We start from the raw sequence: 573,040 nt of genomic DNA, 5'->3' as shown, positions 1-573,040 counted from the left end.
ATGCACCCTCGAGGATCCTGCCGAGGGTGTAGAACTGGTTCACTGTTCCACGGCCGGGACGAAAACCACACTGCTCCTCCTGAATCCGAGATTTGACTTCCCGCCGGACACTCCTCTCCAGCACCCCTCAATAGACTTTATCGGGAAGGCTGAGGAGTGTGATCCCTCTATAATTGGAACACACCCTCCAGTCCCTCTTCTTAAATAGGGGGACCACAACTCCGGTCTGCCAATCCAGAGGCACTGTCCCCGATGTCCATGTGATGTTGTAGAGGCGTGTCACGTTTCTACTACATGCTAGCAAATATTTATTAATTTATTAATTGTTGTTTTTTTGTAACAAATCAATCATTAACTTACCTTTGAGCAAGCATAAGTGTCCTTTGTGATTGTCTTGACATTTCAATTGTTTATGTGGTCGACAACAGAGCCTCATCCATAGCTTGCATTTGGCAACCTTTCTTTTAAAGACTTTGAAAAAGGCACACACACACACAAACATTTTACCTCCGGCCCAATCTTTCAGGGTACCTGCTGTCGGAATAACAGGTACCCCACCGTAGCGTTTAACCACTGGGTTTTTGCAGTTTCAAAGTTAGAATAAAGTTCTTTTAATTCACAACCACACAGTACATTCCTATGCAACACTGTGGTTGGTGTTTGAGTTTTCTGATTTGGGGCGTGGTTTAGCGATACGTCCGTTGTGGTGGGCCAAAAAACAAATGAGAAGTTGTTAAAACCACTGGTGTTATCACACTGGTACATTACATTTACTATTGATTAGTTGGAAGCGTGGCTGTTTACAGTGCAAGTGTTTGTGTCCACATTTTATGTTTGAGTTAATGGCAAAGGCATACCAGTTTGAATGTGTTCAGGCTTAGGAACTGGTCTGGGGTTTTGATCACAGGTCTGTTCAGTACCTACAAAGACATTGACAGAAGTGGTTATTGCATTTAGAACTCCCTAAAAATATACTGAGGGTTACTTCAGTGAAAAAAAACAGCCAAAACCATTAATGGTTGCGCTTTCATGCTGGAGTGGGAATAAGATGTTTGTACTTGTGCGCGTGCCCCCAAGTATGTGCCACGAGAATGACTGACCCTCTTTGTAAATGTTTTTGCTACCGCACAGTTGGCATCACTCTTGACTGGATGAGTTGTACAAGACAACTGCTGCAAAGGTGTAAGGCAATTAGCTTTTATTTAGCTTTTTTTTTGCCATTAGCTAAAAAGGTAATGCACTCATCCATCATGGGGGAAATGAGTCTAGATTCTCTTTCCACCCTTACAGCCATACCTACTGTACATACTTTCAGGCTGTTCTCTCTTAATTCCTGTAAGCAAACAAGAGAGGCCTTCAGGAGTTATGCAGTTTCTCGTTTCGGAAAAAAGACCACGAACAAAGTAAAACGAGCAGGAAGGTCATTGTGGTTTGAAACCTTTAAAACCTCACGCCTTGTAAAAACGGCCTGAATGTGCAACCAAGGCCAACGGGTCATGACGAGGCCTGTTTCAGTCCTGGCTTGCGTTTGACAGTGCAAAAACACAGATCCGTCAGAGGGCCCATTTACAAAAACCTGCATTCCTACACTTTGTTCCTATTTCAGTAATATCCTGGCTCACTGCTGCAGAATATTTTACTATAATAACTTAGAAATATTACAACACCGTAAATATTTGAAATATCTTGTTTCTTCTGCGCTGCGAAAAAGACTCTTTGGCTTGGCGATGAGAGACGTCCAATCAGTTTGAGGGTTGGCAATAAATCACTGTAAAAAAAATAGAATAAAGAAAATTAAATAAAGAAAAATTTAAATTGAAAAAAAAAAACCTTTAAATTCACGGTAATATACTGGCAGCTGTAGTTGCCGAAATTTTCCTTAAAAACATTAAAATCATAAAATACACGTAAAAACGGTAGGCTATGATGCTGAGGTAACCGTAAATTTTACAGTACATTTCTGTAAAAACTTTTTCTTGTGACTGAAAGTCAAAGCGGAAAAAATCACATTAATGTGTATTTGTTTGTGCTCTAATTGTAATTTATCTTGATGGTAACAGTGAAGAATCTAGACTACCGTATTTTCGCGACCGTAGGGCACACCGTACTGGAAGGCGTAGGCTCATTTTCGGGTGATACAGTAGGGCAAATAAGTATTTAGTCAACCACCAATTGTGCAAGTTCTCCTACTTGAAAACATTAGAAAGGCCTGTAATTCTCAACATGGGTAAACTTCAACCATGAGAGACAGAATGTGGGAAAAAAAACAACAGAAAATCACATTGTTTGATTTTTAAAGAATTTATTTCCAAATTAGAGTGGAAAATAAGTATTTGGTCACCTACAAACAAGATTTCTGGCTGTCAAAGAGGTTTAACTTCTTCTAGCGAGGTCTAACGAGACTCCACTTGTTACCTGTATTAATGGCACCTGTTTTAACTCATTATCGGTATAAAAGACACCTGTCCACAAGCTCAGTCAGTCACACTCCAAACTCCACCATGGCCAAGACCAAAGAGCTGTCGAAGGACACCAGAGACAAAATTGTAGACCTGCACCAGGGTGGGAAGACTGAATCTGCAATAGGTAAAGCGCTTGGTGTAAAGAACTCAACTGTGGGAGCAATTATTAGAAAATGGAAGACATACAAGACCACTGATAATCTCCCTCGATCTGGGGCTCCATGCAAGATCTCACCCCGTGGCGTCAAAATGATAACAAGAACGGTGAGCAAAAATCCCAGAACCACACGGGGGGACCTAGTGAATGACCTACAGAGAGCTCGGACCACAGTAACAAAGGCTACTATCAGTAACACAATGCGCCGCCAGGCACTCAAATCCTGCACTGCCAGATGTGTCCCCCTGCTAAAGAAAGTACACGTCCAGGCCCGTCTGCGGTTCACTAGAGAGCATTTGGATGATCCAGAAGTGGACTGGGAGAAGGTGTTATGGTCAGATGAAACCAAAAAATAACTTTTTAGTAGAAACACAGGTACTCGTGTTTGGAGGAGAAAGAATACTGAATTGCATCCGAAGAACACCATACTCACTGTGAAGCATGGGAGTGGAAACATCATGCTTTGGGGCTGTTTTTCTGCAAAGGGACCAAGACAACTGATCTGTGTAAAGAAAAGAATGAATGGGGCCATGTATTGCGAGATTTCGAGTGAAAATCTCCTTCCATCAACAAGGACATTGAAAATGAGACATGGCTGGGTCTTTCACCATGACAATTACCCCAAACACACAGCCAGGGCAACAAAGGAGCGGCTTCGTAAGAAGCATTTCAAGGTCCTGGAGTGGCCTAGCAAGTCTCCAGATCTCCACCACATAGAAAATCTGTGGAGGGAGTTGAAAGTCCGTGTTGCGCAACGACAGCCCCAAAACATCACTTCTCTAGAGGAGATCTGCATGGAGGAATGGGCCAAAATACCAGCAACAGTGTGTGAAAAGCTTGTGAAGAGTTACAGAAAATGTTTGGCCTCCGTTATTGCCAACAAAGGGTACATAACAGAGTATTGAGATGAAATTTTGGTATTGACCAAATACTTATTTTCCACCATGATTTGCAAATTAATTCTTTAAAAATAAAACAATGGGATTTTCTGGGGTTTTTTCCCCCACATTCTGTCTCTCATGGTTGAGGTTTACCCATGTTGACAATTACAGGCCTCTCTAATATTTTCAAGTGAGAGAACTTGCACAATTAGTGGTTGAATAAATACTTATTTGCCCCACTGTATTTAAGACACAAGGTGCACCGCATTATTGGGCACATGAAAAACATCGCAAGCATGCATGCTGGCTAGCATGCTCGCAAGCATTTTTTTTTTTTTCCCAAAAGGCAGCGGGAGCAAAACTGAGTTCAATTGTAAATCATTAAATAATTTAACAAAGTACTCACATCAATCTTAATCAATCCACAAATCCATCAGTGTCCTCATTTTCTGTATCCGAATTGAACAGTTGGGCTAGGTCTTAATCAAACATGGCAGCTCAACGTTTCTTTAGGATGCGTCTTCCTCCTAAAAATCACCATAGGTGGCAGTTTCCTTTTATTCACGTAGGTCAGGGGTAGGCAACCCAAAATGTTGAAAGAGCCATATTGGACCCCCCCCTCCAAAAAAACAACAACCAAAATATGTCTGGAGCCGCAAAAAATTAAAAGCCTTATATAAGCCTTCTAATGAATGCAACACATGCTGTATGTGTCTGTATTGGCTATATTAGCCTACTATCAAAATGACTAAGTTGGCCAGATATACATAATGAGCCTTCATGATTTAATGTTTATTTTCCCTGCAGTGCATCCAACGCACCACGTGTCTACTCTGTTATTTAAGGCCACCTCAAGTTTAACTTCATTAGAGATAGTGAATTGTTTCATTGCTTTCATGAAATTATAAAAATGCAATAAAGAAATATGATTTCTGGTGTCATTTTTACTTTGAGGTTTTGAAAAACAACAAAATAGAATGAGCATATCTGGTCATTTCTTTGATTTTCTGCATTATCTCGGTTTTGTTTTTTAAGTCTGCAAATAGGTGTTCTGATATGTTGATGAATGTCTCCTTCATATACTCACCATTTGTTCACCATTTGTGAATGGTTTTCCACGCTTTATTATCTCCCGGGTTGCAACAAAACTTGCAGCAGGAGTGGAGTTTGGCAATGCAATCCAATTCTTCAATGCAATCTAAATCTATTTTTGCGCTCCTTTAAGTTCTTCTCACTCCCAAATGGGTACTCGGCTGCAAATGTAGCATGCCTTCCCTGGAAATTACTCTTTTTGTTGTTTGACAATTTCTCGCCACTGAGTGTACATTCAGGCAATCCTTCCGTATTGGCGATGAATGCAAATGATTCTGTTAAAGAAACGTTGAATCCTCTGTTCTCCTTAATTATTTTCTTTTTCCCTTTCGGATCCATGGCTCATCACACAGCCGCCGGTTTGTTTACAATGGCCACCTACCTGGCATCCCCCCTGCTGATAGAAACGTGTGTTGCAGGCTATGATGCGAATCTTCGTTGACAGAAATGTTAAAATTTAACATTCATATTCTACACATTTTTACAACATTGGAAAACGTTAAGAATGTTTGTGTCATTTTTGTCCTCCTACAGAAACCACATTTTTGAAAATGCTCCAGGGAGCCACTAAGGCTGTGCTAAAGAGCCGCATGCGGCTCTTAAAACATGGGTTGCCGTCCCCCGGTGAAGGTGATAGTCTTGAGTTTGAACTGGGCTTCGTAAGCTTGTCTCTGCGCAGTAGATGCCATTTTCAACGGTCCTTTGCCGAACCAATGTTGTTTAGCTGGACGCACATACACGAACGTTACAGCTACGGGGGGCACGACCCCTATCACACGCAACCTTTTCCCTTTAAGGTTCTTATAGAGTTCTCACTTATGTCCGCCTTTTCAAAAATGGCATTTTTTTGGTATTCAGTCCACAAAATAGGTGCACCACATTATTAGGCACACCGTCCATTTTGGAGAAAATTTTGGACATTTAGGCACGCCTTATGTTTGTGAAAACACGGTAATTAAAAAAGCCTACTGGCAGCTCAAGCTACACTGGGCTATTTGCACAATAGTGAGCACGCTTAACTGACACTGTGGCAGAGGTGTGAGAATGAGAGTGCAGTGATTTCACTATCAGACCAGTTACACATACATGCTTTTTACAGTCACTCACTTTTGGCCCTCCTAGTAAAATGCATCCATTTATTGCTGTTAACTGCAATTAATCAGTTAAGCAAAAGGATCTAAATCCGTGAAATGAACTGTGAAAGTTTATCTCTCAAGTTGAAGTTCACATCAAGTGCATCTGCGAGGCTTCAGAGACTATTAAGCACCCATAACTATCCTCTTACTCAACATTGAAGTTCTGCCTAGCTTTAAGGCACACGTCTACAGACTGGCAGGACTGTAGACAGTTGTTCAACTTGAACAGGATTGAAAAGGATTTTAATCAGGCATGTTTTCATTGCCTTAGGTGCAGAACTCTAACAAACAAAAATGTTTTTTTAATCACGTTGTCTGCATGGAGAATAGAGGAAAACATAGTGGAACGTGTTTGGATGCGATGACCCAAGTCGAATTTGTTCAGATTTAAAGAAATTATGGAAAAACAAAAGTTCTTAGGTCAATTTTTTGCTATTATGAAACAATAATTCACCATGTTGGTGATATTAAAAGTAACATTTTAGCATTGCTAAGTGTTTTTCACATAATTCTTGAGCAAAGTTCAAGATTTTGGCACTATTTGAATAGTGCCATTGTAATATCATTGCCCCAATTCTGCTTGTGTTTTGAATAAGTCCAATGGGACTCAGTCAACTTGATGGTAAAAGACATCTTTGTGTTGGTCCTAAATACTGCACCCAGAGGTCTGTGTTTTCCTAAAAGTATAAAAATCATAAAAAGTCCAGGTTCATAAATGGGCGTCCCTCAAAGACTCTTTCTTTTCCTCTCAGTGTTCACCTCTCGTCCCGACAGCCTCAGAGTCTCCAACCTTTTCCTGCCCGCGCCAGCAGCAATGGGGGCTTTCTCTTGTTTCCTGGTGCTGGTACTGCTGGATAAACACACAAGCTGCCCCTCATATAAAGGCCCAATTCTTCTCCATCATGTTTAAATATGGACACAAAGAGAAACTTGTATGATAATTTCTGGCATATGGTGGCAGGAGTTGCCTTTTGAGAGGGGAGGAGTGTGTGTATAAGAGGTTGGGGGCACTGGACAGACAGACATGTGCCTTGTTCTGATTCTTGTCTAAGATTTCGAGGTTTTCTTTCATAAGAGAGCACGGCAATTTCATCCGACAGCGTGACTGACTGAAAATGTTAGACGTGACAGACGATTGGCTGCCCGGAGTTGCGTGCTGGCATTCTGAGCATTGGCAAGGCCTGTTGCAGCATAAAGCGCCGCTGTCACGGAACTCGGTGGCATGTGGAAACACACGAAGCAGCCGGGGATTAAACCAAAATGCTTAGGCTACTTGAAGGAGATCACGTCTCTGTGATGGCGGGCGCGCCAGCCACGTTCACCTTTGATTTGAAGAGGCACTCGTGGAAAAGGATCCACAAGCTGGCCCCCACTTCGGAACATGCCAGAGGTGTCAGTGTGTCACAGATAGCCTGGATGATACCGACTGCCGGCGGATAGCTCGAAGATCACCTTACTGTCCTGCTGCCTTCAGCAATGCAACCCCACTTGGTGCATGATGTCAACAACGGGTTCTGGTAACAGAGAAAGTTGCCGCTGCATTTAAAAACACAGTGAATCCTCATGATACGAGCCCCTCACCTTACGAGTTATTCACAATACGAACATCTCGTTGTTTTTATATTTTAATTTTTTTTTCAGATTATTTTGCCTTAGAAATGTTGCCTTGCATTATTATTTTGGGATAATATGAGGGGTCATGGGAAGTGTTCCACGCATTAAATTAATCATGGAGAAAACCCATTCATGATACGAGCACATTCACGTTACGAGTTTGGTTGGGAGCGGATTGTGCTCGTATCAGATGAGGATGTACTAGGGATGAGTTGTCGTCTATTTTTTAGAACTGATACCATTTTTTATTAATTGTTTAGGTTGCAAAAGGCCTTCAGAGAACTGAAAACGCTTTAAGACTGTCTCATTTATCTCTTGATGACGCAGCATCGGGACTTTCGGTTCCTTGCTAGAGGACAAACCCACAACCTTTTGGGTTACAAAATGACTACTCTACAAAATGAGCCATCTTACTCATCCATGACTTTTACCATTTCATGCATGATTTTTCCACCTAAATGCATTCATTACATTTATATAGGACAAGGGTCCCAAACTTGTGGCCCAGGGGCTAATTTCGGCCTGTGTCACAATATTTTGTGCCCCCCATTTGACGACTCATTGTAGCATTATTGTTGCCCACGCGTATTTTTCAATGGGCAAAAAAGAAACAACAGAGATAATTCAAATAAAACAAATGACTTTTATTGAGGTATCCATTTTGGAAAAATATCCATGATCTAAATAAAGTTGTCCCTCGACATGCGATCGCTTCGACACACAATCTTTTTGACAACCGACGTAAAATTTGACTCGCCATTTCTTTCTACATCTGACGTCATGCTCTAAATACGACGATCTATGACAGCATCGCAGTTTCCTTGTTTTCCTGCAAGACAGACGGACGCAGGGCATATTTTCATGTGAGAGAAATCAACATGGGTTCCAACAATGTTAGTGCAGGTGGTGAAAAAAGGGTGATGCTTACCGTTGACATGAAGATGAATATGATTGAAAAATATTAAGCGTGGAGTGCACATCCACGATATGGCTCAACAATACAGCTGTAAACTGTCTATCTCGGCGGTCCTCATCCGTTCGCCAGTCTTTATAAGTTAAGGTTGCAATTATTATTGTGGTAACATCGCCAGCTTCGTCAGGTTTCTAATAATTTATTCCATCAACTTGTGTAACACAACACGTCTACTGTCCCCCACAGCAAGTAAACAAAATGAAAGTAAAAAGGCTTACTGCACAAACACATTTGCCACATGAGAACCCGGTCACATGAGAACCCGGTTTGTTACATTATTACAGGTATTATTATTACTATTATTGTATTATTATACCAATTTCTATTCAGAATTTATTGTTTTTGCTATTTGTAATTGATATTTACAATCGTAACATCAGTATTTATTAAGAATTTAGTGTAGGTTTTCGGGTTGCGGAAAAAATTAATGGAATTAAAATGTATTCTTAAGGGAAAATCCTGCTCGACATACGACCATTTCGACTTACAAACAAGGTCCTGGAACGAATTAACTTAGAGAGTCCATTGTCCATCTTTGGAAATGAGTGGTTTTTGTTGTTGTCAATGTACAGTGTATCACAAAAGTGAGTACACCCCTCGCATTTCTGCAGATATTTAAGTATATCTTTTCATGGATACGCAGTACACAAGAAAGCCCGCCCGTCTCATCAGACCATAGGACATGGTTCCAGTAATCCATGTGCTTTGCTGACATGTCTTCAGCAAACCGATTGTGGGCTTTCTTGTGTACCGTCTTCAGAAGAGTCTTCCTCCTGGGGTGACAGCCATGCACACCAATTTGATGTGGAGTGCGACGTATGGTCTGAGCACTAACAGGTTGATCCCCCACTTCTTCACTCTCTGCAGCAATGCTGACAGCACTCCTGTAACGAGTCACATGACATTTTGGAGGGAAAATGACAATCAGTACTCAATTTGGACATTTAGGGATTTATGTTTTTATGAAAGGGGTGTACTCACTTTTGTTGCCTGGGGTCTAGATATTAATAGAAATTAAATATTATTTTGAGGGGAAAATAAATTAACTCTATTATATAAGCTGCACACAGACTACTTTTCATCGTGTCAAAGTGTCATTTTGTCAGTGTTGTCCCATGAAAAGATATACTTAAATGTCTGTTTGTAACAGCCCAGAAACTGGACGCGAAAGCTAACAACTACATCTGCAAGTGGCTGGGTCTGCCCCGATGCCTTTCTACCGCAGCACTTAAGGGAGCACCACTCTGAAGCTTCCCCTGAAGTCCATCAGCTTGGGGTACAAACAAGAAAAGGTGAGACTTGTTTTCGAACTTAAAGACTCACCTGATCCAGTTGTTCGAAACTCCAAGACCCATGTCCGCACAGGCCGCAAGTGGATTGCTGCCCAGGCCATCGACTAGGCCATTACCCGCTTGGAAGTCGTTGGGCTTCAGCAGCATGGCAGGACTGGCTTTGGTTGGGGTCCTATGCCTAAGATGTGGTCCAAGGCTTCAAGGAAGGAATGGAAAGTCCTCGTGATCTCCGATCCGAGGTCATTAAGATCAAAGGAGAGTGCTATAAAAGCAAAGCTGTCAGCCAACAACAGCAAGGAAAATGGACGAACTGGGAGGCTGTTGTCAACAGATCCATCTCGTTGGCCGACATGTGGAGGATGCCCCAAGCAAGGCTGAGTTTCATGATCAGGGCCACATATGACACACTTCCCAGCCCCCAGAACTTGCACCTGTGGTACGGCACAGAGGAGAAATGCCATCTTTGCAGCTCCAGCAACCCTAGTCTGCAACACATCCTCTCCAGTTGTAAGACCGCACTGACACAGTTCAGGTGGCGCCATGACAAAGTCCTGCGCAAGTTGGCCGAAATCCTCGAGGCCCGTAGGCTTGAGGCTAACAACACTAGCCCATTAATACCAAGGCAGAGGATCCAGTTCATTCAGCAAGGAGGCAAGAGTCTCAGGAGCAGTACCAAGAAGTGGTCCCTCCTTTCCGCCGGAGGCGAGTGGCACATGAGAGCCGACTTGGACCGGCTACTCACATTCCCCCAGGTCATAACATCCACCACCCTTCGGCCGGACATCGTCCTCTGGTCGGTCCTCATGAGGACAGTCATCATGGTGGAACTAACAGTTCCATGGGAAGAGGGGATGGACACCGCGTTTGAGAGAAAGAAGGAGAAATATGTCGACTTGGCATCTGAATGCAGTCAAGCAGGCTGGAAGGCAACTGTGTTCCCAGTAGAGGTCGGGTGTAGAGGCTTCACAGGAACCTCCACCCAGCGGCTCATGGCATCACTGGGAGTTACGGGATCGAAATTGAGGAAAGCCCTAAAGGACCTGGCAGAGGAGGCAGAGCAAGGCAGCTTCTGGCTCTGGCTACGGAGGAAAGATAAAACGTGGGGGAAACAAGCAGCTTAGGACCCCAAAGTTTGCTCGGTATGCGGTCAGGCCTGCACTTGACCCCAAAGTTTGCTCGGTATGCGGTCAGGCCTGCACTTGACTCAGGGACTTGGACTCCCCTGCCATGCATAGTCCATCAGCGCTTAGCCCACAAGCCAGCTGCAGGGAGTGGCAGGGAGACGTCCCTGACACTGCCCCACCACTCAGATGTTCCGGGATGAAAGGGGCAAAACATCAATTGCCACGTTTACATGGAGCCAAATATTCCAATTACAATCGGAATATTTGTTCAAACCGAATAAATGTGTTCCATATAAACACCTCATTCGGAATGAACAGTCCCAAACCGAATGGAATTTCATTCCGATTCACAGGGGTGGAATATTCCTTTTCCCAAACCGATTAGAAGTAAAATTATATCATATAAACAGGGAAGCGGAATAGTGTCTGGTTGCGTTCTTTCTGCGCATGCTCCGTACTGACGTGGTGACGTCACTTGGTGACGTAAGTAACGTCACTTGCAACATGGCTTCCAAGCACACGCACAGCGCACCCACACAACTTTTTAAATGAACGGCGTGTCATTCTGAAGTTTTGTTTCCACTCGAAAAGTTAAAACAGCAGCTGATCTGACGATCGATCTCCATGTTTTGCAACATGACGCTTTGTTTTGATGAATCTGCGCATGTCAGACGGCAGTTGTCAAACGTCCTTTCGGAATAAAGGCAGACACATGGAAACGCTGGATCGGAATAGATGAAGTGACATGTAAACAGCTGATGTGAAATTTCCATTCGGAATGATTTGAATCGGTATGAATTAAAGTCAGCATGTAAACGTGGCTAATGAGGGGTGGCTCCCGGCTGACGACCCTGCAGCGGGCCCACTGGCACCGTCGGAGGTGCAACAAGCAGTTATGCTCAGCAGGCTCCATCTACCTGCACTCCCAACCAACTGCAGCAATGAGAGGGGTGTACTCACTTTTGCGGTACACTGTATGTGGAGGTATCACTGTATTCATTAACAAAAATGAATTAAAAAAAAAAAAAAAAAAAAAACGGCAATAAAAAGTCCTGAGTAATAGAAAATAAAAAAGTCAAATTCATTAAAAACAAATGCCAACAAATCATGATCATTTGGAAGGAAAAAGAAGAAGAAGAAGAAGAAGAAGAAAGACATCAATTCAAATAAGTGTGGCTTGTGAGTATTTTGCTCTGTTATGTGATTTATCATTTTTTGTCTTGTTTTGTTTTGTTTTGTTTTGTTTTAATTAATCTCTTGTGACCTCAAATGGGACAGCTCTTTGGCTGTCATTGACGGCAATAGATGTCCAATCCATTTTAACTGGGAGGGGTTGGAATAGATCGAATGGGACGTCTATTGCTGTATATTGATGTTTTAAACATCAATTTCCCTCTTTTACTAACTGCTAAAACACATAATCGGTGACCTGGGCTGGCAGTGAATGAGTTTAGCTACTGATAACGTCCACCAAACGATGCAAATTTACATCTTAATCAGGTCATTTTTCTTAAATCTAGTCAAATAATTTTCTACATCTTGTTCTAAGGGTTAAAAACTAGTTAACAGATTAATGTGGCAGATTATTCCACTTACTTTCAGTAAATTTTACTATTTGGTGTTAATAAGCTCATAGATCTAAAAGTTTTAAATTGCATTTTTCATCTAAATCAAGAAAATTTTGCTTTCAAATAATGTTTTGAACAACATCTATTATTGAACTGAGAATATTTAACATTTCAAAGCATTTCTTTTAAAATAAATATGTAATATATTGCTTAAAATAAGTCCGTTAAGCTTATTTTCAGCAAGCTATTGTTCTTATTTCAAGAAATCTAAGTACCGTATTTTTCGGACTATGAGTCGCACCTGAGTTTAAGCCGCACCATTCATAAAACGCCCAACGAAGAGGAAAAAAACATATATAAGTCGCACCAGAGTATAAGTCATATTTTGGAGGGAAATTTACTTGATGAAATCCAACACATAGAACAGATATGTTATCTTAAAAGGCCATTTAAAATAAAAATACAATAGGGAACAACATGTTGAATAAGTGTACAGTATGATAATGTTACATGATGCATGAACAACGAAATGCGAAGGTGGACGGTATGTTAAAGTAGCATACCTATTAAGTTATTCAGATAACTATAGCATAAAGAACATGCTGATGAGTATACCAAACAATCAGTGTCACTCCAAAACACCAAAATAACATGTGAAATGATATAATAATGTGTTAATAATTTCCCACATAAGTCGCTCCAGTGTATAAGTCACACCCCCAGCCAAACTATGAAAAAAACTGCGATTTATAGTCCGAAAAATACGGGTAAGTAAAATATACTTGAAGCACTGGCAGATAATTTCATTTATTTCTAGTAGATTTACACTGAAAACAAGGGACTTTAACTAGTTTTAAGGAGGTGTGTTTGCGGTGTAGTGACCTCTGTCCTTGAAAGGCCCCATGAGGGCTTGTGAATTTACAGAATGGATGAATGTCAAAGTTGAAGCAAAATGAAGCACAAAACAGTATATGCCCTGCACTTCATGTTGTTTTTCGGAGCAATTCATCTTACACAGTCAGTCAATAAAAACTGATAATAAGGGGGAAACAAACAGATCAGTTAATAGTGAATCCTAATTGTGGTAAGTTAAACAATCTGTAGGTTTTCTCTTATATTATTGAAGTAAACGAGTTGGGATTTGAATCCCCAACCTCAGAAATACAAGACGGACATTATGATAATTGTCCAGAAGTATTATGATTTACAGGACTACAGGTTTTTTGGATTAACATTTTGCATTTGTAATTATTTCAGTGAGTGTTAGATTATTTAGGGTTTATTATTTCTTAACACGCACCACTTTCCTATTCAAACAGCCAAAACCCCGACTGTCCAAAATGATCAAATTTAGGCAATGATACTGATTGTGTAACTTGGAATGGGCTTTTTTTTTTTTTTTTAAATAATAATAAAGCCTGTTGGTTGGCAATTGTACATTTCAACTTTTCAAAACAATGTTGACACAGCATCACCGCACTACAAAAATATACCAGCATACGCTGCAATGCTTGAGCGTAGACCACATGCTGACTTCATTCAAGGTTGTTCTCTCCTGCCTGCAGCACTGACGAGCTTGTTAGGAGTCACAATTACAGGAAACCGGCTTCAGAGTTTTACGTCTTTATCTCTAACATCCGTTTTCTGGCACAGTTTGACATATGGGCTATTATCTCACGTCAACATCCCTACAGGCTTTTAATCTCTCTTTATGTGGGAGATGAGGGGACACACACACACACACAAGAGCAAAAGTCATAACCGTGCTGTTGAACTTTATCTATCAGCAAGATGTTTACGGTGTAGCTACTCCATGTCAGTGCATGTTCCGTTTGTTTGTTTGTCTTTCCAGGCTCCACAAGTATTTTTTGAATTTTTTGTTCCACATGCAAGAGTGATATAAGGTCACCAGACACAGTTGGTCTCATTCACTCACTCCTAAATGGGGAATGCCCCTTTGTACCATTCAACAATGTTCTATCAGATCTTTTATTCCAAACGGAGTCCACTCATGCATTTCGTTAATTCTTTATTTCCTGTTTTTCCAATGATTCCTTTCTGTGCAATACAAAACATACAAGAAATCTTAACTATAGTATTTTAATGAAATTATTAATTTGGTCAAGAAACCTTTACCATTCATCCAGATAGGGTTTCTTTCGGAGGGGTATTGCCAACCCATACTGTATAAATGTATATTGCCCTCATCTTGCTAACAAACTGAATGATAACCCAAGAATCCATACTTTTTCTTTTTGTTTTTTTTTGTTTTTTTTAACTGGGAGCATTGTAGCATCTAACCTGAAATTCTAGGACCGCAAGCAGAAAACTGATGTAAATCAAATCAAAAAGTAAATATTCAAACATCCACTCATTTTCACTATATTACTGATGAATATAGCAACATAGACTTCACTATCAGTTGACGAAACAGCTCCCACAGACATTGCGCCACGGCTTCCCGTTGGGGGCCGCGTCAGGCAGAGCGTCCTGGCAGCTTTCACTGCGATGAACTCAACCACACGCTGCGTTCTAACGCCGGATGTAGGTGAAAACAGGACAAAGGTTTTGGTGCATACAAGCTCATCATTGATGAAAATAACACAAGTTGAATGTAAATGCAATGAATTGAATCATTTAACACTACTTAAAAGTGAGTTGTAAATATATGGAAAGACAGGTTTATACATCATAAATTTGGTTCACATGTTTTACAGTCCATGTGTTTATTATCAGTCAGAATGTTTTTTTGTTTTTTTTTTGCATCGCTCAACATCGATTGTTGTTATACACAGGCTGTGGAAGCGGCACTTCTTCCATAAAAAACTAATGCATTTCCAGTCTGGAGCGGGTCAAAATAGAAAAGAAAGTGCCTGATTTCAACATAATGTGGTGTTTTTCCACATCCTTGAAGGTAAGGTAAGCTGTGTAAAGTACAAAAGAAACATCATTTTATACGTCTTCGCCCAAGAAAAGTGAAGCAGGCTGGGTCTGCTGGCGCCCGGTGAATGTGCGCTCTTATGCTCCGTCAGACAGAAGAATGAGCTGCTTTATTGCTTCTGCTGTGGGCTGCCAGTCATCACAGCTATATCCCTTAGGCAAAAAAGGTGCAGACTCATGTATTAGATTATATGTCGTTCTTTTTGAATAGAAATTCATTGTTGGCCTGACAGAATCAGGAGCACACCTTAGATTTGTCTACAATGCATAGAAAGTTTAGTTACTATAGAAAGTTTCCATTCACACATCTCATCAACCACACTTGGAAGTTGAAACTACCACCACACATCACTTGCTGTACTACATACTTAATCATGATGATGACATCAGGATTCATTTGTAACTTTTACTCAGCTGCCATTAATTACATTTCACACAAATCGCATTAAAAATATCTGAGGGAACTGGGAATTTCCTGTAAAAATCCCTTTTAAAGACCAAATGAGAAGTAAGATTGGCCAACCACGTTTTTGAATAATATCAATGGCTAAACAAATATAAGCATGTTTTCGTTTTTTTTTTTTTTTTTTTTAACGCAACCCTTCCAGATTCTTTGTTTAACCCATAGCAACGCCCTTGACAACGAAAATGCTTTTCTTCGACAATCTTCGGAAATCTTCGGAAATGACGTCACACCGAGAACTGCGAGGGAAGTCCGCCATACACACAGTATTGTTGCATTGCTTCTCGATAAGATGCCACGGCGGTGTGTGGCGATATATTGTTCTCAATCTAAAGAAAAGTTGTATGAGTGGCTGAAGGATAGCAGGGCACGTAAATGGACATCTTTTGTTCGCACAAAGCGGATGAATTTCACGCCACCATCGAGTCGTGTTCTCTGCTACAAAGACTTCAAAGATGCCTGCTTCCTCAACCGGTCTGCTTATCATCAAGGATTTGCAAAAAAGTAAGTGTGATTTTTGGATAGATGACTGATGACTTTGTCAAAGCAGAGCTGCCAACTGTTGTGGAACAGTGCTTAATTTATAAACCATAAAGTGCCGGAACGCAAAGTACATATGACAGCACAGGGATGACGGCACATGGACAGGTCCCGGAACATATTGTAATAGCCCGAATAGGGAAATAGAAAGGAGAGGAGTGAATGATGGCTTCCTTCACTTTATGTTGGCAACAGTCAAATAACAAATAACAAAAATAACAGCGGACTGCTGCAACATGCGACCGCCAACTTCGCTCTCACACCGCACTCTTCTCTTCACTTCCCGCTACGTCACCACTCTGCTGTCCGATGGCCCCTTCACGGGCCTGCACACAGTTACGGACATTACATTATGCAGAAAATGGTGCTGAAAACAAAACGCAAATGCCCACTTGCCATGCTGTGTGACTTTCCTTTTTTTCTTTCTTTTCTATGCGCTTTTCTGACTTGTTTTGAGCCATCTTCCTTCTTTTTGAAAAAAGAAAGTAAATGCAACAGTCTTTTTGGCATGTTGAAATATGTTTGATCCTGGCTGCTTGCTCCCAAGATGCCGCAAATTTCAAGTTTTTTTGTTTGTTTTTTTAATGTCAGGAGTGTGATTTCTTGGTCCAGTTTCTCAGTGCACCAACAAATCTCCGACTCTTTCTTATGGCTTTAATTTTCATAAACTACATGCAATTCTTGGGATTTGTTGTGTAAATGAATTCATGCATATTATTATTTTATTTTATACTGTAATGTCCTAACTGCGTGTATTCTTATATAATGTTTTTCGAGGCTCCCTGAAGTGCACGCAACGTTACTCTTGGTCACGTGACGCAGGAGTGTTATAGAGAGGCACAGGCTCAATTTATCGCTCCGCACAGCCTGCCGAGAGCCCCAAGTTGTGTTCGTAATGTTAGCTCCATGCGTTAATAAAGAAACACAGTTGTCAGCACGTCGTGTGTTTGATACCTTTGTCAACAAAAAGCTCATAACAAGACACTATGCAAGATCCGTTTAAGAGACGCTGGGACTGGAGAGCTGTGAGTAGTAGGAGGCGAAGGGGAGATGAGCGAGAAGCAAAACCTTGCGGTCGAATGTGGCGGCAGTCCGCTATTATTTTGTTGTCTTATTGTTGCCACAATAAAGTGGAAAGAGCTATCAACGACTCATCTCCTTATTTCCCCCCAACGTTTTTATATTATCATTTTATATGCACGAGAGCTGCCGGATCTGCCAAAATGAACATAAAATCTGATTATTATTTTTTTTACACAATGTCATCAGATAGACAAAAACATAGAATTACGCGCAAATGCCTGCATCTTCAAATTATGAAAATAATAACAGCCTATATCTTACCAATCTTGTAATCTTGATGGGTCTTGTCTCCATTCCATGTCAGGTAGTCTAGGCACATTGTTTGTATCCTGATTAGCGTCTGGCGAATACATGTTAGGTCCACCATAAAATTCCAACCTCCTCTTTTTCCTCCAACTCTTCAAAAACTTGGATCTCCTCCCTTGCGCTCGATCTATCGCTTATATCGCTGTTTGAATCATTGTTTGAAGGGCTTTGTATGGTGGCCGTATGGAGCGCTGCCATCGCTGTTCTCGGTGTGACTATCACTTCTGGGTTCGTCCCCTTTCAGGCTCGAACTTCGGAAACGCGATTATTTTGTCAAATATACAACATATAAATTATTTTTTCATGCTTTATTTGTTGGACAATGTTTAATTACTTTAATTGTGACCCTATTTGGCATGTTATTAAATTACTTCACATTTGGTCTTTAAGTCACAAAAAATGTTGAGGTCTCAACCGTATCGGTTATGTTGGTTCAGTTCACTTTCGTACTGTATCATTTATGTTTTCTGTATTTTTTTCCTCATAAAATTTATTATTAGCCCAAGCTAAGCGTTACATGCGGAACCAACTGTGGGAGTTTCTGCATGGACGCCTTAAGTGTTGGATGCTCAGGGCTCCCTTTTACTTCAGTACTTTTACTTCAGTACTGATAGGGTGGCCTGTCGTAACCTTACCCAATGTGAGTACCGACAGGATGGGAGTGACACATGTGTGTACATGCACAAGCTAAACGCGCATGCCGTTGATTTGTTACCTTTTACGACAGTTTGGGTGTGTGATGTCTTTTGGGGATTTTGTTTTTTAAACAATTTTTATCAAATTTTCACGAAATACTACTACTAATGATGACTGTTTTTGAAGTTATTCTGAGGGAACACTAAATATAGGCTGCAATGTAAGTTGCATACCGAATGCTTTTACTTGTGTGTTGTGTTGTCCCGCGAAAAGACTTAATCTCTGCAAAAATTTAGGAGGTGTACTCAATTTCATATATTATTCGAAAACGTGTTCATAATCTCATACATGCAAGCACAATTTAATTGCAGTTAAGCACAATCTCGCGTCTGATTTTTTTTTGTTTTAATAAAACAGTCACTATATACCGTATTGTAATATATACATAATATGCATATTACATATGCGTAATATAAACCGCAACCTGACTATAAGCCAGCACCCACCAAATTTTACACAAAAACAGCAGTTGTTCATAGATAAGCTGCACTAGACTAAAAGCCGCGGTTGTCCTCACTGTATCATGGGATATTTCCACCAAAAGATATAACCGATAACACTTTATTTGACATCGGCATCATAAGACTGTCATAAGACCAAATGAACTCCATTAAGCTCTGAACCAATTGGCTGCAAAGCATCATTGCTTCAAGAAGTTTCATTTGGCCATCATCGCTTCCTTGTGGGAGACAGTCATCCTCTGCTGCCACCTGCTGTCAACACTGTTGTCGTCTAACATGCCTTCTAGCATGCATGGCAGCACTAGGTGTAAATTACAATCAAAATAAATGTTCGGTGCTAGTTATTTATTCAGTTACTTTTTCTAGTTGTTTCATTAATTGCTAGTAATGGCATATGGTAACACTTTATTTGACAGTGGCGCCATAAGAGTGTCATAAGACCATCATAACTTTGACATGACACTCCCATGAACATTAATGAATGCTAATGACGGATGTAATTTTGTGTCATTCGGCAAATTATCTCTTTTGAATGGATGTAAAAGATCCCAGATGGACATAAATGGAGTTAGTGACATCATTTGCTGGATGATACTAAATGATAACTGTCATAAGCATTCATTAAACCCCATGATAGTGTCATGTCATAATTATGACGGTCTTATGGCAGTCTTGTGACGCCGCTGTCAAATAAAGTGTTACCTATTAACCAAAATAAATCATCAAATATGCCATATTCAAAATGAGCAAAAAATGGTAGCAGCTTGTAGTCAGAAAGTTATGGTATTTTGTGTATATATATGATAATACATTTTACATTTTATATTATATATATTTATATTAATATGATATGATAAATATGATATATATATATATATATATATATATATTAGGGCTGTCAAACGATTAAAATTTTTCATCGAGTTAATTACAGCTTAAAAATTAATTAATCGTAATTAATCGCAATTAATCGCAATTCAAACCATCTCTAAAATATGCCATATTTTTCTGTAAATTATTGTTGGAATGGAAAGATAAGACACACGACGGATATATACATACAACATACTGTACATAAGTACTGTATTTGTTTATTGTAACAATAAATCCACAAATGGCATTAACATTCTTTCTGTTAAAGTGATCCACGGATAGAAAGACTTGTAGTTCTTAAACAATAAATGTTATAGTTACAAGTTATAGTAATTTTATATTAAAACCCCTCTTCATGTTTTCGTTTTAATAAAATTTGTAAAATTTTCAATCAAAAGTAGAGTTAATATAATAATAAGAATAATAAAAAAAATAATAATAAAAATAGAGTGACCAAAGTCTAAGTTTTACCTGTATTTTGCAGAGCTATTTTGATATGGAATGCCAGTTCATTTTGCATTGTTGTTTAAAGTGCCTGTGACACGAAAAAGCATGTTTATTTCATAATACACGCAGTATTTTATGCCCCTGAATGATATGGACCGCTTGGATGTGTGTGGAAGCGATCGCTATATTTATTTAGTTTTTTGAATCCCGCGCCATGAAAATGAGTGACTTCCGGCTTCGGTCTCGCATTGAGGAGGAGGGCGCTGTGACGTGTACGGTAGAAGACGTTCTCTTCACTATACAGTGTACTGTTGTGCATGAGGACGAAGGATTCAGCTGATTTTGCGGATTAATACTTTTATTTTTTGCATCACGCCAGCCAAACGGCTGCAGAAAAATCTTTCTGTATGCGGGAGAGGCGTATGCGCCTTTTTGGAGTTTCAAAAGGTTCCCATTCACCGTGGATATTTACTGTGGGACCATTGGACTTACAAGGAAGTGAGTAAACATCTTGTTTTGTATTATGTCAAATACGAATACAGTGATTACAAAGTAAACACTATAAAATTCCTTTAAATAAAGGACTACTTACGTTTGATCATTGATAGGCATGTAAAAAGCTATCCTCATGCTCATTAGCAGTTAGCTGTTAGCACGTTAGCTCCACAACAACTCTAGCCACCCTCCTCCAGGGAACGAACTGTAAATTGCTCTCCGCCGGGCGGTTTGCCGATCCGCAAAGAAACTCGACAACCGGGTCGTCATGTCAAATAATCCAGGCTAGTTATGTGTGATTTTCTACTTCGAAGACTTTGAAACGTCCCTGGTTCGGGTTAGCATGTCGGCTAGCTGTCACTCCTTCTGGTCTGTTTACATTCTCCGAAGCCGGGGAAGGGAAATTACATATGTCCGATTTAGGTGTCATAAAATATCGTTCGGGAGGTGTGACAGTAAACGTGAAGTCGACTGTTTTGACCATTATGGAGTAATTTTGCCATGTCGTCTTGAATAAATGGATTTTTATTATTTTATATTCCATTTAGCACAAGATTGTTATTTGTCATGACTATGCCATTTATTTAGCAATTGGGGAAAGTACTTGGGTAAAAAGAATATCGTGTAAAAATACTGAAGTAAAGAGACAGAAACAATGACATTTTGCCGCTCTCTTCGTCGCGTTTTCCTCATTGTGAATAGTTCCCCCTCGACGGGCTGACTGGTCCTTCTCAAGCCATTTATATAGCTATTGGGGAAAAATACTTGGATAAAAAGAATATCCTGTAAAAATATTGGGAGTAGAGAGACTGAAACAATGACATTTTGCGGCTCTCTTCGTCGCGTTTTCCTCGTTCTGAACAATTCCCCCTCAATGGGCTGAATAGTAAAACCGATGAGCCCAGTCTACCGCTGACGTCATCCACCTGTTGGGGACGCTAAAGCCCTATAATGGTAGGCGTGGCTAACCGGCAGATTAAAAGACTAATTTCTCGTCATCTGCGCTTTGCTAAATTGTTGTATATAGTTGAATCGTCTCAAAATATGATTCTAATTCACATAATAATGCCATTTAAGACTTTTTTTCTGGTGTCATATGCTCTTTAACTTTGTGTCAGAATAGGGCCTCATTACTATAGACTGAAGTTCTTTTCTTTTTGTGAACATTATTTTTTGGGGGAGAGATAGGACTATTATTTTTGTTGTGCTTTCACTAAACGATACTTACAGTGGGGAGAACAAGTATTTGATACATATCAAATACTTGTTCTCCCCACTGTATGTTTGTTGTGAAGGAGTTGCCAATAAACGGCGCGGTCCAAAGAACGCCTGTGTCCACTCGCCTCTACTGTATAACATATATCTGTACATGTCTTACCCAAAATACAACAAGAGACACATAATTGCCACTAAAAGAAAGAAAACTTACCGAAATATGTGTGGAGCACAAATAGCAATTTGCATTGCATTGTGAATACAGCATAAATGTCTCACAACTACTAATTCTCCCACGTTTAGAAGAAATAACATGAGTATGGAACAGCGCTGCCCCCAAGCGGCCGGTGGCATTCTCTTCACTCTTAATATCCATAAACGGCCTCATTGTAATCTGTTTGAGGCTATATGCGAGATGGTCATTCACCCAAGCATCAGCAGAGGGCGGCAAAACTCCATAACAACAAGTGAGCGTTTCAGTGTACTGTCATTTAAATCTGTCTGAGCGGGACATCTGCGTTAATTGCGTCAAATATTTTAACGTGATTAATTAAAAAATTAATTAACGCCCGTTAACGCGATAATTTTGACAGCCCTAATATATATATATATATATATATATATATATATATATATATATATATATATATATATATATTGTAACTAATAATTTTTGAATGTTTTATTTTATTTTAATTGTTTCTCTTCTTCTGTAAATATGTTTTAGTATACTTTTACTTTCGGTCTCTATGTACATTCATCTTTCCATAAATTATACCAAAAACAATTTCGCTTATGCTTACCGTTAAAAACTTTGTTACTGTACGCATGCGCAACTTCACATCAGTCGCCTACTGTAAACCGTGTGCATGCGTGTTAGACTTGTACATGTGCAGCGCATGCGCCACTCACATCCTGTCGGAACTCACATTGGGTTGCGACACGGCCTGTCCGTAGCGGCTGGCGGTGTTGCAACGGACAACCAGGCTACACTCGGTGGGAGACGCTACACCGGTGGCAGCACAGGGAACATTTTTGTCTTCCTCATTAAACTTACCAATGGGCATAGGCAGGTGGATAAATCTAAAGTTATATCGACACCGCTGCACAGATATTTTAACCCACTTAATACAGCGTAATCCAACATTAAATAATACATCTCCACATTAGAATATCAGCTAATACATTATATTACACTTTATATATAATAATAATAACTGCAATGAGCAAACATGAAAAAAGAAAAACTAATCAGCATACTTGTGTTTGTCGCGTCTGACGTAAACTGTAATACATCTCATCATGTTTTAGCCATCCAAGACAAGCGGTGCTTGTCATCATCATAAAAAAAAAAAAAAAAAAAGTTGTCAATGAATTATTTTCTGTTTCGTCATCCTTAACGAAAACAACACTGCTTAACATGTACAGTAACCTGTTCATCCTGAAAGGAGAATCTGTGTGTTCTTCATGTTTCTTATTTTAATTCAAATGGGGTTTTGATTTTGTTATGGTCGTGGGCTGAGAACCCTCAAAACAGGCACGAGAGATAACGAGGATCTGAGTTCAAGCAGTTTATTGTTCACAGGGCTGTGGAGTTTGTGGTGTGAGGATTCCAGGCAAAGGTACCAATAACGAGAGGCGTAGGCGAGATCCTGGAACAAAGCAAATAAGTTGATGATCAGTTGAGTCCACACAGAAATATTCAAAATGCGAGAGGGCACTTACAGTGAACTGATAGAGACGATCCAGCGATTTGGTGGAGCTCTGGCTGGCTTATGTAGGCTGTTGATGATGATTGCAGGCAGCTGCTGTGGCTCCACCCGTCAGGTGCTGATCCTAATTGAATGACAGACACTTGCCTGGCCCTGGGCCTGACAGTAGCCCCCCCTCCCCCCCACGTGCGCCTCCAGGCGCGCGACGCAGAGAACCCGGGTGGGCCCGATGGAAATCCCGGATAAGGGAACGACAAAGGCGGCGTGCCGGGACCCAACTACGCTCCTCCGGGCCATAACCCTCCCAGTCCACCAAATATTGCAGGCCGCGGTCACGGCGGCGCACATCCAGGAGCCACTCTACCCTGAAGGCCGGATGCCCGTCGATCGACAGAGTCGGTGGAGGAGGCGGAATAGTGGGAGACAACGGACTCGCCCCGACAGGCTTAATTTGGGACACGTGAAACGTTGGGTGGATGCGGAGGGCTGCCGGGAGCCTAAGACGTACGGCACATGGATTGATCACACTCACAATTTCGTAGGGGCCAATGAAGCGCGGTGACAGATTTCTGGACTCAGTCTTCAGGGGAAGATCCTTGGAGGATAACCAGACCTTCTGGCTGACCTTGTAGGTAGACGCTGGCGCACGGCGGCGGTTGGCCTGCTTCTGGGTACGCGCAGAAGAACGACCCGGCGCAGTTCGGGTTCGGTCCCAGACCTTGGCACATTCGACAAGGTGCGCCTGTACTGAAGGGACTGCTATCTCTGCCTCCAAAGATGGAAATAAGGGAGGCTGATAGCCAAGCGAGCACTGAAAGGGGGATAAATTGGTAGATGCATTAGGGCAGGGGTTTTCAACCCAGTCCTCAAGGCACACTGTGGGTCCTGGTTTTTGTTCCAGCCGATCCAGCAGAGACAGTTGAACCAATGAGGCTTCTGCTAAAACAAGCCACACCTGACTGCAATCAACTGATTGCACTTGTAAAACACCAGATTGGGGAAAAAGTGTTGTCATCTTGTTTGGTAAGAATGAAATCCTGCACCCACAGTGTGCCTTAGTGGAATAGGTTGGGAACCCCTGCATTAGGGAGTGAATTGTGAGCATACTCAACCCAGGGCAGGTGATCACTCCAGGTGGTGGGACGGTCCTGCGTGGTGCAACGGAGCGCCGCCTCCAACTGCTGGTTTGCACGTTCGCACTGTCCATTGGTCTGGGGGTGATAACCGGAGGAGAGGCTCACAGTAATACCGAGATCGGAACAGAAGACTGACCAGACGTGGGAGGTGAACTGGGGGCCGCGGTCTGAGACGATGTCGGCCGGAATCCCATGCAGGCGGAACACGTGCTAGACCAGTATGTCGGCGGTTTCCTTGGCAGTGGGGAGTTCGTGGAGGGCAACGAAGTGAGCAGCCTTGGAGAAACGGTCGACTATGGTTACTATGACGGTATTACATTGAGAGGGCGGGAGACCGGTGACAAAATCCATGGCGATGTGAGACCACGGACGGCTAGGAATAGGCAGCGGGAGGAGGAAGCCTGACCTTGGCTTGGTGGACGACTTGCTACGGGCACACACTTGGCAGGCAGACACGAAAGAACGGCAATCCTCTCTCATAGTCGGCCACCAGAAACGCTGGCGTAATACTGCCAAGGTGCGGGTGATACCAGGATGGCAAGTCAGGCGTGATGTGTGTGCCCACTCCAGCACCTTGGGACGTACTGATTCAGGGACAAACAGATCCCTCTGCGTACCCTGTCGTGGGTCCGGTTGCACACCCTGAGCCCTCAAAACCTCGGCCTCTAGGTCCGTCATGGTGGCAGCCACCACACAGGAAGATGGGAGGATTGGCGCGGGCGGGCTCCTCTTCGGAGTCGATGGGCTGATACAAGCGAGACAGGGCATTGGCCTTCCCGTTCTTTGAACCTGGGACATAGGACAAGGTGAAATTGAATCTAGTAAAAAACAAAAACTACCTTCCAGTAGGTGCCGCCACTCCTCCAGGGCCAACTTCACCGCTAGCAGCTCCCGATCCCCAATGCCATAGTTGCGCTCCGCAGGAGTGAGCCTATGGGAGAAGAAGGCACAGGGGTGTACCCTCCCACCCCCCAGCCCACGCTGTTAGAGAACAGCGCCCACCCCCAACTCCGAAGCGTCCACCTCCACATTGAACTGCAATGCGGGGTCTGGATGAGCGAGTACAGGAGCTGACGTGAAGCGGGCCTTGAGGTTGCAGAAGGCGGCCTCCGCGGTATCCGACCACCGGAACGGGGTGTTCGTGGATGTGAGGGCCGTGAGGGGGGCTGCAATCTGGCTATAATTGCGAATGAATCGCCGATAAAAGTTTGCAAACCCCAGGAAGCGCTGTAGCAGTTTGCGATCGCCCGGCCTGGGCCACTGTGAGACTGCGGACACCTTCGCGGGATCCATCCGGAGTTCCCCGTCGGCCACTATGAAGCCAAGGAAGGCAGTCTCGGACACATGGAAGACACATTTTTCTGCCTTAACATAAAGGTGATTCTCCAGGAGTCTCTGTAGCATTTGCCTCACATGCTGCTCGTGTTCTGCGGGGGTACGAGAAAAAATCAGTATGTAATCCAGATAGACGAACACGAGCCTGTTTAGAACTGGTTGGAAACCTTTCTTTATTTACTTTTAGAGTAAAATGTTTTAATTTTACAGACGAAAACAATTTTCGCAAACGTCCACTAAAACCACACAAAAACTACATGAAGACAAACCCATTTTGAGATGAATAAAACATGACTAATACTAATAAGTAAAGACGTCCCGATCGATAGGGTCCGATCACGTCATTTTCAAAGTATCGGAATCGGCAAAAAAATATCAGACATGCCTTTTTTTGATATATATATACTGGACTGTCTCAGAAAATTAGAATACACAATATTCTAATTTTTTGAGACAGTCCTGTGTATATATACAGGACTGTCTCAGGAAATTAGAATACACAATATTCTAATTTCCTGACTGTCTCAGGAAATTAGAATATTGTTAATGTTAATAATGTAAATGCCATCTTGAGGATTTAAACAAATAAAGTACTTATGTACTGTATGTTGAATGTATATATTCGTCCGAGTTTTATTGATTTTTTTCCTAATGCATTGCCAAAATGTATATGATCGGGAAAAATTATCGGGAATGATTGGAATTGAATCGGGAGCAAAAAAAGAGCAATCGGATCGGGAAATATCGGGATCGGCAGATACTCAAACTAAAACGATCGGGATCGGATCGGGAGCAAAAAAACACGATCGGAACAGCCCTACTAATAAGTATTATCATCCAAAAGTTCTAGACTAAGGACAATGAAAAGGGCAGTCAAAAACAACACTGTTGTAAATGTGACTTGATTTTTATCAATCCTCTTAAACAAGGCCATTAATGGAGAATGCCCCTAAATCTGCAGTTTGTTCATGTCATTTGCTTCATACTCACTGGTATTTCTGCCTTAAAACACAAAAAGTTCTTACTCAAAATTTAAGCCACGGTTAACTTTACTTTTTTATGTTGTGTTGTCATCCGCCGAGGATGAAAAAAGAAACAGCCTATTTTGGCCAAGTAAGGACTGGAAAGTGCAGACCTCTGTTGTCAAATGTTGTTTTACATGGCCAAAATCAATACACCCCCATGTCTTGGTGTGACTTCATCGACAGAACTAGAGACCAAATTTGCTAGTAGGTTTGATACAGAGGAATGCGCAATAAAATTAGGAGGCCTTATTTACACATACAGAATGTCATACAGTGTATCACAAAAGTGAGTACACCCCTCACATTTTTGCAAATATTTAAGTATATCTTTTCATGGGACAGTTTGGGACACCACTGACAAAGTGACAATTTGACACAATAAAAAGTCTGTGTGCAACTTATATAATAGTTACTTTCCCCTCAAAATAACTCAAAATATAGCCATTAACATCTCAACCCCTGGCAATAAAAGTGAGTACACCCCATAGTAAATACGTACAACCCTAAATGTCCAAATTGAGTACTGCTTGTTATTTCCCTCCAAAATCTCATGTGACTTGTTACAGGAGTGCTGTCAGCCTTGCTGCAGAGATTGGTATGCATGGGTGTCACCCCAGGAGGAAGCCTCTTCTGAAGACGGTACACAAGAAAGCCCACAAACAGTTTGCTGAAGACATGTCAATGAAGCACATGGATTACTGGAACCATGTCCTATGGTCTGATGAGACGGGCGGGCTTTCTTGTGTACACCGTCTTCAGAAGAGGCTTTCCCCTGGGGTGACAGCCATGCACATCAATTTGATGTAGAGTGCGGCGTATGGTCTGAGCACTAACAGGCTGAGCCCCCACCTCTCTAATCTCTGCAGCAATGCTGACAGCACTCCTGTAACGAGTTATATGACATTTTGGAGGGAAAATGACAAGCAGTACTCAATTTGGACATTTAGGGATGTACGTATTTACTAAGTGGTGTACTCACTTTTGTCGCCAGGGGTTTAGATATTAATGGCTATATTTTGAGTTATTTTGAGGGGATAATAACTCTAATATACAGTGCCTTGCAAAAGTATTCGGCCCCCTTGAACCTTGCAACCTTTCGCCACATTTCAGGCTTCAAACATAAAGATATAACATTTTAATTTTTTGTCAAGAATCAACAACAAGTGGGACACAATCGTGAAGTGGAACAAAATTTATTGGATAATTTAAACTTTTTTAACAAATAAAAAACTGAAAAGTGGGGCGTGCAATATTATTCGGCCCCCTTGCGTTAATACTTTGTAGCGCCACCTTTTGCTCCAATTACAGCTGCAAGTCGCTTGGGGTATGTTTCTATCAGTTTTGCACATCGAGAGACTGACATTCTTGCCCATTCTTCCTTGCAAAACAGCTCGAGCTCAGTGAGGTTGGATGGAGAATGTTTATGAACAGCAGTCTTCAGCTCTTTCCACAGATTCTCGATTGGATTCAGGTCTGGACTTTGACTTGGCCATTCTAACACCGGGATACGTTTATTTTTTAACCATTCCATTGTAGATTTGGCTTTATGGTTTGGATCATTGTCCTGTTGGAAGATAAATCTCCCAGTCTCAGGTCTTGTGCAGATACCAACAGGTTTTCTTCCAGAATGTTCCTGTATTTGGCTGCATCCATCTTCCCGTCAATTTTAACCATCTTCCCTGTCCCTGCTGAAGAAAAGCAGGCCCAAACCATGATGCTGCCACCACCATGTTTGACAGTGGGGATGGTGTGTTCAGGGTGATGAGCTGTGTTGCTTTTACGCCAAACATATCGTTTTGCATTGTGGCCAAAAAGTTCAATTTTGCTTTCATCTGACCAGAGCACCTTCTTTCACATGTTTGGTGTGTCTCCCAGGTGGCTTGTGGCAAACTTTAAACGAGACTTTTTATGGATATCTTTGAGAAATGGCTTTCTTCTTGCCACTCTTCCATAAAGGCCAGATTTGTGCAGTGTACGACTGATTGTTGTCCTATGGACAGACTCTCCCACCTCAGCTGTAGATCTCTGCAGTTCATCCAGAGTGATCATGGGCCTCTTGGCTGCATCTCTGATCAGTTTTCTCCTTGTTTGAGAAGAAAGTTTGGGAGGACGGCCGGGTCTTGGTAGATTTGCAGTGATCTGATGCTCCTTCCATTTGATGGCTTGCACAGTGCTCCTTGAGATGTTTAAAGCTTGGGAAATCTTTTTGTATCCAAATCCGGCTTTAAACTTCTCCACAACAGTATCTCGGACCTGCCTGGTGTGTTCCTTGGTTTTCATAATGCTCTCTGCATTTTAAACAGAACCCTGAGACTATCACAGAGCAGGTGCATTTATACGGAGACTTGATTACACACAGGTGGATTCTATTTATCATCATCGGTCATTTAGGACAACATTGGATCATTCAGAGATCCTCACTGAACTTCTGGAGTGAGTTTGCTGCACTGAAAGTAAAGGGGCCGAATAATATTGCACGCCCCACTTTTCAGTTTTTTATTTGTTAAAAAAGTTTAAATTATCCAATAAATGTTGTTCCACTTCACGATTGTGTCCCACTTGTTGTTGACTCTTGACAAAAAAATCACATTTCATATCTTTATGTTTGAAGCCTGAAATGTGGCGAAAGGTTGCAAGATTCAAGGGGGCCGAATACTTTTGCAAGGCACTGTATATGCTGCACACAGACTAATTTGTATTTTGTCAAATCGTCACTTTTTCAGTGTTGTCCCATGAAAAGATATACATAAATATCTGCAGAAATGAGAGGGGTGAACTCACTTTTTTGATACACTGTATATTATCAGTCGGGTAGAACTCATGACAAACTGTGAAAAATTCCTTAAAAAGAAAGAACCATGGTCAAATTAATGGCACGCCAAAATGATAATGATGAGTTCAAGACACTGAGAATGGTTAAAAATGGTACAAAGAATTTAAACGTGAGGTCACAACTATGCAAATGTCCATACGAACACATGGTAAAAATCACAAAAGCAAACGCCTATATTCAATGTTGTTAATCTTACTTGTACTATGTAACGTTGTGAGGAAATGCGCTTATTTCAGCCTGACATCACAGGTTTTAACATTCTGTAAATGTGGAACAGCCAAAATATGCTGTTGACCACCAGAAAAAAAGTAGACATTGTTCTTAAGTCCACGATGATAGAAAAAGAGCCACTTTCCATATTATTAGAGAGTCGATTTAATCTTTAATGGGAAAAAAAACCCAATAGAACAAGCTAAGGGTGTAACAGTACATGTATTTGTATTGAACCGTTTCGGTACGTGGTGCTCGGTTCGGAACGGAGGCGTACCGAACGAGTTTCTGACGTAATTTAAAGTGCTGTCAAATTTAGCGCGTTAACGGGCGGTAATTAATTTTTTGAATTAATCACATTAAAATATTTGAAGCATTTAACGCAAGCGCAGAATGCCCGCTCATGCATCCCATAATCCCACTGTTACGTCCCACGGACGGCTCGCTAAGGGCGTAACATAAAACGAGCCACGCACACAAGTTGCAAGTGGACACAAATTTATTCACACAAGTGAACTTGCAATGAACAAAATATACAAAATGCGGAAGAAGCTGGCTTCAGCGTAAGCCCAGGCCAAAACAACAAACAAAATGAAACTACACTTAAACCCCACCCGCTAAGTAAACCCTGATCGTAAAAAGGAAATAACAAGAGAGCCACTACCCTGGCTTCTACACTAAACAAAACGGGTAGAACGAAAACGGCAGTTTACCTCAACTTCTGCGGAACTCTTATTTACAGTGGTGAACAAAAACGATCCAGTAACGAATGAACACAAAATACCTCACCAAAAACACGGGAGTGTAACAAAATAGCGATCAAATGCACAGGTGAATGAATGGCGAGCAAACAGCTGGCGAGGATGTACGCGGCACGTATGCTGTCAAATGCGAAGTTGCGAACTCTCAGAGTGTTGACTGTAAAATGATGAGCGGTCAGATAACTTTTGTTAACGCTGCCTTTATCTGGTTAACAAGACTCAGGCAAAATACAACACACACGCGGGGATGCGAGCTCAAACTACCTTGTATCAGCTTAGCTGCCATAAAGCAAGTGTCGTTATAGTCGCAAATGTAAACAAAGCGCTGCACAATGGATACATGACAGACCGCGGCTAGTTTTTGAAGTTGGCACCCTTCCTCGGGTGGTCCATCAGCGGCGGCGATGTTGTCTGCCCATCCGGCGTCAATGGGAGTAAGTCACGTTGGGAGGGGAGGCAGCCAGCTGGCGGACGTGACGATCAGCTGACTGACAGTCTCAAAAAGATAACAATTAAACGGCCAGGGCCGTCGCACCACTCAGAAGTGCAGTGAGCAGCGTGGGTAATGGTTAAATGTAAACATGGAAGAAAATCAGGTTGGCCCTCTGGGTGGGGAATTCAAATTAAAAAAGAATATAGATGGAACAATTCTCAGAAAATGTAAATAAGTTGGTTTGCCTCAGCGACTGGCTAGAGGATGAGTAGGGAAGAGGGCCACATTTACAGTATGTGTACACTACAATCACTTTGCACACATTATAAATAATAGTTTTTGTTACTGTTCTAAGGCTCTGTTGTGTGTTTGTTTTTGCAGGGAAAAAGAAAATGTCTTCAACAGAAAGAATGTTAATGTTAATGCCAGCTTGTGGATTTATTGTTATAATCAACAAATACAGTACTTATGTATAGTATGTTGAATGTATATATCCGTCTTGTGTCTTATCTTTCCATTCCAAAAATAATTTAGAGAAAAATATGGCATATTTTAGAGATGGTCTGAATTGCGATTAATTACGATTAATTAATTTTTAAGCTGTGGTTAACTCAATTAAAATTTTTAATCGTTTGACAGCCCTAAAAACCCTTACTTTTCGAGGCTGTGGTCATAAAGTTAATATGAGAAACTTGAAAGTGTTCAGTGTTGCAACTGTTCAATTTTGCACATGAGATATTTTTTTAAAGAAAAAGTCTTAGCCAAAGTTATTTATTTTTATTTTGTTTTTCAAAATATCTACATTTCAGGTAATTGTATTTTCTAGTTTTTTAGCAGAATTCTAGCTTTGTATAGGCTCATGTTCCTATTGTTGAAAGCACAAAAGTGTGTAATAAACAACTAGCACATTTATATTTTGCATTTTGTTTTCTTACTGTACCGAAAATGAACCGAACCGTGACCTCAAAACCGAGGTACGTACCGAACTGAGATTTTTGTGTACCGTTACACCTTTAGTAGAAGCCTAACTTGACATGCAGAAGATCAACTCGGTTCATGTAAGGTTATTGTACTTGGCTTTTTACTTATACTCATAGAACACTCGCTCTCTTTAAAATCTATGTGTGCAGATGCACTTAAAGTCGATGTGAGTTATGATGAGATGTCATTGTTCTGGCCGCTCGATTTACACGATTTACATTTGTGAGCTGTTTTGGCCTGCCATAAGAGAATCATGACTGAGCGGTTCTGGGCCAGTCAGGCTCCAAGTTTGCTGCACACAGAGGCCCTGTAACTCATTGTGTGTCATGTCGCATCAATGAACACTTAAATTAATTCATACACACACTTGTGTACGAATGGTCATCTATTTGGAAACTTTCGATTTAGTGTCTTTGACAGCAGTAAAATTTATTTTGGATGTTTTATGGAAAATATCACTACCTTAAAGCAGATTTGGTATTTGCTGCCACAGAAGTTACTTAGGAATGGCAGCAATTGGCACTTAAAGTATGAAAAGCGTGGATGCGATTCCAGAAGACAAGCCAATAGAACGGGAAAGGGGGAAAGTATGTGTGTGTGCCCGAAACCTTCAAAGTGACCTCCAGCAGGCCACTCATACGCATGGTGATCAGAGGTACCTTGGGTGAGGTTTGGTACTTGGATGGCATCCTGACTTACAAAAGCATTCAGGTTATTGACTAACAGAATGGAATCTGCTTGAGCACTCACTGTATACAGGGCCGGCCCAGCCTATACGCAGACTATGCAGCTGCTTAGGGCCCCTGACCACTAGGGGGCCCCCAATCTGGCAATTGTTTAATTTATATTCTATTTTCTTTACTACAGTTTGCTTGATTTGACTTTTGTGACTTTTGATACTTGATTACAAGCTTAAAAAAATAAAAGTTCTTCCTTAACTTCTTTCTTTCCTCTTTTAGAAAAAGGTTTGGCGCTATCTACAGTAAGTACTGACAATCATTTGGGGTGAGAAGTTTGAAGTATGCAGTGCAACAAAATCTGATTATACAATAATAATAATATACAAAATATGGATGTATGGCTTGGATTGCATGTATGGGTTTCTCAGTACACTGTGACGAAATGGTGGCCCAAAAATATGGGCCCCTTTGCATTATTTTGCTTAGGGGCCCCAAATGGCCTGGGCCGGCCCTGACTGTATAATGGCTAAAATCCCCCAGAAGATGATGAGCAGTGTAAGCTCTGACAATACGCCAACTAAGACATCACCCAGGACCCTGAACACACCAAAAGGCCAAATCTGGCGACCCATTGCCAAACAAAATGCTGGTACATTATATAGCGTGTGTGCACACGCAATGCGTATTCTATTTGTAGCGTAAAGAACAGTAATGTATTATGTGACCCTGAAAAGGTTATTTTTGTAATCTCAACACTTTGTATAGCCCTTTTCCCACACATATCCAGGGAAATTCCCCGTGTAAGGTGACACAGGATTTACCTGCATCATTGCTTTCATGCATGTAGAGATGTCCCGAGAATGACGCGGGTTGGACACTATCACACACATTTGCCCCGTGTTGCCCACTGGCGCTCTCTATGCGAGGAGGGCTCCTAGCACGATTTTATAACCCAGACATTACATCATTTTTGGTCAGCATCGGCTGTCACAATGTTGGTCAAATCGTGTTTTATTCCAGAGAAAGCGTTCCTGACGTCATAACTGCAGCCAATTCAAGCTCATCAAGACTGTATTTAAGCCCAGGCGATCCAAGTGAAGGGTGTCGAGATATCACGGCCCTATTGTGTTATTCCTCCTTTTCCGCGATCGCGTGTATTTTTGTTTGTACTTAATAAACCCTTCAATGCATCCCTCTGTTGTTTTTTGCTTTGAAGTACATCCTTGTTCCTGCAGTAGCAGACCCTAATATAGTGTATTACAAAAGTGAGTACACCTCTAGCATTTCTGCAGATATTTAAGTATATCTTTTCATGGGACAGCACTGACAAAATGACACTTTGACACAATAAAAAGTAGTCTGTGTGCAGCTTATATAATAGAGTTGACTTATTTTCCCCTCAAAATAACTCAAAATATAGCCATTAATATCTAAACCCCATGGCAACAAAAGTGAGTACACTGCATGGGAACTAGGTACATCCCCAAATGTCCAAATTGAGTACTGCTTGTCATTTTCCCTCCAAAATGTCATGTGACTCGTTACAGGAGTGCTGTCAGCATTGCTGCAGAGTTTTAAGAGGTGGGGTGGTCAGCCTGTTAGTGCTCAGACCATACGCCGTACTCTACATCAAAGTGGTGTGCATGGCTGTCACCCCAGGAGGAAGCCTCTTCTGAAGACGGTTCCCAAGAAAGCCCGCAAACAGTTTGCTGAAGACATGTCAACAAAGCACATGGATTACTGGAACCATGTCCTATGGTCTGATGAGATGAAAATTTGTTTGTTTGGTTCCGATGGTCTCAAGCGTGTGTGGCGGCGACCAGGTGAGGAGTACAAAGATAAGTGTGTCATGCCTACAGTCAAGCATGGTTGTGGTAATGACCCCCCCCCCACCTCTTCAATCTCTGCAGCAATGCTGACAGCACTCCTGTAATGAGTCACATGACATTTTGGAGGGAAAATGACAAGCAGTACTCAATTTGGACATTTAGGGATGTACGTAGTTCCCATGCGGTGTACTCACTTTTGTTGCCAGGTGGTTGGGTTAGATATAAATGGCTATATTTTGAGTTATTTTGAGGGGAAAATAAATGAACTCTATTATATAAGCTGCATAATATAATTTGACAACTTCTCCAACTTACCAGAATCTAGGAGAAAACAAAACAGATGTGACTTTTCTTTTAAAGGCTGCTGTATAACTTGCTCATTTCATCATGATGAATAAATGTTTCTTCCATGGATTGATACGGTAAAATGAAAGTGAGAACGTAAGTCGGAAATCCGTGAGAGCTCATCGCTGTCAACACGACAGTAACAATAGGAACTATTGTTATTTGGGTTTGAGTTTCCCGAGGGACAGATAATCATAGTTGACGGACACAGGAAGTCTGTGTGCTTACGTTTGTTATGGTCCGAGTTGCGGAGCTGCAATAAACGTTGACTCAATTGAGTTCAAGAAACTAAATTCTGTGCTTTATGAAGAGTGAAAAAAACAGAATTTAACACAGACAAAATCATTTGGCCGATTAGAGTCAAGTATTACCGAAAAAAGAATGGTGACGTCACGTACCGTAATGGTCGGCAACGGGTCGCCGCATACGTTTCTTCAACACAACGTCGCCGTGTCAATTAAAAAAAAAAAATGGTTTACATATATATGTAACATATACAGTGGGGAGAACAAGTATTTGATACACAGTCAATGGGAAAACCTGCAGTGTATCAAATACTTGTTCTCCCCACTGTATATATTTCTGTCTCCATCCATGTACCCGTTCATAATGCGCACCATGATTTTACAAGTTGATTTTGGGGGAAAAAAAGTGCGCGTTATATTCGGGAAATTATGGTAGTTCGTGACATCACGAATGATGCAACAATCTCTGTTGAGAAAAAATCTAAAAAAAAAAAAAAAAAACGACTTGAGAAAAATAATAGGATATGTTATACAGTACAAACAGACCCGTGCCGCCCATAAGGCGAGGTAGGCAAATGCCTAAGGGCGCAGCAGCGTCCAAAAGGGTGTCAAGAAAAATATTCAAATAATATTTGATTATAGGAGTATTCAAAAAAGTATACAAAAAAAAAGAACAAAACCGTTCGTAATAAGTCTTTAAATAATAATTAAAATCATTTTTTTAGTGTGCCTTCTGCCCGTTTCACTTTTTCCTGTGATGCGATAATTTCACCACAGACCTTAGTCTCACCACCCAGCAGACCAGCGAGCTACTGTATACTTAGCGCAACTGCAAGCTAGCGGTTATTTACATAGAGTTTATATGACTTACTGCTGAAGCAAAATTATACTGTATCATTAGCCAAGCTGTTGTTTTAGAAATATCTTCAGTATTCAGACAGCTGTGGATTAGTTTCAGTTAAATATTACCCCCCCTCCCATTTTAGAAAAATTTGGACAAGGTGCATGGGGGACTAAAATTGTCTTGCTTATTTTCATGTGATGTGAAGCACTTTTACCTTGTGTTAAATTGCGCTTTTCAAATAAATTTGCCTTGCCTAAAAGTGCCAAGGTTAATTAAATAAATACACCATTAAATAAGCAATTAATAATTTCAAAGTTCTGTGGTATGGGGGGATAAAAGTACCACGGATTTAAATGCAAACATTTGTTATTAAATGTGTCATCAATTAATTAAAATGGCGATCACGTTCATGTAAAAAAATATTCAATTTATTTTTTATTTTTTTTCGTATCATATATTATTTAATTAATTATTATTGGATAGTCCTGTGTAGTTGCAGTGCTTCAAGAATTTATTTTCTTTTAACTACGCCCACCAGAGATAGTGGCCGGGTCCAATAGACAGTTACAGTAGGCTGCAAGAATTTAGGCGCTGTTATGGTTATGTCATGCTGGTTTCACAATCAACAGCTATTTGACTAATATAATGTAAAATTCCACTTTCTTCTCTTTGTAGATGCTCTTCTGAAATATTTTCCTTCTACCTCTGTACATCCTGGGCCATCTTTTACAGCGAACTTATCCACAAAGCACGAAGCCCATCAAGTCCAGGAAAGAAGTGCACTTTCCAAAACAACTGTCATATGAAAGTGCAATAGATGCTTTTGCATCAGTGAAGACAAGGTAAGGTTTTAGGTCAAGGTGGAAAATAAAGTTGCATTTTTAAAGTGTTCTGTGTGTCTTTATATAGGTTTTTGTTGGTGGGTGTTAATCATATTGTAATAACAATTGTAATTTATTCATTTGTTTTTTAAGTGTTTTTTATTGGTGTTTTTGAATAGTTAATAAAGCATTTTTCTTTGAATTTCTGCACTTGTTTGTTGTCTTTTTTTATATAATAAATTACCAAGAGAAAATGTGCTTTTTCAGTGTGAGTGTTTAAATATATGTGGTGAAAATAGGGGGGCGGGGAGGGGGGTTGTGGGCAACAAATATGCTGCCTAGCCAAATTCGTCAGGAACGGCCCTGAGCACAAAGAATATTTAAGGTACAGTTACTTTATTTAGGTAACTTAACTCGACAATACAGAAGGGAGATGAATACCTTGTTAAGGTGCTGCTGACATTCCATGACTTTTGTTTGTTTGTTTGTTTGTTTGTTTGTTTGTTTGTTTGTTTGTTTGTTTGTTTGTTTGTTTTGGGGGAGATGCTGTGTGTACATTAAGTGTGTTGTGTTAATGAAAAACTGTTTAATAAACAAGTTTAATAACAAACTAAAGTAAAAGAATGATAATAAATATTTCTAAAAACACCAAATAATTCTAGAGTAGCCTCTCAAAAGCCATTTTTCTCTTAGCATCTAACCAAAAACCTAGCTTCTACGCCTGAGAAAAAAACTAACATTAGTAAAGTAAGTCAGTATTGTAAATATGAAATTAAATTTGTCAGAAAATGTTACTATTAATCTGTAAAATGAACTAATGAACCTTTGATACTTTTTTTACATCTTAGCTGAAACCCAGGAAATGGAAAGGCTTATTTTTCAAGACCTTTAAAGCCCCAATGTTCTCCGATTCTGGAATGAACCATCCACATTCCTGGCCAAAATGACAACCAGTCTTGAAACCCAGTCAAATTAGGTTAGTGATTTATGCGGAAATATATCGATTTAGCACCAGTGATCCAGTTAACAGCAAACAGATGTATTCATTGTTTGGGAACTTTCATTTCTCCTACCTTAATCGACAACAATGTGTATTCAGGTGATGATCCAGCTGAAGCCGTAGGCAAATCGGACCCCTGCTGTCCCTACACTTTTGGAAAGTTGGGATAATTTACTGTTCCCTGAGGCTCAAAGTCCTGAGCCATGCTTCATTAATTGGAACAGGATCACTTGGCTGGTTCAGTCTCATGTATTTAGTCATAGTGGAGTCAGAGTTGAATCCACAACTGTGCTTTTAAATGCTTTCTGCAGTCAGCTGCGTCATTAAAAGGCGCTGTGACATCAGTGAATAGCGGAATTGCGGATTGTATGAGGCCGTCACAACAGCTGTCGACTCAGCCAGCTGAAAAAGACATTTTGTCAGCTTTAGTGACATCTGTAAGACACGCTTCACACTGCATTTTATGTTGTCGGTCCATACATGTGACTGGGAAGGGGAGTGCAGCAGGGGCTGACAGGTAAGTGTTTGTGCTCCAGCTCCTCTCCAGTGCCAATCCAAACCGAGTCACTGAGCTACAGCCTCATAGGTGCCAAAAGAAACAAGAGGACAGTTAGTGGAGCGAGAATTTTAAATGTACTAAAGCTGGATCTCTAAAGCTGATACATTCAAACCTTTCATGAGCGCATTTTTGCATTCTCCATAGGAGTTTCTGTGTCCTATGTATGAATTTGACCTTCCTAACCATGGGTCACTGTAGAAAAAAGTGTACATAATTATAGTGGTATCTTTTGCAATACAGCCATCCAGTCATCCAGCACACTTTCATTCACAAGAATATAGCCCCTTTCACATACGCCTAAACACTGTTAAAATCCCGGCATTTAAACGGGCAGCCCTTGTATGTGAAAGCAATTTCCCTTGTCGACTGACACGGAGATTACACAGACATTTCACGGGTCGCGTCGAAGTATACTAGTATACAGTAGAGCAAATAAGTATTTAGTCATCCACTAATTGTGCAAGTTCTCCCACTTGAAAATATTAGAGAGGCCTGTAATTGTCAACATGGGTAAACCTCAACCATGAGAGACAGAATGTGGAAAAAAAACCAACAGAAAATCACATTGTTCGATGTATAAAGAATTTATTTGCAAATCATGGTGGAAAATAAGTATTTGGTCAATACCAAAAGTTCCTCTCAATACTTTGTTATGTACCCTTTATTGGCAATAACGGAGGCCAAACATTTTCTGTAACTCTTCACAAACTTTTCACACACTTTTGCTGGTATTTTGGCCCATTCCTCCATGCAGATCTCCTCCAGAGCACTGATGTTTTGGGGCTGTCATTGGGCAACACGGACTTTCAACTCCCTCCACAGATTTTCTATGGGGTTGAGATCTGGAGACTGGCTAGGCCGCTCCAGGACCTTGAAATGCTTCTTACGAAGCCACTCCTTTGTTGCTCTGGCTGTGTGTTTGGGATGATTGTCATGCTGAAAAACCCAGCCACGTCTCATCTTCAATGCCCTGGCTGATGGAAGGAGATTTTCACTTAAAATCTCTCGATACATGGCCCCATTCATTCTTTCCTTTACACAAATCATTCGTCCTGGTCCCTTTGCAGAAAAACAGCCCCAAAGTATGATGTTTCCAGCCCCATTCTTCACAGTGGGTATGGTGTTCTTCGGATGCAATTAAGTATTCTTTCTCCTCCAAACACGAGAACCTGTGTTTCTACCAAAATGTTCTATTTTGGTTTCATCACACACATTCTCCCAGTCCTCTTCTGAATCATCCAAATGCTCTCTAGCGAACCGCAGACGGGCCTGGACGTGTACTGGCTTCAGCAGGGGGACATTTCTGGCAGTGCAGGATTTGAGTCCCTGGCGGCACAATGTGTTACTGATAGTAGCCTTTGTTACTGTGGTCCCAGCTCTCTGTAGGTCATTCACTAGGTCCCCCCGTGTGATTCTAGGATTTTTGCTCACCGTTCTGGTTATCAGTTTGATGCCACAGGGTGAGATCTTGCATGGAGCCCCAGTTCGAGGGAGATTATCAGTGGTCTTGTATGTCTTCCATTTTCGAATAATTGCTCCCACAGTTGATTTTTTTACACCAAGCGTTTTACCTATTGCAGATTTAGTCTTCCCAGCCTGGTGCAGGTCTACAATTTTGTCTCTGGTGTCCTTCGACAGCTCTTTGGTCTTGGCCATAGTGGAGTTTGGAGTGTGACTGACTGAAGTTGTGGACAGGTGTCTTTTATACCGATAATGAGTTAAAACAGGTGCCATTAATACAGGTAACGAGTGGAGCCTCGTTAGACCTCGTTAAAAGAAATTAGAACTCTTTGACAGTCAGAAATATTGCTTGTTTGTAGGTGACCAAATACTTATTTTCCACTCTAATTTGGAAATAAATTTTTTAAAAATCAAACAATGTCATTTTCTGTTTTTTTCCCCCACATTCTGTCTCTCATGGTTGAGGTTTACCCATGTTGACAATTACAGGCCTCTCTATTTTTTTTCAAGTAGGAGAACTTGCACAATTCTTGGTTGACTAAATACTTATTTGCCCCACTGTATATAAGCGTTACATTCCTGGTTCACAGCACAATGGCTGATGACATAAAAATCGTGGTGGGCCAATCGTCACTTGCACTTTCTTCGCAGTGAGAGGAAAAGCGGTAAACAAACATCGCAATTACCAACATGGCAAGCTGGAAATAGCTAAATTAAACTGAAATCATAACAAATTAAATTGCTACTGGATCGTAGAGCCGAGGAGGAGGCAATCGTCCATCTTTGGAAATGTGTGGTTTATTTTGTTGCTGATGCTGGGGTCAGCTACTGCGGACACAAGGTTGTACCTCAAAGCAGAAAACAACGGAGGGAAGCGTTCAAGGGTTTATTACATACAAACAAAAATACACGCAATCGCGGAAAAGGGGGAATAACACAATGGGTCCGTGACAGTAGGTTGACGTTGATCAACAATACTAACCTAAGCGGTAGGCAGAGAGCCAATAAGACGACAAAAAAAATACACTCTAATACCAGCACAACGTAGGGGATTTCAAAACAAGGGCAGCAGAGGTGTAGAATAGCATCCAGCAAGGTAATATCTCAGCACGCTTCTGTTGGATCGCCTGGGCTTTAATACAGTCTTGATGAGCTTGAATTGGCTGCAGTTACGATGTCGGGAACCCTCCCACACAAAACACGATTTGACTTACATTGTGACAGCCGATGCTGACCAAAAATGACGTAATGTCCGGGTTATAAAATCGTGCCAGCACTGCTCCTCGCACAGAGAGCGCCAGTGGGCAACACGGGACAAGTCAGTGAAAGTTTCCATCCCGCGTCAGTCCCGGGATATCTCTACACGCGTGAAAGCAATGACGCGAGTAAATCCCGCATCACCTTACATGAGAATTTACAGGGAAATGTTTGTGAAAGGGGCTGTAATATGTCTGTCTCACAGTCCATTTGTTCGTCCATCCACCCGTCAATCTGTCTGGCTATTATCTCTGGTAGCTTTGCATGTAATGCAAAAGCAACCATCTATGTTGACCCTTTTTTGTTATTAATTGGCATTTCTTCGGTGCAACGCACAGCCAAAAGCGTTTGGCCCATCGACACCATTCAAATATCGAGATGACCGGAATTCTCCTGTGACGTTGGGAACCTTTTGAATGACCGCCCAAAAATTACAGTTTGCACCAAAACATGGGTTTTTTGGGAAAAAAAACAACAACAAAAAAAACTTTTTTTTTTTTTTCAAACTGTATCTAGCCCTACAACTTTTATCCAGTTCACATTAATCATAAGTCAAAGATTTCAGGAAGGTCACGGGCATAACAGTTGCATACAGAATTTGCCAAAAACCTATGGTTCCCCAAAAAATTCCACAAAAACTTTCCCATTCATTTCTATAGGGATGCCATTGACGGCCATGTATGTCATTCAATTCATTTCTAATGGCTAAAATTCCCTTCATTTTCAATGGCAAAAAAACGTGTGGCTGTAGTTTTTGACATAAAACTTACAAATACAGCCCATTGACATTTAAATGGTCAGGCATGACACACTTATCTTTGTACTCCTCACCTGGTCGCCGCCACACAATACACATGCTTGAGACCATCAGAACCAAACAAATTAATCTTTGTCTCATCAGACCATAGGACATGGTTCCAGTAATCCATGTGCTTTGTTGACATGTCTTCAGCAAACTGTTAGCAGGCTTTCTAATGTACCGTCTTCAGAAGAGGCTTCCTCCAGGGGTGACAACCATGCACACCAATTTGATGTAGAGTACGGCGTATGGTCTGAGCACTAACAGGTTGACCCCCCACCTCTCCTATTCTCTGCAGCAATGTTGACAGCACTCTTGTAAATAGTCACATGACGTTTTGGCAAGCAGTACTCAATTTGGACTTTTAGGGATGTACGTAGTTCCCATGCGGTGTACTCACTTTTGTTACCAGGGGTAACATATTAATCGCTATATTTTGAGTTATTGGGGGGGAAATAAATTAACTCTATTATATAAGCTGCACATAGACTACTTTTCATTGTGTCAATGTCTCATTTTGTTAGTGCTGTCCTATGAAAAGATATACTTAAATATCTGCAGAAATGCGAGGGGTGTACTCACTTTTGTGATACACTGTAGGAGGATACGGTGAGTTGGGTTTTGTCTAATTTAACAAATGCATTAAATTAGGCACATGTAAAACAAATTAACCATGAATAAGCAAAAGATTAAAAGAGCGCTTTTATTGTCACCTTAACTTACTTTTGAACAGAGGTCGGAGGAGACAGGTTTGTAGGTAGAAGAGGGTACGGTGAACCGAGTTGTCTTGCCAGTTCACTCACACGCACATCACGCTCACATTTTTCAATGATTTCTTTCTTCATTTCAATAGTAAGTGTCATTTTCTCCCTTTTTTCACCATCACTACCACCTGCACTAACCTTTTTGGGACCCATGATGATTTTCTCAAAAGACAATCCTGTCGTAAATTGTCATATTTCGAACATGCCGTCATATCTTGAGACAAACGATAAGTCAAATTTTACGTTGTATGTTCGTTCGTCGAGGCACCACTGTACTTTTAATTACTAACTTTGTGTATTCAAACAATTAAATGTTTCATTGTTGTCACTATACAGGGCTCAGTGAATTTTTAAAAAAGATTTTATAGGGGCTACTCCTGACTTATTTGGTATTTTTCAAAATCATTCTTTTTGCTCACTTTTTTCAAGTAAATTGAGTGACTTAAACTGTATGTTTTGGTATTTCGCATGCAGATTGTCAATTATGGTGTGATTTGATGAAATGAACTTATAGTGCCCTGTAAGGGCATATGACCGGAAAACACATAGTGTAGTCTTTTAAATATCAATGCTCACTTCAGAATGACAATTTGCAAGTTTATATTTGTGAAAAATGCTGATAAATTATATTGTCAGGGAATTAAATTCATACAAATAAAATCTATGTTAGGGTTTTTTAAAGCAACAGAAAGATGTATTGAGACACAGCGGCTTGTGACATTGCTGGGTCCCCAGGAAGTGGAAAGTTGCCCACTTCTCCGCTGCAGCGCAAAAGGGATGCGCTGTGAAGACTGACTGCAAATTGCAGTGCACATCAAAAAAAAAAAAAAAAAATTCCTGCCAACAACTGACCCCACTAAATCATGATACATAAACGTTCATTGATGACACCCCTGCAGCATATGTGGTCAGCGCCATTGCAAATCACATTTATAAAAGGATTATCTGGATGATCTGTGATAATATGCTCAACTGTTTTCCACATGCTGCTGCCATGTCCACGAGGGCACCGGAGAAAGTGAAAAAGCAGGCAAAAGATCAACACGAGTGAATCAGATGGACATAAATAGAGAGGTTGAGAAACACAGAGGAAAAACATAGAAAGCAGTGGCATAAGTGACAGACTGAAAGATGGCAGAGAGTTGGGGGGAAACAAAGAACATGCTGTCAGTACTGGGCGCTAATCGTCTTCTTGTAGGCTGCCAGAGACAACAGGTGAAAGCAGTTTGGCTCCCAGCAGGCTCCATGAAGTGCGTGTGTATGTGCCAGGGCCAGACGACCATAGAAGTCTGCCAGTGCCAACTCAAACGGCAAATGAGAAACAAGGGCCGAGATGCCAAGGTCCGGTCGTGTGTGTGTGTGTGTGTGTGCAATGTGCATGCATGTGTTCATTGTAGGAGATAATGTTTACAGATCTTCAAACAATGTTCCATCTCCTCAGACCAAGCAGCAATAATGGCAAGTGCACTAAAAGCAACAACGGGGGGGTCAATGCACTAAATGTAAAAAAAAATAAAAAGACACACTTTGATGTTAACAAGAGCGTGCGTGCTTATTATGTGTTAACAATCTGATAAAGCATGTGACCCGTATCAGCTGCGTATAGAACTATCACCTATTGGAGTGACTGCAGGAGGAGGAGAGAGATAAAGGTAGAAATGTGCACAGATCATGTTAAAAGAAGTACACTGTAATTCAGTGTGTTCATCTGTTCATTGAGCCGTTGTTTCCCCCCGCCTCATTTCTCAAACAAATGTTTTCATAATAATTATTATGCTTAAAGCTTGAACTGTTGATCTCATAAAACCGAATCTTTGGCACATATTGTAATAATGTCACCTAGTGTATTTTTCGATTTAATCAAATATGCATTGGGGAATAGGCTGTAGATCAGACATGTCCAAAGTCCGGCCCGGGGGCCATATGCGGCCCGTGGTCAAATTTCATCCGGCCCCCAGCCTCTGTCATAAAATCAATAACATCTGGCCCGCACACAGACTTAAAAAATTGGTCAGCAGTACTGCAACCAGCATATGAAGTAGCTTACACACGAAATGCTGCTCCCCATTTACCCACTAAAAGGCAGCAGCACTTTAACCCTTTATTGCCAAATGTATCGCATTTGATACACCTAAAATTTCATGATTTTCAGACTAATTTAGAATTTTGGCATTTCTTTTTGAAAAAAGAAAATGATGGATGCAAGTCGACACATGCATCTGCAGGTTCCATAGAAAAAAAAAACATGATTTAGCATGGGTTATAGATATTAGAGCGCTTATTACACATATTCATTTTGACTTTTCTTTTCACAACTTTGAAAAAAAGGTTTCATTAGTACTTTATTTTTCAAATTGGTGATTCTCTGATAATTACTTCATGTTGCAGGTATTTGAGGGCTAAGCAACATTACTCCGTGTGACCCTCTACTTCCAATTTTCTAAAATGGCGACAATCAACAAAAAAAAAGTTGACTGTGACGGCCGACGCTTCAAGGATAGGTGGAAATTGGACTATTTCTTCACTAAAATATGCAACAACTGTGTCTTGCCTCATTTGCAAAGAGACAGTCGCTGTTTTTGAAGATTTCAATGTGAGGCGATATTGCCAAACAAGACACGCCGACATGTACGACAAGATTACAGGGAAGATAAGCAGCGAGAAATTGAAGCAACTTGAAGCTAGTTTAATTTCACAGCAGTAGTATTTTGCAAGAGCCCGAGAGTCGAAAGAGAACGCGGCAAAGGCTAGTTGAGAGATTGTTGAAATTATTCATTAAAAAAAATAATAAAGCAAATGTGACACACTGAATGGCTTGCTAAATTTTGCTTAAATATATTGTTCTACGTAAAGGACGTCAGCCAAGGTCGGCCCCCCACATTTTTACCACACCAAATCTGGCCCCCTTTGCAAATAGTTTGCACACTCCTGCTGGAGATGAACACAGCACAGAATTACCGTTAGGCATCAGTAAATTCTGTTATTAGCATATTCAAACTGTTATTGACTATCTGGTCAAATTAAGACTAGGCGCAGGACTACCATTTGAAAAAGCGATGGTTTCAAAACTACAAAAGACCTTTTTGCTGAGCAAGTCCTGCAGTGTGAAGTTTTTTTTTATGAGTCGTCAATGACAGAAAGCACAGGTCATTCGGGCAACATGCTGTGCAGCATAGTTACAAGACCCATTGATGGGGTGCTGTCAAATAAGGTTGTAAATAGGGTTGGGCATCGAACATCGATGGGATCCGGGACTAACATGCTGGTTGTCCTTGAACCGTTCAAATTTTTTAATTTCGATTCCAATTTTCGATGCCCTGACCGCCAGCAGGAAAAAAATAGCTTCTGAACACCATGAAGAAGAAGCCACATAAAGTGTGTGTTTGTGTATTGCAACTTGTAGTCACTGTGCGGCGGCACTCAAAAGTTTGGCTCAACTTCACAAAGAAAAATAACCAGTCAACTCAGTGCAACATTTGCAACACAGCTATGTCATGCAAAGGTGGCTGAACAACCAATATGATTAAACACCTCCAGCTTCATGGAATACAAGTGCCGAGTAGTGCATAGCTGAATGCCGTGTATTTGACGCACTGCACCGGACCTCTAACCAGTCAGAACCAGGTAAGTAAAACAATATATTACGTCTGTCTTCTGCTAACCCCGCGACCCGACCCCGGATTAAGCAGTAGATGATGGATGGATGGATGGATGGATGGATGGATGGATGGATGGATGGATGGATGGATGGACGGACGGACGGACGGACGGACGGACGGACGGACGGACGGACGGATGGATGGAATAGTGCGAGAATAGGTTGTATTATTATGTCGGGCTAGTGTAGCTACCTGGGCTCGAAGGCAAGCGTCTGGTGGCCGGGCCTGTCCCCATGGGGCCCGGCCGGGCTCAGCCCGAAAAGGCAACGTGGGTTCCCCTTCCCATGGGCTCACCACCTGTGGGATGGGCCAAAGGGGTCGGGTGCGTAGGGAGTTGGGCGGCAGCCAAAGGCGGGGGCCTTGGCGGTCTGACCCCCAGCTGCAGAAGCTAAATCTTGGGACATGGAATGTCACCTCTATGGCAGGGAAGGAGCCCGAGCTCGTGTGTGAGGCAGAGAAGTTCCGACTAGATATAGTTGGACTCTCCTCCACACACAGCTTGGGTTCTGGTACCAATCCTCTCGAGAGGGGTTGGACTCTCTTCCACTCTGGAGTTGCCCACGGTGAGAGGCGCCGGGCAGGTGTGGGCATACTTATTGCCCCCCGGCTTGGCGCCTGTACGTTGGGGTTTACCCCGGTAGACGAGAGGGTAGCCTCCCTCCGCCTTCGGGTGGGGGGACGGGTTCTGACTATTGTTTGTGGTTATGCACCGAACAGCAGCTCAGAATACCCACCCTTTTTGGAGTCCTTGGAGGGTGTGCTGGACACTGCCCTCTCTGGGGACTCCTTCGTTCTTTTGGGGGACTTCAACGCTCACGTGGGCAATGACAGATAACAGTGGGACCTGGAGGGGCGTGATTGGGAGGAACGCCCCCCCCAGTCAGAACCCGAGCGGTGTTCTGTTATTGGACTTCTGTGCTCGTCACGGTTTGTCCATAACGAACACCATGTTCAAACATAGGGGTGTCCATATGTGCACTTTGGGACCAGGACACCCTAGGTCGCAGTTCAATGATCGACTTTGCAATCGTGTCATCGGACTTGCGGCCGCATGTTTTGGACACTCAGGTGAAGAGAGGGGCGGAGCTGTCAACTGATCACCACCTGGTGGTGTGTTGGCTCCGATGGTGGGGGAAGATGCTGGCCAGACCTGGCAGGCCCAAACGTATTGTGACCGTCTGCTGGGAGCATCTGGCAGAATCCCCTGTCAGAAAGAGCTTTAACACCCACCTCCGGCAGAACTTCTCCCTTGTCCCGGGAGAGGTGGGGAGATTGAGTCCGAGTGGGCCATGTTCCACACCTCCATTGTTGAGGCGGCCGATCGGAGCTGTGGCCGTAAGGTAGTTGGTGCCTGTCGAGGCGGCAATCCCCGAACCCGCTGGTGGACACCAGCGGTAAGAGGTGCCGTCAAGCTGAAGAAGGAGGCCTACCGGGCCTTTTTGGCCCGTGTGACTCCGGAGGCAGCTGACAGGTACCGGCTGGCCAAGCCGACTGCAGCTTCGGCGGTCGCCGAGGCAAAAACTCGGACATGGGAGGAGTTTGGCGAGGCCATGGAAAACGACTTCCGGACGGCTTCGAGGAAATTCTGGTCCACCATCCGGCGTCTGAGGAGAGGAAAGCAGTGCACCATTAACACTGTGTATAGTGAAGATGGGGTATTGCTGAGCTCGACTCGGAACGTCGTGAGTTGGTGGGGAGAATACTTCGATGACCTCCTCAATTCCACCGACACGCCTCCCTTGGAGGGAGCAGAGTTTGGGGACTCCAAGGTGGGCTCTCCAATCTCTGGGGTTGAAGTCACTGAGGTTGTTGGAAAGCTCCTCGGTGGCAAGGCCCCGGGGCTCGATGAGATCCAGCCGGAGTTCCTAAAGGCTCTGGATGTTGTGGGGCTGTCATGGCTGACACGCCTCTACAACATTGCGTGGACATCGGGGACAGTGCCTCTGGATTGGCAGACCGGGGTGGTGGTCCCCCTTTTTAAAAAGGGGGACCGGAGGGTGTGTGTTTCAATTCCAGAGGGATCACACTCCTCGGCCTCCCCGGTAAAGTCTATTCAGTGGTGCTGGAGAGGAGGGTCCATCGGGAAGTCGAATCTCGGATTCAGGAGGAGCACTGTGGTTTTCGTCCCAGCAGTGGAACAGTGGACCAGCTCTACACCCTCGGCAGGGTCCTCGAGGATGCATGGGAGTTCGCCCAACCAGTCTACATGTCTTTTGTGGATTTGGAGAAGGTGTTCGACCGTGTGCCTAGGGGAGTCCTGTGGAGGGTGCTCCAGGAGTACGGGGTACCGAGCCCCTTGGTAAGAGCTGTTCGGTCCCTGTACGACCTGTGTCAGAGTCTGGTCCGCATTTTCGGCAGTAAGTCGGATTCGTTCCCAGTGAGGATTGGACTCCGCCAATGCTGCCCTTTGTCACCTATTCTGTTCATAATTTTTATGGACAGAATTTCTTGGAGCAGCCGAAGCGTTGAGGGTGTCCGGTTTGGTGGCCTCAGCATTGCATCTCTGCTTTTTGCAGATGATGTGGTGCTGTTGGCTTCATCAAGCCGTGACCTCCAACTCTCACTGGGGCGGTTCGCAGCCGAGTGTGAAGCCGTTGGGATGAAGATCAGCACTTCCAAATCCGAGACCATGGTCCTCAGCTGGGTGGCATGCCCTCTCCGGGTTGGGGATGAGATCCTGCCCCAAGTGGAGGAATTCAAGTATCTTGGGGTCTTGTTCACGAGTAAGGGTAGGAGGGAGCGGGAGATTGACAGGCGGATCGGTGCAGCATCTGCAGTGATACAGACTGTGCACCAGTCCGTTGTGGTGCAGAAAGGCGAAGCTTGTGATTTACCGGTCGATCTACATTCCTACCCTCACCTATGGTCACGAACTGTGGGTCCCGGATACAAGAGGCCGAAATGGTGGGTGCAGGGTGTCCGGGCTCTCCCTTAGAGGAGGCTGGCGAGATTATGTCGCTCAGCTGGCCTGGGAACGCCTTGGAATCCCGCCGGAGGAGCTGGCTGAAGTGGCTAGGATGAGGGAAGTCTGGGCTTCCCTGCTAAAGCTGCTGCCCCCGCGACCCGACCCCGGACTCAGTGGAAGATGGATGGATGGATGGATGGATGGATGGATGGATGGATGGATGGATGGATGGATGGATGGATGGATGGATGGATGGATGGATGGATGGATGGATGGATGGATGGATGGATGGATGGATGGATGGATGGATGGATGGATAGTGTAGCTACAGTAAATAAGCAGCTACGTACTTTATGTAGCGCATTGCCACCTCAGTTAAAATCAACATTAATAAAAGATCATCAAATTATAATCAATAAAGGAATTTATACTAATGCTTCCTCATAGCTCCCAGCTAAGCTACATGTATGTAAAGTGCGTAGTGGCTAATAGCTACCTTACCCCAAGATAATATTTGGGACTTTCTCGTAGCAATAGTATGACTAATCTCGTAGTCCTTTTTTTAAATTTATTAATTTGGCCCTAATACTCAGTCGTATCAAGGACCACCATTAGGTTTTTTTTTTCTTCATTTTTCGTGCTTTATTAGTGATACGTGACATTTATTTATCTACTCTGCTGTGAGCACCAGCTACCAGCTGTTATGCGTTCAAGCTTGATCTACTCAGTGAACGTGTGTTCTCCACTGCAGGAAACACTATCTGTGTCGCTCACACTTACTGCCTGAGAAGGCTGATATGATCATTTTCCTCAATAAAACTGTTTCTGATTTTATACTGTACCCGCTGCTAATCTGGACTGGGTTTTAAAAGTTGTTTTTTGTTTGATATTCTGCACCAGGTTAGCCCATTAGTGGGAGTTCAATAACATGTAAAAATGCCAGCAGCATACGACACTCTAAAACATAGGGCAAAAGAATATGTGTAAATGTTTTCTCCGTGAGCTTTTCAAAAAGAAACATATTCCTAAAAGTGCACTCCTGTGGAACGTCATCATATTCAAATTCAAAGTCTGATATTTCTATTCAAGGTAAAAAATAGACCTGTGAGAAATTCATAGCAAAGTTAATTGCAAGTTCAAATAATTTTTTAAAAAATCAAGAAGATAAAAAATTAATATAAACCACGCAATTTTTTTACCCTGCCTATTAAAAGAATCAGGATCGAGAATCACTTGGATGACAATCGAAACGTGGAATCGGAAACGGAACCATTCAAATTCAAATGATACCCAACCGTAGCTGTATATATTGACTTTGAAGTGCTGTACTGCTGGGTTTAAATGGAAATGTTTTTGTTGTTTTTAATTTGCTTAACTTGATAAGTTCAGTAAGGTACCAAATATGTTTTGTCATGTTTAACCCTTTCATACAAGAATAATGAGTATTTTTCCCGAAAGTTTTTAATACGTTCATATTGGGCAATGGTCTCAAACTTGCGGCCTACGGGCCAATTGCGGCCCACCGGACAATATTTTGTTTGACTGTTGTTCTGTTTGACATCCAATTGAAGTAATTACTGTTGCCCACACATATTTTGGGACAGCAATTAATGTATATATACATTAGGGCTGTCAAACAATTAAAAATTTTTAATCGAGTTAATTACAGCTTAAAAATTAATTAATCGTAACTAATCGTAATTCAAATCATCTCTAAAATATGCCATATTTTTCTGTAAATTATTTTTGTAATGGAACGATAAGACAAGATGGATATATACATTCAACATATTGTACATACGTATGTACTGTATTTGTTTATTATAATAATAAATCCACAAGATTGCATTAACATTATTAACATTCTTTCTGTGAAAGGAATCCGTGGATAGAAAGACTCGTAATTCTTAAAAGATAATGTGAGTACGGGTCATAGTAATTTTGTATTAAAACCCCTCTGTATGTTTTTGTTTTAATAAACTTTGTAAAATTTTCAATCAAAAAATAAACTAATAGCTCGCCATTGTGGACGGTAGTAATTGAAATACACCACAAGGTGTCAAGGGCGAGTTTTGAATTAATTACAGATCTAGCCAAGTTTTTCCAGTACGTTTTGCCCCTCGACTGACGCCGTAGTTTCCGGGTTCATTGTACCTTACGTTCATTTGAGTGTTGACTTCACAACTTACGAGAACTTTGATATTTGTATATTGTGATTAAATATTGCCATCTAGTGTATTTGTTGAGCTAAACGAAATGTTTGAATAGAGTTTGACCAAAGTCTGACTATTATTTTACATAGCTAATTTTATTGGGAATGCCAGTTCTCTTTCCATTGAGTGCTTTTCTTATTTGTGAACATTTTTTTTTTTAATGATACTGGAGCGAATTAACTGTTCCGCCCAAATGCATGATAGGAAGTTGGGCAACCATGACTGTCAGTGGTGGCTGCAAATGGTATATCTTCTCTGCGTTGTGTACAATACAGGGTGTTGAGAAAAAGATTATCTCCTGTCATTCTACCCCACGTCGCTCGCCACAATCATTATAATTGTTGTGAAAGAGATGCCAAAGCTTAAACGCGATAAATTTGACAGCCCTAATATATATATATATATATATATATATATATATATATATATATATATATATATATATATATATATATATATATATGTGTGTGTATATATGTGTGTGTGTGTATATATATATATACATACATACATACATACATATATATATACATACATACATACATACATATCTATGTATACATATATACATACAGTATATATATATATACACACATACATACACACATACATACATATATATATATATATATATACAGTATATATATGTATGTATGTATATACATTATATATATATATGTATACATATAAGTCAGCCACTCGATGTGTTCAGGTACACCACGTAAAACACATTCACCACATTAAAACCCAATTCGGTTGAAGTTGGGAAATTTTGTAAAATGTAAATAAAAACAAAATACAATGATTTGAAAATCTTTTTCAACCTATATTCAATTGAATACACTACAAAGACAACACATTTAATGCTCCAACTCATAAACTTTATTTTATTTTTCAAATAATAATTAACGTAGAATTTCATGGCTGCAACATGTGCAGTAGAGGTTGGGAAAGGGCATGTTTACCACTTCGTTACATCACCTTTCCTTTTAATAACACTCAATAAACGTTTTGAAAGAGAAGAGACTAATTCTCTTAGCTTCTCATGTGTAATTCTTTCCCATTCTTGCTTGATGAACCGCTTCAGCTGTGCAACAGTCTGGGGTCTTCTCTGTCGAATTTTACGTTTCATAATGTGCCACACATTTTCAATGGGAGACAGGTCTGGACTGCAAGCGGGCCAGGGGAGAACCTGGACTCTTTTACTTCGAAGCCAAGCTTTTGTAACACGTGCAGAATGTGGCTTGGCATTATCTAGCTGAAATAAGCAGCGGCGTCCATGAAAAAGCCATCGCTTGGATGGCAGCATATTTTGCTCCAAAATCTGTATGTACTTTTCAGCATTTTCAGCATTCACAGAAATGTAAGTCACCCATGCCATGGGAACTAATGCACCCCCATACCATCACAGACGCTGGCTTTTGAACTTTGCATTGATAACAGTTCGTATGGTCCGCTTCCTCTTTGGTCCGGAGGACACGACGTCCAGTGTTTCCAAAAACTATTTGAAAAGTGGACTCATCAGACCACAAAACACTTTTCCATTGCGCAATCTTCCATTTTACATGTGCTCGGGCCCAGAGATCCCAGCAGTGTTTCTGGATGTTGTTCATAAACGGCTTTTGCTTTGCATGGTTTTAACCCGCACTTACTGATGTAGTGACGAACTGTATTTACTGACAGGGGTTTTCCGAAGTTTTCCTGAGCCCATTTGGTGATATGCTTTACACACTCATGTCGGTTTTTAAGGCAGTGCCGTCTGAGGGATCGAAGGTCACGGTCATTCAGTCTTGGTTTCTGGCCGTGGCGCTTACGTGCATTGATTTCACCAGATTCTCTGAACTTTTTGATGATACTATGGACCGTAGATGTTGAAATCCCTAAATTCCTTGCAATTTTGCTTTGAGAAATGTTGTTCTTAAACTGTTCAACTATCTTCTCACGCAGTTGTGGACAAAGTGGTGAACCTCGCCTCATCCTTGCTTGTGAATGACTGAGCATTTTTGGGGAGGCTCCTTTTATGGTACCCACCTGTTCCCAAATAGCCTGATCACATGTGGGATGTTTCAAATAGGTGTTTGATGAGCTTTTCTCAGCTTTCTCAGTAATTTTTGCCACCTTTCCCAACTTCTACTGGACGTGTTGCAGCCATGAAATTCTAATTTAATTATTATTTGGCAAAAAACAATTAAGTTGATCTGTTTGAACATTAAATATGCTGTCTTTGTAGTGTATTCAATTGAACATGGGTTGAGAAAGATTTTCAAATCGTTGTATTTTGTTTTTATTTACATTTTACACAATTTCCCAACTTCAACCGAATCCGCTTTGTACTATTATTATATTGTTATATATTATATTACACTTTTATAAGCTCAAGGCTGGACTACTGCAATGCAATTTATGTTGGTCTTCCCAAGTCGTCTATTTCTCACCTGCAACTTGTTCAAAATGCTGCTGCTCGATTTTTAACTGGTACACCTAGACGTGAATATATTACCCCCATGCTATCATCTCTCCACTGGCTTCCAGTCCATTTTAGAATTGATTTAAAACTTTTACTGTTTGTTTTTAATTCTATTAATGGCCAGTCTCTTTCTTATTCATCAGAAATGTTAACCCTCTGTAACTCTGGCAGGACTCTTCGTTCCACCGGCCAGCTTCTTTTGCAAGTTCCGAGGTCGAAACTTAAACAATGAGGAGATCAATCTTTTGCGGTTGCTGCCCCTAGGTTGTGGAATAGCCTTCCCGCTGAAATCCGCACCAAATCTCGGTTAAAGACACTCTTTTTTGACTCGCCTTTTCCCTAGACCAAGGTAGCCTGGTTTTATTTCTTGAGGGTTTTAATGTTTTCGGATTTTATGTGTTTTATTGTTTTATTTACTGTTTTGGCTTTTATCGCAATGCGCTGTTTTCGTTTTTTCTTAATGTCATTGTGTCATACTTTCCTGCCTATTATTCATCATGAATAATTTGACGACCTTTCAGTTTTTTAATTTGATAATATTATTCCTATTTTTATCCATAATTTATTAGTTTTGCTCTGTGCAGTTGCTATTTGCAATAGTACCAGCAGTATTTATTAAGAATTTAGTGCAGGTTTTTGGGCTGTGTAACGTATTTAATGGAATTATAATGAATTCATTTGGGAAAATCCAGCATACGACCATTTCGATTTACAAACAAGGTCCTGGAACGAATTAACTAAATGTAGAAGTACCACTGTATTTTCATTTTTTCAATATCAATTTCCCTCTTTTACTAACTTTACATACTGTGTGACAGTGAATAAGTTAAACTAATGATAACTTTTGAATAGATGTCCACTGAAGTGACCAAACCACAAAAGCCATGAGACCGAAGTGTTTATACTCAAGGTTATCATAGCATCAGAATCTGATACTGTCCCATGCCTAAAGAATATTCATTATTCTACTACTAAACCACTTATCCTCACGAGGGTCAGGGGGGTGCTGGAGCCTATTCCGGCTAACAATGGGCAAGAAGCAGAATACATCCTGAACTGGTTGCCAGCAAGTCGCAGGGCACATAGAGACGGACAATATTCCATGCACACACTCACACCTACGGACAATTTGGAGTGGTCAATCAGCCTAACATGCATATTTTTGTGATGTGGGAGGAAGCCGGAGCACCCAGAGAGAACCCAAGCAGGCACGAGGAGAATATGCAAGTTCCACGAAGGGAAGCCGGGGCCAGGATTGAACCAACAATCTCACAACTATGAGATGGCTGTGCTTGCCACCTAAAGAATATGAATGCTAATAATATTGAAAGCAATAAAAGCAGCGGTATGTGCTGTACTGTACATCTTTGTTATTGATGTGCTAAGAATTAGGGCTGTTCTGTGAGATTAACTGCATATTTTTGATTGAAAGGCAAAGGATCATAAGACTGTCAACAATTGAACTTTGTATGCAGCAGTATCCAGGGCAATCAGTTACGATAATTTTTGTAAGTGCTCTCTTAATGCAGGCACTTTTCTAAATATAGTTCAGGTGACCCAACAGATGATCATCAGTCGGACGATCAGTCGCTCACACAAATTTAGCAAGATTAACTGCCTCTTTTTGGAGGTGGAACTGTAACCCAACACCCCTATTCTGCCATAAATAACCACTAGAGCAAATGTGAACTCCCACAGTCAACTAGATATGTGCAAACGGGCATTTTATGTGCAGCAGAAGAATATTTCTATTTAGCTGTTGAGCTTTTACGATGGTTCCAGAGAGTTAAGGAGAGATGTGAAAATGTTGAAAATGTGACATGCTTAACGTAAAAAGGTCAGTGACGTCAGAGCGGAACAAATGCTGGTGGAGTCACACCAGGCCATGCAGAGAAACATCTGGGGACTGTGTGTGTGTCTTTGTGTGTATTTATCCTGGCATTCAAGTGAGCGGGAACTCATGGGCCTCATCCTCATGATAGTCACAAGATAGAGCTCAGCCCCTTAATCCTGTGTATTTATATTTAGTTATTATACTTATTTAGTCACATACTGTAAGTCCAAAATAAAGCCTATGAGGTTACCGAGTTGTCAGATTTCAAGTGTCTTCCTCCTGAAAACAATCTATGTGTGTGGTTATGGATTCTGCTAGTGTGCCAGGAACTTGAGCAATGTTGGATTTGAAATGCTGAGCGATGTGAGCCTATTTGGGTTGCCAAAATTAGCTTGTTTGTCAAAATGTGATAAAGCACCTTTGAGGACATGCCAGAAAACAAACACTCTGATGTGCCAACATCAGCTCTCATTCATTTTGTTCTCCATCATAAACATATATGTTTGGCTTATGGGGCTAAAATATATTTAGTGCGACTTCAAACAGCTATGCAACAAAGCTATGGCAACCGTCATACTTATTGGACCGTATACCGTATCGGCACGAATACAAGACGGCCCTGATTATAAGACGACGCCCTCTTTTTCAAGACTCAGGTTTGAAAAAAGCCTTTTTGAACACTAAATTAATTTTTATACAGAAAATAATTCCAGTACATCCGAAACAAATGATTTAACAATATATTTGAGAGAAAAAGCATGTTATTTTGCTTCATTCAAATCGTAATATCTGAACATTTAAATATGTAAACTAAAGTGCAATCACATTCGTAAATGAATGGCTTCAGGTTTTTGAAATGTAAATAAACCAATCTATAGTGATAAAACAACAAAATTGCAATAACTGCATTAACCATCAAAGTGAAGTGTAACTGTAACTGTATTCTTGAAACAAATCTGAATAAGGAAAAACATTGCAATAAAATGTGCAAACTGGTTAAACTAAGAGTAGATGAGATCTGTCATGACAGAACATCGCTTCAATGATATCTGGCGCCATCTAGCGTCGTGAATGGGTATAATGTCTAGACGAGCCCCTCTTTTTCAGTGTTATTTCAATGCAAAAAACGCCGTCTTATGTTCGAGCCATTACGGTACTTTGTACACGGCAATGGGTATTATATGAGCTATCATTAATTTATCTGTCAGGAATACAGACATAAACCTTATTAGATTCTATACAACAGCTGTATGTGCAGACTTGCATAAGGTATATTATATTCTAAAAAACAATAAGTCCAGTTTTTATGTAGTTTTTAAAAAAATATTTCCTCTGTGGTTGTGGGTGGCACAGTAATAAACAGTAATCTGATGTAGTGGACGATGATGCCCAATGTTTTTTTTTTTAATCTTGTTGGTTCAGCTGTGTGTATACCAGTGGTGGAATGTAACGAAGTAAAAGTACTTCGTTACTGTACTTAAGTGCATTTTTGTGTATCTGCACTTTAGTTGAGTACTAATCTGAAGTGCTACTTTTTACTTTTACTTCACTTTATTTTACAGCACGTATCTGCAGGGCTGTCAACAGGCTTGCAGGGACAAGAGGTAGCCCCCCCCCCCCCCCCCCCACTCCTGCCACCGGCTCACAAGACAACATACGCAGTACTTTTAAAGCTTTGCAAGCAATGACAGTGTAAATTTTCAATTTTTTTAATTTGAGATGGACAGTTAAATTTAACAGACCGTAATATGATGTGACACAATATGAACAATTTCCATCTATTGTCCCATGTAGGCTACAATATAATACAACTGAGAGTGCTATGCCTGCCTCTTAAGCAACAAAACAATATAACTAAACACCCTGTGCCTGCCCCCTCCACATCCCTGGGGTTATCGTTTTTTTTTTTTTTTTTTTTAAACCTGTCCTGTTCAGCTGTTTGACACGGAGAATGGAAGTCTGAGTGCGCGGTTGGTCTGAACAGTTTTAATGTTTCACATTGAGAGTATGGCATACTCCCATTGTGATCATTCAACATACCTCGTTTATCATGACAAAGCAGTGAACAGGAAAGGGGTTATGGGGGAACAGAAGAAACCCAAGAGAAGAAAGAAAAGAAACACAAACAAACAACAACAACAAATACGTTGACAACTATGCTAACTACTAATGTGTTGGTGCTATCGTCAGCTAGCTGTATTTCCAGTTGATACCATGTGAGGGGGCCTGTTGACCAGGGAAAGAGGGGGACAGGGGTGGAGGAGTTTATAAGCTAAGTGGTTGAAAGGGGTAGAGTGTACACAAATCCCCACTGCCCCTCCCGGCACCGGGACCCCCCACCCAAGCGTGCCCTATCACATCCAGCCGCACGCGAGCCCCACCAAGCGCGCGACAGCCAGGCAGACGAGCAGAGACACCACGCGGGCGCCAACCCAGGGCCACGGCCCCCACCCAGCCAGCCCAGGGAGAGAGGGCGGTTGGGGGGGGGTTTCAGTGCAGCCCATCCCTCCTCCCGCAGCCCTGCAAAGGAGCTATCGTCCCCCTCCAGGATCCAGGGTGGTCCCCCGGGCCACCCGCGCACCCATCAACCGGCCTTCAGGGATGGCAAGAGGGGACGCACCACCAACCCCACCTTATCATCACAAAGAGCTTTTTCTGTTGACAATTCTTGTGAATAAATGCTTAAATCCCTGAATTCCTTATAGATATGGACATAAAACAGTCTCGATTCTTTGTTAAAACAGCAAAGAACCGGGCAGTTAGCATTTATTTTACGTAAATATGTCGAATGTGCTGCTAGTCTTTAAGCCATTGTATGATTGCCTTACCATCACAAAGAGATTTTTCCGTTGAAAATTCTTGTGAATAAATGCTAAAATGCCCGAATTCTTCATAGATATGGACGTAAAACAGTCTCGGTTCTAGGTTAAAAGCAAAAAAACGTGCAGTTAGCACTTACAGTATTTTACTTAAATATTGCGAACTACGATGCCAATGCTGTAGCGGCAGATTTCTCCCATTGAATTTATTTACGTTTCTTAAATGCATGCATGGTATGAAAAAATATATTAATTAACTTGAATCCTCGAACAAATCACTCCTGAGACAATCCTTCCTGTTTGTATGCGGTACAGCTTTCGTAGTTCTTCAACCTAAATCCGGCGTTAGATCGCTGCGTGCGTGTGTTTGAGACTAACTCCTCTTGATGTGGGCAGGCCCCCTACTTGAAGACGAAGCGCAGTGTATGACGGGTCTGACCCATTAATATCATTATGAAATCTATGCTTAGAGGACCAAAGCGTCCATTTTTGTAGTTTTATTTTCGTGGACCGACGTTGCGCGACTTGCGTTGGCACGTCAAAAGAACTACACATTCCAATATCCCAAGTTTCCAACGCTTCGACTTCCGGCTACTATACAGTATTTGTGCGGACTCAACATGCCAAATGGTGGAGGTGAAAACCTAAAGCGAGAACTACACATGAAACTCTGAAATAATGACCCACTGGTTAAACTGGAAGAGAAAGTGAGAGTGATATAAGTGGCACGTAAAAAAATGCATGGGTCTAACAGTAGTGACTCGGGGACAAGTAGTCTCAATTTTATTTTAAACTGCATTAAACAGAGGAATCTAAAAAAAAAAACAATCCATTGACTTTCCTAATGACCAATATAAAGGTGTTTTTTTCCTTTATTTATTTTATTTTTATTTTTTTTAAGGGAGTGGGACGGGATGGGATTTACCTTTTGACTCATCCCTGGGATCGGGATGGAATGGGAGATTTTCTCTGGGGGCGGGAAGGAACGGGAGTGAAAATCCACTTCCAATTCACGTTCTAGTATGCACCTGATAGTTGCGTGTAATCCGCCATCAAGCTAAATTTTTTTAAGCTTCTGTTTAGAGTGCAGTCAATTTTATTGCTTGTTTATTTCCATTCTGCACAGTTTTGGATAAAACTGAGCAGTCAATGAATTTTCTGGTTCTTTCTTTGTATATTGGCTTAGATCTCATATGACATATTTTTGCATCGGGAGAAAGTACTTTTACTTTTTACTTGTAAAGTAATTGTAAAGCATGCACTTTTGTACTTTTGCTTAAGTAATTATTTGCCATGTATCTGTACTTTTACTTAAGTAATAAATAAATAAATAAATAAATAAATAAAATTAACTCACAAGAAAATGTATAATAATATGAAATGAGCGTTTTTTTGTTTCCCATCATTCTTGAGGGGAATTCTAAATCAGGCTGCTTAGGACAGCTATACTTTTTGCCAAGATTGCCATCCATGAATATGGTACTCACACCGGTGACGTGCCAATGTAGTTACCCCAGTCAAAATTGTATCCCCTGGGCGGAGCCATATGGAGGTAGATTTGTGTCTTCATTATTCAATCAAGAAAAAAGTGTTTGAATGCAAAAATAAATTTGAAAGCTATTTTTCTTTAAATTTTTGTTTTGATTGAAGTCTTTTTTTTTCATTTTGGCTAGGACATTTGTGTCTTTATTATTCCATTAAAAATAAGTTGCTTCAAACAAAAAATATATATTTTCAAATGAAAAATCAGTTCAATCAAAAAAAAAGAAAAATTTCAATCATAGCAAAAAAGTTTTTGAATGCGAAAAAATATTTGAGACTTAAATATTTGCATTTGAACACTTAATTTTTAATTTAAAAAGTTTTCTTTGATTTTAGCAATCCTTTTTGTTTTTGGGCCATATTATGGGTAGGACATTTGTGTCTAAATCATTCAATGTACCCAAAAAATATTTTCAAACAAAGAAAAAAATAATTTGAAAAATAAAATTGTCCTTCCCTAACTTTTTTTTTTTTTTTTTAATCTAAGGTGCTAGTCACATGATCTGTTCGAAAAATAATTTTGACCCATTATAAAAATCTTTTTTTTTTGTTCATTTCATTTATTTTTGTTGTTTGCTTTAATGCTTTACAACTTTTATACATATATGGGAAAAAGAATTAAATGCAATGACACTTTTAGGCCACCGGGGGGCTCCCCCCTTAAACTCCGCTTATGCTTCATTCACCTCTGGTGTATACCAAAACAACAACAATCTGCTTGACTTCCAAAGGAATATGGGGAAGTGTCGTAGCTCCATGAAACTCTGTTTTTTGGCCATATTTGGCATATTTTATAAGTACCAATAGTGCAATAGTCAATTTTGGAACAGTATTTTGCCTTCCATCATCATGACAACCCAAAACATACATCCCAAATTTAAATAAACCAAATAGTGGTTTCAGCATTGGGACATAAAGTTTTAGGATGCCCAATGAGACAATGTGACAGATTTGGAGTGTTGTTGCAAGTAGGAAGATGTGCTTTTTTTTCTGTGTCGAATCGGATGTGGTTGTTGCTTTAGGAACACAATTATCATAAACTGAGGAATATTAACTATGAAACCATGTACTGTTAGTGCCATTTGCAGAAACAGTGCAATAATCTCTGTTGAATTTGTAATTGTTGTTTTAGCAGACACCAGCACCGAGTCAGTCAACGGTCTGATAAAGTGGTTGATAACTTCCTAACCCTCACTTAAACCAAAATAATGCACTTGACAAATGATTACCCACAATAATTTTCAAGCTTCACCTCCCTTATATTTGTCGACATGACATCACCTGACTGTTGCTGGCTGTCACAGAGTTGGACACACTGCAGACCTGCACTCTGATTATTTCCATAGTGAATGAGGAGGAATGACCATGGAAGGCATGAAGAGTATGTAGGGGGGAAATTCCGTATCGTTAGATCACAGTGGGAGAGAGGAATCTCACTTGTTTAGTGCTAAACATTACTGTCAGTATGGCACATGCAGAAATGCTGCTACAGTTTAATCTACTTGTGTATCAACACAACATTTGCTTCAAGTGAATTGGACGTCTATTAAAATCAAATTAGTAGCAAATTGAGAGTGTAGTGGGGGAGGGCAGAAGTATCATTTATTTCTTTAAACCACCGTTCATGCATTAATACTGCACTTGTATTTTGGGAGTAAGAATGTAATGTACTTAACCCCTTCACGGACAGTGGTCACTACATTGGACATATATGCTAAAGTTATTATTAGTTTAACACGTTTACTGCCAGCCTATGACTCAGAGTGTGTGTTGTGGTAGTTAATCCATTTCAATTGGGAGGGGCTCATCATTTGATTGCTTCCAACCCCTTACAGTTAAAATGGACTGAACGTCTATTGCCATCATTGGCTGCTAGAATTCAGCTATGCGAGGTCACAACAGATTTATAAAACAAAACAAAAATAAATAACAATACATTCCCCTAACAAAATACGCATGAGCCACACTTATCTAAATTTGTCTTTCTTTTCCTTTCTTCTGCCAATTTATTATGTTTTTGTGTGTGTGTGTGTGTGTGTGTGTGTGTGTGTGTGTTTGTTTTAACGATGCACAAAGTGAGATATGTGGCTATAAATGGTACTGCAATTAGATTAAAATACTGTATTGACTAGCTCAAAATGCCCTCCCCCTTTGGGTTCCCAGAATACTGCTTCACATTGGAGAACCAGCAGGAAAAGAACTTTAAGGAACCAGCAGGAAAAGAACTTTCAGTTGAAAACGACGACTCCTCTGCAGAAGGTATATCTCATTTGTAATTTTAATGCAAGATGTTTTCAGTGTAATCATTCCAACATTTAGTAATAACGATTAAAAGAGCCGTGATACGAGGTCCAAGTTAGTTTATGTCACCATGACCGCAGTAAGGGAGGGCTACTTTTCTCGATGTATAAGTACACTGGGAAAGAAATATATAATTTGGTAATGCATTGGCAGCATCCACACAGACGATTTAATGGCTTCATCCATTTTCATTTTAATTACCGACTAAATATATAAATATATACGCGTACAGACTTTATCTTTGCCCCGGTCAAAGGCTCCACATGCTGAATAACGTAGCACCGGCAGAATTCCGGTGTTCTGCAATTTTCATTGGCTCAAAAATACTTTGTGCATGTATTTCCCTCTCATATTTTAAACCATTGTATTTTCTTGTGGTAGCTTTAAAGCAGGGTGTTGAAATGTTGACCAAATTAGTCACGTAGCGTATTTCAACTGTCCTTATTTGATATAACTGCATTTACTATGTATTTTCTTAGGGCAATTTTTAGTACGTTCTGCCTGTACGCATCTAAACAAAACATGTTAAAAGCGCACGGTAGAACTTCGGTGTCAAATTCGCCTCTTGTTGAACGTTTCGCCGATGTATGACATTTTGGCAGAATACCGGTCTAAATAACATAGCACCGGCAGAACACCGGTTAATGAATCCAAATGCTAAATAACGTAGAGCAACCACGCCAAATGAATGCATATCCTTGTTTTGCTTGCCTCTCTTGTTGTCTAGAATCCTTTGAAATTCGTAACGGGGTTTTTTTGTTTGTTTGTTTTGTTTTTTGACTGAGAGAGTAGATATAATCCAAACTGTTTTTTTTAAAGTTGGCACAACCTTAGTTTACGAAACATACAGAGCTGTGGCAATTTGGCAAACTGGACAAAGACTAGAAACTGGTATCGTGATTGGTTGATGATGAACACGGAAGGAAAATCACAAAAAATATGTGGGCAAGACTAATCCTACAATGGATGTCAAGTGGCGGCCGCAAAATATTGTCCCGGGGCCGCAATTGGTCCCTGAGCTGCATGTTTGAGGCGCCTATCCGATGGGACTGGAATGAAAACATTTAAGAAAAGAAAAATCATAATCTGTGAATCAAACGGTGAAGGATTGATTTAAATGGTATTCCCCTTAGAAGTAATTACTGTAAATATTTGAAAGGAAACAGTTCTAAAACTTTTTAATCTTTTGTACCTGAAGTTGAATAAAACAGAACTGAATTTAATAATCTTTTGCGTACTGAAGGAATCTAACCTTCTATCCAGACCGCCGGAATCGCACCAGCCGAACCACCGGACCCGCGCTGGCGCAGCTCCAATGACCCGGGCCGGCGAGACTTCGATAATCCGGCCAGAAGGCCAAACGCCACGCGTTCACCTCAGTCTTAACCCTTTGTACTGACTCCAGTTTGAATGGTTTAAAGAAGGCTCACTGAGAACAAGTTGACAATTTATTCGGGTCGACAGCGATCAAACAGAAAGGCGAAACAGACTCAGGCGTGGAGGCAGACTCGTTCCAAGGTCACCATATCAGAAGTCAACAAAAGGTTCCCGCGAAAAATGACAACGCTTAGTTAAACATTCAGTCTTTTGAAGGCTCTCGCGGGGCGGGCCGTGTGCAGGATGAAGGGTGTGTTTGGGATTATTGTCTGTTTGTGGATTGGACAGGAGGATTCGGGAGATACTGTTGTCAGGGCAATGAGGGTTGTGGATTTTGCCACCTCAGCGTCACAGGGGCTCTTGTAGTCTTATCAGTCGTGTTAGCCATTGGATATCGGGCGTTCTCCAGTGTTCCTTGTGTTGGGACAGGGCTTCCCGCCATCCTCTCCGGACTGTCCGAGAGAACTGATTGCAAGAGTTGGTGGTGCAGATGTGGGCTTGTCATTGTCAGTCTTGCTCATGATGCACACTTTGGGCTTCCGTGATAAGAAGGCGTCGTGTATCTTTTATGCCCCATATTCTGCTTGTTTTCATTAAACCGTGGTATATTGTAAGTGTTATGTATTTTATATTGGGTGGGTTAGAGTAATACAAACAGTTAAACAGTAAATACGAGAAAAGATACTATGTATGTGTATATACTAGTGATGCACAATAATACATTTTTCAACCGATACCGATAACCGATAATTTCCTCCTCATTCCTACCGATAACCGATAATGTCAAGCCGATAATTCTATTAAAAGATTTATGTAAAATTTTAAACAAAGAAAATATTACTGTGCAAAAATATAATTTATTGCTTTTTTTTTTTTTCCAACATAAAATATGAACAAGTCGTCAATTCCAACATCTAAATAATGACATTGTCTGACATTGTGTAATGGTAAACTTTTGGCAACAATTACTTACAGAGTAAATACCTAAGTTGCACAAAAATGCCTTTAAAAGTAAGCCATTCCTAACATAACATTAAAACACTGCAAAACACACTTCCTTAAAACTAGTCAGTTTTAAGTGTAAATCTATTGGAAATAAGTGAAATTATCTGCCAGCACTTCATGTGTATTTCTCTCAGATTTCTTGGAAGAAAAATAGCTAGCTGAAAATAATCTTAACAGCCTTATTTTAAGCAATACATTATTATACTTAATCCTAAAAAAAACTTGGAAGAAGAAAAGATTTTGAATATTTGTGGCTACAGAATATTATTGTTATTTCATTACAACAGGAATGTGCATATTTAAATTAATAAGTGTTAATAAGTGCCAATAAGTTTAGATTATCTACTGTGACTGTAATTGAGCAGACAAATAAGTTAAATTAATTTGAAAAGTTATTGCTAATGTTATATGCTTTGTTGCACACTGTGAAAATGATTAACTCAAAAGAGCGAGATGTCATGTACCCATTCTGCAGCGCTTTGTTTACATTTGCGGCACTCACGAGTCGCGACATTTGCTTTACAGCAGCTAAACTGATAAACGGCAGTACTATTTGGATGCAGTTGGAGCTCGCATCTCCGTGCGTGTTGTTTTGTGCCTGAGTTTTGTTAAGCCGAAAATAAAGGCGGCATTACAAAGTCATCTGACCGCTCGTCATTTTACATACTGAATGTATTATTGACGGGCTGACTTCGTTTTCTCCATGTTTAAATTATCATCTAAACACTGTGCCGTCATGATAAGCTTGCTTACTGGACATCACTTTTCCAAATGTAGTGGTGAAAATGTGATTGGCATGTTTTTCATGAAGAATGGTGGTCGTAAACTGCATTATTTTTTTATCCAGGGCTTTGGCTCTCGGGTCATTTCGGTAAAAAAAAAAAAAATTGTGTCTCGTCTCGGCGGCGGCTACGTTCATACCGGATAATCCGCCCACACCGGCCGGTTTGCCGCGGCGTATTCGGGGCCTGGCTCTGCTCACACGCCGTGAGGGAACGCTCGAGAAACCGGGGTGTTCGCCGGAGGTCCTTAAGCCGGGGAACCGGGCTCTGCCCGCCCCGCCGATGGCGAGGCGGCGGCGGCCTGCCGGACCGGCCAGAGCGGCGGGCTCCGTCGGAAGACGGCTACTTGCCGACTATCGGTCTCCAGTCGTGCCGGTGTTTAGCCATAGATGAGAGTTTACCACCCGCCTTGGGCTGCTTTCCCAAACAACCCGACTCTGAATCGTCACAAGCCCCTAGTTTAACTTAGTGTTTACAATAGCTTTAGCATTCCCGCTAGCAGCAGCAGCCTGGCATTCGTTCCAAAAACCTTTGTGATGCAGTTTTAAATGGATGCTGGGTTAGTGATTTTGAATGAGGACGCTTTCTTTCGGCCTCTTGGAACTTCTGCGGTACATGTTTCGCAAATGGCGAGAGCGTCGTTTTTTTAGTAACAGCCGCCATAATATTCAACTATTTCTTGTCGTGTAACTCCGCCTCCTCAACCCCTCCTCCCTCAGGGGCTTCAGAGAGGGGAGGGGTTGAGGAGGCGGCGTGCTGAATTCTTCGGTTGTGCACATTTGGAGGCTAAATCAAGTATATAATTATCGGATTACATTATCGGTTGAATTTTTTATTATCTGGATTATCTGTGTGACGTCATAATTACCATTATCGGCCAATAATTATCGGCCACCGATATTATCGTGTATCTTTAGTATATACTACTGATTGATAATATTAAGTGTTTTAGAACAATGCAGTTAAACGGTCCCTCCTTCATTACCACTAGAGGATGCCCGTGTACCAAACTTTGAGAACCACTGCTATAGAGAATTTATGAATGCACATACATGAATACCTAAATAAAGTATCATATTAACAGCTTGGAAATGGCTGTGAGAGTGCACAATAAAAAACATAGTACTTGGAGTATCCGAGACTGTCAATCACATTATATCACTAACAAAGAATGCGATAAGTACCAGCTAATTAAATCAAAAGTTCATACAGTCTGTGGGACCAATACCAGGCCGCAGCTTATATTTCTGTTTTTGCCTTAATGTCAAACAGTCGAACTGATTGCTCCACTGTGAGACACACACAATCACACACATTGGGTTTATAATCATAGTACATGAACATATGCAGCACTTTTTTTTTTTAAAGATGAGAGGTTGTAAAGTGCTTCCCTACTGCACTAGCCCGTATTCCTATACCTTCTCTCCGCGTTTGATGTACTGATCTCCAATCAGCCTTGAGCACGGGGGGTTGGGGGGGGGGGGGGGGGCATCAGGCAGATTTAACCGACTCAAGCTGACTCAGGTTTCAGGATACTGTGACTTCTTGAACTTTTAGCTGTTTCCTTGGGGTTTGTGTACTTCTGGCGGAGAATTTTATTTCGGGTGACGGCTGAGCAGAAAATAGCGTTTTCACTTGAGGGAAAGGATACATTTTGGTATGACTTTGGCTAAAGTTAACTCATCAGCTGCCATTGACCACAATATATGTTCAAGTTGAATACAACTGAACCATACTAATTAAATCCACTAAGGTCATTTGAACATTTATTTCCGTCAGCCCGCTAACACACTTTGAGAACCACTGTTCTAGATCTTTTCCAAGTCAACTGAGTAAACAAGGTGCAAATTCCCAATTCTAAAACCACACCGTCTCCACATTACTTTACAAGCTTTATGAGTAACAAGAGGGATTACTTTACACCACAAGCAGCATTCTCCTTGAGTAATATGGCTGTAAATGACATTGACAGATTTTTGTAGTAAAGCAATAGCGTTTAGAGGGGTTGATGAGCTGTAGCTGTTGGACTTCTTACAAGATGGGTCTTCTTTTGGCCAAAAACTGAATGAGTTTTAAGGAGAGTCTCCCTAGCGGTGTATACTGTAAGTCTAGGGGTCTGAGGCCACCATGGAAAGAAACACATACACAATGTTCCTGTCGAATTGCTTAGCAGGAATTTACTTATTTGTGGAAATGTGAGGAATTCAAGCAATGAAGCAGGCCAAATTGAACGTTAACCAAAATATAAACACTTCCTGTGCCGAGGTGGGGGTGACCCCCCTACCACAATAATGGTCATCTGACTTTCCCTCCCAAGTCTTAATATGACTGTTCATTCTTGTAAGTTAACCTTGACCTCCACTGGCTAGTTTCCCTCCCGTTTCCATTGTTGTTGAAATAGAAACATTCCCTTTAACTGCCCTGACCTTAACGTCCCCGCTGCATGACTGGATCTCACTTTCCCTGAACAGTCAATGACCTCTCTGTCTCGACTGATAGATGTTTTCTCACCTCCTACACCCTGACAGGGACGCCATCATGCATGTGGTGGGCCGTTTTCCATGTTTACCTTCATGAGCACGCACTAGCTATAATGTTACCAGCTCAAGATCAGGAAATCATGGCATTTTAGCTCGCTCATTATATCTGCGTGTCGTGGTTGTCTTGTCATCAAATCCCCATAAGTCACCCCTCACAGATGTAATTAATACATGTGTTTGTGCAACCTTAGATAGTGTTTTGGAGCCTAAAACTAAGAAAGATGATATCCTCTAATGCTGAAAAGATCATTTTTTGGGGGTTATTCCAGAATGCAGGAAATTTTGGCTATAATATTTTTGATAAATATGCCTTTAATTTTCTTATTTTCTGCCACGTATTCATTGATAATGAATAATAAACTATCAAATGCTTGATTATCTCAGATTAACAGGGTTGTTGGTAAATTGGTTGCTAATACATTTTTCTCTTTGCTCTTTTTGCACAACTAGAAGCTAGCTGTTGATCTAGCTGCACTGCAAAAACACACTTGCTTAAAACTAGTTAAATTCCCTTGTTTTCTGTGTAAACCTTCTAGAAATTAGTGAAATTATCTGCCAGTGCTTCAAGTAAATTTTACTCACTTAGGCTAGATTCATATCGCCGGTCTTAATGCACAATTCCGATTTTTTGTCATATCTTTTTTTTTTTGAGTGCCCATTCAGACTGCCTTTGTCCAGTGATCACACTCAAGCATCCAAGATGCGCTGTGCAAAGTGACACAAGTGCATCAAAACACATGCCGGATCAACCTCATTCTAGGGTGATCATATTTTGATTCCCAAAAAGAGGACACAAAAACAGACATAAATAATCCACGTGTAGTCTTATATTTAAAGTTTATATGGATTGATACATGCACTGTGCGTGCAAGACGCGCACATATACACACAATTTGCTCTGACTCTCAGCCGTGTAAGCAGTCTTGGAAATATTGCTCATTTGGAGCACAGACTCCCCCCCATTTTATTTTTAATGACTGTGGTCAAACTCGCCTCTTCCCTAAAAAGCCGCGTTCAAGCTAGGCGCTAACGCTAATGCACAGTTCCATCCCTAATGTAGCGCCCTGTCTCTCTCGCTCTTTGCTGACATAATTGCTGCATGAATTGCGATTTGGGGGACTTGACAGTTCAGACCGCAGCCACATTCTGGAAAAATGTGGCCCAGATCGGATTTTCACCACATACGAAAGTGACCTAGATCGGATTTGAAATGGTCCACTTTTATACGACCTGTCCCGTTCAGACCGTCAAGTTAATGCCTTACTCGAGTCAGAAAAACATGAAAAAAATCGGATTTATGCATTAAGACCTGAGGTATGAACCTAGCCTTATTTTAAGCAATTAGTATATTTAAACTTTAAAAAAAAAAGGGGAAAAAAGCTATGAAATGTCAGAAATGTTCTTAATTCAAGAATAGATATTGTTCAAAACATTATTTATTTTATTTTTTATTTTTTTTTACGTGAAAGTAAACCCATATATCTAAACGTTGGTCATTTAAGAACATACTGTATAGTAATATTTACTTATAGTAAGTGGCATAATCTGATGTATTAATCTGTTAACAAGTATTCAACACTCAAGAAGAGATGGGAAAATTATTTGACTAGATTTAAGAAAAATAATCTGATTAAGACGTTATAAATTTGCAGTGTACAGTTTGCCATGCGGACAAACTTACTGATGGAAATATTTTTTTCTAACTATCATATGCACAACAGGGTTGGTGTGCAAGTGTGGTGACGAGCACGAGATGGACTCAGTTGCGGAGTACAGGTAATAAAGTTTATTAATGAAAACTAAGGTTCTTCTGCTGACATGTGGGGATGAGGGAAAGTACAAACATGAAGCGCTCCAAAGGAGGAATGCGTTGCAAAAATTAGGATAAAAAAAGTTCAAACACAAAGCACTCCAAAAGGGAGGAAAGGCGAAAACATTAAGTGCTCCAAATGGAGAAAAAAGTCAAGCTGGCTAGGATCAAAAGGTTCAAACACAAAGCACTCCTAATGGAGGATAATGTACAGGATAACTTTGATAGCTATGGCGAGAGGCTGACATGACTGACCTTAGAAGAAAGACACTTCTGCACAAGACAAGGGAAGCCAAGGCAATATATACAAACACGAGGTAATGGGGAAAAGGTGGAAACAATAGGTGATTAGGTGACAATAGGAAGGGCAAGTGTACAGACACAAGCAGGGGGATGCCTTCAAAATAAAACAGGAAACGACACAACAAAACTCCCCCATGACGTGACAATAAATATGTCCAACTCATTGTTTTACAAAACTGCCTGTTGATGTCAAGTCTACCGCATCAAGAGAATTACTCCATGATAAAAAGGTCATAGTAACAGGGTTGCATGCAGTTCTGGGACACACATTCCACAAATGATAACGAATATTTCATATATCATTTTTACATATAAATAAAAAGTGTGCGCACACTTACAGTATAAGACAGCAATGAAACAATTAATTCCCCCAGAATGACATTTTTCAATTTCATTTGAACTATTAAAAGAGATTCAGGCTAATCATTAATGGGAATCAGGCGCGACAACAGAAATATTACGTTTTCAAGCACTATTTTCTCTTGGTGTTTTTAGATTTGGTCTTAGGACATGTGATTTTTTTTTCAGAAACTGTGTATTATTTAAAATTTGAAGGGTTGATGGAAAATGTCCTCCAATTGTGGAATGACCCTGTGATACTATTTTGCGGTGATTGGTAGATCGTAGTTACCATGGGAATGTGTATTAAATCACGTGTACACATGTAACATTTGTTTGTAATGTATATAATGTTCCCAAAACTTGTATTCTTTGTTGTAAAATGTTTGTGCAAAAGAAACATGGAGGCAACACTACATGATCAAAAAGCAGTGTTGTTAATAACGACGTCAGAATATAACGGCGTTACTAACGGCGTTATTTTTTTCAGTAGTGAGTAATCTAATTAATTACTTTTCTCATCTTGGTAACGCCATTACCGTTACTGAGGCGGGAAAGGCTTGCGTTACTATGCGTTGCGATGTTTGTTGACTGATGCGAGAAAAGTCTGAAAAAGACTGACTCACAGAAACCAGAGAGCAGAGCAGGAGTGGGGAGGAGGCAAGGGAGTGTGACGCCGCTGCAAACGCGATGCTACTATGCTAGGTGGCTCCAATAATACCTGACTGTAGCCAATAGCCTACAAACTACACCCACAGGATGCTTCGGTAGATATCACATATATACAGAACTAGATGCAAATGACAGACACGGCAGCATTACAACATGTATTATAAAGAACTAGATGCGTTAGTAAACAGCCGCCATCTTAAAGCAGTAGACTTCTCAAGAAGGCTCTGTTGTAGAGAACCTTCCTATCGAACCTAAGTAACTTTTTATCTAAAATACTCCGAAATCGGCAAAACTTAACTTAAATCTAGCTTTAAATGATGAAACAGTTTTAAAACTTACACATGTCGAAAATAGACAGAAGGGAACTAATGCAATAACGGGAGCAATTTTAACAACTTTAACGGTTGATTCACAACAATATATGACTTCCACACATAGCAAAGGTTACTATCTAGTTATCGCAATATCTGCAAAACACCTGTGTCTAGTTAAGTTTAGGGTAAAGAATGGGGCTAGGGCCAATTTGTTTTTTTTGTTTTTTTTTTTTGAGAGAAGAAAACATGAAAATTATCACCAATTACTTTGCCAAGTTAACTAATTACTCTTACATTCAGGTAACTGAGTTACTAACGCAATTACTTTTGGGGAGCAGTAATTTGTAACTGTAATTAATTACTTTTTTAAAGTAAGATCAACAACACTGTCAAAAAGTATGGCAGAGGACACAACGGAAATACGTCTAATCAGTTGCCATTGTGAAGAATGCTTCCTTATTTACATGCATTCCTGCACCTTAACATCTCCATTACTCAAGCCGTCACCCAAAATTGATATAACCAGTCCAAAACAAACTAGGCAAGTGTAAAAATGAGATATTTTTACACTTGCCTTCATGTCATGGCAGTTGAACAAATTGAGAGGATTTTGAACTGTAAAGAAGAAAGTACAGATCTCTTTCAATTTAGACGCTACACTGTAGAGGACACATTTGTAAAATAAAAATTTTTTTTAATTAATTAATTAAAAAATAAAAATAAAAAAAAAAAAAACTCAAAGTACCTAAAAAGATATTTAATACAGGAACGTCACAAACTAAACTCATTTACTTCCCACAAAAAATCATATTTGAAAACAGCAGAAAGAATGGAAGGCTGAAATCATTGTTATTTAATTTTAATTACATTAGATAATGTTTTGTTTTAGACATGTTTTAATACTCAAGGACTGTACATAGAAAAGCTGCTGTTTGTTAATTGAAAATCCAAAGAAAATACGAGGCATTACTACTGTTATGGACAAATAGAGTGGAATAGAAATTTACCATTAAGTATCAATACGTTAACCTTTGTTTCTCATCCTTTTTGTGAAGTTGAATCATTTGGCATGTATTTCCGCTTTACAATACGTCTCTCACTATAGAGTCTACCCACGCACCACGTGTTCACTGTAGGGTTCCGCCCACTTGTCCGTCATTTTGACTCTGTATTTGCATTGATTTCAATTGATGGCGCAATTTAAAATGCATTTCATGGAAGACCCGGTGCTTTCTGATGCCGCAAACTCACTGGATCTGTTGCATAAAAGGCGTTATGAGGAAAAGCTTCGTTCTATACAGTCGCCAGATCCATATTTGATGCCCAAATCGATGTTTTTCGACCCACTGTCTTCGCCCTGTCTGCCTGACATCTCCTACGCTGATATTTAAAATGATCTTGTCCACACAAAATCAGCCTATTCTCACGAAAAACTTCAAGAGCTTGGACGCTTATAAATACTTCGTTGCTGGTTGGGTGAAACAGGTCCTCGTTTGGCAGGAATCTATCTTGTGCTTGGAAAGGTGAGTTACGAAATTTTCAATTCGAATTCTTTTGTTATTGCTAACATCCACTGTCAAGTCTAATGTATTTCATGTCGTTTGTCAATGGAGTTAAGGCTTTTAATGTTTATATGGTTTAGCGATAGCACGCACTACATACATACGTGTATGTTGTCGGCGATTAGCCTAGCAATGATCTTAATTGTGGTTATTTGTCAGCCCCGTAGACGAGGCCAGTTTCCCTCACTTGGTACCAGCTAAATATTATTCAAAAAATATCGATGGTGGAAGAAAGGGAAGTCACAAACATCTTGAATTTGAAACTATGTCGTACTACGTCGTATGTTGTCGGCGATTAGCCTAGCAATGATCTTAATTGTGGTTATTTGTCAGCCCCGTAGACGAGGCCAGTTTCTTTTACTTGGTACCAGCTAAATATTATTCAAAAAATAACGATGGTGGAAGATAGGGAAGTCACAAACATCTTGAATTTGAAACTATGTCGTACTACGTCGTATGTTGTCGGCGATTAGCCTAGCAATGATCTTAATTGTGGTTGTCAGGCCAAAACCCTCTAAATATATATTAAATGCATCTTACCGGATATAAAATGACTGCTACATAGTCTGTGGTGATTTTTTGGTGTCCAATTTTCACGTCGAATTGCAGCCGTCCATTTCGCTCTTCTATTTGGATCCCTCGGAATACGGTAAAATTTCAAGTCTCTCCTTCCATCTTCTCTGTTAGTGCAACCAACAGCCACACACGCCTTCACCATTTTGATTATTAATGTTAAGGAGCAGAAAAACACGCCGTAAATAGGAGAAATGTACGTAGCCGTAATAGGTTAACACTATGTTTTGACGGACAAGTGGGCGGAACCCTACGCGAACACGTGGTACGTGGGTAGACTCTATAAGCAGAATGGTGAACAGTTTGTGGGATGTAGTTTTACAGGTGTCTGGCGGCATCTGGCGGTGATATATGTTACTATGCTTACCCGATTAGAGCCAGAAAATGTGAGTTACAGTAAAACATTCGTCCCGATTACATTGGCTGGCACAATATGTCATCGAGTAACTTTTTAAACAACATAGTAAACCAAATAAAGAAAGTGAATTAATAAAACACTCATTGGCTTACAATTATACTGCCATACTGCATTTTTAGAAGAAGGATAGTGGTAGGTTATATTCTATGGAAGTAAATCTGTGCTACAAGAGTTTGAATTTGTATTTCGAACACTGTAGGTTTGTTTTTTTAGTACTGAAATTCTAGCACAGATTTTTTTCAGCATTAAAATTCAGCCACAAAATTTTCAGTCGCAAAAATTAAGTGGCAAAAATTTGTGTTGCAAAGAATTCAGGCAGAAAAAAAATTCACTACACACAGTTGCAGTTTATCTGTATGAATTCACACATAGAGAAGTAGTCACGGTGTACAAGAAGGCACGTTTGGTTTCCACCGCACTGATTTTCATTTGATTGTTTTATTATTAAGGCCAAGAAGTGTTTTCTATACAACTATAGTAGATAGTCATTGTGACTTTACTGATCCATTAGTGTAAGTTCGTGATTGACTATAACATGTTTCCACTTGAATTTCAGAACTCTAAACCAACTTGTATTAACGTGGATGTAGTAGGCCAAAATTAACTGCAGAAGAGTGCATAGACAGTATTCGGTTATATACGGTTATTTCGTCTGTAAACAAACGTGAAAAGAATTGTAATATTAAGACTGAATCGGCACAATAACCACTTAAGAAAAAAAAAATCAACATTAAAAATTGCGATCCAAATCAGGTTGTCATCATATTGATATTAGAGGTAGGTAGATTTATCGTATATGTGTTCTATTGAAGACCAGCACCATCATTTTTAGTACAAGTTTTGCTTATCCCCTCAGAAGATTAGATGGGATGCTTACAAAATGATACACATCTTTGATTTCCATGCCATCACTTGATTATGGCCGTTCCTTTCCGACCTGTTGAGCTCATCAAACAATCCGCTTTCAATCATCTCCTTCTGCCACGACACAGGTACTGCGCCGGTGCTGAACTCCTTAGAGAAGTTCTCATCTTTAGCATCCAGTTCAATGTCTCCGAGCTCCGATGTGTCGTTGAAATAACTCGTGTCTTTGGTGTACACCACGTTGGGCTTTGGCACCCAAGGAGGCTCCAAACGCCGCACCTCAAGGCGATGGAAATTAATGCCGTTGAAAAACATGTGTTTTCGTGGGTCATCAGCTCTGGTGTAAAAAACAAACAGCATGAGGACAGAAAATTTAACTAGAGATGGAGCGTGCATAACAGTAAATGATGGGAGATTTTTCCCATTCACAGTGGTCCTCTGCCAACATCCATGACGCTCACTGGCTGTGCACTTTAGACCACGGATATCAAACTCATCATTGTCGCACTCCCAGAGTTAGATTTACTCAATGACATTTACTTGTGTAACTTTTTTGAGAAGAATAAACTTCTTAGAGTAGTTTTACTACGCAATACGTTTTACTTTTATTTGAGTAGATTTGTAAAGAAACACTACTCTTACTTCACTACTTTGGGCTACACTATAGTCGCTACATTTTTCGTCTTTATTCTACATACTGACTTTACTATTGCCAGAGATGCCGACAGTGGCCATCCCAGTTTCACCAATGAGATGTCAAAACAAAAACACCATGACTCCATTATACCAATCAGTTAACAATGTTTTTTCTCCACTAGAGGGTACTCATGCTCTTTTGACAGATAATGTTTCGTATTGTTGTTCTGGTCTGAATTCAATGATTTTTGTGTCATCATTTTGGCCTAATATGGTCATGTAATAGGTTATAATAAAGTAAAAATAATAATAGTTCATATCGATGAAGTTGTGCTTGGAAAAAAAAATACACCATGACTTAAAACAATTCAAACAATGTAAACAGTTACTCACAATTTTACTCATTACTTGAGTATTCTTTTCAACAAACACATTTTTACTTGTACTTGACTAAATTTTTGGATGACTACTTTTACTTTTACTTGAGTATTTTTTTGGGCTGCGCTGCCCACCTCTGCGCACTCAACATCATAGTTATGGAATGCCATTTTGACTGCGCAACGAGAGCTGCCACAATTAATCAAGTATTTGACAATTAATCTGTTATCTAATTAATCATCAACTGTTTTGATACTCTGTTAATCGTTTGACCTAAAACCTGTCCAACACAATCGGCCTCTTTATTGCCAATTATTCTCTTATACATTTTCACTTTTTTTTTTTTTTTTTTTTTTTTAACTTTAACTTGTACTTCATTTCAATTTTTTTCATTAAAAAAGGAGAGGACATTTATTCTCTTTAAATATGTTTTTTTATTTGAAAAAGCAAAACCAGTGTATGTTCTCTTTTTAGTTTTAGTTTTTATTTAATTTTCCAATAGAAAAAAGGGGGAAACCACTACGAGTCAGCTTTCATTTATATTTTATTTAGGGCTGTCAAAATGATGGTGTTAACGGGCAGTAATTAATTTTTTTTAATTAATCAGGTTAAAATATTTGACGCAATTAACGCACATGCCCCGCTCAAACAGATTTAAATGAAAAACAGTGCAATGTCCACTTGTTACTTGTGGTTTTTTGGTGTTTTGTCACCCTCTGCTGGCGCTTGGATGAGACTGATTTTATGGGCTTCAGCACCCATGAGCATTGTGTAATTATTGACATCAACAATGATGGGCTACTAGTTTATTTTTTGATTGAAAATTTTACAAAATTTATTAAAACTAAAACATTAAGAGGGGTTTTAATATAAAATTTCTATAACTTGTACTAACATTTATCTTTTAAGAACTACAAGTCTTTCTATCCATGGATCGCTTTAACAGAATGTTAATAATGGTAATGCCATCTTGTTGATTTATTGTTATAATAAACAAATACAGTACTTATGTACCGTATGTTGAATGTATATATCCATCTTGTGTCTTATCTTTCCATTCCAACAATAATTTACAGAAAAATATGGCATATTTTATAGATGGTTTGAATTGCGATTGATTACGATTAATTATTAAGCTGTAATTAACTCAATTAAAAATTTTAATTGTTTGACAGCCCCAATTTTATTTTTTGTTTTTTATTCAATGAAAAAACAATAAAGGATAAAACTCTTAATATTGTTTTTTTTATATATATCTAAAAATGTTTATTAATTCATAACAGTTAAAAAAAAAAGTAAAGTTTCATTTAAATTTTATTTTAGCGAGTGACATGAAATTGATGCAGATGGTTTATTTTTTGAAGGGCTTGCACAAAATGATATGTCTGGCTGTATTTTGCCCCCGGGCCTTGAGTTTTACATTGTGCTTTACAAGATTCAAACACTCAACCTCAAAACTGGAAGCAGAGAAGTCAGCCAATAGAATACTGTGCTGCAACTTTATCTTATGCTGTTCTTAAATAGCCATCAACAAATGACATCACTGTTAAACCTACGTACATTGGCCGTTCGGATGGCATCACCTGAACAAAACAGGTGGAAGCATTATTTTTTTTAGTTAACATTCAACAAACATAAAATCATAATTATTTCCATTATTTTTCATCAACGCTAGATTGTCACAAACTACCTTCAGAGATACCCATTCTTTGTACTTACTTGCACCCAAGCCGATGTGGAACCTTTTTCTTAAGCAGGCAACAGATGATGTCTTTGGTAGCAGGGTCAAATCCCTTGTGGTGAAATTTGCACAGGTCTTCCAGGGTTCGTCGGGCCACCTCACTCTTCTGCACCTTTTCGCGGAAGTCTCGGAATGGCAGGCGAGCAGCCACCATCTCGTAGATGCTGCAGCCCAACGCCCACCAGTCCACCGATGTGCTGTAGTTCTGCTGCATCAGAATCTCAGGGGCCATGTACCCAGTTGTTCCAGCCTAAACACCCACATGCAAGTAAAAATTACTAGTAGCGTCTTGACTTTTGACATAATGGTTCCCCCAGATACAACAGGAGAAAGGGTTGGGGTGATATAAAGATATATACTGTAGGAACAAGCACAAGTGTGCTACATCAGACTGAAGGCTGTGAGCGAATGATATTTCCAAACTAACCTGTAACCTACAGGCACAAATACGTCTGTGATTAAGGAATGAACCCTGATACAAAAAATAAAAAATCAGGCTCTGAGGAGCGATAGATACTGATCCATGCTACGTAGATACCAAGTTTCATTACGATTAGTTTAGGGATAACAGAGAAGTAGGACTTCAAAATTTGTGTTCACAAGAAGAACAACTACTACTTCAGTAAGAACTTCACAGGCTGTCTTCAACTGGTAAAAAAAAAAAAGAATTAGATTCTCTTAAGCAACTTGTTCTCTGGATTCGTAACTCTTTTTATCAAGTTAATATTGTAGACCTATGCAGAGTTTAAGGGGGGCAGAGGGGCATGCCCACCTCCCCCGGTGGCCGACAACTGTCATTGCATGTAATTGACTTTCCCATATAAGATATATTAATATTTAAACACCGGTAAAATGTTGTCTTTAAAAGTTGAAAACCAATGAAACAAACAGCAAAAATGAATGAAATGAACAAAAATTTTTTTTTAGAATGGGTCCATATTATTTTTCGAACAGATCATGTGTCTAGCACCTTAGTTGGTCATTTACTTTGGTTAGCCAAAACCACCTGAGGACCAAAGAGGCAAGATTGATATACGTCGTTTTTTCAAACCTAAGCTTTAAAAAGCGACAACAATTACTGAGCAAGAAGAACCAAGGATTGAAAATGTGGACCATGAAACGCCAGAGAGCACCGCCAAAATGGTAAACGGAATTTCAATTTGCCCCACTAAAGACGCTAATTGTACAACAGAGCCACCACCAGCGAGCGTACCAAAGTCAATGGATGACGATCTTGGCAAAACTGTCCTATGCAGCCTGATTTAGAATTCCCTCAAAAATGATGGGAAATAATTTTTTTAAAAGACACTCATTTTCAACTTATTATTATAAATATTTTTGTAAGTCAATCCTATTGCTGACACTGCGTTTCGGGGTAATAAACATGCTGCCCCCTGCTCCAAAAGTCAAACTCCACCTATGATTGTAGACTTCATATTTTGAATTCAGTTTTTAAATATGCAAATCTCAAATTTCTCAGACCTCTGATATTGGAGAAAATAATGTAATAAAATAATAAACACAAAAATGCCACCATTTACAAGCATGACATCAGTTATGCCATGCGCGCACAGCAGATAAAATGCTGATAAAATCTAAACACTCTACAAAAAGTAGCTAAGAAAATAGGCACACACTTTTTATAGATTCTGTACCTGTTCAATAAGTCGCTGTCTTTCTTCCTTTTTCAGCTGAGATACTGATGAAGCCTGCGTCACCTCCTGGCTTCATTAAAGCTCATTTTTACAAAAGCCGCGCATACTACAGTGGGTGCCCAATGCGTGATGACCATACAGGACAATCTAATATACTTACGGTACTTTGATTGGCTAAACAGCTATTTTGCCTACTTCCTGGAAATATTGTCTTTTATTCACATTTTCTCCTCTACTACCCATCAAAATTTTTCAATCTGTCTTTTCCCTTCATTATACAAAATACTTTCCTTGTGATGCACATGATCAAGATCTGTCGATTCATATAACTGAAGTTCAGTTTAGTTCAAGTGAAATTGGTTGACTTTAGTTTTTTTCCCTTTTTTCCCATGTGGGTAGAGGTGGGTAGTAACGTATTACATTTACTTGAGTAACTTTTTAAGAAAAATGTAATTCTAAATCCCCTTTCACACATACCTGAACTCCGGTAAATTCCCAGAATTTAAACGGGTAGCCCTTATGTGTGAAAGTAATATCAGGGGTCGACTGAAGTAGAGATGACAAGGACATTTACCAGGTCGTATCCGAGTAAAATGTTCGGGACTTACCCAGCATGTGGTATGTGTGAAAGCAGCAGTTGAATTCCCGGGTCACAGCGCGAAGGCTGATGACGTAAATATCAAGGCCGGCCGATCGTAATTTAGTCTTTCTTCACAGTCAGATGGAAAGCGGTTAAAAAAATATCGCAATTATCATCATGGTAAACTGGAAATAGCAAAATTAAATTGGAAACATAACGAAATTAAATTGCTACTGGATCGTAGAGACAATGAACAGACAGTCCATCGTCCATCTTTGGAAATTTGTGGTTTATTTGGTTGTCGATGCCGACCAAAAATGACATAATGTTGAGGTTATAAAATCACGCCAGCTGCCCTCCTGGCACAGAGAGCGTCGAGTCGCCAACATTGGATAAATCTGAAAGTGTTCAACCTGGGTAATTCCCAGGACATCTCCCCATGTCTGAAAGCCATGACACGTATAAATCCCGCCTTGCCTTACACAGGAATTTACCGGGATATAAGTCTGAAAGGGGCATAAGAGTAGTTTTACTATGCCATACATTTTACTATTACTTGAGTAGATTTTTGAAGGAGAAACTCTACTCTTACTCCGCAAATACGTTTTCTCCACTAGAGGGCACTCTTGCTCTTTGGATGAATAATGCTTAATATCTGTAGATTTTTTTTTTCTCTTGCCAGAATTCAGTTTTTTGTTGTTGTATTTCTTTGGCTTAATGTGGTTGTGTAATATTTTATCATACAGTACAATAATAACAATCATATAGATAACTGTTGAGAAAAAAATACCATTGTTTAAAAAAAAAAAACAGTCTAATATCTTGAGCAGTTACGATGTTACTCATTACTTGAGTATTCTTTTCACCACATACTTGTACTTGAATACATTATTTTGATGATTACTTTTACTTTTATTTAAGTAATATTATTTTGAAGTAAGGCTATTCTTATTTGAGTAAACTTTTTGGCTACTCTATCCACTTCTGCGTGTGGGATGTGGCTTTCTTCCGAACTAGTCAATCATTCATACTTATGTGAAATGGCCTTGGCAGCACATACAGTATCAGTGTCACAGCATGGCACAAGCATTCCCACTTCCCACCACTGTCGTCTGCTGGATCTGGTGGAAGGCTGCTACAGAATATAATAAGCAAACCAGACATAACAAGGTCAACAAATTCTACTTTTTGAAAAATGGTTTAGAGAGTGCTGATATCAACATGGACTCGAAGGCCAAGCAGCTTTTAATAGGATTCAATTGGGCCACAGAAAGTGCTCGGGTTGATAGTGATTGTTAGCTAGCAGTGGACTAAGAACCATAATATCTATTCCTGGCAAACCCTCTGCAGTGAGGGATTAAGACACATACTGAGTACTTGTACTTGTATGAGCATGCTCTGTAAGAAAATGCCATAGTCGTGCATGTCAAGTTTTTTTAGGACAGTAAAGAGGTCATTCCTGAATTGGAAGACATTTGGGCTTTAATAATGTCATAATTATGACATGGCACTGTCATGGGCATTAATTAATTCTGATGTCATTAAGTGTTATCTGGCAAATTTGGTCACAAACTCCATTTATGTCCAGCTCTTTGACATCCATTCAAAAGTGGGCTAATTTGCCGGATGACACTAAGGTACATCTGTCATAGGCATTGATTAATGCTCATGACAGTGTCACGTCATAATTATGACGGTCTGATGATATCGCTATCAAATAAAGTGTTACCTATTAACCCAAATAAATCAACAAATAAGCCACACTGGACTGACTATAAGCCGCAGGATTCAAAATGACGGAAAAAAGTAGCGAAAATTACAGTACTTAATTTACTTAATATGTAGAATTACTTGCTTCTATTATTTTCATAAAATAGTTGACTTTGATTTAAAGTCTCACTTTACCTCATGCAACCCTGCAATGCATTTGATCAGAATATCACAATAACTTCTGTACTTGTTTACATTAGTAAATTTGTCCCCTTGGTCAGAAGAGCTACATGAACAGCTAGCTTCTACTCCTGAAAAAAAAGCTAACATTAGTATAAATGTGCAATTCTGTTACTATAATTATGCCAAATATTGTGAATATCTAATAAAATCTGGTATGAAAAGCTTATCGATGATCTTTAAGATGCGCTATTCAAGCCTTTAATAGTGATAGTGATGATGCCGCTGTCAAATAAAATGCTACCTGTTAATTTTTTTGGGGTGTAAATATGACAATAACAATAAAGTGTGGACAGCTGCGGCTTATAGTCCGGCGCAGCTTATCTATGAACAAATGCACTTTTTGTGTCAAATTTGGTGGGTGGCCCCTTATATTTAGGTGCGCCTTATTGTCCAAAAATTACAGTAAGTAACTTTAGTAAATATTTGCTCAGCATATTATTTTTGATGACTATCTGAAGTTGCTATTGTTATTCACTACTTTCTTCTTCTACCATAATAAACAGTTTATTATAACAGGGTTGAGCGCATGTTGTGGGACACACGTTCAAGAAATCATAAATAATATTTGAAATATTATGATTATTTAAACCAATGTCCCCAACAGTAAAAAAGACAGCAATGAAAAAAATAATAACAAATATGGTAGTTGAATTTCATTTTAACTGTTTTACCTAAGCTTAAGTCTGTTGGTCATTGTGGTGGCATTCCAACTTGTAAACTATACATGTAAGACATCATATTGGTGCGAAGGTGTCCTATTAATCAACTGAAATGAAAACCTGCACCCACCACGGCCCTTTGTGCAATTGTTGGGGCACCTACAGTATGTAGGAGAATGTGCTCTATTAGTCAGATTGGCTTTGCTGATTCTAGTACAACACAAAGGTTAAAAGTGCAGATCAAGTGAAAAGAAGGCCACCAGACTGACCTTTTGGCAGATCGTTTTCCCTTTTGGCAGCTCGACAGCCAATCCGAGGTCTGACAGTCTACAATGGCCGTGAGTGTCGAGCAGCACATTTTCTGGCTTCAGGTCACGATACACAACATTCATCGAGTGCAAGTGAAGGAGGCCCAAGGTCATCTGGGCTGCGTAGAAAACCACACGGTCCATTCGAAGACCGCGTTCTCCGAGTTCGTAGATATGGAACCTGAGGTCTCCTCCATTCATCAAGTCCATAACCAGGCACAAGTGGGTGCCGTTATCGTAGGCATAGGCCAGGTTCACAACAAAAAGGCTGTTAACCTTCTCCAGAATCTTTTTTTCTTGAAGGGCCAACCTCTCACCACCTTTCTTCTTCAAACGTCTTTTATTCAACTTCTTGCAGGCGTACATCTGTCCTGTAATCTTCACTTGCACTGCACACACCTGAAATTCAGAACTCTGTTTATAGCACAATCTGATGTTTCATTGCTAGGCAACAACGTAATTTTTGACACCCACCTCACCAAAACCACCTTTCCCCAATATTCGAAATTCATGAAAGTATTTATCGCTAATCTTCTGTCTCTCATACTCTTTCCATTGTAGAAACCTGAAAAAGAACGGACTCTGCAGGTACTCCGAGAAAGGTTTTCCCCGCAGGAAATCTCTTGTGGCTTCTCTCATCTGGTTCACCATTGACTCGTCAAAGCACTTGCATGTTTCTACAGCGTCTCCTTTGAGAAACGACAGAAAACTCCTGGAGTCAGGGTGAGAGATCTTAGCGACGATGTTCCTTCTGGTGTTTGCTTGGGTGTCTTCTTCTGCTACGCTCCATCCTCCTAACTCTTCCAGAAACTCGATGGCAGCGGTGTACTGGGGATTACAGCTGAGAAGAAACTGCCGAAATAATGTCCTACCAATGGGCTGCTGCTCGCAAAGCGACTCGTACTGCTTCACTTCAGCTTCCTGTAGAGCTGAGGAGTTGTTTGGCTGGGGCAGAGTCAAGCAGAGTCTCTCCTTTCGCAGCTCGTTACCGTCCATCCCTTGAGCCTTGAGATAGGCTGTTTTGGCAACTAGTTCCCTCACCACCAGAAGGTCAGTCAGATCAGTGGCCCCATCTGTACACCATGGAGCACCACTTCAGGCATCTACATGGTCCAAGCACTCAAAGAGCACGCGTAAGCATCTCTTTAGTTCTCCCACACCCCATCAGGTATTAAAAGTGCCACTATCCGCTGGGATTTGTTGGCACTCAGGGAAAGCAACTTATGTGGTTTGAACTTAAGAGGCTTTAGTCAAGCCTATTTTTAGGAAAGGCAGGTGCACGTGTGCAGTAAGTGGGCTGCCACCTCACGTCACAGGTGGCAGGACCCAAGTTATAATTGCTAAGTCCTTCCATAAATTCCATAGTCAGACCATATGAAGTGTGTGTACTCATTGGCAACATAACCCTTCAAATAATCATCCAGTGGTTCTTTATGAGCACTTTAATGCTAATATGTGTATTAGCAATAACATGATTTAGTAATTGTTTTTAGTACCATAGTAATACTTATGAGATTATGCTCTAACATATAAAGCATTTCTTATTTAAATATCACTTATGTTAATGTAACGTAACGTAATGGTAAACTGACTGACATGCTGACTCCACAGCATTGGTTAGACTATTTGATTGCTTCTTGTGACCGTGTCATAAGACTGTTAAAAATCATGACACGAGACCTGTCATGAATATTGATTGATGAATGCTTAGGACATTAAGTTTTATTCAATAAATTACATCACTTTTGATGCAAAATTAACATTGTTTCAAATGTCTTTGAACAAGAGTTTAGGAACTGTGCTTAGGTTAGATGACATGTCATAAGCATTCCGTCGTATTCATGACAAGTGTTATCTCATGATTATGACAGTCTTTTGACACTTTCATAAGACAAATTCTAATAGTGTTACATAAGTGTTTTATAGCCAACAGCATGCAATTGGTAATAGCATTTTTCTTCCATTTTATGAGGCCGTCATTTGAAAGTTTGGCCACCCCTGCTTCAGCGGTTTGGGAGTTTTTTTTTGTTTTTTTAAAGCATGCTATATAGAGGAAGGTAGTGTGATCTAATATGCTACTGTATGTTGATGCTCTAAGTAGGCCATTCAAGTCAGTCTAGTGAATGTGAATCTGGGGCAGAAACAAAAATCCAATTATATGAGATGATAGTTCACTTACATTGCAGCATGTGTAAGTTTTGTATTTTGACCAGATTTTTTGCCCTTTTTTCACAGTTTAGTTGTTAAATTAATTGCTGCCGTTCATTGGTATGGCGTAAACAATACCTATGAAAAGGCGGCCCTGATAATTTTCAAGATTCTCCTTTCTTAATCACAAAATGTTTGGAACAAAAATTTCAGTTAAATATATCATATAGCAGATGACCGCAGTAATACCGGTATTTGAGAAGTGAACTGAAGTTTATAGGATAATCAAAAAGCACATAAAAATTGTTCAAACAAAAATGGGTCGGCGCATAAATTTTGGCACCCCTACAGAAAAACATGATCAATATTTAGTAGAGCGTCCACTGTCAGAAATAACAGCCTCTAAACGCTTCCTATAGCTTCCAATGAGGGTCTGGATTCGGGGTGGAGTTATTTTTGAGGATTCTTCTTTACAAAACTTCTCCAGCTCAGTCAGGTTTGATGGCTGCTGAGCATGGACAGCCCCCTTCAAAGCAGACAACAGATTTTCAGTAATATTCAGGTCTAGGGACTGAGATTGACATTCTACATAGAACGTTGCACTTGTTTCTCTGCATGAATGCCTTTAGTAGATTTGGAACTGTGTTTCGGGTCATTGTCTTATTGAAATATTCAGCCCCTGCGCACATGACACTTTTTCCACTGACTCTGGAACATTGTTTGCAAGAATCTGTTGGTATTGACTGGAATCCATGCGACCTTCAACTTGAACAAGATTGCCAGTGCCTACTCTGGACACAGAGCCCCATAACATGATGGAACCACAACCTATTTTTACTGTGGTTAGCAAGTATTTGTCTTAGAATGCTTTGTTCTTCATACGCCATGAATACCGTTGTTTGTTATGCCCAAATAACTCAATTTTTGTTTCATCAGACCACAGAACCTTATTTCAAAATGAGGCTGCTTTATCCAAATGTGCTTTGGAATACCTCAAGCGACTGTTTGTGGCATGTGCGCAGAAAATGCTTCTTCAGTATTGCTCAACCATACAGCATTTCCTTGAGCAAACAATGCTGAATAGTTAACCGATGCGTAGTGACACCATCTACAGCAAGATCATGTCGTAGGTCTTTTGAGATGCTCTGTGGGTTCAATTTTACTCTTCTCACCATCCTTCCCCTGTCCTTATCAGAGATTTTACTTGGCCTGCCACTGCGGATTATAACTTGAACTGTGCCTGTGATCTTTCATTTATTTCTTTACTATGTTCCTAACATTGGAAACTGAAAGCTGAAATTTCAGCGACAGCTTTTTGTATCCTTCCCTAAACTATAATGTTGAACAATCTTTTTTTTTTCAGATCCACTGTTGTTTTGAGGCTTCCAAGTTTCCACTCTTCAGAGATGATGCAAAGAGAACAATTTGCCAAATACCCTTTTTTTGATTGGCTTTACCTGTGTATGTAGATCGTTAGTTCATCAAAAAAATATGAGTTTGAAAAAAATTGCACTTGATTTTCTAATCAACAAAAACACGAGATATACACCAGCTTGTTTCTGTTTAATTATTACTCTGTTTATCCTATAAATTTCACTTCTCAAATATTACTGTGGTCATCTGATATATATATTTAAGTGAAATTTTTGTTCATTAGTAATTTACAAGGGAAAATCTTAAACATTATCAGGGGCACCCAAGCTTTTGCATAACACTGTATACAACTTTTTGAACTGAAACAAAAGAAACAGAATTCTTAAATGTATGGTATAATTCCATATGTATTTCTTTACCGCTTTAGACCTGAGCATGCTACTGAAGGACATGACACATTTGTGTCTCTAAATAAATACACTGAATTCAGTTGCTATGCCACTTCTGGGAGATGATTGGACAGAACTTTACCCATCGAAATCAAATCATGAGGTTTAGCACACCCTTTTTGCAGTTTTTGGCTCTTTAAAAATGGCTGGGACAAAACGCAACATCAAAAAAGCAAACATAATTGCTCATTTCTCATCAAAAACAAAGTAACTTTAACATAAAAAATAACCAATAAAACCATGAAATATCCCCAACCGAAAAAAATGCACTTTCTTCTGGTATTTGAGTAAAAATCAGCCAAGATTTTTTTTTTGCCCAACAAAAAAAATGCAGGTCTGAAGGGGTTAAATCAAGAAAAGCATTTAATTGGCTCCAAACAAATATACATTTTTTTCTACTCTACATTTAAAACGGAAAAAAAAAAGGCTCGAGAAACACGGGTGGGGTAATTTTTATTTTCCGTGATTTTTTAAATACAGTAATTATACAACTTTTGGAAAAAAAACTGCAGTGCACTAAAAAGAAGGAAAAATAACAACTTTACAGCCACACACCAACTTTTTTTCCTAAAAACAGTCACATATTTGACATTTGGCAAACATCCCCACAAAAGAAAACTGTAAAGCTAACAAGTGACCAAAGTGTCCTCCTCTTTGTGACCCTTCCTTCTTGCACATCAGTCAGCAAAGCAGGAGTCAGTGTGCGGCATCCACCTGGTCAGATAATCGCCCGCCGCTGACATCAAGAGTACTGGAACATGCAATCTAAAGGCCAAGGCGGGTTGTAGACAGCGGCTTTGCACAGGGCGTCACAATGATCACAGCCAGATCTGTGTCCACCACCTGGTGCATACAGGTGAAATCTGTGAATCACGTCGCCAAGGAGCTGGCCTTATTTGCCGATTCTCTGAACCACCCAGTCTTGCTGGCAGAGGGGGCAGCGATTGTTCTGCTTCACCCAAAGGGACATGCAGCAGTTATGGAAAGAATGGTTACACTCTCCCCAAACAACTGCCAAAAAAAAGCAAAAAGATTCAATATAAAGCATAATTAAACAGTATGATAATCAAAGCATTGTAAAAGTATATGAGACCAAATTGGTACCTTCAGTTAGGAGTTACCCAATTTAAAAATATGTTAATTTATGAAATTAAAAAAAAAAAAATCCTTAAAATGAGACACTTTCTAAGTTTAAACATTTGATCACTCATGATGTTGTATTTTGAATAAAACATTGAAATTTAGCACTTCCACATCATTGTATACCGATTATATTTCACAACATGTATAGCAACCCAACTTTTTTTTCTAAATCTGATTTGTATTTTAAACAGCATATGGGTCTGATTTTTGAGTAAAATAAAACTGCACACTGATTGCATAGGTAGTAGGCAATACTTGCAAAGTGTGCAAGTCTAGCGCCAATAACAAACTCACAAATGAAATTGAAATGCTGAAACAGAGAAATTCCAACCTATGATCACGTGGCAATTTTACACATGCTCACATCAAATTCAAATATAAAAATGGTGAATATTGACATCAATATGTCAACAATTCAAAAAAAGGACTGTATCACTGTGAAAACTGAAGCCATGCCTCATTCTGTCTGTTTTATGTATGACAGCAGGTGGCTGAGTCATAATGACAGTAACGTTTGTATGAATAAATATTTGACGCATAGATAAAAAAAATATTGTAATGAGCCCTATGATGACTTATTCGTACTCTGGGTGCATAACAACTTGTATTTGTACACCTTATTATAAACTAATCAAACTTAAAGTGCATTTGACACAAAAAAGTATGATTATTTCACAATACACGCGGTATTTTATGCTCCTGAATGATATGGACCGCTTGGATGTGTGTGGAAGCGATCGCTATATTCATTTAGTTTTTTGAATCCCACGCCATGAAAATGAGTGACTTCCGGCTTCGGTCTTGTATTGAGGAGGAGGGCGCTGTGACATGTACGGTTGAAGGCGTCCTCTTCACTCAAGAGCCGTCCTGTTGTGTATGAGGACTAAGGATTCAGCTGATTTTGCGGTTTAATATGTTTATTTTTCGCATCACGCCAGCCAAACGGCTGCAGAAAAATCTTGCTTTATGAGGGAGCGGCGTATGCGCCTTTTTGGAGTTTCAAAAAGTTCCCATTCACCGTGGATATTGGCCAAAACAAGCCCTACTACTGTGGGACCATTGGACTTACGAGGAAGTGAGTAAACATTTTGTTTTGTATTATGTCAAATACGAATACAGCGATTACAAAGTAAACACTACAAACTTTCTTTAAATAAAGAACTACTCACGTTTAATCATTGATGGGCATGTAAAAAGCCCTCCTCATGCACATTAGCTGCACGTTAGCTGCACAACAGCTGCAGCCGCCCTCCTCCGGGGAACGAACTGTAAATTGCTCTCCGCCGGGGGGTTTGCCGATCAGCGTAGACAATCGACAACCTAGTCATTATGTCAAAAGTTCCGGGCTAGTTATGTGTGATTTTCCGCTTCGAAGACTTTAAAACATCACTCGGTTCGCGTTAGCATGTCGGCTAGCTGTCACGCCTCTTGGTTTGTTTACATTTTCCGAAGCCGGGGAAGGGAAATGACATAAGTCCGATTTAGGTGTCATAAAATATGGTTCGGGAGGTGCGAAAGTAAAGGTGAAGTCGACAGTTTTGACCAGTGTTGTTAATAACGGCGTTACAATATAACGGCGTTACTAACGGCGTTATTTTTTTCAGTAATGAGTAATCTAATTAATTACTTTTCTCATCTTGGCAACGCCGTTACCGTTACTGAGGTGGGAAAGGCGTGCGTTACTATGCGTTACTAAGTTGGTTGAATAAAAAAAAGTCTGAGAGAAACGGACTCACGGGGACGAGAGCAGAGCAGGAGTGGGGAAGACGCCGTTGCAACCGCGATGCTAGGTGGCTCCAATAATACCTGACTGCAGCCATAGCCGACAAACTACACACACATGACACGGTAGATATCATATTATAGAACTAGATGCAAATGACAGACACTGCTGCATTGCCAACATGTTTTAAGGACTACATGCGTTTGTAAACAGCCGCCATCTTAAAGCAGTAGACCTCTCAGGAAGGCCCTGATGTAGAGATCCTTCCTAGCGAACCTAAGTAATTTTTTTTTAATCTAAAATGCTCCTAAATCGGCAAAATCTTAACTTAAATCTATCTTTAAATGATGAAACAGTTTTAAAACTTACACATGTTTAAAGTAGACAGAAGGGAACTAATGCAATAACGGGAGAAATTTTAACAACTTTAACGATTGATTCACAACTTTAAATGACTTCCACACATAGCAAAGGTTACTAGCTAGTTATCGCAATACCCTTTTGTCTAGTTAAGTTGAGGGTAAAGAATTGGGCTAGGGCCAATTGTCCCCCAAACCCTTTAAGCTTCACATTGTGTGACCTGTTTTTTTTTTTGAGAAAAAAAAATATATATATCACTAGTTACTTTGCCAAGTAACTAATTACTCTTACATTCAGGTAACTGAGTTACTAACGCAATTACTTTTTGGGAGAAGTAATTTGTAACTGTAATTAATTACTTTTTTAAAGTAAAATTAACAACACTGCATGGCACTAAATACGTTAGTAGACAGCCGCCATCTTAAAGCAGTAGACTTTTTAGGACGGCTCTGTTGTAGAGAACCTTCCTAGCGAACCTAAGTAACTTTTTATCTAAAATACTTCTAAATCGGCAAAATCTTGACTTGAATCTATCTTTAAATGATGAAACAGTTTTAAAACTTTCATATGTCGAAAGTAGAGAGAAGGGAACAAATGCAATAATGGGAGCAATTTTAACAACTTTTAACAGTTGATTCAGGGTAAAGGGTAAATTAGGGTAAAGAATTGGGCTCGGGCCAATTGTACCAAAAACCTTCACAAAAAACTTCACATAGTGTGGCCAATTTTTTTTTTTTTTTTTTTTTTTTTGAGGGAAAAAAAAAAAAAAGTAATTATCACCAATTACTTTGCCAAGTAACTAATTACTCTTACATTCAGGTAATTGAGTTACTAACGCAATTACTTTTTGGGAGAAGTAATTTGTAACTATAATTAATTACTTTTTTTCAGTAAGATTAACAACACTGGTTTTGACCATTATGGAGTAATTTTGCCATGTCGTCCTGAATAAGTGCATTTTTATTATTTCATATTCAATTTAGCACACGACTGTTATTTGCCATGACCATGCCATTTATTTAGCAATTGGGGAAAAATGTTTGGATAAAAAGAATATGCTGTAAAAATATTGGAGTAGAGAGACTGAAACAATGACATTTTGCGGCTCTCTTCGTCGCCTTTTCCTCATTCTGAATAATCCCCCCTCAATGGGCTGGATAGTAAAACCGATGAGCCCAGTCTCCCGCTGACGTCATCGTCCTGTTGGGGACACTAGAGCCCTATAATGATAGGCGTGGCTAACCGGCAGATTAAAAGACTAATTTCTCGTCATCTGCCCTTTGCTAAATTGTTGTATATAGTTGAATTGTCTCAAAATATGATTCTAATTCACATAATAATGCTATTTAAGACTTTTTTTCTCCTGTGGTATGCACTTTAAATGTCTCAGTTGTGTGAAGAAACATTCTTCATAAACTGGAAATGTGAAAAGCGAGGTTAACCCTTTAAAGTCGTGGGATGCTCCCACGATACCTATGGCCATGTCATCTTTGAAGCAGCATCAGGTTGTAATTACGTCACCCACGTGCAGCTGGTTGGTCTCGTTTAAAAGTGCGGAAGTTGAGCTTACTCTCGTTTTTACTTAAAGTCAATCCACCACGTAAAAAGGGAGATAATAACATTTGAGTTTTATATTTTTATTGCCCTCATAAATAAACATTAAAAAGCTGCATGGACCATGTGTTTATGTCCATATTTCCGTCATTTCTGACCTTTTTCAAAACTGAAAGCATCATGAAAAACTACATATCCCAGGAGCCATAGTGAGGTCACAAAGTAAGGACGTAATGCGAATTTTTTTTACAGAATGCCGCACGAGGCGTCACCTAATGAGGGGGAGGGGAAGGGGACGGTAGCGAGCTACCGTCGATTGGATTGACCGAGCGACTTTTTGAAAGATGCGAATGAATCGAAAACTAAAGTTAGTGCAAGCAATTTCATTATTTCATCAACTCAAGGAAGAGGATGGGCCAGATTTGTGGTTGTTTTCTTCAAATGAGTCGGTGAGTAAGAAGAGTGACAGCAATGCACAAAGGGCGGAATGAGAACAAACACTCCCTAAAATTGTTGGCTGTGTGACGTAGCCCTGTGTCTTGTTCCATGTTGCTTTAGCCTTTATAGGTATGTGCTAAGTAACTATCATACACTAGACTAACTTGTTGCGCTAGCATAGCATTCGCAGTCGACGTCTTCTTAAATCCTTGGAAAACTTTTTACATACAGTTCACGCCGTACAGATGAGTTTAATTAATTGCAAATAATGTGCTGTTGTCCTGCTGCGTGCATATTATCATGATGAAGATATTGATATCCTTGTAGACTGTACAATTACAGTATGTGCTCGTCTGTTAATGTTCATTCGAAATTTTTGGAAACTTTTATTTATTCATGGACTAAAACTTTTGAAGTTTATTGGCGAAAACATTTTGAGAATTGTCGACTAAAACGTGACGAAATTTGTCTGAGTTTTTGTAAACTAAAACTTGACGAAGAAGAACACTTTTTGAAATAACTAAAATAGGACTAAGACTAATAGGTATATTCGTCCAAAGGACTAAGACGATAATTAAAAGGGCGGCCAAAAACAACACTAGTATCATGTATATAGTAGTAAGCCTGTCGCAATATGCAATAATTTCATTTATCGCACGATAAATAAAAACGAAGGCGGTCATTTTTCTGCTGCGATTTATCGCCTTGCGTGCACGTGCGTGCGCGCGTACGGCACACGTGCTGTTAAAAGTTCGGATTCCTTGTTACCAACTACGCAAAATGCATCTTTGTTCCAGGTCCGGCAAAAAATAGCGCCGGAGCCAATCCGTTACCATTATATCCTATTGTTCAACTTATACCGGCCCCGTCAGTGCTCCGGATTGACTGCGGACAATCTCCGGCATGCCGGAGCCCGCCGAATGGTTTAGGCGATTTTCTATTTTTGCTGGAGACGCATCCGTGAAAATGGGCGGATCAGGCCTGGAGTCAACAGCCCAGTGTCTTATTAGCGGTTTAACCACCAGCAAACAAGGATGAAGAACGTTTCATCAAGGAGGTGGAAAGTCACAAAGTGATTTATGATGCAGCAGATCATCATTACAAGGACAGCATTAAAAAGGAAGCTGCAAAGTGTCCTATTTAGTGTGTTTTTCTGGCAACGATATCAAACACATGACGTGCTGACAACTTTTGTTTTTATTAACACACGGCGCTAACAAAACTTCCTCAACCTGTGGCTCCCGGTAAACAGTCTCTTTCTGTGATGCGGGAGCTTCTGGTTATTTACAACGAAATCCGCCAAAACATTGTTACCGACCTGGCTGCTACAAACAACCTTGCTTTGACAACGGACAGCTGAATGGACATGATAACCATTGAGTGGCAAATTAAGAGTGCTGTGCTTCAAACTCGGCCTGTTTATGAAAGTCGATTGTCATATGCTGGTGTTGTGCAGTAATGAGCATACATGACTTCTGTGGCGTTTTCTAACTTTTTTAATGCGCGCATACATTAGATATCATGAAATAGCAAATTAGATGTGCTACATCCCATGCCATTGGCTACGTGAGCCCAGAGTGATTATGGGACACGTAGTCCATATACTACAGCGATGAATTCTAAACCGCCATGACTGAATGGAAGCTAAGCAGGCCAAATCAATCCATACCAGTGACTCTTGATAATGCTGCAAGTACTGTTAATTCAGTTGGTGACACAGATGGATTCAGACCACAAATGCGATGTTTTGCTCATGAAGTAAACCTAGCTGCTAAGAGAGCTGTAGCAATCAACAGTGTGCCCCACCTCACTTTACAAACAGTAAAGATTGTTCTCAGCACTTTTATACAAAATTTCTTCAGATCAGTAAGAAATAAGAACAAATATTATGCACTAAAATGCATATTTATATGATGGCAATTTAATTTTTGCTCGTTAGCAAAAAAATAAAAATAAAAATACAATTGCTATTTTTTTTTTTCAGAGCATTTTCAGAGCCTTAAATATATTGAATCGAATCGAGTATCATGTCCCCCGTATAGACCCTACTCACCTACGTCACAAAATGACTAGGGCTGTCAAACGATTAAAATTTTTAATCGAGTTAATTACAGCTTTAAAAATTAATTAATCGTAATTAATCGCAATTCAAACCACATAAAAAATATGCCATATTTTTCTGTAAATTATATATATATTCTGTAAAATAAATTGTTGGAATGGAAAGATAAGACACAAGATGGATATATACATTCAACATACGGTACATAAGGACTGTAGTGGGCATTTCACTCTACTGTCATTTAAATCTGTCTATGCTGTCCTCACTCCGAAGCGTCTACTTTTTCCAAAGCTAGACAGCTAGTGAACGACGCCTTAATAATCAGACTTCTTCCTTTTTCATCTGATTTATTAATAAAATAGCCTCAAACCATTGTCCTCTTTAGACCGTCATAAAACTAAAAAAAAAAAAAGTACACAAGCATTGCATTAGCAACAACGTTAGCTTAGCACGCTATACAGGTTCACTAAACATAAACAAAAAGAGTCTCATACAAAAAATAGAACATTTCGCTTACTAACATAATATGTACATTCTTTACAACAACCATACTTACGGACAAATCTTGTCCAAGGATCATATAAGCACAACATTACAACGTAGGCGTCAGCCCGAGACGTCGTGCAGCCATATTGAACTGGCAAGAAAAAAATTAACCATGTCGCAAAGCGACCACAAGAGTTCGCTGTTAGACAGCACAAAAAGCAATGCTGTAAACTTACCAAAAGGCAGAATACTGTCTGAGCAGGACATGTGCGTTAATTGCGTCAAATATTTTAACGTGATTAATTAAAAAAATTAATTACCGCGCGTTAACGCGATAATTTTGACAGCCCTAAAAATGACGTGTCACTGTATCCGGCCGCCATTATGTCCGTCATTTTTTAGCACTATTCTCAATGATTTCAATTAGTCGTGCAATTTATAGAGCAATTCATGGAAGCCCCGGTGTTATCTGACGCTGTAAACTCATTGGATGCGTTGCATAAAAGGCGTTATGTGGAAAAGCTTCAGTTTATCCATTCGCCAGATCCATATTTGATGCCTAAATCGATGTTTTTCGACCTGCTGTCTTCGCCGTCTCTGCCTGACATCTGCTACCCTGATATTTACAACTATCTTGTCCACACAAAATCAGCCTATTCTCACGAAAGTTTGAAAAAATTTAAGAGCTTGGAAGCTTATAAATACTTCGTTGCTGGTTGGGTGAAACAGGTCCTCGTCCACGAAAATTCGGCAGGAATCTATCTTGTGCTCGGGAAGGTGAGTTACGAAAATTTCAATTCAAAATCTTTTGTTCTTGCTAACATCCACTGTCAAGTCTAATGTATTTCATGTTATTTGTTAATGGAGCTAGGGCTTTTAATGTTTATATGGTTTAGCGATAGCACTCTCACTACATACATATATAATATGTAATAAATATGAAGTGCGATAGCACTACTCCAGATTGCCCCTAGTTGAATTTATTTTTTGGCTTTTGACCTCAATAGTGAAATTGTAAATTAATTGTATGACAACTGTCTTATTATCCCCTTATAATTATATATTTTCAGGTAGTTCATTCACAACGTCTGTGTGTATGTTGTCGGCGATTAGCCTAGCAATGATCTTAATTGTGGTTGTCAGCCCAAAACCCTCTAAATATATATTAAATGCATCTTACCAGATATAAAATGACTACTACAGAATATGTGGGAATCATTTGGAGCCCAGTTTTCTCGTCGAATTGCAGCAGTCCATCTCGCTCTCCTCTCCACTGTGTCTGCCTCATTTGCAAAGAGACAGTCGCTGTTTTCAAAGAGTTCGATGTGACGCGATAATATTACCGAATAAGACACGCTGACATGTACGACATTACAGGGAAGATACGCAGCGAGAAATTATAGCAACTAGAAGCTAGTTTAATTTCACAGCAGCAGTATTTCGCAAGAGCCCGAGTGTCGAAAGAGAACGCTACAAAGACGAGACTGTTGAAATTATGAATTTAAAAAAATAATAAAGCAAATGTGACACACAGAAGGGCTTGCTAATATTTGTTTATATATATTGTTCTATGTAAGTCAGCCAAGGTAGCCCCCCGCATTTTTACCACACCAAATCTGGCCCCCTTTGCAAAACGTTTGGTTGGACACACCTGTTTAACTGATGATCCGTAGACGAGGCCAGCTTCTTTCACTTTATTCAAAATATAATGATGGTGGAAGAAATAAGCATCTTGAATTTGAAACTGTATGTTGTCGGCGATTAGCCTCGCAATGATCTTAATTGTGGTTGTCAGCCCAAAACCCTCTAAATATATATTAAATGCATCTTACCAGATATAAAATGACTACTACATAATCCCTGGTAATCGTTTGGAGCCCAGTTTTCTCGTCGAATTGCAGCAGTCCATCTCGCTCTCCTCTCCGGGTCTCTTGGAATACGGTAAAACTTCAAGTCTCTCCGTCTATCTTCTCTGTTACTGCAACCGACCGCCACACACGGCTTCACCATTTTGATTATTAATGTTAACGAGCAGAATAACACGCCATAACAGGAGGAATTTACGTAGCGGTAATGTGTCAACACGACGAGTTGACGGACAATATGGTGCGGGGGCGTGGTTGTGACGTCATGTGAGTAGGGTCTATAGAAAATCGTACCGAACCGTGACGTAACTGTATTGTTGCATCCCTATGGAACACCGTAGCAGAAGCTATGAGGTGAAATGTTTTTATTTGCCTAACTGCTTAAGTTATTAATTGCAATTTTATTTTTTTTCCCTTGAAAAACACATTTGATTTATTCTGTTTCTGTGCGGTATTAATATTGTTGTCTCATACTTAAGAGGCATGGTCTATTGTTTTTAGTTGTGATTTCTTAAAAAGTATTTTTTAATTTAAGAGTAAACATTTATCACGTTTAAATGGGTGTACTTGATCTATTAATATATACTGTATTCTCACTGTGTGATTGTAAATTGGTTTAAAAAAAATTGGGGGGGGGCGCAATAATATCGCATATTGCAATAATTTATGAGATAAATTATCGCACACTAAAATTTGTTATAGCGACAGGCCTATATAGTAGTTTTGATAAGGTGACGCAAAGAGATATTCTCCAAACCCTTTTTGTGTTAGACGCCATTTTTTTTCACTACTTTGCACTGATGGTCTACTGTATTATAACCTGTTTGACCTTATTACGTATGACCATACCTGCCTTTTCTGTTGAATTATGAAATATAAAAGTATTCAGTCTTATCTTTTCTGTTGAAAGCTTATCCTAACAAGTTCAATAAATATTATCAAGCTTCAAATCGGTTCATAGAGCATGTCTGGTTGACAATAGGACATCAATATTACAAATGTTGACCCAAAAAATCTTTGGAATTTGTTCTTTTTGGGTACAAAATGTTGATTATAATTAGTCAGTGAAGAAAACAACGGTTTGGACATGAAGGATAATGGTGTCCTGAAAAAAGTGACCCAACCAGGCCATTGTGAACAATTCTTCTTCGAAATATCAAAGGCATGCAAAATCGGACAAAATAGGCCTGGACCTTAAAGGGTTAATGTCATGATCACCCACTCGTGTACATATGTTCCACCTGAGATAAGCAGCTAAACATAGCTTTGTGTATTTTTACAGCTTAGTTAAACTTACCGACACAGTCCTCTTGTTTGTTTTCCGCCTGGCATCGGAGACAAGCATCTGAAAATGGAGAAACGTGCTTATATTGGAGGTAAACACCCGGCCGGCCGGCATTTTAATGGAGAGCAGCTGGGCTAAGCTAACTTGCGTCAACACACTCACCCATCACTTGCACCCGGCAAATGGCACAAGTATCGCATTCGACATCCCAACTCCACATAGCCACGGCATTCCATTTTTTTAAGGAAAACATCTTGTCACCGCCCGACTTGGAGCCAGATGATGTGTTGTGGGAAAGAACTAGACCGAGCTCGTCGCTGTCATCCATGTCTGCAGCTGCCAGCTCCAATCGCCACAAAAGTTAGCTTAGCAAGCGTAGCCCAGGCTCTGGCGTAGCCGAGCAAAATGGACGGAAAAGGCGAAGGGCCAATCGACTACTACCGTCAGGCGGTTTCTATGAAACTATGGAGGGGTTAGTGAGGGTGGTAAATTTGGAAAATATAAAACATATGATGCATATTATGTATTAGATACATATATATACATAAATAAGTACATTTAGGCTGACACAGGGGGAAAAATGAAATACCGACTGTCCACGGAGCATCGCGGCAGTCATTCATGTCGCCACTAGAGGCCGCCATAACGATATATTCAGCTCCTTACAACTACAGCTCTAGGCTCTTGCAGTGGCACCCCACCTGAAGAATAAAATGAAAAAAAAAAAAAAAGATTTTAATAGGACCAAAAGTAGGAAGGATACAATGACATTTTGTAGGTATATTCTTGGGATGTACAGTGGGGAGAACAAGTATTTGATACACTGCCAATGGGTTTTCCCATTGGCAGTGTATCAAAAATTGCAGTTTTATTGTTGTCATTGGGTTCGAGTTACTCAGGCAGTAGTGTCCAAACTATTCCACATAGAGCCGCAGTGGGTGCTGGATTTCCTCCATTCCTACAAAACAAGACGACATTTTTTTCACCAATCTAGTGTCTCACAAGTGTAATCAGTTGATTGTAGTCCGGTGATTCTTGTTTTAGCACAAACTTCATTGGTTAAACTGTCTGTGCTTGATTGGAAGGAACAAAAACCAGGACCCACAGCGGCCCTTGAGGACAGGTTTGGACACCCATGCAGTAGAGGGACCCGGGCGGTTGTAGTTCATTTTAAACTCCTTGTTTTATTGGTTTTCCAGTCGAGTGAGCGGTTGACATGTCCGCCTCAGTTCTGGGCTCAAGCCGGCCTACTTGTGTGGAGTTTGCATGTTCTCCCCATGCCTGCTTGTGTTTTCACTGGGTTCGCTGGTGTCCTCCAAATGCGCAAAACATTCACGTTAGGCTGATTGTACACTCCAAATTCTCCATTAGTGTGATTGTGTGTGTTAGAGGCTGTTTGTCTATATGTGCCCTGAGATTGGCTGGTAACCAGTTCAGGGTATATGCAGCCTCCTGCCCATAGTTAGCTGTGCTATGCTCCAGTACCCCCACAATGAAAAGTTGTATGGAAGATGGGTGAATGAGCGGAAGTCCATGTTGGGTAGGGGTGTGACAATACACTGCTATGTTGATATATCAAGATACTTTCTACCCTAATAGGTTATTGATATGCTCTTGCTAAGAATTGATATATTGTTTTAAAAAGGTGTCACTGTTTGATAAAGGCTGCTCCCTAAATTTTCCACTTGAAAAGGTCTATGATAAGAAAGGCGCTTTCTTTATAAGAATGTTGCATTAACATAATGTTGTTGTTGTAATATATTCGTAGAAATGCTGCACTCAAATATTCTCATAGTCTGTGAGAAACACAATAGATTTTGACAGATTGCCCTCAAAAATGCACAAATAAATTTTTTTTTTCTTCCATTCAAAAATAACTCAAGAGCTGTCACCATACTCAACTCAAGTTTGCACTGAAAAACTGACATGCTGCACACTCGTGCATGAATCGGGTGTGGATTTTCACTCCCGTTCCTTACCGCTTCCAGAGAACAAGTCGCATTCCATCCCAATCCTGGGGCTGAGTCAAAAAGTAAATCCCATCCGTCCCACTCCTGTAGAATGACTCCCAATCTCGTCCCGCTCCCAGTCAAAATTACTCCCACTCCCGTTTATTTATTGTATTATTATTTTTAAACAATTTTTAAGTTGATGATTAGGAAAGTCAGTGGACTGCTTTTTTAGATTACTGCATTTAATGCCATTTAAAATCAAATTGAGACCACTCATTCTCAAGTCACTACCAGACCCACACTGAATATTGACTGAATATTCCACCCAGGAACATTTATGATAATATGTTGAAAAGGATTCGACGATATAATTCATGCTCTACTGCACACCACTGAAAATGTCACTGTCATTGCACTGCTAATGCCACAGCATTGTCACATGCATCTCACTAAGTATGTGTATATGTTCTCGAAAATCTGTCTCAATCTGGGTACACATTACATTATAGCATTTTGCATTGTTACAGCATTGCACAAATTATCATTTGCACTATCAAATCAAGTCAGCCATCTGCGTCCTTCTCAGAGTACTTATGTTATGTCCGCACTGTTATATTACTACTACATCACCATTTGCTGCTAGTCACCGCACTGTTATATTACTACTCCATCACTATTTGCTGCTAGTCACTTATTGACTTTATTCCCAATCTAATTTATTTTTCTTATCATAAATATCATAGATTATATTTTCTGACTCATGTAATTGTTGTATTTGCATATCTTGAAATAAACGTTATCATGAGCTTTATATCGCAAATCGTCCCGCGAGATACCAAGAGGTTCCCAACCCTAATGATGGTTTGCATCATTGATTGCAAATCATTTTTCTGACACCACTGTGAGGACCACCGACACAACAGATGCTATTAATTTTGGATCCTGTGCCATGAGTCTAACTAGTTATATAATTTGATCGTGAAGAAATAAAACACATCGGATGTAACTGTTTGAAATGATTCTGAATCCATGTTCTCCTCCATGTTTTTCTGTGTGACCTTGCTTCTCTCTGAACCTGCTTGCTTGCCGTACATGTCGTCACGTCAGCTTGTTTGGGCCCCCAAATCAAAGATGCACGAGTTTGCGTTACCCCGGCTTGTAGCTTAAATTTTGCAAGTGGAAACATGGCTCTCCACGCAGAGGGCAGCCGGGGCTTCTACTTCAACACCGTCCTGTCGCTGGCTCGCTCGCTGGCGGCGCACCGGCAGGCGCCCATCGAAAAGGTTAGCATTTCGCTTAGCATCAATGCTAAACAGCCCGGGGTCGGGGGGGGGTTTAAATGGAACTTCTCTATTTTGCCTTCTGTCACGAATGCCAAGGCTTTTCAGACATGTTTGCTTTGATTTCATGGCGCTGGTGATCCAAGGTACATGCATTAGGAAAGTGAAGTCAAGAAACGTAATGACAGCTTGGTGTTATTAACTCGTAATCCACCTGCCCATCGCCAATGCAGTTTACTGTGCTCACAGCCAGTGCCTATAAATCAACGATGTTTTTCTATTAGAGGAAACGTTGATCCAGGTGAAAATATTTTATATAACTAATTTCTAATTCCTCTACGCCTCTACTCTAAGTCACAAAAAGTTAGGGATTTGTGTGGAAGCGCTCCCCTTCCAAACCACAAAACACACACACAGATTTGTCATGGAAAACAGTGGTCCCCAACCACTGGGTGGCGGACCGATACCGGTCTGTGGCGCATTTGCTACCGGGCCACAGAGAAATAAATAAAATTATTAACGACTACAATCTGGCCTGTGGCTCTTGACACATCAATATCCCTGTCTCTATAGACCAGGGGTCGGGAACCTATGGCTCGCGAGCCATATCTGGCTCTTTTGAAGGCCGCATCTGGCTCGCAGACAAATCTTTAATTGTAAAAAAAAAAAAAAAAAAAAAAGCGTCGTTATACTCCTTTGCGCATTGCGAAAAACCAACGACGATCCCCGGCGACTAGAAAGCCGGTTCGCAGCTATTTTTGTGGGAAAGTGGCAAACACACATGTCATTGCGTCTATCTATCTATTTATGTCTATCAATCGCATTGGCAACGCAGATGAGGCAGACACAGATCGAGTGGGGTCGCCGTATTTTGCTGTCAAAAAGAGCGGCTGATGTGCGCATGTGCGTAGTAATTTTCTCACGTTTTTAGTTTCGTTTTCCCTGCTAATTTTAAAAACCCTTTTGAGACGATGGCAAAAAAAAAAAAGATGAGGAGTATCGCACTTTTCTGCAGGAATGGACAGAGGAATTTGCCTTTGTGGAGAGAGCAGGTTCTGCGGTGTGTCTAATATGCAATGATAAAATTGCATCTATGAAAAGGTCAAATATAAAGCGGCACTTCAACACCCGCCATACTACATTTGCATCGAATTATCCGGCGGGGGACAACAGGAAGAAAGCATGTCAAGAGCTTCTCACAAGAGTGCAAGCTAGTCAGTAGCAACTCCGTGTTTGGAACAAACAAGGTGGCTGGAATTCGGCTAGCTTCGCTGGCGCTTTAGCAATTGTGAGAAACGGGAAGCAATGAACTTTTGGACGACTTTTCGGATAAAAGCACGATTATTAAACGGATAAAAGACATGCCCCTGTCATCAAGAACTGTTCACGGTCGTACCATCATGATGTCAAATCAAATTGAGGCAACGCAAGTAAAGGAGATAAATCCGGCTCCATTTTTTTTCACTCGCTTTGGATGAGTCAATGGACATAGGCAATTTATCACAGTTCAGCGTTATCGCAAGGTATGTTGTCGGTGACACGCTACATGAGGAAAGTCTGGCAGTTTTGGCTATGCAAGGGACAACAAGAGGGGAGGATTTATTCAAGTCCTTCATTGAGTTTGCTAAAGAAAAAAAATATACCAATGGACAAACTTGTTTCGGTGTGCACTGATGGTGCTCTGTGTATGGTTGGAGAAAACAGAGGATTCGTGTCGCTTCTTCGTGAACATGAAAAGAGACGTATCCCAAGTTTCTCAATGCCTGCATGAGGCTTAACCTCATCAAGTATCAACCAGACTACAAAGCCATCAGTAACACCATGCAGCACCAGAAGTCGCATTAATGGTAAGAAATACTCATCATTGATTATCAACAGCATAACAATGTTATTAAAAAGAATTCAGAGACTTATTGTACTTTAAAAATGTTGAAATTACATCAAATGCACACATTACTCGTATTTTTAGCTTTAAACATATTGTATGGCTCTCACGGAATTGCATTTAAAAAAATGTGTTGTTCATGGCTCTCTCAGCCAAAAAGGTTCCCGACCCCTACTATAGACTCTATAGACTAGGGGTGTCAAACCGGTCCTCAAAGGGCCGCAGTGGGTGCTGGATTTCATTCCAACCAGACGAGATTAATACCTTTTCACCAATCTGGGGTTTTACAAGTGTAATCATGATTGCAGCCAGGTGCTGCTTGTTTTAGCAGACACCTCATTGGTTGAACTGTCTGTGCTCAATCGGTATGAACAAAAACCAGGACCCACTGCGGCCCTTTGTGTAATCGGTTTGACGTCACTGCTATAGACTAATCCCAGTAAAGATTTGTATAGGTCACCATTTAGTAGTTGGCCGCAATTACTAGGGTGTTTGCACACCTATAGCAGCCCAGCGCCAGTCAATGTAAACAGTAACTTTAGCTTCTGCCGGCTGTGTGCTGCGGGCGGCGATGTCTTTGGACAGCTTTTTTATGGGGAAAAGGCCACCTGCTGTGCCAGAAGAGGAGCCTACAACCAGTGTTGTTAATAACGGCGTTAGAATATAACGGTATTACTAACGGCGATATTTTTTTCAGGAGTGAGTAATGTAATTAATTACTTTTCTCATCTTGGCAACGCCTTTACAGTTACAGAGGACGGAAAGGCGTGCGTTACTATGTTGGTTGAATGACGCGAGAAAAGTCTGAGGGAGACGGAATCATGGAGACGAAAGAGCAGAGCAGGAGTGGGGAGGAGGCAAGGGAGTTGTGACGCTGTTGCAAACGCGATGCTAGGTGGCGCCAATAATGGCTGACTGTAGCCGATAGCCTACAAACTACGCCCACATGATGCTACGTAAGATATCACATAGCTTATAAATAGAACTAGATGCAAATGACAGACACGGCAGCTTTAGCAACATGTATAGAGAACTAGATGCGTTAGTAAACAGCCGCCATCTTAAAGCAGTAGACTTCTCACGAAGGCTCTGTTGTAGAGAACCTTCCTAGCGAACCTAAGTAACTTTTTATGTAAAATACTCCTAAATTGGCAAAATCTTGACTTGAATCTCTCATTAAATGATGAAACAGTTTTAAAATGTTCACATGTCGAAAGTAGACAGAAGGGAACTAATGCAATAACGGGAGCAATTTTAACAACTTTAACGGTTGATTAACAACATTAAATGACTTCCAAACATAACAAAGATTACTGTCTAGTTATCACAATATCCGCAATACCTCTGTGTCTAGTTAAGTTTAGGGTACAAAATTGGGCTAGGGCCAATTGTCCCAAAAACCCTTTAAACTTCACATAGTGTGACCTATGTTTGTTTGTTTGTTTTGTTTTTTTAACATCAAAATTATAACCAGTTACTTTGCCAAATAACTAATTACTCTTACATTCAAGCAACTGAGTTACTAACATATTTACGTTTTGAGAGAAGTAATTTGTAACTGTAATTAATTACTTTTTTAAAATAAGATTAACAACACTGCCTACAACCAAGTCCATTCTGCATAATATGTGGCTAAAAGCTAGCAAACGAGGCAACGAAAGCGAATGCACTGAGAGCATCATACCTCACGGTGAACTGTATTGCTAAAGCTAAGAAGCCTTTAACGATTGGAGAAGAACTCTTTATGCTTGCGACCACGGATATTTGCTGACAAGTTTTAGGAGACGCCGCTGTTAACAAAAGCTTGATTCAGGGTATGGTGAGTGACATTTTCCCTTCACTTAATATTCGTTTTAAGCCTTGACGTGTTATTTACTGTCATTTTCTGCAACACATTGCCGGTCCGTGAAAAAAAGGCCCACATTACACGGTCCGTGGTGCAACAAAGGTTGGGGACCACTGATGTAAAACACACTAACTTAATAAAACTGAATTTAAGGTGCCTGTGGGGCACCAAATTGACATCTTTTATTATTTTAGGGTTGGTCTAAAGCAGTCCTTCTCAAATAGTGGGTCGGGTCCTCCTCTGTTGAGTCTGAATTTGTGAAGTACTATCACTTGTTGTTCATATGTTGACAAGGTTTTAGGCATTAATGTGGTTTGCTTTTGTGTTGTCGTTTTGACATTTGACTTTATTGTAGTTTATCTTGTACCGTTTTTTTTCTCCCTCCACCTGCCACCCTGTACATTTGGAGCACTTAAAATAATTAACTTTCCCCTAAAATAAACGGCGGACCTTGTAATCCCTATTTATGAATTCTGGTTGTGCTTGATGATCTCAAACCTATTTTGCTGCAACATAACTGTATTATATTTCTGCGATAAAGTGTTCAAAATACACATTAATCAAAACCATGAATGAAACAATAAAACAAATACTAAACAATTTAATGAAGATAAAGAGCAAATGCAGTACACATACGCACTAATGCATCTTATAATCAGTTGCGACTTACATTTGAAGATAAAGTCATTCATTGATGTTGCGCCTAAAAATCCAGTGCGCCCTATAGTCCGTAAAATACAGTATTGTTCAGGCTCTAAAGTGGTAAGACATAGGGCTGTTCGAATTTGCCTAACAAGAAAATCCCGATTATTTTCTCTCAAACCCAATTTTCTGATATCAACTACGATTACTTGGCAAAATGAAAATAATGACAAATAAAGTATTTGGAATGTCTTCTGAACTGTCTTTAAACATATTTTTCTTTATTAAAGCTGAAAGTGCTAGTGAATTTATCTCCGTTAATACATGCAGAACAATCTCTTTGGATTGAAAGCATTTTATTTATACAACAGACTCCAGCTGTGTTCTTAATTAAAGCGGTAATGAAAGAAGAAAGTGCATATACCATCTTAAACTGAATCAAACATGAGAAAAGGTAGTCAGTCAGTCTGTCAACCAAAAAGTCTGTCAGCAAGTCAGACTGCCAACCAGCTAGCTAACCGGTCAGTCATGTCAGTCAGGTGAAGTAGGTAGGCAGCCAGGCTCAGGGTGATGTGCTGTTAGATTTCTCTCTGTTCTTACTTGCATAAATTAATGATTAGTGCAAAACTGTCACTCAATAATAACAATTATTATTAGTAATTATTATTATAACAAACCACATTAATGCAAGGTGGCAATCACCTTGTACCCATAAATATACTATTGCAACGGTATATTTACGGGTCTTGATAAAAAATCAGTCAGGAAGCTGCAGCTAGTACAGAATGCTGCAGCCGGAGTCCTCACAAATACAAGGAAGCTGGACCACATTACACCGGTTTTGAAATCGCTACACTGGCTTCCAGTGAGTCAAAGGATAGACTATAAAATACTACTGCTCGTCTACAAAACACTTAATGGCCTTGGACCAAAATACATGCTTGATTTGTTAGATTCCTATGAGACATCTAGACCCCTAAGGTCATCTGTAACCGGTCTTCTGCATGTTCCAAGAACAAGAACCAAGCAGGGTGAGGCAGCATTTAGTTATTATGCTCCTCACCTCAGAAACAACTTACCTAAACGTCTGAAGTATGCTCAAACTTTTAGCTCTTTTAAATCAGGGCTAAAAACGCTTTTGTTTAGCACTGCATATCCATAACTGTCTATATATTTCAATCTACTTGCTTTCTATTCCTCTTGTGCTTATCTCCATTGCTGATTTCAATTATTATTAGTAGTAGTATTTTTTGTTTTATTTTTATTTATTTATTTTTATTCTATTTGTTATTAAATGCGATTTTTATGTATAATTTTATTTCCGATTTTGATTGTCTTGGTTTTTACGTTGTATTGATTTAAATGTGATTTTTATGATCTTCATGTGATGTAAAGCACTTTGAATTGCCTTGTGTTGAATTGTGCTATATAAATAAATTTGCCTTGCCTTGCCTTGCCTTGCCTTGCCTTGCCTTGCCTTGCCTTGCCTTGCCTTGTCTAAACAAACACAAATATGCACCCCAGTGAAGGTGGCAAACAGAATGATCACTTAGGTTTATGAGCACCTCATTTTTACAAAAGATGTCAGGTCAAACACATTAATGGGCCAATGGACAATGTGCACATCCATTCAATTTTCAAATGCAGACCTATGAACTTTTCCAAATATGTTATTGTATTAAAACAAAAAACATGGCATGATTTTAGTTACTGTCATCTAGTACCAGCAATCTATACAGGTATCAATTTGAACGTTTTTCACATCATTTTAACCAGAAAAGTCTGTTTCGGTTCAAAATCGATTAATCGAACAGTCTTAGTAAGACATTGATGACCTAATGCGCCCTATAATCAGATGTGCCTTATGCGTTCCACATTCATTCATTCTACATAGTAGCCATATGTCTTACACTCCTAGGTGCAGAAGTTGCAATGCATGTGTCCTGTGGACATGCGAGGAGTCTTCCAGCTGGACGAGCGAAGGCGGGATGCGGTGCTGGCCTTGGGGATCTTCTTGGTGGAGTCCAACTTGCAGGTGAGCACCACGCTGCAACTATCATAACAATAGCTCTCTTGTAGTCGTCATAGTGCTAAGCATCACACCACGTTCTTGTCACAGCACAAAGACTCCATCGTGCCCTACCTTCTCGGTCTGCTCAAAGGACTTCCAAGAGTGCAGTGGATCGAAGAGAGCTCGGAACGCAAAGGACGAGGTAAGAATTAAACAGTTCCCCAAGTTCAGAAATCAAAGTGGAGTGGATTAAACTGACATTTTCTAGACGGTTTTGTCTGAACAGAGATATTAACGTGCTAAAAGCTTAACAGCCACTCTCTTATTGTACGTTCCCACAGGGACACTTCCAGTAGCGGAGAACTTCAGCTTCTGTTTTGTGACGCTGCTCTCTGATGTCGCCCAGCGTGATGAAAGCTTGCGTGGTCTGGTGTGTATGTTTTTCTGTGTTTACCTTCCTGTATGTATATGTGTGTATCTATTTGCATTTGTCTGTTTTTTCATTTTTTATGGGTGTGCCTCTGAATGAAACTGGTTCCTTGTTTGTCCGCATGTTTTTTTTAAATTTGTGTCTGTCTCTTTGTGGATCCATATGCAATTGTGTGTATCTGTGCACATGTCTCCTTGTTTTTGTTTGTGTCTTTGTCCATATCTGTGTGTCTTTTCATTTAAAGTACCGTAATTTCCCGAATATAAGGCGCACCCGTGTATAATGCGCATATGGAGGACCAGGAGTAGGACCAATTATATAAATAATTTAAAGTGTCATTAAAATGCTTCTATTTCAATATTTATTTATTCATTTCAATATTTATTTCAATATTTATTTATTTATTTATTTCAATTTATATTCATTTATTTTAATTTTTATTTATTTATTTCAATTAATATTTATCTCAATTATAATTTATTTATTGTAATTTTTATTTATTTCTGTTTGTTTTATTTCAATTTATATTTACTTATTTCAATTTTTATTTATTTCAATTTATATGTATTTCAAAATTTATTTCAATTTTTATTTATTCATTTCAATTTTTATTCATGTATTTGAATTTTTATTTATTTATTTAAACTTTTATTTATTTGTTTCAACTTTTATTTATTTCCATTTTTATTTAATTTTTATTTATTTATTTCATAATTTATTTATTTATTTCAACATTTATTTATTTCACTTTTTATTTATTTCATTCTTGCACTCTTGTTCCTCCAGAGATGCAACCAAGAAATAATTTTATCTGTCACGTTTGCTTGTCGAAGTTTCTAACGTCTGATTGGTTGCTCAGCAAAGCAAGACTGAACTAGTCGATCTCAGATAATAGATTGACTCCTGAGGCTTGGCTATAATTGCTCCCTCAAAATCACAAAGACGAAGATTAGTAGCGTGGTCAGTGTAGTGGTTAGAGATGTCCCGATCCGATACGCCGATATGGGCAAAAAAATGCGCATCGGTATCGGATCGGAACACGGGAAAAATTCCGATCCAGACTTCCGATCCAGCTTTTTTTTAAATGTGGTCCGGGTTTTCCAGCGCACCGATTTACATAATCCATTCCAGTTTTTGCTTCGGTTTCCCTAAAATCCGGTCCGCATTTTACGGCACACCTTCAACACACCACATTTACATTACCGTCTCCCAATTTACCGAGAGACTATATCGGTAAAAATGTTAGCTGTGTGGGATCATTTCACCTTAATTAAAGGACGACAAAGACGAAGAGGCAGAGAGCAACATATGCCACAATAAAGTCAAGCGTAGTGGTAAAGCTGTAAGAAGTTTTAATGCAACCAACCTAATCAAGCATTTAGCGAAATACCACCACAAACAATATGAGGAGTATGTTAAGAAAACCGAAGACAAAAAAGAAAGGTCCTACGCAACTAACACTGGCAGAAAGTTTTGCTATGCGTGACAAACTGGCACTCGACAGTCCCAAAGCCCAGGGAATAACAAGAGTCATTGCCGAAGAATTCATTCTGGATGACGAGCCATTATCTCACGTGAGTAAAGTCGCACCATCCAACACGCGATTCGGCCGCTGAAGATTCGAGAACGATTCACAAACATCCAAATTCCGATTATTGAAATATGTCAAGTAAAGCGGAACTAATTCACAGCGCGGTCTTCGGGACGTAATGAGAAACTGACCGCATTGCGTCCCGAAAATAAACATAACTTGTCGTAGACCCGGGTTATGCAAATGCTCAACTCACGGCTTTAGCTCAACTCATGCCACTGGATAAAAAACACAAGAATACCTGACTTCTGCTGACAGCCGCAACAAACTACGTCAACGTCGTTTTACTGGAGATAATAGATATCATATGTATATAGGACCAGATGCTACACGACAGACTCTACTGCGTTAGCAACATGGAAGTACTGAAAACCAGATGCGTTAGTAAACAGCCGCCATCTTAAAGCAGAAGACTTCCCTAGTAGGCTGTTGTGAACCTTCCAAGCGAACCTAATTAACTTTTTATCTAAAATACTCCTAAATCGGCAAAATCTTGACTTGAATCTATCTTCAAAACAGTTTTAAAACTTTTACATGTCGAATGTTGACAGAAGGGAAATTATGGAATAACGGGAGCAATTTTAACAACTTTAACAGTTGATTCGCAAAATTAAGTGAATTGAATGTAGTTTAAAGCTGCTGATACAGAATGGGCACTTGAGTATTTTATTTACTGTTTTAAAACGTTAACTTGATACTGAAATAGTCGTTTATTTAAACCTGAGGGGCTTTTTATACAATTTTTGTAACTAATGCACGAAACATTAAAAGCATCTAATAGCTTGGGGGATTTGTGGTATTTTCCACTGAGGTTGTTGGTTGCTTTTTTAAGACGGTTTACAATATTATTTGCACGTTTTACTGACTGACTATGCCATTTCTGTTTGTTATTTATAATGTTTTGTGTTTGTCATTGAATAAACAGATCAGTTTCTTGTTACCAACCGTTGTGTGTTATTCAAACTCACTCAATTCAGCTGGCTCGTTGTTATCAAGGGTACTAAAACCTTTCTTAACATGAGTCTGACAACTAAGTAAGGAGGCTAAATAACTTTAAACTTTAACACATGCTCAGATAGGTCGGTATCGGTATCGGCCAGTATCGGATCGGAAGTGCAAAGCAATATCGGTATCGGATCGGTAGTGCAAAAACCTGGATCGGGACATCCCTAGTAGTGGTTGTAGGTTTTGACGCATTTCGCGTGTTCAAGCAAAACATACATATTGTAATAGCCCCGAATGGGGAAATAGAAAGGAGAGGACTGAATGATGGCTTTCTTCACTTTATTGTGGCAACAGTTAAATAACAAAAACAAAAATAACAGCGAACTGCTGTTACACGCAACCGCCAACTTCGCTCTCACGCCGCACTCTCTCCCTTGCTTCCCGCTACGTCACTACTCTACAGTCCGATGGCCCCTTCAAGGGCCCGCACAAAGTTACGGACATTACAGTATGTCCAAAAAGTGCCCAGAGCTGCAGCAAATTTAATAGAGGAAGCTCTGAGGAGGACTCCACCAGCAGCCCATGGTGAAGTCCAATCTGTGGCTTCTACATCGCGCGGGCCAGCGCCTTTAAGCGGGCTGACGTCTGCTACGGGATACTCTAGTATACCTCAGAAGTGGAAAGGTCCTTGGATATCATATCGCCCAGATTTTTTTTAATCAATTTTTTAAATAAGGCTAAATGACAGAAATAACTAGCAGTTTTCTAAGTAGTTTTACTCTGAATTCCGACATCATTTTTATATCATCATGATTTAGTTAGGGTCTAGGGGTGCTCCAGTGTCTCTCTGAAGTGGACCTGTTCTCGAATAGGTCCCCGTTTTTTTCATATATTAAGTAAAGGGACTTTCACTCTGAACCCACTGTGCGCTCTGCAGCCACCTCATTGCATCCTGAAGCCAGCGCATTGCATTACCGTAATGTACATAATGCAAACAATAAGCCAAATGAGGGGCGGCTGGCTTGACTTCGTTTTTACAAGTGGAGGCTGGCTTGACCGCAATTCTAAACTATCGATAACTCTTTGATCAATATCTTGATCTGACAGAGCTGAGATGATGCCAAGAACGTTAATTAATCGTTCTGTTTTGTAGGACACGTACTCAGGGTCCAAATGTCCTGCTTCAATTCGTTCTGAGAAGTCTAACATGTCCCGAGAGAGCTCATGCAAAATCTCAGATAACGCCGCCATGTTGGGAAGAAATACTCGATCAACTCAAACCCCGCCTAGTTCAAGCCCGCCCACAGAGTTTGAGGAGCCAATGACAGATAAAATTATTTCATGCGGCCACACGGGGAACAAGAGTGCAAGAATGAAATAAATAAAAAGTGAAATAAATAAATAAATGTTGAAATAAATAAATAAAAGTATAAATAAATAAATCTTGAAATAAATAAATAAAAATTGAATTAAATAATATTAAATAATGAAATTTAAAAAATTAAAAACTGAAATAAAAATGGAAATAAATGTTGAAATAAATAAATATAAATTGCAATAAATAACTAAACATCTAAATAAATGTCCAAATAAATAAAAAAATCTAAATAAATAAATAGAAATTGAAATAAATAAATAGAAATTGAAATAAAAAAAATTGAAATAAATAAATATTAATTGAAATAAATGAATATAAATTGAAATAAATAAATAAAAATTGAAATATTGAAATAAATAAACCAATATTGAGATACAAGCATTTTAATGACAACTTTTAATTATTTATTAATTATTTATTATATATTTATTATACTTATTATTTATTTGTGTATTTATTTAGTGAATTTTTGCACTCTTGGTCCTCCATATGCGCACCCCAAGTTTACTTGTAAAATCTCGGGAAAATTATTGTACCCATTTATAACGCGCACCCTAATTTTAGCACCAATAAATAGATGAATACAAGAAAACAGAGCTTGTGTACAGATACAGAAATGTCATTTTACTGACTGGTGAAACACAGCACAAGCATAGCACATTGGTAGTTCAAAACATTACCATAAACTGACAATATTTAAGATAATAATATTAGTTGACAACTTCTCCAACTTCTCCAACTTACCAGAATCTAGGAGAAAACAAAGCAGATGTGACATTTCTATTAAAGGCTGCTGTATAACTTGCTTGTTTCATCATGATGAATAAATGTTTCTTCCATGGATTGATACGGTAAAATGAAAGCGAGAACGTAAGTCGGAAATCTGGGAGAGCTCGTCGCTGTCGACACGACAGTAACAAGAGGAACTATTGTTATTTGGGTTTGAGTTTCCCAAGGGACAGATATAGTTGACAGACACAGGAAGTCTGTGTTGTTACGTTTGTTATGGTCGGAGTTGCGGAGCTGCAATAAACGTTGACTCAAATGAGTTCAAGAAACTAAATTCTGTGCTTTATGAAGAGTGAAAAGAGCAGAATTTAACACAGACGAAATCATTCGGCCGATCAGAGTGAAGTATTACTAAACCAAATGGTGACGTCACGTACCGTAATGGTCGTCAACGGATCGCCGCATACGTTTCTTCAACACAATGTGGCCGTGTCAATTAAAAAAAAAAAAACGTTATATATCTGTTTCTGTCTCCATCCATGTACCTGTTTATAATGCGCACCATGATTTTACAAGTTGATTTTGGGGAAAAAAAGTGCACGTTATGTTCGGGAAATTACGGTATGTGTTCATGCACATCTGTGTGGTTCTGCATGTACGTGTGTCTCTGTGTTTTTGTCTTTCTAAAATTGTCCGATGCTGTATTGATTATTTTAGATCCTTGAGACCATCATGGACGTCATGCGAGCCCTACAAGAGCTGTGCACAAACCCCCAATCCCAAGATAAAGGTGTGCCTGCCGCACCAATGGCGGTCCTCCATTTTACTGACTTTCTCTTTTGCTCTCAGGTCCCAACTATGTGGATTACACATGCCGCTACACAGTCCCCACCCTGCTTGGCGTGGCGCGTGCTTTCGGTCGCTACAGCAACACCGACGAGCCGTTGCTCTCAAAACTGTTCCCGCGGCCGGCGGCGCCACCCCTGACAGCGGCAGACGACAGCGATGCCGCGCGAAGACGCTCCTTTAATGACTTCCGCTCCATCCTGCCCAGCTCCTTCCTCACCGTGTGCCCTGGGGACACCTTGAGGCGCAAGGGTTCGTCTGTGTCTTCTGTCTCGCAGCAGGTACATACGGTGTTTGAAGAAAAAAAAAACAGCGTCTCGTCCCAAAATAGACATTTGTATTTCAAGGCATCAAACTCTGTGCTTGTGTCCAGTAGCGGAAGTTCTGACGTATTGATTCTGCTGTTTTGGTGAACTCTTATTTTGTCTAGAGACATGTACATACACATGTGCATACACACACTCACACACAACCTCCCCCCTCCAGTCCGCCACCGCCTTTTTCTTGCTATCACTGATCCCCCCCACCCCCTCCTCCCCCTTCTCCTTTTTTTTTCGTACAAAAAATCCCTGCGCGTGACCTGTGCGTCGTGTCATACCCATGCTATGTTGTATGATATATGTGTGTCTACTTATAACTTGCTCTGTAATTTCTGAAGAAGAGAGAGAAGTGGCTGCACAGAACAAAGTCTGCAGCGGCCCAATGCTCACTCATCGAACGAAATTTCGTTGCATCTGTTGTCATCTTGTGAGAGCTGTTGTCAAGGACAAAAAATACTCTGAATCTGAATCTGACAGATAGATACTAGACATGGCAGAAAAAGCTTTAAAAAAATACCCTTTCTTGATGTTTCCTGAGCTTTGAGACAGACAAATCACACCTCTCCCTGCAAGCTAAACGATATAATGATGCTCTTTTTTGTGGAACTATAATTCATGAGCAAGATTAAACTATCTACATCCTTGCCAAAACTATTAAAGCCTCATTAATGGCCATGAAAATTTGTGGCTTTCTCGTACCACAATGATAAACACTGTAAATGTATTCATGCTTGGGACTTGGTAAATACAGTGCCTTGCAAAAGTATTCGGCCCCCTTGAACCTTGCAACCTTTCGCCACATTTCAGGCTTCAAACATAAAGATATAAAATTTTAATTTTTTGTCAAGAATCAACAACAAGTGGGACACAATCGTGAAGTGGAACAAAATTTATTGGATAATATAAACTTTTTTAACAAATAAAAAACTGAAAAGTGGGGCGTGCAATATTATTCGGCCCCCTTGCGTTAATACTTTGTAGCGCCACCTTTTGCTCCAATTACAGCTGCAAGTCGCTTGGGGTATGTTTCTATCAGTTTTGCACATCGAGAGGCTGACATTCTTGCCCATTCTTCCTTGCAAAACAGCTCGAGCTCAGTGAGGTTGGATGGAGAGTGTTTGTGAACAGCAGTCTTCAGCTCTTTCCACAGATTCTCGATTGGATTCAGGTCTGGACTTTGACTTGGCCATTCTAACACCTGGATACGTTTATTTTTTAACCATTCCATTGTAGATTTGGCTTTATGTTTTGGATCATTGTCCTGTTGGAAGATAAATCTCCGTCCCAGTCTCAGGTCTTGTGCAGATACCAACAGGTTTTCTTCCAGAATGTTCCTGTATTTGGCTGCATCCATCTTCCCGTCAATTTTAACCATCTTCCCTGTCCCTGCTGAAGAAAAGCAGGCCCAAACCATAATGCTGCCACCACCATGTTTGACAGTGGGGATAGTGTGTTCAGGGTGATGAGCTGTGTTGCTTTTACGCCAAACATTTGCATTGTGGCCAAAAAGTTCAATTTTGGTTTCATCTGACCAGAGCACCTTCTTCCACATGTTTGGTGTGTCTCCCAGGTGGCTTGTGGCAAACTTTGAACGAGACTTTTTATGGATATCTTTGAGAAATGGCTTTCTTCTTGCCACTCTTCCATAAAGGCCAGATTTGTGCAGTGTACGACTGTTTGTGTCCTATGGACAGACGCTCCCACCTCAGCTGTAGATCTCTGCAGTTCATCCAGAGTGATCATGGACCTCTTGGCTGCATCTCTGATCAGTTTTCTCCTTGTTTGAGAAGAAAGTTTGGAAGGACGGCCGGGTCTTGGTAGATTTGCAGTGGTCTGATGCTCCTTCCATTTCAATATGATGGCTTGCACAGTGCTCCTTGAGATGTTTAAAGCTTGGGAAATCTTTTTGTATCCAAATCCGGCTTTAAACTTCTCCACAACAGTATCTCGGACCTGCCTGGTGTGTTCCTTGGTTTTCATAATGCTCTCTGCACTTTGAACAGAACCCTGAGACTATCACAGAGCGGATGCATTTATACGGAGACTTGATTACACACATTTGGATTCTATTTATCATCATCGGTCATTTAGGACAACATTGGATCATTCAGAGATCCTCACTGAACTTCTGGAGTGAGTTTGCTGCACTGAAAGTAAAGGGGCCGAATAATATTGCACGCCCCACTTTTCAGTTTTTTATTTGTTAAAAAAGTTTAAATTATCCAATAAATGTTGTTCCACTTCACGATTGTGTCCCACTTGTTGTTGATTCTTGACAAAAAAATTAAATTTCATATCTTTATGTTTGAAGCCTGAAATGTGGCGAAAGGTTGCAAGATTCAAGGGGGCCGAATACTTTTGCAAGGCACTGTAGACTTGCCAGAGTCACCGCTCTTCACCACATGTCCGCAGCTTCTTTTTGCAGTCATGTTGCACTTAGCGTGGGTCACCTTTCACACCTGGCTGTCGCTGGTATGAAAAGGAATTTATTCAATCATTTGTCATCAGGCCAGTCCCGAGAGAACAGGGCTGACCCCGTGCTCCCCAGCTGACCCTTCAACACCATACTTTGAAGGTGAGTGTAGCTGTTTTAACTACGTGCACATAACACTGTAAATTACCAAAAATTGAAAAATTCCTCCCAGGCTCGTACCTTCCCGACGGCAGCTCGGTGGACCCCAATTACTACTTCTCCACCATCAGCTCCAGCTTCTCCGTCTCTCCTCTCTTCACCGGCAGCAGCTGTGGAGAATTCCACATCCCTCTGGACACTCTCAAACAGCTTCTACACATGGTCAGTACGCACCATGGGCAAATATGCACACGCACATCTTATTGACTTCATGTTGTCTTTAACAGGTTGAAGAAATGGTTTCAGAGTCATTTTTAAAGTCGCTGGATGAAACTTTGGCAGAGCTGTCAGAGGTAAGACTGCTGTCCCGGTTTATTTTGCGTGAACTGTTAAACTATTCATGCAGAGGGCAGGGTTGGATGGAGGCAACTGATTCGCTGTGGCGACCCCCGTAGGGAAAAGCCGAAAGGAAAAGAAGATTGCAGTGAAATCTACCATGGATAGTTTAAACAGACGCTGCACAGAGGCATGTCGCTGCGCAGCCGGGTGGCTTCTTAGGGTCCTGGATCAGTGATTATTTTATTATTATTATTATTTATTATTTTATATCCTAACACTCCTCACACATGCTTGTACAATAAGCGTTAGGCATGATGGGTGCGTCACTTCATCTGCCTCTCTTCTTACCCTGATACGCACATCACTCTGGAACAGGGTAAATCATGACTCATCAGACCACATGACCTTCTTCTGTTGCTCCAGAGTCCTTTTTTCCTGGTTAGCCTCACTGATTAGTGGTTTTCTTCAGGCTACACAGCTATTCAGTCCCAATCCGTTGAGTTTCCTTCGTACTGTGCGTGTGAATTGGTCAGGTCTACGTTTAGCAACAGTGCATGTTCAAAGAATGAGCTCATCCAACTACCTGAATATACTGAATGGCCAGGTTATTCCATCAAAGGATTTTTTTTCTTCCCTGATGGCACGGGCATGCTCCAAGATCCCAATACCAGGATTCGTCAGACTCAAATTGTGAAAGACTGATTCAGGAAGCGTGAGAAATCATTTTTACACATGATTGTCCACCACATAGTCCAGACCTTGACCCAACGGAGAATCGTTGGGATGTGCTAGAGATGGCTTTGCACAGTGATCTGACTCTACCACCATCAATTCAAGATCTTGGTGAAAAGTTAATGCAACCCTGGATGGAAATTAATCTTTTGACATTGCAGAAGCTATCGAAACAATCCTACAGGGAATGTGTGTTTTAATGAAAGCTAAAGGCGGTCCAACAAAATATTAGAGTGTATGACCTTATTTTTGGTAGCAATTGTTCTCTTGGGCCGGGCAATTTAGTACCTTAATATAAAGAACACGAAAATTTAATAGGACTTTATAGAAAATCACAAATAATAGGCAGATAAGCACAAGCAGTGGCTTTTTCAGCAAATCATTTTATTTAGGTTCTTAAGAACTAATGACACCTGCCATGGAGAGAGATTTGTGTGTTTGAATAAATACAATAAATCTATTGCTTTTCTTCCAAGTTGAATCCTGGCCTACATGTGCACTACAAAAGCTTCAGTGATCCACTATATGTCGCCATATTCAAAATGCTCAGAGACACTCTCTACAACTTAAAAGGTAAGAGGTAACGCTCTTCTGCCGTTCTTCTGCACCTCACCCACTTCCCCTGCCATTCACCTACTCCCAATCCTCTGTGTAAAGACCTCCAGACGGACTTTGTAAAAGAGGTTCACGACTTTGTGCTGGAGCAATTCAGCAGCAGCCAGTCAGAGCTGCAGAGGATCCTGCACGATGTGGAGTACCTGCAGAGTGAGCTGAGCCCACTCAAGCTGCGCTGCCAGGCTAACGCCGCCTGCGTGGACCTCATGGTTTGGGCCGTCACTGAGGAACAGGGTAAGAGTCATAGTCAACAGCAGAGTAAATGCAACACAACTTAATTTTTATTTTCCGTTTGCAGGAGCTGAGAATCTTTGTAGCAAGCTGTCAGAAAAGCTGCAATCCAAGACATCCAGTAAAGTCATAATTGCCCACATGCCTCTCCTTATCTGCTGCCTGCAGGTAACACCTGGTAGCCAAATTCCCACTGTGGAAGTCCTTTGTTGTGTTAAAAATCATTCCCTACCTTATACATACAGTATAAAGTATTGGCACCCCTGCAATTCTGTCAGATAATGCTCAGTTTCTCCCAGAAAATGATTGCAATTACAAATGCTTTAGTAGTAATATCTTCATTTATTTTGCTTGCAATGAAAAAAAAAACACAAAACGAATGCAAAGCCCATTTCACTGTGGCAAACCTCCCTGGATGTGGACGGGAAAAAATTGACAAGAGATTTCAGTGAAAGATTGTGCGGATGGTGGATAAAGAACCTCGACTATCATAATTCAAGCTGTCCTGCAGTCAGGACAGGAAGACCCCACGTCTGACCCAGAGACATAAAAAAGCCAGGCTGGAGTTTGCCCAAACTTACCCGAGAAAGCCAAAAACGTTTTGGAAGAATATTCATTGGTCAGATGAGACAAAAGTAGAGCTTCTTGGGAATAGCCATCAACATAGAGTTTACAGGGAAAAAAACGAGGCCTTCAAAGAACACTGTCCCAACAGTCAAACATGGTGGAGGTTTCCGGATGTTTTTGCTTGGCTGCCTCTGGCACTGGACTGCTTTACCGTGTGCATGGCATTATGAAGTCTGAAGACTACCAACAAATTTTGCAGCATAATGTAGGGCCCAGTGTGAGAAAGCTAGGTCTCCCTCAGAGGTCATAGGCGTTCCAGCAGGACAATGACCAAAAACACACTTCAAAAAGCACTAGAACATGGTTTGGGAGAAAACACTGGAGACTTCTAAAGTGGCCAGCAATGAGTCCAGACCTGAATCCCATAGAACACCTGTGGAGAGATCTGAAAATGGCAGTTTGGAGAAAGCACCCTTTAAATCTCAAAAACCTGGATCAGTTGGCCAAAGAAGAATGGTCTAAAATTACAGCAAAGCATTGTAGGAATCTCATTGATGGATACCGGAAGTGGTTGTTCAGTTATTTTGTCGAAAGGTTGTGCTATCAATTATTTGGCTGATGGTGCCAATACTTTTGTCCTGCCCATTTTTGGAGTTTTGTGTAAAATGATAATGATTTAATTTTATTTTTTCATTCTCTTTTGTGTTTTTTTTTCATTGCAGCAAAATAAATGGAAATATTACTACCAAAGCATTTGTAATTGTCATCATTTTCTGGGAGAACTTGAGCATTATCTGACAGAATTCCAGGGGTGCCAATACTTTTGGCCAGCACTGTATATTCAAAATGCATCTTGAAAATTAGTAAACACTCAATTGTCACTCCGGCTTGTATCCCAACTCTAAATAACTTGCTGAAAAACAAAAGACAAAAATAAAAACATTTACTCAGTAGGCAATCTGAATGTTAAAAATTGTAATTCGATATTTTCTGCGTCCTATGGTATACTGGGGGGCGGGATTCGATAGGCTTCAGCTTCTCCCGTCTTCCCTTTTCTTTTCGGGTTGAATTAATTGTAAACTCATATAAATGCTGTATATTTGTTTGGATTTGTCATGCCTAAGGGGGAAAAAAAAGAAAGAAGAAGAGGAACATGCGTCATAATTTACCCAGGGCCAATGTTAATGTTTATTTAGAAATGCTTTTGATGAGGGTTGTTGTGTAAAAACATTACATGCATGCGAGCTTTGTGTTTTTGTCTTGCTAGGGCTTGGGACGCCTGTGTGAGCGTTTCCCAGTGGTGGCCCACTCCGTTACCACGTCGCTGCGGGACTTCCTGGTGGTGCCCTCTCCGGTCCTGGTCAAGCTGTACAAGTACCATAGCCAGTGCACTCCTGGTAAACAACTTTTCACACTGTGCTGCTATTATTCCTGCTCGTTACTAAAAATTGACACGTCACTTAACTTTTGAAGGAGGTGGTGAAATTAAGATCCACGTGACCAATGAACACTCCCAGTCCACCCTTAGCACCAACCCAGGAAGCAAAAAGAGTCAGCCCTCCATGTACGAACAGCTGAGAGACATTTCCATTGATAATATCTGCAGGTGAAGTCCCATTCACATGTATATTGGAACTTCTAGTAGTGGCAACCCACGGGGTATGCAGACTCATATTTGGCCCATGCCTTTGGTCTTTTCCTCCTAAGGTGTCTGAAGGCGGGCCTGACCATGGACAATGTCATTGTGGAAGCCTTCCTGGCTAGTTTGTCCAATCGTCTTTATATATCCCAGGAAAATGACAAGTTAGTAAAGATCATTTTCTCGTTTTTTGGTGAAGAATCTAAACTCATGGTCCTTCTCCCGTGACGGCAGGGATGCTCACTTAATCCCAGACCACACCATCCGGGCTCTGGGCCACATCGCTGTGGCCCTGCGGGATACTCCTCGTGTGATGGAACCCATCCTGCAGATCCTGCAGCAGAAATTCTGCCAACCGCCGTCACAGCTCGATGTACTCATCATTGACCAGCTGGGCTGCATGGTCATCACGGGCAATGCAAGTGTCGCCACTCCAAGGCCCCAGTGCTGCTTCCAAAGAGCTAATGCGCTAAAGTGGCCAATTTGTTCTGTCTATGCAGCAATACATATACCAGGAAGTATGGAATTTGTTCCAGCAGATTAGTGTGAAGGCAAGCTCTATGATCTACTCCACCAAGGATTACAAGGACCATGGGTACAGGTTGGTCTCAAACTTCAATTCAAATCTATTTATCAGGTAACAAATTAATAGTATATTGTCAAACAATAATGCGAAAGCAAAATGGGTACAAGATGCTCTTGTATTATTTTATCCACGTGGGCTCGCCAACTTCCCATTCTGCATGAAGTATTCGTCACGGTGATCTGTGTCTTAACCTGGTGAGTGATATGCATAAGCATATGAGAATGTAGTGGGCTGTTTTTAGGTCAGTAAAATCTTCCAGTCTCTATTTTTGTGCTCTGGTCAAGGCACAAAATTATTACGATTTAATTAAGAATTATTACTTTGTAGCCATTTGACGTAATCTCTGTGTTGTTGTTAGGTTTGTTCGTTGTATTTTCATTTGCGTTTAAAGGTGAACTAAGCACTTTGATGCCATTGGTCAAAACATGGAATTCTGATTGATGTTGAATTTCTTGAATACCATACTGATAGTATCTTTCAATTTCCTTCAGCTCAGTGGGGCTTTCATTTGTCCAACATTGTCGAGTGCTGTCATGTAGGCGGGATTAAACCATATTGTATATACCAAATCTGGAAACTTAATTTACTATGTATCTGCTATACCCTTCCCCGGCCGGCCGGGGTGGAGTGGGGTGGGGACTGGGTGGTGTATGCAATGGGGTTGGTGGTGCGCACCCTCTTGCCATCCCTGAAGGCCGGTTGATGGGTGCGCTGGTGGACTGGGGGACCACCTTGGATCCTGTGGGGGTGATGGCTCCTTTGCTGGGCTACGGGAGGAGGGATGGGCTGAGCTGAATCTGCAATGAAAAATATTACTATGGGAGGATGATGTGATAGTTTGAACTAGGACTACAGCTATCAATTATTTAAGAAATCAATTAATCTATGAATGAGTGTTTTCCGAAATTTCCGGGTTCGCGGTCAGTCAGCAACCAGCACACTCAATGGACGATGTTTATTGATTAGAAAATGTAGAATAAATGAGATTTATTGATTACAATCCCACAAGAGCAGGCAACAAGTATCAAAACAAGAACAAGTGGTAACGATGACGTTAGATTTAGTTTGTCAATCCCAGAATCCCCGCGTTACCGTTACAGCACAACAAACTGTTCCTTAACAATGAAAATCGCTTAACGTTGACAAATGAGCAGGGAGCCAAACGCTCCGACAATGCGGCGAAGGAGCAAAGCCAAGCGACCCGTACGTAATCCTCTGGCAGACTTCCGTGGAGTTGGGGGAATCTCCCGACTCTTATAGGTACGACTGATGCGGGGACATGGGTGGCCACTCCCTGCCCCCACGAAAACGCACCACCCGAACTCGTGAGACTCCCCCCAGCAAGGGTATGAGATTACCCCCCAGTTGAGGCTCCCAGCGGTTCAAGTAGAATTTTTATTTAAGTTCTCTCGTGAGATTCCCTCCTAACTATGGGACTCAAGCACGTACTATGGTGCAAAACAAGTCATCTCGTGAGATTCCCTCGTAACTATGGGACTCAAGCGCGTACTATGGTGCAAAACAAGTCATCTCGTGAGATTCCCTCCTAACTATGGGACTCAAGCGCATACTATGGTGCAAAACAAGTTATCTCATGAGATTCCCTACTAACTATGGGACCAAAGGTGAAAAACAATAGAAGTTGGTACAATCTAGGTCACAGAAGCAATCATACATCACAAAGGCATAATGTGCTAATGTTAAGGCATCACATAATATTTTCCCCCATCAATGAGTTAATTTAGTTTAGTTTAGTTTAGTTTAGTTTAGTTTAGTTTAGTTTAGGAACATTTCATGTGTTGCAGAATAAATTTGAGGAGATGTAAAACAAAGGCTTGCTAAGATTGCACTTTCAAAAAGAAGTATAAACGTGAATACAAAATAATATTCCCCAGCGTGTTTTCAAACTATTTAGAATTTCACTTACATTTAACGAGCAGTAAATGTATTTAAAAATAAATTAAAATATCTGACTTTAGCCTCAAACTTTATGAAAAAATTAATAAATGAGCATCCAGGTACAACAAAAGAACAATTGGCTAACTTGAATAGCAGAGGTCCGCTAGCTAAAATGCTATCAAATGCAAACATTTTTTTTAGAATGTTTTAACAAATCGTTCACATATTCCCACAAAAAACAGCTAAATATATCTAACTAATGCATAAACAATCTTATTAGCTCAAACAAATAACTCCAAATTTATGTTGGTCTTAATGGAGCAGCAGGATCCAGCCATGTATCCACCCAAATAAGTAAAACTAAATGCAAACACTTTCAGAACAAACCATTAATATGCTACTCTAATAAAACGAATCCCCGAAGCAGAAAAATTGGATTCGAAGCTTAATTCTTATCCAATTACTCGAGTATATCAATTGTTGCAGCACTAGTTTTGAACCCAAAACGGTCATTTTGTTCATGATATGATAGTTTGAACCCAAAGCAGGGTCATTTTATTCACACCATTATACCATCAACTCCTTTCATTGATGTAACATTGGTGCGTTATTGTATGTACATGGGAGATGCATGGTGTGGATGCGGGTTGAGCTTCATTTGGAAGTACTTCGTGGTTTCCTTAGTTTGTTTTACTTGTGTGTTCGTCCTGATATATGTGGTATATTGTATCATAAACTTGATTACTATTGATGTGACACTTCGTTATTCTTCGCATCACACCTTATCAGAGGGGTCTATACCTATAAAGAATTTGGGCATTTAAGCATTTATTCAGAAGAATTTTCGCCAGAAAAGCTCTGTTTACGCCAGGCGGCCGCTAGCCTCATTCGCTAACAGAGTAGCATTGTACTTCGACAATATACGTAAAACAAATGCTAACTACACGGTTTCTTTGCTTTTAACCAAGAATCGAGACTATTTTACGTCCATATCTATGAAGAATTCGGGGATTTAAGCATTTATTCACAAGAATTTTCGCCAGAAAAGCTCTGTTTACGCCATGCGACCACTAGCCTCATTCGGTAAAGGTATATAGCGTATAATGATTATAAAGGGCTGTTTTATGATGTCCCTGGTGACTCCTATCTCATGTGTGCAGACACTGCTCTCTGGCCGTCATCAATGCTCTGGGCAACATTGCGGCCAACCTTCAGGCAGAGCAGATGGTGGACGAGTTGCTGGTCAACCTGCTGGAGCTCTTTGTCCAGCTGGGCCTGGAGGGCAAGAGGGCCAGTGAACGGGCAGCGGACAAAGGCCCGGCTCTTAAGGTCCTGTTTGATTTGACTGTGTCTCAAGACGCTATTTTATTGTTGTTATTAAGTTCTGAACAAACATAATCATGACCTGTACAAATGAATTGTAATGTTATCGATAGTTACAGTTAGTAGTATTGATGGCGCCCGATATGGCTATTTTTGGAGTATCAGACCTTATCGGATTTGTTCACAAGATCAGAGCTGATCCAGTAGTGTTTTAGGTACCATCATTGTTTTCAGCTGCTGTAAATCAATCTAGTCGGTAAAAATATGTCCACTGAGTGAGACTGCTGCTGTTTTGAAAATAATGATAGTAACAGGGCATCATGTAATACTCTTAAGGAGGTACCAGCAGAGCTCGATTTATTACAAAAAGAATTATTTTTTGCATTATTTTTACTGGTCTAAAAAGATAGGTACTGGATAGTTTTTTTGCATTATTTTTACTGGTCTAAAAACATAGGTACTGGATCGGTCTCGGTCAAACAGATATTGTAAAATCGTATGGGAAGTCGGACAAAATCAGTATCGGGACATACCTAGTTAGTAGTAAGCTTTTCATTAACATTTTAATCTGCACTTTTCTCTGCAGGCATCGAGTAGTGCTGGCAACTTGGGCGTTCTTATCCCTGTCATCGCAGTGGTAAGATGTTTAGTTCTTATTAGTTGATATCTTGCAAGTGATAAATGTTATATTATCTTTACGGTGTTATTTAGAACCGAGGCACCTGGAAGGGCACCGTAAAAACCTATTTCTGTGTTTATATTAATCTTATTGATAAATGATGCACATGTTTATGTTGGTGTGAACATTTGCAGCTAGTACTGTACGATATAGGAAAAACCACCTCTCACGACACGGCCTATTTATATTACGATATCGATATGCCACGATATAGTACATTTTAAATTATTTGGTGAAAATTTATTACAAGAATTATGACATACAGTGGTACCTCTACATACGAAGTTAATTCGTTCCAGGACCTTGTTTGTATGTCGAAGTGGTCGTATGTCGAGCAGGATTTTCCCATTAGAATACATTATAATTCCATTAATTCCTTCCATAGCCCAAAAACCTACACTAAATTCTTAATAAATAGTGCTGTTACTATTGCAAATATCAATTACAAAGAGCAAAACAGATTATGATATGATTATGAATACAAATCATAATAATAATAATATAACAATAATAATACCTGTAATAATGTAACGAATCTGGGTCTAATGTGGGGGACTTTTTTTTGCTGTACCTGAACGTACCGCCTGGATAATGTGACATTGAGCAAGAGAGCGCGGTTCTATTTTACTTTCTGTTTTGATGCTAGCGTCAAAAGAGGCGGCGTGTTGTGTTGCACAAGTTGATGGAATAAATTATTAGAAACCTGGCGAAGCTGGCGATTTCTTTGGGGATGTTTCCACAATAAGAATTGTCACCTTAACACTAGAAATCCCAGAGAATTCTGGTACTCCTACTAGTCCCAAACAATGGCCGATATGGCCTCTCCCTCGGAAAACCCAGAGGTGGCAAAAATGACCCAAGTGCTTTTGAATTGGCAAGTTGTTGTCGGACAAACGACAGCCCTTCATCTGGAAATGCAACCGCTAGACATACTGTACATTAACTTCAGACACAATGACCACAATCCATACTCCATGCTCCTGATTTAGTCCTTCTAAACTATAGACACAATCCCTGCTTTACACTCAAATTGCAGTTCTAAAACCATTTTTTTTTTCTTCTTAAAAACAATGTACACATTTAGGCCATTCTTTCTGCCGTTATGTGTGGAGTATAGGAGAAGTGAATTAAAAAATGTGTAAAAAGTGTCAAACTTCATAAATAAATGTAATAAATAAATGTAGCTTGACTTGAACTGACACAAACTATCACAAGAGTCAAGGATGAGAGGCCAAATCGGCCATTGTGAGGGAATATTGAGAGTGTTTGTCTTGGGAAAGGCCAAGTCGGCCTCTGCTGGGTTTTCTAGTGTTAACTTATAAAGACTGGCGAACGGAGGAGGACCGTCAGCCGACATCGACATTCTACGGCCCTATTGTCGACCCAGTTCATGGATGCACACACCGTGCTTATACTTTGCTATCATTTACATCTTCATTTCAATGGTAAGCGTTACCTTTTCTTTTTTTTTTCCACCTGCACTAACCTTTTTGGATCCAGTGTTGATTTCTCTCACAAGAAAATAAGCCGTGTGTGTTATGTTCAATAAAACGCTCGGAAACTGACTGTGTGCTCACTGCTGTTTATTGTAAGTCGCCGTCTTCCTAACGCAGCACTCTTCCCGCAAAAACACACTTTTCGGCCGTGACGTCACGCCGTCGTAACATTACCCTGTGGCTGTGGTTACATGCCACATTCACCCCCCCCTTTTTTCAAAGTGCAAAAACATTCAAACATATTAACAGAACACGACATTAAGGCCGGAACGTGGCCAACCTATCTGGGTAAACAGGGTAGACTACCTGTTTACCCGCATAGCCAAGTGGTTTATTCTGCCACATAACAGGCTATGCGCTAACCTAAACGTGAGTGAAGGACATAGTCTCTGAGATACGGGGGCTTACGCCGAGCCCGAACAGGGCGGGGCCTCGGTCCGAGGGCGTCACCCGGCGCCTCGGGTTCGGGTGGAATTCCCGGCGCTACTGGAGGGAAATCCCAGTCCCCCGCAGTGTGGCGAGGATCAGCCGCGGCGGCCAGTTCTTGTGCTGATGGCGGGTTGACGCGCCTAAGGCGGCTGGCATGCCAACGGGAGCCGTCAGCCAGGCGGAACGTAGCTGGGCCCAACTGTGCTAATATCTGTTGGGGTGAGGACCAGAAAGACAGTAGCTTGTGGGACCGATGGGGCCGGCGGATACGGACCCAGTCCGACACCTTCAGTGTGTGTCCTCTCACCCGACGTGCCATGTCGTAGCGGTGCTTCATACGGCGTTGATTCTCTGCCACCTTGTCGCCGACAGAGGTTCCTGCTGCTGGAGGGCCTGGAGAATCTCTCTTGGGAGGACGCAGTCGATCCATGGGAAGTTGGAGTTCCCGTCCTAGCATCAGGAAGGCTGGGGAGCTACCTGTGGTGGCATGTGGCGTAGCTCTGTAGTGCAGTACTGTGTTCTGCAGTGCCGTGCTGAATGGGAGACCTTCGGCCAGATGCGCTCGCAGGCCGTTCTTGAGGGTCTGGTTAAACCTCTCTACCCCACCATTGGCCTGCGGGTGGTACAGGGCCGTCCTGATGTGTTTAATTCCTTTCTCCCCCGTGAAGGCAGCGAAGTCAGCTGAGATGAACTGGGGCCCGTTGTCGGTGGTAACGGCGTCAGGAACACCCCAGCGTGCAAACAGGGAGGAAAGAAAGTCAGTGATTTGCTGTGTGGTTACAGAACTCACCGGGAGGACCTCCGGCCACTTGGAGTGGAGGTCGTAGGCCACCAACAGGAACCGCTGGTGATGAGGAGTGCCATGGAACTCCCCACAGATGTCCACCTGGATGTGGGACCACGGCGTCGCAGGCCATTGGAGGGGCTGCAAAGGCGGCGTAGGGGGCGGGCCCGTCTTACCGCTGATAAGGCAGGCGGTGCAGTCCTTCACCATCGTTTCAATATCTCTATCTATGCCTGGCCACCAAACCAGGCTCCTGCAGCGCTGCTTCACCCTCACGATGCCCAGGTGACCGTCGTGTGCCATGTTCAGGATGCGTTGTCGTAGGGAGCTGGGGATCACCGTGCACAGCCCCCGGGCGACGCAGTCATCGTTCCAGCAGGAAAGGTCGTCTCTGACCCGGTGGAAGGGCGCCAGCTCCTCTGGCACCTTTGCAGGCCAGCCCTCTCGGATAAATGTGCGGAGCTGTACGAGCACAGGGTCCTGTGCGGAGGCCGCCTGGAGCTCCTGCAGGGAGACAGTTGTTTGGAGGGGCTCGTGCAGCATGAGGATTAGCTCTGACTCCGAGCCGTCCGGGGCGATGTCAGGCGGTGAGCTGGGCGTGGCCCTGGAGAGCAGATCAGCCACAACATTATCTCTACCGGGCGTGAACACCGTCGTGAAGTTGTAGGCTTGTAGTCTCTCCGACCACCGGTACAGGCGCAGCGGTTTGTGTCCCGACCCTGTCGTGGCCAGGAGGGCTGTGAGTGCTTGATGGTCGGTCCGGAGTGTGAAGTGCCGCCCGTAAAGGTACATGTGCCACCGCTCGCACGCCCAGACGCAGGCTAGCGCTTCCCTCTCCCCTACAGAATACCTCTGCTCCGTGGGAGTCAGGGATCGTGAGGCAAACGCCACGGGACGTTCGGTCCCCCCGTGCAGCTGGGACAGGACTGCCCCTATCGCCGTGTTGGACGCGTCACAGGTCACCAGCGTAGGGCTCCGGAGGTCGAAGTGCGCGAGTACTGGAGGGGAGGTGAGCTGCGTCTTCAGCAGGCGGACTGCTGCGGAGCACGTGGGTGTCCAGGACCAGGGAGCATCCTGCTTGAGGAGGGCGCGTAGCGGTGCCGTGGTCTCAGAGTAGTGTGGAAGGAAACGCAGGTAGAACGCAGTCATGCCCAGGAATGAGGACAACTGTGCAGGGCAGGAGGGCTCAGGCAGACTCAGGATGGCTTCCACGTTTGAGTGGAGTGGGCTGAGGCCGTCGGCGGTCAGGCGAAACCCCACAAACTCGATGACAGGCGCGGAGAAGATGCATTTCTCCCCGTTCAACGTGAGGTTGTGGCGGGTGAGCACCTCAAGCACCCTGGAGAGGCGGTCGTCGTGTGAAGCTGCTGTCGCACCGTGCACCACTATGTCATCCAGGTACACGACAACGCCAGGTATGCCGGCAAAGATGGTGGTCATGATTTTTTGGAAGCAGCTGGGGGCGGAGCTAAGACCAAAAGGCATGCGGGTGTACCTGAAAACGCCCATGTGCGACACAAAAGCGGTGAGGTTGCGGCTTTCTGGATGCAGCGGAACCTGCAGGTAACCCTGGCGGAGGTCAAGCTTGGAGAAGACTGAGGAGCCGTGAAACTTGGCGGAGAGCTCTTCTGAAGTGGGCAGAGGATATTTATCAGGGATTACGGCTTTGTTCACCTGCCTGAGGTCGATGCAGGGGCGCAAGCCACCCGTCTTCTTACGTGCCACCACCAGGTTGGAGATCCATGGTGAAGCGTCCACCCGTTCAATGACGCCAGCGTCCAGAAGTTTCTGCAGCTCGGCTGAAACATCATCACGTAGAGCGAGGGGCAGACGGCGGAGAGGCTGGATGACTGGGGTCACCTCTGGGTTCAGGAGTGGCTGGTGGTTGAAGGCAGTGAGGCAGCCCAGCCCAGTGAACAGCGAAGGCCAGCGGTGCAACCAGGGTGTGGCGACGGTTAGAATGGTGGCACCCAGGTTGTCTGTAATGGAGAAGCCTAGAGCACAGAACAGGTCGAAACCGAGGAGGTTGGCGCCCTTGCGGGACACCTGGAAGGTGAAAGCCGGGAGGGTCCGAGCGCCATAGCGCACCGAAAAAGTTGCAGTGCCAACCATGTCGATCTTGGTGTGTCCATAACCAAATAGGTCCTCTGTACCTGGTTTAACAGCCATTCGAGGGAAGAGTCGCCGGACTGTGGACTCATTTAGGAGCGACTTGGAGGCTGCGGTGTCCAGCAGCAGCGACAGGCACACGCCGTCCAGCTCGACTGTGCACCACTTGAACGGCCTGGTGATGGCGCCCACCGAGTGGATTGTGGTGGAGCCAGATGCGTTGGGTGGACGGGGCCCGGGGTTCGCAGGTGCAGGAGCAGAGCGGCAGACTCTAGAAAAGTGGTTCATCTTACCACAACGTTGGCATCTTTGACCAAGTGCCGGGCACGTGGGCGCACGTGTGCGGTGTGACGAGGAGCCGCAGTTTCCACAATGTTGTCCTGTCGTGGCGCCCCGACGTCCCGCGACATTAACCTCCAGCTCGTAGAGAGGGGCGGCGGTGTCGGGGAGTGGGGCCGCGAGAGCAACCGTATGAGAAGGAGAAAGATGTGGGGCGAGGTGGGGAAGGGCTGGAGCCGGGCCCGAGGCGGCTAGCTGGGACGCTAGCAGGGCCGCTGACTCAAGTTGGAAGGCCATTTCCACGGCTCTAGACAGCGACGTGTCGTCTGGCGATAAAAACAGCTTCTCCCGCAGTTTAGGGTCCGTCGTGTGTTCGGCTAGCTGGTCTCTAATCATCTCGTCCTCCAAATCTCCGAACCTGCAGACGCTGGCCAGGCCCCGGAGGTCGGCGACGTAATGGTGGACCGACTCACCGGGCCGCTGGCGACGCTGTCGGAAAATAATCCGCCGCACCATGACGCTCTGTGGAGCAGCGAAGTGGCCGGAGAGCAGCGCAATACAGTCCGTAAATGTCGTGGCCGGTCCGAGGGTCCGAAAGATGCGTTGGCCCTCGCCGCCCAGGCTATGGATAAGCATTGCCCGCCTCCGCGCATCGCTAGCGCCGGCTAGCCCGATGGCTTCAATAAAAATCTCGAAGGACTCCAACCAGCGGGGCCACGGGATTGGCGGCTCGCCAGGCAGGGCGAGGAACGGAGGAAGAGGAGAGAGTGGAAGCTCCATCTTCGTCGCCAATGTTATGTTCAATAAAACGCTCGGAAACTGACTGTGTGCTCACTGCTGTTTATTGTAAGTCGCCGTCTTCCTAACGCAGCACTCTTCCCGCAAAAACACACTTTTCGGCCGTGACGTCACGCCGTCGTAACATTACCCTGTGGCTGTGGTTACATGCCACAGTGTGTCCGTCTTCCGACAAAACAAAGCAACTGCGGCGCTGTCAAATATCGTCGTATTTCGAGCATGTCGTCGGATGTAGAAACAAATGGCGAGTCAAATTTCACGTCGGATGTCAAAAAGATAGTGTGTCGAAGCGATCGTATGTTGAGGTACAATTATTATTGTATTTCCCCCAAGTCCCTTTATTTTTGAATTGACATTTACCTGCCAAAAACATTGAGTGGTGCTGCAACATAAAACTATCCAGTGTAAACGGATGCGGCACAGTGGCATACATATTTTTTGCTCAATAATATGTAACTATTCAAGATATCTAATTATTCACAAATATTTGTTAATTGTTTTCATTAATACTTAATGTCAACATAATATCATTATACATTTACTAATAGTATTATTGGAATTAATGGTGTCGTTTGTCTTCTCTCTGTTATATTTTCCACTATGTTGGAATGGACCATTTCAAGCCCATTTTTATATTAACAAACTTGGACTCGAAATTTTACCTAATTTTGCTTTATTTTTAACTTTGGCAGTTTATTATAACAGTTGGTCTTGCCAGCTACTATTGCTTATTTGTTCCTTTCAGCTAACTAAAAGGTTACCACCGATCAAGGAGGCCAAACCACGCCTGCAAAAGCTCTTCAGGGACTTCTGGCTCTACTCTGTGGTCATGGGTTTTGCTGTAGAAGGCTCAGGTAAGACTTTACTCATCTATTTTATTTGTATCCGGAAAAACATTTGCCCCCCCCCCCCACCACCCACATTGATGTAGGTCTGTGGCCTGAAGAGTGGTACGAGGGGGTATGCGAAATCGCTACCAAATCCCCATTGTTGACGTTCCCAAGCGGCGAGCCTCTCCGCTCCGAGCTGCAGTACAACTCTGCTCTTAAGAATGACACGGTCACGCCGGTAGGCTAACACAAACGACTCACACATACTCGCACACATTGACGCCACTTTACCAATCCCACTCAGGCGGAGCTAAATGAGCTGCGTAGCACCATCATCAACCTTCTGGACCCGCCTCCAGAGGGTGCCGCGCTCATCAACAAGCTGGACTTCGCTATGTCCACATATCTGCTGTCTGTTTACAGGCTGGAATACATGAGGTGAGTGAACACATACTTTTATTCAGGCCCAGACTCGAAAATTTCCATCACGTTTGTTCGCCATCAGGATGCTGAATTCGTCGGACTCAGAACGCTTTCAGGTTATGTTCCGCTATTTTGAAGACCGAGCCATCCAGAAGGACAAATCTGGTAACAGAAATAAAAAAGAACAAACTTTTTTTTTTGAAAGTCATGAAAAGTGTGTTCGTATCAATGCTTGTTTTACTGATTTGTTTAAACGCAGGCATGATGCAGTGCGTAGTCGCTGTCAGCGACAAAGTCTTTGAAGTCTTCCTGCAAATGATGGTTGAGAAAGTAAGATTTTGTTACTGTCGTTTATAGAGGTCGACCGATATGGGATTTTCAAAAATTTCATCTGATTGCGAATATCCAAGGCCCATTTTGTAAGATGATATTTGAAGCCGATATACTTTTTTTAGCGCATGTAAATTATGAAAGGCATTTTTTGCTTAGACAGCTTCAAATTTTCAATGAGAAAGACTTAAGGGATTAATTCGGTCTAGTGCTACCAACCCAATGTACGCTGTACTTCTTTTTATGCTTATACACACTCAGCAACAACAGTACATTATTTTTCAAATAATTAAACCCACAAGGATGTCATGACGAGATGTAAACAGGTGAGAGTTTAAGAGGATGCGCTCTGTGCCAAAGCGAATGCTAACGCGAATGCTACGCTAACACTACGAGTTACATTTAGAGCGTAAGGATCACTTAGTAAACACCTTAAAATGCTAGAGCAAAATTGCATATTCTCTCATGATGAAAAAAAATCTTGCAGTATTTACAAAACAGGCAAGGCTGAAGCTTCCTGTAGCAGCCTGCCTTCAGGCTGCTGCAGGGGCCTTCCGGGGTCCTACCGTCAGTCAGCGGCGACTACAGTTGCCCACACCAATGCCTGATCAAAACCCTTTTTTATTGGCGTATTTCTTCTGTTTTGCCTGTTTTTGGAAAAAAGTCTATATATCTGCCCGTTATATCGGCCGGCCAATACATCGGTCGACCTCTAATCTTTTATTTTTTCCACTCATTGGCTGCTGTTGATGGCAATATACCTCCTACCTATTTTAAGTGGGACGTTGCAAGCCCTCCCACTTCAAATGGCAGCCAATGTTGGAAATGGCTTGCTATCTATGAACATGCAATGTTAATGCATCAATAAATTTCTTGATTTCCTAAAAAGTGAGGATCTGTTTGACGTGACGAACGCTAGCGACACCTTTGATAGATTTAGATGACTCCTGAAAATGTTTCCTTTTCCAGGCAAAAACCAAAGCTCACGAAGAGGAGCTGGAGCGTCACGCGCAGTTCCTGCTGGTCAACTTCAATCACATCCACAAGAGGATCCGCAGAGTGGCTGATAAATATTTGTCCGGGCTGGCCGAAACGTGAGTTTGGACAAACGAGACAAACGCTGCTTCCCCCCTCGTCTTCCAACTGTCCTGGTTCCCTCTTTCTCCAGCTTCCCCCACTTGCTGTGGAGCGGCCGTGTGCTGAAGACCATGCTGGACATCCTGCAAACACTCTCACTCTCGCTCAGCGCTGTAAGTAACTGCTCTACCAACCTAGCTCCACTCGATTTAATCATTTATGAATCGAATCATTTCTCGCTTCAATTGACAGTCAAACAATGGAAAAGTGAGCGATTTTTTTCATAGTATAGCAGCAAAGGTCACATTTGAAAAGTTTCTGAAAAAACATGACAAATTCAACAAGAAATCAGCTACTTAACATAACCTGCATGACTGAGAATCAGCACAGGCATAAAGGAAAAATTTTCTTGGCACACTGGTATTTTTTTATTGTATTGTGGCAGGTGAGTTCTACCTATTAGGCTAATGAATCCATTTTAAATCTAATGTTGGCCACATTCATATTCAGCATTCTTGCTGCAGGACATCCACAAGGACCAACCTTACTACGACATTCCAGACACTCCATACAGGATCACAGTCCCTGATACACACGAAGCCCGAGAGGTAATTTTTTTTTTTCTTTACAACACAGGGTTTTTGCGGGTCATTAAAAAGCATTAAAAGTCACTAAATGGATTTTGTCAAAATTCAGGCCTTAAAAAGCATTAAACTAAATGTTTGAGACCTTACATTTTTTGTTAACTTGATGGTTAAAACAATTTTTTTAATGTGTATGTAAAAGCCTTCTGCCTTTGTGCAACGGCTGGTAGAGCTTAGCGCTCGTGTTATGCTTATTGATATAACAGTGCAATACAGTGGTACCTTGACATACGATCGCTTCGACACACGATCTTTTTTACATCCGAAGTAAAATATGACTCGCCATTTGTTTCAACATCCGACGACATGCTCGAAATACAACGGTTTTTGACAGCGCCGCAGTTTATTTGTTTTGCCGGAAGACGGATGCACGGCTGATTTTCTTGTGAGAGAAATCAACACTGGCTCCAAAGAGGTTAGTGCAGGTGGAGAAAAAAAGAACAGGTGACACTTACCATTGAAATGAAGATGTAAATGATGGCAAAATATAAGCGTGGTGTGTGCATCCATGAACTGGGTCGACAATAGGGCCGTAGAATGTTGATAACGGCTGGCAGTCCTTCTTCGTTCGCCAGTCTTTATAAGTTAAGGTGACAATTCTTATTGTGGTAACATCGGCAAAGAAATCGCTAGCAGCGTCAGGTTTCTAATCATTTATTCCATCAACTTGTGCAACACAACGCCAGCATCAAAACAGAAATTAAGTAAGCCGCGCTCTCTTGCTCACCATCACATCAGCCCAGTGGTGCGTTCAGGTACAGCAAAAAAGTCAGCCACATTAGAAACCGATTCGTTACATTATTATAGGTATTATTATTATTATTACTATTATTATATTATTATTATTATTATTTTTATTCATAATTTTTTTGTTTTGTTCTTTGTAATTGCTGTTTGCAATAGTAACAGCAGTATTTATTAAGGATTTAGTGTAGGTTTTTGGTCTGTGGAACTAATTAATGGAATTATGATGTATCCCTATGGGAAAATCCTGCTTGACATACAACCATTTCGACTTACAAACAAGGTCCTGGAACGACTTAACTTCATATGTAGAGGTACCACTGTAGATGCATTATTTCAATAATTTCAGTTGAAGTTGTTCTCGTATTTTTCACAGAATGTTTATTGGAAAACCTTGAAGTTGTTACATTTATCATTATTATAGTATGCAGTGGGGCATCCCATTGCAATTAGACATAAATACGTTAAGTTCACGGCTGCATATATCTGTATCGTTGTGACATCTGTCTCGGATTTTTGGAGTTGAACAATATCAGGATATCGGTTATTGACTAAAAAATTCGCACAACTCTACTTGCAGTTTGTGTGTGTGAAACTAACTGCAGTTGGGCATGGGCATTAAATTTGTTTAACTGGCGATAAATGAGATTTGTTGATACCTGTAGAAACACTGGAACACATTGAGTAACAGTTAGCTTTTACTAACATACAGTGGTACCTTGTCTTAAGAGTTGTTAGCTCTTCAAAATGGGAACTGCTATTTTATTATTTTTCAGGTCACTCGTATCTCAAGGCACCACTGTAAGTGTAAAGTGAGTTGTGAGCCTGGTCTTGGAACAAATTAAAGACAGGAATAACGGCAGAAGAAGCTTCATGCCCCTCAGTAAAAAAAGTAGAGACTTCCAGTCAGATAATTACGGTGCATACTATTTCACTATAATTCACGGTACCACTGTGTATATTCCTACTGCCTCAAAGTGGCCTTCTATCAGTAAGATCCTGATGAGAGACTCCAACATTCGATATAAAAAAACTTTTCCATGACTGCGATAGACGTCCAGTCCATTTTGACACTACCACTGTCAGTGGCAGTGAAACATGATCATTCACAGTCAGCCCCCCCAGTTCAAATGGTTTGGACAGATATCGCTGTCAATGGAAGCAAATGAGGTAATAATAATAATGACATAAAATACAAAAATGATACTCCTTATTAGTTCACTGATTCTTTGCTGTCACGCTCATTAATTTGTTCATCTGGTTGATTATAGAGCATAGTAAAGGATTTTGCCGCTCGCTGTGGAGAAATCCTGAAAGAGGCCATGAAATGGGCTCCATCTGTTACCAAATCCCACCTGCAGGTAACAACAGCAATGGATTTATGGCACTCATTTGATTGTGGTTATGATTATATGATTATTTCGTAATGTTACTTGTCTTTTCCAGGAATACCTGAACAAACATCAGAACTGGGTTTCTGGTCTGTCGCAGCACACTGGCCTGGCCATGGCTACGGAGAGCATCTTGCACTTTGCTGGCTTCAACCGGCAGAGCACCACACTTGGGGTGAGTCGTAGACGTGTCGTTTACGACATTTATGACTGGAAATTCGTTTCGTTTCATACTTTCATGTGTTGTTATGGCAACACCTAGTATACAAAACCTTCATGTGAAAAATGGTTTCTCAAAATATTTAGGTATGCAAAAGGGGATTTTCTTAGACACCTGATGACTGAGAAAAAAATGTGTTAACACACAAAATGAGACTACTTTTGAGCATAGCAGTGTTGTTTTTGTCAGCCATTTTAATTTTCCTCTTTTGGACGATAATACTTATTATTCGTCTTAGTCATATTTTAGTCATTTCAAAACGTGTTTGTCTTTGTCCAGTTTTTGTTGACGAAAACTCAGACTAATTTCGTCTAGTTCGTCGACGTTTACTCAATTTTTTTGTCTGTAAAATTTGAAAGTTTCACTCCAAAAATGAATGAATATAAAAAGGTTTCTAATTATTTTGAATGCACATTGACAGACGAGCACATATTGTAGCATCTACAAATCTATCACGTGATAATACACACTCAGCAGGAAAACAGTACATTATTTTGAATTAATTATACCCACCTGGACGCCCTGAACTTTATGTAAAAAAAAAAAAGAAGTTGTCCCAGAGTTTAAAATTACTCTCCCTGTTAGCAATAGCCAAATGCTAACACAAACGTGAATGCTATGCTAATGCTATGAGTTACATTTGGTGAGTGAGGATCACTCAGCAGACCTTTAAAACATTGCATATTCTCTCTTGCCAAGGTAAGCAGACAAATCTTATCGTGTGTGTCTCAAAACAAGCAATGGGGAGACTGGAGGCTAGGTTAACTACACATAAAATGTCAGTCATTATGCACTTTGAGATTTGTTTTTCAAATGTAAAGTGCTTTATAAATAAAATGTATTGTTATTATTAACATATGACTGAAACTATAGCGCATTTTCGTCTCATTTTAGTCTCTTCAGATGAAAACTGGCATTCGTGTTGTTGTTTTAGTCTCCCAAGACACGTGTTTAGCTCGTTATCGTCTCGTCATTGTCATGAAAAAAATTGTTCGGCGACTAAATATTTTCATTATAGTTATCGTTGAAGAAAACAACACTGGAGCATAGCCATTTTCTGACATCTGTTCGACCCGCGCACAGAAAGACTTACTCCTTTCAGACATATGATGAATTCCCTTATGTCCTGGAATTTAAACGGTTAGTCCTCATGTCTGAAAGCAATTTTCCGGGTAGGCTGACACGGTGATTACACGGACATTAACCAAGTCGCGACTTGGTGTAATGTCTGGAACTTTACTGAGCATAGGCATACGTGAATGCAGCTGATCGAGTCCCGTGTCAGAGCCCAAAGGCTGATGGTGTAAATATCATGAGACTACAGTGCAAGGCCAGTAAATTAACATCACAATTATCAACATGATAAACTGGTAAGATGATGGACCTTAGAAGAAGAGACCACAGCTATCAGTCGGAGTACATCTGTTGTTATTTCGGCGTCCATCTTTGGAACTGTTGTTTGTTTTGCTGCTGCATTGCAAAAAAATGACGTAATGTCCGTGTTATAAAATCCCATCACCCGCCATCCCCGCTCAGAGGGCACCGACACGGTACATGTGTTATAGTATCTTACCCAGGAAATTCCCGGTACATCCCACATGTCTGAAAGCTACGACATGGTTAAATCCCACGTCACATTGCACAGGAATTTAGTGGGTTATATAAGTCTGAAAGTGGTTACAGTGCATGGGATAAAAGGTAGTACAAATTTCATGTTGGAAGGGCTGGGAATCTTGGGTAGTCAAATTTGATTGGCTAACTGGCATTGATAACATGTGTGCCGCACCAAGGGTGGCCACTTCCTAAAAATAGTGGCTTTTATTTACGTTTTTCTCCACTTTTACACATTACAGGTCGACCGATATATTGCCTGGCTGATATATGGACCTTTTTCCTACATAGGCCAATTAGCAGAGAAAATAAGCCGATTAATAAAAAAGGATTTTGATACGACATCTGTGTGGGCAACTGTGGCCGCTGCTGACTGATGGTAGAACTCTGGAAGGACCCTGCCGCAGCTTGAAGACAGGCTGTAATAGAAAGCTTCAGGCTTTTTTTATTTTTCAGGCCTCTTTTGTTAATATTTTAATTTTTTTATCTTGCATTAAAGAATATGCAATTTTTCTTTAGCCTTTACAGGTGTTTACTGAGTGCTCCTAAATGTAACTTGTAGCGTTAGCGTAAGCATGGCGAGCATCCTCTTAAAATCTCACTCTCACTTGTTTGTGTATAATCATAAAAAGAAGTGCTGCATTCGTTGTTTTGGTAGCACTAGACTGAATCCTTTAAGTCTTAGGTCGTCATTGGAAATTTGAAGCTGTTGAAGCAGTTGTTTAAAATATTGCCTTCCATAATCTTCGCGCTTTTAAAAAAAAAAAAGTATACGGGCCTCAAATATCGGCTGACATCAGGAAAAAGGGGGAAAAAATTGTCAATTCATTAAGCAAGATTCTTTCTGATGATAAACTTTTGTCTGTCCCTTCAACCATCTGACAACTACTACAACTATTTGGTTTTGTCACAGGTAGAATTTAACAGACAAGTTAACAAACCAGCATCAGATATGCCAAGTTTCCAGTATAGTTAAACTGAAGTGGCATTTGTTGTTCAGAAAAAAAAGAAATTGAAATTGAAGTTGGCCATTTTGTTTTAAAGCAGCTCACTCATTTCCCTTAAATTTCTTTGGAATTTCAAATGACATAACTTTAACTCTTTGCAGTCCACTCAGTTGAACGAGAGGCCAGCCTGCGTGAAGAAGGACTACTCCAACTTCATGGCCTCCCTTAACCTGAGGAACAGATATGCCGGAGAGGTCAGCAGACCACCCATCCATCAGCATGATTCACGTTCAAAACCAGTACTGATTGTTTCCTGTCTGTAGGTGTCGGGCATGATCCACTTCGCCCAGGCGGCGCGGGGCCAACAAGACCTGGGCCGCTTGATGGTGAAGCAGATGGGAGAGGCTCTGGACTCGGCCCAGCCTGAAGGCTTTACCGAGGCCATGTTCAAACTGGCTGCCTTGCTCATCAGCAGCAACGGTTTGCCTAAAATTTTTCTTTTGTGCGGCGCTAGACACTAACCAATCGATCAGCGCACCTTCAAATGGGTAGATCGTGATCGGTCTGTCACAAACAATATAACCATTCTTTTCCGTTAATCGCGTCTAAAGTCAGTTAACCACTTTAGCCAGCTAGCATTTGGTCACGGACATTCGTGGTCATTTATATGAGCATGTATGTGCACTTGTTCGGTATTTTCATACTTTCACAAACCCAACATTGCGGTGTTATTGTGGGAAGGAGTGAAATTTGTATTGGCGTTCTATGTGGTAATCGTTTTGCAGCCGCCAAATGGACTCGTTACTCTGCCTTTCCTTTTGAGTCAGATAATACCTTTTTAGTGAAAGCTCACATTCAAACTGTTCCAGAAATAAAAGGTATTAAGTTGCAAAAAAACTGTAAGACTTAGAAACCTGATATAACTTAGTGGTTCTCTTCTCCAGAAAATGTATTTGTCAATTTCCTTTAACCTTGTGATTTTCTTTTTGTTAAGCCAGATACTGCTGTATTTTAATCTTTGGTTATGGAAAATAGACTTACGTGGTTTGGAAAGAAACCTTTTTGACTTTTCAATTATGTTTTTTAGACAATTACTGTTTAACCCAGATAAAACAAAACTGTCTTCACAGGAAATGTTCAATGTTTTACAGTAAAATAAGATTATCGTATTTTTCGGACTGTAAGTCACACCTGAGTATAAGTCGCACCAGCCATAAAATGGCCAACGAAGAGGAAAAAAACATATATAAGTCGCACCGGAGTATAAGTCGCATTTTTGGGGGAAATTTACTTCATAAAATCAACACATAGAACAGATATGTAATCTTGAAAGGCAATTTAATATAAAAATACAATAGAGAACAAAATGCTGAATAAGTGTACAGTATGATGTTACATGATGCATGAACAACGAAATGCGAATATACTGTCCTCACTAGAGGCGTGCGAAATTTCCGATTCTTAGATTATTCGCGATTTGGCCGTGGAAGATTTCAGAACGATTCACAAGCATCCAAATTCCGATTATTGAATTATACCAGGTAAAGCAGAAATAAAACACAGTCAGCGTGGTCTTCAGGACGCAATGAGGAACAGACCGAGAGTAAAAATCATGTTCAACTCATGCCGCTAGATAGAAAAAAAAAACAATAATACCTGACAGCGGCAGTCAGCCGCTACAAACAGCGCCCAGTTGCTAGTTGCTACAAACATACGGCAACATATGGCTATGGTAGATATCACATATATCTAAAACTAGATGTGAAATGACAGACGACGGACGTGTTAGATCATATACCAAGAACTAGATGCGAAATGACAGACTTTCTCGCGCTAGTAAACAGGCGCCATCTTGAAGCAGTAGACTTCTCTAGAAGGCTCTGTTGTAGCGAGCCTAATTACTTTTTATCTAAAAAAAAACAACAACCCCAAATCGGCAAAATCTATCTTTAAATGATGAAACAGTTTTAAAACTTTCACGTCGAAAGTAGACAGAAGGGAACTTATGGAATAACGGGAGCAATTTTAACAACTTTAACGGTTGAGTCACAACATTAAATTAACTGAATGTAGTTTAAAGCTGCCGATACAGAATGGGGACTTGAGTATTTTATTTACTGTTTTTAACGGTTAACTTGATACTGAAATAGTAGTTTGTTTAGCCTGAGAGGAATTTTGAACAATTTTGGAACTAGTGTACAAAAAAATTAAAAGCGGGTGGGTGGTTTGTGGTGCATCAATAATCGATTTATAATCAAATCGGAGCCTCTGAATCGTAATCGAATCGTTAGGTGCCCAAAGATTCCCACCTCTAGTCCTCACCAGGATGCTACGGTTCGGTCCTGGCTATACAGCGAGCTAAACTGCCAAATGACGATGCTGGACGTCCGTATAATTTGCTGAATCAATTTCGTCCTCGATACCAAACAGGTTCGCATCAACATGGATAAATGATAATTAGGTGCTATTACAGCAATGACACAAACGGTTAGCATGTGCTCGCTAGCATTAGCACATTGTTCAAACAACCACACAACTGACTCTAAGTGTCCGATCGCGGGTGGAAAACACACAACAACAACAGAAAAGATGATACACACAGGCGTTGCCTCTGTAGAGATATTTTACAAGCATAAACAATGAACGTAGGTCCGCAGTCATGTCTCTCTCTCTCTCTCTCTCTCTCTCTCTCTCTCTCTCTCTCTCTCTCTCTCTCTCTCTCTCTCTCTCTCTCTCTCTCATGCATTTCAATATAAAAAAGTCAATAATACAATTGAACACACATTGCCAAAGCCAGAACGCGAACATAGCTATTAAGAGTTATTCAGATAGCTATAGCATAAAGAACATGATAACAAGTTTACCAAACCATCAGTGTCACATAACATGTGAAATGACATCATAATGTGTTAATAATTTCACACATAATTCACTCCTGAGTATAAGTTGCACCCCCAGCCAAAATATGAAAAAAACTGCGACCTATAGTCCGAAAGATACGGTAATTGGAATAGTAAAGGTGCGTGCTGTTCTTTAAGGGGAAAAAAATCAGGATCGGCAAATATCAAGATCGGCAGATCAGGCTTTTTTAAAATCGGTCATCGGCCAGAAAATTGTGATCAGTGCACCCCTACTAGACACCTTGAAGTCTGCGAGCCATGCCACAAGCTTCTCAACTTGCTTGAGCATAGTTCCTTAGCATAAGATGGCAACAAATTGCTACATTAGTCTAACATAAGCTTTGGGACTGAATTTCGATAAGAAGCGCCTTATCGTACTTAAACATAGTTTTGTGGCAACAGCATGCAACAGGAGGTTGGAAAAGCACTACTTTTGTCTAAATGATTATTTCCCCGACCTTGGATTTGTAACAAATATGGTTCTAATATGACTGTGATTAGTTATAAATGGATAAAGCAAGATTTTGGAACAAATGGCTGATTAGTACTAATATTTTAGAGAATGAAAGAATGTTAATGTCCATAATCAAATCCAAATATCAAAATTATATAAGAATATTGAAATTCGCTTGCTTTATACCATTTTTTACTTTATATCAGTGTCCTGATATTACAAAGACAAAACAGATTTTTGAAAAATACGACAATTTTGTATCATAGTTTTTTTTTTTTTTTTTTTCTTTTAGAGAAAAAGGCATTTTAGACTAAAGATGTTTATTGTGTGTATAGAGTGCGACCCACAGCTGCTGCATCACCTCTGCTGGTCTCCTCTCAAGATGTTCACTGAGCATGGCATGGAGACAGCCATTGCTTGCTGGGAATGGCTGCTGGCAGCACGTGTTGGCGTGGAAGTACCGGTAAAAGAAAAATTTTTGGTTAATACAGTGGTACCCTGACATACCCTAATTTATGTGTTTTTAGCTCTTTTATATATCTTTTTTTTTATATGGTCTGATTTCACAACTAAGTGTCATATACTCTAAAACTGCAAATGAAGAATAAGACATCCTTCTTTCACCAGGAAGAATAGCTTGGTCTTGCATATTCTGTTCTTTAGTAATCAGCAGACAAGCATTTGTAGTAGGGCTGTCAAAATTATCGCGTTAACGGGCGGTAATTAATTTTTTTAATGAATCCCGTTAAAATATTTGACGCAATTAACGCACATGCCCCACTCAAACAGATTAAAATGACAGCAGAGTGTAATGTCCGCTTGTTACTTGTTTTTTGGTGTTTGGCGCCCTGTGCTGGCGCTTAGGTCCAACTGATATTATGGCGTTCAGCACCATGAGTGAGCATGGTGTAATTATTGACATTAACAATGGCGAGCTATTGGTTTATTTTTTTGATTGAAAATTTCACAAATTTTAATAAAACGAAAACATTAAGAGGGGTTTTAATATAAAATTTCTATAACTTTTACTAACATTTATGTTTTAAGAACTACAAGTCTTTCTATCCATGGATCGCTTTAAGAGAATGTTAATAATGTTAATGCCATCTTGTTGATTTATTGTTATAATAAACTAATACAGTACTTATGTATCGTATGTTGAATGTATATACGGTATCCGTCTTGTGTCTTATCTTTCCATTTCAACAATAATTTACAGAAAAATATGGCATATTTTATATATGGTTTGAAGTGCGATTAATTACGATTAATTAATTTTTAAGCTGTAATTAACTCGATTAAAAATTTTAATCGTTTGACAGCCCTAATTAGTAGGTTTTACAATATGTCGCAGTTTCTCCCAAAAACAGGCGAAATTAACTTCTGTTTAAATGGAACATAACAAGAAGATCAGTAAATGTGATACTAATATTTTTGTTTTTGCAGTGGTGGAATGTACTTCGTTACTGTACTTAAGTACCTTTTTGTGTATCTGTACTTTACTTAGTTTAGTTTACTAGTACAAATAGGAAGTGATACTTTTTACTTTTATTTTTGGACATTTTACAGCATCTATCTGTACTTTTTACTCCACTACTTTTCAAATTGTCTTCTGCGTTACATGTTACTTTTGTTTGTTTGTTTTTTTCTCATTGTGAATTGATAATTTCGTTTTCATGCCCCCGGCGTAATCGATAAGCCCCGTGCAACTAACAGTCTAGTTGGACGGGGCTTATCGATTACGCCGGGCACTAGAGGCAGCGACATAGGTACAAGCAAGATTTGGCAGGTAAACAAGATATTGACCAATAAAAACCAACAGTGAGAGGAGCGCACGTTTATGCTTGAGTGAATTTTTTCTAGTTACTTCTTCTTAAGTAATTTTTGCCCCGTATCTGTGCTTTTTCTTTAGTAAAAAAAAAAAAGTGAGTACTTCATCTACAACTGGTTTTGTGACACCTGTGATATCCAAGCAGCGGTGTCAATATTAAGTATCGATGGCTGGTATCGGCAGTCAAGAAGAGTACCCAATACTACTTGATTAAAAATTTGCTCAAACTTACTAAATACGTTAGGAAAGAAAACCCAACCACTATACTTTTCCATTGCAGTTTATGCGTGAGATGGCAGGCGCGTGGCAGATGACAGTGGAGTTAAAGATGGGCTTATTCTCCGACACCCAGCGGGAAGCCGACCCACTGGCGGCGTCCGAGGAGAGCCAGCCCGTCCCCTGCCCACCGGATGTCACCCCACACCACATTTGGATCGAGGTTTGCTTTCGAGCCTATGTAATGCTCACTTTCTTCAACTTTACGCTCTCCATCACTGTGTATCCAGTTTTTGGTGCAGAGGTTCGAGATAGCCAAGTACTCCAGTGCCGACCAGGTGGAGATCTTCTGTAGTTTGCTCCAGCGGTCGCTCTCTCTCAATGTGGGCGGGGCCAAGAGTTATCTCAACCGACACGTCGCTGCGATCGGTCCTCGCTTCAGGTTGTCTTTCGCCACAGGCGATGTCATTTATACTGTATATATATATAAATTTACATATATTTGTTTTTTTAAAACGGTTTACTTGGTCACAGTAATGGCCTCGCATACGTGAAACAAGCTAGTCTCAATGCACATTGCAGCTGTTCAGTGAACAATGGGAGAAATGAAAACACTCAGAGAGACAGAAGACAGTATAAATGATCTTCATGTGAAAGAAGGTCCCTCAAAGTATTTAAGTATGCAAATTGCAAGTTACCTAGAACACTGATAATGAAGAAAATAATGTTTAAACAAATTAAATGGCACCGCTTACGAGCTCAGCCATTTTGAGATGCCAGTTATACCCACCCACATACACATCGATAGTTTTATGCACTGGTATATGTGGTCAGGACGTCACAAGGAAGGGCGGGCAATCTGGTGTACTCGCATTTCATTGGCTAAGTTAGTACGAGCACTGATAAAATTTCTGCCCGCACTTTGAGTGGCCACCTCCTCGAAATTCATGTGCTGGCTTTTATTTACGTTTTTCTCCACTGTTACACATAAGAAAATGGCTTTTATTGAAGTTTTTATAAGAAAAATTCAATTCAATTTTTTTTTTAGTTTTTCTGTTTTTTACTAGGATGCACATGATAAAGGTGTTGTGTTTCCCTTTTTTGGGGGGGGTATCAAAATTCGGCTTTTAAAAAACATTTTTTTCATTTTTTTTTTTTTTTTTTAATAAGCAATATAAAAAGACTTTTTTCTCCTTTAGAATTTATTGACATCAACCAATATGATAGTCTGTCTTTTTAAACACAGTTGTTTAATTGCATAATTAAACCAACAGCAAGAAAAACAAACAGTTTGCTCCACAAGCTAATTTAACTAGAGTTCTATGAATGCCGTATGACCGCCAGAGGGCAGTGCTGAAAGCACTGAATGATCCCTTCGCGCATCATTCGGCCATTCAACCCGCAGACTGCATCACAAGCGTGGCACAACCATGGCCGGGGGGGTGGGGGGGCGTGGTGGTGCCCAGGAGTCTTTGAAAGACTGGCCCACTTCATGGACGGTTATGGAAGCCATCCATCCGGCAACATAAGTACCTGTTCCTGAACCTTGATGAGAAAAAAACAGCATTCGATGTTGGTTTGGACAAAAATCATCAGTGTTGGGAGGACCGCCGTTATAAATAACGCCGTTACGTAACGGCTTTATTTTTCAGTAACGGGGTAATCTAACTAATTACTTTTTCCGCCGTTACAACGCCGTTACCGTTACTGACGGTCATAAGCGGTGCGTTACTTACTCCGAATAAATTGAGGAAAATACCAGCCGTGTCGAGTCGACTCTCTGCTCTGTTGATTTGTCATCCAAGACTTGGGGTGCGTTCAGGTTCGAGAATAGCGCACGTACTTCTGACTCCAAGCTGTTTGTCCCTGCTCATTCAATTAGACAATGCTTTCCAGAGTTTGGTAACGTTTCTGTGTTTGCTACACCTGATGCTAGCCTCGTTCCCATCTCCCACTGTCAGCCAGCAATAATACTGCTTCCATCTTGAGGACGGCAGGCACTTTGAAGGTGACGTGAATTGTCGGGAAACAAGCCTATCTAAATGCAGCCCCTCGAGAGATGCGATGGAAGTGATTGTGATTGGCTGAGGGTTAGAGGCATGTGTCGTGGTAAGCCAATCAGAGCCGGTGATTTCACAAGCAAACCGGAACAGCGCATGCGGCAAACACACACACGCAAAACAGATGCACAGGGTCGGGATGGCAGAGCATTCAGAAGAAAAATTGTCCTTTAAGAGGTGGAGATATAGACACTATTTCAAGTTTGTTGAAATTAAAGGAAAGAACCTGCATGTAATGTGTAATTTATGTCCCGGGGCAAAGCTTTTGTCGACATCTGTGATAAGCATTTCAAATCTGCTGAAGCACCTAACAAGTTGTCTGTTCTTCTCTATTCCACTGACTCGAATACTGCTCCGAAAATTTCAAATTCTTTGACATACAACAAGTTCTTTTTAAAGTAACGGTAGTAATAGTTACTTTCCCTGGTAACTAGTTACTTTTACTATAGAGTAATTCAGTTACTAACTCACTCACTTTTTGGAAGAAGTAGTGAGTAATGTAACTAATTACTTTTTTAAAGTAACGTGCCCAACAGTGAAAATCATATACAATACAGTACTAAACAATAACCCGAGCCCTTAATTAGCCTAGAGTAAAATAATTACAACTGTGTAGTGATTTTAATGCAAACAGGTCATTGATACTATAAACTATAACATTGGTAATTAGAGAACTCTAACCTGATCAAAGTACACATGTAGGACTTAAATTCAAATTTTCAAGAATGCAAAGTTTTGAGTTTGTGAGTAGTCAGAGAGGTTCACTTTTAATATTTACCAACCTTGGCCAGATTTTATTCAGAATTGTGGATTTACAGGATCACAAAAATTAAAACTGTAACCTGTAATCGGATCAAACATGTTGGATATTCAATTGATTTTTCTGAATATTGATCCAGTAAAAATGCAGTTTTGAGTATGTGAGCAGTCTGAGAGGTCCACGACTAAAATTCACCAACCTTGGCCAAAACCTATGGATTTACAGTACCACAAAAATAAGAATGGTAACCTGATCAAAGTATTCAGCTAATCCGCCCTTGGAGCCAACTCTAAACTCCCATTGGGTGGCACCCACTCACTCACAACCAATGCTGCCGACAGTATGCGTGATAACTGTTGATATATCTGTGCTGCATGTTTCCTGTTATGTCACAGGCTCCTGACACTGGGCCTTGCTGTTCTCCACTCCGATGTCATTATCAATGCCACTGTCAGAAATGTGCTGAGAGAGAAGATCTATTCTACAGCCTTTGATTATTTCAGGTACGCACACATGCAATGGAGGTACCTTGACTTACAAGTGCATTGACAAAATTTTTTGAAAGTGATACTGATGACAAAGAGGAATTTAAGGGCTTCCATCCACAATGATGAGGAAGCGTTACCGTAAAACAGTTAAGAAAATTAAGACAGTTAAGGAACAAAAACTAGAAACTTAATATATTTATCACATTAGCATTCCTAATGTTGTGTGCTTAGTTGTTAATATGTATCTAAGTTGTTACTAAAGAAAAGCACAGTTACAGGGTTTATGCAGGTCATTAAAAAGCATTGAAAGTCCTCTAATGGATTTTGTCAAAATTCAGGCCTTAAAAACATTAAATGTTTGAGGCATTAAAAATGATGTAAACTTAACAGTTAAAAAACATACATATGTGAATCAAATTTTAATTATGCGTGTGAGTGATAAAAAAATATTCATTTTTTATTCATTGTTTACCATTTGTGTGTGTGAAACTTTCTGCAGTTGGGAATGGCATTAAATTTGTTTAAAGTGGCATTATAAAGCATTAAATAAGATTTGCTGATACTTGTAGAAACCCTTAGTCAATAAATGAGGAAAGTTTATTTGTTTCAATCATATTGGTATCGAAAATTGGTCCAGCATGAGGGTCAACCTAAAATACTACTATGATATATATACTAGAAGAGGTGTGCATCGGTACTGCCCTCACGATTCAATTCGATTACGATTCGGAGGGCCACGATTCGATTCAGAGGTTCACGATTCGATTCGGTTCGATTCGGCAATGCATCGCGATGCCTTAAAGCCTGGGATGCATTAAAATTCTAAAGCAAAGCATATTTTTCGTGAATCATGAGGCAACACAAGCGGTCAGACATTAAACAACTTTTTATTGGCTCTTGTGTCACTCCTGGTTGAAGTCAAATGAAAATACTTTTAGATATATATTTAAAAAAACAAAAAAAAAACAGATCACAGCATTTGCTTTGAATGAGACCAGGGCTTTCTCTTTTTTTTCTACACACAGTAGCAGACTTTCACACAGTGCAACATCTGAACTCCTGTGCAAAATCAGTAATAACAGTCACTGTATTTCAGTCACAACAACCCATCGATAAAAATATTCAAGTAAATATTAAAGAAAGCGACAAAGAAAATATTGTAGTGCAGCAGCATCTTTATCGCAATATCAATCCAGGGATCAGTTCAGTTGCAAACAAAACATCCAACTAAATTGCAATGTAGAACAAAAGTAAAATGTTGGCCTAGCCCACTATATATGTGCAATCAACTTAGAAATGCAATTAGTAACTACCACATAACAATAAAAAATAATGAATTAAAATGAAGTGCAGCAGCATTTTAGCAGCCATAACAATCTGTTTCAACATGAGGAAATATCTTTTTTTTTTTTTGCAATTGAGAGAGCAGAGAGATAGTAGAGGTTAGATGGGGCCTAAAAATCCAGCCCGACCCAACACGGCCCGCTGGTATTGAAGCCCGACCCGGCTTGGAGTGACGCGAAAAGAAAAAAAACGCAGCAGCAGCAATTTATTTTCATTTCTTCGAGATGCCAGAAAAAATGCATGTTTCTTAATGTTTAAATAGTCTACATATTTTGGTGATCATTATAGAAGCATTTGCACAACGAAATAACGCTGGGAAAGTTTAATATTAGGGCTGTCAAACGATTAAAATTTTTAATCGAGTTAATTACAGCTTAAAAATTAATCGTAATTAATCGCAATTAATCGCAATTCAAACCATCTATAAAATGTGCCATATTTTTCTGTAAATTATTGTTGGAATGGAAAGATAAGACAAGATGGATATATACATCCAATATATGGTACATAAGGACTGTATTTGTTTATTATAACAATAAATCAACATTATTAACATTCTGTTAAAGTGATCCACGGATAGAAAGACTTGTAGTTCTTAAAAGATGAATATTAGTACAAGTTATAGAAATGTTATAATAAAACGCCTCTTAATGTTTTCGTTTTAATAAAATTTGTAAAATTTTCAATCAAAAAATAAACTAGTAGCCCTATTCTGTCCTCAATGTGTGTGAGTACACAAATTGACAGATAGCGAACATAAGTTCCAAAAAGAAATCAGACGGTGTGGCAAAGTTGCATGGGCTTTACTGAAGTCATCTCTTTTTGACAGGAGCACATTTCTTGGCAATGTGTCAATAACTTGCATAAATCACAAAATAACATAAAATGTACACACACGTGTCCATTTGAGCAGTAGCACTAGCCAATTAGCTCACAAGCATCTAACAATTTAACTGCATTTCACCTTATATGTGAACAAATTCAAATACACATCATCAATAACTATCTAATACTCATGAATATAAACAAAGGAGGAATATAACTCACAAGCGATGCATGTATTAAGACACAAACAGTGTGATGGGGCTATGAGAGCTGCCACTGAATACTGGATGCGGACGTTAGCTGGTCTGAATAGCACTGTCTATTAGTGTGAGTTCGCGTCGACGTATAATCACGTCAGAAAAGCGCGCCGAAACCCAAATAATCAGCTGCACTGAATCGGCAGCAGAGGGCGACATTACGCCACATAACATATGCAAGTCACACCCAAGCGCCAGCAGAGGGCGGAAAAACTCCATAAAACACAATTAGCAAGTTGGCCTTTCACTGTACTGACATTTAAATCTGTCTGAGCGGGCCTAGTGCGTTAATTGCGTCAAATATTTTAACGTGATTAATTTAAAAAATTAATTAACGCCCGTTAACGCGATAATTTTGACAGCCCTATTTAATATTTAAAAAAAAAAAAAACATGCGATTTTGCAGACACACAGAGGAGAAGATTCAAAAGGATCACATTTGTGTTGCCTTTGTGTGCATAAAAAAGTGTCTTTCGTAACGAATTCTCAGTTGGCAGAAAAAAAATGCAAGTTTTCTTAATGTTTAAATAGTCTACATATTTTTGTGATCATTATAAAATCATTTACACAACGAAATAACGCTGGGAAAGTTTAATATACATAAAAAAAAAAAAAAAAACGAGTTTGCAGACACACAGAGGAGAGGATTCAAAAGGATCACATTTGTGTTGCCTTTGTGTGCATAAATAAAAGTGTCTTTCGTAACGAATCGCAAGCGCCACAGCGGAGGAAAAGAAGAAAAAGCGGGCGGCGCCACTGCTTCATGTGAATGCACAAGCAAATGCACAATACAGAGAGCCTGCTCTCGGTTTTATCCCTTTTTTTTTTTTTTTTTTTAAATAATTTATTAGTCCGGCACGGGGCGGCCCGACCCGACCTGAACGTGAATGCTTAACATTTTGGGCCCGAACCCGAACTCGGGCACAAGATCTAACCTCTAAGAGATAGGACATAACATAACAATGGCTGAAGCGGAGAAAGAGGGAGCAAGAAAGATTCTTGATGCACCTAAGACATTGAAAGCTGACATCTGGAGACATTTTGGCTTGTATGAGGTTGGTGGGAAACTTGACCAGAGTTATGCAGTGTGTAAAAAATGAAACATGAGAATAATAATACAAATGGGGAAACCAAATCCGTTGCATCACCGGAATTGCGCAGGGAAGATTTTTGAACGTACTTATATATTTTAAAATGCGCTGAATCAATTCGGCTTGTTGCCCGCATCGAATCGAATCGTCCATGCCCCGCATCGGGATGCATCGCCGCATCGATTATTGTTGACACCACTATATACTAGTATGTAAATACTACTTTTTAAAAGCCAAACTAGGGGTGCAAACTATAATACGGTACATACGGTACAGAATATACGGTACAATCGCTGTAAAACATAATGCAAGAAAATGTACGTTAAACCTCCCCCCATCTATAGCTCATTTACTTCAAAGGCAACGACACACCATTTGCTAACTCCAGTTTGCAAGCAGCCATTTGTAGTGAAGGCTCCAAAATAGCTCATTACTGGAATGACGGGTTTCAGCGAAATCTGATACTTCAACTTTTGAAAACCTCGGTGTCCTTCAAACAGGTTATTGGCAAATGGTTTTTTAAATAATTATTATTTGGGGGCACAAAAACAAATCATACTCGAGAAATTCTGGTAAAGTCCTGGTACCACCATTTAACTTGATTTATCCCCCTGTCAGCCCTATCCTATCAGCAGTAAACAGACAAATTTGTGACTAGCGCCTGAATTAAAGTCATGTTTCGTCTACAGCGTCTCTCCAAAGTTTCCCACCCAGGGGGACAAGCGGCTGCGCGAAGACATCAGCATCATGATCCGCTTTTACGCCAGCATCCTATCAGACAAGAAGTACCTGGCAGCGTGCTACCTGGTGCCCCCTGGTGAGCTTGGTACCACCCCGGCCCCGAGCACCCTCTCTGCCGGGATATTCGGATCGCTTATCGTGTCCAGCACTTCTCCGATATCAATCTTAAGTAAGCTTAAGCGGTGGCGGCAGCTCGCGCCACGCGGCGAGAGCATGCATGTGCTTGTGGCAAATTTGATGCTTTGCTCAGTCCTCACTGTGCTGCTCATAGATCACTGAGACATTAGGCCGATATTGGAAAAAACTCTTTGCGAATTTTTGGGGAGTTTGTGATATAGTGCGATATTATACAGATAGTCCCCGAGTTACGAACGGATTCTGTTCCTACGCTGGCGACGTAACTCGAATTTCCGCGTAAGTCAGAATTAACCCTTTAAATATCCCCCAAATCTCAAAATAACTGTCCAAAAACATTTATTATACGTCTTTTATATTGTCCTCACCAAGACTTTGGTGCTATTGTAAGTCTTAGCTAGACAGCGAGCTAAGCTCCGAAATGACGATGTCAGACGTTCGTGTGGTTTTCTGCAGTTTCATCTTCAATAGCAGCAATTCAAATTTGTGTTAATAACTTGCTGCTGATACAGCAATAACAGTCCACACAAACGATTAGCATTCGACCACAAATGAAAACGCAAAAAAAACGGTACAAAAAGTTATATACAGGTGTTGCCTCTATGGAAGCTTCACAACAAGTATCAAATGTACGCGCAGGCACATTTGATACTTGTCGTGAAGCGTCCACAGAGGCAACACCTGTACATTCACTCTTGCACGATTGTGGAAATACTACCTGCTCTAAGCTTCCTGTGCCAAAATAAAAGCATGCATCACAAAACAAAAGTCAACATTATTTAAAAAAAAAAACAAAAAAACAAAGCAAAATGACTGGAGACAAAATAGCGGACAAGGCTCCGGCGTCGTAAAGTCGAGATCACATAAGTCGTTATGTTGCTACCCGGGGACTACCTGTATTGCGAAAATAAAACTAGAAAATTTTTCACCAGATAACTTGAATAGCTCTGTGTGGGATAGGCCTGAAAAATATTGGAAAAAATTGCAATAAAAAAACAACAACATTGCGATATACTGTATATTGCCAAGGCTCCACACTAACTTTTTGTGTTAGTTGCACTGGCACGCTTACCTGTTTTTTAAGGTGCACGCGCTGACCGCTTTTTAAGGAGCACCAGCACAAAATGAAGGCGCACCCACATTTTTCATTGCATCACCTTTAACGCCATACTTTTAATCACTACATAATATTCATATCATTCATTCATCTTCTGAAGGACTTATCCTAATGGGGTGCTGGAGCCTATCACAGGTAACTCCAGGCAAAAGGTGGGGTACACCCTGAACTGGTTGATAGCAGGGCACATAGACACACAACCATTCACGGATTATACGTCTAGCGCCGTCAATGGCAGCCAGTAAATTAAATGAGTAATCCTCTAAGGGTTGAAAAAAAACATTAACAACATTGTGCATGAAAGTGTGAAACGTGTGCATAATATTGTATTGAATCATTCACCAGCTCTTGAATGGAATCAAATCGAGACCCATTTTGTACCCTTCGGCAATTTCATTATCCAAAGAATCGATATGGTATTGTCATTAAATTGGTGATTTAATTGGTGATCTAGAATATGTTGATGGCATGTCCATTCATTTCAACTTAAAGGGATGATTCGAGATATGAGTGTTTTGAGTTAAAAGTGTGGCCTTGGAACCACATACAGTAAACCTTTATATTAAAGCATCTCTGGGCTGCATATATTTTGGGAGAAGTTTATGCATCTTGTGGTTCATGCAAGTAATGTGCTGTGGCCCGTGACTCAATAAAGGTTAAGACGCACTGGCGTTGTTGTTATTACATCTAGAATTTAGGTTACTTTTCAATTTTATGGTTCAGATTTCCTCTTTGTAAATATTATTATGTAAAAAAAAAATATTTGAGCAGCCATGAGGAACGAAAGCATGAATTTGTCCCTTGCAATACGACTCATCATGTCAGCTCACCCGCCAGACCACTTCGATCTCCTCAGTTCACCAATATGCAAGTATTATAACTTGATAATCAATGCTACAGAACTGTCCATCATTTCCCTGCCACCCCCCACTGAAAAAAATCACTGTGAGAGTCCCTGAACTTCACATCCTGGAACTTGCAAACTCCAGAATGTGCGATTCAAGGCAGGGTGGCCTGTCATACTCGCCGTGTTATCATGACATCAACGCCCTAAAATTCCATGCTTCATCATTGTCATCACATGTGACGTCATTAATAGGGTCATTCCAGAATTTGGAGTACAAATTGGCTTCAAAATAATCCTTGAAAATTGTCACTTTTCTGGTTTTCAGCTACATATTCATCAATAGTAGGCAATAAACTATGAAAGGCTTTGTTAGTTCATCCTACAGATCAATGGTAATCTTGTATAGCAATTTACAATATGAATGTGAATGAGAAACTGTTATAGGAGTAGGTTTATGTGTGTGGTTTCTTTATAAATAGAAACAAGACAACTTAACTATCTAAAAATAATTCAAGTGCGAATATGCTTCTCCAAAAACACGACACTCATTAGCATAATGGCTAACTAGCTTAGCACTCCATGCTAAGAAGTAACGTCTCATCAACAAAGAATACAAACAATACATTTTCATTTACTCACCTCTAATGGAGGCACGCTGGATCTAACAACAAACATGACTCAAGACAACTATTGCTTAAATATTATTGATTCAGCATTTTAAACCTGAATGTAGCGGTGAACTCCCGCTCTCTTGGTGCATCACTAGCACGCGCATGCAGCCTGACTTTACACACAAATAGGCATGTGCCGTGTGAGATTCTGACAGTATGATAACCTTAAGCCAAATTTTCATGGTTTCAAGGTATTGCAATTACAGCTCTAAAATGTGTTTATTTGAGATATCTGGGTTTAAAAAAAAATCCGTTGAAGATTTTTATTTTTCCAAACATATTCGTAAATTCGAACATAAGTATAATGTTAAGTTAAAAAAGAAAAAAAAAAACGAAATAAAATTAAAATAAATGCAGTCCTTTAGGTGAGCCTAAACCCACAGCTGCAGCTCAACCTTATTACCATCAGAACAAAAATAATTTAATAATAATTTAATTATTTTAAAATTAAATTAGATTGAATTCATTAAATTAATAATAAAAAACACGTGTGTATGACTCGTATCATGTTTACATTATACACACACGCTCTCTTTCTCAACACAGACAGTTGCCAGAGAGAGAAAAAACACGTTTTACCACCGCTAGACAGACTAAACAAGCTGGAGTTAACTCTCATAGCTGGTGGGAAACGTTCATGACAATATTACTAACCTTTAATTTTGTATAAATGCAAAATCGTTTTGGAGGTATTGCCTCGTTGACAGCCACACTCCGCAAACACATTTTACATGTCGGTTGGCCCTCCTCCTCTAAGCCGCAGCCGTCTATAACTTTTCAGTAGCCGAAGTATTCACATACCAACGATTTTGTTTTCTTTGATGGGGGGAAAAAGTTGAGCAGTTTCACCTCCTCCAGCCATCGTGTAGCATGCTGACTCACTGACACTGAGCAACAACCGGTGGGGGAGGCTTGAGCCTTACAGCTGCAAGCGAGGAATTTATCCATGCATTTTTGGGACATAAAAAATGGCTAATACCTTAGGGACAATATGACGGAAAATTTTTGCAGTTTTGAAACCTTGACGTTTTCATATCTCGGTATACCTTGAAACCAATAATCAGCACATGTCTACACACAAACAGGGACCCAAACGGGCCTGCTCATAGCTGCCGGCAAAAATCGATTATCCAAATCGTTGGCAACTAATTTTTTAATCTATTTTAATAGATTTAATCAATTAGTTGAAAAATGTCCTCCAGTTTAGGATTGACCCATAGTATTGTTTTCAAAACACATCCAGGACTGTTTGCACATGTTAACATTTTCAAGCTCCAAACTGCAAAATAGAGACCGATTTTACCTTAAAAGATTATTAGAATGGCTTTGCTAACTTCAGTACAACACAATGAGTTTAAAAAGTGCAGATCAAGCGAGAAGAAAGCCACCAGACTGACCTTTTTGTCAGATCGTTTTCTCTATTGGCAGCTCGACAGCCATGTTTTAGTATGTTGTATGTGAATTATTTTAAATTTGAAGGGTGGGACATAAAATGTCCTCCAATTCTGGAATGAGCCCATACTTAAATACTGCAGGGCCAATTCATAGTTTGACTGTTGTTGCGATGGCGGCCAGGGAGTTGTTACGAGACGACTGGCTATGACTAGCCCAGAGTGCGTAAACAAAAATGAAGCGCCCCGAAAAGGTTTGGATTGCATTTTCTCACAGAGAGGCTGTACTTCAGGTAGCGTATCAGTCCATGAGGCAAATTATATCCTGGGTTGTGTAATTTCACACCTGAACTCCCAATAGAAGGTGCTTGTGCAAAGCATGTGAAAGTTAGGAGGGCATACCTTGAATGGCCATGAAATATACTTCACAAATGTACAAACTGGCGGAGAACTACAATCAGGGACAGAAAAGCTATGGACTGGGCATTGATACACTTGGAAAACTGTGCCTTCATGGCCTCCTGAAGTATGTCTAAATGAAACAATATAGAAAAAGTTAAACTACTTTTAACAAGACCTTTCAAGCGACCCCCCAAAAAACTGCAGTGTTTTTGTACACAGGCTATTAAAATTTCAATCTTGAATATTTCTCTTGTAAATCACTGGGGCGGTGGTGTCCAAACCGGTCCTCAAGGGCCGCAGTGGGTCCTGGTCTTTGTTCCAACAGGTCCAGCACAGACAGTTCAACCAATGAGGTTTCTGCTGAAACAAGAAGCACTTGACTGCAATCAACTTATCACACTTGTACAACAGATTGTTGATAAGGTGTCCTCTTGAACGGTTGGAATAAAAACCTGAACCCACTGTGGCCCTTGGTGGAATAGTTTGGAAACCCATGGATTAGAAAGAAGCTGAGAGGAAACTGAAAAGGCTCAAGAGCAGGTCTCTGTGGGACACCGCACATTGCAGTTCAATTCTTTGAATCATTTCTTCACTTAGTTTGTTGGTGATGTAAACCATGGGCATGTAAACCTCAACATTTCCATCATCGCTTATGTGGATGTGATTGCTACGACACTGTTAATGTTGTTGTTGTCGTATTTTGGTCTAAATGTGCATTGTTGATTCTGGACAGACAACCAAGACCCGTCTCTGAACAGTTTGTCAGTGATGAACGCCGCCGACATGCGCAGTAATGTCGACTCCAGTTCTCGCTCACAGCAGAGCGGCCAGGGATGGATCAACACGTACCCCCTTTCCAGTGGCATGTCCACCGCATCCAAGAAATCTGGTAGGGCTTTCATTCATTTGAAATCCTTACCTTGCCATCAATCCCCAATTTGAAACCTAAACTCTTGCATCAGACCCCGATTTAAAGGTTTTCAAGCAATGGTTTGGGTTTCAACGTCGAGTTAAAGGGCAGCTAACACCTTTCTCGTATGCATGTAATAAATCTGGGGAGGAGGCAGCATTCCATTTTTCTGATATATAATAGTGGAGAAAAACGTAAATAAAAGCCAGTATTTCTAGGAAGTGTCCGCTTATAGGCAATCACTCGTCAGTCATACATAATGATCACATGCCCTTGTGTTTGAGTCTGTCAGTAGTAGTAGTAGTAATAGTAATAGGTATGGGGTACGTGTGAATTGCGGCTTTATTCTCTACGCCATGAGGTTTTGTATACACTTTGCAAACTGACACTTTTACTGATTCGCAAATGTGTCTTGCAGGAGCGTCCAAGAAGAGCAACCGAGGGACGCAGCTTCACAAATACTACATGAAACGCAGGACCCTCTTGTTGGCTCTGCTGGTGAGCATCTTTGTTCAAGCGGATCTTTTCTTCTCTTACTAAAGAGAGCTCTTTGTTTTCCTTGTGCTTTTCCAGGCGAGCGAGATCGAGCGCCTGAGCACGTGGTACAACCCGCTGTGCACTCAGGAGCTGGCCATCGCCACCGAGCAGTCGGTGGAAACCAGCATTGCCAACTGGAGGTCCAAATACATCAGCTTGACTGAAAAGCAGTGGAAGGACAACGTCAACTTAGCCTGGAACATCGCACCTTACCTTGCCATGCAGCTGCCCAGCAGGTTGCCACAATCTAGTATAACATTTGAGCATGAAGCCAAAACCAAAAGTCAAACAAAATGCAATTTAGTTTTATATTTATTTTTCATGCAGCATATAAAGGGATCTTTCATTATGTAATGTAATTAACAAATGACTAAAACTTAATAGAAACCTTGCATAAGAATGAAACAAATTATTATTACACATTTTTATGTCATTTCTATTTGATTTACATGAAATTTTTTACCAGTTGTTTGATACCTTTTTATTGTAAAATCTTTTACCAGTTTTTGATACCTTTTTATTGTAATTGTAAAGAAAAACAAGTAATGTTTCTGAAGCTAAATGAATAAAAGAAAATATATTTCAATTGATTAGTTATGTTATTTTTTGATTAAGTTAAAAAAAAAAAAAAAAAAAAAAAAGAGTTCCAATGTGATTGTAAAATACATATCTGTGTTTATTTTACTACACTTAAAAAAACGGTTGAATTTAAAATTTCAAGTCAACAGATTTCACTGTTTGATTTTTCACTGATTTGATGGCCAACTCAAAGAAACAAGATGACGCTTGGAACTCAATACATAAGACTTCAGTTTAAGTAGTTTGAAGTGCCATTTTAAGCTAAAGCTGTCTATTAGTTTGTAATAATCAGTATGTATAATTGTTTCACTTTTTATATATTATATGTACTGTATTTGAATTCAACAAGAGTAACCCTGTGATGCATGAATTTTTTGGTCCAAAAAAAAATTCTGAAGTGTTTTTATTCTTAGGACATTAGAAAATTGTTTTTAGTAGCTGTCCACTGTAGTGACTGCTATGCTGCAGAGGGTGAAGAGGGAAAAAGGCTACATCATGCACCAACTCCCTTTCCTTGCCAGATTCAAGAACGATGCCATCACGGCCGAGGTGACCCGGCTGGTGCGTTTGGACCCCGGCGCCGTGAGTGATGTCCCGGAAGCTGTCAAGGTCTGGCCACTTCTGCCACTTGGCTCAAAATTGCATATGCAATTCAGGGGTAAACAATGAGGGAACTTACCCACTGGCATGGAACTTCACTGGACAAGGTCAACCTGTCAGTTATTGATCCCAATAATCACGAAAAACAACAATTTGGCTTGAATAACATGAATAACATTTATTTTCTTTCGGTAGATTTAATGAAAAGTGCAACAAAATGGTGCAAAAACATGAATCTAGTGCAAATAATCCTAAGGCTCCATTTTGAGTCCATTGGTCACATGAACAGGGAGTTTTTGCGCTAAAATGATGTTCACATTTTTTATTATTTTTGTGTAACATCGGCGTGTAACAAACTGGTGTGTGGCGTCAGCATCTACCCGTTTTCAATTTTACGGCATGCACCAACCCAGAACATTAATAACCCAAATCAACTACACTTAAATGTATTTGAATTTTTTTCGGGTAACAAACACACACCGTTCCTGGGCAAAGCTTTCGTTTCTTCCCCTTACCGCCCTCTAAAAGTCTCAGTTGTCGTGGCAACAATTTAGAAGTCGAGCTAAGGCAATTATGGCTAACAATTTTCAAGCTAACCATCGTAATGAAGATATTATATTCTCTGTAGTCACATGGATGAATTATCATGTTATGTTCAGACCAAAGGTTTCATACTCATTAACTTTTCTCAAACTTACCTGTCTGCATTATGTGGCCATTGATCTGCACACCTCATAGTAAACCTCGTTTTTGTCTCAACGTAGTCAAGCCAATTCCAGCGGTCTTGCCACTGGGGCTGAAATTTTCTCGCCCTTTTTTTTTTCATAATGGATTTCGTTTTCCCTCAACTCCTCCGGTGACTCTCTTTCTTGAGTGGTCTTTTTTTCTCTGGGTGCTTGGCCAGGTGCCGGGGGGTTTCAGAAACATGTCGTCTTGTAGTATAGCGTTAGGTGGGTACTGAGATACTGACAATCAATCGACAGCAGTAATCAGGCTGCGCACGTTCACGTGGGAACGAACGTGTGAGCGAACAAACAAGGGTGTGTTTACGCCCCACAGAGAGCAACGGCTGCTGCATAGATTGTAAAGGTTGTCTTTGATCGGGATAGCGTAACATCATCAAAACACGGAACCACTGGGAATTAATGTGAAGTAAGATTTTTTTATTTTAATTGACGCATTATTTTTACTGGCCCCACCGAGCCAGTGGTGGGAGCATTCTGGTGGCCCTGACGGTTTTGAAAATACGTCCGGGTCATCGGGCCATTTATATTGACGACCCCTGCAATTGTTGATTTGTAAATGCCCTTACTCCCTACTCACTTGAACATTTCAGTTTCCTTTTTATATAGTTGGCCTAAATATGTTTACATTTGAAAATGTATTTGCTTTGCTAGTTCTTGGTGACATGGCACACGATTGACGCCGACTCTCCGGAGCTGAGCCACATTCTTTGCTGGGCCCCCGCCGATCCACCTACAGGACTATCCTACTTCAGCAGCATGTATCCACCGCACCCGCTCACCGCCCAGTATGGCGTCAAAGTGCTGCGCTCCTTCCCTCCGGTGACTCCCGCGCTTAAACCCCATCCCACTGGCAGCAACGATCACTTCCTGATCTCTGGATTTTTTTCCCCGCGCTTCCGCTGCAGGACGCCATCTTGTTCTACATCCCGCAAATTGTACAAGCGCTGCGCTACGATAAGGTATTTATTCATTGTTCAAGGTGAAAAAACGTGCTCTTCTATACTACTGAGCAAACAATATTTGTGGTTTAAAAAAAAAAAAAAAAACTGATTGTTTTAACAATATAAGGATGAATATTGTTAGAAAATGCTTACATATAACACCTGGTTTCCTCTAAAAAATGTAACAACATTGAAAATTCAAACGTAAATGCTGTATTTTAATAAACTGTTATTATTATGACCAGATTCCAATCATATAATAGACCTGACCGCCTTACTCATTGACCTCATTGGCTGCCATTGAGGGTTCTAGACGTTCAATCCGTTTGGACTTATTTACAATCATAAAAAAAATATATATATATAATAGTGATTCATAATTGCTTGATATTTAAGTTTTTTTTATGTCTGTTATTACTCAAAATAGTAGTTTGTTCTATGAAGGGTTAGAGGTCTTAAATGTCAACTTTTGAATAGCTGTCCACTGTTATTGACTACTGTCCCTGAAAACCTTAACGGGCAAGACACTGAACCCTGAACTGCTCTACAGGTCAGTAGGGCTGCAACTAACAATTATTTTCATAATAGATTAATTGGACCATTAATTAAACGATTAATTGGATAAAGTCACTTTTTTCAATTACCTTCACAATTTACCTTGAAGTTGTTTTAGGTATATTGTAAGTGACCATGAAAACAAAATAGATGACTATTTCCTTCAAAAATAATATTTTATTACAGCTACTCGACTTAACTGTAGTCTACAACTGTATTGATTATTAAATTCGTTGGCAACTAATTTATTAATCCATTTAATTGATTAGTTGTTGCAGCCTGATTAAGAAGCTAGTTTAGACCGTAAGATGTCCGAAAATTGGCAAAAATGTGAATTTTTGTTTTCCAAAGTAAAAGCAGATTTTTGTTCATGTCCTAATTTGACTTAACAAAAATATAATGAAGAAATCTGATAATATTTACAACTAAGAAGTTATATGTACAGTGGGGAGAACAAGTATTTGATACACTGCCAATGGGTTTTCCCATTGACTGTGTATCAAATACTTGTTCTCCCCACTGTATGTTGTAATTTCAAGAATTCAGACAAGTTTAAGGTGAAGAATGTCCTAAATTATTAATTGGTTATCAAAATAGTTTTCGATTAATTTGCTAATCGATTAGTTGTTGAATAATACATTGTTTTTTTAAATCATATTTTACTATACGTTGATTTAATGAACATCATAATTGTTAATGGAAACTTCTGCCTGTAATGTTATTATGCATTTCTTCGAAATGTAAAATATTCTAGTTTTTTAAAATGAATTGGGTATGGATGCCACGAGATGGTGAAGCGCTTAAAACAGAGAGCATCTTAGAGCACCAATGCCATACATCTTGCATTTACCCATTAATGAACCCATGTAAAATAGAAAACAGCATTACGTAGTTCAGTTATTACAAAAATTGTAACATGAAGTGAATCAAAACAGACCTCCGTGAAGTTGGCCCCCCATCAGACGCAAATTTATGTAAAAATGATGTCAATCATTTATGCTGTAAAAAGTTCTGTTTGCGCTGCTATCGTTTTTGAGATATTTTCAAATATTTTATAGCTCAATCAGAGGTCAACCAGCCCCGTTTTGATTAGAAATAGCTAAAAATGGTTTCAATCGTTTATGCTTCGTTTGTGCTGTTATGGTGTTAAGGTGTTATACTTATATAGCGCTTTTCCACCTTTCAAGGCGCTCAAAGCGCTTTACACTATCTCGCCCTCCACCTACTGGTGACGCAGCACCAAATTTTTATGTTTGTCCTGCTATCGTTTTTAAGATAAGATGATGTCACTCGAAGCCCCCCATTTATTGCAAAATGGACCCGGTTCCGAAAAACCGAAAATGGATCCAAAATGCACCCTATATTGACAAAATATAAATAACAAGGGGTGTGGTTGTGCACAGATGGGTTACGTGAGGGAGTACATCCTGTGGGCCGCGCAGAAGTCTCAGCTGCTGGCCCACCAGTTCATCTGGAACATGAAGACCAACATCTTCATGGATGAGGAGGCGCACCAGAAAGACCGTAAGTCCAAAACAGAGCCGTCTATTCACATGCCCTTTTTGGTGGTTCTAGAATGGGAGCATCTTAATGGCTTGCGTTTGTTTCAGCTGACATCGGGGAGCTGCTAGAGCAAATGGTGGAGGAGATCACGGGATCGCTATCGGGTCCGGCCAAAGACTTCTACCAGCGAGAATTTGACTTCTTCAACAAGATCACCAACGTATCAGCTATCATCAAGTAAGCGAGAACCCGAAATTTTACGTTATGATTTGTGTTGAAAAATATTGTCAGTATTTCTCATGAGATTACTAAACCAAAACAATATAACGGTTTATTTTTTCTGTGACCATGTTTTGAACTCGACAGCATGTATCTCAAATGATCTTACCTAATTGAACTGAATGGAAATGACATTGATTCATTCCTGCCCCCACCCCCCAAAAATGCCCACAAAAAATGCTTTTCATAAAAATAGCACCCTAAACCACCTCAAAAATACTTGGCTCTCCGAGTACCTCCAACATGGCCAACATTAAATACTAGTGTAGTAGGCCCACAACAACAACAAAAAAGACAAGGTTTTTGTTATATACTGTATACTTTTGTGGCCACACTTTTTACCATTAACATTATACTTAGATTTGGGCTGGTGTAAATAATTAACGATTGAGTTTACCCTTAGAAGTTCTCTTAACTCTTAACTGTACTTGATAAATACAGTACATTGTAGTGGAATAAAAAAAAAATAGTTTAAACATTCAAATGAGTATCTGTTGGGTACCACTAGAAGCAGCCTGCATACCACAATTTGAAAACCACTGCCCTACAGAATTTAACTTTATTTTTTAAAAAAAGTTATTTTTCAATAGACAATCAAGTTTTTGCTTCATGGTTTGACACTTAAATTCAATGGGCATACATCTGGTGTGTATGTCCTAGCAACTTGGGGGCAGTATGTAACATATACATATATAATCTATCGGGCTGTCAAAATTATCGCGTTAACGGGCGGTAATTCATTTTTTAAATTAATCACGTTAAAATATTTGACGCATTTAACGCACATGCCCCGCTCAAACAGATTAAAAGGACAGCACAGTGTCATGTGCACTTGTTACTTGTCTTTTTTGGTGTTTTGTTGCCCTCTGCTGGCGCTTGGGTGCGACTGATTTTATGGGTTTCAGCACCATGAGCATGGTGTAATTATTGACATCAACAATGGCGAGCTACTAGTTTATTTTTTGATTGAAATTTTTACAAATTTTATTCAAACGAAAACATTAAGAGGGGTTTTAATATAAAATTTCTATAACTTGTACTAACATTTATCTTTTAAGAGCTACAAGTCTTTCTATCCATAGATTGCTTTAACTGAATGTTAATAATGTTAATGCTATCTTGTTGATTTATTGGTATAAAAAAACAAATACAGTACTTATGTATATATCCGTCTTGTGTCTTATCTTTCCATTCCAACAATAATTTACAGAAAAAAATGACATATTTTACAGATGGTTTGAATTGCGATTAATTATGATTAATTATTTTTAACCCTTTAAGGTCTGGGCCTATTTTGTCTGATTTTGCATGCCTTTGAAGTTGCCTTTATATTTCAAAGAAAGAATTGTTTACGATGGCCTGGTTTGGTCCCTTTTTTTGTGACACCTTGAACTTCATGTCCAAACTGTTGTTTCCTTCACTGACCAATTATAAATCATCATTTTGGGCCCAAAAAGACCAAAAATTCCAAAATCGTTTTGTCAAAATGTTTAATATTGATGTCCAATTGACAGCCAAACATGCGTAACGAACCGTTTTGAAACTTTGTAATATTTATTCAACATGTTAGGATGAACATTCAACCAAAAAAATTTAGAATAAATAGTCTTATATTTGACAATTCAACATAAACAACAGGTATAGCCATAGGCGTTTTTTGCCTTTATACAGTGCCTTGCAAAAGTATTCGGCCCCCTTGAATCTTGCAACCTTTCGCCACATTTCAGGCTTCAAACATAAAGATATGAAATTTAATTTTTTTGTCAAGAATCAACAACAAGTGGGACACAATCGTGAAGTGGAACAACATTTATTGGATAATTTAAACTTTTTTAACAAATAAAAAACTGAAAAGTGGGGCGTGCAATATTCGGCCCCTTTACTTTCAGTGCAGCAAACTCACTCCAGAACTTCAGTGAGGATCTCTGAATGATCCAATGTCGTCCTAAATGACCGATGATGATAAATAGAATCCACCTGTGTGTAATCAAGTCTCCATATAAATGCACCTGCTCTGTGATAGTCTCAGGGTTCTGTTTAAAGTGCAGAGAGCATTATGAAAACCAAGGAACACACCAGGCAGGTCCGAGATACTGTTGTGGAGAAGTTTAAAGCCGGATTTGGATACAAAAAGATTGCCCAAGCTTTAAACATCTCAAAGAGCACTGTGCAAGCCATCATATTGAAATGGAAGGAGCATCAGACCACTGCAAATCTACCAAGACCCGGCCGTCCTTCCAAACTTTCTTCTCAAACAAGGAGAAAACTGATCAGAGATGCAGCCAAGAGGCCCATGATCACTCTGGATGAACTGCAGAGATCTACAGCTGAGGTGGGAGAGTCTGTCCATAGGACAACAATCAGTCGTACACTGCACAAATCTGGCCTTTACGGAAGAGTGGCAGGAAGAAAGCCATTTCTCAAAGATATCCATAAAAAGTCTCGTTTAAAGTTTGCCACAAGCCACCTGGGAGACACACCAAACATGTGGAAGAAGGTGCTCTGGTCAGATGAAACCAAAATTGAACTTTTTGGCCACAATGCAAAACAATATGTTTGGCGTAAAAGCAACACAGCTCATCACCCTGAACACACCATCCCCACTGTCAAACATGGTGGTGGCAGCATCATGGTTTGGGCCTGCTTTTCTTCAGCTGGGACAGGGAAGATGGTTAAAATTGACGGGAAGATGGACGCAGCCAAATACAGGAACATTCTGGAAGAAAACCTGTTGGTATCTGCACAAGACCTGAGACTGGGACGGAGATTTATCTTCCAACAGGACAATGATCCAAAACATAAAGCCAAATCTACAATGGAATGATTAAAAAATAAACGTATCCAGGTGTTAGAATGGCCAAGTCAAAGTCCAGACCTGAATCCAATCGAGAATCTGTGGAAAGAGCTGAAGACTGCTGTTCACAAACACTCTCCATCCAACCTCACTGAGCTCGAGCTGTTTTGCAAGGAAGAATGGGCAAGAATGTCAGTCTCTCGATGTGCAAAACTGATAGAAACATCCCCCAAGCGACTTGCAGCTGTAATTGGAGCAAAAGGTGGCGCTACAAAGTATTAACGCAAGGGGGTCGAATAATATTGCACGCCCCACTTTTCAGTTTTTTATTTGTTAAAAAAGTTTAAATTATCCAATAAATTTTGTTCCACTTCACGATTGTGTCCCACTTGTTGATTCTTGACAAAAAATTTAAATTTTATATCTTTATGTTTGAAGCCTGAATTGTGGCGAAAGGTTGCAAGGCTCAAGGGGGCCGAATACTTTTGAAAGGCACTGTACATGCTCTAGTCAAAACAGGTTATATACAGCAGACCAAACAGTGAAGAACAGTGAAAAAAATATATACCATCTAACACAAAAAGTGTTTAGAGGCCATCTCTATATGAGTTTAGGTATTGCGGCCCATCACCTGATGAAAACTATGTACACACAATCAAGCTTCTTGAACACACATTTATATACACAAATTGAGAAGACTGATTGTGGGAAAAAAATATATATATATAACATTGGGAAAAAAAAGTATTTTCAAAAATATTTACAATAAACAAGTTAAAAAAATTTCAGGCATGCCACTCCGAAAAGCAGTTTCGTCCTAGAATCAGACACAGGGCTACATCACACAGCCCACACTTCCATGGGGTGTCGGTCCTCTTTCCACCCGTCCACCCTTCCATTTTCATTTCACTTTACTTTCATTGTTACTATAAATGTACATGAAAAAAAGTCAGTATTTATGAAAATAATAAAGTATAAAATAAAAATATATACAGCAAGAAATAATAATGGAAATCTATATGTATGACAATAGAAAGAATACCATAGCTGAATATGTGCTACATCCCTAATCTTCATATCGAAAGAAGAACACCACAAATTATAAATTCCTGCCTGGGATACACACAGTGCACGTACGACTTTGATCTGATATGCACATTTTATTATTATATACACAAACACACACTTATATTGCATCAAAATTAACTTTGTCTTGCAATATCAAAAGAAACTTTCAAAAGAAACTTTTTCAGCATAAAAAAAAAAAAAAGTGAGTTGGCTTACCTCTGCTCGTCGATGGCGTTACCCACGTGTTCAAATCCGTCACTATCTTCACTCGAGGACTCTTCCGAAGAAGACGATGATGACGAATTTGGACCATCCTCTTCCTCAAGTTCATCAAAAAGCACAATTGCTTGCGCTAAATTTAGTTTTCCGTTCATTCTCAAAGTCACACAAAGTCACTGCTCGATCCAAACAGCCGTCGCTCGCCACCTCGCTGCTTCAGAACATTCCTCCCTCGCGTTCGGTGGAACCTCACACGGCAGTTATATTTATTTTAAAAAAAAACGCATTTTGTGCTTCCACTGTGACTTCGAAAGGGTTTGTTTGTGTTTTTTTTTCATGGAGCTTCCGTTTTGAAAAAGGACAAGAAATGATGGAAATATAGACATAAACAAATGATCCATGCAGCGTTTTAATGTTTTTTTGAGAGGACAATAAAACTATAAAACTTAAATGACAATATCTCACGTTTTAGTTGGTCGATTGACTTCAAATAATAACGAGTGTAAACCGCAACTTCCGCACTTTAAAACGAGACCAACCAACGGCATGTGGGTGACATAATTAAAACGTGAGGGCACTTCAAAGACGACGTGCGCTGAGGACGCGCCGACGCGTCCTTCGACTCTCGAGGGTTAAGCTGTGATTAACTCGATTAAAAATTGTAATCATTTGACAGCCCTAATAATAGACTTAAAATTTTAATCCGTTCCAGGACCTGGTTTGTAAATCGAAATGGTCGTATGTCAAGCGGGATTTTCCCATAAGAGTAACGTATCTTCGCACTATAAGGCGCACCTTCAAATGAAAACATTATAATTCGATTAATTCGTTCCACAGCACAAAATTCTACACTAAATCCTTCATAAACACTTCAGGTACAATTAGAAATAGCAATTACACATCGCAAAACAAATAAATTATAGATACAAGTCAGAATAATAACGTAATGAATTGGGTTCTAATGTAGCGGTTGTGTATTGCATGCTGTTTCGTAACGCACCATGTGACTGGCAAGAGGGAGAGAGAGGCGCGGAACAGTTTTTACTTTCTTTGTCCATGTTCTGTTGTTGTTGGTGTCGGCAACGGCGGACAGTAGCCGTGTTGTGTTGCACAAGTTCTGAAATAAACGATTACAAACATGACGAAGCTTGGGACTTCCTTGCCGATGTTACAATAATAATAATGAGAGTCGTCCTCGAGATCGCAGACGTATTCCAGCCGTATTGTCGAGCCAGTTCACTGACGCACACACCACGCTTATATTTTTCTGTCATATCCTTTTTAATTTCAATGGTAAGCGTCACATTTTACCTTTTTTCACCCCCTACACTAACCTTCTTGGGACCCATGTGAATTTCTCTCACAAGAAGATCCGCCTTGCATCCGTCTTACCGGAAAACAATGAAATTTCAATGCTGTCATAAATCATCGTATTTCGAGCATGTCAAGTCAAATTTTAAGTCAGATGTCGAAAGGATCGTATGTCGACCCGATAGTATGTCGATGTACCACTGTAAAGTACAATGAATGCACAAAGAAGACAGTTACAAGTAGTCTTATTTTCCCCAGAGGTTAAAGAATGTCTGGCAATATTGCTATATTGTCAGTTGTTTTTTCTCAAGAATGGAATCTTTTACAAGCCTTATCATGATAATTTTCACAAAGGGCTAATAACTATGTATCTTTTAGGCCAATACCCAAAGGGGAGGAGAGAAAACGATGCTGCCTGAAGGCTTTATCAGATATCAAAGTTCAGCCAGGTAACATCCGCGGGACTTCTTTTGTGACATCAAAAGATCAAAACTGTCCTTCTCCTCCCAACTACATTTGTCCCTAGGCTGTTACTTGCCCAGCAACCCCGAGGCCATTGTTTTGGATATCGACTACAAGTCTGGAACCCCGATGCAGAGGTAAAAATATTCCCTGATGTAAATGAAAAGTATATTTCCAACTGAATTCACTATTTTTTAGTTAAATGTGACAAATGTCAGCAATGAATTGAGCGCAACATATAAAGTAAATGAGAAGCAGTACTGTGGTGTTATCTAGTTGAATCTTGGTGCCAAGGAACTATGTCAAAGTGAGTCGAGGAGCTTCATTGAGACGAAAATAGTTTCATGAGGTGAAAAGTGATGCTTTGCCGCAATCTCTCATTGCTCACTGCAGCGCCGCCAAAGCTCCTTACCTGGCCAAGTTCAAGGTAAAGCGCTGCGGCGTGAGTGAGCTGGAGCGCGAGGGCCTTCGCCACCCTTCTGACTCGCCGGACGATGATGAGAACAACGCGGATGGAGCGCGGCGGGTCTGCTGGCAGGCGGCCATCTTCAAAGTGGGTGACGACTGTCGTCAGGTGAGCCTCGCTTTGCCCTAAACATTGAAAGCTCCTGTCAGCATCGGTGCAGTGTTGTTTTTGGCAACCCTTTTAATTTTAGTCTTTGGACAAAAATACTTATTAGTCTTAGGCTACGTCTACACTAGGACGGATAATGTCCTTAAACGTGTAATTAGTTGGACTATACGGCATGTCGGCTACACTAGTATGCCTATTATCCGGATTAGTTGTTAGACGGATAAAGTAGGCGAGTAATGTTACCTGCAGCCTACGCGCCGCCTAATATGGACTGCTGTCACCGTACAACATTCGGATACTCGGGAAGGGATGTCATGCCGTCACCGTTTTTAGTGTGGCATGACAGGATCTTAAACAATGGAGGCGGACGATCACGACGTGGCATTCCTGCTCTTTTCTTTTCCACACATTTTTCTTGAACCTTCAAACTACGTCTCTATAATATGCTTAAATTCAGTGCCTATTTGGGGTCCTCCCATCGCGGATGAGGTGGAGACTAGCGTTTTTTTTACAGATCTCATCTTCGGAGTTGTCTCCGATCAGCCAGCTGCTGGGCTGGCCCCTCCCAACTCAATGCCGACCGAACAATGAGTACTGTATATAAAAATGCGTAGAAGAAAATTAAACCCCGAAAAGTGACCTGCGTCATACCCCCAGTCAAAGAGGCACGCGATCAGTTTTTTCCCCCAGACATTTCTGCCTGTCAAAACTGTTGCCACTTCCAGGAACGCCACTTTTATGCACAAGCAGTCCTGGTTGCTGCTTCCAGGAAATATACTCAGCGCCAACCCATATGCTTCTATTTGTTATTTTCCAAGTGGTGAGAGCGCTACTGAGCATCGATTGTAGCATCCCAAGTCACGATGTCAGGCTTCTGTTGTTTTATAAAGATTTATTTCAATAACAACACGGCGCCTGCTCGGAAAAGCAGAGCGTGCTCTCCCTTCCACTTTCGCTCCTGTGTGATGCGTTTAATTGCGATCACGAAAAAAACAGTGATCACAAAATAATGACAGTCTAGAAGGTGTAGTACTTTCGAAATTTGCCGTGGTCTAGGAATGAGTTTCCGTTTCAGGTAAACCGCGCGGGCGATGACGTAATACATGAGGCTTCTCCTTTTTACGCATGCGTAGTTTGCGCAAATGCAGGCGTACCTTGCAGAAGCGAGGAGGCCCTTAAACGCACCTTAAACGAAGTGTGGACAGGTATAAAAATAGTCGGCAAAATACCCTGGAGAAAATTATCTGTCCTAGTGTAGACGTAGCCTCAGTCGTTGTTTACTAATTTCGGAATGTGCTTGTCTTCATCTAGTTTTAGTTGACGATTACTCAAAATGTGTTCGTCTGTAAAATTTGTCCAAAAATAAAGGCTTCCAATATCGAATGAATATTGACTGACGATCACATTATGCAGCTTGCACTAGGATAATGCCAAATTAGTGATGATAATACACATTTAGCAAGAAAACAGTACGTTAACGTTACGTTCTCTCTGCTTTCTCGATTGGCACTGCGCAATTGCGCATGTCTGTGACGTTACTCCCGTGAGGAAGCAAATTTGGGTTCCTCGTCCCCCCTGCATTTCTTGTACAGTAGCTCCCTCTACAGGTAAACATGAGAATAATAATACAAATGGGGAAACCAAATCCATTGCATCACTGGAAGATTTTTGAACGGACTTATATATTTTAATATGTGCTGAATCGATTCGGCTTGTTGCCCGCATCGAATCGCATCGTCCATGGCCCGCATCGGGATGCATCGCCGCATCGATTATTGTTGACACCAGTAGTAACTATGTCGCATTTTCGTCTCATTCTCGTCTCGTCAGATGAAAACAGCATTTGTCTCATTAGGTTTTATTCACACGACTTTTTTTAACTCTTCATCGTCATGAAAAAAATTGGTCGACAAAATATTTTCGTTATTGTCATCGATGACGAAAAAAAACAATGCTTCAGAGATATGACCTTGAAATCACATGATTTTCAAAAGAGAAAAACCCTAATCAATTGCTATATTTGATGGTGGTATGCAGGACATGTTAGCTTTGCAGATCATTGGACTATTCAAGAACATATTTCAGCTCGTGGGACTGGACCTGTTCGTCTTTCCTTACCGGGTGGTGGCCACAGCTCCTGGGGTGAGAATCGCTTTCATTCTTAGCCTCCTCTCGTCCTTGTTCCGTTATTGGAATAACTTGCACATTCACCATAAAAGGCCACTAATCTCCTGACTAATGAAAAATAACCCACGTGTCACAGAAGTCACCTGACTTTTTTCCCGGTACTGCTCTTTGTCAGTGCGGCGTAATCGAGTGCATCCCGGACTGCAAGTCCCGCGACCAGCTGGGCAGGCAGACTGATTTTGGCATGTACGACTACTTCCGTAACCAGTACGGTGATGAATCCACGCTGGCCTTCCAAAAGGTGATTTCATCGCTATAAAGTCCTTATTTTATTCAGGCATTTTAACTCATTAGGTGTCATTAACAGCAATGGACGTCCAATACATTTGAACATGAAGACCATCTATTAGTGTCAAACTCATTAACAGTGTATCACAAAAGTCAGTACATCGCTCGCATTTCTGCAGGTATTTAAATATATCTTTTCATGGGACAACACTGACAAAATGACACTTTGACACAATGAAAAGCAGTCTGTGTGCAGCTTATATAGTAGAGTTAATTTATTTTCCCCTCAAAATAACTCAAAATATAGCCGTTAATATCTAAACCCCTGGCAACAAAAGTGAGTACACCCCTAAGAAACTACGTACATCCCTAAATGTCCAAATTGAGTACTGCTTGTAATTTTCCCTCCAAAATGTCATGTGACTCTTAACAGGAGTGCTGTCAGCATTGCTGCAGAGATTGAAGAGGTGGGGGGGTCAGCCTGTTAGTGCTCAGACAATACGCCGCACTCTACATCAAATTCAGGCATGAAAATGTCTCACCTTTCGGCGAAATTCGCCGTTTTGAAGTCAAAAAGGGTGACCTACGTGAATTGCTTAGATCCGAGGAGAAATTCTTTTTGGGGGGTGGGGAGGGGGGGTATGGTCGGGAGATTTTATTTAATTATTATTATTATCATCATGTACGTAAACTGAGCACTTCAGAAATCGGTCCTTTAAAAAAGTGACACTTGGACAGTCAGAAAATCCTTCTAGATGCTTCGCTGACGAGAACCAATCATTGGCCCAATTTGCGTTCCATTATTCTAATCGTGCACACTCTTCACGTGTACATGGAGTGCTTGGAGAGCCTTTGGTTGCATTGCAAAGCTGCGAAAACAAAAAGCAGGCCTTATCCACACCGGGGCAGACCAGAGCGTAGTATACACACTTGCCCGTATTTGCCATCAGATTGAATTTGGTGAGTAATGGTTTCAATCGTTTTCATATTTTGCGATATAATAAAAGTTACTGCCATTTGTCGCAGCCTGAGCTGAACACTGCCAGAGCTAGCCAAATCTCCCGTGAAAAAAATAGCTCCCGTTAAATTAGCGTCACGCTTGTGTATTTAGCGGTAATATAAACGAATAAACACATTGTTGAGTCAAACTAAGCGGCATGCTCTCGGATGGAAGGGGGGCGGCTCGCATTGCTCCCGTCGTCCGAAACGCGTTATTTTCGCTGGGACATGAGCTGACGGCCGGTGTCGGCACAACACGGCCCGACGAGTGGTGGGAATGATTCTTGCTTGTTAAAGCTTTTCAGAAATACAGTGATCCCTCGTTTTTCGCGGTTAATGGGGACCACAACCCGCCGCAATAAGTGAAAACCGCGAAGGAGCCCCCCCCCCATTTTTTGTGCGTGTTGAATGTATTTATTCAGATTTTACATTGGAAAAAAAGATACATATATAAGACCCCAAAGTATCATTTATAAATTGTTTTTAAGCACGTCCCACAGAATTATTTTTAAACAAGAATGAAGTAGTAAGAAGATGCTTGCTTTTTTTGACTGAATAACAAAGACACGAATCTACCTCCATAGTTATTGAGAGAGAAAGAAATTAAAACTTTTAAAATGAAAGCCACCGGGAAGTCTGATTTTTTTTTTTTTTTTTTTAAGATTTATATTTCATTATATAGACATGCCTTGTAAGGAAAGGAGATTGAGGGATAAAAAAAAAGGAGTTGGATGTGGCTGCTAAAGCCAGTGGATACCTCATCAGCTGGGTGAATAGCACACTTGGTAAGAATAAGTTTGCAAGGATAGTCGGGTATAAAATACAATTATAAACACAATTACAATGTTATTTTTCTATAAGATTTTATGTCATTGCTTTATGAATTATTAGGTGCTAGAGTTGTTAAGTATAGATAATCATGAAATAATAGTTTTGAGGAAACTGTGCTGTTGGTGGCTCAGTGACCATCTGATGTGGTTTGTTCACAGATGAACAACAAGTTGAGGAAGGAAGTTTTGATGCAAAGGTTGAAGGAAGAAAAGAGGCAGACTGACTGAGTCACAGCCAGAAAGTGTTGATGACAGTGTTGATTTCTATTCACTGTTGCCCCCTCCCATTTAAAGTACTGTATGTCACAGTCACAACCAATTATTATCTAAAGCTGGTTAAAATTGAAGTTATGCTGTTTTAAGGTGTATTAAATACTTGTTCATGTGCCACTTTTGATCTATGAGCACCCGCCCCTCCACCGGTCTCTGCACGGCCCTGCTGAAACACAGTGTGGGTCGACAGAGCTCAATATTTTGTTGGGTTGTACAGTGTACCGGAACATATTTCCTCCACACCCTTCTCACCTTTTTAACCCCTGACCCATTTTCATTCCTGCAAATTGGTGTGCATGGCTGTCACCCCAGGAGGAAGCCTCTTCTGAAGACAGTACACAAGAAAGCCCGCCCGTCTCATCAGACCATAGGACGTGGTTCCAGTAATTCATGTGCTTTGTTGACATGTCTTCAGCAAACTGTTTGCAGGCTTTCTTGTGTACGGTCTTCAGAAGAGGCTTCCTCCTGGGGTGGCAGCCATGCGCACCAATTTGATGTAGAGTGCGGTGTATGGTCTGAGCACTAACAGGCTAACCCACCACCTTTTCAATCTCTCGAGAAATGCTGACAGCACTCCTGTAACGTGTCAAGTGACATTTTGGAGGGAAATTGACAAGCAGAACTCAATTTGGACATTTAGGGAAGTACGTAGTTCCTAAGGGGTGTACTCACTTTTGTTGCCAGGGGTTTAGATATTAATCGCTACATTTTGAGTTATTTTGAGGGGAAAATAAATTAACTCTATTATATAAGCTGCACACAGACTAGATTTCATTGTGTCAATGTGTCATTTTGTCAGTGTTGTCCCATGAAAAGATATACTCAAATATCTGCAGAAATGCGAGGGGTGTACTCACTTTTGTGATATACTCTAAATTAAGAGCAGAAGGATGTCTATCATCATTAAGAGTATTGAAAGAGTTAAAACACACATTTATCAAAACAGCTGATGAGTGTTTTAAATGTGTTTGATCTTCAGGCTCGCTACAACTTTATTCGCAGCATGGCGGCATATAGCCTACTGCTCTTCCTGTTGCAAATTAAAGACAGACACAATGGCAACATCATGCTGGACAGCAAAGGACATCTCATCCACATCGGTAAATTAGAAGTGGGGGGGGGTTATTGTGGAAATTGTTAAAGGGCTTTCTGTGAACTCTGTTACTAAATGTTGTGGGACTCCTGTATTTTCTGCACTATATGTAATTCCAGAGTATAAGTTGCACCACTCAAAAAATGCATCATGACAGAGAATAGAACATGTAAATCGCACCGGACTGTAAATTGCATGTTTGGGGTTAAATGTATACGTCCGCCATTTATCCCTGCCATCTAGCTAAACCTAGTCACTAGTATAACTCCAACAAAAGAGCAGTTAAAATATTAGTTGCAAAACGTGACGTTGAAACTTCCACAGCCAGCCATGTCGCACACAGTCATGCAGTGCTAAATTTAGAATTTAAAACCAGTATATCGAAGCGAATTCCCGTTCAAGTTTCTTCTAATTTTGACAGCATGTTTTTAAACAGGTCAAAATTTGAGTCCACGCTGCCCATCAGTGTTGGACTATCTCATACCAAGTGTGACTCAACCTTCCATTGTGCAAACCAGTTTCTCCTCCCAGTTTCTCCTCCCATTGGATACAGTAGTATGAAAAAGTGTCTTAACCTTTTGGAATTTCTCACATTTCTGCTTAAAATCACCATCAAATGTGATCTAATTTTTGTCAAAAGCATACAGATGTAAAAACAGTGTCTGCTTTAACTATAACCACCCAAACATCTATAGGTTTTCATATTTTATGAGGATATCATGCAAACAATGACAGAATGGAGAAAAATAAGTAAGTTAACCCTCTGCCTAAGGAGACTTAAAGAGCAATTACAACCGATTTTTACTTAACATTTTAAGTCAGGTGTGTGCCCAATCACTGATGAGTGGGTGAAATATACCCTGCTCACTAATAAAACACACTCCTGGTAAGAAATGAGATGAAAAGCATTGTCTGATGTGCATCATGGCTCGGTCAAAAGAGCTGCCTGAAGACCTGCAATCAAGGATTGTTGATTTGTATAAAGCTGGGAAGGGATACTAAACCATCTCTAAAAGTCTGGATGTTCATCAATCGATATTCAGAGAAGTTGTCTACAAGAGAGAGTTTGGAACTGTTGCTTCTCTCCCAAGGAGTGGCCGTCCACCAAAGATGACGTCAAGAGTTCAGCGCAGAATACTCAGAGAGGTAAAAAAGAACCCTAGAGTGTATGCTAAAGACTTACAGAAATCACTGGCACAGTCCAATATCTCTGTGCACACATCAATGGGAGGACTCTACGAAGGAAGCCATTGCTGTCTAAAAAAAAACATTGTTGCATCTAATGTTCGCAAAAAGGCACTCGGACCCTCCACAGAAGTTTTGGCAAAATACTGTATGTTGTGGACTGATGAAACCAAAGTTGAATTGTTGGAAGTAACACACAATGTCATGTATGGAGGAAAATGGAACAGCTCACCAACATCAACACCTCACCCCCACCGTGAAGCATGGTGGAGGGAACATCATGATTTGGAGCTGTTTTTCTATCTGAGGGCCTGAAAAACTTGCAATCATTAATGGAAAATGAATTCAAAAATTTATCTGGATGTTTTGCAGGAAAACTTGTGGCCATCTGTCAGACAGTTGAAGCTAAAAAGAGAATTGATGCTGAAATAATGTTCCAAAACAAAGAAGTAAATCAATCAAAGTAAATCAGAATGGTTTCTGAAGAACAAAATACATGTTCTGGAGTGGCCAAGTCAAAGTCCAGACTTGAACCCCATTGAGATGCTATGGCATGACCTAAAGACAGCGATTCATGCCAGACATCCCAGGAATCAGATTAAACTACAGCGGTTTTGTAGAGAAGAATGGGCCAAGATTAGTCCTTATTGATGTGCCAGACTGATCTGCAACTACAGGAAGCATCTGGTTGAAGTTATTGCTGCCAAAGGGGAGGGGGGCACAAAATATTAAATGTGATGGTTCACTTACGTATTTTTCGACCTTCTGTCATTGCTTGCATACTATCTTCATTAAAATATGAAAATCTATAAATGTTTGGGTGGATTTAGTTTAAGCAGACAGTTTTTTCATCCGTGTTATTTTGACAAAGCCCCCTTCTGTCATTGCTTGCATACCATCTTCATTAAAATATGAAAATCTATAAATGGGTGGTTTTAGTTTAAGCAGACAGTTTTTTCATCTGTGTTATTTTGACAAAGATCAAATTGCATTTGATGGTGATTTTATGCAGAAATGTAAGAAATTCCAAAACGTTTAGGTACTTTTTCATACCACTGTAGGTAGTGAGATGTGCGTGGGGGTTACTGTGCATAAAAAAAAAGAGTTTACATCACATATAACGCAATAGTCGAGTATGTTCTCTGCTGCACAACACCAGTACTTTACAGTGAACGAGATGAACGCGTTCACAGTAACGCTCATGGGACAAAAATATAATGCGTTCAGTTCACGTTTGCCCAAATATAAATGTGTTAATGCACAGCACTGACTGCCACTGCCCATGATTTATTTTGTGAGGGACATTTGCGATATAATTAGAGGGGAATGAAAACCAACTGCAGTACTGTGTAGAACACTGTAATATCAGAGGAGTACTGCGAAGCCCCAGGAAAAGTTGTTTGAAATTGTGTTTAGCGGCAACAATATGGCCGCTACGCACAGGGGAAGATCGTAAAGCATCTAATACGTATGCGATCTTGATTGATTTTGAGGACAGAATGACACCAGATCGCTTATCGGCCTTCTCTCTCCAGACTTCGGCTTCATGTTCGAGAGTTCCCCAGGGGGCAACTTGGGCTGGGAGCCCGACATCAAGCTGACGGACGAGATGGTGATGATCATGGGGGGTAAGATGGAGGCCACACCCTTTAAATGGTTCACAGAGATGTGCGTGCGAGGCTACCTGGCCATACGGTAGGGAAACACTCAGAGCCATTTTGGAAGCAAAAGTGGGCCTTTAATGATACAATCCAAATGTGTCTGGATCTTCTTAGTCCCTACATGGATGCTGTGGTGTCTCTTGTTACGCTCATGCTGGACACGGGACTGCCATGCTTTCGGGGACAAACCGTCAAACTCCTCAAGTGAGTCATGGGAACGCAAAATTCCGCTGGGCAGTATTACGTTATGTAGAGTGCACATGGAAATGGAACTGCGTTGTAAGGTGCCGATGCACGAAAATTCATGGCATTGTTTCTCCCTCCCCGTCAGAGGCAGGTTTAATCCTCAGATGAGCGAGAAAGAAGCAGCGGCGTTCATCATCAAGGTCATCCAAAGCTGCTTCCTCAGTAGCAGGTAAGAAACCAGCTAACGCTTCGTAATCTTTTATCCTCTCTCTTGATCGGAGTTGAATAGCATCATTCTAAATATAGAATTATTAGTATTAGGACTGCATCTATCGATTATTTTTGTAGTCGATTAATCTTATCAACTAGTTAGTTCGAATGATCGAGCAGTCTGATTGGGAACATTTAATGTGTTGCAGAATAAAATTTAATGAGATGTAAAATGAAGGCTTGCTAAGATTGCACTTTCAAAAGAGCATTAAGTGTAAATACAAAATAAAATTCCAGAGTGATTTTTCAAAGTATGCATGATTGCACTTTCATTTGAAAATAAATTAAAATACCAGAGCTTAGCCTCAAACGATATTAAAAAAAAAAATACATGAGGCTCTAAGTACAACAAAAGAACAATTGGCTAACCTACATATCAAAAGTCCGCTAGCGCAAATGCTACAAAATGACAATTTTCTTTTAAAAATTTAAAATGCTCTTAACAAATCGTTCACAAACACATTCCGACCAAAAATGGCTAAATATTACTGAAAACTAAATTTCGAATGTATAAACAAACATTAGCGCAAACAAAAACTTGTTGGTCTCAAGAGGGAGCAGGACTAGATGCGAAATAACAGACTCGGCCGCGTCTGGGCAGCCTTAGTAAACAGCCGCCATCTTTAAGCAGTAGACTTTTCATCGCTAATAAATATAATGTTAATGTCACTCGCTCACGTAACGTTAGCCCTTCGGAGGGCTGGGTTCTATTGATTATGACCACTGTCGATGCGTGGCTAACATGTCTTACATACAGGCTTTATTTAATCTGTTAAAAAACAGCGCTGTAGAGTGATGATGGTGTAAAATTAAAACATAACAAAGCTAACTATCAGTTTTAGCTCAGTAGTCATTGCTGAATAAAACACCAAGTAGCACTGGTCCCTAATGTGCTCCAATACAGCAGGTATCATACATTTATTTTGAACACTGCAAAAACTCAAAATCCTATCAGTACTCACAGTTTAGACTAAAACTTGACTAGAACTTAAAAATAGCTTGTCACAAATGGAAATTCAGTTGAAACACGTGGGGAAAACACGTAGCTTTCAAGTGATGTGTGTTATCAAGCGTAATTACATTTTTAGGTAAGAAATATGTTGTTGTTGTTTTTTATAAGATCTAGAAGTTTTTTGAGTGAAAGCAGTGAATTTTTTTTCTAGTCACATCTGAGAAGCAATTGTTGACTGTTTTCAAAATAAAGACATTGATTGACTGAAAATGGTTCAATATTGGATTAAATGTCTTTTTTTTTTCTCATGTATTATTATTATTACTAAAATATTCGATAGCTGCAGCCCTAATTCAAACACTTTCAAAACAATTACAACTCCACTCTAATTAAACAATTACTCGAAGCAGCAAACTTTCTTTTTTCTAATCGAATTACTCGAGTTAATCGTTGCAGCACTAATTAGTATGCATAACTGTTCAATACAATTCGAAATAGTCACTTCAAAATGGGAAACTATTTTGTAGGCTTTCTTCTATATTAAGTACATTTAAAAAATAATAATAAAAAAAAGGTGCATTCAATAATAGCAGTACAATACTGATAACCATTTAAATGAGTCTGTCAACTAATTCTATTAATGACTGGCTCAGTAATTATTAAATTATGAAATGTAATTGGCAATTTTTTGGGTTTGTTTTACAAAGACATTTTGTACTCTTATAACCTTTTTTGCACATTGTTGCAGAAAATTTGAGCTTTTTTGGTGAAATGGATTAGTTTTTTCCCCCAATTTTATCTATATTTTTCATTTATTTTATTATTAATTAAACATTTGCTTAGCATATTTTTAAATAAATGATAGTGTATATGCATTTTTCAATTTGTTAATATTTTAAATCATAAGTAATACCATACAAAACCGCCAAATAGCTATATTTGTTATGAAAAGAAAAAACATGCATTTTTAGAAATACTACATTGTTGTAGCATTTTTTTATTCCCTTGACTTGCTGGATATTTTGAAATAACTAAATTTAAAAAATAGAGGTCAAATAAATGAATAGAGCATAATGCATTTTAATATGCATTATACTGTATTTCATTCAGTATTGCTTTTAATTAAGGAGTAAATACACAACAGGCAATGACTCTAGTCTCGAAAAAAAAGCAAACTCACAACTGGGCAATGCATCCTATCTAATCCCATTGATTAGATCCCAAGACTGTGTTCAGACTGCAGGCATATCTGATTCCAATCGGATTCCTTCTCAAATCAGATTTTTAGGGCTGACTGCTCACACTTTTTTTAAGCACTTGTCCAAATCAGATCTGGGTCTGTTCAGACTGGGCCTCATTATTGACACACCTGACAGGACTGTTCAGACTATAAAAGAGCCATTCAGTTTTAACCTGGATGGGCTAAAAATCTGATTTTGACTTTGTGTCTGAGCAAGGCCCAAGTTGCTTGACTCATGGCTGTAATTACAGTGGTATGAAAAAGTATCTGAAGCTTTCGGAATTTCTCACATTTCTGCATAAAATCACCATCAAATGTGATCTGATCTTTGTCAAAATCCCACAGATGAAAATACAGTGTCTGCTTTAACTAAAACCACCCAAACATTTATAGGTTTTCATATTTTAATGAGAATAACATGCGAACAATGACAGACGGGAGGAAAATAAGTAAGTGAATCCTCTGCCTAAGGAGACTTAAAGAGCAATTGAAACCAATTTTTACCAAACATTTTAAGTCAGGTGTGTGTCCAATCGCTGATGAGTGTTTTAAAGCTGCCCTGCCCACTGTAAAACACAAACCTGGTAAGAAATGTATTGATGAGGGAGCATTGTCTGATGTGCATCATGGCTTGGTAAAAAGAGCTATCTGAAGACCTGTGATCAAGAATTGTTGATTTGTATAAAGCTGGGAAAGCATACAGAAGCATCTCTAAAAGTCTGGATGTTCATCAGTCGACAGTCAGAGAAGTTGTCTTCAAATGGAGAGAGTTTGGCACTGTTGCTTCTCTCCCAAGGAGTGGCCGTCCACCAAAGATGATCCCAAGAGTTCAGCGCAGAATACTCAGAGCGGTAAAAAAGAACCCTAGAGTGTATGCTAAAGACTTACAGAAATCACTGGCACAGTCCAATATCTCTGTACACACATCAATGGGAGTTCATGGGAGGACTCCATGAAGGAAGCCACTGCTGTCTAGAAAAAAACATTGTTGCTCTTGTTTGCAAAAAGGCACTTGGACCACCCACAGAAGTTTTGGCAAAATATGTAACATAATAAGACTTACAAAAATCACTGGCACAGTCCAATATCTCTGTGCACACATCAATTATATGTACAACTATGGCCAAGAATGGTGCTCATGGGAGGACCCCACAGAGAAAGCCACTGCTGTCTAAAAGAAAAAAACGTTGTTTGGGAGTAACACACAACGTCATGTGTGGAGGAAAAATGGAGCAGCTCACCAACATCAACACCTCATCCCCACCTTGAAGCATGGTGGAAAGGGAGCATCATGATTTGGGGCTGTTTAGCCACCTCAGGGCCTGGACAACTTGCAGTCATTAATGGAAGAATTAATTCAAAAATTCATAAGGATGTTTTGCAAGAAAACCTGAGGCCGTCTGTCAGACAGTTGAAGCTAAAAAGAGGATGGATGCTGACAAGACAATGATCCAAAACACAGAAGTAAATCAACTTCAGAATGGTTTCAGAAGAACAAAATACAAGTTCTGGAGTGGCCAAGTCAAAGTCCAGACTTGAACCCCATTGAGATGCTGTGGCATGACCTAAAGACAGCGATTCATGCCAGACCGAACTACACCAGTTTTGTAGAGGAGAATGGGCCAAGATTAGTCCTGATCAATGTGTCAGAATGATCTGCAGCTACAGAAGCGACTGGTTGAAGTTATTGCTGCCAAAGGGGCGGGCACAAAATATTAAATGTGATTATTTACTTACTTATTTTTCCCCCTTCTGTCATTGTTTGCATACTATCCACATTAAAATATTAAAACCTATAAATGTTTGGGTAGTTTTAGTTAAAACAGTTTTTCATCAGTGTGATTTTGACAAAGATCAGCTCACATTTGATGGTGATTTTATGCAGAAATGTGAGAAATTCCAAAAGGTTTAGATACTTTTTCATACCACTTTAGCTGTGGATCACTGCAAGAAACTTGTGTCAAGCTATGCTTCACGTCTAAAGGAGGTTATTGTTGCAAAGGATTTTGTACTGAGTACTAAAGTTATACAGTGCCTTGCAAAAGTATTCGGCCCCCTTGAATCTTGCAACCTTTCGCCACATTTCAGGCTTCAAAAATAAAGATATGATATTTAATTTTTTTGTCAAGAATCAACAACAAGTGGGACACAATCGTGAAGTGAAACAACATTTATTAGATAATTTAAACTTTTTTTAACAAATAAAAAACTGAAAAGTGGGGCGTGCAATATTATTCGGCCCTTTTACTTTCAGTGCAGCAAACTCACTCCAGAAGTTCAGTGAGGATCTCTGAATGATCCAATGTTGTCCTAAACGACCGATGATGATAAATAGAATCCACCTGTGTGCAATCAAGTCTCCGTATAAATGCACCTGCTCTGTGATAGTCTCAGGGTTCTGTTTAAAGTGCAGAGAGCATTATGAAAACCAAGGAACACACCAGGCAGGTCCGAGATACTGTTGTGGAGAAGTTTAAAGCCGGATTTGGATACAAAAAGATTTCCCAAGCTTTAAACATCTCAAGGAGCACTGTGCAAGCCATCATATTGAAATGGAAGGAGCATCAGACCACTGCAAATCTACCAAGACCCGGCCGTCCTTCCAAACTTTCTTCTCAAACAAGGAGAAAACTGATCAGAGATGCAGCCAAGAGGCCCATGATCGCTCTGGATGAACTGCAGAGATCTACAGCTGAGGTGGGAGAATCTGTCCATAGGACAACAATCAGTCGTACACTGCACAAATCTGGCCTTTATGGAAGAGTGGCAAGAAGAAAGCCATTTCTCAAAGATATCCATAAAAAGTCTCGTTTAAAGTTTGCCACAAGCCACCTGGGAGACACACCAAACATGTGGAAGAAGGTGCTCTGGTCAAATGAAACCAAAATTGAACTTTTTGGCCACAATGCAAAACGATATGTTTGGCGTAAAAGCAACACAGCTCATCACCCTGAACACACCATCCCCACTGTCAAACATGGTGGTGGCAGCATCATGGTTTGGGCCTGCTTTTCTTCAGCTGGGACAGGGAAGATGGTTAAAATTGACGGGAAGATGGATGCAGCCAAATACAGGAACATTCTGGAGGAAAACCTGTTGGTATCTGCACAAGACCTGAGACTGGGACGGAGATTTATCTTCCAACAGGACAATGATCCAAAACATAAAGCCAAATCTACAATGGAATGGTTCAAACATAAACTATCCAGGTGTTAGAATGGCCAAGTCAAAGTCCAGACCTGAATCCAATCGAGAATCTGTGGAAAGAGCTGAAGACTGCTGTTCACAAACACTCTCCATCCAACCTCACTGAGCTCGAGCTGTTTTGCAAGGAAGAATGGGCAAGAATGTCAGTCTCTCAATGTGCAAAACTGATAGAAACATACCCCAAGCGACTTGCAGCTGTAATTGGAGCAAAAGGTGGCGCTACAAAGTATTAACGCAAGGGGGCCGAATAATATTGCACGCCCCACTTTTCAGTTTTTTATTTGTTAAAAAAGAGTAAATTATCCAATAAATTTTGTTCCACTTCACGATTGTGTCCCACTTGTTGTTGATTCTTGACAAAAAATTAAAATTTTATATCTTTATGTTTGAAGCCTGAAATGTGGCGAAAGGTTGCAAGGTTCAAGGGGGCCGAATACTTTTGCAAGGCACTGTACTTACCTGAGTGGTTGAATAATTTTGTCAATGAAGTAATCACAGAGAGGGGGAGATTGGAATATTACCCAAAATATTTTTTTTAATTTGTTGTATTTGCCTATTTGACGTGTCATTATTTAATGTGATGATAAACAAGATGAAAAATGAATGTCAAACTCGCAAAAACACTTATCTACTCGGGTGGTTGAATCATTTTTAACATAACTGTAATTAGCCTAAGGGATCTCATACTTTTTCCACCTATCATTGTGACTCTTTACATATTGTGTCGAATAAAACAGGTTTTATTTCTGCAGTGATGGGACTTGGATGAACAAAACATTTTAAGACAAATTTAAACGGAATCTCAAAGGGTTCACATACTTTTCTTGCAATTGTGTCTCAAAAAATCAGACCGGAAGTCCCCCCCAAAAATCAATCTAGGCAATCCTAATTTGTTTTTGCTTACTTTACAGGAGCAAGACATACGACATGCTGCAATACTACCAGAACCAAATTCCCTACTGAGCTCGCCACGGCGTTACAAGGCAGCAATAACTCCATTTTAGTCGTTTACCAAGAGAGCTAGTTGAAATCACCCTTCGAGTGTTCACCATCATAATCATCACTCCAGTGCACTTTATTTCTCACAGTATTCCCACGTTATCATCAAACAAGCTGCAGTGTTTTGGTCTATTATCTTTGTATTATTTATCAGGCCACGAGGAAAAATCATTCTGTAAGTGGCGCGTTACATTCCAGAGGGGCACACATGTGCATTCTGGGAACTTTGAGAGACCAAATCAGAGGATGAGCTTTTTTTCCCCCCTCCCCCTTACAGTATTCAGTCCAGGGGTGTCCAAACTACGGCCATTGGGTCAAATTATGAAAATGTTATTGAATATGGCCCATACAAGAAGCTTAAATTCATCCTACATTGTTTCACTTCTCAGATTTAACATTAGATTGAATCAGTCACTTAAATAGGACCTCTCCATTAGCTCAGACATGCTGGAATCAATGTAGGAAATTAGAATTTCAGTATTTTGTTTTAAGGAAGTTTATATGTTTAAAAAAAATCCAATAATGATAAATGCTGCGTGTGATTTTCTCAATTATTGTCTCTTTCGTCTGCAAACTTTCAGCAGTGTAAATATAAAATTGCAATATCCTGACACTGCTGGATTATTTAGTTGCTTGTAGCCCTTTACTCATTCACTGCTAATCGACACTTACAGAAGTCAAATCTATTTCAGCTGGCGTTAAGTGCTCATGTTTCACTACTATTGATGGTGACAGATGTTCAATCCAGTTTGACCTCCCAGTCAAAATGGGTTGGACGCCTGTGTTGAGGTGGTTGCAGCTCAACGTTGCATTCGTAGGAAGAATTGACGGAGAATAAGTTGTCTTTTAGCCAAAACTTGGCGTGTTTAATTTCCATTGACATGCGGATACATCCTCTCTCATTGCTGTCTTCACAGGCAATCCCACAAATCAAAGTCATCAAAGTCAAACACAAAGAAGTAATAAATCTAGCACTTTAGACAATTAAGTCCCATCCTGCCATCTTGTGGCGAAAAGATAATATGTCAATAATAACAGGCAATAGGAACATTATTTCAACAACAACTGAGGACACATTTATGAATACAAAACATTTCCTCCACCATTTCTCTCAACAGCCTGTCACCGACAATGGCAGCCAATGAGTTATTACCTAGTTGGCCCTTGCATCCTTTGATTTTTCTGAAAATTTGGACACCCCTGATTTAGCTACTTTTTTAAACGTATTTAACTTTACGTGTAAAAGAGAACCTCCTCTTTACATTATTTGCTGTAAATCATTTTGTGACACTTCTCGGACCTGAAAAAATAAAAAAAAAACAAGCCATATCTTACTTGACGCGAGCAACCCTCGTTATGCAAAAATGATCCACGTGCTGTGTTTTGAGGTTTGTTTTTCCAATGTGAAAATGTGCAATTTGTCCCGACTTGACTCATCCAGGACCACTATGGAGAAATGTCCTTATGCGAGCAAGCAGACTTCTTAAGAATTGTACCTTCAACCCATGCTCATCGACAATAGGCACATTAATAAACCTCTGTTTCTTCTGTGAAATGTTTTTTGTTTTCAATGTTTGTAGGTTCATTCCACTGTTGTCAACTGTCACAGCTCCAAAATAAAAGTGTCATCGGAGTCTTTCTTGAGGCTTTTTTTTTTCTTCATTTTTCTACGTTGACACCCTCTGAAAGTATTTTTTGGGGGGGAAATTTATACAATTTGTAGCTCTTTCCACGGGAAAAAATATGAAAGCTACTAGGGTTGTTCCGATCATGTTTTTTTGCTCCCGATCCGATCCTGATCGTTTTAGTTTGAGTATCTGCCGATCCCGATTTTTCCCGATCCGATTGCTTTTTTTTGCTCCCGATTCAATTCCAATCATTCCCGATAATTTTCCCCGATCATATACATTTTGCCAGTGCATTAAGAAAAAAATGAATAAAACTCGGACGAATATATACATTCAACATAAAGTACATAAGTACTGTATTTGTTTATTACGACAATAAATCCTCAAGATGGCATTTAAATTATTAATTCTTTCTGTGAGAGGGATCCACGGATAGAAAGACTTGTGACTTTGTATATTGTGACTAAATATTGCCATCTAGTGTATTTGTTGAGCTTTCAGTAAATGATACTGTAGCCATGCCCAAATACATGATGGGAAGTGGAACCATGACTGTGCGTAGTGCTACCAATTGATATATCTTCTCTGCGTTGGGAAATAAGGTGTTAAGAAAAAGATCAATTACTACCTTGCTTCCCCACATTGCTTCCCATGATATTTCTAATCGTAGGGAGAGGGATTGTAAGGCTTTAGCCAATTAAAAAAAGGCTCCAAAGGCTGCCAAAATTCACTCTACTCATTTTACGCTGCCTTTTATCTCTCTATATAGGTAAAACGGCGCCATTACAGATTGAGCGCGACAATGCGTGAGTGGGTCGTGCAGTGCATGCATTAATTGCATTAAATATTATAACATGATACATTTTTTAAAAAAATTAATTACCGCTGTTATCGGGATAAATTTGATAACCCTACCTTAAGCCTGAACTAAAGACTCTGGATGAGTGTAAGATATTATGTATGTAACGTTAAATACAATTAGAAAACGATTTAATTAAAAGAATGTATATATTAAAAAAAGGCATGGCCGATATATTTTTGCCGATTCCGATACTTTGAAATGACGTGAGATGTCGATCGATCGGGACATCTCTAAAAGCTACATATAGTACTTTCAACGGAAGCATATTGCTGCCAATAAAAAAAAAGTCCAATATCACGTTTTTACATGATACCTATCATGTAAAAATGATAATTATGTAAAAACTTTAAAACTATCATGTGAAAATGTGATACTATCGTAAAAACGTGAAAACTAATGTGAAAACGTGATACAGTTCCATCATGTAAATGGTAAAAATTCTATGCCAAGGATGTAGGTTTGCATTGGGACGGTAGAGACATAACACTATCAACTTTTCAGGATGCTCAAATTGTCCCCACCAACTTTTAAGCAACGTTATTTGCATTATGTAATGAGTTCAGTTATATAGGTAATTTAGACTGCCTTCCCATACATTGCAAGGATAGAATAGACCCTACCATTATTAAGTGAATTATTTTCACTATGTTCAGACTTACATTTATCCCTTTTCACATGCTAAAGTGCCAGTCCATCCCCCCCAACCGCACGTTGATTGGCTGATGACTTGAACAGACTCACGCTCGCTCTCCTGGAAGTGCCGTCAGTTTGACAGTCCCAAAAGTCACGAAAGTGAGAGCGATTCCGCCTGTGTGATTTGGGGTTTCACGCGGTTCCCTTTCATGGTTTAATTGTCCCATATGATTTTTTTTTTTGTTATATACTCCAGTTCGCTGGAGTCGAGAGGGAGCGACCCTGCCGCTGGCCGAGAGAAGACTTGCTATGCTATGCTACATGATGGTTTGTTTGTTTTTTTGGTTTTGTTTTTGTTTTTTGCGAACATACATGCATGCAAACTGCTGCTTCATAGAACAGTAAGTTGACAAAAAATTGACACATACAGATGCATTCATTATATTGCAAAATAAAAGAAATTAATAAAAAAACAACAAACTATACAGTTTAACATGTAAAAATAAAGCTATACTACAGTGTATCACAAAAGTGAGTACATCCCTCGCATTTCTGCAGATATTTAAGTGTATCTTTTCATGGAACAACCAGGGGTGAAAGTGGGCCAGAACGGTCAGGAACGCAGTTCCGGTATAAGATTCAGAGCCAGAACGCAGTTCCGGTATAAGATTCAGGGCCGGAGTGCTGTTCCGGTACATGGTGCTTTGATTCCGAAAATATGACAGCAACTGTCAAAACGCTCTGTACACAAGTGTTAACAAAAACCATAATAAAGTGCAAGTGTAGCGTAATCAGTTTCCACCAATATGTATTATTGATTTTATTCCACGGACGGCATGGAGGTATCCCCAGCTGCTGCAGTTATCCGAGTCTGACGATGATGAGTCAAGTCAATGTTCGAATGCATACAGCAAAACAAAACGCCTGGACTCATATCCGTTCAATTGGCTGACATACTGACATGTGATCAGCAGACATGGTTAGCTCTGATTGGTTCAAATGTGCATGTTTTCTGGAACAGCAAAAAAAAAAAAAAAAAAAGCTTGTTTAATTGATGTGACAAAAAAAGGGCAATGCAACATAAAATGGATCAAATCTTTAAGAGTTAAGAGAGAACGAAAGAGTTGAGGAGGCTTATTATCATATATAGTTTTATTTGCTCTGATGGGGAGGTTCAGAACATCTTAGCTATCAATGTGCACTTTGTACTTATATTTTTTCATTTATGTTAGGCTACTTATTCATTTCCTTATGATTTAAAATGTCAATGTTTGCGCGATCTTCAAAATATATTCTGTTTCACTCTGCATAATATAAGTCATTTGTGCTTATTTTTCTGAATGTATGTTACTTATATCTTTATTATTAAAAAATAAGTACAGTGGGGAGAACAAGTATTTGATACACTGCCGATTTTGCTGGTTTTCCCACTTGCAAAGCATGGAGAGGTCTGTAATTTGGATCATAAGTTCTCTTCAACTGTGAGGGACGGAATCTAATACAAAAAAAAAAAAAAACAGAAAATCACGGTGTATGATTTTTAAATAATAAATTTGCATTTAATTGCATGGAATTAGTATTTGATACATCACAAAAATCGAACTTAATTTTTGGTACAGAAACCTTTGTTTGCTATTACAGATACCAAACGTTTCCTGTAGTCCTTGACAAGGTTTGCACAGACTGCAGCAGGGATTTTGGCCCACTCCTCCATGCAGATCTTCTCCAGAGCCTTCAGGTTTCGGGGCTGCTGCCGGGCAACACGGACTTTCAGCTCCCTCCATAGATTTTCTATCGGGTTCTGACCTGGTGACTGGCTAGGCCACTCTAGGACCTTAAGATGCTTCTTACGGAGCCACTCTTTAGTTGCCTTGGCTGTGTGCTTTGGGTCGTTGTCATGCTGGAAGACCCAGCCACAACCCATCTTCAGGGCTCTCACTGAAGGAAGGAGGTTGTCAGCCAAGATCTGGCGATACATAGCCCCATCCATCCTCCCCTCAATACGGTGCAGTCGTCCTGTACCCTTGGCAGAGAAGCAGCCCCAAAAAAGGATGTTTCCTCCTCCATGTTTCACGGTTGGGATGGTGTTCTTGGGGTTGTACTCATCCTTCTTTTTCCTCCAAACACGACGAGCCGAGTTTAGACCAAAAAGTTCAATTTTGGTCTCATCCGACCACATGACCTTCTCCCATTGCTCCTCTGGATCATCCAGATGGTCAGTGGCAAACTTCAGACGTGTCTGGACATGCACTGGCTTCAGCAGCGGGACCTTGCCTGCGCTGTAGGATTTTAATCCATGACGGCATAATGGGTTTCCGATGGTTTTCTTCGAGACTGTGGTTCCAGCTCTCTTCAGGTCATTGACCAGGGCCTGCCGTGTAGCTCTGGGCTGATCCCTCACCTTCCTCATGATCAGTGATGCCCCAAGAGGTGAGATCTTGCATGGAGACCCAGAACGAGGCAGATTGACCGTCAACTTGAACTTCTTCCATTTTCTAATAATCGCTCCAACAGTTGTTACCTTCTCACCAAGCTGCTTGCTTATTTTCCTGTAGCCCATCCCAGCCTTGTGCAGGTCTATTATTTTATCCCTGATGTCCTTACACAGCTCTTTGGTCTTGGCCATTGTGGGTAGGTTGGAGTTTGTTTGTTTGAGCATGTGAACAGGTGCCTTTTATACAGGTAACAAGTTCAAACAGGTGCAGTTACTTCCGGTAATGAGTGGAGAACAGAAGGGGTTCTTAAAAAAAGAACTAAGAGCCGAAATATTTACTAGTTGGTAATGTATCAAATACTTATTTCATGCAGTTAAATACAAATTTATTATTTAAAAATTATACAATGTGATTTTCTGGATTTTTGTATTAGATTCCATCCCTCACAGTTGAAGAGAACTTATGATACAAATTACAGACCTCTACATAGCTTGCAAGTGGGAAAACCAGCAAAATCGGCAGTGTATCAAATACTTGTTCTCCCCACTGTAAATGTTCATATTAACTTCCATTTCAATGTATATCCCATGTTCTTAAGTAGTTAAAATTGAGATGTGGCATTTAGTATGTGAGGAAATGAGGGAAAATAAAAATTAGGAGATGGAGGTTGGGGTTATTGCTGTTTTGTTAACTTTTATTTAGCAAATCATTGAAAAAATACAATTTTGAATGAAAATAATAATAATAAATAAATAAAATTTCTGGCTCCGTGGCGACCTTCACGTCGGGGAGTTCCGGCAAGAAATTCTAGCCACTTTCACCCCTGGGGACAACATTGACAAAATGACATTTTGACACAATGAAAAGTAGTCTGTGTGCAGCTTATATAATAGAGTTAACTTATTTTCCCCTCAAAATGACTCAAAATATGGCCATTATTATCTAAACCCCTGGCAAAAAAAGTAAGTACACCCCTTTGAAAAAACATACATCCCTAAATGTTCAAATTGAGTACTGCTTGTCATTTTCCCCTTTAAAATGTCATGTGACTCGTTACAGGAGTGCTGTCAACATTGCTGCAGAGATTGAAGAGGTGGGGGGGGTCAGCCTGTTATTGCTCAGACCATACGCCGCACTCCTCATCAAATTGGTGTGCATGGCTGTCACCCCAGGAGGAAGCCTCCTTAATTCCACCAACATGCATTCCATGGAGGAAACAGAGCTGAGGGACCTGGGGTTCGCCGGGTCAATCACTGGTGCAGAAGTCGCCGAGGTAGTGAAATTACTCCGCGGCGTGGCCATCGGGGGCAGTGTCTTTGGAATGGCAAACCGGGTGGTGGTCCCTATCTGTCCTAAGAAAGGTGACCAGTGGGTTTGTTCCAACTATCAGGGGATTATACTCCTCAGCCTCCCTGGGAAAGTCTACGCCAGGGTACCGGAAAGGAGGGTCCGGTCGATAGTTGGACCTCAGATCGAAGTGGAACAATGTGGTTTTCCTCCTGGCCATAGAACCACGGACCAGCTCTTTACCCTCGCGAGGGTTCTTGAAGGGGCATGGGAGCTTGCCATTTCAGTCCACATGTTTTGTGGATTTGGAGAAGCCTTATGACAGTGTCCCCAGGGGGCATCCTTCGGGAGTATGGGGTCCTTCTACCACAGGAGTATGAGTGTGGTCCATGTGGCCGGCAATAAGTCGGACCTGTTCCCGGTGAGAGTTAGACTCCGCCAGGGCTGCCCTTTGCCACCGGTTCTGTTTGTGACTTTCATGGACAAAATTTCTAGGCGCAGCCGGGTGGTGGAGGGGGTCGAGTTCTGTGGTGGGAGGATATCATCTCTGCTTTTTGCAGATGATGCGGTCCTTCTAGCTCCATCGCTCTCGCTGGGACAGTTCGCAGCCGAGTGTGAAGTGGCTGGATGAGAGTCAGCACCTCCAAGTTTGAGACCATGGTTCTCAGCTGGAAAAGGGTGGATTGCTTGCTCCAGGTCAGTGGTGAGTCCCTGCCCCAGCTGGAGGAGTTTAAGTATCTCGGGATCTTGTTCACGAGTGAGGGTAGGTCGGAGCGTGAGATTGACAGGCGGATTGGGGAGGCGTCCGGAGTGTTGCGGGCGCTTAACCAGTCTATCGTGGTGAAGAGGGAGCTGAGCCGGAAGGCGAAGCTCTCGATTTACCAGTCGATCTACATTCCTACCCTCACCTATGGTTACGAGCTGTGGGTCGTGACCGAAAGCACAAGATCCCGGATACAAGCGGCCGAAATGAGTTTCCTCCACAGGGTGTCCGGGCTCTCCCTTAGAGATACGGTGAGAAGCTCGGTCATCCGGGAGGGCCTCGGCATCGAGCCGCTACTCCTCCGCGTTGAGAGGAGCCAGCTGAGGTGGCTCGGGCATCCGGTTCGGATGCCTCCTGGACGCCTCCCCGGAGAGGTGTTCCGGGCATGTCCCACCAGCAGGAGGCCCCGTGGATGACCCAGGACACGCTGGAGAGTCCATGTCTCTCGGCTGGCCTGAGAATGCCTTAAGATCCCACCAGAGGATGGAATAATAATCACAAATCTTCCTCCATACTAGAGCTGGGAATCTTTGGGCACCTAACGATTCGATTACAATTCAGAGGCTCCGATTCGATTATAAAACGATTATTGATGCACCCCCTCACCCCCTTTTTTAATGTTTTGTACATTAGTTCCAAAATTGTTCAAAAATCCTATCAGGCTAAACCAAACTACTATTTCAGTATCAAGTTAACATATAACAGTAAACAAATATGCAAAAATAACAGTAAATAAAAAAACTCCAGTCCCCATTCTGTATCAGCAGCTTTAAACAACATTCAATTAATTTAATGTTGTGAATCAACTGTTACAGTTGTTAAAATTCTCCCGTTATTCCATAATTTCCCTCCTGTCTACTTGTGTCAAATTTTTTAAACTATTTCTTCATTTAAAGATAGATTCAAGACAAGATTCTGCCGATTTAGGAGTATTTTAGATAAAAAGTTAATTAGGTTCGCTACAACAGAGCCTTCTAGAGAGGTCTACTGCTTTAAGATGGCGACTGTTTACCTACGCCGGAAAGTCTGTCATTTCGCATCTCTGTTCAATAACACGTTTAACACCGACGTCGTCTGTCATTTTGCATCTAGTTCTACATATATATATCTACTGTAGCCGTATGTTTGTAGCAACTAGCAACTGGGCGTTGTTTGTAGCGGCTGTCGGCCGCAGTCAGGTATGATTGTTTTTCTATCTAGCGGCATGAGTTGAACATGATATTTACTCCCGGTCCGTTCCTCATTGCGTCCCAAAGACTGCGCTGAATGCGTTTTACTTCCGCTTTACCTGGTATAATTCAATAATTGGAATTTGGATATTTGTGAATCGTTCTCGAATCTTCCACGGCCGAATCGTGAATAATCTAAGAATCGGAAATTTCGCATGCCTCTATTCCATACTGTGTCATACCTCCATACTCAGTGACCATCTGATGTGGTTTGTTCTCAGATGAACAGCAAGCTGAGGAAGGAAGTTTTCATATAGAGGTTTGTTGAGAGAAATGGTGGAGGAAATGTTTTGTATTCATAAATGTGTCCTCAGTTGATGTTGAAATAATGTTCCTATTGCTTGTTATGATTGACATCTTTTCGCCACAAGATGGCAGGATGGGACTTAATTGTCTAAAGTGCTAGATTTATTACTTCTTTGTGTTTGACTTTGATGATTTGTGGGATTGCCTGTGAAGACAGCAATGAGAGAGGATGTATCCGCATGTCAATGGAAATTAAATACGCCAAGTTTTGGCTAAAAGACAACTTATTCTCCGTCAATTCTTCCTACGAATGCAACGTTGAGCTGCAACCACCTCAACAGGTTATGGGCCCAGGAGTCATTCGAAGGTAAAGTCAGTTTCCACCGTGTAGAAGGTCGCGAAGGACAGCGTGCTCACGGACTGCTGATTAGCGGAAAAAGCTAACAAGCAACATGGATCCACGAGGAACAAGTAGGTTACCTCGACTGGCATTTGATGGAGATGAAGCTAAATATGAACTCTGGGAAACTAAAATGTTGGGACATTTTCATCTAATCGGGCTAAAGAAGACAGTGCTGGTAGGACCAACCACTGAAGCAGAGAGAGAAAATTATGAAATGAAAAATGCGGACGCGTATGCTGAAATGATTCAACTTCTTGATGATAAAAGCCTTTCATTAATAATGAGAGATGCGCCAAATGACGGAAGAAAAGCTCTGAAAATATTAAGAGAATATTATGCTGGGAAGGGAAAACCCAGGATTATAAATTTGTACACCATGCTAACATCTCTTCAAAAGCGAACCGAAGAAAGCATAGTGGACTACACAATAAGAGCTGAGACCGCCATCACAGCATTGCGACATGCAGGTGAAACAATGGCAGATGGTCTACTTATCGAAATGGTCTTGAAGGGGCTGCCAGAAAGTTACAAGCCATTTACAATTCATGTGGCGCATACTGATGAGAACATGACATTTGCAGAATTCAAAACCAACCTCCGAAGTTTTGAAGAAACGGAAAAGTTAAATGCAGCAGAATCAAGCGACAGAGTGATGAAGACTCAAGCAAGAGCTTCAAAGCAAGCCACAAAAGCAAACGCTCGTGACTGGATCAAAGACGACACAGAGTTGGTGTGCTTCAAATGTGGGATCAAAGGCCACCGTGCAAAATCATGTCGACAAAAGACATGGTGTAGTCGGTGCAAAACGGACACGCACAAAGACACCACTTGCAGACGCAAGGAAAAACCGGACGGAGCGAGAAAAATTGCTGAAGATGGAGATCCTGACTTCGCGTTCAAGGTGAGAGATGAACAGCCCGACACCAGGCGGCAGGATACACACAGCATCTGGGATCGAGGTCTGATGGTGGACACGGGAGCGACAGCTCATATCATCACTGACGTGACCAAGTTCAAAAGCTTCCAGGAGACGTTCAAACCAGAGAACCACAGCGTCGAGTTGGCAGATGGTACCCGGTGCAGTGGAGTCGCAATCAAAAGAGGAGATGCGGTGTGCTACCTGATTGACAACGGATGACATGATAGCTGATATCATGACAAAACCTGTAACAAAGTTAAAATTGAAGAAGTTTGACAGTGTTATTTTTGGAATTTGACATTTAAAAGTTCATTTGGTTGTTGAAAAGGCCATCAACATGAGAACAAGAGGGGTGGGGGGGGGGGAGAAATGGTGGAGGAAACGTTTTGTATTCATAAATGTGTCCTCAGTTGATGTTGAAATAATGTTCCTATTGCTTGTTATGATTGACATATTATCTTTTCGCCACAAGATGGCAGGATGGGACTTAATTGTCTTAAGTGCTACATTTATTACTTCTTTGTGTTTGACTTTGATGACTTTGATTTGTGGGATTGCCTGTGAAGACAGCAATGAGAGCGGATGTATCCGCATGTCAATGGAAATTAAATACGCCAAGTTTGGGCTAAAAGACAACTTATTCTCCGTCAATTCTTCCTACGAATGCAACGTTGAGCTGCAACCACCTCAACAAGGTTGAAGGAAGAAAAGAGGCAAAGACTGACTGAGTCACAGCCAGAAAGTGTTGATGACAGTGTTGCTTTCTATTCACTATTCCCCCCTCCCTGTTAATGTCTGTCAACGACACAGCCAACTATACTGTGAAGCTGGTTAAAATGGAAGTTGTGTTGTTGTAAGGTGTATTAAATACTTGTTCATGTGCCCCTTCTTGATTTATGAGCACTTGCCCCTCTCTGCACGGCCCTGCCATTGACTATGATAGACGTTCAATCAATCATATTACTGTTCCTTCTCTATTAAAGATAATTAAAAGAAAAATGTTCTGAATTAAATGTGGGCATTATCTACAGCACCACTACTCGTTTGTTCCAAAGTTTCTTTTGAATTCAAATCCAATGAACCTTAATCTTTCATGACATGAAATACTAGATGCACAAAGCACATTAGAAATCATTGTTTGTGTATGGAAAAGTTCCACAAGCGGGAGGACCATTTGGCAATATATTTATTATACACAGGTTTAAACTGACACAAAGATACAGAAAATAAAAATATTTGTGTAGAAAAAGGGACATTCAGAAGCAACGACCTGTGTCTTGAGTTAACAACGTACATTCAACAATCAACAAATGGCACGGAGAAAGTCAATGTTTTTAATAGCAGTATTCTCTCAAATCACAATAGTGCTTAAAAATGTTTTGTGTCATTCGTCACAACAAAAGTAGACTTTTTTTCTGTCCGATACAAAAATACATTAGATGAGGAATTGGACCCCAATCAGAAATTATTTTGCCAGTTCATATTTTTCCAATGTAATTTGTAAATATTGCAATGTATAAGGCAAAACAGCAGCTATTGTATTTTATCCACGCAGACCTCCACAGGAAAATTATAGGCAAGTCATTTTAAACTTCAATGGAAAAGAAATGCACACTTTCACAATGTTTCACTTACGTACACAAGTTGTAGACACCAGCCACTATAACACGGTCCCTTCTTAAAATTACAGAAGCATTGCTGTGCAATAATAAAGACTTTGAAATATCATTACCGCATTAGTCACATTTTCCCTTTCAGCCTTTAAAGTACCTGTGACACAAGAAAGCATATTTCATATTACACACGGAATTTTACTGTATGCTCCCGAATGAAATGGACCACTTTGATGTGTGCAGAAGCGATCGATATATTTATTCAATTTTTTGAATATCACGCTATGAAAATGAGACTTCCGGCCTCAGTCTTGGATTGAGGAAGGCGATGATGTGACGTCAACAAGATACATGATCTTAACTATACTGCTGTATGAGAAGAACTAAGGATTGACCTGATTTTGCGGATTAATTTATTTTTCGTGTCACGCCAGCCCAATGTGCTGCAGGCTTTTGTTGCTACACCAGGAGTGTGGTGTGAGGCTTTTTGGATTTCGAAACCGCGAATAAAGGGCAAAAAAAATCTAACAACAGAGGGAGCATTGGACGTACGAGGAAGTGAGTAAACTACTTGTTCTGCTTGGGCTCGGGCAGCCACGCCCTCAGACTTCGGCCGGTTTGTCCACCGAGAAACCCATTTTCGGTGTTCGTTGCCCTGCTGCGTCCCCGGGCGACGAGCACTGCCTGCCTGCCGGAGCCGCAGCAGGGCAACGACGAGCCGAAACTTGCTTGCCACTGGAGGCTGGCCGATCGGTGAAGGCAATCGTCGCTGTGTTTGACATGAGTCAAGGTAGTTTTGTGTGATTTTTAAAAGGCGAGGAAGAGACGCTGTGTTCGGTTTAGCATGTAGCCTCGCTCCGAGTCCCCGCTGGGAAATGACATGAGCCGGACTAACTGCAGTGCATAAAATACCGTTCGGTAGGTTTAAGAAGTCGGCAGTTTTGACCATTATGCAGTAATTTAACCCTGTTGTAAGGAATAAATGCATTTTTAATATTTCATATTTTATTTAGCACAAGACATTTGTCATAACCATACATTTTTTTTTTTTTAGCAATTGGGGAAAAATACTTGGACACAAAGAATATCCTGTAAAAATATTGAATAAAAACAATGATGACATTTTGCTGCTCTCTTGCATTTTGCTTGTTCTGAATCTACCCCATTGGGCTGAATTCTAAATCCGCTGGAATCATTACTCTGCCAGCAACCTCACCCAGATGGAGGCGCTAGAGTGCTATAATAACAGGAGGAGCTAAACGGCAGATTTAAAGACTCATTTTTTCGGCATCTGCGCTTTGCAAAACAGTTGCATATAGTCGAATCGTCTCAAAATATGATTTTAATTCCAATAATAATGATATTTAATATTTTCTGTGGTGTCACATGCACTTTAAAAAAAAGAGTGAAGAAGTTGATGCATCAACAGAGCAACGCATGAAATCAATAGTATGAAAAAGATGCGAGCAGGTATACAAAACAAGTTTGTTTTTTTCCATTAAATATGAACGATAAAAGACAAGTGATTTCCAATAAACGTACAGAGAAAAAATTAATCCCATATATTCACACTTCAAATGACAAATTTCAAGTTTCCAACATTGTTCCATGTGACATGTTAACAATTGTGATGGTATGAACTGCTGATTGCAGTATAAATATGTACTGTAGGCTAAGCTAAGCTGGGCACTGGTACATTTGGAAAAATGATGCGCTTTCAAATATCAGGTTTTGGTTACTTGACAAATTTTCTTTTCCTTAATGGACTTTTGTCAATTGTGGCAGTGAACAGATTAGAGCTTACAAGAAATAGGCTCATTACAGAGATTGTCTTAAAGAGTTCGGATTTCCTTCATTATGTGTAGACACCTTTAGATATACGCGCTCTCGTACCAATATGAGCCACAAACTGGTAAAAGAAGAAAAAAATCTGCCTGACACGTCATGAAAAAGGATATGTTATCAAAACATACACACTACACAAATATTTTTTCCACTTTTAAAATAGTTGTATTCAAAATACATAAAATTTTGTTTTTCAAGTCAAAGCTATGAAAATGCCTTTGGTCAACAAAAATATAAAATCAACCGGCTATAAATGTTACTGTACAGGGTTGAAAACACAAAATCCGGATCATGTAACTGATCATAATGGGGAAAGCTGATACACCAAGTATCTAGTAATCAGTTTCTCATTTGGAGAAATATTAAAGTGCTTTTACATTATTGACTCCCTCATGTGAAAGAACATCCAAAGAAAGGCAGATTGGCTTTTTTTTTTTTTTTTTATCTTACTTCGGAAAATGTACACGTTTGTTCAGAGGTGGAAAGATGCTAAATCATCATCATCGTAGTGTTTAGGACGGTCCTCTTAGAATATCCATCCTCACAGCCTAGAACTGAGTGAATAAATTAAAAATAGCAGCCTACTCACATAGCTGTGGACATGAACTAAGAGGAAGGTTCTTTATAAAAGACCTACTAGACGGACTGAGACGACGTACAGCATCAAGACGATAACACCAAAAAGAGGGGTTGATTTGTTTCTGAGAGAAGGACGAATCATAAAAAAGTGAACAAGTTAACTTCCTGTTCTTAGGACATCAAAGTTGCGTCGCTGACTGGGAGTCAAAGCTCCTTCAACCGGACACGTGGTTGGCGTCCTTCACTAGGACTTCCAGAGGACGTTTACCTACGTCTTCTTGTGTGCAGGCCCTGCCCGCTTAGGAAGTTTTCCCAACTATTGGGTTGTCCCTTAAAAATAAATACAAAGGTTCACAAAATGACCATTTCCTTGAGAAGATGCAGCAAGGTACCATGGTATGAAAAAGTATCTGAACCTTTTGGAGTTTCTCACATTTATGCATAAAAATCATCAAATGGATGACAAAAACAGTGTCTGCTTTAACTAAAAACACCCAAACATTCATAGGTTTTCATATTTTAATGAGGATAGTATGCAAATAATGACAGGGGGGGGAAGATAAGTAAGTGGACCATCACATTTAATATTTTGTGATCCCCCTCCCCCCCTCCCCCTTTTGGCTGCAATAACTTAAACCAGACGCATAATGTAGCTGCAGATCCGTCTGGCACATCGATCAGGACTAATCTTGGCCCATTCTTCTCTACAAAAATGCTGTAGTTCAGACAGATTCCTGGATGTCTGGCATGATTGGCTCTCTTTAGGTCATTCCACAGCATCTCAATGGGGTTCATGTCTGTACTTTGATTTGGCCACTCCAGAACGTGTATTCTGTTCTTCTGAAACCATTCTGAAGTTGATATATTTCTGTGTTTTGAATCATTGTTTTGTTGCAGTATCCTTCCTCTTTTTAGCGTCAACTGTCTGACAAACGGCCTGCAAAACCTCCTGATAAACTTTTAAATTAATTCCTCCATTAATGATTCCATGTTGTCCAGGCCCTGAGGCAGTAAAACAGCCCCAAATCATGATGCTCCCTCCAACATGCTTCACGGTGGGAATGAGGTGTTGATGATGGTGAGATGTTCCATTTTTCCTACACACATGACGTTGTGTGTTACTCCCAAACAACTTATATTTTGGTTTCATCAGTCCACAAAATATTTTGCCAAAACCTCTGTGGAGTGTCCAAGTGCCTTTTTGCAAACATTAAACGAGCAACAATGTTTTTTTAGACAGCAGTGGCTTCCTCCGTGCAGTCCTGCCATGACCACCATTCTTGGCCATAGTTTTACGTATAGTTGATGTGTGCACAGAGATATTGGACTGTGCCAATGATTTCTGTAAGTCTTTAGCAGACACTCTAGGGTTCTTTTTTACCTTTCTGAGTATTCTGTGCTGAACTCTTGGTGTCATCTTTAGTGGACGGTCACTCCTAGGGTCAGGAGCAACAGTGCCAAACTCTCTCCATTTGTAGACAACTTCTCTGACTGTCGATTGATGAAAATCCAGACTTTTAGAGATGCTTTGTTTTTTTAATCCTTTCCCAGTTTTATACAAATCAACAATCCTTGATCACAGGTCTCCAGACAGCTCTTTTGACCGAGCCATGATGCACATCAGACAATGCTTCTCATCGAGAAAATTCTTACTAGGTGTGTGTTATATAGTAGGCAGGGCAGCTTTAAACCACTCATCACTGATTGGGCACACACCTGACTTAAACTGTTTTGTAAAAATTGGTTTCAATAAGCTCCTTAGGCAGTTACTTATTTTTCCCCCTTCTGTCATTGTTTGCATGCTATCCTCATTAAAATACGAAAATCTATAAATGTTTGGATGGTTTTAGTTCAAGTAGACACTTTTTTCATCCGTGCGATTTTGACAAAAATCAGATCACATTTAATGGTGATTTAATGCAGAAATGTGACAAATTCCAAGAGGTTCAGATACATTTTCATACCACTATAAAGGAAGCTAAGCTGCGCATACTTACAAACTGCCATACTGTGCAGTCGTGTCACTTCGGAGCTCATGCTGCCTTTGAAGCTCCACCATGACGTTTCGGAGCTGTTTGAGGGTCTGAAAGGTCTCTTTGGGTTCCTGAATGGTGAACTTGGAGTATTCCTCCTGCTCTCGTTGGGGACCCTGGTATACTGCCATACTGGCACATGCATCTATGTAGAGAGGACGTAATTTTACGTAATGTTCTTTTAAAGGGAACCTCGGACTTTGAGTTGTCAGCTCAAATAAGCCACAATTGTTCTCTTTTCGAAAAAGATGTTATTAGAAACACAAAATATTGCCATTGATTTAAAAATCTATAATATGTAGTATATGTTTTGACCTACGGAGGGCGCCATGTTTTATGGACACTCGGGGTGATGACGCAGACTGTCACTGTCACTCGACGAATACTACCGGGTTACTGCAATTCCTTTTACGCCGCAAGGTTTACATGGGAACGGTAGGGACATAGCACTATCAACTTTTCAAGATGCTCAAACTGTCCCCACCAACTTTTAAGCAATCTTATTTGCATTATATAATGACTTCAGTTACATAGGCAATTTAGATCGTCTTCCCATATGTTGTAGGGACAGAATTGATTCTACCATTATTAAGTGAATTATTTTCATTATGTTCAGACTTACCCTTTTCACTTGCTGAATGTGCCGGTCCATTTTTTCCCCTTTAACGCACGTTTAATTGGCTGATGACCTGATTATTTTATTTAAAATTTATTTATTTATTTTCTACATTATGTATTTTAATATATTTTTATTTGCAGCCCCTATAGACATTTTTCAGATAATCATACATTATCATAATCGAAGTAAAACGTTTTCATTTTTTGTTGAGTTTGGCTGTGCTTGTGGACAAAAGCAATAGTGTTTTACCTGAAGGAAGGTTCAATTTTTAATTTTTTTTTGTTATCCTTTGACTAAGAAGTTTTTTTCAGTTATGTTTAATTTATATATTTAGACAGAATATGTTGAGTGGTCTTAATACAACTGTTTATCTTTTTTCGCATTCCTGGATAGTTAAGAGATCATAAACACGTTTGAATCTACTGTGTATAATAATATAATTGAAGTTATGTTAAAATTGCAATTTAATTTTAATTTGCTAATAAAATCCAGATCTTTATTTTGGAAGTTTTCAAATAGTTTCTTTTTCAGTTTTTGAAAACAAAGGTTTGAATCTAACAGTGCATCACCTGAACCAATACACATGAAAGTTGGTATAAGTCAATACATATTTATTTTGTATTGATCGTTTAGCCTATCAATTAATTAGGTTCATATTCTTGAGAAATATAGCCCTGACCCCCGTTCACCCAATCTGTCTGGTCTTATTAATTGTACATGCAGGTTATGCTGTTATATCGTCCCTACCAATGTTGAGACCAAACCTATGTATGCCCTTGGTCCAACACATGCGCTCGTCAGTTAAAAGTGGGCAGTACTTACTATTTGTGTTTTTATTGAGTCTTTTATTACCTTTTCATGCCTCATAATACGTTTTGCATGTGTTTCCCTCTCATACCTTTAAGCATTGTGTTTTCTTGTGGTAGCTGTGAATCACATTGTTGATCTTTTGATTTTTCTTAAGGCATCTTTAGCATGTTCTGTCTTTATGTATCTAAACAAAACAAGCTGAAAGCGTACGGTAGTACTTTGGGTGTCTAATTTGCCTCTTGTATGACGTTTCGCCGGTGTAGCACATTTTGGCAGAACACCTTTTTTTTTCTACTCTCGTCATGTCTCAGCCTGTCTTTCCTGTCCATTTTGCTTTTGCCGTCTTGTGAAATATCGACAGTGCTGTCATGCTCATATTGTTCCTCTAGGGTTCAAATTGAAAGGGTTGAACAGGTGACATGTTTTTGTCGCTAGAGTCATACTCTAGAAGCCTAGCAGCGTAACTATGTAACCTCACAGCCCTGCGACGTCAAAAACAATGGCGACCTACTAGTTAAACTAATTTTACAAATTGTATAAAAACGAAAATATCAATATCGAATTATTTTAAATTATAATAATGTTTATCTTTTAAAAATTACAAGTCTTTCTATCCGTGGATCCCTTTAAGACTTTGCAATGCCATTGTATTTTTCAGTCCTAAAATGTGAGCATGCTTTCCTTTGCTTTCAATCTTCAGAACTTGCTGTGGAATCAAACACTGATAGTGAAAGACTAAACCTATTTGAAAATTTATTACTAAATCTATTTTTTTAAGGTAATCACTGCAAAGCTAACATCTTTGGAGACACAGATTTTAAGTCTGGAGCAGTGTTTGTTTCCGTCAACGAGCACTTTTTTCATGACTATGACGAGACAATAACGAGCTAAAATCGTGTTTTGGGAGACTAAAACATAACGAGCCTAATGCCAGTTTTCGTCTGACGAGACGAGAACGAGACGGAAATGCTCTGTAGTTTCCGTCATGTGTTCACAGTATGTTACATTTGATGTGTAGTTAGCCTGCAACGTAGAAAGAAGTGTTTGGTTGTTTCACTCATGTGACGTGCCCCCTCCGGCTCTATGATGAAGCCTTCTGCTAGCAAACTGCTCATACAACATAGCTCCTCATTGACTGGGTGGGTGTGATTAATGCAATCATTTGTCATTCATAGTAGTGCTTTGTTTCTGTGCTCATTTAAATCTTGTAACTAAGATTAAGTTCATATTACACTTGTGTTGAGTCAAGAATGTTAACAAATGATGCAACACAATGTTGTGTTTTGCATTATAAAACCTGTACTCACTCCTTACCAAAATCACTAAGCCCCCCCGATCCACTCCTACGTTTCATGCTCTCTGCTAATTTCTGTGACGCAATCCTGACATTCTTCTCCACATAAATTGCTGACATTCACCGATCCCTGACTCAGTTTCTGGGACTTACCCTATTCCCTTTCATGTTCCTCTCATCAGCCCCCTCTCCAGATTTACCCTCCCTTCAATCCAGGCTATCTGTGACATCATCACCAAATCCAAACCCACTACCTGTCATCTTGATCCTTTTCCCACTGCCCTCATTAAAACCTGTCTTCCTCACTTGTCCCCCTCATCACCAATATCATTCAGTCCTCACTCATTTCCGGTACAGTTCCCTCATCTCTCAAAAGTGCTTCCTTCAAACCCATTCTTAAGAAACCCAGCCTAGATCCCGCCAATTTCAATAACCTCCACCCTATTTCAAACTTACTGTTCATTTCCAAAATTCTTGGAAAAACGTTGCACCCCAACTCCATAACCACCTAATTACCAATGACATTTACGAGCAGTTTCAATCCAGTTTCCACCCCCTCCATAGCACTGAAACAGCCTTACTCAAAATTACAAACGACCTCCTTATAGCTTCTGACTCTGGTCTATCATCAATCCTTGTTCTTCTCGATTTCACTGCTGCCTTCGACGCCATTTCCCACACAATCCTTCTCGACCGGCTCTCCTCCCTTGGCATCATCCACACACCCCATTCCTTGTTCGTGTCCAACCTGTCTGACCGCACTCAATTTTTCAAATTCGGCCCCCATAAAACCAGATTCCTCCGCTGGCGTGCCCCAGGGTTCTGTCCTGGGGCCGCTCCTCTTCATCATTTATATTGTCCCCCTCAGTTTCATCTTCCGCAAACACAACATTCATTTTTGCTGTTACGCATATGACACCCAGCTCTACATTTCCCCAAAACCAACCTCTTCCCTTCCACCCTCCTCCCTCACCCTCTGTTCAGAAGACATTAACTCTTGGGTCTCCTCTAACTTCCTCCTCTTCAATAGCTCAAAAACATAAGTCCTCCGCCTAGGAGCCACCGCCATGCTCTCTCATGACAATAACTTCTCTTTGACCATCAACAATGTACCGATCTCTCCTTCTACTCGGGTTAAGAGTTTGGGTGTCATCCTTGACAGCGCGCTCTCCTTCTGTTCTCACATCAATTACATTACCAGATCAGCCTACTTCAACTTCGTAACATTTCTCGTCTCCTCCCTTCTCTCACCTGCCATACCACTTCCACTCTGCTCTGTAGTCTAATCACCTCCCGGCTTGATTACTGTAATTCACTGCTCTTCGGTCTCCCGAATGAGTCTCTCCAAAAACTGCATCTCCTCCAAAACTAACTTCACTGGCTCCCAGTCAAACAAAGAATCAACTACAAGATCCTCGTCATTACCTTCAAAGCACTCTATGGCTTGGCCCCTCCCTACTTTTGCTATGTCCTCTGTGTTAACAGGGCCCCTCGTTCACTTCGCTCTTCCTCTATCCTCCACCTTTCCGTCCCTCCTGTCCGTCTGTCGACCTTTGGTTGCAGAGGATTCCAGAGCTTTTTGTCACTGTGCCCAGCTTTTAATCTATAGATGCCACTTTTATACCATTTTCCTTTCAGAGAAACTGACCGCGTAAGCTTAGACACTGACCCTCCATGTTTTGCAGCTTGGTGTCATTCGCAGAGAGAAGGGAGAAAATCCTTTCTGTTTCCCGATCACAGTCAATGTCTAGCTGCAAGTTGGCCTGCATGGGTCTGAAACAGTAGAGATCATTTGATTTGCTGAGAAGAGTGAGGCAGTGATGTAGGAGTGGGAGCTGTAACTGGGTCATGCACAGACAGACACGGATGCCAACATAAAATAAAAAGATAATCTAACAAACAAGAAAAACAGGGGTCCACACAGTCATTAATATTTTCTTCAGTGTTTTAAACTGAGTGGCATAAATAAACAGTAAGTAAGAGTACGTAATCTAACAATGATGTGAAGAAAGACTTACATGGTGCAGGGCTTGCAGCCTGGCGAGCTGCTACTTTGGCTTTTACAGCACTGCCAGGATCCGCCGCTGTAGTTGGATGGATGAAAAGTGGCCAAACGGCCATCATTACAACGAGTGACTTGGCCCAGGACATCTAGCCACTCGCAGGCTTCTACGCAATTTCCTGCCTGCACATACAGCTGCTTCTCTGCATGAACCACCTGAAACATCTGACATACAAGAGATAATTTCTTCTCACCTCTTATCAAGCAAACGAGGGCAAAATGATGTTTGAAAATCAGACAAATTGTCTTACATTTTTACGGTTAAAGGCACTTTCATCAAGTTTTTCCACTGCCTGGATATTTTTCACATCGATGATGCAGACCTCTTTTCCTAAAACGTAGAATAAAGTGTCATAGGAATAATTACACCAGTGACTTCAAAATCTCCTATTTGTTTTATCTCTGTCTGCACACACATTTAAAGTAACATTGTATTTACAGGGTTTCTATAGGTCTCAGCAAATTTAATGCTTTTTAATGCCACCTTAAACTAATTTAATGCCCACGCCCAACCGCTGATAGTTTCACACACACACACACAAATTGTGAGTTGTCCGATAATTACTTTTTAACTATATCCAATATTGTCCAACTCCAAAAATCAGATACCGATATCAAACAGATACCGATATACTGTATGTGGTCGTGGACTTAACATATAATGGCTAATTCATGAATATGGTCGCGGACTTAACATATAATAGCTGATTCATAATATTAGCATTCTTTTTCAATCATTTATTGTGCATTCAATTTTTGCACCTCGTATGCAAATGGACTGCTCACATAACAAATCCCAAGCATCTTAGTTTGGAGACATCTCATGGTCAATAAGCATAACCGTTGTTCTAAGCTGTGACTAGCCCTTGTACAAAGGCAGAAGGCTTCTGCATTCACTTTGAAGGCAACACACATATTTGCCCAAAACCGATAATGAAAAAACGATGTCGATATTATCTGATATCATTTTAAATTGCATATCATTTTAAAATGCTTTTATCAGCTGATATAATCGGTTTCCCAATAATATCGGACAACTCTAATAAATTATGTAATTTTTTTTTTTAAACCATCAAGCTTATATAATTTTTAATGCCTGCCTAAGATTTAGTTTAATGCTTTTTAACGGTTTTTAAGGCCTGAATTTTGACAAAATCCATTTAATGACTTTTAATGACCAGCATAAAACCAGGATTTAAAGCAACACGAGATAACGTTTCAGTTTTGGTTGATTTTAGCGACGTAGGTGGACAACAGCTGTAGTGTTCTGCCTTAAGGCAGACCGTGTTTCCCATGAGGACCATCCCATGAGAAGCCCCCCCCCCCCCCCCCCCCAAACTCTTCAGCGCTGACAGTTATGTTCATGCCAGCAGGTGAAAGCCAGTCCATTGTTTATTCTTCAGTGTCCTTTCTTTTATTCTGGTAGCCTCTCTTTTTATTTTATTTTTTTTTGTCTCTGGAGACAAAAACTTTTGGCTTTTTTGTTGCCCTGCCAACTTTTTTCGCACAAAGGCGTTAGCATCAATTTCCGTCTGTATAATGAATGGGGAAAGGGAAAGCTATCAGCAAATTTGTAGTTTTTTGTGTGACAGGGTTCCTGCCGCCCTCCTCAAAGTTAATTAGTGCTCTCAAGATATAAAAGAAGTGTAATTCAACTAGTTGTCAGTCGAAATATCACAAAAGTTATGAAAATATTTCATAAAGGTTGAAAAGTTACCTAGTGTTGCTTTATCTCTCAAAATGATATTTTTTAACAAGTTATTTTTCCCTCTTTTCTATTCCAAACATGTTTTCATGCAGCCTACATTCTGAGTGCATGCAGACAATAACATACTATAATAAAGTACAATAGTTTCCATCCCCCTAATCATAGACTGCAAAGATGAAATGGACAGAGTATTGGTGACGTCACTCGTAGCGTTCGCAGACTTCAATTTTAACCTCACTTCATGGCGCTGCAATGACAGACGGCATGTTTTCGTCCATATTTGTGAAGCCCAATTTTTGGGGTATTTGGGCAGTACATGTTCTCTACGTCAGTCTATTGGTGGAAACCCCAAAGCTTGGACTGGTTATAGAGACCGAGAGAGCCTGGAAATGCAAGAGGCTCCCATCCCCTCATTTTAAGCACGTCAACTCAAGAAAGCTGGGAAAACAGCCAACACCTGGGTCTCGGATTGCAGGATCCTTATCAAGATGCAAGATATGAGGATGAAAGCTATTGGGAGTCATGAAGAGCTGACCCCACTTGAAAATTAATGATGACATCTGAAACCACACTTCGATTAAAACTGGATGAACACATTGAAGAGTGCCATGATGACCCAAATGAGTAGCTTGATCTGGACCACAACTTCTACAATAGCTGGATAAATGTAAATACTACACAGCGGACCAGTATAACAACTCCGTGGATGTGGACGGTAAGCTGAAACTTATCAACGGCAGGAGTCTCTACAAGAATTCTGAACACATTAAGGATTATCTACTAAAGCTAACAAAGGTTCTGACTTTAATTTGCACGGATATAACATGCCACAAATGAATCGAGCATCTAAGGGGGGGGGTTGCAATTATGATTGACAATCTCATGGAATGTATTGCAATTGAGCTCTTTATCCCCAATTGTAAAAACATAATTATCTGCTGTGTTTACCGAGCTCCTGATTCAAATGTCCAGCTTACTGAGTACATGGAAAAGATACTGTTTAAAACGAATAATAAACATGTCTTTTGTTGTGGAGACATTAATCATGGGATAAAATATGTACAACATGTTGTTTGATTTTCCTCATACATTCATGTCTGATGAAACTGTTACAGTGATCTTTGTGTGCGCCAATTGTTGCCACCATTTACAGCTTAGGAATGTACCCTTTAAAGAGACTTATAAGAAAAGCATTTTGAGTCGCTACTCACACCAGCTGTGATAACACATAATCACTTTTGCCACACACATAGCCACAACAAAATGTTCCCGCAGCAAAGTACTAGAAGCACTAGAATGTCAGGGACATGGCAAAGCCATAACCTTGTACGCCCTGAAATTCAGACCACTAATCTTGTGCAAGAGACTGCTGTGTCAACAACCGCAATCAAGCTGCTTGACTGGACGCTGAGTTATTGCAAACCCAGATTTTTGATAGTGTTATTGTACAGTTTGTGGCCATATGATGTATGTAACTGTACCATGTCTGATTGTGCGTCTTTAGCTGTATGGGGGGGGAAACTGATAAGCCTATGCTTCCTCCCGTCTGCCTTTGTCTTCTTCTTCGGTTCCTTCCTTCGGGCAAATCATATCACATTTTCAATTGTCAATGATTGTCAATGATACCGATGATGATGACAATAAATATTTCATTCATTCATTCATTATTATTCGGGCTCCAGCCTTCCTGTCTGGTGTTTGTATGTTCTACTCAACCTTAATAAAAGTAAAGACCATTTACAATTTTGGTACGGATTTTAAGCAGGAAACAAATTAGTCGATAATATCGATAAGCCTTATGACTAGATCTAAGGCTGCAACCACTAATCGATTAAAATCGATTAATAAATTACGAATGATAATTACGAATTTGATGATTGATATTTGCCCGCAGCAAAGAGCAGTCACGTTCGGGTCTTGTTTATGAGTGTGTAAAGTGAGGCTGCGTGCGTGCGCCGGTGATTAGAGCAAGAGAGAGAGTTCACTGCTACACTCAGATTGGGTTGCTGAATTAATAATATTGTTTTATTGACCTGTCAAGAATTAAGATTGTAGTTTGTGTTGTTAGAGCCAGTGTGCCTCCATCAAAGGTGAGTAATTTTAGTAAAAGTAATTGTATTGTTTGCATTCTTTATTGATGAGAGGTGAGTATTAAGCATGGGGCGCTAAGAAAGTTAGCGAATACGTTAATCAATGTCCTGCTGGACGACCCATGACCTCTGAGGGAGACACAGCTTTCTCTCCACTGAGCTCTACATTATGCTGCAAAATTTGTTGGTAGTCTTCAGACTTTATGATGCCATGCACACGGACAAGCAGTCCAGTGCCAAAGGCAGAAAAGTCACCCCAAAACATCAGGGACCTCAGTCATGTTTGACTGTGGGGACTGTGTTCTTTTCTTTGAAGGCCTCGTTTTTTTTCCTGTAAACTCTATGTTGATGCCGTTTCAACAAAAGCTCTACTTTTGTCTATTCTGACGAGAGAACATTCTTTCAAAAACGTTTTGGGCTTTCTCAGGTAAGTTTTGGCAAACTTACTGGCTTTTTTATGTCTCTGGGTCAGAAGTGGGATCTTCGTGGGATTTTCATTCAGACGCCGACGGATAGTATGGGTTGACACCGTTGTACCCTCGGACTGCAAGACAGCTTGAACTTGTTTGGATGTTAGATGTGGTTCTTCAGCCACCATCCGCACAATCCTTCTTTGAAATCTCTCATTAATTTTTATTTTCCGTCCACATCTAGTGAGGTCAGCCACAGTGCCATCCATGGGCTTTACACCTATTGATCACACTGCGTAGGGTAGACACAGGAACATTCAGGTCTTTGGAGATGGACTTGTAGCCTTGAGATCGCCCATGCTTCCTCACTATTTTGCTTCTCAAGTCCTCAGACCATTTTTTGGTCTTCTTTCTTTTCTCCAATGTGGTACACACAAGGACACAGGACAGAGGTTGAGTCAACTTTAATCCATTTTAACTGAATGCAAGTGTGATTTAGTTATTGCCACCACCAGGTGCCACAGGTATAAGTAACAGGTGCTGTTAATTACACAAATTAGAGTAGCATCACATGATTTTTCAAAGGGTGCCAATACTTTTTTCCGGCCCATTTTTGGAGTTTAGTGTAAAATAATCATGATTCCCCCCCCCCCCCCCCCCATTCTCTTTTGTGTTTTTTTCATTGCAAGCAAAATAAATGAAGATATTACGACCAAAGCATTTGTAATTGCAATCATTTTCTGGGAAAAATTGAGCATTATCATACAGATTTGCAGGGGTGCCAATACTTTTAGCCAGCACTGTAACAGCTTACAGTCTCCCTTCAACACAACTCCCATTCAAACTGTAAATTGTCATACAAGAGCGTGTGCTTTGTAATTAGATTTGGATTGTATTTAGGAACAACTGCTTGGTAAAGAAAACTGATTCATTACAGTCTGCCTCCTCCTTATTTGATTTTGTTGTTTAGTTTGTTATAAGGAAATAAATGAGTCATTGGCACAATTTATATCAGCGCTTTGCCCACAAGAAAAGAAAGTCAATCAGCAGCACTTTTTTAAATTTTAATTTAATTTTAATAAATGAACAGAACGTTGGATTTGTGTGCCGAGAAACTCTTTTTATGTTTTATACTCAGTCAATTAAAAACCTTAGGTTTTATGTACTTAAAACAGTACAGTTGTAGACTATAATTAAGTCAGGAAGCTGAAATATTATTTTTGAAGGAAATAGTCATTTTGTCTTCATTGTTACTTACAACAAGCCTGAAAACTTCAAGTGACATTGTGACGGTAATTGAAAAAAGTGACATTTATCTGATTAAATGTTTCATTAATCTTCCGATTAATCGATTATAAAGATAATCATTAATGGAAACCCTACCTAGACCAAACCAAAACACACTTAGTCTCTCATTTCAGAGATTAGGTCAATAACAGGGCTAAATCCCCATCTCATTGGGCCTGATGTGACCATTTGGACTAAACTTTGTGATCCGTGATCTAGATGAAAGGTATATACAGTGCCGTGACAAAGTATACTGCCCTTTATTAGTTTCAAGGGGGCAATTCCTTAATCACATAGGACCAGATACGTTTGGATTTTTGTTTTGTTTTGTTGTTCATTTAGAAAAACGTATTTTCTATTTCCTTGCGTTGTCTCCGTGTGATATTAAAATTGGTTTGATGAACTGAAACCTTAGTGTGTGTGTTAAATATGAAAGAAAAAAATCGAGAAGCGAACAAATACTTTTGCACAACACAGTATATTCCTCACCTTTATGTTTGTGGAAGGACAGCTCTCTGTTCGTCACTCGAAGCCATCTCTTTTTGAAGCTTTTCTTTCCAAGGCGTTTTCTCCCCTGGGCCCGCTTCTGTACTTCCCTAAAGAGTCACCAGCACGTCCTTCACTTTAAATTTGCCTGCATGTGCTTTTTATAAGCTCTACTTTAAATAGATTCCTTAAAGATCTTCTAAAGTGATTAAAAATGTGTCTTTAAAATTTGGCACAACACATAGAATACTGGTAAATGGTGTTATACTTGTATCGCGCTTTTCCACCTTGAAAGGCGCTCAAAGCGCTTTACACTATATTGCCATCTACCTACTGGTGACGCAGCGCCATCCCAATGTTAACAATACTGCTAATTTGAGTGGCTAAATCGAAAATATTGCCAAGTCTATGAAATAGCGCTCCAAGATCATGGTGATGATGTTTTTTCTTTTACATTACGTTGTGTTTTACAACCATTTCGTGTTACGGTATAGCTATTTAGCAGTGTGTTATTCCACAAAGCCCAAATAACAAAATACAAATACATGAGGGAAGACATACTGTATTTTGGAGGTTTGTAACTTGTCGATGTAGCTTAATCATGAAATCATCAAGTATTATGAATGAGGACGTTGCAATTGCAATAAATATACCCTCTAGAAATGACTGGAATCTGCTGGCATAATTTAGCACCTTTTAAACCCTCCCAAAAAAATCAATCAGATTTAGGGGGAGAAAAAACGTTTTGTTTTACTAGTATATCTCGGTATCTTCAAATAAAATCAAAATCTATCAAAAGAAATTGTAAAAATGACTTTCAGGGATCTTTGAGGGAAAACATGTTTTCAAAATAATTGGCAAAGTCCAAGATTATATTAGGGGCTAATTTTATATTGCCAGAACTGGCAGTTTTAGAAAGAATACTCACCCCTCCTTCAGAATCACCGCATCCTCTAAACCACTCGACACTTTGCTGACATTTGAAGATATTTCATCGAGGAACTACAGACAAAGGAGAAATTCTTCTTAATTCTCACACTCATAAGAAACAAAAGATGAATATAGAGAAGAATATGTTCGACAAAGAAATGTACCTTTTTTACTTTTTCAATACACTTGTCTTCTTGGAATGATTTGAAGAAATCAAACATGTATGATTCTTTGAAACTAGACTGTGGAGGGGAAATAATGACATGTAACATTTAAGAAAATAATTATCAGTGCATTAAACAGTATTCAGTTTGAATCCATTTTTGTAATTTGCAGTTTCTCATAAAACAGTTTCTTCGATCCATGTTGCCTTCTAACCTTATTCTAAAGAAATACCGCCCCGTAACTAAGGAATGTGTTTTGTTTTTATTATCAAATCTAATTACAAGAGAACAATGTTACTTACCAGTTTTTTGGACAAACTACCCCAGCTGCCTAAAGTCTGGATAGTCTTTGAAATGAGAGTGAGTGTGCGGGATATCTCAGGATCCTAGAATGAAAGATGTATACATTTTTTGAAAGGATCTTGATGTTAAAGGCCACTCATTAGATCGTTGTTTACAATACGGACAACTTACAGGATGATGCGAGCGTAGCTGGAAAGAATGTGGATAAAGAACAGCCACAGCAAAGAAGCGCAAGAACACAAAGCTGCTCACGGCCGAGTACTGGACATGAGGATCATCTGGTGAGAGACAGCATGAGTTTCCATAACAAGTTAATATTATTCTTATTGCTATTCAGTATGATGATTTCTTGAGATTGAGACAACATAGAGCTATGACTTTATTTTTTTTCTTAATTATTACCAACCATAGACTTCATAATGATACTGATGGGACACATTCATCCCAGACACTGCGCCACGCCTTAAAGTAGGGGGTCGGCCCACACTCCGCTTCAGTCGGTCGAAGTCGGTCGCAGTTATTCTCAAACACATGCAGCGATCCAATGCCGGATTTAGGTTGAAAAAGTACGATAGCTGTACCGCATACAAACAGGTAGGATTGTCTCAGGAGTGATTTGTTCGAGGATTCAAGGTAAGTATTATTTTTTCGTACCATGCATTTTGAAACGTGAAAAAAAAAATAAATGGGAAAATTCAACCGCTACGGCATTGGCGTCATAGTTCGCAATATTTACATAAATAAATGCTAACTGCGTGTTTTTTTTTTTTTTTTTTGCTTTAAACCAAGAATCTAGACTGTTTTACGTTCATATCTATAAAGAATTCAGGGATTTAAGCATTTATTCACAAGAATTTTGAACGTAAAAAGCTCTTTGTGGTGATAAGGCAGTGACACAGTGGCTTAAAGACTAGCGGCACATTCAATATATTTATGTAATATAAATGCTTACTGCCCGGTCCTTTGCTCTTTTAACAAAAAAATCAGAACTGTTTTACCTCCATGTCTATAAAGAATTCAGGGATTTACGCATTTATTCACAAAAATTTTCAACGTAAACAGCTCTTTTAGGTGATAAGACAGTGCCACAATGGCTTGAAGTCTTGCAGCACATTCGACATTTACGTAAAATAAATGCTAACTGCCCCTTTTTTTTGCTTTTAAACAAGAATCGAGACTGTTTTACATCCATATCTATAAAGAATTCATGGATTTAAGCATTTATTCACAAGAATTTTCAACGTAAAAAGCTCTTAGTGGTGATAAGGCAGCGCCACAGTGGCTTAAAGACTAGCAGCACATTTGACAAAATAAATGCTAAATGCCTGTTTTTTTTGTTTTGTTTTTTTGCTTTTAACCAAGAATCGACTTTTTTACGTCCATATCTATAAAGAATAGAGGGATTTAAGCATTTATTCACAAGAATCTTCAACGTAAAAAGCTCTATGTGTTTCAACTCGGTCAGCTTTGACGGAGATTGGCCCCCGTCAATATATTATGAAGTCTATGTACCAACCCCCCTAAAAAGGATTGTTACTTTATTAATATATTATATATATAATATATATATTAATTTATATTAATATATAAAGTTACTTTTGCAACAAATATCATCAAACAACTATGTTAAGAGGCACACCAAGGGCCAAATGAAAATGGATCCTGGTTTGCCAATATCAAGATTCAGGGGTACCTCGACATACGATTGTATTGACATACGATCACATCGACATACAACTGTTTTGACATCCGACGTAAAATTTGACTCCTCATTTGTCTCGACATATGACGACATGCTCGATATAAGACGATTTATGACAGCGTCACAATTTTATTGTTTTCCCGCAAGAAGGACGCATGGCAGATTTTCTTGTGAGAGAAATCAACATGGGTCGCAAGCCGATTAGTGCAGGTAGTGGTAAAAAAGGTGATGCTTACAACTGAAATTAAAATGGAAATGATTGAAAAACATGACTGTGGTGTGAGCTTCAGAGAAATGGCTCGATAATAGGGTTGAAATATGTCTACGATCTTGACGGTCCTCCTCTGACCTCTGTTTGCCAGTCTTTATAAGTTAAGATGACTATTATCATTGTAACATTGTCAATAATGTCGCCGGCTTCGTCAGGTTTTTAATTTATTTCAGAGCTTGTGCAACACAACACGGCTGCTGTCCACCATAGCCGACACCAACAACAATATGACAATAGAAGTAAAAACGTCCCAGACCTCCGCACCTCTTTCACTATGTTGTCGGTCACACGGTGCGTTCAGGAACAGCATGCAAAACACAACTGCCACATTAGAACCAGATTTGTTACATTAATATTTTTATTTATCCGATTTGTATTCATAATTTGTATGTTTTACTATTTGTAATTTGTATTTGTAATTGCACCAGCAGTATTTAATGAAGGCATTGTTTTTTGGGCTAGGGAACAAATTAATCAAATTATAATGCATTCTTATAGGAAAACCAGCTTGACATACGACCATTTCGTCCAACAAACCAGGTCCTGGAATGAATAAAATTCGTATATAGACCCCAATCACGTGACATCACCACTCCGCCCCCCTGACTGGTGCCGCCATGTTGTCCGTCAGTTCATCGTGTTTACATATTACCACTACGTACATTCCTCTAATTACTGCGTGTTTTTCTGCTTGTCTAAGGAATCACCGCCGAGTAAAGGAACCCAAAAACCTTCCTGACAATCGTTTTCATCAATCATTGATTAATCAAAATGGTGAAAGCATGTGTGGCGGCTGGTTGCAGTAACAGAGAAGATAAACGGTCATTTTAGTAGTTGCTGTGTGCCCATTGTTAAAAGGGCAAATCTCGAAATCAGCACGGTTTGTTTCTATCGGTCCATGATGTGTTTGTGTCGACAGCTGTCAGACAGCGGCGAAAACATCAATATGATACCAACACGATCGCAGACATCATCAGACGAAGACTACGAAGCTCTGCCGCCCTGCGTGAAATGTCCCCCCTGACGAGAGCGCCCACACGGAAACGACTTTCTTGTACCGTGAATACAGTATGTACTATTTTACTCTGCTTTAACTAATAAATGTCATACCTGTGTGATTGTCTTAGGGTTATGGTCGCCAAAACCTGTAGACTAATACATTTCTGTTCAAAGATGGTTATGTGGCCCAGTCCACGATTTGTTACTAAAATACAGTATGCGTCCATGAAAACATTTGATGTTTTCACGTCAATAAGTGTTATAAGTAAGCGCTCCCGTCAAGGGGGACATTTCACGCAGAGCAGCTGTTTTTCGGCACACACCGGCCCGTTGTCGATCAAGTTTCATTTTACAATCGTGACAACGGTGACGCTCAGCTGACCAATTGTCGGTTTATATTCGGGCCGGTCCCGATTTTGGGTACCCGACTCCTCATCGTGACATAAACTTGAGTATGATTGGAAATTTTGTGGTCTCAGGACGAGCTCTGACGCACAGGATGGGACCGGACGGGAGGAAACATCGGTTTGGGCATCAAATATGGATCTGGCGACTGGATCGACCAAAGCTTTTCCAAATAACGGCTTTTATGCAACTCACCCAATACGTTTACAGCGTCTGAAAGCACCCGGGCTTCCATAATTTGCAAGTGAATCCACCTTTAGAAACTACGATGAATGACAATACGGACACACAATGACGGCCAATATGGCGGCACAATACAGCGATCACGCGATTGTGTGACGTTGGTGATTGGGGTCTATAGAGGTACCACTGTATGCATAAATGTTGACTTCACTACAATCGAAATAGTTTTATAGTTATTTGGGAGAGTTTCCAATGAATTGAGTATTTACCTGTAAAACGCTTGCAGGCCAAGTGTCTCAGTGACCTGAAGACAGCACACATTGATGGAGGGCAGTTGGCATTAGACTGGGTGATTGATGAGAAGACTTTTTGGACATAAAACTGCAGATTTTCCTACAGAGTGAAAAAGTGCATTTGTACAAATTTATAAATATATGTTTGCCAGTGCGAGAGTAGGAATGAGTATTAGTGCCAAACTAAAAAAAATGTTTTAATGCCAGGCAAATAGTCAAATAAAATGTGGTAGGATGGTAAATGACCGATTAGCACGTCCTTTTTCATGGTTTTGAGATAAAACGTTTAAGCCCATGCGCCAAGTTTCCTCTGTGGATCTTGTCTCAGTGCCTCCATAGGTTTTTTGCAGGTAGACCGGTTTCCTCCCACATCCCTAAAACATGCACAGTAGGTTTATGGATCAACTTAAATTGTCACTAATTAAATGTCAGTGTAATGGAGGGTTGTTGTTTTTGTGTGACCAGAGTACATGTTTTTTTCCCCGCACTAGAATATAAATCACTGCACGTTCACAGTAGGTGGCAGTGGCACTCATTGTCAGAATGTGTGCAGGGAATTATTTGTTCTGAGTATTCGCGCCAATAAAAATATATTTAAAAGTGATGACGAGGACGCCCAGAGAGACAGAGAAAATGGTACATAATAAAGTCTAGAAAATGTAGCTCTTGGCTTCACTGTGACTACGGTGGGATATGAGGAAAGACCGGTGTGATTACTTTGTATAAAAATGTTGGCAGCAAATGGCAAACAAACCAGATAAATTAAAGGGTCGCTTTCAGACATTATACACTAATCATTCTAATAAACCGCTTTTTTTTCCTGTAAAAAAAGTGCTGAATAATCTTAATGTACTTAAGAGAAATTATAATTTTTACAGCCATGGGAGCGAGTGGCCGGGGAAAGAAATGTGTAACAGAAAATATTTCAGTATCACTGGTGTAAAAGCCGATGAATAGTTGAATTCATCTAGGTCATTTCATACTTAGGCCGTTGAATCGATTGCAACTAGAATTGGTACAAATGGTTTTGACTCGTGACCTTTGATTGACAGGCAACCTGTTCTGGGTGTAACTTGCCCTCTACCAATTGCCAACTGGGATAGACTCCAGCATCCACGTGGATAAGATAAGCGTAACAGATCATTAAAATAAAGTTATAACACCTTTAACCTTTAACACGCACAAATGTAAAGGTGATTAGTTATTTTTTGAACGAACCAAACTATGTTAATGTCGTTCTTTCTCAGACACAAACGTTTGCACACTCCCATTAGAATTCGTCTTAGTCCTTTCCTGCTTATCCGAATCCAGGTCACAGGGGCAGCAGCCTCAGCAAAGAGGCCCAGACAGCCCTCTCCCCAGCCACTTCCACCAGCTCGTCTGGGAAAATCCCAAGGCATTCCCAGGCCAGCCGAGAGATATCATCTCTCCAGTGTGTCCTGGGTCGGCCCCGGGGTCTCCTCCCAGTTGGATATGTCTGAAACACCTCCCGAGTGAGGCGTCCAGGGGGCATCCTAACCAGATGTCCATTCAACCTCAACTGGCTCCTCTCAGCATGGAGGAGCAGCGGCTCTACTCAGAGTCCCTCCCGGATGACCAAGGCCCACTGGGGACACTGTCATAAGCCTTCTCCAAATCCACTAAACACATGTGGACTGAAATGGCAAACTCCCATGCCCCCTCAAGCACCCTCGCAAGGGTAAAGAGCTGGTCCGTGGCTCTACGGCCAGGACAAAAAACACATTGTTCCTCCTCGATCTGAGATTCAACTATCGACCGGACCCTCCTTTCCGGTACACTGGCGTAGACTTTCCCAGGGAGGCTGAGGAATACAATCCCCTGATACAGTGGGGAGAACAAGTATTTGATACTCTGCCGATTTTGCTGTTTTCCCACTTGCAAGCCATGTAGAGGTCTGTAATTTGTATCATAAGTTCTCTTCAACTGTGAGGGACGGAATCTAAAACAAAAATCCAGAAAATCACATTGTATAATTTTTAAATAATACATTTGTATTTAACTGCATGAAATAAGTATTTGATACATTACCAACTAGTAAATATTTCGGCTCTTAGTTCTTTTTTAAGAACCCCTCTTGTTCTCCACTCATTACCGGAAGTAACTGCACCTGTTTGAACTTGTTACCTGTATAAAAGACACCTGTTCACATGCTCAAACAAACAAACTCCAACCTCTCCACAATGGCCAAGACCAAAGAGCTGTGTAAGGACATCGGGGAAAAAATAATAGACCTGCACGAGCCTGAGATGGGCTACAGGAAAATAAACAAGCAGCTTGGTGAGAAGGTAACAACTGTTGGAGCGATTATTAGAAAATAGAAGAAGTTCAAGTTGACGGTCAATCTGCCTCGTTCTAGGGCTCCATGCAAGATCTGACCTCGTGGGGCATCACTGATCATGAGGAAGGTGAGGGATCAGCCCAGAACTACACGGCAGGACCTGGTCAATGACCTGAAGAGAGCTGGAACCACAGTCTTGAAGAAAACCATCGGAAACACATTACGCCGTCATGGATTAAAATCCTACAGCGAACGCAAGGTCCCGCTGCTAAAGCCAGTGCATGTCCAGACACATCTGAAGTTTGCCACTGACCATCTGGATGATCCAAAATAGCAATGGAACTTTTTGGTCTAAACTCGCCTCGTCGTGTTTGGAGCTTTGCAAGTGGGAAAACCAGCAAAATCGGCAGTGTATCAAATACTTGTTCTCCCCACTGTAGTTGGAACACACCCTCTGGTCGCCTTTCTTAAAGCTAGGGATCATCACCCAGTTTGCCATTCCAAAGGCACTACCCCTGATGGCCACGCAATGTTGCACAGGCGCATCAACCAAGACTGCCCTGCAACATCCAAAGCCTTTAGATACGCAGGGCGGATTTCGTCAATCCCCGAAGCTCCGCCGAAACGGAGTAATTTCACTTCTTTGGCGACTTCTGCCCCAGTGATTGACCCGACCAACCCCAGGTCCCACGGCTCTGTTTCCTCCATGGAACTAGTGTTAGCGGAATTAAGGAGGTCCTCAAAGTATTCCTTCCACCGCCCGACAATGTCCTCAGTTGAAGTCAGTAGCTCCCTGTACAGTGGGGGGGATGCTGCCTTCCCCCCCTGAGGCACTAGACGGTTCGCCAGAACCGTTTTGGAGCCGATCAATAGTCTTCCTCCATAGCCTCACCGAACTCCTCCCAGTTTTTGCCTCAGCGACTGCCACAGCTGCACTCCGCTTGGCCGGCCGGTACCGCTGAGCTGTCTCAGGAGACCAACAGGCCAACGATGCCCTGTAGGCCTCCTTCTTCAGCCTGATGGCCCCCCTCACCGCCGGTGTCCACCATCTGGTTAGAGGGTTACCACCACGACTGGTCCCAGCTACTTTGCGGCCACAGCTCTCAGCAGCCGCCTCGACAATGGCACAGCGAAACAAAGCCCATTCATACTCAATGTTCCCCACTGCCCCCGAAACGCGGTTGAAGCTCTGCCAGAGATGCGAGTTGAAAATCAGTCAGATAGGTTCCTCCGCCAAGCGTTCCCAGCAGACCCTCACTATTCGTTTAGGCCCACCAGGTCTGCATGGCTTTTTCCCCTGCCATCTCATCCAACTCACAACCAGGTGGTGGTCAGTTGACAGCTCTGCTCCTCTCTACCCGGGTTGTCCAGAACATACGGCCGCAGGCCTGATGATACGACTACAAAAATCGATCATCGACCGGCGGCCTAAGGTGTCCTGGTGCCATGTGCATCTATGAACATCCTTATGTTCGAACATGGTGTTCGTTATGGCCAAACTGTAGGTAGCACAGAAATCAAATAACTGAACACCACTTTGGTTCAGATCAGGCAGGCCGTTCTGCTGGTCCAATTAGAATTAACAGACCAAAAATGTTTATGCTAAAATGATTACTTTAGTCTCAATCTTGTAAAATACATTTGTTTTATTATCATACGTGTTGTACTAGTTTGGCACTAATGCTCATTAGCTGCAAACAAATATCTGGAACTAGTCACAAAGTCCCTTGACAATGTATTTACCTTGTTGACCTCTACATTATCTCCCTCTTTTAGTTTATTGGGGTCAATCTCACACGATTTGTTGGATTCACAGATCTATGACAAAGACAGACATTGTAACAAAACAGTCAGACAGCTATTTAAAGCTGCAATCTAAATAAATAATGACAATTGTAAACTGAGTAACCACACAGAGTACTCATACCTCATCTATAACAGGCTTCAGGGTAACAGCAAGGTAATTTTTCCCCACAATCTTCATCATGTCATCAATGCAGCGTGTTGCCAGTGAGTTGCCACGGAAGATAGTGTTAGCCTCCCTGTTCAGACAAAAGTTGTAAAAGTTATTTGACCGCTTTCCATTGTTTGCTAGAAGATCATTATTTTCCATCGGTTTGGATTGATTAATGAAAGTTCATCTAGAAAAGTAAAGCTTTCAAAAACTTGACTCAGATTTTCCATTGTAATTATGAAGCCTATAAAACAGTGTTAAAATACAGTATACAGTGGTACCTCGACATACGAGCGCTTCGAGACACGACCTTTTCGACATCCAACGTAAAATTTGATTCGGCATTTGTTTCTCTAGTACATCCGACGACATGTTCGAAATACGACGATATTTGACAGCGCCGCAGTTTCTTTGTTTTACTGGAAGACGGACGCGTGGCTGATTTTCTTGTGAGAGAAATCAACACTGGATACAAAAAGGTTAGTGCAGGTGGAGAAAAACAGAAAAGGTGAAGTTTACCATTGAAATGAAGATGTAAATGATAGCAAAATATAAGCATGGTGTGTGCATCCATGAACTGGGTCGACAACAGGGCCGTGAAATGTCGATCTCGACCGGCGGTCCTCCTCCGTTCGCCAGTCTAAAGAGTTAAGGTGACAATTCTTATTGTAGTAACATCGCCAAAGAAATCGCCAGCTTCATCAGGTTTCTAATCATTTATTCCATCATCTTTTGTGACAGCATCGGACGCCAGCATCAGAACAGAAAGTAAACTCTTGCTCATTGTCACGTTAGCCCCGCGGTGCGCTCAGGTACAGCAAAAAAAGTTTGCCACATTAGAACCCTATTTGTTACATTATTATACGTATTATTATCATTATTACTAATATTATATTATTATTATTATTCAGATTTTTATTAATAATTTATTTGTTTTGCTCTTTGTAATTGCTATTTGCAATCGTAACAGCAGTATTTATTGAGGATTTAGTGTAGGTTTTTGGGCTGTTGAACGAATTAATGGAATTATAATGTATTTTATGGGAAAATCCTGCTTGACATACGACCATTTCAACTTACAAACAAGGTCATGGAACGAATTAACTTCGTATGTAGAGGTACCACTGTAGTTAATTATAAGGGAAATGACTAGCATAAAATCGCATTTAGAAAAAGAAAATATTAAGCAGTACAAATGCAATGCATCATTAATCATGGTTTCAATGACAATATTGTGTATTTGTGCCGTAAGTGTGCCAAGTTCTCACTGAGTGTTGTCCAACTCCAACGCTGCCACAGCAGAGACAAAAGGCAAAAAGCGGTTGTGATGCAACAGCAACCGAACCATGGGCAGAACGGCCTCGTATCGCTCTCTGCAAATGTCCCCAAGGATGTGCGCTGCTGAGGCAGAGATAGGCTGCCAAGATGGAAGCAAAAGTTAAGGTGAGTGGGAGAATAATGGAAATACACTGATTTGACTTTATGGGCATGTCTGTGGGAAAGGGGAGTGGTGGAGAAATGGATACTGTCTAACATTCAAGGAAATAAAAGCAGTGATCATATTATGTCAAGTTGCAGAAACGTATTTCACAAAACTGTGGTAGAAATTATGAAGTATTCTACCTTAACGTCAGGGGATTTAAGCAGCAAGTTGCAGATTGGAATGTAGCAGGCAGATGGCAGCACTGTGTCTTCTATGTAGGCCAACTTTAAACGCAAGGATCCCAAATCATCAGATTTTGACTTGTTTCCGTTCCCTTTAGGTTGAAGAAGATACCTGATAAAATCAGAGTCTTAATTTTTTTTATGTCGTAATCTGACAACAAACCAGCGTACTACTTTTAAATCGCCTGTGCATTACATCGGCAAATACGTATACTAACACAAGCACTTTCAAGACAAAAATCAGCCACACCCACCAACAAAAAACAGGTTGAAACTAGAGACTGTGTGAGATATAACTAATCGGATTCATCACACTCGGACATACGCAGAATGTGCTCTGTATCAACATTCTTGGCACATGAATCATTATGCAATATGATTTACGCAGTCAAAACACCAACTCTGTCCAAAAAGTGAGTGATGAACTGCCCATCTGTCTGAAAATGAAAGGATTATTCATCCATTCATTGTCCGTTCCGCTTATCTAATACAGAAAATTGTGATTTACAGGGAATTAACGCAGCTATACCAGATATTTGATAATAGCTACTCCTGAATGTTTTTTTTTTTTTTAATGTTACAAAATAACGTGATTCATAAACTTTGTGCGCTATAAATCGTACATCTGTCGGTGTCATCTGTAACAAACAGGTTGTCATTCCATTAAGATTATCTTTCATTCTTTTAAGAGTATTTTTGTTATTCAGATTTGCAAACACTTTCTGTGAGAATAAATTTATTATTAAAAAACATTTACTCTAGTGTTGGACTGATTGGTTTGCACATTTACAGTATTGTAAGTGAATTTAGTTTTAAAAAACAACAACCCAGCCATGTTAAAACTAAGCTTGTGTAGCATTCACTTTCTAATAGATGAGTACAATCTTAATTTTTAACCATTTGTTTTAAGAGTTTACAAAATAGACTACCATAATTTTCGGACTATAAAATGCTACTTCTTCCCCCTCATTTTGAATCCTGCGGCTTATTTGTTGATTTATTTGTGTTAATAGGTACACTTTATTTGACAGTGGCATCATAAGACTTTCACAAGACAGTCATAAGGTGACATGTGGAAAATTTTATCACCAACTTAATTTATGTCCAGCTCGGATCTTTTTTTACATCCATTCAAAAGTGAGGTAATTTTCCGAATGACACTAAATGACATCTGTCATGATTATTAATGCTCATGACAGTGTCATGTCATAATTATAACTGTCATATGACAGTCGTATAATGCCGCTGTCAAATAAAGTGTTACCGGTTGATATCTTTTGCTGTAAATAGCCCATAATACAGTGAGGATATCTGTGTTTTATATTCCGGTGCGGCTTATCTATGAACGAATGCCGTTTTCGTGTCAAATTGGTGGGTGGCGGCTTATAGTCATGTGCGCCTTATAGTCCGATGAGCCTAAAATTGATGATTCATTGGATTTGTAGGCAGGTGTGAAAGTGGGCCGGAACGGTGTTCTGGTAAGAGATTCAGCGCCGGAACGGCGCTTTGATCCCAAAAATATGACAGCAACTATCAAAACCCCATGCTAAAAACAACCTGCCTGGCTGGCTGCCACACAGGCATCTCCAAGAGGAAAACAATCTGCTAACGTCAGAAAACAAAACACACAAAAACATTTGGTCAATTGCATTACCATTATTTTTAACTGGATTAAAGATGATAGGTGTGACAGCACCGTTGATAACCTTCATGATCTTTTGGTAACAGCTGTATTACAGTCTCTGCAAGGTTATACAAGCCAAATTTAAGACTTTTTTAAGACCATAATGAATAAAATTTAAGACCCACTTCACATTGATACCGACAAAAAACGTATAAAAGATTTAAAGGAAAATTGGAGGCCTGGAATCACTTGCAAAGTATATGAATTTATCTCTTTCACACTGCGATACAAACCCAACCAAAAACACCAACAAAAAAAACTTTCCCTTTTGTGAACAAACATGTGAATCACAAAAAGCGTTTGCTGCTGGCATTTTATGACGGCCTTGTACTTTTCAGATTTGCAATGGAATTCCAATGCCTTGATACCCAATGTTTCAAATTGTATAATTTTATTGCACAAAGTCCAGTGTGCTTAATTCAAGTTTCCCTCCACAGGCTTCAAATATGCGCTAGCTTTACATTCTCAAGCAACAAATCATTAAATTTGCACTTACCCATGTATGTAACTACTGCAAATTGGTTCTGTTTAGTTTTCTTCTCGATAACTATGCTAACTACGCTTTCAACACGCAACTGTGGACGCACAGCAAAACCTGCTTGCGTTCGATAAATTCTGACCAAGCAGCACAGGCAGTTCCGCTTTGTAGTTGCGTTATAGTGTCCTCAAAAATTGAAACATTTAAAGACCAAATCTGAAGTAAGGTTGGCCAACCATGTTTTTGAATAATATCAATGGCTAAACAATTATAAGCATTTTTTCGTTATTATTTTAAACGCAACCCTTCCAGATTCTTTGTTTAACCCATAGCAACGCCCTTGACAACGAAAATCTTCGGATTTTTTCCCGACAATCTTCGGAAATTACGTCACACCGAGAACTGCGAGGGAAGTCCGTCATAGAACAGTATTGTTGCATTGCTTCTCGATAAAATGCCACGGCGGTGTGTGGCGATGTATTGTTTTCAATTTAAAGAAAAGTTGTATGAGTGGCCAAAGGATAGCAGGGCACGTAAATGGACATCTTTCGTTCGCACAAAACGAATTAATTTCACACCATCATCGAGTAGTGTTCTCTGCCACAAACACTTCGAAGATGCCTGCTTCCTCAACTGGTCTGCTTATGATCAAGGATTTGCAAAAAAGTGTGATTTTTGGATAGATGACTGATGACTTTGTCAAAGCAGAGCTGCCAACTGTTGTGGAATGAACAGCAGAAGGTAGCGACGCTAGCTGAAAGGTAACTCGAGGCAAAACCCCGATCGTGTTTTGGAATAAACAGCAGAAGCAAACTCGTGGCAATCCCCGATCATAGTTGTATTGAGTTAATTTTGCCTACACTTATAAATTCGTCATAACTTTTCTTTTATCCCAGGCAATAGTAGGTGGTTTATTTACCTGACAATCTTCGGCGAACACCCCCACCCCCGTCAGAGGGTCCGAAAGCGGAAGTGTTCGCTGAAACACGTCAGGCAAACAAAAGCTAACGTCGTTAGCCTCCACCATTCATTCCACAACACGATCGGGCATTCGTCAAAACTTTTCTTTTATCCCAGGCAATAGTAGGTGGTTTATCCACCTGACATGCCTCGGCGAACACCCCCGCCCCCGTCAGAGGGTCCGAAGGCGGAAGTGTTCGCCGAAACACGCCAGGCAAATAAAAGCTAACGTCGCTAGCCTCCACCACTCATTCCACAACACGATCGGGGATTTGTCAAAACTTTTCTTTTGTCCTTAGGCAAAAGTAGGTGGTTTATTTACGTGACATGCTTCAAATCATAAAAATAATAACAGCCTATATCTTACCAATCTTGTAACCTCGATGGGTCTTGTCTCCATTCCATGTCAGGTAGTCTGGGCACATTGTTTGCATCCTTATTAGAGTATGGCTAATACATGTACAGGCCAACATAAAATTCCAACCTCCTCCTCCAACTCTTCAAAAACTTGGATTCAATTCAATTCAATTTTATTTGTATAGCCTTTAATCACAACAGAGGTCTCAAAGGACTTTACAGAGGCAATATGATACACAATTAGAAATGAATCAACAAAGATGAATAGATACAGTTCAAGTCCTGGGTATCCCCTATCCTTAAGACCCTCCATGCCGGCAAGGAAAAACTCCAAAAACTCCAGAGTCAATTGGGAGAAAAATGAGAAACCTTGGGGAGTACCACAGTCAGGAGAGATCCACTCCCAGGACGGATAGACAGGAACCCCAGAACGGCTAATGGAAATTAGCAAGCGAAATTATAGTAATTATGGATCTCCTCACTTGTGCTTGATCTGTCGCTTATATCGCTGTTTGAATCATTGTTTGAAGGGCTTTGTATGGCGGCCGTATGAAGCGCTGTCATCGCTGTTCTCGGTGTGATGTGTCACTTCCGGGTTTGAATCCCCTTTCAGGCTCGAACTTCGGAAACGCGATTATTTTGTCAACTATACAACATATAAATTATTTTTTCATGCTTTATTTGTTGGACAATGTTTAATTACTTTAATTGTGACTATTTGGCATTTTATGAAATGACTTCACATTTGGTCTTTAAAAGCGAGACTATCATTTATGCATGTTCTAAATAAAAGTAATGTTAATAATTTTTTTAGACCTTTCAAAATGGCATTCAAGACCTTTTATGAGATTTTAGGAAAATTTTAGACAAGGCCTTAAATTCAAATGATTGGATTTAAAACTTTTTTTTTTTTTACTTTTTAAGATCCCACACATAACCTGTATTTGTCACTAAACTATCATTGGGTTCTTTAAAAAAGGAATCAAAATTCTTTTTCAAATGGTATATTTTTCCTGGTCCTCAGTATATACTAGTATATCATCTCTGATATTCAAAACAGCGGAATATAAAAACACATCAAGCCTTTAAACATGTAAAGTGCATTTGTTCTGCTTCATTCTTACCACGCTTTGTGGATGTGATTATTTTGCAGTATCTTGACAGGCACCCGTGTTTCCCCCAAAAACACATCTTGGGCCAGATTTTCATTATTCCACAGATCAACTCTGTAAAGTTACAAGAGTAAAGGATGTGACATATAACATACATATAAGTACATTACAGGCAAATGAAGCAAGGTCTTCACCAGGAATGCACAACCAACAAAAACCAAAAATTTCTAAAGGATACTTAAAAATGATTGATTATTCAAATTTTAGTGGTGGTTTCAATGGTGCTTTTTGTCTTTGTTCATAAAGCCCAATCATCTAATCATGCAGCAGTACCACTTCAAATCCAAACCTTAAAACCATGCATAAAGGTTTACCTTTTACCCTGTGTTCTATGGGTCCACTGGACTGAAGCCCCACATATCCTTAACCAGAAACCAAGGCTCTCTATCAGCACAGTACATACTCGATACAAATTCTCTTTTTGTACTAGTTTCATATTTGTAAAATATTTGATAGGATATCTTTTAGTTTGAAAGGACATACAAACATAAAGATAGGATGAAAACAAACTAACTTGATCTCTAGCTTTTCGATGTCTTCTTCCTCCACTTGGAAATGCGACTTTTTGGAGTAGCTGCTAGACCGTGTAATCTGAAGATTAAAATGCTTTTTATGAAACATAAACTTATTCATTTATTAATAACATTGTAGATGGAACATTGCAAACCTGAAATGGGACTGTGTTGCAAAAGTTTCCAAATTTACCTCAAAGAAGAAAGTCTCTTCAAAAAGAGGGTTGCTGGTTTTCTTCTTGACTTTTGTTTTCTTTTGGTCAGATCTGAAGAAAAATGTTACATGAAAATCATGTCATGAAAATAAAAACATGTTTCCTGATTTTTAAGACTGTATTTTTAAGATCTTTTACTTTCTGTGAAACACTTTGAGATAAGATGAAGACAATTGAGTCTCAAGTGTCTTCAAATCTCCAAATTTTCACACAAAGCAAGACAGACATATGCAATATACAGGTGTGCACATAATTTTTTTGCCCAGGTTCTCAGAGGAGGACCTGGAGATGCGACTTGGTCCTCATTGAGCTTGAGAGCCGACCCGCCTGATGCGATAAAATTATGACAAGCTTTACTTGGAGCCAATTACCTTAAATTAATTTTATTAACCATTAACACTTGATTAACATCAACTGGCACAACAAAATTGCCATTACTCTGAAGTGAAATGTAAAGACATATACAGGGGTACGCATATTTTTTTTGCCTCCCACATTAACTCCAAGCCATTGTAAAAGTGGGATGTCCACCTCTTAAGAGCTCATTGAACGTGCATGTTTAGCTTTGTGAAATGCGAGCAAAAACACGTTTGTCAGTGCATGGCGCTGTTCTTTATTAATTTTATTCCGCCACTTGTCCATAGGGCGAGTAGGGTCCTGTCTGGCATCGATAGTTTGCTTAATTGCCATCATGCTCACTGTTTTTTTCGTGATTTTCAAAGTTTGGATGGCTGAAATTCTTTGACCCTACATAAAATGCGCTGCTCTTATCAGCGACATTGAGATTCTCACGGCAAGTTTAGCACCACATTTCCATGAGAGCTTCATTTGCTTCTAGCCATGGTACCTCCTGCAGCCACTTTTCAGCAAAAGTCCTTTTTTTTGGTAGCTCTGGTGACGTCTCTGTCTGCAGTGTTGTTAATTTTACTTTAAAAAAGTAATTAATTACAGTTACAAAGTACTTCTCCCAAAAAGTAATTGTGTTAGTAACTCATTTACCTGAATGTTAGAGTAATTAGTTACTTGGAAAAGTAACTAGTGGTAATTTTCTTTTTTTTCTCCCCCAAAAAACAAACAAAACAAAAACAGGTCACGCAATGTGAAGTTTAAAGGGTTTGGGGGACAATTGGCCCTAGCCCAATTCTTTACCCTCCACTTAACTAGACACAAGGGTATTGCAATAACTAGATAGTAACCTTTGCTATGTGTGGAAGTCATTTAAAGTTGTGAATCAACCGTTAAAGTTGGTAAAATTGCTCCCGTTATTTCATTAGTTCCCTTCAGTCTACTTTAAACATGTGTAAGTTTTAAAACTGTTTCATCATTTAAAGATATATTTAAGATTTTGCCGATTTAGGAGCATTTTAGATTAAAAAAAAAAAAAAAAAAGTTACTTAGGATCGCTATGAAGGATCTCTACATCAGAGCCTTCTTGAGAGGTCTACTGCTTTAAGATGGCGGCTGTTTACTAACGCATGTAGTCATTAAAACATGTTGCCAATGCAGCTGTGTCTGTCAATTGCATCTAGTTCTATAATATGATATCTACTAGCTATGGCTACAGTCAGGTATTATTGGAGCCACCTAGCATCGCGGTTGCAACGGCGTCTTCCCCACTCCTGCTCTGCTCTCTCGTCTCCGTGAGTCTGTTTCTCTCAGACTGTTTTTTATTCAACCAACTTAGTAGCATAGTAACGCACGCCTTTCCCGCCTCAGTAACGGTAACGGCGTTGCCAAGATAAGAAAAGCAATTAATTAGATTACTCATTACTGAAAAAAATAACGCCGTTAGTAACGCACGCCTTTCCCGCCTCAGTAACGGTAACGGCGTTGCCAAGATAAGAAAAGCAATTAATTAGATTACTCATTACTGAAAAAAATAACGCCGTTAGTAACGCCGTTATATTCTAACGCCGTTATTAACAACACTGGTCGTCTGTCTGTCTTTTGACGGGTGTGGGGGAACACGTTAATAATTATTCAGTGGGACCTGCCTCTTTGACATTTTGAGAATAGATTTTCTCGTGTCCGCCGCAAATACAGTGGTCAGCCATCGGTACGCAAAAGCGTATTGAAGCTGTTGAGGGCCAACGCATTTGTCTACGTCCAGTACGCATGCGCGCATGCGGACCACTTATGTGCACCCCTGGCAATATAGTATTACCTTCCTTACACAATCTGAATAGAACATATACTGTAATATAAAACACACTCATCAATTTTACATTCACAAAAAAGAGGAGAGGTGTTTGGAAATTCTGGATCCACAGTATTTTCACAAAACATGTCACAGTTCATTAAGCATGTAACAATTTCAAAATTGTGAAAAGATGGCTCTTACAGCACAATTTTGCTAAACGTTACCTGGCTGGTCCAACGAGTGACACTGTGGCATACGGGTCACAGATCTGCCCACTAATAAGTGGCAATCCCTGGCACTCTATTATTCTGCAGATAAGACAAAGAAAATGCAGGGCCAATTGTTAAAAAAAAAAAAAAAAAAAAAAACATTAGCTACCCAATTATACATTAGCTACCCAATTAAATAAATAAACTGTCTATTGACTACTATCTTAACACATTATACGGGATTTTAAAAAGCCATTATGCAGTAAGGAATGATATGAGAACATCAGAAGTGACCTCTTATTTACTAACACTAACACTTTGCTCTATGACTGCAAGCTTCTTTTGGTCCAATTTTCTTTTTTCTTTTTTTCTTTTATATTTGGAATATCCGTCATTGCAATGCTTGGCAAGTATTCACACAGCCCCCCCCCCCCCCCCCCCCCCGATGTAATTGGTAACATTTTTATAAACTCAGGCCTGATGGATATTGGAAAAAATTAACATTGCGATATAAATTGCCAAGGCTCCACACTTACTTTTTGCATTGGTTGCACTGCTGCGCCCAACTTGTTTTCATAAAGTGCACCACCACAAAATGTAGGCACACCCACATTTTTCATTGAATCACCTTTAACGCCATATTTTTGAATCACTCTTCATAACATTCATATAATTCATATGAGTGAGTCCACTCAAATTCACTCACGCTTTGACGCTGACGCTACCGATTACAGCCTCAAGACAACGAAGATTGACACATTTGTGCCTTTGATTGTAGCGCTACAGAGCCCTCACTTGCCAGATCAAAGCTACATACATGCCAATCATTGTTAACTTTAACTAGCAAATTCCAGCTGCACTGCTGACCAAAAAAAGCAGCAGTACGAGCATGAAGCAGAAAAACAAATATATATTTTTTTAATTAAAAACCTTTCCGAGGTACTTCCGCATGTCTGCAAGTAACTTCCGTTTCAGAATTCCTCCATCCAAAACAACAGTGGAGTAAAATTACTCATCAAAATCCCTTAAAAAAGACAATTTGGAAATACCGCATCCATCTGCCATCATCACGACAGGGGAGGACAACATGTTCATGAAGGCAGCTCGTGCCACTACAAAGACTGGGTGTTTTTGTCGCGATGTTGCCGCTGTGTTATGGAAGGTATGTTCTTCCTATCCCAGCATTTGCTCAAAAAAATACTAAAGCTAAAATCTTGCGCATGAAACGACTTATTGTCTTTGATATCGTTATTACGATGATGATTGTAATTATGGTGATCTTTAATATTATTTACGACAATTACTGTATCTGCTGCCAGACTGTTGCTAATCAGTACGTGTAGCATGACACAATTATGTCAATGCATTAATGCAAGTGTTACAAGTTTTTTGTTTATTTGTTAGCAGGTGGAAAATGCTGTTAGGCAGGGAAAGATAAGTTGATGTGCGTCACAGCAACACTTACTGGTTGTTGATGGGCATATATCGAGACTATGTCTTTCTACCCGGCAGGAGCGGCAGAAAAGCTGGGACTAGGATAGATGGTGGTTTGCCTTACGGCAGACCGTCAGCTTGATCCCAAGATCCAACTACGAGCTTTTAAACTGCAGCAACTTTAAGAGACGCTATTGGAGCTGGAATTACCAAGGACAGTGGGAGAAAGCCCGTCAGGTGCCCGCTAATGGTCTCTGTAATGTGTGGAGTTTAATGTCGTAAGTTTGGCAACGCTCAGGAGCTGTGCTGTCTGAGAACACATTCTCTTTTGCTATTTTTTTTCTCATAATTTTATAAATTGTAATTTATTGACCGTTTTTGCGCACGCACAAATCGTTTTAAAACAAGAAATTGAATCATGTCAAAATGTTTTATTGCGATCAATATCTAGAAAATACATACTATTTTTGTTTATATGTACATACCTTGTACTATTTCCTTGTAACAACAAAATCCGTGTCAGCCCTTCTGCATTGGACAAATGTAACATTATTTGTAATGTTACCTCATTTTCATCACTCAAGGGGCCGGCGTATCAATCTACACCTCAAGTCAACACAGGCTGACAGGTTGTTATAATTTTCTCCACGAATGATCGAAGAAGTGATAAGAGTTCACGCACAGAACATCTCGCAGTCTTGTCTACATCGTGCTGAATCCATTTTTGGAGATTCCGATGGTTCCTCTGGTTTGATTTTGCAGTTTTAACTTCGTCAACACGCTGCTTACTTCAACCGCAACTCATGAGGTTTTTTCTGAACTGGAAGTTCAAAGCAGAAATTTTCCAAGATGGCGCCGCCCGTTTCGCTCCGGAAACTTGTCTATACTTTTCACCAGATTCCAGTCCTCCGAAAAACTGCTGCGATCGGCCCGATTTCTAAACAGGTGATCAGATCATCGCTAATACTGTATATACCATAATGGGTTGGCAGACATAATGGCCCTCCAAAGAAAACCATACAACGATATGGCCCGCAACAAAGACAAGTTTGGCCCCCATGGAATAGATGTACTTAAAACACAAATAGTATAAAAATTGAAACCTGCATTGATCAAATATTGTCCTCATTGTATTCAGTTACTTAGAATGTAAATTGTATTTATTATATAGATTTAAAAAAAACATAATAATTGACAAAGTGGTAGTGTGTACCCTTATGTATGTTTTTTGGTGCTCAGGGACCATGACTACTTTCAAAGGTGTTTTAGGTAAAAACAAACAGACACTGTAGGAACCCTAAACAGGATGTGGCTGCTAAGCAAAGGTCACTGGGGAGTAAGAATGCCTGCACTAAGTGAGGCCAGAAGGGAAGACATGTCAAGAGAAGGCCAGGTTGTTTGTGCACAATTTTCCTCGGCGCCATGACAATATTCCCTGAAGTGTTCTTTGTCAATTTCTAAGTCCGCCACACTATTTATTGTCCTCTGTGATGATCTCAAGTGATTAGTCACACTGTGACAGAATGCAGATGCAACAGTTTATGAGCTAAAACATTCTTATTTCACACCTGCATTCATCAATACATCAGTTCATTGGACAACTTGCAGTAAACAGGTGACAGTTAAACCAAAGAAACTGAGTGAGAAAAGAATGACAACAGAAAATCACAGAGCTTGAAGACTTCCTGCCCAAGTACCACGCTTCCTCCACATTGCCCTGCTCACCAATTATGAATGACAGTGCAAACTAAGTAATAATTGAATAAGCACCAACAAAAACATACTTTATACTTTACATATTTTATTCTATGGTCCGAGCCGATCGCTCTCCCATGTGATTACATGTTTAAATCAAGACAAGTTGTAAAGATTTTTTTAGTATGTTGTGGAAAAATATTAGCAAAAGTCAACAGTTGTGGATTTTGTTGTTGTTCTAAATTAATTTGTAAAACAAATGAATTTGGATTGAAAGGAGATGAACGGCACACGAGATATAGCAGATTTACAGAATTAAAAAAAAAAAAAAAAAATCTGACCCAGGCTAAGTACCACACTATGACATGTTCATGATATTTGATCAGCTTCAAAATTAACACAATTATGTTCAATTTTTCACTGTTTTTACAACACAATTGCTCGCGCAAAATAGACTGAGTGTTCATTATATATATCACAAGGATTATACTTTTGCATCTGATTTGATCCTTTATCTTAACAAAAATAGAATTGCTATTCATGCCCATTCAGCAGCAGTGCTAACTTTATTCTTAAAACTAAAAGCTAACTAACTTGTCTTTTTACTTGAATTTTATATATTTATTTATTTATAGTTTTGAAGATCAACTTGTGACATTTCTGCCATCTGGAACCTCATGCTACCTACAAAGGTTTATTATTATTATTTTATTTTTTTAAAAGCATTTAAAAGTTTTGGTTGTGCAGTGTATTGTGATATTTGATCACTTCAACGCGCAAAAACAAACTAGAAAATGCAGCAAATCCCAATCTTCTGTACCGCTTATCCTCCACGAGGGTCGTGGGGTTGCTGGAGCCTCCCCCAGCTAAACTATGGGCAGGAAGCACACCCTGAACTGTGACGCCAGGTGGTTGAGACAAAAAACATTTTTTGTGTCTCTTATGTCATTTTTTTATTTTTACCAATTTTTAGGTAATTTATTCAACACTCTCTTAAACAATATAAACTCCTTTCTACCCAAGATGCACCCTCCCACAAAGTTTGACAACAGACAGACAGATTCCAGTGAATTTGAGTCAGTGATATTGAATACATTCCATATTGGAATTAATAATCAAATGGTAAGTGAAGTGGTAACCATTACTGTGCCCAAAGCACTTTACTGGCTCACATTCACACACACCAGTAGGCACTGCTGCTGCCATGCCCACTGAGAGCATTTTAGGAGTGAGTGTCTTGCCCAAGAACAATTTGACAGTAGGCAGTTGGAGGTGGAGTCGAACTACTGATGACCTGCACTGCCAACTGCACCATGGCCACCCTCGATAAATCTAAACACAAGTTTTAGGGTTTTCCAATGTGAAAAAAATTGTTAATTTTCTTGTAACCTATTTATACCATGCACCCACATTTATTGCTGATTTTAATCCAAAGAAATGTTCATTCATTCATTCATTCATTTTCCATGCCGCTTCTTCCTCACGAGGGTCGCGGAAGTGCTGGAGCCTATCCCAGCGTTCCAAAGAAATGTTATAAGAGAAAATTGGTTATTTTCAGTGGTGTAGATCTGTATGATGCAGTAGAGCTGTACACCCCTCCAAAAATACAACCACAAAAATATTTGATGGAGATCATTATATTATGAAAGTTGTCTAATTGTTGGAACACACACAAAAAAACAACAACAACACAGGGTTGCAAATCTTAGGCCATGTCTATACCTAGCAGTTTTTTTTTAAAAGAAGATCCTGCCCTAATAAATCGGGAAAAAGTTATGTCTACACCAGCACGTTTGTAGAAAAAAAAAAAAAAAAAACAGCCACAGCCAACCACATTCATAACAATGCGCGAAAATTAATTGCCCATAATGCCCCCATCCTTCGCATGTGTTCTTCAATAGTTTGTATTTAAATGGAAGCAAAAAAGCCCCTGTATTATTTACTCCAAATGAAAACATTGGTCTCATGTGTGACGTCGGGACAAAGTTTGTCCCAGTCAGTGACGTTTCCACAGTCGACTCTTCGGTTATGAGTGTCCACATGATGGCGCCACATATGCAGAATCTGTACATCTTCACTTTGGACAAAGTTTTTAAGAACCCTTGTTTACATGTGTGTGTGGATGATCGGCCAAACCGTTAAAAAGTTCTTATTTTTGCCTAATACACTGCTACGTGTGGACATGGCCTTTATGTGTTGATTACAAAATACTCACTGCACAAGTAAATGCTGACCCACTGAGCCATTCTCTGAAATCACTTCATTCAGTCTCATCTCCAGATGAACCTTGCCCTGTTAGATAAAAGGACAAGGAGTGGCTGGTGAAAAGTTAAATCATCTATGATTTTGTCTCTGTTCAGCGCACAGTACTCATTGTTATTCTATTTAAGTCTATCAAACACAATGGACATTTTTATTCAAACGTCACTTGTATCAACACCAGATAGAACACAGTAATAATATTTGAAGTAAAATATGGCTTTAAAAGTAGTCTAATTGGTGAACACTATTCTTACAGCCTCATTTTAAAATTAATCGTTATTGTGTGTAACTTGTTATAGAACACTACAGTATATTCTGTTTTATATTCTAGCATTTAAGGTTATAGGAGGTACAGTGTGTGTGATAACCACCACAGCTGTGGATTTTGTCACCATTCACAAAGATCGGATGTGGTGAAGGCTTTCGGAAGTGCCAGAGTGAGTAAGAGAGAGAGCGAGACAAACAAGACGCCCACACACATGCAACCTGTCTCTGCAATTCAGCTCCTAGCAACGTTGTGACCAGTATTTTTATTGCATGATTGAACTTAAGCCCTGCATCATTCTAAGCACTCTATAAGTACTCAAAAAAGTAAATTACAAGCAAATGAAATCATTCACTCAAGCCCTATTTCAGTGAATATGACTAAAAAGTAAAAATTGTCCTTATATAAATTTTAATGTCATAGGTATTTGACTGAGCAAATACTACAATGAGGCTTCATGCACAAAGATCCAAAGAGGAGGCATTAAAAAATAACACTCCGAAGGTGGCTAAGTGAATCAGTGATGTCGTACATAGCCAAAATAGTTTGACGTAAAGAAACAAAGAAGTAAGCATACAATAAAAAATGGCTTGCTCAAAAATGGTAAGTGAGAAATATAATGACAAGAGACCAATAAACCTCACTAATAAAATGTTTGCAAATGTTGCTAACGAGTAACTTCCAGCATGTAGATCAGGGGTGGGCAAACTATTCCACAAAGGGCCGCAGTGGATGCGGGTTTTTGTTGCAACCCAATAAGAGGACACCTTTTCACCAATCTGCTAATTTACACGTGCAATCAGTCGATTGCAGTCAGGTGCTTCTCATTTCTGCTGAAACCTCATTGGTTAAACTATCAGTGCTGGGTCAGCTGGAACAAAGACCAGGACCCACTGCGGCCCTCGAGGACCGGTTTGCCCACCCCTGATGTAGATGCTGGAGGATGTATCCGTTCTAAGCAGGGAATTTTATCAGTTCTTTAGTGCTATGTTCAAATTAAAACCAAAGATTTTTCAATTATAGTAGTGGAAATGTTACACGTGCATTAAGGAAATGCTAAATACAAGGCATCCAGAAAGACTTTTACCTGAACCTCTGAGTTTGGGTCCACAAGCTGAAGGCTAAACCAGTGCTCCTTCCCTTTATATTTACACAAGTCATCTTTTCGAATTGACACCTTGCCTGAAAAGACCAAATATATAATAATGCATTTAACTAAAAACGTCTCACAGCTAAAATAGGAATAGACTTACCAACTGGTAAATCCCTTTGGAAAACACTCTTGGCGTAAACATAAAATGATAAACACTGAAATGGCCGTGGAATCTCAAAGTAGAAGTCCTCACCGTAGAAAGGGCTGGTGGTAAACACAAATAATTCATTTAAAAACATGAATAAGTGTTGGCTTAAAATGGAATGTGTACAAATGTGTGCAGAAAAAGATGTAATTGTTAGAGCTTGTAGCCTTGTAAACTTCACCTTATAATATTGTTCATCTAACTTACCAAACATAATCCAGTAAAAAAACAGAATGGGCATAGTGATGAAATAATTTTTTTTTATGGAGAATTGATCTTAAATGATAAGGTGGTACAGCTGAGACTTCAGCGACAATGTTACCAGTAATTTTGTCTTAAATTTTGTCTTGTCAATTCTAAAGGAGAACCTGACATGGATATTGGTGAGCGCTCCAGGGCAAGATTCTGACTTTAGAGTCAGAATCTTGGGGAATTTTTTTTCCCAGTGGCCATAAACCTCTTCTGTAGCATTCAAACAAAATGTTAGCTCATTCAAAAAAATCAAAAACAAAAAAAAAAAACAACAACAACATCTAATTATGAGGCGAATGTTGATTTTGACCAAAGCTTTATGTAAAATTGTTTCATTCGCATTGTAATCTTGATGTACAATCATATTGTCAAAAACTCAACAGAAACTGAATGACGCAGGGAGTATTCATGACTCAACTTCGGGTGGATTGCTTTTTCTCTGTTGGGAGCTGTAAACATTGGACTATAAGGCGTGCCTGACTATATAGCCGCACCCACAAACGTTACAATTTTTTTTTCATTCATATACAATCCGCAGGCACCCCCCATTGCAATACTTACAGTGCCTTGCAAAAGTATTCGTCCCCCTTGAGTCTTGCAACCTTTCGCCACATTTCAGGCTTCAAACATAAAGATATGAAATTTAATTTTTTTGTCAAGAATCAACAACAAGTGGGACACAATCGTGAAGTGGAACAACATTTATTGGATAATTTAAACTTTTTTAACAAATAAAAAACTGAAAGGTGGGGCGTGCAATATTATTCGGCCCCTTTACTTTCAGTGCAGCAAACTCACTCCAGAAGTTCAGTGAGGATCTCTGAATGATCCAATGTTGTCCTAAATGACCGATGATGATAAATAGAATCCACCTGTGTGTAATCAAGTCTCCGTATAAATGCACCTGCTCTGTGATAGTCTCAGGGTTCTGTTTAAAGTGCAGAGAGCATTATGAAAACCAAGGAAAACACCAGGCAGGTCCGAGATACTGTTGTGGAGAAGTTTAAAGCCGGATTTGGATACAAAAAGATTTCCCAAGCTTTAAACATCTCAAGGAGCACTGTGCAAGCCATCATATTGAAATGGAAGGCGCATCAGACCACTGCAAATCTACCAAGACCCGGCCGTCCTTCCAAACTTTCTTCTCAAACAAGGAGAAAACTGATCAGAGATGCAGCCAAGAGGCCCATGATCACTCTGGATGAACTGCAGAGATCTACAGCTGAGATGGGAGAGTCTGTCCATAGGACAACAATCAGTCATACACTGCACGAATCTGGCCTTTATGGAAGAGTGGCAAGAAGAAAGCCATTTCTCAAAGATATCCATAAAAAGTCTCGTTCAAAGTTTGCCACAAGCCACCTGGGAGACACACCAAACATGTGGAAGAAGGTGCTCTGGTCAGATGAAACCAAAATTGAACTTTTTGGCCACAATGCAAAACGATATTTTTGGCGTAAAAGCAACACAGCTCATCACCCTGAACACACCATCCCCACTGTCAAACATGGTGGTGGCAGCATCATGGTTTGGGCCTGATTTTCTTCAGCAGGGACAGGGAAGATGGTTAAAATTGACGGGAAGATGGATGCAGCCAAATACAGGAACATTCTGGAAGAAAACCTGTTGGTATCTGCACAAGACCTGAGACTGGGACTGAGATTTATCTTCCAACAGGACAATGATCCAAAACATAAAGCCAAATCTACAATGGAATGGTTAAAAAATAAACGTATCCAGGTGTTAGAATGGCCAAGTCAAAGTCCAGACCTGAATCCAATCGAGAATCTGTGGAAAGAGCTGAAGACTGCTGTTCACAAACACTCTCCATCCAACCTCACTGAGCTCGAGCTGTTTTGCAAGGAAGAATGGGCAAGAATGTCAGTCTCTCGATGTGCAAAACTGATAGAAACCTACCCCAAGCGACTTGCAGCTGTAATTGGAGCAAAAGGTGGCGCTACAAAGTATTAACACAAGGGGGCCGAATAATATTGCACGCCCCACTTTTCAGTTTTTTATTTGTTAAAAAAGTTTAAATTATCCAATAAATTGTGTTCCACTTCACGAGTGTGTCCCACTTGTTGTTTATTCTTGACAAAAAATTAAAATTTTATATCTTTATGTTTGAAGCCTGAAATGTGGCGAAAGGTTGCAAGGTTCAAGGGGGCCGAATACTTTTGCAAGGCACTGTATACCAAAATAAAAGAAGCAGATTAGCCTGTAAAATCCAAGAATAAGATGCACTGGACTAGAAACGGAAGGGTTCAAAGCAAAGGTAAGAAGTAGCAGCTTAAATTCGGAAAATCAATTTATAATAATTGATGATGACCTGTACCACCATGTGTCACAACACACAACACCTACAAGGTAGACTTGCTATCTGTAAAGCTGAAGCTTAAGGTGGTATTTAAAGAGAAAACATTGCAATTTCTGTAGCACGTTAAGATTGAGGTCGAGAAACAAATTTGAGCGATCTTGGTGATCAGAGGGACATTGGCAGATTTTGAACAGTTCTTCAAAGAGTCCAAAGTTGTCGACTTTCCAGCATTTTACACTCTAAATGAGGTCAACTGTAAGGCTTAACACAAAGAAAATTGCACATCCGGTAAAATGAGATCCAAAATACATTTTATTTATTTGAGCACGTTTCTTTGTGTCAATCAAATTCACATGTGGGGTCCCTCAAGGGTCCATTCTCAGACCACTTTCATTTAGCATCAATATGCTTCCTGTAGCTCAGATCATGGAACAATATGACAGCTCCCATCACATCTATGCAGATGACACACAATTCTAGATTTCAGTGTCCCCACATGATTATAAGTCTCCCTTACTAAATGCATTCATCAAATCAATGAATGGATGCACCATAATTTTCTCCAGCGTAATGTGGGGAAGCCAGAGGTGATCTTTTTTTTTGGGGGGGGGGGGGGGGGGGGGGGGGGGGGCTGAAAGATCAGCACGCACCTTGGCACAATGTCTCTTAGAGCTACAAATTAAGCCAGAAATCCTGGCAGAATTATTGACTCAGACCTAAAAATTGACAGCCAGAATTAAGGGACATGTAAAAACTTATCCAACCATTAATTTTTAGTAGATTGGACTAATGCAATGGTACAGTATATTTACAGGTCTTGAAAATCAGTGAGGAAGCTGCAGCTCGTACAGAATGCTGCTGCCAGAGTCCTTACAAATACAAGGAAACTGGACCATATCACACCGGTAATAAAATTGTTACACTGGCTTCCACAGAGTCAAATGATAGACTATAAAATACTACTGGTTGTCGAAAAACACTAATGGCCTTGGATCAAAATACATCCCTGATTTGTTTGACTCCTATGAAGCATCTAGACCCCTAAGGTTGTCTGGAACCGGTCTGCTAGGTGTTTCAAGAACAAGAACTAAGCAGGGTGAGGCAACATTTAGCTACTATCCTTCTCACCTCTGGAACAAGTTATCTGAAGGTCTGAAGCGTGCTCAAACTGTCAACTCCTTTAAATTATAAAATGTTAAATTATCATTAATATTCATAACTGCCTATATATTTGAAATTTCAAGTTATGTGCTTTTTATTCATTTTTTGTTTTTATATCTATTTCCGATTAATTTTTTTTTAACTCTCTTGATGATTTAATGTAATTTTTATGAATCGTTTTATCTCCTGTTTAAGATTCATTTTCTAGTTTTATTTCTATTTGTTTCAATGGTCTTTCTTTATTTAATGTGATTATTAGTATCATTTTATCAGTCTGTGGATCTTCATGTGATGTAAAGCACTTTGAATTGCCTTGTGTCGAATTGTGCTACACAAATAAATGTTTTTGCCAGATGCCCAGCTCTAACAAAGACTACTAAATATAATATTACTAGAGAAGAATTTGGGGGGGGGGGGGGGGGGGCACTGAACAAAAACATCTAATGACCACTGATGAGAGGGGAGTGTACCTCACGTGTACATTTATGTGGCGGTGGATCAAACACAACAGAGTATTGTAATAGGAACACAGAGAAACAAACAATGCGGCAAAAAAACGAATATGCTCTTGGTGTCAGACAGTCCACGGAGCAGTCAGGCTTTGCAATGTCATAGCGATTTTTATTTATTTTACATGATCCACAATCCATGAAGTGGTTAGCAAAGAGCCCAAGCATCTGTGGCCAATTCAACGTGGCAAAACAACTACCTCACTACTAAGACAACAAGTACACAGCTTGTTGTGACAGGCGATTGTCGGTTAAGCAAACACACTTAAACAATTTGCTGGATTAATTATTCATACGACAAAGTAATATTGAAGATAATTTAGAAGTCACATGCAGAGCACATCTTAATTGAGTCTGACTAATTATTATCCTAATAGACCACATTGTAAAGTTAAATTTTAATCAACATCTCAATAAAAGAACACTTTTTTTTACCATTTTAACATAAATTTTGTTTTATACAATGCTTGCTTGACTCGTGCCATGAAACTTTGGTTGTTGATAGAATCTAGAATACAACATTAAAAATTTCCATTTCAAAATATGTTGGTGCATAAGTGAATACCAATACAACTACAGATAACTTGCATGGCTTAGGCTTAGTTTTTTCCCCCCTACTTTTCTCAACAGGTGACACTCCTTTCAAGGTGTTAACTTCTTTTGACGGTCAACAGAGATGATTGTTTACCATCTCTCTGCACCACTTTTGTGGCAGTGTTTTGACTAACATGAAAAGGTTTGCTATTCTTGTACCCGTCACCCTTTCTGTACATAAAAATTATTTGCTTCCTTCGATCTTGAGACATTTCTTGTCCATGTGGTGCCATTGCTGAAGTATGAGGTACATATGAGCATGGAGTTTGAGGGGTTTCCTCACTGGTCAGCATCCATTTTATAGTCACTGTCTCCCCGACACCTGCCTATAATAATTAGATTAATCATTGGATGAAATCTTTTTAGGTAGATTTTTTTCTGGTTTTGCTCAAATGCTTTAATGGGGGTGTATTCATTTCTGCCACATTATTTTTACAGATTTGTTAAAACTATTTTATTTTTTTGTAAGTGCAAATAAACTAATCTTGCTTTAAACCAATGACCCATGTTTGCAGGATTATTTTGCAGTGTAGTTTGCTGTTCAAATAGTTTTTTCTGAAATGAAAACAGGTTTCTGAAATATCAGTTGTGGTTTACTCAATTATGATGTGCACGTTAAAACATGATGCACAGAGGGCAGAATGGCGGTTGAGTGGGTAGCACGTCCGCCTCACAGTTCTAAGATCCGGGGTATGATCTGGGGCTCCAGCCACCCTCTGTGGAGTTTGAATGTTCTCCATGATCAGCCGGTTCATATTATTGTTTTCTACGGGTGCTCCGGTTCCCTCCCTCAGGCCAAAAACATGCATGGTAGGCTGATTGAACACTATAAAAATACTCTATAGGTGTGATTGTGTGAAAGTTTGTTTGTCTGTACAGTCAAGGGCGAGGGGTGTGCCATCTTAGACACACCACGATTCGATTCGATTACGATTCAGGGTGCTACGATTCGATTACTGAACGATGATCACGGTTATCACGATTATCGATGCGTCGTACACAGTGTTGTTACTAACGGCGTTACAATATAACGGCGTTACTAACGGCGTTATTTTTTTCAGTAGTGGGTAATCTAATTAATTACTTTTCTCATCTTGGCAACGCCGTTACCGTTACTGAGGACGGAAAGGCATGCGTTACTATGCGTTACTATATTGGTCGAAAAGTCTGAGGGAGACGGACTCACCGAGACGACAGAGCAGAGCAGAAGTAGGGAGGAGGCAAGAAAGTTGTGACGCCGAGCAAACGCGATGCTAGGTAGCTCCAATAATACATGTTGAAGCCGATAGCTAGTACAAACTACGCCCGCATGTTATGGTAGATATTGTAGACATGGTAGATATCACATGTACTGTCCATAGATATAACTAGATGCAAAATGACAGACATGGCACGAAATGAGTTAGTAGACAGCCGCCATCTTAAAGCAGTACACTTTTTAGGACGGCTCTGTTGTAGAGAACCTTCCTAGCGAACCTAAGTAACTTTTTATCTAAAATACTTCTAAATCGGCAAAATCTTGACTTGAATCTATCTTTAAATGATGAAACAGTTTTAAAACTTTCATATGTCGAAAGTAGAGAGAAGGGAACTAATGCAATAATGGGTGCAATTTTAACAACTTTTAACAGCTGATTCAGGGTAAAGGGTAAATTAGGGTAAAGAATTGGGCTCGGGCCAATTGTACCAAAAACCTTCACAAAAAACTTCACATAGTGTGGCCAATGTTTTTTTTTTTTTTTTTTTTTTTTAAGGGGGAAAAAAAAAAAAAGTAATTATCACCAATTACTTTGCCAAGTAACTAATTACTCTTACATTCAGGTAATTGAGTTACTAACGCAATTACTTTTTGGGAGAAGTAATTTGTAACTATAATTAATTACTTTTTTTCAGTAAGATTAACAACACTGGTCGTACATTACTAATTAATGAAGTAGCCAAACAAATGTATGTCCATTATTTATTTAAAATATCCTAATGATTCAACAGGAACGATGGAAACATGCCCATACAACAAAAAGCTGCCCTTAAGCTGCTTTTTTATTTTATTTTTTTCCAAGAAAGTGCAAAAACACTAACCATTTTAAAGGGAGTACTGTACTTATTTCTCTCATCAATACAATCAAATTTACACAGGTGGAATGAATTCCACATTTTCTGGAAACGAAGTGTCTTTAGAAATAAGACTTCTTTTAACCAATATACTTTGTTTTCATAGATTTCTGTACTATTTTGCACGTTTGTAGTGTTACCGCTAGAGATGTCCCGATCAATCGGGATTCCGATCACGTCATTTTCAAAGTATCAGAATCGCCCAAAAAATATCGGCCATGCCTTTTTTTAATACATACAGTGTATATTTTAATTAAATCGTTTTCTAATTGTATTTAACGTCACAGACATAATATGTTACACTCATCCAGAGTCTTTAGATTAGGCTTAAGGTAGGGTTATCAAATTTATCCCGATAACAGTGGCAATTTTTTTTTTTTTTTTTAATGTGTCACATTAAAATATTTAACACAGTTAATGCATGCGCTGCATGACCCTCTCACTCATTGTTGCGCTCAATCTGTAATGACGCTGTTTTACCTGTATAGAGAGATAAAAGACAGCGCAAAATGATAGAGTGAACTTTAGCAGCCTTTGGAGCCTTTTTTTTTAATTGGCTAAAGCCTTGCAATCCCTCTCCCTATGATTAGAAATATCATGGGAAGTAATGTGGGGAAGCAAGGGGGCAATTGATCATTGTCTTTACACCTTATATAATTTCCCAACGCAGAGAAGATATAGCAATTGGTAGCACGTTGCACAGTCATGGTTCCACTTCCCATCATGCATTTGGGATGGCCACAGTATCATTTACTGAAAGCTCAACAAATACACTAGATGGCAATATTTAGTCACAATATACAAAGTCACAAGTCTTTCTATCCGTGGATCCCTCTCACAGAAAGAATGTTAATAATTCAAATGCCATCTTGAGGATTTATTGTCGTAATAAACAAATACAGCACTTATGTACTGTATGTTGAATGTATATATATTCGTCCGAGTTTTATTCATTTTTTTCTTAATGCATTGCCAAAATGTATATGATCAGGAAAAATTATCCGGAATGATTGGAATTGAATCAGGAGCAAAAAAAAGCAATCGGATCGGGAAATATCGGGATCGGCAGTTACTCAAACTAAAACGATCGGGATCGGATCGGGAGCAAAAAAACATGATCAGAACAACCCTAGTTACCGCTGTACTTAATCATGGTTTTACACGTTCTGCATATGAAATACATGTTAGTGAATTAGCTAATTAGCTTAGCGTTCGGGGCCAACTATTAACATCTCAAAAACAAAAACAATAAAGGCTAAACAGTATAAGAGGGTTTGTGTACTCACCTCTTATGGATGCACACGGGTCTTAGCAACACATTCAGGACATTTTTCAATTGACATGACTTGAAACTACTACTGGACATCTGAAAGACAAGGAGCAACGAACTATCTCTCTTCCCCTCTCGTTCTGAAAAATAATTTGCACATGCCGCGCTTCTGTACCTGCCTGTCTCATACAAAAATTTATTTTTCAGTCTTTTGAAAAGGAGTAAATCTCTTGCTCAGTAACCGGCAGCATCCATCATAACGTTGTGCATGCGTCCATTAAAGGAGTCCAGGCAGCAGACGTGTCATGAATTTCGTTCCGCTACGAGTTATGAGGAAAAGTAATTGTTTTTTAACCTTTATGAATCGTAATCAAATAGTCACGTGTCGAATCGCGATGCATCTAATAATCGATTATTTGGTACTCCCTTAGGGTGTACCCCGCCCATCCTACCCATAGTTAGCTGGGATAGGTTTCAGCATCCCCTTTGTGAGGATATGCGGTGAACACTTTATTAAATTAGTAAATTACACTTATAAATATATACATTAGTTTATTCTATATAACAAACTTCTACATTAATGCTTCCTGCACAGTTCACTGGAGAGAATGAACTAATATTATTTTCATTTTTATTTAGTTTGGCCAATCCATTTAGTGCAGATGACGTCTTCACCATCAAACATAAATGTGCCTTTGTTGTCTCCCTATGTATACAAACATATCATCCCACATTGTGCTACTGTACCATCTCTTGCTTTCATAGGGGTTTTTATAGAAAGTGAAATAAAATACACTGTACAACTATTTGCCAAAAGGAAGTATCCTCTCTTTAAAAACATTTAAAAACATTAGATGTAGCATCCGAATACAAAACAGACAGTGAAGGAACCACAACTAAAATAAACAGAGGAAGAATTATGGGTGAACATTAAATGCTTTAACAGACACAGAGGTAGTAGAGAGAAAAATACAGGGTAGCGTGGGCGGACCCACTTCCTCAGAGAGTGTACAATTCTTTTAACCACCATTAGAAATCTGAAGAGAAAAAAAACAGCTGATCTAAAACACCTATAGAACACCGATGTTACAAGAGGCAGACATTTGCTGACACCTCTCTATCAATTACTCTGAATTATACAGTAATGAAAAAATATTTCACACCCCGCGTTTCTTTCGATCATTTTAAATGGCTGGTTAAAAAAATTAGGAAATAAGAAAAAAATCACTGCTTTAAAAGGAGGTATCTCAGTTTTTGTATGCTGGTAAACAAAAAAGCGATTAATTCAATGAAAATTGATTTGTAACGTTAACTTTAATAATTCATGTTAAAGTGTCTTCAATCCTTTGTGAGACAGTAAACATGAGTAGACACCAGGTCCAAACTAAAGATAACACCAAGACATAAAAGGTGGTTGAAAAAGATCATAATTACTGAAATGCAGTATACACATTATGTATATGTTAACTAATTAAAGTTAAAAGGTAAGAATAATGTATGGCATTGGCAAAGGGAACTGTGATCCAGGAAATTGTTTGAATTCCCAGCACACAGAATTATTTAACCTGCTCACCTGACACTTTTTTCAAACACCTTGGTTCTGAACACCTCCTCTTGATCCAGACAGATGGTGCAAAAGGTACAAAGGTCCCTTTGTCGGTTTGGGCCTGAGACCGGACCAAGGTTCTTTGCTTCACCTGCATCACATTAAGAAGCACATTCATAAATCACAAACTGACCTCTTTCCATTACCCGCCGTCAAACAAACAAACAAAAAAAATCATAATTCTCAATGGTGAGTGCTAAACACTAAATAAGCCTGGACTGGACAATTTTGAAGTAAATTGCTCCATTCCAATCAGAAAAAAATTATGTGCTAATAATTCCTTGAGGATGACTGACAAATTATCTTGCATTTCATGTTTGATTAAACAGTTACAGACTGCATTAGCAAATTGGCAATGGTCAACCATTGTAGATGTTAAGCATGTTCATCTTATTTTGTATGGAGGTAGATTTGTGTCTTTATTATTCAATCAAAAAAAAAGTTGCTTCAATCAAATAAAACGTTGCTTCAATCAAAATATATATTTTCAATCGAAGAAAACGTCTATTCAATCAAAAAAAATGTGTTTGAATGCAAAAATAAATTTGAAACTCAAAAAAATATATTTGAAAACTATTTTTCTTTGATTGAAATTTTTTTTTTTGATTTAAGTCAAGTTCTTTTTAATTGAAACACCATTTTTGATTAAAGTCATGTCATTTTGCGTTTGGACCACATTTTGGCTAGGACATTTGTGTCTTTATTATTCAATCAAAAATTAAGTCGCTTCAAACAAAAAAAAAAATATTTTCAAAAGAAAAATCACTTCAATCCAAATTTTTTAAAAATTCAATCGTAGAAAAAAAGGTTTGAATGTGAAAAAACTATTTGAGACTCAGAAATTCGCATTTGAACACTTTATTTTTCATTCAAACCGTTTTCTTTGATTGAAGCAATCCTTTTTGTGTTCAAGCCATATTAGGGGTAGGACATTTGTGTCAAAATCATTCAATCGCAATAAAAGTTGCTTTAATCAAAAAACTATTTTTAATCAAAGAAAAAAATCATTTGCAAAAATATATATTTTTTGAAAATATATATTTTTTTATTTGAAATATATATATATTTTTTATTGAAGTATCACTTTTTTTGAAAAGCAAAAAGTTTTAAACTCTTTTTTTTTCAAAGTGGAAAAAGTTTTGAACACACTTTTTTTTTGAAGTGGGAAAAGTTTTGAAGGCACTTTTTTTCGATTGAATCATTTTGACACAAAGATTCAACTTCAACGCTAGTTCGGTGTGTTTGAGTGGCAGCTGATTGCGCCAATGGCATAAAAGTATGAAGCAAGAATAATGGCCACCAGGTCTCCATCCAGCCATCGGAGTCTCCTGGAGTCCAAGCCGAATATAGGGCACTGGTACGGGGGTGTAACATCGGCATTTCACCGGAGTACGGTGCCCTGCTGCTTAATGTGATTCAACACGGCGAACTTCACCCGCTGCCCTGACGTGACGGTTGGCAATCGGTTCCAACCGGAGTGTCCGCGACGCGCCGGTACAAGAGTGGTCGGCGAGTGGCCCGACACTAGCCTTCCCAGTAAGAGAGTGGACTACCGGCGAGTCGCCAGCGTCCACGCCTGGAGCCCCGTCACTTCAACTTTGAATGAGTGTCGTATCATTCGCGGACTGTCCACTCGACAGCCGGCCTCCGCCCCTGGGGGGTGATATCGGGGTCCGACCAGTGTGCCGCGACAGGGTAACGTGCCGTTGCGGGTACTCCGGTGAAATGCCGATGTTACACCCCCGTACCAGTGCCCTATATTCGGCTTGGACTCCAGGAGACTCCGATGGCTGGATGGAGACCTGGTGGCCAATGGCCATTATTCTTGCTTCATACTTTTATGCCATTGGCGCAATCAGCTGCCACTCAAACACACCGGAACTAGCGTTGAAGTTGAATCTTTGTGTCAAAATGATTCAATCGAAAAAAAGTGCCTTCAAAACTTTTCCCACTTCAAGAAAAAAGTGTGTTCAAAACTTTTTCCACTTTGGAAGAAAAAAAAAAAAAAAAAAAAAAGAGTTTAAAACTTTTTGCTTTTCAAAAAAAGTGATACTTCAATAACAAATATATATATTTCAAATAAAAAAATATATTTTCAAAAAATATATATTTTTGCAAATTATTTTTTTCTTTGATTAAAAATAGTTTTTTGATTAAAGCAACTTTTATTGCGATTGAATGATTTTGACACAAATGTCCTACCCCTAATATGGCTTGAACACAAAAAGGATTGCTTCAATCAAAGAAAACGGTTTGAATGAAAAATAAAGTGTTAAAATGCGAATTTCTGAGTCTCAATATTTTTTCACATTCAAACCTTTTTTTCTACGATTGAATTTTTAAAAATTTTGGATTGAAGTGATTTTTCTTTTGAAAATATAATTTTTTTTTGTTTGAAGCGACTTAATTTTTGATTGAATAATAAAGACACAAATGTCCTAGCCAAAATGTGGTCCAAACGCAAAATGACTTCAATCAAAAATGGTGTTTCAATAAAAAAAAAAACTTGACTTAAATCAAAAAAAAAATTCAATCAAAGAAAAATAGTTTTCAAATATATTTTTTTGAGTTTCAAATTTATTTTTGCATTCAAACACATTTTTTTTGATTGAAGAGACGTTTTCTTCGATTGAAAATATATATTTTGATTGAAGCAACTTTTTATTTGATTGAAGCAACTTTTTTTTTGATTGAATAATAAAGACACAAATCTACCTCCATAATTTTGTGTGTTCATTACAGATGTTGTCAAAGTCATTGACTCAGTGTTTTTGTGTGGAATGGTATGAAACTCCAGCCAACCAAGCAGCAAGACACTGAAGAAGGTGGAAGTATAATACATAGTAAAGAAGTCGCTGTTAATGTTATTGGTACATGTTATTGGTGTGTACACCATCGTTTTATTATTATTATTATTATTAAATTTTTTAATGTATTCTTACCCTATTCCTGGGGGGATCACAATGAAATTCGTTAAGTATATTGCAAGGATATACAGTGGTACCTCGACATACGATCGCTTCGACACCCGATCTTTTCGACATCCGACGTAAAATTTGACTCGCCTTTTGTTTCTACATCCGACGACATGCTCCAAATACGACGACATGACAGCACCGCAAACGAACGCATGGCGGATTTTCATGTGTGAGAAATCAACACAGATTTTCAAAACGTTGGTACAGTTGGTCAAACAAGGAAAAAAGTGATGCTTACCTTTGAAATGAAAATGCAAATTATATAAAAATATGAGCGCTGGGGTGCGCATCCATGAGCTGGCTCAACAATACAGCTCCACGGTCCTCTTCCGACCACCGTTCGCCAGTCTTTCTAAGTTAAGGTGACAATATTATTGTGGTAACGTCGCCAAGGAAATCGCCAGCTTTGTCACGTTTTTATCATTTATTTAAGAACTTATTCAACACAAAACGTCCACTTCCCTCCGCGGTTGACTGTGCTCTTGAGAAAACGAAAGTATTATCTCTACCGCACTGACCTATCTCACTGTGATGTCAGCCCCGCGGTGCGTTCAGGTACAGCAAAAAGTGTCCGCCACATTAGAATCCGATTCGTTACATTATTTACAGAAATGATTATTAATTATTATTATTATTATTATATTATTCAGATTTTTATTCATAACTTATTTGTTTTGCTATGTTTAATTGCCATTTTTAATAGTATCAGCAGTATTTATTAAGGATTTACTGTACGTTTTTGGGCTGTGGAACGAATTAATGGACTTATAATGTATTCCTATGGGAAAATCCTGCTCGACATACGACCATTTCGACTTACAAACAAGGTCCTGGAACGAATTAACTTCGTATGTAGAGGTACCACTGTATATACAAACACACACAGATTCTTGGAGGCCTTTTTGTTTGTATCAGGGTTGATTAATTAATTGTGGACGGAAGTTAAAAGTTAGCCAGTACCATGTATGTGTACTCTTTGTTTCAGCCTTCAGCCTGCATAGTACACCATTTGATTTTTCAGCAGTCTGGATTATCAATAGTACATTGCTCGTTGGGGTACTAAATCCGCTCACATTTGAACATGAAAGAAATTTCGTATGAGCAGAGATGGGTAGCAACGCCTTACATTTACCCAGTTATATTCACGTGAGTAACGTTTTGAGAAAAATCCACTTTTAAGTAGGTGTGGGAACCTCTTGGTACCTCACGATACAATACGATTTGTCATACAAAGGTCATGATAACGATCTCACTATATGGCAATCCAACGGTTATCGATACATTGGTCAGGAAATCATTTTAGGATATTCTCAAAAAAAACAAATAATAAACAGAAAAACAAGCTATCTTCATCCTTCTGCTGTAAAATTATCACTAGTAGATGTCCAATCCATTTAAACTGGGAGGGTGGCAGCGAATGAACCCTCCACCCTCTTCAAACGGGCCCCTTCCACTACTATGGCCATCAGTGGCAGCCAATCCCAGGCAACAAGATAAGTTTTTGCAATTTCAGGTCATTACCTGTTGATTTTCAGTCACTTCCTGTTGATTTTGGGGCATTTTATGGGTCACCATTTGATTTTGGGTGACAGAACAGGAAGTGACCCGGGAATCTCCCAAATGAATAGGCAGTGACTCAAACTCAACAGGAAGTTACCTGTAAATGCCCTAAAATGAACAGAAAATGACCTGTAAATGCCCCAAAAATCGGAAAGAGTGAGTGTGAATAATGCTCTGGTTGCGAATGAACGTTCATTCCCCCTTTCCAGTCTTAATGGATTGGGCATTGAACGGTGTCAATGGCAGTCACAGATTTAACTGAGACACTATCATGGTGAAAGATTTTGGTAGCAACTTGATGGTTCGTTTTTTTTTTTTTTTTAAAACATTGACACCTCTTTAAAACTATATCTCGATTCTTGCCATGGGCGTATCGATAACCTTTTAGGATGCAAACTATCACAATATATCACCATTTTCATATTTGGTCACACCCCTACCACCAAGAGTACCTTTACGACGCCCCACTTTTTACTTGAAGAAGAAGAAATTCTACTTTTACGTCACTACTTTGGGCTACACTAGAGTAGCTACATTTTTCCTGTTTATTCTTCCTATTGGATATTACTTTATTTTTTCCAGATGTCCACAGGGGCTTTACCAGTTTCATCAATGACACGTCACAATAATAATCATTTGACTACAATCTGCTGGAAAATATACCATTGTAAAAAAAAAAAAAAAAAATCTGACATTGAAAGTAGTTACTCATTACTTGAGCATTCTTTTTCCCAAAAACGTACTTGAGAAAACATTTTTCAATGACTTATTTTACTTGAGTAATACTATTTTGAAGTAACATGCTACTCTTTTAGTTGAGTAAAGTTTTTGGCTATTCTACCCACCTCTGAGTATGACTGCAACACTGTACAAGTGGATAGTTTGGCAACATTGTGTGGTTTGATGTGTATGGGAAGCGCACTCAAAAATAACAGGACTTAAGCTATGGTAAAGTTGAGCTACCTCCATTCAAATCTCTTCTGTGCAACTCCTTTAAGAGACATGAACAAAAATCATAAAACAACAAAAAACAGTCATGGAAAATCCACCATCTCATTTAAATTATTTAATACGTTACAATTAATGCATTCATATTAATTCCACTTTTGTCAACAGACGAAGTAAATGTGGTTAGATGCCCATCCATAATATCATTAGAAATGATTTGTGAACAAAATGACAGCTCAGAAAACATGTGCACCCAAATGAAATAAAAATAGGAAGCTTACCATATTCAGCAGTAATAAAAAAAAAAAAAGGTGATTCATGAATCCTGCATAGAGTATCACTAGATTTGGAAATATACATGTTTTGATTACCGGTTTCAAGGTATACTGTGGTAGTAAAACGTCACGGTTTCAAAACCGCAAACATTTTCCATCATACCATCCCTACAGTATTGGCTATTTTTTATGTCCCAAAAATGCAGGGAAAAATCCCTCGCTTGCAGGTGCAAGCCCCAACCCTCCCCCAACGGTTGGTGCTCAGTGTCAGTGAGTCAGCTGTGCTACACGATTGCTGGAGGAGGTGAAACTCCATAACTTTTCCCCAATTGCAGAAAACAAAATCGCTGGTATAGGAATACTTTGAGTACATAAAAGTTACAGACAGGTGCGGCTAAGAGGAGAAGGACCAACCGACATGTAAAACATGTTTGCGGAGGGTTGCTGCTAAGGAGGCAATACTTCCATTATGATTTCGCATTTAGACGAAAATAAAAGGTTAGTAAAAATTGTGATGAATGTTTCCCACCAGCTACGAGGGTTCACTCCAGTGTGTTCTGTGTGTCTAGCGGTGGTAAAACATGTGTTTTTTTTTTTTTTTCTCTCTGGTACCTGTCTGTGTTGAGAAAGAGTGTGTGTTTATAACACGTGATTTTTATGGAAAATTAAAATATTTTTGTTCTGACGGTAATAATGTTGAGCTATGGCTGTAGGTTTAGGCTCACCTAAAGGACTGCATTTATTTTAATTTTATTTAGAATATTTCTGTTACTTTTGTTATTTCAACTTAACATTATACTTATGTTCCAATTTGCTAATACCTTTTGAAAAATAAAAATCCTGTTAAATGGAAAAAAGTTATTTAACCCAGATATCTCAAAGTAACACATTTTAGTCCCAATCTCATACCAGCACATGCCTAGTATGTAATGTGTAAGGGTGGGGGTGAGGTGGGGGGGGGGGGACTCTTTAACAGAGTATTACTGGCCAATTCATTTAAGATACAAGTACAACAGAGAATCGTGGTTAAAAACATGAAACAGACTTCCTCAGCAAAACCATTAGTGTTGTAACCATGCTTTGCAACACACATAGACACACACTTTATGCACCCATATTTTACCTGATCCATGCAGATGGAACCAGATTACAGGACACAGGGTTTTGTGCAATGCAGTCATGAATGAATAACAAAATATTTTTAAAAAAAAAACCTAAACAGAAAGCAGTAAAAGGTGACTACCAGTACAAAAAAATTACAACACTGTCACCGCCTTCAAAAGAAATAAGATTTCAAGTGAAGGGATTAGCGGGCTATAAACGGTTGTCTAAATTGGTCCTTTTGCACTAGGCTTAAGCACTGGTAGGGACTTAAATCTGAAAAGCTACCAATTATATCAGTCAATTGACAAGATAATAAAATCATGGTTAGTTTAGGAATGATTTTTAACAGGTCACTTAATTCCTATTTGCAACATTGTGTTCTTGTCAGCATCTGAAATCCTTAGAACCTCCATTTGTATTAACCAACAACAGCCTATTCCATTTTTTTGCCCCCAAAGTGTCTGATTTCATAATGTGTCTTAACAGAGTGGAATGGTTGATTCAACATATAGTACTATCGCACATTATCGATCGCTTAAGGACTTTGCATGAAAGAGGAAAATGAACAATGGGTCAATGTGGAAGAATGCCGTTTCATAAGATGCCAAAGTGAGTTACATGACATTATAGTTCCTCAATTTTGTTCTGCTTCACTGATTAATTCATAGTAGTGAAACTGACATTTGCTTTCTTGTTATACTCCGATGCTGTTGAGCTTTAGCTCCCTCCCCTCCCCCCTTGTATCAAAACTCCCATAAGCCTAACAGTCAGGGCTATGAGACAACATCAGAATATATGACGTTGCACCTTTTGTAACTGAGACAGTCTTCTTCAAAAACAGCAACCTGATAATACAATGGCTGAGAAACACATTAATGACTTCATCTACCACTTGAGATACACTTTCACTGAATCTAAAAAAAAAAATGATATAGGAGCATCACAATAAAATACTATATTAAACTTACAAAATATTTTACTAACTCGGGGGCATGGTGGATGAGTGGTTAGCACATCTGCTTCACAGTTCTGAGATAAAGGGTTCAATCACGAGCTCCGGCCTTCCTGTGTGGAGTTTGCATATTCTCCCCGTGCCAGAGTGGGTTTTCTCTGGGTGCTCTCTCTTTTCCAACATTTCAAAACATGCATGGGAGGCTGATTTAACACTCTAAATCAGGGGTGCTCACCATTTTTTCTTCTGCCAAGATCTACTTTTCAAAGAGATAACCTCCCGCGATCTACCTTGACATCAGTACATGGCGCCATCTAACTTTGCTAGCGGGCAGGGGAGCAGGGTCTAGAAAGCTATGCATGTTGCGAGCGACTAATGAAATGACCAAGTCAAAATGATCTGGATTCTAACAACTTATGGTGATGTACTGGTATGTGTAACATTTTTATGTCACACTGCTGTTGCCATAGTGTGCACTTCCTGTGGGTGTGGTATTACCATTACAGTATAAAAAGAATCTCTGTGATGTGTCGTGGGCAAATATGATGAGAACAATGAATAAAGATGTGTCGTTCCATTCGAGTCTTGGCCTTACATGTACCCTAATTTTTGCACTATAAGGCGCACCTGACTATAAGCCACAGCCCACCAAATTTGGCACAAAAACGGCATTTGTTCATAGATAAGCCGCACTGGACTATAAGCTGCAGCTGTCCTCACTGTATCATGGGATATTTACACCAAAAGATATTAACCGGTACAACCTTATTTGACAGCGGCATCATACAACCGACTGTCATAAGACCAAATGAACCATCATTAAACTTTGAACCAATTACTGTAAAGCTTTATTGCTTCAAGAAGCTTCATTCGGCCATCACTGCTCCCTTGGGGGAGACAGTCAACCTCTGCTGCCACCTGCTGTTGACTGTTGTCATCCAACATGCCTCTTAGCATGCATTGCAGTGCTACAGATGTAAATAACAATCAAAAATCATGTTCTGTGCTAAATATTTCTTCAGTTACTGTTCCAATTCTTTTATCAATTGCTAGTTATGGTATTTACTAACACTTTATTTGACAGTGGTGCCATAAGACTGTCATTACACAATCATAATTATTACATGTCTCTGTCCTGAGCATTCATGAATGCTTACAACAGATGTCATTAAGTATTATCCGGCAAATGATCTCACTTTTGAATGGATGCAAAAGATCCAAGATGGACAAAAATTGAGTTAGTGACATAATTTGCCAAATGACACTTAATGACATAAGCATTCAGTAATGTCCATGATAGTGTCATTTCATAATTTTGATGATCTTATGACAGTCTTATGACACCGCTGTCAAATAAAGTGTTACCTAAAAAAATCAACAAATAAGCCGCACTGGACTATAAGCCACAGGTATCAAAATGAAGGAAAAAAGTAGCGGCTTATAGTCCGAAAATTAGGGTACTTAGATAAAAGAAGTACATAACAGTATGGAGCATAACCACATTTCACACACAACATACAGTAATTTACAAAGTATATCTTTGCACCCCCCCCCCCAAAAAAAAAAAATAAAAAAAAATAACGGGTTGGTGGTATCAAACTTTTCACAATACAACTACGTCATGTAAACAAACATGGGAACATGGGGGCGGGATTTAATAAGCTTTGGCTTCTCCCATCAGCCCTTTTCTTTTCGGGTTGAACTGAACGTAAACACAAATGAATGCTATACGTTTCGATCTGTCACGCCTGAAAAGGAAATAAAGAAAGAACAACAATATTTGTTGACATTGCAAAGTCTGCTACAAATCGATTTAAGAGCCTTTCTGTCAATTAAATACGATATATGCTACAAATTTAACACAATCAGTTACATTTCACCCAAAGCCAAAGAGAAAAGAAAAACATTCATCTTCCAAGCCGCTTATCCTCCACAAGGGTCGTTAGGGTGCTGGAGAATATCCCGGCTAACTATGGGCAGTAATACATACATATACATATACACATATATATATATATATATATATATATATATATATATATATATATATATATATATATATATATATATATATATATATATATATATATACACACATATACACAGTGGGGAGAACAAGTATTTGATACACTGCCGATTTAGCTGGTTTTCCCACTTGCAAGCCATGTAGAGGTCTGTAATTTGTATCATAAGTTCTCTTCAACTGTGAGGGATGGAATCTAATACAAAAATCCAGAAAATCACATTGTATAATTTTTAAATAATAAATTTGTATTTAACTGCATGAAATAAGTATTTGATACATTACCAACTAGTAAATATTTCGACTCTTAGTTCTTTTTTAAGAACCCTTCCTGTTCTCCACTCATTACCGGAAGTAACTGCACCTGTTTGAACTTGTTACCTGTATAAAAGACACCTGTTCACATGCTCAAACAAACAAACAAACAAACTCCAACCTCTCCACAATGGCCAAGACCAAAGAGCTGTGTAAGGACATCAGGGATAAAATAATAGACCTGCACAACACTGGGATGGGCTACAAGAAAATAAGCAAGCAGCTTGGCGAGAGTGTAACAACTGTTGGAGCGATTATTAGAAAATGGAAGAAGTTCAAGTTGACGGTCAATCTGCCTCGTTCTGGGGCTCCATGCAAGATCTCACCTCGTGGGGCATCACTAATCATGAGGAAGGTAAGGGGGCCGCCCAGAACTACACGGCAGGACCTGGTCAATGACCTGAAGAGAGCTGGAACCACAGTCTCGAAGAAAATCTTTGGAAACACATTACGCCGTCATGGATTAAAATCCTACGGCGCACGCAAGGTCCCGTTGCTGAAGCCAGTGCACGTCCAGACAGGTCTGAAGTTTGCCACTGACCATCTGGATGATCCAGAGAAGCAATGGGAGAAGGTCATGTGGTCGGATGAGACCAAAATTCAACTTTTTGGTCTAAACTCGGCTCGTCGTGTTTGGAGGAAAAAGAAGGATGAGTACAACCCCAAGAACACCATCCCAACCGTGAAACATGGAGGAGGAAACATCATTTTTGGGGCTGCTTCTCTGCCAAGGGTACAGGTCGACTGCACCGTATTGAGGGGAGGATGGATGGGGCTATGTATCGCCAGATCTTGGCTGACAACCTCCTTCCTTCAGTGAGAGCCCTGAAGATGGGTCGTGGCTGGGTCTTCAAGCATGACCACGGCCCAAAGCACACAGCCAAAGCAACTAAAGAGTAGCTCTGTAAGAAGCATCTTAAGGTCCTGGAGTGGCCTAGCCAGTCACCAGATCTGAACCCAATAGAAAATCTATGGAGGGAGCTGAAAGTCCGTGTTGCCTGGCAGCAGCCCCGAAACCTGAAGGCTCTGGAGAAGATCTGCATGGAGGAGTGGGCCAAAATCCCTGCTGCAGTGTGTGCAAACCTTGTCAAGGACTACAGGAAACGTTTGGTATCTGTAATAGCAAACAAAGGTTTCTGTACCAAATATTAAGTTCGATTTTTGTGATGTATCAAATACTTATTTCATGCAATTAAATCCACATTTATTATTTAAAAATCATACAATGTGATTTTCTGTTTTTTTGTATTAGATTCCGTCCCTCACAGTTGAAGAGAACTTATGATACAAATTACAGACCTCTACATGCTTTGCAAGTGGAAAAACCAGCAAAATCGGCAGTGTATCAAATACTTGTTCTCTCCACTGTATATGTGTGTATATATTATTTAACAATTTTGTTGCTGAAACTTTCCAGATATTTGGATAAAACCATTATTTTTACCAAATGTAAAGGATGATGTGAATTGAGGTTTTGCGGTTTGATTATTTTCGATTTCAGTGTGCTTAACCAATTGATGTATCATTACACCCCTATCGACAAGTTTTTGAGGTACTCCGCATTTCTGCTAGCAACTTCGGTTTTAGAATTCCTCCATCCAAAACAACAATGGAGCTGGAGTAACAATACTCATCAAAATCCCTTAAAAAAATAATTTGGAAATACAACATCCATCTGCCATCATAACGACAGCGGAGGACAACATGTTCATGAAGGCAGATGTGGAACCAAGCTCGTGCCACCACAAAGACCGGGTGTTTTTGTAGCCATGTTGCCGCTGTGTTATGAAAGGTTATCCCTGCATTTTCATGTGTCCGGTGCTCAAAAAATACTAAAGCTAACATCTTGCGCATGAAACGACTTGTTGATCTTGATATTGTTATTAAAATTATGATTGTAATTATGAGGATCATTAATATTATTTACTACTACTGCTGCTGTACTGCAGAGGGCCGCTAGCCTGTTGCTAATCAGCAGTCCGTGTAGATGGCACAATTATGTCAACGCATAAACGTACGTGTTTTAAGTTTTGTGTTCCTTTGTTTACAGGTGGATAAACTCTGTTTGGCAAGGAAAGATAAGTTGATGCGCACCACAACACTAACTGCACATTGATGGCCATATATTGAGACTACGCCATTCTACCTGGGGGTGTCCAGGAGGCTGGGGCTGGAGGTGGTGGCTCGCCTTGCGGCAGACCGTCAGCTGGATCCCGAGATCCGAGATCTTTTCAACTACACAACTTTAAGATACGCTATTGGAGCTGGAATTAACGAGGACATCGGGAGAAAGCGCACATGCACCAATCGTTTTACATTAAAACAAGAAATGGAATCATGTTGTCCAAATGTTTTATTGCGATCAATATCCGCAATAAAAAAGAATGACATACTATTTTTGTTGGTATGTTCATACCTTGTAGTATTTCCTTGTAACAACAAAAAATCTGTGTCAGCCCTTCTGCCTTTAGCAAATGTAATATAATTTGTAATTTCACCTCATTTTGGTCACTCAAGTGGCCGGCGTATCGATCTACACCTCACGTCAACACAGGCTGATAGGTTGTTACAATTTTGTCCAAGAATGATAAACGAAGTGATAAAAACAATCATACAGTCTCATCTATGTCGTGCTGGACCCATTTCTGGAGATTTCGTGGGTTCCTCTGCTTTGATTTTGACTTTTAACTTTGTTAACACACTGCTTACTTTACCCACAATTCATGTTCTTTCTAAATCGAAGTTCGGAGCAGACATTTTCCAAGAGGGCGCCGCCCATATTTCGCTCAGGAAACTTGTCTATACGTCATCAACAACAAAACGAACAACAGAAAAGAATGAACAATGGAGGAAAAAGGTGCGAAAAATAATTATTTTTGCTTCTTGATACTGCACAAGAAGTTTCGGGCTAAAAAAAAAAATATATATATATATATATATATATATTGGCTCCGGTAGCAGAAACTCCACAAAAATTGCCACATAAGTGTAATGGCCAAGATGTCTTGAAGGGACCATAGATACTTCCATAAACACTGTGAAACGTGATGAAGAGTCACAGTGAGCATGTGTTTGACGCCATGGAAGCGTTCCCTTAATGTTGTGACTCACATAGAAGTGTTTATTCAATATGAAAGGCTACAAGAAAATTTCAAAATTAAAGTAAAACCCCAGTTGGGCAGCACGGTCTGCGATAGGAACGCAGTCTAAGTCATGCATAATACAATAGATGGAGCTGTAATGAATGTTTGCTTATTTTTTGTATAATTTATTTATTTGAAAAAAAAAAAAAAAAAAAGAGAGACATTTTCACAAATCACATTGTTTGATTTTTAAAGATTTTTTTTCCCCCAAATTAGACAGGAAAATAAGTATTTGGTCACCGACAAACAAGCAAGATTTCTGGCTGTCAAAGAGGTCTAACTTCTTCTAACGAGGTCCAACGAGGCTCCACTCGTTACTTGTATTAATGGCACCTGTTTTAACTCACTATCGGTATAAAAGACACCTGTCCACAATCTCCAAACTCCACTATGGCCAAGACCAAAGAGCTGTCGAAGGACACCAGAGACAAAATTGTAGACCTGCACCAGGCTGGGAAGACTGAATCTGCAATAGGTAAAACGCTTGGTGTAAAGAAATCAGCTGTGGAAGCAATTATTAGAAAATGGAAGACATACAAGACCACTGATAATCTCCCTCGATCTAGGGCTCCATGCAAGATCTCACCCCGTGGCGTCAAAATGGTAAGAACGGTGAGCAAAAATCCCAGAACCACACGGGGGGACCTAGTGAAAGACCTACAGAGAGCTGGGACCACAGTAACAAAGGCTACTATCAGTAACACAATGCGCCGCCAGGGACTCAAATCCTGCATTGCCAGATGTGTCCCCCTGCTGAAGCCAGTACACGTCCAGGCCCATCTGCGGTTCGCTAGAGAGCATCTGGATGATCCAGACGAGGACTGGGAGAATGTGTTATGCTCAGATGAAACCACAATTGAACTTTTTTTGGTAGAAACACAGGTTCTCGTGTTTAGAGGGGAAAGAATAAAGAATGGCATCCGAAGAACACCATACCCACTGTGAAGCATGGAGGTGGAAACATCATGCTTTGGTGCTATTTTTCTGCAAAGGGACCAGGACGACTGATCTATGTAAAGGAAAGAATGAATGGGGCCATGTATCGAGAGATTTTGAGTGAAACTCTCCTTCCATCAGCAAGGGCATTGAAGATGAGACGTGGATGGTCTTTCAGCATGACAATGATCCCAAACTCACAACCAGGCCAACAAAGGAGTGGCTTCGTAAGAAGCATTTCAAGGTCCTGGAGTGGACCTAGCCAGTCTCCAGATCTCAACCCCATAGAAAATCTGTGGAGGGAGTTGATAGTCCGTGTTGCCCAACGACAGCCCCAAAACATCACTGCTCTAGAGGAGATCTGCATGGAGGAATGGGCCAAAATCCCAGCAACAGTGTGTGAAAAGCTTGTGAAGAGTTACAGAAAACGTTTGGCGTCCGTTATTGCCAACAAACGGTACATAACAAAGTATTGAGATGAACTTTTGGTATTGACCAAATACTTATTTTCCACCATGATTTGCAAATAAATTATTTAAAAATCAAACAATGTGATTTTCTGTTTTTTTTTCTCTCTCTCCATATTCTGTCTCTCATGGTTGAGGTTTACCCATGTTGACAATTACAGGCCTCTCTAATATTTTCAAGTTGGAGAACTTGCACAATTAGTGGTTGACTAAATACTTATTTGCCCCACTGTACATACATATATATATATATTTATATATACAGTGCCTTGCAAAAGTATTCGGCCCCCTTGAACCTTGCAACCTTTCGCCACATTTCAGGCTTCAAACATAAAGATATAAAATTTTAATTTTTTGTCAAGAATCAACAACAAGTGGGACACAATCGTGAAGTGGAACAAAATTTATTGGATAATTTAAACTTTTTTAACAAATAAAAAACTGAAAAGTGGGGCGTGCAATATTATCCGGCCCCCTTGCGTTAATACTTTGTAGCGCCACCTTTTGCTCCAATTACAGCTGCAAGTCGCTTGGGGTATGTTTCTATCAGTTTTGCACATCGAGAGACTGACATTCTTGCCCATTCTTCCTTGCAAAACAGCTCGAGCTCAGTGAGGTTGGATGGAGAGTGTTTGTGAACAGCAGTCTTCAGCTCTTTCCACAGATTCTCGATTGGATTCAGGTCTGGACTTTGACTTGGCCATTCTAACACCTGGATACGTTTATTTTTGAACCATTCCATTGTAGATTTGGCTTTGTGTTTTGGATCATTGTCCTGTTGGAAGATCAATCTCCGTCCCAGTCTCAGGTCTTGTGCAGATACCAACAGGTTTTCTTCCAGAATGTTCCTGTATTTGGCTGCATCCATCTTCCCGTCAATTTTAACCATCTCCCCTGTCCTTGCTGAAGAAAAGCAGGCCCAAACCATGATGCTCCCACCACCATGTTTGACAGTGGGGATGGTGTGTTCAGGGTGATGAGCTGTGTTGCTTTTACGCCAAACATATCGTTTTGCATTGTGGCCAAAAAGTTCAATTTTGGTTTCATCTGACCAGAGCACCTTCTTCCACATGTTTGGTGTGTCTCCCAGGTGGCTTGTGGCAAACTTTAAACGGGACTTTTTATGGATATCTTTGAGAAATGGCTTTCTTCTTGCCACTCTTCCATAAAGGCCAGATTTGTGCAGTGTACGACTGATTGTTGTCCTATGGACAGACTCTCCCACCTCAGCTGTAGATCTCTGCAGTTCATCCAGAGTGATCATGGGCCTCATGGCTGCATCTCTGATCAGTTTTCTCCTTGTTTGAGAAGAAGGTTTGGAAGGACGGCCGGGTCTTGGTAGATTTGCAGTAGAGCTGTCCCGACTAGTCGACATAGTCGACGTCATCGATGACGTAAATCCGTCGACGAGCACAACATCCCGTCGACGGTTAATGAAGGGTTAAAAAAATATATGCGCGGAAAGTTCAGAATGTCGGATGCTCTGTATGCAAGCGGGGAAAGCGGCACAAAGCCAAAAAAGCGCACCAGTGTCCAAAACATTGACTTATTTCAAAGAAATAAAGGAGGGTACACTCTTGTGTCCTGTCTCTTCACTGCCAAGCTTGGCTGCACGTCGGCCGTGAATAAACACCTCAAGCGCCGTCACCGTTTGTAAAAAAAATTTTTTTGCATTTTTTGTACACCAGAGGGTGCTGTCGCTTTACTAAATAATAATGTTTCATTGACAATGGGCCTATAAGTGCTATTAGTATTGCTAACTGAAAGGTTTATTTCATGTTATTGTTTATTTTATGGTATAGAAAATTATATAACGTTAAAAGGTCATAAATATACAGTATATACAGCGATTGCACTCAAGCAAGAGATTGTCAATGATAAGGTAATAAATTAAGGTAAAGGCAATTCCTATAGGCAGTTCATTGATATATAAATAAGGTTTAAAAGGAAAAAGGTGAAAAGTTTTCGTTAATTTCTAATTGTGTTGTTTTATTTGTGTGCACCGTAGCTCTTACAGTGTGATTACATCAAGGATGGAATAAAAGTTGTAAACCATCAGTTTAAGAGACCATCTTTTCAATCGGGATGCTACACTAGTTAATTCTATCAGCATTTGAAGTCATTGTTTATTTGTGATTTATTATTGTTATTTACGTGTTTATTTGTACTTTAGTAAATAATTTAGGTGATCCAATATGTTTTTTGTGAATTGATAAGCGTCAACAAAAATTTCATTGCTAAATTAGTAAACAAAAACAAAAACAAAAAATTTTTTTTTAATTATTAGATTAGTCGACTAATCGTAAAAATAGTCGGCTGACTAATCGGGAGAAAATTAGTCGTTTGGGACAGCCCTAATTTGCAGTGGTCTGATGCTCCTTCCATTTCAACATGATGGCTTGCACAGTGCTCCTTGAGATGTTTAAAGCTTGGGAAATCTTTTTGTATCCAAATCCGGCTTTAAACTTCTCCACAACAGTATCTCGGACCTGCCTGGTGTGTTCCTTGGTTTTCATAATGCTCTCTGCACTTTAAACAGAACCCTGAGACTATCACAGAGCAGGTGCGTTTATACGGAGACTTGATTACACACATTTGGATTCTATTTATCATCATCGGTCATTTAGGACAACATTGGATCATTCAGAGATCCTCACTGAACTTCTGGAGTGAGTTTGCTGCACTGAAAGTAAAGGGGCCGAATAATATTTCACGCCCCACTTTTCAGTTTTTTATTTGTTAAAAAAGTTTAAATTATCCAATAAATGTTGTTCCACTTCACGATTGTGTCCCACTTGTTGTTGATTCTTGACAAAAAAATTAAATTTCATATCTTTATGTTTGAAGCCTGAAATGTGGCGAAAGGTTGCAAGATTCAAGGGGGCCGAATACTTTTGCAAGGCACTGTATATAGATTTATCTTTTTTTTTTTTTTTTTTTTTTAAAATAAAATAGAATTTTACATAATGCATGCTTACTTACCAATTAATAAATAAGGCATTGAATAACATTTGCTTTGTTTTTGGGGGAGCCCAAAACAGAATAGCATTTACATTCATTTCAGTGGAGGACAATTTGGAATATGAGTGATTTAAGTTCGACATGTTGTCAGAGAAAAAAATGCACTCTCATCTAAAAGGCACCACTGGGTGCTTCTTATGAAGCTAACCTAAATTATGGCTTTGAAGATTTTAGGAATAGTCATGAAAACCAGAAATAGTTCATTTTTAGTTGAAGGATTGCTATTGGTTATGTCTATTATGTGGCCCAGTCCACAATTTGTTACCAAAGTAGTACTTTTTATGTTTTTAACTGATTTTTGAGTCGTAAATTTATTACTCTAATGCGTCCATGAAAAGCTTTGACCTTTCACCTCAATACAGCATCATAAATATTAAATCGATTGAATTTAAAAAAAAAATATATAAATTTGTTTAAAATTAGCAAGTTATGATTAACTATACTGGTTTCTTACTTTGTATTAAAAAAAAAAAAAAAAAGAAAAATATAGTGTCCAATCGTGCAGCTTTCATTACTGTTGCAATGACTTCATCGCCCTGTTATAATCACAGTGTTTTGCTTTGTTTTTAATTAATTTATTCTGACCTATAAATAATGCACCATAAAGAATGCAGGACAAAAGATGGCTATTAGGTAAGATCGTTTCACTTTTTTTTTTTTAATTGTTAATTGTTTACTTTATGTTCATTACATATGCCTACTTCCCCAGCATAATTTATCATTACCAAAATGTGTAATATTACATGTTTTTAGACATTAATTAAACATTTTACTGTAAATAAAAATATTAGGGAGCTCAAACTGTTGATGAAAAAGATAGTCACATTCTGCTATTTTGAGAGCTTTTGTAAATGTCCATTACTGTAATGCATAGCTTACACAATAATCACACCGATGAATTTTAATTATGCAAAAACAAATTCAACATACTTCTAAGATATCTCAGTGACTGCTTTAATATACTATTACAGTACCACTTGGAGACAACCTGACTGACTTTAAAAGGCACAAAAAGTCGGATTGATGTGTGAAATTGAAAATATTAGGGCGCTCATTTAACTTATAGTAAGGCTGATACAACTGATCAATTAAAATTGATTAATTAATTAGTTGCCAATGAATTTGATAATAAATTTTTGCCGGCAGTTATAAGCAGTCCCGTTTGGGCCTTTATTTGTGTGCAATGTGAGGCTGTCCACACACGTCAGTGATAAGAGCAAGAGAGAGTTCACTGTTCGTCTGCTACACTCAGGTTAGGTTGCTGAACCAATAACTTTACGAAGTGTCGAGAGTTAAATTGTCTTTTGTGTTGTTAGATTCAGTGTTCTTCTGTCAGAGTTCAAATTAATTGGACATCCATCCTTGTCAATGGCAGGTAATGAATTGAACACTAGGGGAGGAAATCTAGAGTTATGTGGACAATAACCAGTGTTATGTTTTTATTCATTGAAATAGTATGAATTTAACATTTTATTAAATTTTGTATTGTAATACACACACACATGCGCGTTTGTATATTAAATTGTGGTCTACATTACCCAAAAACGTGATGTCCACATACTGTTTGTGGATGCCAAATCTTAATGGAGTTTTGTTTTTGTTTAACTTTTACGCTGACCAAAATTAGTCACTTGCCCTATGTCTAAACCTTTACCATTGTCAAGATTTCAGACAGATTACACTATATACCTACCTTTTTCATTCAAAATGTCAAATTTGTTTGTTTTTCCCCAAGATAATATTTCAGATTGACAAGTGATCATTTCGAAAACAATCTTGTTTAATTTTTTTGTAGATCTATTTTCAAATTGTATCAAACCTTTCCATTTTCATTCTCATAAGTATTCCTGTACGTTGTATACAGCTATCTGTCAACAACGTGTAGTTGTATGTGTGTCAACTTCTAAATCATTTGTTTGACCGATTCTTGACTCGCCGACTGTTAATATCGTATATTTTCAACGTGAATCCTGTAGTTTTCGTCAAACGTAAGCGCTAACACTAGCTACTTAATGCCACGGTAACTTAGGTGGTTTTCCTAATTTGCCTCCAAGTGTGATTTTGCCCATCAAAGCACCTGAAGTCAGGACAAGAGGCCAAATAAGCAAGCGGAGTTCGGTTTCCAATTGTACTATTTGAACAGCTGCCGACATTTCAATGGGAACGCGCTTCATGAATGAAATCACCAGCAGCTAGTAGCCGCAGCTAGCACGCCACGTTAACTTAACGATAACCAGCAGCCGGCAGGAGCCGATGAACAGGCTATCTCTGCCCCCGACTTGAGGTAGCCCGCCGCCGTCGCCGCGCCCCTCTCTGGCTTTCCCTCTCGCAACGCTATTGCTAGCTTTTCCCCGCGCGTTCACTCACTCGTTTCGCGGCAGAAAATGAATCAAGAACGAAGACAAACTTACAAATTTTCCCCCGCAGGCTCTGTAGAATCCGTATCCTTGCGTCGTCCTCTTCCGCCATCGTGAGAGCTGACTGTTGTCGCTGCTCCGGTGTATTCAGCGCGGCTGTATCATATCCGTTTATGAATGCAGGCAAGCAGGCAGAGAGTGGGAGAGAACCAGCCGCACTGCCCCGTTACGTCCGGCTCCGTAACACAGAATTCACAGTGCTGCCTTTTAAAAGAGAACTTTCCTTTAATTGAAGCCTGCATGTTATTTAAACCTCTTCATGCGGTGCATGCAGCGGTGATTGGCCGTCGTTATTTGGAGACAAAATGCAACCCTTCATTTGATATACAAACATAATACTTGTAGTACTGTACTCGTCAACTTTTTTTAAAATACTACTGTTATTACAAGAAAGCCTGTCAAGCCTTTGGTCATGTTGTTGTTGTGTACAGTATCATTTTGATCTATTCTTCCGTTATCCATGCACGGATCACAATCAAATTCAATAGGTATATTCTAGGGATGTTTAGGCATTGATCTTTGGAGCCCGATTTTTGTAAATTCATTTTTTGTATCAGGGCTGATTAATTAATTGGACTTATATTTGCCTGTAGGTTAGGAGTTAGCCAGTAGAGGGCACGCACGCTCTTTGTCAAAGCCTTCAATCTGGAGTTGCACAATTGTGCTGATTTAACAGGCTGAAGTCCTGTCAAATTGTGACTCAAGTGGTAGTTCTTCTTCTTGTGGACACAAACTTTGAAGTCCTACTCTTCCGTCATTAGCGAACCAATCGTCTTAAAACTTGGTGGCTATGTAGCATGGCCCAGTATGTATCGATCCTCGGAGCCTGATATATATATATATATATATATATATATTTATATATATTTTCAGACCAATTAATTCATTGTGGATTTATTGTTGTAGGTTCCATGTTTGCCAATAGTGGGCATGCACGCTCTTCATGACATCCTAGTTTAAAGACTTGACACATCTAGGTCCTGTGAGTATGGAAATTTTGCAGTTATTAACTGGATTTACAGGGCATATTCTGTATTCTCCACTCGCTGCCAGCAAAAATTCTGTTTTATCATGTTGCCATCATATAAAAAATGATTATGGCTCATAACTGAAGCTAAGGAAGCTGAAGGAAGAGTCACAATTACACAAAAAGCATCACTTAAATGATGACTGACAACAAATGTAACTATCACAAGGGAATCATTTCTCTTCATGAAATTTAAGATACATATACAAACACATCTGCAGCATAACCTTTATTCAAGAAGACCACACATTTATTTTTAAGGCGGTAAATGATGGCTAAAACTGAACATCATAAATTGTGTCCGGTTATCAGCATTTTATTTTTAAAACCCTCTTGAAACAATGGGATTTCAAACAACCTATTATGTCATGAAACCCATTATGGGTTATTATCGTAAAATGTTCAAATGTAAAGTTGTATGCATGGTAGGTTATATTAACATTGAGAAGGATACGTTGGAAGTTCATAAAACCATAGAGTTTACATAATTTCATTCTAGTCTTTAATTGCTGTCGATTTAACCATAGTGTAATGAGCAGTCTGGACAGAAGTATATGTGCAGAACCGGTATTGCATTTTACACTTTGATTCTGCTTCATCGCAAACAACTTAATTTCTGGTTCCATTGTTACTTGTCTTTCCTCCCTTTTCAAAGATAACATAAAGGTAATCATTATGTCATATATGCCAACATTAACATGATGTCATTTTTGATGGTAGACTGCCAACATTTTGTGTAAATTCCAAAAATGGTTCCACCATGCTTCACTGCAAATTATCTTTAAAAGTAAAACTTACACTCAAAAACATTCGTCAAATGCTACCTTGCTTGTTGGAAGAGTTATGCATACATTTAATATTTGTGCTTTCTTTTTTTGTGAACATGATTAGTCATCAGATTGTATAACGTCTGTGTAGCTGCCATTAAGGCAGCATAAAGAAATAAATAATAGATTCTTTAATCTGGGCGTGTAATGTATAGCATTCAATTTCTTTGATATGGGTGGGAATTAAAGTTCACTGCCGCTAGTTGACATGGGTCACTTTTAAGCGTTACATTGGGTTATTATTAGATGATGAACACTACAAGAGCGCAGACAACTTGTCGGTACCTCTGATTAAGATCAACAAGGAAACATCTAAGTGCATAGTGCATCGTAGAATTGAAGCTGAACTAATTTCTTCTGGAGTAAAAGCGGCCAATGAGGTAATTTAGTTTGTGTTATTTGTCAGTTTGCGCTGTTTCTGTGTGACTATAATTTGACTTCATGTATTTATTTATCTGATTTGACTTCATGTATATTTTTATCTGTACTGTTCAGTTCTCACGGCATTCTGACGGAAAATAAGACAATCAAGTTCTGTGATTAAAGCCCGAAAAAGAAAAACAACTTGGTTCTTGATTTCGACTCGAGAGGGAATTACATCTAGTCATTCTTCCTTGTCTTGCGCTTTGATGCCCTACTGTATTAGTCTATGGTAACTTGCTTGCCTGCCACCTTTGCCGTCCTCTGTCCCTTCCCGTCCCCTCGACAAAAGGGGCCTATGGACAAGTTTCTGAGGTACTTTTGCTTTACTTCCGCATTTCTGTTCGCAACTTCTGTTTTACATTTTCTCCATCCAAAACAACAGTGGAGCTGTAGTTGCATTACTCATCAAAATCCCTCAAAAAGACAATTTGGAAATGCTGCATCCATCTGCCATCATCACGACATGGGAGGACAACATGACGAAATGGCTAGAGTGGCCACAGCCAAAATTGTTTTGTATTTTATTGATTTAATGGCAGTGGATGGAAACATAATTCGGGACCTCAGAATCTCCAAAACAACCAGTTGAATGTGTCTTGTCTTAATACAAGAATATGGGAATTTTGTGTTCATGAAAGCAGATGTGAAACCAAGACAGTGCCACCACAAAGCAATAACACAGGTACAAGTATGTTAAATTTGACTACAGTTCTGTGTGTTTGTTGTGTCAGCAGAGAGCTTTGCATTAGCGTCAACGCTTATCTACTTCAAGTCATACAAGCGCTTTTTACCCTAAATGCATAAATTCAATTGTTACACAATTTTTGTTCGTTTGTTTACAGGTGGAAAACGCTGTTAGGCAAGGGAAGACAACTTCATGTGCCTCACAAGTTCACAACAACACTTACGTTGATTGACATATCAAGACTGTGCATTCCACCTTGATGATGGAAGGCTCGATTAATGCTCCACCTTCGTTAATATTTTTCCAATAATTTTATAAATTGTGATTTTTTGACTTGTTTTGCACATGAACCAATTGTTTTAAATAAAACAAGAAATGGAATAATGCATGTTGTCCAAAACCTTTATTGCGATCAATATCTGAAATTTTGTTTTTGTTTGTTTATTCGTTTATTTCAGGCCATTATTCCTTGTCAAGACAACAAATATATACAGCTCATATAATAAAGTAACAAAAAAGAGCACCAAAGCTGAGTAACATTACAACATCAACTACATGCCTGAAAAGGAGTGGGAAGAAGAAAACTTATTTAATCCCACCCCTATTCTTATCTAATTAAGAACAAAAAAATCTTGCTACTTCCTTCCAAAAATGTAGGCCACCAAAAAATCAGTCCGAACAGTTTTCCACATATACAGTTTTGTACCAAATTTTGTCCCTTGTGATGAAGTTACCACAGGCAACACCCAAACCAAAAACAATTTCATACCAACATGGTAAATGAAAGTAAAATAAAAATGACATAGAATTTTGTCCACGGATGATCACCGAAGTGATAAGAACAAAATGCAATGTTTCATGTGAATCCTTTAGGTTAAAACCACATCCTTAACTTATTGTTTGGTGCTGGTTTCGATTTAACGGGTATGGCGAGGTAGATCTACACTGGCGCTTATAAGCTGGACGCAGTTCAAAACATTCCACTTCCAAGCACATAAAGTACAGTGGGGAGAACAAGTATTGGATACACTGCCAATGGGTTTTCCCATTGTCAGTGTATCCAATACTTGTTCTCCCCACTGTATATAGGCGCTTCCAGGACTTCACACAACCAAGCACAGCACAGAAAATTCCAGTTTAATCTACGTTGTGCTGTATCCATTTTTGGAGATTCCGTGGGTTCCTCTGCTTTGATTTGGCAGTTTAAAACTTTGTCTACTTCAACTGCAATTTATGCTGTTCTGTCTAAACCGGAAGTACGTAGCAGAAAATGTCAGAGATGGCACCGCCCATGTTTCGCTCAGGAAACTTGTCAATAGTTGTTTTGGGACTCTCAAATAAAGAGAATTTAATTTATCTCCAGCAGGTATTTTCTTGCTAGATGTGAGGTGTAATCAAACCTAGCATTTACTAAAGAACACTGGCCTTGATTTTAGGGGTTTGGGGGGGGGGGGGGGGGGGGTAATCATTTACATATTTCACTAGCTTCAAGACTGCATGGGAATAATCCGAACCTGAAAGAGGGATTTTAAAAGATTCACGGCCTTCTTGAGTGCTCCAAGTTAGTGTGGACCAAATCTCTTCCAAACTAATTCACTGTATTGCAATCGAGCAACAGTCTATTGTTATGATGAGACGCTAGGTCTAAGTAGTAGCCATGTTTCATTAGCTGTGATCCAGACGTCACAGAAATCAATGCCCCCCCCCCCCCCCTTTTTTTCATCTGCCAACAATTTCAGTGGGCTTATGCCCCAGTCTCATTGAAAAAAATATTGTACTTAAAAAAAATAAAAAGGAAATTTACCATACAAGTTTAGATGTACAGTACTGTAAATGTGAAATAGATGTGACATGTAAATATTTTGCCTCAAGGTACATTGAGAGATCATTTCTGGAATCCAGCAAACATAAAACAGGATGTGACTGTTTGATACATTAATAATATTTTATTTAAATAATTTTACAATGTTTATATACTGTGTATACAAAACACAACAAATTAGGGACATAATGGTGCTGTTTATTCAAAACTATAAGGATTACATCAATGTATAACAGATGTTCTGTCATAGATTTATGAAAAAGTCAACCCCATCGTGTTCAGTTATAATGGCATGAAAGTCCAAGAATTTTTTACAAAACTTTTGTTTTCCCCACATAATTTTAAAACATTGCCCTTGATTTTAAAATGCTTTCCCCCAAAAAGCAAACGTTGCAAAAACACAATTTCAACCTACTTTCGGGAAACTGTTCTTTTTGGATCTTCCACCCTGCGCACAGAATGTTTTTCACATGATGCATAGACAATAAAATGAAGTCCGTGTCAGAAGGTCTTCAAAACCTACAGTAGGCTATACTGTATAAATTAGTCACTCATGAAGTCACTCACTATGACTATAGAGTAAAATTTCAGCAGACAGACCTTTATATTCAGTGTTTTTTAAAAACATTTTGTTCAGCTCTGCTGCAAAGACATTGCAATTTTAGCACATTTACTACTCACAACAGCGACGAGAATTTAATTCTCTCTCGCCTGTTGTAGGTCCTTAATCTTAAAGTGTTTTAGAAAAATGTTTTGTTTTTACTCATCCTTTTCTCTGGCCTGTGTCCAGAAATCTGGTTGTCTTTAAACCCCAGGGCAGTCTTTCTTGGCAATTTGCAAGACTTGTCGTTATCATTTACACTCTCTACTTCCAAACTGTCCTTGTCTTTATTGGCATCTCTTCGTTGAACTTGCTGATTTAAAGCTTGACCTAAAGAATGTTTTTTCATTTTTTGTTTCATTTTTGAAGGTGAAGTCAAAGTGCACAGTGGCTCAGGCTGGGGGAATGAAGAACTTAAGTGCGCGTATGTAATGTCCTGATTCGGAGTCCAAGTGATTAACTCAGAGGTTTCCTCAGTTTTAACCTTCTTCATAGGGAAATGTGCTCCATCCTCACATTGCATGTCGGAACTTTCTTGATAGTCATCGTCCTCCGTTTTGATGCAGTCTTTTTTGTTTTTCTCACTCACGTTATCCAGGAATTCCAAACATGGCTTATTCGTGTAACTCTCCCCAGGTGTCTCTAGGTGTTTTTTCTCATGGCTTCGCTTGGTGGCAAGGTAGAGAAACCGCTGAGGACAGAAGGAACAGCGAAACTTTTTCTCTGGTTTGGGGCTCCAATTTGAATTATCAAAGCAGGAGCCATTTTCCATACAACTGTTGCAAACGTAATCATTGCCACTAGGTGTCTCCCCTGGAGGACCCTGTTTCCCACAAGTGCGACAGAAATATGGATGAGAACCTATAATGTGTGCTCTTAAACCTGTCTCAGTGATGAAAGAGCTGTCACAAATGTCACAGTTGTAGATTGTCCTTGGTTGAAGACTGCGTTTCAAATCTTCCCCACCTGAGGTACCGTCTCCTGTCTGCCAACTGTCCAGTCGAGCCTCACTGTCAACAGTGTCAGTTCTTGCTGAAACCTTGTGTTCTTGATACAAAGTTTTTCTGTGCTTAAATTTGAGCTTTTTTTTCTTTTTGGCTTTGTAAGAATAGTAGGGACGCCAAAGTTCGTCAGCCACGTCACAATCATTGGGATCCTCGTATGGCTCAGATATTAAACCTGAAATGTCTGTCCTGAAGCGTAGCTTGGGGCTCTCCAACTTGTCATCTGGATGAAGTTGACTTTGGCTCTCTAAATCCCCCATTTTTCTTATCTTTTTTTTCCTCCTTGGAAAGAGCTTCGACCCTTTGATTCTCCGGCTAACAATGGCTTCATCACCTATTTTTACAGTTATCTGGCATAGCGGCCTTGCATCACCATCTGCAGATGGACCTGGGCATACAGGTTTGGCGATGTAGGTCTGAGTTGTTGCCCCCGCTGTTTTATCAAGACTCAATTCCTCAGGATTTGACTGAAGCATTTCTTGAGTCATTTTTTCAAGTCTTTTTGCTGATGCAGACAACTCACTGAGCTTTTCAACATTGTTTAGTGAGTTTAGGAATGACACATTTTGATGGATGTGATGCGAATTGGTTAGGTTAAAAGGGTTACCTTTATTACTGATAGGGGAAGACTCAGGGTCAGACTGCAAAGGTACTGTAGAGTCAAAGTTAATGAAAGGTGAACTATGCGTGTCATCTTTTCCTGATGTTCTCTGTTGATAATTCTGGAGTAAACTTTGGTCAATATCTGTATCACAGGGCTTGTCAAAGCTGATGCGGGGCATGATAGGAGCAACCATATTAGTTGTTGCCATGAAAGTCAAAGGCAATGAACCACCATCTGCACGGCCATTGACACCATTTCCTTCAAACTGAGGAAGGAGAGAATTGTTTTCAAGTGACACTTTATAGTCCGTTTCATCAGCCTCCGAATATGTCTGACTGTATGTTTTATATCGTCTTTTCCTGAATTTCATTGGCAGAAGCCTGTAAAGCTTGATTGGATAAACACTGGCTTTCAGACCACCATTGGCAGATTTTCGCTTAATGGCTAGTGAGGGATCAATCCCATGGAAAGACTTTTGATGGTTTTTCAAGATGTAATACGTCATGAATGTTTCCAGACAGAAAATGCACTGATAGCGGCGTTCACCTGTATGCCAGATTTCATGCTTGGTACGGTACTCTGCCAATGCAAACACTTTATTACAGTAATGACATGGATAAGCCCTATGCCAGGAATGTACATTCTCATGCCTTTTCAGACTAGAAAGTGTTATATAGACCCGTTTACAAACACTGCAGGGGTATCTTCTCTGATTGCCACTTGACCTTTTTTTATTTTCATCTTTCATGGGCACAAATTGATCTTCAAGGATAGGGGCAGTCACAGGGTGGTGAAAAGGAGAAAATTGTGTTTTGATGTTCTCCTCACTCAACGTGCTACTTGAATCGAGGTCATCCTCTTTGACATCTATGTCACTGGAATCTTGTTCAGTCTTTTCCCTCACAGCTTTGGGACAGATTTGCTCATGATTGCGAAGACGTTTCAGATGTATAAATTTTTTCTCACAAAACTTGCAAAACAAAGGACTATCGGAATACCTTTTATGTACCTTTGAGTGAATGGCAAGGAGAGATTTAGTTCTAAATATCTCTGGACAGCGTTTACATCCATAGATTGACATGCTGTCCTCTGGTTGAGGGGGGGGAGTCGAAGGACTTGGTGTCATCTGGATACTGCTCTTGGGCAATGGAATGACTGCATCTCTAGGCTGGTCTTGTTCATGCTCTGGAAAGGGAGGAGGTGATGAAGCTGCTCCCTCAGCTAATATGGTTTTACTTATTTGTGTGTGTGTTTCACTATGTGTTGGAAATGTACTTGACAAAGCACCCCTAAGCCTGTGGCGCTTTTTGAGGGGGCCCGAGTTCCGGTTAGCAGTTTGAGTTGGCTGTAATGGTGCTGACTTAGACAACTTCTTGCTGTCCCACTGACTAGTGTGACCTTTTTCATTAGGTGCGTGGTTTACCGCATACGAGTGGTCTAAGAAGGGTAGTGTGGTTTCATTTATTCCATCAAGGCAGGAGGATGTTGGGGACCTTTCTGGGAGTTTGACCTCATCTGGTGACTGCCTACCATCTTCCAGTGGGGTGAATGGATTGTTTCCAGCACACACCTCATTGATGGAGAAGGCATTGGTGATTCGTGGTCCTCTAGTGCCATCAATCTCCTCAGGTCTAGTAGCCTCATGCTTGCTTTTTTTAAGCACATTAGCTGTGGTCCAGTCATGCGATTTAATAGAGTCCAGTTGATTTTTATTCCTGTCCTGTTTCCCTTTCCCTGCAAGCTTCTCTAAAAATGGAATGCCAAGTCTTTTCCCTGCCGCTATTAGCTCCTTGTTGTCCTCAAAACAAGACAATGTAACCTTTGAGGAGTAGATGAAGTTGAGGACACAGGCGAAAACTTCAGACTTAAGGTCCATTAGCTCCAGCACACGGCTCGAACTCCATGTGTCATTTGTCAGAGCATTCTTGAAATAACCACTGCAAGCTGCCAGGATGTTCTTGTGGGCACGGAACTTGACATCCTCCACCACAATGGTGACATCACAGAAAAGGCCTTGTAAGCGCTGCTCATTGAGCTTGCTGAGCACGGTGTGAGGGTGGTAACTATCCATCAGGTTCTAATTAAAGAGAAAAATCGCAGCCATCTAAAAAAAAAAAAAAAAAAAGAAAGCATATCTTAATTTGCAAATAAATAAACTTAAAAATACACAGCAACAACTAAACTAAACTTGAGAAAATGTAGTTCATGTAACAACAGTAGATGGCAGTAATTTCCTGACCGATAAGCTGTTGTGCCAGGAGGTGAACATTCCTATTTAAAACAATAACCAATGTAATGGCCTTGAAATTACATTAAATCAATTTTATTAATTTGTTCCTAAGTAAATGATGCATGCCACTGTATTTGTGGAGATTGATGTATTTAATATCCATAAAAAATGACAAGGTCTCCAGAAAAAACGAAAACTTAAAACAACTCATGATGATTGTGCTCTTGAACTAGTTTTTGCTTTTATGATGTTTACAGGATATTGCCATACAGAATGTGGATAGACAAATGGAGTCACAGTTTATTCACCTTAACTTTAAAGAGGATTCTTCACAGCATGAAATTGTCAGTCTGCCTTAACCATATCAGCAACACTGATCAGATTCACTATTAACCACTCCAGCATTTCTCACTTCGAGTGATATCTCTTAGGCAAACATCATTACCATCATCATCACATTAACGTTTGTGTGTTTTTATTTTATGTCCTTGATATATTATTCAATATATAATAATATCAGACCTTTTTTTTTAAAAAAAAAAAATTAATATTCCAGTCGTGCAAGAAATATGATATGGCCACCATTTTATTTAACGCTAGTACTAACAACCAACCTCCCAGTCCACTTAATCTGACTGGCCTGTTGTTATGGCAACCTACTGCACAAAATGTATTGGGATGAAGCTAGAATCCTAGTAACACTACCGTCTATTGTCAATTTTTCCCAAAATATTTTGTGTTGATATCTGCCCTAACTCACAGCCTAGTAAGCGATGTAATCTTTGCCTTTACTTGAAGCTTCTTTGTAGCTCTTACTTCATCTGCAGGAGCTATTCCACCCAAAGGAATTCCATATCACAGTACAGTATTAATTTGACATTTTAAAGAGGGCGTTCTTTGCACTGTTGAAAAATAAAATACTGATATGGTACATATCTTTGATACTACTGGTTGAGCAGAAATGTTACCACACATCATCAGTGTTACAATTTAGCAACACCCAACCTCATACGTATACTGTAAATGCACATGTGATACATAGAAATACAGCATTACAAAAGAAAAAACACTATCCCTAACTATAGAATGCCTATATAGTTTTCTCCAGCAAAACAGACAAGAACATTAATTAAGCAAATTACCCACACATCTAATGTGTGCGTCAACAAAAAAATATAAATTGAGATTAACCTTACAAAACATACCTTAGCAAGTCAGAAAATGATGTAAAGCAACGCAGTATCACTTTTCCATACATGAAAAAAACAAAAGTCTTATATTTACGGTTGGTGAATAGCAGTGTGGTCAAAAGCAGAGTATTTTCAAACATATTCCTTTCTGTATGACGACGGCTCCAGCTTCCTTGTCCTTCACCTCTTTCTGTGCAGCCCAAGTCCAAAATTGGAGCTGCCCTGCTTTTTCTTTATAGACTGTCACTCTTCTGTCCTTCCACAGCGTGTAGCTATACTGGAGGATAGGCTCGCCTCCGTGCTAGCTAGGCAACTGACACGTTCTTTGCAGGAAACTGCAACTTTTATCAAGCAGGACAGAAGACTGTCAAGAATGAAGCAATGCTAGGGGCGACATTACACTAGTTCTGCACCAGATACAAGAGCCAGATCAAATACATAGCTGGTAGAATGAGTCCTGTACTATACATAAATGCCTCATTTATCACCCACACAACAATTCAAGTTATCCAGCTTCATCCCAACGTTCAGCAAAACTAATGCACTAGATCATTTCATGCACAGTCTCACCCTGTGCAGCATTATGTTTCACACAAGCCCTTCTTCGCCTGTGCGTACACAGAGGCAGCCGTTAGTAATGCAGAACCCGTTAGAAGATGGCGGCAACAGTAGTCCTGCAAGCAAATAGCGGAAGACTCTTTCGTTTTCATTCGCTATTTCAGTGAGCAAAGCAAATGAATGCTTAGGGTAAAACAGTTCTGATACTGGCGCGATGTATGCAGACATAGCGGCTGTTGATTGATGCACAAGAAGCAGATGCGTCAGCACTGCAGACGAAGGGGGGGAGGGGCTGAAGCTGAACCCACCATGGCACTCTGAGCCTCTGAGGAAGAAAACAGGGCTTTTACTTCCGCAGCTCAGTGTGGGAGGGTGCGTCACATGACACTGTATTTTCGTCTCTTCAAGATGGCTACGATTAAACTCAACCTACCTATCTACTGTTCAAAAAAGAAAGCTGCACGTGTCGAACATCAAGACCGATCACCTAAACTCACCGCATGCTGCAGTTCAGAAAATATTGATGTATCATAAATATATAGTTATAAGCAGTGGTCTCCAACCCGGTCCTCAAAGGCCCGCCGTGGGTTGTGGTTTTTGTTCCTGCCGATCCAGCACAGATGGTTGAACAAATGAGGTTTCTGCTAAAACAAGCAGCACTTTACTGCAATCAACTGATTGCACTTGTAAAACACACATTTTATGGGGAGAGACTGATTTTTTTGACACATCCTGATGCGTCAATGCAGGAAATATCTCAACATTTCCCATTGATTTTTGTTGAACAGGATGTGTTTTTCATGACTAGTTGGTGACATTCAAGCTAATGTGCCTCACAGATACAATGTGGCTGGTTGTTGCAACACGTCAAAAGAAATAATCAGCCACCACAAATTCCGTGAGGATAAGAAATTGACTCATTGACCGCACACATTTTAATGATTTTAAATCACGTGCACATCTTTAGTCATTTATTTACTTTGTTACAATAAATGCACTGACAGGCTTATCAGTGAAATATTTCTGACCATCTTGGATGGGAGGTCCCTTTAAAAAAAGACCCCTTTTATCAAATGTTTAATAAATTGAAAACTTTTTTTTTTTCTTGATCTTTAATAGTTGAGTAAAACCCTGAATTAAAAACCAATATTTCTAGGAAGGTGGCATTTCATGAATGGGACTAATTAGGGTACTATTTTAGCCAATCAAAAGCGAGTATCCCAGATTACCCACCCTTTCTCGTGATGTCATTAATACCCATTATCACATACAACGGTGCTCGAGACCATCGGTGTGTATGTCTAACTGAAGTAACAATATGGCTTTGTTTGTAAGCAAATTTTTTTTTTTTTAATCCGCACCAAATTACATGAAGTTGCAGATAAAGTATATTTACTAGAGACAAGTGGTAGAATTTGCAGACAAGCCTTTTTTTCTGGTGAATCAATACAGACATATGTTTAACTATCTTTCAACTGTAGTATTTCACCTAGGAGCACTATTAAGTCAGAGGTGCAACTTGCACCCCTCGGTATTTTTCCGAAATCAACAATAATGTAAAGTTTTACAAAACTTTAACATTTTCGCAGAAAATACACATAAGAATGCTAATGGGCTGACTGTGGCATAGTGAAGGCTCAACCACTGTCACGTGATGGTATTTCCCGTCATGGAAAAAAATCCTCTTGCTTGGTGCCCATTGCTGGGACAGCCAGGTGACGTAAAAACAACATGGCCAAACAGGGAAATGTCTTCGTTCTGCTGCCACCATAGTAGCGAGGTCTGAATGGTCAAAATGGGAGTTTTTGCAATCATTGACCTCGTTGTATGCAATACAATAGTTCCCTGCTATACTTCCACTGATATTGTGAGCTGAACACTGCTTGAGACTGGCTACTCCCCACCTTTTTGCTTTTTCAACATCACTCAAAGCTGCACAATCAGAAATAAAAGATGATCTAAATCAATTAAGGCGACGGACGAGTATTTGTTGTTTCAAGCGATTATGTGGCACTGCTGTTTTCAAAGGATTCTAGGACTCAAGCAAACCATGTGGTAAACCTTCTCAGGAATGGTTGGTCAACCAAAATCAGACAAAAGAGAAAAGATGAATCATCCTGTAAATAAATGAACCCATCATAACGTCCAAAGAACTATAGGCTTCAAGGTCAGTCTTAATGACTCATTTATGAGAAAGAAACTGGGGGGGAAAATAGCATTGATGGGAAAGTTTCAAGTCACTGATGGGGTAGTGGAGCATGTGACTGACTTCGGCGCAGGCGCCGTGATATCAATTCTCACTCAGTAGCGAGTGACTGCTGGTGCAAATAATTTGTCTCTGTATCATCGACGACAGACTGGCGACCAGTTTAGGGTGTAGTCAGTCTTTTGCCTGAGGTCAACTGGGATAAGTTCCAGCACCCCGCAACCCTGACAAGGATAAGCGCTGTTGAAAATGGATGGAAAACGAGAAAGCTTCCAGACGAAAATTACTGCTGACAAAAAAAGGAATACAAAAGCTTGTCTGTGATTGGCTGCCAAGCAGTTCAAGGTGAACCCCACCAACTGCTTCTAGTAATTCCAACATTTGCAAATACACTTTTGATTATCCTTTCGGTGAAATATTTTGCGGACCCTTAAGATAAAAGGTGATCTTCTTGGATGGTGTGAGACCTCTTACATTTGACATAAAATGTAAAATATTTGATTAAATATACAAAAACATCTTGATAAACGAACACGACCATGAAGATGTCACAGTCAAGAGCAGCTGTGATATATCAGGACCTGGACGATTAATGTATGGAAATTCGGCAGGTGAACGTGTAGCTATCAGCAACGCTGACAGCTATGTCATGTGACTCCTGTAACGAGTCACATGACATTTTGGAGCGAAAATGACAAGCAGTACACAATTTGGACATTTAGGGATGTATGTAGTTCCCGTGTGGTGTACTCACTTTTGTTGCCAGGGGTTTAGATATTAATAGCTATATTTTGTGTTATTTTGAGGGGAAAATAAATTAACTCTATTATATAAGCTGCACACAGACTACTTTTAATTGTGTCAAAGTGTCATTTTGTCAGTGTTGTCCCATGAAAAGATAGAGTATACCTAAATATCTGCAGAAATGTGAGGGGTGTACTCACTTTTGTGATACACTGTATGTTCCATTCAGGGTGTACCCTGCCTACTGGTCATAGCAGCTGGGATAGGCCTCAGCACCCCTGCATCCCTCATGAGGATAAGAGACATTGAAGATGAGTAATGTGACCTTTAGCAGGCAGTTCATGTTAAAAATTCTCCTACTTTTTGACTGCACTGCAAGCTAAATAGTTTAAATGCCCTGTGAAGTGAATTCAGAAATGTTTCGAAATATTTTCAAAAATATTACTAATGTGCAAAGAATGAGAACCAAGTTGTGCATGCACCATTTAGTTTTCGTGGTATTTTTGGGCCATATCTTAAACAGCACTGCATGACTGATCCGTGCAGGAAACGATGACTGACTGATGAGGTGACTCAATGTGTGCAAAGTAAGAAAAGTTTACAAATTACTTGAATTTTTGGGGGAAACTCTTCAGAATCAAGATTATGTTGTATTCAGCCCATTTTGTCAAGACTGACTTCCTAACCAGTACATAGCTTCAATGTGCAAAATAGCTGGTTCTCTGACAGCTGTCAGACAAGCAGCAGCCAAAACATATAAATAATGAATATTAATGACTGCATTTGTTGTTGTTTACAACAATATGTAATACTGTGCGTAACTGTGGATTAAACAGCAAGGTTTTCTGTCATTGACGACCAAGTGTGGGCGGGAGATGGAAAGTGTTAGTCAAGTGTCATGTGATTGAACTTGAACTCTAAAGAATTATCTCCTCTCCATTATTTTGTCTCCATCTGTGGGCTTGGAATTCAAAATGGGGAAAAAAACTCAGAAGGGCAACTTCAGTGTCTCGTTTCTAAAATTAAGTAATTCTAACACTAAAGACCTGTATACATCTGATACTAAAAGTCTACTCCATCTGTGGCAGGTAGGAGCACATGTTTAAAAAAACATTTAAGGCTGGGCCTCACCTTCATTGACAAACTATTCATGCTCTTCATGCATAATCCTGTGGTTTTCCATGTCAAGACAACAAGTATGCGTCATCAGTTGCTTACCCAATGGTTCTTGAATGTGCAGCCTTGGAAATCCTTGTGGCGTTTGAGACCACTAGGGTTTTGTTCTTACTTTGTTTACCATTTCCTCTCTTCAGTGATGCAGAATAGCCATCCGTGGGATATGCTGCTAGGAAGAATCCATGATTCTCACATTCTCTGGTATAGTTAGTAGCCTTGTGAGAGGAGCAGCCACTCCTGCGTCATTTTCGTTGCATCACTGACCCACAAAGACGATCTTGAAACTGGGGATGAGGGGAAAAAAAACAAGCGACACTTCTCGATAACATTCCAGCAAGCAAATACATGAGGCTCTACCCCATATTTAGGCCTTGTTACTTCTGCAGTATTCAGTGAGTGAACTGGCAAACATAATTGTTATGTAATATATATATATATATATAATTTTTTTTTTTTTTTTTGGTCAACAGCGGGGCAGCTGAGAAGGCAGTGTCCGGTGTTTCGAGTCTAATAATAGGCCCAATACCTTCCAGTAAAACTCTGTGTGGTCATGTCAGATCTGATCATTCCAGCCTAGCTAGCTAGCAGAACTTGACACTGAACGTGCTTGGCCTCTGCAGACATCATGTACACTCTAAAATGACATACTCCTAAATCTTAGATCAATACGTTTACATGACACATCTCACAAGCAAATTGCTGATCTGCTGATTGTTAGCTATTTCAATTGACAAGCATTTTTTAAACCATCTGTTAAACTGGTTTAATAAAGTACATCGTAGAAATAAAAAATATTCATCATCAGCCTACCTCTGTTTTACGATACCGTTGCTTGCTTTTGTTCGTTTCAGGTGATGTATATTTCTCTCCCAATGATGTTTCTAAAATATGTTGTTGTCTTTGGGCCTGAACAGGACAGGGGAACAAAATGACAGCACTTGTTTTGCACACGATACCTACATAATCCCCCGCCTCCTCTCGCCATTTGACGGTACATTTCTTTGCCGGATCGCGTCCTCTACTGGCTGTCTGGGAGAACATGCTTGAAGCCGCAGTACCAATTGTATCCACCAGAGATCGCCAGCCCTGTTTACTGACAAAAGTGAACAGGAAGCATGCGCGAAAATTGACCATTGACCTTGTTGAGTTTTACTTATGGTTCAAATATGTGACACTTTGCATTTCGGCATTTGCAAGTGATGACATAATACCGCATGATAATTTTTATTTTGTCCAAAATTAAACAAATTCCTGTTCAAATATCTCACTTTTATAATTACCTCAGTACTACTAATAAATCACAAAAACTCTTAAAACTAAAAAACTTAAAACTCTCTTACTGTTGGGCGCAGGTCTTGACAAAATATGACATATAAAAACGATAAGTTAAATGTAGTCACTGAATAAACACGTCATTGTGTCTGGACATCGTTTGAATGGTGTATGAGATGTGCTTGCAGTTGTGTTCAAAACGCTACATTTATGTCTTACGAAATGATTGGGTCCAATTCTTTTTTTTTTCTTTTTTTTTTTTTTTTTAATTTCATTTTTTTATTAACAAACAACAACAAACATTACAACATAAGTGGCATGGTACAATGTTAAACAACTTTAAAAGTAACAGACAAGCCTACAGAATAATCATGAATACAATATCAGAAATTACAATCACATATAACTGAAAAATTAAAAGAGAAATAGAGGAAAGAAAAAAAAGATATATAAATTAAATAATAGTGAAAGAAAAAATTCTAGGGTCTACTAGCCAAGTCAAATTCCTGAACAATTTCACACAGTTTTAAAGCATTTTTCTATTGGGTCCAATTCTAAACGACGTTGTAATGCGGTTGAGACCGGAAGTTAACGTCAGAATAATCTAGTCCCTACGCGGATGAATCGGGCGGATGCGTATCACAGTTGTTGGTCTCTCAGCTGATGTGAAACTAGCAGCTAGGGCTAGAGAAGAAGCGAGAGAGAGAGAAAATAGAGGAGCTGGTGCACTGTCTGTTACAACTACAACACTGGAAGAAATAGGTAACACCATTAAGATAAATGCATCGTTTTTCAATGACACTTCGATCAACATCCTTAAGACCTGTCGAAAATATCAACAATTGAAATCGATGGGGAGAAGTAATGTTCTACTGTCTGGTTAAGGGCTCGAAACACGTCTCTTCTTTCCTGTTTTTGTGTGTGTGTGTCTAAAAGGTATCAGAGGCCATTTCGTTTTGCTAGCTGACGTGAACGTGTTAGTGGCTACCACCTAGAAAACCCAAGCCGTGCACTTAATTGAGTACGACTCAGTTGCTCCCTGATGTACATGCTTTGATTGGTGCAGGGAATCCGCAGTTAAGAGAATCACATTTCGTCTTGCTGACTGAAAAGCAGTCTAGCGACAAGGCATGCTAATATAAATTAGCTTGTGTGCCAGTGTTCGATGGTCCCTCTTTGATTTGTTAACATTCAGCCACCGCACACGATTGTCTTGTAGCTGATGTCGATATTGAGGTCAGTATTTTATTTTCATGGTACGGTAACGCAGGCATGGTAAACTCACCTAATTAATGTCAACCGACTGTTGCAAGTAAACAAATAGGAAACGTTTACCTTCGTCTTTAGCTACGCTAGCATTAGCTATGGAATGATGCGTGAACAATCTGTTCGTCGGTGCTTAAATATTATATCGGCACAGGACTGCAATTCAGATAGTTATATATATTGGGTATGTGGGATTCAAAACTGACAATTCGCGTGTTAGGACAACTTATTTCTGCTTCTGCAACATTAAAGAAAAACGCGAGCTGGCGTCACTGAGAGTAGGACATTGGCCTTCTGTCAGCTCAAAAAACATTAGTGAGCCTTAGCCTGCTAACCTTAGTTAGCCACATTTGCCAGTTCTACATTCACTTCGACAGTCGCGGAAGAGATGCTGGATATACCTGGTAACTCGTTTCATACCAGTTCGAGCGTTAGTTCTATAGTCAAGTTTAATCATCACATACGACAGTACGTCATGGAAGCGAAACTTGCGCGAGAGTCCTGTGACTGTTTGAGATGGTGACCCACAGATTACTGAGAGGAATTGTCACGGTAGTTTCTGTAACAACTTAGCTTGTTTGACTGGCGCTTGGTCGCTAGCCCCGTGTGTCATTAATCGCTTTCGATGATATGAGACGCGAGCCGGATTGTTTGGCGATCGAATGTATGTCATGTCAAGGGCCCCGTGTAGACAATTTGCGAAAATAACCTTTCGTGACACAAACTAGGTGGTTTGGAATAGGGGGGGGGGGGAGACAAAACAAAAACAAGATAGTTTAGTTTAGAGCTACAGTATGAAAGGTTGACACACCGGTACGCAAACTAGTTACTACGCATTTCATCTACCAATTGCTCCATTAGCTGCTATATTTTAGCAAATTGCCGAATATCTTATATCCGTTTACGAACATTATGTCCTAGTAATATTCACTATGCAAATGTTAATCAATTCTTTTACATGTACACAATATAGAAACGGGACTCGCTCCGTGATAAATTCAATGTACTAGCTTAACATGCTAATCGGTGACTGTAGGCAACAACGTCAGAAATATAACACCCCCTTTATCAGTTTCAACAAAGGCTCCGTCGTGTTTTATAGAGGTAACTAATGTTGACTATTACCGACCACGTTAGAACATAATGAGCAACGGAGAAGGTGAGCGTTCTCCATCCGAATGGACGAATAAACAAAGACGAGGATGCAGTGTCAGTGAGGGCCTAAAAGGGCCCTGTGAGCTCACATACTATGGCGTATTTTATGAGCATTTTTAATTCCTTTGAATATCGATGCGTTTTGTGTGAAATGTGCATTAAGGTTGTTTCAAGATGTCCTTTTATTACTGTTGATTAAAATATCTGTGTATTCAAACCATGAAACACTTGGATGCTATACTCCTGATTGATTCCCTTACAAGAGTTAATCGCATCAGTTTCACTACAAGAAGAAGATATAATTTCTTTGTCCCAAATGGGTTTTACATATAATCCAGTCAAGTTTACAAACTCACTCCAATATTCACCAATAAGTCTACATTTGCAAGGTAAATTTTACCACCTTAGGCCAAATGTGACAGTAGTCCATTTAAAGGCTTTAAAAGTTTTCCATGCTAAAATGTAGTCGTGTCTTTTAACTTAAATTACTTTACATAGTTAGAATAATCTTAAAGCGGTAGCAATGTTATTTGAGTAGTTTTCTCCTAATTTAATCCTTTTCAAATGACATTGATTTTTCCCAAATACTTCAATCAATCAAATTTATTTATATAGCCCTTTACAAAACCCGAAAGGTCCTCAAAGTGCTTTACAACAAAGACAAATATGGCTCAAGTTAAATAAAAGACAGGAAAGCACTACACAATGACATTAAGAAAAAACAAACAAAACCAGCACATCGCGATAAGAGTCAGACAGCAAAACAATAAAACAGATACAATCCAAAAACATGAAAAACCCGTAAGAAATAAAACCAGGCTACCCTAATCTGTGGAAAAGGCGAGTCTAAAAAGGTGTGTTTTTAACCGAGACTGAAAAAGACCTAGATTTGTTGTGGTGTGGATTTCAGGGGGAAGGCTATTCCACAACCTGGGGGCAGCAACCGCAAACGTTTGGTCTCACCACTGTTTAAGTTTCGACCTCGGAAATACGTGTCAAATACAATTACATATCCTACAATGGTAAAAATATACATTTTCCAATTCTCACTTTTATTGCAGTGAATGGTAGTGTCTAGAAAGGGTATGTCCCTTCAGGAGAGAGGTGCCAATGTCCAACCGGCCTAATTCCAATCCAGGGGGGTCACTGCGCCGTTCACAGAGGAACACTGCTGCGGCCCAGCCACAAGACCACACAGTTGCAGGAAGGTCGGTGCCATTGTGAAGGAATCTTGACACTTTTTGCTTACTAGATTCTATTTTAATGAATGTGTACCTCGAGTCTACGAGTTTTCCGAGTACCTGAAATGGAACCTCTAAAGTTAAACATGTAGTAACATATATTTATACTTCAATGGCAGTTCAGAATGTTAGAATGTTACCCCAGTAATACACCAAGGCAAGGCAAATTTATTTATACAGCTCAATTCAACACAAGGCAATTCAAAGTGCTTTACATCACATGAAGATCATAAAAATCACATTTAGTCATTCATTCATTTTTTTTCCCATGCCGCTTTTCCTCACGAGGGTCGCGGAGGTGCTGGAGCCTATCCCAGCTAACTCGGGGCAGTAGGCAGGGGACACCCTGAGCTGGTTGCCAGCCAACTGCAGGGCACAAGGCAATAGAACGTAAAAACAAAGACAATCGAAACAGGAAATGAAATTATACATAAAAATCACATTTCATCATGAATAGAAAAAAAAAGATATATAAATAAATATTAAATAATAATAATTGAAATCAGCAATGAAGCACAAGAGGAATAGGAAGCAAATAGCTTAAAATACATAGACGGTTATGGATGTGCTAAATAAAAGCGTTTTTAGCACTGATTTAAAGGAGCTAACAGTTTGAGCATACGTCAGACCTTCAGGTAACTTGTTCCAGAGGTGAGGAGCATAATAACTAAATGCTGCCTCACCGTGCTTGGTTCTTGTTCTTGGTACATTCAGGAGACCGGTTCCAGGCGACCTTAGGGGTCTAGATGTTTCATAGGAATCTAACAAATCAAGCATGTATTTTGGTCCAAGGGCATCAACGTTGCCGCCGCGTCAACGCAGTGAAACACGACCGTTAAAGTCAAGCAGCATGTGCACACCTCTTGTAGTGCAGTTGCGGTTTAGACGCATCCTAGAAGCGGTTCAACGCGTGTCACTCGAAACGATTGGCAGAGTTTATTATTTGAAGCGAGACGCGACCCTTCCGCGTCAATATTACCAGGTAGGATCGGGCAGACTGGAAGTCACTTGTGTAAAAATACGGTGGATCCAGTCGATTTTCAAAATAATATGCAATTAAATTTATTAATTTCTGCGTGGCTCTTTAAATTGACAAAAAAAACATCAATATGGCTTCTGAAAACCATTCATAAGAAAAAAAAAAAAGATTAATTGAGGCATTTCATTTGTAAAATACATGTTTAAAATCTTTCTCATTGGGATTGTTTTTAGCACATGACTTTTTTTCTTTCCGAAAGAGCTGATCAATATCAATATGGGGGGTCTGAAATGCAAATGGTTGTTGTATTATTATCTTTAAATACCCGCTACTCTCATCTTGCAATCCTAGCCTGAACTGATTTTTGGAAATTAGGAGCGAGCGTCAGTGGTGCTTTGACGTGCCATAGGCGTGCCGGGTGTATTACCGGGGTTAGAGTAATTATGATTGTTAAGGTTTGTCTCTATAAATAAGAGTTCAGGTTTTGAAATATGAATGTGAAATAAAAGGATGATTAGCTTGCCAAAGTAATTGTTAATTGTGTAGCCACACTTTTCAGAGATCATGCTTATGTTGCAGAATTTGTTTGGATTAAATATTCTATGTTCATTAGATACAAATATTTACACTTTCCCCTTTAACTTTAAATTTCCACCTTTGCAGGTTGCAGTCAGAGCAGGTTAAACAAAAAGCAAATTCCCCTCCTGAAAATAAAAGGCCTATATCTAAGGCTTCTAAAGCCACAAGCAGCTCAGCCACTGGCCAGTCCAGAGGGCACAGCTCAAAAAGGTACCCTTATTGGTCTTTGTATTTCAATGACTGAACCTATGGTGTACCTTTTCACCTTGGAGTTTCATGACATTTGTATTCATTTGTGAGCCTCTCGTGTCCTAGATCACGTTTAATTATTCTCCTTCCAATTTCACAGAAGTGGACTTTCCCTATCGCTGACGTCGTTTGTACTGCAAGACGACCAAGAAGCTGCAGGAACATCTGAACAAGAGCGACAAAGCCACCAGACCAAGAGCGAAGGCACCCGCGGACTTAAGCGAAGTCAAGCTCTAGACCACATTAGCACCTTAGGACCGACACCATCAAAAAAGGCCAAATCCCTGTCGTTACCCAGAGATAATACCTCAGAGACCAGAAAAGGCTCAGCTAAGAAGAGACCACTTGCTACAGAAGCACCTGCATCATCAGGTAGAGGACAAAGTAAGAAAAGTGGGGCCACTGGAGCCTCACCAGTCCAAAGACGGAAGAAAGCCGATTCTCACCCTGGTCTAAGTAGCACCACTGTGTCCCTCCCCAATCGTACCGAGGGCAGAACTGTTAAACCCAGCAAGCTGGCGTCAAAATCGGCTGCCTCAGCCAAAGCTGGGTGCAGCAACGTGACGGACTCCTCCTCTTCTGCCTCAACATCCTCCTCTTCTTCCACTACAAACAGTGCTATTGCGCCAGGTGCCCGAGTCAAACAGGGCAAAGATCAGACTAAAGCACGCCGCTCGCGCTCGGCTTCAAGCCCCTCTCCTCGTCGTAGTACCCGTGACAAGGAGCAGACCAAGTCTGCCAGCTCTTCAAAGTTTGAGTGGGCAACACGCTTTAACCCAAAAGTCAACCTGCCAAAACCCAAACTGTCTCTAACTGGATCGGCCAAATCTGAGACCTCCAAACCAGGGCCGTCTGGATTACAAGCTAAACTAGCACGTGAGTTATCAATACTGAAATGCTTCTGATTATACATTGTGATATACAGGTGATGGTTTTCCTGCTTGGCATCTCTGCCTGCTGCGCCTCCTCCAGCGCACTTTGAGGCAGCTACAGGGTCGTCGGGTTAGAACAGAACTAAATAGGCTTCCTTGCAAGGATACGGTTGTAGTTAAAAGTGTTTGTCAACCACTGTGCCGTAGCCGTGGCGTAGTGTTTGGTGTGCAGTGCAAAATCATCCATTTTCACCTAATTGATATAAAAATGTTGGTGTCTGTGCTGTCCAATGGTCAGTAAACGTGCTATATTCTTCCATATCAGTAGCTGTCAATAGGTAGCTAATTACTTCGTTTAGTGATGCGTAAGTTGTAAGAGTGGCATTTAGGTCAGCGCTAGGGAAACTATAACGGTGAAAGCGGTGTTACTTTTTTTCTCAGAACTCAGAACCGGACAAAATTGATTTAAGGGCGGTCAAAAGGAAGCAAAGCCCATTTCGTCGTCTCTGGAGTCAGGCAGTAGTTAGAAGCTATCTTTAATTGGGATTTCAGTACAATGCAAAGAAAAAGAAAAACTGATATCGTACGGTAATTAACTTTTAATGGGGATGCAGTGATACCTACTCCAATACAGAAGCCCAGGTGTTACACTGAGTGAGTAAAAATATGATTAGAATGTGTTTTTCTTTGTGGTTGTTGGATTCAATACACAACTTTATATTGTTAATATAGTCTACAGGACTTTATATTTTGTTAATATAGTTTAGAGCAGGGGTAGCTAACTCCGGTCCTCTAAGGCCCCTATCCAGCTTGTTTTCCATGTCTCCCTCCTCTAGAACACCTGAATCAAATGATCAGCTCATCAATACGCTCTGCAGGAGCCTGATAACGATTCTGATTATTTGAGAGTCAGGTGTGCAGGAGGAGGGAGACATGGAAAACAAGCTGGATAGGGGCCCTCGAGGACCGACGTTGGCTACCCCTGGTTTAGAGGAATCCATTTGTACTTTTTTTTTTGCTGGTGGCTTGCCTTTGGATTTTTTATAAGAATGAAGTATGCCGAGGCTCAGAAAGGTTGAAAAACTTTGGTTTAAAGTTCCAATCCCGATGTCAAAAAAAGGTTGAAAAACTTTGGTTTAAAGTTCCAATCCTGATGTCGTCCGTAATACTTGGATGTCTTTCCTGAATGTATACCATGTAAACTAAGGATGCAACAATACTGTTTTATATTGAACTGTTCGATACGCCCTCTTCAATTCAATACGCAAAAACATTTGATCCAAATGAAAAGCTCCCAAAATGTATTTTCCAAAGTTTTTTTTGTAGAGACTCTTAGCAGCCCCCCTCCTCCGCTCCTCCCTTAAACTGCCTGAAAGGTGTGAACTGTGGCGCACGAGGATCATTGCCCGTGAGGAAAGACAGAAACTTGGGGAGGCGGCTTGACAGGTTCAATGTCGTACAGATCCTTTGTTTGGCAGCATTTTGGGTGTGCTGACATGCTTTCCCCTCTCGTACATATTTAACAAAGACTGTTTTAACGGATATCTACAACAGTAGATATCCGTCCGCAAGTCCGCAATTATATTGTTGCCGACTTTGCTGCTACGAATAACCTCGCTTTGATAACTGAGCTGAAGAGGAGAGTACGGAGAAGAGGACCCAGGTCTCTGGATGATTTAGAGAGATTCTGCAAAGAGGAATGGTTGAAGATCCCTCTTTCTGTCCCATCTTGTGAAACATTATAGGAGAAGATTAGGTGCTGTTTTGTTGGCAAAAGGGGGTTGTACAAAGTATTAACACTGATGGAAAAGCAGCGGAAATAAACATTTGGAAATGCTGTGACAATAGCCGCGCAATCCTGCCACATAACTTGAAGATAGTGTAATGTAAGGCTAGGTTCATACTACAGGTCCTAATGCACGAATCCGATTTTTTCGTGTTTTTCCGACTCGAGTCAGGCATTAACTTGACGGTTTGAACGTGACAAGTCTCTATAGTGGACCATTTGAAATCCGATCTGAGACACTTTCGTATGTGGTTCAAATCTGTTCTTTCCAGAACGTGACTGGTGGTCTGAACTGTCACGACTCCCAAATTGGAATTCGTGCACCAATTACGTCAGCAAAGAGCAAGAGGCATGTAGGACGGCAGCCATGTAGGCATTAGCGCCTAGCTTGAACTCTGCTTTAAAGCACGAAGCGGGCTTGACCACAGTCATAATAAAATGAACAAAAAAACAAGCTTTACAATTTTCAATTTTCATTGTTCGCCGAATGAGCAATATTTCATTATTGCACACATGGCCGAGTCGGGGAAAACTGACGCAGCCACATAATTTCCCGCACACACGTCAAGGCTCGTGTGTGCGTGTATGTGTTCTATCGGTCCATATAAACTTTGAATATAAGACTAAACGGGGATTATTAATGTCTGTTGTTTGTGTCCTCTTTTTGGAAATCAAAATATGATCACTCTGGAATGACATACAGCTAGAATGTGTAATTTGTTTTGATGCTACTGCGCATGGGGGTCATTTTGCTGAGCGCTTCTCGGACTGCGAATTAGTACGCATGCGTGATACTTGAACGGTCTGTGTTTCCCACCAATGAACGAGACTGTGGCGGCCCGCCACAGTCTCGTTTGCCCCCCCCCCCCCCCCAACGCCGGGAAAAAAACCCAAAAAACTAATCAGATGCGTCAGTCAGCCGATTACACAGCTGTAGCCCACTCCACTCTACTACCCGCGCGAGCGAGAGCAGCATTTTAGAGTAGTATTTTATTTATTTATTTATTTATTTAAGAGACTCAAGGGGAACGAGTAGGAAGAATGGGAGAACGAGCGAGATAGCGAGAGATAGCGGTCGCATGTCTTAGCAGCCCGCTGTTATTTTGTTATTGTTTTTCTTTATTATTGTTACCACAATCAAGTGGGTAAGCAAATACAGACTTCTCTCCTTCTTCCCCATATCCGGGGCATTACAATAGTTTGGATCGGACTTTTCGGCGAAAGTGAGCGGAGGACGGCCGTCTTGGACGGAAAGCAAACTTTGATTGAACTTGCGCGGAGAGGCGGGGCCCAAAATAAAGCCTTGCTCTATTTTCAGAGCGTTGGTCACAGCAAAGTATTTATTAGTTCAAGCAGAGTAAAATGATACATATTCACGGTACAAGAACGTCGTTTCCGTGTCCATCGATTGGTAAGAAAAGGCTGTTTGTACGAGTGACGTGTGGGCGCTCCCGTCGGGGGGACATTTCGCGTGGAGTGGCCATTTTTCGGCACAACACCGACGCGCCAACTTCAGACAGGAGTTGGATAAATGCGCCCCCCCCCCCAAATTCGCGAGCTCTGGGACACTCAAAAAATGACTCTCATACCTCTCCTTGCTAAGTTAATGGTGCCTCGATGTGCGTTAGTGTGGAAATTTAGTTCACGAACAACGGGGAAAAAACTATTCACCTTCTCACCGAATCAAGAAAAACTCTTTACACGGCCATTAGAATTCCCCCAGTCCTGTAAATGGGTCAGTTGACAGAAGGACTGTTATTGTTGTGGTAATGTAGTACTTATGAGGGTCAAATAAAAAGGAAAAAGGAGGGCTACGACGGCGGTCTGAAACCCGCAGCTCTTGGGCCGCATGCGGCTCTTTAGTGCTGCTTCGGAGCTTTTTTTTTTTTTTTTTTTTTTTTTATGGAAAAAGATGGGGGAGGGAAATATATTTTTTGTTCTAATAGGATTTCTAGGAGGACAAACATGATACAAACATTCTTTCAATTCATTAATATTGTAATGAAGTTAAACTTGTTTTGTCATCGTACAACAGAGTAGTCACGTGGTGCGCTATAGGATCCACTGCAGGGAAAATAAACATTTAATCATGAAGGCTAATTATGTATTTCTAGCCAACTTAGTCATTTTTATAGTAGGCTAATATAGCTAGTATTGATAATTATAAGGCTTGTACAAGGCTTTTAATTTTTTGCTGCTCCAGACATACTGTATCGGTTGTTTTTTTTGGGGGGGAGGGGTCAAATATGGCTCTTTCAACAGTTTGGGTTGCCAACCCTGAGTCACTACGAGATGTAAGTTGTACTATTGCTACGAGAAAAAAAGTCGCATTATTACATAGGGTAACGTAGCTGTAATCAGCAACGCATTTTACATACATGTACCGTAGCTGAGAGCTATAACATTAGCCTAGCTAATGAAATATTTCAAATATATCTTTGTTATGGTTCTTCTTGGGGGGCAAAAAATAATGAAAAAAATCAAATAAAATTGCCGTGGCACGACATGGTGTGGCTGTCCGACTCCGATGCAGCCCACCACCACAGTTTCAAAAAATCCTATGGTCAGAGACCCTCCCACCACAGTCTCCTAAAATCCTGTGGGAAACACTGCGGTCTCAATGGACAAAGGCAGTCTGAACTGGCACGCCAAAAAAACAGATATGGCAAAAAATAGGATCTTGGCATTAAGACCTGTAGTATGAACCTAGCCTAAATGAAGCCATTGTTACTTAACTGGTGTAATGTTTGCAGTTTGCCAATATTTTCATTTGGAAAGCCAACGGCAACGAGTAATGTGTGCAAATTAAGCAGATAGCATGGTGGAAAGGGTGGAGGTGCGTTCAACACTACTAATTTAATACAGCACTTTATTAACAAAGTGCCAGAACTTCTTTGCCTTCCCTGCCTTTTCCAGCAAGTTTAGCTGCATTATAAGTTAACTTTGTCACTATTTCACTGACACGCCTCCACTGGTACTTCAGAAGACCGTACGCGAGCACCTGCTTGTTCTTCTATCAGCCTTGCCTGATTTGTTGTTTGCAATGGACATTTGGAGTTTGCTTTTGTGCCTTAAGTCACTCCTTAGCATATTACCGTATTGGCCCGAATATAAGACGGTGTTTTTTGCATTAAAGTAAGAATGAAAACCTGGGGGACGTCTTATAACTGCGGCCTAAAAAAAAACAAAAAAAAAACTGCGGCCTAGGCATATACCCATTCACGACGCTGGATGGCGCCAGTCATCAATGAATCGAATGCTGAACTTCAGTTGCAGTTAGACTTCACTTTGATAATTAATGCAGTTATTGCAATTTTGTTTTATCACAATATTTTTTTCTTATTTATATTTCAAAAACCAGAAGCCATTCATTTATGAATTTGATTGCACTTTAGTTTACACATTTAAATGTTAAATGTTTAAATGTTCAGATATTAAGTTTTGAATACGAAATTAAATGCCTTTTCTCTCAAATATATTATAATCATTTGTTTCAGATGTATTGTAATTATTTTCTGTATAAAAATTAATTTGGTGTTCAAAAAGTCTTTTTTCAAACTTGAGTCTTGAAAAAGAGGGGGTCGTCTTATAATCGGGGTCGTCTTATATTCGGGCCAATACGGTACTTTGCATTCCTGGCACTTTTGTGAATCTCATAATAGAGTATAAGGGAAGTAAAGCGCTTACATGCTGCAGGATGTGCAGGTTAGCTGGAACAGAAGCAGGGGACACAAAAGTGGTGCCTGCAGGTGCCAGGTACCCCGCAACGACCACGTGAATAGCTAAAGATAGCTCATAGGACTGTAATTTTCTAGCCTTTACTCATTTCGAGTACTGTAGTTGAATTTGCATACAATCACATTTTAAAGTTGCATGTATAGTTTGGCAATGATGTTGGTGCATTTGTTGAGGGATTTGATCTGGACCTTCCGGCATATGCTCAAAATGAGGTGGATCAGATCGCAATATTCCTAGAGTAAATTAACAATCTGGAAATAATATTTTAGCTTGATGACAAGTGTTTTGACTGCCATTCTAGTTATTCCTTTGAGACGTAATGAATATTTTATACTTTGATAAAATTGTTTATAGAGCAGTGTGAACTCAGCACTCCAGTCCAATGTGCAAATTGTTCTTGTGGACATTACTGAAAACTGAAGTCTAAAGCTCTGTGATATGACATCGCTGATGAGTGAAGTAGTCACCCCCACAAAACCCAAGCCACAGACCAAATTTGGGAGAGATGTTTTATGTTAATTTGACTTTTGCCCCTCTTTGAAGTTGGTGTCTTGAAGTATTTAATAGAGGTGTGCATCGGCACTGCCCTCACGATTCGATTCGATTACGATTCGGAGGGCCACGATTCGATTACGATTCGGAGGGCCACGATTCGATTCAGTTCGATTCGGCAATGCATCACGATGCATTAAAGCCTGGGATGCATTAAAATTCTAAAGCAAATTATATTTTTCGTGAATTATGAGGCAACACAAGCGGTCAGACATTAAACAACTTTTTATTGGCTCTCGTGTCACTCCTGGTTGAAGTCAAATGAAAATACTTTCATATATATATATATATATATATATATATATTAAAAAAAGAAAACGGATCACAGCATTTAATTAGTGCTTTGAATGAGACCAGGGCTTTTTTTATTTACACACAGTAGCAGCCTTTCATACAGTGCAACATCTGAACTCCTGTGCAAAATCAGTAATAACAGTCACTGTATTTTAGTCACAACGACCCATCAATAAAAATATTCAAGTAAATATTAAATAAAACGACAAAATATTGTAGTGCAGCAGCATGTTTATCGCATTATCAACACATAAAAAAGTGTCTTTTGTAACGAATTTTCAGTTGGCAGAAAATGTTATGTTTAAATAGTCTACATATTTTTATGATCATTATGAAATCATTTACACAAGAAATAACGCTGGGAAAGTTTAATTAAAAAAAAAAAAAACATGCGATTTTGCAGACACACAGAGGAGAAGATTCAAAAGGATCACATTTGTGTTGCCTTTGTGTGCATAAATAAAAGTGTCTTTCTTAACGAATCGCAAGCGCCACAGCGGAGGAGGAGAAGAAAAAGCGGGTGGCTCCACTGCGTTCATGTGCGTCCACAAGCAAATGCACAATACAGAGAGCCTGCTCTTGGTTTTATCCCATGTTTTTTTAATTTTTAAAAATTTTTTTATATGCAATTTATTAGTCCGGCCCGGCGGCCCGACCCGACCCGAACCGAACGTGAATGCTTAACATTTTGGGCCTGACCCATTCTGGTTCGGGCACAAGATCTAACCTCTAAGAGATAGGACATAACATAACAATGGCTGAAGCAGAGAAAGAGGGAGCAAGAAAGATTATTGATGCACCTACGACATTGAAAGCAGACATCTGGAGACATTTTGGCTTCAACGAGGTTGGTGGGAAACTTGACCAGAGTTATGCAGTGTGTAAAAAATGAAACATGAGAATAATAATACAAATGGGGAAACCAAATCCGTTGCATCACTGGAATTGTGCAGGGAAGATTTTTGAACGTACTTATATATTTTAAAATGCGCTGAATCGATTCGGCTTGTTGCCCGCATTGAATCAAATCGTCCATGCCCCGCATCGGGATGCATCGCCGCATCGATTATTGTTGACACCACTAGTATTTAATAATTTCTTGACTAAAGTAAACATTTTTTAACCTACAACAGTAGGAGGTTTTCTGGTACAAGTTATTGATGCTGGCTTTGCATGTAAAACAAAAGCTCTCATCTATAAAAATCCTTGTTGGAGATCGTTATCCTTTATAGCTGTTTTTTTTTTTTTTTTCCTATACTAATAGTTCAGGTGAAAACTTGTTTCAGCCCCATATCTGAAGTTTTGTTACAGAGGCTTGACAAAATAAGTTTAAGTTTGGAATTCATTTTGGTCATGATGCAACATTTTTGCAATTTTAGGAATACTGTTTTGGTTTTGGCAGCCCTTTTAACTTTCTTCTTAGTCATTTGGGCAAAAATACTTATTAGTCTTACTCATAATTTAGTTACTTAAAAATGTCTTCAGAAACTTAAAAAATATGTAATTAAGCCTGTCGCAATATGCAATAAGTCAATTAGTCGCATGGTAAATTAAAATGAGGTCTGTAATTTTTTCCGGCTGCAATTTATCACCGCATGCATGCATACATTTGTGCGTGCGTGTGCTGCATGCAATCGGCACACGTGCGTGTTGAATGCATATGAGACTCCAGTTCCTTTCACAGATGTTTCTTGGTCATCAACACAACATAGAAATAAAGTTCAGACATACAAAATAAGGAAACGCATCTTTAAACATTTTGAAACGTTAGCACTGCTACTTTGAGGCTAATGGAAAAAAGGCAATGTATTTGAATGTGTGATTTAATAGGATCTATTGTCACTGCATTAGTGGTTGAACTCGTTAAAAAAAAAACGAATAATATTGCTTATCGGCAATAATTTGAGACAATGTATCGCATACTAAAATGTGTTATCATGACAGGCCTGCATGTTGCTCCTTTTCATTTCATATCATGTGAACGTTTGGTCTTTCCTGTTCACGTACACAGCTACTGCCAGCCCTCTCCATTTCCACCCAGCCCCAAAGGGGTAGGCTTACCACACAGTGCACTTGGTTTCACTGTATTTTAAAGTTTAGAAGTGAAGGTCCGGTCCAGGGTACTAAGCCATTAATGTCATGCATGTAAACTTTGGCATTATATTCAAGAATAGTTGTAAAAATGATTTTTGTACTATACCCAAACCTCTGCTTGGGCTTTAAGCCCTAAAAGGAGACTCCTCTTCCTAAATTGTCTTGGTTTTCAGTTGAATAATCAGTTAAGTAAGTTTTATTTGTGGACATGCTTAGACACACCACTCAATAATTAGAAGAACTGCAGCGCTCGCGCAAGTTTTTTTTTTTTTTTGGGGTGGGGGGTTACTGGCATTTTCATTCAACTCTTTTGTTTTACAATTTCCAAAGGACACAGGTCTGATTTCTTTGGATTTGTTCTTTTAATCTGATGTTTATCTCTTTGAAGGAGTGCATTAGACTCTCGGGTCTAGCAAGGGTGGGTGCCCTGTCATAGTGCCACTGCTGCTATTAATACCACTGGCCTGTCTAGCCAGTGATACAGGCATTGAAAAATACTTTTACCCACAGAAACACATATTCTACTGTGCCACCAGAGCTGTAAGGGTTTTCCATAGATGTTTAAATCCTTGCTTAGTGTTTGACCAGTTTTTAAATGTCGACGTTGTTCACTAAAGGTTTGAGAGAATCCACTAAGAAGCGCAGCGAGTCTCCTCCAGCAGAGCTCCCCAGCTTTCGGCGGAGCACACGCCAGAAGACCACGGGCTCCTGTGCCAGCACAAGGTATATATGCCTCAGTCTTAAATTAGAACAGATAAAAGAGCTTTGAATAAATGTACAATGTATCTGGTGATTACACTTCTCACCTGTTGCTCTGCAGAACAATATCAAAATTACATGATTTGAAAAATGTTACCAGCAATGAAATTGTATTGAAAAATCATTCCACTCAATAAAGAAAAAAGGCAAAGTAGCTGTTGTGCTGCATTACGGGCAGTGTTGTTAATCTTACTTTAAAAAAGTTATTAACTATAGTTACAAATTACTTCTCCCAAAAAGTACTTGCGTTAGTAACTCAGTTACCTGAATGTAAGAGTAATTGGTTACTTGGCAAAGTAACTGGTGATAATTTTCATGTTTTGTTTTTTTTTCCCTCAAAAAAACAAAACCAAAAAAACATAGGCCACACTATCTAGCCCAATTCTTTACCCAAATTTACCCTTTACCCCGAATCAACCATTAAAAGTTGTTAAAATTGCTCCCATTATTGCATTAGTTCCCTTTTGTCTACTTTCGACATGTGAAAGTTTTAAAACTGTTTCATCATTTAAAGATGGATTCAAGTCAAGATTTGGCTGATTTAGGAGTATTTTAGATAAAAAGTTACTTAGGTTTGCCAGGAATGTTCTCTACAACAGAGCCTTCCTAAGAAGTCTACTGCTTTAAGATGGCGGCTGTTTACTAACACATCTAGTGCCGTGTCTGTCATTTCGCATAATATCTACCATATCATGTGGGCGTAGTTTGTAGGCTATCGGCTACAACAGGTATTATTGGAATGACCTAGCATCACGTTTGCTTGGCGTCACAACTTTCTTGTCTCCTCCCCACTCCTGCTCCTGCTCGGTGAGTCAGTCTCGCTCAGACTTTTCTCGCGTCATTCAACCAATATAATGACGCATAGTAACGCATGCCTTTCCGTCCTCAGTAACTGTAACGGTGTTGCCAAGATGAGAAAAGTAACTAATTAGATTACTCACTACTGAAAAAAATAACGCTGTTAGTAACGCCGTTATATTGTAACGCCGTTATTAACAACACTGATTACGGGGTTCTTATTTTGCCCTTCATCGGTACCTTAGATTTAACGTTAAAAACAAACTTTGCTATTGTCTAAATTGGCACATGATGTTGTTAATATATACATGCCTATTTAATGTATTTGTACTGACAGGGGTGTAAATTCTAGTAATGTACCATTACATTTAGCCAGGAGCACGCAAGGCACCATTGTTGCCAAAGCGCCAACAGCTCTTGGTATTTCGTCCTTGTGTGGGAGTATTTTTTTTTAAGCGCGAATGGCACTGCGCTTTTGACATCGAGCATCACGTGCTAAATTCCACTTCGTGTTCAGGGATAAGGAACCAACGGTGTACTACACCTCAAAATTGCCAGATCACCAATTGCTTGCCCAACCACAGTAAAACCCACCTTGTTCAAAATAAACAGTCTAAATGACAACCTCCCGTCCAAGTTAATTATCTCAAAAGTAGTCCAACTTTTAAATCTGGCCAATGCATTTCTTTCCTGAATCTTTAGGCGCTTTCACACTGACACTGTTTGGTTCTTTATAAACAGACCAGAGTGCTTTTTCTCAGATAGTCCGCTTTGTTTTGTTAATGTGAACGGGCATCCGAACTCAAGTTCGGAACAAACAAACAAAATCTGGTCCGCTCATAAATCGTGGGTCTCTGTCTGATTTGAGCGTACACAAGCGGTGCAGGGTGCACTTATGCTACATTACGTGCAGCGTAATGCTCCCTGCCCAGGAGGGAAGTATTTCCTCAAATTTGACCATCAAAGATTGCGCCTTTCGGCCACATGGATACTACTTGGTAAGTTCAGTTGCGCAGTGTGAATACTGAACCTTTTCGCAAGCCATTTGCAAGTGTAGCTCTCCAACAGGACCCTGGTCCTTTTGGTCTATTGTGAAAGTGCTCTATAAAATGGCCAATTTGGGCAGGGACCCTGCCGTACCTATTCACTTTGCACATGCTCTTGATACAGCGACTCTCACTCTGAGGTATCTTGAATGGCCATGTGTTTCCGAACACGTGATCAACGCTCTTTTGGCAGCAGTGCCAACAGTGTTTAATGTGCGGGGAAGAGCGCCATCGGCTCACAGGAGCCATCGGCACACCGCACGGATGTTGTAGCTCCGATGGTGCCTCAGGCTTTTAAGTTCTTGCAACTAATTCTGTGATTTGGCACCTTAGAATGGTAAATACAGAGGTCAGCTTTTCGGTGGATTGATAATAATGAAGCACCGAAATTATGTGCCAAGCATTTTCATTTTGTTTTTGGTTTTGGTACATATTTTTTCCCTTTGAAACCGAAATAACGGCCGGAACAAAATTTTAACATACGGAAACCTGTAAACACTGTCCAGCTACCTCACTTTTTTTTCTCCCTTCCCTTTCTGCACTTAAAACTCGAGTAGCACCAAACTCTGTGTATGCCAGATGTATTGGGCAGCAAGCTAGCTCTACGTGCGTGCAGAGTGTTTCCCGGAAACTGGGCCATCCAAACGGTTTAAACTGGCCAGGTTGCTTGCTAAGCAGTGCTGATGCTCCGAGAGTTGTTGCTAGTTGGACAAAACAAATGAAGTGAATGATTTAGAGAGGACTGAACCCTGTAACCAAGTGTCTGTGACCCTATTTGTTTATTTATTTAATTTTCCCAAATTTGGGGATTATCATTCGGTAAATTGGAGCCGAAAGACCAAACCAGCTTGGAGAATCCCTTAAACATGTTAACTTTTAAGATGTAAAGTTGGAATAGGGAGTGAAATTACGCCTACTGGTCTTGGATACAAATGTTAATGTGGACTTCAGCCTGTCTTTAGACAGATTACTAACTCTGCCATTACAGGTAATCCACAATTCAAATCCATCCTTAAATTATAAAGAAATAAACTAGAACAAAAATGTTTTAAGAAAAGACTTGACTTGACTTGACTTTAACCATAAAAGACTAGATTGTTCTGTGGTAGCTCATATTATTTCCGCTTATACAGTCGGCGGGGCTCAGGCCTGGGCAAGCGTGGGGCAGCTGACGCTCGCCGACAGGAGAAAATGGCTGACTCTGACAACAACCAGGATGGAGCTAACTCGTCGGCTGCTCGCACTGATGAGCCTTCACAGGGTGCCTCAGGTAGGTACCTGCTAGGGATGTCCCGATCGCATATTTTTGCGTCGAAGTCACCTGATTTTGAGAATAATGCCAGTACAGTCCTGATCCAATACCTGGAGGGGGCGGTGTGGTTGCTACTTGTTTTTATTTGAACAAGAGTTCCAAACATGTTATAGTACTGCACTTTTTACAGTACTTTCTCTTCTGCTTCTTTTGGAAATGCTGTTGTATTTCTGGATTATTTCATTACTTTTTAGCCCTTAAAAAAATTGAATTAGGCCTGAACGATATTGGAATAAATTGGCATTGCGATATACAGTGAGGAAAATAATTATTGTTTGTGTTCTCCCACTTAAAAATTATGGGCGGGTTTGAGATTTTCATGGTAGGTGCTTGTCCACTGTGAGAGACAATTAAAAAAAAAAATCCCGAAATCACATTGTATATTTATTTAACAGTTTATTTGTATTGTACTGCTGCAAATAAGTATTGAACACCTGAAAAAAATCAATGTTAATATTTGGTAATGTAGCCTTTGATTACAATAACAGAGGTCAAACGTTTCCTGTAACGTTTCACCAGGTTTGCACAGACTGCAACAGGGATTTTGCACCACTGCTCTACACAGATCTTCTCTAGATCATTTAGATTTCTAAGCTGTCACTGAGAAACACGGAGTTTGACCTTCCTCCCAAAATTTTCTATTGGGTTTGGTTCTGGAGACTGGCTAGGCCATGCTAGAACCTTGATATGCCTTTTACAAAGCCACACCTTGGTTATTCTGGCTGTCTGCTTTGGGCCATTGTCATGTTTTTTTCCCATTTTTGGTGCTCTAACTGAGGGAAGGAGGTTATTCCCCAAAATCGCACAATGAATGGCCCTGGCCATCCTCTCCTTAATACAGAGCAGTCTTCTAGTCCCATAAGCAGAAAAACCCCAAAGGATGATGCTACCACCCACATGATTTGCTGTAGCGATGGTGTTCTTGGTGTGGTATTCATCATTCTTCTTCCTCTAAACCGGGGGTCGGGAACCTATTGCTCACGAACCAGATCAGGCTCTTTCGTCGGCTGCATCTGGCTCGCAGACAAAAAGTTTCGTTATACTCCATTGCGTGAAACTGCGATTAGAAAGCCAGTTCACAGTAATTTAAGTGGGAAAGTGGCAAGATTTTCTATCGGGTTTAGGTCTAGAGACTGGTTAGTCCCCTCCAGAACCTTGATATGCTTTTTATGAAGCAGCTCCTTGGTAATTCTGCTGTCTGCTTCGGGCCATTGTCATGTTGGAAAACCCAGTCACGACCCATTTTCAATGCTGTAACTGAAGGAAGGCGGTTATTCGGCAAAATCTCACAATGCATGGCCCTGGTCATTCCCTCCTTAATACAGTGCAGTCTTCCAGTCTCATGTGCAGAAAAACACCCCCAAAGCATGATGCTAACACATCCATGCTTTACAGTAGGGATAGTGTTCTTGGGATGGTACTCATCATCCGTCTTCCTCCAAACACTATGGGTGGATTTAAGACCAAAAAGTTCTCATATGGCCACATGACTTTCTCCCATGACTCCTCTGGATCATCCAAATGGTCATTGGCAAACTTATAACGGGCTAGGACATGCTGGTTTAAGCAGCGGAACCTTCTGTTCCTTGCATGATCTTAAACCATGAGGTCTTAGTGTATTACCAACAGTAACCTTGCAAATGGTGGTCCCAGCTCCTTTCAGGTCAATGACCAGCTCCTCCTGTGTAGCTCTTGGCTGATTCCTCATCATTCTTGGGATCATTGAGACCCTACGAGGTAGGGGTGTAACGGTACATGTATTTGTATTGAACCGTTTCGGTACGGGGTGCTCTGTTCAGAACGGAGGCGTACCGAACGAGTTTCTGGCGTAATGTAAAGTGCTGTCAAATTTAGCGCGTTAACGGCCGGTAATTAATTTTTTGAATTAATCACGTTAAAATATTTGACGCATTTAACGCAACTGCGGAACGCCCGCTCATGCATCCCATAATCCCACTGTTAGGTCCCACGGACGGCTCGCTGAGGGTGTAACATAAAACAAGCCACTTACACAAATTGCAAGTGGACACAAATTTATTCACGCAAGTCGAACTCACAATGAACAAAATATACAAAATGCAAAAGAAGCTGGCTTCAGCGTAAGCCCAGGCCAAAACAACAAACAAAATGAAACTACACTTAAACCCCACCTGCTAAGTAAACCCTGATCGTAAAAAGGAAATAACAAAAAGACAGCCACTACCCTGGCTTCTACACTAAACAAAATGGGTTGAAGAAAAACGGCAGTTAACCTCTACTGCTGCGGTGCTCTTATTTACAGTGGTGAACAAAAACGATCCAATAACGAATGAACACAAAATACCTCACTAAAAAAAGCGGGAATGTAACAAAATAGCGATCAAATGCACAGGTGAATGAATGGCGAGCAAACAGCTGGCGAGGAGGTACGCAGCACGTATGCTGTCAAATGCGAACTCTCAGAGTGTCGACTATAAAATGACAAGCTTTCAGATGACTTTTGTTAACACTGCCTTTATTTGGTTAACAAGACTCGGGCACAATACAACACACGCGGGATGCGAGCTCAAACAACGGCCTAATAGTACTACCTTGTATCGGCTTAGCTGCCGTACAGCAAGTGTCGTTATTGCCGCAAATGTAAACAAATGGCTGCATGGATACATGACAGACAGCGGCTAGTTTTAGAAGTTGGCACCCTTCCTCGGGTGTCCCATCAGCGGCGGCGACGTCGTCTGCCCGTCTGGCGTCAGAGTACGTCACGTTGGGAGGGGAGGCAACCAGCTGGCGGACACGACTGACTGACAGTCTCCAAAAAGATAACAATTAAATTAGAGCTGTCCCGACTAGTCGACATAGTCGACGTCATCGATCACGTAAATCCGTCGACAAGCACAACATCCCGTTGACGGTTAATGCAGGGTTAAAAAAAATATGTGTGGAAAGTTCAGAATGTCGGATGCTCTGTATGCAAGCGGGGAAAGCGGCACAAAGCCAAAAAAAGCGCACCAGAGTGTCCAAAACATTGACTTATTTCAAAGAAACAAAGGAGGGTACACTCTTCTGTCCTGTCTCTTCAATGCCAAGCTTGGCTGCACGTCAGCCGTGAATAAACACCTTAAAGTGCCTGTGACACGAAAAAGCATGTTTATTTCATAATACACGCGGTATTTTATGCTCCTGAATGATATGGACCGCTTGGATGTGTGTGGAGGCGATCGCTATATTTATTTAGTTTTTTGAATCCCGCGCCAGGAAAATGAGTGACTTCCGGCTTCGGTCTTGCATTGAGGAGGAGGGCGCTGTGACGTGTACGGTAGAAGACGTCCTCTTCACTATACAGCGTACTGTTGTGTATGGGGACGAATGATTCAGCTGATTTTGCGGATTAATACGTTTATTTTTCGCATCACGCCAGCCAAACGGCTGCAGAAAAATCATTCTGTATGAGGGAGAGGCGTATGCGCCTTTTTGGAGTTTCAAAAGGTTCCCATTCACCGTGGATATTTACTGTGGGACCATTGGACTTACGAGGAAGTGAGTAAACATCTTGTTTTGTTTTATGTCAAATACGAATACAGCGATTACAAAGTAAACACTACAAACTTCCTTTAAATGAAGGACTACTTACGTTTGATCATTGATAGGCATGTAAAAAGCTGTCCTAATGGTCATTAGCAGCAGCCCGTTAGCTGCACAACAACTCCAGCCACCCTCCTCCGGGGAACGAACTGTAAATTGCTCTCCGCTGGGCGGTTTGCCGATCCGCGACAACAATAGACAACCGGGTCGTCATGTCAAATAATCCAGGATAGTTATGTGTGATTTTCCGCTTTGAGGACTTTGAAACATCACTCGGTTCGGGTTAGCATGTCGGCTAGCTGTCACGCCTTCTGGTTTGTTTACATTCTCCGAAGCCGGGGAAGGGAAATGACATATGTCCGATTTAGGTGTCACAAAATATAGTTCGGGAGGTGCGACAGTAAAGGTGAAGTCGACAGTTTTCGGGAGGTGCGACAGTAAAGGTGAAGTCGACAGTTTTGACCATTATGGAGTAATTTTGCCATGTCGTCCTGAATAAATGCATTTTTATTATTTCATATTCCATTCAGCACAAGACTGTTATTTGTCATGACCATGCCATTTATTTAGCAATTGGGGAAAATACTTGGATAAAAAGAATATCCTGTAAAAATATTGAAGTAAAGAGACAGAAACAATGACATTTTGCCGCTCTCTTCGTCGCGTTTTCCTCATTGTGAATAGTTCCCCCTCGACGGGCTGACTGGTCCTTCTCAAGCCATTTATATAGCTATTGGGGAAAAATACTTGGATAAAAAGAATATCCTGTAAAAATATTGAAGTAAAGAGACAGAAACAATGACATTTTGCTGCTCTCTTCGTCGCGTTTTCCTCGTTCTGAATAGTTCTCCCTCGACGGGCTGACTGGTCCTTCTCAAGCCATTTATATTGCTATTGGGGAAAAATACTTGGATAAAAAGAATATCCTGTAAAAATATTGGAGTAGAGAGACTGAAACAATGACATTTGGCGGCTTTCTTCGTCGCGTTTTCCTCGTTCTGAATAAATCCCCCCTCAATGGGCTGAATAGTAAAATCGATGAGACCAGTCTACCGCTGACGTCATCCACCTGTTGGGGACGCTAAAGCCCTATAATGGTAGGCGTGGCTAACTGGCAGATTAAAAGGCTAATTTCTCGTCATCTGTGCTTTGCTAAATTGTTGTATATAGTCGAATCGTCTCAAAATATGATTCTAATTCACATAATAATGCCATTTAAGACTTTTTTTTCTGGTGTCGTATGCTCTTTAAGCACCGTCACCCAGTTTGTAAATTGTTGTATATAGTCGAATCGTCTCAAAATATGATTCTAATTCACATAATAATGCCATTTAAGACTTTTTTTTTTCTGGTGTCGTATGCTCTTTAAGCACCGTCACCCAGTTTGTAAATTTTTTTTTGTTTTTTCATTTTTTGTACACCAGAGGGTGCTGTCGCCTTACTAAATAATGATGTTTCATTGACAATGGGGCCTATAAGTGCTATTAGTATTGTTCTTAATGCTAATTGAAAGGTTTGTTTCATGTTATGGTTTATTTTATGGTATTAGGCTCGAGCGTTTACGTCACAGCAGCACGGGATCATGCGAGATTTGCGACAACGCAACCATTGCGGAAGCATCACGGGACATTTAAACTTAGCGGCAACCAAAGATGGAAAAAAGTAAGGAATACTTGCCAGTTCGATACAGAGACAAACTTGTTACCACGGCGAAGGACAGATATGTGAGCAATTTTAAGGATGTGAACAATGTTGACCCTCACGAGCAAGCCGAACACAAATGGAATAAAGATGTCGACAAGCTTCCACCACTACGCGAAATGGACATCATGCTGTATTTAGTGTTTGGTATATGTTACTACACTCATCAGCAATTCCGAAACTACAAATCGCTACAAAGCTACGAACAGTTTTGCTGCGGATGGGTGCAGGATCTTCACTTTATGACCATAGCAAACGGCAACACATCTTTCTAGCAAAGGTAGGCAATGTGTGTTTACATTAGTCTGTGACCACGGATGTACAAATCTTTTGCTGCATAAAATGTAGCCTGTGTACAAATTCTTTGCCACTCTCTCACGTCAAAATATTACAGCTTTTTCATTTAGCAACGACATGAATTATGTCTTATGAAGACAATGCACATGTATGCATGCTAGTTGTTTAGCTTTAGCAATAGCTAACAACAGGCCGACTTAGGGCGTAAAGTTACTGAAATTTGCGTAAACAAACGAAATTAACTTACCGGAGTGGAAGTGCATAGAGCAAACTCAGTGTGTAACTGGAGAATCAAACGTTATGCCCTTCCTTCTGATCGAGGCCACCCATGCCATTCTTCGACGTTTGGTAAGTTCAGATATGAGCTTTCCCTCGCCTTTTCTCCATGTAGGGATCCGGAAGAAACTCAATGGTGTTCCGTCGAGCTGTACATTCTCCTTTCTATTCGATCGGTTGTTGCAATTCTTTACCGCACAATAATTTCCAACCATTTTTAAAGAGCGACCTGTGTTGAAATGCCTCATTGCTTATGTTTCTCGCTTCCACAATGGCGATAGCGGCGGAAACCTCGCGAGTGCCACGTCATACGCTCGAGCCTAATAGAACATTATATAAGGTTAAAAGGTCATAAATATATACAGTATATACAGTGATTGCACTCAAGGGAGAGATTGTCAATGATAAGGTAATAATTTAAGGTAAAGGCAATTCATATAGGCAATTATTGATATATAAATAAGGTTTCAAAGGAAAAAGGTGAAAAGTTTTTGTTGATTTCTAATTGTGTTGTTTTATTTGTGTGCACCGTAGCTCTTACGGTGTGTTTACATCAAGGATGGAATAAAAGTTGTAAACCATCAGTTTAAGAGACAATCTTTCCAGTCGGGATGCGACACTAGTTAATTCTATCAGCATTTGAACTCATTGTTTATTTGTGATTTATTATTGTTATTTACGTGTTTATTTGTACTTTAATAAAGAATTTAAGTGTTCCAATATATTTTTTGTGAATTGATAAGCGTCAACAAAAATTTCATTGCTAAATTAGGAAAGAAAAAAAAAAAATTAATTTTTTTTTTTTTTTTTTTTTAAATATTAGATTAGTCGACTAATCGTAAAAATAGTCGGCTGACTAATCGGGAGAAAATTGGTCGTTTGGGACAGCCCTAAATTAAACGGCCAGGGCCGTCGCACCGCTCAGAAGTACAGTGAGCAGCGTGGGTAACGGTTAAATGTAAACATGGAAGAAAATCAGGTTGGCCCTCTGGGTGGGGAATTCTCTCAGAAAATGTAAATAAGTTGGTTTGCCTCAGCGACTGGCTAGAGGATGAGTAGGGAACAGGGCCACATTTATGTGTACACACACTTTGCACACATTATAAATAATACTGTTTTTGTTACTGTTCTAAGGCTCTGTTGTGTGTTTGTTTTTGCAGAGAAAATGTCATTAACAGAAAGAATGTTAATGCCATTTTGTGGATTTTTTGTTATCAACAAATACAGTACTTATGTACAGTATGTTGAATGTACAGTGGGGAGAAGAAGTATTTGATACACTGCCAATGGGAAAACCCATTATCCGTCTTGTGTCTTATCTTTCCATTCCAAAAATGATTTACAGAAAAATATGGCATATTTTAGAGATGGTTTGAATTGCAATTAATTACGATTAATTAATTTTTAAGCTGCGATTAACACAATTAAAAAATTTAATCGTTTGACAGCCCTAATAACCCTTACTTTTCGAGGCTGTGGTCATAAAGTTAATGAGAAACTTGAAACTGTTCAGTGTTGCAACTGTTCAATTTTGCACATCAGATATTTTTTTTAAGAAAAAGTCTGAGCCAATGTTTTTTTTTTTTTTTTCAAAATATCTACATTTCAGAACATTGTATTTTCTATTTTTGATCAGAATTCTAGCTTTGTATAGGCTAATGTTCCTATTGTTGAAAGCACAAAAGTGTGTAACAATTAACTAACACATTTATGAAAATGAACTCAAAACCCGAGGTACGTACCGAGCCGAGAGTATTGTGTGCCACTACACCCCTACTACGAGGTAGATCTTGCATGGAGCCCCAGTCCGGGGGAGATTGACAGTCGTCTTTGGCTTCTTTTCTTGTAATTGTTCCAACGGCGGACCTTAGTTCACCTAGCTGCTTGGCAATTGCCCCGCATCCCTTTCCAGCCTTGTAGAGGTCTACAATTCTGTCTCTGGTGTCTTTGGACAGCTCTTTGGTCTTGGTCATGTTAGTAATTGGAGTCTTCCTGATTGTATGTGGTGTACAGGTCTTTATATGCAGCCAACCCCCTCGAAGTGGTCAAAAAGTCAGACACAAAAAGTCTACCTCCGCTCCACCTATTCATTGGACTTTTTAAAGGCGATTGAGTCTTTTAGGCTGACAAATCTAGCTAAGAAAGGTGTTCAAATACTTATTTGCAGCATTATAATACAAATTGTTAAGAAACCATACACTGCGATTAATGGATTTTTTTTCTTTCTTTAGATTGTCTCATACAGTGGACAAGCACCTACCATGAAAAATCACAGGGTGTTCAAATACTTTGCTCATTGTATATTGCCAAGGCTCTGCACTTTTTGCATTGGTTGCACTGGTGCGCCTAACTTTTTTCTTAAGGCAACACTAGGTAACTTTTCAACCTCAATAAAATATTTTCACAACATTTGTGATATGTCAACTGAAAACAAGTTGAATGACACCTCTTTTATATCTCAAGGAGGGCTGTATCGCTTTCACCGGCACTATTTATCTTTGAGGAGAGTGGCAGGAAGTCTGGCACACAACAAAACTGCAAATGTGCTGACATTTTTACGGCTTACGTCTCTTTCCCCATTCATTATAAAAATGGAAGTTGATGCGAACGCTTTTTGCAAAGATGGCAGAGAAACAAAAGAGGCCAAAAGTTTTGTCCTAACATACAAAAAAAGAAAAAGGTAGGCTACCAGGATAAAAGGACACTCAAGAATAAATTTACCCGGCGTTCACTCGCTGGCGTGACACCTACCAGCTCCAACCGAACTGACAAGTTAACCGGGTTAGCCACACGGTTGCTAACCGTTATATGCTATTGTTTAGCCACAACTGGATTCAGAAGTCACAACCTTACAAACTCACAACGAGGTCAAATGAGGCCCAAAGCCTCGATGTTAACTGCGACAATATGTAACAGTGGCAAATAGACAAGAATGTGTAACATTTTACTGAAACATTTTTCTAATAGAAATAAAAAATACTATTTTTTTGAAAGGCCATATGAGATGAGATGATGGAACTCAAAAACAAAAAGAAAAAAAAGAAAAATACTGTCAAATACAACAACACTGCACCGTGCAAATGTGCAAAATTAACAATTCTTTAGCAGAAAAATAAGCATGTCTGCTTTTTCAGGTAGGATACGTGATCTTTCTGAACTAATGGTTTCTCCAGCAGTGGAGAACGCACTCTCAGATGGGGTGGAGAAAGCCTGCACACACAGAAAGTGTTCAGCTAGTCCAGACAGCAGGGGCAGAGTATCTCTTTTGTTGTCCCAAATCTTAACAAGTTTATAATTACAGTGGGGAGAACAAGTATTTGATACACTGCCGATTTTGCTGGTTTTCCCACTTGCAAGCCATGTAGAGGTCTGTAATTTGTATCATAAGTTCTCTTCAACTGTGAGGGACAGAATCTAATACAAAAATCCAGAAAAACACATTGTATAATTTTTAAATAATAAATTTGTATTTAACTGCATGAAATAAGTATTTGATACATTACCAACTAGTAAATATTTCGGCTCTTAGTTCTTTTTTAAGAACCCCTCCTGTTCTCCACTCATTACCGGAAGTAACTGCCCCGGTTTGAACTTGTTACCTGTATAAAAGACACCTGCTCACATGCTCAAACAAACAAACTCCAACCTCCCCACAATGGCCAAGACCAAAGAGCTGTGTAAGGACATCAGAGATAAAATAATAGACCAGCACAAGGCTGGGATGGGCTACAGGAAAATACGCAAGCAGCTTGGTGAGAAGGTAACAACTGTTGGAGCGATTATTAGAAAATGGAAGAAGTTCAAGTTGTCAGTTTGCCTAGTTCTGGGGCTCCATGCAAGATTTCACCTCGTGGGGCATCACTGATCATGAGGAAGGTGAGGGATCAGCTCAGAACTACACGGCAGGACCTGGTCAATGACCTGAAGAGAGCTGGAACCACAGTCTCGAAGAAAACCATCGGAAACTCATTACGCCGTCATGGATTAAAATCCTACAGCGCACACAAGGTCCCGCTGCTGAAGCCAGTGCATGTCCAGACACGTCTGAAGTTTGCCACTGACCATCTGGATGATCCAGAGGAGCAATGGGAGAAAGTCATGTGGTCGGATGAAACGAAAATTGAACTTTTTGGTCTAAACTCGGCTCATCGTGTTTGGAGGAAAAAGAAGGATGAGTACAACCCCAAGAACACCATCCCAACCGTGAAACATGGAGGAGGAAACATCATTTTTGAGGCTGCTTCTCTGCCAAGGGTACAGGACGACTGCACCCTATTGAGGGGAGGATGGATGGGGCTATGTATCGCCAGATCTTGGCTGACAACCTCCTTCCTTCAGTGAGAGCCCTGAAGATGGGTCGTGGCTGGGTCTTCTAGCATGACAACGACCCAAAGCACACAGCCAAGGCAACTAAAGAGTGGCTCCGTAAGAAGCATCTTAAGGTCCTGGAGTGGCCTAGCCAGTCACCAGATCTAAACCTGATAGAAAATCTATGGAGGGAGCTGAAAGTCCGTGTTGCCCGGCAGCAGCCCCAAAACCTGAAGGCTCTGGAGAAGATCTGCATGGAGGAGTGGGCCAAAATCCCTGCTGCAGTGTGTGCAAACCTTGTCAAGGACTACAGGAAACGTTTGGTATCTGTAATAGCAAACAAAGGTTTCTGTACCAAATATTAAGTTCGATTTGTGTGATGTATCAAATACTTATTTCATGCAATTAAATGTAAATTTATTATTTAAAAATCGTACACCGTGATTTTCTGTTTTTTTGTATTAGATTCCGTCCCTCACAGTTGAAGAGAACTTATGGTACAAATTAGACCTCTACATGCTTTGCAAGTGGGAAAACCAGCAAAATCGGCAGTGTATCAAATACTTGTTCTCCCCACTGTGGGTTGGTGTAATTACATCAGGACGGTTGGAACTCAAACAATATAAGAGGAATTTTAGAACGCTCCTCCGTAAACTTGGATTTGTTAACTTCTAGACATAGTTGGGGTACTTTATGGAAAGGCCTTTTGATACTGCGTAGAATAAAAGTGGTTTGGGACCAATAGGACCGAATTACTAGCAATGGGACCGAATTACTGGCAAAAACTCGCTGACTGGCTGTCAGGTGCATTTCGGAAAGCCATTTGGAACATCCACTTCCGTTAGTCGTAGCAACACAAAAATACCACCATCAGATGCGGCGCTATATACTTTTGTGTGAAATCAGTAGTCAGATTGGCCCTACAACCCACCAATTTCAAATTATTCCGAAAAAAGCACTGATTGGTGGGCTTCTGACCGAAATGAGTATTAAAATTGCTAATAAAATCATTTAGGATTGTTTTAGATGCAAATATATTATATTTTTCTTATAAAGTATTCAATGAGGAATACGATAGACCCATTAATAGGCTTTTTTGGAGAAATCACCATTTCTTTAAGTAGTCTCATGACTAATGACCAGGCCTGTGAAAAGCAATATATAATCACTCAAGCGATGGTTCTCCAGATTATACTTGGTGACTGGTTACTCTTGGAGTAATCATGCAGTGTTACTTGCTGAGTCATGCGTGTGTAACATGCATAAAGTACGTGACGTAGTTCGTGCTGCTTGGAGTCTACAAGAGAATTGCTAGATAAACTGCCAAAAGATTCCATGGAAATTAAAATGCATGGAACCAGTTCCTATAGAGAACCTGTTTTCGATTTCTATCCCTAATCATCACTATTCATCCTTTACTCAGCTGATGGAAACGGAAATGTTGTTCAATCCATCTCAAGTGACCTGATGGACAGAGATTTTAAGACACTGTAGGCTGGTCCTCATGGAAAACGCAATCTTCCTTAAGGCAAAACACTACCGCTTTGTCCATGTGCATCGCTAAAATCGGCCAAAACGTAAAAGTTACCTAGTGTTGCTTTCAGGTGCACCAGAACAAAATGTAGGCACACCCACATTTTTCATTGCATCACCGTTAACGCCATACTTACTGGACTGTCTCAGAAAATTAGAATACACAATATTCTAATTTTCTGAGACAGTCCTGTACATTAATCCACCATTTAAAGCAGGGGTGTCCAAACTTTTTGCAAAGGGGACCAGATTTGGCGTGGTAAAAATGTGGGGGGCCGACCTTGGCTGACGTTCGTTACATAGAACAATATACAGGACTGTCTCAGAAAATTAGAATATTGTGTATTCTAATTTTCTGAGACAGTCCAGTATAATCACTCTCCATAACATTAATTCGCCTTCTGAACCGCTTATTCTAACGAAGGTTGCGGGGGTGCTGGAGCCTCACAGCTAACTCCTGGTAGAAGGCAGGGTACACCCTGAAGAAATTCACTCATGCTATGATGCTCACGCTCCTGACCACAGCCAATGGACAACGAAGGATGCCTTAAACGATGATTAACCCATTTATGCCTTTGATTGTAGCGCGACCGAGCCTTCTCGCTAGATCAAAGCAACAAACCTTTCAACCACCGTTAACTTTAAGCACCAAACGCCAGCTGCACTGGTGCTTTTAAAAAAAAAAAAAACGCAACAGGAGGGAGGGTGAGAGGCTGTACGAGCATGAAGGAGAAAAACATACAGTATATATATATTTTTTTAAATGAAAAACTCTATCCTTTTCACTTGATTGCGATCGGCCCGATTTTGGATCACTTGATCTGTTCGGGACATCCCTGACACCCACTTAACCTATTTAGTTTCTCAACGTATTATGATTAGACTTGGAGGCAAACTAAATAATATAATAAATACTCTTCATAATTAACTCTATTGTTTCTTTAACTGAGTAAATAAATTCCTTCTGTCTTTTTCAGCTTCGAGTTCAGTTACTGGAGCGGTAGGCATGACCACCTCAGGAGAGAGTGAATCTGATGACTCAGAAATGGGAAGGCTTCAAGGTACTTTAGCTCTATTGATATGTCATATCTGTTTACCACGTCTTATGGTAATAACGCTTGTATAATAATTGCATGTATACCTGCCACTTTGTTTTTACAATACCTGCCACTTTGTTTTTACAGCATTACTGGAGGCCAGGGGTCTCCCTCCTCATCTATTTGGCCCTCTGGGACCCCGGATGTCACAGCTGTTTCACAGAACCATAGGCAGTGGTGCCAGTGTGTAGTACAATTTTACTTGAATTAGGATCTGGGGCTCAATAATTTTAGGGAAAACAACAAAATTGCTATTTTGATTTACGATTGAAGTTATTTTTTCCCCCCAAAATTTGGTCTCAATGCAGAATTCACTACTGTATGTACAGTTACATCTACAGTATCACAAAAGTGAGTACACCCCTCGCATTTCTGCAGACATTTAAGTGTATCTTTTCATGGGACAACACTGACAAAATGAAACTTTGACACAAGCTTATATAATAGTTAATTTATTTTCCCCTCAAAATAACTCAAAGTATAGCCATTAATTTCTAAACCCCTGGCAACAAAAGTAAGTACACCCCTGAGAATCTACGTACATCCTCAAAAGTCCAAATTGAGTACTGCTTGTCATTTTCCCTCCAAAATATCATGTGACTCGTTACAGGAGTGCTGTCAATATTGCTGCTGAGATTGAAGAGGTGGGGGGTCAGCCTGTTAGTGCTCGAGTCACATGAGATTTTGGAGTGAAAATGACAAGCAGTACTCAATTTGGACACTTAGGGATGTACGTAGTTTCTAAGGGGTGTACTCACTTTTGTTGCCAGGGGTTTAGATATTAATGGCTATATTTTGAGTTATTTTGAGGGGGAAATAAATTAACTGTATTATATAGGCTGCACACAGACTACTTTTCATTGTGTTAAAGTGTCATTTTGTCAGTGTTGTCCCATGAAAAGATGTACTTAAATATCTGCAGAAACGCGAGGAGTGTACTCACTTTTGTGATACACTGTACATAAACTTGAAATGACACCATACCATAAAAACATTACAAGCTATTTCTCTAATGTATTGACTAAAGGTGCAGTGATCGGTTGGCTGATCAATTGGGATGGAATTAATTAGTGATGCACGATAATACATTTTTCAACCGAACTCGATAACCGATAATTTCCTGGCCCTTACACCCGATAACCGATAATGTCACGCCGATAATTCTATTCAAATATGTATGTAAAGCTTTAAAGTATACAAAGATCAAATGTTACTGTGCAAAAATGTAATTTAGTGCTATTTTTTTCCACATCAAATGTGAACAAGTAGTAAATTCCAACATCTAAACAATGGCAATGACATTGTGTAATGGTAAGCTTTTGGCAACAATTACTTAGAGAGTAAACACCCAAGTTGCACAAAAATGCCTTTAAAAGTAAGCCATTCCTAACATATATCACATTACTACACTGCAAAAACACCTCCTTAAAACTAGCAGAATTGGACAAAACTGTTGTTTGCGCACATTTGGTGGCTAAATCAAGTATATAATTATCGGTTGAATTTCATTTTATCTGGATTATCTGTCTGACGTCATAATTGCCATTATCGGCCGATAATTATCGGTGACCGATATTATCGTGCATCTCTAGAATTAATCCATTTTCGGTGATTGGTTATTCACAAAAAAATATAAACGATCTTGTCAGTGGATCGTGTCTTGGGTCAGTTTGCCACATTAGCCCTCTAACATTTGGTCGCAGACGTTCGTGGCAATTAATATGAAAATATACAATGGGGAAATAAGTATTGAATGCGTCCACAGTATTCTCATTAGTTATTTCCAAAGCTGCAATTCAAATGAAATTTCTACCAGTCATTGGTAATTACTCAAATAATCAAACATTTAAGTCCAAAATTAGTGATGGCAGATGTCTGATAACTTTTAGTGCAAAGCAGTCACTACATTAGGCACCATATTTGCAGTTGTAGCTTGTGAAGTCAGCAAAGTTGTTGTCACAATTCTGTGACTTTGGCTCTTAAAAAGTTAATTAAAAGAGAAATACATTTTTGTGTGGCTTTTAAAAAGTTAATTGAGAGACATACGTTTGGATGTGCTTTTTTTCCCTGATTAATTCTTTGCCGAGTTATGGATCAGGACTCCGTATCGGCAGATTCCCAAAATCAAGTGACTTCAAAGCGACCACTTTTTGCATGTGAAATGGTTGACAACAGTTTCTTGGTTGGTGAGAGCGCAGCGGAAAAAGGCTTTCACGCTAAACAAATCAGTTTATCTTGAATCCACATCTTGAGCTGATAAAAATAGTTCGCCCCAATAGCCCAATAACAAGAGATAAAGAATGATTTTTTAAAATTTTGGCAATTCTTTGTCCAGGCTCCAAGGCTCAGCAGTTACTGCAAGGTCTACAGGCCACAGGCGACGAGTCTCAGCAGCTTCAAGCTGCCATTGAGATGTGTCAGCTATTAGTAATGGGCAATGAAGAAACACTAGGGGGATTCCCTGTTAAGAGTGTGGTACCTGCTTTGGTGAGTTTTTTTGTGCAGGGATGAAATTATGATGCTGTTCTTTTTACATTCAATTCTGACATTTATTACCAATTTGACCAATGTTTCTATTCATTTTTTTTTCCACAGATAACACTGTTGCAAATGGAGCACAATTTTGACATTGTATGTATGCTGGTTTGAGTATATTTTATTCAATTTTTAAATGTATATTTTTAAAATGTAATTATCTATGCTCTCAGATGAATCATGCCTCCCGTGCGCTCACCTACATGATGGAGGCCCTTCCCCGGTCCTCAGCTGTGGTGGTCGATGCTATTCCTGTCTTCCTGGAGAAGGTAACTCATTGGAACCCTGATTGTTCCTAACTGCAGTATGTTACAATAGGCAAGGATGGCCTGCTTATATATTTTTGTATTAAATTGAATATCGTCTCTAGCTCAAGGTGATCCAGTTTATTGACGTAGCTGAGCAGGCCCTGACTGCCCTGGAGATGCTGTCGAGACGACACAGCAAAGCAATTTTGCAAGCTGTAAGTGTGTAATATTTGATGCATCTTGAATCAAAAGTATTTGCTACAACTCCAAAACTTTTATTTAATATAATGCCATTGCTCTTAGGGTGGGCTTGCAGACTGCCTACTCTACCTAGAATTCTTCAGCATCAACGCACAGAGGAATGCCTTGGCCATAGCAGCCAACTGTTGCCAGAGCATTACACCTGATGAGTTCCACTTTGTTGCTGATTCTTTGCCTCTGTTGACACAGAGACTTGCACATCAGGTACTTAATTCAGGAAAACTTCTCCAATAGTCTCACCAATTCATGTTCTTTTGCTTTGACATAGTGATTTTAAATATAAGTAGCATCATATGTAGTCTTATTTGTCGACAAAATTGCTAGTTCTTGCACAGAGCACATAAACACTTGAAACATTATAAAAATAGCTTAGAAATAGGCACAGTCTTTGTAGTTTCTGTATCTGTTCAATCTGTCAGTGCCTTGCTCATTTTTCCATCAGTCTCGAGACAGATCTGACACGAGAGGCATGATCAGTACAGAGTAAAAATGGTAATGGTATTTAAAAATGTGTGACAACGGCTATTTCGCTTACTTCTGGAAAATATTTGCTTTTACGTACATTTTTCTCTATTAATCCACATTGGAAGAATGAAATAGTCTTTCACTGTATTAAACAAGATTCTTCCCAGTGTTATGCACATGATTAAAGTGTTACTGTATCTATTCCTTTAAAAATACGTAAATACTAAATACATGTTTAGTCATTCTTCTGTAGGGGCACACAAGTTGGCATGTAAGTAGACATAAACTCGCCTTATCACAAATAGCGTTTTTGGAATGCTACCACTAGCAAAGTGTGCATTTGCGTTGCGGAATTCCAGGGTGCGTATGAGAATATATGGGTGGATACACAGGGGAACTCAGTTTGTTTGTTTTTTTTTAATGGAAAACTAGCACCATGAGTCACTTTCAAGCACACCACGTATGTAACGCCACCATGAATGATGTGAAATTGCTTGAATGGAAATGTTTTCTCATTAAAAAAAAAAAAAAAAAAACATTCTCAAACATCTCATTTTGCCTACATCTCTTTAATGGTATTTGAGGTGTAGTATAGTATGTATTGTGGATAGATGATAAAATTGACCGCTTCATAGTCAAAATGATCGACATGTTTTTGTCACATTGTTGTTATTTGTTCATTCATTTCACTTAGTACACATTTAATTTAAAATGTTTCACATTTTCTATTTGGGCTTTTTTCCCATCCTGTTCAGGACAAAAAATCTGTTGAGAGCACTTGCCTCTGTTTTGCCAGACTTGTGGACAATTTTCAACATGAAGAGGTTTGTTCAAAATTTTGTTTTGTCTCACTGATATTCTGCAAAGCTAATTTTTATGTTTCAATCAACAGAACCTGCTGCAAGAAGTCGCATCACGAGACCTTTTGACCAACATTCAGCAGCTGCTAGTAGTTACACCTCCTATACTTAGCTCTGGGATGTTCATCATGGTTGTGCGCATGTTTTCCCTCATGTGTTCCAACTGCCCCTGCTTGGCGGTTCAGCTCATGAAACAAAGTGAGTCACAGCCCCCTTAATCATTTTACCCCAGGGTTCACACAAGCCTTTCATTTCTTCTGATTACATCATTGACCCTTAAGATATGTGCCAGTTTTGCTCAGCAGTCCTGTCTCTACATCAATGGTGTCAAACTGACTCCATAAAGGGCCAAGTGGGTGCAGGTTTTCTTTCCAACCAATGAAGAGGACACCTTTTGACCAATCTGATCTCTTACATGGGTAATCAGTTAAACTTTGTCAGGTGCTGCTTGTTTCAAAAGAAAATTCATTGGTTAAACTGTTTGCGCGTTATCCATTGGAACAAAATCCAGCACCCACTCGGCCCTTTGTGGAACTGGTTTGACACCTATGCTGTACATATTGTTCGATACATCAAGCTCTATTTTTCATCTCTGAAGACCAAGCATTTTCAACACAGCACCGTACTCAACAGTTCATATCGCGCACATTCTTTACATATATTAATTTCTGCCCTTTTTTTCCCCCTTACATTATTTTCTGGTATAGACTATATTCAGAATTTGCTCATCTGTTAAAATTACAGACAATACCTTTATAATGTGCAATCCAGTGGAAAGTTTTAATATAGAAAAACACTTTCATTTTTCTGATATGTAATAATGAAAATGTAAATAAAAGCCATCTTTTCCAGGACGTGGCTGCCCTGAGGGCAGGCTGACATTTTATCCATGCCCGTACGATAAAGGCAATCAAACTCGAGTACAGTGGTACCTCGACATACGATCCTTTGATATCCAATGTAAAATTTGACTCATTTGTCTTGACATATGACGACATGCTCAAAATACAAATAATGACAGCATTGCAAGTTCATTGTTTTCCAACAAGGCGGATGCACGGTGAATTTTCATGTGAGAGAAATCAACTTGGGTCCCAAATAGCTTAGTGCAGGTGTTGAAACATGGAAAAAGGTGATGCTCATTATTGAAATTAAGAAGGAAATGATAGAAAAATAGTGTGGTGTGGGTGAACTGGCTAGACAACGCTGCTCACCAGTCACCCCCACCTACCTATAAACCCGCCTCTCTCATCCCTCCATTTGCCAGTAAGTTAAGGTGACAATAAAAACAATAATATTAATGATAGAAAAAACTAATTTATTTGTTTTAAATGTGTCATTGATTGCATTTGTTAAATTACAGAATAGAGTTTACCGCATCCGCGTGCACCCGCCGTCTCCTCCCGCCTCGGTTCGGCACTATATAAGTTAAGGTGACAATAAAAACTTTAAATTTGTATTTATTCATTTGTTTTGCTATGTGTAATTGCTCTTAGTAATTTTATCTCTAGTATTTATGAAGGATTTAGCGTAGGTTTTTGGGATGCGGAACACATTAATTGAATTATTATGTATTTTTATGAGAAAATCCCGCTCAACATACGACCATTTCAATTTATAAACCATATCTTGGATTAAATTCATATGTAGAGGTACCACTGAATCCCTTATTGCCCACCCTTCCTTGTGACGACATCCTTTGCCCCATGATCCTGTGTTCTCGTCTATCAGCGTTCATTTGCATAAGTATAACTGACGCCACAAAATGGCTGCACTCGTAAGAATTTGCGTTTTGCATACCGTACTTGAATTGAGCACCCGCCTTTCTCATGGTAATTTATCATAGGTGCTGTCGGTCTCTTTAAAACTGTGGTCTCCAAACTATTCCACATAGGGCCGCAGTGGGCGCAGGATTTCATTCCAACAAAACAAGACGACACCTTTGCACCAATCTGGTGTCTTACAGGTGTAATCAGTTGATTGCAGTCAGGTGCTGCTTGTTTTAGTAGAAACTTCATTGGTTAAACTGTCGGTACTCGATCGGTTGGAACAAAAACCAGGACCCACAGCGGCCCTTGAGGACCTGTTTGGAGACCCCTGCTTTAAAATAAAAAAACTTCTGAATATATATACATATATGTACACCTTTGCATAGCATAATAAAATTAACTTAAGAAACATAAAAAAGTAATATAGATAAACTTAAAATAAAGTTATACTTTAACATTTTTGGTTTTATCAGAAAAGACTCAAAGCGCACCTTTGCCTGGGAAAAAAAGTCACATCCAAACAAAATAATCAGGGTACATTTTTTGACCATTTGATGCTAAAAAATTTAATTCAATAAAATCAGTAAAATTGATTAAGTCTTACTGATTAGCAGCAATAACTCAAGGGTACAATGTGCCAAACAATTTAATAAAAAAAATATATATATATATTGGAACAAAAACGAAACTGTCATTGGACAGAAGGAATTTTTATTTTGGCTGCAGGCGGTGTCAGCTGCTTTGCTATAGTGTGGGGTTATTTTGCACTGAGTAGCTTGGTATGCCACCTTATATGATGCTAACAGTGCTCGGTGGTTTACTGATGTAAAACTTACAAAGCGTGATGATTGTTAGCTATATTCGGCATGTTTTCGCTGAAAAAATCTAGCTGTATATTAATGTGATTGGGGTCTGTATTTAAGTCAGATCTTAATTGATTTGGCTTCATGCTGTCCGCTGCCAAAATTTTTAGACACGGTAAACTAATTTTTCTTTCCTCGACTCCCACTATATTAAAAGTGAAGCCAAACACCACATACGCTTCGTCATATTTCCTTGTCTAAACTCTTCATATTAGTTCCTGCTGTTGGTTGTGTGCTCTTGTTTCGTTCAAAATACTGTGCACTCTGAAAATGAGAGCACTGCCATCCACTGAGTGGATGTACAATTTCACTTTATTCCAGTTCGGCAAAAAAGTATGTTCCCCGAGGTTACATGCCCCAACCACCCCCCTGGCATTGGGGGGGCAGCTCCACTCTTTGAGAAGGACTGCTTTACCTTAACATTGTTCTTACAGTCTAATATCCCTCTCAATTCCTCTTATCATAAAGTTGTAATTTTCAGTAGTAAGCTACTGACACCGACTTACCATGACTTTCTGCGAGAGAATAGCTTTAGAGGGGCTTTTAAATTAGTTATTTGGATTATTGTTAAATTGACGCTAAACTAAACACACAAATCATTAAATGTCATATTTTTTATATATACCTGTACATAGATCTTGGGGTGACTGGACTGAAAATGCCTTATGTCCGTCATAACCATACCCACTACAATTCAATCTTAAAATACCTACGAAATTTCCTTTCCAAATCGTTTTGATTCTCTTGTCATATACTCCTGACTCTTCAAACAAAAAGTTGGGTCACGCGGAAATACATTTTGTAGTTGGTCTGTCTCTTAAGGGAAAAGAGGTTGACCGTCACAATGAAGAAAATGTTTTGCCAGCAAAATGAGCACTTAGTGAAAAAAGCAAAACATGTAAACATAATGAACACAGCATCTGGAGTACTTGTAAAAAAAAATCATATTGAATTAGGTATTTCACTTTTACATTCACTTTGTAAACAGCTATTGCAAAGTTATGAGTTGGCTGCTAACACAGATGTGTTATTTCTCCCCCCCCCCCCCCCCCCCCCCTTTCAACAGACATTGCAGAAACATTACGCTTCCTCTTGTGTGGGGCATCAAATGGCAGCTGCCAGGAACAGATTGAACTTGTTCCTCGGAGTCCTCAAGAGCTCTATGAACTGACATCCCTTATATGGTAGACTTTATTTTCTCATACCTTAACAATTTTTCCTCTTCGCCCATTTACTAGTAAACAGCTGTTTAGCACTACTAGTAGTAACAATGTGCCTTTGACCATTGTGTCCCAATCCTTATTAATTTACGGCATCACTGGTTGGAAAGTCGTCACTTTAGGTAGAAATAGACATAAACAACCAATACATATATAACCCTTGGAGGGGGGGGTCTTTGCAGTGATTGTGTTCACACCAATGTGAAACTTTGCTTTCCTTTTAGTGAGCTGATGCCTTGCTTGCCTCGAGAGGGCATTTTTGCAGTTGATTTAATGCTGAAAAAGGGTAGTGCCCAAACGACAGAAGGAGTCATATGGCAATGGAGGGATGATAGAGGCCTATGGCATCCTTACAATCGCATTGACAGCCGCATTATTGAGGTATTGATGCACTATAAGCATTTTGAGTTAAATGTTTTATGATATTGTCAATGTGAAACCCTGCTACATTCACTGTTTGGAAGTATTGATAGTGTTTTAAATCATGAAAAAATTTCACATTACTTTTTTTTATACATATATATACATATATCTAACAATGTCTGCGTATGGTTATTGCGTTTTGTCCTACAGACAGCCCACCAGAATGGGGAAGATGAAATCAGCTTGTCAACTCTGGGCCGTGTGTATACAATTGACTTTAACTCTATGCAGCAGATCAATGAAGACACGGGAACAGCACGCGGCATACAAAGGAAGCCAAATCCACTCGCAAATCCCAACTCCGGTAATCTTACTTACTCAACCTGTAAATGGAAGGGTGTGATATTCATTCATCCAATCATTTTCCGAGCCGCTTATCCTCACAAGGGTCACGGGGGGGCTGAAGCCAATTGCAGCTAATTGCAGTGCACAATGAGACTAACAACCATTTGCGCACACACTCATACCTAGGGACAATTTAGAGTGTTCAATCAGCCTACCATTCGTGGTTTTGGGATGTGCGGGGAACCGGAGTACCTGGAGAAAACCAATGCAGGCATGGGGAGAACATGCAAACTCCACTCAGGAAGGCCGGAGCCCGGGATTGAATCCTTGATCTCAGAACTGTGAGGCGGACGTGCTAACCACTCTGCCACTGTGCCGCCACAAAGTGATTCATTTAGACTCTAAATGAATCACTTTGTTGATTTTCTAAACATGATGAAATCCATTAGGGGTTAGTTTCAGGTTGAGGCAGTTAATTTATTTGAGCTGAATGAGCATGGTCAGAAATGGCAACTTTACTGTGCTTTTTAAACGTTTATTGTATATTGGCTAGGGCTGTCCCAAACGACTAATTTTCTCTCGATTAGTCAGCCAACTATTTTTACGATTAGTCGACTAATCTAATAATTAAAAAAAATGTATAATTTTTTTTTTACTAATTTAGCAATTAAATTTTTGTTGACGCATATCAATTCACAAAAATATTTTGTAACCCTAAAATTATTTATTAAAGTACAAATAAAAACGTAAATAACAATAATAAATCACAAATAAACAATGAGTTCAAATGCTGATAGAATTAACTAGTGCAAAATAATGGAATGTAAACAGATTCAGAACACTGACTTCGCCTTTCCAACATGATTCAAAACAATTCTTAAAAAAAAAACACCTAACATTAATATTATAGTATAGTACTATATATGATAGTATTAATTATTCATTGCCGATCAGATTTTTCATAAAGGGTGTCATTTTAAAGGTATTCTTAGTGTAAAATCTGAATTCTGAAGTATGTGGGATTAACTCCAGAAATCGTTATTTATATGACGAACATAACATACTTTTATTTTGAAATGTTCACCGGAAGTACGTTCGCTAAACAGCTAACTTAAGCTTTACACTACTCAAAAAAAGCACTTTGTCATTGCATGTTGCGTCAGTGATCGATTTTTTTTTTAAATCCGTTAGCAAATGCTGTTAACCAGCGATTTTTCATGTTTGAAGTGTCACCTTTTAACCGCAAGTTTGCTTTCACTAGATGACTGCCAATGTTTTATAGCAGGCTAAAGTTGCCTTTCCCCCCCCCATTCACCTCAGTGTAGCAGTGCTAACGTTACAGTGTTTAATATAGATGTCTTCTTATTTTGTATGTCTGAACTTCAATTCTACAACGTCTTGATAAGAGGAAAGAACTGGAGTCTCATATGCCATCGGCACGCACGCACGCACGCGCGCAGCATAAAACGCTGCCGTGAAAATTACCGCTCTCATTTTTATTTGCCGTGCGATAAATGGACTCATTGCATATCGCGACAGGCTTAGCAACATCAATAAAACTTGTCGTTAGTTAGTTAGTTAGATGGACTTACAAACTGGGTGACGGCGCTTTAGGTGTTTATTCACGGCCGACGTACAGCCAAGTTAGGCATTGAAGAGACAGGACACAGGAGTGTACCCTCCATTGTTTCTTTGAAATAAGTCAATGTTTTGGACACTCTGGTGCTCTTTTTTGGCTTTGTGCCACTTTCCCCGCTTGCATACAGAGCGTCCGACATTCTGAACTTTCCACGCATATATTTTTTTAACCCTTCATTAACCGTCGACGGGATGTTGTGCTCGTCGACGGATTTACGTCATCGATGACGTCGACTGTCGACTAGTCGGGACAGCTCTAATATTGGCGTTGCTCCTTTTCTCTAGGGAGTCACCAGGAAGTCAGGCGAGAAGATGCACGAGCTCAGCTGATGAAGGAAGATCCTGAGTTGGCCAAGTGTTTTATTAAAACTCTATTTGGGGTCTTGTATGAAGTGTACAGCTCCTCTGCTGGACCTGCAGTTAGACACAAGTGCCTTAGAGCCATCCTCAGGATAATTTACTTTGCTGACGCAGAGCTTCTGAAGGATGTGTTGAGGAACCATGCAGTTTCCAGGTAATTATCAAGGCTTTTGATTATATTTATGAATTCAACTCATCAACAAATTTTGAATATCATATAACGAGCAGTATGTTTGTATACGAATATACAGTATATTCATATGACATTTTACCCCTCCAGTCATATTGCCTCCATGCTATCCAGCCAGGATTTGAAGATTGTAGTAGGCTCTCTGCAGATGGCTGAGATCCTCATGCAGAAGCTACCTGATGTCTTCAGTGTCTATTTCAGGAGAGAAGGTAGTTGTCTTAGATTCCTCTCAGATGTCATTGTCCACATCGTTTTAATTCGTGTTGCACCAATACCATTTTTTTGCTCTCTATACTGATTCTGTTACCCGACTGTGTGGTATTGGGCAGATACTGTTCTGATACAATGTTTTTATAGCCGTTTTCGGTGCCAAATTTTTGGCTACATCTCTAGTAATTTTAGCATTATAGAACGCACCTGAATTTTAAGCCGAACATCCCCCAAACTTCACAAAAAAACTTCACAGAATTTAAAGGGATCCACGGATGGAAATCTATTACTTCTTAAAATATGAACGTTATTATGCCTTAAAATAATTTGATATTGAAACCCCTCTTGGATGTTTTTGTTTTTATACAATCAATAAAATTAACTAGTAGGTCGCCATTGTTGTTGACGTCGCAGGGCGGTGACATCACATGGTTACGCTGCCGGGCTTCCAGAATATGACTCTACCGACATACACATGTCATCTGTTCAAAACATGGAGTAAATATTATAGATTTAAACATCAATTGCAATACTTTATGCGTTTCTATGACCATATTTTAGTAAAAGAGAAAAACTGTGACTTACTGGAACCTACAAGTCTTAAAGTCAGAGGTTCCCTTTAAGAAAAAATACTTATACAGGTAGTCACCGGGTTACGAACGAGTTCCATTCCTACGCTGGCGACGTACCAGTAACCGAATTTCCGTGTAAGTTGGAATAACCCTTTAAGTACCCCTAAGTACCTCGACACATGATCTTTTCGACATCCGACGTAAAATTTGACTTGCCATTTGTTTCTATATCTGACAATATGCTCGAAATTTGACGGTTTATGACAACCTAGCAGTTTCTTTATTTTCCCGCAAGACGGACGCACGGCGGATTTTTTTGTAAGAGAGATCAACATGGGTTCCAACAATGTTAGTGCAGGTGGTGAAAAAAAAAGGTGAGGCTTACCATTGAAATGAAGATGGCAATGATAGGAAAATATGAGCGTGGTGTCCGCGTCTGTGAACTGGCTCAACAATATGGCCGTAGAATGTCTACGATCTCGATGGTCCTCCTCCCTTCGCCAGTCTTTATAGGTTAAGGTGACAATTATTATTAAAACATCGCCCAATAATTGCCAGCTTCGTCTGGTTTTTAATCATTTATTTCAGAACTTGTGCAACACAACATGCCTACAAGAGGTTGGTATCTTGGGGCACCTAACGATTCGATTACGATTCAGAGACTATGATTCGATTTATAAAGTGAATGTTTATTCCCCCCTCTCCCCCAATTAGCTTACAAAAACATACCTCAATGGCTGCACAATAATTCATAATTCTGAGGGAAATAGGCCCAAATTTGGGTCAATTCAACAAGGAAAACAGCAGGTAGTAGTGGCACCGGCCCAGCGGTGAAAACTGACGCAGTTTAAGATTAAATTAGATTTAGCAAATACCGTAATTTTCGCACTATAAGGTGCACCTGACTATAAGCCACCACCCACCAAATTTGACACGAAAACGTCATTTCTTCATAGATAAGCCGCTCTGGACTATAAGCCGCAGCTGTCCTTACTATATTATGGAATATTTACACCAAAAGATATTAACCGGTAACACTTTGACAGCGGCGTCATACGACTGTAATAAGACCATAATAAGACAAAATAAACCACCATGAAGCTTTGAACCAATTGGCTGCAAAGCTTCTTTGCTTCAAGAAGCTACATTTGGCCATCACTGCTTCCTTGGGGGAGACAGTCAATCTCTGCTGCCACCTGCTGTCAACACTGTTGTCATCCAACATGCCTCCAAGCATGCACTGCAGCGCTACAGATAAAGCTAAAGAATCAAAATTCATGTTCTGTGCTAACTATGTCTTCAGTTACGGTTCCAGCTGTTTCATTAATCGCTAGTTATGGTATTTGGTAACACTCTATTTGACAGTAGCGTCATAAGACTACCATTAGACAATCATAATTATGACATGACACTGTCATTAGCATGAATGAATGCTTATAATAGATGTCATTTAGTGTTATCTGGCAAATGAGCTCACTTTTGAATGGATGCAACAAATCCCTGCTGGACATAAATGGAGTTAATGACATAATTTGCCACATGTCACTAAATCACATCTGTCATAAGCAGTCAGTAATACCAATGATAGTGTCATGTCATAATTATGACTGTCCTATGACGGTGCTGTCTAATAAAGTGTTGCCTGTTAACCAAACTAAATCAATAAATCGGCTGCACTGGACTATAAACCGCAGGATTCAAAATGAAGGAAAAAAGTAGTGGCTTATAGTCCGAAAATTACGGTAACTAAATTACATGACAAATAATCTGCTGTTTTTACCATCAATGCTGAGAGGTGGTGGACAAGACACTGTTACGCGATAACAAAAAAAAAAAAAAAAGACGGCGGAGGAAAAAACAGTTGACGAGACACCATCGTAAAGTCGAAATCACGTAAGTCGGGTACGTCGTAACCCCGGGGACTACCTGTATATGCTGCACCCGACGAAATACTACATGGCCATATATCTATTCACACAAAGATTTGATTGATTAACAACTACCTTAACCGAATTAACATGAACATGCTGAGTTACATCATCCTCATTCTTATGCAGTGGCCTGCCAGGGGAGCCGGACAAAACACAAGCCCCACTTGTGTTCTTTGAGGCAGTCTGAAACCATAAAAAGAACACGAAGCTTAAAAAAACCAACTGGTCATCACAATTAAAAAGAAGTAAAAATCCACTTTACCTTGACTTCTAAATTTGCAACAAAGTCCTCTTAAAAGGCCCCAGAGTATTTGATGGACTCAGGACTAACTGCTGTTAGGCCTAGCCCTAGCATGGCAGCTTTGTTGTAGCACCCTGCGGCCATCTGTCCTCTTTAAGTCTAACCACTCTTCACTAGCCTTAAACTGTTCTTCTGTATTTGCATCAAGCATGGCACTTTAGTTGACGATCAATTTTTCTGTGTACCGGGTGAAAACTGCTATTTGGTGCTAGCATAGCGTCCTCTCCTGGAAAATGGTGAATATCCACCCTATTTAAATCCGGGGAGCGAAATGTATGGAGCAAATAGATTGTTTTTAACGAGAGCATGAAGCTTGTTTGCCACCCTAAATCCATGAATAAACCGCTGAATCATTATAAAATCCATTACAATATAACGACGTTACTTACGGCGTTATTTTTTTCAGTAGTGAGTAATGTAATTAATTAATTTTCTCATCTTGGCAACGCCGTTACCGTTACTGAGGCGGGAAAGGCGTGCGTTACTATGCGTTACTAAGTTGGTTGAATAAGCAGGAGTGGGGAAGACGCCGTTGTAAACGTGATGCTAGGTGGCTCCAATAATACCTGACTGTAGCCTACAAACTACGCCCACATGATACGGTAGATATCACATATTATAGAACTAGATGCAATGATAGAATCGGCTGCATTGGCAACATGTTTTAAGGACTACATGCGTTAGTAAACAGCCGCCATCTTAAAGCAGTAGACCTCTCAGGAAGGCTCTGTTGTAGAGATCCTTCCTCGCGAACCTACTTTAAAAAAAAAAAAAAAAATTTTTTTTATCTAAAATGGTCCTAAATCGGCAAAATCTTGACTTAAATCTATCTTTAAATGATGAAACAGTTTTAAAACTTACACATGTTGAAAGTAGACAGAAGGGAACTAATGCAATAGCGGGAGCAATTTTAACAACTTTAACGGTTGATTCACAACTTTAAAAGGCTTCCACATCTAGCAAAGGTTACTATCTAGTTATCACGATACCCTTGTGTCTAGTTAAGTAGAGGTTAAAGAATTGGGCTAGGGCCAATTGTCCCAAAAACCCTTTAAACTTCACATTGTGTGACCTTTTTTTTTTTTTTTTTTTTTTGAGAAAAAAAAACATGAAAATGATCACTAGTTACTTTACCAAGTAACTAATTACTCTTAAATTCAGGTAACTGAGTTACTAACGCAATTACTAACGGAGAAATAATTTGTAACTGTAATTAATTACTTTTTTAAAGTAAAATTAACAACACTGGTTGGAACAATAGATTACATATTTCAGTGAATAAATGCAAAGCTATGAATTAAAAACATGAATTCACTCAACATAACGGTTGAGAATGATTATTTTCTTTTTTGCTTTTTTCATAACATTTAACAGACAGTAACCATTTATTACTGATTGTGCCATGTCTAGTTCTGTTCTATTTTGTAAGGGTGGAGACATTTTTTATGTACTTTTCCTCTGCAGGTGTAATGCATCAGGTTAAAAACCTGGCAGACTCTGAGAGCTTTCTAGTTACTAGCCCCCCCAAGGCGTGTCCCAGTAGTAGTACCAGTCTGTGTACTACCACCATCAGCACAGCATCCACCACAACCTCCAATAATGCAACTCCTGACCTGGGTTCTCCGAGCTTCCAGCACAGCATGGATGACTCACTGGACCTCAGTCCCCAAGGGTGAGTGTAGTTTGATGTTTTGCTTTATTTCTTTAAATTGATCGGTATAATCACCCGAATGTTAAATATTTTTCCATAATATGGGTTGATGGAACACTTTGAATTGTCTTTACAGTAGGTCTGAATGTTATGTGGACAGTTGTTTGGATGTTAGTCAATCCATACGGTTGGGTTTAATTTTTTTGTTTGCTTTTTTTTTCTCGAAGTTTTTAAATATGTGAAGTTATTTTAGGGTGGGGGAGCATGCCTAGTGATGATAATATATCCTTCTCCTTCTCTTATGGTCTCTTCTCAGGAGGTTAAGTGATGTTCTTAAGAGAAAACGGCTTCCAAAAAGAGGTCCCAGAAGGCCCAAATACTCACCACCAAGGGATGATGATAAAGTAGACAATCAGGGTAAGTTCCTCATTTTGTAAAGTCTGGTAAACACTAGGAATGGGTACTGTTTGGGTTTGATCAGATACCGGTTTGGTGGTTATCAGTCAGTAATTTTAAAACGGTTCCAGTGCTTTAACGGTTCTTGCACTAATTCTTAAAAAAAAAAAAAGCATACAAATTTAGTTGAAAAATGCTACTCTTTAATTTATAGTCCTAATTTGAATACAACTTGGGAGTAAATCTTTCAAAATTATAAATAGAAGAGCATATTAATAAATACATCAATATAAAATACAGTTTACAAGTGGGCGTGTTATTGTGACATCAGTTGTATGTGGGTACAGAAGCCGATTGAGCAAACAGGCTCCACGAGAAAGTCTGAGGCTGGAGTGAAGTTGAATGAGCTTTACTGTTGTATGTATTCTCTTGACAAAAGCATTAATTGAAACACTTAAACATATTGTATCTATGCTACAAAATAATGAAACTCAAACAATTCATGCAAACTATCCGTTGTGGAACCATCCTGTGGAAAAGTTTTACTGGTATTTTAACCCTACTTATTTCATTTAGTCCTTTTTATTGAAAAAGCAATTTTCCGAACTAACAGGGAATAAACGGATATATTAAAACATTTTTCTGAAAAAATGCACAGCGTTTTAGATGCAGTCAAATACTATGATTTTTATTTTTCCTAACTTAAAGTACTTGTGTTCTTAACAGCTAAAAGCCCAACAAGTACTCAGTCACCCAAATCATCCTTTTTGGCTAGTCTCAATCCCAAAACCTGGGGCAAACTGGGTGCCCAAACCAATAATGCCAACTCTGAGCCCTCGCGTACAGCAGGGGTGAGTGGTCTGGCAAGGGCGCCTCCCAAGGACTCGATTTCAAATAACAGGTATGAACCAAGAACGGTTTGACGTAATGTGGAATCATGAGTTGGAAATGTATGGTTGCTGTTGTATTATTTGACGACTGAACTAATTCATGTTTTTTGGCAGAGACAAAATCAAGGCCTGGATCAAAGAGCAGGCCAGCAAGTTTGTAGAACGGTACTTCAACTCTGAAAACGTGGATGGCAGTAATCCTGCATTGAATGTACTTCAGAGACTTTGCACAGCTACTGAGCAGCTCAACCTTCAGGTATCGTCATCTCCGGACTATAGAGTACACTTGACTATAGCCGCACTACCCAAATTTCAGAAAAAAATTCATATACGTTTTAGCTGACTATCGGCCACGCATGTCTGTGTCTTAATATGGGATATTTACATAGCGATGTTAGACAGAAATATTTGGTTTATCACAAATACCTTTATTAACCAAATAAACATGCATTAACAGCCCGCGTTGCGTCCATCTCAGTCAAATGCTGTGGCCTGTCACTTAGGGCAGAAACAGACACCATGCGTCCCATTCTAGTGTTCTTAGGTACCTAACGCTTGCCTGGCACGGCCAGACTGTTCTCCCTGTGTTTTTCAAACACTGAGAGTGTAGTCTGGGACCCAGCCCATTAACGGCCTCTCGAGCAAGTACAAAATCAATCGACAAATCAGATTCGTTTATTTGCGTGACGTGTTCTCAACGAGCAACGTCACTCTTTCGTGTCGGAAGTCGTCTCCACAGCAACACAGATGGCGAACAGGAGAGCAGAGAATGTTCCAATCCAGTGTTAATTTACCGAAAACACATCGACACAAGTCATTGACAACAGTCTGTCTCGCGCTAGCCATGTTGAATAAACTCCGCTCTCTTTGTATGTTTACTTCCGCGCGGAAGTCCCTCGTCCCGCCACTCGCTGATTGGTCCACTCCGCTGTCTGTTTGCTGTGGCTTGCTCCGCCCTGGAAATTTTATCCGCTTAATGGTGGCCAGACTCAATAGTTGGAACAGCGGTGAGTCTGGAGTACCAGGCTAACCTAAAGCACCCAACTTAAAAAAATAACGTTCACCACATTTACAAAGAAGAGATAATAAAGTACACTTTACCTTGTCTTCTAAGCTTGAAACATAAATTCCCTGCCATCGCATCTGATATACTCGGGGCTAACGGCTGTCTGCGCTAGCCCTAGCATAGCAGCTTTGTTGTATTATACTGGCAATCCACAAAAAAAGTCAAAACACTCAGGGAAAGCTTTGAATTGTTCTTCTGTAATACGATACAACTTTAGATGGAGCCTTCCTGGGAAAAAATCTTCTGAGTGATGGTTGAAAAGGACTAATTGATACTAGCTTAGCATTCTCTTGTCGTAGCACATAGACATCATCACTATTGACTAGACACTTCGTCATTCTTTGTGCGACGCCTTATCAGAGGGGGCCAAGCTTCATTTAGTAATAGCCGAAGACGGCACACGCTCATGTCGGATTTAAGCTTGGATTTACTGACGACTGGATTTAACTACGAAAGTTGTACCGAATAAAAACAGGAAGGATTGTCTCAGGAGTGATTTGTTCGAGGATTCAAGGTAAATATTTCGTACCATGCATGCGTGATTGAAGTATTTATTCACAGGAATTTTCTTCTTCGTTTACACATGGAGGCGGCTCATTTTCGTGACTATCCTCATAGTTTACTTTTAACCAAGAATCGAGACTGTTTTACATTCATATCTATGGAGATTCGGGGATTTGAGCATTTATTCACAAGAATTTTCACCAGAAAAGCTCCTTTTATGCCAGGCGGCCGCTAGCCTCATTCGCTAACATGGTAGCATGTTACGTCGTCAATATACGTAAAATAAACCCTAACTGTACGGTTTCTTTGCTTTTAACCAAGAATTGAGACCGTCATACGTCCATTTCTATGAAGAATTCGGGGATTTAAGCATTTACTCACAATAATTTTTGCCAGAAAAGCTCCTTCTATGCGAGGCGGCCGCTAGCCTCATTGGCTACCATAGTCGCATGGTACTTGGTCAAGTTACGGAAAATAAACGCTAACTGTACGGTTTCTCTTCTTTTAACCAAGAATTGAGACCGTTTTTACGTCCATATCTTAGAGAATTCGGGGATTTAAGCATTTTCCGCAAGAATTTTTGCCAGAAAAGCTCTTTTTACACCAGGGGCAGCTAACCTCATTCGCTAACAGTATGTAGTGTATAATGATAATAAAGGGATGTTCTATTCTGTAATAAGTTGTGATTATATGTAGAATTTATTAATGATCTATTTACATATTATTTATGATTGATTGATTCGGCATGTTTTCAAGTATTAAGTTTCTGATGTTAAATTGAGTGATTTATTACCAGTTGAAAACTTGCAGTAAATAAAAAAAATTTAAGTTGCTATTTCAGTCAAAAACTTCTATGTTAAATATTGCTATTGATCCCCGAAAATATAGGTGATTATCTCTGCATTTGGTTATTTTTGTGCATCTAGTGTAAAATATGAGACTTTTATAGCCATTTTAAGTCGTGTTATACTTATATAGAAAATAATTAATCGGGATTTTGTAAGGGAACGACTTTGAATTTTTTGATTCCGCTGCTCATGGAGACTCATATATGGCTAAGGATAGGTACCCGTTTTGGTTTTAGGTCAGTAGCAGCTTTGGTTTTGTAAATATTTGAATTTAAAGCTTTTTGAAAATAGACCCTCTACGAATCGGCCCCGTGTCATGTCAATAGGTTATGAAGTCTATGTGTATAGCAAGTAGTGAATATCCATCCTTTTAAATTTTTTCTACTTTAGTAGCCAGATGGAGTTTTATCCATCTATGAAATCCCCAAAGTTTTTCTTAAGTCTGACAAAGCTTCTGGCTTTCTCAGCGTTGGTGTAGCAGCCGAGAGCCATGTCATGGCAAAATTTGGATGTCCATTGTTCTATAGTGGCACTAAGTCTATTCTTGACAGCAACTCTACATGTACCTGAAATGAACTATTAGAGACTTTGAATGCACTCTTCGTGGCAACATCATCATGATGTGGCGTTTTGTGAAGGAAAATGTAATGAAAATGTGATTTATTATTATTATTATTATTTTTTTTTTACAAAATTATGAAGCTGGTTTGTCAAAAAAAAAATCTATGAATAAGCCGTGGGGTACAAACAGAGAAAAAGGTAGCGGCTTAGTCTAAAAATACAGTAGGTAACCAAGCCACAGGTAATGTGTCTAATGTTTTATATTGTTTTTCCAAGGTGGATGGTGGTTTGGAGTGTCTTTTTGAGATCTCCAGTATTGTGTCAGAATCCGATGTCTCCTCTTTTGAGATCCAGCACAGTGGGCTGGTGAAACAGCTCCTGCTTTATCTGACCTCCCACACAGACAGGGACTTGCTTAGTCGGGACCTGCGACTAAAACGGTTCCTCCATGTCTTTATTGGCTGCCCGGTGAGAATAGTAAACTTGTATTATGAACGATCACTACATTGTTTTTAATCCTTTGCACAATTTATGAGGAACCTGATTTAGAGGTAATCTTCTATTTTTCTGCATTTTGGTTAACAGGTTCCAGGAACAGAGCCAGTAAGTTGTCTGGACCCAACAGAAAATGGGCCTTTCTTGGCACTGGTTCACAAAATGAACAGTTGTCTGAGTCAAATGGAACAGTTCCCTGTCAAAGTGCACGATTTTCCCAGTGGGAACGGCAATGGGAGCAGGTCAGCTGGTTCTTTTTTTTTTTTTTTTTTTTTTTTTAAACATCACTTAATTTAATCTCTAAACGTTTAATCGAATTAATATGCTTCTTCAGAGGCTCACAGGCACTTAAGTTCTTCAACACACATCAGCTCAAGTGTCAACTGCAAAGGCATCCAGACTGCACTAATGTTAAACAGTGGAAAGGTGGCCCTGTAAAAATAGACCCTCTGGCTCTGGTGCAAGCCATTGAGAGATACCTAGTTGTTAGAGGTACGTTATAAACTTGGCTGCACGTTTTTGTTTGAAACCTGTCCAGTTTAGCGGCATTGTCGTTCAAAATGGTGGATTTTAACAACTCTTGCTGTTGGCTGGATTAGCATCTGATTTGTCCGTTCTCTCTAGGGTCTTCTTGTTAAATTGAGTTGTAACTGTTTTCGGTGCATCCATCTGTACAGGGTATGGTCGAATCAGAGAAGAAGATGAAGACAGTGATGATGATGGTTCGGACGATGAAATAGATGAGTCACTGGTATGTGACTACTTTTTTCTTTTTTTGTAATTGCTAAAACAGTTGTTTTAAATTTGTCCCTAACATAATCTTATTGGTCATGTAGGCTGCCCAGTTCCTGAATTCAGGCAGTGTACGTCATAGGCTTCAGTTCTACATTGGTGAGCACTTGCTACCATATAACATGACGGTTTACCAGGCTGTGCGACAGTACAGTCTTCAGGCAGAAGAAGAAAGGGAGTCAACAGATGATGAGGCAAATCCGCTCGGGCGAGCAGGCATCTGGACCAAAACGCACACAATATGGTAGGTTTTTCCCCACATATTTAGCTTGGCCTAGAGGTCATCTTCAGTTAAAATACTGTATAAATGTCCAGTGTTTTGTAGAGTTCTCCTAAGCCAGTATTTCTCAAATACCGGGGTACCCCCCCAGGGGGGTGCAGAGCAATGCTGCGGGTGGTGCATGTGACCTCGGGAACATACTGTTTTGCCGTACTAGAATAAATTGTAATTGCACATCTACTCAGTAGGTGGCAGTGTCGCTCTAATTTTTAGGGTGCACAGTTTTTTTTTTTAACCAAACGAGCACACAGCAAAGAGCATTCGAGATATGAAGAGCTCAGACGAGGAAATATGACGAAGCGTATGTAGCGTTTGGCTTTGACATTTAATACAGTGGGAGACGAGGATGAACCAGTCTGTTTACTACAGGGGTATCCAGCTCCAGTCCCCCGAATCATTATCAGAGTCCTGCAGAGCTTTCAAGTGTTTTAAAGGAGGGAGACATGGAAAACAAGCTGGATAGGGGCTCTCAAGGATCGGAGTTGGATAACCCTGGTTTACTGTGTCTAAAAATGTTTGCGGCGGACAGCAGCCAAATCAATTAAGACACCACTTAAAGACATTAGACCCCAATCATATTGATAACACGCTTGATTTTATTTCAGCGGAGACGTGCCAAATATTGCCAACAATCGTCACGCTTTGTCAATCTTACATCAGTCAACTAGTGAGCACTGTTAGCATCATACAAGATGGCATACCAAGTTGCTCAGTGCAAAATAACCCTACATCAGGGTTCACTAAATCCGGACCTCAGTGCCATTTTTCCTGTCGTGTTTTCCATGTCTCCCTCCTCCAACACACCTAAATCAAAATAATCCGGATCATTATAAGGCTTCTGGAGAGGTTGCTGATAACATAATCAATTGATTCAGGTGTGTTAGGGGGGAGAGACGTGGAAAACACGACAGGAAAAGTGGCACCGAGGTCCGGATTTAGAGAACCCTGCCCTACACCATAGCAGAGGAGCTGATACTGTCTGCAGCATAAATTAAAAACCCTCAATCCAATGACAGTCTGTAACAGTCACCTCCTTAAGTGGTGTTCCTCCGGACATCCACCACGCGGTGGCGCTGCTTTATTGATCTTGAATAGGTTCTTCTTCTGCATTTTTGGGGGGAAATTTATTTGGTAGAATCCAGCACCAAGAACAGACATGTAATCTGGAAAGGCAGTTTTTAAAATAAAATAGAGAACAACAGGCTGAATAGGTGTACGGTATGCTATCATTACATGATGGCATGTAAGATCGGCCTAACAAAATTCACCCTGACCCGACCGGCCCGCGGGTATTAAAGCCTGACCGGCCCGAGCCTGATCAATTAACTTGATTTGCTTGCCCGAGCCTGAAAAAACCCGAAATTTTTTGTTTTATTTGTAGGCATGAGCCCCCCAAAAAAGGAAATTTTATCTTTTATTTGTGAGGACTCAGGAAAAGGAGCAAATGCGAGGATACGATGCGTGGTTGCGTTTTGTGTGATCATGTTTGTGATGATGAGGTGCATATATGCATAATAACAAATTAAAGCCTGTCTTTTGTAACCAATTCTTTTAATTGAACAAGACTGTAAGATGGATATTCAATAAAAATGTATATGTTTTATATTTGTGTGTCCTAACAGGCGGATAGTGGATTTGACATTTAATCTCCTCGAGTTGGCAGAAATGTTTAAATCAATGTTTAAATAGTCTACATATTTTTATGATCATTATAAATGCATTTACACAACGAAATAACGCTGGAAAAGTTTGTTAAATATATTTCTCATATGAGACCAAAGCACCACATTCGTTTACATTCAGCGAAGCCGACACAATTTTCCGTATAGCACCTTCAACAATCAATTTGAATCCTTTCCATATCCCACTCCTACCGCAGTTGTTTGCTTTTCATGTCTTTAGTTTTTCACTCCTATATTTGCTCCATATCGAAAAGGACTGCTCGCGGAGGGTGCCGCAGGGCGCCGGGAGGGGGAGATTGAAATGAGAGCCACTACGTTCAGGTGCGCGATTGAAAAGAGAGCCACTGCATTCACGTGCGCAGGCATGCACAGCGCCTTCTCTGTTTTATCGAAATTATTTTATTTAGCATCCAGACATCGTTTTAGTATAAATATATGAATATATATTTATTTTTAAAAAGTTGGCGAAAGAAAAGTCGGCCCGACCCGACCGTGAATAATCACACATAAGTCGCTCCAGAGTATAAGAAACACCCTCTGCCAAACTATGGGGGGGAGAAAAAAACAACAAAAACTGCGACTTATAATCCGAAAAATACGGTACCTTGAATGTATTAGGTAGGATGCGACTTTTTTTTCTTCAGGCAAATTGATGTTAATAAAGTTGTACTTTATTGTAAGTTGATCGATATTATTTTCTTTAATATTAAAAAGGACAATGTCATGCAGAGGTGTACATATAATAATAATTTTTATAGACAAATACTATTACAGTGGTGGCAGAGAGTTGGGGGCGGGGAGCCTGAAACATTTACGTCTTTCTCGGGGCGTACCAGAAAATTATTGAGAGGCATTGTCTCAAACCAAGACGTTTTCATTCAGGTCATTTGAGGGCTGTTTGGAGGCCACCCATGTTTCGTTTCTCCAGTAGAGATTCAAAAAGAATCAATATGCAATTGGCCCCTTTAAATATATTTCTCATGACTGAATGCATCTGGGTTCAAGGTTTGATAAGCTCATGTGCCAATTTTGGTTTCCAATTAACCAGTGATAATAAGTTTTCAAATCAACACAATGACAAGGGTGCCCACATTTTTGCACCCGTGTAGATTGTTTTTGATGCATATTGCACAGCTTTTGTTAGTGCAATAAGGCTAGTTTCAGTTGGTTTGTTTCTCAATCACATTTTTTGATAAATCAAAATGAAGTTGCTGATCTAAACATCCAATGTTTTGTAAATGAAAATAATAAATTATCAGGGGCTGGCAAAACTTTTTCATGCTACTGTTTATGGTCAGTTTTTAGCAATGGTCAATGCAGTCTTTAATTCTTGTACTTTTGACTTCCACTCAACTTTCAAATGAACTTTTCCAGTCCCATGGACGATGATAGACATCGAATTATGTGGCTCTTTTCATCCTTCTGCGAATTTGACTGTTACTTGTAGATGTCCAATCCATTTGAAGTGAGATGGCGAATAAACATTTGTTCATTCCCTGCTAACCCTCCAAGCTAAAATGGATTTGACGTCTATCGATGTCAAAGACCTTACATTAGTTAGAGCCCCAGTTCAATGAAATGTCCAAATTAATGTTCACTGTTTTTTTCATTTGTTCATTCGCTGCTAACCCTCGAAGCTAAAATGGATTGGATGTCTATCCCTGTCAAAGACAGTCCATGAGTTAGAGCCCCAGTTCAATGAATCGTCCAAATTAATGTTCTTTTTTTTTTTCCAGGTATAAGCCTGTGAGAGAGGATGAGGACGGCAGTAAAGATACTGTGGGGGGCAAGAGGGGCAGAGCCCAGACAGCGCCCACAAAAACCTCCCCTCGCAATGCCAAGAAACAGGATGAACTGTGGCATGGTAAGAATCTCCAATGCCTAAACACACACACACACACACAAAGGTTCACAGGCAATTCATAAATTCGTCATTATTTCCAGATGGCGTGTGTCCCTGTGTCATCAATCCCTTAGAGACATACCTCACTTCAGACCCTCCAGAGACCATAACCTTTGATGACCCCTCCTTGGATGTCAACCTGCTGCTGAGGGTCCTGCACTCAATTAGTAGATACTGGTTCTACTTGCATGATGTAAGTCCCCGGGAATTATCAGGAGCTTTTGTCTTAGGTTTTTCCCACTTTTCATTATTAAAGAATAAAAAGTCCTTGTATATGGATGGAGATTGAGGCTATAGAGTCTGGAACAAGACATATTTCAGTTTATAGCTGTTCATAAGTGGCTTTAATATGTCGATGGCATGATTTTGGCATTATGTAGACAGGAACTTTAGAAACTATTTGAAGAAACATTCCTCAATATCCCCTTCGAATGACCGCTTACTTAAAATGATTTGATTCTGATAACAGCATTGGGAGTAATGCCGACATGGCCGCATTCACTGTACTCAGTACTTGCGAGTTCAGAGGGGCAGGCACATATCCAATCCCTATAGGTCCACTGCGCCACAGCAAGAGCTGGTACTTGTGACGCATGCGCTATATAGCACACCAGATCTTGTGCCTGTAGGCCTAGCAAACAATTAGCTGTACAGCAGCAGTGGCAACAACATGTCAGCTGTTTGGCGGTGTTTTACAATCGACGCTCCCACCAGTAAAATGATGGAATGAAGATTTGTCAGAAGGAAATTTCAAGAGTTGGCACAAATGTTGCCAAATTTAATACCACCAACTTAATAAAGCACCTGAGTAGAGATCAACCGACATGGGTTTTTCAGGACCTGTACCAATTATTAGTAGTTAGAGGGGCAGAGAACTGATTTTTGGAGCCAATATTAATTTGCAGTAAAAGTATAAATATTTGGGGTGAACATTTTGAATAATGCAAACATTGAACTTCATTGAAATGCCTAAAGCAGGGGTCATGAATTAAAAATCCTCTGGGTCCGAAAGTAAAAAATTACAACAATCTTGGGTCCGGAAATATTTTTAATGCTTCTTTTTTTCCCGAAAATACAATCAAAAGTACAAAAGTAATAAATAATATTTAATAATAATTAATTAGTAATAAATAATAAAGAGATCATATTGAGCCCTTAATTCCGCTATTTTTTGAGAACGGATGGCAGAGTTCATAGGGAAACTTGCGAAAAAGCTGTGTGCTTCGTCTCATAGTGCCTTTTCAAATTGCTGCTTTTTACAAGTGCTACCGTTGTTCGGCCATTCCTTACTATGCGGCGAAACATCTACACAACGCTCAGCGCGCTTGCGCAAACATCCGAACGCATGCGCACATCGGTCAGAAGCGGCGAGTACTCACTATTTTTGTTTTTATTTAGTTTTTTAGAACCTTTTCATTGCCTCAGAAATACTTTTTGCATGTATTGCCTCTCATACTTTTAACCATTGTGGTTTTTTGTGTTAGCTTTGAAGCAGTTGACCACATAGTCACGTAGCATATTTAAACCGTCCTTATTAGGTATAACTGCATTTAAGTATTTTCTTAAGGCATTTTTAGTACGTTCTGCCTGTATGCACGCACGGTAGTACTTTGGGTGTCAAATTCAACTAATGTAGGACGTTTCGCCGATATAGCAGATTTTGGCAGAACACCGTCTCTGAACAGATGAGGCATAGCGGTCTTGTGCTGCTGCCAGGTAAAATGAACAAAAATGTGTCTACTCCTTAAACACTGTTTTCTGCATCAATCTTGCGTAGTATTTGCCGTACGTTTTCACCTCTTCCTCCAACTTCATTCGGCTCAGTTTTTGGCTGTCACTCCGCGGAGTCTGGAAAGCGACTGTGAGACATACTGTTCTAAAAATAACTTTCAAATGCTTCACTCCCATTGGCTGGCTCCGCACGTCACCGCTAAGGTTTTTGTTTGTTGCCCACCTCCGCTCTGCAAACCCGCAGAAGAAAATGCTTTTTTTTGTTGCAACGTGTTTTAGTATGGACAGCTTGAGATCCGGTCCAGACAGTTTGGGGGTCCGGAACCGGACCGAGGTCCGCGGTTCCGTGACCTCTGGCCTAAAGCATGTTGATCGAATCACACAAATGGAAAATAATAGCTAATAATAGGGGATGGTGTGGTTCAGTGGTAGAGTAGTCGTTCCCCAACCCAGAGGTTGTGAGTTCGATTCCCTGCCCTGATGACCTCGTCTACGTATCCTTGAGCAAGATACTAAACCCCACGCTGCTCCTGGTGCTGCGTCACCAGTAGGTAGATGAGGATATAGTGTGAAGCGCTTTGAGGGCCTAAAAAGGTGGAAAGGGGCAATACAAGTGTAAATCCAATTACCATTTAACCAATCAGAGGACGGGGTGAATACTAGTGCAGGAGAGGGAGTAATGGCTGCATCTGAGCCGAAATAAGCCACTTTTAAATGGATTTTTTTTCATAGTGGCTGGTTGGATTAAAAAAAAAAGTAGATACCGATACACATCAAATTTCCAAATATCGGCGGCGATAATTAGCCCGGCCTATAATCTGTCTCTCTCAGCACCTGAGGAGTTTCCCCAAGGAGAAAAAAACGGCCGCAACAACAAACTCTTAAAAATCGCGTTGCATCGAAGGGAAAAACTACCCAGAAACGGCCCAAAAGCGACAAGTATAACAGACAAAATATTGGAATTTAATTATAGTCCTTGATGACCAACCTTTGTCTGTTGTTGAGAATGCCGGATTTTGCCACTCAATGCAACACCTGGAGCCAAGGTATTGCTTGCTAGTTCATAAATATATCTCTGAAACTGCAGTACCAAAACTATATGATAAGGTTAGTAATTTTGGACTGTTTTTGTCATAAAGATAACATTAATGACAGACTGTAATGTGATCATTACTTTGTCTACAACTTTGCACAGTCTACAAGATAACTTTAATTATAGTTGGACTGTAATATGATCAATACGTCTACAACTTTGAACAGTTTACTACTGTTCCACCAGAAGTAGCTGAATAGGTAAATTTATCATTTACTGTGTGGATTTTACTTAGATTTTTTAAAAGTTGTTTTGGACTGTCCTTATGTAAAGAGATTTAAGTTCCTGTTTGCATATATTTTCTTTTAATAAAGAAAGTAATAAAGTGTTCAGTCTTTTGCTGTTGCATTTAAATGCTTTTTTTTTTTTTTTTTTTAATAGCCGGGCTGTTTGTTGTTTCATTTAAATAAATCCAAAATGCAGCTGAAATGCACTGAGCCAAATCAGAAAAGGATAGGATGTCATTTCAGCATACTGGTATCGGATCAGTACTTGGTATAGGCCAATACTCACAGCACAAGTGTCGGAATCGGTCTCGGGATGAAAAAATGGGATTGAAACATCTCCACTTCGTACCGCGTTCTAACAAAATATATCTCAACACAAACACATTTCATTAAACTTTTTTTGCAGAATGCTGTGTGTAAAGAAATCATCCCCACCAGTGAGTTCATCAACAGTAAGCTGACTGCCAAAGCCAACCGTCAGCTCCAAGACCCCCTCGTTATTATGACGGGGAACATACCAACTTGGCTCATTGAGCTCGGAAAGACTTGGTAAATTTTTCGCGTTTTCTCCATGTTATCATTTTGATTTGTGTTGGATGTTTTTCTTCACGTTGTTTTCCCTCTGCAGCCCTTTCTTCTTCCCCTTTGATACACGGCAGATGTTGTTCTATGTAACTGCTTTTGATCGGGACCGAGCCATGCAGCGCCTACTGGACACAAACCCTGAGATTAACCAATCAGATTCTCAGGACAGTAGAGTTGCACCACGTCTTGACAGAAAAAAGGTATTTCATTTAATGTTGTCAATTTCTGTAAAACATTATGAATTTTTAGCACACCTTTCCCACAACTGTGAACATTCTTGTCTCTTTAAAATGTCATGTTGTGTCCCAATCTTTCAGAGGACGATAAACCGAGATGAACTGCTCAAACAGGCAGAGTCTGTGATGCAGGACCTTGGTAGTTCTCGTGCAATGTTGGAGATTCAGTATGAGAATGAGGTACTTGAATCTTATGATGCTACAATGGACTTTTGAAATTCAATCCATGTCGTTAGCCAAAAGGTTGACACTTTTATGATAGGAGTTTGTTTCAGGTGCCACGTAACGTGAATCTTTACTTAAAAGGTTCAATTATCGATGGTCTGTACAGCTACAAGCCTGGCGATAACTTGGCTTGTGTTGTGCTGCGAGATGGCTTGATTTGAAATTACAGGTGCACTGATTGATCGGGGCCAAATTCAAAAATTTTGGATGATCATTAATCATCTAAAAATATTGCAGATCATGTCTACTGGTTACCGCTAGAGACAGTTTGCCAAATTAGCTCACTAGCATTTGGCCAAAGACATTCTGGGTCATTAGGTAAAAAAGTATGAAAATGCCCAACAAGTGCATTTTTATGCTCATATTAATGTTAACAATTGTAATGTCTGCGATAAGGCTGCAACAACTAATTGATAAAAATTTGATTAATAAATTAGCTGCCAGCGAATTTCATAATCAATTTTTACCAAGCGCTACGGGCAGACCTTTTTGGGTCTATGTGCCCAATGTTAGGCTGCGCGACCAGTAAAGCAAGTGAGACTTCACTGCAAGTGCTACTCAGGTTGGGTTGCTGAATCAAAAACTTTACAAAGTGTTGATTCTGTTGTGTAGTTAGCTTCACCGTGGCTCTGTCAGAGGTGAGTAAATGAAGCCAATTGTATTATTTGTAATCTTTGTTAATGAGACGTTACCACTTAGCACTGCGCACTAAGCTAGTTAGCGATTATGCTAATTAGTGTCTTAAGTGTCAGTTTGTATTGTTTTGGAGAAGCATATTAGCACTGGAGTTTTTGTTATAAAGTAAAGTCTCATTTCTTTTTATAAATAAACCACATTCATATAACAGCTTAGTCTCCTTTCAACAATATGACAGTGCCTTGAAATTGGATTTGGATTGTATTCATGTACAACTGTCTGATAAAGAAAACTGATTCATTACAGTCTTCTTGCTACTTATTCGATTTTGTTTAGTTCGTTTAAAAAAAAAAAAAAAAAAGTCATTGACACAATTTATATCTGCGCTTTGCCCACAGGAACAAAAATGTCAATCGACAGCCCTTTTTCTTATTTGAATAAATGGTACTTTTGTCTGATTTGTGCACTGGGAAATTATTTGTTTTAAACTCAGAACGTTTATTAAAAACTTAAAACACTACAGTTGTAGACTACAGTCAAGTTAGGAAGCTGTAATAAAATATTTTTTGAAGGAAATGCTTGTTCATTTTGTATTTGTTACTCACAACATGCCTTAAACTTCGTTAAATTTTGAGGGTAACTGAAAAAAGTGATGTTTATCCGTTTAATTTGTCGTCCAATTAATCGATTATAAAAATAATCGTTAGTTGCAGCCCTATTTTGTGACGCTTTGCGATGTTAACGTGGGAAGGTGTAAAATTTGTACTGGCGTTCCAGTTACTGTGTGGTAATTGTTTTACGGCCACTAGATGGCCTTATTACTCTTTCCTTTATAAGTGAATTTAGTCAATCGGTACCATGTAGGCCATAGGCATATTTAGCAAGTATAGCGATAACTGACCATATCTTTTCATGCTACGTCATGACATTTTTGTTAAAAAAAAAAAAATTTATACAACGTACCATTCACAGACGCAGAATGTTGTATATTGGCACTGTGGTAAAGAGAACACTCTATACTTGTTTTTTGAGCCTAACCATCTACAACTTTTGCATTGCATTATCAAAATAGTGTAAACATGACTACTAACTTGACTTGTCCTCCAGGTGGGCACAGGTCTCGGTCCCACACTAGAGTTCTACGCTCTAGTTTCTCAGGAGCTCCAGCGGGCTGACCTTGGGTTGTGGAGGGGCGAAGAGATTACACTAACAAATCCAAAAGGTACCTTAGTCTTTTTCTTTTAATGTATTGTTTTACATAAACTGCCATTCACTATCACCTTAGTGATGTCGCTGCTCATAATGCAAAATTTGCTTTTACTCTCTGTTGCTATAGGAAATCAAGAGGGTACAAAGTACATGTTTAGTACAAGAGGACTCTTTGCGGTTCCATTTGGCAGGACGACAAAACCAGCGCACATAGCCAAAATCAAAATGAAGTTCCGCTTTTTGGGGAAGCTAATGGCCAAAGCCATCATGGATTTCAGACTGGTAGGAAATTAACTGTTCTGTTACTTTTAAAACGGTAACACACTGATTGGCTCGAATTTTACAAAATTGACTAAATTAACCACAACTTCTAAAATAGGAAAAGAAAGGTATTTGACTTATGTGGCACCGGTTTACGTTTTCAAAGATAGCATAGCAGATACGCATGTGCTTACATGTATTTTTACCTGCCAGCACTTAATCTACCTCCACCTAGCCTCTTTCCCCTTGAGAGCAAAAGTTTTAACATCCTGGCTGGCTTTATAATCTGGTATGGAGATTGGACGGCTTCCATTCTTTGGTGTGCCGGAATAGACAACCTCACACTCTTTTGTTGGGACATTAGTGTCTCCATCTATCATCAATGGTATGTAGAGGACAGAGGCGATTTTTATCTCCAGTATCACCGAACAAAGGCTAGTTCATGCTTTCCACATAGCATGTCTGCAGACCGCAAGGCACTTGAGTCACTTTGTGGCATGCTAAAGGGTCCACTTTGTTTGCACACAATTCTTAACCATCAAGTTTGCTTAATAATTTCGATAAATTTTATTATAAAATTATGAAGACTGTTAGATGCTTTGAGAACTTTAGATCTTCCAGTGCCAATAACATTCACGGGGATGTTTGAAACATTCTTGAGAACTTGTGTTACTGTAGAAACCTGAGGCTCTGATGAATATGTGGAGGAATAGCAAAACAATGAAAGAATAGCACTGAATTAAACTTATCATATCACCAAAAGAGTAGTCATACAGAGGTCAAAAGGTTGCCTTGACACTCGCAAGAGATCAGCACCTGCAAGAACAAATGCCTCCAATGTATCCCTTTTATATAAAAGATTACGAATTCATTCGTCACCATTATTTAGCCTCAGAAAAGATGCAATTACTTGATTAATTACAAAACTTCTAATTTATTGTTTTCAATTGAGTGCTACACTTATTAAAGAACTTAACCTTGTTGACATGTACGTTTGCTGTGTTATAAAACTTTTCCCTCAAGTAAATGTATCCTTGTATCGTGACTACCAGCTGGACCTGCCGCTAGGCTTGCCGTTTTATAAGTGGATGTTGCGGCATGAGATGTCTATAAACTCCCATGATCTGGTCAACATTGATCCTGATGTTGCAAAATCCATCCTGCACTTGGAAGATATCATTCGCCAGAAGAAGAGACTTGAACAGGATCGCGCGCAGGTAAACTTTTATTTTTTTTAAAGAATGAATCAGTTATTTGTTATTATTCATGAAGAAGCTTTAACACTTGGAAATCTTAGTCTTGTCTCTTTTTATTTACAATTAGCAATATGGCCCGGCGTTGCCAGGCATACTACTTGTGCTGCATTGTAGGGGGCCATGGTTTGTTAAATTGACATATAAGAAACCTCGAAATCAGGGCTTGCCTATGATTTTTTTTAATGTATGCAGGATGGATTTATTGAGCACTATGGCTCAGCGTTGCACGGGCGAAAAAGTGAAGATTGACATTTTCTCTGCTGAATTCTTTTTGAATTTTCCACATTAAATGGAGACCTACAGAGATCAAACATCTAAGAATACTCCCAGACACATATAATACAACTTTGTAAAATCTCGTCATAATGTGCCAGCTGATTCGGTGTCGATAAAACAGGAACACACAGCCAGACACACAGACAAACTTGCCTTTACAGAGATGAAGCTATCCAGCCAAAACGAATTCCTTTTAATATTCAGGAAAAGTGTACATCTTTTTGAAATCCAGCGTGTTATTGTAGAGTACTTAAAGCCACATAAAGTACAACTGTGTAAAATTTTGTCAAAATCCGCCCAACCGTTTTGGGGTCTATAGGGAACGAACACACAGGCACACACAGTTACATTTATATATACAGTGGGGCAAATAAGTATTTAGTCAACCACTAATTGTGCAAGTTCTGCCACTTGAAAATATTAGAGAGGCCTGTAATTGTCAACATGGGCAAACCTCAACCATGAGAGACAGAATGTGGAGAAAAAAAAAAAAAAAAAAAAAAACAGAAAATCACATTGTTTGATTTTTGAAGAATTTATTTGCAAATCATGGTGGAAAATAAGTATTTGGTCAATACCAAAAGTTCATCTCAGTACTTTGTTATGTACCCTTTGTTGGCAATAACGGAGGCCAAACGTTTTCTGTAACTCTTCACAAGCGTTTCACACACTGTTGCTGGTATTTTAGCCCATCCCTCCATGCAGATCTCCTCAAGAGCAGTGATGTTTTGGTGCTATCGTTGAGCAGCACTGACGTTCAACTCCCTCCACAGATTTTCTATGGGGTTGCGATCTGGAGACTGGCTAGCCCACTTCAGGACCTTGAAATGCTTCTTATGAAACCACTCCTGTGTTGCCCTGCCTGTGTGTTTGGGATCATTGTCATGTTGAAAGACACAGCCACGTCTCATCTTCAATGCTCTTGCTGATGGAAGATTTTCACTCGGAATCTCTCGATACATGGCCCCATTCATTCTTCCTTTACACAGATCAGTCGTCCTGATCCCTTTGCAGAAAAACTGCCCCAAAGTATGATGCTTTCACCCCCATGCTTCACAGTGGGTATGGTGTTCTTCGGATGCAATCCAGTATTATTTCTCCTCCAAACACGAGAACCTGTGTTTCTACCAAAAAGTTCTATTTTGGTGTCATCTGACCATAACACATTCTCCCAGTCCTCTTCTGGATCATCCAAATGCTCTCTAGCGAACAGCAGACGGGCCTGGACGTGTACTGGCTTCAGCAGGGGGACACATCTGGCAGTGCAGGATTTGAGTCCCTGGCGGCGCTTTGTGTTACTGATAGTAGCCTTTGTTACTGTGGTCCCAGCTCTCTGTAGGTCATTCACTAGGTCCACCCGTGTGGTTCTGGGATTTTTGCTCACCGTTCTTATCATTTTGACGCCACGGGGTGAGATCTTGGATGGAGCCCCAGATCAAGGGAGATTATCAGTGGTCTTGTATGTCTTCCATTTTCTAATAATTGCTCCCACAGTTGATGTCTTTACACCAAATGAAGGGTTACAGAAAACGTTTGGCCTCCGTTATTGCCAACAAAGGATACATAACAAAGTATTGAGATGAACTTTTGGTATTGACCAAATACTTATTTTCCACCATGATTTGCAAATAAATTCTTTAAAAATCAAACAATTTGATTTTCTGTTTTTTTTCTCCACATTGTCTCTCATGGTTGAGGTTTACCCATGTTGCCAATTACAGGCCTCTCTAATCTTTTCAAGTTGGAGAACTTGCACAGTTGGTGGTTGACTAAATACTTATTTGCCCCACTGTAAGTATAGATTTCACACCCTTTCGATATTTGTCCTTCACACGGGCACTGGTTTTTCCAAGTATTCTCTTTTCAGTAACTGTCATGCATTTATTTGTAGTCAAGGGAGACGTTAAAGCAGGCGCTGGAGAGCCTGAATATGAACGGCTGCTCAGTAGAGGACTTGGGTTTGGACTTCACACTCCCAGGATTCCCCAATATTGAGCTGAAAAAGGGTGGAAAAGACTTGTCCGTCACCATCTACAACCTTGAGGAGTATCTCAGGGTATGGCATCACTATTTCTCCTTTTGTTTTGTTTTTTCCCCCCCAGTGGATGAACAAGAACATTTTGTCACCTATTAAAACCTGCTTTTTGTTTCTGCTAGTTGGTGGTATACTGGACTCTTAATGAAGGAGTGTCAAGACAGTTTGAATCCTTTAGGGAAGGCTTTGAGTCAGTCTTTCCTCTACAACACCTGCAGTATTTCTATCCAGAAGAGGTAAGATCCTCGGCTCGAGACCGTTCTTGGTCTGGTTTTTGTCTCGGCTCCCATACAGTATATGTTTTGGTCTTGTTCTCGGACTGGCCAGCGATGCAAATTCGAGTTTTTCTGTCCAGACCCATCAACACCTCCTCTTCATTGTGATTTTAACTCTTCCAGTGCCATTGATGATGTTAGAAGTCCTATTAATTTAAATTAGCATGTCATTAGCAGACGTCCAATCCATTGTAACTGGGAGGGTCCCAGTTCAAATGGATTGGACGTCTTATCGCTTTCAATGGCAGCCAATGAGTGAAGGATAAACACCCCCTCTTACTAACAATTCACCAACTCTATAACTACACACAACGTCACGTCCCGGTGAGTCTTGGTGTCAGACAGTGTGGTCTCGAGCACCACACTCATCATTTGGATACTGCCATGTGATTAAAACCCAAGATGTAAACTGAAAGCCTCTTTACAAGTCAGCATCTTTTCCGTCTAAGCTCGATCTATGCTTGTCTCGCCGTAGCTTGACCAGTTGCTATGCGGCAGTAAATCGGAGACGTGGGACGTCAAGACTCTGATGGAGTGCTGTCGGCCGGATCATGGCTACACACACGACAGGTGAACTTGCTCACTGATTGCATCTAGTATGAAATTATAAATTTGACTTATTAGTTGATCTCATCTCCAAACAGCCGGGCCGTGCGGTTCCTTTTCGAAGTGTTGAGCAGCTTTGATGCTGAGCAACAAAGACTTTTCCTGCAGTTTGTCACGGGAAGCCCAAGACTGCCTGTTGGAGGTGAGTCAGTGCACACGCATTCACTCACACACGTGTCTTCTTTGGGCTTTGGCGTCCCAAAAAATGCAAGTACTTTGTCAGTGTCGCTCACCAGATTGCACTGTTCCACATAGGGTTCCGCAGCCTGAACCCCCCTCTGACGATTGTGAGGAAAACTTTCGAGTCAACGGAGAACCCAGATGAGTTCTTACCTTCAGTTATGACCTGCGTCAACTACCTGAAGCTGCCCGACTACTCCAACATTGAGATCATGCGAGAGAAACTGTTAATGGCAGCTCGTGAGGGCCAACAGTCGTTCCATCTTTCCTGATCTCTCCACATCTCACGTTCAGATGCCTTCTTCAGCGACTGAAATCAAGACTTCCTGTCTGTTTTTTGTTTTTGTTTTTTTTTTTGTAATCACATCAAGGCTTCATGTTCAGCCTTCTTGTTAGAGAAGCTTGCAGAAAAACTTTAAATATATATTTGCTGCCCTGACTCTCCCCAGAAAAAATATTTAAAAGAATTAAAAAAAAAAAAATAGAACTGTTCCACAGATGTTAAATCATAAAAAGAGAGTTAAACCTATATCAGTAGTTGATGAAAACATCTGGGTGATATTTTAAATTGCATTGCTGTGTGATATTTAAAAAAAAAAATAAAATAAAAAAAATAAGGGATGTCTCCTCTCCAAAGTGGACAATGAGGGGTGGGGAGGGTCCATCAAGCAAGCTAGGTTTACTTTAGCTCCAAAGATCATTTGTACAGACAAATTTGCAGACTTTGCTCATTCTATACATTTGATAGAATAGCTCATTGTTCTTGTCATCTTGCTCCATCTGTCTGTCTGCGTTCTTATTTTGTTTCCACCCCAGTCCCGCTGTTTTCCACCCGTTTCTGTGCGCGCGTGTTGACTCTTGGTTCGCTTTCCCCTCCCATTCGTCCTCGCTTAAATTGCAGTTGGTTGAATGTGTGTAGTGATGAACGCATACTACCATTCCCCCCTCCTCTTCATTTACTTAAGTTGGATTACGTTCTGGCCTCCACCTTTATAGAGAGCTTCAGTTCAGCTGAAAAGTTGTTACCAATGTGTTGATCTGGTTCTGGTCTTTTGCTCTTTATTTGGCTAGTTGGCGTCTTTCTGTTGGGCCCGATCAGATTCATAGGGTTATCTCGAGCAACCCTCAACACAATGTAGCTGGGCACAGAATTTTGACTGGTCTCATTTTATTGTTTCATGGCCAGATAGCATTTCAAGTTCACTTATGGAGTTAAATTTATAAGCGGTTTAGCACCCTGTTTGAGGTGAGAATCTGCTTTTTTTTTTTTTTTTTTTTTTAATTTTCTATATCGTGTTTATTTCTGGCTGTAGTTTTTTTTTTTTTTTTTCTTGCACTGCTGGCTTGGAAAAAAAACTGGTGTGCACCTACAGTCCGTGGCCAGGGGGATGGCGCCACTGTCTGCTTTCCTGGCCCAATCGTTCATGTGCTGGTTTCTAAGATCTGCAATAATTTACTGCATCAGGTTCATGTTTTTACCTGAACATAAATAAAGTAACTGTTTGACTCATGTTTGGTGAGTGCTTTTTGTTCTGGTCCTCTGCCAACGCAGTGGTATTTTAGTCCGGTTTATCCAATAATTTTGGCGCATCAATAATTTGCTTTCATCATCCGCAATAAAGACCATATATCTTTACGAATAATGGGTATCCGCAATCTGCTGTGTGATAAATTCAATTTGGGAAATCGATCAGCTTAACAATGTTGATGATCATTAATCCCACAGTCTAGTCAGCCTAGGCCAAAAACGTTGGATTTTTGCAGTGTTTATAGACCAAAAGACTGGTCATTTTAGCACTTTCAATATTGTTAGAATTTTTGTATTATACAGTGAGGAGCAGAAGTATTTGCACCCCTTGTAATTTTGCAAGTTCACCCAACTTAGAAAATAGGTAGAGGTCTGAAATTATAATCATAGATGCATTTCCACTTATAGAGACATAATCTAAAAAAATTCTCGAATGATTTTTCAATAATTTGTAATTTACTGGGGTTCATATGTATTTGTACCCCTGAGCAAATCAGTGCTAATACAGTATTTAGTGCAGAAGCCTTTGTTTGACGTTAGAGAGGTCAGAACCTTTCCGTAGTTCCTCACCAGGTTTTCACATAGGGATTTTGGCCCATTCCTCCACACAAATTGAGACCTTTCAGGTTTCGGGGCTGTTTTTGAGAAAAACATAGGTTCAGGTCCAAAGATTTTCTATTGGATTGAGGTCCTGTGGCTGGCTAGGCCACCTTGATAAGCTTTTATATGCAGCCACTCCTTGGTCAGCTTGGATCATTCACTTCGGATCATTGTCATGTTGGAAGAACCAGCCACGACTCATCTTCAAATCTCTGACTAGGCACTATTCATCCTCTGCTTTATACAATACAGTTGTCCTGTTCCCTTTGCCGAAACGCATGAGGATTCCACCCCCATACTTCACAGTGGGGATGGTGTTGTTGGGATTGTACTCGTACTTTTTTCTCTACACCCGATGAGTAAAGTTTGCAAAAACACTTCTTTGGTCTCATCTGACCACATGACTTTCTCCCATGACCCCTCTGCATCATTCAGATGGTCCCTGGCAAACTTCAGACGGGCGTTCACATGTACTGGCTTCAACATGGGAACCTTCTGAGCAATGCATGATTTTAAACCATTGCACCGTAGTGTTATACTGACAGTAGCCTTTGAAACTGCATCTAGCTGTCTTCAGGTCATTGACCAGCTCCGGCCGTGTAGTTCTAGGCAGAGCCCTCACTTTTCTCATCATGAGTAATGCCCCACAAGGAAAGATTTTACATGGAGCCCCAGTTCGAGGTAGATTATCAATCATGTTCAGCCTTTTCCAGCTTTGTGGAGCTCAATTTTTTTCTCTCTGGCGTCTTTCGAAAGCTCCCTGGTCTTGCCCATGGTAGCAGCTTGATTATGACCGACTCTGGCGTGCAGAGGTGAGGATAATGAGCTCAAACCGGCGGTGGTTACTCGTGGGGTAAAGTCACATGCGGAGTTTGGGGGGGGGGGGGGGGGGGGGCAGGCCCTCTTGGTGGCCAAAAAGTGTCATTGCATGTTATTGATATATGATTATATGATTTTGAAATTGAGTTTCCCGGAAAAATATTGTCTATAAAAGTTGTAAACCAATAAAACAACAAAATTGAATGAAATGAACAAAAACATTTTTTATAATGGGTCAAAATTTTTCAAACAGATCATGTGACTAGCACTTTAGACGGTCATTTGCTTTGCATAGCCAAAACCACTGAAGGACCAAAGAGGCAAGACATAATTTTTTCAAACCTAATACTTCAAAAGTGAAAACAACTACTGAGCATGAACCAAGGATTGAAAATGTGGCTCATGAAATGCCAGATAGCACCACCAAATTGGTAAGCGGAGTTTCAATTTGCCCCACTAAAGACGCTAATTGTACAACAGAACCACCACCGGTGTCTTGCCAATGTAGTTACCCCCGTCAAAAATTGTATCGCCTGGCCGCGGGAGCGCGCACACACACACACACACACACACACACACAGATACACATTAGTTTTGAGTTATGTCGACAAACAATTTCAGCGAGAAAAGATTCATTATTCGTTTATTAAACAGGAGAAATTCCATACAGGACTTGATTTACAGTAATAAAAGTTATTGGGGGTGGCGTGGCTCTGTGGTAGAGTAGGTGTCCCCCAACCCAGGGGCTGTGGGTTCAATTCTCCGCCCTGATGAACTCACCTAAGTGTCCTTGAGCAAGATACTGAACCCCACGTTGTTCCTGGTGCTGTGTCACCAGTAGGTGGATGGCGAGATAGTGTAAAGCGCTTTGAGTGCCTTGGAAGGTGGAAAAGCGCTATAAAAGTATAACACCATTGGTTTTCCTACAAGTAAAACAATACCATTTTTTTTTTACATTCAGTATGTATGTTAGGTTATACGAAAGAAACCTTTTTTTTTTTTTTTTTTTTTGATGGATGGGTGGGCCATGTTTTAAAACCTCATAGATAACCACATCAACAAAACATGGAAATCAAGCAAATCAGTGCAGCACATTGGCTCCGCCCAGGGGATACAATTTTGGACGGTGGTACCTACATCGGCAGGACACCGTCGGGCGTACCATATACAACGGATGACAATCTTGACGAAAAGTATAGCTCTCCTAAGCATCCTGATTTAGAATTCCTCTCAAGAATGATGGGAAACAAAAAACGCTCATTTTCAAGTTACTATTATAAATATTGTTGTAAGTTAATTTTATTGCTGACACGATTTCGGGGTGATCAACATGTTGTGCCCCCCCCCCCCCCCGCCCCAAAAATCAAACTCCGCCTATAGGTAAAGGTAGACTTTTTTTAAAGGTAGACTGACGACTCTTTGAGTGTCATAAATATTGCTGATTCTCGGGGGTACAAATACTTATGAACCCCAGTAAATCACAAATTATTTTTAAAAAATCATACAACGTGATTTCTGGATTTTTTTTCTATGATTGAAATGTCAGACCTCTACCTGTTTAAGTAGGTGAACTTGAAAAATCACAAGGGGTGCAAATACCTCTGCTCCTCACTGTATATGAATACATTTATGATTATTAATAAAATGATGAAACCAAAATAAATTGAGTAAAGATTGAGGAAAAACTGGTTATGTACCCCAAATAACACTAAAGTGAATTAAAACAAAAACGTTTTTAAAATTTGACTCTATGATCGATGTGTATACATCTTTGGTCAATATTTACTCAAATTCAATCCTGATCCATGCATAAATAATGGGGAGTAGCGATTGTAATTCCTCAATTAATCAACCCTGAGACAAATTAATAATCCGACTCAGAGGATCGATGCGATCCTAGACCATACCTACCAAAATTTCATTCTGATCCGCCCAAGAATAACAAGAGTAGTAATTTTAGTTAGTGTCGAACCAAAGAAGAGGTTTAAGAAGTTGAACAAAAAGATCAAACGAGTTTTGAGACCTCTAGCACTACTGCTGCTAAAGGCTGTAACCCGAATAGTGTGCATGCCCTCTACTGGTTTACAGGCAACAATAATTCCACCATTAATTAACTAACCTAGTCAACAGAAAATCATACAGGTCCTTCTCAAAAAATTTGCATATTGTGATAAAGTTCATTATTTTCTGGAATGTACTGATAAACAGGGATAAACGGATTTTTGGTTTTTCTTGACTTTTTTGCCAAAATCATCAATATTAAAACAATAAAAGGCTTGAACTACTTCTGTGTAATGAATCTAAGATATATGAAAGTCTAATGTTTATCAGTACATTACAGAAAATATTGAACTTTATCACAATATGCAAATTTTTGAGAAGGACCTGGATATTGGGCTCTGTGGATCAATGCGTATACATCCCTAGAATACCTAACAAACTTCACCGTTTCGGAATCGGTCCACGAATCACGGAGAAATAGATAAAAAATCATAGGGAAGGGAACACACCAACAACAACGTGAGCAGCGACTTGACAGGCCTTCAGCCTGACTGAAAAATCTCAATACGTTTTTCAAGGGAGTGACGTCTTTAAGGCCGTTTGAACATTTAATTTGATAATTCGATAATGTACCGCTAGAGGGAGCTGGCGTGCCGCTGATGGTAATCGAATTGTTCCCCACTTAAAGAGAGACTCACATGCAGTACTAATATCCAAAACAGAAATTGATTAGCAAAATCATGAACAGGAATGTAAGGTAATGCAGACTCATGAAGGTGAGTTTTTCAGCTTTTTCAGTTATCCATTTTGCTTTGAAAAACTTGTAATCTGATGGAAATTGCAGAAACGCCGAATGTAAGAGGTGTGACTCATGAGGCCAATTTGGCCTGGCCAAGTAAGTGAAATAGCTAACGTTACCTTGTGTATACCATTGAAAATTTACCATGTATCATTTGTTTTTGTGTGAAGGTACAATACCACTAGAGCCCTAAAGTAGCTACACATCCTGAGTGCATGTTTAACAATCCAATTCAGTTCAATCCAGTCCATGCATCGCTAACACCTTGACAAAAAAAAAAAAAAAAAAAAAATTAATTAATTAATCCCTTGCTAAAAGCAGTAATGTGAAGTAATTTCATAACGTGCCAAATAGTGTCACAGTTAAAGTAATTAAACATTGTCCAACAAATAAAGCATGAAAAAATAATTTATATGTTGTATATTTGACAAAATAATCGCGTTTCTGAAGTTCGAACCTCAAAGGGGACGAACCCGTAAGTGATACGTCACACCGGGAACAGCGATGGCAGCTCCATACATACGGCCGCCATACAAAGCCCTTCAAACAATGATTCAAACAGCGATATAAGCGATAGATCGAGCGCAAGGGAGGAGATCCAAGTTTTTGAAGAGTTGGAGGAAGAAGAGGAGGTTGGAATTTTATGTTGGACCTAACATGTATTAGCCAGACGCTAATCAGGATGCAAACAATGTGCCTAGACTACCTGACATGGAATGGATACAAGACCCATCGAGATTACAAGATTAGTAAGATATAGGCTGTTATTATTTTCATGATTTGATGTTGCAGGCATTTGCACATATCTGATGACATTGTTAAAAAAAAAAAAAAAAAAAATCAGACTTCATGTTCATTTTGGCAGATCCGGCAGCTCTCGTGCATAAAAAATAATAATATAAAAACGTTGGGGGGAAAGAAGGAGATGAGTCGTTGATGGCTTTCTCCACTTTATTGTGGACGCAATATTGTGGCAACAATAAGAAAACAAAATAATATCGGACGGCCGCCACATTCGACCGCGAAGTTTTGCTTCTCGCTGATCTCCTCCTCGCCTCCTACTACTCCAGCGTCTCTTAAACGGCTCGTGCATAGTGTCTTGTTATGAGCTTTTTGTTTACAAATGTATCGAACACACGACGTGCTGACAACTTTGTTTCTTTATTAACACATGGAGCTAACCGTAAGAACACAGCTCGACACAGCTCTCGGCAGGAAGTGGCGTCTAATGCCGTGAGGAAATGTAGTTTTTCACACAAGCGAACAGATTACAAGGCACCACTTCAGTGTTGTCCCGAGACTACATTTCCCATGATTCACTGCGTGACCTGCGCGCTCGCTGATTTGCTGCCAGACATTAAAAGCAACACGCATGTTGTTGTCACCTGTTAGCGGCTCTTGTACATAAAACACAAACTAGAAGGCTATCAAGCGATCACCGTGAAAGAAACGCCGAACCGTACAAATGCAATGCAATGCTTGAAGCATGATGGTGGAAATACATAATACAAATACAAATAAATGTGCACAAACTCACCGGCGGTGTGTGTCTCTTCCTGCAACGTGACCGTGAATTACCGCGACGCCGACCTGCTTATATGCACATCCACACCCCTTTCCCGATTGACAGTGGATTAACCCTTTCGGACAAGATCGTAGATGACGCACAATTTAAACACGCTTAACCTAGCGAACGCAACAACAACTATGATCCGGGATTGCCACGAGTTAACTTTCGGCTAACGTCGCTAGCTTATACTGTTCATTCCACAACAGTTGGCAGCTCTGCTTTGACAAAGTCATCAGTCATCTATCCAAAAATCACACTTACTTTTTGGCAAATCCTTGATCATAAGCAGACCGGTTAAGGAAGCAGGCATCTTCGAAGTGTTTGCAGCAGAGAACACTACTCGATGATGGCGTGAAATTCATTTGCTTCGTGCAAACGAAAGATGTCCATTTACGTGCCTTGCTATCCTTTGGCCACTCATACAACTTTTCGTTTGAGTGAGAACAAAACATCGCCACACACTGCCGTGGCATCTTACCGAGAAGCAATGAAACAAACAATACTGTTCTATGGCGCACTTCCCTCACACTTCCCGGTGTGATGTAATTTCTGAAGATTTCCGAAGATTGCCGAAGAAAAGCATTTTCGTTGTCAAGGGCCTTGCTATGGGTTAAACAAATAATCTGGAAGGGTTGCATTAAAAAAAAAAAGAAAATATGCTTATAACTGTTTAGCCATTGATATTTTTCAAAAACATGGTTGGCCAACCTTACTTCACATTGCTGCTTTAAATGGATGATCACTTATTAAGTCAAAAGTTTATTTTTGTTCAATCCCTTTCTGTCTGCTTTTCACTGTTTACATAAGGTAAGGAGTCTGTTCTCAACCAGAATGTAAAACGATTTCACTTGAGGGGCAAAAAATGAGTGGTGGATGAATTTCTCACTTTTTTTTTTTTTTTTTACTCAAGTAAAAGTACAGATACAGGGGCAAAAAAATACTTGTGTAAATGTAAAATCATCTAAAAAAAATAATTTAAAAAAACTCAAGTAAATATACAAAAATACTTGCTTTAAAATGAACTTTGCAAGTAAAAAGTAAAAGTATTTTCTCATGATGCAAAAATGTGATATACTGTATATTTATATACATATTATACACACAGAGTTCAGAGCCAATATTCAAAGAACCCGAAAACTCATTGAATGCTCACTTTTATTGAAAACTGTGCAGAATAACAAAAACAACCAATAAAATTGACTGCACTGTAAACTAGACATGTGAAATGAAAACATCACAGTTTTAAAAACACAAAAATTTTCCGTCATACCGTCCCTAAGGTATTAGATTTTTTTAATGTTCCGAAAATGCAGGGAGAAATCCCTCGCCTCCAGTTTCAAGGCTCAACCCTCCCCCACCGTTTGTTGCTTAGTGTGAGTGAGTCAGCTGTGCTACACGATGGCTGGAGGAGGTGAAACTCCTGAACTTTTTCCCCCATCGAAGAAAACGAAATCACTGTAATGAGAATACTTCGGCTACAGAAAATTTACAGACAGCCGCGGCTTAGAGGAGTAGGACCAACCGACATGTAAAATATGTTTGCGAAGGGTGGCTGCCAAGGAGGCAATACCTCCAATATGATTTCACATTTATACAAAATTAAAGGTTAGTAAACACTATCATGAACGTTTCTCACCAGCTACGAGAGTTAACTCCATCGTGTTTAGTTTGTCTAGCGGTGGTGTGAGAAAGAGTGTGTGTATAATTTAAACAAGATATGAGTCATAGACATGTGCTTTTTATGGAAAATAATTCAATTATTTTTGTTCTGATGTTAATATTGTTGAGCTGTGGCTGTGGGTATAGGTAAGCGTAAACCTTTAAGCGTAAACCTTATAATTTTATGTTGAATATTTCAGTTATTTTTTTGTTATTCTGTATTTAAATTTTAACATTATACTTATGTTCCAATTTGCTAATTTGTTTTGAAAAATCCTGTTCAATGGAAAAAAGTTTTTTTTTAAAACCCAGATATCTCCAAGTAACACATTTTAGAGCTGTATACTGTGATACCGTGAAACCGTAATATTTTTGCTTAACGTTATCATACCGTCACAATCTCATATCGGCACATTCCTACTGTAAACAGAAGCTTAATAGGCTAAAAAACAAAACAAAACTCCAAAATCAAGCTTAATGGCGGAGTGCAAGCAACTATCAGGTGCATACTGCCACCTACTGTACAAGAGTGTGCAACACCCGTCTGAAGGCACACCCCACTCACTGTTGGTTTTTATTGGTCAACATCTTGTTCATCTTCCTAATCTTGCTTGTACTCGTGTTGCTACCTCTAGTGCTCAATTACGGTATAGTTGTATGTGGCCTATCGATTGCGGAGGCATGAAAACGACACTATCAATTCACAATGAGAAAAAACAAACAAACAGAAGTACTGTGTAACACAGGTAAGCCTGTCGCAATATGCAATAATTCCATTTATCGCGCGATATATAAAAATGAAGGCGGTAATTTTTTCCGCCGCGATTTATTGCCTCGCGTGCACGTGTGTGCGCGCGTGCGGCAGACGTGCTGTTAAAAGTTCGTTACCAACTGCGCAAAATGCATCTTCGTTCCAGGTCCAGCAAAAACTAGCGCCGGAGCCAATCGTTCCCATTATATCCTATTGTTCAACGTATACCGGCCGCGTCAGTGCTCCGGAGTGACTGTGGACCATCTATGGCGCGCCGGTGTTGTTGACGTGTGGGCGCTCCCGTCAGGAGTGACATTTCACGCGGGGCGGCTATTTTTCGGCACACCGACTTGGCTGCTACGAATAACCTCACTTTGACAACGAACAGCTGAATGAAATTAAGAGTGCTGTGCTTCAAACTCGTCCTGTTTATGAAAGCCGTCATATGCTGGTGTTGTCTAGTAATGAGCAGACGTGACTTCAGCGGCGCTTTCTAACTTTTTTAATGCGCGGTTGCGCGCACACACTAGATATCATGAAATGGCAAACTAGATGTGCTACGATCCATGCCATTGGCTACGTGAGCCCAGAGTGATTGTGGGACATGTAGTCCATATACTACATCGATGAATTCTAAACTGTCATTTGTCACATGAAGTTAAGAAGGCCAAATCAATCCATACCAGTGACTATAGATAATGTTGCAAATATTGTTAATTCAGTACGTGACACAGATGGATTCGGACCATAAATAGGATGTCTTGCTCATGTAGTAAACCTAGCTGCTAAGAGAGCTGTAGCAATCAACGGTGTGCCCTGCCTCACTTTACAAACAGTAAAGATTGTTCTCAGCACTTTTATACAATTTTTTTTCATATCAGTAAGAAGTAAGCACGTAAATATTATGCACTAAAATGCATGTTTATATGATGGCAATTTAATTTTTGCTCGTTAGCAAAAAAAAAAAAAAAAAAAAGAAACAAAAAATACAATTGTTTTTTTTTTTTTTACAGAGCATTAAATGTATTGAATCAGATCAAAAATTGTGTCCCCCGTATCAAAATTCGTACCGAACCATGACTTAACTGTATCGTTGCATCCCTACGGAACACCATTGCAGAGGCTATGACGGGAAATGTTTTCATTTTCCTAAATGCTTAAGTTATTAAGTGCAATTTTTTTTTTTTTTTTTAGCACATTTTATTTATTCTGTGTTTCTGTGCGGTATCAATATTATTGTTTTTTACTTAAGAGGCAGGGTCTATTGTTTTTAGTTGTGATTTCTTAAAAAGTATATTTGAATTTAAGAGTAAATATTTATCGTGTTTAAATGGGTCTACTTGATCTATTAATATATACTGTATTCGCACTGTGTTATTGTAAATTGGTAAAAAAAAATTGGGGGGGGCGCAATAATATCGCATATCGCAATAATTTATGAGAATAATTATCGCACACTAAAATTTGTTATCGCGACAGGCCTAAACACAGGTGACAATTTGAAAAGTAGTGGAGTAAAAAGTGGCGATACGTGCTGTAAAATGTATTGAAGTAAATGTAAAAAGTACCACTTCAAATTTGTACTCAAGTGGAGATACACAAAAATGGACTTTAGTACAGTAACCAAGTACTTTTTCTTCATTACCTTCCAGCACTGAAAAAAATAAAGGCAGTTTGAATAGAATAGAATAGAATAGAATAGAATAGAATAGAATAGAATAGAATAGAATAGAATAGAATAGAATAGCCCTGTATTGTCATTGCACGGTTGTACAATGAAATTGTGGAGCATCTCCCGTTACAGTGCAGGACAGGTAAAAAATCTGGAAAGTGGCTTGCAAGAATAAAGTATAAAATCTAAATAAATATAAAATATGTTTGACCCTGAAATATAAATATTAAGTTTCAAATATTTCAAAGCAAACATGCTTTTGTGTGAAACATACCCTTTCTTTATTGGAATGTGTCCTTTCCCATCTACGTATAAAAATCCAACATGTATTGTCGGAATAGCATTATGCAGGTTTATTCCAGACTAGACCGCATGCTCTTTTTATTTGACTGATTTAGGAAAATAAGGTTGAGCTCTTAAAGATATAAACCTTTGGGCTTTGTGGAAGGGCTGGAGAAGATTGGTAAAGGACTTGACTAACCTGTGACATGACAACCTTGTCACTTGACGTGACTCTGCTTCACTTGACACATTAAATGTGTGTGAAATTTTCGATTCTTAGATTATTCACGATTCGGCCGCTGAAGATTCGAGAATGATTCACAAACATCCATATTTCGATTATTTTAATATGCCAAGTTAAGCGGAACTAAAACACAGTCAGTGCGGTCTTCGGGACGCAATGAGGAACGGACCGAGAGTACCCACCACAACTCAGGCCGCTAGATGCAAAACAGCAACAACAACAACAACAAAAAAAGATTCAAAACAGCAACAAGCATGGCTGACATAACCAACCAAACTCTCTGTGAGCTCAGACCTGGCCCCATAAATTTAAAACCAGACGTGTGAAATTATTTTGGATTCTATGAGAAAATGTTCTCCTTGAAAAAAAGGGATTTCGACGAATGTTGAAAGCAAACCGAGGTACCTCATCCCTTCCCGACGCCATTTCACTGACACGGCAGTCCCGGCTCTCTACAAACAGACGAAAGTAGAAATTATGTCATCCATACCTGTCAAGCCGATGCCGTTGGCAGTCTTAGAAATAGTGATATATGCCCTTACAAATTGATGACTAATCTTACAACGTTTTGTATAGCGTGCAATATGAAACAAAAATAAAACATAATTTTTAAAATAATAGGAATTTATTGGTAATATTGTCGCATATAACCTACTGCAATCAAAGAACAATATCCCCAGCTAAATCATGATTAATAAAATTTAACAGTGACTTTTGTAATAATTGTATGTAGCACTTTTGGCAATTTCTATCATGTCTTTTGATGGCTGCACTTCATGGCACTTCAGCTCGCAATTCAGTTTGACTTGAAGGTAGTTCGTTAGTGTGTCCAATTATAAATTAAAAAGGTCAATTGTTAAAATGAACTTACCGATACAATCTTTGAGTCAGGGAACATTTCTTTTGCTAATTATGAGAAGTGATCAGCTATAGTCGCAGGAAAATTGTCTTCGGCAACAAATTGGCAGAATAAAATCTCCGCTTTCGTCACTTTTCATTTTGCAGACTGCATCTTTATGACCAGTGTTGTTAATCTTACTTTAAAAAAGTAATTAATTACAGTTACAAATTGCTTCTCCCAAAAAGTAATTGAGTTAGTAACTCAGTTACCTGAATGTAAGAGTAATTAGTTGGTAAAGTAACTGGTGTTACCTTTCATGTTTTTTAAAAAAAAAATTTTTTCAAAAAAACAAAAAAACATAGTAACCTTTGCTATGTTTGGAAGTCATTTAATGTTGTGAATCAACCGTTAAAGTTGTTAAAATTGCTCCCATTTTTGCATTAGTTCCCTTCTACTTTGGCCAAGTGAAAGTTTTAAAACGTTCATCATTTAAAGATAGATTCAAGTCAAGATTTTGCCAATTTAGGAGTATTTTAGATAAAAAGTTACTTAGGTTCGCTAGGAAGGTTCACTACAACAGAACCTTTCTGAGAAGTCTACTGCTTTAAGATGGTGGTTGTTTACTAACGCCGCGTCATTTCTCATCTAGTTCTATATGTATATAATACCTATTGTAGCATTAAGTGGGCGTAGATTGTAGGCTGTCGGCTACAGTCTGGAAATATTGGAGCCACCTAGCTCCAATATGTCCTAGCATCGTGTTTGCAACAGCGTCACAACAGTCTTCCCTCCTTCCCACTCCCGCGTCATTCAACCAACGTAGTAACACATAGTAACGCACATTGTCTCGTTGCCGAAACGGTGACAAAATCTGAACGGAGAGAAAAAAAGATATGCACGAAAAACGTACAGATTTTGATCGTACGACATACACATTTAAAAATAACTGCTCACTTGTACAAATTACGCGGAAACCGTACAACTTGACAGTTGACAGTTGTCACATTCGAATGTGATGACAGTATGGTCATCACTGTCGAATGTAGACAGAGTCGCCGTTGCGCGTGATGCGTGGACATCTGTAGCCCGAATTTTTGTTTACGGTAACAACCCAATTCATTATTGATGAGTGAGAGCTGAAAGCACACGTGCTTAAAAAAAGAGCAGTGAATAAGGTTGCTAATATGGTTGAGCTGCTAATTGGTGCTGTAAATGAATGGAACTTCGGAAAAACAGATGTTTTTGTTGTTACAGACACCTCAGCTATTATGGTTGTCGCTGCCCAACTGGGTAACTTTTGCCATCTGACATGCTACGCCCACACACTGAACCGTGATTTTTCATCAGCAGGAGTCAATGCACAGTGCAGCACACTCGGAATTTTTAGAATTGAATTTTCTCAGTAGCTAAACGCACTTGACCTGTCCTCCATATTGTTGAGGTTAGGATGCAAAAGGATTTGAGGTTTTCTTTTCTTTTTTTTCTTTTTTTTAAAAATATTTTTGTACCTCAAGGAAACCCATTAATGTTGTCATGTTCATGTTTACACAACTCAAAGCAGACAAGCACGTTTTTGAGCCATTTGTATTGAAGTAGTAGTACACCTTGTCTTTCATATACAGTGGGAAAAATAAGTATTTAGTCAATCACCTATTGTGCAAGTTCTCCTACTTGAAAAGATACTAGAGGCCTGTAATTGTCAACATGGGTAAACCTCAACCATGAGAGAGAATGTGGGAAAAAAACAGAAAATCACATCGTTTTATTTTTAAAGAATTTATTTCCAAATTAGAGTGGAAAATAAGTAATGGTCACCTACAAACAAGCAAGATTTCTGGCTGTCAAAGAGGTCTAACTTCTTCTAACGAGGTATAACGAGGCTCTACTCGTTACCTGTATTAACGGCACCTGTTTTAACTCATTATCGGTATAAAAGACCCCTGTCCACAATCTCAGTCAGTCAAACTCCACTATGGCCAAGACCAAAGAGCTGTCGAAGGACACCAGAGACAGAATTGTAGACCTGCACCAGGCTGGGAAGACTGAATCTGCAATAGGTAAAACGCTTGGTGTAAAGAAATCAACTGTGGGAGCAATTATTAGAAAATGGAAGACATACAAGAGCACTGATAATCTCCCTCGATTTGGGGCTCCATGCAAGATCTCATCCGGTGGTGTCAAAATGATAACAAGAACGGTGAGCAAAAATCCCAGAACCACACGGGGGGACCTAGTGAATGACCTACAGAGAGCTGGGACCACAGTAACAAAGGCTACTATCAGTAACACAATGCGCCGCCAGGGACTCAAATCCTGCACTGCCAGACGTGTCCCCCTGCTGAAGCCAGTACACGTCCAGGCCCGTCTGCGGTTCGCTAGAGATCATTTGGATGATCCAGAAGAGGACTGGGAGAATGTGTTATGGTCAGATGAAACCAAAATAGAACTTATTGGTAGAAACACAGGTTCTTGTGTTTGGAGGAGAAAGAGTACTGAATTGCAGCTGAAAAACACCATACCCACTGTGAAGCATGGGGGTGGAAACATCATGTTTTGGGGCTGTTTTTCTGCAAAGGGACCAGGACGACTGATCTATGGAAAGGAAAGAATGAATGGGGCCGTGTATCGAGAGATTTTGAGTGAAAATCTCCTTTCATCAGTAAGGGCATTGAAGATGAGACGTGGCTGGGTCTTTCAGCATGACAATGATCCCAAACACACAGCCAGGGCAACAAAGGAGTGGCTTTGTAAGAAGCATTTCAAGGTCCTGGGGTGGCCTAGCCAGTCTTCAGATCTCAACCCCATAGAAAATCTGTGGAGTGAGTTGAAAGTCTGTGTTGCCCAACGACAGCCCCAAAACATCACTGCTCTAGAAGAGATCTGCATGGAGGAATGGGCCAAAATACCAGCAACAGTGTGTGAAAAGCTTGTGAAGAGTTGCAGAAAACGTTTGGCCTCCGTTATTGCCAACAAAAGGTACATAACAAAGTATTGAGATGAACTTTTGGTATTGACCAAATACTTATTTTCCACCAGGATTTGCAAATAAATTCTTTTAAAATCAAACAATGTGATTTACTGTTTTTTTTTCCACATTCTGTCTCTCATGGTTGAGGTTTATCCATGTTGACAATTACAGGCATCTCTAATATTTTCAAGTGGGAGAACTTGAACAATTAGTGGTTGACTAAATACTTATTTGCCCCACTGTACGTATAACTGAGTTTACTTTTAGTTGGATAAAAATATATTTCTGCAAAATGCTACGAATTATTCTGTTGAAGATTGAATGTAGTTTAAACCTGCTTCTACAGAATGGGGACTTGAGTATTTTATTTAATGTTTTTTTATTTTATAGGGGGGGGGGGCAGTGGGGGGGGGGTGTGCATCAATAATGGATTTATAATCGTTTTCCCACCTCTACCTGACATCACCTTGGGATCCAACTTGATGTGCCCTCAACAGAAAAACTTGCTTGGCCAAGCCACTTACAATTGTTGGAAATAAATCAGGTAACCCAATTAAATACAACAAGCTTCCACAGATACAAGTGAAGTAATCACTCTGTTGACAAAATATTTTGCAAGGCATTTTATTGATAGCAGAAAATCAAGCAACCTAGTTCACGCTCTTAAAACCAGTATATGAGATCAAATTGACAAACGAATGTATTCAGTTTTAGGTTTCAGACTTTTTTCCAGATATATTTCTCCCTTAAGAGGTTTGGGAAATCCAATTATACTGAAATTCAATAGCTGATATTTGCACTGGCTGAAATAAAAAGTATAGTTTTATTATTTTCTAAAGTTATTTGTGTAGTAGGCCAACCAGTAATTTGTCTAACTATGCTTAAATGTCGGTATAAACGTGACTGCGCATAAAGAGACATCGCAGCGGGCAGCCTGCCAGCGAAGTCGTGTGCTGCACAGCAGGGGCACCCTCACCTCTTGGGTTGTGGGCTCCACCCTCCATTCTATAGAAACCTAATCGTTTTTCTTGCTAGCAGAGAGTTTCATACCAGCCGTGCTGTGTCTACCCGCTTAAACACACTAATAAAGCTTCGCGCATCGGGAGACATGCTTTTTCGCCCCTTGACTCGCCCACCTGGGCTGCCTAACCTGAACCGGCAGCACCTCCCCCCAAGCTCCGCCCCTGGCTTTGATAAACCCTTGTTACATTTGATACAAGCATTTCTGGACCTCATTGCAGTAAAAACAAAACAAAAAAACAAAAAAAACAAAAAACCAGCAACTTTGTTTATAATCTTATTGTGTTCAATTTATTGTGGTTATATTTGTTTTACCACGAGAACTGCATGTAATGCTTAATATTGAATTTAAGATACAAATTTCATTACACTGTATTTCTGAGGTCAGGCATTATATTGAACAGATTGAACAAAGTTCCTGTTTTTTATTTTATTTTATTTATTTTTTAATGTATTTTTATTTCTATTTTGTATCACAATTTTATTATCTTTATTATCACAATGTGCAAAATTGTATCATTTTTAATTACTTTTTAATTTGTGTATACAATTATATATTTCATATTGTGTTTCTTTTATCAGAATATGATAATTATTTTAATTTTGCAAACGAGAGCAACACAAGTTCGTTGTATTTTAATGTCACAATGACAAAAAAAGGCTATTCTTTTCATATTGGCAATATACCTTATTTGAGTTTTTAAATTTTAATAATTGTTTATGGGTGGTTAAAGATACTGTATGTAGCCAATAACAATGAACTGTGGGGGCTATTTACAGCTATAATATGATGAGGCGCATTTCAGTTTGCTGAAAAAAAACAAACCCAATTGTTTGTTTTTGATCTTATTCCCTATGTGAAGAAAAGGGCCCTCTGACTCTGCATTTATTCTTTCCCTAAAACGTTTTGAATGTTTGAAAAGTAAGCATCTACTGTATTGATGAACAATAATCTTTGGATTAACATTTAAGACAGGCATGAAAATGGGTCAGGGGTTAAAAAGGTGAGAAGGGTGTGGAGGAAATATGTTCCAGTACACTGTACACCCCAACAAAATATTGAGCTCTGTCGACCCACACTGTGTTTCAGCAGGGACGTGCAGAGACTGGTGGAGGGGCGGGTGCTCGTAGATCAAAAGGGGCACATGAACAAGTATTTAATACACCTTAAAACAACATAACTTCAATTTTAACCAGCTTTAGATAATAATTGGCTGCGACTGTGACATACTTTAATTGGGAGGGGGCAACAGTGAATAGAAATCAAAACTGTCATCAACACTTTCTGGCTGTGTATCTTTTTTCCAATGTAAAATCTGAATAAATGCATTGAACACGCAGAAAAATGGGGGGGAACGCTACTTCGCGGTTTTCACTTATTGCGGCGGGTTCTGGTCCCCATGAACCGTGAAAAACGAGGGATCCCTGTATTTCTGAAAAACTTTAAGAAGCAGGACTCATTCCCACCACTCGTCGGGCCGGTGTTGTGCCGACACCGGCCGTCAGCTCAAATCCAAGCCGAAAATAACGCGTCTCCGGCGGACGACGGGAGCGATGTGAGGCGCCCCCTCCATCCGAGAGCATGCCGCTTAATTTGACTCAACAGTGTGTTTCTTCGTTTATATTACCGCTAAATACACAAGCTTGACGCCAATTTAACGGGAGCTATTTTTTTTCATGGGAGATTTGGCTAGCTCTGGCAGTGTTCAACGCAAGCTGCAACGAATGGCAGTAACTTTTTTATATCGCAAAATGTGAAAACGATTGAAACCATTACTCACCAAATTCAATCTGCTGTCAAATACAGGCAAGTGTGTATGCTGCGCTCTGGTCTGCCCCGGTGTGGATAAGGCCTGCTTTTTGTTTTTGCAGCTTTGCAATGCAATGCAACCAAAGGCTCTCCGAGCACTCCATGTACAGTAAGGAGTGCGCGCGTTTGGAATAATGGAACGCAGCTTGGACCGATGATTGGTTCTCGTCAGCGAAGCATCTAGAAGGATTTGCTGACTGTGTTCTTAAGTGCTCAGTTTACGTACCAAGTTAATCACATGATGATAATAATAATAATAATTAAATAAAACCTCGCGACCCCCCCCCCTCCTCCCAAAAAGAATTTCTCCTCGGATATACGCAATTCACGTAGGTCGCCCTTTTTGACTTCAAAACGGCGAATTTCGCCGAAAGGTGAGAGATTTTCATGCCTGTTAAGAAAATCCACACCGATGCAGCACTTTTATAAATGACTACTTTTGCGACACGCAAAGAGAACACTATAACATTATATTTTGTCAGAGGATGGCAAGTACTTTGAAAAGTGGATAGATGGAAACATACGCGCTGGTCATCTGTTGAAAAGTTCACTGAATCAACCACTTCAAGCTCATTGCGCAAATCACAATCAAAAGCACTGAAAGTGTGCAGTAGTTGGTGATGGTGGGAGTGGTGGCTAGATTGACAAAAAGAAGAGATGCTTTTAATTCTCAAAAGTTGACGTATTTGGATAAAAGAAAATGTTGAACAAATACATATTCTAGTGAACGTGCATATGCCGACTGCCATTTGACATGTCTGCAGTACATTCAATTCAAAGTGGTCTTGCTTCAAGATTTTTCTCATTCCCGATTTACTCTGTCTAATTTCAGAGCTAAATATTGTTTCAACAGCAGCGTCCAATCAAAAAATCTAGTTTTCTTTCTTTTTTTACAGAAAGGAAGGATGCAGACAGGAGAGGAGAAGAACAAACAACTAAGATACATTGTTACACGCCTATGTTACCTAGGAACATAGTGGTGCCAACATGAGCTAATTATATTTACCCGTGGACACCAGGGCCTGATAACTGAGGTGAAAGAGGAGGTGAGTCAAAAGGAGACGTGATTAGGCAGGGTGAACCGTACACAATTCAGCAATGAGACGTGGAGAACCCAGTATTATGTAAATCACCTGTAAGCGTGGATATGTTGACATCCTATTCTATGCGAGCTTATGACTAATCCTGGCACGGACACTCTTTCTACCTGAGTGTGTCTAATTGCATTCAGTCATGCGTGAACCCACTCAGACGTGTGGTAATCCTACAGAAAAGTCGAAATGCTGCACGGGGACCGCCCCAGGCCCCCGGCAACGCCCCGGCCAATCAAGGGGGAGGAGCGAGCGTGGCCCACCCCTCCTCCCGCTGATCCAGCAAAGGGGCCACCGTCATATCCCCGGGACTCAAGACGGTCCCCCGGACCATCCGCGCTGCCATTAACCGGCCCTCAGGAAAGGAATGAGGGGACGTGCAACCGCCCCCCACGTCCGACCCAAAAGCCAACGACTCAAACAACGCGGCACGCCGTGGGAAGCCCACAACCCACCAGGCCCGTGGCAGGAAAGGATCCCCACCTAGAAGGAGTGACACCGCCAGAGCCCAGCCAGCAGTCTGCGCCGAGGGCCAAGGAGGATGCCCGGGTAGAAAAGAGAGAGGAGAGCCAGAGCAGCAGAGGCCGCCACGGGGAAACCCCGGACCGGGGCCGCCCCGGACTGGGGCCCCGACCTACCCAACAACCGACAGCCCAGACAAAGAGGAGGCACCACCCCAGGAGCCCCGCCATATAGAAAAGTGTGAGCCTAGCTACCGCCCTATTACTGTGGCTGTCCCCCAACTGGTAGCTACTACTCAGTACTGTGATGGGCTTGTGTGGGGAGGGTAGTGCAGTGTACGCATTAAAATAGGAGAGCCCAGCTGAGAGGGCAGTGGGACCGCCACGTGCAACTTCTTCCCAGCCGCACATCCCACCGGCCCTCATCGTAGCTCCCCCGTGGAGAATAATGTACTGTATTTGGTGTGTTAAAACAGGTACTGGAATGGCGGGGTCGGCAGCAGGAGGGTAACTGTCACGTCACCCCCCCCCCCCCCCCCACCCAACCGACCCCAGTCGCCCCACACTGTATGAGGTGTATGATGCATTAAAATCAAGGGGGAGCCGCCCGGGACTGTACGGCCACCCCCAGGAACCCCCGCCCCCAGGACACCCACTCTGCATCCCCTAACGGGCACTGGTGAGTTGCTGCACCGATTTTTGAAACTACAATTTTTGCAGCACAAACCGGCACAAACGTAGCACAAACGTTTGCGACCAGTTTGGAGTGAATCGGACAATGTAGGGTGGGTTAGTGACCTCAGATGTATCTATGAAAGAATCATTAATATCTCAAAATCCATAATTGCACAAACAAACATTTTTGCACAGTGTGTGGGGGGGGGGGGGGGGGGGGCTGATGGCCTCAGATTGACTTATAAAAAAAAAATCATTAATATCTAAAAAAATTACAAGTGTAGCACAAACGAATTACATAGTTTTTATTTGAAATTTACGGGGGGCAACTTCACTCTAATGCTGAACAGGACAGGTTAAAAAATTTTATGTCAATTGACAGAATCTTTAACTCACATTGTTATCTAATTTTCTCCCCCAATGCTCCCTCCAATCAGAGTTCACACTTAATGACAGGAAAGCGTCACTGCGTGTGTCGTCACTGACACAGACACAGTGCAGCGTAGTGTCAACCTATCTCTCTCACTCTCTTTCGCTCTCTCACTCCCTCTCGTATTCTCCTCCATCCCAACCTTTTCAGTCAGCCGGCATTCGGTCTTGCCAGCCTGAGCCAAGCAGAGGCTCCACATTCTGGCAGCGAGCCTCCTCAAACACTTTCCGCAAGGCCAACACTTAATATCAAGATGAGCTTGAGCTTCACGCCTCCCCAATCCTTCCTGTTCCTTCTCCTTTTGCTCCCGAACTGCGGCATCGGCGCCGTCCCTTCCCCGTTCCAGCTGGCCCCAGACACCCCGGCCCCAGCCGAGCCCACGCCGACCCGGGCTACACCTCGGCCGGACCCTTGTGAAGGACGACCCTGCCTCAATGGGGGGTTCTGCCTTGGCCTCCTGTCTCGAGACGGGCTAGAGGACACCTGGGAGTACACCTGCACGTGCAGTCAGGGCTTCACTGGACATAACTGTGAGGTCAGTCACTATCTTCCCTTCATTTTTGTGGCAGCTTAATGATGAAAAACACTTATTTTTTACCTTAATTGGACAAAACTAAATCATTTGGAGATCTTGCCCAAGGGGTTAAAAGTAATCAAGTATACTTAGTTTTACATCACCGGCAACATAATAGGTTTTCCCTCAGTGGTCCATCAAGATTGTGAAAAAGCATGTAAAGGTATAATCACCTCATTGTTGTACAGCATATTGATATTTTACAACAACAAATTGAATTGTAAGAATGGAAAACAACAACAGTAACACGCAATTATTTAAGAATTCATCTATTGTTCGATTTGATGGGCAATTGTTTATATAATATTTTTAAAAGGTGAGGAAAAGTTGCAGTTTGCCCTAGATTTCGTGCCCAAATTATATGAACAATTTTTCATCAAATTTAAAGTAGACAAATTGCTTTTACTCCAATAAGTCATAAAAATGATTTTGTCGGCTGGATCTGTCCATTGTGCCGTGAACTTGTGAAGTATAACTTCCTTGTGGTTTTCTTGTTGAGATACAATATTAGCAATACCTCTTACAGTACTACAAATGCACTATTTCTACACAGTTTGTCCTGAGCATAAGACAACGAAATGTAAATTTTCATCTACTGTTATTGTGATGGGGGCACAGGGGACCTTTGTCTGTGTGAAGCAGGTATCTAGCGTGTGCGTTGCAAATTTTACATGGATACTGTGAAGGGTTATTTTATAGTGGGAGCATGTGCCATTACGTACTGAGATGTGGAGGCAAGGACTGCGTTGCTGTGGCAACAGGAGGGAAGAGCGGTCACACACACATACACGTTTGAGTTGTGTGAGTGGAGAAAAACAAATTGCATAGTTTAAATGTGTATCGTGGGTGTTTTACATTAATGAAAATATGTCACAGAATATAGTCTCAATATTGCCTGGAGCAACCTAATAATCTGTAGAGCTATACAGTTAATATTTTCTGTTGTTGTTTGCATTCTTCCATTTACTTCTCAGTTCAACACCTTTGAAGAAAATCTAAAAGATATGGCATTGTTAGTGTTTCATTGATAGAAAAAGCATGTCCATTTAGAGCAATTTCCCATCATCCCTAGTATCTGGAGTTTTCCCCAATGAATTACCGCACCCAGCACTCACATGGTGATAGCGAATGGGCGATCTGACCAACATTGAACTGTGGAATGTCCTTACCACTGAATGATTTGTACATTCTGGAAAACACAATTTTCAAAACAGATTATTGTCATTGAGCTATTGTCCAAATATGCAGGCTCTTCCACTGAATTGCAATTGTCCACTTGAGCTTGCTATGTCTGGAGCGCGGGTGCACTGAGCTCAATACAGTAACTGGCTTCGTGCATGAGTCATGCCGAGGCCAAAGAGAGCACCATCGAGCAGCACAGAGGATAAATGAGTATGCTGCAGTGTGACAAAGGGAAGCTGCAAGGTGAATGGGTGAACTTTAGCTTACTCACCAACAGGTGGCAGCCATAAGCCCCCTTGGATTTCCTTGAACTAATGCGAGCAACATTATCTTTGGGAAAAGGTGCCTACATGCCTGTTCATATTGAGAACTGCAAAATGGTGCATTTAGCAAGGGAGCCAATGACGAGTGTCTCCTCCGTCGTCCTGGTTTCATTTCTCAGAATAGAAGCAGCATCTGCAGTTTGGTTTCGTCGCCTACCTCTGTGGCCTGCTTGTGTGCCCCATACAAACCAAAGATAAGGATGTTGGGAAAAATCTAAAAAAAAAAATCTATATCATTTGTCCTATCGACAGACAACAGCAATCGAAAATCGAACAATAAAAAATGCTAGCAATATTAGTTCTTAATCTAAAATAGTGACCCCTAGTGGAACATGACGTATCACTCAATTAAATGTTCAGACTGCGAAGTACTGTGGCTTTATTAAATGCACTGTGATACTGTTTCATTTTATTTATTCATTTATTATTTTTTTTTTTACAGTTGGGTTATATTTGACTGCACAGTGTTTTATATTAGCATTTTATTAAATTAGGTGATTTATTTTCCATATTTAATTGCCATTAATGTTCGAACCATTCAAGAATAATGATAAATTGGTGGGGGTAAGTCATTACTGTAACTACTTTGTTAGCCTTTTTGTTCAAATTTTCTAAATTTCTAAATTTTTGGAGGATTTTTAAAAATCAATCATTTTACTTATACTTATTTTAATTTTGTTGGAATAAATTTACTCAAGTATATAATAAAACACTTATTTTAGAAAGTAAAAAAATGAAATGAAAGAGAGAGAGAGAGAGAAAAACAGAGTGTGACGAGAAAAAGAAGATAATATTGGCTATTATGTAAAGAAAGGCGTTCCCCATCGCTGCCACATTGGATGGACTTCCGCACCATAAAAGACATCGTAAACATAAATGTCAAGGTACGTTACAGCATTGTACTGTTTTCAAATAGCGATTGAAGTCAGCTATGAGTGAGCGTGTCGAGCATTGATCACTTAAAGATGCTACAGTGAGCAAGATAAGTATTTGAACACCCTTTGATTTTGGAAGTTCTCCCACTTAGATATGATGATTGGGCAGGTTTGAAATTTTCATGGTAGGTACTTCTAATCTAAAAAACAACACAGAAATCATAGTGTAAGATTTTTCAACAATTTATTTGTATTATGTAGCAAGGTGGAAAGTCATGGTGACCAATTTTCCCACAGTATCAAATGCATCATATCTGGTTGATGGCCACTCCCCCGTGTGCACTATAAATTGGCCCATGCATAGCACCTGTGCATGAGCCAGGTTATTTGCCTTGACACGAGACCTGCTGAGAACCAGCTTTTGAGCCGAGCTGGCTGCATGTGAGGTAGTTTTACATTTCTTCTGATTATTATGTCAAATGTTTTAACCTGATGTTGTTGTTAGCAGTGACCACGTGGATTGAGAGCTGATTCGGACACTGCTGTTTAGTTAATTCCTTTTTTCCCCCTTTTGAATTAACTAAAATTGGGTACGTTTTAAAGAATTTAACTAAACTTGCATATTTAGTAAGGGTGTAACGGTACATGTATTTGTTTTGAACCGTTTCGGTGCGTGGTCCTCGGTTCGGAACGGTGGCATACCGAACGAGTTTCTGACGTACTGTAAAGTGCTGTCAAATTTCGCGCGTTAACGGGAGGTAATTAATTTTTTGAATTAATCACGTTGAAATATTTGACGCATTTAACGCAAGCGCGGAATGCCCGCTCATGCATCCCATAATTCCACTGTTACGCCCCATGGACGGCTCGCTAACAGAATGTTAATAATGTTAATGCCATCTTGTTGATTTATTGTTATAATAAACAAATGTAGTACTTATGTACCGTATGTTGAATGTATATATCCATCTTGTGTCTTATCTTTCCATTCCAAAAATAATTTACAGAAAAATATGGCATATTTTAGAGATGGTTTGAATTACGATTAATTACGATTAATTAATTTTTGAGCTGCGATTAACTCAATTAAAAATTTTAATCGTTTGACAGCCCTAATAACCCTTAGTTTTCGAGGCTGTGGTCGTAGAGTTAATATGAGAAACTTGAAACTGTTCAGTGTTGCAACTGTTCAATTTTGCACATCAGATATTTTTTTTTTAAAGAAAAAGTCTTAGCCAAAGTTATTTATTTTTATTTTGTTTTTCAAAATATCTATATTTCAGAATATTTCATATATTCATGTATTTTCTATTTTTGAGCAGAATTCTAGCTTTGTGTAGGCTAATGTTCCTATTGTTGAAAGCACAAAAGTGTGTAATAAACAACTAGCACATTTATATTTTGCATTTTGTTTTCTTACTGTACCGAAAATGAACCGAACCGTGACCTCAAAACCGAGGTACGTACCGACCGAGATTTTTGTGTACCGTTACACCCCTAATATTTAGTAGTCATTTTCCTTTTTCTTGGTGGTGGTATTTTCACTCGAGTTTGTTTGCATTTGCTCTGATTTATTTCCCAAATATCCACTCAACATTTTAAGAAGTTTTGAATAAAGTGTGTGTGCCTGTTAAAATAAATTCACCGAAATGAATTGTTGTTTACTGTTGCCACCACTTCTGCTTCATTGATTTTTGCCAGACCTGTGTTTTATTGTTACCAAGGGGCTTGCCTTGCCCGACACGGTTACAATTAGAATGCTGCAAATAAGTATTTTTAACACCTGAGAAAATCAATGTTAATATTTGGTACAGTAGCCTTTGATTACAATTACAGAGGTCAAATGTTTCCTGTAACTTTCACCAGGTTTACACAGACTGCAGCAGGGATTTTTGCACCACTGCTGCACACAGAGCTTTTCGAGATCTAACAGGTTTCTGAGCTGTCACTTAACACAGTTTGAGGTTCATCCAAAGATGTTCTATTTGGTTCAGGTCTAGAGACAGGCTAGTTCCCTCCAGAACCTTGATATGCTTTTTATGAAGCAACTCTTTGGACATGCTGGCTGTCTGCTTTTGGCCATTGTCATGTTGGAAGACCCAGTCGCGACCCGTTTTCAATGCTCTAACTGAGGAAAGGTTATTCCCCCAAATCTTACAATACATGGCCCAGGTCATCCTCTCCTTAATACAGTGCAGTCGTGTAGTCCCATGTGCTGAAAAACACCCCCAGAGCATGATGGTACCACCCCTATGCTTCACAGTAGGGATGGTGTTCTTGGGATTTTACTCATCATTCTTCTTCCTCCAAACACTGTGAGGGGAATTAAGACCAAAAAGTTCCATTTTTATCCATGACTTTCTCCCATGACTCCTCTGGATCATCCAAATGGTGATTGGTAAACTTAAAACGGGCCTGCACAGGTGCTGGTTCAAGCAGGGGAATCTTCCGTGCCATGCATGATTGTCAACAATGACGTCTTGATGTATTACAAACAGTAACCTTGGAAATGGTGGTCCCAGCTCCTTTTAGGTCGTTGAGCAGCTCCTCCTCCTTGGCTGATTCCTCACCTTTTAAATTTTTAAAAAATGTTTTTATTTTATTATTATTATTATTTTCACACAAAATACAATAATCCCCTCAACGGAGCAATTACCACAACCAAACTAAGGAAGAAGCAACTGAAAAATTTACACAAAACCAGAAAAAACAATATTCCCCACAATGGGGCGATGCCCCAACCGAACATAAAAAGAAAATTAAACTTAATGTGAACCAAATGAGCTTGTTTTCCCTCTATCATAATTATGAGTCTGAGTTCCCTATTGTACACATTTTCCCCTGTATGTCAGCCACTTCCCCCACTTTTCCTTTTACCAAAACAAGTTTTCTTTGCCTAGCATCTTCAGCATACTGCATATGTCAGCCGTTCCATCTCAAGTATTTCATCCACTATTAACAGCCATTGTTCATATGTTGGAGATTCAGTTCTTAGTTATGGCCTTCTTCCCAGCCACAAGGAGAATTTTCACAATATACTGGTCAGCTTTTTGTATAAAATCCTCAAAGTCCCAGATATAGTACCTGGTAGGATTTGAGGATCGCATATCCCAATATATCTCTGAGAGCTGAGTGAACCTTCTCCCAGAATGATTGTATATTGCTGCATGTCCAAAATATACCAGTATGTGTATGTTGTGGATTCATTGCTTTGCACAATCTCTAGCAAAATTGTTGGTTTTTAATTTTTTTTTACATTTAATTTTTGGTGTAACAAAATATCGAGTTAGATTTTTCCAGTTGAATTCCATCCATTTGAGAGATTGTGACGTTGATAAATGTTTTGCCACATATCGTTCTATTTCTCCTCCAGTTTCATTTGACCCAACTCTCTTCTCCCATTTAATTTTCAAATACAGTGTTGAATCAGTTGCAGAGTCTCAAAATACTGTACTGTATATGGTTAACACAGTTTTTAGGATAACATTGTCATTAGATCGTACTAGCAAGTGTTTTATAGGCTGTACTTCGTCCCCACTTATTTATTGTAGTAATCACGTATTTGGAGATATCTAAAATCTTGGTTAGCAAGATTGTATGTATTTTTCAGTTCTTGGAAAGTTTTTATTTTTCCCATTTTTAACAACCTTAAATATACCTGTCTTTTTAGGGCTGCAGCTATCGATTATTTTCGTAGTCGATTAATCGATGAACTAGTTTGTTTGAATAATCGAGTAATCGGATAAGGAACATGAAAAATGTAAATACCTGAGCTGAGCCTCAAACAGTATAAAAAAGTAAGGATTTATGTACAACAAAAGAACAATTGGCTAACTTACATAGCAAAAGTCTGCTAGTTTAAATGCTATTAAAACGCTAACGTTTTTTTTCCCCTACAATGCTCTTAACAAATGGTTCAGACACATATTCCCACAAAAATACGGCTAGACTTTTTCAACTAAATTACAAATGCATTAAAAAAACATTCGCTCAAACAAAAACTTAGCTTATGTTGGTCTTAACATGGAGCAGCTGGATTCAGCCTTGTGAAATGAGGCAGACTACAGGGCAGTGCATCCACCCAAATCGGTAAAAAATGCAGACACTTTCAAAATAAAGCATTACAACGCCATACTCGAAGCAGCAAAATTTAATTTGAATCTTTTTTTCCTAATCGAATACTCGAGTTAATCGATTAATCGTTGCAGTACTATGTTATTCCCTTATCTGTCCATGTCTCAAACCCCTCATCCAGTTTTCCCGGTAGGAATTTATCGTCGAATTTAATCCATTTTTATACACCCATTTCTTTACCCATCTTTAATCGATCTTGTATCTTCCTCACCATTCATAGGATCATTGAGACCCTACGAGGTAGATCTTGCATGGAGCCCCAATCCGAGGGAGATTGACAGTCATGTTTAACTTCTTCCATTTTCTAATTATTGCTCCAATGGTGGATCTTATATGACCAAGGTGCTTGGCAATTGCCCTGTACAGCATTGTAGAGGTCTACGATTCTCTCTGGTGTCTTTGGGCAGCTCTTTGGTCTTGACCGTGTTATGAATTGGAGTCTTCCTGATTGTATGTGGTGGACAGGTGTTTATATGCAGCTAACCGCCTCAAACAGGTCAAAAAGTCAGACTCAAAAAGTCCACCTCAATTCTATTGGACTTTTTAAAGGCAGGTCTTTGAGGCTCACAATTCTAGCTAATGGACAGGTGTTCAAATACTTATTTGCAGCAGTATAATACAAATATATATATTTTCTAAAAAATCATACGGTGTGATTTCTTGATTTTTTTTTTTCTTTTTTTTTTTCTGTAGCTTGTCTCTCTCAGCAGACAAGCACTTATTATGAGAATTTCAAAGCCGCACATCATTCCTCAGGGTGTTCAAATGCTTATTTTCCTCACTTAGTATGGATTTTGTCACTTCTTTACTTGTGACTGCCACCTCCAGCCTAAAGCATAACTGCGGCATTCCTGCTGCTGCGGGAACGCTCATGGGCGTGCACAGTTCGCCCAGAGTGTCCGACCTGAACAACCTATTGAAGGGAAGAAGTGTTTTTGGAGGGCAGGCTCTGTTAAAATCATCTGTGTACTCTGCAGGGTACTGGTGGAGCATGCATTGAGTAGAAAAGTATTTTCAATTTTATATATATTGCATTTATAGTACCTTTAAGGTACCACATCTGATGTTCTTACAGTTCAATTCAAGACTCGGATCGTCAGTATGAAAAGGATAAACGGGGCACAGGACTGAATTGCGTACTTTAATGCACAAAACATGGAAAGTCGGACAGTCAGAATGAAAGACAATCGGTCAACCGAGACATACAGCACACATAGTTCTTGGTTGAAAGAGTCTCACGTTTTGTTCCTCTTAACCTGTACATTCCAACCTGTAGTGAGTCATGCTAAAATCAAACTAAAATCCTAAAATGATAATGACCTTGCATCAGTAAACTTACTCTGTGTAAAATCTGGTCTTGTATAACTGAACACCAAGGTGATATACTCATAGGAAGCCACGGCCTTTTCTGCCTTAAGAATTGAAACAGGGTAAGGGATACTTATTTTCACGTGCTGACAATTAATTAAAAGCAATTAATTGTTGTGTTTGTCACTATACGTCCTTGACTTAGACAGATGGACAAAGACATGTGTAATTTATGGAAAAATAACGTACAGAATGAACTAAAATTCCCTAATTTCCTGCCGTTGTCCTGATATTTTTTAGTGCCAATTGAAAGAAAAAAAAAAACAAGAATTAATACATGGATTATAAATATTTGTGCTTAACCATCCAATTACTTGACCCGAAAGCAGGTAGCAGCCAGTTGTCCGCAACCGTAGCATGTTGCAAAACCATATATTCCATTTTTATTGCTCTTGATCCCTTTGCCAAAACAGTTTTCAAGTTGAACTCAAAGGGAGTCATTGATTTTTGCCTGCCTCTCTTCACCATGGAAACTGGGCTGCAGTCAATTGAGATTTGCTGAATGACCTGATCGGAAGAGCACAGTGCTGCTTTGCATCCTTTCTCTTCTGATTGATGATCGGTTCAATGAGGAAGGATAAGAAGAGATTAGAAAGGGGGGAAAAAAACAATATAAAGATGTCTAAACAATCACAAGTGAGCTGAAAAAACCACAAGGTTGCACAATTCAACAGACAAATTTGGAAAATCTATACCAAGTCACCAAAGTCATGCAAAACTTTCAATAGTTAATTTAAATTGTGGTGTTTGATATTCATCACTAAAGTAAGGAAAACCTGAATTTAATGTGTTTGACCCCAGATGTTCCATTGTATTGCATACGGGCATTATAGTATTCGTCTTGAGCTTTCAACAGTTTTAATATCAATTTCCATGTTTGCTTTCTGCTTTTAGTGATGCTGTGTTGTTACAGGTTTAGGAACACTGAAACTTCTCTGACCTTGGTCAGTTTTCCATCATATTAATTATGAATGTACCATGATGGGTTTTACCCCCCCCCCCCAAAAAAAAAAGGCATAAATCAGGGCCCAGGGAGCTATAACATCACACATGGTCATTTTTCATAATGAGAGCTGTGACTCATTGCAGACATGTCCAACTGGCACTATTTAAAGTCACATTTAATCACAAATGTTATTAATATCTCATCAACTCGTCATGTTTTTTTTAATACTGGGATTCATTCTTCTTAAATGTATTTGTTCATCATTACAGGGGAAAAAAAGTTTAAATTGATGGATTTACTTGTCCAAGTACTGCACATCATCACTAGTAGGTGCATTTGTTTCTCAAGTTACATGAATAATTATTGAAAGCTTTAGGAGTGCGGCAATTGAAGAAATGTTCATATAAACAGAAAACACCACGGGAACCTAAATACTGAGTTCACAGTTTAAATCATCAATTCACATGTTTACATCGTAGATTGGGGTTAGAGTTTATATAAATATATAATATGATATGTACTGTATGTGTACCATATAATAATAATAGGATTTTTTGAAGCTGTGGTGGTGGGCTGCATCTGAGTCGGACAGCCTCACCATGTCGTGCCATGGCAAAAAAAAAAAAAAAAAAAAAATTCAAGTTTTTTTTCCCCAAGAAGAACCATATAAAAGATATATTTGAAATATTTCATAGCCAGGATAATGTGGTAGCTCTCAGCTACGGTACATGTACGTAAAATGCGTAGCTCATAAGTTACGTTAACCCTATGTAATAATACGACTTTTTTTTTTTTTCTCATAGTAGTAGTATGACTTACATCTCGTAGTCCAGGGGTCGGCAACCCAAAATGTTGAAAGAGCTATATTTGACAAAAAAAACAAACAAACTGATACAGTATGTCTGGAGCTGCAAAAAATTAAAAGCCTTGTTTAAACCTTATAATGAAAGCAACACTGGCTATACAATGGGGCAAATAAGTATTTAGTCAACCACCAATTGTGCAAGTTCTCCTACTTGAAAAGATTAGAGAGGCTGGTAATTGTCAACATGGGTAAACCTCAACCATGAGAGACTGAATGTGGGAAAAAAAAAAACAGAAAATCACATTGTTGGATTTTTAAAGAATTTATTTCCATATTGGAGTGGAAAATAAGTATTTGGTCACCTACAAACAAGCAATATTTCTGGCTGTCAAAGAGGTCTTCTTCTAACGAGGCTCCACTCGTTACCTGTATTAATGGCACCTGTTTTAACGCATTATTGGACTGAGTGAGGTTGTGGACAACTGTCCACAAACTCACTCAGTCACACTCCAAACTCCACTATGGCCAAGACCAAAGAGCCGTTGAAGGACACCAGAGACAAAATTGTAGACCTGCACCAGGCTGGGAAGACTGAATCTGCAATAGGTAAAACACTTGGTGTAAAGAAATCAACTGTGGGAGCAATTATTAGAAAATGGAAGCGATACAAGACCACTGATAATCTCCCTCGATCTGGGGCTCCATGCAAGATCTCACCCCGTGGCGTCAGAATGATAACAAGAACGGTGAGCAAAAATTCCAGAACCACACGATGGGACCTAGTGAATGATCTACAGAGAGCTGGGACCACAGTAACAAAGGCTACCATCAGTAACACAATGCGCCGCCAGGGACTCAAATCCTGCACTGCCAGACGTGTCCCCTTGCTGAAGAAAGTACACGTCCAGGCCCGTCTGCGGTTCACTAGAGCGCATTTGGATGATCCAGAAAAAGACTGGGAGAATGTGTTATGGTCAGATGAAACGAAAATTAGAACTTTTTAGTAGAAACACAGGTTCTCATGTTTGGAGGAGAAAGAACACTGAATTCCATCCGAAGAACACCATACCCACTGTGAAGCATGGGGGTGGAAACATCATGCTTTGGGGCTGTTTTTCTGCAAAGGGACCAGGACGACTGTGTAAAGGAAAAAATGAATGGGGCCATGTATCGAGAGATTTTGAGTGAAAATCTCCTTCCAACAGCAAGGGCATTGAAGATGAGACGTGGCTGGGTCTTTCAGCATGACAATGATCCCAAACACACAGCCAGGGCAACAAAGGAGTCGCTTCGTAAGAAGCATTTCAAGGTCATGGAGTGGCCTAGCCAGTGTCCAGATCTCAACCCCATGGAAAATCTGTGGAGGGAGTTGAAAGTCCGTGTTGCCCAACGACAACCCCAAAACATCACTGCTCTAGAGGAGATCTGCATGGAGAAATGGGCCAAAATACCAGCAACAATGTGTGAAAAGCTTCTGAAGAGTTGCAGAAAACGTTCGGCCTCTGTTACTGCCAACAAAGGGTACATAACAAAGTCTTGAAATGAACTTTTGGTATTGACCAAATACTTACTTTCAACCATGATTTGCAAATAAATTCTTTAAAAATCAATGTGATTTTCTGCATTTTTTTCCCCACATTCTGTCTCTCATGGTTGAGGTTGACAATTACAGGCCTCTCTAATATTTTCAAGTGGGAGAACTTGCACAATTAGTGGTTGACTAAATTCTTATTTGCCCCACTGTATGTATCAATATTAGCCTACTATCAAAATGACTGTTAACTACAAATACATAATTAGCCTTCATGAATAAATGTTTATTTTCCCTGCAGTGAATCCTATAGAGAATGACACACCATGTGACTACTCTGTTGTACGATGCCACCTTAAGTTTAACTTTATTACAATATTAATGAATAGAAAGAATGTTTGGGTCATGTTTGTCCTCCTACAGAAACTATAATAAAACAAAAAATATGTTTCCCTCCCCCATCTTTTTCCATTTTCAAAAATCTTTGAAAAAGCTCCAGGGAGCCACTAGAGCCGCGGTGTGCAGACCCCAGTCGTAGTCCTTCTTTTTCCTTTTATTTGGTCCTAATACGTACTACATTACCACAACAATAATAGTCCTGTTAACGGACCCATTTCAAGGAGTAGGGGGAAAATTGTAATAGCTGTGTAGAGTTTTACTAGTTTTGGTGAGAAGGTGAATAGTTTTTTTGTGTTGTTCGTGAACTACTTTTCCACACAAACGCACATCGAGGTACCATTAACTTGGCAAGGAGATGTATGAGAGTCATTTTTCGAGTGTCCCAGAGCTCGTGAAACTTGAAAAAAGCGCATTTATCAAAGTTCCGACAGCCGTGATTGCATATATTCGTGATCCGAAACAGCCTGATAGCACAGATATAAGTACGCCTGCACGTCATTGTTGATGTTAGTGCAGCAGCGCTCTGAAAATGGAGCAAGGCTCTATTTTGGGTTGCGCCTCTCTCGCAAATTCATTCAAACTTGGTCTTCCATCCAAGACGGCCTTCCACCGCCCACTTTTGCCGAAAAGTCTGATCCAAACTACTGTAATGCCCCGCATATGGGGAAGAAGGAGAGGAGTCGGTATTGGCTTACCCACTTTATTGTGGTAACAATAATAAAGAAAAACAATAGCAAAATAACAGCAGGCTGCCGCGACATGCGACCGCTATCTCTCGCTATCTCGCCCGTTCGTCCATTCTTCCTATTCGCTTCCCCCTGTGCCACATCTCCCCAGTCCGATCGTCTCTTAAGGGGGCAGCGCTTAGTTACGGACATTACAATACACAATGAATAAGTTGCCACTGAACCCTTCACACTCGGCTGACGCTAGTTTGAAAACAAAATTTTTCTAATTTTCTAATTTAAAAACAAAAAAAAAAACATCTGATTTGCAAGGTGTGGCAGCTTTTATTTTGGTCTGGCGGTGCGCCACAATCTCTTTGTGTTGGGGAAAACCGGATATAATATGTTGTTAATTAACTGTGTTCCTAAAAGGGGATTAAAAAAAAAAAAAAAAAAAAAGTTTTCGTATTGGATTAAATTGAACTGACGTGACTATTGTAAATCTGAGGAAATGAGCAAATGCAGTCTTGCCATGAAGTGTCTAGTAAAGATTGATATTTAGTTTTTGCCATTAGGTTTGCAACGTCCACTAAAATTGCGCTCCATCCTGACAAAACTCTTGTGGTAAACAAAGCCAAGCCTTGAAGCTCTGCCTTCATCTTAATTGCATGGTTTTCATGTGTCTGCATGTGTGCAAGTGCGTGTGTGTGTTTGTGTGGTTTGGCACTGTGTCCAATTAAGTGAAGTTCGCAGTCCTGTGGTCTCTTTGAAACCCCTCGCTTGTTCGTAATTGGCGCAAGACTCAAGAATAATAAATAAACCTCTATCACTTGGTCGAACTGGTTTTCTTCTTATAACAAGGTGATGTGTCTTTGACACTTGCTTTTCTATTAACCCCCCCACTCCATAAATTACCGTATTTTCCGCACTATAAGGCGCACCTAAAAGCCTTCAGTTTTCTCAAAAGCCGAATGTGCGCCTTGTAATCCAATATGCCTTATATATGGCTACATATTAGTTAATCAGGCATGACATTCCTTTGAGCGTAGCTCCATCTCGTTTTGAAATGGGCCATTCATAGAAGGAGCACTTTATACGGTATGCGGAAAATACGGTACATAAAGGACTACATAGCCCCTCCTTGTGCCAAGGAAGAGAGAAAGAATTTTAATAGGAAATATGTACCCTCATTTTGGTAATGTGTACTCTCAATTTAGTAATGTATGCACTATTTAGTAATCGTTACCCACAGTTTCCTAATACTTTACTAAGTTACTATTCGCAGTTTAGAAATTAACTGGAAACTGACATCACCGCTGTCCTAATCAGCGAGAGGTTGTGTGATTAAATAAAATAATACCTTACAATTACTCAGTCACTTGAGTAACTTTTTGAGAAAAATGTACTTCTAAAAGTAGTTTTACCTTGCCAGACTTAAGAGGAGATGTGTGAAGATGATAGGTTATTCTTACTGCGCTACTTTGAACTACAGTAGAGTTGTTCCTATTTTCTTTTTTATTCTACATTGGATTTAATTTTTGCCAGAGATGCCCAGTATACCTGTACCCGTTTAACCAATGACTCCACTTTACCAGACGTAACAATACAGCCACATGACCACACACGAGCTTGCAGTGCTATGATCACGCAGGCGTGATCAGTTACGTGGCATCTTTAAAGCATCACAAAAAACAAACTACTAATATCACATAGAATGCTGCCGTCACATTTTTTGGATGACTACTTTGACTTTAACTTGAGTAATACAATAGCACCTATACATACAAATTTATTTCATTCCGGGACCTGGTTCCTGGTTTGTAAGTTGAAATGGTCGTACAGTATATCAAGCGGGATTTTCCCATCAGAATACATTCCAATTTGATTCATTAGTTTTACAGGCCAAAAACCTACGCCAAATCCTTATTAACTACTGCTGGTACATTTACAAATAGCAATTACACATAGCAAAACAAATAAATTATAAATACAAATTGGAATAATAAAAAATATTATGATGTAATCATCTAATGTGGCAGTTGTGTTTTGCATGCTGTTCCTGAACGGTTCATGTGACTGATGACACAGTGAGACAGATGTGGAAGAGTTTTTACTTTCTCTTTTCATGTTGTTGGCGTCGGCTACATTGGACAGTAGCCGTGTTGTGTTGCACAAGTTCTGAAATAAATGATTAAAAACCTGATGAAGCTGGCGACTTCCTTGCCGATGTTACAATAATAATAATTGTGACCTTAATTTATAAAGACTGGCGAACGGAGGTCAGGGGATGACCATGGAGATCGTAGACATATTCCGGCCGTATCGTTGAGCCAGTTCACTGACACGCACACCACGCTCTAATTTTTCAATCATTTCCATCTTGATTTCAAAGACAAGCATCACCTTTTTGCTTTTTTTTTTACCACCTGAATTAACATTCTTGGGAACCATATTGATTTCTCCCACAAGAAAATCCGTTTTGTGTCCGTCTTGCAGGAAAATAAGAAAATTGCAACACTGTCCTAAATCATTGTATTTCGGGCATGGCGTCATATGTCGAAAGAAATGACGAGTCAAATTTTACGTCGGATGGTGACAGGATCGTACAGTATGTCAATGCAAGCTTGTGTGAGTGTATGTATATATATATATATATATATATATATATATATATATATATACACAGTGCCTTGCAAAAGTATTCGGCCCCCTTGAACCTTGCAACCTTTCGCCACATTTCAGGCTTCAAACATAAAGATATAAAATTTTAATTTTTTGTCAAGAATCAACAACAAGTGGGAAACAATCGTGAAGTGGAACAAAATTTATTGGATAATTTAAACTTTTTTAACAAATAAAAAACTGAAAAGTGGGGCGTGCAATATTATTCGGCCCCCTTGCGTTAATACTTTGTAGCACCACCTTTTGCTCCAATTACAGCTGCAAGTCGCTTGGGGTATGTTTCTATCAGTTTTGCTCATCGAGAGGCTGACATTCTTGCCCATTCTTCCTTGCAAAACAGCTCGAGCTAAGTGAGGTTGGATGGAGAGTGTTTGTGAACAGCAGTCTTCAGCTCTTTCCACAGATTCTCGATTGGATTCAGGTCTGGACTTTGACTTGGCCATTCTAACACCTGGATACGTTTATTTTTGAACCATTCCATTGTAGATTTGGCTTTATGTTTTGGATCATTGTCCTGTTGGAAGATTAATCTCCGTCCCAGTCTCAGGTCTTGTGCAGATACCAACAGGTTTTCTTCCAGAATGTTCCTGTATTTGGCTGCATCCATCTTCCCGTCAATTTTAACCATCTTCCCTGTCCCTGTTGAAGAAAAGCAGGCCCAAACCATGATGCTGCCACCACCATGTTTGACAGTGGGGATGGTGTGTTCAGGGTGATGAGCTGTGTTGCTTTTACGCCAAACATATCGTTTTGCATTGTGGCCAAAAAGTTCAATTTTGGTTTCATCTGACCAGAGCACCTTCTTCCACATGTTTGGTGTGTCTCCCAGGTGGCTTGTGGCAAACTTTAAACGAGACTTTTTATGGATATCTTTGAGAAATGGCTTTCTTCTTGCCACTCTTCAATAAAGGCCAGATTTGTGCAGTGTACGACTGATTGTTGTCCTATGGACAGACTCTCCCACCTCAGCTGTAGATCTCTGCAGTTCATCCAGAGTGATCATGGGCCTCTTGGCTGCATCTCTGATCAATTTTCTCCTTGTTTGAGAAGAAAGTTTGGAAGGACGGCCGAGTCTTGGTAGATTTGCAGTGGTCTGATGCTCCTTCCATTTCAATATGATAGCTTGCACAGTGCTCCTTGAGATGTTTAAAGCTTGGGAAATCTTTTTGTATCCAAATCCAGCTTTAAACTTCTCCACAACAGTATCTCGGACCTGCCTGGTGTGTTCCTTGGTTTTCATAATGCTCTCTGCACTTTAAACAGAACCCTGAGACTATCACAGAGCAGGTGCATTTATACGGAGACTTGATTGCACACAGGTGGATTCTATTTATCATCATCGGTGATTTAGGACAAAACTGGATCATTCAGAGATCCTCACTGAACTTCTGGAGTGAGTTTGCTGCACTGAAAGTAAAGGGGCCGAATAATATTGCACGCCCCACTTTTCAGTTTTTTATTTATAAAATATGTTTAAATTATCCAATAAATGTTGTTCCACTTCACGATTGTGTCCCACTTGTTGTTGATTCTTGACAAAAAAATTAAATTTCATATCTTTATGTTTGAAGCCTGAAATGTGGCGAAAGGTTGCAAGATTCAAGGGGGCCGAAAACTTTTGCAAGGCACTGTATATATATATTTACTGTATATATAGGACTAGTGAGCATCAGAGCCACTATCAAGGAGGAAACTACATCCCTCCAAGAGTACATCATAAAAATGGCCCACCGTGATGACCTGCTTGGTGAATACCTCAGGCAACACAAGCTCAGTAAGGAGGAGGACCCTGAAGAGATATCATTAAAGGACAAGCCCCAGCATGGTGTGTACCACGGACAAATTGAGGAGGTAGCTGACATAGGGAAAACATACCAGTGGCTTGAAAAGGCTGGCCTAAGGACGGCATGAGGCACTGATCATGGCAGCACAAGAACAGGCCCTAAACACAAGATCAATAGAGGCCGGGGTCTATCGCACCAGACAGGACCACAGGTGCAGGCTATGCAAAGAGGCCCCTGAGACAGTCCAGCACATCACAGCAGGGTGTAAGATGCTGGCAGGCAAGGCATACATGGAACGACATAACCAGGTAGCAGGCATAGTGTACAGGAACATCTGTGCCGAGTACGGACTGGAGACCCCGGAGTCAAGGTGGGCGACACCTCCAGAGGTGGTCGAGAACAGCCGAGGTAAGATCCTGTGGGACTTCCAGATCCAGACAGACAAAGTGGTGATGGCCAACCAGCCTGACATAGTGGTGGTGGATAAACATCAGAAAACGGCAGTAGTAATTGATGTAGCAATCCCGAGCGTAACAACATCAGGAAAAAAGAACACAAAAAGCTGGAGAAATATCAAGGGTTGAAGGAAGAGTTGGAGAAAATGTGGGGAGTGAAGGCAAAAGTGGTGCCAGTAGTGATCGGGACACTAGGGGCAGTAACCCCCAAGCTGGGTGCATGGCTCCAAAAGATACCAGGAACAACGACCGACATCTCCGTTCTTCGTCCTAGGGACAACGAAGATTTCCCAGGCCTCTGGTAGAGGACCCGAGCTTGAGAGGAGAGATCATACCGCCCGGGTGGGCGAGACAACATTTTTAAATATATAGATATATGTCGTATGTACAGTATATACGAGGTACTACTGTATTATTTTGAAATAACACTACTCTTACTTGAGGACAATTTTTAGCTTCTTTGTTCACCTTTAACCATCCCTTCATTATTACTTCTTTTAGATTACTACTTTTCTTTTATCCCTTGCTCCCTCCCTCCCGCTGTATCTCAGATGTGTTTCTCTCGTTGTGTAATCTACCTAACATTTCAGGGCTAATGGAAACATTTTGTGAGTTAGTGTTTTGTGTTGCTGTGAAAAGGTGAAATGGCTCTTTATTTATATATTTTTTGCAGATTCTTGCACATTTTTGGATTATCTAGAATTTGTCATAATTCCATCGGATTAAGATAGAGCTGTTTCAAAAAGAAATCTCAAGAGTGAATGTGTTGCTGTCTCCAGTGTGCTTGTTCTCAGATACACAGCTTGTCAGTTAAGTCAATCTTCCAATATATTACTTTAATGAAGCCAACTGGGAAACAAGCCAACGCACTCTGAATGTTGGTCTACTGCGATGTGTCCTGAATATCTCTTTGCCGCAGACAAGAAATGCCAACTAAATCCACCAAATCCCTTTAGGACCACGAGAGCAGCTCCAGCAGAGAGCCAAGCGACGAGTTGGTTTCAGCCTCAGGCGCTGCTGCAGACACAACGATTAGCTCGTATTAACATCTGTGCTTATGTGAGTAGAAATCTGTCAGGGGTTGGCTTGGAAATGCACTTATCATAAAGTGCAGAGATTGGGAGTTTTATTAAAAAGCAGCATTCGTGACCCCCGGAGGACAGTAGACATAATGCAACAACAAAATATATAGTGGAAAGCTCCTGATACATTCAGGTGAAGAGAAGGTTAAATTCTGTGGGAGAGTAACAGAGTCAAACACTGGAGTGACCTTTACATGAACATTTTGTACCGCTTCTGGCACAAAGCTGTTTGGACGACAGTCATGATATATGTCCAGTGTACCCTCACAATATGAGGCTCAATTTGGAGCTCGGTGCCCCTGTTCTCCTTCTAAGATCTCCATGGCAACAGAGTGATGACGAGCTCTGAGCCAAAAGATCAACAGGTGGGGAGTACATAACACCAAACAGGAAATGTCAGAGCATATCCTCCTGTGCTAGAGAAAAACAAAAGGATATTGTATGATTCATATTTTACCCACTGGCTTGTCAGTGAGTTTATTTCTTTTGATCATCTATTTAGAAATATTCACCAATGCGCAGAACAGCTTCCCAGCGGGTGCCTTATTACTTAATGAGCAGGTACAAAGAGAGAAGATGAGTCTTATCACGTTTTGTCTGACAAAGGTTGAACAGGATGTTCCACTCCCGCAGTGTAAGTCTGAGACTAATTCAAAGTGGCAGCAGGAGCATCTTAAGAACCATTTTTAGCCAGTGGAGGTTTGTTTTTCATCTGAATGAATGCCACGAAGCAAATGGAAAAAAGATAAGAAACCTCTTTGATTTCGATCCGAAGCACTTTTTCTCTCCATGTGAGTGACAACGAAGTCCGCCTCACACTGTAATTTTAGATCCTTTGATGTTATTTATTAAAAACGCCCACATTGTCCTTTTTCAGGCTAGTTTATTTGGTCCTTTTTACTAGCCTCTGAAAACAGTCAAATTCTCATTATTATGTGGCTCCTGGAGCAAATTTGAATATTTGAAAGTTTTTGCTCTTAATGGCCGTTTGTGAGTGTGCGAGCCGGTGGTCAAGCGTTTATATTTTACCCCCCCCCCCCCACCACCACCACACACACACACACACACACACACACACAAGGTTCGGCTCCCGATAGACCAGGCGGCACGATCGAAGTCGTTGATGAGAGTCTTGTCCACGATGAAACTTGCTGGCACCCATGATCTTTCCTCAGGGCCATTCCCCTCCCAGTCCACCAAGAACTGCCGTGGTTCCGGGCAGCCAGGAGCTTTCTTACAGTGTAGACCGGACCGCCATCTATCTTCCTTGGTGGTCGCGGAGGTGTGACCGGCGGCACCAAGGGGCTCTCACACACCGGCTTGAGTCAGCTAACGTGGAATGTCGGATGTACCTGGAGAGACCTGGGCAGGCGAAGGCGGACAGAGACCGGGTTAATGACCTTGGAGATGGGCCCACAAACCTCGGTGCTAGCTTCTTCGAGTCAACTCGCAGAGGAAGATCCCTGGTGGAGAGCGCACACACGCTGCCCTGGTTTGTAATTAGGTGCCAGACGCCGCCGGGGATACGCTGTGGCCTTCATACGGGTCACTCCTCACAGCAAGACCTTGGACGTAACGGCCCACACCCGTTGGTACCTCCTAACCATTGCGTGCGCCGATGGCACCCGCACCTCCCTTTCGCAGCTGGGGAGAACTGGAACCCTAAGACACAGTGGAAAGGCGACAGACTAGTGGCAGCAGTCGGCAGAGAGTTATGGGCAACACAACAAGTGTTCACTCCAAGATGACTGGCTCTGCGATACCAGGCAGTGGAGACAGGTTTCCAGTTCCTTGTTGATTCGCTCAGTTTCACCATTTGACTCCGGGTGGCAGCCTGCTGTTAGGCTGACCGAGGCTCCCAGGAAGGAGCAAAACTCCTTGCAGAACTTGAAAGTGAATTGGGGACCCCTGTCTGACACAATATCCATTGGGATGCCGTGAATACGCACCACCTGACAGAGAATCGGCTGGGCTGTCTCCTTAGCCATAGGTAACATAGGCAAGGGCACAAAAAGCACAATTTTGGAGAACCAATCTCCAACAGTCATTACTACAGTGTTCCCTTTAGATGGCGGCAAACCAGTAACGAAGTCGATGGAGAAGTGCGACGATGGCCTGCTAGGCACGAAAGAGGTTGAAGTAGTCCGCAGGGGCGCTTGTTCGATGTTTTGTTGTGTGCGCACACTGTGCAAGCTGCGACATATTCCTTAACCTTACGCTGCAGGCCAGGCCACCAAAAACGCTGCTTAATAACATAAGCAGTTCTGTGGGATCCAGTGTGACAAGTAAGCAGTGATGTGTGAGCCCAATGAACGACCTGCGACCTCATACCATTGGGTACATACACTCACCGGCCACTTTATTAGGTACACCTATTCAACTGCTCGTTAACACTTCATTTCTAATCAGCCAATCACATGGTGGCAACTCAGTGCATTTAGGCATGTAGACATGGTTTAAGACAATCTCCTGCAGTTCAAACTGAGCATCAGTATGGGGAAGAAAGGTGATTTGAGTGACTTTGAACGTGGCATGGTTGTTGGTGCCAGAAGGGCTGGTCTGTGTATTTCAGAAACTGCTGATCTACTGGGATTTTCACGCACAACCATCTCTAGGTTTTACAGAGAATGGTCTGAAAAAGAAAAAATATCCAGTGAGCGGCAGTTCTGTGGAGAGAAATGCCTTGTTGACGCCAGAGGTCAGAGGAGAATGGCCATACTGGTTCGAGCTGATGGAAAGGCAACAGTGACGCAAATAACCATCCGTTACAACCAAGGTAGGCAGAAGAGCATCTCTGAACGCACAGTACGTCGAACTTTGAGGCAGATGGGCTACAGCAGCAGAAAACCACGCCGGGTGCCACTCCTTTCAGGTAAGAACAGGAAACTGAGGCTACAATTTGCACAAGCTCATCGAAATTGGACAATAGAAGATTGGAAAAACGTTGCCTGGTCTGATGAGTCTCGATTTCTGCTGCGACATTCGGATGGTAGGGTCAGAATTTGGCGTCAACAACATGAAAGCATGGATCCATCCTGCCTTGTATCAACGGTTCAGGCTGGTGGTGGTGGTATAATGGTGTGGGGAATATTTTCCTGGCACTCTTTGGGCCCCTTGGCCCAATTGAGCATCGTTGGAACACCACAGCCTACCTGAGTATTGTTGCTGACCATGTCCATCCCTTTATGACCACAATGTACCCAACTTAAGATGGCTACTTTCAGCAGGATAATACGCCATCTCATAAAGATGGAATCATCTCAGACTGGTTTCTTGAACATGACAATGAGCTCACTGTACTCAAATGGCCTCCAGTCACCAGATCTCAATCCAATAGAGCATCTTTGGGATGTGGTGGAACTGGATCATGGATGTGCAGCCGACAAATCTGCACCAACTATGTGATGCCATCATGTCAATATGGACCAAACTCTCTGAGGAATGCTTCCAGCACCTTGTTGAATCTACGCCACGAAGAATTGAGGCAGTTCTGAAGGCAAAAGGGGGTCCAACCTGTTACCAGCTATTAGCTATTACTACCTAATAAAGTGGCCGGTGAGTGTACAGTCGTACAGGGTGGCAGCTCATGGGTACCGGGCTCACACAGATTTTGCGTTTTACCTGGTCTTCTATAGGCCAAGACACACACCAACCACACACGGGAAGGTGCAAGGAAAGGTTCCAGACCCGTTCTTTTAGCCGGGTCTGTAAGACAAAACAAAGTTGAAACGACTGAAGAATAACGACCTGGCCTGCCTGGGATTGAGTCTCTTGGCTTTCCATATGTACTCCAGGTTTTTGTGATCACTCCAAATGACAAAGGGAAGCTGAGTCCATTGTGGCTAGTGCATTCTCGGGGGCCACACACGGCTGAACTTAAATGCAAGAGAAGGTGGGAGAAATGCAGTTTCCAATGAGTTTTATTTTACTGGCATGTAAAACAGGCCAGCTTCAAAGTACAAAATAAAGTAACAACATAAAATCTTCGGCAATGTAGACTTGGGACAAAAAAATATGACGACAACAAACTTACCGAAGACTGAGTATTAGCTTCCGGCAGCTTTTCTCACAAGAAAGATGCACAAGACAAGGAAAAAGAGGGGAATTTAAGGCCTGGGGCTAATGATACACAGGTGTGGGCGCTCAGGTGATTAAGGGGAAGGCAAAACTAGAATGACAAAGGTGATCACTGAGCAACAAAAGGGAACCCACCAAAATAAAACAGGATATGGTGTGTAACAATGACACTGTCATGAACAGTAATGTATGCTTATGACAGATATCATTTAGTGTCATCCGGCAAATTATCTCACTTTTGAATGGATGTAAAAGATCCGAGCTGGCTATAACTGGAGTTAGTGAAAAAAATTTGCTGGATGACACTTAAGCATTCATTAATGCCGATGACAGTTGTTATGTCATAATTATGACGGTCTAATGACAGTCTAATTATGCCACTGTCAAATGAAGTGTTACCTATTAACCCCCCAAAAAATCAACAGATAAGCCGGAATGGACTTTAAACCGCAGGATTCAAAATGAGGGGAAAAAATAGTGGCTTAAAGTCAGAAAATTACGGTGTTACCCCCCAAGATGATTATTCAATGAATTACTTTATTTTATCAATTTTTGTGCGGGCAACACTAATACAACAATTGGATGTCAAACGATGGCCACAAACTATTTTCCATGAAGGAAAAGAGTTGATTTATCCTTGTTACAGGTGGGTTTATTCTTAGAACGAACAGGAAATGATGACTCAGAATTTGGGAATAAAAAGAACAAAGAATTAACACTTAAAGACGGACAAACAGAAAAGACTAGAAATTACTGATACCAGGAGACAAAGCAAAAGTCTCCAGCCTCCCCCTGCATAGCCTTTTTCCTCCCTTCTCACTGGGGAGAGTCTCTCACTTGGAATTTACAACCCCCCGCCCTGATCAAATTACATACCCTGGTAAGAAGACAAAAGGGGCCTGTGTGAATATGTTAGAAAAGTAAGTGGCATTTTTCACGTGTGATTATTTTGTATAAATGGAAATATATTTCTACATCTCACGGGCCGCAATTGGCCCCTAGGGTGCAAATTATAGACCCCTTTCCTATATGAATGTAATAAAGGCATGAATAAATAAATAAAGGTTTCCAACTATTTCGAATGAACAATAACAGAAGAGCACATAGTGTAGTGTCTACAAGGACAACGCCAACTTGGTGATAATACACACTGAGCAAGAAAACGGTACATTATTTTCAATTAATTACACCCCTGGATTCCACGAGCTGTATGTGAAAAAAGTTGTCCGCGAGTTTAAGAGGACGCTCGCCATTAGCATTAGAATAATGCTAACGTGAATGCTATGCTAACACTATGAGTTACATTTAGTGTGTCATGATCACTCAGTACTGACCTTTAAAGGCTAAAGCAACATTGCATATTCTGTCTGAAGAAAACAAATCTTACAGTGTGTGCCTGAGGAGTAGAGAGGACACTGTGCAACGCGTGGTAGGTAGGATGCGTGCATAAAGCAACAAAAAGGGGACAGGCTTCCTCTTATGGACATTTATTAACAAAAAAATAAGTCCACTCTGACCACTCGTCACTCGGGAGCTCAGCGGTTCGCACATACGCATTCGCAGATGAACTCCCAACATAAAAGTAAGCAGCAACAGAAGAAGAACATATTCAATATAAATAAAGCAGCGCCACCGCGTGGTGGATGTTGGGAGGAACATCATTTAAGGAGGTGACTGTTACAACGGCATAGGTGAATGTGGGGTGAGAGAGACACGGTACGTCACATAAGTGACACAACCGATACTGCTACCATGCAGGCTAACTACACACAAAAAGTCACACATTCTGAACATGTGACGGAAACTATTGCGCATTTTGTTCTCGTACTCGTCTAATCAGATGAAAACTGGCATTAGGGTTGTTATATTTTAGTCTCCCAAAACACGATTTTCAGCTCGTTATCGTCTTGTCATCGTCATGAAAAAAGTGCTACGAAATACTGTATTTTCGTTTTCGTCATCTTTGATGAAAATAACACTGCTTACTGGTTTAAGTCCCATTGTTAATAGCGGAAAACGTTTCTCATTCATAGAGCAGTGTTTTTCAACGTTTTTGGAGCCAAGGACCACTTTTCCTATGAAAAAAAATCCCAAGCAAAAAATGTAATTAATTTTTGTAGAATATTTTAGCATTATAAAGTCGTGTATTGAATAGGAATCAAACAAACACAAAGAAAAACATATTTTCTAAGAATTATTACTCACTCAGTGAGACAGCTGGGCTTCTGTATTGGAGTTGGTCCCAGTGCATACTCGTTGAAAGTTAATCCAACTATGTTCAGTTCTTTACATTTTAGCGTAAATCCCAAGGAAAGACAGCTTTTGTTTATAGCCTTACACCAGAGACCAAATGGTCTTTTCTTCCTTTTTTGAATGCATTTCAATGAATTTTGTCCAGTTCTGAGTTAGCATCTCTCCTTTATAAAAACCCTTACCATCGCTGTTACGGTCATTGTATGCTAGCTAGCTATTAACAGCCAGTCGCTATCGCTAGCCCCAATGGCACTCTTGCGCATCACTAAACAAAGTAATTTGCTACCTATTAACACCTACTGATATGGAAGAGTATTGCACGATTAGAGACCATTGGACAGTACAGACACTCAGCAACGGCACATTTGCGGACTCATTTTCCCAAAACATTTTCAACATCAATTAGGTGAAAGTGCATGATTTTCCAAGGTACACCAAAGACTACGCCACGGCACAGTGGTTGAAAAACACCATCACAAAGGACCAAAAACAAAAAAAAAATCTAAATGGAGTGCAGCCGAAAGAAATTGTACGGAATGAAAACAAAAGATGGGCATAAATTAATTGAATTGTATTGAGCTAGAGTGCACCGCTATAGAAATTTGGCGGTTGGATGTTAATGCAGTATGACGGTAGTAAAAGCCGTCATATTTCATGCGTATGTCTTTGTAGCGCTTTGCTCTGTTGAGGCATATCAAGTTTGTTATCGTCACCGACGAGACAGAGGCGATATTACAACTCCAGGATAGGTGAGCGTCCTCACTGTTGAATAGATGCATTATGCAGACAGATGAGCTGTCAGGCTCCATATGGGAGATGTAGCACCATGTTATTTAACTGCGCCCATTTTTCTAGAGCACGTTCAAACACAACCCATCTTAGTCGTCATGTTCTCTCTGAAGAAGAGAGACAAGTCTGCCCAAAGCCCTCCCAATAGCCCCCTCGCCTTATACTCAGAGAGGGTATTAAAAAGAGGCTTTCAACTTCTGTTGAATCACTTTGTATTCTCCTTGCTGCTTTCCTCCTCTTCTCATCATATCCTGTCACTGCTCGCGTGTCAAGATGAGTATTTGACTTAGCGGTGTGTCGGTTGGCTTGTGAGGGACGATGTCTGGCAATCACACCGGTTTATTGCTTGTTTGTTTGACGAAAGCACCAGGGACCTTGAAGCAGGACTTAAGGCGTCCTCCGGCCGTGTGCTAAATTATGGACGACACATCCAAAGACATGAAAACACTCAGCAAAGTTGAGAAGACAAGAAATGACTTCTGGAGCATGTTCGCTCCACTGCTGCCTTATTACCATTTATTCACGCTTCAAGGCAAGATTGAAATCTACCAAGTTGCTATGCCATGTTTATGTGGGCCCCTTAGAAGCACATTTAAGAAAAAAAAAAAGAGTTACTCCTTGAAGCCATCGGGCCGGGAGGCGAAAGAGTTTGCAAGGATGATGGATGCTTTGATGTGCAAAAAGAGACTTTAAATAGGCACAAACATTAAAAACATTAAAAGCTTGCAGACAAAAACACTCTTGCCTGTGCGGGCAGACAAAACACAAGCATTGCACTGTGTTGCTTTACATGGTACCACAACAAGGATGAAGATGGTTGCCGATTAGGAAGGAACATTTTGAAAAAGGAATGTCTGTAGTAATAATTGGACTCATTTCTACATGGCTGTCATTTTGAGGGCCAAGTTTTATCGTCTCTTGGATTCAAATCTGATGCAGTATGTACAGTGGTATGAAAAAGTATCGAAACGTTTTGGAATTCCTCACATTTCTGCATAAAATCACCCTCAAATGTAATATGATCTTTGTCAAAATCACTCAGATATAAAAACAGTGTCAGCTTTAACTAAAACCACCCAAGCATTTATAGGTTTTCATATTTTAATGAGGAAAGCATGCAAACAATCACAAAAGGGGGGAAAAAAATAAGTAAGTGAACCCTCTGCCTAAGGAGACTTAAAGAACACTTGAAACCAATTTTTACTAAGCATTTTAAGTCAGGTGTGTGCCCAATCACTGATGAGTGGTTTAAAGCTACCCTGCCCACTATAAAAACACACTTAGTGAGAAATGTCTTGATGAGGGCGCATTGTCTGATGTGCATCATGGCTCGGTCAAAAGAGCTGTCTGAAGACCCGTGATCAAGGATTGTTGAGTTGTATAAAGCTGCCAAGGATACAAAACCTTGTCTCTCAAAATCTCTAAAAGTCTGGATGTTCATCAATCGACAGTTAGAGAAGTTGCCTACAAATGGAGAGAGTTTGGCAATGTAGCTTTTCTCTCAAGGAGTGGCCGTCCACCAAAGATGATGCAAAGAGTTCAGCGCAGAATACTCAGGTAAAAAAAACCCTAGAGTACCTGCTAAAGACTTACAGAAATCACTGGCACAGTCCAATATCTCTGTGCACACTTCAACCATATGTAAAACTATGGCCAAGAATGGTGTTCATGGGAGGACTCCACGGAGGTAGCCACTGCTGTCTGAAAAAAACATTGTTGCTCGTTTAATGTTCGCAAAAAGGCACTTGGGCACTCCACGGAAGTTTTGACAAAATATTTTGTGGACTAATGAAACCAAAGTTGAATTGTTTGGGAGTAACACACAATGTCATGTGTGGAGGAAAAATGGAACAGCTCACCAACATCAACACCTCATCCCCACCATGAAGCATGGTGGAGGGAGCATCATGATTTGGGGCTGTTTTGCGGCTTCGGGGCCTGGACAACTTGCAATCATTAATTGAAAAATGAATTCAAAAGTTTAACAGGATGTTTTGCAGAAAAACCTGAGACCGTCTGTCAGACAGTTGAAGCCAAAAAGAGGATGGATGCTGCAACAAAACAATGATCCAAAGCACAGAAATAAATCAACTTCAGAATGGTTTCAGAAGAACAAAATACACGTTCTGCGATGTAAAAGTCCAGACTTGGACCCCACTGAGATGCTGTGGCATGATCTAAAGACAGCGATTCATGCCAGACATCCCAGGAATCTGACTTAACTAGAGCAGTTTTCTAGAGAAGAATGGGCCAAGATTATTCATGATCGATGTGCCAGACTGATCTGCAGCAACAGGAAGTGTCTGGTGCAACTTATTGTTACCAAAGGGGGGGGGCATAAAATATTTAAATGCGATGCTTCACTTACTTATTTTTCCCCCATTTGTCATTGTTTGCATGCTGTCCTCATTAAAATATGAAAACCTATAAATGTTTTGGTGGTTTTAGTTAAAGCAGACACTGTTTTTTAATCTGTGTGATTTTGACATAGATCAGATCACATTGGATGGTGATTTTATGCAGAAATGTGAGAAATTCCAAAAGGTTCAGATACTTTTTTGTACCACCGTAATACGGGTGTCACTACATCTGATACAATACTGGGGCACGGCGGTGCACTAGCGAGCGAGCAAGTCATTATTATTATCATTATTATTATATTCACTTATCTATCATAAAAAGTCAAAATTGGGACATCCCTTGTTCATAGTCAATTCACCTCTGCTCATGCTCACCAACTTCCATTGCTCCTTCACCTCTTCCTACACTCTGCTGCTCTATTTTGTCAGGACAGAAATGGGGATATATCACTGTAACTATAATGCAATTAATCAGTGTTTCTCAACTGGTAGTTTGTTACCTGAAAGTGGTTTATGTTGCCGAGGTGGGTTAACTAACTTGCCTCTCTCATTCCTCCTTGATGATCCATCCTTGCTGCGATCAAATAATTATCATATATCCATTTGCAAGAGTAATGCTGTTTGAGTCAAATAGAAATAAAAAATAGAATTCTTGTTACAGATTACAGGGACTGCAGTAAATAAAATGCCTGTTTACCAGCTCGAAATTATGATGAGCACACATGCAAAATTGTTAGAGGTCACATCCCAAAGGAAAGGTAGGCAATTAATTCATACAGATTGATTCTATTCATTTTGGCCATTAAAAACAAATAGCAATAAATAGCATCAGTATTGATACCGTTCAAATACCACATATGATATTAACATAATAAATGTAGTGCTGTCAAATTTATCGCGCTAACGGGCGGTAATTGATTTTTAAAATTAATCACGTTAAAATATTTGACGCAATTAACGCATGCACTGAATGACCCGTTCATGCGTTGCCTCAAACAGTTTACAATGACGCCGTTTTAGCACATTGAGAGTGAAAAGGCAGAGAAATGCGAGTGGACCGCGCCTTTTATTGGCTTAAGCTCTGGCAACTCTTTCACAATAAGTATAATTATTGTGGCAATCGACGTGGGGAAGAATGACAGGAGACCAGGACATCCTTTTCTTAACACGCCACATACTATATACCATTTGCAGCCACCACTGACAGTCATGGTTGCCCAACTTCCCATAATGCATTTGGGCAGAACAGTTAAGTCGCTACAGTATCATTTAGTAGAAGCACAACATAAATGATATTCCTATCTCTCACAGGAGATGATCTTTTTCTTAACACGCTCAATTGAACATAACGCAGAACATACTGTATACCATTTGCAGCCACCACTGACATGTCATGGTTGCCCAACTTCCCATCATGCAGTTGGGGGAACAGTTAAGTTGCTACAGTATCATTTAGTGAATGCACAACAAAAATAATATTCCTACATTGAAAGAAAGCACCACAAAAATAATATTCCTATCTCTCAAAAAAATAATGTTCACAAAAAGAAAAGCGCTCAATGCAAAGAGAACTGGCATTCCCAATAAAAATCGCTATGCAAAATACACATAAAACTCAGACTTTGCCTTGGCTAGATCTGTAATTAATCTAAAACTCGCCATTGACACCTTCTGTTGTATCTCAATTACTACCATACATAGTTAAAGACACTGTGGAAGAATGGCAGGGAGTCCATGTGACGTCCCGCATGGCGACGTCAACAATGGCGAGCTATTAGTTTACTTTTTGATTGGAAAATTTTATTAACACGAAAACATTAAGAGGGGTTTTAATATAAAATTATTATAACTTGTATTCAAATTTATCTTTTAAGAACTACAAGTCTTTCTATCCGTGGACCCCTTTAACAGAAAGAATGTTAATAATGTTAATTCCATCTTGTGGATTTATTGTCATAATAAACAAATACAGTACTTATGTACAGTATGTTGAATGTTTATGTCCGTCTTGTGTCTTATCTTTCCATTCCAACAATAATTTACAGAAAAATATGGCATATTTTAGAGACTGTTTGATTTGCGAATTAATTACTATTAATTCATTTTTAAGCTGTGATTAACTCGATTAAAAATTTTAATCGTTTGACAGCCCTAAATAAATTACTTGTAATATGTATGTCAATGATTTATACATACGTACATCTTATAAATTAGTAAAATACCTTTAACAAGCCACATCCCCCAGTGAAATATTTCTGGCGATGCCCATGGTGTGTAATATCTTGTTCGCTAAGCAGTACAATAGCTGGATATGTGTTGCCACCCAAATGAGAGGCCAGTCCGCACCACGATGGTTGTGGATTGCTGTTCCAGCGTCTCCGTCTAAATGGGCCCTCAGCCATAACTTCACAAGTGTTTTCCTTTCTACCTTTTCATCAGATGCCAGCGACCACAAATGGGTACAGTTAATGGCAAAGATGACAAATATAACCCCGAAACCAGAACCTAAATTTCTTGTGACATAGGAAATCTTCTACCTATTTAGTACTATATTAGTACTATATACAGTATTAACAATACAATAGTCAAGCAAATAGAAATTTAATTTGACGAGCCACAATAGATGTATTTGAAGGTTTTAATGTCTAATTTATTGTAATACGTTAGTCCCGCAACAATAACTCAAATCGTTCATTTTTTTATTCACCAGTTCTTGTGTAATGTACTTCCTAACGTTTCTAATAACATGCATTCAGCCAGTATACGGCTGATGTCAGTCACCAATTCTTGACTGTGGTAGAAATGGGGGAAAGTGAGTGATGATGTAGTGTCTGTGTGTGCACGCTTTTCACTACGCATTTATTGCTGGGCGGCTTTCTAACCGACAGATGTAATCAATCATTCTAATATGATTGCGTGCCTGATATACAGTCAGGATATTGCCTGAATGGTAAACCTTCAAAACAATACAATACATTACCCTACCTCAGATTCCTGAACGAAAATGAAGAGAAATCTGTTGTCTTTCTAAATGTTCCCTCATTGCCAAAGATGAATGTCATCTAAACTCTTTTATTGTTCCATATACGATTTAAAAGCATTTTAATCAACCTAATAAAGTACGACTAATAAAGCATTTCTTGTTTTCTCACATTGCCAGTAAGATAAGGGCCATATTCAACTTGATTAGCGAAAGTGATGTCAGTAACTGCAGTAATAAATATCACATGTTGTTTGAATGTAATTGAACTTAAAGATACTTTTAACACGTACACGATTTTCCAACTCAGATTACGGTAGGTGTTTGTAAGAACCTGTAGTTCTGATAAGCAAGCACACTTCTGTGCTTCATTTGAATACTTGAATGACAACCACATGATGAAAACTCACAAATACAAATTTTACTATACTTAGTCCATTATGAAAAGGCACACAATAAGCAACATTCATCATGAAAACACCCTCAAGTGCCAAATGTCAAAGCGCTAGTCAATATTTAGTCTTAAATGTTGTACTTTTGGTACTAACCAAATGTGAATTTGTCTTATTTATTGTGTATATTTTTATATTTATTTGTGTATTTATTTTATTTCTTCAATTTTTTGATCCCATCCCCCAAAAATTTAGCAGGTCAATTTTTTTGGGTCAATGTCATTGATTACCTGATATTCTGTTATTTTCTACAGAGCCACGAAGGAAAAATGAAATATTCTAAGAATGTTTTTTTTTTTTTTTTTTTTTTTTTATGTCAGGAAGAAAGAAAAAAAAATCAACGCTTTCCATACAAGTGATGTCGATTTGTATCGTGTTGTTTCGCTATGTCATCATCATCACTTCCGAATGGTACCGGTTTGTAATACAATCCTTATAGACTTCCAATAAATACTTTCTGCCTCTGCTCAATGAACTCAACTGTGCTCTTTTTATAGAGCACTTAACAACACCGCTGCCGTGATTAAAGGTGCACAATGTAAGATTTGGACTTCAATTATTCATGAAATCGCTGTGATATTTCAATAGACATTAAAGAAACATGTTTTTTTTAAAAATACTTTTAAAATGGACCTCAATAATTAAAGCAACACTAGGTAACTTTTCGACTTTTTAAAAATATTTTCATAACATTTGTGGTAATATGTCGACTGACACCTGAATGACACCTCTTTTTTTGTCTTGAGGGGGTCTGTATCGCTTTCACCGGCACTAAATAACTTTGAAGAGGTGCCACACACAAACACAAAAAAAAATACATGTGTGCTGACTGCTTTACGGCATTTCCCCCCTTCATTATAAAGGCAGAAGTCGATGCAAACACTTTCGCGCAAATTCTGCAAAGATGGCAGAGCAACAAAAGAGACAAAATGTTTTGTCTGAGGAGGAAAAAAAAGGGAGACTACCATGATGATTTTGGATGGGTTAGCCACACTAAGCCACACGGTTGCTAACAGTCATATGCTATTATTTAGCCACAACTGGATTCATTACCTTATACCTTTTCACCCTTCACGCAGCCACTGCAAACAGAAATGTTTTTTATCCATCTGCAGGAGACCAGGAGATTGATTTTTGATAGATTGATGATTTTACGACGCTGTGAGGGTTTGCGCGTGTCCTCGTGGGAAACGCAGTCTTCCTTAAGGCGAAACACTACTGCTTTTGTCCACCGGCATCGCTAAAATCGACCAAAACTGAAAAGTTACCAAGTATTGATTTAAACTGAGATTTCCCCATTTTAAAAGACGATTTACGAGTTGCAAATTTGTTCCAGTTCAGCTTCTGTGTTGATCATCAGCCAATCACGAGGCAATTTTCCAGTCTTTGTTGGGGTTGCCACAGCTCTATATGCCCTGTAAACTAAGGTAGCCCCGACTTCGACATACTGTCTGAATTATGTCTACCCTCTCAAGCAAATAAACATTGTTACAAATCTCAAAGAATTCAAGACAACAAGAGAAGCAAAACAAAGATATGCATTCAGTTGGCATCGTTGTGCAGCGTTATTTAGCATGTGGATCCATTGACCTGGGAAAAGATAAAATCATTACACGTGTATATATTTAATCTGTAATTAAAATTATAATGAATGGAGCAATTAATTTGTCATTTTGGATGCTGTCAACACATAACCGAATTATGTATTTCTTTGCTAGTGTGCTTCTACATTGAGAAAAGTTGCCCTCCCTCACTTCGATCATGTTGACATAAACTAACTTAGACCTCGTATCACAGCTCTTTTAATTGTAATTACTAAATGTTGGCATTATTACATTGAAAATATCTTGCATGACTTAAAATTGTTTTTCCCGCAGGTTCTCAAATGATAAGCGGTATACTGGCAACCCAAAGGGGCATGGCATTGTGTGCTCGTCAGTAGTTTGATTTAGTTGCAGTACCATTTTTGCCCATCAGTCCTACACCTTAAATTAAATACAGCATAACATGATATTATTTAAAATAACAAATTTCAAACAAAAGACATGAAAATACAGTAAACACACACACACAAAAAAAATTATAGTTTTACTTATTTACCTACTTGAAAATCAATTAGTTATTAAGTTAAACGTTATTTTCAAATCAAGTAAATCGTAAGTTAACAAAATTTATGAAAGTAACCATTCCAACATGGATTAGCGATATGGCAGAGAACTTTGCCTTGTATGTTTGTTTTGCTTTATGCTTTATGCTGTCAACACTTGGCAATCAAGCATAAAACTTTGTTTGAGCAAAAATGACAACAATGACGCATTACGTGCGGGAACGGTTTCGCTACTTTTATGAATTAAATATCCTGTTGGAGCTCAATTACCGGGTAACCATTATTTATCATGCATTTCACATGTAAATTACTGCTAGCTATATGAAAGTTTAATTAGCATAATTTAATAAATGCCACACTGATTGATTATGTAATTGCAGTTTATTTGTTATAATCGCTGTGTTCTCGTCGTAACATGTTAGGGGTAGAATATGTTGTCTAAAGTCTATGACAACCTTTGCATATTTTGATAACAATGCATTTTTGGGGTTATACATGTTATTACTAAGACTGATGCTAATACAAGTCTTTCATTAATCCTCTATTGTTAAGTGTCATAGTTTCATGTTTGAAATATAATAAAATAAAAGATGAACAGCACTATTTGCAGCACTGCATTCTTATCAAACTTGCATACAACACAAGGTATGGATTTAATACATTGTAGCATGTAAAAAAAAAAAAAAGTAAATAGAAAAAGAGCAATACTATGTTCTTGCTGCTTCAAATTTATATAACTCTCTATGTTGGAGAAAAACATCACTTGCTTGTCCAAAATGTTGTTTCGCTGCCGCAGGCTGCTCAATTTTGACTGCACAAAGGCTCTCTCATCATGAAGTATAGTCTGTCATAGAATTATGTGGAAGAATCTGTCGGTGTTTGTCACTACCAGGTGGCATGGCTGCTGTCTCTGAGTTAGGCTTCTGAATGTTGACCGTGTGAGAAAAGGGTGCAGCGTAGCAATCATCATTCTAGTTGAAGGGGGAGGTTGGAAATGGTTCACTTTTCACAGCACGTTTGGGAGAGGGAGAGATAACAACACACTTCGTGTTGTGCAAAGGGCTAATTGTTCTCAATTGCTCCGTAACTATGGTAACTTGGGTGCAATAGTGGAGCTCTACGACGGTTAGAGGCATCCTCACTCAGCTTTAAAATACTCAGTACTTACCTTCGGATGGGATTGCTGCATCTATCTTGTTTTCCATACAAAGAAAAGCGTGCACTACTTACAGTTACTTTCGATACTACTCTAATGTGGCTTTATTGTTGTTAATGTTACAAGTACTTTTTGCCATGCATTAATGTAGGAAACTTACATGATTATTTTTTTTTTGGGGTCCACTTTATACGTTTTCAAAGCCAAGCTGTTCTATAATGACCTGATTTTAAGCTAAGCAAGCGAGCTTCCATTTAAAATGAAGGTGAAAGGCAAGTGAAGGTTGCTTTGCTAAATGCTTGAATTTGGTGATGTCCCTGGAGTTTGGATTTAATGAGCACCTGAAATTGAAGGGTAGCTACATAAAATGACTGGAATTATAAATTTGGAAAGGGTGAAACCTAATCAGTTAAACCTCAAAGTCGTACTTCAATCACATCTCGATTGGTTCCGAACAGTGGCGGTTATAGGGGTGGGTCCACAGGGGTACTGGCCCAACCTCTAATTTGAATAGCCCCTGAAGTGCCCCATTTTTAGCACAAAGCATGGCAATCTTTGAGTCCATCTTTTTGAGGCTACGTCTACACTAGGACGGATAATGGCCTTATACGTGTAATTAGTTAGAAGACTACCGTGTTTTTCGGACTATAACTCGCACCTGAGTATAAGTCACACCAGCCATAAAATGCCCAACAAAGAGAAAAAAAAACATAAGTCGCACCGGAGTATAAGTCGCATTTTTGGGGGAAATTTTCTTGATAAAATCCAACACATAGAATAGATATGTCCTCTTGAAAGGCAATTTAAAATAAAAATACAATAGAGAACAACATGCTGAATAAGTGTAAAGTATGACAATGTTACATGATGCATGAATAACGAAATGCGAATATCCTCACCAGGACGCTACGGCTCGGTCCTGGCTATACAGCGAGCTAAACTCCCAAATGACGATACTGGACGCCCGTATAAATTGCTGACTTTATTTTGGCCGTCGTTATGACACCATCATTTGGAGAGTGAAACTAAAAATAGAAATAATACAAATCCGTTTCGTCCTCAATACCAAAAAGGTTCGCATCAACGTAAATAAATGATAATTATATGCTATTACAGCAATGACACAAACGGTTAGCATGCGTTCGCTAGCATTAGCACATCGTTCAAACAACCACACAACTGGCTGTATGTGTCCGATCGCGGGTGGAAAACACAACAACAGAAAAGATGATACACACAGGCTTTGCCTCTGTAGAGAAATTTTACAAGCATAAACAATGAACGTAGGTTCGCAGCCGTGTTTCTCTCTCTCTCTCTCTCTCTCTCTCTCTCTCTCTCTCTCTCTCTCTCTCTCTCTCTCTCTCTCTCTCTCTCACCCACTCGCTCAGACGCTGCTTAGCTGTCTGTTTTCTTCTGGCGTGTGAGTGCTCTTCTTCACGTTAACAAGTGCGAGTGCGCCCCCGCTTGGGCGTAAAAGCGCCACTAACTAAAAGCATGCTTTGGAATATAAAAAACTCAATAATACAATTGAACACACGCTGCCAAAGGCAGAACGCGAACGTGGCCATAGCTATTAAGAGTTATTCAGATAACTATAGCATAAAGAACATGCTAACAAGTTTACCAAACCATCAGTGTCACTCCAAAACACCAAAATAACATGTGAAATAATATATTAATGTGTTGATAATTTCACACATATGTCGCTCCTGAGTATAAGTCACACCCCCAGCCAAACTATGAAAAAAAACTGCGACCTATAGTCCGAAAAATATGGAATACGGCATGCTGGCTACACTAATCTACCTCTTGTCCATGCAAGAACTGACACGAATAAGTTAGCTGGCTAATATTACTCGCCGCATAATATAGAGTAGTTTGTCCGTACAACAACCGGATACTAAGGAAGTGACGTCATGTCGTCGCCAGTTTTAGTGCGGCATGACGACATTGTAAACAATGGAGGTGGACGATCACGACGTGGCATTCCTGCTCCTCTTTTCTTTTCCACACATTTTTCTTGAACCTTCAAACTATGTCGCAATAATATGCTTCAAATCAGTGCCCATTTGTGGTCCTCCCATTGCGGATGATGCGGAGATGTGCGTTTTCTTACAGAGCTCGTCTCCCGCTCAGCTGCGGGGCTGGCCCCTCCCAAATCAATGCCGAACATGAGTATATAAGAGGAAAATTAAAACCCGAAAAGTGACCTGCGTGGTACCCCCAGTCAAAGAGGCGCGCTCTCAGTTTTTTTTCATGACATTTCCGAAGGTGTAGTAATTTTAAAATTTCTCGCCGGCGAGTAATGAGTTATTTTTGTAGTAATTTTTGAGTAATTTTTGCACTATAAGGCGCACCTTACATTAAGCCGCCACCCACCAAATGTGACACGAAAACAGCATTTGTTCAAGATAAACCGCACTGGACTATAAGCCGCAGCTGTCCTCACTGTATTATGGGATATTTACACAAAAAGATACTAACCAGTAATGCGTTATTTGGCAGCGGCATCATAAGACCAAATGAACCACCATGAAACTTTGAACCAATTGACGGCAAAGCTTTATTGCTTCAAGAAGCTTTGTTTGGCCATCACTGCTCCCTTGGAGGACACAGGCCACCTCTGCTGCCACCTGCTGTAAACACTGTTGTCATCCAATTTGCCTCCTAGCATGCATTGTAGCGCTACAGATGTCAGGAAAAATCAAAATTCATGTTCTATGCTAATTATTTCTTCAGTTACTGTTCCAGTTGTTTCATTAATTGCTACTTATGGTATCTGCTAACACTTTATTTGACAGTGGCGCCATAAGACTGTCATTAGACAATCATAACTATGACATGACACTGTTATGAGCAGATCAGGCAAATGATCTCTATTTTGAATGGATATAAAAGATCCAAACAGAACATAAATGGCGTTAGTAACATAATTTGCCGGATGACACTTCATGACATCTGTCATAAGCATTCGGTAATGCCCATGATAGTGTCATGTCATAAATATGACCGTCTTATGACAGTCTTATGACGCCGCTGTCAAATAAAGTGTTACCAAATACCATAACAAGCAATGAATGAAACAACTGGATCAGTAACTGAAGAAATAATGAGCACAGAACAGCAATTTTAATTGTTATTTACTTCTGTAGCGCTGCAATGCATGCTAGGAGGCATGTATTGCTTATAAACAAAAATAAATAAATAAATGAATAAATCAACAAATAAGCCGCAGGATTCAAAATGAAGGAAAAACGTAGCGGCTTATAGTCCGAAAATTACGGTAAATACGAATTGTTACAAACTTTGCTGGTCCGTCTCTCAAGATGTTTTTACCACCACATGCAGGATAATCTGCGTATTGCCTTGTTGACTAAAGCAAACACTGAGCAAAGATGGCAGCAACACTTAGCACCTAACGGTTACATGTGGCCCTTCTTGGCCCATGTCTAGAGAAAAATCTAAGACCCGCCACTGGTTCCGAATCCATACTTGTGATGTGTAGAGACAATATCATAAAAAATGTTGGCCCGAACTAAATTTATATAATATATCTCGCTTCAAACTTCACACCCTCAGTTCATTTTTTTTTTCAATTTAAAAAACAATAAATAACTACAGTATTTTATTATATTTTATTTGAAAAATGTTAAGCTATATGCATGTATACATGTACAAATCATTGTTTTCTTTCATATATACAGTGGGGAGAACAAGTATTTGATACACTGTCAGTGGGTTTTCCCAATAGCAGTGTATCAAATACTGTCAGTGGGTTTTCCCAATAGCAGTGTATCAAATACTTGTTCTCCCCACTGTATATCATATATATCATAGTTAATTTGCAGCGCTTAAAAACCATTTGTTAAAATATACATATACTGTACTTTGGGGAAAAAAGGGAAAACATGTCTTATATGTATCTCTTTCCAAGTCTGTTAAATCAGAATAAATACATTATTACTTTTTTTATGTAAATAAGCTCCGTCTCTACTTCACGGATTTTCGCGTGGGTGGGTCCCCATTAACCGTGAAAAATGAGAGATCACTGCCTACTGTACCTCTCCCTGACTTTGCATATCCACAAAATAGCCCAGTTTTGTTTATTATTCAGGTGAATATTACAAATCAGCTAAGCCTGCCAACTCATTTCAATGCAATTAGCTGAAAGATGAGGTCATTAAACTATAGCACTGCAGTTTAATCACCACCAGCTCTAATGAGTCCCGCTAAATCTGTTAAAGTGGTGAAATGAAGCACCCCATTCTCTGCCGCTGAGAAACAGCAGATGTCTTGACCCCCTCCCTGAGTGTGTCAGTAGAATTTCCCCTTAGTGGACAGTAAATGAAGTAAATAAATAATACGAATAAATGTTGCAAATACTGTTTTATTGATATTTTCTCTGGATAGCATCTTGAGATAAACACTTGCCATCTGCTTTATGTCATTGACAGTGCACGTATATTTTGAAAACAGACAACCTTCCACAGTCACATTCACACAGCCGCCAAGTGAGAATTGGAACAATGCTACATAAGGCACTTAGTTGGAAACATTAGGGGAAGGTCAGCTATCACAGTCATCAAGGACAGAAATCAAAGGTTTGAATTTTTGTTATGGTCGACCTCAAAAAGAGCAAAGAAAAAAAGTAATTGAGACAATGACCAAGCAGACAGCTCTAAAATAATAATTCAGACGTGTTGGTTCAGCGTGCTCCTTTCAGCTTTTTTGCATGCCTTGAGGCACACACCTCGGAACTGCCTCATTAATCTGATAATGTAGCCTATAAATCAAATACTAAATTGTGCTCCGTCACGGTCAAGTTGGACGCTTGTAGACCGGTATATTTCTTTATTATTATGTATCTAACATTTTTGTGAAATATTTTACACTCAGCTAGTTTTTTTATGATCAGAAAATAGCTTTCCTATGTGCTGATTTCCTCCAATACAGTATTCTGAATCAGATCTCTTGTAGTACCTGATTATTGAGACTATAAGGCACAGTTGAAAATCCTTTATTTCTCAAAATTAAACATCACAATTGACAGTATTCCTTATAATCCACTGTTCTTTAGATATGAATTCTGGTTGTGCTTAATGACCTCAAACCTTTTTTGTCATTGCTTACCTGTATTTTAACTGCACCAGTAACGTGCACAAGACACACATCCGTCATTCATTAAACCAATAGATAAAACAATAAAACAGTTAAATTAATACATCAAACAATAATTACATTAGAACAAATGCAATTCATTGAAGGACTAATGTATTTTATAATAAAGTGCTCCTTATGTATGAAAATGAACTCGTTCATTGATGGTGCGTTTTATGATCTGAAAAATACAGCACTTTTGCTGTACTTTCTAACTGTCTTTTAGTTAAAATTAATGAAGCAAGCATCTGTTTTAGATTCAAGATCTTTTTATTTTTCCACATAAAACACAAACTTTGGAACATGTGTTTATTTGGAAAGCAAACATTTAAAAAAGTAATTTCTTTGCACTATTGACTGGGTATTAATGTATTAATTAATCAAATATTAATTTACCTTCCATATTCACTCCTATTCTCAAAACACATCAAACACACATATTGTGACGCAATAAACTTTGCCGCTGAAAGAATCGACTTCCACTGATTGTTGCTACATAGGAAAAAACATAAAAAAGGCTATCAGCTGTAGTCAGGGAGCAATTCGGAGAAAGCACCAATACAAAGAGAGACCCTGTAGATCAAAGGTGTCCAAATCACGGCCCACGGGCCAACTGTGGTCCGCTGCCCATTTTTTATTGGCCCACAGCAAACTATGAAAATATCACTGGATATGGCGCACACATGAAGCTTGAATTCAGTCTACATTTTGTTGCACTTCTCAGATTTAACTCTAGATGCTGCTTGTCACTTAAATAGTGCCTCTTTATTAGTTCAGGGGTCAAAACCTGACATGTAGATATCAATGTAATGTAATGTGGAAACATTGTAAAATTTCAGCATTTTGTTTTGTACAAATAAACTTACATATACATATAAATATATGGCGGAAAACACAGACAAGACTGAAAAAGCAGTTTCTGCTCTTGCACTCCTCTTTAAAAGAAACTGCTGTATTTTAAGCCAAAACAACTGTTGTGTTATGTCTATATGCTGCCATAGCAGATTCATGGGGCATTAAGCCCCCGAAATATTTTTAATTTGTCCGTTTTAACCTGGAAGACCCCATTTACAGATGTGGTGCAACCGCTTTAAACTCAGCTATTAAACTAAGGTAATTAAATATATTTATTATTCAAAATCTTTGTCATTTTTAGCTTAGAATCATTAATTGAAGTAATATTTCGTTTACAAAAAAAAAAAAATTCACTTTTAAACAAATTATTAACTTATTAATGTCTCCGATTTCTGCATCGCGACCCTTGTCATATTAACGTGTTTCACCCATAAAATCCCCCCCAAAATCCAGCTGCTGCCATTCACAGCTGTGTCTTGACACTCAGTGATACATGCTACATGGAGTTTTTGGATCGAAACAAGGTAAGTACGCGATAATATCTCGTTAATGGCGTCCGTAATTCTGCTCTCGCGTGCTCTCACCTCCAGATTGGGTTTTGCTGTTTAAAAAACATTTCTTTTCCAAAAAATGCCCTCCTGTTCAAAATTTCTCTTCCCCCAGAAAATTGAGATTTTAAGCTTTCCAATGATGTATCACACATGCATATCGAACAATTTTGAAAGTTGGCCAAATTGGGGATCTCAGAGCGGAACTTCAAGTCATCTGAGTGTTTCCCGCCATATATACTCTATGAAAAAAAAATCCAATGTGATAAATTGAGCTATCTTGGTTGTGATTTTCTTGACTTTTATTCTTGCATAGACTATGTATAGACTATAAAATACTACTGCTCGTCTACAAAACACTTGATAGCCTTGGACCAAAATACATGCTTGATTTGTTAGATCCCTATGAAACATCCAGACCCCTAAGGTCGTCTGGTACCGGTCTCCTGTATGTTCCAAGAACAAGAACCAAGCAGCGTGAGGCAGCATTTATTTACTGTATTATGCTCCTCACCTCTGGAACAAGTTACCTGAAGGTCTGAAGTGTGTTCAAACTGTTAGCTCCTTTAAATCAGGGCTAAAAACGCTTTTGTTTATCACAGCATATCCATAATATCCATATCCATAATATTTCAAATTTCAAACTATTTGCTTTTTCTACTTTATTATTTATGATTTCAATTAATAATTAGTTCTTTTTTTAAAATTCTATTCGTGTTTTAATGCGATTTTTATGTATAATTTTTAGGCCTGTCGACAATAACGCGTTAATGACCATGATTAATCTGGAAATATTAACGCATTAAAAAAAATAACGCAATTTACCGCTCACAATAAGTTTGGCCACAACTGCCTCCCGTAGTCCCACACGGTGACGTTTACATTCTCCGCGCGACGATGCAGGACAAAATGCAGCCAGCCACGATGAGTGAGGATGATGACCCAGGACTGCTTCATGGCAAATTCCATTTTAAAAAGCTGCCTAATGGAAGTCTGGATAAAACAAAAGTTGTGTGCACATACTACTGTGATGAACTGTCCTTACATCGAAGCACAACCAGCCTAAAATACCACCATCGGGCAAAGCATATCTTCGCTAGTGTTAGCAATGACGCTAACACCGCAAAAACAAGCCGCATAACAGTCATCAACACTGGCAGAGTGCGGACTCGGACTTCTCAACAAAAGGACAACAAGTAGGTTGACTACTAGAGGTGTGCATCGACACCGCCCTCACGATTCGATTCGATTACGATTCGGAAGGCCACGATTCGATTCGATTCGATTCAGAGGGTCACGATTCGGTTCGATTCGGCAATGCATTGCGATGCATTAAAGCCTGGGATGCATTAAAATTCTAAAGCAAAGCATATTTTTCATGAATCATGAGCCAACACAAGCGGACAGACATTAAACAACTTTTTATTGGCACTTGTGTCACTCCTGGTTGAAGTCAAATGAAAATAGTATACTTTCATATATATATATTTTTTAAAAATCAGATCACAGCATTTAATTAGTGCTTTGAGTGAGACCAGGGCTTTCTCTTTTTTTTTTTTTTTTTTTACACACAGGAGCAGCCTTTCACACAGTGCAGCATCTGAACTCCTGTGCAAAATCAGTAATAACAGTCACTGTATTTTAGTCGCAACGACCCATCAATAAAAATATTCAAGTAAATATTAAAGAAAACGACAAAGAAAATATTGTAGTGCAGCAGCATCTTTATCGCAATATCAATCCAGTGATCAGTTCAGTTGCAAACAAAACATCAACTAAATTGCAATGTAGAACAAAAGTAAAAATGTAGGCCTAGCCCATCTTATATCTATAATATTTCTCGCTCCCTCTTTCTCCGTTTCAGCCATTGTTATGTTATGTCCTATCTCTCTGCTCTCTCGATTACAACTGCGCTTGTCTGTGACGTTACTCCGGTAAGGAAGCGGATTTGGGTTCCTCGTCCCCCCTGCATAGAGGTTAGATCTTGTGCCCGAACCCGACCCGACCCGACCCGACCCGAAATGTTAAGCATTCACTTTTCGGTGGGTCGGGCCGCCGCGCCGGACTAATAAATTATTCCAAAAAAAAAAAAAAAAAATGCACAGAGGGCTGTGGCGCAGCCCTCTTTTTCTTCTTCTCCTCCCGTTATTTCGTTGTGTGAATGCTTTTATAATTCTCATAAAAATATGTAGACTATTTAAATATTGAGTAAACTTGCGTTTTTTTCCTGCCAACTGAGAATTCGTTACGAAAGACACTTTTATTTATGCACGCAAAGGCAAATGTGATCCTTTTGAATCTTCTCCTCTGTGTGTCTGTAAAACCGTGTTTTTTGTTTTTTTAAAATTAAACTTTCCCAGCGTTATTTCGTTGTGTAAATGCTTCTATAAATCTCATAAAAATATGTAGACTATTTAAATATTGAGTAAACTTGCGTTTTTTTCCTGCCAACTGAGAATTCGTTACGAAAGACACTTTTATTTATGCACACAAAGGCAAATGTGATCCTTTCGAATCTTCTCCTCTGTGCGTCTGTAAAACCGTGTTTTTTTAAGATATTAAACTTTCCCAGCGTTATTTTGTTGAGTAAATGCTTCTATAAATCTCTTAAAAATATGTAGACTATTTAAATATTGAGTAAACTGACAATTCGTTACGAAAGACACTTTTATTTATGCACACAACGGCAAATGTGATCCTTTTGAATCTTCTCCTCTGTGTGTCTGTAAAACCGTGTTTTTTTTAAGATATTAAACTTTCCCAGCGTTATTTTGTTGAGTAAATGCTTTTATAAATCTCTTTAAAATATGTAGACTATTTAAATATTGAGTAAACTTGCGTTTTTTGTCTGCCAACTGAGAATTTGTTAGGAAAAACACTTTTATTTATGCACACAAAGGCAAATGTGATCCTTTCGAATCTTCTCCTCTGTGTGTCTGCAAAACCTAGTTTTTTTTGTTTTTTTTTATATTAAACTTTCCCAGCGTTATTTCGTTGTGTAAAGGCTTTTATAACTCTTATAAAAATATGTAGACTATTTAAACAGTAAGAAAACTTGAAGAAATGAAAATAAATTGCTGCTGCGTTTTTTTTTTCCGCATCACTCGGCTCGGGCATGCAAATCTATAGTTAATTGATCTGGCCGGTCGGGCTTCAATACCAGCGGGCCGTGTTGGGTTGGGCTGGAATTTTTTAGGCCGGATCTAACCTCTACGGGCTTGCTTTGAATGTAAAGTAGCTCTCTCTACAGGTAAACATGAGAATAACAATACAAATGGGGAAACCAAATCCATTGCATCACCGGAATTGCGCAGGGAAGATTTTTGAACGTACTTATATATTTTAAAATGCGCTGAATCGATTCAGCGTGTTGCCCGCATCGAATCGAATCGTCCCTGCCCCGCATCGGGATGCATCGCCGCATCGATTATTGTTGACACCCTTATTGACTACTGCTATCGCTAGATGGGAAGCCAGAGACTGTAGACCCATTAACTTAGTCGAAGACAAGGGCCTTGAAAATATCATCCAGATAGCATCGGGCGACCCAACATACAGAACACCTTCACAGGCAACTATTGCCACAAAAATTCATGAACTTTATGAAAATGAAAAGGCAACAAAGGTGGAGCAACTAGCCGGAGTTACGTTTGTTGAACTGACAGGAGACCACTGGACAAAAAAAAGGGTATGACTGGCTAACTTAAGCAGTGTTTCTAAACACTGTTCAGTCCTGTTTTTAATTGTAAAAGGTTTTTGGGCTGTGGAGCGAATTAGTCGATTTATATTGTATTTATTTATTTATTTTTCGACGAATTAAATTCATATGTATTGGTACCACTGTATGCAAATCTACATAATTCTATATTTAGCCACATTTTCCATCAGACCCTTGAGTTGATTTGTAATAATCTCTCTTCTTGTGTAGGGGTATTGGGAGAGTGCAGTTGGAAATTGAAACAAATAGTGGTTGAAATTTAATTACTTCACAAAGCGGCGTTATATCCCACTCTAAGAACATTGTTTATTTTTAAGCTGTTTAAGGCATCACCGATTTCACCAATTAGCATCCAACTTCCTTCCAACAGGACTTATCTACTCAGACTCATAATAGCTTTATCTATATTGTGCCCTGAGGCAGAAAAAACACTGCAGTACTGTGTTTTCCGTGTGTTCTGAATAAAATGCAATAAGCTTGTATTCCTCCTGCAGTAGGGAAATTTTGGTTTCACCACAGCAAATGAAAAATAAAAAAGTAAATTATAATAATGCCAGAAAAAGTGAACAAAAAATGTATTGCTACACATTTACATCATCAGACAATAAGACTGAGCAGAAGGCGCAGCAGCAGTGGCTGCAGCAATAAATTAATATCATACTTTAAATAAAGTAGTGCATGTACGGTACAGTTGGCAGAATTGTATGCAGCAAAAAAAAAAAAAAAAAAAAAAAATCAAATACATACAATATCTGAATGCAAATTAGCTGAAAATGGGAAAAAAAATGCAGAAAATATTCATGACAGTGGAGACATCCATGTCTGACTAACAATTCATAATTATATTATTCTCTATTATTCATTGCATATTAAATCTGCAATACAGAAGTGAGTTTTAACCAGTGAAGAATGAATAGAATTGTACAGTATGTGAAGACTGTATGCATAAACAAAACACTACGTACACCTTTTCGGGTGCACATGAAAATATTCATACATTTTCACTGGAAAAATAAATGTAATTCAACATCATTATTGCATGTATAACGTTCCACAAGAGACAACCAGGAAAGATTCATGTCTCTTTTCATCTAATGCTAATCACACTACATGTGGTGAAAACTAAATAGCTTTTTTTTTTTTTTTTTTTTTTTTTTTTTTTTTTTTAAATCCACACCACACACATGAAAAATAGAATCTTCAATAGAGTTGCCAGGGGGCTTTGCTTCAAGCATCATTACCATCTGTCTGTTCATCCTCTTCTCAGGAAGACACTTTGTTTCTCTCTTGGTGGTTTAAATGGTTTTTTAAAAAATTTTTTTTATTTAAATCACAGAGCTACAGAGTTTGCTCCAGTAAAATCTTTAAAAATACAAAAACAGTAACAGTCAAAAACATTACAAAAAAAAAACAAAACAAAAACGCTGTGGGATGCATTATGCCTAAGAAGCACAGACACCATGCTGTCAGGCAGCTTTGTAAGCCCCGCTTTGTCCTCTTTCACCTTCAACATCCAAACAAGAATATTTTCCTTCAAATGTGCTTAAATATTTATGAAAGGAACCAGCAGGATGGCCGTCAAGAAGCATCTGTCTCATTGCTTTATGCATTCATGCGTGCGTTCGTATGTATTTCTATCCTATAACTTGAAATTTGATTAGCCAGTGGTGACCATTGTTATCATCTGTTGGCATACCAACTTCTAATAGAAGAATTCAAACAACAATAGACACAAACAACATTCCCAAACAACTAATCAGTCACTGTGTGAAACAAGTGGTCACTTTAAATCAGGGGTCCCCAACCTTTTTTGCACCACGGACCGGTGTGATTTGGGTCTTTTTTTCATGGACTGGTGTTCTGTCAAATTTTGCACCCTTATAAAATTTTGCTCCCAAAGCTTTTGTGGCGGTGAAAAAAGCCCTCTTTTATATTCAGTTGGACTCTCAATGTTATCTAACGGTGCTAAAAAACTATTTACATCATAAACATTAGAGGTGTGCAAAATTTCCGATTCTTAGATTATTAGCGATTTGGCCGTGGAAGATTCGAGAACGATTCACAAACATCCAAATTCCGATTATTGAACTATGCCAAGTAAAGCAGAAGTACGACACACTCAGCGCGCCGCGCGGTCTTCGGTACGCAATTAGGGACGGAGCGAGAGTAGCTAAACATCATGCTTCTCATTACCCGGCCCCTCGGGTAACGCCAATGCTCAACTCACGGCTCTAGCTCAACTCATGCCATGAGATAAAAAAAAAAAAACAACAACATACCTGACTGCTGCCGAAAAGCTGCTACAAGCCACATTATGTTACGCTAGATATCATTTATATAGGACTAGATGCATTAAGCTTCGGTATCGTTACCAGCACATCTACAAAAAACTAGATGCGGGCGTTAGTAACGGCCGCCATCTTAAAGCAGTACACTTCCCTGCAAGGCTGTTTTTGCGAACTTTCCAAGCGAACCTAATTAACTTTTTATCTAAAATACTGTACTCCTAAATCGGTAAAATATTGACTTGAATCTATCTTTAAAATAGTTTTAAAACTCTTACATGTTGAAAGTAGACAAAAGAGAAATTATGGAATAACAGGAGCAATTTTAACAACTTTAACGGTTGATTCACAACATTAAATTAATTGAAAGTAGTTTAAAGCTGCTGATGTAGAATGGGGATTGGAGTTTTTTATTTACTGTTATTTTTGTATATTTGTTTACTGTTATATGTTAACTTGATACTGAAATAGTAGTTTGGTTTAGCCTGAGAGGATTTTTGAACAATTTTGGAACTAATGTACAAAACAAATTTTAAAAAATTAATTAATTAAAAAAAAAAAAGGAGTGGGGTGCATCAATAATCGTTTTATAATCGAATCGGAGCCTCTGAATCGTAATCGTAATCGAATCGTTAGGTGCCCAAAGATTCCCAGCTCTAATAAACATACATGTGCACCACGAAAATGGTGTAAATTAATGCTTAACGACACGGCGAAGTCGTGAAGTGAAAGAGCTGCGTGCAGTTGTTGTGTGCAGCTAACATGGCAAATGTAAGTTAATATTCCTTTCTTTAAAGAAGGTTTGTAGTGTGTACTTTGGAATCGCTGCATTCGCGGTCATTTTTAATGTCACGCGCATGCCAAATTTGTTAGAACACCGGCAATGTGCGGCAGAAAAATACAGCGACTATGAAATAACTTTTTTTTTTAGCCCCGTCGTGATGAGTGCAGGCAAAATACAACTCACCCACTGAATCAGTGGGAGGCCTAGGCTTGTTTCGTTGAGACGAGATGGTCCCGAGATGGGAGAGTGAGAGGAGCCCACTTCGCAAAGATACGATGTTGGAAATGTAGCAGTTTTCAGTGCTCTCCTAGCGATGTCAGGATATTCCGAAATGAAATTAATGCAGAACCTCGGTAGAGTTGTTGTCTCAAATGTACGTTTAAGGTCGCTGTGATTGGCGATATCTACAAGCTGATATTCCTGTTGCACAGACATGCTTGAATCGCCCGGTTTATTCACATACGGGTCACAAATCCCCTCCTTCGCAGTTCGTGGGTCTTTAGTGATTGGGAAGTAGTATAGATTTTGTTTTCTTCGAGGTTGTAGGCTCATCTTCTGGCTCGTCAGGTGCCCTTTTCCCTGTATAAAATCTGTCCAAAGACGTCTGTTTTTCAGTCATTCTAGTGTGGGGGCTAATTATATCCGGGAACAAATGTGATGTGCCCGCCCTACGTAATACATCATTATCGAGGACAAGCGCACATGGATACATAAAACAAGATGTACTGCTAGCAGTCCAATCAATGGATTTCTATTACGAAATTCTATCCTGTAGTATTATATCTAGAGTAGACAGGGATATTGGTGTGCTAAGGGCCACACGCCAAAGTTAATTTGGCCAGAATGCAGTCGTTAATAAATTATTATTTCTGTGCGGCCCGGTAGCAAATGCGCCACGGTCCGCTACCGGTCCGCGGCCTGGCGGTTTATTGCTTTATTTGTAGCTGCTGCTAGGTTCAAGACGCAAGCTCAATTGTTGTGTGTTTATCCAACCATTCATTTATTTGTGGTATTTAATGTTGTTTAGACTTCACTGTCATGACTGTTTTTAAATGTGTGACACTGATAGTATAGTATATACGTACGAGGGCGATTATATTTTGATTTCCAAAAAAGAGGACACTTGGCCCGGCCACGAGATAATTAAATTCTATTCAAAGTTCACTGAAAGTTGCTTTATCACTTTAATATATTTAAAGTGTGCCTCCTACATCTGGATAGAAATTATAGTTTTATAACAAAATAATAGCTATATAACCAAAGACGCAAATTCAAATTCTCAGAGGTGACTCAACAGGCCTTATTATTGCTAAAATAATGGAACAATAATAACCTAAAGAAAAAAACTGGAATGAAATAATGATTTAAAGAAATGCTTCTTCTGGATTAGCAAATGATCCTTGAACAAAATAATAGCTGTCTTTTTAATTCTTACTGTACAAATAAATAATCTGAAGTAATAACCCTAAACAATGCCCAAACACCTGCCTTTAAATGACTGAATGTTTAACTGATCGCTGTCATTTTGCTCCGGAATCTTTTGTTGACCCTGGATCCAGCCTTCCTCTTCGTCTGGTTCTGTTTGCGGTTTTTGCCTTGCTGTCTGATTGCCTTCTTCCAGCTTTTAAAATGGAGTCAGTACAAGGGGTTAAAACTAATTGGAACGCGCGGAGTTTGACCTTTTGGACGGGTTGTTGGCACTGCCCTGGCCGGGCAGTTCCGGCGACCTGGCTGGCGTGGTTCCGGAAATCTGGCTGAAAGGTCAAATTCCAACACTGTAGAAATTAATAATCTGAAATAATACCTCTTCTGTAGAAAATCCAGCTTTAACAAAGAGCTCTTTTCACTTTCCAGTGAAATAACGTAAATCAAACCATAGCCTTACAAAATTACTAATTTAACAACAACAAAAAACCCATTACTTTAGTCTTTCTTCTTTTTTTTGGTTTGTTTTTGTTTTACCACTTTGGAGGACGATGGAACACTGCTCTGACATCTGATTTTCTCTCTTACTCACACACAGCAGAACCAACCACTGGGCAGGCTGTCTGGAAACACGTCACAGGCAGCACATTACCATAGTATTCTGTGCCAAGCATCAGTCAATTTCAACACACGCCTATCAGTCCGGTGATAATGAAATAATGGAAAAAAAAAAAAAAAACGCCGGACGCCCCGAACAAGAAGTAAAAATTGGACATGTCGGGGCCGAATAGTCAACCTAGTCTCTTTGCAGTGCACTTATCGAGAGGATTGTTTTTTAACAGATCCAGGTTTTTATGATGCAAAACAATATTTTTAACTCATTTCAATCTGGATTTTGGCCACACCATAGCACCGAGACCGTGCTAATAAAGGTCCTAAATGATGCTAATCGGAATAATGACGCAGGCAAATCATCTGTTCTGCTGCTATTGGATTTCAGTGCCGCATTCAACACGTTTGTTTACAACATACTACTCAGTAAATTAGAACAGTGAGTGGGGCTCACTGACACTGTTCTTCAGTGGTTTACATCTTATTTACATGATTGGGATTTCTTTGTGTCAATCGGAAACCATGAGTCAGCACGAACCAAATTCACAAGTGGAGTTCCTCAAGGGTCCATTCTCGGACCACTTTTATTTAGCATCTAAGGAAAGGTCAAAGATCAGCACGCATCTTGGCACAATGTATAGCCAGAGGTGGTTAACCTGGACTGGACTGTTGAACAGTTGAAGCTGTACATCAAGAATGGGAAAGAAGCCCACATACAAAACTTCAACAATTAGTGCCCTGAGCAGAGGTGGTTACATGTACTCCGTTACATTTACTTGAGTAACTTTTAGAGATAACTGTACTCCTAAGAGTAGTTTTACTATCCTACAGTATACTTTTTACTTTTACTTGGGTAGATTTGTCAAGAAAAAAAACTTTGCTACTTTGGGCTACACAAGAGTCGTTACATTTTTCTCCTTATTCGACATATTAGATTTATTTATTTATTTATATAACCAGTGATGCCAAGAGTAGCTCTACCAATTTCACCAATGAGACGTCGCAACAATAATCACATGACTTTCCCAGTCAGTTGCAAGCTTGCCGTTTTATGTTCAAGACAGCTTGTTCAATCGTGGTGTCCTTAAAGCACCGTAAAAGATTTTTTAATTTTTTTATTCTCTTGTTGGAATTCAATGATTTTTTTTTTTTTTTTTAATATTTCTTTAGCTTAATGTCGTAATGTAATGGGTTATCGTACAGTTTCATTATAATGACATTTCATACAAATAACTGTGCTCAGAAAAAAGTACCATTGTTTAAAAAAAAATCCAACAAAAATGTAAACAGTTACTCACAATGTTACTCATTACTTGCTTCTTTTCACCTAATAGTTTTTTGTTTTTTTTTACTTGTACTTCAGTCCATTTTTTGGACGACTACTTTTACTTTTAATTGAGTAATATTATTATGAAGTAACGCTACTCTTACTTGAGTAAAACTTTTGGCTACTCTACCCACCTCTGCTTACAGCAACAAATCAAGTCAGAAATCATACGTACTTATTGACTCAGACCTAAAATATGGAAGCCATCTAAAGTTCGTCAGTAAATCTGCCTTTTACCACCTAAAAAATATAGCCAGAGTTAAGGGGCTTCTGTTTAAACAAGACATGGAAAAACTTATGCATTCATTCATTTTCAGTAAATTGGACTACTGTAACGGTATATTTACAGGTCTTAATAAAAAGTCAGTCAGGAAGCTGCAGCTAGTACAGAATGCTGCTACCAAAGTCCTTACAAAAACAAGGAAACTGGACCATATTACACCTGTTATGAAATTGTTACACTGGCTTCCAGTGAATCAAAGAAAAGACTACAAAAAAGACTAATGCTTGTCTACAAAACACTTAATGGCCTTGGACCAAAATACATGCTTGAGTTCTTGGACCCCTATGAAGCATCTAGACCCCTAAGGTCGTCTGGAACCGGCCTGCTGTATGTTCCAAGAATAAGAACTAAGCAGGATGAGGCAGCATTTAGTTGCTATGCTCCTCACCTCTGGAACAAGTTACCTTAAGGTCAGAAGTGTGCTCAAACCGTTAGCTTCTTTAAATTAGGGTTAAAAACACTATTGTTTACCACAGCATATACATAACTGTCTAAATATTTCAAATTTCAAGCTATTGGCTTTTTATTCATTTTTGTGTTGTTGTTTTTTTTCTATTTCCGATCACAATTGTTTTTTAATTCTCTCGATGATTTAATGTGATTTTTATGTATAATTTAATTCCTGTTTCAATTGTCTTTGTTCTTAACTTTTTTCTTTTTTATTTAATATCATTTTTACGAATGATTTTATCCTTGCTTGTGGATCTTCATGTGATGTAAAGCACTTTGAAATGCCTTGTGTTGAATTGTGCTATACAAATAAATTTGAATTGACTTACCTTGCCTCTGAGGTGACAGTAGTAATACAAGTAATAAGAAAGAAAAACAATCGTCGTGTTCGAGTGGAGTTAATACAAGTCACTCCATTAAGTTTATGTGTTTAGTTTTTTTCCCCCCATCTGTCCCATTTTAAAGCTTGTTCTGTCCAACTGGATGCCAAATAAATATGCATCCCAATAAGGACAACTATGTAAGGAGTATATTGAATATCCTTGTTGCGTAGAAAAACTGTTTCCAGTTTAAAACAGCTCTAAAGTCAATTTAAAGACCTTTTGCACAGCCCTTCGTTGCTGCTACAGCCAGCATCCATAGCCACAGATATTGTAAATAGTAATTTTGTTCATAGTGTTCTACTTCAGTTTGATGTTATTTTGTGCCACCTGCCTAATCCTTTGTTGTAGTCACCTAGTCCAGTGCATTTTGCCTGGCTGCCTTGTTTCTCCTGTGTATCATTTTGCTTCATAGCCCGTTATTTCCTCCTTCTGTAGCGCCCTCAGTTTGTTGCTGCCTCTGACCATTTGTGTTAATAACGGACTGAATTCTGCATCTGAGTACGCTCTATTTCGTCCAAGTGTGACAAAAAGTTTTGCACATTCATCAGTCAATGAAGACCCATTGTTTGTTAATGAGTTTCAAGGACAATATTTCAGAATGTGTTTGTCTTTTTGAGTCAACCTCAATTTTAAAAATAGTTAATGTGACTCATTTTTCTGTGCCGGTTCACAAATAAGAAGCTTGATAATGATCTGTGACGGACTGGACCTCAAGCACTCTTGTTCTTCGCTGTGTTTAGGGACCGCTTTTCCAGTCAATCTACAAAATGCTATTTAAAACCTTTATTAGAAAAATAAAGTGAACGTATAGCAATTGGTAGGAAAAGTGACAAACCTGAAGATGCTTTTGTTCTGCTTCTTACATTCTTTCTGTCTATTTATTCCTCCCTATTTTAGTTTTTCACAGACCTGTGTTCCAGCAGTCCCTGTCTCCATGGAAACTGCAGCCTGCACAGTAGGCAAGGGGAGGGGGAGCCGACTTACACCTGCGAATGTAGCGAAGGATATGAGGGCCCGAGGTGCGATCAAATTGTAATGGCTGTGGCTGAATGGGACCCTGTCTCCCCTTCGGCTCCTGAATTGGCCACTCCTGTCACATCTGCAACTTCAGCAGCCACTCAACCACCACCTTCAACCAGCGTGTCCCCCAGCACCACACTGGGAACTGCTACTCTGCCGCCATGGCAACCCAAAACCGGGCAGCGACTTCTGATAGTTCCGTGGGAGGCAGACAGGGTGAGACAACTTGTTATTCGTCCTTAACTTTTGGGTCTACAAACACGACATTGTCTGGTTGGGTTTGTGATCTAGGTGACTGAAGGTCTACACTGTGTGAGCCCAGAGCTGTGTGAGCTGACAGCAACACTGACGTTATCTCTGGAGGTGCCAGAGGAAACGGCTGTGAAGTAAGAATGCCTTTGACGACTTAACTCACTTTCTATGCAAGAGTATTCTATCTTTTCAGCATGCATGGCCAGAAACCACATTACATCCCTGTGAGTAAGGTCAATAAATTATGCAGGAGAGTCAAGGAGATGTCCTTGATGTTGCCCCTCATTAAAGATAGTGAATCAGTTCATGGTCAGTGAGCGCTATGAACTGAGAGCTAATCAGCTGAGGGTTCTTTGTTTTTGTGCAATGCGGTTCCCAGTGCAATTCTTGTTAGATAACTCGAGTCATTTTTAGGGGTGAGGATTAGAGTTAAACTTTTAACTCTACCCACAATTAGGTTCTGTGTTAATTCCATATTGGTACCAGTTAAAGTTGTTAGGTGGTGCAGGTATTGGAATAATTTTCCACTACAAACAAAGTACTAATGTGATGTAGGCAACTGTAGTGGTTAGATTCACTGGTCATGCTAGAGAGCACAAATCTGGACAATTTCCTTTTCAAAATCTGCCTCTTACTCGCTCCAACAGGTTGGTGGTGAACGCTGGTGGTGCGCCGGTGCTGTGGCGTGTGAGTGAAGAAGGCTTCCTGCGTTCTTCCTACATAAATGGCTCTAAAATGTGGTTCATGCAAGCCACCAATGGGCTGGTGGTCCCTGACCATGCGTTGCCTCTGGGACAAAACTACTTCCTAAGTAAGGTCCTCTTATTGCTTGAGAGTCAAATATGGGAAACCCTATTGTTTCAATATTAAGTCACAACATGATGAGGCTAAACTTTCCATCAGCTCCCTTTGGTGACAACTCAAATTGAGTGGCAAAAGACATGATATTACAGAACATAGAAGCAATGTAGTGCCTGTATTATTAAATAGTAACATTGCAGTTGGAGAAGCTATGCCAAATCATGTATCACCGCTAACATTCCCAAAAAAAGAACAGAAAGCTCAATAGGACATCAACCCGCAAGAACTTGTGGGAGCCCACCCTTTGGTTTTGGAGATCCTCCATACAGGTGAGCAAATAAGTATTTAGTCAACCACTAATTGTGCAAGTTCTCCCACTTGAAAATATTAAAGAGGCCTGTAATTGTCAACATGGGTAAACCTCAACCATGAGAGACAGAATGTGGAAAAAAAAATTCTTCTTATTCTTCGGATGCAATTCAGTATTCTTTCTCCTCCAAACACGAGAACCTGTGTTTCTACCAGAAAGTTCTATTTTGGTTTCATCTGACCATAACACATTCTCCCAGTCCTCTTCTGGATCATCCAAATGCTCTCCAGCGAACCGCAGACTGGCCTGGACGTGTACTGGCTTCAGCAGGGGGACACATCAGGCAGCGCAGGCAGTAACCTTTGTTACTGTGGTCCCAGCTCTCTGTAGGTCATTCACTTGGTCCCCGCGTGTGGTTCTGGGATTTTTGCTCACTGTTCTTGTTATCATTTCGACGCCACGGGGTGAGGTCTTGCATGGAGCCCCAGATCGAGGGAGATTGTCAGTGGTGTTGTATGTCTTCCATTTTCTAATAATTGCTCCCACCGTTGATTTCTTTACATCAAGCGTTTTACCTTTTGCAAATTCAGTCTTCCCAGGCTGGTGTACAATTTTGTCTCTGGTGGACAGGTGTCTTTTATACCGAAAATGAGTTTAAACAGGTGCCATTAATACAGGTAACGAGTGGAGCCTCGTTAGACCTCGTTAGAATAAGTTAGACCTCTTTAACAGCCAGAAATCTTACTTGTTTGTAGGTGACCAAATACTTATTTTCCACTCTAATCTGGAAATAAATTCTTTAAAAATCAAACAATGTGATTCTGTTTTTTTTCCGCATTCTGTCTCTCATGGTTGAGGTTTACCCATGTTGACAATTACAGGCCTTTCTAATCTTTTCAAGTAGGAGAACTTGCACAATTGGTGGTTGACTAAATACTAATTTTCCCCTCCGGGGTGTCTTCTTAGCTGAAAAATATCTTCTGGGGCTTAGGCTAAAGCTTTGTATTGTACAAAAAATATCCCTTTGATGGTATTTTTAGTTAGCGCCAAGCAGCTATATTGAACTGAGGGAAACATCTTCAATTAATCAGGCGATTGTCTAATAGAAAAATTAATATTTGGCTCATATCTTGTTCCATTTATAAGTACGGTAATTGCAAATCTCTTGAGGTAGCTGTCAACCATGTCCATCATGATCCTGATCTTTTCAAATTATTATTTCAGTGTTAGGATAGCCCCCTCCTGCCATCAGTACAGGCGATGGGTCCTGACCAAAGTATTGCTGTGACGCTGCACACAATGTAGCACAAGTGCACCCTGCTCCTCTTGCATTTCACAAGCGAAGTGGGACCCACAATTTTTAAGTGGAGCAGAGTTCGGTTGTTGGGTCTGAACTAGAGTTCAGAAGCGCCTTCACATTTACAAAATGAAGCGGACTATCTGTGTAAAAGAACTCTGGTCTATTTCAAAAAGACCAAACAGTACTAGTGTGTAAGCGCCTCTTCCGGGGGAGGGGGGCTGCAATGCTTATGCCTCCTCCCCAGAACTCGAGTGGTGTTCCATTATTTGACTTTGGTACTTGTCACGGACAGTACATAACGAATATCATAGTCAAGTATAATGATGTCCACACGTGCACTAGGCACTAGGATATCTAGGCCACAGTTTGATGATCAACTTTGTGGATGTCACATTAGGTTGTGGGAGTTTCCTGGCTGACACGCCACTGCGTCATTACGTGGACATTGGGAACAGCACCTCTGGAATGGCAGACCGGGGTAGTGGCTCCTATTTTTTAAAGAAGGGGAAACAAAGGGTGTGTTCCAACACTAAGGGATCACACTCTGCAGACTACCTGGTTTATTCAGGGTTACTGAAGAGGAGGGTTCATCGAAATGTTGAATCTCAGATGCAGGAGTGCGTTTTGTTTTTTTGCTCTCAAGAGAGTCCTCAAGGGTGCATGGGAGCACAACCAGTTGGTGGACTTGAAGATTGGTGTTCGACCAGGTGCCTTTGGGTGTCCTGTCGGACATACTGCAACAATAGGTTGGATTCATTTCCTATAAGGCAGTACTTCTCAAATAGTGGGGCGCGCCCCCCCAGTGGGGCGCAGAGCGATGTCAGGGTTGGTGCATGTGACCTCGGGGAACGTGCTTTTTTTTTTTTTTTTTTTGCTGTACTAGAATAAAGTGTACTTGCGCATCCACTCAGTGGGTGGCAGTGGCGCTCTCATTTTCAAAGTGCCCGCAGTATTTTTGAAGTACACAGAAGAGAGATATGGAGAGCTTTGCGCCATTTTCGAAAGACGTTTTCCGGCCGGACTCACGCAGCGACCCACTGTCTTCTACGGTTCTCACGTGTCCGCCCGAGAAGTGCCATTTTCGGCTTGGGATCGTCACGACGACCGCCCTCACCTACCCTCGGCTGCCGAGAATGCACTTTTTTCGGGCTGTTTGCCTTTTGGCTTTGACATTTAATACAGTGGTAGATGAGGAAAGACCACTGTTTACTGTGTCTAAAAATGATTGTAGTGGAAAGCCGGAAGCCAAATTAATTAAGACGCCACTTAAAGACATTAGACCCCAATCTCATTGATAAGCCGCTTGGTTGTTTTTCAGCGAAAACGTGCCAAATATTGCCAATAATAGTCCCGCATTGTCAGTGTTATAAAAGTAAAACAGTGAGCACTGTTAGCATGCTCAGTGCAAAATAACCCCACACCATTGCAAACTGGAGGTGATACTGTGAGCAGCGAAAAAAAAACTGTCCTTCAGTCCAAAGACACTCTTTTTTACTTCTATTCAGTTTTGTTTTTTCGGTCAAATTTTATGGCATATTGTCCTTATGAGTTAATGTTTCTAATCAATTTTAATTTGTTATTATTTACCGATTTTATTTTTCAGTATCAAATGGTCAAAAATGTACCTTAGTGTTTTTTTACAGTTTGGATGTGACTTTTTTTTTTTTTTTTTTTTTTAATTCAGGCAAATTGATGCACGTTAAGTCTTTTCTGTTACAAACAAAACAATGTTGATAAAGTTATACTTTATAAGTTGATCTCTGTCATTTTCTCTAATAGAAAAAAGGACACAATGTGAGGCAGAGGTGTACTTATAATAGTAATATTATAGACAAATTATACTATTTACAGTGGCGGCAGAGTTTGGGGGGGCGCGAAACATTTACATCATCTTTGTGGGGGCGTAACAGAAAATAATTGAGAAGCACTGCTATAAGGGCTGGACTCCAACCGGCTGCCCTTTCTCACTGACTGGGTTCTTAACCTTTATGGACAGAATTTGTAGGTGCAGTCGAGTGGTTGAAGGAGCTTGGTCCGGCGGCCTCAGCATTACATCCCTCCTTCTTTGAAAATGATGTGGTACTGGTGGTTTACTGAAACTGTGACCTAAAATCTTGTCTGGAGCGGTTTGCAGCCAAACATGAAGCGGTTTGGACAGAAATCTGCATCTCCAAATCTGAAACAATGGTCCTTCGTCGGAATAGAGTTGAGTGCCCTTTCCGGGTCAGAGCTATTCTCCTGCTCTAAGTGGAGGAGTTCAAGTATATCGTAGTCTTGTTCGCGAGTGACAGAAGAATGACATGGGAGAGAAAACAGATAGATCGATGCAGCGTCTGCAGTTACGCGGTCTGTGTACCGCTCTACCATGGTGAATAAGGAGTTAAGTCGAAAGATGAATATTCCAATTTACCGTTCCATCTATGTTCTTATCCTCACAATGGTCACAATCAGTGGATGCTTGGACCTTTCTTTTGACTGACAGACATGTGGTGAGACAGAATAGAGAGCTTTCAATGAGCAAGACAAGAGCGATTAAAGGGGATTGGATTAAAAGGTCAAGTTAGAGGACAAAAGCGCAGGCACACGGTTGAATGGAGTGAGGCGAGTGCAAATAACCAAATTAAAGGCTTAATATTCATAAAAAGTTCATACATCATTGAAGCGTGACTCTGCTTGAATTCACACACAAGCATGATGAGCAAAGAATTCGGTGCAAAGTCAGCAAAAAGGAGGAGGCAATGACTTTGCATTTCCATCGCACGTCATTGTATTTCGATTTGTCTGTTCAAGTCACTGAGAGCTGTGACTCTGCATGTTCAACAACGTCATCTGGGTTGGCAAGAATTAAATCAAAATGAAAAGCAACAAAGCTCTGATTGGTTGCCGCCTGCATCGTATACGTTCCATCATTGGCGTTCTCACAGCTGATTGGATGTAAAAAGGCCACTAAGGGGCTATTTTTATCCAAGTGCTTAAGTAGCTGTCAGTTGTGATTGAAGATGCTGAAAGATATTTTTGCAACCTAAAATGAACGATAAGACACTCTATTTTGGGTCATACATAGGCAGCTCCTTTATAAAAATGTTTTCAAAAATACTTTTAATCAGAGGTGTCAGCATCTTTTCAACTGAGGACAAAAGTCATAAAATTTGAAGATTGCTGGCACGACTTAATTTTATTCACCTTTTGTTGATTAAAATCTGATGTCGTATATTACTGTATGTCTCCATTGTTAGGTGTGATCCAGGTTGGTGCCCCCACAGCACCGGAGGTCACCCTGCGTCTTAACCTCACGGTGAAAGCTAGTAGCTGCGTCGAGCCGGGCAGCAGCTTTAGTGACCCCCAGTGCTCGGGCAAAGGGAAATGTGTCACACAGCTTTCAGAAGTAAGACATGAAAAATTGAATGTTTACTGTGGTTTCTTTTCTTTCTACTCCTGACTAATGTCCCTCATAGCAATATTTAGCATTCTTTGCCCAAGACCTAAAATGAGCTAATTTCTCTATGCCGATCAATAATCCTATATGTTACGATAACACCTATTTTGCATTTTTGAATCTGCTGGGGGAGACATTACATGATGCGTCACCTTTCAACTTATTACATGTTGTAGAGCACTTTCTTCTGTGAGTGTGACGACAGCTACACTGGTATTTTCTGTGAGGAATTTGATGCCTGTCATCGCCGCCCTTGTCGTAACAATGGCACCTGCACTGACGTTCGGCAAGGTGGCGAAGGACACAACTATACGTGTACCTGTCAACCAGGTGTGTGATTGTTTTTCCACAAATGTAATATTAACTAGATAAGCATGCTTTGACTTCTTTTGCCACATACAATGTATTATGGCAAAAAATATAAGCTTTATGTTTTACTTCATAAATTAACATTTCTAAAGGGTTTAAATTATTATTTTAAGACAATTAGTCAATTTTAGTTATATCAAAGTTGTTTTTATTTCTCGTAGTTTTAGGTTGTTTAAAATAATCGTTTACATTTTTTATTCAATGTGAATTCTGATCAATGTGCACGCCAGTTAGCTTAAAAATACATTATACATAATCTTACATACTGATACGTTTTTTTTTTTCATTTTCCTAGCAAGAATACTGTATTTTTCGGACTACAAGTCGCACCTGAGTATAAGTCGCACCAGCCATAAAATGCCCAACGAAGAGAAAAAAAACATATACAAGTCGCACCGGAGTATAAGTCGCATTTTTAGGGGAAATTCACTTAATAAATTCAACATATAGAACAGACATGTCCTCTTGAAAGGCAATTTAATATAAAAACACAATAGAGCTGCTGAATAAGTGTACAGTGTGCAGTGCATGAACAACGAAATGCAAATATAATGTCCTCACCAGGACGCTACGGCTCGGTCCTGGCTATTTAGCGGGCTAAACTCCCAAATGATGATGCTGAACGTCCGTATAATTTGCTGAATCAATTTCGTCCCCGATACCAAACAGGTTCGCATCGACGTAAATAAATGATAATTAGGTGCTTTTACAGCAATGACATGACAAAAACGGTTAGCATGCGTTCGCTAGCATCAGCGCATCGTTCAAACAACCACACAACTGGCTCTAAGTGTCTGATCACGGGTGGAAAACACACAACAACAACAACAGAAAAGATGATACACACAGGCTTTGCCTCTGTAGAGATATTATAGGTAGGTTCGCAGCGGTGTTTCTCTCTCGCTAACTCGCCCACTCACTAAGAGCTACGTAGCTGTCGGTCTTTATCTAGCGTGTGAGCGCTCTTCTTCACGTAAACGACTGCAAGTGCGCCCCCACGTGGGCGTGAAAGCACCACAAACTAAAAGCATGCATTTCAATATAAAAAAGTCATTAATACAATTGAACACACATTGCCAAAGGCAGAAAGCGAACGTGGCCATATCTATTAAATTATTCACATAACTATAGCATAAAGAACATGCTAACAAGTTTACCAAACCATCAGTGTCACTCCAAAACACCAAAATAACATGTGAAATTATATCATAATGTGTTAATAATTTCACACATAAGTCGCTCCTGAGTATAAGTCGCACCCCCATCCAAACTATGAAAAAAAACTGCGACTTATTGTCCGAAAAATACGGTACTACTTCACTTATTTGTGCAACTTGACCCCAGACCTTCCAATGGCAGGCACACAAAGCTGAAATTTGTAATTGTATTACAATCATTGTTACCATATGATTTCATCAATATGAGATTCATGTTCATAGCTGCAGTTAGGCATGTGCAGGTATGATATTCTGACGGTATGATAACTTTAAGCCAAAATATTAAGGTTTCACTCTATCACAGTATTTAATTACAGTTCTAAAATGTGTAACTTTGACATACCGGGTTAAAAACTTTTTTCCATTGAACAGGAATTTTATTTTTCAAAACATATTAGCAAATTGGAAAATATGTATAGTGTTAAGTTAAAATAAATCTTAAAAAAATAACAAAATAATTTAAATAGAACAAAAATAAATTTATTTTCCATAAAAAGCACATATGACTCGTATCATGTTTACATTATGCACACACTCTCTTAACAGTTGCCAGAGAAAAACGTTCTACCACCGCTAGACACACTAAACACGCTGGAGTTAACTCTCATAGCTGGTGGGAAAAGTCAATGACAGTGTTTTCTAACCTTTAATTTTGTATAAATGCTAAATCATAGTGGAGGTATTGCCTTCTTCGGCAGCCACTCTCCGCAAACATGTTTTACATGTTGGTTGGCTCTCCTCCTCTAACCTGTGGCCATCTGTAACTTTTCTTTAGCCGAAGTATTCCCATATCAGCGATTTCGTTTTCTTTGATGGGGGGAAAAGTCATTGTGTAAAACTGACACTGAGAAACGACCGGTGTGGGAGGATTGAGCCTTACAGCTGCAAGCGAGGGATTTTTCCATGTATTTTTGCTACAAAAAAAAAAAAAGCTAATACCTTAGGGACGGTATGACAGAAAATGTTTGCTGTTTTGAAACCTTGACGTTTTCATACCAAGGTATACCTTGAAACCGGTACTTGGCACATGTCTAGTTGCAGTACATCTCATAACTCAATTGTAGTTGGAAAGCATTAGCCCAAAAATAGTGAACAGATAATTAGAAATTTGAAAGCTTTATGTGGTCCTTAAACATGATATTAAAAAAAAATTCAATGTATATATTTTTTTATTAATTTGCATATGTTCTCTAATTTGTATCATAAATGACACATTAAGCATTACATGCAGTTTTTGTGGTAAAACAAATAAAACTAAAGTGAGATTAAGCACAATGTGGTTTTAAAGTTTTTTGTTTACCGCAATGAGGTCCAGAAATGCTTGTATCAAATGTGATACTTTTTGCAAAATAGTGTTAATTTGCGATAACTGACTTGAGCAGTTATTTACATATTTACTTATTGGTTGGCATTGATGACGACAGACATCAAATATATGTTAACTGAGAGTGCTTGGATTAATCATTGGCATCAAAAGAGTTGAGTTTTGCTGTAAATTATGGAATTGACTGTGTGTCTTTTAGGTTATGAAGGGGAACGCTGCCAATTGCTGATAAACCACTGCCTTTCTCAACCGTGTGAGAATGGAGCCACCTGCTCCAACAGCCTGGCTGGGCCTAGGTGCTTCTGCCCTGAAGGTAACCTGCCATGCTGCATGCGATCGCGCGTATTTTGTACACATTGTGAGAGCTAAATAATGGGTAAAAGGATACGGGACTATCAATTGGACAGTTTAATGGATGGAAAAAAATATAACTGTTGTTGGCATGATACGAAAGAAATAGTGGACTGTATCCATTTTTTCCCTTTTTTCCCACTGCTGTTTCCATCTAGTAGGCACTGCATATCTGTGCCTCTTTAATTTAAACCACTTTCCTCCCTCCTAATTAGGTTCCGTACCCTTAACGACCTGCATCAGACTCTCTGAGGAAATCTGTGACCGCCAAACTTCTGCTGAAACAGCAGTTCTCAAGAATACACTTTGATGTGATTAAAGCTCAACTTAAAAATGAGATGCAAGCATATGTAATAAGACATGAAAGGACGGTGGATTTGACCATTTTAAACAAGTTTCATAACAAACCCCAAGTCAGTTTAGTCCCAAAATGAATGCTTGGTTGCACTCTAACACCTAAATGCATCTCACAGCCTTGAGCTGTTGAAAACAGTCGTAAGGAAAAGGGATGATTTATTTATGTGCTGCTGTGAGAAACAAGGCAGCACCTTTTTCATGCTTGGTGAAGCTATTACTTCATCTTAGGGAATTCATTTACATTTGATGAACCAAGACGAACTAATTTGTCATCTAATCTTTATTTGGTAACACTTTACAATAAGGGTCCCTTAATTAACATTAGTTAATGCATTTTTAGACAATAACTTATGTTTAAGTAACATGACAATAATTTATTTAATCCCTTATCTAACATTTATTAATATATTCATTAGGGCTGTCAAAATTATCACATTAAGCTGCGGTAATTAATTATTTAAATCAATCACGTTAAAATATTTGACACATTGAAGGCACATGCCCCGCTCAAACATTAAAATGACAGCACAGTGTAATGTCCACTTGTTACTTGTGTTTTATGGTGTTTTGTCACCCTCTGCTGGCGCTTGGGTACGACTGATTTTATGGGTTTCAGCAGCATGAGCATTGTGTAATTATTGACATCAACAATGGCGAGCTACTAGTTTATTTTTTGATTGAAAATTTTACAAATTTTATTAAAACGAAAACATTAAGATGGGTTTTAATATAAAATTTCTATAACTTACACGAACATTTATCTTTTAAGAACTTCAAGTCTTTCTATCCATGGATCGCTTTACCAGAATGTTAATAATGTTAATGCCATCTTGTTGATTTATTATTATAATAAACAAATGTAGTACTTATGTACCGTATGTTGAATGTACTGGACTGTCTCAGGAAATTAGAATACACAATATTCTAATTTTTTGAGACAGTCCTGTGTATATATACACAATTTTAATTTTTAGAATACACAATATTCTAATTTCCTGACTGTCTCAGGAAATTAGAATATTGTGTATTCTAATTTCCTGAGACAGTCCTGTATATATACACAGGACTGTCTCAAAAAATTAGAATATTGTGTATTCTAATTTCCTGAGACAGTCCAGTATATATCCATCTTGTGTCTTATCTTTCCATTCTAACAATAATTTGCAGAAAAATATGGCATATTTTATAAATGGTTTGAATTGCGATTAGTTACGATTAATTAATTTTTAAGCTGTGATTAACTCGATTAAAAGTTTTAATCGTTTGACAGCCCTAATACTACTTAACATGGGTTAATGCATTAGTTAATGCATTAGTTAATGCATAACCAGACAGTAACTAATAGTTTGGTAAAATTTAAAATATATATAGGCCTATGTAGGGTTTGTGTTAGGGTTTAGCGTTTAGGGTTAGAGTTTGTTAACTTAAGCATTTATAATTTCTTAGTTAAGGAACACATGTGTTACACTTTACAATAAGAGTCCTAAAAGCATTCACGCATGTGCTACACTTTACAATAAGGGTTCAAAAAGCATTCAGTAATGGTTAATAAAGGTTAAGAAGGGGGAACTTAAGCATTTATAATTTCTTAGTTAAGGGACACATGTGCTAAACTTTACAACAAGGGTCCAAAAAAACATTCAGCAATGGTTAATTAAGGTTAAGTAATACTTATGAGGTATGTTCACGTGAAATAATACCATAAGTATTACTTAACCTTAATTAACCATTGCTGAATGTTTTTTTGAACCCTTGTTGTAAAGCACATGTGTCCCTTAAGTTAGCAAACCATAACCCTAAACCCTAACCCTATATAGGCCTATATATATTCTTAATTTTACCAAACCATTAGTTACTTTCTGGTTATGCATAAACTAATGCATTACCTAATGCATTAACAAATGCATTAGCTAATGCATTAACTCATGTTAATTAACACATGAATAAATGTAAGACAAGCAATTCTATTAATTATTGTAATGTTGCTTAAACATTAGTTACTGTCTAAAAATGCATTAACTAATGTTATTTAAGGGACCATAATTGTAAAATGTTACCCCTGATTATAAGGCGCATTTGTGCATCATTGTACTGCCTTTGTCATTTGTTCTTTAACTTTTAATTTGATAAATGATGAATGAGTGTCTTGAGCATGTTACTTGTACAGATTTGCTTGTTTTGTGGCTCCCGAGCCAATACCTTTTTTTTCAAGATATGTTTTGCCGATACCGATCTGATACTGGTCCGATGCTGATCTGATACCCATATTTTTAGACAAGTAAATATTCAGTAAATGACATATCATATCTTTTGCATAAATGTGAGTTTTGCTCGTACCGCCTCAAGAAATGCTTTGTTTACAAATATTAGATGATGCTCTGTTACTAACATTAGTTTCTGAATAGAAGTAGTCCCACTCAGCGATCATATTTGCCTAGTGGTTTGATTTACAACAGCCGAAAAACACGATTGTACTGTAAATATATGCGACTACTGGATCGGATCCGATCTTGTGACCAAATCCGATACTGTCCGATACACCAAAATAGCTGTATTGGGGACCAATATCGATATTTTAGTAGCATCTGTACTTATTTCATTTTAAAATTTAATTTTGTTTCTTAATCCCTTTTATTCTAGCACTTTTTTACCATTTTGCACCTTGTACTTTTTATTCTTGCTGCTGTGTTGTTATGGGGCACTGGAAACTAATTTCCCTGAGGGAATTCTCCCAAGGGTTAAATAAAGTTCATTGAATTGAACTGAATTATTGAATATTGAGTATTGGATCGGGGCATCACTAGTTATTAGAGTAGGATAGCACTCTTATGCTCCAAAAATGTGTTCGAGGTAATTAAAGCAACTTTTGGTAACTTTTCAAACTTTATAAAATATTTGCATAATATTTGTGATGATATGTCGACTGACAACTCGTTGAATGACACCTCTTCTGTCCGTATCACTTTCAATAACACAAATTAGTTTTGGGGAGGTTGGCAGGAACCCTTCTCATAGACTTCATAATGATAATGACGGGTCAGATTTGACCTTCAGTGCGCCACGCCTTCAAGTAAGCGGTCATCCCACAATCCGCTTCAGTTATTCGGTCGCAGCGACACATGCAGAGAACCAACGCCGGATTTATGTTGAAAAAGTACGAAAGCTATACCGCATACAAACAGGAAGGTTTGTCTCAAGAGTGATTCGTTCGAAGATTTAAGGTAATTATTATATTTTTCGTACCATGCATGCATTTTGAAACGTTGTGAAAAAAATCAATGGGAGAAATTAGCCAAGAAAGCATTGGCATTATACTTCGCAATATTTACATAAAATAAATGCTACCTGCACGTTTTTTTTTGCTTTTAACCAAAAATTCAAGACTGTTTTACGTCCATATCTGTAAAGATTTCAGGGATTTAAGCATTTATTCACAAGAATTTTCACCGGAAAAGCTCTGTTTACATATGGCGGCAGCCACATTGACTGACAGACTACCATAGTAGTACTATAGTAAACAGAAAAATTTTTGTGGGGCTACCAGCAGGCTGACTTAAATACAAATATACAAAAATAAACGTGACACGGGCCTCATTTACACATGAGTCATTTGACAAAGTTGTCCCTTCACCCTTATTTATTTCTTTTGTAAAGCTTATTTCTATTTTAGCTTTTGAACTATTTGTGATTGATATATTTATTAATATATTATATGGATTTATTAACTATGAAGTTTGTCACAATACAGTTCATTTTGAAATTCATTTATTCTTTTTTTAATGGTCTAAAAATATAAGTCCTACTACTACTACTACTAATTTGCCCTATTATCAGTCGTCTAAAAAAATATGTATCGGATCAGATTGGAACCGAGTCAAAAAAAAATCACGGAAAAAAAGTCGATTCCAAAGGCAAAACATTGGTATTGGTATATCGCTAGTGTCGTGGGATAGTGATTCGAGATTACTGCTGTACTGTATTTAACAGTAAACACAATTCATTCATTATTCATAGCACCTTGCTATCAAGGGACACCCATCAGGATTTGTTTGCTAATAAAGCTTCTAGGATGAGGAGTAACCAACCAGTAGAGGAGTAAAAGCGATATAGGGCAACAATGATTGTTTTCTCCACAGGGCAGTCCATGTCCTGCATGCTTTGATTGAAACTAAATACTATTTTTCTCAATCCGTGACGAGTAGACATGTTTGTCTGACATGTCTGTTTCTGACAGAGTAATAAGAAAACAAGTGATTCTGGTTAAAGTGATTTTCTGTTCTGCCAAGACTCTGTCTCCCCCTCAATTTTGACATATAAAATTTTGATACAGTGGTACCTCTATCTACGAATGTCTCAACATACAGAATTTGGTATTACCTCTTGTTACGAAAGAAATTTCAAGATACGAAAGGCAAAATACTGTATGGCTGGTACTCGAAGCTCCCAGAGTTTACTAAACGTAACAAACTTATACAGTACACTGCTGGCTAAAAGTATTGGCACCCCTGCCATTTTGTCAGATAAGGCTCAATTTCTCCCAGAAAATGATTGCAATTACAAATGCTTGGGTAGTAATTTGCTTGTAATTAAAAAAAAAAACACAAAATAGAACGGAAAAATAAATTAAATCATTATCATTTTACACAAAACTCCAAAAATGGGCCAGACAAAAGTATTGGCACCCTTTGAAAAATCATGTGATGCTTCTCTAATTTGTGTAATTAACAGCTCCTGTTACTTACCGGTGGCACATAACTGGTGGTGGCAATAACTAAATCACACTTGCAGCCAGTTAAAATGGATTAAAGTTGACTTAACCTCTGTACTGTGTGTTGAGCATGTAGAAAAGAAAGAAGACCAAAGAACTGTGTGAGGACTTGAGAAGCAAAATTGTGAGGAAGCATGGGCAATCTCAAGGCTTCAAGTCCATCTCCAAAGACCTGAATGTTCCTGTGTCTACCGTGCGCAGTGTCATCAATAAGTATAAAGCCAGTGGCACTGTGGCTAACTTCCCTAGATGTGGAAGGAAAGAAAAATTGACGAGAGATTTATCGAAAGATTGTGCGGATGGTGAATAAAGAACCTCGTCTAACATTCAAACAAATTTAAGCTGTCCTGCAGTCCGAGGATACAATAGTGTCAACCTGTAATATCCGTCGACGTCTAAATGAAAAGGGAGTCTATGGTAGGATACCCAGGGAGACTCCACTTCTGACCTAGAGACATAAAAAAGCCGGGCTGGAGTTTGCCAAAACTTACCTGAGAAAGTCAAAAACGTTTTGGAAGAATGTTTTATGGTCAGATGAGGCAAAAGTAGAGCTTTTTGGGAAAAGGCATTAACTTAAAAGAACCTTCAAAGAAAAGAACACAGTAACCACAGTCAAACATGGCGGAGGTTCCCTGATGTTTTGGGGTTGCTTTGCTACCTCTGGCACTGGACTGCTTGACCGTGTGCATGGCATTATGAAGTCTGAAGACTATCAACATATTTTGCAGCATAATGTAGCGCCCAATTTGAGAAAGCTGGGTCTCCCTCAGAGGTCATGTGTCTTCCAGCAGGACAATGACCCAAAACACACTTCAAAAAGCACTAGAAAAAAGGTTTGAGAGAAAGCACTGGATACTTCTAAAGTGGCCAGCAAAGAGTCCAGACCGGAATCCCATAGAACACCTGTGGAGAGATCTGAAAATGGCAGTTTGGAGAAGGCACCCATCACATCTCAGAGACCTGGAGCAGTTGGCCAAAGAAGAATCGCCTAAAATTCCAGTAGAGCATTTTAACAATCTCATTTATGGATACTGGAAGCAGTGGTTGGCAGTTATGTTGTTTAAAGGTTTTGCCACCAAGCATTAGGCTGAGGGTGCCAATACTTTTGTCCTGCCCATTTTTGGAGTTTTGTGTAAAAGGATAAAGATTTAATTTTATTTTCATTCTCTTTTGTGTTTTTTCACTGCAAGCAATATAAATGAAGGTATTACTACTAAAGTATTTGTAATTGCAATCATTTTCTGGGAGAAATTGAGCATTTTCTGACAATTGCAGGAGTGCCAATACTTTTGGGCGGCAGTGTAGCTGCTCTGCCATTGGCTGAGGGGGAGCTTTACTGTATGTGCGTATCCCAGCGTCCTCATCATTCGCCCTTCGTGTTCCGCTTTACATTAATGTATTAACTTTTATCCTTTATTCTTGTTTTCTTAAAATAATGCACAACTCTGATTTTATGTGTATTGTGTAATAATATAATTGTATCATGTATTTGTTACATGTTTTGATGCATTTATATGTATTACAAAAGATTTATGCCTGAATTTTGGGGGGCTTGGAACCGATTACGGCATTTACATGGAAAATGCGTCTCTACTTACAGAATTTTTAAGTTACGAAACTAATTCCAGAACCAATTTATTTCGCAAGTAGATGTACTGTACCTTAGATTACACATTAGACAATGCTAGACAAGCTAGACAATTAGACAAGCTTTTTCGGATGCAAATTATTTACTTTTGCTTTACAGTACTACGATTTTCAAATAGGAAAACAAAAAAGTGCAGGGTTTTCAATTGCAGGTATTATAATTTTTGAACCCATTCATATTTCACATATAGATAGTATCCAAATTTTCAATATACCTTTCACCTATTTCCCTTGGCCATGTAATGCAGCTCCAACTCCCTTCTATCACACATTTACTGTGCATGGACAAGAAAAAAATTGGTCTTGGTATGCTAATGATGCCAGAACCAGCAGAGCGGTGAAGTTAACAGGCCATCTATTTTTAAACTCTTAACTTCCATTAATGTAGGGCGGTTCGGTTGCCAGCAGCAGGAAGGCACGTTCTCTGCTCTTGTCATATTGGATGTTCTGTGGGTGGGTGTGTTTGTGTGGGATGCGCGTTGCTAATTGTATAAAAATAAAAGAAAAGAGAGCAAGGACCCTTGTTTGTGAGGCGACATAGCAGAGAAAAGGAGAAGGGTTGAAGATGGCTGACTGAAAATAGGAAGGCCTTGTTTCAGTTGATGATAAATATCCTGCACAAGCAGTATATTACACACTTTACAGATCAATAGAAGCATGAAAGAGGAATGGCTTCATTAGCACAATGAAATGTGCACCTCTGAGATTCTAGTACTGTATAGGGATTTACTGTGTTTTATACCATAAATCATAGCACACATTGTATTACAGTGCTCGTTGAAGCAGGAAATCACAACCTGTCTGGGATTGGAAAATCAATGTCGCGTAAAACAATAATCACTGAAAAAGTTTGACATTCAGTTTATGAATGTGATGGAATTTGATCTGATATCTTTACTTGATTTGTCCTGTGTGTGTTAAGTTAGTTGAAATCAGAAGCACTCGAAAAAATTTAAGTATACAGATATTATTTTATGTTGTTTTTTAATTTATTGCAGATCGATATTGTCTGATGTGACCAAGGAGTAACCTGCTGAGGGTGGTTGACAAACTTTGTTCATCAAATTTATGTAGACGTTAAATATTTGACCTGGCATTTTACAGATGCAAATGTTTGCTATGGGACTTTCTAGATTGAAACCTGGTTGTATTTTTGCGTGTTTAATAAGGGTGTAACGGGACATGTATTTGTATTGAACCGTTTCGGTACGTGGTGCTCGGTTCGGAACGGTGGCGTACCGAACGAGTTTCTGACGTAATGTAACCCTTACTTTTCGAGGCTGTGAGTCGATCGGGTTACAGTTTCTTTGTGTAGAATATATTTACTCCGTCTTCTCTACTATAATGAGGACCAACATAGTAGGACAGTATAACCCAGAAACCTCAACGGCGCGACAACGTGGCCGCCGCGAGAACGCAGTGAAACACGTTAAAGTCAATCAGCCAATGCACACCAGTCGCAGTGCGGCCGCGTGTTAGACTCGTCCCAGAAGCGGCTCAACACGACACACGCGAAAACAGCGGCAGAGTTTGTTATCTGACGCGAGACGCTATCCTCCTGCATCAATACTACTACCGGTAGCTAGGATCGGGCAGACCGGAAGTCACTCGTGTAAAAATATGGTGGAACCTGTCGATTTTCAAACTAATATGCAATCGTAACCCACTTTTTGAGTCCATCAGATCTCTTGAGTGGTAGATCAGTACACAGTTGACTTGTTTTTGTTGATTTACTGCTGTCTTCTCTGCTATAACAATAATCAATACGGCCCCGTGTTCAATACAAAACCATCGTACCACGACAAAACAAGTAGGAACTAATAATCACATAGGAACTAAAGTTATACAACATAAAATATACAATATGAATGAATACTCCATCACATTTGTAAAATATAAACACAAAATAAAATAAATAATAGCCTATTTAAATAATTTGAAATGAGCTAAAACACCTGTAATTAAATAATAAGAATCATACATAGATCCTGCTTACACAATTCAATTGATTAATTTCTGTGTTGCACTTTAACTTGAGAAAATCCACCAATAAAGCTTTTGAAAACCGTTCATAAGAAAAAAAATGATTCATTGAGGCATATCATTTGTAAAATACATGTTAAAATCGTTGTCATAGGGATTGCTTTTCTCTTTAGCACAGGACTTCTTTTTTCCTCTTTCTTTCAGAAAGAAAGCTAACCAATACGCGGGGTCTGAAAGGCAAATTGTTGTTGGATTATCTTTAACCCTTTAAGGTCTGGGCCTATTTTGTCTGATTTTGCATGCCTTTGAAGTTGCCTTTATATTTCAAAGAAAGAATTGTTTACAATGGCCTGGTTTGGTCCCTTTTTTTGTGACACCTTGAACTTCATGTCCAAACTGTTGTTTCCTTCACTGACCAATTATAAATCATCATTTTGGGCCCAAAAAGACCAAAAATTCCAAAATCGTTTTGTCAAAATGTTTAATATTGATGTCCAATTGACAACCAAACATGCGTAACGAACCGTTTTGAAACTTTGTTATATTTATTCAACATGTTAGGATGAAAATTCAACCCAAAAAATTTAGAATAAATAGTCTTATATTTGACAATTCAACATAAACAACAGGTATAGCCATAGGCGTTTTTTGCCTTTATACATGCTCTAGTCAAAACAGGTTATATACAGCAGACCAAACAGTGAAGAACAGTGAAAAAATATATACCATCTAACACAAAAAGTGTTTAGAGGCCATCTCTTTATGAGTTTAGGTATTGCGGCCCATCACCTGATGAAAACTATGTACACACAATCAAGCTTCTTGAACACACATTTATATACACAAATTGAGAAGACTGATTGTGGGGGGGGGGAAAAAAAAAATATATATATATATATAACATTGGGGAAAAAAGTATTTTCAAAAATATTTACAATAAACAAAAAATGTGCAGGCATGCCACTCCGAAAAGCAGTTTCGTCCTGGAATTAGACACAGGGCGACATCACACAGCCCACACTTCCATGGGGTGTCGGTCCTCTTTCCACCCTTCCATTTTCATTTCACTTTACTTTTATTGTCACTATAAATGTACATGAAAAAAGTCAGTATTTATGAAAATAATCAAGTATAAAATAAAAATATATACAGTAATAAATAATCATGGAAATCTATATGTATGACAATAGAAAGAATACCATAGCTGAATATGTGCTCCATCCGTAATCTTCATATAGAAAGAAGAACACCACAAATTATAAATTCCTGCCTGGGATACACACAGTGCACTTACGACTTTGAGCTGATATGCACATTATTATATACACAAACACACACTTATATTGCATCAAAATTAACTTTGTCTTGCAATATCAAAAGAAACTTTCAAAAGAAACTTTTTCAGCATAAAAAAAAAAAAGTGAGTTGGCTTACCTCTGCTCGTCGATGGCGTCACCCACGTGTTCAAATCCGTCACTATCTTCACTCGAGGACTCTTCCGAAGAAGACGATGACGACGAATTTGGACCATCCTCTTCCTCAAGTTGATCAAAAAGCGCTAAATTTAGTTTTCCGTTCATTCTCAAAGTCACACAAAGTCGCTGCTCGATCCAAACGGCCGTCGCTCGTCACCCCGCTGCTTCAGAACACTCCTCCCTCTCGTTCGGTGGAACCTCGCACGGCAGTTATATTTATTAAAAAAAAAGACGCATTTTGTGCTTCCACTGTGACTTCGAAAGGGTTCGTTTGATTTGTGTTTTTTTTCATGGAGCTTCCGTTTTGAAAAAGGACAAGAAATGATGGAAATATAGACATAAACAAATGATCCATGCAGCGTTTTAATGTTTTTTTGAGAGGACAATAAAACTATAAAACTTAAATGACAATATCTCACGTTTTAGTTGGTCGATTGACTTCAAATAATAACGAGAGTAAACCGCAACTTCCGCACTTTAAAACGAGACCAACCAACGGCATGTGGGTGACGTAATTAAAACGTGAGGGCGCTTCAAAGATGATGTGCGCTGAGGATGCGCCGGCGCGTCCTTCGACTCTCAAGGGTTAAATACCCGCTACTTTTTGAGCCGAATTCTAGGTTTGTATAGGCTAATGTTCCTATTGTTGAAAGCACAAAGGTGTGCAATAAACAACTAGCACATTTATATTTAGCATTTTGTTTTCTGACTGTACCAAAAATGAACTGAACCGTGACCTCAAAACCGAGGTACGTACCGAACTGAGATTTTTGTATACTATTACACCCCTAGTGTTTAATGATGCACATAATCCTAGTCTTTGAGCAATTGTCACATATATTAGTTTAGAAAAGCTGCATTTTTGCCTCAGTACTTCCTTTTATCGCTGCCGTCTCTCATAAACCTGTCATGCAGGATATCAGGGTGCCACATGTGAGCAGAAGGTGGATCCGTGTGTTTCTCGACCTTGCCACAACAATGGAACCTGCTACCCTCAGGGTCCCAGCCCTTTGGGTTTTGGTTGCAGCTGCATTTCAGGCTTCACCGGTCCTACGTGTGCCCAGTTGGTGGATTTCTGTGCTTTGAACCCGTGTGCCCACGGAGTATGTCGCAGTGCGGGCAACAGCTATAGGTGTCTTTGTGTGCCAGGTGAGATGTGCTCTTTGTCTTTTTGCAGTTCCAACGTTTTGGCATTTCCGATCTGACATCATTGGTCGATCAAACTAAAATGATCATTATTTATTTTTTTGCCTTTTCAATGAAATGCATGATCAACATGACACTTTTAACATCAGATCAGCAATGAATTAGATGAACAATGAAGTTAAAAGGGTAATAAAGCAAGGATGTAAAATCTTTGCTTTTCTGGTACTTTTTAATTAATTCTACAAATATGTTTCAGACATCGCATTTTACTGATTGAATTTAGATTGAATTCTTTTTCACCAAATGCAATATTAATCAAAGTATGGTAGATATATTCCTATTTATTCACATACAGTGGGGCAAATAAGTATTTAGTCAACCACTAATTGTGCAAGTTCTCCCACTTGAAAATATTAAAGAGGCCTGTAATTGTCAACGTGGGTAAACCTCAACCATCAGGGACAGAATGTGGGAAAAAAAAAACTGAAAATCACATTGTTTGATTTTTAAAGAATTTATTTGCAAATCATGGTGGAAAATAAGTATTTGGTCAATACCAAAACTTTATCTCAATGCTTTGTTATGTAACCTTTGTTGGCAATAACGGAGGCCAAACCTTTTCTGTAACTCTTCACAAGCTTTTGTTGCTGGTATTTTGGCCCATTCCTCCATGCAGATCTCCTCCAGAGCAGTGATGTTTTGGGGCTGTCATTGGGCAACGCAGACTTTCAACTCCCTCCACAGATTGTCTATGGGGTTGAGATCTGGAGACTGGCTAGGCCACTCCAGGACCTTGAAATGCTTCTTACGAAGCCACTCCTTTGTTACACTGGCTGTGTGTTTGGGATCATTGTCATGCTGAAAGACCCAGCCACGTCTCATCTTCAATGCCCTTGCTGATGGAAGGAGATTGTCACTCAAAATCTCTCGATACATGGCCCCATTCATTCTTTCCTTTACACAGATCAGTCGTCCTGGTCCCTTTGCAGAAAAACAGCCCCAAAGCATGATGTTTCCACCCCCATGCTTCGCAGTGGGTATGGTGTTCTTTGAAAACAATTCAGTATTCTTTCTCCTCCAAACACGAGAACCTGTGTTTCTACCAAAAAGTTCTATTTTGGGTTCATCTGACCATAACACATTCTCCCAGTCCTCTTCTGGATCATCCAAATGCTCTCTAGCGAACCGCAGACGGGCCTCGACGTGTGCTTTCTTCAGCAGGGGGACACGTCTGGCAGTGCAGGATTTGAGTCCCTGACGGCACATTGTGTTACTGATAGTAGCCTTTGTTACTGTGGTCCCAGCTCTCTGTAGGTCATTCACTAGGTCCCACCGTGTGGTGCTGGGATTTTTGTTCACCGTTCTTGTTATCATTTTGACGCCACGGGGTGAGATCTTGCATGGAGCCCCAGATCAAGGGAGATTATCAGTGGTCTTGTATGTCTTCCATTTTCTAATAATTGCTCCCACAGTTGATTTCTTTACTCCAAGCGTTTTACCTATTGCAGATTCAGTCTTCCCAGCCTGGTGCAGGTCTACAATTTTGTCTCTGGTGTCCTTGGACAGCTCTTTGGCCTTGTCCATAGTGGAGTTTGGACTGTGACTGATTGAGTTGTGGACAGGTCTCTTTTATACCGATAATGAGTTAAAACAGGTGCCATTAACACAGGTAATGAGTGGAGCCTCGTTAGACCTCGTTAAAAGAAGGTACACCTCTTTGACAACTAGAAATCTTGCTTGTTTGTAGGTGACCAAACTAATATTTTCAAGTAGGAGAACTTGCACAATTGGTGGTTGACTAAATACTTATTTGCCCCACTGTATGTACATATTTATTCATTGCACTTGGTTTATTCATTTTCATATAATTAATTATAACCGTAAATATTCATTCATTCATTGCTGTTCTGTTACTGTCTTTAGGCTTGTTCACTAAGTGGCTGTACTCGTTTCTGTAAACATTTGAACTCTCCGCCCCAAAGATATGATCAGGGGGACATTGGAATATATTGTTTACACTTTGTATTTTTCCACCGTGTATGATTCAACTTTAACATAGACTTCATAATGTATTGCTGCCTCACGCCTTCCCGAAGGGTGCCATCCCACACACTGCTTCATTTATTAGCAGTTGGTCAGATGCAGCGATCTAACGCCGGATTTAGGTTGAAAAAGTATGAAAGCTGCACTGCATACAAACAAAGGATTGTCTCAGGTGTAATTTATTCGAGGATTCAAAGTAATTATTTTATTTTTCGTACCATGCATGCATTTTGAAAACTAGTGAAAAAAATCAATAGGAGAAATTAGCAGCTGCAGCATTGGCATTATACTTTGCAATATTTACATAAAATAAATGCTAACTGCACGTTTTTTTGTTTGTTTTGTTTTTAACCAAGAATCGAGACTGTTTTATGCCGATATCTATAAAGACTTCAGGGATTTAAGCATTTATTCACAAGAATTTAATGGAAAAAACTTTTTGTTTACATATGGCGGCCACTAATGTTCTTACCGACTAACATCATAGGTCGCAATATTTACGTAAAATAAATGCTAACTGCACTTTTTTTTTTTTTTTTTTTTGCTTTTAACCAAGAATCGAGACTGTTTTATGTCCATGGCTATCAAGAATACAGGGATTTAAGAATTTATTAACAATAATTTTCAACGGAAAATACTCTTTGTCTGTGATATGGCGGCTGCTAATTTGCTTACTGACTAGCAGCATAGTTCACAATATTTACTGCTAATGTTCTTACCGACTAACATCATAGTTCGCAATATTTAAGTAAAATAGATGCTAACTGCACGTTTTTTTTGTTGCTTTTTTGCTTTTAACCATGTGAGGCTGTTTCACGTCCATATCAATAAAGAATTATGGGATTTAAGCATTTAATCACAAGAATATTTAACGGAAAAAGCTCTTTGTCTGTGTTTTTACTTGGTCAGCTTTGACGAAGTTAGGCTCCCTATGAATCGACCCGACAGCCCTGTGTCCTTTCAGCCATTTGCCTCACCTCAGTTCTCTGTTGCCCTGAGTTGTCTGGTTGTCAGCTTATATGTGTATATGCTGTGTATATTTCTCTTGGCTGGTTCAGGAGAATTGTGGCCATGCAATCAAACACTAGTCGACCATGATTGGTAAAACTGGTGATTTCGAATTAGCATGGTAGAAAGTGGACACACATGCAAATGTGCGCCCCCCCCCCCCCCCACCCACCACCTACACCCACGCACACATACTAAGCTACATGTTGTGCAAATTGTGTCTGTGATTGTGAGACAACTAATGGGGACTGATATGCGAAAGGATCCATCCTCCAGCTTCCTGTAATCCTTCAGAAAATGACATTCGGCCCTCAAGTCTCCCCAGTGACGGTAGAAAGTCCTAAAACGGCAATTGACATTTCACTGGCATTTCAGGAAACGATTCAAGAGGTCCCAACTGGGCTCCTCGTTAATTTTCTCTATGCCCGCTCCCCCCCCTCAAATATTCAGCATCATCATCTAGGGATTGTTTGCTTTTTGGGAACAAAAAGCAATTTTAAGAATTTTTGAGCCCTGACTTTAACCCCATCAACATTTTAGAAATGAACAAGAACTGAGATGATGAATGTTGTTTTGTATTTTGTGTCAAGGCTACCATGGCTTGTACTGTGAGGAGGAGTACAATGAGTGTTTGTCTGCACCCTGCCAGAATTATGCCACCTGCCGGGACCTCATCAATGCTTATGAGTGTGTCTGCACACCACAGTTTGAAGGTACGCCATTACGCATAATAACACATCATTTTCATCCATTAGAATTGTACTAAATCTTCATTTGTGTGTTTGCGAAGGTAGACACTGCGAAATTTACAAGGACCCCTGTCTGAAGATGCGCTGCCTCAATGGAGGTCACTGCGAGAGTGCAGGACTAAATGCTTCCTGTACCTGCCCGCCTGGATACACTGGTGAGTACTGTTTCTAGTTATTATTGTTAGCAAGCAATTTATGTCTGGTTAGAAGAATGTGGGAACAATAAATAGTAAATAAAACTAAATCATACTTTGGAACATTAAGACCGACCCTTTACAACAGGGGTCCCCAAACTATCCGGCGCGCCTCCACATTTGGTCCGGCCCCCTGAACAATTTTTTTCCCCCCAATAGTGTTATTTATTTCCTGGCTTTTTTCTGTGAAGAACCCAGAGAGGGTTATTTGGTTATTATCTATTTAATTAGTAGTGTTATTATTATATTATATTATATTATATTATATTATATTATATTATATTATATTATATTATATTATATTATATTATATTATATTATATTATATTATATTATATTTATATTATATTATATTATATTATATTATATTATATTATATTATATTATATTATATTATATTATATTATATTATATTATATTTAGGGCTGCAGCTATCGATTATTTCAGTAGTCGATTAATCGATGAACTAGTTTGTCGAATAATCGAGTAATCGGATAAGAAACATGAAAAATTAAAATACCTGAGCTGAGCCTCAAACGGTATAAAAAATAATTAAATAAGGATCTATGTTTAACAAAAGAAAAATTGGTTAACTTATGTAGCAGCCGCTAGCTTAAATGCTATAAAACGCTAACTTTTTTTTTTTTACAGTGCTCTTAACAAATGGTTCAGACACATATTCCCACAAAAAACTGCTAAATATACTGATAAACAAAAAAAAAAAATAGCTTATGTTGGTCTTATCATGGAGCAGCTGGATTCACCAATGTAAAATGAGGCAGACTAGAGGGTAGTGTATCCACTCAAATCAATAAAACTGAATGCAAACACTTTCAAAACAAACCATTACAACGCCACTATAATTAAACGAATACTCGAATCAACAAAATTTAATTCGAATCTTTTTTCCTAATCGAATACTCGAGTTAATCGATTAATCGTTACAACACTAATTATATTATATTATATTATATTATATTATATTATATTATATTATATTATATTATATTATATTATATTATATTATATTATCTTATCTTATCTTATCTTATCTTATCTTATCTTATCTTATCTTATCTTATATTATATTATTGGGCTTTCAAACGATTAAAATTTTTCATCTAGTTAATCACAGCTTAAAAATTAATTAATCGTAATTAATCACAAATTGTGCCATATTTTTCTGTAAATTATTGTAGGAATGGAAAGATAAGACACAAGACGGATATAAACATTCTACATACTGTACATAAGTACTGTATTTGTTTATTATAACAATGAATCAACAAGATGGCATTAACAATATTAACATTCTGTTAAAGCGATCCATGGATAGAAAGACTTGTAGTTCTTAAAAGATAAATGTTAGTACAAGTTATAGAAACTTTATATTAAAACCCCTCTTAATGTTTTCGTTTTAATAAAATTTGTAAAATTTTCAAACAAAAAATAAACTAGTAGCTCGCCATTGATGATGTCAATAATTACACAATGCTCATGGTGCTGAAACTCATAAAATCAGTCGCACCCAAGCGGTAGCAGAGGGTGACAAAACACCAAAAAACACAAGTAACAAATGGACATGACACTGTGCTGTCATTTTAATCTGTTTGAGCGGGGCATGTGCGTTAAATGCGTCAAATATTTTAACGTGATTAATTAAAAAAATTAATTACCGGACTACCGCCCGTTAACGCGATAATTTTGACAGCCCCATATTATATTATATTATATTATGTTATGTTATGTTGTTATGTTATGTTATGTTATTATTATTATTTTTATTTTATTTACTTACCCTCACAGGAAAAAGTTTGGGGACCCCTACTTTACAATTTTGTAATGTGTACATGTGTGAGTACTTCAACTGGTTGTTAGCGCATCTCGTCTATAAACACAGTAGGATAGAGAGATTCCATTTGCTTACGCAGACATTTTTCATGCGGCATTTTTTGTTCAAGCTATTGAGTCTTGGGCATGTGGTAACTATTTCATAGCTCTAAATAGTGATTTTGCGACCATAGATAAGCATTTTTTTATTCGTGATTGATACACTATGGATAGACGTATTGACATTTTATGTAATTAATCCCAAGACTAAATGTTTTTTTGAATTCTGAGATCTGAGAAGAAAGGTCTGTCAATAAATATATTGGGATTAACCCTTTCAGGGACAGTGGTCACTACAGTGGACAGTTACTCAAAATTTGGCACTTAAGACCTTGAACCCTTTATGGAGCAAATTTTTTGGGGGTAATTATTACTTATTTTTTGACACTTATGAACCTAACGTGACTGTTTTTGGCCATTTCAATTTTTTAAAATTTTATTTTATAAATTATTAGCCATTATTACATTTTGTAATTGTATTTTATTTTTAACAATTGTAAATAAATTTATCAATGACAATAATGTTAATAAAAACTAAGGAAATTAAAAACAGTATAAAAACAGAAATACACACTGGCTACAGCTCCAAGTCACACTCTAAAGTTGTTTTTTTAATGGTACGCATTGCATGCCATTGACGATGGTAGACGTCCAATTCATTTATTGAAACAATTCATTCATTTAAACTTGGAGGACTGGCCATGAATACTCATCTTTCAGTGCCATTGACGGTGATAGGCAATCCATTTTAACCTTGTTTATTCGCACCTCCCTGTCAAAAGGGATTTGACATCTAGGGCTGTCAATGGCAGCCAATGAGTTAAATGTGTGGCCTATAAGTATTAAAAAATAAATTATAATTTTTACATGAAAGTGTTAAAGTAATACAAAAACTGTTCCTAAGCATTCTTACAATCACCAAGTGAAGAAAGGAATGGAGCTATCGCAATTCCATGCCCCCATATAAAACTTGGCCAGCCCAAGCCTGTCGAATTCTCTCAGTGACAGTGACTGAGTGAAAAAACGATGTATGGTTAATGACGGGAGTTCAAATTTCTGAATTTGCAAAACCACAGCGAGTAATAGACCTCTTTTTCACACACAAAAATAAAAAATAAAATAAATGAAATTTGTCTAGAAGCAGACAGAGATTGTTGCACTATGCAGTGGTGTGCCCATGGTATTAAACTTTACAGAGAGGAGTCCATTATTATAATTGAGGCGAAATGCTACCACTCACAACTTAAAAACGAGAAACATTAGCTACTTAGTAACATTATGTCATGTGTTGTGTCAGATTTTTCTCCCAAATCTTTTGTGGCGATGAATAAGCAGTCTTTGAAATTCAGTTGGATTCTTCATCAATATGACGTAAATAAAAGCTCAACGTTGAGAAAGCGGCTTAGCAGTAGTTTTACAACTGCCTCAGCATCAACGACGAGTTCAGCAATGCCATCGACTCCATCCGCCACGCCAGGCCAGTCTTTGAAGTTTATAACTGTGCCGCGTAGAAATAAAAAAAAAAAAAAAGAGAAAGCAGCATGCATTTGAGTCGCGCCACATGCTAGGTGTGTGTGTGAGGAGAACTTTCCTTCATGTGCGTCCGTGACCAAACGTAAGTACATCTTCCTTTATTTTATAGAAAGTTTGTGGTGTTCACTTTGGACTTTCAGTGCTGGGGTCTTGACAGCTTAGATTTGTTATATTTCATTCTATTTGTGTAGTGACAGGCGAGTAAGCAAGTAGGCAGTCAAATGTTTGCAAACTAACGTTAGTAGTTTTTTTTTTTTTTTTTTTTTTTTTACAAATCGAACATCAACTTAACCTTTGAGCAAGCAGTCCTTGGGTGACTGGCATGACATTTGGTTGGTTACGTGGTTGTCGACAGAGCCTTATCAATAGCTTGCATTTGGCAAGCCTTCTTCTAGGCTTTGAAAAAGGCACTCAAATAATTCCTTTCGCCAATCTTTCAGGGTGCCCAGTGTCGGAATTGCAGGTACCCACGCACAGCGAAAACTGTTGGGTTTTTGCTATTTTAAAGAGAGAAAAAAGATGTTTTAAGTCATGACCACACAGAAATTGCAATGCAACTCTACGGCTCGGTGTCCGACTTTTTTAATTTGGGTGTTGGGTTTTGTGATAGAGCCATTCCTCAGTTTGGTGCAAATGTATGTGTTTCCCATGCTCACAATGCCAGTTTCATTAATAAAATTGGTAATCAAAAGATGGACATATTCTTGTAAAAATCCATCCAGGCGAGCGGTGTGAAGTTGACATCAACGAGTGTGAGAGCAACCCTTGTCATCATGGGGGCACCTGTATTGACCAATTGAATGGCTACACCTGTCACTGTCACCCTGGTTGGGTGGGACCTGGCTGTGAGATCCGTAAGTCAGCCCGTGTAAAAATAATGTTCATGTATTGTGTTTTTAAAAACAGATAAGAGTTAACTTTGTTACTGTGTGTTCTAGACCTGCAGTGGAAGCCGCCACACTCAGAAGAAACTCTGACCAACATGCCCCGCCACTCTCTTTACATCATCATAGGAGCTTTGTGTGTGGCCTTTGTCCTCATGCTCATCATTCTCATCGTGGGTATTTGTCGCATCAGCCGCATTGAATACCAGGGCTCCTCACGCCACGCTTACCAGGAGTTTTACAACTGCCGCAGCATCGACAGCGAGTTCAGCAATGCCATCGCCTCCATCCGCCACGCCAGGCCAGTCTTTGAAGTTTAAAAGTGTGCCGTGTAGACTAAAACCAGATCACTTTTCATAGGTCTCACAGAGACCTTTCACATCCTTTTGTGCTCATTAGAGGTGGGTAGAGTAGCCCAAAACTTTACTCAAGTAAGAGTAACATTGCTTCAAAATGATATTACTCAAGTAAAAATAGTCATCCAAAAAATGTACTCAAGTACAAGTAAAAAAGTATTTTCTGAAAAGAATACTCAAGTTACGAGTAACATTGTGGGTAACTGCGTACATTGTTTGATTTTTTTCTCAGCACAGTTATCTTTATGAACTGTTATTATTATGTGGTGTTATAAAATTGCTAGGGCTGTCAAATGATTCAAAAATTAATTAATCGTAATTAATCGCATTTCAAACCATCTATAAAATATGCCATATTTTTCTGTAAATTATTGTTGGAATGGAAAGATAAGACACAAGACGGATATATACATTCAACATACTGTACATAAGTACTGTTTTTGTTTATTATAATAATAAATCAACAAGATGGCATTAACATTATTAACATTCTGTTAAAGCGATCCATGGATAGAAAGACTTGTTCTTAAAGGATAAATGTTAGTACAAGCTCTAGAGATTTTATATTAAAACCCTTCTTAATGTTTTCGTTTTAATAAAATTAGGAAAATTTTCAATCAAAAAATAAACTAGTAACTCGCCGTTGTCGATGTCAATAATTACACAATGCTCATGGTGCTGAAACCCATAAAATCAGTGGTAACACTTTATAATAACTATCCCTTTTACTAGTTAAGAGATTATTAGTAAACTGTTGATAAATGATTTATTGTTGATTTGTGAAATATTTGTTAACAGTTTGTTAAGCATTTACAGGGTGTTCCAATATGGTTGACCCCATTCTAAATGCCCATGCTAGTTGATGGATCTTAATAAAACTATTTACACTTTATGTTGAGGGTCAAAAGTTTTATTGGTTAAATATACAAAGAAAAGTACAAATATTTGTTGGTTCTATGGCAGATTTTCATAAATGTGCTACATGAGCGCTGCTTGCAAAATGCCTTATCAAAAGCCTTTTCTTTTGTAGTAAACGGCATTTGTTAACCTGAAAAGATAGAAATGCCAAACGTTACACACAAAAACTTGAAACGTTTCTACACAAACTGTGTTTCAGGTTAAGAACACCCTGTAAATGCCTAACAAACTGTTAATGAATACTTCACAAATCAACAATATCAACAGTTTACTAATGATCTATTAACTAGTAAAACAGATAGTTTTCAAAAAGTGTTACCAAATCAGTCGCACCCAAGCGCCAGCAAAGGGCGACAAAACACCAAAAAACACAAGTAACAAGTGGACATGACACTGTGCTGTCATTTTAATCTGTTTGAGCGGGGCGTGTGCGTTAAATGTGTCAAATAGTTTAATGTGATTAATTAAAAAAAATAATTACCGCCCGTTAACGGGACAATTTTGACAGCCCTAAAAATTGCATAACCACATTAAGCCAAACAAATAAATTTAAAAAACAATGAATTCTGGTGAGAGAAAAAAAATCTACAGAAATTAAGCATAATTCGTCCAAAGCGCATGAATGCCCTCTAGTGGAGAAAACATTTCCTGTTCTGTAACTGAAAGGATCACATCTTTGGTTTTCCGTGGTCAAATAAAAACTGAGAGGGATTAAAATCCGCGCTTTCGAGTTACCCAAGGGTAAAACTAACCTGTCTCACGACGGTCTAAACCCAGCTCACGTTCCCTATTAGTGGGTGAACAATCCAACGCTTGGTGAATTCTGCTCCTCAATGATAGCAAGAGCCGACATCGAAGGATCAAAAAGCAATGTCGCTATGAACGGTTGGCTGCCACAAGCCAGTTATCCCTGTGGTAACCTTTCTGACACCTCCTGCTTAAAACCCAAAAAGTCAGAAGGATCGTGAGGCCCCACTTTCACGGTCTGTACTCATACTGAAAATCAAGATCAAGTGAGCTTTTGCCCTTATGCTCCACGGCAAGTTTCTGTCCTCCCTGATCTCGCCTTAGGACACTTGTGTTACCGTTTGACAGGTGTACCGCCCCAGATATCAATCAATCGATCAAATCAATCAAATAAATCGATCAAATACTCGTTGTTTTAAAAACGCCACATGATTAAACAGGCTGGCGTGATCATAGAATGGCAAGCTTGATTGCACGCAAGATTAGTATAATTGAGTCATGTGATTATAGTTACGACGCCTAATTGGTAAAACTGGTTGAGCCACTGTTGGCGTCTATGGCAAAAAAAAAAAAAAAAAAAAAAAAATGGAAATCTATTACAGTGGTACCTCTACTTATGAATGTCTCTACAGACAGCATTTTCAGGTGACAAAATGCCCTTAACAGGGAAATATTGCCTCTTGTTGCGAAAGAAATTTCAGGAAACAAAACTCTTATTTTATGTTTATTGTGCAATAATCTAATTGTAAAATGTATTTGTTACATGTTTTTATGCTTTATAAAAGATTTATGTCTTAATTTGGGGACACTTGGAAAGGATTAGGGCATTCACATGGAAAACGTGTCTCTACTTACGGAGTTTTCAGTTCTCGAAACTACTTCCAGAAATAATCAATTTCCTAAAAAGAGGGACTACTGTATGTAGAATAAAGAGGAAAAATGTAACGACTAGTGTAGCCCAAATTAGCGGAGTAAGAGTAATGTTTCTTCTTCACATATTTACTCAAGTAAAAGTATAGCTTAATAAAACTACTCTTAGAAGTACATTTTCTCAAAAAGTTACAAAGTCAATGTGATGGAGTTAATACCCACCTCTGGTGCTTATATCACATAAATCCCAGCATAAACTGGCACCATTGTCTGAAATATTTTTCATCATTATTTATTTATTTATTTATTTATTTATTTTTTCAGATTTGGCAAGAAATCTCGGCCTGCCATGTATGATGCCACTCCTATCTGCTATGAAGACTACAGTCCGGATGACAAACCTTTGGTCACTCTCATCAAAACGAAGGATTTGTAAAACATTGTTTCACCCATGCACACATACACACAGGATTATATAGGGAAAGTTATTCTGAATGTAAAATGTGAGAAACAAAACTCCCAAAATACATAATCTATAGAATTTGATACATCTTTTTTTCCCAGTCAACATTCATGCTAAGGCTTTTTTGTAGCATAAGAGCAGCACTGACACAGTCTACCGATGAGGGCCAACAGCACCAGGTACTACATCTACAAAATAGAGACGTCTGCATAGAGCTAACTGTTAGTTTTCAGGGCCTACAAACCTGAACACAGTCCGCCAGGTTATTGCAGGAAATGATATAACTGCACATTCTAAATATTTTTATATCTAAAATAAATTCTGCAGCAGGTTGCCTTACTTCATGCATGGTTAGATTTGATGTTCATCTCTGTAATCCTTGGAGGTACAGTGCTTTCATCGTTTGCTATTTTCCTTGCAGATGTATTACTCTGTAAATATTGTGCCAAATATCCTTCACTAGTTGGTGGACAAATACATACATGTGTTTGAATATTGGTCATAGAGGATTTAAGGAAGATTTTGGTTTCTTTTAGTAGTACCTGTTGTCTTTGTTGTTTTTAAATGCAACTTTCTGATTGGTATTATAATTGTCAATAATGTGCACTTGCTAGAGTCATGCTGTGTGTACTTTAGTGAACTGTAGGATAGACAGTTGGTGTGATTGTAACTGCAGTTTATTCAATTAAATCTGTTTCTGTTAGAGGACTTAAACATACACTGAGTAATGATCATACTGAATGTTTTTCCCCATGCTGAAATGACCTGTAGATGCGGATAAAACCCTTATTACTTACAGCATATTACCTATGTTGAATATTATAAAGATTAGGATGAACCGTATCCATAAAGTCTAAATGTCTTGAGTCACCTGTCACATGCTAACACAAGTTATATCATTCACTAAGACTCTTTTCAAATAAACTAAATGGTTAAATATTCTAATGTGTAAGAAGAAATCTACTGATTAATGTAATTAGTCTAAAGCACTTTCAATGTTGGACTGAATGTTTTTCTGCTGTCCGAGGGTCAAACACACCAGACTCAACAGTTGGCTGTGGGAAAGACCTTTTATGGAGTGTTAGTAATGTGAACAGTCTGAGTGACCTCAGACTTTATCCAGATGTTCCCTGTGTAAACAGCTCTCAACACAGCCAGACTACAACTATAGACACATCAGATACAGTACATCACCTACTAACTATTGTGTTTACGCACAAATGTTATTGTCGGTTTGGACCTTTGCTTAAAAGTTGGTCACTTAAGGTTGTGCATTTCAAGAAGAGTCAAATATCTTTTTTGTACATTTTCTATATCCACAAACTGTATAAAATTGTAAAATGCAATATCTAGGCTTAAATTTGAACTGTATTACAGTGATCCCTCACTTATCGCAGTATATACAGTATATCAATACAGTAAGTGTATAAAACCCTATAAACGCATGCTATCATTAGAACATTAAATACGGTAATATTTTGAAACATGTAAGTAAAAAAATTGATTATATAGATACATAAAGTAATGTATAAATAATATACGTACTGTACATTCATTCTTTCACTCTCTCATACTTGTCTAATTGTACTGCACATACGTAACGTAGATCTAAATGAAGTATACATAAATATGTTTTTAGAACTTTTTTTTAATATAACAAGATACAACAAAATTAAAAAGTAGCGAGGGATCACCGTATTCTCATTTTTAGAAACATGTATTGTTACCAGAAAAAAAACATTGCAAGCAAACCTAGATTTCTTCCTAATAACCATTTTTTCTTTGCTTTCAACCAATATCAGATATCGATTCACCTCTTGACCACTAACTCCGGTAGCCCACTATTTAGCAAGATTATTTGGCAGTTCTCTCCGAAGACCTCTGAAACAACAGCAAATAATTCTAGCAAATATTTTTGTGTATGCATGAATTTTGAATTTATTTCAAGCATACCTGAAATATTTTTCATTCGGCAAGTACAGATTCAACTCATTTATTGGCTGCCGTTGACGACGACAGATGTCCAGTCCATTTAAACGGGAGAGCGGCAGTGAAAGATCACTACCACAGAATTGTAGAACGTGCAGATATCCCCTTTAAAATGTAAAAGTATAAAGGTGTTAGGAAAAATAAAATCAAGTAAATATACCCGGGAAAAAAAAAAAAAAAAAAATCAACATTATTTTGTTCCGTGTGTTAACTGATTAAAGGTATGACATTTAAAAAAAAATAATAATAAATTAAATAATAATAAAAAGAACATATACATTTTAACATGTAAAAATAATAGAGAAATTTTACCCAGAGACTTCAAGGGGAAAAAATCATGTATTCTCATCAGTTCATTATTATTATTTTTTTTTCTTCTTAATTTCTAATTAGTGAGGTAGAGGATTAGTACAGAAGAGGATTAGGGACATTGAAGGAAAAAAACTGGCCAAGATTCTGACTTTAAATTCAGAATTCTGACTTTATTCACAGAATTTTGACTTAAATAAAGTACAGAACAAATTAAGTCCGAATTCTCTGAATAAAGTCAAGTCTGAATTCTGACTTTCAAGGTAGAATTCTCACTTGAAAATTCTGAGAATAAGGTCAGAATTCTGACTAAATTCTGACTTTATTCTCAGAATTCTCTGCAAATAAAGTCAGAATTCTCTGAATAAAGTCAAGTCTGAATTCTGACTTTCAACTAAGAATTTTGGGAATAAGGTCAGAATTTAAAGTCAGAATTCTGAGAATAAAGTCAGAATTTTGACTTTTTCTGACTTTATTTTCAGAATTTTTCTTCTTCTGTGGCCCTAATCCTCTGCCGTAAATTAGTTTTATTGATTTCAGTGTAAAATCTATTTCTGACTGGAAAAATGCAAATAGGATGTTTCTTTTTAAACTTTTGTTTGTGAATAAAAAACTTAGCATAAGAAGTAACTATGATCTCCGGGGTGAGTGAAGTAACAAATATTGTCTTAAATTCAAATTATAGGGGCCAGTAGAATTATGTGGGAAAAATGGTGTGATGAACGGCAAACCGTTTATGTGGATCTCAATGACAGACTCAGAACTCAGAAATAGGGAAGAAGTTTGTAAATAAAAAGTACAAAAAATGAAACAAAGTCCAATGGAAAATGGAGTACAAAAAAACAATATGAACGAAGTAGGAAACAACTGGAGGAAACTTTGGAGAGCATGAAGATGAGGGCCCACCCAGCGGTAAGCAAGGCAATCGTCCCACAAAGCTGAAACACACAGGCGTCCTTAATACATTGCGCTCCTAATGCGTCACAAAGACAGTGTACTCCTTAACGCGTCAAAAAGAAGAACTGAAAATACAAACGTCATAAAGAACAACTGAGAACAAAACCATGACTGAAGGTTTCAAAAGCAGTCCAAAATTGTTTGGTTTTACACATTCAAAAACTAAGTGCATTATTGTAACCATGTCATTTCCACTGAAAGAGCACACATCATTAATATCAAGAAATTTAGCAACAGAATGATTGGTTCGGTATATTTTATGTAACATATTTAAATGTAGTCTAGGTCTACTACCTTTGCTTTATTAGAAATATAGTATTTCAAGGGCGTAGGTTGGGTCTCAACATTGGTAGGGACGATATAAATGCATAACCTGCATGTACACTTTGCTCGGGATGGGACATTAATAAGACCAAACAGATTGGGTGAACGGGGGTCAGGGCTACATTTCTCACAAATATGAACCTACTTAATTAATATGCTAAATCAGGGGTGCTTATTACGTCGATCACGATCAACCAGTCGATTGCAACGCTAGTGTGAGTAGCTTGCGGCACCCCCCTCATTTTTTTTTTATGTTTTATTTTTTATGTACATAACTAATTATGATTTTGTTGTGTGTATGTTGTGTGAGCAACATATTAGGTTATGCAGCACCCGTCTCTAAGCAGTTTCTTGCTCACGTTTTTCTGGCTCTGTAGTTTCCAGCAGAGTTCACTACATTTCTCACAGTTTAATTAACGTTAAAAGTAGAAAACGCAAACACAAGGACACTTCTAAGCAGTTTTGCAAGTTAGGAAGTTCTCAGTTTAATGTTATGCTAACTCTGATGCAGGTCGGACTTTCAGTAGTAAAATTAGTGGTGTGTTTCCCACCTCCACAACATTGGCGTCTTTTTAAATTACTTACAGTGGCTGCTGCTGGCCGGGAAAAAAAAACAAAAACTTATAATATCCCTCGTTTTCGAAGGGGGAGGAGACGGCGGCATGTTGTCGACATGTATTTCTTTCGGGGCTGTCTGAGTATGCGTGTGTGTGTCGGTGGTGGGTCAAGTAATCAGCCAATCAAACGTGCGTTAGAGGGGGGGGAAATGGCCCAGCAGATTCAGCAAGGGAAAAGGGGTAAATGTAGGTTTGAACATAATGAAAATAAATCACTTAATAATGGTAGGGTCAATCCTATCCTTACAACATATGGAAAGACAATCTAAATTACCTGTATAACTAAACTCATTATAAAATGCATATAAGGTAGCTTAAAGGTTGGTGGGGACAATTTGAGCATCCTGAAAAGTTGGTAGTGTTATGTCCCTACGATCCCTTTGCAAACTTACGCCCTTGTAGTATTTGTATGGTAACAACCAAGCTTTCAAGCTTTTCTTCAGTTTATACATTCAGTTTGAGATTTCCAAAAATCTTGCCTATTGAGACAATTCTGTTATTTCTACTTAGTATCGGATGTATATGCTTGAGCGAAAGAATGGGCCAGAACGGTCAGGAATGCAGTTCCGGTGTAAGATTCAGGGCCAGAATGCAGTTCTGGTATAAGATACATGGTGCTTTGATTCTGAAAATATGACAGCTACTGTCAAAACGCTATGTAAAAAAAAATGCTCAGCTGCCACACATGCATTTCAGCTCCAAGAAGAAAACAATCTACCAATATCAGATTTACATACACAAGTGGCAACAACAAGCATAATAAAGTGCTTGTTTAGCGTAATCCGTCTCCACCAATATTTATTATTGATTTTATTCCACAGACGGCATGGAGGTTTCCCCAGCTGCTGCAGTTACAGTGGGGCAAATAAGTATTCAGTCAACAACTAATTGTGTAAATTCTCCCACTTGAAAATATTAGAGAGGTCTGTAATTGTCAACATGGGTAAACCTCAACCATGAGGGACAGAATGTGGGGGGAAAAAAACAGAAAATCACATTGTTTGATTTTTAAAGAATTTATTTGCAAATCATGGTGAAAAATAAGTATTTGGTCAATACCAAAAGTTCATCTCAATAGTTTGTTATGTACCCTTTGTTGGCAATAATGGAGGCCAAACATTTTCTGTAACTCTTCACAAGCTTTTCACACACTGTTGCTGGTATTTTGGCCCATTCCTCCATGCAGATCTCCTCTAGAGCAGTGATGTTTTGGGGCTGTTGTTGGGCAACACGGACTTTCAACTCCCTCCACAGATTTTCTATGGGGTTGAGATCTGGAGCCAGGGGTTGAGATCTGGACCACTCCTTTGTTGCCCTGTCTGTGTGTTTGGGATCATTGTCATGCTGAAAGACCCAGCCACGTCTCATCTTCAATGCCCTTGCTGATGGAAGGAGATTTTCACTCAAAATCTCTCGATACATGGCCCCATTCATTCTTTCCTTTACACAGATCAGTTGTCCTGTTCCCTTTGCAGAAAAACAGCCCCAAAGCATGATGTTTCCACCACCATGTTTCACAGTGGGTATGGTGTTCTTCGGATGCAATTCAGTATTCTTTCTCCTCCAAACACGAGAACCTGTGTTTCTACCAAAAAGTTCTATTTTGGTTTCATCTGACCATAACACATTCTCCCAGTCCTCTTCTGGATCATCCAAATGCTCCCCAGCGTACCGCAGACGGGCCTGGACATGTACTGGCTTCAGCAGGGGGACACGTCTGGCAGTGCAGGATTTGAGTCCCTGGCTGCGCATTGTGTTACTGATAGTAGCCTTTGTTACTGTGGTCCCGGCTCTCTGTAGGTCATTCACTAGGTCCCCCCTTGTGGTTCTGGGATTTTTGCTCACCGTTCTTGTTATCATTTCGACGCCACGGGGTGAGATCTTGCATGGAGCCCCAGATCGAGGGAGATTATCAGTGGTCTTGTATGTCTTCCATTTTCTAATAATTTCTCCCACAGTTGATTTCTTTACACCAAGCGTTTTACCTATTGCAGTCTTCCCAGCCTGGTGCAAGTCTACAATTTTCTCTCTGGTGTCCTTCGACAGCTCTTTGGTCTTGTCCATAGTGGAGATTGGAGTGTGATATAGTGTGGTTGTGGATAGGTGTCTTTTATACCGATAATGAGTTAAAACAGGTGCCATTAATACAGGTAATGAGTGGAGCCTTGTTAGACCTTGTTAGAAGAAGTTAGACCTCTTTGACAGCCAGAAATCTTGCTTGTTTGTAGGTGACCAAAGACTCATTTTCCACTTTAATTTGGAAATAAATTCTTCAAAAATCAAATAATTTGATTTTCAGTTTTTTTTCCACATTCTGTCTCTCATGGTTGAGGTTTACCCATGTTGACAATTACAGGCCTCTCTAATCTTTTCAAGTAGGAGAACTTGCACAATTGGTGGTTGACTAAATACTTATTTTTCCCACTGCATCTGAGTCTGACGATCATGAGTCACGTCAATGTGCGAATGCAAGCAGCAGAGCAAAACGCCTGGACTCATTTATCCGTTCAATCAGCAGAGATGGTTAGCTCTGATTAGTTCAAATGTGCATGTTTTCTGGAATAGCAAAAAAAAAAAAAAAAAAAAAAAAAAAAAAAAAAAGGATGAAATCTTTAAGAGCAACATGAAGAGTTGAGGAGGCTTATTTGTCATATTTAGTTTTATTTGCTCTGATGGGGAGGTTCAGAACATCTTAGCTGTCAATGTGCACTTTGGACTTACATTTGTTAATTTATGTTAGGCTACTTGTTCATTTCCTTATGATTGAAAAAAGTCAATGTTTGCACGATCTTTAAAATATATTCCATTTCACTGTGCATAATATAAGTCATTTGTACTTATTTTTCTGAATGTATGTTACTTATATCTTTATTATTTAAAAAGAACAATGTTTACATTAACTTCAATTTGAATATACATCCTAAGTTCTTAAGTCGTTAAAATTGAGATTTGGCATTTAGTATGTGAGGAAATAAGGGAAAATACAAATTAGGAGATGGAGGTTGGGGTTATTGCTGTTTTTGTTAACTTTTATTTGGCAAATCCTTGAAAAAATACAATTTTGAATGTAAAATAAATAAAATTTGTGGCGCCTTAGATACCTTCACGTCAGGGAGTTCCGGCAAGAAATTCTAGCCACTTTCACCCCTGTGTATACATTTATAAAGGTATGACTAATACATTGTTTAGTACCATACCGATTCCGTCTGACAACAATGAGTAGACGAGCGGCGAGCTCCACCTGCTGGGGAAATACGTAAGTGTCGCCAGGCGGAGCAACACATCGTTGGTCGCCGACTGGTCCAGGCTGTAGAAGGGCAGAGGCGAACGGCGACAGCGAACAGATGTGAACCGGACTACGACCAGAGAACAAGCTGTCGTCAAGACGGAGAGGCTTTCATACTGCGAATATGTGGCAACCAGCGTCGGAGCGACTGCAGGTAGGACACGACGGACGGTGAGGCGTTTACTGTCGACAAGGAGCCATGAAAAAAACGATTATGCCGTCTTTTTTACGTTGGCTGATTTTTCTGGTTTCTTTTGATGCACTTGGACTTCATACAGATGTTTTAAATGTCTCAATGGGCGAAGGAATTTTGTCAACTATATGTTTTAAAGCCAGTCCTAAATGAGAAAAAAATGATTCTCTCGTTCTCCCCTCCTGCGTCTTTGTATTTGGTGATACGTTTACGTGCAGCTACGCCAAGTGTGCACCTTCCTCTCTTTACCCGCGACGAGCTACACTGAGAGCTATATTTCCACCTCAGATGCAAACATTTCACTAAAGTTTAAACTCGTCACATTGGTCCATAAATCCCCCCCACCCTCATGAACGTCAACCTCCTGTGTGCAAACACGGGCCTTCTACTCCCCTCGAACGCTAGGATGTTGGGTTTGTTTTTCTGTTCCTGTTCGAAATGTGAGCGAGGTCGCATGTTTAGAAACGCAAAAATGCTCGTAGTTTGATGTGCGGGGGCCTTTCTTTTCTTCGAGTCTCCTGCAGACATAATGCTCTCCAGATGTGGGCCTGTGGACTGCATGGCTGCCAAGTGAACTTGCACAATCCTCTCCTCTGCCCAGACGTCAAGTAGACAGAATGACGAACTATGAAGAGTTCCTATTTTTTAGTAATCCAGGGTGAGCTGCACTCTGTGGCCCCTGTAAATTACACCATTTAGCGCATTTCACATCATCCCCTTCAGTATATTAATCGGCGCTCTCAGTGGTTACACAACGAGTGAGACATACGTCGCCTAGCAACCGCATTCTGGAAGGATCACCCAATATATTAAATTCTATAACTTCACTCCAGTCGTTTTGTTGTGCTGGTGTCATGTGTACGTTGAAATCACTTTTTCTCTCCTTAAATTATTATTATTATTATTGTTATCATTATGTTTTTGTTTTTGTTTTTTTTTTAATTAAAACTATCTGGTATTACTGTATTTGAAATTAAGTTACTTGTATTAGTAGAGTTCAGAGATCACTGCGAAAATGCTGATTGATATTATTTAAAAATTCCATAACCTACCGTAATTTTCGGACTGTAAGGCGCATCCGAATATAAGCCGCAACCGACCAAAAGTTGACATGAAAATGGCATTTGTTCATAGATAAGCCGCACCGGACTATACGCCGCAGCTACCTCACTGTATTATGGGATACAGGTAGTCCCCAGGTTATGAACGAGTGCCGTTCCTATGCTGGAGAGGAACCCGAAATTCTGCGTAAATCAGAATTAACCACACCTAAATCTAAAAATAACTACCCATAAAGTCAAAAAATATTGTATTTTGTTTAATGATGGATACAGTACCCTCTGGTAGCAGCGTTAGGTCTGGCTGGACTGTCACCTTTGATGATTGAGGAGCAGACTCAGACGTCTGACATGGATAAAGGATAGATGCGCTCTGGTTTGGCCCACTTAAGGCTGTAAGTTGTTTCAGCTAATATATGTGTATGCATTTGTAATAAGGTTTTAAGCTACAGTTTGCGGAGTTATGGTGTTATGGTGTATGCATGAGTGATTTGCTCTGAGAGTGGCGTACTGCAAGCAACACGTCACTTTTGCTCATTGATATTCATGACGTCAGCAATTATTGCTAGGCGGGTCAAGCTCACGTTTGTCGAATGCTAAATGCATGTAAATAGTGTATGAACGAGATGTTTACTGAGCTAAACCTACCAATTCTGTCCGAAAATTATGTCCCTGGTGCCAAATTCACTGGTAAAGATGTGGAAGAACATACAAAGGTTCAATTCAAGAGATGACTTGAGTATCGAGGGCTGAAAAAGACAGGAAAAAGAGTAGACCTGATCCAGAGGTAGCTTTTTTATCGACACCTTTTTCTTGTGTGCATTGCCTCATGCCACTGACAATGACATTCTCCTGTTTCAACATCATTCATCTATCCTTTACCACCATATGCCCTGTCTTTCTTATATATTATATCGTCTGGTTGTCTTACATCTCTGACCGTTCTTGGGGGTAATTTACAGTGCTATTTTTGTGTAAAGATTGCAAATGCTACTCAGTGACAGCCAACAAACACTTTTATTATTTTTTTCATGAATAACAAATCTTTATTCTATAATTTATTTGCACTTCCGCATTACAATTTTGTGTTTTTTTACAACAGAAAAGGTATCAACAGTGGCAGTCAGGCTCCATTTAAAATTTTTTCAGGTCATTTATTGTCAGACAGAAGCCGCACGGCAAAACGCCACGCAAAAAAATAAGAGTCGTTTCTACAAGTTCCATAGCAGCAGTCTCTGTTGACTTAATTATTAATGGTTATACAGTAATAAGAAAATAAACACTATGAGATAAACATTTCACCTTGAAAGGGAAGTAATTTGCGCTATTTCTTATTAAACTTGTCAGGTTTTATGGTGTGATTGGGCTAGACTGGCTTAACAATCTGGCAGCCCTGGTTGGAATCGTGTAACGACACTTGTAAACAGATAATATGACAACAGGGCTAATCACAGGAATATATTCTTTATCATTGACAAAAAGTAACGACTATTACCATATTGGCCCTAATATAAGACAGTGTTTTTTGCATTGAAATAAGACTGAAAAAGTGGGTGTCGTCTTATATTCGCGGTCTAGACATTATACCAATTCACGACACTAGATGGCGCCAGATATCTTTGAAGCGATGTTCTGTCATGACAGATCTCAGCTACTCTCAAGTTTAACCAGTTTGCATTATTATATTGCAATGTTATTTCCTTATTCAGATTTGTTTCAAAACTACAGTTACAGTTAGACTTCACTTTGATGGTTAATGCAGTTATTGCTTTTTTTTAAATTTAATTTTATCACAATAGATTGGTTTATTTACATTTGTAAAACCAGAAGCCATTCATTTACGAATGTGATTGCACTTTAGTTTATGTTAGAAAGGTTCCTGTTTATTAGTTCGTTCCCATGGTAACCGCCGCTTCCTGTTTTTTGTACTACGTCACGCGCGCGGTGCATTGTGGGATTGAGAATAGCGTAGTGGCGCGAGTAGCACCGGGTGCGCATTCCGGAAGAGTGCAGCCACCAGTTAAGACGAGTGCAGCCACCTGTAAAGACGTGTGCGAGGGAGAGTCATTCCGTGTGCGTCATTGACTGAACGTGAGTATTTTCCCTCCATGTTATTAAGTTTTGTGAAGTTAGAGCCGCTATCAGCGCGACGTTTGTGTTTACAGTTACGTCGGCGGGTAGTTATTGCGCCCGCTCGTCCTCGCGTCTCCCGCTCGTCCTCGCTGCGCCGAGGAGAGCGTAGTTTACGTTGTATTCGTGCCGCACATTTATGCTAAGAGAGGATGTGCTTGTTAAGCATCTCTTGGACATTATATACATTCAAATGAGTGTAAAACTGTTTAGTTTCGCCACTTTGTGGATAAGTTGGCCGCACGTGCACGAAGCGTGCTTCCGGGTGTGCGTGCGCATTTCGCCCCCACCTTTGTGTTCAGTAATACTCTGCGAGTAAGATATGCGTGTATTGGTGACTATATTTGCACTCAATGTGTATTGTTATTGCATTGGCACTAATATACTGTATTTCTTCTCTCCTTTAGAACCACACAAACAACCTATATATATATATGCCTAGTCAAGTTCCCTCCCCGCACACATATTGGATCCACAACACACCCAAGCTCCACACATACACACATACAAGCTCCTCGCACGCAGCTAATTTAACACACTCACACTCAGCTAGTCCTTCCTCCTCAAACAAGTGCCATTTATGTAAATAGTTCTGCCTGTTGCCACCCTGCTGCCTGTATATAGTTGCCAATCTGTTGTCAAGTTGGATTAAAGGTGAAAAGACCAACTCCGCTCTCCTTCTCCTGTGTTCTGACCGACACCCCGGGGCGAACGGACCATAACCCAAATTGAACCAGAAACCTATACAGTCCACAATCTGCCTCTCCAACACATTTTGGTCCTTCGAGCCGGATTGGTCCGTTTACCTTGGAAAAGATGGAGTTCGAAGCCAGTGGAGCACGGCCCAAGCGGTGGACACGTCCACCAACCCACCTAGATGACTACGAGGTCAATTATACATGGCACAGGCAGCGAGACAGGCAGACACATGAGCTAGTGTGGCCATCTCAAGAGGAACGATCGGACGAGATGATCCCCCACCGTTCCAGCCCTCCTCACCACGACAAGTACCACCGGCGGGATGCTGATTTCCACGAGGCGGACCTGTACAACCCAGAAGGGCAGCGTTACAGTCCGGAAACACAGCTAGCCCACCCAAGGCATCTATCGAGAGCGTCCAGGGCCAACGGTCGAGAGCCACCTACACCTCATCCTGTTTCGTCAAGCACCATGATAAGAGAAGAACTTCAGAGCGGCTTGCTACAGCAATCACAGCACGCTGTACAAGTTGACGTAGCTGCACTCAACTCGCTTCAAGAAGAAATGCGCAAGTTAGCTCAAGCCGTGTCAAGTCTCCAGCGAGCTTCACAGCACTCGGCTCCAAACCAGAGGGAAACCACTCCTCCTCAAGTCGAAGATGAAGCGGACTGGCCGGAACCTCCACCATGGCCCGACCAAGCGGACAGAGAAGAACAGTCGGCTCAGCCCACAACCGAGCGATTAGACCAGCTAATCGTACAACTCCAGCAGCTAAAGAGCCGCGCCATGGCAGCCAACAACGCCGAAGCGTCACCACAAGAGGTCAGGCCACCTCCACACTTCCAGCCCCAGCAAGCTAGCAGCAACCTCCGGATTTACAGTTCGCCGGCAGCGCAGCCTTACCAGTCTGTGGAGCAACCACCTCTCCAGCCAAGGTACCAACCCACACCAGTCCGAGCTACGCCCTACGCCGCGCCCTATACACCCGGACTGCTGCCGAATATACATCAGCCTGTGTAAGCACAACAGCTGCCTTCGATCTCACCATCCTACGCAGCCAGTTATATTCCACCAGGGCCCAACCAAACAGCAGTTCCGCCGCAGCAGCCACCGTGGAGGTATGGACAGAGCCAGCAAGCCCCGGTACTTCATTCCGGCATGGTAGCCAGAACTGAACAGACCTACAGGGGGCCACACCCATCCATACCCTACTTCAGCCACCGCGACCCATGTGAGTTTGCACGCCTAAAGATCGCGCTGGAGAACCTATTGCCGACGGACGGAACCGAGCTGTTCAAGTACCAGATACTCGTTGACCACCTAAAGCTTGAAGAGGCAAAGTTGATAGCGGACTCCTATCTCAACTCACCTACCCCCTACAGTGACACGTTGTTGGCGCTAAATGAGAAATTTGGTCAACCTCACAAAATAGCCCTAAGTAAGATAGCGAGCGTCCTCGACTCACCAGACGTTCGCCGTGGTGACATTGCAGCGTTCGAGCGGTTCGCCCTCCACGTGCAATCCTTGGTCGGTCTCCTGAAGACACTGGGCGCTGACGGAGAAGCAGAACTTCGCTGTGGGTCTCATGTGGCAAGACTGCTCGGCAAGCTTCCTCCAGAACAACGAGCAGACTTCCGGCGATGCACCCTCCGACAGCCAGGTACTGTGCCCACTCTCCTTGAACTAGCTAATTGGCTGAAACATGAAGCGTGGTGTCAAGATTTCGATGAGCCACCTACAGGGCAAAGGGAGAGGCATGCAGTCAAGTCCGACAGTCGCCAACGACCAAGAACCGTTACCGTCCTCCATGGATCCAAGGGCCCAGAAGACGACAACGTCAAAACAGAGGCCGCCAAGAGGAACAAGGGAAGAAACAAGCATTACTGCCCCTTCTGTGAGAACGACGAGCACTTCCTCAGTCAGTGCTCTGAAGTCACCAAGCTGAGTAAAGAAAGACTCACAGAATGGATTAAGGCAAATAAGAGGTGCTGGCGCTGTGCTAGGCCTCACCAAGCTGCACAGTGTGACCTGAAGAAGCCTTGTGGCCTGTGTCAAGGTAAGCACCTAGAGGTCCTTCATGAAGTCAACGTCCGCCGATCGCAACCCTCAAGCAGTGAAGATGGCTGGCAAAGGACCCCGGCCACTGAGGTATTGTACGTCGATCGCCATCTACAAGATCACAGAGTCTTATTGAAGTGTGTCCAAGTGCTCCTACGTCATGGCAAACGTACCATATCCACGTACGCCATCTTGGACGACGGGTCCGAAAGAACAATGCTCCTGTCAGCAGCTGCACGAGAGCTCGGTCTACGAGGCACCCGAGAGGACCTTCCCCTGAGGACAATCAGGCAAGACGTCCAAACTCTCCCTGGCTCCTCCGTGTCTTTCCGTATCTCTCCAGTTGCCAACCCCAAGACCAGCTTCAGAGTCTCCAAAGCTTTCACCGCGTCTCGCCTTGGTCTGGCTGACCAGTCGTATCCGATGGACAGGCTGCAGAAGAGGTACCCACATCTAGCTGGTATACCAATCACATCCTTCCAGAACGCAAACCCGCTGGTCCTCATTGGGTCCGATCATCCACACCTGATCACCGCCATCGAACCCGTCCGACTTGGTCGACCAGGTGGGCCTGCTGCAATTCGCACCAGACTGGGCTGGGCGCTACAGGGCCCAGCAAAGTTCGTACAGCAGTCCTTGCATCCACAGCAGTGTCTACTGACATCAGTGTCGCCACTCGACGCAGAACTGTATAAGCACGTCGAAAGGCTGTGGCAGCTAGACACACTCCCTTTCAGAAGCGAGAAAGTCGTAACCAGGTCCAAGCAAGACGAAGCGGCAGTGGCGCTGTTGGAGGAAAAGACCATCCGTTTGGAGGTGGCAGGGATCCTTCGATATGCCACACCCCTTCTGAGAAAGAAGGACATGCCTGTGCTTTATGCCCCCAAAGAAACCGTTCTGCCAAGTCTCCGAAGTACAGAACGACGGCTGGCTAAAGACCCAGAGTTCGCTCGGGCATACAGCGCGGAAATTCAGAAGTTGGTGGACGCAGGCTCAGTCTCAAAGCTTCGTCCTGACCAAGTTAACCAAGGGGGAGAAGAGTGGTACATCCCGCACCACATGGTGAGTCATCACGGTAAGAACCGAATCGTCTACAACTGCTCATATCGGTTCAGAGGCCAGAGCCTGAATGACTCACTGCTGCCGGGGCCAACCCTTGGCCCCTCACTCCTGGGAGTGCTGCTGCGCTTCCGCGAGCACACTGTCGCCCTTAGTGCTGACATCACAAGGGGCAAGAGTCTACAAGAGCTGGTGAAGCCAAACAGATGGAGTCAAGGTCCTCCATTCCTCCTTCAACCACCAGAAAAATGGCCAGTCCTGTCAAGTGGAGTCCAGAACGAGGATGTCTCAGAACTGAGGAAGTCGACCTTCTGTGGTGCCATCGCGACCAAAGCCAGCGCCGCATGGGCCGAGCAGCACGACACTTGGCAGGCACTGCTAGAACCTACAGTGCAGGAGCTTCACGGGGCGGCAGATCAGAGCAGCAATCCCACCGCTGAAGATTACCGCAAAGCAGAGGGGCTCATCCTCCAGCGAGCCCAACAAGAGAGTTTTCCAGATGAGGTGAGACTCCTAAAAGTCGGCAAACCCGTCTCATCCTGCAGCAGTCTGATCACCTTATCGCCGGAGATGGACAGCGAAAGACAGCTCATCTGTGTCGGAGGACGGTTACGCCGTGCCGAGAGCTTGGAACCATCGGCTGTTCACCCAGTTGTGCTGGACCCAAGCCACCCTTCTACCAGACTGCTCATTCAGGACTACGACAGTCGGCTGCATCATCCTGGACCAGAGAGAGTCTTCGCAGAAATACGACGTTCCTACTGGATCCTGAGAGGTCGGGAAGCCGTACGTCGCTACCAGCACTCCTGTCCGGAATGTCGCCGCTGGAAGGCCAAACCTGCGATTCCCAAAATGGCTGACCTACCACCGGCGCGACTGCGACTCTTCAAACCAGCCTTCTTCTCGACAGGAATGGACTGCTTTGGACCCTTCCAAGTCAAAGTGGGAAGACGCATCGAGAAGAGGTGGGGTATAATATTCAAGTGTCTCACAACCAGGGGTGTGCACTTGGATCTCCTGAACACACTCGACGTCGACTCGTTCCTGATGGCCCTCAGAAGGTTTATCGCACGTCGTGGAACGCCAGCAGAGTTGTATTCCGACCAGGGAACCAACTTCCGTGGCGGAGAAAGAGAGCTTAGAGAATCGTTCGCTGCCATGTCTCCAGACCTTCAAGAGCAGCTAGCCAAGCAGAAGATCAGCTTCCACTTCAACCCTCCTGCAGCGCCACACTTCGGGGGAGTGTGGGAAAGGGAAATTCGGTCGGTGAAAGCTGCCCTCTATCCCACAGTGGGAGCCCAACCAGTCCCAGAGGAAGTGCTACGAACCGTGCTTCTCGAAGTGGAAGGGATCCTCAATTCAAAGCCACTGGGGTACGTCTCATCCAGTCTGCACGATCCCGACCCAGTGACTCCAAACGTCCTGTTGATGGGGCGGCTGGATGGCTCCTTACCGCAGACTGTGTATCCAGAGACTGCCCTCCTGAGCCGCCGTCGTTGGAAGCACTCACAAATCCTGGCGAACCACTTCTGGTCCAGCTTCCTGAGGAACTACCTCCCCAGCCTGCAAACTCGTCAGAAGTGGCAGTCAACGCGAGCCAACATCACCGATGGAGCTGTCGTGCTGCTGGTGGACCCGCAGTCACCTCGAGCGACGTGGCCAGTGGGACTCGTCATCAGTGTCAACCCAAGCGCCGATGGACAGGTACGCTCTGCTGTCGTGAGGGTCGGCGACAAGGAGTACACCCGACCAGTGGCCAGGTTAGTCACACTTCCAGCTGTCTCAGCCGACAACGAGGAGGACAATGCAGCCGACAAGAATTCAGCGTAAGACTGTAAAGACCTGGTCACCTTTCTTAAGAGCGAATGTACTTCATACATTCGGGGGCGGCTGTTAGAAAGGTTCCTGTTTATTAGTTCGTTCCCATGGTAACCGCCGCTTCCTGTTTTTTGTACTACGTCACGCGCGCGGTGCATTGTGGGATTGAGAATAGCGTAGTGGCGCGAGTAGCACCGGGTGCGCATTCCGGAAGAGTGCAGCCACCAGTTAAGACGAGTGCAGCCACCTGTAAAGACGTGTGCGAGGGAGAGTCATTCCGTGTGCGTCATTGACTGAACGTGAGTATTTTCCCTCCATGTTATTAAGTTTTGTGAAGTTAGAGCCGCTATCAGCGCGACGTTTGTGTTTACAGTTACGTCGGCGGGTAGTTATTGCGCCCGCTCGTCCTCGCGTCTCCCGCTCGTCCTCGCTGCGCCGAGGAGAGCGTAGTTTACGTTGTATTCGTGCCGCACATTTATGCTAAGAGAGGATGTGCTTGTTAAGCATCTCTTGGACATTATATACATTCAAATGAGTGTAAAACTGTTTAGTTTCGCCACTTTGTGGATAAGTTGGCCGCACGTGCACGAAGCGTGCTTCCGGGTGTGCGTGCGCATTTCGCCCCCACCTTTGTGTTCAGTAATACTCTGCGAGTAAGATATGCGTGTATTGGTGACTATATTTGCACTCAATGTGTATTGTTATTGCATTGGCACTAATATACTGTATTTCTTCTCTCCTTTAGAACCACACAAACAACCTATATATATATATGCCTAGTCAAGTTCCCTCCCCGCACACATATTGGATCCACAACACACCCAAGCTCCACACATACACACATACAAGCTCCTCGCACGCAGCTAATTTAACACACTCACACTCAGCTAGTCCTTCCTCCTCAAACAAGTGCCATTTATGTAAATAGTTCTGCCTGTTGCCACCCTGCTGCCTGTATATAGTTGCCAATCTGTTGTCAAGTTGGATTAAAGGTGAAAAGACCAACTCCGCTCTCCTTCTCCTGTGTTCTGACCGACACCCCGGGGCGAACGGACCATAACCCAAATTGAACCAGAAACCTATACAGTCCACAATCTGCCTCTCCAACAGTTTACGTATTTAAATGTTCAGATATTAAGATTTGAATGAGGCAAAATAACATGCTTTTTCTCTCAAATATATTGTTATAATCATTTGTTTCAGATGTACTGTAATAACTTTCTGTATAAAAATGAATTTGGTGTTCAAAAAGTCTTTTTTCAAACTTGAGTCTTGACAAAGAGGGGGTTGTCTTATAATCAGGGCCGTCTTATATTCGGGCCAGTATGGTACTACACACTTTCCATAACTCCTATTAACTTTTAGTCACCTCTCAAATATTACTATTTTTGTCTTCTGTATGATATATTTAATTGAAATAACAGAACCATAAAACACATGATTTATTAAAAGGAAATTCTTGAAAATTTTTTCATACCACTGTAGCCATATGACTTTTAAGAATAATGTAAGAAAAGAGCCACCGTAGCACTGGGAGGCAGTGATGAATTCAATTACTCATTATTGAATTAAATGTTGCTGCTATTTAGATCCATGCCTGTAAATTAGTGCGTACGCCTTTAAAGGTGCTATGAAATCCGACAACAAGTGACTTTAAAATGATAGTAGATCATGTTTTTGCCACAAATCCATAATAAATGGACAGAAAAAGGTTAATAATTAAAGTGGATCCTAATTAGTCTTCCTTTCTCAGCTGCCTTCGCCCCGCCCACTAAAACATCCCCAAACAGAAGAAAATAGGAGATCATGTCACAAGCAGAACGAGCTGCAGATTTTTGCAGTCTGCTAGCATGCCATTCATAGGCTTTCTGTTCTGTTCTTGCTGTGGGACTGTTCTGTCATTCTGTCAACATATAGTACCTAGCGCAGCAATAGAAAGCTATGCATGATCGTCAGTTATGGGTGTGATATCACAACCAGAAATGCTGAAAATAGTGGGCGTTCCCTGATGCATTGCTTTGGATGGGATAAATATGAAATGTTAAAAGGCAGCGAGATTTCAGTGCCAAATTCGTTTTTAACATGTCAAGTTTGTACTGAAATTTCGCAGTGATTCCACTGCTAATGCCACAACATTCTCACAAGCATGTCACTAAATAATATGTTCTTTCTTAATATGGGTACTGCATAATCTGGGTACTGTATATGCAATATTTGCACTGTTACATTATAGCAATTTTGCACTGTTACATCAATATCTATGCACAAACTACCATTTGCACTGTGATATGAAGTTAGACATCTGCCTGTCTGAGTGCACTGTAAACTGTGTTTTTATATTAGCCTTATTGTGCTTTTGCTTGTTTTATGTTGTGCACATTATGATGAAGCTTTAAATCTCACTGTACTCTATACAATGACAATAAATTCTATTCTATGCTATTCTATTCTATTCCTATTTAAAATTACATTACTGCAGTCGTTTTCTTTCTTCTTCTTCTTCTTTTTTTTTTTTTTACACGTTTACCATTTTATAGGACCTTTAATACAGAGAGAGAGAGAGCGAGACAATGGAGGATAGTGACAAAGCAGGACAGAGCGGGCACCTGGTTGCAAACAGGATTTTATAATATGGTGTTTTAGGGCTGCAGGTATCGATTATTTAAGTAATTGATTAATTTAGCAATTAGTTAGTTCGAATAATCTAGTAATCGGATTAGGAACACATAATGCGTTGCAGAATAAATTTTAGGAGATGTAAAACAAAGGCTGGCTGAGATTGCACTTTCAAAAGACCATTAAAAGCAAATACAAAATAAAATTCCAGAGTGTTTTTTCAAGATATGCAGAATTGCACTTTCATTTCACAAGAGCAATGAATGCATTTAAAAATAAATTAAAATAACTTAAAATGAATAAATGAGAATCAAAGTACAACAAAAGAACAATTGGCTAACTTTTGGGGCAAAAGCCCGCTAGCTTAAATGCTGTAAAATGCTAACTTTTTTTTTTTTTGAATTTACAATGCTTATAACAAATTAACAACAAACACACATTCCCACAAAAAACAACTTAATATACCTCTGAACTAAATTACAAATGCATAAACGTATAATCATATTCCACATTATCTTACTGAAACAAAAACTTGAACAACCTTATGTTGGTCTCAAGAGTGTTGCGTTATGCTCCTGGTCAGATTTTGTGTTTGTTGAAGAGCCGGCTGTGGGGCCTTGCTGACGTCGCACTTGCAGCTAATCCCTGTTCATCAGCGATAGTATATAAACGCAGGCCATCCGGGGAAGAACGCTGAGATATTTTTCTTGCTGGTCGCCATTCGACATCTTTTGTTATTTGAGTGGCTTGGTATTTTGGTAATTTCGCCCCTGTCTTGGGTTTTGGTCGCCTGCTGCTTTAGTTTTGTATGCCTCTACCTTGTGCAGGTACGTGAGTGTATTTTAGTTGTTTTATTGGCACTCTGCCTACCACCTAGGTTTACCCTCGCGTTTATATATTGATCCACGTCGACTGTCTGTCACGGACCCGTTTTGTTATTTCCCCTTTTTACCGCGATCTGTGTGTTTTTCTTTTGTATTTGATAAACCCTTGTATGCGTCCCGTTGTTTGTTCCTTGTTGTGAGGTCCAACCTTGTTTCCAAGTTTGTGGACCCTGACAAAGAGGGAGCAGCTGGATCCAGCCATGTTAAATAAGCATATTACTGTTGTCACAAAAGGGAAGTATATCCACCCGAATCAATAAAACAAAATACAAACACTTTGAAAACAAACCATTACAACGTCATTCTAACGAAACGAATCCTCGAAGCAGCAAAATTTGATTCTAGGCATTTTTTTCCCAATCGAATTACTTGAGTTAATCGATTAACCTTTGCGGCACTAATGTGTTTGGTTGATTGTCTCACGTTCAATAAAGCAAATGAAAGAGCACCATCGACAAACTTTGTTTCTGTCACCTCGAAGGACATACTTAGGGAAGAATGGATAGCATGAAATGTGATACATCGCCGTTTGTTTGTATGTTTCTGTAAACAGACGATCTCATTCAATGTCTCGCGGTGATCTCGTGCAAATTATCAGTAATATCTCAAGTGCTTGGCGCGTCCAGCAATAAATCGGATCCAGTTGGCAACGTATGTATGCGTTCATGACTAGTCAAGAGGTGCAGATGCCACTATCTGGTGTTATGTTTTAAAACACTTGAAATGGCTGTTACTTTTCATTCTACCCATTGACCAAAGTGCATACACCGGAAGCAGGCCAATTTGTGACTCGACGTTTTCGTTTATTTAAATTTAGAAAGATTCTTCAACAATGGGTTTTTGAGTATGAGTGTGGTCACAGAATCAAATACAATCACCAGCCACTTTATTGGGTACACCTGTCCAATTGCTCGTTAACACTTAATTTCTAATCAGCCAATCACATGGCGGCAACTCAGTGCATTTAGGCATGTAGACATGGTTTAAGACAATTTCCTGCAGTTCAAACCGAGCATCAGTATGGGGAAGAAAGGTGATTTGAGTGACTTTGAACGTGGCATGGTTGTTGGTGCCTGAAGGGCTGGTCTGAGTATTTCAGAAACTGCTAATCTACTGGGATTTTCACGCACAACCATCTCTAGGGTTTACAGAGAATGGTCCGAAAAAGAAAAAATATCCAGTGAGCGGCAGTTCTGTAGGCAGAAATGCCTTGTTGATGCCAGAGGTCAGAGGAGAATGGCCAGACTGGTTCGAGCTGATAGAAAGGCAACAGTGACTCAAATAACCACCCGTTACAATCAAGGTAGGCAGAAGAGCATCACTGAACGCATAGTACGTCAAACTTTGAGGCAGATGGGCTACAGCAGCAGAAGACCACGCCGGGTGCCACTCCTTTCAGCTAAGAACAGGAAACTGAGGCTACAATTGGCACAAGCTCATCGAAATTGGACAATAGAAGATTGAAAAAACGTTGCCTGGTCTGATGAGTCTCGATTTCTGCTGCGACATTCGGATGGTAGGGTCAGAATTTGGTGTCAACAACATGAAAGCATGGATCCATCCTGCCTTGTATCAACGGTTCAGGCTGGTGGTGGTGCTGGTGTAATGGTGTAGGGAATATTTTCTTGGCATTCTTTGGGCCCCTTGGCACCAATTGAGCATCAGTGGAATGCCACAGCCTACCTGAGTATTGTTGCTGACCATGTCCATCCCCTTATGACCACAATGTACCCAACTTCTGATGGCTACTTTCAGCAGGATAATGCGCCACGTCATAAAATTGGAATCATCTCACACTGGTTTCTTGAACATGACAATGAGTTCACTGTACTCAAATGGCCTCCACAGTCACCAGATATCAATCCAATAGAGCATATTTGGGATGTGGTGGAACGGGAGATTCGCATCATGGATGTGCAGCTGACAAATCTGCACCACCTTTGTGATGCCATAATGTCAATGTGGACCAAACTCTCTGATGAATGCTTCCAGCACCTTGTTGAATCTATGCCACGAAGAATTGATGCAGTTCTGAAGGCAAACACATACACAAAAAAAAAAAATAATGGGGGGGGTGAGCTACTTGCGGGTTGTGGTCCCTATTAACCGCGAAAAACGATGGAATACTGTACACTGTGGTCATGATGAGTCATCCAAAGTCTTTCCAAACAGCTATTCAAGTCATCTAGTAAAAATTTCTTGAACAAAAAAATTATATATGTTTTAATATCGCAATATAATATCGCAAGCCCCCCAAAAATTACAGCAATAGTTTTTTCCAATATCGTTCAGGCCTACTAATTCTTTGAGTCAACTGTATTATAAGATTTTTCAATTATATTTTCAGACTGAGCCAGCGTTTGTTTTAATAAGATCAAATAACGGAATTTTTTTTCAAAAGGTTGCAGATCTTGGCATTTAAAAGTTTATTTCAACAGAATAATCCAAATTACTCTAATTGTTTTTTGTATGTTTGTTTTAATTGGAACTGCAGATGAATCATTTTGGCTGCTTGTCTAAAACACGCCTATATCAGACGTCAAGTTGAATTTCGAATCGACAGCATGAAAAAGGGAAGAACCATTAGCAGCGCATTATAACTAAAAGCAGTAGCAGGCCCTTGCCTGCTGTGTAACCATGGCAACAGCCCTCATTACAATGATATCATTCAGATCAGTTGAGTCAGGGTTAATGGATAAGTTCTGCCAAGCCATCAAGTAGCCGGTTGGTCTAGATTTATTAATCTTATTTTTATTGTTTTGTCTTTTTTCTGCCTTCATCCGCTGTGGCATACATCCATATTCTCACAGGCTTTGCTCCCCAGTTGCCATGGCAACACCTGATTGTCTGGCTGCATAAAAGTCTCATGTTTAGGCAAGAAGAAGAGATTGATGGCGACCGCGTGGGGGTGAAGAGATACAGTTTAGAGATAGAGTTTCTGGGAAAAGACAGAAAGCTACTACGGTTTACCTCAAAATCAAGATTTCGGTGTATTTAATCATCTTTTTCCTTTCTCTCAGTAGTCTTTCTTTCTTTGAAAGACAAATCTTCATGCACCTCCTGACAACCTACACTGGTCTCTGCACAACTGCGGACTCAGACGAACACATAAAAATACACATAGACAATGTTCTTTTTTAAAAAGCCTTGTGGCAAACAAGCATGTCTTTTCCTGTGTCAGCAGCTCTTTCTTTAGCCTCGGTTTCCACATTTTGACGCTTAACTGTGTGACAGTCAACAAAGAGGCATTTGCCGAAGAAAGCTTGTCAAATATACGATGATTGGTTCCTGTAGTCACCTGCCTATGTTGAAAGGGATTGCAAACGACATTAAAAATGAACACACCAAACATACGCAGCTGCAGTGGCCGTATAAATAAAAACACTATTTCACATTGGGCCACTGACGAAGCATCCATCAGTGCCAGTAATCCAACTTGAATTTTCCTCACAAGAGAACTCAGAAAGAAAGAAGACTTAAAGATTTAATAGATTTTCAAGCTCTTAATACCCTGTCTTCAATATTGTGTGGCGCAACTAGGTGTATGCAAAGAATACAATGCTCAAAACGAAACTGATAAACATTATCATAACAAAGTTATCCTCTTATGGCATTGTATCCTAATTGTTTAAATAGGCCTAAAATGAGTAGTCTGTTCTTTACCTCATGTTCTAATCAGAACCATTTCCCCCCCATTTGTTTGAATTTGTACTGTAGGGTTTAGGGTTAGGGTTTAGGGCTAGGGTTAGGGTTAGGCTGAAAACTGCCTTGTTCTTGTATGTATGACCAGCACATGTAGAATGCTTATTGCCAATGAAATGTTACTTCAGTAAGTAAGGTCAAGTGTTGACTTGAAAAAAAGGAATTTGAGAGTCCTTATGGTCTGAACAGTTTTAATGTATAACATGGAAGTTTTTGTATTGGTATTATTTATTTATATATAGTATTTATTAGTATTAGTCTTTTGTCAACAGAGTGTATACACTTAAAAAAAAGTTTCCAAAAGTTGTGCAAATTTAGAATTTTAGGTAAGAACAACAACAAAAAATTTCCAGTTATTTTATTTTCAGTATTCGTATCTCATCAAGTTAATGCTGTTATCTTGAAGTTAATAAAATAATAATAATAATAATGATAAAATTACAAAACTTACATTCATGAGTAAGCAGATCTTGAAATGTTATGTGAACTTTTAAGTTCTGCTTACTTGAACTGCTAAGTTGAGCTTACTTGAAATTTTAAGTTGTGTAAACTTGGCATGAAGTTGCCTCACTCATGCTGCCTTCAAAAGCGTGCGCTGACGACAGCTCGCCTGTGAGACAGTGTCTCACTTCACTGCGGCTTGCACTCTCATTCAGGACACCCAAGTTCAGAGACCCCGGCACTTTCCCAGCACAACATGATCAGTCTCCAGTGAATACAGTTAACATTGTTCAACATATTTGCTCATTGTAAACTGTACTAGAATCAGCAGGTAGGCCTTTAAATATAGAGAGGGAGCAATTCATTACGTGCAGCAGACAGCAAAGGTGCATCTTTCCTACATGTGGAGTAGGGCTGAACAATTTTAGAAAAAAATCAATAGACCTTTCGCAAAAGCCCCGCCCCCTTAGTTAGGGTTGCTAATAAGACAAGCTTAGTCACTCTAACGGCACAGCCGTTGCAAGCAGATGTAGACAGTGATTTATTTTGGCACAAAACTAGTGCAACTAGGGATGTCCCGATCCAGGTTTTTGCACTTCCGATCCGATACCGATATTGTTTTGCACTTCCGATCCGATACCGATACTGGCCGATACCGATACCGACCTATCTGAGCATGTGTTAAAGTTTAAAGTTCTTTAGCCTCTTTACTTAGTTGTCAGACTCATGTTGAAAAAGGTTTTAGTACTCTTGATAACAACTAGCCAGCTCAGTTAGGTGAGTTTGAATAACACACAACGGTTGGTAACAAGAAACTGACCTGTTTATTCAGTGACAAACACAAAACATTATAAATAACAAACAGAAATGGCATAGTCAGTAAAACGTGCAAATAATATTGTAAACTGTCTTTAAAAAGGAAAGCACACCAACAACCTCAGTGGAAAATCCCACAAATCCCCCAAGCTATTAGATGCTTTTAATGTTTCGTGCATTAGTTACAAAAATTGTATAAAAAGCCTCTCAGGTTTAAATAAACAACTATTTCAGTATCAAGTTAACATTTTAAAACAGTAAATAAAATACTCAAGTCCCCATTCTGTATCAGCAGCTTTAAACTACATTCAATTCATTTAATTTTGCGACTCAACTGTTAAAGTTGTTAAAATTGCTCCCGTTATTCCATAATTTCCCTTCTGTCTACTTTCGACATGTGAAAGTTTTAAAATGGTTTTGAAGATAGATGAAAGTCAAGAGTTTGCAGATTTAGGAGTATTTTAGATAAAAAGTTAATTAGGTTCGCTTGGAAGGTTCACAACAGCCAACTAGGGAAGTCTTCTGCTTTAAGATGGCGGCTATTTACTCACGCATCTGGTTTTCAATACTTCAATGTTGCTAACGCAGTCGAGACTGTCATTTTGCATCTAGTTCTATATACATATGATATCTATTATCTCCAGTAAAACGACGTTGACGTAGATTGTAGCGGCTGTCAGCAGCAGTCAGGTATTCTTGTGTTTTTTATCCAGCGGCATGAGTTGAGCTAAAGCCGTGAGTTGAACATTGGCATTACCCGGGTCTATGACAAGCATTATGTTTACTTTCGGGACGCAATGCGGTCGGTTTCTCATTGCGTCCCGAGGACCGCGCTGTGTATTAGTTCTGCTTTACTTGACATATTACAATAATCGGAATTTGGATGTTTGTGAATCGTTCTTGAATCTTCCACGGCCGAATCGCTCAAGGATGTAATGACGGCTGGGCATGTTGTACCGTGGTTCTAAGTGTTGGATGGTGCGTCTTTACTCACGAGAGATAATGGCTCATCATCCAGAATGAATTCTTCGGCAATGAATCTTGTTATTCCCTGGGCTTTGGGACTGTCTAGTGCCAGTTTGTCACGCATAGCAAAAGTTTCTGCCAGTGTTAGTTGCGTAGGACCTTTCTTTTTGTCTTCGGTTTTCTTAACATACTCCTCATATTGTTTGTGGTGGGATTTCGCTAAATGCTTGATTAGGTTGGTTGTATTAAAACTTCTTACAGCTTTACCACTATGCTTGACTTTATTGTGGCAGATGTTGCACTCTGCCTCTTCGTCTTTGTCGTCCTTTAAGGTGAAATGATCCCACACAGCAGACATTTTTACCGATAAAGTCTCTCGGTAAATTGGGAGATGGTAATGTAAATGTAGTGTGTTGAAGGTGTGCCGTAAAATGCGGACCGGATTTTAGGGAAACCGAAGCAATAACTAGAATGGATTATGTAGGTCGGTGCACTGGAAAACCCGGAACGGATTTAAAAAAAAAAAAAAAAAAAACTGGATCGGAAGTCTGGATCGGAATTTTTCCGTGTTCTGATCCGATACCGATGCGCATTTTTTGCCTATATTGGCGTCCAATCCGATCCAAATATCGGATCGGGACATCTCTAAGTGCAACATCGTCTGGATTGAGACAAAAGGTTTACAAAATGTAATGGAGGGTTATATTGATATTGAAAATATAAAAAATAGCAGTGTTGTTAATAACGGCGTTAGACTATATGTTTCTAACGGTGTTTTTTTTTTCCAGTAGTGAGTAATCTAATTAAATACTCTTTCCATCCTAGCAACACTGTTACCGTTACTGAGGAAGTGAAGGAGCGTGTTACTACAAATTGGTTGAATGAAGTGCAAGTTGTCTAATTTTGTCACACATCTGCCTGCTTGCCCTGGACAGTGCAGAGCGGGAAGTGGGAGGAGGGAACGAGGTGGTGACGCTGTTGCAAACGCGATGATGATGGGCTAGGTGGCTCGGAGCATTAGCATAGCATTCGCGTTCTCGTTGGCATTAGCATTTAGCGTGGCGAGCGTCATTTATTATCAATATCATCATTATCGTTATTACCATTTAACCTATCAGAGGACGGGGTGAATACTAGTGCAGGAGACAGCAGGTAGGAGAGGCGCAGCTGCATCTGAGCCAAAATAACCCAGTTTTAAACAGATTTTTTTCATATCAGCCGGTAGGATTTAAAAAAAAAAAAAAAAAGGCAGATACCGACATCAAATTTACAAGTATCGGTGACGATAATTGGAAATAATTGGCTATATCCAATATATATATACTGTGTATATGTATGGTAAGTTAATCTTATTGCTGTCAATGCGCTTTGGGGACATAAACATGTTTTACCCTCCCTCCTACAAAAGTCAAACTCCACCTATGCGCATCCTTCTTACATGTGGGGTAGGGCTGAACAATTTTAGAAAAAAAATCAAATTGACCAAAAGCTCAGCCCCCCCTAAATTACGGTTGCTAATCAGACAAGCTTCGTCACGCTAACGGCACAACCATTGCGGGCAGACATATATAACTCAGTGTTTGAAGGGATTTATTTTGGTAATAAAATAATTTCAAGGAGCTTATAGGTGTACTATCCGTACTTAAAAAAAGGTTAATGTTAGTGCACTGAAAGAATGCACTGCGAACGAAGACGTGAAGACTGACTTGAGCTAATAATGAAAGCCACACTTATAGCGTTTTTGACGTTGTCATCCTTGTAAGGTATAATATTCAATAACAGTAACTACAACTTTGATATCCAGTTTCATGAATGTTCTTGCCTCTACTAAAACTTGTTGGCAAGACAAACCTTAAGAGAAACCTTAAGAGAAAATGTTTGTGTGTTTATTTATTTTGGTGACATTTATAGCTAGGAGTGATGCTGAATGTCCAGTCAACAATAACATTTTTGTCTCTTTGGTGCGTACTGCCTATTTCTTGGAGGCGAAACATGAGTTAGAGCGTTAACACAACAGATCCTGGGGTAGTCAGTAACAAATTAAAAAATTGTTGGCGTGCGTGATTGAAACATTCTATTGTCTAAAATCAGGATTTTGAGTTTAAAAAAAAAAAACAAATATATATATATATATATATATATATAAACCGTTCAGCAGAAGATGTGACAATGGTAAGAGTGGTTGTACAAAGAAAAATGTAGCTCTTAGCAATCAGTTGCATGGATTGCATTTGATTTGATGAGGCTTGTCTTTCCATTGAAGCGTACATGTACTGTGTCGACAGAAGCCCATTTGTATCACTTAAATTTTTTTCCCACACCGCCCAATGTAAAGTAATACTGCGATTGCACCAAAAAATTAAACCACACCAAACCAAATCAAACTGATTGGTTAAAGTGAAGCATTTCTGTCTTGCCTACAGTATTTAACATTATAATGTTTGGAGACCTGGAGGCACTACTGTTTTATGACACTGTAGGTACTGTATATACACAATATATCTTAACAGTTTCCTAGGGCGGACACAGCATATAAAGTTATTTTCAGTAGCTGTGGTAAAGGTGGGATACAAACCACTCTTCCATACCTTGAGATTGACTATGGAAACATTTTGCTGGATAATTTCCTTGGGGAGTAAAAGGTAAACTTAGCATTCGTTACCTGTGAAAGACATCACTGCAGGAGTCTGATCAAGACTCTCCAAAGATTGCAGAGCAGCTGTTGCTTTAAAGACTAACCAGTGTACCGTGCAAGCATTTTTGTTAATCAATTTACTCTATTAATATGTGTTTCTGAATAGTAGACAACCTTTAAGCAATATTTACTGTATCTTTTGACCTTGATTTGACTAGTCAGTCAAAATTGTGTCAAAAGACTCGGCTTGATTAGTAAAAATATTCCAGGCCAAATAACATGACTTTCATTTAGTACTTTGCATTTAAGGATAATTATTTGAAAATGTTTCATAAAATCAGTGAATTGTTTGAAAGTGGACATGATTTGGCTCTTTAAAGCCTAATTAATCTTTTATACTTCCATTTCACAAAAACTCACATTAATCATATGAAGTATACAGCACTTAATCGGTGTAAATGTCAAGGAACGCGGGCAGGCAGGTTGTATGGACCCAAATGCAGGGAAACAAAAAATGCAGCGAGGCAGGTGGCAGTGAACTCAAAAAAAAACTTTTAATGATAACTAACAAAATCACAAAGTACAAACAAAAGGGCTAGGGCTCAAAAGGCAATGTTCAAACAAAACTTACTTAAGCGAAGGGACGGGTACACGAGGACTTGGACGGGGCTTGACTTGAACGTTGATGTAGACACGGACATTGACATAGACTGACGCAACAAGGAGTGACAAGAAACTGGGTCATTATATACGCAGACAAGGGGTAACGAGACGAGGAACAGCTGGGTAACACAGGTGGATGCAGATTGCAGGATACACTGGGAAAACACACACAGGTGAGAGCAATGGGTAATCACAGGGACAAGTCACACTAGGAGAAACCAACACAAAACCTAACAGTACCCCCCCCTCAAAGGACAGATCCCAGACGTCCCGAAGAAACGAAAAGTCAGAAGGTTGGAGGAGGGAGCAACACCAGCCTGTCAGGGCCAGTCAGGCGGGCGTCCAGGACGCCAGACATGGGCTGACCGCACGGGTCAATCTGGAGGGCGTCCAGGGTGCCAGACGTTGGGCGACCGCACGGGTCAATCAGGCGGGCGTCCAAGACGAGGCAGTGCTCGGTCCTTCATGCCGCCAAGCCGTGGCAAGAAGCGGGGAGCAGCATCGTCGGGACGAGGGTCAGGAACTTCGGAGTCTGCTGGCGGGACAGCAGCGGTGTCGTCTGCTGGCGGGACAGCAGCGGTGTCGTGTGCTGGCGGGACAGCAGCGTGGTCGTGTGCTGGCGGGACAGCAGCGTGGTCGTGTGCTGGCGGGACAGCAGCGTGGTCGTGTGCTGGCGGGACAGCAGCGTGGTCGTGTGCTGGCGGGACAGCAGCGTGGTCGTGTGCTGGCGGGACAGCAGCGTGGTCGTGTGCTGGCGGGACAGCAGCGTGGTCGTCTGCTGGCGGGACAGCAGCGTGGTCGTGTGCTGGCGGGACAGCAGCGTGGTCGTGTGCTGGCGGGACAGCAGCGTGGTCGTCTGCTGGCGGGACAGCAGCGGAGTCGCAGGAGTCTGCTGGCGGGACAGCAGCGGGGTCGCAGGAGTCTGCTGGCGGGACAGCAGCGGGGTCGCAGGAGTCTGCTGGCGGGACAGCAGCGGGGTCGCAGGAGTCTGCTGGCGGAACAGCAGCGGGGTCGCAGGAGTAGACAGGGGGAGTCGGCGCGGGCACTTGACTGCGGGGAGCCGGCGCGGGCACAGGACTGCGGGGAGCCGGCGCGGGCACAGGACTGCGGGGAGCCGGCGCGGGCACAGGACTGCGGGGAGCCGGCGCGGGAGGAACTTGACTGCGGGGAGCCGGCGCGGGAGGAACTTGACTGCGGGGAGCCGGCGCGGGAGGAACTTGACTGCGGGGAGCCGGCGCGGGAGGAACTTGACTGCGGGGAGCCGGCGCGGGAGGAACTTGACTGCGGGGAGCCGGCGCGGGAGGAACTTGACTGCGGGGAGCCGGCGCGGGAGGAACTTGACTGCGGGGAGGCCTGAAAAAAACCGAGAGGGTGAAGGGCATGGAAAAAAAATCTGGGTCGGAGTCAGAATCAGAATAGAGGAGGTCATATAAATTGTGATCCTCCTCAAAGTCTGAAAAATCAGAATCCAAAAAAATGTGTTGTGGTCTGTGGGTGGGTTGAGGGTGTCGGCGCGCTGGCCGAAAATGAATCTTTCCCGCTGGGTCCAGGATTGGTTGCGTCATTCTGTCAAGGAACGCGGGCAGGCAGGTTGTATGGACCCAAATGCAGGGAAACAAAAAATGCAGCGAGGCAGGTGGCAGTGAACTCAAAAAAACCTTTTAATGATAACTAACAAAATCACAAAGTACAAACAAAAGGGCTAGGGCTCAAAAGGCAATGTTCAAACAAAACTTACTGAAGCGAAGGGACGGGTACACGAGGACTTGGACGGGGCTTGACTTGAACGTTGATGTAGACACTGACATTGACATAGACAATGACGCAACAAGGAGTGACAAGAAACTGGGTCATTATATACGCAGACAAGGGGTAACGAGACGAGGAACAGCTGGGTAACACAGGTGGATGCAGATTGCAGGATACACTGGGAAAACACACACAGGTGAGAGCAATGGGTAATCACAGGGACAAGTCACACTAGGAGAAGCCAATACAAAACCTAACAGTAAAATTCAAGCATCATTTACACTAAATATTCCAGGGACCGAAAATATCTGTTCCTGATTGCCTGGGGCAAGGAAAAAACATTCCCGGGCGAGCGGCCTTTATATATAACATGCTCGATCCGGCTTAATTTTAGCTATCTATCGTGATGTTACAATGGGTCAAAATTTACAAACCCCAACCAGTGTTTTACCAACAGCCAACATCTTTGTAAGTACTCCATTTCCATCTCAAAATAATGAAATTAAGCTGCAGGCAAAACACGTCGTGTATAAAGGGCTTTTTGCACCTTAAAAGTGCTACGGAAGTGCACTCCATTTAATAAATATACAGTATATTTTATTTGTTTCTCCTCCTGGTAATGTATAAAGAGTAAACTTTTACGATCGAAATGCTGTCAAAACACTGCAATCTTTCACAAGAATTATTAAATACTTGATATAGGTTTCGGTTTAGCTCGTGCACATGACACAAAATGAAGAAAAGTTGTTAAACGTAGAAAATTGCTCCAGTTGTGTTTTCCAGTTTTGAGAAGCTCCAGGAGTGCCTTGTGTCCGATTTAGATACTCCATAGGCCCATCGCATCACCATTTTGGATGTCCGCAGCTTGTTGATTCTTTTTTGTCTACTTTTGTGAAGTTTTATAGTCATTTATGGATATGGCTATTCGTCAATGGTTGTTTCGAGGGCGGAGTTTGGGCAAGGTCATTTGTAAAAGAGACAGGTAAATTTCCAATTGCCAGGTTACAGCTATTGGCTGAAAAGGAAGACAATGATACATCAAAGCAATAGCCTGTCAGTAAGTGTATGTTGGATGTACTGTATGACTGCTGGCCAAAGAGGAAGAAGGCAATGCATAAAGATTAGATTTGACATTGTGTTGTTGTTGAATTGTTTTGTAATTTTACTTTTTCATCCACAACAGATGCTCATGTTGTGATTTTTTTTTTCGGTGTCGTTTTATAATGTATCAAACCAGTGTTTTTTGTTTTTGTTAAATTAGTTGGTAAATTTACTAATAACTAGTAATTTTTTTTTTTTTTTTTCCGGGGATCAGAAGCAAGTGGGCAATCCACATTAAAGAGGCAATCAGCAGTAGATGTGCCCATCATCAGTTCATCAAATCCCCCTTAACTTTTATTTTAATACAACAACCAAACAGAACAACAAACCCCCCCAAAAAAACGGAGGGGAAAAAAAAAGAAAGAAAACAAGCCGAAACCCACCCCCCGACCCCTAAAACCCCCGGCACATATCTCCGACCCATGTATTGTTATGAACAAAGGCTACATAACAAAAGTGTACGTCTATATTCTGAGAGTTTTCAGGCATATTTCAAAAATTTAAATCAAGATGACAATCTGTGCTCCTAACATATAACAAAAAAGGGTTCCAAGTATTTTCAAAGGACCCAGATGATCCACCGAGTGTCAGTCTAATTTTTTCCAATTTGAGAAAATACAGCATCTCTTTAATCCAATAGCCTTGCGTAGGCGGTACTGAAGATTTCCATCGCAAGAGAATTAGCCTCCTGGCCAAAAAGGTTGAAAATGCAATGAGGTCTCTCTTCAGGGGAGGAAGAGAACGTGCAGATGGAACTACACCAAACAAGGCAGTCAAGGCATTTGCAACAATATCTAACTCAGTGACCTTGGATAAAACAGAAAAAATGTCAGACCAATATGAAGTTAATGAAGTGCATGACCAGAACATGTGGACATAATCGGCTGGAGCCTGCTTACATCGATCGCAAGTGGATGAGACTGTATCAAATAATTTGGCCAGCCAAGCTTTAGTATAATGGGCCCTGTGTAGGATCCGGCACTGAGTATAACTATGTTTTGCACAAATTGAAGATTTGTGTGTCCTATGTAAAACTTCTCTCCAGACCTCCTCAGATATACTCATTCCCAAGCTCGACTCCCAAACCGCCTTCAGGGTGTTTAAGGTGGGGTCTGAACTGATTTTGTAAATGTTGGAATAGACTGTCGTTATTGCACCCTTTAATGACGGCAACAGTGTTAAAAAGGTGTCTAACGCAGAGGCGGCAGGGAGTGTAGGGAAGCTTGGCCAAAGTGAGCGGACATAACTGCGAATTTGAAGATATCTAAAGAAATCACCATTAGGCAATGAATACTTTCCAACTAACTGTTGAAAGGAAGCAAAAGTTGAATCCATATATAAATCCTCAAATGTTTCTATGCCCAGCCTAGTCCAGGTAGTGAACGTATTATCCAACAGAGAGGGAGGGAAGGCATGATTAAGCGAAATTGGAGCCTGACAGGAAGGCGCCTGTAGCCCAAAGTATTCTCTGAATTGGTTCCAAATTCTGAGACACGAGAATACCACAGAATTTCGTAAATATGGAGAGGTGGATGACAGAAGTGGTGAAAACAGTAAGGATTTCAATGTCACCGGTTTAACGGAGTTGGCTTCGACAGCGAGCCACAATGGGATGCTATCAGTGTTCCCACAGCGGAGCCAATATGAAAGGTTTTTAATGTTCGCTGCCCAGTAATAGTATAATATATTAGGGAGAGCCATTCCACCCAGTTCTTTGGGTCTCAGTAGAGTTTTATAGCGCAGCCTGGATTTCTTTTTATTCCATATAAAATCTATAATAAGGCTGTCCACAGATTTGAAAAAAGAAAGAGGGAGAAACATCGGAATGCACTGGAACAAATAAAGAAAACGGGGGAGAATATTCATTTTAACCGCGTTTATTCGAGCCGGAACGGAAAGATTAAGCAAGGACCATCTTTGAAAGTCCTGCTTGAGCTGCACAAGCAGCGAGTTAAAATTCATCTTACGAAGGTTACGTCAGCCACATAGACTCCAAGATAGACAAACCCTGATTTAGATACTTTAAATGGGAAGTTCTCTAATGGATATCCTTTGGCTAGCTGATTTACAGGAAATATTTCGCTCTTCCCAAAATTCAATTTATACCCAGAAATTTCACTAAAATCACTTAAAACAGTGAGAGCTGCAGGGATAGAGCGAGATAAATCCGAAAGAAATAACAAAAGATCATCTGCATAGAGTCCGACTTTCAGCTCCACACCATGTCGCACTATACCACGTAAATCAGGGTGACATTTCAGCGCAGCCGAAAGAGGTTCCATGGCCACCGCAAACAACAGCGGGCTCAAGGGACAGCCCTGCCTGGTAGATCGAAACAAGTGAAAATATTCGGAATTTATGTTATTGGTTCTAACTAACGCTTGTGGAGACGAGTACAGAAGCCTAATCCAGGATACAAATTTCGTTCCAAACCCAACTAGTAACTAGTAATATTAACATCGAGCCCAGCCATTCATATGAAGTGCTAAAAGAATTATCTGGATGAAAAAAAATAATAATAATAATAAAAATAAATGAAGAATGAATGAATTAATGAAGAATGAAGAATACTTTAATGGTCATAGACACACAGTACAAGTACAGAAGACAACGAAATTGCGTTTGATGAAAGTATTGGGCCGCTGCAGATCGTTCCGTGCCATCAACTTCAGAAATTACATAGCAAGTTACAAACGTTACAATAAACACAACATATATCATACAACATAGCAGGGATAGACTAAAATTGAAAGAAGCTGAACCCATTTGAATAAATTATACGAGTACTTATCATTCTGTATTATTAACTCAAATGGAATATTTTTAAATTCACACAGTTTTAAGCCACAATAAAAATACAAAGCACGGACAAACAAACAAATGTGCACTATGATAATCTTTATGTATTTATCCATCTATCCGCCCATCCATCTATGTATAACAACGCTTAAACTGGTCAGGGTTCCAGGGAGATGGAAAATTATAAGGAAAAATATTACAGAACTAGAAAAAACAATAATAATAATTAGAGATGTCCCGATCGGTCAGCATCCCGATCCCCGATCGATCGGGTCCGATCACGTCATTTTCAAAGTATGGGAATCGGCAAAAAACATATCGGCCATGCCTTTTTTTATTATATATATTTTTTAATTAAATCGTTTTCTAATTGTATTTAACGTTACAGACAGAATATGTTGCACTCATCCAGAGTCTTTAGTTTAGGCTTAATGTTGGGTTATCAAAAATATCCCGTTATCGGCGGCAATTAATTTATTATAAATGTGTCACGTTAAAATATTTAATGCTATTAATGTATTTGCTGCACGACCCTCTCACTCATGGTCACGCTCTATCTGTTATGACACTGTTTTTCCTATATAGAAAGATGAAAGGCAGCACAACATGAATAGAGTGAATTTTGGCAGCCTTTGAGGCCGTTTTTCAATTGGCTAAAACCTAGCAATCCCTCTCCCTTTGATTAGAAATATAATGGGAAGCAATGTGGGGGAAGCAAGGTGGCAATTGATCTTTGTCTTAACACCTTAATTTATTTCCCAAAGTAGAGAAGATATATCCATTGGTAGCACAACGCACAGTCATGGTTTTACTTCCAATCATGGTTTCACTTCCCATCATGCATTGAGGCATGCTGCAGTATCATTTACTGAAAGCTCAACAAATACACTAGATGGCAATATTTAGTCATAATACACAAAATCACAAGTCTTTCTATCTGTGGATCCCTCTCACAGAAAGAATGTTAATAATGTAAATGCCATCTTGAGGATTTATTGTCATAATAAACAAATACAGTCCTTATGTACTGTATGTTGAATGTATATATTCGTCCGAGTTTTATTCATTTTTTTCTTAATGCATTGCCAAAATGTATATGATCGGGAAAAATTATCGGGAATGATTGGAATTGAATTGGGAGCAAAAAAAAGCAATCGGATCGGGAAATATCGGGATCGGCAGATACTCAAACTAAAAAGATCGGGATCGGATCGGGAGCAAAAAAACATGATCGGAACAACCCTAATAATAATAATTAAAACATTATAATTACTATTACAAAATTATTGAATCCTAGATTCATCTTCAAATTCATAATCCTATATTGACATTGTGTAGCACTCGGAATAACTAAATTTCCCCTTAAAATATTTGCCATTCATGTACTCATGGAGCACCAGAGAGAACACAGACAATTTTGCCCATTGTACTCCATCTACAGAGTTGTTAAATATTTCTGAAGCACTTTCTAGTAAGTTTCTCAGGGATATTATTCAGGGTTGAGCAAGTTAGTTTCGGGATAGGATTTTCGTTTTCCGGTGACAATTTGATCAGTGTGCATTAAGCACCTGACGCTAATTCAGATTACCAAAAACAGTTGCTCAAATGTAAATCTTAAAACAGAGAGTTTGTGTTTTCTAATCCTGGTTGGGGTTTTTAGGTTTCCTTGTGACGCAAGTCATTGTGTATTGTAGCATGCAGACAAGACGCTTGTCTCCCAACCAGTCCACTGCTGGTCTGATGATTGAGTCTGTCACTTCTTCGAATTCTAAATCCAGATTAGAATGAATAACTGTCATCGCTGGATTAGGGGAATTAGCAATATGGGAAATACAATTAAAGTAAAAATATTATGAATGCTTTTAAAAGTGGCCCTCCACTCATGCCTTTTGCTCCAGGTAGGGGGTGGGCAACCTTTCCTTCTTAGCTCCATGCCAGGCTCCACCACAGGAATGTGAGCCGCTGTCAGGAAGCTGTAAAGTGCTGACGCGGAGGTCAGCAAGTGTTTACGCATATGTGGCTTTACTTTCACAACTGTAGCAAGTTTTTTTCTCATTTTTCTCCATCTGCTCCTTGTGCTTCCTTTTTTTTTTATTTTTTATTTTTTTTAAACCTTATATTGCTTCAACTTTTGACATGGAAATGTCTTTTTGCTTTTGTCTCAAAAGAGGTCCTTGCACAATGAATGTGGCTGTAGAACCAGGAGTGGTCACTGTATTAGGCATTTGAAATTTGTAATGAGGTAGTAAAAGTGCTTCAATCAGTACCCTACTTTTTGACTTCCCTGTTAAGCATAGCAATGGACAAAGGCAAGATAATAAAAACAAAGTTATGTCGACACTGCTGCACAGATATGTTAACCCACTTAAAACGGCACAACCTGACAATGAATATGGAATCTACATGCAAGAAAATGAGCTAGATATTGACATTGCAACCAGATATGTGCTTTCTGCAGAAAATGTGGATATGTCAATATCTCAAGCTAAAAAACTTGAAGCTTGAATAATTACTTGTCATGTTCAGGTTGTTGCTGCTCAGGGTTAAAAATGTACAGTTTTGCTTGTTTATATATAATTTTATTAAAATTGTATGATGTCACAATTATTATTATTATTTTATGAACTCATAGTGTACTAGAAAAATCGCCTAAAAGGGCCAGTTTTATTTATAGGGATGCAGCTATCGATTGTTTTAGTAATCGATTAATCTATCAACTAGTTAGTTCAAATAATCGATTAAATAGGATTAACAACATATAGTGTGGTGCAGAATAAGTTTTAGGAGATCTAAAACAAAGGCTTGCTAAGATAGCACTTTCAAATGCGAATACAAACTAAAAGTGTGAGTGTTTCTTCAAATGATATACAGTAGAATTGCACTTTCATATTAAAAAAATTTTAAAATACCTGAGCTCAGCCTCAAATGGTACAAAAAAATAAATAAATAAATGAGGATCTTAGTACACCAAAAGAACAGTTGGCTAACTTGCATAGATAAGTCCGCGCATAAACTTCAAATTCAAATATTTTCAAAACCAATGCTGTTACCGACCTAGAAGGCATCTACTCTGAGCCATATATGACTCTCCATGAGCAGCGGCATCAAAAAAATTTAATTAAATTATTCAATTTAATTATTTTTATTTAAGTGTAACACAACTTAAAATGGCTATAAAACTCTCAGATTTTACACTAGATGCACAAAAATCACCAAATGCAGCGATCATCACCTATATTTTCAGGATCAATAGCAATATTTAACATATAAGTTTTTGACCAAAATAGCAACTGACTTTTTTTTTTCCCTGCAACTTTTCAACAGCTAATAAATCATTCAATTTAACATCAGAAACTTAATACTTGAGGAAAACATGCAGAATCAATTATAAATAATATTTAAATAGATTATTAATACATTCTATATACAATCACAACTTATAGAATAGAATAGCCCTTTATAATCATTATTCACTATATACTGTTAGCGAATGAGGCTAGCGGCCGCCTAGCGTAAACAGAGATTTTCTGGCGAAAATTCTTGTGAATAAATGCTTAAATCCTTCAATTCTTTATAGATACGGACGTAAAACAGTCTCGATTCTTGGTTAAAAGCAAAAAAAAAAAAAAAAACGTGCAGGTAGCATTTATTTTGCCTAAATATTGCCAACTATGAGGCTAGTCAGTTACAAAAAGTAGCCGCCTCCATGTGTAAACAAAGAAGAAAATTCATGCGAATAAATGCTTCAATCACGCATGCATGGTACGAAAAATATAATATTTACCTTGAATCCTCGAACAAATCACTCCTGAGATAATCCTTCCTGTTTGTATGCGGTACAGCTTTCGTAGTTCTTCAAAAATCCAAGCTTAAATCCGACATGAGCGTTTGCTGTTTTCGTCTGTTACTAAATGAAGCTCGGCCCCCTCTGATAAGACGTTACGCAAAGAATAACAAAGTGTCGTGTCAATAGGTAATGAAGTCTATGGTCCGCGAGCTTAAATAGTATAAAATGGTAATGTTTTTTATTTATTTATTTAAGTTTTACAATGCTTTTAACTAGAGCTGTCCCGACTAGTCGACATAGTCGACGTCATCGATGACGTAAATCCGTCGACGAGCACAACATCCCGTCGACGGTTAATGAAGGGTTAAAAAAATATATGCGTGGAAAGTTAGAATGTCGGATGCTCTGTTTGCAAGCGGGGAAAGCGGCACAAAGCCAAAAAAAGCGCACCAGAGTGTCCAAAACATTGCCTTATTTCAAAGAAACAAAGGAGAGTACACTCTTCTGTCCTTTCTCTTCAATGCCAAGCTTGGCTGCACGTCGGCGGTGAATAAACACCTCAAGCGCCTTCACGCAGTTTGTAATTTTTTTTCTTTCATTTTTTGTACACCAGAGGGTGCTGTCGCCTTACTAAATAATAATGTTTCATTGACAATGGGCCTATAAGTGCTATTAGTATTGTTCTTAATGCTAATTGAAAGGTTTATTTCATGTTATGGTTTATTTTATGGTATAGAAAATTATATAAGGTTAAAAGGTCATAAATATATACAGTATATACAGTGATTGCACTCAAGGGAGAGATTGTCAATGATAAGGTAATAAATTAAGGTAAAGGCAATTCATATAGGCAATTCATTGATATATAAATAAGGTTTAAAAGGAAAAAGGTGAAAAGTTTTTGTTAATTTCTAATTGTGTTGCTTTATTTGTGTGCACAGTAGCTCTTACAGTGTGTTTACATCAAGGATGGAATAAAAGTTGTAAACCATCAGTTTAAAGAGCATATGACACCAGAAAAAAAGTCTTAAATGGCATTATTATGTGAATTAGAATCATATTTTGAGACGATTCGACTATATACAACAATTTAGCAAAGCGCAGATGACGAGAAATTAGTCTTTTAATCTGCCGGTTAGCCACGCCTACCATTATAGGGCTTTAGCGTCCCCAACAGGTGGATGACGTCAGCGGTAGACTAGGCTCATCAGTTTTACTATTCAGCCCATTGAGGGGGAATTGTTCAGAACGAGGAAAACGTGACGAAGAGAGCTGCAAAATGTCATTGTTTCAGTCTCTCTACTCCCAATATTTTTACAGGATATTCTTTTTATCCAAGTATTTTTCCCCAATAGCTATATAAATGGCTTGAGAAGGACCAGTCAGCCCGTCGAGGGGGAACTATTCACAATGAGGAAAACGCGACGAAGAGAGCGGCAAAATGTCATTGTTTCTGTCTCTTTACTTCAATATTTTTACAGGATATTCTTTTTATCCAAGTACTTTCCCCAATTGCTAAATAAATGGCATGGTCATGACAAATAACAATCTTGTGCTAAATGGAATATAAAATAATAAAAATCCATTTATTCAAGACGAAATGGCAAAATTACTCCATAATGGTCAAAACAGTCGACTTCACCTTTACTGTCACACCTCCCGAACGATATTTTATGACACCTAAATCGGACATATGTAATTTCCCTTCCCAGACTTCGGAGAATGTAAACAGACCAGAAGGAGTGACAGCTAGCCGACATGCTAACCCGAACCGAGGGATGTTTCAAAGTCTTCAAAGTGGAAAATCACACATAACTAGCCTGGATTATTTGACATGACGACCCGGTTGTCGAGTTTCTTTGCGGATCGGCAAACCGCCCGGCGGAGAGCAATTTACAGTTTGTTCCCTGGAGGAGGGTGGCTGGAGTTGTTGTGTAGCTAACGTGCTAACAGCTAACTGCTAATGAGCATGAGGATAGCTTTTTACATGCCTATCAATGATCAAACGTAAGTAGTCCTTTATTTAAAGGAATTTTATAGTGTTTACTTTGTAATCACTGTATTCGTATTTGACATAATAAAAAACAAGATGTTTACTCACTTCCTTGTAAGTCCAATGGTCCCACAGTAAATATCCACGGTGAATGGGAACCTTTTGAAACTCCAAAAAGGCGCATACGCCTCTCCCGCATACAGAATGATTTTTCTGCAGCCGTTTGGCTGGCGTGATGCAAAAAATAAAAGTATTAATCCACAAAATCAGCTGAATCCTTTGTCCTCATACACAACAGTACACTGTATAGTGAAGAGAACGTCTTCTACCGTACACGTCACAGCGCCCTCCTCCTCAATGCAAGACCGAAGCCGGAAGTCACTCATTTTCATGGCGCGGGATTCAAAAAACTAAATAAATATAGCGATCCCTTCCACACACATCCAAGCGGTCCATATCATTCAGGGGCATAAAATACCGCGTGTATTATGAAATAAACATGCTTTTTCGTGTCACAGGCACTTTAAGAGACCATCTTTTCAATCGGGATGCTACACTAGTTAATTCTATCAGCATTTGAACTCATTGTTTATTTGTGATTTATTATTGTTATTTACATGTTTATTTGTACTTTAATAAATAATTTGAGTGTTCCAATATGTTTTTTGTGAATTGATAAGCGTCAACAAAAATTTCATTGCTAAATTGGTAAAAAAAAAAAAAAAAAAAAAAAATGTAATTATTAGATTAGTCGACTAATCGTAAAAATAGTCGGATGACTAATCGGGAGAAAATTAGTCGTTTGGGACAGCCCTACTTTTAACAAATCGTTCAAAATACATATTAGCTCAAACAAAAACGTACCTTTTTGGATTACATAACATGGATTCAGCCATGTTAAATAAGTTATGTCGTATTTACTGTTGCCACTAGAGGGCAGTGTACCCACCCAAATCAATCAAATTAAATGCAAGCACGTTCAAAACAAACATAATATTTTCATATACGCACTGTTATATTATCAATACATCGCCACTTACTGCTAGTCACAATCACTTTATACCCAGTCTGTGTACACTGCAATCTGTATTTTTATATTAGCCTTATTGTAATTTTTGCTTTACGTGGTGCACATTTTGGTGAAGCTTTAAATCTCGTTGTACTCTGTACAATGATAATGGCTTTCTATTCTATTCTATTCTATTCTATTCTATTCTATTCTATTCTATTCTATTCTATTCTATTCTATTCATGAATGCTTCACGGCTTAGGTTGTAGATAATTTCCCTTTCTTTATTTCAGAAGTGCCTTAAATTCAAATCAGTATGTGTTTCGTCTACCTCTTATTTATTAATTCATTATTTATTCTCTTGTTTTGTTATGCTTACAAATGCGTGCTTCTCCAGGCTTCCTGCCAGTGGTAATTATCTGCCTTTGTCTAGACTGAAATAAAGCTCTTGCTCAGCAAAGCTCAAGTATCTTGAGACAATGCAGTAACACACATTGATTCGGGTCACTCTTTTCAATATGATTACAGATCTTGAAATAGAAATGCATTAGATTACTCGTTACCTAGTGCGTCAGTAGCCTTTTATTGGTAGCTAATAACTGAATTTACTTGTCAAGGTCAAGCAGCCCACAACAGACATAGTGTGGGACCAGCCTAATCCAGCTCTATATTGTATATTAGTACAAGTAAAAAAGTATTTGGTGAAAATAATACGCAAGTAATGAGTAACATTGTGAGTAACTGCTTACAATGTATGTTTTTTTTTAACAATGGATTTTCGGTATACGGCCCGGCTCTAATGTCAAATATTTAATTTTTTACAGTGCTTTAAACGTTACGGGATTAAACAGGGTGGCGTGATCATAGAATGGCAAGCCTGAGTCTGATTTGTATAACAGAGTCATGTGATTATTGTTGCGATGTCTCATAGGTGGAACTGGTGGCTCTACTGTTGGCATTGCTGGCAAAAAAAAGTCAAAACCAATACGCAGAATAAAGAGGAAAAATGTAACGACTAGTGTAGCCCAAAGTAGCGGAGTAAGTATGGCGTGGTAAAACTACTCTTCGAAGTGCATTTTTCTCAAACCATTACTCAAATAAATGTAACAGAGTAACTGTAACCCGTTACTACCCAACTTTGCTCATGAGAACAAGAAAAAGAACTACTTCAGTGGTGCTTTGACAGGCATGCAAAAATATTAAACAATACAGAAAAATTCACATTGCATCAATTAGAAAAAGAAATACAAAACACATACAATATCAGTGTAAATAAATATTCACTTTGCAATTTCATCAAGTATAAATCAGTGTTTACATTTACATAGCTATTACTGTATGTGTGTCTTATCAATCTCAGTCCATATTAGCATGTCATTTTATCCTTATAAAAGAACGTATAATGTAGGAACAATTTTTAATTCACATATATTTCCACATCCATCTTGAAATCTTGACAATTTCTACTTGACTGATCACAACCTATTTAATTAAAGTGGGAACCTTCCAGATAGAAAGTGCACTATACCCCTGTCTAGTAATGAACTAAAATGGTCCTGAACAACCCTGTGGGCCCCTTGGCAGGACGCCTCTGGCCCGAGGGCTGTACGTTTGATACTACTGTTGATTATCACATCGTTGGCCGTGTAAATCTGCTAGTTTCAGGAACTTTTGATTTTTAGAGATGATCACGATAAAATGATAAATCATTCATTATCAGTCATTTTGACCCATGTTATGCATAAATCAGTGTAAAAAATATTGGATTTTGGTGGAAGGGGACCTTAAAGTAATATTTTCAGAAACGTTCTTGCCAGTCATTTTTGTGAGTACCTCAAGAAACACCTTGTGCCATATTTCTGTTTGCCATCTAAATCTAGACCAGCTTGAATCTGTGTCAAGCGAATGGCCAATTTTTAAACAAGTTTTGGTAATTCTATAGACTGGTGCAAACCTGTGTTTTGGAAAGAGTGCTCGATACATTTGCTATGGGAAAAGGAAGGAAAAAATGCCGACTCCTTCACACCAATAAGGAGGCTTTTTTACATTGTCATTAACAGTAGTGTATTTGTTGGTGCAGCTCACCTTTTTCCTGATGGAAGGAGAAACTTTTTTTCACTGTAAGGTTTGTGTGTGCTTAGTATGAGAAAGTACAGCAGACCTACTAGGCTGAATGGATCGGCGCAGTAAAATGGGTAATTAGGTGGCAGAATGGTTAGTCATACCTCACAGTTCTGAGATCAAGGGTTCAATCCTGGCTCCGGCCCTGCTGTGTATGCATGTTCTCTCCGTGCCTATGTGGGTTTTCTCCAGGTACTCTGGATTCCTTCCACATCCCAAAAACATGCATGATAGGCTGACTGAACACACCAAATTGTCCGCAAGTGTGAGTGTGTACATGAATAGTTGTTTGTCTATATGTGCCATGTGATTGGCAGGCAACCAATTCAGGGTGTATGCTGCCTCCTGCTCTGAGTTTGCTGGGATAGGCTCCAGCACTCGCGATCCTCGTGAGGATAAGTAGTTCATAAGATGAATGAATGAAAAATGGGCAATTTGAGACTGACTTCCACACGATCACTTGACCGTTCTATTTTTACCACAAGTGTAGCACTTCCCTTATCTGTTCTGCATTCTCTACATTCTGCTGTGATATTCTCCCTCTCAGGCCATTGTTGTACTGTGGACACACAGAACCTGCCAAGAATTTATCTCAGGAGGCAGCATGACCTTTCAATTTGTTATCAGAAATAGGAACATTTTGATCAGACTGTTTATATGATTTCCAAAACACATTGATGGCTGTTCTTAATGGTATAACTTACTTAATACAGAGTCATAAAATGCATTTTGTCAAAATTCAGGCCTTAAAAAGCATTAAAAGTTTGTGGCATTAAAAATTCTCTAAACCTGGCAGTTAAAAAAACTTTTTGAACATTATTTGAGTTGTATATTATTGGGAAAGCATAAATAAGATCATTACGGGATAAGACAGCCGATACAATCGGCTACCCGATAATATCGGCTGATAAAAGCATTTTAAAAATGATACCGGATAACATGGACATCGGTTTTTCATTATCTGTTTTGGTCCAATATGCATGTTGCCTTCAAAGTTAATGTAGAAGCCATCTGCCTTTATATAAGGGAAGGTCCTAGCTTCGCGCAGCAGTTATGCTTATTGACCGTTAGATTTCTCCAAACTAAGATGCGTGGGATTTGTTATGTGAGCAGACCATTTGCATCATGGTGTAAAAGTTAAATGAACAATAAATGATTGAAAAATAATGTATGATAAACTCATTGCATGCCTCCTTCACTGTACTGAAGCACTGTGTGAGCCATGTGTTATATGGCAATGCCTTAGTGGCACTTTGCACTTGCACGTGAGCCAAAAAACTGATGTTTGCACTATTTTGATTCGAACAATAAATGTAGTAGTGCAACATAAGCACTTTTTCCATAACGTCAGTTGAAATTGTTCCCTTTTTCTCACAGAATGTTTATTGGAAAACCTTGAAGTTATTACTTTTATCATTATTAAAGAATCTATTGAGGAATCACAGTATAATTAGCCATAATATGTTAAGTCTACGACCGCATATATCGGTATCGGTTTGATTTTGAAGTCGGACAACATCGGGATACTGGTTTCGGTTAAAAAGTCATTATCGGACAATTCTACTTACAATTTGTCTGTGTGAAACTGTCTGCAGTTGGGCATGGGCATTAAATTAGTTTATAGTGGCATTAAAAAGCATTAAATGAGATTTGCTGATACGTGTAGAAACGCTGTAACACATTTTAGGTCTGTTTTCACTGTTTCTCTTGGCGCCAGAAAACACAAAAAAGTTGTTTTTAATCACAGGATTTGGGTTTGTTTCCTGTCTTCGAAAATCTTCCAAGTTCTTAATCAATGTGACCGTGACCAGGGTCAACTGTGTTCTGAAGTACTTATGTTTATTTGGCCTCTTGTCGGGAGGCAAACAGTTGTCTGGTCCAGACTGAAAGTTTACAAGAAGCCTAACCTTTCTCCTTCCTTCTTCTCAGCACTTTCAGAGCATGCTGAAGACCAAGCTAAATGTGCTGACGCTGAGGAAGGAGCCGTTACCCACGGTGATCTTCCATGAGCCCGAAGCCATTGAACTTTGCTCTACCACTCCACTTACAAAGAACAAAACTCATGCTGGATACAAGGTAAAATCACATGGAACTTTATAATCCCCAAATCCAGTCTTTACCTGAATACTAATTCTATAATAGTATTACTACAGTCATAATCCAACTTTACTTCTGAACACACAAGTTCTATTCATTTCCACAATGTACTTTATTAAACCTGCTACTGTACCTGGCTATTACAGTGTGATCATTAAGATGCTTTAATGTTGAAATATTCATTCTTGCTTTGTGTAAACACGGTTACACGCATGTGACTGACACAAAGACGTTCACGAACCAATGCTTCTTTGCATTTCAGGAGCTACTGTAAAATAAACCATTATTTGAAAAACATAACCTCATTCATTCATCTCAGTTTTTCCTCCTTAGAGATCACTATAGCTCCTGACACTCACATTTGGGAATCGAACCCAGGTTACCACAAACAGCAGCAGGGCACTCAGACTACTGACCTAACACCCGGGTCATACATTATAAACTCAAACTTCCCTAAATTCAATTGCGGACATGAAGTGAAAGTCAGTTAAAAAAAAAAACTTTGACTGGAAACACACATGCTTGTCACATGTTTTATAATCTATGCACAAAGATTGTGGTTTTAATTCTCAAATCTATGTAAAAATACTATTTCAAATTCATCAGGTACCGTATTTTTTTTACCATAAGGCGTAGCGTATTAAAAGGTGCAGGCTCATTTTCGGGTGATATTTTTGTATTTAACACACACACACAAGGCGTACTGCATTATTAGGCACATGAAAAACCATGAGCTAGCATGCAAGTGTTTATTTATTTTTTCAAAACGGAAGCGAGAGCAAAACTGTTCCATTGTACTTTATTAAAGAATTTAACAAAGTACTCACATTAATCTTAATCAATCCACAAATCCATCAAAGTCCTCATCTTATGTGTCCGACTTGAACAGCTGGGCTAGGTCTCTATCAAACACGGCAGCTCAACTTTTATTTAGGCAGCGTCTTCCTCTAAAAAAATCATCATAAGTGGCAGTTTCTTTTTGTTTCGTGTAGGTTTTAGCCTTGAGTTTGAACTGGGCTTCGTAAGCGTGTCTCTTCACAGTAAATGCCATTTTCGAGGGTCTGTCACCAAACCGATGTTGTTTAGCCTAACGCGCACACACACTCGAACGTTAAAGTGTGCCTCCTATCACACGTAACCTTCTCCCTTAAAGGTTCTCATGCGGCTCTCACTAACATCCGCCTTTTCAAAAATTTCTCAGTCAGACACATTTTGTTACTGAGTCCACACAATAGGTGCAACAGATTATTAGGCGCAGGTGGAGAAAAGTTTTGACTTTTAGGTGCGCCTTATGGTTGTGAAAATACTTTTTTTTTCTGAAAATACTTAGTGGAAATGTTCTTAGTGTCATGCTAAAGTAGCTTTATTACTTTTAAACTATTTTGGACAATATATGATCTGATTGTTTAATTTATAATTACTATTTGTTTTTAAACATTTAATTTAATTTAATGGATTTAATTTTATTCACACACACATATCCATATATACAAAGTCATCTCATCTCTTATTGGAGCAGTTACAGTACGTCTGTAATGTGGTAACCTATGATTTCAATCTCATTGCCTTATGCATCAATCAATCAATAGTTCAACCCCTTCTGCCAAGGACTCACGAAATTATGTACCAGTGAGTAGGCTCTAACACACTGACCTTGACCCCAGCAGCTTGTTCCCTGTCAGCTCTGTCAGCACAAAAGCCATCAGTGGTGAAACCGTAAAAGTTTTAAATGTGAAAAAATTGAATAATGTTTTTGATCAGCAGCTGTTTTTATGGTTCACCAATTCAAACTGAACTCTCACGATACAAAGTCATGGTAGTGGTCACAATGTATCACACAGTTGGCTCTCTTATCCATAAAAAAAAGATAAATATGTATATGTCGCCTAGGTGAAGGCTGCACATAGCTGGACATGATCACCCTGTCTTCTTGGTGTGAATCCCAACATCCACTTGTAGCCTCTGAGCTCACCACTTTTTCCAGCATTGTAAAGAATGCCAAGTCACATTGCCACGGATACCACTACCACTATTTAGCAGAGTGCCAGCCACATAAAAGTAATCTCTCCCATCTGTTTGCGAAACCTCCTAAAAAGCGAGTTGGTCCTTGTATTTCCTTCAGCTGTTGGCAGGTGTAACATCCTGTCTGACTCACTACCTGCCTGTCTGCCCATCTGCCAGAGTGTCTCCAGTTCTAGACATTTTTTTGCCTCAATGCTGAAAAATGAGAAAAATAAGAAACAATAGCGTCCTTGCTCTGTGCACACTCCGCCCTGGTGACTTTTATATGCAAAGGTACAACATGACACCATTTATTATCCTCATGGTGTTTTATATTCCCTCTTATGCTTCCTTCATCCCCTCCTCCTCCACTTCGTTCCCTTTGAGCCTGCAGTCTCAGTTTGCAAACAGAAAGGCTGGCTGAGGACTGCTGACACACTGCCAAAGCTAACAGCTAGCATAGATGAAAGGCCACCTCTCATTTCCCTTCCTTGCTTGCTGCTTTAAAGCAGCCCACTTCACATCTATTGAGACACTATTCGTTTTCACTGTGCATTCACAGACTACACAAGAGTGATCTGGACCAGTTTGGGTTTTCGAACAAGTTTCAATAAAACATGCTTGGGTATTCTCTGCATCATTACTTTATCGATATCTAATCAACATGATCTAATCACTCAGCCTTTTCAGTGATGTGTTCGCTATTTGCCCGGCTTTAAAAGAAAATGGGCCGTGCTTCAGTTTATGTGACGCAACTCAGTTTTCACAACTGGTCTGTGATTGGCCAAGAGTGGCTTCAGCTAAAAACGTCCTATATAATTGGTTCAATAAAATGTAAACAAAGCTCCACACAGGCTATCTGACGACATGATTTCATTGCCGAGATCTTACAACAGTGCCAGCAAACATGCCAAAATGGCAGAGGTTTTAACATCTAGTGGACAAAAGACCACAATTTAATCACCAAAAGCAATCCAGACTCGTACCACGGTTTTTGCGCGCTTTGCCAGTGTGACGTGGACGTGAGCAGCAGAGGCAACGCAGACGTAGAACGTCACACGGAGAGCGTGAAACAGAAAATAATGAGGCGAACAGCAGATGTGTTGACATTGAAAACATTTAATAACTGCAGATGAACTTTGGAAAGGTGTTCCTCATAAATAGAGTTTACATCTTTTGAGCTGTCAATGCTATTTTTTTCCCACAAAAAATTCTTGTTCTTAATAATTTTGTTTGTTACAAATATTCCTTGTTAATACCGTTTCAAAATAAGATTTTCTGTTGGGCACGTTGCAATTTGAAAACATGATACTGTGAACCAAATAAATTGTCAAAAAAATGTTTGACCTTTTTACTATAGTGGTACCTCAGCAAACGATCGCTTCGACACACGATCTTTTCGACATCCGTCGTAAAATTTGACTCGCCATTTGTTTCGCCGGATTTTCTTGTGTGAGAAATCAACACAGGTTTCAAAAAGGTTTATTACAGGTGATGAAACAAGGATGAAGGTGACGCTTACCTTCTAAATGAAGATGCAAATTATAGATAAATATGAGCGTGGGGTGCGCATCCGTGAACCGTAAACCATGCAAAACTTTATTGTTGATGAAAATACACCACAAGTCTCATGTTTGATTATTTTTTAAACGTATGTCCTCTATTTTGACCTCACGGAAGTGGTCACCCTAGTGTTATGTAAAATTGCCAATGGCATTTCCAGTTCGTCCATGAGAGAGTTTGCTTTAGTTACGCATTCAAAATGTTGAATCCTACTCTGGCTTGTGTTTGCATATGTAGACCAGATGTGAAAGCCGTGTTAGCTACAAAATGTAAATAGTATGAAATCACGCCAGCACTGAAGAAAATAACCGTCAGTTAATTCAACAAAGGAGTACCACACTGTAAGCAAAGTCAATTTGTGGGCATTTAATATTTGGCATGACTTTTTATTGCACGCAAAAGAAAAAGCTTTGTTCTTAGAAAGGATGCTTTGTGTTCTTCCATGTGTTCAGATCAACCCGAAAAGTATGCACCACGTTGCTAGTGGAGCTTTTCAGTTATTTTCACTATTTTGACAATGGAAGCATTTAAAAGCCAAACTAAACCATGCTAGACTGCTTGGTAAAATGGGTCCTATTGATTATTCTTATAATCGATTAATCGGACGATTAATTTAACGATTGATCGATTCGGATAAATGTCAGTTTTTTCAATTACCTTGAAAAAACTTGAAATTGTTTTAGCCATGTTGTAAGTAACAATGAAGGCAAAATGGAGGACAGTTTCCTTCAAAAATAATATTTTATCACAGCTTCCTGGCTTAATTGTAGTCTATAGCTGTACTGTTTTAAGTCCATAAAACCTGTTAAGTTTTTAATGAAGGTTCTGCGTACATAAAATAAAATAAAAAAATTCTCAGTACACAAAAGTTCTGTTCATTCAAATAAAAAAAGTGCTGATTTTTATTCTTGTGGGCAAAGAGCCGATATAAATTGTGTCAATGACTCAGTCATTTTCTTTAAACAAACTAAATAACAAAATCCAATGAGATGGAGGCAAACTGTAATGAATCAGTTTTATTTGTCAAACAGTTGTTCACAAATACAATCCAAATCCAATTTCAAAGCACACTTTCTTGTATGACAATTTACAGTTTGAATGGGAGTTTGTTTTGAACGGCAACTGTATGCTGTTACATTAATGGGTTTATGTGTGTGGTTTCTTTTTTAAAAAAAGAAATGAGACAACTTTACTTTCTAACCATAGCTAAAGTGCTAACATGCTTCTCCAAACACAATAGAAATGGACACGTAAGACAATCGCTAAGTAGCTCAGCGCTCCTTGCTAAATAGAAACGTCTCATCAACAAAGAATAAAAACAATACAAAGGGCTTTATTTACTCACCTCTGACAAAGGCACACTGGATCTAACAACACAAAAGACAATCTAACTCATACACTTCTTAATATTATTGATTCAGCAACCCAAGTGGATCAGTGAACTCTCTCTCTCTTGCTCTAATCACTGGCGCGCGTGTGCACGCATCTTCACAATTCACACAAACAGGGACCCAAACGGGACTGCTCATAGTCGCCGACAAAAATAGGTTATCCAATTCGTTGGCAACTAATTTATTAATCGATTTTAATCGATTTAATAGATTAGTTCAGACATGTTCAAAGTCCGGCCCGGGGGCCTAATGCGGCCCGTGGTCATATTTCTTCAGGCGCCCAGCCTCTGTCATAAAATCAATAACGTCTGGCCCACACACAGACTTAATAAATTGGTCAGCAGCACTGCTACCAGCGCATGATGTAGGTTACACACTAAATGCTGCTCCTCATTTACCCACTAAAAGGCAGCAGCACTCTAAGCAACATTACCCCATGTGACACTTTACTCCTAATTTTCTAAAATGGCGACAATTAACAAAAAAAAGTTGACTTCGATGGCTGACGCTTCAAAGATAGGTGGAAATTGGACTATTTCTACACTAAAATACGCAACAACTGTGTCTGCCTCATTTGCAAAGAGGCAGTCGCTGTTTTTAAAGATCTCATTGTGAGGCGATATTACCAAACAAGACACGCTGACATGTACGACAAGATTACCGGGAAGATCCATAGCAAGAAATTGAAGCAACTTGAGGCTAGTTTAATGTCACAGCAGCAGTATTTCGCAAGAGCCCGAGAGTCGAAAGAGAACGCTACAAAGGCTAGTTGCGAGATTGTTGAAATTATTAATTAAAAATAAAATAAAATAAAGCAAATGTGACACACAGAATGGCTTGCTAAAATTTGCTTAAATATATTGTTCTACGTAAAGGACGTCAGCCAAGGTCGTCCCCCCGCATTTTTACCACACAAAATCTGGCCCCCTTCGCAAAAATTTTGAACACCCCTGGATTAGTTGGTGCAGCCTTACAATCAATTAACACAAATTGATTACTTTTCTCACCAACTTCTTTTAACCATTCAGGATACTCACTTGACCCCAAAATATGGGAGAAAAAGAAGACATTTACGGTACTTAGTATCAGAAAAAAACAGTGAGGAGAAGAAGTATTTGCACTCCGTGTGGTTTTTCAAGTTCACCCACTTAGAAAATAGGTAGAGGTTTGAAATTTCAATCAAAGATGCATTTCCACTTGAAGGGACATAATCTTAAAAATATCCGGAACTCACATTGTATGATTTTTTAACAATTCTTTTGTAAATTACTGGGGTTCATAAGTATTTGTAACCCTGAGAAAATCAGCGATAATATTTAGTGCAGAAGCCTTTGTTTGCAATTACAGAGGTTAGATGCTTTCTGTAGTTCTTCTTCAGGTTTTCACATATGGAAACAGGGCATTTGGCCCATTCCTCCACACAAGTCTTCTCGACATCTATCAGGTTTCGGAGCTGTCTTTGAGAAACACAAAGTTTCAGCTTCATCCGGAGTTTTTCTATTGGATTGTGGTCTGGAGACTGGCTAGGCCACTCCAGAACCTTGATATGATTTTTATGCAGCCACTCTTTGGTCAGCTTGGCTGTTGTGGCTCAAAATCTGATGATACATTTTACTATTCATCATCTGCTTTATACAGTACAGTTGTCCTGTCCCCTTTGCTGAAAAGCAGCCCAAAAGCATAAGGTTTCCACCCCTATACTTCACAGTGGGGATGGTGTTCATGGGATTGTACTCCTCCTTCTTTTTCCTCCACACACGACGAGTAAAGTTTGCGCCAAAAAGTTCTACTTTGGTCTCATCTGACCACATGACTTTCTCCCACGATGCCTCTGCATCATTCAGATGGTCCCTGGCAAACATCAGATGGGCCTTCACATGTACTGGCTTCAAAAGAGGAACCTTCTGAGAAAAGCGTGATTTTAAACCATTGCTCCGTAGTGTTCTACTGACAGTAGCCTATGAAACTGTGTATCTAGCTCTCTTCAGGTCATTGACCAGCTCCTACCGTGTAGTTCTAGGCTGAGCCCTCACTTTTCTCATCATGAGTGACGCCCCACGAGGATAGATTTTACATAGATTTTTCCGAGGTAGATTATCAGTCATGTTTAGCCTTTTCCATTTTCTAATATTAGCTGCATGTTTTGATATATTCTTAGCAAGCTGCTTCCCAATTGTCCCATAGCCTTTTCCAGCTTTGTGGAGCTCAACCATTTTTGTCTGGTGTCTTTTTAAAGCTCTCTGGTCTTGCCCATGGTAGCAGTTGGATTATGACTGACTGTGGGGTGCACAAGTGACAATAAAGAGCTCAAACAGGCGGTGGGTGGGTGGTTACTCATGGGGTGGACTTTTTTTTTTAAGTAGACTGACAACTCTTTGGGTGTCATAGTTATTGCTGGGGTGCAAATACTTATAAACCCCAGTAAATTACAAACGAATTATTGAAAAATCACACAATGGGAGTTCTGTATTTTTATTCATTTTTTAATTATGTCTCTAAAGTGGAAATGCATCTATGATTGAAATTGAAGACCTCTACCTGTTTTCCAAGGGGGTGAACTTGCAAAATCACAAGGGGTGCAAATACTTCTGCTCCTTTGCCTCGTGTAAGCAAGTGTTTAGGTCCACTTGACCACAGTGGGCAAGCGAAAAAATTTAGGGCACTACCCAATTCTAAAACTTATGTATGTATCTGTTGATCAATCAATTCACCAACAAAATACACAGACAGATTTGTGTCTGAGAACACCATGGCTTTCTAAAGTAAAGACATATTACTTAGGGCAGTATTCCTGAAATATATAGAGATTCTCTATGCTATACCTGGCTGCATTTGGGATGTGCAAATAAAAGCCTCTTTCATTTAGACTGAGCCACTACTGATTCGACCTAAACCAAAACACTCAGACTAAGTTTTACGTTTTTCACACACACTTCATGCAAAGCAAGCACGCGTGTACACACACCGCTTATCCATCTTTGCATGCCTTGGCAAGTGGAGCCAGCTGTGCTATGCTGATTCAATAAGTTTATAGGAATGTTAACAACCTTCTCAGGAATGCTGCATTCCCAGGCTGTGAATTCCCAGGCTGTGAATTCCCAGTCATGTAGACACAGAGGTTTCTGACGGAGGATGTCAAGATACCCTGAGTCTCTGACATTACAACCTTGATGTTGTGACATTTTGGTGCAGTGCCAGTGCCAATTTTCTGTTGAAATAGCTGACTAGCAGGCTGCATTGGGTTTTAAACAGTATAAAAACGCTGTAATGAACATATACTTTTAAAATAATTGATTATATGGTTTATTATTTTTTGGGGATTAATTAAAACCTTTAAAATTTCCACCCCACCCAAAAAAAAACTTTATTTTTCAAATTAGCATTGCAGAAAAGTACACATACAGGTTTCTGCATGAATATACACTTTCTCTTTTAATAATAAATAGCTATAAAATCTTCTACATGTTGATAATAAGACTTCATAATAGTAAGACTTGAAACATCAACAAATTATTATTACCATCAGCAAGAAAAACATTCAACTGAATAAATACATTTATATATTTTTAAATTTATTTATTCAGTTGAATGTTTTTCTCAAACCTAAACAAATAAATGCAAATTGTTGTTTGTCTCACTTGGCCCTGTGATTGGCTGGTAACCAAATAAGGGTGTACCTTGCTTACTACCCATAGTTAGCTAAGATAGGCTCCAGTACCCCTGCGACTCTTGTGAGGATAAGCAGAATGGAAGATACAACTTTATGCGTCAATACGTCAATACATTTCTCCATGGGCACCATAAGTTGCATGGAGCACACGTAGCATAACCTAATCCATTGTTGCAATGGCATCAGTAATCTATTGTTTTAGGTCAGTAATGCCTGAATCTTTGATCGATAAACGATATCTTTAACATAGCCTCATAGCTAACACTCCCTGTCTGCATACATCTCTTGCGCCATGCACAAACTGACGGATGTGATAATGGATCCCTTCCAAACTCAATAAACCATGAGACACATTGTACCTTCTCTTGAAGGAAAGCCATTTGTAGGGGTTCACAAACAGGATCCCTGAAACACACAAATGCAATGTGATACAATGACACGCACAACTAGGGGCTGGATATTATTATCATTATTTGTACTGCAAAATATAGTACGACATAAAAACATCAAGGATAACAAACATAGTTTTTGTAAAACTGACAAATTTGTCTTCATCCCTCTGATTTATTGTTTGGACAGTTAGACATCAACAATGCTATCTCTTGTCAGAAAAAAAGATACTTCGAATATTTCTGAACATCCCACTGTAATAAAAGATCTGACTAAAGAAATAATTGAGTTAATGTTCACGTTATACTGCTACAGGAAGTAGGAAGGAATATAATGATATGTTAAGTCACCAACTGACACATTTTTGTTTCAATACTTTCAACATAAAATATGTACAGTTGTACACCAAACCTTTTGGCAAACCACACAAATAAGAATATTGCAATTATCAAGTATGAGATTAGTTGTTTATTTTCTCTCACAGTGCAGGAAATAGCCACTGGCTTAACATAATTCATATCATAGGATGTTCCCTGACTACATAGAAGATTACTTCTCACCTTCCTTTTCCTAGCTCACCTCTTCTCCTCTATTTTTCTCCTTTGCTATGTTCCCAAGAGGGTCAAGTATCTCCTCATTGCACCCCCCAATCATTTCCTCAGTTCCTTCTCCACTGATAACTGAAGCAGCTGTGCTCCAGTGCTTTACCTTCCATGAAGACATATCGGCAGACACCCACAGGAAAGTGCCGAAGTGAAAAGGCCAAAATGTTCCTTTCTGTCGTCCTACCAGCCAACTCACAAGACTGTGGATGTTTGTTTTGCTTCCATCCCACAGATACACTTATCTGTGCCTTTCTTGCATTATACTTTCCGTTTAACCTATTTTTCAGACTATAATTAACACAGAGGTATGAATCGCACCAGCTAAAACAACGCACAACTAAGAAGAAAAATAAAGTCACATCTATTTTTTTTTAACCTGTCCTGTTCATCTGCTTAGACACGGAGAATAGGAATTTGAGGGTCCTGATGGTCTGAACAGTTTTAATGTATCACAAACTGTAGGAGTTTGATATACTTGAGCATTATGTTTAATTTACTAGGATAAAGCAGCGAGCAGGAAGGTGTTTTTGGGGGAAAGAAAGAAAGGAAGCAGACATTAGGGGAGAAGAACGAACAACAACAACAAAAACATTGTTTCGCGCCTATGCTACCTATGAACATTGTGGTGCTATCGTTAGCTAGTTATATTTTACCTGGGTCCATTTTGCTGTAAGTAGGGGGCTGCGAGTGACGTCACCACTCGAAATTAATATATCAAGCATCCCATTTACTGCAAAATGGACCCGAAGTGGTGCTATTCGTTTGTACTACGTTTGGGCTAGGTGTTGGGACACACTTCTGTTATTGAGAGAGTTGGTACGCTCTGTCAGCTGCGGGAGTTAGGATACGGAAAAGTGGCGAGTGACGTCATCATTCGAAATTAATATCTGGCTATCTATGAAACGTTTACAGCACAAATGAAAATTTTTACAGCACAAACAATTGACACATTTTTTAGGATTTTTAACAAAAATTGGGGGCTGATTGACCTTTAAAAGAATAGTAAATATCTCAGAAACGATAGGAGCACGAACAAAACTTTTTACAGTTCAAACAATCACAAACGTAGCACAAACGATTGACATCATTTTTATATAAATATGCTAATAAAATACTTCATGAAGGTCCTGGTATTATGTGAATCAGATGTATTAGTTGATGTCCTAGTCTATGCTACCTGATCGCAAATCCTGACACCGACAGTCTCACTACCTGAGTGTGTCTAATTCCACCTGGTAATGCGTGAACCCACTCAGACGTCTGATAGTCCGGCAGAAAAGTGGAAATGCTACACGGGGGCCACCCAAGGGCCCTGGCACCGCCCTAGCCAATCGTGGGGTGAGCGAACACGGCCCACCCACGACTGCCATCCCTCCCCGGGATCCAGGGCAGTCCCCTGGACCATTCCACACCCCCGTTAACCGGCCCTCAAGGAAGGGATGAGGTGACGCGCCACCACCCCCACAACTTCCCGCCCACCCAGACTCCAACCACCACCGCAACCCCCCAACTGTTTCTTTGCCTGGGAAGTTCTCCTGTTTTTCTGAAAATGCTGTTTTTCTTCCAATCACCTGCTTCACAGTTCTCAAGGCCTCATTACCTTACACAGTTGTCATGCCTGCCTGTGAATATCGTTATTTATTCAGTTCACTTTGTTCTGTAGGCATTGAATTGATCAGAACTGGGCCAGGCAGCAACCTAAAACAGCCCAGTTCTGATTGATTCAATGCCCAGGGAATGTCTTCATCCTTTCTTGAAATCAAATGAAAGCTTTTATGGAATCTAGAATATTTTCATTTAAAGACACAGATGAGGTTTAGATCAAGTGCATCCCGGCAAAAAATAAAATAAAAATTAGTTTAACAATAAAAAAAAACAGAAAACAAAAACAAAAAAACAGAAAACAAACATACATACAAAGGAATTTCATTGTTATGATGTGTAATATGTAAATAATGGCCAATATTTTCCAGAAGTAGACATGAGACCAGGGATGGCCAAACTGGTCTTCAAGGGCTGCTGTGGGTCCTGGTTTTTGTTCCTACCGATCGAGCACAGACGTTTCTGCTAAAACAAGCAGCACCTGACTACAATCAACTGGTTACACTTGTAAGACACCAGATTGGTGCAAAGTTGTCAACCTGTTATGTTGGAAAGAAATTCACCCGCTGCGGCCCAATGTGGAATGTTTGAGGACCCTTGCATTAGACAGACCAGTACTATTTTAGCCAATCAAATGTGGGTATCTCAAATTATCCGGCCTTGTCACTCATTGGTTGTCCATTGTGAATATGTCGTCAACACATGTTTTAATGGACTGTGGAAGTGGAGCAGACTTCGTCCAAGTCTCAGACGGAGAAAGTAAAAGACAAAGACATTGCTAAGGTACACAAACTCTATGTACATTGAAGTCAGTATGCATCTTGTCTAATGCAATCAAACAGAGTTGTTTTTCACAGAAACTGCTGACAGTTAGTTTTGCCTCAAATAATCATGGACTTTTAACTGCCAACAGGCGAGACTCATGAATAGAGATGTCCGATCACGTCATTTTCAAAGTATCGGAATCGGCAAAAAAATATCTGACATGCCTTTTTTTAATATATATACAGGATATTTTTTAATTAAATCGTTTTCTAATTGTATTTAACGTTACAGACATGATATGTTACACTCATCCAGAGTCTTTAGTTTTGGCTTAAGGTAGGGTTATCAAATTTATCCCGATAATGGCGGTAATTAATTTTTTAAAAAAATGTATCACGTTAAAATATTTAACGCAATTAATGCATGACCCACTCACGCATTGTCGCGCTCAATCTGTAATGGCGCCGTTTTACCTATATAGAGAGCTAAAAGGCAGCGTAAAATGAGTGAATTTTGGAAGCCTTTGGAGCCTTTTTTTAGTTGGCTAAAGCCTTACAATCCCTCTCCCTATGATTAGAAATATTGTGGGAAGCAATGTGGGGAAGCAAGGTAGTAATTGATCTTTTTCTTAACACCCTATGTTATTTCCCAACGCAGAGAAGATATATTAATTGGTAGCACTACGCACAGTCATGGTTGCACTTCCCATCATGCATTTGGGCAAGGCTACAGTATCATTTACTGAAAGCTCAACAAATGCACTAGATGGCAATATTTGGTCACAATATACAAAGTCACATTTGTCCTTTAAGAATTACAAGTCTTTCCATCCTAGGATCCCTCTCACAGAAAGAATATGTAAATGCCATCTTGAGGATTTATTGTCATAATAAATAAATACAGTACTTATGTACTGTATGTTGAATGTATATATTCGTCCGAGTTTTATTCATTTTTTTCTTAATGCATTGCCAAAATGGATATGATCGGGAAAAATTATCGGGAATGATTGGAATTGAATCGGGAGCAAAAAACAAAAGCAATCGGATCGGGAAATATCGGGATCAGCAGATACTCAAACTAAAACGATCGGGATCGGATCGGGAGCAAAAAACATGATCGGAACAACCCTACTCATGACCTAATCACCAAACGTTCCAGACACACCTCTTTATCTGTACAGCATATAAGCAACGCCGAGCCATCTGTCTATCATGCATTTCTCTACACAGCTTTTGTTCTGTCATTGAATGCACCCACAAATTTCTGAAATTAAAACTGCAAAGTATTGATCTCTTGTCTCCAGTCTTTACTTTGCAACCCAGCCTAGCCATCTCACCTGAATTGAAAACGAACACGCGCAGGACCTGAAAGAGTGCCTCAAACAACAGTACTGTATATACAGAGTGTGCCGCTATTTCCTTAGCTACATATTACCTGTTTAGTGTATAAGTGTTTAGGTGTTGTACGCTGGTGGCGTGACTGATGTCACATCTATCATAGAATTGATGCGCTCACAAGCTGTGTCATTTTATGTGTTTAAATATAATTTTCACTATTATCATAGTTCTAGGACATTCAATCACGTAGGGCGACATGTTTTATGCGCGCAATGGAAGCTTGGGACGATGATATGGTTTGTCATTGTCACTAGACAGTGTTGTGTCCTACGCGGCGAGACATCGAACACATGCGCACATTGGTTAAAAGCGGCGAGTACTTACTATTCGTGTTTTTATTGAGTCATTTATTACCTTTACATTGCCTCAAAATACTTTTTGCATGTGTTTCTCTCTCATACTTTGAAGCATTGTGTTTTCTTGTGGTAGCTTTAAAGCAGGTTGTTGATCTGTTGACCACATTAGTCATGTAGCGTATTTAAACCACCCTCATTTGATAATATTTTCTTAAGGCATCTTTAGTATGTTCCGTCTTTATACATCTAAACAAAGCAAGCTGAAAGCGCACGATAGTACTTTGGGTGTCAAATTCACCTCCTGTAGAATGTTTCACCGGTGTAGCACATTATGGCAGAACACCGGTTTTGTCTTACTCTCGTCTCGTCTCATCCCGGCTTTCCTGTTCATTTTGCTTTTGCTGTTCATTTTGTGAAATATCGACAGTGTTGTCATGCTCATTAATGTTCCTCTTGGGTTCAAATTGAAAGGGCTGAACAGATTACATGTTTATGTCGCTAGAGTCATATTCTGGAAGCCCAGCAGTGTAACCCAGTGACATCACCGCCCAGTGACGTCGACAACAATGGCGACCTAGTAGTTAAACTAATTTTACAAATTGTATAAAAACGAAAACATCAAGAGGGGTTTTATTAACATTTTTTTTGCTAACTCATGCTAACATTTTATAAAAACTACAAGTCTTTCTATCCGTGGTTCCCATTAAAAGTGACTGTAGAAGCCTCCTTTTGTACAAGGGCTGGTCACAGCTTAGCACAGCAGTTATGCTTATTGACCATTAGATGTCTCCAAACTATGATTCTTGGGATTTGTTATGCGAGCAGATCGTTTGCATGTATTTAATTAAATGAACAATAAATGCTTGAAAAATTCCATAGCCATAATATGTTAAGTCCACGACCAGATACTATATATTCATTTCAATTCAATACACTTATACGGTAGCGGTTTGATATACGTATCGCATTTTTGGAACTGGACAATATCGGGATATGGATTATCGGTTAAAAAGGCATTATCAGAAAACTAATGATTTGCATATTCTTCTTATTACTATTATTAGATTCTTTGAGCAACCATTTTTCACATGAAGGTAATTTATCCTGCGTCTTGTCTGGCCCTCTAAAGTTTGATTGTTATGAACTGTTAACAATTAGTGAAAGAGCGCGTGCAAAACAATATAGTGGATGTTAGGATGAATGAGTGGAAGACGGACGGCCTTGTGATGTGTACAATGAAGAAACCAATCAAATAGAACGTGGGGAAAGTCATGAAAGAAAGAGGAGGCAACAACGGAGAAACACATGGAAAGTTGAAACAAAAGGGAGGACTCTGTAAATCTTTGCGATGATTTATAGATGCACGCCTGGCTTTCAAACACTTGGAGGATTGCACATGTGTGCTGGTGGCTGATGGATTTAGAGTATCAATTTTAGCGAGAACTTGTCATGAAAGCTGCCGTCCACCGACTTTGTGGTTTGACTCACACAAACTCCTCCAGCATAAGTGACTTTCTTTTCAACCCTTAATCTTTTTGCTTTTTCCAACCTATGATTTTCAACTTCCGATTTACACTCACTCTTGGAATGACTTGCAGACAATAGCTGCAAAACCATTCTTCTTTTCCTATCAGCTTGTCCTATTAAGGGTTGCCACAGAGTGTCATTCTTTTTCATGTTGGACCAATATATTCACGATCTCGCCTACATATGTGTCCAAACCATCGAAGTCTACTCTCTCTAATTTTGTTTCCAAAACATCTCACTTTGGCTGTTCCTCTGAAAAAATCATATTTGATTTTATCCAACCTGCCCTCTGAAAGAGAGAACCTCGGTATCTTCATTTCCACCACCCCAGCTCAGCTTTCTGTCTTCATTTCTCTCTAATCTTTATCTTATGGCTTCAATCTAGCAGAGACCCTTCTTTCATGTAAAACACCTGACTTCCTCCACTGAGTCCAGCCTGTTGCAAACCTTTTTTCCCACCTCTTTACCACACTTACAGTTACTCTGGACTTCTGACCCCAAGTATTTAAAGTCCTCCATCTTTGTTATTTCTTCTCCCTTTCATTTGCCTTCTCCACTCCTCTTATTTATACAGATATTCCCAATTTGAATTTATAACTTCATCTATGTTTCTTTTGTTTTGGTTATGTTTGAGGAAACATGGGTAAAACCCACACAGGCACGGGTGGAACATGCACATTCCAGATAGGAATTTAGGATTGAACACTTAATCTCAGAACTGTGAGGCGTCGTGCAAACCAGTAGGCCACTGTGCTGCTAAAACGATATATTCAACATCAAAATAAAGAGTCAGAAGAAAGTGGACCTCAATTACTCAGTTTACAGTTTGATATTCAAGTAGTAATCTATGGATGTGTGATGAATATGGTCCAGGCTTGGGGGGTAGTAGCTTTGGCTCACTTGATCTTTGGATCTGTCTTCATGGCTTTTCCATCAAAGCTCCAGGGCATAATTACTTCACAGGGCCTTGGAAGATTGTTGAAGAGGCAAACAACCCTTTCATTAATTATGAGACGTTACATTTGGCCTTGACTTTTGCTGTACAACTTTCAAATCATAGATACGCAAACTAATGACTTGTAATTAATGTTCCCTCTAATTTTTCATCTGTTTTAGCAGACACACAAGCTCCCTGAGCACACTGAGGATCACTGTGAGCAACATCTGATGTGTAGGCTGTGGCCACATACCAGTATCACACATGTTCAAAACAATAAGGACACTCAAGATTCCTATTCTGTTTCTAAGCAGCTATACAGGACAAGTTTAAAAAAAAAAAAACGGTATATATACATATTATATACATATTAGGGCTGTCAAACGGTTAAAATTTTTAATCGAGTTAATCACAGCTTAAAAATTAATTAATCGTAATTAATCGCAATTCAAACCATCTCTAAAACATGCCATATTTTTCTGTAAATTATTGTTGGAATGGAAATATAGAAAGACACAAGACGGATATATACATGCAACATACTGTACATAAGTACTGTATTTGTTTATTGTAACAATAAATCCACAAATGGCATTATTAACATTCTTTCTGTTAAAGTGATACACGGATAGAAAGACTTGTAGTTCTTAAAAGATAAATGTTATAGTTACAAGTTATAGTAATTTTATATTAAAACCCCTCTTCATGTTTTCGTTTTAATAAAATTTGTAAAATTTTCAATCAAAAGTAGAGTTAATATAATAATAATAATAATAATAAGAATAAAAATAACAGTAATAAAAATAGAGTGACCAAAGTCTGACTAAGTTTTACGTGTATTTTGCATAGCTATTTTGATATGGAATGCCAGTTCATTTTGCATTGTTGTTTAACTGTGTGAGAATAGGGCCTCATTACTATAGACTGAAGGGCTTTTCTTTTTGTGAACATTTTTTTTTTTTTTTTTGGGAGAGATAGGAATATTATTTTTGTTGTGCTTTCACTAAAGGATACTTATGTTTGCTGTGAAAGAGTTGCCGAAGCTTATGCCAATAAACGGCGCGGTCCAAAGAACGCCTGTGTCCACTCGCCTTTACTTTATAACATATATCTGTACATATCTTACGCAAAATACAACAAGAGACACATAATTGCCGCTAAAAGAAAGAAAACTTACCGAAATATGTGTGGAGCACAAATAGCAATTTGCATTGCATTGTGAATACAGCATAAACGTCTCACAACTACTAATTCTCCCACGTTTAGAAGAAATAACATGAGTATGGAATGGCGCTGCCCCCAAGCGGCCGGTGGCATTCTCTTCACTCTTAATGTCCATAAACGGCCTCATTGTAATGTGTTTGATGCAATGTGCGAGCAGGTCATTCAGTGCATGCGTTAATTGCGTCAAATATTTTAACGTGATTAAATAAAAATATTAATCAACGCCCGTTAATGCGATGATTTTGACAGCCCTAATATATATATATGTATGTATATGAATGTATATATTTATTTATTTATTTACCGGCCACTTTATTAGGTACACCTGTCCAACTGCTCGCTAACACTTAATTTCTAATCAGCCAATCACATGGCGGCAACTCAGTGCATTTAGGCATGTAGACATGGTTTAAGACAATCTCCTGCAGTTCAAACCGAGCATCAGTATGGGGAAGAAAGGTAATTTGAGTGACTTGGGTGGTGAGTGGCATGGTTGTTGGTGGCAAAAGGGCTGGTCTGAGTATTTCAGAAACTGCTGTTCTCCTGGGATTTTCACGCATAACCATCTCTAGGGTTTACAGAGAATGGTCCGAAAAAGAAAAAATATCCAGTGAGCGGCAGTTCTGTGGGCGGAAATGCCTTGTTGATGCCAGAGGTCAGAGGAGAATGGCCGGACTGGTTCGAGCTAATATAAAGGCAACAGTGACTCAAATAACCACCCGTTACAACCAAGGTAGGCAGAAGAGCATCTCTGAACGCACAGCACATCGAACTTTGAGGCAGATGGGCTACAGCAGCAGAAGACCACGCCCGGTGCCACTCCTTTCAGCTAAGAACAGGAAACTGAGGCTTCAATTTGCACAAGCTCATCGAAATTCGACAATAGAAGATTGGAAAAATGTTGCCTGGTCTGATGAGTCTCGATTTCTGCTGCGACATTCGGATGGTAGGGTCAGAATTTGGCGTCAACAACATAAAAGCCTGGATCAGTCCTGCCCTGTGTCAACAGTTCAGGCTGGTGGTGGTGGTGTAATGGTGTGGGGAATATTTTCTTGGCACTCTTTGGGCCCCCTTGGTACCAATTGAGCATCGTTGGACCATGACCATGTCCATCCCTTTATGACCACAATGTACCCAACTTCTGATGGCTACTTTCAGCAGGATAATGCGCCATTTCATAAAGCTAGAATCATCTCAAACTGGTTTCTTGAACATGACAATGAGTTCACTGTACTCAAATGGCCTCCATAGTCACCAGATCTCAATCCAATAGAGCATCTTTGGGATGTGGTGGAATGGGAGATTCGCATCATGGATGTGCAGCCGACAAATCTGCACCAACTGTGTGATGCCATCATGTCAATATGGATCAAACTCTCTGAGGAATGCTTCCAGCACCTTGTTGAATCTATGCCACGAAGAATTGAGGCCGTTATGAAAGGCAAAAGGGGGTCCAACCCATTACTAGCATGGTGTACCTAATAAAGTGGCCGGTGAGTGTATATGTGTGTGCGTGTGTATGTATTTGGGATCATTGTCATGCTGAAAGACCCAGCCACGTCTCATCTTTAATGGCCTTGCTGATGGAAGGAGATTTTCACTCAAAATCTCTTGATACATGGGCCCATTCATTCTTTCCTTTACACAGATCAGTCGTCCTGGTCCCTTTGCAGAAAAACAGCCCCCAAGCATGATGTTTCCAGCCCCATGCTTCACAGTGGGTATGGTGTTTTTCGGATACAATTCAGTATTCTTTCTCCTCCAAACACGAGAACCTGTGTTTCTATCAAAAAGTTCTATTTTGGTTTTATCTGACCATAACAAATTCTTCCAGTCCTCTTCTGGATCATTCAAATGCTCTCTAGCTAACCGCAGACGGACCTGTACTTTCTTCAGCAGGGGGACATGTCTGACAATGCAGGATTTGAGTCCCTGGCGCCGCATTGTGTTACTGATCGTAGCCTTTGTTACTATGGTCCCAGCTCTCTGTAGGTCATTCACTAGGTCCGCCCCGTTTGGTTTTAGGATCACCGTTTTTGTTATCATTTTGACGCCACAAGGTGAGATGTTGCATGGAGGCCCAGATCGAGGGAGATTATCAGTGGTCTTGTATGTCTTTCATTTTCTAATAATTGCTCCCACAGTTGATTTCTTTACCTATTGCACATTCAGTCTTCCCAGCCTGGTGCAGGTCTACAATTTTGTCTCTGGGTGTCCTACGACAGCTCTTTGGTCTTGGCCATAGTGGAGTTTGGAGTGTGACTGACTGAAGTTGTGGGCAGGTGTCTTTTATACCGATAATGAGTTAAAACAGGTGCCATTAATAGAGGTAACGAGTGGAGCCGCGTTAGACCTCGTTAGACCTTGTTAGAAGAAGTTAGACCTCTTTGACAGCCAGAAATCCTGCTTGTTTGTAGGTGACCAAATACTTATTTTCCACTCTAATTTGGAAATAAATTATTTAAAAATCAAACAATGTTTCTGTTTTTTTCCCCCATTCTATATCCCATGTTGACAATTACAGGCCTCTCTAATCTTTTCAAGTAGGAGAACTTGCACAATTGTTGGTTGACTAAATACTTTTTACCTTACTGTGTGTATGTATGTATATATATATATATATATATATATATATATATATATATATATATATATATATATATATATATATATATATATATATATATATTACGGCTGTCAAAATTATCGCGTTAACGCGCGGTAATTGATTTTTTTAATTAATCGCGTTAAAATATTTGACGCAATTAACGCACATGTCCCGCTCAGACAGTATTCTGCCATTTGGTAAGGTTTACAGCAAGGCTTTTTGTGCTGTTTAACAGCGAACTCTTGTGGTCGCTTTGCGACATGGTTTATTGTTGTCTTGCCAGTCCAATATGGCTGCAGGACGTCTCGGGCTGATGCCTACGTTGTAATGTTGTGCTTATATGATCCTTGGACAAGATTTGTCCGTAAGTATGGTTGTTGTAAATAATGCACATATTATGTTAGTAAGGGAAATGTTATATTTTTTGTATGAGACGCTTTTTGTTTATGTTTTGTGAACCTGTATAGCGTGCTAAGCTAACGTTGTTGCTAATGCAATGCTTGTGTACTTTTTTTTTTTGTAGTTTTACTACGGTCTAAAGAGGACAATGGTTTGAGGCCATTTTATTAATAAATCAGATGAAAAAGAAAGAAGTCTGATCATTATGGCGTCGTTCACTAGCTGTCTAGCTTTGGAAAAAGTAGACTCTTCGGAGTGAGGACAGCATAGACAGATTTAAATGACAGTAGAGTGAAATGCCTACTACAGTCCTTGAGTACTGTATGTTGAATGTATATATCCATCTTGTGTCTTATCTTTCCATTCCAACAATTTATTTTACAGAATATATATATAATTTACAGAAAAATATGGCATATTTTATAAATGGTTAGAATTGCGATTAATTGCGATTAATTACGATTAATTAATTTTTAAGCTGTAATTAACTCGATTAAAAATTTTAATCGTTTGACAGCCCTAATATATATATATATATATACACTAGTACTTTAGCTTAATGAGTGTAGTATCGCTCCCTGTTCATTTCGCCAAGATAAGGGGTTAACATTTGCGTCTCTTAACTCCACAGCACTGCTGTTATTAAGCTAACCAGCATGGCGTGTTTGGGCAGGGCACATATGCACAACACCATCACTGCCATGATTGGCCGTGTAGCATAAGTGATGTGAACTGTATAATATTATTGGGTCAACACCTGTTCCTCATTGAGTTATGTTGCAAAAATGGTACAGAAAACAATTTTGTTAGTTTAATTAACTAGATTATATCAGTTCTAAAATTAGATATTAATTAAAACTGTAATGCTTTCAAAAATTGGCAGCGGAATGTTGCTTCAGTAAGTCAGCCTTGGAGTCTAGGTCATTCACCTCACAACTAAATACAATCATGGTGTAGTAACCCACCAATAAGAGCGCCGCGTTGGCATATCTAACGCACAAATAGGAGCGTTGCGTTGCCGTATCGAACGCACCAATAGTAGTGTCGCGCTGACACATCACTGCGGCGTCGACAGTAGTCCTAGTGACGCTACAATACGTTTGTTTAATTTTATTTTTTGCGTTGCATAGATTTTCTTGTACGCTGAGTATGTGTAAGCAGTGCACGATAGAGCACGCGCACAGCTTAGAGGGAGCATTGCTTGTAATCCATACATGGTTCTAAAACCTTCAGTTTCTCCCTTTAAGATTTTTTTGCATATATTTACCTGGAAAGTAGTGTAGTAGTATCTGCCAAAGTCATAATTTAAAGCAATTGGCTCAATTACTTTGTTTTAATTCAATCCGGTGCGGGAGACAGTCATGAAATATATTACCGTCATCATGTGTTTTCATGAGATTTCTGTTAGGTACTTCTTTGTCCTTAGGCTAGAAGAACCACACACCCAGAGACTGGCAAATTGTTATGCATGATTTCTTGAGGGATCCCATTCATTTTAAACCATAATGAAGAAAATGGGTTTTCCCTGGCATTGGCAGAATAAACATAATCTGTGAAAGCAAGAACGCTTGTTATCAAAAAAGCAGACGTGTCAGATGTCTGCTCTCTTTCATACTGTACATGCTGTCAATCTGACCTTCAGTAGAAGTGTTTCCTTAACATTGACATTTACTGTTTTTTAATTAGGATAACTTCTTGAGATGTATCATCTCATTTTGAACCTGTTACCAAACATGCAATACATTATTTGTTATTGAAGGGAGAACACAGACGGGCAGGTTTATGCCAGATGTCTATTCACTATATACAGTTTCATAGTAAATTAGAGTAAAATTGCATGTGTCGTCTTTAAAATCTTCATGTCATCTGTAGCTATGTGTCAAATATAATAAAATTTGTAAAGAGAGAAGGACTCCCAGTTCCACTATAAACACAGACGGCAGCGAAAACTATTTGAGTATTTGGCTCGTCAACGGCTCCTCCTCTGTGTATTTTTATAAAGCCATAAAGAGTAGTGTAGCAAAAGGGCACAAGTGAGCCATTATTGCTGGGCTTTTCTCAGTCTGGCTCAGTTCCCATCAAGAACTGTCTGAAGAACTTCACAACTTATCCATCTCAATCTTCTCAGTCTGTTGAGGTCGCGGTATGCTATGTTTTGATTTCTTAAAGGTTATTTCTGTGGGAGCTGTTTCTGCCAAGCCGAGCAAAATATATTTCCTCTTTGAATACGAGCATAGACAGCCTTCAATTTGTTAGCACTGCTAAGGAAAAGATTAGAAGAATGGATTTGCATATTCTAAATTAATCCCTATTAAATTGACTTATTTACTGTATGTTTTCAATATTCAAAACAGCTTATGTTCACTTGCAGCATTTTTATTGTGTGTGTCAAGCCTCCAAGCTGTATGTGGATACATCTGGTTGAAAAATTGTTTTGCTGTCACCCTGAAAATGGTCAGTCTTTTTCATAAAATGTAACGTTCTTTCATGCAGGTGACGTACCTGGGCAAGGTTACTATTTCTGGGACCAACTTCACATCTGGCTGCACAGAATCAGCGGTGGTCGGTCTGGTGGAACATCGCGCCCTCGCTCAGCAGCAGGGCACGTGCCCTCCTGGTAGCTCTCTACTGGAGATTCGTCCCTTCCAGGTACGTCTTCACCATCTGGATGGGCACAGTGAGGCCTCGGTAACCATGGACACCTACCAAGTGGCGCGGATCGCATATTGCACAGCCGATCACAGCGTCCGACCCAACGTGTTTGCCTGGATCTACCGGGAGATCAACGACGACCTGACTTTCCAGATGGACTGCCACGCCGTAGAATGTGAGAGCAAGCTGGAGGCCAAGAAGCTAGCACACTCAATGATGGAGGCTTTTCGCAAGACTTTCCATAGCATGCGCTGCGATGGGCGCATCCATAAGAGTGGCTCTTCAGATGAGTTTGCTGAGGATTCATCTACTCCAGAAGATTCAACCCCAGACGATGGCTGAACTGATGCTAATCCAAACTCCTGATCCCCATTCTTACAAAACAAGGGGTGAAGGGAAGGACGGACAGATTAGCTGCTCTCTCTCATTCTCCCCTTTCACTATCACTCGGACAATTAGCAGACGCTAAGAATCAACTCATTTGGTATAAAGATTTATAGCCCAATGAAAGAAGTCCCCTTTGGGTATTTGTGGGGGAAGTCACCCTGAAGATATTGTCCAGATAATTACATTCCCATTTTCTACAAGTGTCAGTCCTTCACCCAACAAAGGCACATGACTGTGGTTGTTCAAAGCTTTTCTATCAATGGAGCCACAAACTACAATGCCCTATCTTCAGACCCCATCTCAAGAAAACCCATTATTACTTTGTAGGGACCTCACACAAAAAGGCCTCAGAATATTTTTGGTTGCCATCGAGAGTTTATAAGACTATCTTGCATTCTCACATAATGGCTACAATGGCTTCATCTTTGATAAAAGCAAACAAGGGTACACCAGAGTGTTGCCATATCATATTCATGGTACCTTCTTCTGCTTCCCCAAACTACAGGTTTTTGCTTATATGGTACTTAGGTATGTCAGTACATGTAAGACATCCATAGAAATCTAGGTAGATGTTTCACATGTTTTGACTGATACCTCGAGCTTGTTTGTGACATGTTAATCATTCATGTCTGATTTTTCTTTCAAACATACCAAAATTCAGGCTTAACAGTGCCTGTCAGATTATGTGCCTCAATTTCATCTACAATTGTTTTGTCCTGGACCTGATTAATATGTGTGTTTGAATGTGTGTACCATCTTATCTCTGTGATTAGAGATGATTGTCTACACTACACAAGTGCTTGTAGCCGTCGTAAACTAGGAAAAGGGTAGATGCAAGAGTAGAGGTAAACGGATACTGTAAGAACAGTTTTGAGGTGAAGACGAATTGTGGCCTTGTATGAGTGTTATCATGCAACCAAGGAGCCATGAGAGGTAAAAGCTCAGATCTCCTGGCCTCTGAATGTCTGAAGAGTCCAAAAGGCTTCGTGACACCATCTCCAGTCACCCCTTCAATCTCCTCGTGCCATTACTGACAGCTTAATGGGAGCAACATCAGACAGTGAGCCTTTTTAAAACTATCCATTTGAGGTACTGAGCGGCATCAGAGTTCTCCGCCACTCGTCTTAATCTAACAGGACTGTAATCAACAGAATATTGGTGGATTGGGTGAACTCCAACAGAATGATAACAGTGTTGCTACATGTGAAAATTAGCCTGGAAATGGTTGGGTAAATAAAGGCAAACTTGCACACACTCAGTTATACATAAAATTCAACATACTGTTTAATGTACATGCACATTGCATTGGGCTCCTACGTAATAAGCTTATGTAAATAAAATGTATGTATCACTTTCCAAATATTAAAGCATAAATGTTGATATTTTAAATAAAAAAAGATGAGAAATATCGTACGATAAAGAAACAGTGTTATAAAAAGTCTACTGTGAATCGTAAGGGGAGAGCCTGATAAAAGTGGTTTGTGCGTGTGTGTTTGTCAGTGTAAAATGAGATTGAATGGTTGGAAGAAATGTGTGTTGATTCAAGAGGGAGAAGACTAGATTCGTCATGTCTGTCTGAAAGCTCCGACTTGCTTTAAATGTTTGACAAATGTTACCTAAATGTTTTCTATACAGTGTCTGCAAAGATGAAAAAACAACAACAAAAAGTTGCATATAAAGCATTTACAAAGACCTGTCGTCTTATGGTTTTCTGTCCCCCTTCGCAACCACACATCTGTCTGCCTTTATTCATCGTTTTTAACTCTTTTTGATGTTAAGTAGATTAGTGGATTCCTCGTTGTGGTGTGGAGTGGGACATCAAATTATGTTCCCTTTGAGAAGCAGCCAAGTTGGATATACAACATCAAGTCACACACATGTTGCATTATCTGGTCCAAATTAATTTTAAATATGTTTGTGTAAAGCTGTGTGGAGTGTTTGTATTACTTCTCCTTCATACACAACCACAACGTATTTTGACCACCATTCTGTCTCCAGTCTTTTTTTTTTGTTTTTTTAGTAGCGTAAAGTTCTTGTCATCCCGTTGTGTGGATTCGCAATTCTGGCATCGCAAGGACCTGCGATAATTTATTATTAATATTTTCTGAACACGCAAACTTGTTTTTTTTACTGCTTCATGCTCGTACTTCGCTACAGCCTCTCACCCCTCCTCCTACTAAGCACTGCAAACAGACTGTTTTTCTTGGTCGCCAGGGCAGCTTGCATTTGGGAAGTTTACAATGATTGACAGGTTTGTAGCTTTGAGATTTGTTTTTCAAATGTAAAGTGCGTTATAATTAAAATGTATTATTATTATTATTAGCCAGAGAAGTCTCGGTAGCTCTACGATCAAAAGCACAAAGGTGTTAATCAAAGGTGTTAATCATCATTAAGCTTGTTACACACTAATGGTAGCCCAGACTGAATGTGCTGTGGCAACTCATTCATTGTGTAATTGAGAGGCTGTTTTTGGCAGCGTAAGCGTCAAATCGTGAGTGAATTTATATTCAGCTGATTTTGCGGATTCATTCATTTATTTTTCGCATCATGCCAGCCAAACGGCTGCAGAAAATTCTTGCTGTACGAGGGACAAGCGTGTGCCTTTTTGGGGTTTCAAAAGGTTCCCATTCACCGGTGGATATTGGCCAAAACAAGCCCTACTACTGTGAGACCATGGGACCTTACGAGGGAGTGAGTAAACATCGTGTTTTGTATTATGTCAAATACTGGGATCATTTTAATATGTAGGTGGCTGGCATTTTGTGGCTGACATGCTCCTTGTCCCCTCGGCCGACGACTGGCGGCTTGTCGCACATAACCCGCCGGGAGAGCACTGTACTCGGCTTATTGCCCTCCTCATGTGCCCGGTGTTCTGTCAAATTTTCCAACCGATCAGAAATTACAACTTTGTGTTAAAAATAGCTGCAAATACAGCGATTAAAAAGTAAACACTACAAACTTTCTTTAAATAAAGGACTACTTACGTTTGATCATGGATGGGCATGTAAAAAGCTCTCCTCATACACATATTGTCATGTTAGCTGCATAACAACTGCAGCCGCCCCCCTATGAGTCTCTCGCTGTTTACGACTTCGCCGCGTAGTAAAGCATTATTTTGCCATATTCGTGTTAACCAGTGGCGGCTACACGCTCCTCTGACGTCGGCCGGTTTGTCCGGCGGTCATTGTCCAGCTGCTTCCTCCCAAACGAGCCCTCTGCCCTCAGCAGGGGAACGACGACCTCTAACTTGTTCGCCGCCGGGTGGGTTGCCGATCGGCAAAGACAATTGACAACACAGTCGTCATGTGAAATAATCCGGGCTAGTTATGTGTGATTTTCCGCTTCGAAGACTTTGAATCATCACTCGGTTCGGGTTAGCATGTCGGCTAGCTGTCACGCCTCTTGGTTTGTTTACATTCTCCAAAGCCGGGGAAGGGAAATGACATCAGCCCGATTAAGTGGCATAAAATATCGTTCGGGAGGTGCGACAGTAAAGGTGAAGTCGACAGTTTTGACCATTATGGAGTAATTTTGCCATGTCGTCCTGAATAAATGCCTTTCTATCATTTCATATTCCATTTAACACAAGGTTTATTTGTCATGACCATGCCATTTATTTAGCTATTTGGGAAAAATACTTGGATAAAAAGATGTTCCTGTAAAAATAATTGGTGTAGAGAGACAGAAACAATGACATTTTGCGGCTCTCTTCGTTGCGTTTTCCTCGTTCTGAATAATTCCCCCACAATGGACTGAATAGTAAAACCGATGAGCCCATTCTCCTGCTGACGTCATCCGCCTTTTGGGGACGCTAGAGCCCTATAATGGTAGGCTAACAGGCAGATTAAAAGACTAACTTCTCGTCATCTGCGCTTTGCTAAATTGTTGTATATAGTCGAATCGTCTCAAAATATGATTCTAATTCACATAATAATGCTATTTAAGACTTTTTTTCTCCTGGGTTCGCACTTTAAAGCACCGTAAAAAATGAAGTATTTAAGCGCTGCCCTCAACATGACTCGAAAGCGGGGATTTGAACCTTTCTCCCAGTTTTTATTTGACACCGATTGACCACGTAAAACCGGAGATATGATCCTTTTAATTTATAAATTGAAGGAACTCTTCACTACTCAAACTCTGAAGTTTTTTCTCTACCAGAGGGGCAGTCATGCTCTATGGACAAATAATGCTTCTCTTATGTAGTTTTTTTTCTTTCATCAGAATTCAGTGATTTTTTTGTTTGTATTTCTTTGGTTCAATGTGGTTATGTAATAGGTTATTGTAGGGTATCATTATAACAATAGTCCATATAGATAATTAAGGCTCAGAAAAAAATACCATTGTTTAAAAAAAGAAAATCTAACAAAAATGTTACTCACAATGTTACTCATTACTTGAGTATTCTTTTAACCAAATACTTTTTACTTGTACTTGAGTAAATTTTTTGGACGACTACTTTTACTTGAGTAATATTATTTTTGAAGTAACGCTACTCTTACATGAGTGAAATTTTTGACTACTCTACCCACCTCTGATTCAGGGCCGGCCCAGCCTATACGCAGACTATGCTGCTGTTTTGGGCCCCTGACCACTAGGGGGCCCCCAATCTGGCAATTGTTTAATTTATATTCTATTTTGTTTTCTACAGTTTGCTGTATTTGACTTTTGTGAGTTTTGATACTTGATTACAAGCTTAAAAAATAAAAGTTCTTCCTTAACTTCTTTCTTTCCTCTTTTAGAAAAAGGTTTGGCGCTATCTACTGTAAGTACTGACAATCATTTAGGGTGAGGTTTGAAGTATGCAGTGCAACAAAATCTGATTAATATACAAAATATGGACGTCTGGGTTGGATTGCATGTATGGGTTTCACAGTACACTGTGACGAAATGGCGGGCCAAAAATATGGGCCCCTTTGCATTATTTTGCTTAGGGCCCCCAAATGGCCTGGGCCAGCCCTGCTCTGATTGTATTCTTACTTGATCATACTATGATTAAATGCGAATTGTTACTGTACTTTACTGGTTCATTTCTGCATGACAGTGTCAAGCAAATATGTTTTTACTGCCACATGCAGGATAATCTGCGTATTGCCTTGTTGACCAAAACAAACACTGAACAAAGATGGCACTTGGCTCCTCAGGGTTACATGTGGCCTCTTCTTGGCCCGTTTCAGAAAAATCCTAGAACCGCCACTGACTGTAAATTTTTTTCAACTCTTAATCCTGTCACATTTACCATAAACACTATCGAAGCGCGATCTTGTCTGTTCATGTAGAATGATTTACCTTGCAAACAATGTAGTTGACTGTTGATTTGATAGTCTCTCTTTAATGGATTCATGCTGCTCTTTCAGCCCAATGATTACCTTATTTGTTTTTTTCCAATCGTCCAAATACTTACAGATGTACTCTGCATAAAATAGTTGTAATTCCATAAATGGCATATTTTTTGAGAAAGCTCTTCAACTTAACCTGACTTTACATTTCAAATCTATTGTGGCGTTGTGTACGGGGCAAAAAAGTTCTCATTGTCCAAATACCTTTGGGCCTGACTGTATATAAGAACCATATGTTTGCGAATGAATGCAATGTGATGTGCTGGAGGGAAATTTATTCTTACCGTGTTCATCTGTGACCAGATTTGAGCCCCTCGTGGCATTACGCAAATCTTTTGGTGGTCTTAGTGGCTATACTAGCTCATTAACCTCATGGGTAGTCCCCCATTATGTTTTAGGTTTAAATCTGTCAGTTGAGTCATTGCTATGAGCTTTTACTCATTCCTTCCATTTCAGCATTTCATCGTGTTGTTGTTGTTGTGCGTCATGTTCTTGTCTGTGACAGCCTGCTTTTTCAAAGCGGCCACATCCATAACTAAATAACAGGCTGCTTCCTGTCTTTATGGCTGGCCATCATTTTGCAGCTAAAGAGCAGCAGTAGCAGAGAATTTGGAGGCAAAATGGATGCTAGAGTGATCATATTCGTCAAAGGAAAACACTGCCTCCTTCTGGCCATCTGTGCAAACTATTCTGTTACACGGGTCAAGAAAAAAATGTGTTTCATATGCATGCAAATACCTGTTCGTACGTAATTTCGGAGTGTTGAATCCAAATCCACACTTTTTTATCTTTCTGTAAACTGTAGTTTGTTGTTTATTTCTTTATTTATTCATTTTGCAATGTTAAATCGCTAAACGATATTTTTTTTTTGCAAAGTTTGGCTTTGTGGTCACGACTTTGAAATTCTCTTTTCAACTTTTCTTTACTGTTGTACTTTCTAAAGCTTAAAAATATACAGGGCGTTCCAAAATGTTTGACCCCATTTCGTAGGCCAATAATTTTGACAATTTTCGTTGGAATGACCTCAAATTTTCATAGCTTTTGTAAAAACGTTTCAAGTTTTTTTTCAGGTTAAGAAATGCCGTTCACAGCTCTAACTCAGTCACCAAAGACAGTGCAGCGTGCCTTCTTCACAAATTTTGCAAAGAAGGCACCAAATACAAACCAAATTAGGACTTGGCACCAAAAATTTTAAGAAATTTCAGCGAGTTTGGCACGAGCTCGAATACCGATTCAACATGTGCAGTCACAGTCGGCGCTCATATTGAACATTTATGAAAATCTGTCATAGAAGCAACAAATCTTTGTACTTTCCTTTGTAAATTTAACCAATAAAACCTATGACCTTCAACATAAAGTGTATTTAGTTTCATTAAGAACCGTCAAGTAGTTTCCGAGATAGGGGCATTTAAAACGCGGTCAACCATATACAGTATATGTATATATTTTTATGTATATATACAGTGTATCACAAAAGTGAGTACACCCTTCGCATTTCTGCAGATATTTAAGTATATCTTTTCATGGGACAACACTGACAAAATGACACTTTGACAGATTGAAAAGTAGTCTGTGTGCAGTTTATATAACAGAGTCAATTGATTTTCCCTCCAAAATAACTCAAAATATAACCATTAATATCTAAACCCCTGGCAACAAGAGTGAGTACACCCCTTAGAAACTACGTACATCCATATCTGTCCAAATTGAGTACTGCTTGTCATTTTCCCTCCAAAATGTCATGTGACCCATTACAGGAGTGCTGTCAGCATTGCTGCATGGATTGAAGACGTGGGGGGTCAGCCTGTTAGTGCTCAGACCATACGCCGCACTGTACATCAAATTGGTGTGCATAGCTGTCACCCCAGGAGGAAGCCTTTTCTGAAGACTGTACACGGTCAGTGTTGTCCCATGAAAAGATATACGTAAATATCTGCAGAAATGCGAAGGTTGTACTAACTTTTGTGATACACAGTATGTATATGTATATATCTATATATATATATAATGTATATATATGTGTGTGTAAATTTTCCTCCTTATTTTATTATAGTATTTATAGTTTGACTTGAAACATGAAGAAATGACACTAAGCAAATACTTTCTGCATCACTAAAATCGACGTAAAATTGAAAATTTTGAAACCCTAACTCTATTAATACTAATTTACTAATTACTAATTTTATTAAAACCAAACTTTCATTTTTAGTGGCACTTTTTCATTCAGTTTAAACCCAAACAACACAAATAAAATGATTACATACCAGCAACAGATTTTTTTTTTTCTTTTTGTATCATGGTGTTATTTAAAAACACTAAAATATGTACTAGTATGATAGGCTTTTTAAAAAATTATTTATTTTTCTCTCCAAACTGATTGATCGACACACGCTGACATTTCCAATGACAAATGCAAATTTTTGCATTTTTTTCTAAAAGCCTCTAATGAGCGTATTAAGTGAAGCTGAAAAGGACTCCTTTATCCTTTATTGATCCCTCATAGGGGAAATTAAGGTATATTATATGATTGATATGATGATTGAATGTGTGGCATTTATTTTTAGCAAAACAGTTTAAATATTGTTCAGTGAACAACAACATGCACAATGGATAATTTGAGAATAATACCAGAGGTTTTATAACTCCCAGTCAACAAAGCGTTGTGAGCCAGTCTCTTCCAGCTCACCGTTCACAACTTCCTGTTTAGATTCTGCTTCACACCGTATGATTGGCCTCCACTGTGCCTCTCTGTCTAACTGACCCATTTCCAGCATCAGCACAGGGGGGCCCCAGAAAGAGGCCACCCCGACGATGCCTGTGTATCTGCCTCTCCACTGAGGCGTCAGTCAGCTCACAATACAACTCTGTTAATGCTCCAGCTGGACACTGTCCCTCCCACACAGTCCAAGAAAATTTTGCCTTCCTCATTCCTTCTGGTCAAGGGCTTAAATCTTAAAGGCCCGCCTGTGGACGAGAGCAGTGTTATTGATTCACATTCACTAGTTCAGCTTTAATCCTAAAGTTGACCACGCAGGCTCACATTCTTTTGGTGGCAAAGTAACATGTTTTCAAGTAGACTGGGAATCTTTCTGTGTTCCAGTATTATGAAAACAGACTTGCTAGAACACAACAGTGTTTTGTCTTCAAATGAACTTGCAATGCTGAAACATGCTGGAAGTCATAATAGTCATAATTTGTTAATGTTTATTCCAGAAACGACACATTGATTTTTTTGCTTTCAGGAACGGCAAGTATTTCCTGTGATCGTGACCAGATCTTTACTCCAACATCCTGTGTTTGCAATTGCTCCCTAAAGTCTTCACATGAAGTTCATCATGAAATGTAGACTGGGATCATGATTCAAAGGCTTTCACTTTTTTTTCCGAAGCCCAAAAGAGTTGCTGGAATGCATCTGCAGTCAGACACAGATAAGATGCTGTGCTCAAGTGTTTGGAGAGTATAGAATGTGTATAACTTAGAAGTCATTTCCATATTCATCAGAGCTTGTAAGCTTTTATAATAAAAAGAAGGGATGTCCGGATCCCATAATTTTATACCCGAGTCCGAGAAACCAGATTTTGAGAATCTGCTGAGAGCGTGTCGCGATCCGATACTGAAAAACTTTTTTTTTTTTCCCAACAAAAGTTCCAAACATGTTACAGTAACAGTACTTCCGCTTCTGCTTTTCCAGGAGTGTTGTGGAGTATAAAATGGCGGAAAACACAAACAAGGCTGCAAAAGCAGTTTCTGCTCTTGCACCCCTCTTTAAAATAAACTTCTGCATTTTAAGCCAAAAGAACGGTTGTGTGTGATAGAACAATATGTCTATATGCTGCCATAGCAGTTTCATGGCGTATTAAGCCCCCAAACTATTTTTAATTTGTCCGTTTTATCCGGGAGACCCCCGTTTACAGACACCACGCAACCACTTTTATTTCAACTCAGCACTAAAAAGGTAAGTAATTTTATTTATTATTCAAAATGTCTATCATTTCTAGCTTAGAATCATTAATTGATGTCTAATATTTAGTTTGGAAAAAAAACAACACTTTAAAAAACCATTCACTCGCATATTTTAAACATTTAAACAAATTACATCTCAATGAAAAAATTAGCCTGTAAATAAGTCACGTATATCTACCTCATAACTATTGCGTAATGGTATTTTTTGTGTTACTGTCACATTTCCCCCAATATTTTAGATGATAAATAAATGATTCAAACAAGGAAATTTCGGGGAAAAAAAAAAATAAATAAATTTAAAGGGTAAATATTCATAAAAGAAAAATCTCGACCACTCCTTGATGTCTGCGATTTCCGCATCGCGGCCCTTTTTATATTACCGTGTTTCACCCATAAAATCCCCAAAAAGTCTGGCTGTGGTTGTGTCTTGACACTCAGTGATACATGCTACACGGAGTTTTTGGATCGAAATAAGGTAGATAATATCTCTTTAAAATCGTGGTGTCTTTAATTATGCTCTCACTTAGAGTTAGGGTTTAAGGCAGGGTTCACTAAATCCGGACCTCGGTGCCACTTTTCCTGTCGTGTTTTCCACGTCTCCCCTAACACACCTGAATCAAATGATTATGTCATCAGCAACCTCTCCAGAAGCCTGATAATGATCCTGATTATACCTAACTCTTATGTTTTTTTTAAAGTGCATCAGCACAAAATGTAGGCGTACCCACAGTTTTCACTGCATCACCTTTAATGCCATACTTTTAATCACTCCCCATTACATTCATACAATTCATATGACTGAGTCCACTCAAATTCACTCACGCTTTGATGCTCATGCTGCCGAGAACAGCCTCCAGACAACAAAGACTGACTAAACGATGATGAACACATTTGTGCTTTTGATCTAATGCAGAAGCTACGGAGCCTTTGCTCCCCAGATCAATGCTACACACCTGTCAATCATCGTTTACTTTAAGAAGGAAACTCTAACTGCACTGCTGACCAAGAAAAGCAGAAGGAGGGACAGTGAGAGGCTGAGAGCATGATGTGGAAAAACATAAATACAGTGATCCCTCGCTTCTTCGCGCTTCAAACTTTTAAATTAAAAAAAAAAAAAAAATATATATATATATATATATATATATATATATATATATATATATATATATATATATATATATATATATATATATATATATATATATAGTGCCTTGCAAAAGTATTCGGCCCCCTTGAATCTTGCAACCTTTCGCCACATTTCAGGCTTCAAACATAAAGATATGAAATTGAATTTTTTTGTCAAGAATCAACAACAAGTGGGACACAATCGTGAAGTGGAACAACATTTATTGGATAATTTAAACTTTTTTAACAAATAAAAAACTGAAAAGTGGGGCGTGCAATATTATTCGGCCCCTTTACTTTCAGTGCAGCAAACTCACTCCAGAAGTTCAGTGAGGATCTCTGAATGATCCAATGTTGTCCTAAATGACCGATGATGATAAATAGAATCCACCTGTGTGTAATCAAGTCTCCGTATAAATGCACCTGCTCTGTGATAGTCTCAGGGTTCTGTTTAAAGTGCAGAGAGCATTATGAAAACCAAGGAACACACCAGGCAGGTCCGAGATACTGTTGTGGAGAAGTTTAAAGCCGGATTTGGATACAAAAAGATTTCCCAAGCTTTAAACATCTCAAGGAGCACTGTGCAAGCCATCATATTGAAATGGAAGGAGCATCAGACCACTGCAAATCTACCAAGGCCCGGCCGTCCTTCCAAACTTTCTTCTCAAACAAGGAGAAAACTGATCAGAGATGCAGCCAAGAGGCCCATGATCACTCTGGATGAACTGCAGAGATCTACAGCTGAGGTGGGAGAGTCTGTCCATAGGACAACAATCAGTCGTACACTGCACAAATCTGGCCTTTATGGAAGAGTGGCAAGAAGAAAGCCATTTCTCAAAGATATCCATAAAAAGTCTCGTTTAAAGTTTGCCACAAGCCACCTGGGAGACACACCAAACATGTGGAAGAAGGTGCTCTGGTCGGATGAAACCAAAATTGAACTTTTTGGCCACAATGCAAAACGATATGTTTGGCGTAAAAGCAACACAGCTCATCACCCTGAACACACCATCCCCACTGTCAAACATGGTGTTGGCAGCATTATGGTTTGGGCCTGCTTTTCTTCAGCAGGGACAGGGAAGTTGGTTAAAATTGACGGGAAGATGGATGTAGCCAAATACAGGCACATTCTGGGAGAAAACCTGTTGGTATCTGCACAAGACCTGAGACTGGGACGGAGATTTATCTTCCAACAGGACAATGATCCAAAACAAAGCCAAATCTACAATGGGATGGTTCAAAAATAAACATATCCAGGTGTTAGAATGGCCAAGTCAAAGTCCAGACCTGAATCCAATCGAGAATCTGTGGAAAGAGCTGAAGACTGCTGTTCACAAACACTCTCCATCCAACCTCACTGAGCTCGAGCTGTTTTGCAAGGAAGAATGGGCAAGAATGTCAGTCTCTCGATGTGCAAAACTGATAGAAACATACCCCAAGCGACTTGCAGCTGTAATTGGAGCAAAAGGTGGCGCTACAAAGTGTTAACGCAAGGGGGCCGAATAATATTGCACGCCCCACCTTTCAGTTTTTTATTTGTTAAAAAAGTTTAAATTATCCAATAAATTTTGTTCCACTTCACGATTGTGTCCCACTTGTTGTTGATTCTTGACAAAAAATTAAAATTTTATATCTTTATGTTTGAAACCTGAAATGTGGCGAAAGGTTGCAAGGTTCAAGGGGGCCGAATACTTTTGCAAGGCACTGTATATATAGATGAGCTGCCCGGAGCCGATCGCGTAGTCTCACTCTCGCTCTTTCCCTTTCCCTGCTCTTTGTTCGTCAGGCACTGCAGCACTGCACTGGAGTTGCTTATTGAAGTTAGCGATGCTGACTGATGTTTGTGTTTGATCTTACCAGAGTCACGAACTTCAAAAGCGCCCCATACGTCAATCATTGTTTAACTTGTTAAACAGTTGCTGTGTCTGTGTTGCATGTTTATTTTTACTGTTTTGACTTACAGTGGTTAACTCGGTTTTGGAATTGGGTGACAAGTAAGAAAATGAGATGTCTGAAAAGCATTCACACAACATTTTTAGCTCTGCAAGATGCAAAGGAATGTTTTACTGCTTATTGTTTGACTTTACAATAAACAAAAGTCAATTATTTGTATATTTGGACCATGACATATATACATATACATTTTTAAATAATACCAAATACAGTAAGATGCAAATTCTCAACAAGACAAAATGTAACTAACTTGTACCCAATTTACACCATAATAGTTACTTAAGTCAATTTTTTGATACATAGCACTGGCAGAGTAGTAGTAATGCAATATACTTTTTAGTCTTTCTTAATTATTTACGATAAAAATAAACTGTACTTTTACTCCATTGCATTTGCGGTACGACCACTATTTTGATTGATCAATTATCATTTGCCAGTTTTGAATTCGAATGGTTACTTATGATCACAGCCATGTGCAACTCTGATGTGACAAGAATGATGGTGACAATTTTGAAATGATTCATCCTGCTCTCATTTTTAAACTATTATTATTCTTTTCTCACCCTTGCATTTGAGCATGATGTGTTGACTTTTTATATTACATCCCTGTTATATTATTATTATTATATTCCCTACCTTGTTAAAAATATGGAGCACATTTCGAACATAATTGTTTTGAGTTTGGAAAAAAAAAGATATTCATTACACTATTTGCAAGAGAAAAGATTTTAATCATATGCTTCGGCATCAACACACAAATACATGTATAGTATACCTAAAACAAAAAATATACCCCTTCAATCCATACTTTATTGTACAAAGTTTTGTTTGGATGGTGATATTGGCATTGTTTCAAATGATTTCTTTATTTTTATAACTAATACAGTCTGCTGAAAAAAACATTTCACCGGTAGGTTTTTTATTTAAATACATTGGGTTGCATAAAATTCCAAAGTGGGATCACTTGTTCCATACACTTCTTTAGCCAAGACATTTTAAGGAAGTGCAAAAAGTGAGCTGAGCTACAGTATGTATGACTAAGCAGAAATGACATCATCAGGCTAATTGCTCTGAACATGACTTCAAAGTAAGCACACGATTTATTTTTAGGAACAAAAAAGAATGAAGAAGAACCAACTATACTAAGTATTTACATGCTCTGTTTTCCTCATATTATAGGAATAAGTTGAGTTCAAATGCATCATAGAGCTTGCTCAAGGTTTCAAGCATAGTGTTTGTTTGGTAAGCTTTCCAACACAATAGAATACTGAAATACACACTTTAATATACATAAATGGATAACATAGGACCCTCAAAAATGAATATTCTCTGTGTGGTGGTGGTGGTGGTGGGGGGGGGGGGGGGGGACACAAGTGAAGACACAGCTCATCTGGTTGAATGTCTTGTATCCAGATGTTCAGAACACATGTGGATTGTGCACCTTTGCCATATCCGGATGGCTGGTCCAGACTATAAACACATGACCACACAAGTATTCCTGTCTCCACCACTGTGAAAAAAGCCATGTCTTTCTCAAAACAGGTTGAAAAAAATTCCTTCAAATTTTGGCTCTAACACCATTTACCATATTAAAAAGTTGATGTGAAGGAACACTGTTTGTCCACTTGGTGTCATCCTAGCGCAGCATTTTGAACCATGACAAAGCCTTGCTTTTTATGACAAAATAAGACATGAGGGCTTGATTCAGTGCAGTCTGCACAAAAAAGGGAGATGATGACTTATGTTTACTAAAAACACAAAACCCATTACTTTAGTCATCCTTTTCCACTGCATCGTCAGTGTGTTCCACTTTTATAGAGCCATTGAAATGTTGTCAATTCAAAGTTTTACTGCAGTCTTCAGTAAAAATGTTTAGACATAATAGACGTAATACTGGAGTGATGATTATAACTATTAAATGATTAGCATGTATCAGTTTGCCTCTGCACATCATCAAAAACAATCACATAAACTCGCCCCAAATATTCGACCACAATTGAAAACGCACAATAAACAGTACAAAAGATGTTATACACAGGTGTTGCCTCTGTGGATGTTTCACAAGCAATAAATGTGCGCGCAGGCTTTCTTTCCCCTCTGTACCTCACTCGGCTGTGGGACGCCTTCGTGTGCGCAAATAGGTTCTTCTTGGTGTGTACATGGATCTTACTCGTGTGTGGAAGTACTAGCTGCTCTATGCTTGCTACGCAAAAATAAAAGCATGCATAATAAAACAAAAGTCAACATGATTAAAAATTTTTTTTTTTTTTTTTTTTTTCAAAGCGACTGGGGACATAATATCGGACAAGACTACGCCGTAAAGTCGAAATCAAGCAAGTCAAGTACGTCATAATCCGAGGACTACTTGATACATATATACAGTGTATCACAAAAGTGAGTACACCACTCGCATTTCTGCAGATATTTAAGTATATCTTTTCATGGGACAACAATGACAAAATGACACTTTGACACAATGAAAAGTTGTCTGTGTGCAGCTTATTTAATAGAGTTCATTTTTTTTACTCTAAAAATAACTTAAAATATAGCCATTAATATCCAAACCCCTGGCAACAAAAATGAGTACACCCCTTTGAAACTAAGTACATCCATAAATGTCCAAATTGAGTACTGCTTGTCATTTTCCCTCCAAAATGTCATGTGACTCGTTGCAGGAGTGCCGTCAGCATTGCTGCAGAGATTGAAGAGGTGGGGGGGTCAGCCTGTTAGTGCTCAGACCATATGCCGCACTCTACATCAAATTGGTGTGCATGGAAGCTTCTTCTGAAGAAAGTACACAAGAAAGCCCGCCCATCTCATCAGACCACAGGACATGGTTCCAATAATCCATGTGCTTTGTTGACATGTCTTCCGCAAACTGTTTGCAGGCTTTCTGGTCTAAGCACTAACAGGCTGAACCCCAACCTCTTCAATAATTTTGAGGGGAAAATAAATGAACTCCATTAAATAAGCTGCACACAGACTACTTTTCATTGTGTCAAAGTGTCATTTTGTCAGTGTTGTCCCATGAAAAGATATACTTAAATATCTGCAGAATTGCGAGGGGTGTCCTCACTTTTGTGATACACTGTATTTATAGAGAGCGAGAAAGAGAATATTCAAGCTACACCTTTTTAGCAATTTAGTCTCCTAACCCCCCGCCCCCTAAAAACACAAGAAACATAGTCTACATATATTTAGATACACCATATGATAACTTTCGCAAAAACAAAAGTTGAAGTCGCAGATAAAAATAAAACAAAAACACCCAATTCCTCTATTTTTAAATGTGAGTTGCGTACTTGTGGTTAATTTCCAGGTAAACAATGGCAACCATGGAGGTTTTTCACCCGTGGGGTAGGTTGATTGAGTTGTACTTTGAAATTGGCCTAGAAAACGATGACATAAGATCAATTCTAGATATTAAACACAGTTTCCAAATCAGCAAAAGACATTTGAATTGACTGCTAAACTCATCAGATATTTTCGTTGAAAAAAGCTCTTTAATTTGGCGGCCCTTGTTGACTTCATTAGACACCAATTGCTGTACACCTTTGTACTTTGATGTAAAAAACATTTTTTTTTTGCCTCTCTGTAAAAATCATTTTTTCTTATTTTGATGAAAAAAAAAAAAAAAAAAACTTTTGCTTTGTACTTATCTTTTTTTTTCTTTTCTTTTTTTTCTTTCTCCAGGGCACCCATTTTATTTTTGTTTAGTGTTTTTGCCTTGACACAAAATATATCTTCCATGTCCCTATTGGACTATTTTTTCCCCCTCAACGTCAAATTATTATTTTTTTCCTCTGGCTTTCTTTTTCATTTTCCCCCTAAGAAACTACTCCAAATTTGTATGAAAAAAATATTACTGCCCTTTGTGGTTCTTCCAATAGCTTACAAAACATGCTACATGGGTCGCGTGAACACCATTAATTACTTTAAAGTGCCTGTGACAGCATAAAAAAAATCTTAAATATCATTATTATGTGAAATAGAATCATATTTTGAGGCGATTTGACTATATACAACAATTAGGCAAAGCGCAGATGATAAGAAATTAGTCTTTTAATCTGCCGTTTAGCCCTGCCTGTCATTAAAGCGCTCTAGTGGCCCCTTGCTGGAGGATGACGTCGGAAGGGTCACGATTTCATCCGATTTAGATATTAACCCATTAAGGGTGAATTATTCAGAACGAGGAAAAATGCGACGAAGAGAGCACCAAAATGTCATTGTTTCAATCTCTCTATTCCAAAATTTTTACAGGATATTCTTTTTATCCAAGTATTTTCCCCAATTGTTAAATAAATGGTATGGTCATGACAAATAACAGTCTTGTGCTAAATGGAATGTGAAATATTCAAAAATTATTTATTCAGTATGACATGGCAAAATGACTCCATAATGGTCAAAACTATCGACTTCTTGCACCTCCTGAACGATATTTTATGCCACCGGAGTTAGTCTGGCTTTTGCCATTTCCCTGCTTCCTGCTTCGGAGAGCATATCAAACCAGGAGGCGTGACAGCTAGCCAGCACGCTAACTGGAATTGAGCAGCGTTTCAAAGTCTTATTCTAGCCTTTCGAAGTGAAAAACCACACAAAACTACCCCGGATCATTTCACAAGGTGGCGGAGGTTGTCAATTGTCTTCACTGATCGGCAACTCGCCCTGCAGCGAGCAAGTTACAACTCCTCGTTCCCCTGCTGCGGGCAGGAGAGCTCGTTTGTCGGGGAAGCAGCTGGAGAATGACCGCCGGACAAACCGGACGATGTCAGAGGAGCGTGAAGCTGCACGAGCCCAACCTGAAGATAGTGGTCTATTGCCGGGCACATGAAGAGGGAGGATGGGGCTGGAGGTCTGGACGATATGGAGAACCGCACGAGCATAAGCCAAGTATAGTGCCCTCCCGGCGGGCACGCGAAGAGGACCGAGCGGTGTGTGCGACAAGCCGCCAGTCGTCCCGAGTGGCATTCTCGGTGGACAAGGAGCATTTTCAGCCACAAAATACAAGCCACCTCCGTATTATAACGTGTGCCATGATTTCAGTATTTGAAATAATACAAAACACGATGTTTACTTACTTCCTCGTAAGTCCAATGGTCACACAGTTGTCGGACTTGTTTTGGCCAATCTCGGGGTGGAGGTTTTTGAAACCCAAAAAGGCTCACATGCCTCTCCCTGGTGCAGCAACAAAACCCTGCAGCACGTTTGGCTGCTGTGATGTGAAAAATAAATGAATTAATCCGCAAAATCAGCTGAATCCGCAGTACATCTGCATGCCATGAAGCAATGATGTATTGTGAGACGCTGACCAGGGTGACGTCACATTCACATTCATCCTCAAAACAGGAAGTCATTCATTTTCATGGCGTGAAGTTAAAAAAATTGAATGTATACATTGATCGCTTCCACACACATCGAAGTGGTCGATTTCATTCAGGAGCATAAAATCTGAAAATATGAAAATAAACATGCTTTTTGCTGTCATGGGCACTTTAAAGAAAGTATAAAATTGTCTTTACATGATTAAGTGTGCTGTGATAAACTGACAACCATTCCTGGGTGAAGCAATGTGGCGTAGGCTCTAGTTACCTCGACTGAAACAACTGAGGACAAACGGTTTTCAAGACGGATGGTTGTAATTGATACCTACACAATTGCCTTGCTCGTATTAGTATTGATCCAGAGAAGCTAGACATTTTCCTATTCCACAGTGAGTTCCACTTTTGGCTCTTTGGTTATAATTCGACCTCTTTGATACGACCCTGCTATGACGGCATGAAAGGAGGAAGCAGAAGAATTCTGGCCGTGACATTATGTCATAACATCAGAAGTTCACTACCTGCTTTAATCTTAAAACCACCGGCATGATATTGGAAAAGGAAACATCAAACTATCTTTGAAAAGAGATCCAACTTAACAGTATGGTGCTATGGTCTCATGTGGGGTGGTCATGCGTGGCTCAGAACAACTGAGTAGTATAAATAGAAAACGATAGGAGTAAAAACATTGCTGTCATATTTTCATCAGCAATAAGATGGGTATGTGCTGGATAACACATAGATTTATAGCACAGTATGAGACTCCCTATGAAAAGGAGGATTAATTGAATCCCTAAGTGAACCAATGTTGTAAATATTTTAGTTTCTTTCAGCTGCTTTTGATTAATAATTAACTTCACATCCATTGACAACAACATACATAAAATCCATTTGGAACAGCCGGCATTGAATGATCATGTTCCAGTGCCAATGACGGAGGTCCAATTTGGACGCCTATCGCTGTCAATTACTGCTATTTTTGATTCATTAAATAAAATGAAAGCTGAACTGATAGTAGAAAGATTGTTCATTACTGAATTTCATTGTTGTAAGTGGTAATTTTACAAGGTTATGGTCAATCACCATCAATGGCAGCCAAAGAGTTAAAAATGTGTTACAAAAAACAAAAAAAACAATCTCAATTTACTTTGGCTGAGCAGTTTGCAGTTACTTTATACCACAATGACATAGCAGAGCTTGATCAAACCTTTGCGCAATACTTATACGCAGTGGCGTGCACAGACAATTTGGGGGGCGGGTGCTCGGAAGGAAAAATAAGGGCGCGCTATATAAGTGTAACATCATAACATCATCATCATAACCTTTTGCAGCGTATGTAACTGCCAGCCTGGTGCCTTGTTAAAACAATGTGAATTAATAAAAGAAAAACACATTGCAGATGTATTTATTACATATTTATTTATATTTTCAAATACAGTAAATAGCAACCGATTTCAAACCACAGAATTTCATATTCTTTGCTTTTGAGGCATGATTGCTGCTTAAAGTGGTAACAAATAATTTTAAATTTTAATTTTTTCGTTTTGATGAAATTGGTAAAATTTTAAATAAATAAAAATATAAACTAGTAGCTCGCCTTTGTTGTTGACGTCGCAGGGCGGTGACGTCACATTGCCAAGCTGCCGTACTTCACAGAGTCACTCTTTTACTATGTAAGGTAGTGATTTAAATACCACAAGGTGTCAATAGCCAGTTTTAAATTAATAAGAGATCAAGCCAATGAGTGTGTTTTGTCCCTCGACTGACGCCGTATTTTCCTGTTTAGTGCGGGTCAGGGCCATATATCAAGTGGGTTACGACACTCTTTGATCTCGCCGCAGGTGGTCACGTGGTTTATGTAGGGCTTGAGTAGTTCCTAGCACAAGCAGCACTGTAGGTGTTTTCAATGGAACTGACAGCAGTAATTGCGACATTTATGAAAAAATGGATAAAATCACATATCTAAGTACTTGTTTGATTATGTCATTGCACTATGACATACATGTAAATGCTAGTTTTACATTTGAGTGGTAAGGCGACAGCTGAAAACTATATAAACTGTTACTCATAAGGGAACTTTCCCATGCTGTGGAGTGAAAGTATCATGTTTCTGTTAGCATGAGCACAGGAAATTGTTTACATGATAGCAATGTTTACATAATATTCCTGTTGCACATTTATGCCGTGAGGTGACGTGTTCGTTTTACCTCCGTAAAGTTGGCCCCCCATCCACTCCCCAGGCTGGGTGAACTCTGGATGACCTAAAAAACAATGTTTAATAACTGCAAAACGATGGTGGCACAAACGAAACTTTTTGCAGCACAAACAAGCACAATCATAGCACAAACGATTGACATAATTTTTATATAAATTTGCGTCTGATGGGGGGCCAACTTCACGTAGGTGTTCGTTTTGCATCTATGCACATTTATGCCGTGAGGTGATGTTTTCGTTTTGCATCTTTGGGATTTGTTGTCAATTCGATTGAATGTAAAGTACTGAGTTGCCGCCAAGTTTTGTGGCCAAATTGACCACATGTGTGTACGGCGTACTTCCGGGTTGTGCACGCACGTCCGCCCCCCCCCCCTCCCCCATCTTTGTGTTTTGGCTATGTGCGATTCTTATATGTGTTGTTGATTATTGTTCAAAATTTTTGACATTATGCTTAATCTATGAGTTAGAATCGGTTTAATTAGTCAGTGGAGTTGATTTCAACAAATTCCATGCAGTTTGTCAGTTATTTGTCAGTTTCAGGGCTCCGGAGTGGCTAAGATAGCGCGAGTCAATGGAGGTTGAAATCAACTCCATCGACTAATTAAATCTCTGCTAACTCGAAGATGAATCCTTATGTCAAAAATTCTGATCTCCCCCTTTAAATTCAATTATTGGTAAGTCAATTCCAAGCGATGACATTTTTCTGTTGTCATTCTTAAAGTGGGAAAAATTGGTAAAAAGTGATAAATTACTTTTAAAGTAACTTACTTTGATAATGAAATAATAAGTAAACTAACTAGAATAATTGAGGCATAATCAGTAATCAATAATTAAATAACTTTTTCAAGTAATCTGTGACAACACTGGTGAATAGGGCCTCATGAATAAGGATTGAAGCACTTTTCTTTTTGATAGCATTATTTTTTGAGAGATATGAATGTTATTTTTGTTGTATTTTTACTATATGATACTTATGTTTGTTGTGAAGGAGTTGCTGAAACTTATTCCAACAAAGCGGCCCGCGCTACGAATCTGAATGCCTGTGTCCTCTCTCCTTTCTCTCTGCCTTGCACCCCCACTCTGGATTAAAGGGGAAAACTATAGCGTCAGTCAAGGGACTGATCACAAACTAATTTAAAATTCACCATTGACACCTTGTGGCGTATTTAAATCACTACCTTACGTAATTAAATTTTTTTTTTTTTTTTTTTAAAGAGCAGCATGGCCATGTGACGTCACCGCCCTGCGACGTCAACAACAATGGTGACCTACTAGTTAAAATAATTTTACAAATTTTATTGAAACGAAAACATTAAGAGGGTTTTAATATCAAATTATTATAACTCGTACGAAGACTTATCTTTTAAGAACTACATGTCCTTCTGTCCGCTGTTCTCTTTAAGCAGCAACATTCTCCTGAAGTAACTGTACTAGTACTAAACATGCAAACACATTACTAAACATTAAGCTATAATATATCATGTTATTTATTTTTCCTACAGACACTGCACACTGCAAATCAAGGAAAAATACAATTTTGAATAAAAAACAGTTTTTCTCGTGTATGCCTGCCTCCATGTGCAAAACCTGTTGTATTTTATTGTATGTTTTAGGTATTGTTTTCTTTGCATTTCGGTGGTTTTAGGTTTGACAACTGCATATATCATTATCGGTTTGAAATCGGTATCAGATTTTTGGAGTTGGACAACATCGGGATATCGGTTATTGGTTAGAAATTCATTATCGGACAACTCTAGATTAATAACACTGGATTTGAATAAAAGCAATTCAGACCATGATTCAGGGCACTCAGGGCAGACATATTATTTAATAAAGCAGAATTTTTCTCGTTAAAAATGTTAATAATAAAAATTGCAATCACGTTTGAGTCATTCCATGTCCAAACTATCTACGTTACACCGGTTGGTTTGTCGCTTACGTCTGAGTCATACGTTTTCTACATGACTGACCATAACCTTATCGGGGTGTAGTGAGGGGAAGGTTTTGCCAGCCGTAAACAGATCTTTTATCAGGGCACATGATTGAATGTCATTTATCTGGTTTATCCAATCCCTCAGCTCTGAGTGACTCCAGATCACACATGGATCAGCGATATCCAAATACTTATATATTTATTTAAAAAAATCCTTAAATTGCAAGAGCCGTTTAAGATGTACTTCCCATCATAGTCTTTTTTAAACTATACTTTTTATCAGTGTTTTTCAACCTTTTCTGAGTCATGGCACATTTTTACTTTGGAAACAATTTTGCAGCACACCACTAACAATAAATGTTTCACAATTACTTTCTGTACAGTATATTTAATTATTAAATAATTTCATAGAATTTATACTTAGTGTGAAACTTGAGCCTGTATTGATGTACACAAAGCCGATATCCTGGCAGGAATCTGCCTGTTTCTCTGTGTTTTCACAAAGGCGAACAAAATAGTCCATTGACTTGTTTTGAAGCGACAGGTGTTTTGTTTGGAGATGATGTTTAAGCTTTCTTGGCACCATGGCACTGTTGGATAGCGTTCAAGAACTGCTCTGATTTCTAGCCATCAGCCACCTTGCTGTCCACGACAATGTGTTGGAATAAAACACAGGGGAGGATTGTTGGTCATAGCATATTGATAAAATGGAAAGGACCCTTCGAGTATATCGACACTTCACAAATCTAATCAAATGATGTACAGTAGACGTGCTAGGATCCACATTGTCGTGGACAGCAAGGTGACTGATGGCTAGAAATCCGAGCAATTCTTGAATGCGATATGAGCAATACCTCCCTCATCTGCACATGACCGAGAACTTTCTACCTACTCCTTCCTTCCTACTGCAAAAAAAAAAAAAAAAAAAACCAACACTGGAAAATTTTTCGCGGCACACCTGACGACCTCTCACGCCACAATGGTGTGCCGCAGCACAGCGGTTGAAAAACACTGCTTTATAGTACTATTGGATATTTTTATTATAGTCTACATTTTAGCTTGTGACGAACGTGCCCATCTGATTCATATTAACATTCTCTTTGCTTGATCTTGATCTTTCATTTCTTACTTTTTTTGTGCGTACAATTAAGTGTATCAAGCATATATGTCTCTCAAACACTTTACATTTAAAATGTCTTCAATGTAATGATTTTCACTAAAATGCTCATGTGACTTTTTCCTCTCAGAACGAACCAGATTCACGTGTGGAGTCCCTCAAGGGTCAATTCTTGGCCCACTCTTATTTAACATCTATATGCTTCCCTTAGCTCAGATTATGGAACAGCGTGGCATCTCCTATCACGCCTATGCAGATGACACACAACTTTACATTTCTGTGTCACCACATAATTATAGTCCCTTATTCTCCCTGAGTAAATGCATTCATCAAATCAATGAATGAATGTGCCAAATTTTTCTCCAGTAAATGTGGACAGGACAGAAGTGATCATTATCGGGCCAAAAAGGAAAGACCAAAGATAAGCAGGCACCTTAGCACAATGTCACCTACAGCTACAACTCAAGTCAGAAATCTTGGCGTAATTATTTACTCAGACCTAAAATTTGATAGCCATTTAAAGTCCGTCATTTAATCTGCTTATTACCTCCTAAAAAAATATAGCCAGAATTAAGGGGCTTCTGACTCAACACGACATGGAAAAACTTATGCATGCATTCATTTTCAGCAGATTGGACTATTGCAACGGTTTATTTACAGGTCTTGATAAAAAAAATCAGTCAGGAAGCCCGTTTTTACACCCGTTTTTAAATCGTTACACTGGCTTCCAGTGAGTCAAAGGATAGACTATAAAATACGACTGCTCATCTACAAAACACTTAATGGCCTTGGACCAAAATACATGCTTGATTTGTAAGATTCCTATGAAACATCTAGACCCCTAAGGTTATCTGGAACCGTTCTCCTGTGTGTTCCAAGAACAAGAACCAAGCAGGCTGAGGCAGCATTTAGTTATTATGCTCCTCACCTCTGGAACAGGTTACCTAAAGGTCTAACGTATGCTCAAACTGTTAGCTCCCTTAAATCAGGGCTAAAAACACTGTTGTTTAGTACAGCATATCCATAACTATCTATATATTTCAATCTATTTGCTTTCTTTTCCTCTTGTGCTTTATCTCCATTGCTGATTTCAATCATTATTATTATTAGTAGTAGTAATTTTTATTTTTTCTTATTCTATTTGTGGTTAAATGCGATTTTTATGTATAATTTTATTTCCTGTTTCGATTGTATTTGTTTTTACATTCTACTGATTTTGTGTGATTCTTTAGATCTTCATGTGATGTAAAGCACTTTGAATTGCCTTGTGTTGAATTGTGCTATATAAATTTGCCTTGCCTTGCCTTGAAGAAGCTTTTGCTTTCTTTCAACAAAGTTATGATCATTACAATCCACTAGTACAGAAACAACTTTGGTACATGCTTAGTAAGTTAATGAAGATGTGCTGAATGTACGGTAGGTTGAAGTTCTAAATCAAACCTTTTAAAATATATCATATTTTGCCTATTAACTATTTCTTTGTTTTAAACCAAATGCATCTATGACAAATGGAAGTCAATTTCTGTTCAGGTTTCCCTTGGGGAACAATTTGCTAGCATAGGTACATGCTTCTATCATATCCTATATTTTATCTGAATAACTAGCATTTGAGTTAGGAGGCCCAGTACAACAGCCATCTTCTAAGTATGGTATTTTAAATGAGGGATGTGCTCTTGCAGTCCTCATGCCCATGCCTCAGTCCTACAGTGGTACCTATACTTATGAATGTCTCTACATATACTGTAGAAATTTCAGGTTACGATGTGCCTCAATGAAAAATATTGCCTCTTGTTACAAAAGAAATTTCATGATATGAAAGGCAGAAATACAGTATGGACTGCTACTCGCACTCTCGCAGCTCCCAGAGTTGAGTGAAGATAACATAATTATAGTTCCTCTTCCATTGGATATTGCCTGGTATCTTCTTGGCATCCCTTTGGCTAAGAGGAGACCTTGACTGCATGTATATGTGTGGATCCAAGCGTCCTCTTCATTCGCCCCTTTGGCCATGAGGTGTTCCGACAGCTTCATGTAGGTGTATAAAATGTTACTCTTTACTCTATTCTATGTGCAAAACTCTCATTTTAAGTTTATTGTGCAATAATCTAATTGTAACATGTATTTGTTACATGTTTTAATGCATTTTTAAGCTTTATAAAGATGTCTGAATTTTAGGGGGGCTTGGAACAGGTTAGGGCATTTATATGGAGAACGCGTCTCTACTTACGGAATTTTCATTTCAAGAAACTACTTGCAGAACCAATTGATTTCATAAGTAAAAGGTAATGTATTTGACATTAGATTTATTCGTGTTTTATTAGGTATGTATTTTCATTTTCTATCCCCTCTTTGAATACTGTATATCATTGTATGGTTACTGCTGAAACATCAAGTGCTAGATTAAAGTGCTAATGTTAAATATACAGTAGTAGTGCTAGATATACAGTAGATGATATTGCTAGGATTTTCATTAGCGGTGTGTATTGCCTCATATCTGGCGATATGATTCGTATAACGATTCACAGCTCGCGATTCGATTCGATTAATCCCGATACTACGCTTGAAGACAATTAGGGCGACATTTGTATATCATTAAAAAAAAACAAATCAAAATGAACATAAAAGCATAGGCGGAGTTTGACTTTGGTGGGGGGAGAGGGGCTAAAACATGAAACATAGAAATTTCAAATATCCACCTTGTCTCTTCAGGTGTAGTTTGCTAAGCAAAGCAAAAGACCGTCTCTAACGGTCTAGTCACATTAACTGTTCGAAAAATAATTTGACCCATTATGAAATACTTTGTAGGATTCCTGTTAATGGCGTACCGCACGCAGGCTATTTTTAGACCGTGACGTCGCATCGTAAAGCGGAAGTAAAGCCAAAGTGGGACATTATAGACCCGCCCTCGCATTGACATAACGTAATTAGTGCTATTTTTCTCCGGTAATCTTTCAAAAGCGAACATGCCGATCACGCATTGCTTTTTTGGAACTTGTAGAAACGACTCTAGACATTACGACACATGAAGGATGTTTTCTTTATACGTTTCAGGAAACGAAAAACTGAGAAGACCGAATCAACTTGCGCGGACTTTAACACCAGCTCGGCGAATCCATTCACATTTCATATGCAGTAAACATTATGTTGGGTTGGCATGGTCTTTCAGAGGACAAAGAGGTAAGCCATTTTTATATTTTTAACTTATTTTTTTAGTGTAACGTTGTGCCGTACTGCTTCTGTCTGACAATTAATGACCTGAAAAGAATTACAATGGTATCTGACTGCCACTGTTACCGTTTCTGTTATATATATATATATAAAAAAAAAAAAACTTTAGTAAGGGGGAAGTGTAAATAAATTATAGGATTAAGATGTGTTATCGATGAAAAAATGAAAAGTGTTCGTTGGCTGTCACTGAGTAGCATTTGCGATCGCTACACAAAGCTAACTAAATTACCCCCAAGAACGGTAAGAGACGTAGGACAACCAGAGGATATATAAGAAAGACTGGTAGAAATATATAAGAAATATATAAGAAAGGGCTGATGGTAAAGGACAGCTTGTTGAAACAGGAGAATGTCATTGTCAGTCGCGTTGATAAAAAAGCTAAAGCTACGCTTAGGTCAGCTCGTTTTTTTCGTCTTTTTCATCCTTCGACACTAAAGCCATCTCTCTAACTAAACATTTTTATGTTCTTCCACATCTTTGCCAGTCAATTTGGCACAAGGCACATCATTTTCGGAGAGAATTGGTAGGTTTAGCTCTGTAAACATCTCCTTCGTACACGATTTCCATTCATTTCCTATTAGGGACAAAAGGTGGCTTGTCCCTACTTAGCAACAGTAGCTAATGTCATGAATATTAATGAGCGGAAGTGACGTGTTGCTTGCGGTACGCCATTTAATTCATTTATGTAGTTTGTTTTATTGCTTCACAACAGCTAGGTCTTTATTTTTTAATTCATATATATATAGGAAAGTTAGATGACATGAAATAAATTTTTCGGCCACTGGGGGGTGGGGGTGCACTTCCCTGCCTGCCTTCCCTCGATTTCCGCGTGTGCATAAAAGCACATTTACTGTATATCAATTTATTCCTGAAACCTCATCCAGCACCCAAGTAAATTTTTTTTTCTTTATGTTTGAACAACATATGTCTTTCATTATAACATTTTCTCTTTTTTAGTACTAACCTGCTTTAGTCCAAACCTGCATAAATGCAGCATTCTAAATACTCCATGCCTCTGTTTTTGTAGTGATAACCAAAATGAGCCCAAATTTCAGACTTATAAAAGGACTAATCCGAGCAAAATGACCGGAAGTACCCCATCGACCATTGCTGAGTTGTACCGCCCGCAGCACAAAGGCTACAGCAGCTAATGTTAGTGTTTTACATTCACTGACAGTGGGCTGCTATTGGTGTGTAAACACCTCAGCATTGGCGACCAAAGCACTAGATGGCGACGTACACTAATCTCTCCTTAGATTAGTCTAATGTTGTTGTTACTTCAGCAGACTGCAAGGCAATGCTGCTGCGTGCTGCCAACTACTGGATGGGAGTAGAAGTGCAGCCACTGAATTGTTTATTTCCCGAAAAACACACGTGTAACGACCAATACAGACGGATTTTGAATCGATACACAAATGTGTGTCGTAATATCGCGATATATTTCAGAATCAATTTTTTAACACCCCTAATATTTATGAGTCCGCCTAACAATGTCGGATGGAATAATTCATCTCGGATTTACTTGATTTTACTTCATTGTTGCATTCATAGTATAGAAGTATTCTCCTTTACATGTGTCTAAATCCTCGAATGAAGAAATGCACTCCTTTGGCTGTACATTTTGTGACATGTTTTGCACAGCATCATGCCCCATGTTGCAATGTTCAGAGCGCTCATCAACATGACAATACAAGAAGTTGAAGGAACTGAATTTTTAAATGTATTATTCTATATTCCCATGAACATTTGAAGTGGTCTTCAACAAAGGTTTGGTGTTAGTGGTAAATGTGGATAACCTGCACTCACCAACAAAGGAATGTGTATGTCCTTTGAGAAAACCTGAGCTCAAGAGACTCAAGACTTGGAGCACTTTGGTGTACTGTACTGTGATCCCTATTACTATAACGAGGAACAAAGCATTGTTCTGACCTTGAATCCACACAAGCAATTGGATATTCCATGGAATGTCTTCATGTTGGATATTTTAAGCCATTTTGATTTTTACTTCCTACCACCACATCAATTTTATGCTTAGATCATGAATTACCATAATGTCATTGGTATACACATTGATGTGTAATGTGCCGGAATGAAAGGCAGACTGTATTATCTTTTTTTGATGAAAAATTATTTACTTTTAACTCCCCAAATTGGTTATTTTAGACCTATTTTTTTCTCAACAGTAAAACCAATTAGGATTTTAAAAAAAAAATCTGATGTCTATAAACAGTTAAACAATTTTAGATTGTGTCACGTTCCTTCCAACAGCAAGAATGATTTGGAAATGTTAGGCGTAAAGATCAATATCAGCCATGTTTAAGAATCATAAATATGTGCAAAACTAAATGAAAACTGCAATATACAATGTATACCAAGTGTGAATCTCTCGGAAACCCATACAAACACAAGGAGACTATACAATCCTGACAGGAGAAAGGACTAAGACTTAAGGGCAGTGCTTAATTTGTAAATCATAAGGTGCCGGAAGGCAAAAACATATGACAGCGCAGGGATGACGAGACGGGCACAGGTCCCGGAACATACGCAGAAAGTGGTGCTGAAACAAAACGCAAATGCCCACTTGCCATGCTGTGGGACTCACAAGCCTCAATTTAAGATCCGTGGTATCAATGTTATGACAATATTTTGTCATGCCAGGTCGCTTCCTGTTTTATTTTGAAGGCTTCACCCTCTTCATAGTCACGTACTTGCCCTTCCTCTTGTCACCTAATCAGGGCCGTTCCTGACCAATTTGGTGCCCTCGGCAACACATTTGTTGCCCCCCCACCCCCCCCACCCCAGTTTCACCACATATATTTAAACTCTCACACTGAAAAAGCACATTAGCTCGTTGCAATGTATTATATAAACAAATACAATGAACAAGTGCATAAATTAAGAGAAAAATGCTGTAATAACTATCCAAAAGCACCAATAAAAACACTTCAAAAACAAATACATTAAATGAATTACAATTGTTATTACAATATGATTAACACCCACCACACAAACCTGTATAAAGACACACAGAACACTTTAAAATGCAACTTTTTTTTTTTCACTTTGACCTATAATCTTACTCACCTTGTCTTCACTGATGCAAAAGCATCTATTGCAATTTCATATGACAGTTGTTTTGGAAGGTGCACTTCTTTCCTGGACTTGGTGGGCTTGGACTTGGTGCTGATGTGGATAAATTCGCTGTAAAAGATGGCCCAGGATGCACAGATGTAGTAGGAAAATATTTCAGAAGAGCATCTACAAAGAGAAGTGGAATGTTACATTATATTAGTCAAATAGTTGTTGATTGTGAAACCAGCATGACATAACCATAGTAGCGCCTAAATTCTTGCAGCCTACTGTACCTGTCCATTGGATCGGGCCACTATCTTTGATGGGCGTAGTTAAAAGAAAATAAATTCTTGAAGCACAGCAACTACACAGGACTATGAATTAAATAATATATGATAACAAAAAAATAATAAATTGAATATGTTTTTATATGAACGTGATCGCCATTTTAATGAATTAATGACACACTTAATAACAAATATTTGCATTTAAATCCATGGCACTTTTAATCCCCCATACCACAGAACTTTGAAATTATTAATTACATATTTAATGGTGTATTTTTTTAACTAACCTTGGCACTTTTAGGCAAGGCAAATTTATTTGAAAAGCACAATTTAACACAAGGTAAAAGTGGTTCACATCACATGAAAATAAGCAAGACAATTTTAGTCTCCCATACACTTTGTCCAAATTTTTCTAAAATTGGAGGGGGAGTAAATTTAATGAAAACTATCCACAGCTGGCTGAATACTGAAAATATTTCTAAAACAACAGCCAGGCTAATGATACAGTATAATTTTGCTTTAGCACTAAGTCATATATGCTCTATGTAAATAACCGCTAGCTTGCAATTGCGCTATGTCTACGTGTTTATGCTGTTTAAAAAAATCATCGCAACAAACCTCTGTTTTTCTTCACATTTTTGCTCTCTTCTTTCTTTTTCTTCTGACACGGAGGGCTTTTCTCTTTTCATGAAGTTGACTTGTCACCGTAACGTCGCTCAACTGCGGAGACTAAAAATAGCATCTTCAGGTAGCTCGCTCGTCTGCTGAGTAGTGAGTGAGACTAGGGACTGTAGTGAAATTATCGCATCACAGGAAAAAGTGAAAGGCGCAGAAGCCACACTAGAAAAATGATTTCATTATTATTTAAAGACTTATTATGAACGGTTTTGTTGTTCTTTTGTTTTGTTGTTTTGTATAATTTTTAAAAATACTGCTATCATCAAATATTATTTGAATATTTTTCTTGACGCCCTTGATGCTGGTGCGCCCTGAGGTGGTTGCTTAGATCGCCTTATGCGCGGCACGTGTCTGCACCTAATCACCTATTGTTTCCACCTGTTCCCCATTACCTTGTGTGTGTATAATGCTCTAGGTTCCCTTGTCTTGTGCATAAGTCATAGCTTTCATAGTAATACTGTATATTATCCTCCATTTGGAGCGCTTTGTGTTTGTACATTTTGATCCTAGTAATCCTGACTTTTTCCTTCTTTTGGAGGGTTTTACATTTTTACCTTTCCTCCCTTTTGGAGTGCTTTGTGTTTGAACTTTTTTTGATTCTAGTCATCCTGACTCATTCGTCCGTTGGAGCGCTTTTTGTTTGTACTTTTTCTCATCCCCGCATGTCAGCGGAAAAACCTCTGTTTTCAAAATAAAGTTTTTGCCTGAACCTTCGCAGCTGAGTCCGCCTCGTCGTCTGACTAGGGCCTCATCACCAAATGTATCACTACGCTATATTTGTGCCTTGTGTCTGTGGTTTACAAACATATTTATCCTTTCATATTTATGAAAACATACTGATTTAAATGTGGTGGTCCGTTATATAATCGCAATAGTACACTTCATGCTGTTGTTTAATGTTATTGGTGGTACTCGAGTACAGTGTACGCAGCACTCTCATACCACTAATGAAGTTAACAACAGCATGAAGTGTACTATTGCTTAAAAGATTGGCACGGCGGCCTATTACCTTATTATTTATTATTATTACTTATTATTATTGCTTACCATATTTAGTTGTCCGAAACATCCCACACTGCAAGCATGTCCGGATCCCCCCCCCCCCCCCCTTTCAGGTTTTACTGCGTGTGTCATTGGCAGTTCTGTGTCCTTTGGCCACCCACGACCCCACATATGGGACTGGATTCAATTTAGCCAGTGGAGGTCCAACAAGATTTAGGAAGACAAAATATGATATGGCGGATGTGAGCAGAGATGCACAGTTGGGAGTGCAAATCAAGTTCATTTGAGAAAATCTGCGCTCATTTTCAGCACTTGTAATGGAAATACTGTTAACAGCCACATGTAACCCCATCAGTTCATCAGGCATGTCGTTTTCATCTGAAGCGCTGTACTTTCTGTAGGCCAAAGCGACTCAATCTCCGTTTCTCCATACAGCACATCTGCATCCTCGGGCCAATATTTTGCGTAAAGCATCTTAAACTCCTCAATTAACTTGTTATATCCAGTTTTATCTGGCAACCGACCTCCTTGGGTTAACACGTGATTTGTTGGTCCAGTTTTTCAGTGCATCAACGAATCTCTGACTCTTTCAAATGACGTTCAAGTTTTATAAACAACATGCAATTCTTGGGATTTTTTCGTTAAATGAATTTATGCATATTATTATTTTATTTTATCCTGTAATGTTGGTAACTATTGTTGCAAGTCCTGCCTTGGAACCGATCGGCTCTGTGTGCGCATGCGCTTGCGGGGACAGAAGGAAGCGCGCGCTGTAATGAGTGTGTGTGTGGGGCGATGTTCGAGGTAGTCGGACGTGTTTGTGTGCTCGGAAATGAAAGCAACAAGCTAAAAAGTGATCCGAGCAGTTGTGATTTCTACATGTTACTCCAAGAGTCACACAAGGGAGGTAACACTATGCATGGTCTTTTTAAGAGACGCTAGGACTAGAGAGCTGTGAGGTAGTCGGAAGCAAAACATTAGCGGTCGAATGTGGCGACAGTCTGCTCTTATTTTGTTTATTGTTTGAAGTGGAGAAAGCCATCAACACTCCTCTCCTTCTTTCCCCCTATTCGGGGCTATTACAATATATTTTTAAAAAACGTTTTTATATTATTATTATTTTATTATTATTTTCTATACACGAGAGGTGCCAAAATAAGTTCCGGAACACAGGGAGGCCACAACCAAGAGGTGCCGGAACTTGTTCCGGTGTGTTCCGCCTCAAATTAACCTCTGCTAAAGGGGCCGTGTACATGGTGACGCTACAAGAACACGACACATTTTATGTTTGCATTTACATGGTTCTGTCTTGTTTCCGTCGCCATTCGAACGATGTAGCATAAAAACGATGTAGTATTCATGCCAGGTCCTAGGGGACAGTGCAGTTTTACAAGGCGACAGCCAATGATGCACTTCCTTGAGAACAATGTCCTCAGCCCATTTAATTTTCAGATTAAGTCCAGCAATGGAACTGTTCCACTTTGGAGGCCGGAATCAAAAGTTTGCCTCTTTGCCTTTCGTTTTTGGCGTGAATGTGTAAATGTGAAGCCATTCCGCAACACAATTGTTTCATCTGTGTCGCAGTGTCACCATATAAAACGGCCCCTAAGATTGAACCCCAAAGTTCAGAACATTTTGACAGACATCCATCCACCCAGACATGCTAATCGGTAGCCCGCCACTGCTATCCGTCTGTCCCTCCATCCATGGATCAGAGGAAAATACTGCACCGATCTGCCTGTCGATCTCCCATGCCATTCTTTTCTCTCTTGTGAACAACACCCCAATATACTTAAACATTGTTGTTGCTAAATCCATTTTAAGACCTGTTTCAAAATGTTTGCATCTGCGCAACACTGTCATGTCTTCCCATTTAAAATGAATACATGAATAAAAAAACAAAGCAAAAGAAAGCAAAATGGATTTTAAAATCTGATAAGTGCTACATTTGTCCACAGTGTATTTGCAATTGAAGTGTTGATATACAAAGTGCTAATATTTTTACAGGGCAGTAAATTCCTACCATAGGGTCAATAATTAGCAGGCTGCTATAGCTTTTTTTAAATTCCTCAATTCCTCACTAATTTGTCACACTTTCACTGTTTGTTATAAGACACTTATTTAGTCACTTCCATTTTAATTTCATGAAGACATGCACACAAACACATACCCCCACACATGGGTGCACAAGCTTAATTTTTTTTATTTAAAGAGGACCATCTGTGCCCGTTAAATTTTTCACGTCCCTCCTATGCTAAAGTATACTGTTAACTGGCACACTGACACGCAGCATGCTGATCTATGTATTTCTATAATTTAACTGCATGAACCCGTTTTACCCCCCTGACAACCCCTGACAATTAGTTCTTGTCCGACTCAGAGCTATACTTAAGGGTGGTTGTGACATGGGGAGGCGGGTTAGATGGGGTGTTGGTAATTTGGTGAACACACGCAGGCAGTCACATTTGAAAGAGGGTGACTTGTCCTGCTGTGGCCGTGAATATGCCGAATCTGTTTGCAGCCAAGAAAAAGTGATAGTCTCATCCCATTTAAATGTGGCACACTCACATCCCGCTTGAAAACATCAATGTGTGGAAATGTACGCAACGATCCCTGCATGACGCATTCCGCATTGGTCAATGTACACCCTTGGTCAAACGTTTTAAGACTCATTTTCTTTCAAATGAATGGGGAAATGTCTCAAAACTTAGCACCACAAGTGTAAGGTTGCCCCCTCATTAAATGAGCTGCTGATAACTGCTAGTGACTAAAATATGTCCGCACCCCCCAATAGCTCCGCGCCAAACACTGCAATACTTTAAAAACTTTAATAATGATTATGAGAATGATTGTAATGGATTAATGAATACTTGGCTTTCCTGGAGTCCACCATCAATAGTGAGTTTAGCAGTGATGTGTCTAGTCGGTACCATGCAGTGGAAAATAGGCTTATCTTAATAGAGCAGGCACACTTTGACAAATTACAGTTCTTTGATTGATTTCCTGTGGGTGTATACTGCTACAATACAGGTACAGTAAATTTCGATCTACTGCACGTGCTGTTCCAGCGTTGTAGCCTAGAGGTAGTCATTGTTGAAGGTTAGGTTGATTGATAATGCCAAGAATTGGAATTAGACAGGAAAGTGAACTGGTGTTTCTCAGATATAAGTAGGCCATTTTGGCACACGGGAAGCGATGTTGCATGTGACGTTGCTTGCGAGTGGTGCTTCTTGAGAGTGATGAAATATTCTGCTTAATTCTTATGCACTGAACACTAGGCGTGGGCCGGTATGAGATTCTGACAGTATGATAACCTTTAGCCAAAATATCACGGTTTCACGGTATCACGGTATTGCACTTACAGCTCTGTGTTACATTGTTATATAAAAAGTGTTACATTATTATGATCAGAACAAAAAGAATTGAATTTTTTTCCTTAAAAAGCACGTGTGTATCATGTTTACATGATACATATACTCTCTTTCTCAACACAGACATTTTCCAGAGAGAACAAAAAACATGTTTTACCATCGCTAGACACATTAAAATTGCTGGAGTTAACTTTCGTAGCTGCTGGGGAAACGTTCATGACAGTGTTTACTCACCATTAGTTTTGTATAAAGGCGAAATCATATTGGAGGAATTGCCTCCTCAGCAGCCACTCTGAGAAACATGTTTTACATTTTGGTTGGCCCTCCTCCTCTAAGCCGTGGCCGTCAGTAACTTTTCAGAAGCCGAAGTATTCCCATACCAGTGATTTCGTTTTCTTTGATGGGAGTAAAGGTTCAGGAGTTTCACTTCCTCCAGCCATCGTGTAGCACAGCTGACACACTGACACTGAGCAACAACCGGTGAGGGAGGGTTGAGCCTTGCAGCTGCAAGCGAGGGATTTCTCCCTGCATTTTTGGGACATAGAAAATAGCTAATACCATAGCGACGGTGTGACGGAAAATTTGTTTGATGTTTTCATACCATGGTATACCTTGAAACGGCACATGTCTACTGAACATATGGCGGTATACTAATAGCTCAGTGCCAGAATTACAATTATCTCCCAATCCAAAGGTTAAGGATTCGATCCCCACCCAGGTGCCCATGTTAAATGGGGCCTCTGCAACCCGTTTGGGCAGTGGTGGATGAAGTAGTCACTATTTTTATTTGTTATTTTTTTTATTGAAGTAAAAGTACAGATACAGTTGCAAAAGATTACTTAAGTAAAAGTACAAGTATCTAAGAAAATATACTCAAGTAAGAGTACAAAAATACTTGCTTTATAATTTACTCTATAAGTAAAACGTATTTTCTTCTTATGCAAAAATGTAAAATATGTATATATATTTCAAATATAACTACATAGATATATACATACAAAATCTCCAAAACTTTGCTTGATGGCGGATTGCAAACAACATCAGGTGCATCCAGCCACTTACTGTACATACTGTAAGTGTGAAGCACCCACTGCACTGCTCTCACTGTTGGTTTTGATTGGTCAATATTTTGTTCACCTGTCTAATCTTGCATATACTCGTGTTGCTGCTTCTAGTCCTTAATTACAGTGTAGTTGCATGGGGCTTATTGAATGCACTGGAAGCATGAAAACGAAACTATCAATTCACAATTAGAAAAAAAGCAAACAAACAAAAGTAACGTGCATTTGATTTGTAGTTTCATTTGTAGTTTCAATTTGAAAAGTAGTTGAGTAAAATACAGACACTTGCAGTAAAATGTAGTGACGTTAAAGTAAAAACCACCACCTCAAGTAAAGTACATATACACAAAAAAATACTTAAGTACAGTAACGAAGTACTTTTACTTTGTTACATTCTAACACTGCTTTTGGGTGCCCTAAACGGAAAATTCAGGAGGTGCCCTCTGATGGAGCCACCAGGTGGTGGCCAGGGTTGGCCACAACCACCCCTATAATTTTGTTGGCCACCCCGCTAGCCAGTACAGTGGTACCTAAAAAAACCAACGCATTTACATATGATCCTATCAACATTTGACGTAAAATTTGACTTCTCATTCCTCTCGACACATGACAACATGCTCGAAATACGACGATTAATGACAGCGTCGCAATTTCATTGTTTTCCCGCAAGATGGCAGATTTTCTTGTGAGAGAAATCAACATGGATCCCAAGAAGGTTAATTCAGGTGCTGAAAAAATGAAAAATGTGACGCTTCCCATTAAAATTAAGAAGTTAATGATAGAAAAATATGAGCGTGGTGTGTGTATCATTGAACTAGCTTGACAATAAGACCAGAGTATGTCTCGACGGCATCCAAGGGGACGACAATTCTCTCTATATGTCGTAGTGCTATTTCAGAGGAGATGGAACGCCTTTTACTGATATGGATTAAGGATAAAGAGACCTTCACCTGCCTTCTCCTCTGACCTCTGTTCGCCAGTCTCTATAAGTTAAGGTTGTAGTGCATAGCAAAGACGGGGGCCCAATGCGTGATGTGTCATTTGCTCATATGGTACGGCGGTACTGATGTTGAAGTAGCCTTCAAGCTCCTTGAACTCCACGTTGCTCATCAGTAAGCGAATGCTCCGTCAAAGTGCCTTAAAGTGTCTGCGACAGCATAAGAAAAATCTTAAATAGCATTATTATGTTAATTAGAATCATATTTTGAGACAATTCGACTATATACAACAATTTGGCAAAGCGCAGATGATGACAAATTAGTCTTTAAATCTGCCGTTCAGCCACGCCTGTCATTAAAGCACTCTAGCATTCCCAGCTGCCGGATGACATCGGCAGGGTCACGATCTCAGCTGATTTAGAATTCAGCCCATTGAGAGGGAAGATTATGACACAGGAAAATATGACACAAAGCAGCAAAATGTCATCATTGTTTCAATCTCTGTACGCCAATATTTTTACAGGATATTCTTTTTATCTATGAATTTTTCCCCAATTGCTAAATAAATCGTAAGGTCATGACAAAAAAAAAACATTCTTGTGCTAAATGGAATATGAATTATTACAAATGCATTTATGCAGTACGACAGGGCAAAATTACTGCATAATAGTCAAAACTGTTGACTTCTTAAGTTTTTGCACATCCCAAACGGTATTTTATGCCACCGGAGTTAGTGCAGCTTTTGCCATTTCCCTTCGGTGTACGGAAAGAGTGTAAACAAAGCAGGAGGCGTGACAGCTAGCAGACATGCTAACCCAAACTGTGCGGCGTTTCCAAGTCTTATTCACGCCTTTCGAAAACAAAAAAGCACACAAAACTACCCAGGAACATGTCACATGGCGGCGGGTTTAACTGTCTTCACCGACAACTTGAAGCGAGCAAGTTAAAGCTCGTCGTTACCCTGCTGCGAGCAGGAGTGCTCGTTGAGGAGGAAGCAGCTGGAGAATGACCCCCGAGCGGCTGTTCCAATCTTTTTCACCTTTCCAAAACGAAAAAAAAAGCACAAAACTACCCCATCTCATGTCACACACGGCGGGCGAGGGTGACACCTTTACCGATCGGCAGCGAGCAAGCTCATTGTTCCCCTGCTGCGGGCAGGAATGCTCGTTAAGGGGGATGCAGCTGAAGAATGACCGCCATACAAACCGCCCGACGTCGGAGGAGTGCGTGGCTGCCCGAGTCCACCCCGAGGTTAGTGGTCTCTTGCTGGGCACATGAAGCGGGCAGAGGAGGCTGGAAGTCTGGACGATATGGCGAACAGCAGACGAGAGCGGGTGGCTTCACGAGCACAAGCCAAGTATAGTCTTCTCTTGGCGGGCACGCGAAGAGGACCGAGGGAGTTGTGCGACAAGCTTCCGGTCGTTGGCCGAGTGGCCTTCTCGGTGGCCACTCAGCCACAAAATGCAAGCCACCTTTTTTAAACGTGTGTCATGATCCCAGTATTTGACATAATACAAAACACGTAGTCCCACTGGTTTTGGCCGATCTCCAGAGAAACGGGAACTTTTAGTAACCCAAAAAGGCTCACACGCCTCTTCCTGGTGCAGCAACAAAAACCTGCAGCACATTTGGCTGGCGTGATGCGAAAAATAAACGAATCCATCCGCAAAAAGCACAGGTGTCAAACCGATTCCAGAAAGGGCCAAGTGGGTGCAGGTTTGCTTTCCAACCAATGAAGAGGACACCTTTTCACCAATTAGATCTTTTACATGTGTAATCAGTTAAACTTTGTCAGGTGCTGCTTGTTTTAGCAGGAAGTTCATTGGTTAAACTCTCTGCGCGTTATCGGTTGGAACAAAATCCAGCACCCACTTGGCCCTTTCTGGAATCGGTTTGACACCTGTGCTATAAAGCAATGCTGTATTGTGAGATGTTGACCAGGGTGAGGTCACATTCGCATTCTTCTTCAATCCAGGAAGTCACTCATTTTCATGGCGTGGGATTAAAAAAATTGAATTAAAAAAATCAATCGGTTCCACACACATCCAAGCGGTCCATTTCATTCAGGAGCATAAAATACCGCTTGAAATATGAAATAAACATGCTTTTTGCTATCATAGGCACTTTAAGTACCTTGAAGGAAGAAAAGCTCTATGTAAAAAGCCAATTCAACATTTACAAGAATACTGTGGTGGCACATTCAATGTATGCTTGCAAATAAAAGATTTGTTTCATTTCCCTTTTTTGCCTCCCTGATTAACCATCCTTATTCATTTTAAGCTGTTACATCTAAATTCCTTTCAAGCTGGAGCATACAACCTATTTTGCAACCAGAAAAATGGCCTTATGAAGACGGGGAACTGTGTTTTATTGAGAACATCAGTCAATCAACTAAGGACCGGTTTTTGATTGTGGATTGATACCACACTTTTTACACAGTTTTAAGGATTGCGAACAATTGAAACGCATGTGTGCAGTGATACAAGGTGAAAAGATGACAGGCTTCACTGCTGCAGAGTGATCCACATGTAGGCGTAACCTTTAAATAGAATATTTGACTCTCTTTAGTCTTAGAATCATTCACCATATACACTCAGACATTGCTCAACATAGTTATGGGACAAATCGTCTCTATTTGTCTCTGAGACCACCCAGAATCAAGAAGTACTTTCCCACAAATAAATTAATTTTACTTTTTAGCATTAGATCTCACTTAGATTGTGATCAAATGGTGCAGCATCCATCCATCCATCCATCCATCCATCCATCCATCCATCCATCCATCCATCCATCCATCCATCCATCCATCCATCCATCCATCCATCCATCCATCCATCCATCCATCCATCCATCCATCCATCCATCCATCCATCCATCCATCCATCCATCCATCCATCCATCCATCCATCCATCCATCCATCCATCCATCCATCCTCACAAGGTTTGCGGGGGTACTGCAGCCTGTCCCAGCTGACTGTGGGCAGGAGGCGGGTTTACATTTTTTTTTTTAAAGAGCTTTATTGAGCTCCACGTACACAATTCAAATCCACCAGGTCACACACATAAAATTCATACAGAAACTTCAATTTTCATACAATTCTGATATGACACCAAAATCTACTAAACTACAGGGAGGCCTCAGGTTATGATCTCGTTTCAACATTATGACACCCTGGCATCACCCGCACCTTGGCTGCTTTGCGCCAGCGTTTCTGGTGGCCAACCATGAGGGAGGATTGCCGGTCCTTCGTCTCTGCCTGCCACACCACCATTTAGTCCCCAGCGCTATAGTCAGGGATTAATTTGTGCCGGATCCTGGCAGAACAAGATCCAGCACCTTTTGATTTTGGTCTCCCTGTGTTACGGGACTTATTTGGGCAGATCCGGCACATCTTGTGTATAGAAAATAATAATAATATAAAAATGTTTTAAAAAAATGTATAAGATAAAATAATAATATGCATAAATTCATTTACAGAACAAATCCCACGAATTGCATGTTGTTTATAAAAATTTAACGTCATTTGAAAGAGTCGGAAATTTGTTCATGCACTAAAAAGCTGGACCAACAAATCACGCCCCTGACATTAAAAAAAAAAAAAAAAAAACTTGGGAAATTTGTGGCATCTGGCCAGGATCAAACCGTATTTCAACATGCCAAAAAGACAGTTGCATTTACTGTCTTTTTACAAAACGAAGAAAGATGGTTAGAAACGAATCAGAAAAGCAACAACCGTCGATAGAGGCAGCTGCAGCGATCATGCTAACGGCCAGGACTGGGTGCAGCAGGAGGTTAGTGCCAGCCAAGCCAGAGCAGGAGGCTGCTACCGTGGCCGCAGCTGGTCAGCTTCAGCACCACCCAGAGTGGGGGCCAGCTACAGTGCCAGCAGTCATCCAGGTGGACCACTAACAGCCGGAGCAACAGACCAGTAGCCTTATGGGAAATTCGAGTTTAGTCCGCACAATTTGTAATGCAGTGGGAACTTTGGGGCCAGAGAAGACAGAGGGATGAAACTTGCAAAAAGAATGGGTTTGTGTTATTTATTATAAACTCAGATTATTTTTATGTTTTACAAGTTAGACCTGTTGAGAAACTATTTGCTGACTGTGTACTGTAAGTCCCACTTATGGTTATGTGGGCAATTGCCCGTGCTCTGCAGAGTAGGCTATAGCCTAAATAATTGTAAATTCATTCATTCATTTTCCATGCCGCTTATTCCTCACGAGGGTCGCGGAGGTGCTGGAGCCTATCCCAGCTAACTTCGGGCAGTAGGCAGGGGACACCCTGAATTGGTTGCCAGCCAATCGCAGGGCACAAGGAGACACACAACCATTCACACACACACTCACACCTATGGACAATTTAGAGTGTTCAATCAGCCTACCATGCATGTTTTTGGGATGTGGGAGGAAACCGGAGTTCCCGGAGGAAACCCACGCAGGCACGGGGAGAACATGCAAACTCCACACAGGAAGGCCGAAGCCCGGGATTGAACCCTTGATCTCAGAACTGTGAGGCAGACGTGCTAACCACTCAGCCACCGTGCCGCCCTAATTGTAAATTGTTGTCATAAAATGTATACCATCGATATTGTCTGAAATTGAGGCTTGCAAGTCCCACAGCAGAGCAAGTGGGCATTTGCATGTTGTTTTCAGCACTATTTTCATTTTTTTATTTTCATATGTCCTTTGCGTTCCGGCACCTTATGATATACAAATTAAACGCCATAGTTATTGCTTAACTAGTGCATCATGCTTGTCTGTGTCCTGTGTTGTTCCCCATATCAAACTAACAGAAATTTTGTTGTGTTTAATCTTTGTCTTTTCATTTGAAGGGATGATGTTGGCTAAAAAGTGTATTTTGGGATGGTATAAATGTTTTCAAAGTATTTAATCTTGATTCATAATGTATGTTAATATTTTCCAATTTCCAAGTTTCTTCTTTAATTTCAATTATTCCAATATCCAATTTCTGTCACAAAACTTGTCATTGCATATTATGATTCCAAATACAGTATTTTTATATTAATAATTGGTTTTCTATCGCTCTCTTCTACTAGCCAAACAATTTCCAATTTGGCCTCCTGCCTATAGGACCAAAATCTTTCCAACCAATCAGGCCACAAATAAACAACCTTTCAGCGTCACAGTCACATCTATAGCTAATTTGGGAAGTAGGAAGAAACTGGGGTACCAAAAGAAAACCCATGAACTAGAGCAGTGTTTTTCAACCGGTGTGCTCTGAGAGACCGTCAGGTGTTTCGCGAAAAATTATCCAATGTCGCATTTTTTTTGCAGTAGGAAGAAATGAGTAGGTTGAAAATTCTCAGTCGTGTGCAGATGAGCAAGGTATTCCTCATGTCGCGTTCAAGAACTGCTCGGATTTCTAATCCTCAGCCACCTTGCTGTCCGCGACAATGTGGACCCCAGCACGTCTACTTTACATTCCATTTTATCCATATGTGATTAACCGTCAATCCTTCCCCTGCGTTTTATTCCAACACATTGTCGAGGACAGCAAGGTGGCTGATGGCTAGAAATACGAACAGTTCTTTAACGCTATCCAACAGCGCCATGGTGCCAAGCAAGCTTACATGTCATCTCAAAATGAAACACCCGTCGCTTCAAAACAAGTCGATGGACTATTTTGTTCGCCTTCGTTAAAACACAGAGAAACAGACTTTTTTAGAGAAAAATTACGAAGGTAGATGAGAAAGGCCTCAAAGCCAGTTACCTTGTTGCTAAATAAATGTCACACACTGGGCAGAGACATTAATACTACCTGCCTGCAAAGCCATTGTCAGCGAAATGCTCGGCCCTGATGTGGTTAAAGACATAGCTAAAGTTCCCTTGTCTGATAATTCTGAGCTTTTCAAGCCTATCTACTATAAAAAATAAAAACAGAGAGACTTAGAGCTGTTGAAAAAGATTCCTGCCAGAATATTGGCTTTGTGTTCATCTAAACAGGCTCAAGTTTCTCGCTGAACTTGAACATTGAACTAAAATATTCGATAGCTGCAGCCGTAGTTCTTAGAGTCAAATAATGGGTACAAAAACATGAACGCGCAGTGTTTGACGATGAGGTCTCACGGCAAGACATATAAGAAGCGTGATTATACAATCTGGCTTCAACACACTACCTCACCTACCTCCAAAGTTCCTTGTCTCCATGGATTAAAGTTTCTAAATGGTCACCCCCCCCTTTTTTTTTTTCTTTGATAAGTGAGTTGTGTATGCAACGTTGATAAGTTAGACCCCAAAAGGTCTGTTTGATTCAATCCACTGTCGGTGTATGACTGAAGGAATTGCTGATTGGATGAATGTTATACGCTTTCTTCGGGCGACTTATAATGTGCACTCTATGGTGTCTCCAAAGTACGAGACGGGGAAGCTTAAGAAAACATAACCTTGCAAACACTATTTCAAAATTTACTTGAGCAAAGTAATTTAATTTTTGCGAAAGTCAAAATTTGAAAGTTACTACTTAGCCTCCAGTCTCGAGAGCATTGTCGTGATCCTGTGCTCATCCTCCTTGATAGAGTGAAGAGAAATCATGCATATTTAGCCGCTGGCTTCCAAGGAAAGATAGCTAAGTGTGGCAGAAAGAGATATGCTGAAAGACCCACAAGCAAATATTTCGAAAAGTTATACAGATCGGATGCAATACACAGTAAAATGTAGGTTCAAATCAGGGGATCATTGTTTAACATGACATAATAAAACCCTCTTGTCTCTTGACATTTCCAAACAATTTGTAAAAAAAGAGTTTTGCCTGATATGTCAATTCATGAAATACTGGTTATCAAACCTAATAATCAAAGCGAAAAAAAAAAATCTGAAGGTAAAAAAAATATTTGAATGTGAAAATTGAAACTGAAGAAATAAGATCTTAAAGTGAAAAAAAATCTGAAGGTGAAAATTACATAAACGAAACCAAAAATTTAATATTTGAACCTGAAAGCATCAACTTTGTAACCGAAAAAAAAAAAAAAAAAAAAAAAAAAACGTTATATTCGCTTTTGAAACGTTAAACATTCAGTTTCAAAAATATTTTTTCAATTGTTTCTTTTTTTTCAGATTAAAATACTTTTGCCCTTGATTTAGCACAATAAATCAGGATATCTGTCAATACTGAAGCAAAAGAAAGTCGATTTTTTTCATTTTACAGGTTCCTTAATTCTCTTAACGAACAAGAGATAAGGACACACGATTCAGGAACAAAAAGAAAGCATTAATCACCCCAATGATGTATACATTTATTAAGGAAAGAATAATTTAAAGCTGATCGATCAGGACATATCTCTCAAAACATCACAAGGTGACCCCAGAAGTGGCCCGAATCTCGGCGCGCATACAAGTTATATTGCTGTCTAGTGCCGCCCATAGCTAGACAAAACAAAAAGAGCAGATGTCCTTGTACTGTAGATTAAACATACAGCTTCAAAAACATATCATGTACAACCATGTGAAATGAACATACTGTATATGTATTTGTGTGATTAAATGCAAATATATGGCGGAAAACACTCAGGTGACTTGAAGTTCTGCTCTGAGACCCCCAATTTGGCCCAACTAAAAATTGTCCTATATGCATGTGTGATACATCATTGGAAAGCTTAAAATCTCAATTTTCTGGGGGAGGAAAAATTCTGAAGAGGAGGGAAAAATTAAACAGCAAAGCCCTAACTGGAGGTGAGAGCACGAGAGAGCAGAATTAAAGACGCCATGATTTTAACGAGATATTATCGCGTACTTCCCTT

General features: G+C 39.7%; 10 protein-coding genes and 1 long non-coding RNA gene across 18 annotated transcripts; 6 read left to right on the top strand and 5 right to left on the bottom strand.

Moving 5' to 3' along the window:
- Positions 1–74,151: 74,151 nt before the first annotated feature.
- Positions 74,152–84,437, bottom strand: grk7b (G protein-coupled receptor kinase 7b). Its single transcript, XM_057839151.1, has 4 exons — positions 83,532–84,437; positions 83,019–83,456; positions 77,881–78,152; positions 74,152–75,484 (listed from the first exon to the last, which is right to left on the bottom strand). Exons 1-4 carry the CDS (start codon positions 84,051–84,053, stop codon positions 75,157–75,159), a joined length of 1,560 nt encoding a protein of 519 aa, XP_057695134.1. The 5' UTR covers positions 84,054–84,437; the 3' UTR covers positions 74,152–75,156.
- A 3,027-nt stretch (positions 84,438–87,464) lies between these two features.
- Positions 87,465–98,352, bottom strand: rnf7 (ring finger protein 7). The gene is made up of 3 exons (XM_057839152.1): positions 98,107–98,352; positions 97,957–98,004; positions 87,465–88,039 (listed from the first exon to the last, which is right to left on the bottom strand). The coding sequence occupies exons 1-3, from the start codon at positions 98,270–98,272 to the stop codon at positions 87,921–87,923; spliced, it is 333 nt and encodes a 110-aa protein (XP_057695135.1). The 5' UTR covers positions 98,273–98,352; the 3' UTR covers positions 87,465–87,920.
- A 2,637-nt stretch (positions 98,353–100,989) lies between these two features.
- Positions 100,990–186,645, top strand: LOC130917358 (phosphatidylinositol 4-kinase alpha-like). Of its 2 annotated transcripts, none has more exons than XM_057838679.1 (54): positions 100,990–101,179; positions 107,468–107,584; positions 107,669–107,762; positions 107,902–107,990; positions 113,351–113,423; positions 113,483–113,760; positions 116,308–116,374; positions 116,445–116,593; positions 116,659–116,724; positions 117,919–118,015; positions 118,100–118,291; positions 118,356–118,456; positions 120,123–120,252; positions 120,329–120,461; positions 120,563–120,658; positions 120,729–120,912; positions 120,995–121,095; positions 124,140–124,308; positions 124,889–124,939; positions 131,622–131,730; positions 131,808–131,944; positions 132,011–132,144; positions 132,212–132,294; positions 132,389–132,459; positions 133,429–133,553; positions 133,628–133,709; positions 134,061–134,144; positions 136,196–136,285; positions 136,371–136,490; positions 139,255–139,347; positions 139,417–139,573; positions 142,783–142,910; positions 144,559–144,717; positions 144,785–144,936; positions 147,710–147,817; positions 152,009–152,136; positions 157,357–157,512; positions 157,952–158,031; positions 158,107–158,306; positions 159,171–159,258; positions 160,647–160,814; positions 160,901–160,954; positions 162,895–163,015; positions 163,102–163,231; positions 169,044–169,114; positions 169,192–169,264; positions 169,521–169,701; positions 171,739–171,843; positions 172,004–172,129; positions 175,198–175,318; positions 178,032–178,191; positions 178,272–178,361; positions 178,489–178,572; positions 184,924–186,645. In XM_057838679.1, exons 1-54 carry the CDS (start codon positions 101,081–101,083, stop codon positions 184,973–184,975), a joined length of 6,306 nt encoding a protein of 2,101 aa, XP_057694662.1. In that variant the 5' UTR covers positions 100,990–101,080; the 3' UTR covers positions 184,976–186,645. The 2 variants fall into 2 exon arrangements, with proteins under 2 accessions (XP_057694662.1, XP_057694661.1); XM_057838678.1 differs by having other exon boundaries at positions 152,009–152,229.
- Positions 126,557–130,963, bottom strand: LOC130917359 (uncharacterized protein K02A2.6-like). 2 transcript variants are annotated; one of them, XM_057838681.1, is made up of 2 exons: positions 127,214–130,963; positions 126,557–127,117 (listed from the first exon to the last, which is right to left on the bottom strand). In XM_057838681.1, the coding sequence occupies exons 1-2, from the start codon at positions 130,856–130,858 to the stop codon at positions 126,836–126,838; spliced, it is 3,927 nt and encodes a 1,308-aa protein (XP_057694664.1). In that variant the 5' UTR covers positions 130,859–130,963; the 3' UTR covers positions 126,557–126,835. The 2 variants fall into 2 exon arrangements, with proteins under 2 accessions (XP_057694664.1, XP_057694663.1); XM_057838680.1 differs by having other exon boundaries at positions 126,557–129,318; positions 129,409–130,963.
- A 9,468-nt stretch (positions 186,646–196,113) lies between the features above and the next one.
- rasa2 (RAS p21 protein activator 2) lies at positions 196,114–268,514 on the bottom strand. Of its 2 annotated transcripts, XM_057839451.1 has the most exons (24): positions 268,056–268,513; positions 247,890–248,013; positions 238,057–238,160; positions 237,891–237,985; positions 236,492–236,568; positions 231,163–231,246; positions 228,777–228,849; positions 228,586–228,662; positions 228,024–228,125; positions 223,379–223,532; positions 223,024–223,172; positions 221,729–221,843; positions 221,545–221,619; positions 217,479–217,602; positions 213,821–213,927; positions 213,649–213,732; positions 213,347–213,424; positions 213,181–213,254; positions 212,256–212,362; positions 206,523–206,602; positions 206,228–206,436; positions 205,879–205,982; positions 201,451–201,631; positions 196,114–199,783 (listed from the first exon to the last, which is right to left on the bottom strand). In XM_057839451.1, the coding sequence occupies exons 1-24, from the start codon at positions 268,111–268,113 to the stop codon at positions 199,753–199,755; spliced, it is 2,466 nt and encodes an 821-aa protein (XP_057695434.1). In that variant the 5' UTR covers positions 268,114–268,513; the 3' UTR covers positions 196,114–199,752. The 2 variants fall into 2 exon arrangements, with proteins under 2 accessions (XP_057695434.1, XP_057695435.1); XM_057839452.1 differs by lacking the exon at positions 231,163–231,246 and having other exon boundaries at positions 268,056–268,514.
- On the top strand, positions 267,909–352,760 carry trip12 (thyroid hormone receptor interactor 12). 5 transcript variants are annotated; one of them, XM_057839450.1, is made up of 42 exons: positions 267,909–267,928; positions 287,913–288,059; positions 289,735–289,860; positions 290,000–290,775; positions 299,853–299,958; positions 302,972–303,108; positions 315,804–315,887; positions 316,011–316,106; positions 318,259–318,410; positions 318,519–318,554; positions 318,632–318,727; positions 318,829–318,921; positions 319,010–319,171; positions 320,188–320,256; positions 320,325–320,490; positions 323,991–324,108; positions 324,369–324,525; positions 324,718–324,871; positions 326,776–327,004; positions 327,131–327,249; positions 331,519–331,726; positions 332,022–332,122; positions 332,828–333,002; positions 333,106–333,247; positions 336,247–336,438; positions 336,556–336,707; positions 336,800–336,957; positions 337,143–337,216; positions 337,302–337,501; positions 340,956–341,083; positions 341,164–341,315; positions 344,580–344,722; positions 344,802–344,958; positions 345,076–345,174; positions 346,963–347,077; positions 347,192–347,346; positions 348,378–348,542; positions 350,749–350,913; positions 351,015–351,128; positions 351,643–351,737; positions 351,812–351,915; positions 352,029–352,760. In XM_057839450.1, exons 2-42 carry the CDS (start codon positions 287,962–287,964, stop codon positions 352,223–352,225), a joined length of 6,165 nt encoding a protein of 2,054 aa, XP_057695433.1. In that variant the 5' UTR covers positions 267,909–267,928; positions 287,913–287,961; the 3' UTR covers positions 352,226–352,760. The 5 variants fall into 5 exon arrangements, with proteins under 5 accessions (XP_057695433.1, XP_057695429.1, XP_057695428.1 ...); XM_057839446.1 differs by lacking the exon at positions 267,909–267,928 and adding an exon at positions 270,138–270,295; XM_057839445.1 differs by lacking the exon at positions 267,909–267,928 and adding an exon at positions 285,026–285,192.
- zbtb38 (zinc finger and BTB domain containing 38) lies at positions 273,586–284,134 on the bottom strand. Its single transcript, XM_057838169.1, has 5 exons — positions 283,969–284,134; positions 283,201–283,442; positions 279,045–279,148; positions 276,478–277,158; positions 273,586–275,319 (listed from the first exon to the last, which is right to left on the bottom strand). Exons 4-5 carry the CDS (start codon positions 277,123–277,125, stop codon positions 273,586–273,588), a joined length of 2,382 nt encoding a protein of 793 aa, XP_057694152.1. The 5' UTR covers positions 277,126–277,158; positions 279,045–279,148; positions 283,201–283,442; positions 283,969–284,134.
- A 4,605-nt stretch (positions 352,761–357,365) lies between the features above and the next one.
- On the top strand, positions 357,366–371,650 carry LOC130918048 (uncharacterized). The gene is made up of 3 exons (XR_009063553.1): positions 357,366–357,677; positions 357,746–357,796; positions 371,414–371,650. It is a non-coding gene; the product is annotated as an uncharacterized LOC130918048 (long non-coding RNA).
- Positions 371,651–372,729: 1,079 nt separating this feature from the next.
- dner (delta/notch-like EGF repeat containing) lies at positions 372,730–464,467 on the top strand. The gene is made up of 14 exons (XM_057839914.1): positions 372,730–372,748; positions 373,325–373,709; positions 426,878–427,216; positions 427,292–427,386; positions 427,900–428,063; positions 432,900–433,048; positions 433,276–433,429; positions 436,209–436,322; positions 447,506–447,739; positions 451,378–451,500; positions 451,578–451,691; positions 455,876–456,007; positions 456,092–456,338; positions 459,253–464,467. Exons 2-14 carry the CDS (start codon positions 373,428–373,430, stop codon positions 459,362–459,364), a joined length of 2,259 nt encoding a protein of 752 aa, XP_057695897.1. The 5' UTR covers positions 372,730–372,748; positions 373,325–373,427; the 3' UTR covers positions 459,365–464,467.
- A 145-nt stretch (positions 464,468–464,612) lies between these two features.
- Positions 464,613–535,338, top strand: pid1 (phosphotyrosine interaction domain containing 1). The gene is made up of 3 exons (XM_057839915.1): positions 464,613–467,027; positions 505,100–505,246; positions 528,139–535,338. The coding sequence occupies exons 1-3, from the start codon at positions 466,998–467,000 to the stop codon at positions 528,637–528,639; spliced, it is 678 nt and encodes a 225-aa protein (XP_057695898.1). The 5' UTR covers positions 464,613–466,997; the 3' UTR covers positions 528,640–535,338.
- Positions 472,110–489,132, top strand: LOC130918045 (uncharacterized). The gene is made up of 2 exons (XM_057839913.1): positions 472,110–476,187; positions 476,669–489,132. Exon 1 carries the CDS (start codon positions 472,112–472,114, stop codon positions 475,898–475,900), a length of 3,789 nt encoding a protein of 1,262 aa, XP_057695896.1. The 5' UTR covers positions 472,110–472,111; the 3' UTR covers positions 475,901–476,187; positions 476,669–489,132.
- Positions 535,339–573,040: the final 37,702 nt, after the last annotated feature.

This window comes from Corythoichthys intestinalis, chromosome 6 (genome assembly GCF_030265065.1).
Source record: "Corythoichthys intestinalis isolate RoL2023-P3 chromosome 6, ASM3026506v1, whole genome shotgun sequence".
Lineage (NCBI taxonomy): Eukaryota > Metazoa > Chordata > Actinopteri > Syngnathiformes > Syngnathidae > Corythoichthys > Corythoichthys intestinalis.
Note: the sequence above shows the minus strand (reverse complement) of the source record. Positions and strands in the feature narration are given on the sequence as shown.

Bases quoted from the DNA above. Each gene is read 5' to 3' on its own strand.
- grk7b (XM_057839151.1), bottom strand. From the start codon at position 84,053: ATGGACGGTAACGAGCTGCGAAAGGAGAGACTCTGCTTGACTCTGCCC. The intron at 83,457-83,531 runs GTGGGTGTCAAA...TCTGAATTTCAG, and splicing joins GGAAAGGTGGTTTTGGTGAG to GTGTGTGCAGTGCAAGTGAA. The intron at 78,153-83,018 runs GTCAGTCTGGTG...GTGGGTGTTTAG, and splicing joins GGAAAACGATCTGCCAAAAG to GCTGGAACAACTGGGTACAT.
- rnf7 (XM_057839152.1), bottom strand. From the start codon at position 98,272: ATGGATGACAGCGACGAGCTCGGTCTAGTTCTTTCCCACAACACATCA. The intron at 98,005-98,106 runs GTGAGTGTGTTG...CTCCATTTTCAG, and splicing joins TTGCCGGGTGCAAGTGATGG to ATGCTTGTCTCCGATGCCAG. The intron at 88,040-97,956 runs GTAAGTTTAACT...TTTTTTTGGCAG, and splicing joins CAAACAAGAGGACTGTGTCG to TTGTTTGGGGAGAGTGTAAC.
- LOC130917358 (XM_057838678.1), top strand. From the start codon at position 101,081: ATGGCTCTCCACGCAGAGGGCAGCCGGGGCTTCTACTTCAACACCGTC. The intron at 113,761-116,307 runs GTACATACGGTG...ATTTGTCATCAG, and splicing joins TGTCTTCTGTCTCGCAGCAG to GCCAGTCCCGAGAGAACAGG. The intron at 163,232-169,043 runs GTAAGCGAGAAC...TGTATCTTTTAG, and splicing joins AACGTATCAGCTATCATCAA to GCCAATACCCAAAGGGGAGG.
- LOC130917359 (XM_057838680.1), bottom strand. From the start codon at position 130,858: ATGGAGCTTCCACTCTCTCCTCTTCCTCCGTTCCTCGCCCTGCCTGGC. The intron at 129,319-129,408 runs GTAAGAAGACGG...TGCCCACTTCAG, and splicing joins CTCCAACCTGGTGGTGGCAC to AAGAGCTCTCCGCCAAGTTT.
- rasa2 (XM_057839451.1), bottom strand. From the start codon at position 268,113: ATGGCGGAAGAGGACGACGCAAGGATACGGATTCTACAGAGCCTGCGG. The intron at 237,986-238,056 runs GTAAGTCTATTC...TGGTCTTTTCAG, and splicing joins CCAAAGGGATTTACCAGTTG to GCAAGGTGTCAATTCGAAAA. The intron at 221,620-221,728 runs GTATGAGTACTC...TCTTTGTCATAG, and splicing joins TGAAGCCTGTTATAGATGAG to ATCTGTGAATCCAACAAATC.
- zbtb38 (XM_057838169.1), bottom strand. From the start codon at position 277,125: ATGGATAGTTACCACCCTCACACCGTGCTCAGCAAGCTCAATGAGCAG. The intron at 275,320-276,477 runs GTAAACCACGCA...CTCCTTCCTCAG, and splicing joins TCTTAGACCACTCGTATGCG to TTTGAAGGAAATGGTGTCAA.
- trip12 (XM_057839450.1), top strand. From the start codon at position 287,962: ATGTCCAACCGGCCTAATTCCAATCCAGGGGGGTCACTGCGCCGTTCA. The intron at 299,959-302,971 runs GTATATATGCCT...CCGCTTATACAG, and splicing joins GGCTCCTGTGCCAGCACAAG to TCGGCGGGGCTCAGGCCTGG. The intron at 319,172-320,187 runs GTACTTAATTCA...CATCCTGTTCAG, and splicing joins CACAGAGACTTGCACATCAG to GACAAAAAATCTGTTGAGAG.
- dner (XM_057839914.1), top strand. From the start codon at position 373,428: ATGAGCTTGAGCTTCACGCCTCCCCAATCCTTCCTGTTCCTTCTCCTT. The intron at 427,387-427,899 runs GTAAGAATGCCT...TCGCTCCAACAG, and splicing joins CCAGAGGAAACGGCTGTGAA to GTTGGTGGTGAACGCTGGTG. The intron at 428,064-432,899 runs GTAAGGTCCTCT...CTCCATTGTTAG, and splicing joins GGGACAAAACTACTTCCTAA to GTGTGATCCAGGTTGGTGCC.
- pid1 (XM_057839915.1), top strand. From the start codon at position 466,998: ATGTGGCAACCAGCGTCGGAGCGACTGCAG. The intron at 467,028-505,099 runs GTAGGACACGAC...CCTTCTTCTCAG, and splicing joins CAGCGTCGGAGCGACTGCAG to CACTTTCAGAGCATGCTGAA. The intron at 505,247-528,138 runs GTAAAATCACAT...TCTTTCATGCAG, and splicing joins AAACTCATGCTGGATACAAG to GTGACGTACCTGGGCAAGGT.
- LOC130918045 (XM_057839913.1), top strand. From the start codon at position 472,112: ATGGTAGCCAGAACTGAACAGACCTACAGGGGGCCACACCCATCCATA.